Here is a 576,716-nt window from a genome sequence, read left to right on the forward strand (position 1 = left end):
TAACCATCCCAAGCAGCTTTAATTGGACCAAATTGAGTTCTTATTTTGTATTGGGTGAAAAAGGCAACATTTTGTACCACATTATTTTTAACAATTCATGAAGTCGCAAGTCAATAGTTGAAAGTTTCTTCCAGCAATAATTGACACCACTGGGTAAAGGGAGATGGTGTTCTTTCACATTAGTGGCTGGGTGTCATAACACATCATAAAGCAGTCTTCTAACCCTGTCAGAACTTATCATGACACCAATTAGCTTAAAAAAAAAAAGACAGCCACACAGCTGAGGGTGTACTTCATGCTCATCTGCAAAAAGGGTAACAGTCCTCGTATGGAGAGGCACAATCTGTGTGGTTTCCTGAAAAACTCCAGCGTGGCATGAAGGGTGAACAATGTGAGAAAGCAGAAAATAAATACACATCATGTCACAGTAAAGTGACAATGACAAGGGCACTATCTTATTTGTTCAGTACAACACAATTAACCTAACTCTATGACATCTTGTACTGCTAAAATAGACTTTGTCATGTAACAGCTCTTCTTTTCTGTGTCTCCCTCCCTCCTTCCCTCTTCTCTCCTCTCCCATCAGGTCTCCACATAATGGAGCGAGAATGAACAGAGAGCGGCTTAAAAAAAAGCATGAACTGGAGGTTTATTGAGGTCATCTGCTTCCTGTTTATATGGGACCATATAACAGTTCAGTCTTCCCGCCAGGACCCGTTGGCCACTGAACAACATGTCACCAAGCAATATGACTGGCTCATCTCTGACCGTGGACCTTTCCACCACTCTCGGAGTTATCTGTCCTTTGTGGAAAGATTCCGCCAAGGATTTACGACCAGATATAAAATTTATAGGTGAGTTCACTTTCAGCCTGTGTACTGATGCCACGCAGGCTTTTTAAGAGTCCGTCTGTTTTAATGGTTTTTCTATTTTGAGATTTTAGTTGCAAAAAGCTGCACTGTGTACATTTTTAACCTATTAAGTGAGTATTTTTTACTTTTACTTGCAGCCACTCTCAGCACTGTGAACTTCTTTTTCTTATATTAATGAAGTGCTCTGCTAGGACTTTTGCTATTACTCAAGTTCCAAGTCTTTTTTTGACCTATTTCATTCCCCCAAACTGAGTAACACGCAATAGAAAATGATAATACAGCTAAACTTACATACTACATTGTCTCTTTAAAAACAAAAACTTTGCTTTTCTATTATGGAATAACAGCCTAAATATCTGCACACTAGTATTAGCCAGCTTGTTAGTAATAGGTACTGCGTTTGCAGTTACTGTTTTTATTGACAGATATTATAAAGGGGTTCTCCAACAATTTACTATTTCGCTTCCATAAAGTTGGGAGACTTGTGAGAGATGCATTTAAAAAAAAAAGAATGGTCAAAATCAGGGCAGCAGAGACCAGATCAAAATCCAAAAATTCTGGATCCCACGCTTCCCATAATGCAATTCAAATGTGTACCTGCCTGGAACTTGTCTTTCAAACTTCACACCCTAGTTTGTAACAAAGACTTTATTCTATAAATTTGTAGTCTCTAAACCCAATCCAAGATAACTCTGATGACGTCACCAGGGTTATTTCATCATCCTTTGGAAAGACACAAAACAACTGTTTTCACAGGTAAACTGATCACAATATGTAAAATTGGAGGGGCGCCCATTTAAAACAAGATGAATAAAATGTATAAAAACATTTACACTAGCTTCTATTAGTCAAACAATGAGTTTCACATTACCAAATTGGAAAGCCCTGACCATTTTAACTGGCTATTGATAAACCAAATATGTTGTGCACTTTTTGGCACATAGTATGACAGGAGTGTCAATTATTTACTACTAAAACATTAAAAGGGTTCAGGCCCCATAATGTGTTTAGTATTATGCTACAAGGAATAAATCATATTTAAGAAGTAATTTGATCAATACATTCCCCTGCTTTTCAATTTCACACAGATCAAATTACATAATAACAACTTAATGTAGTATTACTTGTTGTTCCCATTTTTTTTATGTTAACACTAACCCTAAACTATATTATTATAAATACTTCTTTAAATATGTCTTTAAAATGCTCATCACGGATTTCTGTGCTCAACTTTTATCTTCTGTATCTTCTTGTCACCAAATAATACAGTTTGACATTCAATAATTGAAACATGGTTTATATTTTCCACCTTATTTGCTTTTGCAGCTTTGCATCACACATCTCCTCATATGTCACATACGGAGGTAGAGGTAGCTCGAAACCCTCTTTCTCAGAATGATGTGCTTTGATTTCCTTGCATCCCTCTGCCGTCTGCTAACTCCGAAGTAAAGAAAGACTGAGGGAGAGTAAGAGAGTCATTTGCCACATTCCTTTGGCATTTCTTTCACAGAGTTTGTTCTTTCTCTCCTCCGTCTCTCCTCCGTCTCTCTTGGTAACTTGCCACAGCCCCCGGTCCCCGCTGGCTTTCGTGCCTTGATATTGTCACACGAACAGTAAACAATGCATTTGCATAATGTGTAACTTGACAGAGTGGGATGTTGCACAGAGACATGAATCTCAGAGGCAGAACTTCTGAAGCCGCTTTCCACAGACACTGTACCGCCGTCGAGTGCTGTCTGTGATGCTGCAGTGATTTATTAAAACAGAGTGTGCGTTTGCATGTTGGGTGCTGCTGGGGACGTCACTGGGCCCAGGTGGCTCCTGTTGTTTCTCCCTCTTAACAAACCTTAAGTGGCATCAAATTCAGCCATCAGTGATAGATATCCCTTTCCTCATGACAAGACAATTAAATCTTGCATTAAGAGTGTGATGTGTATTTCTCGTTAAAAACTAACAATCCACATTTATCTGTCAGACATCTGCAGAACTGTCAGACATAGTAAAGTTTGATAGATTCCTTATACTTTTGTTGCTATGTTCTGAGTGATTCCCCTCAAATAATGCCACTGAACACATCCAGTACCATAATAGAAGCATACTTTTGAGCATGGAATACATATTCAGTGAATAATCATTGAGGCAAGGGTGTGACATGTTCCCCCAAGGGTCCAAGTATTTTCCAAGGATTTTCATCCCGGCCTGGACCACCAGTTAATTTTAATGATTAGTACATCTTCAACCAGAGAGGGGGAGGAAATCAGTGACATCAGCTGGTGTAGTGTTTGGTTGGAATGAAATCATACATACCCTCAGTTCTCCTCGGCACATGATTGCCCAGCCGTGCTCTACTCTAACCAGCAATGAGAACTGAATCGCTTTGTAAATTTCCCCGGGGACCTTCTCTGCCTCGACGATTTAGTGGTGGAAAGTGGTTGAATCAGATTTGCTGAGAGACAAAGCATCCATTCCTTTCGGGTTCTCTTATCAAGCGAGATTACCTATGAGGCACATTGCGTGGACAATGCCAACCTGATCAGCAACAAACAAATCTGCCCCATCTTTAATAACATGGGCACTGCGCCTAATTTGAAGGATAAACACCGATTTCGGAAGTGCCAGCCTCTTGTCTAGTGTTCTTTTCAGAACACTAGACAAGATCTAGTGTTCTGAAAAGGTCACAGTCGCTTGAAGGGGAAAAGCGCACCACAAGGCGTCAATTATCATTTCCCACTAGACATATGTCTCTTAAAGAAAAATTGGAGTGTGTTTTGTGTAAGTAATCATCACCACTGTGTCGCTGCTGATAGCAATCTTCAAACTGGATTCCTTTTTTTTCTTTCCTGTTATTGTATGCATAAGTGTACATTTCCTGCATGGTATTCATCAGTCACACGAAAGCCACTTTCACTGCTGGCTGCATACGGCTCTTGTATCAGACCTGCGGCTGAATAATGTGTATCAATGTGTGCCTCAGTTAGTGGTGAAATCCGATGGCCTGTTTTGCTCACACTAGCATCTCTCGTTCTGTTGCTTGTACTCTATTATGGGGTCGAATGTGTTTCAGATGATGCGTGTTCTCTCTTTGGTCTTTGTTCGCAGAGCTCTATCTCAGGTTCTCGTGTGCCTGAGTGAAAAACCAATATAAATGCAAATCTGGTAGCCATTAATGCATTTTAAAGGCTTCAAATCAGTATTGCACTGTAATCAAAGAAGTGGGATGAGGGTTGTTATTTAGAATAAAAATATTTATGAAAGTGAATAGCTCTGATTGATCACACTTTGAAAAGCCATGTTGAAGTGAATGAATAGACAGGGTTGAAAGAGCTACTCTTGTTATTGGACCAGGGCTCATCAAGACCTGAAAATGTATCCAAGGTGTTGAACAAAACCCTGCAATGACCCGTGGAAAGATAATACTTGGAAATGAAATTCAAACCCACATGTTGTCCATGGCAATAACAAAAACAGACCAATTTTTGATTGAACAATGTTGTTCAGATTGGCTTCATGTTTGCAAAGCACCGATAGATGATGTAATGTACAAACTAAGTGGCTGACAGACTAATTTAAACAGGGAAATTGAGCCATTGTATGTTTTACTGCACTGTTTAAGATAATTGCAAAGCCAGTATAATATCTGTTATCACTATTCGAAATTACAGACTCATTAAAACCTTTGAAGATAGCTTGCACACAGGCCTACATATGTTACCAAAATGGCCGCAGAAAAAATATGTTAACACTGTGATTTTCATTTTGATATTTCTCTTTAATCGCCTGCCTCTCCTCATCTGAGACAGATCCTCCTTTGTGTTACACCAAAACTAGGAATCAGTTTATGGCAGCTGACCTGTATTTCTGTCTCATTTTATATCGCTTTGGTTTGCTGATGATACAGCAGTAAAAGCTGCTTTTTATATGAGTAACGTTACATAAACTAATTTCCTAACACTACAATAAACATTACACGGGTTCTGAAGCTAATAGCTAGCTAACTTGACAAGACGTTGCTGCAGAACTGTGCTTAAAATGACAATGACAAAATAATTGGTACCCAACTTGGCCAAAAAAAAATTCAGTCAATGTAAGCATCATAAGAGTAGATACTTAATTATTTGTGTTTCTAAATATGAATTTTCTGACTTTAGAGGTAGTTGAAAGTGAATTTAAGTGAAAGAGATTAACGTACATTTTTATTATTTTTGACATTGTTGTTTCATTTGGTCAGTTAAAAAAAGGGCATTTGGTCTGTGTGCTTGATATTATATTCCAAGCTTCCTATCTGGGTGGACATTTAAAGATATAATTGGACATTTTGAGAAATACCACTCTCATGTCTGTAAGGTAAATATAAAGCTACTGCCAGCAGCATGTTAGCTTAGCTCAGCAGATTGGAAACAGGGGGAAACAGCTAGCCTGGCTCTGTCCAAAGGTATAAAAATCCACCTTCTGTACCAGCATCTCTAAAACTCACTAAATAACATGTTATACTTTGTTTATTTAATCTGTACAATCTCCCCTCAAAGCTTTATGGGGTAGCAGGTTACGGGAAAGGTTAGGGAAAAAAGTGATGTTGCAGTGGAACAGGACGTTTAGTCTTTAGACCTTATTGTAGTTCCTGGGATCCCTCATTTGTATATCCCTTGTCTCCAAGATTACTACTACTAGCAATAATGAAGTGTTGCTTGGCACAACGTCACGTAAATAGTTGTAGAAAGTGATAGGTTGCTTATTTATACAATGTCTGCTAACCAGCAAGCTACTAGCTAGCTTGGACGCATTGACATGCCCACAGTGACGGGCGAGAAGTGGCAGAGGCGATCTTACGATATTTCTTCACTTCCTGTTGATCTCCACCGCAAGTACATATCCCATTCATGTAGACGTGTCTTCTGAGGTTTGAAATAAGCAGTCGTTCTTTGACACTCAACTTTAATACATGTATTTCTATTGAATCTATGATCATTGTCATCATTGTTGATATTTATAACAGGGATATCTAAATTTTGCCTTTGTCCTTCAGCTAGCTCCATTCCTACATGAATCCAGTGTTTGATGCATGGTTTGACAGGCGTGACAAGGTTATATTTAATGCATATTATGCATATCTCTAACCGAACATTTCCTTCATGATCTTAATTATTCCTAACTACAATCAGTCCACAGACAACCACTTGATCAACACTAAACCTTGAATGAATAATCTGCAGCTCTAATTTGCATGTGCAAACAACTTTTTTTCAGTCTCTAGTTTAAACTGTTCATCAAACATCTAGCCCTGCATCTTGAGACTCACTTTACCTTTTAATCCAATTTTTTTATCCTCATTCTTCTTTTAATTTGGTGTGAGCAATCAGTCTGTTGCATTGATGTTATTTCTTAACATTCTTTAATGAACAACGAGCAATTACAAAACCACATTCAGTTTCCTCATGTGTTCAATGCGGATGTGTCTGTCAGCGCTGATCTTGGCCCCATTTGTTTTAAACAGAAACAAGGTGTAACATTTGTCCGACTCAGGTCTTGAATTAGTTTGGATGAGCCATCTGTAATTGGATAGAGCGAGGGAAGGCGGATTTGATGTAGTCGGCAGATTTGCCGAGAGAGGCTGCAGCAATGTTTAATTCAGCAGGCTGCAGCCAGAGGAAGAGAAGGAGAGAGGCAGTCAGGAAGTCAGGGGGATGAAACAGACTGTAAAAAGAGGACAGAGACATCGAGGGGTCTGAGATGCCATTAGGCAGTGAGACAGGAAGGTGCTAAAAGTGTGTGATAAAGAAAATATATATAAGTGCTAGAGACATGGAAGGGGGTCCGGAGAGTTCAGTATCAAAACAAGTAATAGGGGAGCAGACAGGTACGCTGGCAGTGAGGTCATAGTCAAGGTGAGGAAGAGCCGCCTAACAGAGGCATTGAAGTGGCTCAGATGACTCACAAATACCATGTACCCAAGTGCACCTCTCTCTCTCTCTCGCAAACAAAAAACAAGAAAAGCCATCCATTATTAAAGCCTTCTCTGCATCTCATCCTAGCTGTACTTAGAAAATCACGTGCTAATCATTCGTCAATGTGTTTTCACGCATCCAGGACTTAAACAAGGACTCTGGTCACCAATTTTTATTCACCCATGTACTTATCTACCAGTAGTCAGTGGGTGAAACAACATTATTTGAATATTTTCGTTTTTTGAGCAGTGTGAGGATGACAGAGACAGTCTCTTATGGAGAATGTTGTGGTGGAGTCAGGATAAATGTGGAAGAACAATCGAGGCAATGACAGCAATACCACTGGATAAATAACAATGCCACTTGTAATAGGATAACAAATGGCTTAATACTATTTTATGAACTCACTTTATTGCAGATACTTTTTACATTGACATTATTTTTTCTCAAGCTAAAATTTCCATTTGCCATATGACACCTGTTCTATTGTCTCGTCATTGAGTAGAACTCAATAAAAGGGCATCCTGGTAGCACGTCTCTGATTTGAGCGCAGCCAGGGATCTATGTTGCAAGCAATCCCTCATGACCTATCTAAATAAAGGTCAAAAAATGTCCTCAAAATTATACTTGATAATGATAAAATTAACAAAATTTAAAGTTAAAGTGTAAGTAATATTAGTCAAAAAGTGAGTTAACTATAAACAGTTCATGTATATCATGCAGTCGACTTGGAGTCCAGGATGTTAGGTCTTCCCATCACCCCTTGAACTCAGCACATGTAGTCACAAAAGTTTTGCATAGATCTGCAGACCTCAACCTGCACTCTTTAAGAATCAATGTAAAACGTATACATATTTAAGGCATTTTCTACTGTTGCGAGGTGATTCTGAAAAATTTGATTAGATGACTCATGAACATGCTGTCACCAAAGAGGATGTTGGCTGTCACCTCATGCTTTGGCAGCAGACGTGAATTCCCATTTGCTGACTGAAGCACTAACCACTTCCAACACTTGGATTTCGAGCACTCGCCTTGGCCAATCATGCAAGCTGAAATTCCAGCACAGCTTGCCCCTGTTGTGCACCAAAAAAAAAAAAGAATTACACGAGGGACCTAAAGTATGTGAATATTGTTTGCTGTAAGGCACAGAAAATATCACAGACATAATGGCTTGCACACGTGAGGATCAAATCAAACGTCATTAATGAAGCAGCATTTGTGCAAGATGACAAATTTGCTTCACATTGGAATGAAAATTAGATTTTAACTTTGCATCTTTCTCTTTTACACACATGGAAACAGGCACAGACACATAAACGAAACACAATGCTATCCTGGGGCTACACTGCAATTACAATCAATGCAGCAGTGCTGATACTGGGTGTTGATCTGCATTTCTCAGCTGTATAAGTTTGGGAGAATCAACAGAGGCTGATCTTGCGAGGGAGTCCATGCCACTTCCTTTCTCCCACCTAGTGGTAAAAAGCCCCTGCTGTGGGACGACTTAATTACTGGCAAGGAAGGGATGGTAATTAGAGGAGAAACAGGAGGCTAGAAGAAACTGTCAGGGTTAAGTACTGACTAATTCAATGCGTGGGACGCCTGTGCCACTCTCCCTTGAGACTGGCAATACAACACCACCACAAGAGCAACAAACTCTGAGGAGAAGATGCTGGAGCAGCCATGTCTCATATTAACATTTCTATGATGTGGTGATCCAAGCTGCTAAATATTCCACTAAATTGAGTCCTGCATTTTTTAAAAGAAGTATCACAAAGGTGCATCTAATGCTAATGAAAATTTTATCACATTGTGCAGCCTTGAAATTGATTAAGAAATATGTGCCATTCACTGACTGCATTTAACTGTTTTAGCTGATCAGACCTCGTTTCAGGCTACGGTTAGGTAAAACTGAGGTCCCCAAATATCATACATTCAACAGAATCTAGGCTGTTAGTTGCATTATAACAGGTATAACACAGATAACAGGATTGTCAGGGAGATGTCAGTCAAGCTTGCATCAGTGTACAAACACTTCAAAGTCCTGGATGGAGGTCTAATCAGGCAAACTAACTGAAAACACCTGTGAGGATGTCCTTTGCAGAGGCTTTAAGACAGAAAAACAGGACGGACAGGGATAGCAGTATTCTAGTTCCAAAAATATATGGGCAAAAATAACTAACAATAATAATGATATGTTTGCCATTATGAAGAATTTTGTTTCAGAGACACTTGCGTCAAGGAATTTACCATTTATAGCAAATGGTTATACAGTTCTATTTAGCACAAAAGGCTCTGCGGTTTGAGGGAGCTCTCAGAATGCTGAGAGAGCTAATCCCTCTTAATAAACACATACATGAACATTCAATCTTAATTCAACAATACGAAATACCATGTAAGGAGGAGGTTGGGGTGGTGGAGGGAGCTGCAGCAGCAACCGGCGTTGGCGTGAGCATGATCGTCAGAGTAATCCGAGATAGTGTCAGGTTATAATGTCTGCACTATACACCTGCATAAGCATGATTGGTCATTACTGCTCGTTACTACAATGCAACAACTTTGGTGCTCTGCCTGAACTAGCACTATGCTTCATTTTTGCAAGTAGATACATTTGACCAATAAGTAATGATTACTTTAATTTCACAATTATTAAAAAATAGTAATAACACAAAAAACAAAAGGTCAAATTACTCGCATAAACAACGATGCGATCTCAAATGTGGGTTGGGATATTTACAAATTCACAAGGTCTAAAAATATGTCAGTTCGGAATATGTTCAGTCCCCGAGTCAGTGCACAGCATCTCGGCTGAACACCTCAGCAGAGGTGTCTTACTTCTCTGTCCCGCAGTCAGTGCACAGCTTTGGTGGTTTGTGTGACCTACACAAACACAAAGAGGTTTATTCTCAGCCTCCCGCGGAACATCTGAGTGAGTTCACTTCCAGAAAAACTGTGTTGGGGATGTTATCCTAGCTGTGTTAGAAATGTAGTGTATGACAGGGTCTCCTGTGCTGTAGAAATTCAGAAAGGTTACATGTCCAAGTGGGTTTTATGTAATATCTGGCTCAACATGTTGGCTGTTTACTTGCTTGTGTAGTGATCCAGCGGATACACGACTGTTGGATGTATGTATTTATTTAAAGTTATGATCCTTAAGATTTCAGTCCTGGTTTATTTGGCAATACCCGTGGTTACAGGTAGTGTCAGGTAGAGAGTTCTGGGAGCGACAAACACTCCTGGAGTAGCTACTTTGTCAGAAATACAACAGAAGGGCAACTGACTCATATTGTTGGAAAGCAAAGGTAGTCAATTTGAATCCAGGGCGGGAATGGCAGACTCCACCACTAACAATGACAACTACAATATAGACAGGTATTACAGAATGTAGATACATTGAAAGGATATTGCTGAAAATAGAAAAGGCCAACCCTAAATTAAGGTTTGCATTAAATAAAAAACCTGCTTATTATGGAATAAATTAAAAACTAGAATAATCATATGGGTTTAACGTTGGCTTTTGTAGTGTTAACACTTGTGTTGTATTCAGATGATAAGCCAATGCAATTGTTATTCAGGTTGAAAAAAAGATGTATTACATCCTTTTTCTTTTAGTAAAAAATGTACAGTGTGTATAAAGAGTGTTTCAGAAAGAGGGCACAGAGTTTGTCAGCCTGATATCCTCAGGAAGGTTGTCCTGATCTCTAGGGGCTCACACAGCAGGCCTGATAAGTGGGTTTAACAAGTAATGACACGTTTCTCATTTTCAGACTTGAAGCAGTGAAGCAGCAATGATTAGATTACCACTGACGTGTTCATGCTTATGTCCACTATAACACTTATGACATGATATCTAACAGCTAAAGTGTGATTTCAAAACACAATAAAATACCCTGGAAATGTACTTACGAATTAATGGTCAAAAGCATCTATGGAGGGCCAGAGAGGACACAAATTATTTTCTTAATTCTGTATCACATTATCAGTATAAACCTTTTTTTCTTGAATAAGAAATGCATTCAATCAAATGAAAACTGTTTTTAATTTTGTTATCTTGTCAACACAAGCGATTAAAATCATTGTCTCCTGATCACAGATTAAAGTTTGGTCAGCTTAAACTAATATTAGGTGTTGAACTTGATAGTTCATTTTTGACCTTGGAAACAGCAGTTGACAAAACAATCTCTCTCAACGGTCCACTTAATTGCTTGATCTGGAGCTTTTGACCACATTAGACTGTTTTCTTGAATAATTATTTTGTGATCAAAAGAAAATTGGAAATTACAAGTAATTACACACGTCCTCCTTCTGTACACATTTGTTGATGACTTGAGATTGAATAGAAACCCTAAATGTTCAGATCACATCGCTCTGTACTGAATATGTGACGCTAAGACTGTGGCATCTTTTTGTAGCTGTGCTTTCCAATACAGCTTGGAAAGAATGTTCCCCTGAATAACACTTGTATTGGCTTTCTTGAATTTGACCTGCATCCAACAGTTTCTTTTTGTGAGGTAGCTGTTGCTGTCCAAGGTACTGAAATCTATCCTGTCTACCTTATTTTATCATCTAGTTTGTGCTGTAATTCTCAGTGAGTTGACAAAACATGTTTTTGTCCATCTATCTGACTGCCAGACAATATTTAAGTGATTTCGTTTTTTTTCTGATTTGATATCATCACCATATATAGTACCAGTAGCATGACACTGCAGAAGTAATTTGGATATCGTTAAATTAAAGAGAGTGATGTAAATTGTAAGAAGCTTTGTTTCAGGGAGATAGAAAGATAAAGGGATTATTGAATTGAAAGAGCTGGTTTTTATTTTTCCCATTACACCAACAGCCATACAGTACATAGAAATCATCAACATAATGCTGTTTTATTTGGGGTATGACTGACAGTTATTACGGGGCAAATTGAGTTCAGCAGCAAATGGATGGGATACAATAAGCTGCATCTAGGGCACTGACAATAGCAGTCATTTCTTTTTACTGCATGAATGCCTTGACCTTGGTAGGTTTTTTTTGTTACATGTACATAGGGAGAGCATTGTTGGTGATTTCATTGTACGACACAGAATGTGGTGAACTGTGTCATCAACTGTAAACAGTGTACAGTATACAGGAAGACTTTACATGGGAGATGGAAGCATATGGGAAGAGATGAAATAATAATAATAATAAATTTCAAGGTGATCATTCAGCCATATGTTCTTCCCTTTGTAGGAAAAGACTATCAAGATATTTTGAGATTCCATATGATTCTGGGTTTCACTTGAACACAAGTCAGTCTCTCCGATCCCATTAGTTGTGGAGGCTCATAATGATTTTCATGCAACCCTTGCCCACACATCCAGACTAGTTCATCAGCAAAACTTCTCACATTACACAGTTAATTAGATTGAAACACATGCTCGTGTCACTCACCCGTGCATTCGCTTCCGGCATCATGTCCCATCAAATTTTTGAGATTAAAGTGAATTAAGAGATTGTTTTTGATTAGATCCATTTTCGTTTCATTGCCTCATCACAATTACAGAGTGCACTAACAAAGCGATTATGCCAGCAATCATATTCCATTTAGGCAATCACGTTCCATTTGCTGATATGCTCCAATTAATGGTTAATAACTAAGATGCTTACATGTGAATATGGAGTTAGTATAATCTAGTTAGTAGGTATTGTGGTACATACATTTCTTGAATATTTGTGGATGAAGTCCAGGAATTATTTTGCTAAACACTCTCACTATTTCAATAGGAATTTCCAACAAATAGCAACTCTGAGAATAACTCAGTAATACGCTTGTGCTATGTTACCACTGAGCATACTTTATTAAATTAACTGTGCCATTATGATAGTAAGTAAATTAGATTTATGCTGTTTATTTCCCCTTTGCCTTCACTTGAGCCTTTGAGGATTTCTTCTGGGGTCACTTCATTTTCTGCACACACAAAACAGACACAACAGCAGCGCAGTTACTGGAAAGAAAATTCGTTCACAGATTAATTTCTGAATTTCATCCCCTTCACCTTTCTCTACCCCTGTTTAGACCTAACAGCTAGCCTTGCTGAATAAACCAATACAACTTTTCTCAGAGAAACTCAAATTGAATTTTGCTAGCTCGAACAAGTGTTGGCAGAAGAAATAAAAAATCCACCCAAACCAAGCTCTCACACTGTAACATTAAACACAGCCTCTCTGCTTCTGCGTGTTGATCTCATACATCATAGTAACCTTGACGTAATCTTCTCTACACAACCGTCTCTCTGTCTATCCGTCCTTCAGTATGGTCATAACCAGCCTAATGCCACCATTTTACACAGATGGACTCTGCAGGCATGCTGCATGACATCACGACTTGGAAAGAGGTTGTTGCAATTTGTGAAACAACAGTTGTGGGAAGACAACAATTTTTTTGCCATATTCCAATTTGGTTCATCATTCTGGCAGGATTAGCAGTACTATTATTGCCAACAGTCCAGTCCGTCGAATAGCTCATACTTAAAATGCCTTATAACCTTAAGACTATCACTTATAAGATCTCTCATGTGAGCTCTCATTATAAGAATTCATTCTGTACGAGATCAGATTTTATATAAAAGGACATTTTTAGAATGTCAGTTGCTTCACTGAATGTTTCTATATTTGATGTAAATAGTATGCAACTGTCCCCGTTAGACAGTGCGTACAGTATTATCATTAAATTGACAGACATATGGGAACATTGACAGTGAGTCTAAAGTGATTTACTGTTAACATGCACCTAATTTTATCCAAACCCATTAGCTTGAAACAGTCACTTGGATATTTTTACATGGCCTCTCTGCTGATGGTATCTACTTTTTTTTAGCAGCACTATAACAGAATTTCAAAATAGCCCCTCCGATTTCCTGCATCATTTACACTGCTGTGTTTAGAAATCTGGCCCATGCCAGTAGCTTATTGAAGTGAAAATAAATGAAACAAGCACAAGCAAACAGTTCAGGCCAACCAAAATAACATCCCACCTCTTTCCGTGTAGTCCTTCACTGTGCACTGGAGCATAGGATTAAGTTTCATTCTATAATATTTTGAATGGGTCTTGGTGGTTGAAATTCATACAGGATTTCAATTGTATCTCTGTCGGTTTGATTTATTACTTGGCTTTGGCTCCTTATTACCATGAAATGCCTGGATTTTTTTTTCTTTCATTCATTCGTCAAGCTGCTGCATAATACTGTTGCAGCACGGGAACAAGGGTTCTAAGGTCTCGAATTATGGGGGCCTTCCCCAAAGAAATTATTATTGTGTTAATGTTAATACTGCCCCCTAAGGAACATGACCATGCAAATCTGCAGTATGTGATGCACTGTAGATGATGAGAGTATTCCAGGTGCTCAGTCCTTCCAAAATAGTTCAGTCAACTGTAGTTTAGCCAGGTCACAGAGATACAACCTGTAAGGCATTTTGATTTTCAGGGAGTCAAACTTTTCAACCATGATTTTCTGTCCATATATGGTATTGCTTTCTCTTTTCTCATTGGCTCAGAACAATGCCTTGACTGAACGCCCTGTGACCTAAAACATGTGCTGTGATAAATGCTAGCCTAGTTCCAGACCTCTGAATCAGTGCCCATATCTCTGATTTGTTCAGTGATTTATGTGGGTCTGGTGTTTTGTCCCACTGATGGCTATTTCCACCGGTTGAAAAAACGATTGACCAGCATTGTAATTAAGACTGGCGATGGGATTAAGAGTCGTCAAAAATTGTGATAGAAAAATGGACACAAAAATGTCATACACACAGCTGTTCAGGTTGGTTTAGGTCAACCCACAGAAATAACAACTCGTATTGAACATATTTCTAAATGAATAAAGTGAAATGAAATGTCAATTCTGTCTAATAGGAAAATACTGCATAGAATATGAATTTAATGTGATTTAAAGTTTTCTAGATTGACACAAACATTGGTGTGCCATGTGTGCTCTTCATAGGCTAGCAAGCAACCTAAGCATATACTGTAGCAAACCGTGTTAATGTCATGCTAGATATATTTTGTACATAAACCTGAATGTAATCCACATATTAATACTCACAGCAAGATAAGACATACACTAAATTCAATTAAACAATCAATCAAATATAACTCCTCTAGAGGCTGGGTCTATTTCCAGGGACTACCTCCTACAAATCCTGCTTTTCAAGAACTAATATGTTGACAAATGGGTCAACAAAGCTTACCCTTTCCAAAGAATTTTAAATGCATTTGATAAATACTACTTTATGCCCTTTGCATTCCTTACAGTTATGTGCCAGGGATCAGCAGTAACATCATATTGCCTTGTAAGGTCGAGGACAGGCTGAATGAAGTTTTATTTACAAGGTGTTTGCCCTCAGGTGCTCATCTATAACTGGTAAATCACATGAACTGGACAAATGAAAAAGCTACTGCAAGATGTAATTCATGGAAGCTCCTTGTTGGTAGCCTTGACAAGCTGTTCTTCAAAGGAGTCAGCCCCTGAAATGCGACACATATGGACATTCATAAACCCTGCTGGGCCACATGGTGGTCTCGATGTAACAACATTCATCCTACATCACCGAAAATGTATCATATCCAAGTAGATGAGATCTCGTAGCACTGCTTCTCTGTGGGAACACCATGTACAGAATAAAGGGGAAGAAGTCAATACTGTGTGGGAAGACAAAAATCGCTTCACAAGTCATTCATGGGGGAATTACCATTATTGGATCAAAGTCTCCCCCAGTCCTTGAAGCTTGCCAGTGTTTTCTGTTGAGGCCCTCATGGCATACCACTATCAGTCAGCTGAACATGGCTCTATAAAGAACAGTGTGGCAAAGATTCAATCTATTATGTCTATGGAATGTTTAATGGTCTTTTGTAAATAATGCAGGGTGCTACAATGCAAAATCTCCATGTGAAAGATAATATTCTAATTAATTTTAATAAGATAGTATTATGGCCATAGACAAATGAGATCATCATGGTGAAGATGATATCCCCCACCCCCAGTCATTTGGCTCATATTGTATTACCAAGTCCTTATCATTTCCAAAAAGTTGCACCAATCATTATTTTAGAGTTTATTTTTCAATCTGTCCCCAACACAAGAATTATCCTAACCTCTCCAGCAGCCAGATTTCTGACTTCTGACTTCCTCACTTCTCTTAAAAATATATATTTACCATAAAAAATGTAAGACAGTAGAGTGAACAATGGCACAATACAACACATGATAACAGACATGTCATAGAGAGCTCACTATTTCCACTGTTGTTCTTTTTTTTAATGGTTGTTTTGATGGATCATTATGTTTATGCTAATCAACGAAGTAGACTATTAGCATAAGCACTGCTTCTGTGCCACAATATTATGTTAAAATAGCTTTATAAATAAAGAAAATGTGGAACTGGTAAGTGACCTCAGAGCTGTAATCAAGCGTGTGTCGCAATCCTCTGAGAAAGCATTCATTTTTATTTTTTGTGCATATGAAATTGCAGTCCTGTTAGCATAAAGCTGCCATGCGTACAAACTTTAGCTCAGCTGGAGCTCATTTAGACTTTTAGGGCAGGGATTCAATAGACAGCAGTTGATGTCTCCACTACTTTGATTGTTTGTTGGAAATTGACTCTTACCCTCAGGAGTATTTTGTTATGTGACAATAAGTTTGACTAAAGAAGATTCAAAATGAAGTTCAAAATGGTGTTGTTGTATTGTATCCTTTTCAACCGGCAATTGAAGTATTAGTCAAATCATCCCTAACAAACAAGTAGTGGAACAAATGACTAAAAATGAAAAGTTCATCCGTCATCAAAGCATGAAAACCGCTGCTGTCTGTTCCATCTCACGTCAGGAGGAGCAGACACTTCTCCAAAACCGCATCAGTGGCACCAAACAAACAGCTTATTCCATGAAGTTTTGCACTTCACAGGCACCATGAAAACAGCTGGACTCTTGAAGGGGAAACATAAATTCTTCAGTTAAGCTTCTGTCATTTCGGCTCTCGGTCCAGTACGAAAACTGTTTCTATGTATCATTTACAAACACTTAACATATCGAACAGAGCGTCCTGAGCTGATTCCAGCAGTTAGCCTATGGCATAGGTTTCAGATTCGTGCAAAGCCAAGTTTGTACAGTACAGTGAATGGCAACCACCCAGTGAGTAACCATGAGTTTTTCTCTCATTTAGTTCTTTTTAAATTCAAATATGTATCATGGGAATGTGGGCAAGAATAGCAGAACTGACTGACTCACCAGATATGAAACATGTACCGTGTGAAAGGTGACACGCAGAAGAGGATGACTGCAGAGTGAAAGTGAAGGAAGTTGAAGGAACTACCAAGTATGGTTACCCCCATGGCAATGGAACAACAGGGTTTATCAAACAATGTAACTCTAAATTAAACATCTGGTGTGACTTCAGCAGGATAAATATTTTATTCTTGTATATAATGAGACTTTCAGCGTGATTAATATTGTATCTTTTTTTATAAATTAAAACCTTGAGGCTAAAAATAAAGAGGGGTTATTTATTTTTTGCACTACAACAATTTTAGATGTTTTATAATTTTATAACTTTAACATGTGTGGCGTTTATGTGTCAAACTAATCTATTAGAAGACTCTTCATCACACACCTTTTTTTAAATTTTGCAATTAATATGTGGTATGTTGTTGATTAGAGCTGTAAACAGCACTAAACAGATGTGACTTCGTTGCCCTAATAAGTTATTTTGGATTTGGCTACTCACTATGCAACAATTATTGCTGTTGTATTACAGTATCAGAGCAGTCTAAATGGTACATTTTTAAGGTTATTTTCCAGTGTACCAAATGGTGCTGTGATAGGCAGGTTTACTATAAATACTGCTACTACTACTTAAGTATGATGTAACTCAGTACAACATAAGCATGAACTGCAGCTACACAAATTACAGCAGAGTTGAATCATCACCTCTCTGACGCAGTTTGTGTAAAAATGATCATTATGAGCAGAATGTACAGAACACGAAGGGTTGATTCCCCCTTTCATCTACTCTATGTTGTACTGAGGAGCTTATCACACGCTGTATTGTTCTGAAAGTAGTACTAGAAATGAAAGTACTGTACTAAGGTAAACAGGTATTTCCAAATCTGTAATCTGAGATTCAACTCAAGAACAACTATGTTTCCTCTTTTAGAATTTAGAAAAAAATAATGCTTCAATTCACTAACTTTAAGCCAAACTGCTCATCCACTTAAAAAATGCGCAATAAGCTGAGTTCATTACTCTTTTACAAGCACAATAGATAAAACGATTCAAATACATTTTACAAAATATTATATTATGCAACATTTAGTTGCAAGTTTTGCATTTGAATAGAATTAAATGTTGTGATTACTGTATGTTTACTGCACATGCAAATGTCCGCCAAGCATTGCTTTATTAACACTGTCCTGGTTTATTATTAAACATTACACACACAAGAATCTGCAGTCACTCAAGGAGATGAGCACAAAGTACTTCAACTAAAAAAAAATGTAAGACTTATTGTGGCCTGTTTTTGTTCTTGCATTTTTGTTTTTCTTTCTACGGCAGGTGCATCCTTTAAATCTTCCTTGTAAAATGCTGAGTGCCACACCGTTGCCCTTTATGACAGCATATTGTCTGCTTCAAATAACGTCAGGTTGTTCTGATAACACTAACATGTTTATAGCTTGGTGTAACATTTTTATTTGGTCTGTTTCATCATAAGTGGTTGTTTTTGTGCCTCAAGTGAAGAGGAAATGGCACAGGCTTTTTGTCAGATATTCATGTTTTTTTTTTTACCACAGGCCGACAAAGGTCAAGATGTAACTGAACAACACATCCTTCTGAATATGGATTGTATTTGACTTTGATACAGTATGAGAGGAGGACAGAGGTAAACAAGAAGCCAAGTATGACAAGTTCTGTAATTTACTGATACTCCTGCTCTTATTATTTTCTGATGTCATTTATGAGGCATCCAAGAACATGTTGTCTCTGGGTCCTGCCAAACCAGTTTCCCACTCAATTAATTAGAGATTTTCTTTCAACAAAACTGTGCTCTCTCTTTCCGCTGTGCTGCCACACTTCCACTTTGAATGTCTGTCATGCTCTCTCAAGGTTTTTAAATCTGGGCTCTAACGCCCGGATCAACAAAGTGCCTGCGGTGACACGCTGTATGATGGTCGTTTCCTGCCCCTGTCAGAGCTTTAGGGAATATTTACTGGATACGTCAATACAGCCCAACTCTAATTGAAGCAGACAACATGCTGCCTGGAAGGTGTTATGACATGCCATGGCCACACTTTTCTTCCATTATGGTTACAGAGAGCACCATGTTATTCATAACACCTTATAACTTGCAAAATGAGTAAAGTAATCACACATGTCTAAGCAATTACACATTAATACAAAATGATATTTAACATAGAAACGTTTTATTATTATATTTATAATGGCTTGCAACTGTTGTTAAAAGACACCATTGTCACTGTAAAGATTTACAGTGATTTAGACAATGCGTTTTACATGATAATGCACTTAGAAAGCATTTATAATGTATTATACATTTGGGCTTCATAGAAAGAGTTATCCAACATTTCATTACTGGCAGGGTGTTTGTATGTGGGAGTGGAAAGTCTGCTGAGTGATAAAGGGCATGTAGGATTTAAAAGTACTCCTTAAAGATTTAAACACACATTAACATGATTTCCTGCTGCACATGGAGAATGTAGTTTCCACGCAACAGCAGGGCACTGTAAAGGCGTTGGCTGCCTTGCTGAGAAGTTGGAGTTGTGCAGCCTGTCGCCTGGAGCTACATATCACAGCTCACTGTGGCTTGGTCCATCATTACTCAATATTTAAAACTGATCTTCTGACCAAATATGCAGAAAATAACAGTTTTGTAGACAGTTACGTCAGCACTAACTTCAGTGACAAATACACTACATTTTCATTCCTATTTCACAATAAAAGCCCAGTTGAACGCTTTTAATGTAATTGAGCATCAGTTTGAAATGTTCGTTAGCAGTAACGTACAGCTGTGTTACAGCGTTAGCAGAGTGAACAGTAAACAGTGAGACTGATATCAAGGAGATGAAACAGTGACGCTGGATTACATACATGCATCGTTTCCTGTGAGTCCCTCATGCGTAGGTACTCGAATGGCGGACCCTGCCACTAACAATTAAAGCACAGAGAGGTAATTTACTAAATGTAAATGTAAATACTCTGGCAGCACAGTTTTAATCTCCTGGTCACAGGCATGAGCAACATCATTTGAAATTTCAAATTGTTTGGTTCAAAGCATTTCAAGTTGATCATTACTGAAGAGTCAGAGTCCTGTTCATTTCTTTTAGCAGACTGATGCAGTTGAATTGGCATAATTTACAGTTTATGCATTGATGCAATGAATGAATCGTTACACCCCTTGTAAACATCAATTAATCCAAAATAATAAAACCAGGACACTGGCAGAAATGTGTTCATGCATTCTGTTAAATTTTTAATTTGTTTTTCGTTCTGCCATCTCAGTTATACATTGCATTTTGCATCCAGTTGATGCTCAAAAGATGACTTTCAAATATGTTCCAAGTTCTCTGTGATTTTGCTCTAACAAGGACAGACGGTGTCATAGACACAATATCAATATTTCATGCAAGAAGTCCAAAGAAAATCAAAACTACGTTTACTGGCCTTATTGCTCAGGTGTTGACTGACTTGCCTTGAGTTCCCTCTGAGATCTCTCCTTGCACATTTTGATATTTATCTTGCATTTGCTCTGTAACAAGTGAGCCAGATATAGAGTGCTGGCTCAATGTGAAAAGACATTTGATTACAACTGAATATTACTTTTACTCAGGCTTCATCTTGATTAAGGTCTAAAATAGAAGCACACATGTTAAAGCCACCAGTACATTCATTAGAGCAAATGATCTCTGGTGAAAAACATTCTCATTCTGATCTATATGAGATGAGAGAGTTGACTGTTTGATTATAATAATGTATTTCCTAGCAACCAGTGCTCATGTTTACTTGATTAAACTGTGCTGAGACAAACATTGGAAAGGAATCAGATAAAATGGCGGTCTCAGTGAGGGCACGGGGGGATTAACCGACTTTAGCTGATTCTTCAAAGATAAAAAACCCCAAAGAACTCATCTATCATCAAGAAAACTCTTTGTTCAAGAGGACGAAATCATACTTGTTAGAATACATGAATGTATGGGATCAATGAGTGCCCATTATCCATGCATAAGGACCCACCATACAGTATTTGCAGGATAAGGTTCCACCATGACAATCGTCTGCAAATATATAAGGCTGTCAGTGACATTTACAGTAAGTATTTCTACATGAATTACATATTTATTTATGGCTCTCTATTTATGTATCTTGTATTTTCTGTGGGTCACAGACACTTCCACACAGGCAAATTAATGTACCCACCCTCCCACACGAGTTACTTGAACACCATAAAGCAATAATCACCTACGCTCCCATTTTCCTCCTATGCCGCTGCATTGCCATTCATCTCCTCTTAACTTCCTTTGATAGGTCATTAAACCGGTCTTGGAGCTGTGAAGTAAAGCACTGAATCATGTCGCAGGTTCCATCTGCTGGCATGCCTAATCTGGGGCAGAGGGGCTCAAGTACATATGGCTGCCATATAAAATTTTATATAATAATTGGCAGTAACGGAGCCATGAGGAGGATTCAGTGGAAATGAATTGATAGGGAGATAGCAGCAGAGCAGCGATACAGTGAGAGAGCTGGGAAAAGAATGAAAATGGGATACATTTTCCTACATCTGCTGCAAATCTCTCGCAGCTCTGAATGTTTGCTCCAGATTTCAGAAATAACAGCAACGTGTACCTCTTAAAAAGCAAAGTCATGGAACAGGAGTGGGAGCTGAATCAGCATGTACTCATGTGAGTGGTGAGCCCTGTCCCGCCAGATGAGAGCTTGTGTCTTTACAAAGTTGAGGAATTGCAAAGTTCTCAAATAGGAAGACTTCTGCAAATCTGCCACAAAGCATTTATTGAATATCTGGTTGGAAAAACATCGCTCGATAATGTGTGTGATTAGACAGAGTAAAGAAAAAGCTGTGCAGGCATTCTCCTGTCAGATGTGACAATTCAATTCAATTCAATTTTATTTATATAGCGCCAAATCACAACAAAGTCATCTCATGACACAAAATAGAGCAGGTCTAGACCGACTCTTTATAATGTTATTACAGAGACCCAACAGTTCCCACCATGAGCAAGCACTTTGGCGACAGTGGCAAGGAAAAACTTCCTTTTAAGAGGCAGAAGCCTCGAGCAGAACCAGACTCTAGGTGGCCGGTCATCTGCTTTGACCGGTTGGGTTTGAGAGAGAGAGAGAGAGAGAGAGAGAGAGATAGACTTAGAGACACAGATAGACAGACAGACAGACAGGCAGAGATGTATGGCAGCACTAGCAGTATAAATAGCAGCTATAGTTATAATAATAATGGAAATATGACTGATAATAGTAGTTACAGCTGTAATACTAGCTGAGATTAACAATAGCAGCTTTAATAGTAACAGAACTATGACTAAACATAATAACTGTAGTGATGAGAGTCAGGCAGGCCCATGCCGGCCGCATCCAGGCGTACCAGGACCACGATCCACAGCAACCTGCGAGACGACAAAGTACAAAGAAACTCCGGGGAAGAAATAAAGTTAGTAACATGCATTGGACTGTGATGAATGTGCAAAGATGAAGAGGGAGAGGAGAAAAGCTCAGTGCATCATGGGAAGTCTCCCCAGCAGTGTAGGCCTATAGCAGCATAACTAGGGGGCTGGTCCAGGCAGGCCTGAGCCAGCCCTTAACTATAAGCGTTATCAAAAAGCAAAGTTTTAAGCCTACTCTTAAAAGTAGAGAGTGTGTCTGCCTCCCGGACCCAAACTGGGAGCCGATTCCACAGGAGAGGAGCTTGATAGCTGAAGGCTCTGGCTCCTGTTCTGTTTTTGGAGACTCTAGGAACCACAAGCAACCCTGCACTCTGGGAGCGGAGTGCTCTAGTGGGGTAATAGGGTACTATGAGCTCTTTAAGATATGATGGTGCCTGACCAGTAAGAGCTTTGTAAGTCAGGAGAAGGATTTTAAACTCTATTCTAGATTTTACAGGGAGCCAGTGCAGCGAAGCTAATACAGGAGAAATATGATCTCTTTTCCTGGTTCCTGTCAGTACACGTGCTGCAGCATTCTGGATCAGCTGGAGAGTCCTCAGGGACTTATTGGGACAGCCTGATAATAAGGAATTGCAATAATCCAGCCGAGACGTAACAAATGCATGGACTAATTTTTCTGCATCTGTTTGAGACAGGATCTTCCTGATTTTTGCAATGTTACGGAGGTGAAAGAAGGCAGTCCTTGAAGTTTGTTTTACGTGGAAGTTAAAGGACATGTCCTGATCAAATGACAACTCCGAGATTCCTCACGGTGGCGCTGGAGGCCAGGGCAATGCCATCTAGGGTAACAATATCCTTAGATACTGTGTTTCTGAGGTGTTCAGGGCCGAGAACAATAACTTCTGTCTTGTCTGAGTTCAACATCAGATAATTACAGGTCATCCAGGTCTTTATGTCCTTAAGGCATGCTTGGAGCTTGGCTAACTGATGAGGTTCTTCTGGCTTGATCGATAAATATAGCTGGGTATCATCCGCATAGCAATGAAAATGTATGGAGTGTTTTCTAATAATATCCCCTAAAGGAAGGGTGAATAGTATTGGTCCAAGCACAGAACCTTGTGGAACTCCATGACTGACTTTGGCGTACATGGAGGATTCATCATTAACATGTACAAACTGAGATCGATCTGATAAATACGACTTAAACCAGCTTAGTGCGGTTCCTTTGATGCCAATTAAATGTTCCAGTCTCTGTAATAGGATATGATTTACAGCCTGTATCGTCATTATATAAGTGTTAATTCACTCATTTTGATGCTATATGCTCACTTCTTACTGCTCTTTGATTGTGCTAAATGTGTAAAACTACCTCTTCTTTGACAGAGTTGTCAAGATATTACTTTTTGAAATGTTGGCTACATCATGAAGTTGTGTGATTACGTAACAGACCACTGGCAGAAAGGAATTCAACTTTAAATGCTAATTTAGAGTGCTGAATGGAGCATTAAAAAGTGCTGCCGTCAAGCCGTGCTCAGGCAGACTGACACATCGCTGACTGCGTGTCAGTGAATTCAAACGAAGTAACCGACGATCAATTTGAGGGGACCCACCTATTCATGGCTAAATCATTATGAGGAGCCCTTGAGGGCTGTGAAGGAAAGCTTTGGATGAAGCTGTTACAAAGCACTGAGTCGTAGCTTTTATCCACATTGCTTACTTTTTAAATAAAAAAAATCATTTTATGGGATGATAATAGCACTGTCAAAACAATGTCTTAAACAAACCTTTAAGACAAAAAAAAAAATCCCACCAAAAAAAAATCCCACCAAAAGCCAATGTTTTGGTGGGATTTTTTTTTGTGCGATTTCACTGACCATCCATCACACAAATGCTTGACAGGTGAATTTTACTACATGTGGCTGAACCACCTCCTACAGTGCATCTTTTACTTTAACCTCTTCGTGTGTTTCTTGGTTTGTTTTGACTGCAATCAAGTGTACAGCAGTTTCTGTGCACATTTAAGTAAAGAAACACTTTAAATTTGCTTAGTGTGGGCAGACACATGTCACTAGCAGTATTAGGGAGAGAAGAGGACACACTTACTGTTACCAACGTCATATTCAGATCTCTTGACCAACTATTGCTTCGACAGTGCTTAGAAACATGGCAACACAAATAAAATGTATGATTATATATGAGTATAACGACTTCAACTTATGCCGACATAGAATCCATGACTAAAAAACTGCTCATTGCTTCTAATATCATCGTGTCTTTTCTGTTCCCATTGGATTTCTCCAAGACTGATTTAAATACGTTTTAGTAAGATTAAAATGCAATATCCGAAAAGCCGAAAGAGCAGCTAAAATCTTCTAAACATGATTGGTTTGGATTGCAGTGTGCGTGTGTGTGCGTGCGTGCATTTCTTTTAGTCATCTGCATCTGTTTCTTCTGGTTTCTACATTGAATTTATATGCACTTATTGAACAGTACTCAGATTTCAATTAGAGTAGGCTGTTAGGGTTAAATCATTGGGACGATGAGGCATTTTGCTCGTGCTTGATCCGATGGAGCTTTTGTTGCACTTTAAGTCACACACTTACTGTAATTGGGCTCATCATTCATATACTAAAGTGTGCATCATTAAATATATCTAAATTCCATTTAAATTGAATTCTGAGGAAATGCTTTTAAAACTATGAGTCAGTAAGTAGGAAATTACATTTCCCCCCTGTCTATAGACTCAAAAGAATCAGTTTGGTACTCATCTCAGCAGGGTGGAGAGTACTTACACCATCTGAATGTGTACATCTGTATGTATGCATACTCACACCTTTTAGTTGAAAGTGTGAGCACATGGATCACACATCCGGTCCTGATGATGGATCAACATGCACCTACATGTGTGGTTGATGGAAGTGTTTGAGAATGTGCGCAATCCATATGGAAATAGAACATTTCTATGATTGACAGAAAGAAAAGATGATGAAAGTCACAGCTTCCTGTTAAATTTGCATTAAAGTGATACCTCCTTTAGAGTGAACCAATACATCAGGAATCCTCTTTTGCTGTGAAAATGTTACATCTATGAACCTCTTGTTTTATAGCAATAACAAAATACAAATTTGCAACTCTATACTGACAGTTTTACCACACAAAGGAGCCTACCTACATGAATGCCTAATCACTGACTTTGGGTTCCTGGATATGCTAGGTATTAGCCGCTGACTCAATAACAGAGTGCCTTCTTTTGCATTTCAGACAGCTGAATAAAACCTGATGTTTTTATCCTCAGGGCAGGGTTATTTGGTTTTTCTGTAACCCGTCAGAGTAACAGAGATGCCTGTAATGTCTGTCTGTGGAAAGGTTTTCTTGATGTGTGTCTCAGACATCATGAACATCCACACAAATATTTTATCAAATCTTTTAAATATTTACGCTGTATGACTTTACCTGCAGTCGAAAACAACAAGGGTGGAATGAGGCGCAGTTAAGCAGGCTGTACTGTTGGTTTATATAATTCCATGTCGTTGTTTTTTTTTTCTTTAAAGGTTCAAGTTGGATCATTATACAGAGAAAGGCACCTCAAGCAACTTAATGAAAACATACCCTATCACAAATGAACATCACAGGACACTGGTTAAAGAATCCAAAAAATAGTGATTTTTGATGCTTATGTCAGAGTGAATGAATAAACACAACAAAGCCACTGCATCACCAGACTCATTAAATATTTGTGTTATTGTGTTTTTTGTCTTAAAATCTTTTACTTTAATGTAAATGTTCAAATCTGTGAGTTCAGAACGGCTTCATGAATTATTAAAATGCTCCAGTTGCTCTTTGTTATTGTCTTAATTGTCTGACAGGTAAGACCACAGTGCGCTGCCAGATGTGTATTGGTTTCCCACAAATGCTTTTGGTGAGACGGAGTCGCGCTAATTAATGTGGTACCACACTGTAATTAATACTGCTTTACCGTTCTTGTTGACAGCGTGGTTGCATATACTAAGTCATTTTGGTGTGAGCAGTTTTTCTTTTTCCTGTGCTCGTCAGGGAATTTGCACGTTGGAAGGTGAGGAACACAGCGATTGAGAGAAGGGACCTGATCCGGAACCCGGTGCCACTCATGCCTGAGTTCCAGCGCAGCGTACGCTTGCTGGGCCGCAGACCCACTACTCAGCAGTTTATCGACACCATCATTAAGAAATATGGAACCCACATTCTCATCTCAGCCACCCTGGGAGGTAAGAGGGGTTCACTGCTTCCTTTTGCTCACTTCCATGCTTGATTAACAGTTTTGACACACTGTTTTAAATGCGTTTTACACATGGTTTGTGTTTTGCTTACATGCTTCATGTCAATTAAGTCTGGTCTGTTTTCCCCAGATATAGGCGTGTAACAATATGTCTGAGCCTCGTTCCTATTGTGATGAAGATGTGGAATATTCCTAAACAGAAAAGCACATATCTATGCAGAAAAGTCCTATTAAGTACTAAACTGCTACTTCTGGATATGAAAGTTTAAGGTGAATTTCATTAATTAACATTAATTAATATGTATAATTTAAAAAGAGATTCATTTCTCATTAAATTTATAATTATTAATCCCAGATAATACATGCATACAGACAGAACCCTAACAACAAGTTAATGAATAAATAGTTTTCTATTCATTTGCACAAATAAATATCACTATTCAATGACCCCTTATGATAATACTGTGAAACTGCACCACCAGGGTGTCCAGGATTATTCATCTGCCTGTTTGTAACAATGTCAGAACAGCTCAGTGGAGCAGTTTGGGGTCAAGTTGTTCTCCAGGGTGTTGGAAAAACTCTCCCACAGCAAAACTGCAGCTACGTCAGAGGACAGGACAAAGCAGACCAGAGAAATGTTCACAAACCAAATGACTTTCTTCCAAAGCGAGATTAGGGCAACTTGAAGTGAAGTACCAGTACACTTACTGAACAATTATTATAAGACATCTTTGCGCCAGAGCAGCATCCATGAAATTTGAATCAGGTTATCATTTGTAAATTCATCATTGGATGGTGGTTGTATGAGAAGTTAATGTAACAGCATATAAGACATTTACATACACATACCTCAATACATTTAAATTCAGGTATGTGGATTTGTCAGTTGTCCAGGATTGGTGCACAGCATTGACTCCACAATGACCAAAGAAATCTCAATTCTGAACAGGTATTCCGTCTCGTCTGGCTTAGGTTGATTTTCCAGCAGGACAGTGACCCTATGACAAAACTATATTATAACCACTGCGATATAATGACCAAACATCATCCCCACTGAACACTTTGGAACATTTGATAAGTGAAAAGGCAAAACATACTGTAACATCATGAAAATAATGTGACTCAATCTTGTGCAAGCAAGGTGTGACTGCCAGCAGGAAGCTGTCAACCTACCACATTAGATGACTCAGGTTTAATAGTTTTCTTGCATGATAAATTACCATTCTGTATCTTCTATCTCTATCTAATGATACATATGTCTTATACATGTGGGAGAGAAAGGGCTAGGGTTATCTTTGAGTGAAAACAACCAGATAAGAAAAAAAATGTTGAAAATACTTCAAATGTGACGAGCCAGATTCAAACACAACACTGAGTTTACAGGGTGGCTCAGCCAACTGATCCACATACAGTATTACACTGGATGGTTAAACATTGCATGAGTTTAACTTTGTACACATAGCCAGTAGATATTTCACCATCTGTAGGCTGGCAGTCTAAGGATGGTCTAAGGATCTAAATTGTTCCCACAGGCAATATGATGGGTTTACAGCCCCAAAAACACCCAACATCAGGTTTCAGTTGCCACAGTGTGTGCTGACCTCCAACCAGAACTTGAAGACATTTTCACACAGCCTTGTTCACTGCCCCAAGCAACATTACATGCAAAATAAGAACATAATGCGATCAGTAGAAATTCATCTTCTGAATCGGCTCTCAAGGGTCTAACAACACAGCTTCAATTTCATTCACAACACCCCAGGATCATTATGGTCATACATATGATAATTGCATTTTTATGTACATGCCCAATTTAACCTGAAGATAATCTTCTTCATAAGTGCTTGCACTTATGAACCTTTCATTGAAATGGTGGACGATGATTATCATATGTATTGTAATTTATCTACAGGCACTTATTAAAAAACGAAAAACAGAAACTCATTTCAGGTGGCCTGTACGAGAAAAGAAGCACTTTCACAAACGAGTGTGTACAGAAATGCTATTTTTATGAAACAAAAAACATTGTTGATAATTTATGAAGACTTTCTTTCAAGGCTTCATTTTATTTTGGTATTAATAAACCATCCCGACCCCAAACCCTGCAATTGTTGGCAATTATATATCTTTAAAGTCACATGAAATTCACTATTACAAAAACTCACCATGGAAAGGAGAATAAATGCCTCTAATGGATGATCTCACTGTTTTTGGATGTGCTTCCCAAAATAAAAGTTAAGCACCCCTGCTGTCCAAGTCTAAATATAAATGGCTTCTCCCTCGAATCTCTTATCTTATCTCAAGCTCTGAGGGATGCATGAAGGCAGCTAACTGTGATCACTCTGCCAATTGCATTTCAAAGATATAATTAGTAAGATAATCCGCTCTTTTACTCAAACCCTGTATTATATAACTCTATGCATAAAACATTGCCAAGTAGTCGCTCCTGTTCTGTAAAATTATGTTTGTCGTTTTGTAATCTCACAATCAAATTCCTTTGAGAAAAATCCATGATACGTTTGTCATGTTTGATTATGGTTAACTTTGCAGACATGTATTGAACCTACGATATAAATTATGTGGAGACCCTTTGTATTTAGAAAAGAGTTAAAACAGGGCCAGTCCTTATTGTGCAGTCCTGTTGTCGAATAATTACAGAACAAATTCAAACTGTTTTTGTATGCCAGCACTGATACTTCAACTAGAACCATCGATGCTTAAGCATTCAGCAGAAAAACTAAATCTGGTTCTTCCATTTTAAAATCTTGCAGTGCACTTAATGTCAAACACTAGGCTTTAATAATTTAGCTAAACTGTGCAGGGTTAGAGTTGCAATATCGTATACACCCCTCTGTAAGGCGGTTCATGCTGAGACACTCATTTTGGAAAGTGGAAACACAATATTGGGCTGAAACATTATATGAAGCCAAAATGTAATTAAGTGTGTCTAAGCTCGGAAGAATGCCACCGCCACAGATGCACCAGGTGGCTAAAATTGGACAATAGTTGGAAAAAAATTAGCCACAGAAATAATCACAGTATCATTTTCAACCACAGCATCCTTCTTAATCTCATTGTATTGCATCACCTTACATTTCTTGCCTTTCATTCATTTTAACCTCTTTCCTGCCTCTGAGTTATCGACATATTATCTTTAACCTTGAGGCCATTTAGTTATGGGTCAGTACACTCTTTATCTCAATCATATGAACCAATAAATGTGCACACCAGGCTAGTGATAAAGTAAGAAGAAAGAGGCTAATTCTCTCTTTAGCCACCTACACTTTGTGGTCTCAAGAGTCATTATACAAATGAGAGGAAAGAAGTGAATTCTCCTTCTCACAGGCAACTTTAAGTTGGTGTGGTCAAGTCTAAAGAGCCCCATTAGAGATCCACTCCTTTGTACTCTATAGAAATGATTGCAATGCATAACCACGGAACCATTATGTTTCCCAGCATGTTTTTTTCTTTTTTTCTTTATGAGCCTCCTCGTTGTGCAAGGCAGCAAATGCACATTATTGTGGTAATCTTCTTCAAGTGCCACCACTGCCACTACTGACTGAGTGAAATACTACTGACTGAGCTGATAAGCTTAGAAGACATATTTGGGAAGCATCACATCAAGATAAAGCTTATTTTAACTCATTTTATTATATTTTGTTTTATACTGCAATATCTCACTTCTAACTGATTGATGCTGAAGTGACAATATTTCATTCCAACAAGTCCTCAAAATATTTCAATTTTCAGGGCGTTCTAAAATGACCCATATGACCCTTTCAAAAATAAGTGTTTTCTGATCTGGCGCCCTTACAGTTAAAGCTACACTGTGGAGTGTTTGAACACTAGCAGCACGATGGAATGTGTTTACAAATGGGTCCCTGATCAAATGCACACTTATACACAAGCAAGATCAGGTGGGTGACACAACAGTCCTGGTGCCGGTTTCACAATATTCCGCTGACCGACATTTGGTAGTGGTAACACGCACAGGGGCATATCAATGTGCCCACAAAGACAGTGAAGAAGAAGACATTTGTTTGGTCTCAAGGATGCACAGAATGCATTTGATGAGTAAAACTGAATGTAAACAAAACCAAGCTTACCCCACAGGGCACCTTTTTAAGGTGGGGTCAAATTAAGGCAATGAATGGTTAGGGAAAGAACATGGTTATAGTTTGGGAAAGAGCCTTCAAAGAAACAAATATTAATTGTTGGGTTAGGAATAGAGGACAAGTCTCCTGTGTTGATGTCACATACTTTTTATGCCCAGCCCTCCATCCTTTCCTCTTACTTAAGACTTTGTGTGACAGTAAAATGTCCCACTTCCTCTGCCGTTGTTTTTTGGTGAGGACACTCATTTAATCCTTTCAACTGATTATGTAACCCCTGTCCCTTATCCCATTTTAAACTAAAGCCCTAAGTTTAGTACAGTATTACTTCTGGATTGTACAGATAAAGTGTGACCTTTTTTTCAATTTATTTATTTATTTGTGTGTCCCTTGGCTTCATTTCATGGCAAAAACAATGGTGCCTGTGGTGCCTGGAAGCGCTGGGCAGCAACACCCAGTGCTCAGAGAACAAAACACTGTTTGTGACAATAGCCTTTGTTTTTGTCTGGATTTATGTAGACACTCTTTACTAAATACAAAGGTTTATATATTTCATTTTTATTTCCTGATGCCTGTGGAGGGGTAGTGGCCCAGGGTGCAGCGAGGCAGTGTCTCACTAATTGTGTTGTGGTTGTTACACTTTAAACGATTAATCAGATTTTATAGGTTCAAAGGATGTTTAAGGAGATGAACTTGATCATATCTGATTTAATTACAAAAAACATAACAATAATAGTGATAAAAATAACACCACTTGTCTTTGGAAATTAGACCATGTTGATTAAAAACTCTAGCTCTCAGAGTTAGTAAATGTGTGGAAATATGGTACTGTAGTAATGTCAGGGTATGCTCCACTCTAACAAGCATTTAAAAGAGGAAGAATGTCAGTTATTTCCTCTTAACACTACTGACTGACAGCGTCTGCTGAAGATGTTTTGGGAAATAATGATCAATTCCCTGCTGCTTTTCGGCTGTCTGAACATTTTAACTATCTCATACCACCTGAAGCTGAGTTTCTGGCATATGTGGTTGCTTTAAAGGAGGCATCAAAGGATGTGCAACACATGACCCGACTGCATCCTGGGTGCACATTGCGCGTGGGAGACTTGAAGCTTTAACAGAGCAAACACATCTCAGACTTCCCCGCAAAAGACACCACCGCTGTGAGTCGATGCTCCAGAATTTAACTGAAGCTGAAACTGAAAAACACATCAAAACGGTTCGACATAGATGCTTAACATCTCTGGTTTGCCTGCAGCCGCTGAGAACAATACTGTAGGTGGAGTATGTTTATTGACAATAGAATCCAGATCCTTTCTGTGTCCAGGGCTTTAGAATGGCGAAGGAGTCACTGCACAACCAAGGCTGTGTATAAATTCTGGAGGAAGGAACAAAAGTGTAAACGACAAATTTGCATTTTTGCTGAAGCTGTGAGGGACATATTTCCCCACATCTGTCATCCCCACTCCCTCATATGTTTGAAATCCACTTTGAGTGAGAGCTGCTGTTTCACCAGGAATTCTGTTGGTATTTGTTCAGAGAGGTCTAGAGCATTTGAGTTGAGAGAGAGAGAAGAGATGCAAATGTTGAAAGTGCATAACGATTACACACGTAGGAGGGAGAGGGTATCTTAGCTCCGAAGACTCATTTGCCCTCCTACTCTCTAGTGAATACTCAACCTATGTGACTGGATCAGAGACCTTTTCAGTGCAACAGTCTTATGCGTTCAGCACCGGAGAGGAAGGAGTGGTTTATTGAAATGGCTTGTGGTCACTGAGGCCTGAGGCTAGAGTTCATATGCACAACTCTCGCTGTGCCCTGGGTTGTAGTGGAAGGCTACCCAATGAAAGCTGTCAACGCTACCTTTTGCCACATCATGCTCAAAACTTTTTTGTAGTTGCTGTTGTTCTGCTGTCAACATAAAAGGTGCAGGGCATAATTGGGCATTGAGAGCGTGGCTATCTCAAAGCAACAGCCCCACTTTTAGAATATCTCCTGCATGGAGCTGGGACAATCCAGTTATAGTTGAATAGAAAACGGGTTCAATTCATTCCTCTTCTTATTTGAATGTACTGTGTGTATGCAGTTATTATTTATTTTATATTAGAAAGTCTGTCCACCTGTTTTCAAGGAGAAATTATTACAGCAATCAGTAATTTATTTGTGATGTTTTCTCGATTAATGTGAGAAAAGTTTGTAGTTTCCATATATTGCCCCGTCGACTGTTGTAAATTACACAGACTGTGCTGTACTTAGGACACATCTTTTTATTATTTTTTTCATATCTAGAATATACATGCATTCATTGTAGGGTCTGTCCAAATTTCCCAAAAGACCACAGTTTGAATGCACACAAGAATAAGTTCTAATGTGACTGTGTCTGTGTATGTATTCTGGGAATCTATATGGTTTATAAAAGTCTTTCCCCATAAAGTGACCCACATATGTACCATTAGCGCCAAATGGAGCACTCCCAGCCATTCCATTACTTTAAAGCCCTACTTGCACTCCTAACCCTCATCGACACAAAAAAGAAGGAAAAAAATGTACATGCAGTAGATGCCTTTGCACACACACTCTCACTGATTTCGAGGTGAAACAATGCATTGTTTTTAAACACCTCTCAGCTGTAAACCCATAAGCGCCACATGAGCTGATTAATTCTGGCAGCGTGCCAGTGAGGAGCCCTGTAATAATGTAACACAATGTATTACTTACAGAAAGGTGCACGCAGATGGATTTTTTTAAAGCCACAGAGGTAATGACTTTGCCTGACCAGCAGCAATAACCACAAAATATTTATGTACAGAAGACCTCCTTTATGCCACACTAAGTTGCAATAGATAAAAAAAGGGGCAGATCAAGGGCTTAATGTGAGACCATTATTTTTGTGCAGTAGTGTAAGTCAAGTGTGTGTAAGTAACTTTGCTAACCCCCGAGGGAGAGAGAGCATGGCAGCGTCAGAGAATGGGGCCTCGTCCCCTCAGTGCTTGTACTCTAACCAGGCATGAGACATTGGCCCTGACTGCTACCCACCCCTAGTCACGGTCACCACAAGTTAAGTGACCAACTCCAATGCATCGCTGGGGGCCAAATAACCATTCACATCACTGGCAACCTGAACATATGTGACATGCTCTTGAACGAGTTCCAGGCATATGGTTTGCCATCTGAACAGTAATCTTCGAAGGCAAGGTTGTGTGAGCTCGTGGAAGGGAATTGGTGTTTGCTTGTTTGCTTTTTATGCATCTGTTTCCGCTTGTAGGAATGAGGAAATGGAAAAAATTATGATGTGTGTACAATGAGCAGCTCAACCCTTTTATAGTGTGTCAACAAACAAACATATGACGTGCAAATCAGAGAGATTGTCTGGTGCTCTGCAAATATTTGGCCCTGTTTCTGCTCTAAGCGTTCACATTCTTCCCATTTGTGGCGTACAGACACTTACTGAAAGGTCACTTTTAATATAATCCCCCTGTTTTCCTGGGGACATTCAAACTTGACATACAGTACTGCGCTTACGGTGAGGGTGAGGATGTTTGGGGTTTTCATTCCTCACCTCTCAAATTTTAATTCTGGGCATAGGACTGCATTTATGGAGAGGGATTAGAGACATGCTGATTTTTTTGTGTGCATAATCAGTTTTATATTCACAGCAGTTGTGACCTTATTACAGTGGCAGTGATTTTGAATTCACACCGCAGAGAGGTGGGAACTCTATCTAGAGGATTTCAGGTCGACCCAAGTCTACGTTTGAACTATCTCAGGAACGATACCACCGCCAACAACAACAACAACAACAATGCCTCGTCAGGAGTGTGGCTTAATTCTCACAGCCAGTTATGCCAGCAAGAACCCAATTTAAGTCTTAAAATCAGATGACTGCCAACAACTCAGCAGTTAAGTTATTGTGTTGTGTGCAGATTGTTGTTAATTCAATAGACTTGGCTATGGTATTTTTCTGTGGTTTAAAAGCATCATTTATAAGAACAGGGAAAACGTATAAAATGATAGGGAAATAGAAAATAAAGAAATGGTTTAACACCTCTCCAGGCAGCGTTAGTATCACCAGAAAGGGTCAGTAATTTGATTTAACCATGCACATGAGTAATCAGTCATTCAGATGAGCAAAAAACAATAAGTGGAACAGCGGTAATCCAGGAACATGCCACACAATGCCACAGTACAGATAACAGGTACTATCTTCCTCCAGTGGCTCCACATGGTTATAACACCAGCTGCTGCTGCTCCTGTACTCGTCCCTATTTTTCTAATTTTTCTCGGCACTAATTAAATCTCTGCAATCGGTAATGTTGTTTTCTATTTGTGTGTTTATATTCAATTCCTCTTTTTTTCCATGTCTCGGTTAGCTGAAAGCAAAATGATACCAGATGTGATATATTTGTTCTCCACGGGATAAAATTCTTGAGGTAAAAATTCTATATCACTAGACCTCTCATGGAAATAATGCCTTCCCAATAGGGGTAAATCCGGGGACATTTCTGGGGATGGTGCCAGCTAGGGATAAAGCGGCAAATGTGGGGACTGTTCCTGGAAAACTGGGGCATCTGGTTTCTCAAGCTCAAACTGCTTGCCTTGGTATTCAGACCTCTGACTTATCTCTCCTGTTAAGAGCTCCATTGGCAGCTGAGATAAGCCTGGATTGGACAATTTCTCACATATGAAGATGTCTAGAGTACACTCACATTATTTATTCAGTGCACCTTAAATACTTGACTCGCTATTTTGCTCAAACACTTACATCAAGCATCAAGCATTTTTTCCTCCTCAAAACTTCCAAAGTATTAAGAATGTATTATCCTAATCATATTCCCATTACTTTGTGCTACCTGTAGGAGAGGAGGCACTGACTATGTACCTGGCCAAAAACAAGCTGGACAGGAAGCTTGCCAACGCTACTCAGAACGTGGAAGCCCTTCATCAGCTGGCCTCGTCCTACTTCATTGACCGCGACGGCACGATGAGGAAGCTGCATGAGATCCAAATCTCCACCAATGCCATCAAGGTTAGTGCATATTGAACATGCACATACACATACAATCACACATTTGCTGAGTCATGTTAGTACTGTTGTGGGATGAAACATGGATATATCATATGCAGCATACATACGGTTATTAGTACATTCAGTAAATGTTATACATGCACCTGACAACTGCATTTCAGAAAAAATAGAAATACATTGTGTTTTCTTTTCTTTTCTTTTTTTTTTTTTTTTTAGCATATATGGCTTTTTAAGTATTCTTTGCTGTGTCACCTTAATTAGACAAAACACCATAGTAGGTGTTTGTGAGTGCCTTCCTAAACAACCCTTATGACTTCCAAAAATAATGTATTTTCTGATCTGCCAGATGGTGTATAATGCAAATAAATGGTACTGAAAAACAGAAATCCAAAGAAAGTGCATCCCAATGAATTCAAGCAAGGTAAATTTATACAGATAAGCTAGTTTTAATACTCAAACTCACACAATTAACATATTTCACAAAAGTACTCATATAGAAGAGTAGGTGTGATGAAAAGAAACCAATGCAGACGATGCTACCACAGGTCGAAGGAGGATGGATTCCCAAACATAGGTTTACATACATATGACTGAATGGTAGTCTGTGATTCAAAACGTGTACTTCCTGTATGTTTACCACCAGGTGCTGAAAATAAGGTAACCATGAACATTAACAAGCTGGAACAGGGCACATAGATTGATTTAGGCATTGGACCAAATGACCTATCTTGTTTTTTTTTCTGCTAAAGACAGTCGCTTCTGTTCTGTTCGCTGTCAGACGACTGGAAACAAAAAAAGAAAACATTTTTGAGCTGTGTGAGCCTGCAAATGCTTGCCAGTTGTGGTCATTCACATGCTCATTCACCCAGGGAGACTAAGGAGAGTGGGGCTAGGGAAAGCAATTGTAAAATATAAATAACATCAAGTAAAACCAAATAGGCCAGAGATTTGGAATACCCCTCTCAGGTGACCATGTTCCAGTAATTAGCCAGTAATGTTCATTCCTGTCTCAGGTGAAGAGTGGGGTGATATCAACAAGGAATAAGATTTAGTTTTAAAACTCATGCAAATACACTCACTAAAAATAAAATGACTCTTAATTCATCATTAATATTAATAGTCATAATAACTATAATAATAAGAGCACAGAGTGAGAGATTTCTATTTACTCAATCGTGCAAACTGGAGTTCCCCTTGATATCACATTATCAAATGGCACGTAAACACACAAATCAAAGTATTGTAATCAGCAGACTATTACGTCATGTCAGAAATGTAATGACTTCTACAGTTTTTTTCTTGTTTTACTGTATCTCTAACATACATTTCATTAAATGCTTGCTAAAATTAAAGCACTTAAGACTTGAATTAAATGCACGGCCTCAAACTATACTACCAAACTGGCAGCCATAAGCATTATAATTCCATGTGTATACCTGTATAACAAATAGATAATACTGCAGAGGAGCCCAGGACAACATCCCCTGCCTGCTATGACCTTGCTCATATGCACCTGGTTTGCAAGGCTATACATATGTCACGACTGAAAATAAAGTTGGAGTGAACCTGAGTGTGCAGCACTGCTTCTGGGATGTTTTGTTGTGTGAAGATGTCAACTTGATTAACAAGTCTGCCATTCAGCAGCAGGGACTGCTTGCTCTGTTATGCTTCCAGTGTAGTTGTAGGGACCCTGATAACCCAGAGCAACTCAGTGTTGATTACTGACTGTGAAATGCATCAGTGTATTTCTAGGGCCAAATATGTCACAACACACACACAAAAAATCTGTATAGCAATATAGTGACAAAAAACAACATACTGCAAATTGAAAATGTTAATTTTCTTCTATTTTAAAACCAGTAGATGGGAGAGAATACATAAAAGCACACACTTTTGAAGCCTCTGCACTGGAGAAGCTTTATGTTGATATGGAAACAGTCAAAAAGCCTCAACCAAAAAAAGCTGCTGGTAGAATTGTGTTACCTGCCACAGTCGAATTTTACCTACACTGAAAGAGTTAGCTGGTGTTAATTTCAAGCCCAGGTGATCGTAATTACTTAGACTTCTCCGGTTTTCCATGGGTCCACGATCACACAATTCTGAGCAGAATGGAGATTGAAGATTTGAAAATAGACTGCACCACGGAGAAAAATGGAATGTCACACGATTGTATAGACTTTCATCCTGCAGCAGCGCGTCACCTCCTGTAAATATCAAGGAAGACCATCTGAACGTTAATACTGAAGTCTGACTTCAGACGGAGGGATTTTGCAATTAGGGCCCTGGAGCCCCATTTGAAAAGATAATGTCTCAGTTTATCTGGGGACCTCCTGAGATACCGCTTGTTGGTTAATATCGACCACAATTTGTGACAAACTGTCTTGTTTGACATGATGAATCCCACATCGTATCAGCAAGTTTATAGATGCAATTAATCAATTAATGTCCAGTTTTCTATAGTTATATTGATGATAACCGTTTTACATTTGCTCATCTTTGAGCTGAATAACATTTGATCAAACATGAGTTATATAATTTGACGCAGCTAATCTGGGCACTGGGAGTTTAATGTAATTGAAATGGTGCAGGACAAGATTATTGATATTTTCAACTCTTTATAGCATCAAAAATACAATTTTAATGTGAATATGGCAGTAACGCTAGTAAAGTCTCATCTGAGCAAAAGATTAATGGGTTATACCATTAATCCATAACTGCACGTCGGCTGTTTGAAGTTTTTATTTTTCATTTGATTGAATTCAGCTGTCTGGAGGCAACAGATATAATTATTTAGTTTCATTTAATTGAAAAATGGACATTATCAGAGCAAAGTGCAGTTACAGAACTTTATTCCATGGTGGCTAGCTTATTGAAATCATGCACAATCAGCACCAGGCTGTTGCAAAACAACCAGACGAACGTGTATGCACACCAAGCTGCTTGGTTGTTTGTGTGTGTATTCTAACCAAACTAGTTTTTGCAGCGCTGATCAGCAGGAGTGTAGGCATCCAGGAGGCATATTGGACACACACGGATGCTGAGATCCATGAAAACTAATTTAAATTTATCTCTCCCCTCTACATCACCAAACATCCTCAGGACTGCCCATTCCTGCCCATCCTCTTTCCATGTCTTCATTCCAGGTTACTGGGATGCAACAACTGCAAGCCTGATGCCCTTAGCATTGTTGATAAAATGCATTTCTAATTGCAAACAAAAAGGTGTCAAGGAACAGAACCATTGCTCAAATGTTGTAACTACATTTGATGGTGACGGAATAGAAAACAAGTTGCTGTGATTGTGATTTGCACGCAAAAATATGAGAAAGTGCAGTATGGGTTGAGCAAACCGTGGGCTTGTACATACTTGTACATACAGCTAAAACAGGGCTTATAATTTACGTAAACATTACATGGTGACTTTATCAGTATTGTAATGTATTGTATGCACACTGAAGTACACTATATTGCCAAAAGTATTGGCTCACCTGCCTTGACTCGCATATGAACTTAAGTGACATCCCATTCTTAATGCATAGGGTTTAATATGACGTCGGTCCACCCTTTGCAGCTATAACAGCTTCAACTCTTCTGGGAAGGCTTTCCACAAGGTTTAGGAGTGTGTTTATGGGAATTTTTGACCATTCTTCCAGAAGCGCATTTGTGAGGTCACACACTGATGTTGGACGAGAAGGCCTGGCTCTCAGTCTCCGCTCTGATTCATCCCAAAGGTGTTCTATCGGGTTGAGGTCAGGACTGTGCAGGCCAGTCAAGTTCATCCACACCAAACTCTCTCATCCATGTCTTTATGGACCTTGCTTTGTGCACTGGTGCACAGTCATGTTGGAACAGGAAGGGGCCATCCCCAAACTGTTCCCACAAAGTTGGGAGCATGGAATTGTCCAAAATCTCTTGGTATGCTGAAGCATTCAGAGTTCCTTTCACTGGAACTAAGGGGCCAAGCCCAGCTCCTGAAAAACAACCCCACACCATAATCCCCCCTCCACCAAACTTTACACTTGGCACAATGCAGTCAGACAAGTACCGTTTTCCTGGCAACCGCCAAACCCAGACTCGTCCATCAGATCGCCAGATGGTGAAGCGCAATTCGTCACTCCAGAGAATGCGTCTCAACTGCTCTAGAGTCCAGTGGCGGCGTGCTTTACACCACTGCATCCGACGCTTTGCATTGCACTTGGTGATGTGTGGCTTGGATACAGCTGCTCGGCCATGGAAACCCATTCCATGAAGCTCTCTACGCACTGTTCTTGAGCTAATCTGAAGGCCACATGAAGTTTGGAGGTCTGTAGCGATTGACTCTGCAGAAAGTTGGCGACCTCTGCACACTATGCGCCTCAGCATCCGCTGACTCCGCTCCGTCATTTTACGTGGCCTACCACTTCGTGGCTGAGTTGCTGTCGTTCCCAATCGCTTCCACTTTCTTATAATACCACTGACAGTTGACTGTGGAATATTTAGGAGTGAGGAAATTTCACGACTGGACTTGTTGCACAGGTGGCATCCTATCACAGTACCACGCTGGAATTCACTGAGCTCCTGAGAGCGACCCATTCTTTCACAAATGTTTGTAGAAACAGTCTGCATGCCTTGGTGAATGATTTTATACACCTGTGGCCATGGAAGTGATTGGAACACCTGATTTCAATTATTTGGATGGGTGAGTGAATACTTTTGGCAATATAGTGTATCTTTCATTGGGGTAATAGTCTTTATGTTTCGCCATTTATAGACAATCCAACATGAAATACACTTTTATGACCACTTTTATTGCCGTAAAGCCTTTTCTGTACAAACTCTCCTTTTCAATTTATTCCTTTACTTAATAAATTTTCACCTCATATAACAACTTGCATACATGGTAGAATGCATGTTATTTCTCTTGAAGGATTTATTGGCTTCTTCTTAGTATAGTCTCGGAATAGTGCTGAAAATTTCAACACTAGTCTGAAACTCCCACAGCTGCTGCCATGCACCTGTGCCTGCGCACCTGCACAAAAACCTCCAATCCAACTCTCCCGTACACCCACCAATGCTCCACCTCCCTGTCTTCATTCAAGGAGCACCTTCCTAGCTTTTTGTTGTTGTGAGTGACAAGTGGATTAAGGGGCTCTGGCAGATGAGACTCCAGGTAGCAGAAGTCAACCATGACAAAATTAAGCAGACGTGACAGTGGCTGCTGAGTCAGTTTCTCAGGAAAGCAAGGCAGTAGGTGTTGAGAGGAGAGAGTATCCATACAGCACACACACACACACACACACACATATTTACTGCAATGCTGAATGGACTGCATGTCTGCTGATCAAGACTGATGGACCTGTAGCATATGTCAAGAGGTGAGGCTTTGTCTGAGTGTGGAAAAGGGCTAGGAATGGATTGATGATTGAGTGAGTTTGTGAGTTAGTTAACAGGAATGCAGGCCAGGCATGCAAGATAGCTTGTCTTTCACCTATCAGGTACTGCATCCTCTGAGAGTTAGTAATGACTTGTTTGAAACTCAAAATGGATGTCTGGATGAAACAGGATGAAATAACAGCTTAATGGGCTTGCTTTATCAAACAAACATGGCTGTGTACCCATAGGACATTAAGTAAGTAGTGTATAGTAGGAGTGGCTGTGCACTTAATAGTATTTGATGTTTTTTTTGTTTGGTACAGTGCGACAGTAACGTACCTTGGAACGGACGGGATTAAGAATACATGCTGGTATAAATGTTGATGAAGTCTGACTTGACATTGAATTCAAGGATGATGTACAGTTTTAAGCTTAATTACTGACTCAGCATACTGTAGTGGTCAACTGCCCCAGGCGCGCTGAAAGCTTCAGGTTCAGTGTGTGTAATTTCTCTGTGGCAATTTGATTAACAAAATCAATGATAAGCGCCTTAAAATGAGTCCCAAATTATTATATAATCTTAAAGAAGAAGGGCCCAGTGTCGACATTTAGTTCAATACCTTTTTTTTCTGTTCATATTGTACGTACATGATGCATATGTCTACACACATGTTTGTTTAATCAAATTACCACAAACTTTTGGACATTGGTGACTATAACTTGTTATTTTACAAATACACCAAAGACTCAATATGTACTCGGACACAATTTCAGAGTGCAAACATACTTTGGTATGACTAACATTTATCTGCAATTTTGGTGACTTCAAGCACAGGAGTAACGTAGAACAGAAGGGAAAAGGTGAAATAGGGACAAATACATTGTTCAGGAATATATTATCAGAGGATAGAGTTGGCGCAGCCTTCTGTAATGGCCAATCACATTAACTCTTCTCTTCTCATTTAAAAGCAGCAGACAGTTTTCTAATAGGCTTGGAGTCCAGGGCACCTTCTCTCTGAAGAAAACTGTCTCCTGTCCTCTATAATTTGCATCGCATAAAACTTGTGGGCCATATGCATGGCTGTGCACAAAACAAGACATTTATTTTCCAAAGGCTCATACTGGTTGTGTAAGAGGATTTCAAGGTACACACAGAAGTGTACGTAATTGTGTAACACTTTACATAAATATCACATCCCTCAAATTACAGGAGCTATACTGATGCACATACTGATCATTAAGTCTTCATATATCTTTAGATTAAATAACATAAAATATTGGTGAAATGGGAGTTCAATAAGATTAATATAGCAGCAGATCATGTGCGACACTTTTTGTGGAAATATAAAATAAATTTGATTTCTGAATACTCTTTAAAAATGGGCATAACTGCCACTTATAACATAACCGAAAATCATCCCACGCTAAACTTGCCTTCTTGTATCTCCTGACTATAAATAAAGGCAGCATAAATTGCAGTTCTCCAGTCACGTCGCCAGCAGACAGACAGTGATCAGAATGTGCAGAGGAAGCAAAGTCCAGCAGAAGGCATGGATCTATAAACACAGAGAACAAGGGCTTTGCTCCTCCAATATTGATTCAGTGTGGCTGTGAGACCTGCTTTGGAGTGCAAACTTACAATCAGAATGAAAAACACGTGTCAATACAGCAGATATGTTTGAGCCATTTCCATTTCCTGTCTGCAAGTAAGAAGGGTGAAAGTCAGGTCCACTTTGTTCCACTGACCAAAATAAAAATCCCAAAATATATTAAGCATAGTACCATATTTATGATACTGCGCCAATATTGTGCCTTTTTTTACTTGATCCCCCAAGGGTCTAAGAGAGTAGAGTCTTCTTTTATTCAGTATTTCTGTATGCCCAGAAATTAATAAGCAAATGTATGCAGGTGGTATAATACAGAATTATTGATGCAATGAATAAAACTGCTGATTATCTTATTTTTTTCCTAACACTAAATACATTGAAATATGTATGTTCTCTTCCATCAAAGATATATTTTAAACAATGAATACATGTAAAGCAGCATAAAATGGAAATACTCAAGTAAAATACAAGTATGTCAAAATTGTACCTCAGTAAATGTACTGTATGTGTTGTGTCATGTCTTAAGAAGTATTGTTCTCATTCTTATTATTAGTACCTCCATTTTAACTTTAACATTAGATTATTAAAAGCCCCCCAAGTTACTGGTCAAAACATTTGAACTGCACACAAATTACAGTGACTGATCCAATAGGAGTCATGCTTTCAGTGATAGTATCCTAGTTCTCTTAGGTCATACAGCCTCATCAAGAACTAAAATACTAAAATACTACACTAAATACTAAAACCACCTACACATCTTCATATTAAAACCTAAAATATTGGTTTAAAAAATTACAAAATCAAAGTGGTTATAGACTTGATGTTATCAAGAAATACACCTGAAATTCAATTACTTTACATAGCCTCTTATAAATAATACCTCTTTCTTGTGCTGTGCAAGGTTTTTCTTTTCTGCAACAAGGCAGAACAGAGGGAACTTCAATATCAAGCAAAAGAATGTGGTCAGAAAAACCTTGTTGATTAAACCCTTGTTATGCAGGGAGCACCCATCTCTTTTAAGCAGTTTTACAATACACCAACCACAATTTTATTTGAAGTGAAAAGTGGCTGCATATTGTGCAGATGTCAGGGACAAGCTGGTGGATGTCCCCTCCTTTCAACTAAATGTCCCAAATGGTTCGCCGCCAACTTTTCTTTGGCTCTTAGCCTGATATCACAGAACTGTTTCCTATGATTGATAGCAGTTATCCTACAACCAAAACAAAATAGTGACCCAATCTGTTTTCCTCCTCTGAGAAAATGTAACATCATGTTTGGTTGCTTATATGAGATGTAGTAAATTCACACATAGTGTGGCAAATCAAAAACAAAACCACACACTGTTCACTCACATAGTGTGGCTTTGATTACACTGGCCATTGAATCATGTACATGTAGAAATCCAGTTCCATTTTACAGCTAAATCAACTGCACACACTTCACACCCATTTAGTCATCCATTTATTGTAGTCAAAAATAATGTCAACATGATTCTTTGTTATTATTAAAAGGAAGAAACAAGAAATGCTCCTTCTCCTCTCAGCTGGCTGTTTGAGTGTTTGAGTGACAGCAGCTGGCAGTGCCGGTGTTACATCGTAGGGAAGGAGAGACAAAGTAAACAAACTTGTGCTGTAGCCTACATGTCATGGCAGACAGCGTGTTGTTAAAGACATCGAAAAGTAAGGACCACAGCAGCATCTATCCGGACCGAAGTGACACTTGCAGGTCCGTTTACATGCTGTTTAATGTGCTGCAGCTGAGCAGCTAATTAGCTATCTAGACTGCAAACTGATGTTAGCAGTGCACTTTGTGAATGTTTGTTTGGTCGCACATTAAACGCTAAACTAAGGTGCAGCACAAAATGTGTGTTCATGTTTGTGAGTTAGATAAGAAGGAGAACTTAACAGGGAAGCTGAAACCAAAAATTATAAAACGTACATTTCTCCCTTTTGGTTTCAGATTTTTTTCTGAAAGGAGAACACAGGTGACAAGTGATTTACAGAGCAGATATGTGTTCTGCAGCAGACAAAAAATATGCAGTTTAATTTCAGTTGGACTTTAGATGTAAAACTGTAAATGTAAAATAACTGTGTATCTGCAGTATATCTGCAAAATGTATGCTATGTATATTTTGCAAGCATTGTTTGATAAAATATGTCATCATCAGACTACTAATGAAGCGGCAGAACAGTGCGTGAACATCAGGGCAGCCAGCAGGACATATAACAATCAGTCTTTGATGACATCAGACATCTGTGCAGGCACTAATGCAAAGCTTTCTCATTTTAAACTCGGCCGTCTTTTCATCAGTGAGAAAAACAAACAATTGTTTGATTGTTATTGGACTCCTACAGGTTGCACATGCTGTGCAATCTGCAATGGTTGGATTACAGAAAACACATTATAGAGTGCTATTAAAGTTACATGTAAAATTGGTCCCAAGGGGCTCTGATTTTATTGTTTAAATAATATAATATTCACAAGTAATCAAATACAGAACTGAAGTGTTAAACACGAGATATGCTTTAAACAGTAAGGAATAGCTTTCTCTATGTGTGTGTGTGTCCTTTGTGCAGCAGACTATACCCAATTGCTTGCCACTAAAATGTGTGGACTGATAGACTACGTGCATAGTGGCTGGCTGAATTTATCAAACCTTTCATCCTTGATACCCTGTTCTGTCTCCCTGAGCCTTTGCAGTGGTTAAGAGGTCTTAGCTACATGTGAACGTTAATCAAATCCAAGACATATCCCCACTGCGCTGCTGGCGCCCTCAGCAGAATTTTAGCCTTGTTATTTACCTGAGACCCACCTATCCAGAAATACATCAGCTAAAACAAATGCTTTTTGTTGTCCGCAACCCTCCCCTTGTGCAGTGAAAAATGAAACCTAAACCACAGCTGTGTAATGAAGACCATGTAAAAGCAAAAGTAAAGAACAAATATACATGTAACTAAAAGATAAATAAGACCATCAGGGATGACACAAAGCTGTACAATAAACTTGGTGTCTTACCTTGCCTGTTTTTCATTCCCTTGTGTGAAATATAAAGCTATGGCACCATACATGTATATACACAGACAAACAAACAAACAAACAAGCACACATTAGACACACAGTACTGAACGAGCTGGCCTGGGGTTACGATGTAATGAGATTGTACAGTATCAGGGATTCCTGCCGTACGTCATTTTTCTCCATTAATGTATTGCAGCTGTTTTATTAAACAGAAAAATCCATTGAACACGGTGGTATTATCCATTTGTACTGATTCATAAATCATATTTCAGTTCCTTCTTGTGCCAAAATCTGTATTCATCATCATTTTCACTTCTTTGCCGACTGCACTTAACCACCGGGCTGCACAGCTCTGATGTCTTCCCCACTAGTGCACCAATTTTTCCCTACACCTTCCTTTAGTAATTCTCTAGCAGGAAAAATAATTTGTTTCATAATAGGGACATGACTATATTTCTCCACGTTTACATCAGTGGGGTTCCAAAACAAACGAAACATGTACACATAGTCAATACAAAGACAGGTCACTTCCCACTGTGAACAATATCATGCCTTGCTGATAGAAATAAATGACTTGCCGTTGTTTGTCTTTGTATGGCTGATCCTGACTGCTGCAAGCTAGGACTCCAGTGGGGAGGGAGGATCATTTAGGAATGAAAACAAGATACCCAATGGAGTGTTTCAATGGAAAGAAAATGTCAGTTTTACGAGTGAGTGTGGAAAAGTGTGGGTATGGAGGAAGACGTGCGATTAGCAATCGACTGTCAGCATATGTGCTCGCGTGCTAACGCGACCTGTATATGTGCATGTGGCTGAGCGTCCCAACTGTGGCGTGTGTACTGTATATTTATTCATGCATGAAGTGTGCAAGTATGCATTCCTACTGGGGAGTGTGCTTGCTGCATCCCTCACAAGGTCACCTATCCATACAGTTACTCCGGGCTGATTTACAGCAGCGTTCAATATGCATATTTCCTGATGATGCTGCAGTGCTGTGGGTGGTGTTAGTGTGGTAGACACAGTCATGCTATCCTATTCCTCACTTCACTGTCCAGTCATGTGTGCCTCATGTGAGGTAAGGGAAATTTAACGTGTATAAAATATGACCCAGATCTTTTGTCAGCTGCAGTAGCCAGGTTGGGATCAGTCTACATCTAATTTGCATTTGCCACAAGCAAGCATGACAGATTTATATGCAGTGTGCGTGAGTTACGCACTTCAGGGTGCCCCAGTTATAATTAGAAATGCCCCAAAGTTGATCATCTTCCCAGTATCATTTTAAACAAATGAGTTACATTAAAAAATAGCTTTTACAGACACATTTAATAGTTTTTCAAAGAATGCTAATTTAAATATTGTTAGATATGTGTTCTTCAAATATGGTTGCATTGTCCCTCTGAGGTGACTTATAGTAACACATGTGATATGATATGAACAAGGCAGAAAAAAATGTCCTCAGAGATCATCCATTACCAGGCTTGGAGAATTACTGAGGAGCACATCTCTTCATTTCTATGTATCCAGAAATAGCAAGTCATTAAGAGAGTGGCAGGTGATGGGCATATTAGGAAGGCTCAGCAGAGGCGATGCGTAATGAAGACAGTTCAACCTTACAGTATTCTACCCTGTCCCACTCACCCATCTTACTGCCTTTATCCCTTGTTTTCCTTATCTCACATAGCTTCAAACCACCTTTCTTATTCTCCTCGGTCTTTCAAGTTGAAATACAACTTTGGGACACAGTATAATGTGAGGTTTCTGGGAAATGTGTTCTTCTCAGCATGGTTTGAAAAACAGAAGTGAGAATGCACTGTTCCCATGACAAGTTACAGGAATTATAGAAATAATGAGAGCTCCATATGCTGTGATAATTTTAATGAAGTTGGTGAAAAGTGGTTTTATTGCACAACTAAAACAGTCGCATCACACATCCAAGGTTGATATCTAATGCATATGATTGCTCCTACTCCATTCTCACAGGGCCACAATGCTAATGTAAAGCTAATAGTGATTAAGTCCATAGAGATGGAGAACCTTTTGACTTTATTCCATCCATTATATTAAGTTAAGTATTAAGTTATTTAATTGAAAATAAAAGGAATGTCTGTATGTACTGTATACATGGGGATACGGATATAAGCACATGTGCAGATCTCACATAACATTCCCTTAAAATGATAATAACATGCAGATGTTGAAACATTGACTGACTTGGACATTGTTAGGAAGGACATCATAACAACCTTTTTATTTGATTCAAAATGACCTAATTCTCAGTCACTCTAATCAGGCAAAAGGAAGTCCTGTGACATTTATCGTAAAATTGGTGAGAGGCCTCCAATTATCCCTTGTAATTCACAGTGCGCCAGGATAATGTAAGTCTATTTTTCAGTTACTCTTTATGAATATTTACATTGCTCAGTGTAATAATAGCATGCATTTTCTCTGTCGTGAGCTGACCTTTGCCTAATATAATGACTATTGAGTATTCCAGACTCTCTGTATTTAAGACACTATAAATTGTCAAACTCCAGGATCCTGATGAGATGTTTAATTGGTGCTTTACTACTACTACTACTACTACTGCTTTACTGGAAAGGTCAACCATACAAGTGAATAGGCCAAAAACACATAAACAGTGCTGGCTTCAGTTGTAAGATAAGAACAGTTTACAGTAAAGTAGGCAACTTCCAATCAAATAGTGCCAAACATTTCTATTCCAATTTTAGGATATTTATAACAAGTGGATTATTTGAGATTTAAACATTTCAGCATGTAAAATATGCTCAAGGTCAAAATATTTGGCTGGCGTACTTAGCAATTCGCAACACATATTCGCTTACACACAAACACACACCATGTACTGCAGCTGCAGAGTATGTATGTCACCAGGATGAATTTTGAAAAACAAAGAAGTTTGCACCAACAGGAGAAACTTAGTTTGGGGCTTGGGGAATAGTCGATGTACATTTGTTTACCAACAGAAAATACAGAAACAGAAGAAACTTAGGATCTCATGTGCATCATCTCTTATTTACTTGGTTAGATGATTTTCTTGATGACAGATGACAATTAGAGAGGATGTTCCAGAACCGTAGTTTCTGACTGTGGGCTGTGATATAGTCTGGGCCCAGTGGGATTCCACTGTTGTGTTCTGCTTAATAATCCAAATCCTCTAAGTCCCCCTCGGCCCACTTCAGTCCTTTGATTGCTCCTTGTATTTTTATTACGTTATACTCCATTTTCATAATCTGGTGCACAGCACTCTTATGGTGTGTGCTGGAGAGAAAGAAAAGAGAGAGTCTAACAAGTGCAGCATACTGCTCTCCTAAAGTCATTCAGATTACAAGGGTCAGTCTCTAATCCACAAAGCTGGGTATGTCTGTTCCCAATTTGGAATAATAATTCTTGGAGAAAAATTACTGTATGGTATACTGGCTATGGCAAGCTGTGCTCATGTTTATGCACATCCATTAGAGTGTGTGTTTGTGAGTGTGATTTGTGTGTAACCACTAATGTAAATGTGCCTGAGCTAGCTCATGCAAACGCCTGCATTGCCTCCTGGGAACATGTCCGTTGGCGACAGAGGACAGATATTCACTTTGCTCAGTCACCATGGATCATGCAACACAACCTTTTGCAGGAAGTAATTCATTCGGCGATAAGCACAACAAAAAGGGAGGGAAAACAGCACTGTCAGCAGCCATCAAGATGGTAGAGTGTGATAGGCAAGTCCAGCTCTGTAATCAATCTGCACATGCACTTTATGCAAGGCCATGAAGTGCATTTCAAAGTCCATTGCTTGGCTGGAAGGAAATCTAGAAGGGAACATGCTTGGAAATTGTGGACCAGTTAGATGAAAAAATACATTGAGATGATCATTAATGTCTCATAACAGTTTTAACAGTCAAACAAGAAGAAAACACATTTGTTGTATTGTGTTTTGAGCTAAATTGGGCTGACACCGGCCTCTATAGTCTGAGGGCAGAACACATTCATGTTTATCAGTAACAAAAGATTGGTTTTAAGTTTTTACATCCAGGTGAAATTAGGAAAGATTGTGCTAACCAAAGAGGTCCAAGGTGCATTGGAGTGGTGTGGGTTGTTTTTGCACCGTCCATATAAGCTACTTATATTGTAAACCACAGCTAAACATTGTGTTATTTCACAGTAGGAAAGTTCCAGCACCTTCCAGACAAGTCAAAACAGATTTACTGTACCCTCACCCAGAGGATGAAATCCTTTGCAAATGGGTGCGATATAAACAAAAAGTTAAGTAAATTTCTCTGACACCTTTTAAATGTGATAATTTACAGTATTTCCGTCTCTTATAGGGAGCACAACATGGTTGCAATACAACAGCAGGTCTGCTTGAAAAATGTAATTTCACTAACCATTAGTAACCTCTTAGTCACATTCGGTGTCATTTGGATTGCATTATCCTTCCAGGATGTAAGCAAGAGGCTTTTATAGAAGCACAAATAAACAAGTTACAGTTGATCAACTTTATAGTCTATTAGTTCAGATTGTGTGACATTATATTATATAGTTTATAACATCACAATAATATGGTGAAGTATTTCTGTAGTTGCTAATTATGTTTCTCTGTCACTTCATATTGAATTTATTACTAGTCATTAAACTTTGTATTTTTAACACATATACACAGAATGTCACTCCAATGCATCAGTAACATACTATAATATACTGATTTATATGTACTGATGACCACCCTCATTGTATTCAGACATTCCTTGACAGTAAAAGTGATTCATTCATATAGTGCATACAGAAAATTACCAAAATATATTGCAAAACCATTGAAAAACAAGACTGTATAGCTCGCCTCCAGTGTCTGTGCCTTTCTGTCTCCCCATGATTTTGCATTTTTCCCCGAACAGCCTGATGCCAAGGGTAAGATATACATCTGTCTAATTTCTTGCTTGTCAGCCCACCATCTGGTGCAGTATCAACATTAAAGACAGGAAAAATGGTATTACACTGTCAATCACACACACACACACTAGTGTAGAAGAAAGTTACTGAGGCCATATAAGTGGTAGACATCTTACAAAACAAATTGATAATTTTTGTTTACCCATCAATGTGATTTTTGTCAGGTTCAATATGACTAGAGATGTGAAGCCCTTTCTCAAAACCCAATTCAGTCTTAAGCACATGTCGTTGTACAAGAAGCTTGTCAAATTTTGTTTTTTTGTGTAAAGTGTAAAGGGTTGCTTTTAGCATTTGATGTATAGAGAGCACAATGGGTTACAATAAGCAAATAATTGGAAATACATCAGGCGTGTCCAAATTGGCCCCAACCCCAATCCTTTCAACTGTATCCAAGCCTTCTGATCGTATTAATATAATGATAGCTCCCTATACAAAGCTTAATGTTTTTAAAACATTTTCTTCAGGAACATTAGAACGGTTCTAAGGTGATTATGCTGATTTTAATTTATTCTTGACTTCTATAATTATCTTTCTTACGCTTTCCATTTTCCCTCTCATTTGTGGGATATCCTGCTCTCATTCATGTACTCATATTAACAGTGGATCACGCGACTACTTAATTACCTGTCTCTACAGTTCCCCTCAGCTCCATGGGGCTTTATAGCGTCTTTCAGTTCATTGTTTTCTGGCCTGCAACTTTATTGTTGTTGTGTGTATGATAAAACCACTACATGACATACCAGCACCAAGTGGCAGACAAACAAAGTTAGCGACTTGCTACATAATGGAGCATTTCGCAGCTAAAGGGCCAGATATTTCCCTCAGGAGACAGTGGAAACCAAAAAATAGCTAAAATGAGAGTTAATACTGGACTTATATTTACCAGCTGGGTAAAAACATGTCTCCAAATGAATGCTAATGTTGCTCCGTATCTGCTGTGTAGATAAGCAACTGCTTGCTAACAAATTCATCACCTTAAAAGGTGGTAATATGTCAACGTTGTCTTCACAGCTTGTTTTCATCGCCCCCAAGTGGCCAAAAAATCATTACATGAGGGTTAACACCCAAGACTCCACCTACTATAGACACATGTTAGTCACATTCTGTAGCTCATGAGCCCCTGGTCGCCTGGTGAGGCAGAAAACCCCTCCAGTGCAGACAATGCCTAAGTGCTGTCAGATAGCCCAAACCTGTCTCTACTATTATACACATAATATTTATTACTGTACTCTGTACTGAAAATAAACAAAACAGCTGTCAAATAATTTCATTATTTGATTACTGTCTTAATTGTCTAACATGTTCAAATTATATTTGTTAGATGTAGATATATTTGTCTGCTACTTGACATAGGCATTTTTTGTTTTTGTGCTCAACAAAGACCCACAAGAAAAAAAAACACTTTTTTGTCTCTCCCTTAATCTCCTTTGCTGAGTACTTTCTCATTTGGCTTCTAGGAACCTTGTAAAAGTACTATTAGGAACTGCAGGATGAACTTAATGAGCAAAGGCAACTGAAAAGAAGAGAGATTTCACTCCTTCCTCTATTTTCAAGAGCAACGTCTTCAAGGTCTCAAATGTGGAGGCTGTATATTTTAAAGCAACCTCTTACACATCTGAATAGCGTCATTATTCCTTTTGACAGTGGTTTCGGTGGGCAACAAGAACCACTGCTGTAGTCTCAGCGCTTTTGTTTGAAACAGAACAAGGACATACTTGGAGGAAAATGGCCATTTGTGTTTCTCCTTCAAAAAAGCCTTTTTAAAGTAACTCTAAAAGAAATCCCACCATTGCAACATGTTGGACATGTCACCAGCTGCTACATTAAGGACGCATTGTGCAAAGGTGTATAAAAATGCATATTAAGCCTTCTTTTAGCATTGAGTCAATTAGTCCAGACATTATGGCCGGTGGAAAAAAATTGTTTTGTGTGAGAACCTGTCTCAGTACATTCTGTCACTGCACAATCTTTCTTTGTCTTAGGGCCACATGGTGTGAAATATACTAATGTGAACTCAGTGCAATTAGCACGTGTTAGTCTAAGTCAATCAAAACAGATAATTGCCTAAAGATTGTTACATTATCCACTGATAGCAGGTGTTAACGTCTTACTTAGTGCCAGCTGACATTGTTCATAGCTGGTGGCTCTTGTGATCCCTGACTTTGAATGTGTTGTCTTAAAGTGTTGTGTGGATCACTGTAAGGGGAATACATCAGAACAGAGTACTGAGAGAAATATTACATACTCTGAAGACTGAGACGCAAAAATGCAAGTTTTCACTTCTACATGCATATAATGTGCATTCAGATGTTTGCACCCACTGGTGCATTTGCCCGCTTCTCAAATGTGTCTTTCATTTTAGTCTTAATTCTATTGCAGGTGACAGAGACACGGACGGGGCCCCTGGGATGCAGTAGCTATGACAATCTGGACTCAGTTAGCTCGATACTCCTGCAGAGCCCTGAGAGCAAGCTTCATCTGCAAGGTAAACAAACCCAGCCTATCAATATTTTTCACAAGGATCAAACTCCATTTGGACCTCTAAAATTATAGGAGATCTATAGTCATGCATGAAATGCTCTTAAGTGGACAACGGAAATGTTTTGTGCCTTCTCAAGAATTGAATTTCAATGCATTGTTTAATTGGGACTGGGATAGATTAGCTGCCCATTCCCCTCTTTGGACTGCAATACAATTCTCTGTGGTTAAAGATGTCTGCTTGTGTTTTAACGTGATCGTGGTCTTAAGTGTCTTTTTTTGTCAATCAAAATGCATCTCAAGAATGTATTCAACACATTAATTAGTCACTTTCATTAGGCTTCCTCAATATTAGAATGTTAATCTACTAGCATGTCACTCACGGATCATATGTCAGTGGATGCAAATAGCAGCTTTTACCCATTAGTGGTCCTGTTCTTTTAAGCGAAAATAGTTCTGTCTTAAACATTGACACAACTAATAATTAGCCTAAGAGAAGGAATTGCTTGCAGTGACAGACACCCCAGGGAAAAATAATGATGAAAGGCTATGTAACTGTGGTCATGTGTTTGAATAGAGTGATTGGTTCTTTGATTTATTCCAGTTTACGCAGGTTATTAAAACCAGTTTGAGAATCACAGAAGCTTATTTTCAATCCAACCCACACTACTCCCTCCCCTTTTTTCCCTTTTGAAGGGATCATTACTCGTCCTCTAAAATCACAGAACTAAGTGGTTTGTCAAAGAAACACTTTTAAGTCCTCCACTGCCACTTATTCAAAGGGCTCTATAGGTTTTGGGGAAAAGCTTTATTGTCATGCGCCAAATGTATTAGCCTTGTGGTTTGAAGACTGTTTTGTCACCCAAGTGATAGATGACAGGCCTGGGAAAGATTCTTTCTTTTGGCTTGATAATAACCCCAAAAGAATGGAAAAAACTTTTCCGATTGGTTTCTGGCTCAGAGTTTTGTATTAGGCCAAATTATATTGGTTTGTGTGTGAGTGTGTGTGTGTGTGTGTGTGTGTGTGTGTGTGTGTTTATGCATTTTGAATGGAGGCGAAGGGTGAGGGGTGGTGTTGAGTGTTCTCCTGAAAACACGTTCTTTTAAGAGCAATTATCGTGTCTCCCTTTAATTAGAAAGACAGCTGATGGTGTAACTTCTTCAACAATCGTAGTGCTCTTCATAATGCTCTTCAAAGTGATAGCACTTCACACAGCCCATGGAGAGGCATGTAGTCAATGGAGAGCTTTTAAGGTCTGTGCTGCTCAAATATATTCATAATGACAGCCAATCATTTAATTCACCCTACAGTTTTCCGTCTGTCATGAACACGAGTTTAAGTGTAACAATTAGTCTTATTTTACCCCTTGGTAAGCCATACATTCCTCTCAGATCAGGCCAGCCATGTGCATTTACAACTTGTCCCCCTGCGCGTATAAAATTGGTATAGGTTAAATCTTTTCATTCACTTGGTTCACAGACTCTGGTCTGCATTAAGTCCCATGTTGGTAGAATTAATTCTCCTAATTTTTTTTTTTTCCCAGCCAATTCAATCAGCTTCACAACTTTTTTTCAAACATTACTGGGATGTGCAATATAAAGCCGCCACATATTACTCTAGATCACTCGGGCGCTCTCTTTATGAAGATATTCACTTATATTAAAATACACGAGGCTATGGCTATCTCCACAGGCCATTTTTCCTCTGTGTCAACAAACACAAGCAGATGACAGAGGAACACAGAGGTGGTCTTCACTTTGATATGTTTATCAGTACAGCAGTACAGCATCTAACAACATTTCATCAACATTTGAAATTTCAAAATGACAAGCAGTTGAAAGCTCTCAGTCATAAAACATTGGCAGGTGTTCGTGTGGTGTTTGTATTTTTAAATTATGTATTGATTAACAAATTATTTTATAAAGGAGTAAAGCATTTAATGCTTTTTAGCAAAACTAGAAAAGGATACAGTTCCTGAAGTACTTGTAATTGTTGTTGTTGTGTATGCATAATGTATTAGCATGTCCAAACATGGTTAAATGTTTGGTTGGTACAGCATTGCTAGATGGGTACTAAGTGGCTGCTAGGGTGTTGGTAGGTGGTTGCCTCCATCTTCTCGGTCATTGCAAGGGTATGTGGAGTTATTGCCGTGGTAATTCTGAGTGTGATTTAAAAAAAATGCACGCACTCCACAGAAGAAGGGTATAAAGCACCATTTCAGCAGCACATGTTTAAATGTTTTTTCCCCCCTTTATCTGGTTGCACTTAGAATAATTGGAAATGTAGAAAATTGCAAGTTAATGGATGAGCCATTTGGAACAACTTGTGAACCTCATAGTGGTTCCAAAAGCGGCTTGATCTTCTTTTATTCATACAAAACACATTTAGATTCCCTGACAGATTTACTGTATTTCCCTTGACTGGGTCTTTACAGTCAATGCCCAAAAAATGACAGCTTTGACAGCATTGTCCTCTTCTTTGACAACACGCCATAAATGGGCTCCACAAACTATCCCTGGAGGAGGAGGACATTGGCCGGGCCCAGGACTGCTCTTATAAGCTCCAGCAGCTCTCTGCACATCTAATGAACACCCACCATGTGTCTCATTTTCAAATGCCTATTGACCTTTTACCAGACAATTAGCTGAAATGCAAACTTTTGGCATTTAAACTGTGGGGAGGAGTCACATGGAAGATCACAGATCACTGGCAGGACTATCAAATAGCAAACTCTGGACATCATGCAGCATTTTGGCTGAAATAGAGTTTTTCATTTTATAGTCATGTAACAGAATATTTTCAAATATTATTTAGGCTTACTAAGACAAATCTTGATAAGCCTAAAAAGAAAGCAATTCACCCCACTGTGGATGTACCTCCAAAGAAAGATTAAAGATCCGGGACATGAAGCTACCGCAGATTTTTCTGTGTGGTGGCTTTTATCTGTTTACTCTGTCCACATGGGTATGATTTGATTCAAAATGTGCAGGAATTACTTTTGGGACACGAGATGAGGTTCAAATAAACACTGAACGTGTGTTGCTGGACTCCACAGTGCTCAAAAACCTAACTCCTTTTTTTGTCTGGTGGGTTCAATCAATAAAGAACTGAAGGAAAAAGCACACCTATTCTCGTGAGGTAAAGTGGCTCACAGGTAGACACCAAAGCAAGGAGGAGAGCTGCACACTTTTAACTCTGATGCATTCATTTTATTTATTTTTCTATAATAAAAAAGAACCCTACACATTTTCTGAGTGACATATGTAGTGTTTAGGACAGGTGCTTCAAATCAATGAGCTCGCAAGGCAATCAGAAGGTTATTCAGCCTTCCAGCATCCATATGTACACATCTTAGGAATCAGCTTATTCAGAAATAGAAAATCACAAAAACAACTGAAGGAATACATTCAAATTAAGCAATAAGTCTGCAGAGGAAAACAAAAACACCTCCGAGCCATGAATGCAATATTTAAGATGAAATAAAGAGGTTCATTTCAGATTGCTTCTATACTATATATAGTACACTTTGCTTACTGGATTTGTGTCTGCTATGTTCATCAAGATGCATTCATGTATTTCTTTGTGTTCTTTTGTGTAATTACATATTAAATGTTTCTACTAATTGGTTTTTAGTCTGTTATTTTCTTTTTATTTTGTATTTGGTTATTCCTTTAATGTTCACATTATATAGCTGGAGGCCTGTTTTGAATGATTGACCTTTCTATGAATTCTATTTCTATGTTCACTTTGATTGCCCTGTGAGCTCAATGTTTTGAATCACTTATGCTACACACTAGATATCACATCCAGACCAAAATCCAGATAAACTGATTTGATTGATTTGTGGAAATTCTCCGACTTGTTAAACTGAATAAAACATTTAGAACACCATTGGGTAAGCTGAAAAATGTATGCTCATGAAAGGTTGATGTCTTGGAGATACATGGTTTTCACGGGACAGCGACAATATGTCACCCAGGTGATTTGTAGTTTTGATCCTGAGGAGGAAAAGTGTTGATACGTAGAATTTGAAATGATAAGTTTGCATCTAAAAGTGCATCCCTGTCCTCTTTACTGTGTTTAACCAAACCATTTGGAGCATAAAGTAGAAAAGAATGTCTGTTCTTACAAAAGTTCACTCATCAGCACAGGGAAAACAATGCAGCGCAAGTATTTCTGACAAGCTCGAGGCCTCTTCAGTGCGCTCTCAAACTGAAGAAAGTTTCTGGCCACTAGCAAAAATTAGAGAGATTAGCCAGTGTAGTGAAACACAATACGCTGTCTAACACCGGCTGAGTGAGAATAACCAAGTATAAGTAGTGCCTGACTGACTGACTCAGTTTTTTTATGGCAGCCTCTTCTCAACACATTCTCTTTTCTCCGCTGTCTGAGGGTGGAGGAGAAAAAGTCATCTTGAGACAGCTGTCTAAATCACTACCAGTATGGGAATGAAGAGATTGCGGACATTTTTCTACTTTTAGAGGGTGTAATTGCAGAATCACATACAGCGTTGCACATCTCTTTTTCCGTTTGTGAGATTTAGTTGATATGTCACTAGTGTGTGTGTGTGATCTCCCACCCTACTGGAGCCATTTCTGGTGAGCAAAGATAAGTCATGTCGAGTACATTTTGTCAGCTTTCTCACTCATTTTTTGATCTCAATTTGTGTCTCTAGAATTGTTCTTTTGGAAACATTTCACCACGTTGCTTTATCAATCCCTTACTCAGCCATTTGTTTTTTCTGTCATTTTCTTCAACTGTTTTTTCTGCTTAACTGTTTTAACTCTTCATCAATCATCAATCCAAACATGTTCTTTTTGTTTTTCTTGTGGCTACTTTGCATTTGCTGTGTCTGAAGTATGATTTCACTCAGTCTACCCTGTATAGCCAGGTGATCCGTATTTTGAAAACTCTAAACATAGTAGTTTTTGATCATCTTTGTCCAAATGTTGAACACAAATCCTTTATGTATAATGCTGCTGCACACTCCGTCGTTTGGAAATGAATAAACTTACAAAAACCTTAATCTAGACCAGCTATTTTAATTGCTTATGAATTAAATAAGGGGATCATATTAGTATGCAGCACCATGTGAGTTACAACAAGGATGCAGTAATAGAAAACCCACTCCATTTCATTCTTCTAATTAAACTTTTAATCATGCCTTATTCTTTCCCACTTTTATTTTTTTTGCTCAGCACTTTATCTACCTTGAGGCATGCGTGTAACTGCAAAACTTTGTTAGAAAATACACACAACAAAATCATTACAAACCTGTAACCAAACATTTTAACTGCTTTTTTAGTGATTTGCTTTGGTGGAATTAGCTTTAGAACGGCCTGAGACAGCATTCTGGTTTAAATTAACAGGCAAGGAAGAAGCAAGCTAGTGAATTTAGCTTTGGTCATATTTCTCCTGGAGACACTTCAGACTTCTTTTCTAAAATAACAGAATTTTCAAAAGGGATGTTTTTTTTTCTCTCTCTCCTCCTCACCCCTGTGGTCGGCTCTTTGTGAGCTGCTGGGGCTGCGGGCCACAGATAACACAATGCGGATATGACATTTCCTTCTACTTTCACTTAGATTTAGATTAGAGTGCTGTAGTGGACTCTGACATCAAGAGAGCTACCTATCAAAGCCTAAACTCTGTCCTCTTCTCTCCCACAGTTTTGCTTTGTAAAATGTTTGGCAAATTAACCAACACCTCATTTTTTCCATCTCCTTTTTTCCCCTCAACAATCATCAGAATTAGAGATGGCACTGGAACTATTTTTTCACATTAGATTTCATGCATGCCTTAGCAAAGCTTTGATCTATCGAACATGAAACTTTGCGTTGCTCAAACCTAATATGTGGAGGTTTCAGTTTTACACGAGTGTGTACTACATGCACAGCTATATTGGCAGCTAAATACAGTACAAGTGGGCATTAGGATATGTTATTAGGAGAGACTATTTGTGGACATGGATGAGAAAGTCATTGATCCTAACCCAGTCTTCGTCTGTCACCCAATAGGAATTACAGTATAACCTTGCACACACTGCTGTCTCTGAGCACGATATAATCGACCTAATTTGTATTACAAATTATCAGCTGGGCCAAAGACACATTGTGCATATGTAGCAAAAGCCATAAATGTGAACCCACTCTTATATTTTTAATGGACCCTATGATTTATCAGAACATAGACATAGACAAACCCTGGTTTGTTTATTCTTTTAAATTCAATCCGAATTAAAGATTCACACTATTTAACTTTTTTACAATTGGGATTTAAATACACTTTTTTCTCTCCCACATTAATTTGTTCTTTGTTTGTTTGTCCTGTCTCCAGGCTAAAACTTAGAAACCTGATGATATTGGTTTTGGCTAGATTCTCACTTTCTGCCTCCACTGGGACCTGGAAGTAAAAATAGCTTATTGAGGGGTGAGAATTAAATGAAAGAGGGAATTAGCATGTGGTAGTTAAATGGTCAGGATTTTCATTGCTTACTTAAACTCTTATTATGCAGTATCAGGTAGTTTGTGTCAGGGAGTAGGGACAAAATAGTCCCATTTATTTATTTTCTTTCAATTTCCTATGTTCCTGACACTTAGTCGTAGTATTTATCATTGATTACCTTATTTGAATTGGTGGTATTTTTAAATAGCAAAACAGCGGGGGCCTTCAGTATATGAGGCAGAATATTGGAATATTGTTTGTGTAATTTGATATCCAATACAAATAGGGAAAACACGTACTGGGGCTTGAAAATAGCAAATTGGTTACATATATTAACCGGGCCAAAGAAAGATAAAAGGCCCTGGAACCTCCACAAGCCATTATCTTGCAAGGACCCAATCACCTCCAATATGGCTGTCATAAATTAGCACCAAAACAAAAGCAAACTAATTTGCTTCTTTCAATCCCTGCATGCTTTCTCTCTTTTCTCTTTCTCCAGTTTTCTCAACAGCCTATCTTGGAAGAACCATGAGCCTATCTTGGAAGATTTATGAATATGTTAGAATAGCCTGAGCCAACAGTTTTCAAAGTGGTGAAGTGAAAATAAATTAAACTGGCCCTGTAGGCAAGTCGTGCGGAGAGTGATGAATTAGATACTCATTGCTGTGTCGCTCGATGCCTGTCCTTCTTTTCAAGTGAAAACGCTGCAAACATCATGGGGAAGACAAACAAACATACAAATCAATTAAGTTGTTTTTGATGACAGACTTGTTGAAAAATTGATTTGGAGACTAAACTATATCAGTAAACACAATGCCCTTGGTTACCAGAGAGTAGTTTACTGAAGGAAAATATTTGGTGCAAAGCATGGGGAGCAAATGTTGGACGAGTACAACAATAAACACACTGAGACATTTTCATAATCTTCTCTTTCTGTCAGAATTGTTGCGCTCTCTCTTGCTCTTCTTTATACACGGATACAAAACCAGTGGCAGGAGCAAAACCAACCCAGTGTGAACTGGTGGTAAAGCGATAGACTCATAATTTCATGTAGTAGCATATTGTAAAAAAAAAAAAAAGTGCAAATTGTAAACTACTCTTAAATACATCACTAAAAAAATACATTTTGAAAACACTTCTGCGGTGTGTAGTTTTACCTTTATCTAGTAAAGTGATCCCAAAATCCATAAAATCACAACAAATGGAACTAGAAAGTAAGATTTCATGCTGTATACCCTTGTCAATCTCAGCTGCGACCTTTGACTCACATGACATCCTCCATGCTGTGCAGCCCATTCAGCAGTGTGTCACCCACACCAGGATCCAGTCTTGGTAGAGTGGATTGCAGCAGCATGTTGTGCCGCTGCACGCCACCGTAGTCCTGCTGTGGGTCCAGCCTCGATTACTGACGCAGAGAGGCCCGAGGCTGTCCCTGCCCCCCCCCCCCCCCCCCGAGTCCAAGTCCAATCCCACCGTTAGCTAAACAGTCATTCAGAGCTGCTACAACAAGCTAGCTAGCTACTGCTTGATTTAAAAAAAGGGAAATGTAAGTCTTAAAAAGGGGAAGTTTGGACTAAATAAAAAATGTAATTTTTTAGACAGACCCCGTCCTCCTCTGATGTATTGAACCACCTCTTAGACAGACCCACACACTGAGATCAATGTGTCCTTTATGAAAACCAGAGAACTGATAACGCAGGGTCATTTCCATCAAGATGGATGGCTGCACACATTTTTTCACTTCTCTCTAACACGCTGGAACCCCAGTACCTGATGAAATCTTTCCAAGTTGACCTGGAGGTCAGCTTTCAATTGGAAGTGGTCAATCAAGAGTGAGTTTCCATTTGGGCCAGCATGACCATAAATCTCCTTTTCCCCCTACTCACTCTTGCCAGCTGCAGGCTGCCATTTCAGCAAGTGCCATGGTTTTCCACTTTTTTCTCTCTCTGACAGAAAGAGTTTCATCAATTGATTGGAGGTTTCTTTACTTTATTCTTCTTTTTGTATTTAAAAGGGACCTGGCAGTATTGAGCTGTTTTTACAAAAAGGTGTTACACTGTAATTATAAGATGATATACGCTTAATTGTACATACATAATTGTCTTATATTGACAATTTGAATAACGTTACCACACATACCTCTTAAAAAGTTGAATATTCAAATAACAAAATAGGCAACCCACAAAAGATCTAACTTGTGTACTTTGGCTCCCAATTTTGGGTTACTAACAGTTTGTTTATGAATCAGCAGATTGTGTAAAGCAAATGAGTGCCTCCCAATACACATAGATTAGCATTATTTCTGTAATTTGTGATGTTTGATGTAATTTCTGTGATAAATCTGGGCTTTTGATCTGAGACATGCATACAGCACATCTTGACACTTTGAGGGCAGTTGTATCTTTTATAGCTGAAATGGAAATGTCAGAGCTTGTCATTCGTCTCTCCTCCCCCTCTCCAGGGTTCTTGTAAAACATGTAATTTCTGCAAGAGCCTGCAAAGGGTGTGTACGTGTGCTAGTACATGAGTCAACGTTATTCTGTGTGCGTGCGTGCACACGAAAGTGTGACACTAGTACAATATCTCACCAGCCGAGGCCCTACTGCCACTGCTGTGCAGGGACACATGGCAGCACATGACGGAACAGCTTGAACAGTGCAACTGAAGTGCAGAAGCAGCCAACAGCCAACACATCACATATTTTGAAGCACAGCTAATATTCAGTGTGTTTGACAGTATTTTGCTAATTCAAAACAAAATTACTACTTTTAACTTGCACGTGCTAACGCTGTGAGGGCATTATTCCTAAAAACCAAAATAAAAGAAATACAAAATTGCATTCGCCCTGTGGTGATCTTGCACACAGGAGAAGGAGAAGTAATCACTAACTTACTTTTGCACTGACTCACCTTGTGTGTCAGTGTCCAGTGTGTGCAGCACAACTGGCAATAACTCAGCACCACGGAGAGCTCATCTACCTCTCCTGCCTGCCCTCCTCAATCCAGCAATTGCTTCAACATGCAATTTCAGCAATTCCCTTTCTTTCAGGAGGCAGGAGCAGCAAGCCCTGAATGCCAAGACCATTTTTATATGTAATTTATGCTTTTACAGTGATTACAGCACCTGCATCCTCCCTTGCTTTTTGTGTTAACAATATGAGTAAGTGGGTTTCTCCAAAGCTATACAACACTATGACACTATATAGAGATAATGTGTGAAACACAATGTGTTCTGCAAGTCTTTCTGTTTCACACAGATTTGGGCATATCACATATGCATATGCAGGCACTTGTATGTTAATATGTTCTATGAAATGGGATTTGCCACTTCTCCGTTGTTTTGCTGTTTCAAATATATGCATGCCTAAATATCAATGTACCGTATAAATCCCAAAAGCCTCAACAGAGCACTCAAGGAAGAAAAAAACATTCTTTGTGCTGGACATGAATATTTGAGATGGAAATATTGATTAAATTCTCCCAAACAATTATTCCCACGCACAAATACTTCAATATGATTGTACAACAACATTTGGAGTTGACAGTTCTGTTTGATAACACAGGCTGCTGCCTTCCAGTGTGCAGAGAACATTTATGATAATCTACGATAATCTACTCAGCACAGACACAGCAACACATTATCCATTTGAATGCTAAGTACACCTCATTCAGAACTTTAAAAAATGCTAACATATTCGGAGAGCTGAGAATAGCTCCAGTGGAACGTGTTATCCTCTGTCAGGCCCAACACACACGCTGTCAGAGACCTAAAGCGCTTTATGTAAGGAAATGAAAAGTGGATAAATAGCTACTTTAGCTGCACCTTTACCTCTTAGTTGTGGAAGAGGAGCTCTCCTGTGAAATGGGCCAACACAGCAAATCTTAAAGCTATATGCCCCCACTGTTTTAAGTATGTAGGGATCAGCAGGGTGGACTGGGCAGGCCTGGACTGAAGGGAAACAGGCAATCTTCCAGTTCAGAGGTCTTTGGTTTTGTATCATGGCTGCAACGATAACCTCCAATGGTAATTTAATGCCCCCATTGAAGTAATGCACTTTATTGCACCAGTGGATTAAGTAATGATTATTTTGCGAAATTGCGGCCACACAATGGTCAATTAATCTTTAATGAAACTGTAACTTATGAGGCGGAGCGTGGAATTGCAATAAGCAGGCAACTGCTTGCCAAGGCAGTTACAAGCCTCAGTTGCGGCCTACACCCCCCATCTATCACCATGTAAAAATAGAGCACTCTAGAAAGAGACATAATGAAAAGGCAAAGTCACAGTTGCAGAGTCTCCATTTTTAGTATTCATGGATGTTTGTGGGCCTATATCCTCCAACGTACGTGAAGGAAATATATCAGCCTCTGATGTATGCAATTAGATTAACTGCCATTTTGAGGTGCTATTTATTTAGAGCAAGCCAGGCATAGGGGTTGCAGGGAATTATGTGCACTGACAGAGCATGAAGTTGGAGGTTATCAAATGGTTGCGCGGGAATTCCAATATGCACCTATTCATTTCATCGGCAGCTCTTTAATGATGGTGAGTTTAACTCCCTACTCCAAAACCTAGTGTTCTCCTCAACAAATACCTGCCTCAGAGCGACATAGACTGTAGCTTTATGGCCCAATCATTCTCAATGTTTCCACATGTTACTGCACTAACACGGCAAAGCTAGGAAAGTCACAAAGATAAATGTTTTTACTCTGATTAGTTTCTCATTTCATTCTTGGCCCGAGGGCTCCAATTCTCCTACTCATTCCCCACTGCACTAACAAATGTTGATGGATTTACTTTTATTGCATGACATCATTTCTACACTGGAGTGGGCGGACAAGACATCAAATTTCCAATACTTGTGTACGTGCTTGGTGGGAGAATGTAGAGGAGAGCAGAAGAGGTGAAGAAACGGGAATGAGGAGAGTGATTGATGGAGTGAATGAAAGCCAAAGGATGATTGGGGACGAGTCAAGGGGCATGTGCATGAGTGTTGCAGGAGTAGGAGTGAACGTAATGAAGTAAGACAGAGGAGACGGGGTACAGAGATGGAGTAAGGGGTAGAGAGGGAGAGAGGCATGGAAAGAGAAGGGACAGAAACATTAAGAGGAAAAGAGTGGAAAACAAGAAATCGCAAGAGCGATAGTGCCGAGATGAATGCCAGCAAGGCGAAAGGGTCCTTCTGCAATCTCCTGGTACTAACACATTGATATCAGTAAAAGAAAATGTGTGTGTGTGTGTCTCGGTGTGTGTTGATGTTAGGGTTGGGGGTATGAGGTATGCTTAGACCGAAGAGGGAAAGGGGGAGGGCTGAGGCACTCGGTGTTATTGTGCACCCGGCCGCTGGCACCAGCACTGTCAGTGAGCACCGTTGATCCGTGAACTTGCCATCTGGATTCTCCCACAAATCACATTAAAGTTTCAAGCCCAGGAATACATCAAGCTAAATGAATATTGGATCCAGGGGCAGCAGACAGGCTTGATGGAGAAAAGGCCCTGTGCAACCCAACTCTTTTGTGGTCAGACATGATCCATCCATCCCCTTTACTCCCTCCATCCCTCCCTCCTTCTGTTCCCTTCATCACTGATGGGCTGTGGTCCTGATGAGGTGTAGAGGAGAAGGGAACCTACTGATATCCAAAAAGAGGTATACATTACAAGGAGATGTTGTTTAGTATGAAGAGCAAGAGAGTATTTGGATAGTTGAAAGTGTTATTGTGCTGAATAAATGCATTGTAAAAATTTCGCTTTGTGGTTGCCTCGTATTTGAACTGATTACATACAAATATGGCCTCAACTAACAGCGTCAATAACTGATATATAGAATTGCTGCATGAATTACCCAAACACAGTATGTGATACTTTTCTTCAAAGGCTGTCACCATGATGGTGGATGGTGAGGTTGTCCTATGTTCCCTAGCCCTAGTTTAGTGTATGGTGTGGGTGAAAGTAAGGAGCATTATTTGCCACATGCAAGTCCATAATAAGAGACAACGTTTGACTTCAAGACAACACCCTGAAAATGATTCATGAGTATACTATGGAATTATATGCTTAATTTCCCTTTCATTTCAGCCACATTATGTTGATTTTGCATAAATGGATTCCCATTTTCGCCCCAAAGGTGAAAACAATACATGAGCGGGAAAAATAATGCAATCATTCATCATTCAATAACATGTTATGTTCTGGTTCCTGGTTGCATATTTTCTGCTGAAGCACTGTTTGTGCTCAAGTAAAACCCATTAAGAAAATATTGCCTCACCAAGATGCCGTTTCATACAAGAAGGAAAAAATCTATTTAGTTCTTTTCCAATCCAGTGGCTTGTAGAGCCAGGGATTTATTTTCCGGGGCCTGGACTGGAGAGAAAGCCTTTACTGTTAGCTGTCCAAGCTTCAATTCTATGAGATCCCCAGGGTGAGATATGGATTGGCTCGGAGTCTAAAAATTATAAATACCTTGTCAGTGGTGAGAGTGAAGAGGTACTTTCAGCGTTGGCCCCAAATTGGCCTCCAGATTACAAATTCAGCTATTGCCATTTGTGGATAATTAGCAAAATGCTGCAAAGTCTGGTACGTAAACCAAAGCGAATATAAATGGTAATACCAGCACACAAAAGGAAACAAATTCTATGCTAAATAAACCAACACAGCACCAATCACTGTTATACATTGTCACATCATGAGTGATCCGCTGCAGAACAGACGGCTCAAGTTGAGCTTTGAAGCACATCCTTTAGAAAAATAAATGAGTGCTTATAACACAAAGCAATCTTGGAAAGGCAGTCAGCTGTTTCCCATCCAGGTAACTTTTTTCTCACACATTTGTTTACTATATGTGATTCAATTCTGTGCACATTCAAGTGTACATTTAATTACAAAAGCATTATAAAGTTATTCACCTCATTCAGTACTCTTTGTCTCTCTGCATATTCTTCAGATTCATTTTGTCAGTTGTCTTGTTTTGAGCTTTATATAAGAGTTTGTTGTTTGGTGCACTTAAATGATAAAAACAGCATGAAGGCTGTACATTTCAGATTTATTTTGCCTCCAATTGCTTTACTGATGTGTTTTCTTTCTTGAATTGTACTTTATATTATATTAGGTAATACAGAATTTGTAAACACATTATGTTTCACTAAAACCTCCCATTTCTCTCTGTTTCAGGTCTTCAGGTCATTTTCCCAGAATACTTGCAGGAGAAATTTGTCCAGTCAGCTCTGAGCTACATCATGTGCAATGGAGAGGGGGAGTATGTGTGCCATGACAACCAGTGCATCTGTCAGTGCGCCGAGGAGTATCCCCAATGCAATTGTCCCATCACCGACATCCAGATCATGGAGAACACCCTGCTGGGGATGTCTGAGTCCTGGGCTGCCTCTTATAAAGACTTTGAAAACTCTGGTAAGACTTTTATTTGCCATGACAATTATGAATATAGTATATAGTCTGTAGTCAAATATTGCATTTAAGGTGAAGCTGTATAGGTATTTTTTACTATTTTGCAAAGGAAGAATTTCTTTATATATTTAGACATCTTAATTCTGAAGTGCATATTATTAATGAGCACACATGCAGATCTCAGGCAGTTAAGGTAATCTCATAATCTCGTAATTTTCTTTTTGCTTGAAGATCATTTAAAAACACATTTCATAATTTGGCAGCTTAGTCTGTCCTTGCTTGCTGCCAAATCAACATAAGAAATAGGAAATTAAGTTTGCCCATGTTCACTGCAGGAAGTAGTGAGAAGCTTTCATAGTGCTACAAAAAGTCAAGGGGCACGGATGGGCAGACAATGCAACTTTTTTATTCTGACACCAAAAATTGGGGTTCGCTTCTCCAGCCAATGGTAAACATCGATTTCCTTTAACCATCACGGTGATCTTTCCTTTAGCCCAACCAAGCGTTTTACATAGAGGGAAAAAAAACCTCATATGGGCCATCTTTGGAATGCACCTATTTTGTTTTTTTGTATGAGGATTTGTGTTTATAAGGAATGAATGATAGCAAACAATAGTTAACTTTCATATGTCAAATGCTTGAATGTCAAGGCAAGTAATATTCTCTCCCATACAAATGTCTCTGTTTTCTTTTTCAATGCAAATGCAGACACAAAGGGTGGCAGTAGAATATTGGACACAGTAGGAAAGAAAAGCACAGCAAGTGCCCAGTTGTTACATGGCAAGGTACCATGTTTATCTATTATTGATATGACATAAAAGTGCCCCAATAAAATCTGCCAGCAACAGATAAATATATTTATGTACCATAGAAGAAAGTTAATGTGAGTCATGGAGGTTATATAAGTGTGTAACTGGCCCAGAAAACAAAATGCAATTCATACACTAACCAAAAGAAGAAATGAAGGAATCAATAACTTTCTCAGAAGTTGAGGACCTGTGTGGTACATTTGTCCAACCTTTGTTTCCATCACTTGGTTTAAAAAACACTGTTTCCTTGATTTTTATACTTGAGAGAAGACACTAAAATATAGATTATACAGATAGATTGTGTAATCTTTTACTGAATGTGAGAAGAACAGGGAACAATTGATGTCCAATAATAATAAACTGCACATTCTGAAGAGCTCTCACCCGGCATGTTATAAAACCAAAATTCTGTTTAACCGAATGTAATCACTACAGAGAAATGAACTTTTGAACCAAACTGAAAATGTAAGTTTGTGTCACTTGCGCCATGTGTGTCTGCAAAGTGATTTTTTTTACTCACCTCCACCTATTTAGTATTCCACTATTGCCAAAGTAAAATTGTAAGCAAATGAGATACATCCTGTCAAGACACTTTCCTTCTGCTCCTAGCAATTATGCACTGTACCTCCTCTACAAAGACTCCTGTTTTCTCTTGGGAGAAACTTTTTTGTTCTTGTCAGTTGCCTTTTAAAAGGAAGGAAAAGAGCTGATTTGATTTGTCATGATATCACCATCGACCTCTCCCACAGATAATGTATTTTCCACTACCAACATTGCTCTGCATTGCGCATCTGTCAAAAAAATGTCGACTAGATATTCCACATGTACAGTATGTTCTCCCACTGTGCCACTATTGACTGACTGGAAAAAAAGCTGTAGTTCTGATGGCATGTTGATTTAATTAAAGTTTGGAATATATTCGATCCTAAATCTTCTTGCTACCACGAAAGTATCGCTACTTCGCTATTAGTTGATTTGGTTGGATACCTTTCTCTCAGATTCTGTCGATGGATCCATTTTTTAAATGCAGCATTCTCCTTGGTAGCTACAACAGAAATCTCAATGGCAACTAAAGGTTGGCAAACTTTAGATATGATGAAATATTTGCGATTATATGTCTGGCACCCAATGAATTGAGATGTAATGGAACAAGAGGTGAAGTGGGGTTACACTGAGAGCTGTAATCGCTAGATAAGATGCTGGGTGACTTGAGATAAGACTCATTGGAGGGATGATGTGGACTCTTGTATGTATCAAGGAAGGGATTCTTGTGTGAAAGGACTTGCCAACTGTTGAACTGGCCTGAGTGATTGACTAGATAATGAATTCTTTTTTTTGGTGAGGGAATCAGACAATTCTGAATATTGGGTGCCGGAGACACCTAGCTTTTCTAGGAAAGGAGTGAGGGGAGGTATCTGACATCTCTGAAAACTGGGTGGAGGAATATGGCAATTTCAAAACCGGGAAGGGGAAGGAATCTGGCTTCTTTGAAGAAAAGGGGGAAGGGAGCTCTGACATGCCTGGGAGGAGAGTGGAGGAAATTCTGACATTTCTCGGCTATTGCTGAAAAAGAGCTCTCAACTCTGTGGTTAATGCTGTTAAACTGTATTGGAGAGGTCTGTGGAGGGTACTGGCTTACTGTACAGGTCCTTGCATATCTTGAATACGGGGATCAGGTCTTTTAAGAGCAGAGTGTGGAGAAGCTTTGCGTTTTCTCCAAGAATTTGTATGTTATATTTTTCTACACAACAAATATTGTTGTACCAGTGTTTTACACATGAGGTGCAGCAGATTGGGTGTAGTTTTGCAGTACCTAAACTATGGAATCATAAAGATGATATGTGAACCCTAAGTAGAGTTGGTTATCTTTGTGTTAAGGCTACTTTTGCGCTGTCTTCAACTTAACTGCTGACATTGCTAAGGAGACATTTCAGGCATTAAATTGTTCACTCTATTATTTATAATGATGTGCTTAAATTTATCTTCATAGATAATAACGAGCTACTCTGAGTCATTTGGCTCAATATTTTCTTAATTAGCACACCAAATGAAAGAGTGTATTTGCTGCTGGAGTTTTAGTAGCATCTTCATGCCCATTGTTGCTAAAAGATTGGAGCTAGTGTTGAAAACAAGGGTCAGAGAGCTGGGCTCACGAGTTGTCTGGAGAAGAGACAGGCAAGAATTATCAGAGACAGCATGAGGAACGTAAGGACAATCATCACCACTGGTGGGAACACATTTGTTGGGGCAGTGCTCTTCAGTAAGTGTGTGGGATCACAGAGTAAGAGGGTGTTTACTGCACCGAGGGTGTCAATTCTCTGCAAATGCTCACAACAGAAGCAATCCAAAGAAGTAAACCAGAGATGTCCAACCACATATTAAAGTGAAGAAGATGGCTCGGAATTCAATGTGCTCCCTTACCACTGCCATGTTTAAGACATATAGAACTGACTGGTCTCCCTGTCTTTTGAGGGATTATCTCATTTTGTTTTTGTTTTGTTTCCTTACCTAAATCAACTAAATAAACTAGATAAACTGAAAACATTAACGCACTTGAAAGCAACTTCCTTTGCACCAAAACAGTAATTTTAGACAGACAACTTACAGTTAGATTAAAAGTATACATTACCAAAGAAATACAAGAAGAGTTTTATCACTCAGCAGTGTGACTCCTGCAAACAGTCTGCTGCTTGCTGTTCCAACCCCAGGATGTTTAGCTAGATTAAGTTTGAATAACAATAGGCATCTCTCCTTTACTTCAGATGTTCTATTCTGATTGTTTTGACTAAGAAGTAGAAGTAGAAAAAAATCCATATTAAGTGACATTAGTTAATTACATCTTCAAATACATCTTTGGAGCTATACATTTTACTTTATCACCCCTTCTCCCTAATTCAGCTTCTTCTAAGCATGCAAGTCAGTAAAATAATTTCAGTTGTTCCTCTTTCTCTTTTTCACTTTTTCTGTCACACCACCACTCTCTCCACTCCTTACCTCTTTTTTTTGCAATCTGCTCGCTTACTCCATCCCTCTCTGTCATCCAGATGAGTTCAAGTCCTTCCTGAAGAGGCTGCCCTCCACTCACTTCCTGCCCATCAGCAGTGTGCATCTCCTGTGGGGCAGTGACTGGGACCTTCAGGCTCGCTACAGGCTCCTTCAGAGTTCCCTGGAGATCCAACGGCTCAAGATCCAGCGCACCGCCCGCAAGCTCTTTGGCCTCAGCATCCGTTGTCACCACAACCCAAACCACCAGATGCCTAGGGAGAGGTGGGTAGAAATATGACCTCCACATCATGATGGAAATAGGATTTTCTCAGAAACATAAAGCAAAAGCGCTGTTTTTTGTGTTGATATTTTTGGATATTTTCTTTTCCAAGTGCTGATGTGATGTGCAAAAGCAGATGTGAAAATGTATTCCCCAGAGGAGTGACATCTTTCAGGAAAAGTTGTCCTATGAGATGATGTAGGGGTTTTATTTTGATTGTTGCCTCTTGAACCATGCACACAAAGGATGTCATCCATTATATATTTCAACTTATGGTTCTGTTGTTTCTGTCCATCAAGTCAACTTAGTGCTGAGGCTTGCACATGCCCAAAGCACTCTTGCTCACTCTTATATTTCACGTTGCAGTCTGAAAAGAAAATGTAGCTGTGGGAGTTTTCTTGATAGGTCATTGCACACATCTGTCACCACCTACTGCAGTTGCAGCTTAAGAGCCTTGCTGCGGATGTGCCATGGTGTCAGCACTGCCTGAAATGCCAGGAATTTCCCCAACCGCTCCAGCAAATATCAGAAAACACTACGCAAAATTTGCAAAGTTCTCGGCTGCCACATAAAACACCCCTAAAACTGTTCTGTGTAGGGGATGTCGCCATATAAATGGAAACCGAATCCGTAAAATATTCATTTAAGTGGCCTGAAAATGAGCAGTTGTCAACAGTCACTGACAGAAAAGGAGCACACCCACATTTGTGTGTGAGAGTTGGCAAAGGTTTGTTCTGAAGTGTTATCAAAGAGCTGCAGTATGTGCTTCCTCTTCCATGGAGTATGCATCAAGGATGCCTGATGGCACTGGAAATAAGAGCAGCGTGTTTATTTGCTTGCTTGTGTGAGACAGCTTTGCATCAGATGGAGGACTTATTTGTTTTCATTACCTCTGTGTGCATTTTGCATACATGCACGAGAGAGAAGAGGTCGACAGCTCATACAGAGGTTCGAACTATGCTATACTGTTTTGTTTTCATATTGGTATAAAGGAAATCAAGTCTCATCAACTCACAATTTTGTTATTTTTTGTTATTTTTTATACTCATGTTAATGTCTAATGAACACTAACACTTTTTTTTATCACTATTTAACTGTCTTGTAAGAGTATCTATGTGAAAAGACTATGTTTATATCCATATTTTGAGTTTGCCTTATGCATGTGTATAAGCACTATAGTCCCATAAAGATACACCTGTCTCTTCCTTTGTCCCTGATTCAAGAAAAGTGCCACCATCACCAACAGGGACTCCAACCTCCACCTCTCCTCTGGGCAGCCTTTAACAGCTGATCAGAGGATGAGGGAATTGAGGCAAAGCTGAAAGCCCATAAAGCATCAGCCCAAGTGTTTTCAAGGTGTGTGCCAACCACCTCAGGGAGGCCTTCCAGCACACCTTCAACCTGTCAGTGAGATTTCAGAGGGTGCTGATGATGATGTGAAAAACATCTTGCCTGGCCCCAGTGGCCAAGAATGGGCACACCAGGGTTCTAAATGACAGCAGGCCGGATCCCTTGTGAGAGACTGTTTAGATCCCCTCCAGTTCATACATCAGGCCCACAATGGGGAGGATGATGCTGTCATCCACCTGCTACTCTGTGCATACTCCCACTTGGAGAGGCACTGTAAGAATCATGTTCATTGACTTCTCCAGTGGTTTAAACAACATCCAGGCTCCTCTACAGGGAGAATTTCCCCCGAGCGATGTATGTGGAAGCCGCAATGGCTGCTTGGATCACAGATTACCCCATCAACACCACTGGTTTTGACACTACACAACTCTGTGTCAGATCAACAAATGGGAAACACAGTGGCTCCTCAGGGGGCTATACTATCTCGCTTGCTTATTAACCTTTAGATCTTAGACTTTAGGTACCATTCAGAATTATGCTGTCTTCAGAGGTTTTCTGAAAACTTGGTGATAGTGCGGTGCATCATTTAGGGGAGGAAGGAGAAATATATGGGTCTGGCGGTCTGTCAAGCCTGTCAAATCACCAGTGACTCAAGGTAACCAAGATAAGAGAGATGATGGAGTACTGTTGGTAGGTGAAATTACTCCCTAGGTTTATTTACACTAATAAGAAAACTGTAGTATCAGTATTTGGACTGCAAACACTCATATGCAATGCATAGAGAGGACTTAAGAACGTGATACTTTCTAAGAAGGCTGTGGCTGTACCAATGGCGCAGCAGGTGGCTAACAGTCTTTTGCAATGTGTTGTAAAGGTAGGAAAAATAAGGAAAAAAAGAGAAAAAGAGAGGTAAAAGCTTTTGTTGCCTAGGCAACCTAGTTAAGAAAGCTACTTCAGTCATGGAGGTGAGCTTGGACTCGCAAGTAAGTCTTGTCTTGAGTAACATGTTTCACTAGAGTGACCTACTAGCTTGCGTAATAAACCTTGTTTATCATGCACACGCTGTTAGTGCAGGCATAATTGTGAATGTGAGTAAATGTACGGTATATTCATGGCTAAGTTAAAATAAAAAGCATTCTGTGATAATGTAATGACTGACACTACAGCACAGTAGAGTGATGCATTCTCAATGAACCAGCTCCTCTTTAGTTTCATTGTATCTCATAATTCTTATATGCAGCCTTAAAGCATCCATGTTATGCCAGTCCTAGTACGCTTTTAGTTGAATTAAAATTATGGATGCAAAGTAGGGGAAGGGGAATTTACTAATTGTAATTATTGTGATGTAAACTTGTGTTATCAAGTTAAACTTATCCAAAAAAGATTTTAAGTTTCAAATCAAATTGCCCCTTCACCATTGCATATTACCTAAGGTCAGTCGGTAAACATATTTACATCAGCTAATGAAAGATAGGCATCAGATGCATTACTGGCTGGCCATAATTACAAATGCATATCACCACTTTATCATTTTTCTCGGTTTACCTCACCACAGGCATCCATTCATTACAAGCATCGTAAATTCCTGTTGTGAACACTCACTGCAATAACTGTATGGAAACTTTATAGCTGGACTATATTGGATTTGCTATTGCATTTCCTGTAATGAGTATAGCAGCCTGCTTCAAGTAGAATCAACATAGCAGTTTGTCTTTGGTATAAATGATTAATAGTGACAGATATGAAGTACCATCACTCCGAGCCAAATCATTTGCATCCAGGCTATGCATTGGCTTTAATTATTTATGTTCAAAGTCAAGCATATTTACAAATATGAATGCACCCTCCATAAGATGAATTACTTTGCCCTAATTTTTATCGATTTTGACGTGACATTGCTTTTTCCAACAGTTTTCACTTAAACATATCCTTTCCAAATTTTTGTATTTAGTTTTATGTTGCAGATATCCTGTCACATGAAATCATGAAAGGGGATTTCTTTCTCTCATGAAAGGTCATGGTTGATATTTTTTCAGAACTACTTTTGTGTTTCCTCACATTAAGTTTTGTGTTCCCTCGCAATATTTTTTGCATTCCCCCTGATCCATAGGAACAGTTAGTGTGTTGGTCCAGCCCAGTTATAATACACTGTCAGTTTGCAGATACTACAGAAAGGAGAGATGATGTGACACTTTACATTATGCATTTATTGCTCATTACTCCTTTCAAAAGGCCAAGCCCTGACAGTACACAGCCAGTGGCTGTAAGCACAGCTGCAGCTGCTCTGCCTGGCTGCGGTGGTTGAAGCTGTGACTGTGAATATGGTTATTGCCCAGACTAAGGCTGCATTTGTGGTCGTATTTATGGTGCTATGGATATGGCTCTGGTAGCTGTACTGTAACTACTCCTGTTCTTATTAACATGAAAGCATTGTTAAGCCACACAGGATTTGTACACCACAGCAGTTCAGGAATACCGTAGCTTCAATGCAACGCTCAGCCACCACAACCACCATCAATTCACGGCACACATACAACCCTTGCATTAGTGCCACACCCATAATACACTAATGTGTCACAGCTCATGGCCACAGTCATAATCACAGCTAGTCTGTCTTAATCATCCTCAGCAGCAGCCGATGAGAGAGCTAAGTTAGCTAGCTCAGTTAGTTATCTATATAGCTGCAATGGTACTGACTTGTCCCTGAGCCACACATAGCTGAGGGTGCACCCACTCGCACCATGCATAAACATAATACTACATCAGAATACAGCTCAGTCTTTCTCTATGGATCAGAGGGAATGCAAACATTTTGCAACGTAATGCAAAATATTGTGGGGAACGCAGAACATAATGCAAGGGAAAGCAACATTTATTAGGAGGGAACATAAAATCATTGCATGGTAACGCAAAAGAAGACAAATTCATCATAAAAAACATAATCACATAATTCAACAATCTAGACAGATCACAAGGACAAGCAATACAAGTGTGAGACATGCAACACCTGCTTCTGTACACCTGCTTTGTACACTCACACTATTGTTAATGCCATTTTTTAATTTGCCTGTCCCATCTCTTTCTTTTTCTGTTTTCTTTGATTTCATTCTCCTGCTCTGATGTTCTCTTTCTCTCTTTTCTTTTCCTTGCTCCAATGTAGGGGGGAGCAATGATGTATGTCATCTGAATACCAGGGCTGTTTGATGCCCCATTACAAACATAAAGTATGCTCAGATTCCTGAAAACAAACAGCGTCCATTCCGATATATTTTCATTTAATTTCCTATGGCAAATCTAAGCCAAGCCATTGCTTTAAATGGAAACAAATAAGGCAAAAATAAAACTAGCTGCATTATGTACTCAAATAACCTATTTAGGGAGGCAATTATATGATAGACCATATTTTACTTGAGTATTTCAGACTGGATATTTCAACAGTTAGTGCAAATAAATTCAAAGGAGGGATCATTATGACTGTGTCTGTGTCCAATGCAATAATGAATAGCCTATAAAAAATAATGGGAATAGTTTTATATTTGAAGCACCTGTGAAATCTCTTTTGTATTCCATTTCCAATGAGGTAAAGATTTTTATATTATTAGATGTCCAGTGTGTCCCATCCATGTTGGCCAACAAAACATTTGTAATATTTGCAAGTTACATAATGTAAAATGAATATGCAAGTTTGATCTCTTTGATCAAAACCCAATTACCTATAAAAATAGACAATGCATTAACTTTCAAACCTCAGCAGCTGAAAGTTTTTCTTGACAATAAACACATGGTTAAATTATTTAGTCGTAGTTGTGTGCTGGTATCAAATTGTCATGGTATGATTATTGTGGCCAATCAATCATGGTAAATGTATTATGATATGTATTAGTATAAACTATTAGAGCTGAGGTATAGAGAAACTACTTGTTTTAAATAATAGAATTTATAAAAGAAAGCAATTACTTTAAATGCAGCATAGTGTCTGTGTCTCTTAGATTTAATAAGCAGTACACCTGTTTTCATACACATTCTGATTTATTTTGGGTGTTAATAGTCATGACAGAATCAAAAGTCCAATTACTGAATTTTGCCAACACGGCGATACAGTAGGTGAAGCTCATCTTTGAGGAAGAACGTAATGTGCACATTGAGGCACCGAGTTTCCTTCTTGTCAGTTATGTAAAATGCACTAAATGTTACGACTCAGCACCAATAAACTAGCTGCGCTTCAGTAGGTCCACTAGGTAATGTAAACATAGCAAGTAACAGCCAGAGTAGCTAGAGCTCAAAGCTAGACAGACGTGGAGCCCTGCTGTGACTGCCCTTCCTCCCTTAGGGATAATCATAATAGAATTACAAAAGAACGCAGGAGCACTTGTGTGTGTTCATGGTGCCCTCTGAAAATAGTGCTCATCACAGTATTGACTGTAAGAGAAAATACCATCAGAATGTTTCACCATGCTACAGTAACTTGCTAGCTCCTTTTATATTCATAGTGGAATAGACAACAAACCAGGAGATTATGACATTTCATTTTTCGGAAAGAGGCAAAAGCAGACACTTACTTGCTCACATAAGACACATACCAAGTCTGCAGTGGAACAAAGACGAGGTGAAATTAGATAATGATCAACTGGGTTGCAACGTTGGAAAGACCACATGAATTCATGGCAAGCGTACAAGAAAAGACATGGAAAATGCACATCAGAAAAATTTAAGCCAAAATCAAAATTTAAGGACAGTTCATATTTAAGGGAGTGTTTGGCATGAGACAGAGGCTTTTAGGCTCTGTCCCATTCTGTCATGTCATGTTGCTAACAAATGCCATGCCAAACAAAAACCAAAATATACAACCAAGGTGTCGTATTTTCTATCAGATGAAATACTTGCTGAGCAGATTAAAAGCCATATTGACGTACAAATCTACAAGTAGCAATAACACTCAAAGGACACTCAAAGCGTATATTCAGAGAGATATTATCTTGCACAATACTTTAATCAAGAAACTGCACAGGGAAAAAGAAAACTCATGGTCGAAATATTGAAATTAGATCAGAGCTATTCAGTTTCTCCTTCACCAGATTTAATATAAAGAGAATACATCCGCTCCAGACTGAATGCAATCTACTTTTGTCCACAGAGACAGCAAACCTTCTGACTAATGCCAAACATGAATTTTGCTAGTGAGAGAAAATTCAATAATGTTAAAATCAGGGAATGGCTCCATACCATTAATCTTTAGGAAATATCTTTTAAACACCTTTATATATTCTTATATTCTTCAGAACCCATCAAGGTATCATCTCTAGGGCGGCATGGTGGCGCAGTGGTTAGCACTGCCGCACGGGAGGTAAAGCTGGTTAGAGTGGGTTGGGGGTTTGATCCCTGGCTGCCCCCGTCATGTCGAAGTGTCCTTGAGCAACTGACACTGAACCCTAAGTTGCTCCACATGGAGACCAGCACCTTGCATGGCAGCTCAGTCGCCATCTGTGAATGTGTGACTGAATGGGTGAATGAGACTTAGCTGTAAAGCGCTTTGGGGACCGTGAAGGTTGAAAAGCGCTATATAAGTGAGATCATTTACCATTCTTATAGGGAGGTTTTTTTTTTTTTTTTTGTGTACTTAGTCGGAAGTTGTAATGTTCCAAACATTAAAAGGCATTCCTAGAACAGCTTATAACTATACATAATATGCAGCAGTTTTATAAGACATCATTAATTAGATCTCTTGTATTCTACCTCATGTTTTTATTGTGTCATTTGATACTCTGGTGTTGCACTAACTATTTATCATGCAGGTGTCACCTCCATATTAAAAACCCTTTCTCAGAATTGTAGCCTAGTGAGCTTACTGGATGGTGATAACAAGATACTCGTTTACCCACCTGCATGGTGCTTCTTTGGGTTATTTCTCTGAATAAGATGGGCTTTACATAATACAACATCATAGTCTTTATTATATAAGAATATGTGAAGATTTGTATTTGCTCCTACATTTATTCTTTTAATGGAGTTACTCTCACACCAGCATTCTTCAGTAGCTTATTGGCGTCAGTTCTAGTCACTTTACCCTGCCGTTTTCCCAGATAGGGTTAGCTCTTTTCCCCTCTCCTATTAATGCTTGCCATGGAGCTACTTGTGATCTCCATTCATGCAATGTCCCTGCAGAAAGAAGCACACAAAGTTTGATCATATGCTGACGACTTATTGTTATACATTTAAGATTCTTTTCCAGTCTACCTTGCTGGTTGAATTACTATTGTGGCGATTAACATCTTGTATGATATTAATGGGGAAATGTGAATGTTTAACACAAAGATAGACCTATTTGTCCAGAAAAGTAATCCTTCCGAGAGATGTGTTTGATAGTAAGCAAAGAGCCCCTCTTGCTTGCCAAACCTATCAGTATTGAGAGGCCATTTTTGTTATAAGCATAAGGAAACAGAACCAAGTTAATATTTTTTCTGTGCTCATTTTATTCTTACAACTATTGCTATAACATCAGCAGTAAAACTCAAATAACAATTTCAAACAATGCACACGAAGAAGAGGATGGAATACATGGGGACTATGGATGAAAAAGGAATCAAGGATTAGCAAAATTATGGATTCATAAGGAGTATATGAACAGGTGGTAGACAATATTGAAATTACCTTAACATTACAAGCTGTGATTAAAGTCAACAGGAAAACAATTTACAGATAGCACTGAATTAAATTCCATCCATTCAATGACCACTGAATGTGTTGACATTTTGTTCTGTAAAGGTGTTTTGTGTGGGGGAATAATGGAAATATGTTTTGTGTATATATATATATATATATATATATATATATATATATATACACACACTTAAAGTTGATTAGTTTAGAATTCCTAAAATGCAGGTCTTTAAAGCCTAAATATTTGGGAGAAGGTGTGAGAATGTGGAATCATGGAAATTATAGCAGACCTTCACTTTATCCCATCCTCAATTTGAAGCTAAAGTTAGCAGAATCATTGCTCCATTGTCCTCTATAGGTGATCTGTTCTGGGTATAGCTTGGGGGCTTTCTGGCCTGCTGAGAATGCAATGTCATCCATCATAGTTAATGCTTAGGTTCATTAACATGTCAAGCTAACCTTGACCAGCCTTCCTCTCCTAAAAATCAGGATTCACAATTCACTTCCTGTAGTCCAAAGAAGTTCCAGTACTGTCAAGATGACAAGGAAAGATGCCTGAGGGGAAAAGAAGAGACAAGATAAGAATAGCAAGTAATGCCTTCCACCTGAGGGAAATAACGCAATCCCTCCCCCTTGAAGGGAATAAATGATTCTATTCCCTGACTATCCTGACAAAATGGTTTCATGTACACATTGCTGCCAACAATTTAACAAAGCATTTCATAGATTTTTTGATTTCATGAATGAGTTGTTATACCTTCCAGCCATTGGTGTCCATTCATTTCAGTATGAGACAATAAGACTGAACCTTGATAAGACTTGAAGCTTACTCAAGATTACTTGATGGGTTTTGTCCCACGATGATAGGCAACCTGTCACAACAAGTTTCAAGTTCCTGCAAGTTGATTGTCACAATGTTCAACGGATGGAACTTTCCATCTGACCATTGTTAATTCTTCTTTCCTTATTTTCCTTCTCCTCTCTCTCTAGGTCTGTGATGCAGTGGCTCAACAGGGTTCAGTCCTTCCTCTACTGTAATGAGAACGGGTTCTGGGGGACCTTCCTCGAGAGCCAAAGGACATGTGTGTGCCATACAGGTGTCACCCTATGCCAGCGACCCATCCCATGTGTCATAGGTGGCAACAACAGCTGTGCCATGTGCAGCCTGGCCAACATCTCACAATGTGGCTCCTGCAACAAGGGCTACAAGTTGTACCGTGGTCGCTGTGAGCCCCAAAATGTAGACTCAGAACGTAGCGAGCAGTTCATCAGCTTTGAAACTGATCTGGACTTTCAGGACCTGGAACTCAAATACCTGTTACAGAAAATGGATTCGCGACTATACATTCACACTACTTTCATCAGTAATGAGATCCGACTAGAGACCTTCTTTGACCCTCGATGGCGTAAGCGCATGTCCCTGACTCTCAAAAGTAACAAAAACCGGATGGACTACCTCCATATGATAATCGGTCTATCAATGAAGATCTGCCAGATGCGAAATAGCAGCATTGACCCCATGTTCTTTGTCTATGTCAACCCATTCAGTGGTAGCCACTCAGAAGGCTGGAGTATGCCCTTTGGAGAACATGGTTACCCACGCTGGGAAAAGGTACGACTGCAGAACTCCCAGTGCTTCAACTGGACTCTCCTGCTGGGCAACCGGTGGAAGACCTTCTTTGAGACAGTGCACATCTACCTGCGTAGCCGTGCTAAGATCCCAACTGGCCTACGCAATGACACAGGACAGGGTCCAGTGGATCTTGCAGATCCTAACAAGCGACAGATCTACATAAAAATATCTGATATCCAAGTGTTCGGCTACAGCCTGCGCTTTAATGCCGACCTGCTCCGTAGTGCTGTGCAGCAGGTTAACCAGTCTTACACTCAAGGAACTCAGTTCTACTCATCCTCATCTGTTATGCTCCTGTTACTGGACATTAGGGATCGGATTAACCGTCTTGCCCCTCCATCTGCACCTGGCAAACCCCAGCTGGACCTCTTCTCTTGTATGCTAAAGCATAGGCTCAAGCTCAACAACAGCGAGATGATTCGAGTAAATCATGCCTTGGACATGTACAGCACAGAGATACTAAAACAATCAGATCACCTGACTGCTAAACTCTGTTGAACATTGTAACATTAACATAAGGACAACAAACAGAAACACCCAACAAATGAACTATGAGGGGATATTAATCTTAATTTTGTTTTCTCTTTTTCATTTTTGGACCTTTTCTGCCTTTTGATGTAATATTAACTTTGTAAGCATAATTCTTAAAGAGAAAAAGGAAAAAGGCCGCGATGAAAAGCATTTCAGGCAGATAAAGAAGATTAATGGAACCACTATAAGGACTGTATCATATTTGTCCCAGCATGTCTGTCATTCCCTAAAAGAACTAAAAAAAAAAAAAAAGAGAGAAAAAAAAAGAAACATTAAATCTATGTACTGGTGAAAAAGAGGCCTTGATTTTACTCTGAGGGATCAAAAGGTTATATCTGAAACTGCCATTCTTTACTGAGAAAAACATTTTTAAAGGAATAATGACATAACACAAGGGCAGACCAGATATCCTTTTATTTCAGCTAATGTGCAAAATATTTCAGGCATAATGGACAGTTTAATATTAAAAATGTTTATACATTGTAAGGATTAAATAGCCCTAGTGAGTAAGTAGTCAACACATTACTTATAGACTCTTTATTACATTTCAAACCCACAGCAAATCTGCATTGCTCTTTGTGAGTTATGAGGCACTCTGTCATTGTTCTGACACATAAGGCACACAGCAGGGCAGTAATGGATAGTCATGTCAAATAACAAAAGCCAGCTGTTTATATATACATATATATGTGGGTGAATGTGTTTGTATGTGTGCGTGCGCGTGTGCAAGTGTGCGTATACCTTTTTTTGGCTTGATGCTTATTGCTGTTCGTTAATTGAATGTGTCATTTGAGATTGACTCCAGTCTAAGCTAAATCTTGCATTTGGAGCGCTTCTTCCCGTGTTTGAAATTCAAGCTGTGTTTTTCACAAGGCAGTACCTCCTGGTGCGTGAGTGCAATATTGTGGTCTGAAGATTTAACAATCAATGCTATTTTGTACAGCTTTGCAAAATGTACATGTTGTGACTGCTGATTTGTGGAGCTTTTCAGCACCAAGAGCAAAATGTAAACATTCATCATTCAGGCACATTTGCAAGACAACTTAAAGCCATACACTTCCCTGAGGTAGACATACAGTAAGACATAAAGTCCATCACCGTCTCACAAAGTACTTCATAACATGAAAAGAAATGTTCCCATTTGTATGTTTTTATTTTATTCTCTGAGTTTTTAGATAAGAGCACAGCAAAAGACAGATGACAAGAGAAGGCATATTATGTTGGATAAGAATCGTGTTGTAAAGCCATTGAATTTCTCTGTTGTGCCACAGGAAAAAAAAGAAAAAAAGAAATGGTTATATTAAAGCTTAAAATACCTTTTTGGCAGTGTAATCTGTAAGCTTTTTATGACCACATGTAAAGATTTTTTTTCCAGATATGAAATTTTACCTTGTTTTGCATGTTGCTGGAAACATCAACAGAGCTGCAACTGTGTTTAACACTCGCAATCAAGTCAAACTGGAATATGAAACACTACCTATGTATTCTTGGTCACACTTTATTTGGGTAATCTGATGCTGAAACATTGCTATTGCTGATGACTTTTTGTAGGCCCATTACCTGCATGTTTGTTACACAACAACAAAGGCAAGGTCACTCATGTCATACAACCTAGCAGTTCTGGCCATACATGGGTTTGAACTTAAAAAAGAGTAGACCACGTATCTGCTGCCATGGCACCCAAACTCTGGAAAAACCTTCTAGTATAAATGCTGCCAACCCAGTTGCAAGCTTTTGGAATAACATTTAAAAATTCGTACTTTTCCAGTTTTTCTAATTATTTTATTATTGGGTTTTTTTATGTCTGTCCTGTTGATATATTTATAGTTTGGTTGCTTTGGTATTTTTTTCTTTTAACTGATTGTTGTTGTCCTTTTACACTGTAATGAGACTAGTCTTGTGGGGTCAGCTGTAAGCAGAGGTATGTTATATATCTGGGAACAATCATGGTGGGTTGTGACTTAAATGTTGGTTGGAACAACAGTAAAAAAAAGTATTTGGAATTCCTCAACCAACCCAACACCTCTCGAAAACAGTGGTCAAAATCGGGGCAATGATTTTAGCAAGAAATGGCAGCGGCCCTGAAACAAGCTTTATGTGACAATGATTATCCTTATGTTTTATTTTACTGTTGTCAGTCTTGTTGAGAGGTGCTTTATAAATAACAACTTAGTCACTTAAGTAACTATATTGTATCACTACAAATCCAGTCAATTTCAGGTGATGATTTAGTAAAATGCAAAATAGTTTACTGTTTTCCAGTGTATGGGTTGGCGCAGATGTGGTGGCCAGTTCAGGACAGGCTCAGGTTGTCTGGCTCAGCTCTGTGTTGTCAAAGTCTATATCTTTGTTAGGTTAATCGCTCACCATCCGTCAAGGTGCTTTTAGTGAGTGAGCAGTTACCTCTGCAGTGCTATTGTTTCCAATTTACATAGGGTGGCAGCCCTGCCTCAAGCTAAGCAGCAGCAACAAGATGAGAGATGCCATCTGGACCAGTGCATGTCAGTAAAATGTACTGTATCATGACCAGTACATCTGCTTGGGTTTAGCTGCCCTACTAGCTGTCTCAAAGCGCCATGGTATTGTACTAGTTTATCAGGCTCCATTATGAATTTTGAGCTTCAGCATTTTGAGCTTTAGCATGCTAATGTTAACATGGTAGACCTCACACTTTTGCAAATATGTTAGCATCCATAGCATTACCATTGTAACATTTGCATGCTTACAGTATCCAGTAGATTTGTTTTAGCTGACGTATAACTGATTTTGACATGCTGAAGCAAAGCATATAACAAGCCATGCTTGAGATGGCCACAAGCCTTGATCAATACAGATGCAGGAAATAGGGGACTAGATTGTTCAGCATCAACATTGGACTATCCAAATTAATTGTTACCTTATTATTATTATTATTAGTGTTATCATTATCATTATTATTATTATTATTATTAAGTGCCTGTTATCTATCCCTTTAACACATTTAGAGCTGGAGAAAACATTTAGATGTTACACAGAAGAGTGACACTGAATTAGCTTCAGAATTTAAGAACATAAATGTTGATCAAATATACACTTTTCATCTCCTCCTGAGAACTATGGCTTCAAGGAGGTTTGTGCATGTGGGGAAATCAACCACCAGACAGAGACAAAGGATGACTTGAACTAATGGTGGATATTTGTTTGTCCCCTGTTGTACAATATATCTGTAAATATTAACTCTGTAACAGTAACAATGCTCTGCTACGGTAACAATATATAACAGTATTGAAAGGGAATACAAAGACTACTTCATAAAAGCCCTCCATTTGAGTACATTGGCACAAAGTACAGGGCACCATGTCTTATATAGGTAATTAGATTCATGACAATTTATGACTGTTTTTATAATGTCAAAACATACTGTACATTACAATTTAGTTTTGAGGCACTGCAAGGTCCATAAAACAAGCACATTTACTCGTATGGCATTATGCTACCACAGTGTTGCTTACATGTATTCATGGATATGTCTGAAGATTTTTACACCTAATACCTTGCCTATGTACTTTTTTGCTGTTCTGTTGAGATCATTATATCAGCTTATTTCAAATGAATGTTTCATATAATAATCTATTTCTCATTAAAAGGCTATATTTAATAAGAAGAGCAAGGCTTGTTTTGTACCATTTCCCTCCATAGGAAGTATTATTAGTATTTCGTATACAACAATGAAGTACATACTCTATACAGAGTATTTACCTAATCCTAAGAGCCAGCTAATTGTACTCTACTGGCATTATCAAAGCATTGCCAAAATACTCTTGACTACAGCCTTTGGTTCTATAGAAAATTCTCAGCATGATCGTTATCCTGTCTCTGATGCTTGCTGATAATAACAATGTCTTTCTTGGTCAACCAGTTCTTTGTGTGGCTTCACATTTTATTGATTGTTGAATGGAGTGAAAGAAATGATGCTTGCGCTCAAGGATTCACATCCAGTAAGGCAGTGGCTATCATCACCACTTGATTCTGTATTTATTTGACTATCATACAGTTCTGTCCATCTATTCATCCACTTAATCATGCCCTGCTTTTGTCTTTGCAGCACTCCAATAGCTAAAGGCGATGCTGGTACAAGCATCGGAGCAGAATTGTTCCCAGTCTTTAACATGTATACAACATAATATGTCCCCATGATGACATGTGATGTGTAATCGGCTGCCTGACAGCTGCAGCAACAACCTTAAGGAGTTGCAGGGGTAATTCAGAATACTGAACTATTGCTACATTATGATTTTGGTGGCCATTTTATGAAAAATGGACTTGACATATATTGTAAAATCAACGATCAAATGCAAACTTACATTTCAAGTGTTTTATGGATCATTAAAAACATCTCAGTTCTTTTAATGATGCTCAGAGGAGCATAGAGACAAGATGCTTCCTGGAGAAGGCTTCAGTGAGGAGACACCAGACTTTCTATTGATTGTGAATCTGTGATCAGTGTCTCTGTTGAAAGTGCATCAGCACAAAACTGAAGTTTTAATACTAGTTGCCTTAAGAGCCATTTTAACAAAAAAGAAATAGATGTTAAAATAGAGATTAGATAGCAAAGATAGCAAAGACAAAAACTGGTTGTTTCACAAAGGAAAAGGTGGTTTAAAAAATAAAAACATGCTAACATTGCTAGCTCCAGGGGTTTAGTCTATGTGATATGCAACTACACCATGTGGCCAGAGTAAAATCAACCATTATATGTAATGAAATAAATAAGAATATTTGCATTTACTTTTAGTCAAGTAAGGGACTAAGATTTACCTTCCATTTCCTTTCATTCAGTGGTCAGAAGGTAATGTAATGATTGAAGTCTACATTTTTCTCCATGCACCACAGAACACCACTACCACCTTTCTATGTGTTGACTATTTTATATAAGACTACTCTACTGGAAATGCATTTTGCTAAATTGAACCCTGGTGTATTTGATTTGCAGAAGAGAAAGAGACACTGTGATGCAGTAGAATCCACTAAACTAGGAAGAACATTTTGCAAACAAACAAAACAGCCAGGTTAACCCTAGCTTCTGCTAGCAACCAGACACCCTTCCCTGCTCAGACTATCAGAATTCTGTCAAACACACAGGGAAGCAGATTTTGGAGTTGTGTGTGTCAGCTTTGCTGTGAACCTCTGCCAGCTATAGTTACCCAGCAACATTTTGTCTACATTCTTGCAGTTTTACAGAAATATGATTTGGTCTCAACCTTCACCCAGAGCTCCCAATGTCCCAACCTGGACATGCTCCCTCACTGGCTTCCCACCTGTCAACTCTGCCAGTTGTATTTGTTGAAATCATTGGTCAAGCCAAAGGAACCTCTGCCAGGAATTGAACCTGGAGGTTTCTTCTGTGGTGTGCCACCTGGACACCCCTCTGCCATGGTTTCAGAGCTATAAACCCATGTTTGTCTGTGGGTATCCTTGTTTAAGCACAACCAGTTTATGTATATCAAAACTGTATACATAAAGCACTCGAAATGTACTAAGGTATATATGATTATCGCTTGTTAAAATATATGTCAAGTTATTACATTTTACATGAACTATTGCCACCAGGATATAGTGTAATTAAAAAATGCAAAATGTAACAATCAAAAAACTAGTTACAGGCATTATTAACATTTGTATTACACTATATTATTCCATTTTGTGCAGTGTACACAGAGATTTGATTTTTTGCACTGCAACATTTTTGGTAGATAAGTGTAAGCATTTATAAACATTGACTGTAAAGCAAAGGATGAATGAACATAATATTTGAGGAAGAGGAAAACATTTGATTTGATGAGCATAAATGATTGCTTAGTTCCCCAGAGCGCCTTTCTTTTCAAAGAAAATGGTTTGTTCGTCCTAGACCGTGATTCAAACTAAAAGGATAGGTTTTACAAAAACAAAATGAGGGAAAGCTTTTAAGATAATTTGATTTAAATGCAGTGAAGCAGCAGTTCAAATAACTACCTCACATACTGAAATGTCCTATATATATATACTGTTTGTGTTTGAGACACTCAGCAACTAAGATTCTAAGGTACCACAAAAAATAAAAATAAAAAAGTCAATATTCAATTTTAGTCAGTCAATTTAACGACTAAGCTGCAGTGGTCGTCTGTTTCGCTCTTGTCCTCCATGAATCAACAGAAATTGAACAACACAAATTGGGTTCGCCTCCTCTTGTCTTCATCTCCATCCAAGCTAATTGAATAGCTATTGTAATCCAAACATCTCAAGTGAGACACAAAAGGCTGAGTAAATCTAGCCCTCTCTCATGTTGGCGTACGGTGGCACCTGCAACATATAGGAGCAGCTTCAAGTTTCTTCTACGACCGGGTAACCCCAACATTTTAGTATCGTGACTTCAATACTCATTTAAATATTGCGTCTGACCCCTAGGGTAAGATTTCTTGTCACTTGATTTGCTTTGAACATGAAAACATTCTGATGTAACACTTTTGCCTCACCAGCCATTGTATATGATCCCTATGGCACCAACACACTAACCTGGGCAACACTTGTGGCACCGACAATCATGGAGTGGAAAATTTTGTATATCTGTCTAAAGCTCTCTAAAGCTAATTTCCTGAGTAACATTACAGTCTGAATAAATTAACTCAAGATAATTGCTTCACTATTGAGCTGCAAATGTAGGCTCCCCCCTGAATCGCAGAACTCATCAGTGCTAATAAAGATAATCATTACTTTCTCTTTGACATGATAGCTTTTCTAAAACCTTCTCAGTGACCACCTCCTATCCTCCCATCCTTGTTTACCGCAAATGATTACTTAACATTCTTTAATGACACATTTGATTTCTTAATGTTCTTGAATTGAAAATAATTGACCTAATCAGACATGAAATTATCAATTTACCTAATGAGGTCTCTGGTCACTCTGAGAATGCGCACCTACTGCTTTGGTGGCCGCCAGCATAGTCTCTCAGTGAGAGACAGGCTCACTCAACATGTTCACCATTAGTACATGCTGCTGAACCAACATCTTACCTGTTCAGCCAGCTCCCTGCAGGCTGAGCACATACAAGGAATTTGACTTGAAGTCTTTCAGCTCTTAATACATTTTTACACATGTACACAAAGGAACAGATGTAGAACTAATTAGAATTAGATTAGGAACTAATGAAGATTCACAACTAAACAAACAAAGATAAACAAACACTAACATGAGCAAAAACATTAAAAAAAAGGAATGAGAGTTAATAGAATTGACATTGCATGGTTGTTTTTGGCAACTTAATTAATTCCATCTTCATTTCTTATATGTTGTTAGATGTTGTGTATATGTTTAGTCAATGCTTTTCAATACAAATAAATCATTCCTTTGTGATTTAAATGGATAATGTTTAGCTGTAACAATGTTAAAAGTTCCTTCTGAATATTAAAGGCATTGTACTGTATGTCCATAGTGAATAACAGCATGATTTGTGCATGAACAGCAACAGTAACATGGTGTCCTGTGTGCTCCATTGTAGTTTATTATTATTTATCATCCCTTTGGTTAGGGTGCATCTGCTCTCACACTCTCAGCTCTTACCTTGCTTTATCTGTTCAGCTAGCTCGGTGATAAACTGTTATAATGCATGAATTAAAATAAATAAAAACGTAGGGACACCAGATTGTGGACTCACATGCACTAGCCACCCACACCTAATAATAAGCCATCATACCTATGGTTGTAAATGCTCTTAATGTGAATAAATTTACATTCAAGAAAGTGCACATTGCGGATTTTGTTTTAGTTATATTAAAGAAATGTCTCAAGAGGAATTTGATTTAATTTAAAGTATTATATTCTATAAGAAATACACCTTTAAATATATAAAAAAGCTACATAATTATAAAAAGAACTTAGAATATTCTCCCTTTGACACGCTGAATCATTTGTTTTTATTAAACAAGAAGAATCAAGTTGCTTCTTTGATTTTATTTACTGCACATTGCCATGCTTAAATTAGTGTCTCTAAATTAGATTTGGGGGTACTGAACTCTGTATAATGACATCCTACTAAATGCTGGATGATATTCATAGTGTTTGCCTTAATTTGAAATAGTTATTAACAACAATTCACCAGAGGGTTTTACACTACAGCTGACCCGAAGACCAACATACTGTGTGTGTCTGTGAAAGGGGCCACAGCAACTACACAGGCCTCAATTCTGAACTAATGCATAAGAACTGCAAGAGTAAGACGGTGCCTGGACGTGGGCGAGAGATGTGACCCATGACCAGGTTACCAAAGTTTATTTAGAGGGACACTTGAAAAACTTCCTGTAAAACATCTCTATGTGTTTGCATGTGATAGAAAAGCCCAAAAGGAATCTAATAATTGACTTATATATATATATATATATGATAATTCATGGATAAAAAACAAAGCAAATCCTTTCCCATTACAAATACATGTGTACTACACGAACAGTGTATCCATATAAATATGTTTTCATAATACCTGGTTTTAAGGGGGTGATGCAGCCCCCCCAGCAGCCCTACTTCCTGCGTCCATGGTGCAGTGTCTGAAGCTTCAGAGCCAACACCTGGCAGAGTGCAGCACAGGGACAGGAAGACTAGAGGAAACAGATGCCTTCTATCAAAGATATTGCATTCAATAGTTTGGCAGAGCATCAATGCCCTGTGACTCATTTTATCAGAACAAGGTGGCAACAACGTATGCCATAAGGTTTAGAAGAAAATCTAAAATATGATACAATGAAATTTACATGGGAAGTGCAAAATCAAGATTTTTATTCCCATTTTTTCCACACTTCATTTCACTCTCACCCGCTGGTTCACAGGAACTGATTATTTTTTGAAGCACTGAAAAAGAAAAAAGAAACATATTTCTTAAAGTTCACAAAACCAGGAGCCTCCAGACAACAGGAAAGCAGACTACAATGATAAAACGTGGGACAATGAAAACAAACTGCATACCCTTATATAATGGATAAGTGGGGAAAACAATTCAGCCTCAGTTAAATAAATGTCAACTAAATAAAGCCCATTTACAAGGAACAGGTGAACTTATTGTTAAGTTTGTGCCTTCCTCTGGGCAGTAAAAACAGCTGACAGGAATAAACACACTTGTTAGTGTACACTCTCGCCTTGCAAGGAATTAGACACAACCTGGCAGGTAGCTCTCCTGATAATTGAAGACACTACACCGTAAACACCTCAAGGCTGTTGTTATTCTAGAATCTTGTTAACAGCTGTGTATGACAGAAATGTGTGAGTGCCAATGTTAAGGGCATTCTGCAGTGTGAATTTTGTGACAAGCCACACACAAATAACAGCATAAAGTATTTCAGGTGCAAAATGTTGTCATATGGCTCGCAGCTACAAGAAAAAAACTTGAAACACCTTAATGCAGTTTCATATGTGGTGGAAACTAGTGTGGTTCGAGGCCCTGTCTTGATATTATGATGTTTTTGGGTTCAGCTGTGGTGTTATTTATGATGACCCTCAGGTGCAGAGCAAAAATCTAAACATTTGCAAAAGAACACATGAAATAATGAGTCAAAGCACAAAATAGCACAGCAGCGCAATAAATCACTAACACTGCAATTTCCTAAACAATACAAAGGCACAAGACTAAAACAATTAATCAGAAAACGTTGCACAAAAGTTGCACAAAAGACAAAACATTTTCATGAACTAAACCCAAAGTGTCAGATAAAATCAGTCTCCACAGACTACAGTTGTGATCTGTTTATTCTCAACAAATATTCAGTTTTGATGCACAAATGCGTCTACGTGTAAATTGAACACTGCAATTCCTCATTTAACAACACAAACCAGAAAAGAAGTGTTATGATATCCTACATTATTTTTTTCACTTTTGTATGCCTGTGGCTATACAAGAAGGAAATGTAGCATAACCTCTATTAGCAAGACGGAAAAAAAAAAACATATATGCAAGCCTTGGCCCACAGTGTCTGCAGGGCTTTGCTTCATGCTAACACTCAGAGTGCAAGTAGCTATTAGCCACAAGTAGCCACAATATCTCAGCGTCTGTTCTTCAGTGACTGGTGGTTACTTTTGTTGAGCACTCAAATGAAATGCTCTAGTTCTGCACCTTCTGGGGAATCTAAATATGTCCTGGTGCTTAGAAAGGTGATGCCACACGTGCAACTGTGCTAGACACAGGCTTTTCAAGTGTCGGTATGAGAATCAATCTACCAGTTAGTGAGAGCAGCCAGTAGCATAGATGTTAACCTGCCAGAACTGCCTTACAATTTCAGCAGAGGAGTAATTAGACTGACTCAAACTACTCCTGAGTGTTCTCCCCATCCTTTTTATGGTAGATTTATGCTTCTACCCTTTGGATGTGGATTTAACAAACAGAGTCACATGCATGACAGAATCCTGCTATGAACCTGAATTATCACCTGCTAGCTAATAATAGGATAAGATAATGCTGTAAATAAAGCTCTAGGTTCTGCACTAATGATAAGATTGAGTGAGGGGGTTGCTGTAACTATAGCGATGACTGGATTGGGTAGTGATAATTGGATATGTTGTTGATGCTTCGATGGGTTTTATGTACACAGTATGTGAATTCTTTTCTTGTCTTTCAGTTCAAGGTGAGAGTTAAAGTTTCTTTCTAGACTTGCTCTTTTTGACCCATATGATGGATTCATCTCCTCTTTTTGTCAAAATATATTATTTCTTTAACTTTCAAGGTTTTCCTGGGCTCCTCAATTGCTGCCTGAAAAATACATTTTTGACACTTGTGCAAGAACACAGTGCCAGTGACACATGGTTTCTGTATTAGAAGTATTAAGGTTATTGGACCCTGTGTATTTATTTTATAAATTGAACATAACATTCATTTCCAATAAAACTTCTATCATCACAGCCTCGCAAGCCATATGGTCCAATCAGATTTGGAGGCTTACAAAAGCGGGACATTGCACAGTAGGATGGAAGTTATGGTGGTAATCGAATTTGAAACCTTCTATTTCATTGGAAGAGAACACTGTCCCCTTTTTTATATTGAACTCAGTGGTTTAATCTATTAACAGCTCATTGGTGGTAAAGAAATAGAGACACGGATGGCATTTCCCGTATCACCACCCTGCAGCTTGGTGTTAATAAGGATTCAGAATCTTTTTTAAGCAGCCCTGAGTCTTGCTTGCTAAATGATGAATGGCGGAATATGTGGTTTTCTGTAGTATGCTTCCTCATGAAAGTCTGACTTAGATTTTAAATCATATAACAGCAGTAAATACTCAGTTTATGTGTGAAGGATTACATAATTTCTATCCATCTACATGACAAATGTCTGCCATTTGGACTGTTATATTCCTCTAGTTGGAGCTTGTCATTGCAACTTTCTTAATCATCACCATTTTATGTAAACAATAAGCTTGTGTTGGCTTGATAAAACATGAAAAAACATGTCTCCCCTTTTGCAACCCCATCTATATCAATTGTTATGACTTTGTTAATCCCAATTTTAACCAGTTTAAAACTCTCCCCTTTATGGCAGAAAATGAATGAGCCCTGCTCCTCCTTCCCCACCTATCCTTGTGATAATTAATTATATAACACACTTCATGCGTGATATATTGTTTTTATTTTGATGTTCAAGTGACCTCCTATTGAAATAAGGGAATGTCCATTACATTAGCATAAAATGTTTTAGAGGTTAACAGGGTCATTGGAATAAAACGGGCTCAAAATATGGACAATTAAATTTGTTTAACATGATGCTACTCCCCAATGTATATGTGCCTGCAAATAGTCCTAAGAGGCTGTTCATTAACACAGGACCTCCAGTTTCACTGCCCTAGTTTCACTGTCTGATTGACAGAATGGGGCAATTTATTTACATACTGATGGCCGACAGCGTCACCTTTACCACTTAGTTCTTTGCATGAAGCTGCTGGCGGCTGTTTTGTCTCTGAGGCCTCGGAATAGTGTGGCGTAACACACTCATCTTTTGTGAACACTAACAAACTAGCTCTCCAGCCTGCTTGATCTAGACAGGCACTGGTGAGATTGATGGCTGTGACTTGAAAGCTGTATTTCAGAAACTGCCTACTCTCCCCTGACAATATTCTATAAACTGCTTCCTCTGGTAAATCTGGTGGCTCCCACTCCATCTGTCTCTGTCAGGGGGGAGACACACACACACGCACCGTGATCACAGTTTCAAAACACAAGCCAGGAACACCTTTTTAGCCTGCCTCTCCTACTTTCTAGGGATTGTAGTACGGAGTAGAATTATGTAGACACATTCATATGCATCCATTTATCAGTATCAGGATGGGTGGGGTCAAAGACAAGAAACCATTTATTGTCTATTTGAGGGGTCACTGTGCTACTTTTATTAAGGACCTGCTTCTGTTTTAGGGACAAGCTCCTCCTGGGTGTTGAGGGGAGCTCTGAGAGCTAAATGCCCAATTAACCTTGCCTGGCCCAGGCACATTTTTACAAATTTAAATGGTTCCCAAATGGCAAAAGGTAATTAATTAATTTTAATGGGACGGCATGCTCACCTCATTGTTGAAAGGTGCTGAGTTCACACGACACTAATCAATGGGATTACCTTTGGCCTTATTTTGCATGCTACTGAGAGGAATCTTTGGCAAAACAAATTATGATTTGTAGGACAAGTAATTAGTCTATCCTGATACCACACCAGTGAGCCATTATGAGACAATGTGTCATTTTGACATAGCAATTTTGCTGCTAACTGATATGTCTAGTCAATATGTACAGGCATACAAATGTTTATGCGTGATTACCTGACATAATTGACATGTTTTGAGTGCTTTCCTGCTGTTTCTTTACTTTCCTGTAAAGTTAATTTCTTTTTCCGGTCTCAAAAGTCAACTTGACGAGCGAGCGAGTGTTGAGCAGTTGTGAGCGCAGGGAGGGTTGAGTGAGCGCTCCTCGCAGCCCTGTGCTCATGGGACCGCATTTGTGCACGCAGAGCAGAAATGCTCCTTCGCCAGGAAGGTTTTCCGCTCACGGATACTCTTCTGTGTACTCCTTTCATGTGCACGTGCCTATTTTTTATGTGCGCAAGTTTTGAGACTTATTAAACGCCATAATGCTTTGGTATTGAAAAAAATGGCTAACATGAGCGTGAACATTATTTGTCAGACTTAATAATGAAGTGAAAAAAAACAGAGCAATTCAGTTCAGGCCATTCATTAGCAAGTTAGATTTGCAAGAGTTGTGATGTGTTAACCTGTGTAAAAGGAATATTACCTGAGAGGCCCCTTATTTGACTTTTCTTTTTCATCATAAAGATTCTCACTTATTCCAAATTACACAACAAAAGAAAATAATTATTTTTATATGCAGTGTGGTATCCAGCCAACTTTCAATTCAAAGACGTAAAGAAAATAAATAGTTTTTGGCAAACCTAGTAAAGGGTTTTTTTCTAAATGAATTGTGAATTGGTTGTAATATTATATTCTTTAGACAGTGCACCACATGTGTTTAACTTTATTGCATCTGCTGCCCTCTTTCTGCCTAAAATACAAACATACTACTAAAATACGGGGCTTGTTATGCCATTCATGTTGTTTTGTTTAGTTTACTCACATTTCAGGAAACAAACTTGGGCTGCTCTGCAATAATTTCGTCAGCTCCTCCAGACTGTTGCAGCTATTAAAGCTCCCTGGCTGAACCATACAGTAAATAACTGTGGGATTGCTCTGTTACCTTCACGCTGTACAACATAGTTAACGAGGCCTGTCGCCTAGCAACCTCAGCCATGTGCATTTGTTTTGGTGTTATGTCTTTAGGTTGTTTGCATTATTTATGAGGCCTTCTTGGTTTCATTTGCATTGAAACCAAGCATTTGCATTATATAGAAACTGAAATTACCACATGACCCTCTTCAATCACAACAAATAAGGCAAGGGCTTGTTTGGCCGGAAGGACAGTCAAGGCTGGCTCCTAACAAACGAGTGCATTACAAGCTGCCATTTTGAGATTATGTGAGAATAAGTGTTGTATTTTGAAATTTGAAGCTGCTTTGTTCAAGCAGATCAATGATAATAGATTTTTCTTCTAATACTAATACTAAGCCCCCTGCAGGCACCCTTGAACCTCCACACAACTGAACAACGTTCATAAAGTAGCAACTTTAGTGCTCACCCTAGTCACAGTGGCAAAGAGGGGCCAGCTGGCTGCCACCTCATGGGAGAGCACACGGTTTTGCCATCTGCCACCAAAATTTAGCACGTCTAATATGTGCCTCTTGCCGCTGCAATAACAGCCAGGAACCAATGCTGCTGCCAATCAATTATAGGATGAAATATCATACTGCTGACAAACACGGCAGAAGAGACAAACTATGCTGCATTTTTATGTACATAACAAATATGTTTCATGTTGTGAATGACTGAGTAATGTGAAAGGTTCTCTCATAATGTGGAGATCGCAGAGAATTAACCACCCAACTCTAAAGAGCTTTTTAGCCTCTTCTAGCTCACTGTTTTGGTTTTATCCCTGTATGTTTACTGTATGGTTGAGATGTAGCAGTTCTCATAAACTCCTATATGAATCCATGGTCAGCTAAATAGGTTTTTCTAACATGTTACCCATAAAATCTATAAGCTACTCACATGTGGTGTGTGTCATATATTGATGCTTTTCTGCCCCGTGGTGGCCCAAAAATCAATGAATCCTGCTTTAAAATAGACATAGTGGCAATGTACACATAGTGAAAGACAGAAGGCTGAATGCTCAATTAAAACATTTTGCATTATCAAAATCTGCTATATATATGGTATATAATATAATATACCACATTTTTTGTCTCTTACAGCCTTTGGAAATTGGTCATTTTTTCAGAGCGATGCCGCAATGGAAGGGTCACCATTCATGTTTATATTATGAATTAAATGTATTTATGCAACATATTGATTAAAGTAATTCCAGTAATGTGTTGACAATCAAATACATTGGTAAACAGAAAGCACCAACTTATTGTCAATTATCATGAAGCAAATCGGCGAAATCAAACAGAAAGTTGTCAAAATGACCCCACCACTGCTGGTTAAATATTTCTGAAAGATTCTGAAATGTCTGTCTACTTTGTTCACACATCATCATTTACATGGATCTCCATTTAACGGATGCAACAGAAAACCTCTTGGATTCACCCCACGACTCAGACAATACACACTAATGGAGACTGGCAAAGTCCAAGCAAAACTGTCAAGGCTGATGAGTTAGGTAGGGCGGGGACTCATCTACATTTACATCAGATTTGTAACCACGCAAAGATGAGCGTGACTGATTCACTGTTCAAATTGATGAGTTGATTGCACAACTCATGTTGCCCACCCCAGGACAGGAAGGCCATTAAATACAGTGACCTTTTGTCTTTCAATGTGACAACACTGAACTGATGAATAGGGCTGAATATTTCAACATTTTAATCGTCCCTCTTTAAGTCACCCTCTGTCTGCCCCCGTGCTCCATCTCTTACTTTTTACACACCGTTTCTCTATCCTTCCCATCTATCTCCCATTTTTAATCCTTTGCTCCACTCTTCCTTCTGTGCATTCAACCCCCTCTCAATCTGTTTTGATCCAATTCTTAACAGCCGTGTGCACTTCTGTAAGTAAGAGTGAATCACCCAGGGGGCTCTCATCAAAGGGCTGCCAGGAAGACAAAGAGGCTGGGCAGCCCTGTGCTAACTGCCAATGTCCTTAAAGGGGACTTGCTGGCAATGCCACCTTTGATCAGTCCACCATGACCGTATTTCCCACAGCACTGGGACTGTTAGATAGATTTCTGTGTCATACTGTAGCATTCAAACCAACACTGTTGGTTTCAAAACACCTCACATCTACTGTGTTTTCAGCTCACTATTGCTCTGTATTTTAAAGCTTACTTTACCGAAGAAGTTTTCAGTTTCAGTACTATTTATTTGTATTTCTGAGCTTTAATCTGGATTAAAATGAGTTAAGCAAGAATATCCACTTAATGCATAGAAGAGCATTTTCATGCTGGACTTTGAACATCATAAACATAAAATGAGTCTTTTATTTTATATTTGTATTTTAAAGCTCTTACACTTTGCTGTGTAACATCTTTAAGTCAGGGAACTTTTTTACCCCGCTGTGATTTCAAATCTGTGATGAAGCATACTGGCATTGACGTCTCTATGGGGGATGTTCGGAAACTGCACTGGTTGAAGTGAGGGTCCTCCTGCTTCATGCAGAGTAGTAGGCTAAGGTTTTTGATGTGGCAAGGTCGGGCCAGAGTTTAGGCCACCTGCTGCCAAAGCACAAGGACAAGGGCAGCCTTGCAGAGCTGAGCCAGTGCAGTGTCAGTCAAGCTGTGCACCAACGCAACTGCTACCCCTTCCTTTTCTTCCCGAACCACAACTTCCTTCTTGCTGCCCCTCCACAGAGGACGAGCCGAGGGTGGGAATGGTGCTGTGTCCCTCCCCTCCATCTGGTGCCGCATGCCTCTGTCAGGATGTCAGCCTGCACATAGTAATGAAGGGTGTCATCAAGGTTACTGCAGGCTGGAATGTTGCCTGCTCCTCCTCCTCCTCCTCTCTCTTTCTCTCGCTGTATCCCTCATCCTTGTCTCTTGTAGCACATATTGTCCGTCTGTGTAAGACGCCAGTTGTTGGCAATCATTATTTATTTTCTTTCAAGGGGTTAGTTTTAGCTAGTAGTTGAGACATCTTATCCATCCACTTTCTAGCAACTGACTAGTGGAACCCCCTTAAACTAGTTAGAAACAGAAATGGCCTGCTTTTGATTTAGAATATAAGGAAGGAGTAAACTACATATCTGCTGTATAGTTTCTATGTAGCATTTTATTTTAGGCCACAGTAATGAGGTATTGATTTAAAGGTAATAGCTTGTACTGTAGGTGCTACAATAAAATATAGTGGTGCAGTAGTAACATTCAGTAATTGTTGATAAAAAAAAATGAATTACTTGTATTTAATATCATTAGATATTGTTGTGGGAGGAACAATTAGTAACATTGCAGTAAAACTGAAGTATATACCAAACAATTTCACAGAATTTTAAGGTAATGCTGTAATTACAGGTTCAAAAAAGCATTACAAACAATAATTTATGGTAATCAGTTCATGCAAATAGAACATATTATCATGAACGTGCAATGATGGACACTACACCACAGTGCACAAACTATGCATTAATCAATGCAAGACCTAAATTATTTGCATTATTATGATAACTGAGGTATTAAACATTTCATGTCTTCTCCATTATGGTCTGCCAAAATGGCCAAGGAGCACTTGGATTCTGTCGAAATGATCATTAACTAAACATTAGCTTTTAATCACTTCATCATGTTTGTGACCCTTCAGCTAACATGATAAATTGTAACTCCCTAAGACTGATCTATAATGTGTTATTAATGATGGCATAATTAAAGTGTGGGGGTGGGGGCTCTCACTGAGAACTGCTCATCTTACTACTCCAGTTATCCTAACCTCGTACCGAATGTTCCTCATATGCAGAGTTCGTTCTTAAGATGGCCACTGAGCAAGATGCTGTCAATGGCATCGCTGGGCTCTGGATCTCAGTGACATTAATTTTCCCAGTGTCACCACTGATGTATGGGGCTACTGGATGAACATGGTAGGGGGGGCATGCTAACCCTGTGAGAAACTGTTTGGGGTCAAACCTTACCCATCTCAGAATCTGTGCCAAGGAAGGCATGTCAAACACAAATTTTTTATAATAGCACAGTGGAAGGCCGTATTGTTTTTTTTTCTACTTCTGAAGAATACATAATGTTGTTTATGCACAGATACTTTCCAACTTAAATTCCATTTCATTTGCCACTTTCTGTGAGAAAACAAATAAATCATTGCAGCTGATACATCAAATAAATCCATTATTTTCCCAGTTGTGAACTCTTCAAGTTTGTTACATTTCAATGAAGTCGTAATTTCATATTTTATATGGAAACTGAATGATATACAGTACAGGCATTAGAACAAAATTTTGGAAAATCTCTGCAGATGACATTCAGCCCTCTGCCTCCTGACAGAGTCAGATAATAACACTGAATTAATTTCCCTGTTTCAAACCTGGTGGTGAATAAAAGGGTTTTGTGTCTTATCTCTTTGTGCTATCTGCCTTGTCATTTTCTGCCCTGGGAATCAGGATACAATACAGAAGAAAAGAAAAGAGGAACATTCTCAACTGCTCACTACAGATCCTTGGAATGAGGGCATGACACTGCACCCATGAATCTCTTTGTGCAGAATGTGTCTGTGAATCAGGATTGACTCCACATCCACACACCTGAAATAGTGCTCTTGTGAGAGGGAAGGGTGTAGGGGGCAGGTGTGGGACAAGGTGGGCTCTGACCATTGCTGCTCAACCTTGTCAGACAGCAATGGGAATACACCTCTGCCAAGCTTTTAAAGAACCATTACTGTCATAAGGAGTGGTCTGACACAAGCTATGAATGGGACTACAGAGGGAAATAACTTGACAACCTTGGCTGTATAGTGCACAGACACAGATTTGCTCTAATGGTGTCAGAAAATACTGGGTGACATGTCAGTAATCTCCAAGCAGATAACAAGAAAAGTAGATGACACAAGTATCACTCAACCACTTGTGATATCTTTTGTCCTGTTTACGTCCTCTACTGTACCTGTAATCCTACAGTATAGCACAAAGCATTATCAGGCATGCAATACCCAGTTCACATCAGCGGTCAGTGGTTCAACACTTTTGCTACTTTTCTGGACACAGTTGCTCCTGTCAAGCTTAAAAAGCTTCAAGCTTAAATATGCATCAGACAACACATGGAATTGCTTTATTAAGGGAAATCTGTCCAAAGGAAGACCAGAAATGGACAGCCATAAAACTCATCTTGAGAGGGATAACATCATAACATTACCAGTGATCTCAGAAACTCATGTTGATGTTACCTTCCCATTATTCACAACTCAGCTCTCATGACAAAAAACATGCAAATGCCATCCAAAATTTCATATACTGTCAACATAACAGTTTCATGTTAATGCTGTTTGGGAAATATGGAAGGTAACTTGGCCTTTATTCGACAAAAAAACAAGATTACCATGGGTCAGAGGAAAATATTAATGGAGGTGGAAGAGCTCTGTGGCTTTTAAATCCCTGGCCTAATGGACTGTATTGACCACATTAATAAAACAGGATATGTGTTTCTGATGTCCTCTCCATGGTGCATTAGGCTTTGCTTGGACTACGGTTCCATTTGTTTGTCTGGATGGCAGCTGGGTGCAGGCAGAGATCTGAATCCAAAACTCATTTGATCTCTTGCAGAAAAGCACCAAATCTTCCCTCCAGTCTATGCAATGAATTATTGCAAGGTTTAATAAAGGTTTCAAGAGGACAACATCTATGAGACAATAATGTTAGTAGGAAATTTGACTTATGAATGTAATAGAAACAAGAAGATACATTTCTTTTTTTTATGAGAGCTGTTCAGTGTTGCAGACATCCTTCACCTTTTATCACTGATCTGTGCTCCCTGCCCAGCACCTCAAAAGAATGGTGTGCACCTTCCCTTCTTTTCTACAGAAACAAGAAGACCCATGAGCTGATTCATCTCAAATCCATCCTGTAATGTAATAGTTGTACTGGGCTATATATAAAGTAATAGGTGATACAAATAAAGGTAAAAAAGGTAATATAAATCTTACTAGACTTACACAATGCTTACTAGGACACTGTCATTTTGGGTTAAATGAGCATCAAGACTATACTATACAGTAATAACAATATTTAACTGACCATACACAATTCATTCAACTTACCTTAAGAAGAATCACCTTTGTATGCGATTACATATATTGCAATAGCGAACTACATTTTGAATAAAATGTCATTCTCCCAGATTAGTTTTTATCGACACAGTGGTAGTGTGGCCCTAGGGATGACAATAGCGGTCGGTAGGTTTGTAATTTGGTCTGCCACTTTGGTCCAGACTCAACAACCATTGGATGGATTACCATACAATTTTATACAGACATTTGTGGTTTCTAGAGGATGAGGCCTATTGACTTTAGCGATCCCCTAACTTTTAGCACCACTGGGAGGTGGACTTTTGTTTTCTAGTAAAATGCCTCGACAACTTTTGGATGGATTGCTTTGAAAACCTACAAAATGAATGGCTCCTTTCCTCTTAAATATCCAATTGTAACTCCCTTGTTCCTCATAGTCTTGTCATCTTCCACTGTACCTACATTTAAGTACCAGTGAGAACCGGTAAGTATTTTACTGGTACCTTATTCATACAACAAAATTACAACATAAACTGTAGGCTGTATAATAAACTGTTACCAAATGTTTTGTAACTGTTTTCTATGCAGCTCTGTGAGACTAAATGCCAAAGTTATGCTAATAATGACAATGCTATCAAACTTGAAACGGTTTAATTTTGATGGACTAACTTGCTGATATTTAGCGAGCACAATGCCAAATTGCGACCTGTTTTATGAAGTGTTACCAAACATTCATAACAAATGTTGACATTTCATGTTCTGCACATTTTTTCTGTGTTTTATTTCCAGTTTTTTTAATTAGGATAGTCTGATTCATTACAATACAAAATCACGCTTTCTGTCTCTAAAATGTGTCTTCAAACATCTCTGTCTTCTATTTGGCCATAGCTTAACCCTTGTATTATGTTGAAAAAAAATTACATTGATTATGTTGCGGGTCATTTTGACCCGTACTGTGTAAATCCACTCAAAACAGTAAAAAAAACAGGTTAAACCAATAACATCTTTATTTTAGATTATATGAACATTTAGAAAAGAGACATACAATACATTTTTAATTCCAACACTATATTTAAGAACTATTTAAAGTTTTTCCATCTTCACGAACACTCGACTTGCCCCATTTTCTCAGATTTTCAATGTTCAACATTTTCAATGTTCTCCACATGATGGACAGAATGTAATTGTGTGCTTTCTGCAGATGTAATTCTTGCATTTCACACAGCAGGTACTTGTTTTACTGTCATCTCGGGAGGGACAGACCTGGCATCTTTTCCGTTTCTTCACACCTGTATCCAGTGGATCCATTGCAGATTGGTTGGGTGACGTGAGCTTGACCTTTTCAATGACAGCTGCAGCTGCTGGGTTTCGAGGTGGCCTGGCTCGACTCTGCATCTTGGGAGTGACAAGTGCTTTGCCGAGTTGTTCCAGGAAAAGCCGACGTCGGTACAATTTGCCGGCATTCCATTGTTGGTTGATTTCAGTCCACAGGACATAGGCATTGTAAGCAGACACGTCCACAATGTTGTAGAAAATGACCAAGGGCCAACGGGCAGTCTTGCGCTGGCAGCTGTATGTTGCTGTGACTTTGTCCAGATTGTCAACTCCTCCTTTGGTGGAGTTGTAGTCCAGGATCATTTGTGGCTTCATGTCTTCTCTTGTGCTCAGAGATGCATCTGTGTGCATTGTGCTCATTACAAGAACATTCTTGTTTCTCTTTGGGCAGTATGAAACAACTGTTGCTTTCTCACTGAAAGCAAATATTGAGGAATGCAGAGGTCTGCCCTGCACCTTCAGAATTTCCTTGGGAAGTTCTGGCTTATTTCTTCTGACTGTTCCCAACATAGTCAGCTTCCTCTTCTGAAGTTCATCTCCAAGGCGGTAGGATGTAAAGAAGTTGTCACATGTGATGTTATGACCTTGCAGCCCTTCACTCATCTCCAGCACAACACGCATCCCCTGATTCTTCTCAGGTGCTCCTCCAGGTAGCTTTCCAGTGTATACTTGCATATTCCATGCATAGCTAGATTTTGCATCACAGGCTACCCATATTTTGATGCCATACTTGGCGGGCTTGTTGGGCATGTACTGTCGGAAAGGACAGCGCCCCCTGAATGGAACAAGGCGCTCATCAACAGTAACATGGGGACCAGGATTGTACAACAATGGCAGAATTTCGACCCATTTATCCCATACATCTCTGATCGCAGCTAGCTTGTCTCTTTCACGTCGACCAGCTCTGGTGTCGCGGTTGTCAAATCGGATCACACGAGATATCATGTGAAATGTCTCCAGAGACATTGTTGCTCGAAAGATTGTCCTTCCATTCTCTTCATCCCACAGACTTGCAGTTGCTTCTCCCTTTGACCTGTACACTCCAGCTAATACCAGAATTCCAATGTAAGCATGCAAGTCAGTCTGATCCAGTGGCTTCCATTTCTCTTGAAATACACGCCTTCCCTCCAAATTGGTCATGTCCAGTATAATCTTCTCTATTGGTGGGGATATGAAGAGCTGAAATGCTGATTGAATATCATCAACTCGTGTGACAGCAAATCTTGTAGGACCGGGAGTCATTTTGATGACATTGGAAGATGACAGTCTGCCTCGGCTTTGGTGTGGTGATGTTGACCATTTTATATTACCATCTTTAGATGCCCATGTCCCCTCTGTGGATGATGATTGCTGCATTCCTTGGTTTTCATCTGATGGAGAGACAACGGCAGACTCGTCCTCTGAATCCTCCTCATCGGAGGAAAATTGACAATCTGGATCATCAATAACATTGTCCTCGGTCTCTGAAAGATCCTCTGTCTCTGAAATCTCTTCCTCTGCATCACTATCCCAGTTCAAAATCTGTGCCAAAGTTTCTTCAACTGTTAACCTTCTAGAGCTCATTTTTGGTGTGTTTGTCAAAGAGATGACATGAGAACAGTGACAAGGACAAGGGAGAGAAAGTTCCTCCTCTACTCACACCTGGGTCTCTGGGTCTGAATAGCTATTCAGAGGCAATCAAAATACAAATAATTGGGCAATCTAAATAAAGTACATCAAAGAGACATGTTTATTTTGGATCTGAACAGCTACTTACCCGCATTAAAGTGTCTGGGTCAAAATGACCCGCAACATCATCTTTGTATACAAACTCTGCACAGACATTCCACTACACATCAATGTGTCCAGATTTTACACACCAGTTCATGACCCAAGATGAGGAAAAGTCACAAAATTTTATGAAGAAAAAGAAAGGATAACCAGTACTTTCGTCAACATGAAAACTGAAATGGGTCAAATTGACCCTTAACATAATACAAGGGTTAAGTGACAGACACCTCACAGGTTCAAGCAATGCTCTCTTAGAATTTCCACTATGCTCTTTGAAGTTGCTAATGTCATGAGGACACATTCTCTGTCGCTCTGTCAATCCCTTCAGCCTCAGATTCTCATTTCCCCCAGGCCTTTGCATTTTTATGGAACTTTCAAAACCTGCAATTTCCTTCCAGTCCAACAGCTGTCCCCAGTGTGTTCTGGCCTTTCCACATTACCTGAACCCCACACCCACCTGCTCACCTGCTCCTCATTCCCTCATTAGTCCCTCAATATATGAAGCAGCCATCCATCTAATCACTGCCAGATCGTTTATTGTGCCCCTGTAGTCATGCAGCTTTCCAACCTCTGTTCTTGCCTATCAGTTCCTTTTTTGAATGTGTTTGCCTTTGCTGATTGACTGCTTGTTGCTGACCTCTGCTTCGAAACAAGATTCAGTGAATCTCATTTGAACCTTACCTGCTGTGTCTCTGAGTTCTGCGTCAGAGTCCAAACATCCACTACCAGGGCAACTACAGCTAAGCTAATTATCCAATGATGGCAGAAAAACAAAATCAAGTTCTGGTGCACAAAATGGCAATTGCGCATAGTAGATACATTTCTTTGTTTGGCTTTGCACCTAAAAATAAAGACATTACATTTCCCATCGGTCTAAAAGAAGACCTCTTAACTTTTTAAACCAGTCAAGCACAAACTCAATGTTGCGTTCAGTCCTGTTTCACCCTTGAGCAAGCATTGTAGAGTAGAGATTCATGGCTTTGCTAATTAAATTTTTGCAAACCTGGTGGAGCCCCTGGCAGCCATTATCTGCCAACAGGATTTTGATTAACTGGACATGAATACACTATTATCTAGAGTTACTGTTTGGGGCTTATAAACATCAGCCCCCTAATTAAAAAGAATAATGCAGCGCATATCATGTCCAAAGCAATCTGCATCTTGCTCAGCTATCATGGGAAAAATTAGGTAAGTCAAACACCTCTTAAGTTAATGCATAAAACATAATAAAAGCAAAGTAATGATTTGTGTTTATTGTGTATATTAGCGGCTGAGCAGATAAACATTCAGTGTTTTGAATCTTATGCAAGGCAAGGCAAACCTTGTTCCGCCGAATGTGCAAACTGAAATGTTCGTACTCTCTTTTTACATACAGGCTCCAGATGATACATCTTTCTTTTTGATAATCAGTGAAATGTAGGATGACATTTTCAGGGCGACCGTAACATTTCTTAGTGTGGGTAGGGTAGCATAAAACCTAGCGTGGATTGAGTAACCTCACCCTAAACATACTGTATGTAGTAGATACTGTGCAATCCATTTTACACCCCATGGCCTATTTCTGTCTGGAACTTCTTGTAAACAAAAGCACCTACTGCACACCCTCTTTGTTAAATATCAAATGAATTAATAAAATCTCATGTTGACAATCACAAGGTCCAACAGCTTTGATTAAAAAGTCAGCTTGTCAAAACCCACAATGACTTTGTAGTGGTACAGAGACAGTATGGCTGGTGAAATAAATAGGTCAATGAATAAAGTGAAAATTCTTATTACGAAGTCAACAACGGCTTTTGTCAACTTCTAAGATAAATTCAGTCATGTAGGGGTTAAGCACGATAAAAGCAAACACCTCTGCACAATGTAATGCAATCCAAGGCCTTACACGATATGCAAGTTAAATTTTTTATGTCCTTTGCATTTTTTTAATGGAATAATGGTGTAGTGGAAGAACAACAAAAAAAGCTGAGGTGGTTTCTGATGTCCCACAAGTCCTAGTCATGGCCCTGTCAAGGAGGCTTACCCAAAATAGGGGCGGCTGTTGTTCATGAGGTAGAGCGGATCGTCCACTGATCACAGGGTTGGCGGGTCAATCCCAAAGTGTCAAGTCGAAGTGTCCTTGGGCAAGACACTGAACCCCAAATTGCTCCCAATGGTTGGCCAGCAACCTGGGAGCGTGAATGAGCTGCCAAAACCTTGTAAACCATTGAAATATATTTTATCTTCTCTTCCTCATACTCCAGCATACGAGATTCTGTCCATAACTTCAGGACTGGATAACTACTTCACAATGAATCAAAGACGGTGAGATTCAAAATAAATCTCTACAAGTTAAAATAAGATCAATCAGGCCATGAAGCAATGGCCAGGCTCCAGACATTTTGTGAACAGCTAATCACAAAACTCAGCTTAAAAAAGGTAGGAGCTGCTTCGTAGAAAAGCCAACGAATACAGTACATCATATTTTCCCCAGGGAGATGTCAGGGCAGAAGAAAAGAAATGAGAATGAATAAAAGAATGCTGGCTGTGCCAGAGATGATGCCCGTCATTTGACGGCTCTAGTACAAACAGGGCAGCACAGCCTATTCAGAAAGCTATTGTGTGTTACTCACCTGCAGAGCCAATCTCTCAGTGATCCCTCGCTAGCCAATGACATTTTTAGTATTAGCTTTGTAATTCTGGGACTGCGGGTCATAAAGGTCTTGGTATTCTTCTTCCTCAAAGTTTTCCTTGTGCATTGTGACAACTGAGACCACAAACGAATGTCACCTGATGAGAGAAGAAGCTGAGGTGAAGCAGGCTATGCCAAACTAGGCAGTGAGTCGCAGAAATTAAATGAAAAATGCTGCTTTTCTGGGACGAAGGCGCTAAAACAGGGCCGGTGCATATTATGTCCACCTGCATTGATACAGTTGCATTTTTTCCCATTACGAAAGATACATTGCCAAATCAAAGCCACTTGGAAGTGACTAGTAAAAGATCTTAACTAAGACTATCAGATGGGTCTTAAGGTTGGGGTAAGCACATGAAAAAGTTGCAGCTACTGCCGCTCAATGTTTACATTCAGTCATGTTTCTGTTGTGCTTTTGAAAGTACATAGCCATCGCAGGTTGACTTGTCAATCTGTTTTCTATTTTCCAGCCCCTTGTGTCCATTGAAAAGTAGAGAAATCCAACAGGCTTCTGAAGTTGGTAAGGAAGCGATCTTCACATGAGTGTTGGTGTTGGTTCAGAGAGACGGATAACAAAAAAACATTTGGTGTTGACAGTCGGTTTAATGTCTTCTGTAATTTCAGATTTATCAGACAATAATGGCAAACAATCGGAGGCAAATTTACTGTTAAAATTTGAGATGTTAAGTTTTAGGTTTTTTCCATTTCAACTGTAAAAGATATGGTATATGGTAAATTTTGGTAAAATGTATTAGAATTTCTTCAGAACCACAGAATAAAATTGGCAAGATCATCAAGACAAGACCACAAATCATCAAAAGGATCACTTTATACTTTAATTTAATGCATACATTAAAATATGAACTACATGCCTTTCGTTTTTTAGTGTAAAGTACATGCAGTAGTTTAAATGATTTATATCCATATGCTTTAATCTACATTTCCTGTTTTCAACATGCATATGGACAGCAGTGTATCCAGTCCGGCGTGACTACATGGAGTGAGAGAGAAGAAAAACATACTGAGATTTATTTAAAATGTGCTTATAATGCAAATCATGCCTCAAGATTCATTCAAGGAAACTGACTTCTAAGAACATTTGTTGAGAGAAGAGAAACATGATTCAACATGGATTAATCTGTGCCATAAGTAATGTATAATTAAGCCTCAAATGATTAAAAATGCCAAGGACCAGTGAAGTAGGTTCCTATGATCTCTGACTGATGCAAAACCAGGTAAAGCAACCTTGCAAAGGCTCTTTCTGGTCCCACTCTGAGGAAGATGGGCAATTACATGTAAGGATCGCCCTTTGAAGGTCGCCCTTTGAGAATTATATCTTTAAGTTTGGCATCAATCTCGGGAATCAGTGCAGACCTTCCACAGGATGTTAACGCAATACGCTGTAGATATCACCTGCACAGCTTCAAAGAGACTTAACATTTCTTGATAATTCTTTTTTTTATCTTCTTGTGATAGCTGCTTAGCTCAGGTACTCTGAAATTATTTGAATATACTGTGCACAAAGATAATATGCTGCCTGACATTAAGAGATAACTGATTGAGTATATAGCATTTATCACTTAGTGTTTTCCTTAAGATATACAGCAGCTGACCTGTTTTAGAGGGGTAACTGTGGCCGGTAGTGTTTTGCCATCTGATGTCGTTTTTATTCTCTTTACTTTCCTGAGCATACTCTATCCTTTGCTCGGATTTATCTAGATTTTAAAGCATGGACCCTACAGCAGCCCAGGCTTCAGCTGACTCCCATCCTCCATGTAATTGTGTTTTTTTGCCTGCCACAGGCCACAACATAATTTGACATAACGGAGTCTTACCTCCTCCCCGGTCTGAGAATATTGTGACCTTTCATTTTAAAGCCCCTATGAATCCAGTTCATCACCATAGCTCGGGGATTTGGTTGGGGGTGGAGTGGATTGGTTTGAGGGAAGACTACAGGAAGCACTCTTCTTAATGCTGGCACTGGAGTGATGTTTAAAAGTCCTCCAGGGCTCTAAAGCAAAGACCCTTTCCCTCAATTAGATTGATTCAGAAGCCCATGGCTTTAACCTCTACTAGAACACAATTCGTCTCATTTCTCTCTGATTTTAGGATGTCTAAAGCAATCTCACAAGTGCCTACAGATGCTCCTTGCCTTGTACCTCGTTTCCACTTGCATCCATCCTGCATGCATGTACATACCCATCTGTCTATTTTAAGTGAGACAATGGATATACAGGACAAAGTTGGGTCTATGTACTGAGCAGGACACATCTCTCAATGTAATGTTTGAGCAGTGAGTAGCTGGGGTTTACACATTTCAAGAAAATGTTCTAATTTTCATTTATCATTTTGAATGCACACAGGGAACCAGACCCCAAAATAGCATAATGTTGATACTTGATACTAATTGCTACTTTCTAAAATTTCATATTTCATACACACAGAAATGTAATGATTTTGATACAAAGTATAAAATAAAAACAGCTTAACTTTGTAATATTGTGCCTTCATTTGTGCAGATATAATTCTATTCCATGTAGATTGATTTGACATTAAGAGCAGATGTAAATGACTCAAGACATTGTGTAATTTGTGCAATTTCTCACATTGGCAAGCATGATGAACAATACTGACTATGACATGGATGTGTGTCCCAACTATGATGCCTGACAGCAACAGCAAAATCTGCTATATCCATTAATGCTGTTGTTGGCTCAAGAGCTACATACGTCTGATGGAAATAAAATCAATCATGGCCCTGAAACAGCTTCATTTAATTGCCTAAAAGCTTTACTTAAATGAGTCAGAAGTGCAAACACATATGCGGTAAAGATCAGAAACATTGTCCCCTGCACAATCGAATCTGCACCACTTGACTAAGTCCCCGCCATTCAGCATTTGGTGAACTTCTCCCTCTGCAAAAGAAACTCCCAAGATGCATTCCCTTAACAGCTCTTCACCTTCAGTGCTGTCTTTTGGCCAAAGACGCTTTTGTGAATAGCTTTTATCAATACAAGGACTTCACTTGAATATCCAGAGTAAAGAAAATGTCACCAGTTTGTCTTTAAAAATTCAGCTAGGACAAAACGTAAATCAAACCTGGGCCTTGTGTGCATGTAAAAATGGGACAAGTATATGACTGCTGTATCTGTGTCTGGTTTGACAAGGCCGACATTTATAAAAGAGACACAAGATTTTAGGTGTGGAATAAAGAGAGCCAGATCAAATACATGGAAAACTTACAGGCAGAATCAAGATCTAGTTCCCATGGCAAAAGTATGTATAAGTTCTTGGTGATGCTTTCCCCCTTCAACCAACAGATGGGTCTGCTTTGGGTTGACCTCATACCTTACTGAGGCCAAGTTATACAGTATTTTCCTGTCAATTCGCCTTATTTTGATCTGTCAGTCAACTCATATATTGGACAGGAACATTTTAATAGAGAATACAGTAAATGTAACTATATATTTTATTATGGTGTCAAGGCCCTGGTTCATAAGTGAGAAATAATTTAATTCCAAGAAAAAATGAAAGCTGAGGCGATCAATGCTACCTTCCTATGGGGAACCATGGACGAATAGAACCAGCAGGTGGATAATTGAGTAATAGTGGGCTATGACATGCATAAGTAACAGCAGCAGGAAATGAGCAGCGAATTTGACGTCTTGAATTAACCACCCTATTGGTGATGACAATGTGCACACTCAGCAGCTCCTGGACGCAGCATCATGAGACTAAGGTTACAAAGGATACATTTTTATTCAGATCCTCCCATGGTTTGAGCTTACCTGAGACCAAATGTGGCCCCAGGGAGGAACAGGCCTGCTGGATTTTTATTAGGCTGGTATGGGATAAGAGTGTAAATATTTATAGGAGTGTATCCAGGTCCTGTGTTGAGAAGGCGCTGACTTGAAAAAAAAAAAGATTCATGGTTTTAAACCTTGTTAGTAGAAACATAGGGAGTATGGGGAGCTACATGGCTCATTTGCCTTAGAAAATAGATTGAAATAATTGTAGAGTTATATGGCAGATAAGCTCATTGGTGCTTAACTTTAATCTCCTCGCTAAATGGCTTTTTAGCACAGATTTCAATATATGGATAATGATTTCTTATCCTTCTGGTGTTGCTACAGTATGTTGCTGTTAAAAAAAAACATTCACTTTTTAAACTGACCTTACAGGATTTGACTTTGATGACACTGTGACTCTCCCCATTGTCTCAGCTACTGCATTCTATAAACAGATAGTGGCTTAAATAGGATTTTCTCCTCGGGTGCAGGAGCAATAATCCACTTTGCAACGTTACCTAACATGACAGGCAAATTTCTCAATTTCCCCTAAGTGGTGGGAAGTCAACACTTTGCTTAGGTTTGCGTTTCAAATCTGAGCACACACGCACATATTTGTGTATTTAAGTCCAAAAACAACAGTAGGAGTAGCTCTGTGGTGGCAGCTGAATTTTATTGTCAAATCTTATTTATTATTCCGCTCTTTGTCCCAAATTTGATATTGCCATTTTGCCAAAATTTGCTTGTTTGTTATGTTGTTATGTTTTTTCCTTCCCCCAACCATTGCCCAGCCATCTGTACTGTCCTGGAGTGGTCCCTAAACACAGCCCTACAGTGGATGGTCAGACATGGCACACAAGAAAGGAAGAGAAAAACATGTCATCAATCATAAAAGCTTAAGGCCAGGAAGGCAACAGCACCATCACGCCATTCATCTCTTGCTCTTTCATTCCTTCTATCTTTCCTGACTCTTTCTGTCCCTGATTCCACTCCTCCCTCCATCCATTTCAGTCTCACACCAATCCTTCCTTCCTTGTGTTTTCCCTCCATTTTATTCGTCCTCCCACCATCCATCCATCACTCTCTCACTCCATCCTTTTACTCTGGCCTTAATCCCATTTCCCTCCTTCCACTCTTCCTTCTACCCATTTCTTCCTTCTGACTTCCTGTCTCTGGCCATGACAATTTTGTTGTTTTTGTTGTTTAATTTTGCTACGAAAAATGAAAATCCTCACATCTTGCTTGCTGTTGACAAGCAAAATGATGATTTAAAAAAATACTTTAGTATGATACAAATACAAAACAAATACTTGCCAGCTTGTGATATTATGATTTATGATTTCTTTAATGTGTGTAGACCCTGTTCTCTCCATAGCAGACACTTTTTAATTAACGGTAGTGGGATCACTTATGTTATCAGGCAAAAAGAAGAATTAGAAGCACTGATGATGGTGATGTTGATGATAGCTAAATGTAAGGCTCTATAGCCATTTATGACCAATTGAAGGCTACAATCCTGAGTTCCCGACAGACTGCAATAACTTTATGGTCAGTGGCACTGAAGAGCAGGTATAACAACTGTTTTTACACAAACTGGATCAAATCCATTTTTCATGTTAATAGAATCTTGTAATGTATATTATCAGTCCACAAATTACTTATTTTGCAAGACCCTGTCTTTCTTTTTGTTTGCCATGCTCTGGGCTCTATAGCCAGTGATGAGTGTTTTGTTTGTCTTGCCTTTCCAAGCTTTCTGTTTGAATTTAATAAATAATAAATTCAACTTTCATTTATATTAGATTATATTTGATAATTCAGTGTTTCAAATGTTGAGCAGTTCAACCCATGACTAAGGGTTTTCCCCAGTTCTTGAAAATGTGGTCAAAACAAGGAATAAAATAAAATAAAATACTGAGGGAAGAAGGTGTAATCCATGTGTTGATAGCAAGGCAGCTACATCTGCAGCTTCAAAAATAATGGCTCTGGGAAAATCACTGTAGTTTTTCAGCTGCGGAACAGTTTAATCACATTTTTCATATGATAGGGTAAGTATTAGAGGGAGGGTGGAGAGAGGAAAATGTCTCAAGGACAAAAGCATGATGCATGCTTTGCAGTGTGATGACTGCAGATAGGACCTATCTCCTGGATATCTTTTATTGCTTTTATATTTGCTCCTGTCCTTGGGTTCTTCATGAATTGGAATTTGTTTCCTTGAAGTGGATTTCTCCCTGCACACAGAAAAATAAACACATTCAAATGCCAGGCAAGATACTTACCTCAAAAGGCTTTTCAGGCAGACCAAGGCTGCCAATAGGTTGCTATGAAAATCTTTTATTTAACAAAGGGTTTTTAAATGTAAAGAGTTATTCATGTTTTTTGTTTTTTTTATTAATTTAACACTAACAGGTATTTGTCCACATAAGGCACATAAGCACTGAATACTTCTGCCACACATAGCAATGAAAGTATAAGATTATTTGTATTGTATGGGCCTACTGTAGATGGGCTTAAAAAAACAGAAATACAGGATATTGCAAATCAAACTGAAAGAACAGTGAGAGAGACATAGCTGCTCTGCTGTCACAGTTGTTTACTGTCGTTTATGATCCCTGGTATATTTGTTATCTGTTACACCAGTTTTGGCATACAAAAGGAAAATGGTGAATGGTGAAGTCTGGTACACTATTGTGTATTCCTATATGTGGCATCAAGTGTTATCCTCTTTTCAAACATCAACAATAGTATACAAATGCATTTTATGTCTTTTCTTACAACAAGCCTCTGCCACTCATGACAGACAATGTACAAATACCACGAATGATGTTGTCACAACATGTGCACATGAATCTTCTTCCCATTGGAGTACAAACTGCATTGTGATTACACATATACCACACCACAGTTGGTCCAATCTCAGATGATCTCAGACAAGTGGACCTGGGTACAGTTTCAACGATCACACTTTGATTTAAAAAAGATTGTCATATTTTCAAATTTCTTGGGAAACTGATCCCAGCATGGGACTAAACTGCCAGAGTGAAAGCTTCCTTGATCAAATCTTCTTATAACCTTATTCAAGAAAACCAGTCAGTTTTTTTGAATTGTCGAGAACTGTTTATATGAAGTGAAACAATCTGAATGTGTCGTTTGCACATCGTTTGGTGAGGTTTTGTCCAGTTGTTGTCAAATTGCAGATAAAATGAAAGTTGCAAAAAGGGGAGAGTACAATGCATACTGGTGAGAATTTCATAAATAAGTCATAAATCAATTCACTTTCACCTAAAGCGACCACTATGTGAAGATGACATCTTTATGAGACGACCAGTCACTATTGAACACAATAACTGTATGATCAGCCACATATATGTATAATCATCCATTTATGAGTTCACATAGGTGAGAGGCTGGAGAGAAAGCACATACAACTGCATGTGTCCTGTGCAAAAGCCCTTGGAAATTTTTACTCGAAAAAATGGTGTTACTTTTTAGCCAGCCAGCAGGTGATAAAGGACGGACAATGCACTTATTCATAAATTAGAACAAACTGAATGAATAACCAAGCTGAGGGTGCTCTGGTTCATGCCAGATGCCTCACCCAGGTTATATGGGAGTGAGCCGATGCCAAGGAAACCATGGGGTGCTGTCACTTTCACTGTGACAGGGAGCATGCAGGGACCTAATGGTTTGCCCCCACAGTCAGCTGTAACCACCCAGCAGACCTCACCAAGGACTGCTCAGGAGGTATGCGACTTTGTCGTTTACGCTTCTGAGACAGCTTGATGAATGGATATCTGAGTGAGTGGATAAATTCTTTGCCCCTATAGATTTGTTCCCTCAGCCTGTTGTGGCCAGTTCCCATGTTCCCTTCAAATTGTTTCAATAAATAATCTTTCAAATATGTCAGAAGACAATGCATAAAACATGCCTTCCCATACTCGTGGTTGCCAAACAGTTTTCTCTATGATAGGCAGTGGGTGTATCAGATCAAAATGTGCTCATCTCTCGTGTGCTTTCAATTAACACTGGTGGGAAGGTGTAATCTAACTTGGCAACCAATCAGTAAGACTTTCATGAAAAATAAACATTTCTGGAGATGTTAAAATGTCCTTCAGTGCTGTTCTCTCATTCATTCAACCACTGACACGTGTACAGAATGAATCAGGGACAGGCAGGGAATGAAAAATTATGTCCCTGGACTTTATGACTCAGACTGGGCAACTGAATCCAAGAAAAATGGTCTACTTTGGTTAGTCTCTAATTTGTTAATGCTCAGTACTAGCTCGTCAATAATCATAACCATTCATGCATAACAATGAGTTTAACATTTCAAACTTTTGCTGTGGCACGTCAACTGTTTTTTAATGTCCTGCCCCATCCAGGCTGTGATTTGTCGGTTCACAAAAAGTGACATTGATGCACGCACAGACTATGAAAAGTTGAACATGTTTCAGTAAGAGGCACCTGATACAGCTAAATAGCCAGCTAGCCAAACCCAAACCTTGCTTATCTTATCTTATCCTTATTATCTTCAGTCTTACCGTTTCAGCTGCAAAACTTTGACTAACAGTGGAACTGGTGTCGCTGGTGGGCTGCTCTCTCTGCTCTCTCTCTTCTCTGCTGCCAGTACCTTCGGGCTCACTAGGCTGAGATGATTGACTGGTAACGGCGCCAAATGAATAATTTGTTATTTTAAAACATTTGGCTGAATCAGCCTCAAGGGACTTCAACCTCTTCTCTCTCAGCTTTTCAGCACCACCTTTTCAAGTTTTTTCTCTTTTTGTCTGTCCATCTTGCTCCTCTCCACTATTTATGCAAATGTCACCACTTAACAGAGATGGAAAGGGCCCAGGTAAAGTTAGAATGAACTGGACCTCTCTGGCTGGGGGAGAGAGGCTGAAAGATGTAATACCCAACCACAATGGGCCTGCAGCCCACTCGCCTGGGCCAGTCAACCACACAGCCCTTCGTTAGTTTTACTTGAGCGGGGGCTGGGGTTATTTAATAATATGTATATTTTGCTTTGCATCTGCTCCAATTGTCAATCAGCCCACGGGAATGAATGAAAAATTTGGATTATTTTCTGTTTAGTGCTTTTAATTATCCAGATCATCCACAACAGGGCTGGGCTTCAAGATACAGTCGCTGAAGATGTGGTTTCATAACAGTATCTGAAATACACTGTAGACATACAGTAAGTTATCCATTCAAATGGACATTTTCAGAGTAGCATTCAAGAGAGTTAAATAATTGCAAACCTCTCCAAAACTAGAAATTAGTTCAGCAGGACTCTGAACCATGATTGTTCAGGCATCAACTGCATATATAGGGGCGGCAATATCGACCACAGCACTGGATGATCAAGATCAGTATGGTGTTTCTTGCACTACATCACATTCCTCTCTTCTGTTGCATACCAGAAATGAACTCTTTCTGCACACATTCCATTACTACATTTCAACACATTTAGTAGAGAGCTTAGGTTATTTCCTCTCATACTGACAAAAACAATTTCCCTCTCAGGCCTTAATGAGGATTGCAGAGCCTTTCATATAATGGTTCCACATAGGTTATCGCATCTTGGCCTATGTGATATTGATGAGAGGGAAGCAACTGCATTCATGAAATTAAGGTCTTAAAGTCACTGCAACAGAATGCACGGCAGTTAGCATTTCTCCCCATGATTTAGAGGGTCTATTTACTGGCAAGTGCATGGTTTATAGCTTAATTCATGCTCATAATTCAACTGCAACATCATTATATACTTTGTAACACAGTCTATACACAAGGTGAAATAGAAGAGTAAAATAGAATAAACACAAATGGTCACGATCAGGACAAAGAAGGAAGTGAAAAGAGAGTAGGACAAAGAAGGAAGTGAAAAGAGAGTAGAAGTGGGAGTGGAAAGAATGAGAAAGAAACAATACTACAATAGAGAAACCCTTTGGGGCCAAATCTGTCCCTCCAAGAAAAAATATTTGGCCCCCCAACAAAAAAGTTTTTCCTCTCATAGTTTGCATCAAAACTTTGGCAACATTTCTCAGAAATCCACTGTAGGTAACAATATAAGTAACAGGCTTGTATAACTCCTAATAAACATGACCTAATATATGACCAAATATAACCAATGAGCTGTCTAGATATGGCATGTTGATAAAAATAATTTCTAAGGCAGCAATAACAACACTATTTTCATTCAACCATGCATGGAACAGGTCACTGTTTATTGAGTGTAGATAACCCATCAGTTACATTGCAATGCAACACAAAGCATACAGTACATTTGTGTATAGGAATTAGAGCTGAAACAGTTAGTCCATAATAGATTAGTCGATCAACAGAAATATTTAACAAATATTTCGATAATCAAATAATAGTTTTAGTCAAAGCCAACAGCTCCTCCAATGTCAGGATTTGATTCTTCTCTCTGTTTTATATCGTATTAAATGGAATAGTCTTGTGTTTTGGACTGCTGAACAGACAAAACAAGACATCCGAAGACATCACCTTGGACCGTGGGAAATATTTAATAGGCATTTTTTTTCTGACATTCTATAGACAAAACTAGTGATCAATTAATTTAGAAAATAGTCTGTATGTTAATGGCAAAAATGACACCGGTAACATAACCTGCCGTTTCTCTGTTAGCACACGCTAGCTAATGGGAAAAATTACACCTGCCCTCAGATTCAACCCTAAAACAACACATTTTTCATCTGTTTTATTTTTAAAGTAAATGGTATTCTCAAAAATAATATACTCTAAGAAAAAAATTGACAACATAAGAAACTATGTGGCCCCCATTAAACATTGTTCATTAATGAAGGTAGATTTAACCTGGGTTTTCTTTTTGGCATTAAATGTATAATTATATCTTTATTATAAATGCATGAGTGAAGATGAAGAAACTGGGAATTTACTATGTTCATATATACTAAAAAACCTGGCAACATTGAGTGTGAGACGAAAGTACGATATTAATGAGGAATTATTATTGTTTGTATTACTGTATTTTGACACGTTTTTGTTTTTTTAGTAATTAATGTTCCATTCAATCATACCTGGAAGTGCGTAAATGTAACAATAATCTCACTACTGTCAAACTGGGGATGAGACGATTGTCTGTCTAAGCCACATAGTTATGAATGATTTTGCTCCAACATATCATTTTGTTGATCGCAGCCACCAGTCATCCGTTTAATGTATATGAAAATGAAGATACTTTTGCCTGTTTGAACAAAGTAGACAATGCACTCCACTGTTGGTTATTTTGCAACAACCTGATGGTGGTTGTGCCAGATTTAATTAAGGTGACCACAGTGGAACTAGCATGGATAATATGCACCACTTAAATTAGAGCCTGTAGATAGAGCATACCAGCTGACTTCAGATGGCTGTAAAGAGAGCTAATCAACTGAAAGCAAAAGCCTTCATGCATGCAAGCTGTTGTGGATGACATATGCTGTAAGATTCACATAATCTGCATTATCCTTCTTCCAGCATTATTGCCATAATCAGAATAAAACTGTATTTTTAAATGGTATTTAGATGTGTCTACTGGTTGAAGAATGTATACAGGAAGTAAAACAGACTAGCAAAACATGCATAAAACGGGTCTTTATGATTTTTAATAGGGTTAGGGTTATGTTGGTGTACTTCCACCAACTATAATTATGACAATATCACAGGACAAGGATGTAGCAAAAAGAGGCCTTGACTCCAAAATTGCGACTAATTACACATTATTCAAACATCTCACAGATTAGTAGCAACAATGTGTTTGCTTAATTTCTTTATTTCCGCCTTTAATGAGACCCGATTTCCGTTTGAGACATTGTTACTATCAATTTTTACTGTCCATTCCATTCTTTTTTTCACCATTCAAGACACTGCTATGAAACTATTTTCATGAACACCACCATCAGATGTCATAGCTGTCCTCGGGAGAGAGTGCAACAGTGTGAGCTATTCAAAGACAGGTCAAGAAAATGGTCAAGATTCCCAGAAGGTAGTGGCTGATGACAACAACCAGTTGACAGAAGGAGAGGGACCCAATAACTTAAACCAAGACTGATGTGACAGGAGGTGCCATTACGGCACTGACCAGCTGACAGACTGTGTCATACAGACAGACGGACGAGAGGGGCACACACACACACACACACACACACACACACACAGAGAGGCACCAGACAGAAAGAAGGCCTGATGGATAAAAAGGGTGACAGACAGACAGACAGAAGCAGCCGATATTGGCAATTTATGTATGACACTTTGATTTGACGTGATACGGACTGTGTAAAAGTGCACCAGACATCAAGAAAAATTCTATTTCTGTTCCACGGTGTTGCCATAAAACTGTGTGTGAATATTTCACGCAGTATATACATCACAGCTGCAATGAAGCGTTAGGACAAGGAGATACAGAATATTATTTCCGTTATCATCATGCAATATAAAATGTTTTGATTGTAAGGCATTTGACATTTCCCTTATGTTTGTGCTTGTATTGTTCAATATATGATCTCATCAAACTAAATTTAGTAGCCTGTATACAACAGTGTAAGATAGCCAACCATGCTGAGGTTTTAACTCCACTTGGCAAAAAACCTGATTCCAAATGAATACTCATTTGGCATTTTGGCCATCACCATCTTGGTTTTTTGCAACCAGATGTGACCATATTTGGACGGGAGGGTGAAGCTGGGGATCTGAGAACACAACGACAATATGCACAGCTACCTATACCGGCAAACTGACTGCACCTTCCTAACTGTGTTAGTTTGTAAATGTACCTACCAGAAAAAATTAACAGCTGACTCCTTAGATTGTCTTTTAGTACAACCGAACGCCGCTATCCTGATTGACAGGATGGCATGATAGCGACTTGACAAAGTAGCCACGTCCTAAAGCATACCCTGCTTTATTGTCTACAAAATCCAAAATGAACATGCTGTATTGAAGAAGACTTGAAACTAGTGATTGAGACCATAAACTCATTAGGAAAATGTTTACTGAGGTAATAAATCAGCTCATTTTCTCATAGACTTCTATACAATCTGACTACTTTTTGTAACCAGTGGAGAAACCCCCTGCTGGCCATTTGAAAGAATGTAGGTTTAAGGCACGCATTGGCGTCACTTTACAGACAGTGTCAGTGTTTACAGCTTGTTTCTGAACTTGGTTACTGCCTCTTGACAATACCAGTAAAGTCTGGTCAAAACTAGAACACTGACACACTGTTTTTATTTTCGCCCACTGAAATCAAGCAGTCTAGTCAGTAGGATCTCACTTCCGTATGTGGCATTTACAAATTTCACAGTGGCTGATTCAAAGAAAATGCAGTCCTCCACACAACCTCCCACAACTTTCCATACAGTGATTTTCATATATGCTGGTCAGTATGCTAGAAATGGTGGAACACAGCAGCTTGGGTAAGATTTGTGACACAATTAAGTAGTCCGTTTATGCCCTTCCCATTATTATGGAAACAAAATGGCAAGCTGTCAGTAATGTGAATGATTAATGACAGTGAGTGTATGACATGATGATAAGGGTTGTTGCTTTGATGCCAGCAGTGAGAGGCAAATAAATACCGTTGGCATAGACTGAAAGCTTCATCAAACGAATTTAGCAAAAATCAAGTAAACAGCCCTGTATTTTTCCACATTATTTATAGATTTGCCTCTTGTGTTGTTTGGGTTTTTTCAAAATATCAGAATGTGAAATAATAATGACACTGACAGCTGTGTTCTGCCTTGTGAATTGGACATGTGCTTGTTATGCCGTTTATATTTCTCTGGTCTATCAAGCATTTTAGTATACTTGGCAAAACTGAACTCTGCAATAAAAAGCAAATATTTAAGAGATGACTGACTGGTTTCAGAAAAGACATTACATCTGTACTTCAGTTAGTCTGGAGAACTCCAGAGTAGCACAACAAATCCAAGCACGGTGGTATATCAAAAGCCTCAGCTTTTAAGAAGCTTCTTTTTAACTGGCTGGAGTTATAATCTCCAATTTCTTTGTATGACCTTGAGTTTCACCTTCTGGTACCCTGAGTAGAGCACATCAAAGAACTTCAAGCACCACATCTGGCCCTGTTGAAAAAGATGAAGAGGCGCAACCTCAGGCATTACTCTTAGAAAACGTAATCTCCTATGGTTAAAGGTAGCTCAGAATATAAAAGGACAATACTGAAGTTAGTTATCAGCTGCTATTTCTCTCTCCTCTACATACTAGTTAACATTTTCACTGTAGATTAAGATTTTAGTTTTGTCTACAGGCTTTGTTTCCCTGCCTGTATAAAAGATATTTTGCAAAAGAAATGAACACTGGTTTTACTTGTATAACTTATTTAACACTGCGTGTGTTCAGATGGAATGAATGAGAGGATTTGCTTTGACCTGAGCATATGGGAACATGACAGTTATTTAGGAAACTAAAAATAATCTCTTCTGAACACCCGAGGAAATGGTTTTCTAACTAAAATAAAACTGAATAATCTGTAAGACTTCATTTCGGTTCCATCTTACTATGAAAATGTGAATAAATTATTCACCACACAAAGCACTTTGGGTCTAACACCTTAATCACAGTATGTGGCTCTTTCCCATTTCCTTCACTTTAGGAGATAACTGTGCATATCCAGGGTTCAGGGTCATCATAATTAAATGATCTTGATTTAAGGCAACACATTACATGCTGGAGACTGGTTAATGTTTGCCAGTGTTATCATCATGTAAGTGTCATCCCATCATCCCTGGGGATGCTGCGAATGGTGTTGGAGTTAATGATTTCCCACGAGGCTGTATCAGTCCATGCCATATTCAAATGTCACTTCAATTTAATCATTCAATTAAAGAGCTGGTGATTGCAAGGTATACTGTCAGACTTCCAGACATATGTTTTCCTATTTTGGAAATATATATATATTTTTTGTTTCTATGATAGCGTGTCATATTTGTCATTGCCTTTGGAAATGGTTTGTCATTTTCACACTTGATTTGAACCCATGAGAACCAACATGTAATCAAATTAATTCAAACTCAACACGCAGTTCTGTTGGTTCACAGTGCCTCTGTTGCCTCACTTGAGTGACATGCTAACGGGTGACTTCAGATTTATTGTTGGTGTCATGGTACTCGAAGACAGTCGCATTTCACCAAACAGCCTTAACTTTATTCGTTTTGTCGAATCTAAAATGCTTCCACATATTACTTTTTTCAGACAGTTCAGTGTGATGATTATCCGTTAATTAGTGTGCCTTGCATTTTGTGAGACAGTGAATATTCAATACACATGACTGATGCACTAAGAGTAATTTACCTCCACAGACATGTTTTCAGTTATCTTTTCTGATTTGATCTCTCCTTGGGATTGTGTAGGAGTTCTTTCCCTTTCTTTTTTAGGAAGGGTGTGCTCCATTTAGCCTTTCCAGTATGCTGCTTTTTGTAGAAGCAGTGGTGAGGGTAAAATGTTTGAGTGCCAGCTTGCCAGAGTGCCAGTTACTTGGAAAGTTTATCAGCTGACGATCAAACAAGGGCAGAGTGTCAGAAGACTCCTTAGAGAGAATATAAAGCTACGCTTTCATCAGTAGCTCTATATGACTTTGATGAGGGCCCCACCGATGTCCACACCCCCAACCCACCCCACACTTCTCCTATTCCCTCTCCTCCCCTTGTCCGCTTGAACATATAAAATACACTTAGAATATGAATACAGATGGGAGGCATTAAACAGAGAGCTCTTTGATTATTTAATCAGACAACTGAACATTTTAGAAAATGACACTGACACAGTCACACACCACAGCCGATAGTCCGATTACAACCACATGAAGGTGCAGAAGAGATAGGAAGAGAATTACAAAGATAGAATGAAATAGGTTTAAATGTAGAAATTGAACTAAGAGAGCAAGCACATCAGATAGGGCACACAGAGGCATAGCATTACAGAGAAAGACTGAAACAAGATTAAATTAAGGAGAGAAAATGGGCAGCAAGTAGAAAAAAAAACAGGGAGAATGAATGAGAAGATGGGGGAGAGGAACAGGCGAATATGAGTGTGATAAGAAGAAATGTGTTTAATAATAGTGAAATCTGTAGTTTCTAAACCCCTGTCGAGAATCCAGATTACAGTAAACTTCCTTACGGTAAGAGGACAGGAGGGTTTCAAAACAGGATAGACCGATATTATGTGAATACAGGATGAATTGCAAGATGAATTAAAAGGGTGAAAGTTTAAGAGACAGCGTCTGTATAATGATGTGTGACGATGCAGGAGATTTGCTGGAGTTTCAGCAGCTTTTGGATCGATTGGTGCAGTCTAATTTGCAGATACTCTCAGATGATTATTGATAGAGCCACAGCATTAAAACAGTAAATGGCTTCACAGACAAAGTAACCTGATCTTGCCTCATGATTGAACTGGCAACAAGAAACACAAAAAGCACTGAAATCATTAGACCAATGGCTAAAAATGATTGGATAATATAATGAGAAATTCTGGATTTGAGAGGATTACTGCTTGATGAGAAAATCAAAATATAATATGCTCCTACAATTCTATCTAAACCTGGAGAAAGACGAGTTGGAAACCAAAGACATCACCTTAACTCTTTCTGAATTAAATAGTAAATCAGAAATAAAGGAAGAAGAATGTGACATTTTACATGAAGTATTAAGGAATATTAAACTGCAGTTTTGCATACAATATTAGACTATTAGACACCTATCAAGTTCTTATAACTTCTCAGAGCAGCAAACCATGGACACATGGTGCACAAACCACATGAGTAAGAAAAAACATAAAAACTGATTATTAAGATGTCTGAAAAATGTGTAACAGGGAGGCTGTCGGGGAGAAACAGCGGCAAAAGCTTAGTCACATCAAGTTTTCAGCCTTGACCTTGGAACAGCCAGTAGTCCCTGTTGTAAGAACACACAAAGAATGAGAAAAGAGATAATGGAAAAGATGGCAAGTTGGCAGGTCATTTTGCCAGAGGCAGGGTGATATTTCTGGCATGCAGGGCGATTCTGTCTGGTATGGTAGGTATAGGTCATATTGAAAAAGCAGTATTGCAATTCTTTGCTACTAAGCTGCGACATTAGGCATAATGACACATTGCGACATGAAGCAACACTTCTCTTGTCATGGGAATATGTAAAGGTCACAGTACCATGATGGTGATTAAGGATTAAGATAGCCGCAACATACTGTGTGAGTTTAACTTTGGTCTTAAGTTCCTGGAACAGATAAATAAGACAAACTGTTGAATATCACACAGAGAAATATTGAACCCATGAGGCATAAGAAATATCCTGAGGTTTGGCAACTTCTGACCTTCTGCCTCAGGCCAATATATTTCGGCCTCATAGTGGTCCTTTTTTTTTATTCTCTCAGAATGATCTTCTGATCCAATGTTCTATTGGACGGCATCCCAATGGGTCCACTGTGTCTACCGTGGATACATTTTACAAAAAATACAGCTTTATGTCTTTTCAGTCATCACTTACAGTAAGCCTAGTCTTGGACTCTGTGCACACCTTTGATTACAAGGATAAACTTCTATTCCATCAGGATACTCATATGAGTGAGGCTTGTAGTCATGATTGTAGATAATTGATGGTTTAATGTAAACACAGGACGGTCACGTTTTATGACTTGAAAGTCGTTGGTGACGCAGAAAGCAATGCCCCCAATGGGCCTGGGCCAGTGTCCACTAAAAACAGAAAGATCTTCATTTGAAATGCAACAGGAATTACCCTGTCTGTGATACTAAGGGAAAACTTGACCAGTGGACATACAGAAATCACAGGGCGCAAGAGAGATGAGGAGATAATAGGGCAATTGCCAGGCTTACAAGTGCTTGAGTCCGTAGTCCAAGACGCCGTTGAATCCCTCCACTGCAGGTCAGTTCCTGGGGGCATACACTTAATCAGTAATCAAGATACAAAGCACAGGTTGGGGCACATAGAGTTGAAAGCACTTGTCAAATTATCCAGAGTGTATTGATCCAGTATTGATCCTCCAACACTCACCCCAGAAGGGAGTGGGCGCTGTCCCTGGTGCTGAATGGCATTAAGATGTCTTTCCACGCTGGAGCTCCCAGCATACTGTCTCATCTTTTCTCAGGCAGTGTGAAACTGCCTGAGAAGGGAAGAGACAGATGACAGGTGATGATGAGACAGATAGTTTGAAAGAGGGTTGAAGGAGAGAATCTATGTCAAACATGAACAGCCATCCCTGAACAGAGGAGAGGGCCTGCAGTAGCACTTAACAGGTACTTACAGTGCCATCTTGAAGTCCCTTCCTAGGCAGATTTCACACCAATTCACACTTAAGTTCTTGTGACTCTTATAACTGCCATGTGAACTTGATAAGTCAGGTGACATTAATGGGGGAACACCTGAATGTCTGTGAACTCCCCAACAGTTAGTCAGAACTGAGCCAACAAATCCAGCTGCCTTTGACTTAGCACTTATAAATTATGCAAACTATCTTCCCAGGCTGCCACCTGTTGATCAATGTTCTGTATTTTGAATTGGCGGCAGCAGGGCGCAACTCCCACTGTACCTCTCAGTTAACTCTGATCCTACCTGCCTGTACACCACAGGCTGCTGCTATTCACCTAGTATAATCTCATCATGCAGCTAAATACAGCAGTTTGTAGCTTAAAATCGTAAATTGATAATGACATGATTAGTATAACTAGTATCATAGACTTTGTTTGTTGTACCAGACTGGATAATCAAAGCTGATGCTGCTCCAGAACTGTCGGATGAAGAGGTGTATCATTCTGGGAACTCAGATACCAGTAAAATCAGCAGCGCAGTTGGCGGCATGTTTCCACTGAAAATAACGGAATATAACGGTCTGAAAGCACCGTGAGTGCATTGGAAACTCAATGATACACAAAGGCATGGAGTGGAAAATGCTCCACTAAAAATAGCATTCAAATCACTGTGACCTGTAGACCACTGCTTTTCATTTCTTATCATTTTTTTTCATTCTTCTGTTGCATCTCACATCTCGTCGCCATGTGAAACAACGATGGAACGGATTAACTAGCAGTGTCATCAGTCTCAGTAGACAACTGAATTAAAAGGAAGAAACGTTGCATTTCTCTGCAGATGCACTTGAAATGGTAAAATCAAACATACAGTGAAGCAGTTCTTGAATAAAGTTAACAGGACAGTAGCCAAATCTGATTACAGCTAGAACAGCATTGGTCCCGGATCAAGGATTGCGCTAACATTAGCAATATACTGACTTGTCTGACAGTATTGCAGGAGTTTTAAGAAGTTGGAAGATGCTGCCAGTGTGTTTATTTATTTATTTGTTTTTCATTTTGCCTTAATTTGACAGCAGAGAGCAACAGGAAACACGGTGAGAGAGAAGGGAACAAAGGGGAACACACGACTTTGGCTGGACCTGAATTTCGGACATTGCAGGATAATGATGCACCGCCAGATGCTGGAACACCAGGAGACCAGTATTTTTACCCACAGATTCTACAAGACAGCCCTTTTCGGTTCAGCCTAAGGGTTAAGTTCCTTAATCCAATTGCAAAAGGGTAAGGAACATGTGACCAACACAGCTTGCAGTGTGTGTTGATTCTTTTGTGTCACACACTTGTGGTTGGCAGGCACACAATGTGATGTGTCAAAAGATAAAGGAAGGGTTTTGAAAATCAAATGTTCACAGTGGATGTTCACAGTGCCATATCAATATTAAGAAGAAAAACCTTATTGTTCATAAGTCCTTACCATTGTGTCAGAGTCAAATCTTAGTCCAAGAGACAAGTGACTTGGAAAGTTGCCATCTCTGGCATTAGATGGTACAGCAGTATTGGGTTGGATAAAAACGCATGGATCAAGGTCTTACCCTTAAGTACCATTGACAGTCACAAGTTCCTGTGGCTACTGCGGCATATTGAGTGAAGACTTATGCACACATCCTAATACATGCAGTATTGTGCAGACAGCATTAATAGTAAATTGGGTGTACCAGGCAGTAGCAGTTGTGGGAGGACATTCCATAGATTTCATAGCAAACAGCACCAGATGGTGGTGATATGATGAGCTACGGAGTCACAAGCAGCAATTTTTTTGCCCTCTTGTTCACCTTGCTATCATGCAGCTTTTCTATAGAAGGCAGCTGACAAGAACAAGCATTCACCCACTCAGCAGTGCAGAGTGGTATAAGTGAAAGGCAGGCTGTGATGTAATGTGTAAGGGCCTGATCACAACAGTCGCATTTTTAGGAAGCAGAGGGCAACTTTATCTAGTTCAGTCAGGCATTCATGTCAAAGAATTGACAATTTAAAAAAAAAATGGGTATTCAGTTAGATTTGGCAGAAAAAAAAACTCTGCTCTTTGAGGGAGCTGTCAAATAATCAGTGCAGCAAAGATTATTCTGCTTGGAGAACTAATCCCCCTAATAAACACATACATTCACATGGAGTCTTAGGGCCCTTTCTGTACACATCAAATGGCCCTCAGTTAAATTAACAATATCAAAAACTTCAGCATGTATGCCTGAGGTTGAGGCGTCTGAGAGGGCTGCGGCGGCTAATGGCGTTACCATGAGCGTATCAGGAGTAAGGTTAACATGTCCACGATGTACACCTGCATAAATATGACTGGACATTGCCAGATAACTGGCAGTCAAGCAGCTGAAGAATGAACCCGTGATTGTGAAGCATGGAAGAAAATGCTTATACCAATCAGCTAATGCAAGTGCCACCTCAGTGCTCCTCCTAAACTAATGCTGTGCTTCATTCATTTTCACTGTGAAAAAATTGCTCTGCATGCTGCTTTACAGTAATATATAAATGCTAAACTAATGTCTCACTTAGGAAAGTGGTTGTTAGGTCACTGAATCTAAGTTTGCTTATGACTTATGTTGATCAATGGCAACATTTACAGAAATCTGTGTTTAGAAATTAGCACAGACTCTTCAGAGAAAATATAAGCAAAGTAAGTATCAGTAAAACTTTTCACTTTTAGAGATCTATGTCTTCCGTAATAAGCACAAATGTTTATTGGATGGTGAGAGTGATTGTGGGTTGTCTTGTTCTAAATGCACAGATGCTTTCTTGAGTCTGCCATAGCTGTCTCTTTCCTCCACCCAATTTCACGCTGAGCCACAAATCAGTCCAAATCACGAACACAACAACTTGTAAACTGATTTTCAGCCATATATCATGTCTACATGCATCTACACTTTGTTGTGTTTCCTGCTACAAGGAAACATTTTTTCACCAATGTTCTCAGAAAATATGTCCCTCTTTTAATGAGAAGCTCAGAATACTTCTGGTATTAAGGAAGTAGACAGACAAATTGGACGAAACACAAATATGCTGCTGATCAAGTACCTGAGTTTCAAATATATTGCATTATAAATGTGAAAATATTTCTATTACCTGATATTCATCTGGGTTATTTTTGTACTTATTGTCAAAATAAGCACAGATAGATTCATGGGTTATTATTATCCACTTGTATTTTTAATATAAACCAAAGATAATTAGCCCTATGTGGTTAGCATCTGGCCTGGTAAAGATCAATAAAATGAGATGTCCATAAAAGTCATTTCCAGTCTGATTTACCGGTCTTTTGGATAGTTGCCTTGGCAATAGGCAGTGACACGGTCTGTGCTAAAAGTCCCCTTTGGGGCAGTATGAAGGGTGTGTCTAAAATGTGCACATGCACACTGAAGCAAGACTATCACCACGCCATCTGTAGTCACTCCACAGGAACATAACCAGCACCATTTATTGCACATATGATTACTGGTTGGCATACTTCTTTTTTCTTTTACAAGCCATCTGCTCAGGAGAGGTGAGAAGGGATTTGTGAAATGGAATACTGTAGCATATTGATTCTCTGCTTTAACACATAAATGTCCATTCTTAGCACTTGGCTGTATTTGAATTGTGTGAGGTGAATCTGTTAATTCTAGGGCTGTTATGGTCTTTATATCGTATAATGAACAATTATATATCCTATCTGTTGTCTGATAGAAAATAAAGGGCAGAATCAAACAGGAGTCCTTTGCGACAAGCTGTGACATCCTGTGCAACACAACCCTCAACCTCCCAATATTCAGATCACAAACTGCTCATGTTTGTTCACAAACAAGATGGCTCTTTGAGGTGAATGACTGGAGCTGGCACATGCATCTAAGGGGCCTTGTTTTTGTGTGTGTTTGTTTTTGAGCCCATGCACCCATAACGTCTGACTCATTTGGTAACAAAGCTTTGGAGTCAATTCTTACAAGACTGGAAGAGTGTCTGTCTCCCTCTGGTGTATCAGTGAGTGTGTGTGTGCGTGTGTGCGTGTGTGTGTGTGTGTGTGTGTGAAGCTGAGAATGAGGGTCTGATTAACTGCTGCAGCCTTTAGAGGTGAGGTCTATGTGGTCATAACACTAGTCGTGTCATGTCGTGTTTTTTTTATTTTCAGAATTTTTATCCTGACAATGATATGTATGACTGCCACATTTCATTTTGGGCACACTTTCTGTGTATATTTTAAAATCATACTGCAATACATGAATATTAAACTGCAATACATTTCTCTCTAAAATGTTGTGGCATGTAAACACCTCTTTTATTTAGCCTAATTAACTTTGTTTTAAGGAGTCTCAATATTGTCCAAGCACTGTTTCAATGGGTTGTATGTTTTAATGCATATTGGGGTCTATTTTTATGGTAATAATTTGATGTGAAAAGTTCAGTGGTTGACTTTAATGGTTGCTGTGCAATTTCAGTGCATTATAAAAAGCCCTACTGTCAAGTCTAATGCCTTAATGTTGTGGAGTCCCAATAACAATTGTGTTTATTAGAAATATACAAAACAAATTGCTCTTTTAGTAGAAAAAGGGTGCAGTAACACTGTAGTACAAATGTAATCAGCCCCGTCTCCCTATATTTTTCTGTACATATACTGGATGATTTAGCAGAACACAATTTACATTAATGTCACTGGAATTACCTTCGACATTAATGAGAACACAATATACTAATGATGTCAGTATAGATGGAAAATGTATACATTCATAATGACCAAATTCGAATGTCAACTTGATGTTAATTGTCTCTTAGTGTGACACTGGTTTTAATTTAGTATGTCTAAAATGAGCCTGAAAATTTGTCAGGTAGAATCGTTCTGGATGGATTGTGGGGCCACAGAAACTCAGGAGCTCAGGCATGTGAGAGTTACAGTAATCCAAACACAAGATGATGTGTATTTAGAGTACAAAATGCAGGATTAAGTCATGGCTCCAATGTGAGCCCAGTAGAACTTTGTTTGTTTTCACTTTGACTGCTGCCACAAAACCTTTCCTTTTTTTGCGCTTGTGATTAAAAGTGGACTGAGAAGGCAGAAATGCAGACAAAATATCCTGCCTAAATGTGCACCAAAAATCCAACTGTGCCACTGATCTGCATAAACACAAAATCACCTGTGCAACTCTGCCCAACTCTCAAATGGGTTCATTTGGCACTAGCAGAGCACTTTGGGCCAAAGATCAATGACTGACTTTGTAGCTGTCTCATTAGGCTTGAGGTGTTGTGTCCTGGGTGAAGAGAGGGCCTGAGCTGTCAACTGATCACCACCTGGTAGTGATTTGGATCAGATGGTGAAGAAGGTAGTGTGTGATGTACTGCAGTGTGTGTTACTGTATGTGCAGTGTGTATTTGCTTAGAACACATCTGTCCAAAATTATTTCAACTTTCACCTCTGAGCAAACTTTTACCATTTGTAGGCAGAGGGCGGGGACATTTGAACATTGTTCAAACCCTGCAGCATGGACACCAGCAGTGAGGGAGGCTGTCAAGCTGAAGAAGGAGGCCATCCAAGGCTGGTTGGCACGATTTAGCTCCAGACTGAGAGGATAGGTTTTCACAGGCCAAAACGCCTGTGTAGGCCAAAAGGCTACTGTGGTTGCAGAAGCAAATGGGTGTGTTTGGAGAGGCTACGGAGGATGACTTTTAGATGGTTTCAATGTGAGTAGCAATTAGCAACTTAAGATGCTTCACCCGGCAGAATATAGCTGATTCAACTGGGGGGTAACAATCAATCAAAAGTCCAGTGGGGTGAATTAAAATCACATGCTTGTTGTCTTCTTACATCCCTGTATCAACATAAAAGTACAGTATAATGCCACAGAAATGCAACTCGCATCATCATTGTATTATGAGGATAATAATTGGATCTGTTGTTTTGGGGTGTTTCGCCTGCTAACTGAAGGCTTAAAAGGGGATCAATATTGTGATTTTGAGGTTTTAATTTGCTCCCCTCATAATCTCACATGCTGCTTGGTTTCATTTGGGGAGTACACAGAAGCACAAAGCCCCTAATGCCGAGTGCAATTGCATGTCGTTTGGTGCAATAAATGGTTCTAAATCCTTTGATGTGTCTGACTGAAATTGTGTGAGTTCAGGCGGTGCACTGAAGTCATGCACACCATTAGCTTGTAAGCACTAGCTGACTCTTACAATCACCAGTCACATTCAAACAAGTCAGTAAGACAGCCTTAATAATCTAACAAGCGTACACTCTCACTCTTCTGATCATTCATGCTGCCTTTACATCTACTGGTTTTGCTGCTTACTCCTGCTGTAGTGTATGTGTGGTTTTCTCCCTCCTCCACCTCCTGTTTCAATGTCTTATTACCATACTTGAGATGGCATCTCCTGCCTTGTGCATTATGTATACCCCACATCTCAGTGATATGTACCCTCTGGGTTCTCTTCTGTATATTCATTGTAGTTTTAATGTGATCCCGTGGAATCTCATATGCTGCTTGGATTCATTTAGGGAGCAATGTCATGCAGTGGCTCAGTGGGTAGAACTCTAGCCTCACAGCAAGAGGGTCTGGGCTGCTATCTGACGGCTGGCTGGGACCTTTCTATGTGAAGTTGGTGTGTTCTCCCCATATCCGTGGATTTCCTCCGGATGTTCTGGTTTTCCTCCACAGTCCAAAAGAAAACATGCAAGCTGAAGGTGAATTGGAAACTTCAAATATACTGTACAGTTGGTGTATTGTAAATCTAATCTAATTGTAAATCTAATAGTTTTAGCCTTGTGCAAAACAAGCACCAGTCCAGGAAGTACCCCATCTCTCATCCAAAGTGTGCTGGGATATGTACACTGTTGTGTGGGTTCAAGAAAGACTTGCCATAGCTACATTAACCCACTAATTAAGTGTAATGAAGTATCATTTCAGCACATGGTTTAACTCCTGGCTTAATACATTTAAAAATAATGACAGACTGTAAGAAAAAAAAATACATGAGCTACAGAGTTGATATCTGCCCGTGTTACCCTATCTTTCAATCTGCCACATCTGCTCCACCAACTGATGGGTTAATGAGGGGCACACATGTCCTGTCCTATTTCCTGCAATCAGCTCACTTAGACATTTTGACAGGAGGCAATTATGGACGAAAAATACTGAGGAGGCTGCAAAATTGCTTAGACACACACACACAGATATATCTATTCGGAGGGTCAAAACTGCAGAGATGAGGCTCGGTGCATCTGATTGGCATACACTTTGGAATTAAGCTTGACATGTGAACACTCTGGACCATCTAAACCTCAATCACTTTTACACACAAAGTAGCTACCATAGTTTGCAGACGATTTGGGGTCATGAACTGAAAGGCAATCCATGTATGTCTTTAATAAGATTTCGTGGTGAGCATTGAGTAAAGTACAAGCAGAATGATAGCAAATATTAAAATGTAGATACAGTAGACCTTGCATATGCTCACTTATTTTAAGTCATGAGGGTCATTATATATATTGATTTTTCATTTTGAAAATCACATGACGTTCAAACAGGAACAGGCTTACATAGCTTTGTTGTTATGTGAACTATAGGGGGAGCAAATAGAAAGCGGCTGAGATTACCTGCTTCTGAGTTGGGTAGAGGTTGGGGTCATTAAAACAGTCTGCCTGTGCATCTCCATCTTGCTGAGTGATTGAGCGATAAGGCAGTCAGAAATGATGCAGGCCAGTCATATATCAACCAAATACTTCATATAACCCACCTCCACACCCCTGCATCCCCCCAAGGTGATATTGACTAGAGCTTGATAGAGAAGGGCACGAGAAAAATGTCCACACTCAGCATGCTAACATCATACTTCAATCAATCTAATACATGTCAGAAGCTATAACTGTCCTCTTTGGTGTCTTGTTGGTTATGAGGAGAGGACTGGACCATTATTGTATTAGGAGTTGCCATAAATTGCTAAAACTGTGACATTTTCCTACCTTCAGTATCTTTTGGTATTTTTAGTTACAATCTACTGCTTATAATTGCAACCACCCTCCCTCCAAAGTTTGCTAATCAAGGTATAAGACACTTTTAAATAAAGGGCTTAAGAAACACATTAAAAAGCCCCAGACTAATTCACAGATGCCTGGTTTCTGACAAGCAGCTGATTTAAACCCGTGAAGTGTCTGCTAATCTGCCCTTCCACCTTGGGCAATCTGTCATGATTGACAGTGTGTGTTCAGTGGTAACAACACAAACATTCAATCTGACTGTTGAGGCCCCACAAGGCATTTCATTTCTCTGCAAACGAGACAGCTAGGGAGTAAACCCTGTGATTACAGGTATAGCACTGGTTAAAGTTCAGCTTGGCAGGATACTGGTCTCCGGTGGTTCCGGCGCATTAACATCCCAGACACTCGCGATGATTTGCATGCATTGTCAGCCCTTTTAAAACATCACACAAAGCACTTGAACAGCTTGCTGCTACTGGGGCCAAGAGGCCTCAGACCTCCCTGCTGCCAAAGATTTGTAGACTCACAGCCCTAATCGTGGTGTTGGTGTTGGTGAGGTTACATCCTATCTGATGAGAACGGCTATAGAGGTTATTTGTTTTGTTTTATGTCATTAAATGACTTTACTGGGCATTAGTTAAGAGCTACAGTATAACTTCTCAAGTTGAAGGCTGCAAATGTGCCATTTTTACATCTAATTAACCTGAAATCGATCACTGTATTCTTCTTTATTTTAGATAAAATTAGATAAATAAGTATATTAAAGTAATGTTAATTTAAAACTATTTACACCTTAGTTATTACTTTAAGTTAAACTGATTGATTTGGATTGATTATTTAGTGTCAAAATACAATGGGTAACAGCCCATCAAACCCAAAGGGTGTCAAAAGGTGACAAAAGGCATCAGACAAAACAGTACAATGCAAAGTAATACAGACGTGACATTCAAATGAGTCACACGCGATAAAGAGATACAGCATTGAGGACAAATGGGACTAGAAGTAAGGGCAGCACTGGTAACCTCTGCTAGGTTGAAACACTGTGTTGGGGATGGGATTCAGATGGCTTCAGAATTCACAAAAGCTGATCCATCCAGATCAAGAGCTATGGTGGAAATAAAATGTGTGGGGCCGATGTCACAGAGTGGGGAAAGATAAACATTTGACTGCAGATTCCTACAAACTGCGACAAAATGAACACACCCACAACGACTGAGTGAGTCATCGGAAGAAAAATGTAGCCAAGCTTAGAGAGCAGACAGAGACTCCATCCTCTGGACATGAAATATTATTTGTCTGTATATTTAAAAATTCACAATTGAAAACCTTCCACTTATCTAAATTTGTGTCTGACAAACATGCATTTGTTAATGGATTGTTGTTTTCTTGAATTTGAGGTTACATATTTTCCATCTTTGTTGAGAAAAAAAATGTTTCCTGCACTGAAAAGCACCTAAAAGCACAGGAAAACAAAATTAGGGCCTTTGTTACAGTTGGACAGTCGCATGAATAAATGGACTGATTAAATTAAGATAAGATATATCATTTTTATAAATGCTAGTAGTAGTAGTGCTAGTAATAGCTGCAGCGCTTTAAAAGCCAATGTTACAAAGTGCTTCACAGTTGCACATTGAAAGGCAAAAACAGCAATTACTTAATTCAAACTGTACAAATGTGTTGTGAGACATGATTTTGTGAAAGTGAAATGAAGATTGTTCCATGGTCTATTACAGTTGCCTTGTTAGTCTTCCACCTCGTCTTGATCCTGGAACCATGAATCTTCAAACCCTACAGTAAGGAGCAATTCAGCATAATAATCAGGTGATCAGGTTCTATTATACATTTTAGCAAAGAAAGTGGATATAATCTGTGAGGCATTTAATCAGCACTTCTGCTTTCAGACTTTTGAATGTTAGCCGCCCTCTTGTTCCTGTTGGCATTGGTTGCCTCGTTTTGTTAAGCTTTGAAGAGAGTTTCAACTCCCTTGTTTGTCACAGACATGAGAGCTCACTCTGCGCTGCCATCCAGAACAGAATCCAATAAAAATAAACTGTCTAGTGAAACTCACTGCAGCATGGTGTCCCTCTTCTATTGGAAACAACTTCTGCCTCCCATCATTAAAGTCCTTCTCACCTCTACTAGTGTTCTGCTAGTATGTATTACCTCTGCCAAAGAGGTTATGTTTTTGGTCCCAATTGTTTGTCTGTAAATATCTCAAAAACCTGTTAACAGATTTCAATGGGACTTGGTGGGGAGTTGCGCAATGGGCCAAGGATCAAGTGATTCCATCATTTTGTTGTTTTAATAACACAAAATGTTAAATTGAATTGAAATTTTTAATTGTCCTTTCGATATGAATCTGTATCAATATGCACATACTAATAGACAATAATGCTGATTAGCTGATGACTGCCAGGTTTAGATTAATATTAGGATTTGTACAAGGATGTTTTAACTGTTTTTAATTGTGTTGTTGTAATGCTAGCTAAAATACCGTTACATTTTGCAGAATTTCTCAGAAGTGGTATGGACACACACTTTCACAGCGTGTTCAAGAGTGAAGTATTTATATAAAATACACCACACACACAACAATTTGGCAACAATTAAGGTAAACAATATGGCATGGAAATGAATAACATACATTTTATGTCCCCAATATTATTAGGGGAAGATTGTGTATGACTTGTAGGACAAGTTGTGAATAGCAATATTCAAAATGGAAGAAATGTTGTTTGGGAATTGGAAGTCGGTGTTGCCCATCCTAATTCAACCAAGGAACTAAAGAATCCAGAAAAGCATGTTTCCACACATCACAGTTCTGGAGTCAAAACATAGTCTTGACCACATGGTGGTGCTATGTGATCCAGATCTGCACCAAAAACAAAATAATTTCTTTGTTTACCTCACTTAACGTCACATTTTATTGGAATCTGTGGACAAGGTGGACTGCTAACATGACTAAAAACCTACTTTGCAGAGGCAATAAGGAATAACACATGGTCTGTTGAAGCTGTTGCTTCCTGCCACATTTGTTACATCTGAATAGATGGGTTTGCCCTCCTGTTGTCAGGATGCTTTTTTTCACAGATTGTTTTTTAGAAGTATTTTTTTGCCTCCTGCAGGATGTCCCTATTTCCGGGAGAAGTGGCAAATGCACTGTGTTGTACCTCTGCTCAGATCATGCACTCAGCATGGTTGTTGGTGGGGGTACTGGATCTTGCTGAGCTTTTGAATATGTATCTGTGATGTCTTGGTTTTCTCTGTGTGACATACCCTTTCCAATTTTATATAAATCCCCTCACTGGAAAGGACAGTGCCTTCTCTCCAAGCACCCTGTCTTTGTAGGCTATATTCGTTTTCTGAAGGGAGATACAAGGTAGGTTAAATGTAGCTAACCAACAATGTCGCTTAAGACAAAGTGCAATCAATAATTTTTGAATGGAAACAAATTCAGATATTTTAAATAGTTCTCTGTGTGTGTCATGTGTCATCCATTAATTGTTTAATTAAAATGGCTGTATTCATTTTTGATTTTCCAGTTTAATGGGGAACAAGATCAATATGCTTTGCAAGGTTAATTGTATAGAAACCATGCTACAGTACACAGCATTCCCCTCTTCTCTGTCTTCTTCCTATAAGAAATTGTACTGTTCTACAACTGAAGAAATGCTGTTTTCAAAAGTCAAAGTTCATTAAAGAAGTAGGCAGTCACTGTTTTCTAGGTGTCAGTGAGAAGCTCACATATCACACCCTGCTGCACACAAGTGCTCCATCCAACCAGTAGAGTCACTACTGTTGTGACTATGATGTGATCCCTCACTGGCCTCCCACAAGAGAGCACTCAGCGTGTTTTTTGGAGTTTTCCCTTGGTCTAGGAAAGGGCTATACATATAAACTTGACCTTACTTGACTCAGTTATTCTAGATGAGGCACAAGTTTCATTCATGCTGGGTCATGCTGTTTGTGTGTCCATCCTGCATTGTTCTGCACATCTTGTTTGCTTCACTGAATATGTCTGCAAGATAGCCAAATTAAGTGAGCCACTCCTAATCCATCAAGACATCTGCTTGATCAGGCTTCTTGTCACACAGAATGAAAGCTCCTTCCTCAGACAAAATGAGCATGTCAGCATTAGATAAAGGGGCAACTTCACCTCCGTGTGCAGGGGCAGTGAGCGATGGTCAGTACCCAATTGACAAAGACTGGGAACAGAGCAGGGCTTGAGATTCTGGTGTTGATAAAGTTAGCTGCATTCAGAGTGATACCCATAATTTGTTAATGGCTATATCCTTGAATCTAGTCTCTTTACATAAAGCAATGAATGAGACACACAGCCATGTTTATATGTGTGTACACTACCTGCGATGACCATGGCTCCATCCATCCATTCAGTGCTAACGTGGCTTTTGTGGCAGTGCCAATACATTGTACGCCTCTTTGTGGTTTTTGGTGTGTTACTATATAGGCATATGTGGGTTTTCAGTTCACATAAAATGTAAGTATGTAAATGTGCATTGATTGCATGTGCTATTTTGTAACAGCCAAAAAAATCACATGCAAATTTTACACATGGATACTGATGAGATGAGAGGGCACACACATAATGGTAAAATGTCACTAATCACTCAGATTAAAAGACACATTTTACATTTGGACATTTCACAAGTGATTGAGTTAGATAATGGACTTCGATAGTCCTATATTTATCTTGATCATTTTGCTATATCCTGCTATCGGATTCATTTGATGGGAAGGTAACATTTTTATCTTACATTCTTACCTCCCAGTTGCATCAGTTTCAGCCAGTCCTGCACACTCTCCTGTCTTATCTTTCAGAGCACGAGTCACAGGATTCTGGTTAACACAGGTCAGGTTTTTGAAGACGCTGTGGAGATTGCTTTCACATAATGATGTGTGCTTTCCCTCTCACGTCATTACTTTTAGCTAGCTTTACTGTGCGGTGCTGTGTCGCAGTCATTTGATATTTTTCTTTCATTAGCAATTTTGGGCCATAAAGTAAATCACACTGGAATGAAGCTCTACTGAAGTGCATAATGTAGTGAGTAGCAGTTATGACGTAATCCTGCTGCTCATGATACGTAATAATTCGTTATTCTGGTGTGTAGAGATTCATTTTAATTTCAAGGTAATGTTACTTTACCTGCATTTCTCAATAAATTTGAACTTTGGTCCCATGTTTTGTGTTAAAATCAATTTAGTGTCAACAAACCAAATCTTTAGTCTCATAATGCAAGCTAACATGCATTTTGACCTCTCTCACAACTCAAAGTACTGCAATCTGTCAGAGAAAGAATTTTGCCAATATATAAAGATATCTTCTTTGTTTTCAACATGTACATAGCTTCGAAGACTAACTATTTGGATGTTGGCAGGCATCTTCATAAAACTGGATTTAATATATGAATTGTTTAGCAGAACTTTGGAACATAGTAAATAACTATGAAAGCGAGCAGCAGGGGGAGGGAAGTTAGTTGAACCTGGGCACAAATAAACAAACCCGGTGTAAATTAACCTGTATGTTGGATAGTCTCTATGAGTTTGAAGTACTTTGTGGCTAGCTGTTTTCTGGTGGCTCCCAGAGCGAGGAGCTAGGGTCAGTCTGCCATTCATAACAGGCTCCTCTCATCCTCTTTAAAAGCAGTGCTCTCCCACCGTGACGTCCTGACAGTTTGGTAATGGAACGGAGAGTTCAGAGCAGCTTCTCTTGAGAGGAATCTAATATTCTCGTTTCGGACGTGCAGAGTTGCAAGTTTGAAGATACAGCAGTCCAAATATGATATACCAACAACAGATGACATCCCATTTTGAATTCACATTTCAGAAAATTTTGACAGTTTAGACAAATCAAAAGGTTTTCAGTCCATGATGTTGAGAATTTTTACTTGGAATTACAATGAACCATACAATAATTTACAGTAAATGAATGACAGTCTATTACAAGAAAACACAGATGGAACACATACCTGCCAACTTCAGATGGCGTTAATAAATAATGTTATTCAACTGAAAAGAAAGGCCGTCATAGAGAATGCAATATGTCATGGCTGATAGATATAGGTAAGAATCAGATATTTATCTTTACTCTGCCCTTGTTCCATAATTGAAATCAAACTATCTTCTCACTGTGCTGTTGTTTACTGGTTGAAGAATGAATAATGACATTTGAATAGAAAAAAATTAAAATTAAATAAATGAACTCAAAGGGTTTGTGTGATTTTGGAGGATTATGTGGACGTTACAATTAATGCAACAAGTCCTCATACCTAAAAGACAAATGGTTCGTTTGTAATTTCCTTCCAAAATGACCTATATGACAATTAATAACGTAATTTGTTGCATCTATTTATCTAAATATGTTATATTTTAACTTAATTTCAGACTCACAAGACAGACAGAAAACAGAAAAATAAAACCACCAACAAGATAAAACCACATCAATTTATCATTCAATTTCATATTCAGTTCATATCTAGCCAGTGTTTTCTGAGCCTGGATGAGTACCTAGAGCAGCTCTTCCCAGGGCTGGTTAAAGCCTCTATGATGCTGTTCTCTGAATCATCCAAGCGACACATAAAATTGTACATCAGATGTCTTAGAACTGCCTCACATGTAAGAACGCCATAAAACACAAACAGTTGCCTGGTACTATGCCATCTGGGAACCTGAAGCAGCAACCTCATTGCACCACTATGAGCCTCTGCTACTACTTTTCCTGTAGCTACACCAAAGATGAGCTGTATACATAGGTGAGCTGAAAGCTCTAAATAATGAACATTTTACATCGACAGAACACATACTAAACTTGCGAAGCAGCATATCGGCCTGAGCATATAGTTTACAACACCGTCGATCATTCACCATCAGTGAGAATATGCTCAAGGTTATTTTTCCTTGCATGTCACGAGAGGAATATTTAACAACACAGATTTTTTATATGGTTAAGGTTCGGTTAAGGTTAGGCTACTAAAACTAAATCACTGTTGAAAAGTAAATCTGTTTTATGATGAGACAATGCTATGGTTAAGGTTCGGTTAGTTAACACCTTGGTTAGGTTTAGGGAAAGATAATTGTTTTGGTTAAAATGACTACTTCACTAACGTTATCTGAGCTTTGTCATCGTGGTTATAATAAAATAATGGTTATAACAATAAACACTTGGTTCAGGTTAGGAAATTATCTTGGTCAAAAGAAAATGCTGACTTGCAGTTGGGTCCAAAGTTTTCACTCCTCCTCGGACTGGCAGCCTGATGCAAAGTCAATATAGTTGCTCATGTGTGTTGGAAGGAAATAGACTCAAAGAGTGAAAATAGGCTTTGGGTCGCAGCTTCATGCATAAAAAGCAAGCCATTTTACAACAATTAATGTGGTTCTGTTCTGTCAGAAAATTGTGAGATGGATGACAGAAAAAAACGCGGCTTAAAAAACGCAACTGGTGTAGACAGACTTATAGTGCCGCTGGACCTCTTCCACATGACAGTCATTGTTCGGAGCTTGTTTTAAACATTCAAACAAAAGAAGAAGTGCAGAAAAAAAGCACAGAACTCAGGTACACTATCCGTAATGAACTGTTGACTTGCTCCAAGATGGCGGATGGTGGACAGCGCAAAACATGGTCAGTCTTGACCCCAAGATGCAGCCCAGTAATGGACAGACACAGACGAGGAAAAAGCCTCTTCGTCACACTGGAAGAAACAACCTTTAAATTTGATAATTTGGTCTTTGTTCCAATACTATTCAGTTTCAACTATTGTGTGCTACCATTACAATAATAAAATCAACATTATTTATACAGCACTTTCCAACATAATACGGATTATGTGTTGCATTTGTGAATAAGGTGTAATGGGATAATTATATTCCTGTAGGGTTATGTGACAATGCACCAAATTAGCATTCAGTGTATCACAATAGCACAAATTAGAATGAGTGGAGACTACAGTAGAACATAGGTCAAGACAGTAGGTAACAAATACCAACCACAACACTTTTTTGCGCATAAAGAAAATTTCTGCAATCTTACAAATTACAGGAGACTAGCCCTTTTGTCAAACAAAAATAGATGTGGGAGCTCTGAAAATGCCAGATATCTTCTAGGCTTAAGGGAAGAGTGTAATCAATTCAGTTGTACCGGTTGCTTGGTAACTGAGGTCACGCTTGGACATTTTCATAGGTTATATATTTGTTCACAATGATGTCCCTGAGCAGTACACTAGCTAAGCTACTTCACCAGTTAAATCTGTGTATTCTTGTGCACACATCAACACAAAGCATTTCAGTATTACTATCTCCCTACAGAGAATCAGGAGCTGCAAGTGGAACAGCTACGTGAGCCGCATGGCAGGCTCGTATTTTACCTTCAGGCACTGGCTGTCAACATCTCGACCACAGAATTACAAATGACAGAGCAGTTCTTAGAATCACGACCATCAGTTTCTGCACACCAGAGGATGGTGGCCATACAATGTTAGTGAGTACTATGTTCTGGAAGGCATGAGTTGCAATGTATTTCGAATGTTATGTTTGACATTTCTATCTACTTTCTTTTCTGTTTCTTTCTTTATCCAATGTGCAGTACAAATTATCATTCTTACAACTACTAAACTAAAATGTCTTCTGTGATAGCTATCATGAATCCATCTTGTACTGAGACATGGGGTATTGATGTGTGATGACAGTACATGCCAACAGCTACCTCTTAGGAGGCAGAATGAGCCTCAAACACTCTTTCTAGTCTTTGTTGTTTTTCTGAACTCTTAACCTGCACAATATACATGAGTATTGTGTCTTTAAATACAGTGTTAATATTGATTTCCTTTGGGAATGGTGGTAAGAAATTTTCTTTGTGTCTCACGTAAACAGGTGATGGCCTCTTTGTGTGTATAGCCCCGTATAAAACTCACTGATCTCCATTTGAGAATGTAATCAGGTCGGTGAGGGAGAAAATGATCCAATTATATGTTTTCAGGTGTTATCCAAAGTTTTTCTTGAAGGAAAAAAAGGGCGGTGTTTTACACAAAGTCACCACCACACACTAGGATGGCTTTGCTTAATACAGCCAGGGTTGTTCAACTATGTGTTATTAACAATAACAGTGCAAGTGTGTGTGTGTGTGTCCGCAGCAAAATTATTATATAGCAATAAAGGGATACAATGACGTCCTTTGTCTCATTCCTGTCATGATTTCCTGTTCCTATGTTTATGTAGTTTGTGTTGCCAGGCTCCAGCCTCAGACTGTAGGTTTTAAAACTTTTTAACAAAGCATGGCAAACTATGGGTCCCTGAATTACATATGGCCTATTGACTCTCTCACTTCCATTCACAAACTATATTGCTAACAGGTTCATAAGTGTTCTTCCACTTATTAAACTATGAGACAATGGTCATCACTCACAATAGTAACTAGACTACTTTAGCACTGTAAATGAATGCATCTTCTGATGTTTTAAACACTTTGAGAAAACAACAGTACCAGCTGTCACTCTTAAAGGGGAATTGAAACTATTATTTTTATCACTCACTATGATGATGCAGGTTAGTAAGTTATTAACATTTTTTGCATTCTTCACGAACTATCACTAAATCAGATGCTTTCTGACCAGTCACCATGACTATTGATGACTATAATGACAGGAAGTTAAAATAATAGTCAGAGCGCTTCCTTGTTGCTGAAACGCTTTAGGTCACACAGTCAGTGTGTCCGTTGCTAGCTAGCTTCTAGCTATCGTCTGTACAGTTCCAGTGGTCAGAATTATTTATCTAAAGATAAAATAGGGATAGGCTATCAGAGATTACAAAATTATTTCACAACAAGTACTAATGTACAAATACTTTAGGAGTTCTAACTCCAATCTCAGAAATCTGTGCATTCTCAATTCCCATTCCCAGACACAAACTCTGGAGATAGACCTGCAGCAAATTGTTGCAGTAGTTGTGCAATTATAACCAGTTAGAAGAAAAAGGTGAAATGTCAAGGGAATGAAAAATGGTGGACAAGCATAGGCAGCTGAGACATACAGTTCTGCAGCAGGAGGTGGAGGTGAGAAGGCTGGCTTTACAAAGAAGATAGGAAGGATATCTGCATATTGAAAAATGCACCTAATGATATACCGTATTAGTTTAATTTATTAACACAATGCTACGCAGACGTCACACAAAGGTCACACTGAACTTCTATAGGAGGTAAGGCTTGATTGGGAAGAATGCAGCATACACAGTAAATTGACAGGCCAATTACCACAATCATTTCAAGGTCATGTGGGTGAAGTCGTAGACCTTTGGGACATGCCACTAGATTAAATAAGGAGAAAGACACTCTTTGTCCTTCTGGGCTGTCACCGCATCTGATAAGCTCCACTAATCAAATGTTTTAGATTACAGATGGTTGCGGTAAGGTCGGGGCCGTGGCTCGGGTTAAGGCCGGGATACACTTGAAACAACCTAGTTCATAGGACCTGTCATCTGACCAAAGTGTTTACAGCCGTCTACAGCCTCTTGCAGGGTAGAAAAATCTGCCATCATGCCTACTTTCTCACTTCCTCACACTTGGCCAATTGCTGCATGAAGTGCAGTAAGTTTCATAAATTCAACGAGTTGTGAGAGGAGGGGGTTTCAGATGCTGTTCAACTATTGTACAAGCACTTTGTAAGAAGCATATTAAACCATTTGGTGTCTGTCAATCCCCACAAAGCAGGTAGGTTTTCTATGTAGCCTCAGGAGAACCTCTGTCCGAGAAAGTCACATGAGGGCATAAAAGTCCCATGCCAGGCCCATCCCAAATTAATTATTTCTTTTGAATGTATATTTATTTGCTTTTTTTTGTAATTGTCTGTATTGTTTGTATTAAATATTCCCTTTTAAAGTTAACTTGAAATACAGAATCAACAAAAACAAAAACACTGTGTACCACAACATGCCGTGAGTTACCAGCTGCTATTTGTTGCAAAGCTCCAGCATGATGGTGCCATATGTAGAGAGAAATGGCAGTGGAGTGCAAAAATGCATGTGCATCATCATCTGTTCGCAGTATCACTACATTATTAAAACGTGAACAGGAAAATTTCCATATGTGCCATCTTATGTGCACAGATACGGTATGCACAATATTTGAATGGAATAATTTTTTGTCATTCCTAATGACACAAAATGTAGGAGCACAGTGTAAGATTTGTGGAGGTTTAAAGAAAGTACATGTACATGTCCCCCCCCCCCACACACACACACACACACACACACAGGATTACAGTGTCTATTTAAACATGCCCTTTTCTCTCCTTTCCATCGTTATCATTTCCAATAGGGTATTGTTACAAAGGCAAATAGGCTTGGAATAGACTGTTTGTAATGTGCTATCATTAAAATGGTTAATTTACAAGGTCACAGGATGAGTTTTGTGCTGCTGCAATAACAGCTCTAATGCTGCCTATGTTTTGCATAGGATCTTACCACAAGATGGCATTGTGAAGACAGATGAGACATGTCACAGTGCCTCCTGTTACCTGCAAGGGGGGAAATATAACATGACTTTGTAATTGGGTGTTTGTCACTTTGGACTATATTGATGTTATTCAGGGTCATGGGCATGAGGTTCAGAATATCTTTACTCGATTGATAATGTCTCAAAGAAAATGTGTATAAAAAAAAAAAAAAAAAAAAAAAAAAATCCAACCCTCTAGAATGTATTTAAAACACAACTGTCACAATATAAATTATTGCACCTTACCAGTGAGATTTCATATCAGTAGAAATATTCAACCACTATTAGAAAGCATGGAAGTTAGGAACCTCACACTCAGCCCAAATCAAACACCACAGGCAGTGATGAGTCGGAGGAAAAATCTGTTCTGAGAGAAGACACACACACTGAATAATTGTAGTGCAAAAGGTTTGCTGGCATAAACATTCAGTTTTCAGGAAATGGAATTTACTGCAGACGAATATGGATATAGCACCCATATATTTTTGAAGGATTTTTTTGAAGCCTGGATTTGGGATTACTGTTTGCTGTTATCTTCGTCTGTTTCTGAAGCTAGAAAATCCAGATTTGAGCAAAGCTGAGAAAGGTGCAGCTGAGATGGGACAAGTAAGCTGCAACCACCTCTTACTGTGATAGGCTGAGACACCTGTCAATCAAGCAAACATGTCCCAAAATGTCTTCTCTTTAAACCTAAAATACAATTTTCTGTTAGTTTTATCATTACTATATCTGTAAGCTGGAGTGAGGAGAAATAACATCACACATGTGACACCAGATGCTCTGTTACTTTTGCTTTATTTTGAATGTGAAAAGTTGGATTGTCTCTTTAAGATCTTTAAGGGTGCTACTTTCTGTGTCTACTTTTTGCCGGACCATTTGAAACCAAAAAATCATATCAAGTAAAAATCATGTTGGAGGCTCACAGAACAGAAGTGCTGAGTGCAAAGTTAGCATGACCAACAGAGTCACAGTGGCCAAATGGTAATGTGGAAAAATGGAAATTGAAATATATAATTTTCCCTTAACAATTTGTTAAAGGAACAATAATTCTCCAAATCACCCCAAGACACACATTAAAAGAAGTGAAATGAACTTTTCATAGCCTAACTTCTTGTAGCAAAAATGTGTTGACTGCAGCTGAAGGCACCTCCGCATTGGCATCAATCAGTTATAGCAGTTAGATTAATGCTAATTTGAACAAAATTAGTAAAAAAGTAGTTCCAATTTAGAGATTAATTAGACTTGCTCAGACTTAAAGCAATATGCTAAAGGCAGAAGCATTATCATGTCACATTACTTGGGATTTCAACAAATCAGTCTAAGCATCAGCACCAGGTAGGCCTGCCAAGCAGCAATTCTCTAAGCTCAAAATGATGAATTAATTGTTATAACTTCCCCCCAGGAAGTAAATCAACCCATAGTCACGTGCAGCCAGTTGTTGCAATGTGAGATGGTGCCCCCTGCTTTTAGTAATTTTTTATGTAATTGTTTCCAGTAATTGTCTTGTTTTCGTCAGAGACAGCAGTGATGACACAATGAACACTTCACAACAACATGAGCGGAAACTCCTTGAAAGCTACAGATGGATGGTGAGTACGGATGCCTCGTGCAGCTGTGGAAGCAACGTGTTGCACATAAACGTGCCAAAGCAGAACACCAGGAGGATTTCTACTCCTCCGTGAAAGGCATGCTCCAATCTGTAGACGCTAGAGAGCTGTGAAAATCACTTTACTGTGAGCTCATTGATACACGTCTACATCTGACTACTTCTGTGGGTAGTTCTCTCATGCATCTCACTGGTGCACCACCTACATTTTGTTCCTGCCATTTCCTCTATCGCTCTCTTCTTCCTCGCCGTCTTCACACATGGAAATATTGTGACAAATGTCTGGATCACGTTGCCAGGAGCTAAATGCATCATGTCATCGCAGGCATGAATGCACCTAAATTGTTATTTTAAAAAAAACAAATGTTCTTTCAATTGTGCCACTGTGAGCCCTGCTACTGCAGCAGTACGTTTGGAAACACATTAAGCAACACTTATTCACAGTTAAAGCATTTAAGTTCTGTAGAGCAACTTACAAATATATCATCTCTACTGTCTCCACATCATGGCCTAATTGTGAGGAGGACAGTGCAGGTCTCATGTAGAGAGCCCAGGTATTATTCCAGCATGCATGACTAATTGTACTATGTCTCTCTGCCATGCTTTCCAGCATCTTAGAAAGATCAATGGGACACTTGTCAACTTCTTTGTGTCCAGAGGGCTGATCAACCTTCTCCACCTTCTGCACCACAGCAAGAGTCTTTGAAAGTCTTCCACAGTACTGGTCAGCTGTGGGAACTGCCTTTGGGAAGTTGAAATCAAGAATCAAGGTCAGTTCTTCTCAATCAGAATGACTTTCACTTCACCTTTTTGCTGTATGTTGCAGTCACTTGCTGTGCTCTGCACAATCTGTGAGAGACAAGACTCCTTAAGTTAAAAACAAAGCAGCAGAAACTTTAGAGTCATTATAATATGCAGTACAGCCTCAAAGAATTCATGGCCCACTAAGTATAAGCATTGAACTGAGTACATTGCACAATTCAAACGTCAAACTATAACAAATACGTGATGCATGTTTAGAAAAAATGGCAAAGCAGGCTTTTTGTACAATGCCTGGAATGTCTGCTTTTTCCTCCATGTTGGAAGGATGATCAATTGCTATGTGTAAAACAGTGGTTGCTATGTATTCATATATATGAATAAAATAAATTGATTCTTAATAATATATTTTTTAAATGTTTATCTGCTTTACCCCTGCACGGAAAGTTGGTGTTTGGTTACCAATGGTTACCATAAGCCAGTTTCATACAAAGGTTCTATAGGTTACAGCACACACACAGAAAGAAGCAAACAAACACAAGACAATAAAAATATATAGTAATAATAATAATAATGAATAGTAAAGGCACATGGTCACACAGAGTCCTTAATGAAAACACAGACCTACAGAGACTTACGGGGAAATGCCTGAGCTGGTTAAGTTAAAGGCTAATGAGTAAAAGTATGTTTTAAGATGAATCTTGAAAATCTCAATATGTGGGAGAGAATCAGATGGTGGGAGGAAGAGAATTCCATATTTCCATAAAAGGTGATAACAGATTTTTTCTCTTCATTTATCTATATAGGATCTGTGTACAAGACCACTCGAAAAATCAGACAACTGACTAATCAGATGCAGTCATTTTGTTAGTGTTCATGTAAACACTTCCAATAACACTGTGCAAGACAGACAATCCAGGATTTTTCTTTTTTAAAGTATGCATCACACATGAAGTAACTTTTTCCACCCTCCTCTGAGCTGTTTCCTATGGAGATGGTATCGGTCTATGAACAGCCTTTTTGAAATTTCTTTTTCTGTAATCCTCTCTTTATAATGTCTGCTTTGCCTTTAAAAATCTCTGCACAGCCCCATTCATATCCCTTTTATATAATATGGCATATTATTAAAAATATTTACGGATGGTGCTTGACCCTGGCGCTTGTTTGTTGAAATAAATTCCAGAGTGCTCTAAACGCTGTCAATGCTGCTGAGCTATGCAGGTATTTCACAACGCTAACCATGTGGGGCCACAAAGCCTATAGTCACCAATGAGGGAATGTTGGGTGTGTGTGCTGTTATGTATCCATAAAACTGTGTGTGGTGGGGGGGGGGGGGGGGGGGGGTATGTGGGCTTTGCAGCAGGGCACAGCATGGCCATATTCTGTTAATGGCACTGACTGTTACTGTGGGAGTCCGCAGCAGAATCTTAAAATTACCAGAGCTGTTGAAGGTGCCAGAGGAGCCAAACCCACCAGTTTTATAGTTTTCTCTGGAGGTACTAAAGTTTTTATCCCCAGGGATCATAAAGTAGTCTCATGGAGCTGTGGCACCCAAACCAAATATTGTGGCGTGTCTTCACTCCATATTAAACAAAATGCATTATTTTACACAGAAGGTGTGGATTCCAGACCTTGCCAAAGACTGGGACAGCTTTCCTGTAGGGACACACCTGTTCACATTTTCCTGATCTTCTCTGGAGAATTTATTAAATTATGTGCTGCCTTCCAGTCAGTGTGAAACCAAGACTGAGTACAGCCTATACTTTCCTGCTGTCGTCCCTGTCAATCTTAATGCTTATTGCTACAAATTTGACACCCTGAAGGTTGCAGCCAGGTTCTACCACACAAGATTTCCCAGCTGGTCGGCAAGACTGCCAAAAAAAACTCATCAGGTATCCTCAGTAGCATATAAAAACACAAAAGGGAGACATCATGGCACTATATATAAATATACATACATGTACATGGAGGAAAGGAAACTCTGGAGGTAATAATAATGTATTTTTGATGTTTCAAGTACATTGTATCATGACAGAGTGGAGAAAGTAGGGAAATGAATGGAAAGCCTTGGAAAACAGAATGTGACCCACCTGTAAATGCAGCAACTAGGTACTTCAGACTCTATATTAAAGACCATATTTGTTCACATCCTCCTTTAGACCAATTGTCATTATTTCCCTTTTTATACAAGATGCATTTTCCACATGTATATCCATTATGTCTTTCATAGAGTTGGATCTTATCTTCTGTTACACCCACATTTTACAGCGTAAACATAGCAGAGATAGCAACCTTTAGCCGTAGCAGGGTAGATTCCAGATGAACAGTTAACTGATCTCAGTGAACCGATCGCTATAATGCTGTAGTGGATGCAGTACCTCTAGACTAGTTAATGGGTGATCCAAGGATAACAAAAATGCATCGAAAATGAGTATCATAACCTAGAAAACTCACTACCATTGTGGCGGCCGGATGGGACACTTCTGGTTTTGTGATGACTGTTTGTCTCTTACACAACTCCAAAACAGATAAACAAAGATCTTGACACCATTGCTCTTTAAATTCCAGCACCTAAAAGTTTACTAAAATACTGTGGGTAATTTATCATTGAATTGTATGAATTTGGAGAGAGAGGTTCTTGATAAATACGTGTGCTGTCTTCACTCCATTCCACTCCTTGCACCAAGCCTCGTCCTCACCAGCTGATTAGGTTCAGCTGTTTTCAATTAGGTAAGAGGGCATATAATCTGCCCACTCACAATGTGAAAGCATTGTGATAAAGGCCACTGACAGCAGCCAAAACTGCAAAAGAAAATGTTTTAAACAAATGGAAAAGTGTTCTTAACCTGAGCATGCACCAATTGTGCATTCACAGGAGAATTGTTGACTATATGATTTAAGTGCATAATGATACCCATTTGATTGCCTCAGATACTCCTACATAATCACACCCATGGCAGATATTAGTTAGTATCCAGCCATGCTACCTTGGAGAGGTGTTATATCCCAGCAGGCCTCTGTATTTCTCATCATCATCTCTGTCTTTATTTATGCACTCATTACATTTTGATGCAGTGGCCCCAGCTGTTACTCGTGCATACCATTTAGTCCAATAAAATCTCACACTTTAAGCAGTTGATATAGTATGAGCACCTGCCAAAAAGGAAAGGCCCTGTCAGCAGCATGCACATTTGCTTATCTGATTTGCCTTTCCACTTTACTTGACTTGTATACCTTCTCATGTACTAAATGTGGTAAATGTACATGTGCTGAGATGCTGGACAACTGCTAGCATCTTTGTTGCTGGGGTATGAAAACAGATTAAATTGATTCTGAGTGAGCATCCAGACACCATTTGTCTAACCTGTGCCACATTTGATCTCCTTTGGATTTATAAAACTGATCTAATGGTAAGCAAACAAATTAAGCCTCTAATTTTAATCCATTCTACAAAGCTTTTGTCAAGTGACTCTGGAAGGTTCCATGAGGTGCCCCATAAGTCTTCATGCATAAAAGAAACTGTATACCAACCAACACCTACAAAGGGTGAGCACACTGTCATTCATAGAAAGGGAAATGTTGTGGTTGCCCATAGTATGTAATAAATTGTCTCCAGGCCTGATGGTGCTTGTTTTGCTGGCACATGCAAATATCCATGTCCTGCAACTATAGTGGCTATATTACTATGGATTAAAAAAAACTATTTAAATGCAGTTCATTACCATTCATTAGATAAGTAATTCAAAACAGCAAATATGACAAAAAGCTAAAAAAAAAAATTACGAAAATAAAACCAACAGCAAAAGAAATACAAAAAAACAGTTCAAGCATGACTGCATTGTTCACCACTTGGTTTGGGTTTCTAACTGTTGGATTGCATTTCTCAGTTTGACCTTAATGTTTATTGTACAAACGATTCAGGGGTTGCGGTTCTGCTTTGCTGCTTAGAATTGTCAGTCAGAAACTGTCTGTGATAAAATAGCTCTGGGCTTAAAAATAAAATGATTTCCACATGTGATCAGGTGGGCAGGTGACTCTCTGGCAAGTTAATTAATCAGTGTAGATGCTTCCTGCTGGTTAGCTAATGTAAATGAGAGGCTGATAAAAAATCTGTCCTACTGTAACAGTGTCCAGAGGCTTGCTGTTTACATGTATGTAGCTGACCTATCAACATAACCTTTTCAACCTGCAGCCCTAACTAGCTGTTAGCAAACAACACAGTGAATGCTAACACACTGACTCCAGGACCCCAATATATTCATCCAAAATGTATCTTAAAGTTCACTGTCCTTCTGGCTTTCATCTTCAAATCTGCTGCAAATGTTTTTTTCAAAACCCAGTACTGCTGTTTTCTGTACATACATAGTGTTTTTCTGCTAGGCAGACCTTAATGAAAGCAGCACTTTTTGTTGCTGAATGTGACTTAGTTGTTGTTTTACCCCTTTTCATTATAAAGAAGCAAAAAAGGAAGGCTTGTCGCAAAATGTATGTACTCAACTTTCAGAGATTTCAGTAGTCATCCTCAACTTCATGATCCTACTCTAACCTGAGTGTACACAGAGTTTCCATTTAAAAATGCATCTTACTTACAAAGCTTGTTTGTTTGTTTGTTTGCTTACTTTTTTGATTATTTCTGTTTATCATTGTTTATAATTTATTTTTTTGTTTTCTTTTGTTTATAAAAGTATGCCATGCAGCACAAGCATGTATCCTGGGCAAAACAGGTCAGCTCTGTAAGTAAGCACAGCACACAGGAGTCTGAAAGATGGACATACCTCGGCCACACAGATTGTCGATCTTTGCAGCGATGACAGTTTAATGCAGGGTGTAGTGTTTTTGCCAAATGAACTTGAGTTCAGTTTCTTCCAAAAAGCATGTAGTGATGCCAATGTGAGCACGAAGCACAGGAAATGTAGATGAGGAAGCACATTAATTTTTAATGATTGAGATTTTGGCCTGATGTGACACTGGCAGATTAACCCACTATCCAAATTTGATGCTACATCCCAACAGAAGTCATTGCAATTCTTTGGCAGAGATGAAGCAATTAATTTAAGTCTTAGATAATTAAAATGTTTTATCTTTGTGACATTTATAATGTCCATCGCCTTCTCGGTAAAGGGCAGGAGGAGTGATTAGTTCCCATTAAATTTATAGCTTGTAATGCTGTTGAAATCCTCAAAGACAGTAGTAGTAGACATGAAAGATTGAACACTGAATTTAAAAATACATCTTCAGCAAAAAGAAAAATTCTCTTCCTGTATTTCCTGAGTAGATTTTGATTTGGTCAATTATTTGCACATTTGCATCTACAAAGATGGAAGATATGAATGTAACAACTGACAGCCCTGTCTACGTCCTCAGGCTTATGGGAAAAATGTAAGCAGTGGCTACCGGATAGTTTAGGCGCACAGGGCGTTGATATAGAAATCTAATGTTATCCTTTTGTTCTTCAGGTATGACCTATTTTGTAAATGCAGTGGTAGCTGGAACCACAAACACTTAAACACAACACACAAAGCCACAGAGACACAGAACAGCCTGTTTTCCTTTTTTCCCCAGTTTGAACAAGTTAACAAGTACAGGGGGAAGGTTTTTGTATGACATACTCCGCTGAGAGCTAATGTTAACGCTATCAAAAGCAGTGTAACCCCCCAACACACACAAGTCCAGTCACCCATGGGTCTCAGCTGCAGTCAGTGCTGCCCTGGCATGCCTCTTGCACATCCGGTATGCATTTAAACAATGGTGAGTCAGTAACTAAGGCCCAGTGATGACTTTTTGGAAGAAATCTCACATTTTGCACTCATAATGTCCTGTCATAAATGTTTGTTCGGATTTAGCATTTTCTCTTTGTGTTTGTGTCGGTTTCCTCCCACACTAAAAAGACTTGCATGTTCTGTGATTTGGAAACTCTAAATTGCACAATAGAGTTGTAATAGAGGGGCAACATTTCCAGTGTGTACCTTTTGTCCAGTACATGCTGTGATAGGCCGAGCCCCCCACAATGCTGCGTACAGCTGGATAAGCCATTTAGAAAATGAAAGCAGCAATAGTACACTGATGAATGTTGATGCTGTATGATCAGTTACACAAGCTTTTGTTCAACAAACCATAGATTTAAAAAAAAAAAGTTGTTTCTGGATATAAAAAAACTCTTCACTCCTTTGTCTGCTGAGTCCATGCTTTGCTCTTAAAAGGCAGTTTGAAACATTTACTTTAGGATCCAATGTGTAGTGCTTCTACATCTACTGCAGGAGGATCTTGGTGTAATAGCTAATTGAACAGCATACTCCACTTATCTCCTCACTAGAATCAGCGGTCTGGTAAATATTCTTTCCACTATGAAAGCATGAATATCCTCCATCCTGCTCTGTGGTCACATCTACAGCTGAACAGAGTCACTGGCCTTGTTGGACGAAGCCCCAGATTTGTCAAGGACCAGGCCAGCCTATGTACATGATTGCTTCTTCTGTTGCCCAGCAACTGACCTTGTCTCATCGCGTATGCCTCACCAGACACTGTGGTTCGAGGTAGGACCAGCACTTCCAACAGCGACTGTCAATGGAGAGCGTAGGCTTTGACTTTCCATGTCTTTTGGCTAAGAGAGTTCTGATGAAAGTTTTGCTAAACTGAAAAGTTAGTGGCTATTTATTCAGTGCATCCTCTGCAAAAATCCAATTAATGTTGTTTCACTGACCCAAAATCTGTCTCAAATTCCCCAAAGTTCTCCCTTGTTGCAATTACTGTTTATAGCTGGTGTTTGATATTCTCTGTCCTATTTCACATTTATCCTACTGTATCATTTAATGTATACAATCAGTAACTTCTGTATTTCCATTTATCACGGCAGCCAATATAATTCTTGTCTGCTAAAAACAAATAATCTGTGACTGGAAAAGGACCTCCGCTGATGTTCTAAGGAAACAAAGGAAGTTCTAAGGAAGATAAGTTCAAGAAGACATTACCTTATCACAAGGTGGCGTCCCGAATGTGACTGAAATTAACATCAAAACATTGTATCTCAATATACTCATTTACTGTACCTCTTATTTTTTAATACTTCCACATGGTGATCCCAAAAAGTTAGACGAACAAAAAAACAGTGTGAGCCTCTTCTTATTTAAGTTCAATTGATCCTCATAAGTTGGCACTGAAAGAACAGCCATTGTACTTAATGTCCACAAGAAAACATCAAAACTGCATTCACAAATCAAAAGCAACATATTTGCTCTGATCAAATGAAAATAATAAATAGAACAATCTGATATCAACAAGGGCTGAGTTGAGCACAAAGACCACTGAAAACTGCTGTTTGTTAGCAAACAAGAGCTCTTTCCAGGAAAAAAAGGCTGCCATGAAGCCAAATCTGTCACAACTAAACATGTCAAACTGATGGCATGCTGGTAAAAAAGGGTCTAAGGTATCTGAACACTGACCCACATCACCCACGTGTATTAAAACAGCTGAAGTACAACTGAGGTGTGAAATATGGACTGAACAAATCCAGAAATAATTGCCGCAGTATCCATAGCAACTATAATCAGTCAGCATCATGTCAATATTTCAACAGCTACCAAGCTCTGTATTGTTACTGGAAGTGCTTTTTTGAGCAGCGTCTTTGTTGACGTAGCGTCTGTATTTCTGATAATGCTAGCTGTTGTAGATATCTTGTGGCTCAATGCAAATCTGTTTTCTGCATCAAATACATTCTGCTTTGTGTAATGGCTATGCAGTCTTTTTTGTTTTGTCAGAATGCATTACTTGTGAGTACAGACACAGTTTACTTTGTAGAGAGGAGTAAACAGACAAAGTAGAGGAGATGCAAAAAAAAAGGTAAAGAGTCCACATTTCTGTGATAGGTAGTGAAAGCACTCCGAAGACATGTTTGGTCCACTTTTGCCAGGATTAAGGGTCTGAATTAAACATACAGGCATTCCAGCTGAGAAAAGCACCTGGTAAGCTTCGAGGAAAACATCTCATAAGCCTGTGTGCTGCTGGGATAAACAGGTACAAGCCATTCAGAGACACGCTCCAAACACAGCATCAGAGGCACATCGGAAATAGACCAGTCCAGCTGAAGAGGAGAGGATTCTGCCACCAAGCCAAGTACTCTGTAGAGAATACAGTGGGGAGAGGGGGGGGTATGAATAGCTTGGAAACTTCCCTAATCTCCCCGTCAGAATTCCAAGCCAAGCTTGTGAGGAAGAAGCATGGTGCTCATTCCTAGTGGGGGGGGGGGGGCACTGTGATCTCCCAGCTATTGTTTGGTGCAGAAATTTGTACCTTGACAAGAAACAAACATAGACTAAAAGTCTATAGAGTATATAGGGTCATGAAATTTAAATTGAACATGAAATTTTGAAGTTGATTTTAGCATTAAGTCAACATGCATTGTCATAGTGTGTTGTTAAAGAGGCTAATACTGAACTGGCAGCAACAATGGCCCCAGCTAACCTTCTACAGGGTTAAATGTGTCACAGTGACCAAGAAATTCAAGAAATGGTAATGGTAAAAATGGCAATGGTATCTATATATGTATATATATATATATATCTCACCTAAAGGCATTTTCCACAATCAGTTAACTGGGCTGTTTTAATCTAATCTAATTGGGATAAATGGCCCTAAATATAACTCGACTTGCTTTTTGACCTGGGCTGGTGTATCTGATGGGCCCCTCTAAGGAAACAGGATACGCTGATTGTCTGAATCACATCTGATAATCCGACCCTGAGCATGGAATGTGCTCCTCTCTGATTCAAGGTTCACTGGGTTAAGTCAGTGCTATTGTTATTACGAGTGCTGACATTTAATGCTTGGCTTCCCTGATGGTGTTCCTTTTTTTTTAATGACAAAGGTCGCCTCTATATATATAACTGTCTGCATGAAAGACACAAAATTCTGTTTACTTGAGGGCTTTTTTTTCTCATGCCTTGACTGTTATTCATGTGTGAAAAGAGCATTTCCAGATTCCCAAAAGAATAACTAAACTACTAAACTAAATTCAGACTTGTTATTTTATAATGTAAATATTTCAAATTTCTCCCCTAAAATGTTATTTTGTCCAAATGCAATTATTGGCCGCTACTATTTTAAATGCTGCAAAATAAAACAGTACTGAGTATCACAAATTGACTCCCCTCATTTCATATACAGCACCTCTTTATCATGTTGTAAACTTATTGTGTTTTGATTAATTTCAAATTGCTTGCTTTGCTTCAGTAGAGTGTGAAATGCACTTTCCCTTTTGTAGTTTTTCAATTTCTATCATTGTGAGCTGGGGGAAAGAGTATGGGGCAGGCAAAGCGAATGAACACATGGATGTCTGGTGTAATTAAGAAACTGAAGTATTAGAGCAGGCAGTGCCTTCACCAGCTATAATTCATCAAACATGGTCTTAATTAAATTGTTTACACAGATGTCTGCAAGCTGGTTCCTGCAACAGTCATTCCATTATAACAATGCAATATTATTACTGGACGCATAAGAAAAGTTTTGTGTGGCTGTTCACTGCACTCTATAGGGCACCATAAAACACAGAAATGGATTCCTATTTGAGATTAGCGAATTCAAACAAGTGCTATATCTCTTTGAAAGTGAGTGTGTGTGTCTGTGTGTGTGTGTGTGTGTATGCGTGTGTGTGTGTGTGTGTGTGTGTGTGTGTGAGTGTGTATGTGTGTGGGGGGGGGGGGGCATTAATGTTTAGGCATTAAATACTTCAGTGTCAACACATAATTGAATTTTGATGGGCAGCTGCTAGGTGTTTAACGTTCTTTTCAACATATTCATTCCTCAAATTCATAGTATTTTTAGCAAGACTTAAATGTTGAAATACAGTAGCTGGCTCTTCACAGGGAGCCGCAGATTTGTTTGATTTGATTGGGGATTTTTCAAGGACGAATACATTTTTCTAAAAATGTTTTTGTCTCACACAGAGGAGAGTCCATAATTTTAGTATTCTGTTCATTGTATTGGGTGAGTGATATAATTCCATATGCAACACAGACAATGGGGCTCCAGAGGGAAGAAAGGGCTCGAGGCTGCTTCCCTTTTTAGCCAGTTAACAAAACCCTGAATCTTTAAAGTCTAAGTCACACCCTGTCAGAGCCATAGGAGGAATGTAACTGCTGTCTCAATCACTCTCTTTTATTAGCCCAGACCAGACCAGTGGTCTGCCTTCCCTCATTCCCACTGTTATCTCACGGATTAAGGGCTTGCTGTCTTTGACCACCCTCTCTTCGCTTGGTCACACAGATATAAACAAACACTCTGAGGACTTCCACAAAAACGCAGGCACGCAAGCACACACTCGCCCACACATGAGTTACCCAGTGGAGTTAGAGGGGAATGACTGACTTTAGGTAGGGATTTGGTGGATATAGTTTAGATTTTTTCCCCCTTGCTCAAAAATATCTCAGAATAGCTATTGTGAGTTAGAGTACAGACAATATTGTTCCATCCTCTTTAAAGCTGCCTTTTTTTTGACCTTTTGAGGGCAGAGGAACTCAACCCTAAGCTGACTAACACACATCCATGACATAATCGCCATTTTTATTTTATTGTTTTGGTTTACCAGCTGTAAACTGGGTTGATAAAGTGGAATTTGCAGGCTATAAAACCAAAACAATGGGCTAAAAGAGGCTGAAAAGCTCCATAGAGCTTGTAGGTTTAGAAATAATTGACTGTGGGTTTATCACAATGAGTAATCTCTTTCATATTACACAAAATATTGATTAATGCAGCTTCAGAAATAAGGATAACGCAATATATGACAAAGTGACACCATGAACGTCTATACCTTGCAACTCAATTAAGAAGAACTATGTTTGGTTTCATTGCACCATAGCATCAAGGTATCAATGCTCAGTAAGGAATGCAAGACTGGACTAGACATTTTTCAACAGAAAGGATTTCTGTTATGTTTGAGTGAGCTGCATCAAGACAGAGCAGTGAATATGTTTACTTGTAATGTGCATATGAGTCATATCCTGGATTTAATCAAATCCTTTTATACATGATTATACTTTCATCCAGGTTTCTGATCAATGTCTGCTTTCTGTGCAATTGTGAACTCCTATATATATATACATATATATATATACATATATATGTGTGTGTGTGTGTGTGTGCTGACTACGTCCACAATATAATTTGAAAGAAGGCGATTTGGTTGTAACACTGTAACACTGCCATGCACTGTCACTCCTGGATTTTGGCTTCTCCATCCATAACAAGAGTGACAAGAAATATTCATCATCGTTTTGACTGGTATTAGACTTTCAGTTTTACCATGTGCAGCGTTATTTCATAATCATATTGATTTTCTTATTAACTCTATGTCACTCAAGTGACTCACTGAAGATGTGCATGTGCAAATAGCAGACAGTGATCATAGAAACCCGATCATGACAAGAGTACATGGTCAGTAAGTTTAAGTTTAGCTTTTGAAAATTAGAGAAAATCAATGTATATGGGTTTTTGAAGATCTGAGATAAAACAGCTCGGTTCAACATGTACAGGCAGCTGACAGCTCTTTAAAGATTTCGGGGACCAGTGAAATTACCACTTGTTTGACTTCAGGTGCTCAAAGTAGTAATCGACTGCTTCAATCATTGCAATACCAGTGTGCTGATTGAAGCCACGTTTGAGGCAAGTTTGACGGAAAACAGGAACAATAATAACTCTGTCCCCCTACAACCCATCCAGCCAGCATCACATCTGACAGCTTGACAAAGCTTCCGCTCCAGAGTTTTGGTCTGATGCTCAAGCCCAAAAACTGACTTTGCAATGGTTTGTTTCTCAGTGATACTCACAAACCCCATGTTGAATGTGAACCTTTGCCGAAAATGCCTACCAGCAGCCTCCGTAACTTTACTATGAACGGGAGCACATTAAATTGCTCTCTGCACAAGATAGTATCATGGAAGCAGGTATGATTGATATATATGGATTCATTTGAACCATTTGGTGGACAAAATGACAGTATTCATTACCAGTAAGTAACCCATTCAAGTGAAGAGGATAGCGACTGAGGTAAAACATTGAACCATTGCATCATTTCTTTTTGTTCGGAAATGGCCATGAGGGAAATACCTGGAATCTTACATATCTGGCGTTTCAGTATCGATGTTCCATTTGGCCTCTCTTGCAGGTCTCACTCTTTGTTTCTGTCAGACACAGATGTGCACAGACCCACATGTAAGAACACACCAAAAGACGACAAATTAGCTGTCAGTTTTAGTAGCCATGTGACCTTAAAAGCAAAGAGAAGGGAGATAATGATCTTAGGCTACACACACACATCTGCACACTTAAACTACACTGTCCAAGGACTTCAAACTGTAGATTGACGGATCAAGGGGGACTGGCTTGAAGATAGAGAAAGGTGAATGCGATTATCGCATGACAGGCTTTAGCTGTCTTAAACTGAGTTTATAAACTGTGATGCTTGCATACAATTAAAGTTTCTATGATTAAAATTGTGGCATAGAACTGCACATCCTATACATACCCTTCCATAACTGAAATGAATGTTTTGTTGGCTAATTTATCATTCACTGGAGGGTATTACAGAGCAGTCATCTACATAAAGCCAAGTGACATATTACGTATTTATAAACTAGACACATAATGGAATTGCCTTGCTTGCTTTCACCTTGCAACCGTGCAAGATTTACTATACTGTACATAGAGTTGGGCAAAGAAAACACACAGACAATGAACACATTCAAACCACAGAGAATGCTGCCAGCATGTAGGTACATTTTATCATATAGAAATGATCTATACATAAGTAAAATATTCTCTAATTAGGCACCTGCAGCAGATAACATATACATTGTCTTACAATTGATACTGGCTCCGTGTATTTTTAACATTTACGAGCTTAACTGGTCGACCTTTCCAGTACATCAGCCTTTAATAAAGCATTAATTAAGAGTCCCTTGTGAGAGCTTGCCAGTTTCCTAAATATCGTGGAACACTCTAATTGACAGGATGGAAAATGCAAGCTATCATTTATCTGGGAAATGACAAATTGCCAAAATCCCCAAACGTATCATTGAGCACTGATCCTATTCAAACACATCTCTCATTTAAAAAAGGTTTGGCAGACCTTCTGTCTCCTAAAAATTATAAATCCATAGCATAGATTCGAAGGCAGATTTAATGCATTTCCCTAAGGCCCTATCATCTTGTTTTCTCAAATGAGAATGCTCCTCTTATTCTAAAAATAATACATAATAACCTGTCCCAAAGAGTGCTGATGCATCCTGAGACCTCTGACATAAAATAATTAACTGTATGTGAGTTTGTTACAACAACATTTTTCAAAAAATAGCATTGTTCCAGAAAGCAGTGATTCTCAGACTTTCAGCAGTTAGCGAGCAAAGCTATTTTGGTCCCTCTCCCTCATGGGCTTATACATTGACTGTGCTCTGATCCCTTTGTCCATCAGAGAGACAGAACATTTTCGGCCTAATGCAACTGGACCCTCACTAATGACAGCAAATAGTCCTGTCGGCTAGATGACAGCAGCTGAGAACAATACTTAATGTTGACATCACTTGCTATGGGGATCTATTTCGGGTTTCTTCCTTTTATAGTGTGCTGTTGGAAATTGCTATCTTGCTCCCTAGATAAAGCACATATAAAAGCTTTGGAAGAGGAGGTTGACCCTCTGTGCTTGGGAATCACTTCCAATCCCTTCAGACTCTTGCTTGTTTCTCAGCAAGTACCAGCTCACCTCTGAATCCCTTAACAACATGGCACCAAAGAAGATTGAACCAAAGAAACCTGAGCCCAAAAAGCCAGAGCCTAAGAAAGATGCCGCTCCAGCTGCTAAGCCAGCTCCACCTCCAGAGCCACAGCCTGCGCCACCCAAGGAGCCTGACTTTGATCCCAAAAGCATCACTCTTGAGTACAGCGCTGACCAGATTGAGGAGTTCAAGGAGGCCTTTACCTTGTTCGACCGCACACCAACTGGAGAAATGAAGATCACTTATGCCCAGTGCGGAGACGTGATGCGAGCTCTGGGCCAGAATCCTACCAATGCAGATGTGCTCAAAGTGCTTGGGAAACCACGGCCGGAGGACATGAGCACTAAAATGGTGGACTTTGAGACCTTCTTGCCAATGCTGCAACATATCTCCCGTGCAAAAGACCAAGGCAACTTTGAGGATTTTGTGGAGGGGCTCAGGGTTTTTGACAAGGAAGGCAACGGCACCATCATGGGAGCAGAGCTGCGTCATGTGCTGGCAACACTGGGAGAGAGGATGACAGAAGACGAGGTGGACAGACTGATGGCTGGACAGGAGGATGCCAATGGGTGTATCAACTATGCCTCCTTTGTAAAGCATATTCTCTCCGGGTGAAAGGGACTTTTAACCTCAAGGACTTAATTTTACCTCGGTCTTCTCCACTTCCCGGATCCTTGCTTTAACATTTGTCCATTTAGAGGTGAGCATGTCACTTAGTTGGTGACATTATTTTGCTGTCAAAAGCAGCAATGAATGTTCAGTGAAAAAATGTTGGCCCCAAGACCTATGATTGGTTCTTTTTAATAAACACTCTGAAATATAATGAAATGCCAGTGAGATAAGGATATGGACATCCATAAAGAAAACTCCATTAATAAAGGAAATATGATTAAAACTGCCTCACAAATGTCATTTCAGTGTACCCAACATTTAAATTTGAAGAGAGAATGATGATTCATGTGGATTGCTGATAAAAGTGCTCATTTTATGTCTATTCAACTTTTCACATCAACTGTGTTAATGTGATTAGGGGAAAGTATTGTTGGGACAGAAAAAAAACAAATAGGATTTGGCTCCATCTGAAAATAGAACAGATTTGATTCTATTCTACTTTACACAAAGAGTGTTTGAATGGGCGTTCTTGTCATTGTGCTTCGGGGGCAGCTGCTGTGGATCAAGATATACTCCCACATTCTGGACACAGGCACACACACACACACACACACACACACACACACACACACACACATCCAGTTCCCTTTGACAACTACAAGACAGGTGCTCCAAGGACAGGCCCTCATCTCTATAGCAGTGGCTGACAGAAAGATTTGTGCTGGCTTTTTAAAGCAAACATTTTATACCAGCATTATCATATTCGGTGAACAGTGTATAAAAGTATGTTTAAGTCCTAAGAGTTTATTTTTTCATGATTTAGTGGAGAAAAGTGCCCTGCACTTTGTATGTAAGTCCTCAACTATAAGAATGTGGCCACCTCATATTACTGTTTATCACTTTAGCAGGTCAGTACATCCACTTTAACAACAGTGGAGAGGATAGGGTACTACATGAGCAGCTTTTAAAGCTGCATTAAGCAGTTTTTGACCACCAGGAGGCAAAAAGACCCCTGATTAGCTGTCTTCAAAAGTCAACTGTGCTCTTTGGCTCGCCATCATTTCGCACTGAGTAGGTAGCCAACATTTGGCCTGTGCAAGTTAATGTAATGAAAGCGGCTGGCCACGGTTTGTATAAGGGTTTGGTGAGAGCTGTTGGAACTCAACCACACGGACCAGTGAGCTGAAAGTGGTTGAAAGCTGAAAGAAAGAAAAAAACCCTGCAAAAGCTGGTGGTGGTGGGGGGGTCATTCACAGTGGAGTTAACAGTACTGGAAACCCATATCATGAGAAATCACTTATTTTAATGTTAAAATCAGAACTGTAAAAAAAATGCATACAAGGTTGTTTGTGTCGTTTGGATCTTGAAGTTCAAAAGCAGCATGTCTCTTTCTGCAATTTGTATTTCACAGTTCAAACACTTATCACCATATTCAGATGTTTCTGTGGTGCAATGCTGTACCATACAATAACTCAATCAAGTTCCATTTCATGTCTACCATGGAAAGATGAACATTAAGTTCAGCTGGTATTCCAATTTTGATGTTCTTTCATTCATTCATTCATGGAATCACATTTGTTGATTATGATAATTGAAATTTTGACAACTAAAAATTACCCTAAAACTAACTATATTACTAACTAACTTTATTTTTTAATCATGTATAGATGCCAGTTGATTACATAAACCAAAGTGGGAGAGCGAGAACATGATGTGAACCCTCACTGCACTGATAACAATTGCCTAAGACAACTGCATATGAACTCAGAGGGAGAAAAACACACAAAGGAAATGAAATTATTAGCTGCTTAAAAAACAAAAATATCCAACAGTGAATCATTACACTTCAAATATAAACACATTTTTCTACAGGATGGTCCATAGCAAAGTAAGGGTCTATGTAGGCTTTTGTGCTTTGGAAACCTTTTGCCTTTTTAAAAGTTTACCAACACTATCTTGGAGACTGAAGACCTGACCTTAACGAATTAAGTACATCAATTAAACAAAGACTGATTCAAACATTACAGGCAGGGGTGGAGTGGGTCTCACTTTCAGCCCGGGAGTTAAATAATGCAGTGGCCTCAGTTGGGTAAAGGTTGCTGAAGACGCCAGATGGCAATAAAACCCAACACAACTCAAAATCAAAAAAACAAATGGGATCCTATATTAATAATCCTGCATGAACTCTTAAATCAGACCATCTGTAACCTAAGTAGACAACACAGATAATCTAAATAAATACCACCTCTTTGTCGCCTTCTGACCTTGTCTCATTACCACTGGGCTGACAGCCCTGTGGCTGAAAAAATAACATTAAAAATACATACAACCATAAATGAAGTAAAAGCTTTGCACACTTCACAGTGGATTATAGAAGTGCACAGTTCATAAAACCAGCCTGCCCCCCATCAATAGCAGATCTTATTTTATGATAACTGCCACAATAAACTATACCTCCATGTTTGATGGCTCAGTATCCTTTACAGTATTTCAACATTTGCTACTGCATATTCCTTGAATTAAATTTTCTGGCCACTTGCTACTAATTTCATTTGATATAGTGTGATGGCTAAGTTGACAAGCTAATGATAAAAATGTGAGAAATTCAAGTCAGTCAATTATTTTGACATTTTGACTACCATGCGCCCATGTGCACTTGAACTGCCCACCAGCAAGGAATAAATCCATTATTTTAATGCTATTGGCAGCATGCTGCTCCAGTTTTTCTTCTGTTCAATGCGTAAACATTGTCAGTTCACAGTACCACTTTTTTGTATGACCATTAATATATAAGAAACTTCAGTATTTTGTGTGACAAAATCATTTTTAGAAATGAGTGAAGCATGTAGATTCATTTCTTTTTTATGTACTGTAAGTCAAAATAAAATAAAATCATCAATGTCTTATACATACACTCTGTTCAATATGCATATGCATGATGTATGTTATAGTATTTTCACTTTAGACTGATTTACATATACATGAAATTGCTGCAGTAATTTTTTCTCCTCTGCGGGCCACAAGGAAGTAGCTGTTGCTCTGGTCACTGCTAATGTGAACCAAATAAAAAACAAATGAACAATTTTATGTATGCTATGTACAAGTTTATGTTATGTAATGTGTGCAATAAAAGCCTTACAGTAAAGTATTGATTATGCATTTTACCATGAAGCCACCACAGTAGGTACTGAATTGCAGTCACTGAGAGTAGCTTAGTTTAGGTTAGTATTTAATTTAGATTACAAATTGGTTTTAAGTTCTGGTTTTTATCTGGACATTTTTGGCCACTTTTGAAGGCTCAGTTTTACATAGTGATATGTAAATGAAATGGGAGTCATTAAGATTGTATACCATAAAGCTAACGTTTTCTATGAACCATTTGCCCAATGAATTAACAATTGAATTTGAATGTGTGATACCACTTTAAATGCACTGTGTTTAGAAGCTATTTCTGGCTTACTGTAGAAGGAGTGGAAAGATGCAGCTAAATGGGCAAAAGTGGCACTTAGTCTATGCAGCTGTCAAGTACACGCAAAGGAGGTTCTTAGTGCACTGGGCATCCAACTCCATACCCAGTTGAGAGGCAGCCAGTAATTTAGACCCATCATGATTAATCAGCAGCTGTTAGCTTCAAAGTCCTTTGTCAAATATGTGGACCTCTTGGCTGAGAGGATCCACCAGCTTGTGTACATAAGTTTGAATTTTAGTTGTGCAGTACATTTCCTGTACAAAAGGTGGACACAACATGTTACATATATATTGAGTATGTCAAAGAGGTGATGCCTCTCCTGTAATTTTCCTACCCATGGTTCCTGCTGTTGTTGTTTTAGAGTGCATTATATTAAAATGTCAGATACACAAACTGCTCTCTGCATGGCTCTAGCAGCCCAGGTGGCTGCATAAAACACCACAGTACACACACATTCACTCGCACAGAAATATAAAGTGGCATTTCTCATTTAAAGTGGTAATTTGTGAGATCCTCATATTTTGCCAAGGGCAACATGCAGCGTTTAGTGCCAAGCAGTTATTGCTGTAGCCATCTTGCACTGTACCTTATTTTTGGTGTCAAACTGTGTAATGCCGAGTACTGAGTTCTTACCATGAATTTTAATTTTCTGTGTTGGTCTTGTCATTATTGTTTTTGTTCTCCCAGAAATGCATGAATTCCCATTGTGGGAAAGGATTTTTTGAATAGCAAATAGTGAAATAGACATTTATCTTTTTCTTCTGAAATATTCTAGGAACAGTTTTGGTAAAATTTCTGACATCCAGTTTAACACTGTGCAACTCAGCAGTTACAAATTACCATGAGAATAATGACTAAGATAAATGGCTACCTTTCTTATAAAACAACCGGGAGTCAAAGAAGGTGTGCCAAGGTCGAAATCAGCCAGCATCGTTTGCTGGCAGCCCATCATTTTTCACGGGGAGCAACAAACTCATCACTCTCTATTAAGAATAGATGAACTCATTTCATTTATGAAGGAGTCTGACTGATTATGAGTTACAAGAGCAGGTCTCATTTATAGGCAATATAATATATGATATTGTGTGAGCAAAAATCTTTGTATATGATGAGAAGGAGTCATCTCTAACGTACAAACTACAAACCCTATCAACTCATCTCTGCTCAGTAGGCGAGAATCACTTCAATGCAGACGCTTCATACAAGCTGCAACGTGATTACATTAAACATAATATTTACGTTTGAGATCCATTTCGGCCAACTGTCTCAACTCTTCATTTACAGACTTACGTGCCACACTGATGACTTGCAGTCCTCTCTTAGCTGCCACTAAATGAATGAAAACATGCTAACACTGATATCTATGTCTTCACTTGCAAATGAAAGCAGTTAGAAGTCAACATAATTAATTGTTTTTGGATGTGAGCACCATCAACTAATTCCCCTGAGGGTTCCCTTGAGATAGCTTTCAAAAATAGCCTCGCCTACTCCCACATGCAACAAAGTCATGTTGCAGATTTCTAAAACTTGGTGTACCATTACCATGAAAACCAGCAGCCCCTGAAGTGCTGATATTGTCATTGTGATGCACAACACCACCAAGCTTGTTAGCACTAATGACATTAGTGTGCATGTGTCCTGTTGACTGATGACAGTTAAGTAATCACACCGATGCTGTGCTTAAAAGATATTGCAGCTAAGATATGTAATGCACCACATCTTTGGTTTAGGCTGATTTTGTCCATAAATTAAAGTGGTATTCTCTCCTCTCTCCTCTCTTTGAGCTCTTAAAACAAAACAATTAGGTGGATTAATCAAACATCTGATATTCTCCTGGGGCAAGTGCATGCAAAATCAAGGTATTAAGCACATCAATTAAACATTTATAAGTATTTGTTGCAATTTTTCCATTTTTGAATCACATCATGCAGGTTATAAATGGTGTGCTTGCTGCAGAGGGTGGAGGAAGCTCCTACAACTACAAACACATTTAGCTGCTTTTATGATACCACCAGTCAAAATATCTGAAATCTGAGGATCACAATTTGAAATACAGTGTGAAGAAGGATTTCTTATCTGGACATCTATTCATTTTGTGTTGTTTTAGATTGATACAAAACATGAATGGTAACAGAATGAGAAGAATAACATGGAATGATTCACAATGTCAGTACAGTCTGTGGCCTTTTGTACGATGTCCTTTATAGCACACTGCAGGCAAAAGCAAAACCTCTATATAGTAAACAGTCTCTATCCTCACAGCTGCTTTCATTACCGTTCATTCAACACACACTGTGTCCAGGGATCAATACTTCTTCACCTTGTGCAGCGTTGAAGCCAGATTAGATGCAGCTCCAAGGGCAATAATGAGGATAGCTTGAACTTGCTTCTCACAAACTCGAGTCTGAAGCATTTAAACTGATCTGAATGGGGTAAATCAAGGCCAGGTGCTTCAGCATTATAACATTGTTTATGAAATTTGCAGACAGAGAGAGACTATTTGTCATAAAGGAATCATTTTAAGTGATTAGTCCTAAATATGATATGATATATGATGGGATTCTATATGATTGGATTAGCACATTACGGTTCTATTCTATTCCTTTTTGGTCTCATACAGTTCAACTGCATATGAAAGACTGTAATTGGATCATACCATTTACTCTTAAAACGGAGATGTTTCCCCTCAGTGCAAAATATTAAGTTCTTGAAAAATATCCTTTAGCACCCTGGCCATCCTCAGGGTGCAACAATAGATGCCGGTAAGTAAATGACTGACTAACTAAATACCTCTGAAAAATGTTTTAACTTAAACATGCTACTTTATACAGTAAACACTTAACTGTCCTTTACATTGATCATATGCAACTATACAGTATATATTCAGTAAGAAAATAACTTACATTGTGCTTACAGAGTGAAAGTGTGATTTCAACCAGCAGTGAGTGGATATGTATAATTCTATAATAACTCCGAAGCTGCTGTGGCAGTGTTCTTCCTCTGTGATTTATGGATTGTATGGTGTTTTGGAATTCTCTCAGATTTCCCTAATGGTTTCCTAAAATACGTCTTAATTAGAGTGTCTCATTGCATTATAGGATGTTGAGAGGCAACAGAGAACATAATCATCAACCTCATTTGTCTTATTAAAAGTTCTGAAGTTAACTCTTGAATTTCAGAGAGAAAACTGAAGTAAAGTTAGCGTGGAAACATAACTCAAGCCTTCATTGGTTCATTCTCGTCATTATGTCTTGGAAATGTATTAGGGTGTCTAATGAACCTGTATGCCATCTTGTGCCACCATTTATTTTAATTCCACACTATATGTCTTAAAACTGAAAACACAACATTCAAATGGTTTAAAATGCTTAAAATGGAGATTCTTATGTTTCCAAGAACACTACTATACTACAACTACAGACAAGGCCATAACAAGACTGCAATGTCTCTCCAAAGGCTCATATGTAAATCAAGCCCTAGAACAGAGCTACCACTAAGCTGTGTTTCACCTTTAAAAAAATCCTTCATTTGACATTTATTATTCTGGCTGGCCTATAAATAAAAATAATTTCTTAGTGAGGACAAAGTTTTTCTGCCAGTTCCATGCCTGCCCATAGGGAAGGTGAGCCCTTGCCTAAACCTCCAGAGATGTCTCCTTTGCCATCCTCAGCTGCATGAGGCTATTATTTTTCTGGAGTCTGTGCTCCTCGACAAGGAGTCAAGCTGACAACCATGATGGAACTTAAAACCTCAGCAACTCCTATCAGAAGAAAACAAGCAAAATACAAACCTGACTTGCAGGTCTGAAGTTCTTGTATCAAAATATTGATTTAATTGTTGTATCATTTGTACAGTTATGATAGCATGCTGACACAACAGATTGAGAGACGGTTCGACCACATGTCATAAAAATCCCTGCTTGGATTCTCTTGGTGTTTACATCTTAACAATTGGATGCAGAGTGGAAATACAGTAAAATAACTGCCCATTTTTTGTAGAAAATGGTGTAAAATAATTGGCCTTGTACATTCAGGAGATGGTCTTTCCTGTAACATTCACATTAAACTAACTTCAGACAATACAATGTATCTTACAGCACTAATTAGACCTTCATTAGACCAATACTGAGGTTAATCTGAGTGTGAAAAGTTGTACATTTCTTTTTCACTAAACCAGAATTATTATTCAGTTCATTGATATAAAACTGATAACATTTTCATCCACATATTACTTTGAAGTTAATATAGAAGTCCCTTGTCATTATTAGATCCATGAGCTTCCAAAAGGTGCTTCGATGTATTGTGAATAGTTACATAAAGATGAAATTCGCCTCTCCAGAGGCCATTATGTATGTAAATGTGGATTTAATATATGTTTGCATTTCTAGAAAAAATATGAAGATCTTGTGGGGAAGAAACAAAACACTATCAGTTGGTAAGCTATATTTGACAACCTGAAGACTGTGGATATGAATGTTAATCGGCTGCCTGTTGGCAAGTCACGGTGATTGGACATATTCATTTAAGATACCATTTAATTGTAAGGATGCGACGAAACCAAATTTTCTCTGTTTGTATGTGGGTGTGCATAAATCAACAAAGATATCAGTTTCCAAACTGCCATCTTGTGAAACCCTTTCTAAAAGATGTTACTGTTTCTGTGTTGGAGCTGCGTAGAAACACTGGCCTCTGCTAAAATAACAACTTTGCAGTCTACAAAGTAGCACTTCTCAGCATGTATACACACAGAAAATTGCTGAAATATCACAAACACTAACAGGAAAACACGTTGAAGCCATGTGCCCTTAACATCCATGTCAATCACAGGGAATTAAGTAATTTGGCTGTACGTTGTATTGATGTCTTGCAGTTCTAGAGGGGAACACTTAATGTAAATCTATGTCCTCAGGTCTAATCCTAATTGAGTGTTCTCGACAGTGTTTTCCTTATTTTTTGCCGTAACTGAGAAACTATTGTAGGGATTACAGACTCAGCCTCTGGCCAAAACATCTAAGTAGCACTAAGAGGGAACACTTTCTTACATTTCTCATTAAATATTGCAAATTTACTTAGCTTCAAGTCTGCTTTGAATTACATGGCAAAACTACATACTCACTTTCTTTTTATTCTTTCTGTTTTTCCTTTTTTCCCCCCTCCCAGGTGCAGATTATCAGTCTACAATTGTACTCCTGACCCCCAACTACCTACTGAACCTGTGTCAGACAATTTAAGAAAATGTTTTTAAGGCAAATGAAGAAATGGCACAGTAATTCTTTCAGGGAGGAAAATTAATTAATCCGCTAAAGTAGTTAGGCTTCATTACAGCAAAGAGGATGCTGATTTTTCCCCCCTCCTTTTCCATGTGGAATTAATTTCTTTTGATCAGGAAGCTTTCTAAAAAATACATTAAATATCAGCATCAGTGGTAGCCACAAGGGATTCAAAAAAACTTCCAGCTGTTAAGTTCCTCTACACAAACACTGACGTTTGTGATGAAGTGATTTAGCTGAGAAAAGCCTCTAAACATATTTGCTGTGGATAGATACACTAGGTGGATTAAATGAGAAGTGAATGACAGCAGCTGTTGAGTGGACAGATGACAGATGTCCCCCAAGCTGAAAACCACTTCAATCATACCTTAATGCATTTGCACTGCTTAACCACCAGGCTAGGCTTCACACTATTTAGAGTCAAGGTTTGATTTATTGGGAAAAATCGGTTTGCACAATCATGGCCCACAAACACACTGGTGCTGGCTAAGGTTGCTGCACCAGCATCTGTATGGAAATCCATTTGACTTGCACAAAAGTCTAATATTGTTGTGTCTTATTCTCAGCATGTATGTGTACTTATTTAATAATTTCAAGATGCAAACTGTGAATCTGTGGTCTGGAAAGACCCAGAGCAAGACCTAAAGATATCCAGCAAGGTAGGCTATGTCTGTGTGGTGATTAATATATTTACTAATTTACTAAAACCTGTTTTCTTGCTTTGTCATTACAGCCACGGCATGTACACCAATGGCAAAAATCAATTGTATCCAATTTAGAATAGCACAATAAAATGTAGAAAAATGAATGCTTTGTGGGTCAGTGTGTATATTCCATTTTAGTCCAAAGTGTACTGTGTGTCATAGTATTGTCATTTAGATTCGTACATTTCTAACGTCAAGTGCAAAGATAAGAGAAGCTGACTTGGCTATTATGAACACATCTGTTCACAGCGCCGGTGAGGCTGTTGATAATAGTGGAGTCTCACGCTCTTCCACTCAGTGTGAAGAGCTCTAATGCACAGTCCACATAATGGCGTCCATACTTTGTCTTTAATGGTTTAGTGGTGTGACAGCATGTTATTTTCTGATAACCAAGGATGTCTGTCTGTCTGTCAGCAAAGTGCTGGGTGGGATTTCAGCACAGCAGAGTAGAAAATAGCAGGCCTGTAGATAACTAGTATATCGTCTGCTGTAATATATCTGATTGAATGTGGATGGACTGGGGCAGTGAGGTGACTTCCAGTGGTCCACAGTAACAGAGAAATTTGTTCTCTTGGTGCCAGTGGAGCCATGGTTGATTTGTGATGTAGAAAGCTTACTGTGCAAAAAATGGACCACAGATCTCATTTGCAGGGCAGAGTAAAGGGCTATCTAATGGTACTGCTAGGGGGTCAGTGTAGCTTGCAGAACTGGCTAGCACCACAGACTATTGTTCCCTCAGTAAAGGCTAGAAGTCATGTAATTCTTCAAAGGCTGCAAACAATGGGCCCACCCCATTCTTTACCTGTCCCCCACAAGTGATGAGGTCTGCCTTATTTATCTCTAGAGCAATTTATTAAGCGCTCAACCTAGTGAAAGAAAGACTTCTTAAAAATAGCCGCCAGCTTTATTAATGTGACACTCACAGATCGTATCATTCCATTTATATTAATGCATCAAGCTAGCAACATCATATCGAAATTTCAAAAAGCGTAAATATGTCAGAATCAGAAATACTTTAAAAAGCGTGAACCTTTGTCCTATTTATTTGCCACATGGCACACACCTTTTGCTGTTTGCTGTGATGTAGATAGAATAAAAAATTTGACTTGCAATGGCCTCCGCATGATGTATCAGGGTCTTGCCTTTTAGTTGATTCAATCCCTACAGCCATTGAAAAGCAGCCGACATGCGCATCCACCTCCAGGCTGCTGCATTATAACAAGCTCTTGGTGCACATGAAATTGGTTGGTTGACTCAGGCTCCTGCACAGTTTTCCAATTTATGTAGTGCAAATCATCAGGAGTGTTTGGAGATAGCAACATTCTAGGGACACATTGGACACAGACAGTTCACTCAGTGTGTACTGTCTGTATCCAATGTGTCCATGAAAAATCATAAGAAAATTAAAAAAAGTTATTTCTTCCCACTACACCACCGAACTCACGACCATACGTTCCCAGCAATCATCACTCCAGGTTTGAATCCAAATGCAACGGTTAATCATTTCATTGGGCCTAAACAAAAGTAATGTCTAAAGCATTTTTTACAGTAATTGTGATGAAAGGAAGAGCTACAACTTATGCAACCATGTGAAGATTGTTTAGTTCCACATTTTGTCAGTGGTGGCTGTGTTGTTTAACGTAAAAACAGCCACATGTAATGTATTAATTCATTTATTAGCAATTGCATGCAACAGATAAATATATTGAAGTATCTTTTCCTCTGAAATACAGTGCAGGAGGATCCTTATAACATTGCAAAAATGTAAATAATCAAGTATGAATGTGAAGAACTTGTTTAGCACATGATTAAATGTACTTTTTTACCTACACATACTTTAATATCTATTAGAGGAATAATTAGACATTTTAGGAAATATGCTTATTTGCTTAGATGTCGAGTTAGATGAGAAAATCACTCAAGTAGAGAAGTTGCCTACAGCAACCAGCAGAGACTCCAGGAAGTCACTGCACCTGGCGAAGAAATAATCCAGTACATATGTTATATTGCAACCTGACATTTTTACAGCTTTTGTACAGACTGAACAGGTGGAGCCAGAGCCAGACTACCTGTTTCCTCCTGCTTCCAGTCTTTATGCTAAGCTAAGCATCTCCTAGCTGTAGCTTCATATTAAACCGTTTGAACGTAATGTGTATTTTGAAATGCTTCATATCCCAAAAATCTGTACAAGCTAAACTAAAAGGTTATGCAAGTTATCAAATTTTTCATAAAATTGTACTGAAAAAACACACCAAACATAATGACCCAAAACAATTCTGAATGTAGAAACATGAACAAAATATTTACCAACACTGACATATTTGAACTAGTTTTTGAGATATGTTCATTTTTAAGGGTTATGATATTTAAGAGATATGAGAGTAGTCTGACTTAAACCGCAAGAAGGCGTTTAAGTGTATTTCCCAAATGTTAAACTACTAATTCAAATAAGATGCACGTCTGCATGACATTTGTTTCCTCTTCTGGACTCAATATCAAACTGCCAGGACATCATGGTGGAGAGAAAACTTTTTTAAGAAGAGCTGATGTGATTGTTACCAGCCCCTAACAATCCGTAACACACCCACTGATATGTAATGTATGATAATGTATTCTTCCTAATTCCAAACCATTACCAAGTGCTCTATGAGTGCGCTGCATGCCTCCAGCCAAGACAGCACCAAAACAATCGGCCTCACTCTCTGCCCACACTCTCCTGTGCTTTGTGCTGTTCGCCAAGATTCACATAAATAAGTCCCTAAATGTATAGAATTCCACGTAGGCTACGCCCCCAGGCTAATGACCTCATTAGGCTCCAACATTGTTGAACAGTGTAAGAGCAGTGCACTAAAAAGCAGCAGGTGATCATCACCTTGCATGCTACATCTGCGCGGGACCTCAGCATGCCGCAGAAAATCTCCAGGAGTTCCCTGGCCTCCCGGAGAGTAAAACGCTCCCCAAAGGACATAAATCAGTTCTGTACAATATACATACAGTATTATGCTGGTTATGTCAATTCACGTTTTTATCAAAATAGTGAGGCTGCATCCATTGAAATCATATAAGATGAAAAAACAAGTCCTATGATGAAAGAAATTCATTGGTAAAAATGTATTATGTATAAAATGTATAAATGTTTAAAACATAAGGTTTAATCATTTATGAAAGCATGAAACAGTAATTCATTTTCCATTAATCAGTGCATCCACCTTGCCTGCAGGTACACAGAGTTTGACAACTGTCCATCACAAGGATCCTATTAGTCCAGTACCAGCAAAATATGTATACATCCACCTGTGCAAGGCGGAAAGAAATGACAGTCAATTTTGTCTGACCTTGTAGTAAACTAAGGCCTCCCAATTTAACTGTGGATAACCTTAGTTTTTGGCATTGCCTGTCAATTGCAGACCCCTAATATGCCCCAATTACCCACACTACAGTTGTCACTGTCCTTGGCAAGATGGTTAGGGCAAAGAAGAGCCTTTAAGGGTAAAAACTTATTTTGCAACATGGGTCTTATTTTCGTGGCTCCGACCATCATTCCTTCAGGCAATGTTGATATTTCACTAACCAGCTTGAGAGGTGAGATCAGGGGAAATGGCCATACAACACGCCTAGAACAAAACAACAAAGGCTAGTAACACAAATGGTCAGATAATTAATTTGTAAACAAACCTGAACCTTTTTCGTAGTAATGTGCATAGAAATACACAGATTTGACAGTGCTGACAACCATCCTGCTATCTATTTGTGAAAGAAATCTGCTATGCAGGTTTGAGAATGCATAAAAGAGAAATTGCCTCTAGATTCCCACTGGCTTTACCTTTCCACATCTCGGATCAATATTGTCTATCTAGTAAGAGCTTTTGATAAATGGGAGTCAATGCAGTTTCCTTCCCCCCGCTAACTGTGCTTCTTGCTCTTTCATCAAAACAAAACTTGAATGCTTATTATAACCAACCTTTTCAAAAGACCTTTTTTCAAGTTATTGCGGTGAAAATGAGGGGAGCTAATGGAAACTGTATCTTACGAGATTCAGCAAAGAAATCCAAGGTGAGTCAAATTTGACGCTAATAGTAGTGTTTACTGTGATCTCTTCATTACGACACCAAGGTGGATGGCTCTACATTCATGCCTGGACATGGTGTTCCTAACGACTCCATACAAACTGCTTTACAGGGCGCAGTGCTGGCCTCTCGAAATAAGGGAGGGAGATGTGCTTATTTAATAAATAAAGAAAAAATATTTCATTTTCATTTTCATTTCATTGATTTAAAATATTTTGTGTGTGCATGTGTATTGACTAAAGAGTCTCTCTGGCTCCAAAGAAATAAAACACACACAATATTGAATGATGCAAGAGGCTTCACTAAGTGTTGCACTATCTTCAGAATCACTGGATAAACACAACTTTGTCCATCAAACAGAGCTGAATTACTATGAAAAAGTTATAATACATTATTTATTACACTATTTATTTATTATAATATTTCAGACAATTAATCAAACAGAATATATAGTATGTAGTATATGTAGTGTGGTATATAAAGTGAGTCTTCAGCTGTTAAAACTCACTTGACTACATGACAGCATATCTCCAACTAATGAAAAGGGTAAACAATAACTGGAGATGCAAATGATACAAGAGTATTTTTGTAAAGTAGCCTAATACAAATAAACTATGATGGAGAACTCTGCTCTTGACACCCCCGCATACAACACAGGTGTGGAGGTGGACAGCAGCACTGAGCAACACAACGTAGGCTTCAGTGGTCTACAGGAGCTAGACCTGAATGCTGCAGGGAGTTTGACTCAACACCCAAACAGGCAGGAAAGAAAGTTTTGGCTATAATGGTGTGTTTTTATTTCACATAACAGAAATATCAGTTGCAAGTTGTTGCTTTACTTTTAAAAGAAGGAATAACACTATCGACAATCACAAAACTGATTTATTAGAGGATGGGGCCCACCAGCGTCTTCTTCATGGACCGGTCTTGAGTGCATATTTGATTGCTTGCTGGTATTACCTTGGGATGTACTGCTCCAGTACCATCAACAGTCTTTCAGAAGAAATATTTTTTGTCTGTGAATTGAGCAGACACCAACAGAGTCCACATTTTTTTCCTCTGCCCTCCTCCTGTAAAAGAAAAACAATTAAACAGAATTACTGGTAGAAGCATGAGCATAGAATTGCACTAAACATGGTCTCATGCAACACCAAGAGAGAATGATAGAAATAGCTGAAATGTTTCTTAGCAGGCTAACGTTTGTAAAACACAGCAGAATACTTATCAGACTACAGACCTGAACCTGATTGGAACGTGACCATATGTTGCTCTTTCTGCCACTGCATTTGCAGCCAATCTGACAGTTTCAGAATAAAGTCTAAGTATCAACGTGTTTAACATACCATACTGGCAGCATTGGTGTGCTGATGTCAGTAAGGGAGTGCTTCTACTGTCTCAACAGTGTTGACGGTTGAGAGAGTAGAAGTGTTAATCTGACTGTTGATTGAACAAACTGTAGCTTTTGAACCAGATGAAGACTTGAAGAAATCTGTGAGTCTTCACACTTATTAGACTCTTGTGATGAGAGGGTGCAGATTGTTTGAAACAGCTCCAAATACCATATAGTGTAAAGCCATAACTTTGTCTGATTTTGTCTTTCATTAAATTATGAAAAACTGTGAATTAATGCCCATCAACCACTGTCAAAAACTAGATCAATTTCATTTTAAAACCATTTTGTAAAAAATAAAGAAAAGAGTGCGAGAAATACATTATGGTCCAGTCAATAGACTATATTTATGCCTGTACGGACACACACATTGATCTAAGGGAATTCATGAATGGAGCTAAAAACCCTGTAATCCATTGGCTTGTTCTCTGGGTGGAATCTCTTTGAATGTGCACCTTATCTATCTTTCGGAGACATATCTAACTACCTCCCTATTACTCTCCCATTATACGCTGCCACTCTGTGGCATTTTCACAAAAACCTTTGCTTCAGTGAGAAAACACGACGGCCCCCAATTGAAAGCATGTTAAAAAGGTCACACATCCAAATAAATGCCAACAATGCCAAAGTATTTCCCCTTATATAAACACTCAAGCAAAACAGAGGCTTGCTGCACACACAGGGAGAGCCCTGTCTAGTTGAAAGGACTTGATGTAATGTGAGCTTGGCCTTTAATTAAACAGTGCAGGATTGATTTTTTTGGCCACAGCTGAATGCAACTGTTCTAACTAATGCTTCATTACGATATGGCATAGTGTCCAATATGATTGGATGGCTTTTAGAGGGTAATTAAAAGTACTTCTCTATCTACAAAGCTTTTGTTAGAAAATGCTGATTATTGCTTGTTTTTCATAGAATATGTCAACCACTATCCAAACAGATATTTTCTAGATTTCACTCATGAGCTTTCATAACGACTGTCAGTGAGGAATGGAGCACAGCTTGCATGCGTGATAAACAGCAGTTGCACTGTTGAGAGTAAAGGCTGTGCATTTGACTTCAACCCCTAGCTGACAGCTGAACTTGCTGGGGATGTATTCAGCGTGACTTTTGCCAAGGTTATAGAGACATTTATCAGTGCTGAGTTCTTGCTAAACACAATAGGAAGAAGAGGAAGAAGAATGAGGGCACTTTCCTAAAGCACAGGGCACTGGCTGAGCTTTACATCTTATAAGCCAAGTAGTGTGTTAGTGGAGAGACAATGGTGTCATAGGAGGCAATATTTGATGAATCACTTACTAGCATTCATTACTGTGCATCTCTGTTAAATATCAGCCAAGGACATGTATTTCCATCCTGGATTATTGGCTGATTTTAATGATCTGTGTAAGAAAATCAATAAGACAAGTAAATCCATTCATTTAATTCATTTTTTTTGCCTACTTATTCTTTTTCAGGGTCAAAGATGACTGAAGTGTATTGGGCAGAAGGCACAAAATAATGTGAACTATCGAGTATTTACAATCCACCATGCATGTCTTTGGGGAGGTAGTGGGAGCACTTGATGTAAACCAAAGTAAACACTTTGCAGGGCTGTAGCCTGAACCTACGTACCTCTTGTTGTAAGCCAATACTAACTCTGAGCCGATGAGAATAAATACTGACATATGAAACAAGCATTTTTAACTAACACATTTCATACCTCTACAGTCTCTACAGCACATATGAAAATATCATGAGGCTTTTTCATGCCAAACAGCCTCTTTTACAACGAATACACAGTATGAGGTAAAGACCAAGTAAATGAAGCATGCAATGCAACATTTTGAGAATCAAAACTATGGTGCTGGTTAAAACCAGGAATTAATTTGGATAAAGTCCTGTTGGTTTCCCCCAATTTTTTTACATCCATAATGGTGGCATTTTGTCAACATAATGAAGAAGTAAATGATGTGGGGTAATAAATGAATTTGTTAAATGAAATGGAAAATTAAAGGTTGATGTAGTATGAGCCTTTTTGCATTTTCATTGTATTCTGCGCTACCATGTTCAACCCCCACACATGTCACACAGGCAGACCTGGCTGTAGACCACATGATAAACCTCAATCAGGGGCCTCAACCTGAATGCAATGAGTGTCATGACATGAACAGCAGATGTGGTTCTTCTTCTTGGTGAAAATAACAGAGGATTAAAAGAGCTAGATTTAGCATGGCACAGTCAGCAAATAAAAGGTTGCCCAGAATAATATTTTCCAAGTAACTTGCCCATCACTGTTCCCCATAGACCATCAACACAAGAGACACATCTGTAAAACGCCTCAAACAGCACACAAGGTCTGTTATTACTATTTGTTTTGTGAATTTTAAACTATAAAGACTAATGTGCAAAGTCTGAGGTGATAGCTCCAGGTGATAGGTAACATGAGGGACCATATGTAGAAGCCAGAAGAAGAAATACTTTTATGGTATATATGTGCTGGATAAGCAAGTTTGGTTGGAATTACTGAGAGCCACCTTGAAACATGCTATCCACAGTATCCATGATTTTTAACTGGTAGCGCGGACAAAATTTTCTTGCATGATAAAGGACGACAAGGATTTCTGAAGAAAGCACATTGTATACAATTTACAGTTTATTTAAGTCTTTACTTTGTTTAGTCAAGTTGAAAAGTTTCGTCATGCTCCTGCAAGATCATGTCAGTAGTAATTTAACTATTATACTCATATTACATAACGTGTTTGAAATATTATATATATTATAGATATATATTTATGAAATGACTGTTATTGAATAATATGTAATTATAGATCATACCAAGTAGCTAACCTATACAGTATATCATTACACAGTATAACAGTATATACTGATATACTCTCCCTGCTGTAATATCTAATGTTGGAAAAATAAGAAGATTAAGTTAGTCATTTGTATTAAGTTTAGTGTACATATTTTTAATTCAATCAAATCGTTTCACATGGAACACATAGCTCCAAAGTTAATCAGATATTTTCTTTAAAAGCACATAGGATTTATTTTCATTGATGTTCATTTCTTCCCAGTTTGCCAAACAATGAAAGCACCTGCTGTTTAAATGCAACTCTCCAGTGTCTTATTCAGCATCCCGAGCTTCTGTAGTGATATCATAAGGCAAAAAGGTCTCTGGAGCCTCTGTGAAAAAAGTACCCTCAAGCTCCAGAGGTACTGTACAACACAAAAAGATCTTCATCCCACGCACTGGGCACAGTGTGCAGCAGCTTCACTTGATTGATTAACTCCTTTGTTGATCTCCTTGGTCTCCTTGATATTAAAGGAAAGTTAATAAATGCTCATGCCTCTAGGTATTTTGGAGAGTTGTACAAAGGGACCGACAGGACCAAATTGCTTACAAAGGGAATCGGAAGCTTCCTCATTCTGTGAAGAGCAGTTTGGCCATTTACAATGATAGTATGTATAAGTATGTATGAAGTATACCGATGATCCTCAGCAGGTCCAGACATTCATGATTTATTTTTCAAGCTCAGCCTGTCCATGATAAATTATTGAAGTTGATCCCCAATAGGGCAATCACAATTACGTCCCACTCCTTACCATGAGGGTAGACACTGCAGAGGAAGCCTACATCGCTGGACAGAATGTTCAATTCAAATGTTTTAATTTACACTGTGTCTACACATGCTCTTGGTAACTGCATGGCAAAATTATTGTAATTAATTCAGGATGCTGAACAACCTCTGAACTACACTCTGCATTCACTTTGACCACATGAGGTTTACATAAAAGCCTGGCCATGGCCTAAAACAACTTTATCAAGTATACTGCATGTCTTGTTGATGTATGAGTTACTACTGCATGATATTCGCTGTCTTTCATCAGGGTGCTGATTCCAGTATGACAGAAAGGAGCTGAGGACAGTGGATACTGCAGTCACTACAAGCAGACAGTCACTTCACTGACTGGTAGAAACTTGTAAGCCTAGCCACAGCATACAGTGGCTTGCAAAAGTATTCAGCCCCCTTGAACTTTTCCACATTTTGTCACGTTACGACCACAAACAGAAATATATTTTATTGGAATTTTATGTGAAAGACCAACACAAAGTGGCACACAATTGTGAAGTAGAAAGAAAAGTATACATGATTAAAAAAAAAATTTACAAATAAAAAACTGAAAAGTACGGTGTGCAAAAGTATTCAGCCCCCCTGAGTCCATACTTTGTGGAACCGCCTTTTGCTGCAATTACAGCTGCAAGTCTTTTGGGGTATGTCTCTACCAGCTTTGCACATCGAGAGACTGAAATTTTTGCCCATTCTTCCTTGCAAAACAGCTCAAGCTCAGTCAGATTAGATGGAGAGCGTTTGTGAACGGCAGTTTTCAGATCTTGCCACAGATTCTCGATTGGATTTAGGTCTGGACTTTGACTGGGCCATTCTAACACATGAATATGTTTTGTTTTAAACCATTCCATTGTAGCCCTGGCTTTATGTTTAGGGTCGTTGTCCTGCTGGAAGGTGAACCTCCGCCCCAGTCTCAAGTCTTTTGCAGACTCCAACAGGTTTTCTTCCAAGATTGCCCTGTATTTGGCTCTATCCATCTTCCCATCAACTCTGACCATCTTCCCTGTCCCTGCTGAAGAGAAGCACCCCCAGAGCATGATGCTGCCACCACCATGTTTGACAGTGGGGATGGTGTGTTTAGAGTGATGTGCAGTGTTAGTTTTCCGCCACACATAGCGTTTTGCATTTAGGCCAAAAAGTTCAATTTTGGTCTCATCTGACTAGAGCACCTTCTTCCCCATGTTTGCTGTGTCTCCCATATGGCTTCTGGCAAACTGCAAACGGGACTTCTTATGGTTTTCTTTTAACAATGGCTTTCTTCTTGCCACTCTTCCATAAAGGCCAGATTTGTGCAGCGCACGACTAATAGTTGTCCTGTGGACAGATTCCCCCACCTGAGCTGTGGATCTCTGCAGTTTGTCGAGAGTCACCATGGGCCTCTTGGCTGCATCTCTGATCAGTGCTCTCCTTGTTCGGCCTGTAAGTTTAGGTGGACGGCCGTGTCTTGGTAGGTTTGCAGTTGTGCCATACAATTTCCATTTCCAGATGATGGATTGAACAGCGCTCCGTGAGATGTTCAAAGCTTGGGAAATCTTTTTATAGCCTAACCCTGCTTTAAACTTCTCCACAACTTTATCCCTGACCTGTCTGGTGTGTTCCTTGGACATCATGATGCTGTTTGCTCCCCAATATTCTCTTAACAAACCTCTGAGGCCGTCACAGAACAGCTGTATTTGTACTCAGATTAGATTACACACAGGTGGACTCTATTTAGTCATTAGGTCAACATTCGATCATTCAGCAATCATCAGGCAACTTCTGAAGGCAATTGGTTACACTCAGAGAAAAGGGGGCTGAATACTTTTGCACACCGTACTTTTCAGTTTTTTATTTGTAATTTTTTTTTTAAATCATATATAATTTTCTTTCTACTTCACAATTGTGTGCCACTTTGTGTTGGTCTTTCACATAAAATTCCAATAAAATATATTTAGATTTGTGGTCGTAACGTGACAAAATGTGGAAAAGTTCAAGGGGGCTGAATACTTTTGCAAGCCACTGTAGTTATGAAATGCAATTCTCTCAAGTTCCAGGCCCATCTTGTACATATACAGAGAGTACCAGCACTCTCATGACCAATAGTCTGCCCAGGAGACAAAACATCTCATACCTTTTGTTAGGACCTATTTGTTGATGTCCTCTCTGGGACTCCTCTATGGCTGACAGCTTTTGAGTGATTCTGGCATACAGAAATAATTATAGTCTGAAGTATGCATTGGTTGGATCCAAATGTTCACAGCCTTGGGGCCCTGCACAACCACCTAAATAGATTCATGTTGTTCTTCAACTTACACAAAAGCAGGTTTAAGGTCCAGAAATGTGACACGAACAATCCTGCAAAATGTTTCTGCTTACCAGTCAAACCTGACACAGACCACCAAGTGGACAATCTCAAGATGATGACTCTGATGTATCTTTCTTGCCTGCCTTGCTTGCCCTATTGTATGACCAATATGCACACAAACCCTTGACTGGACACCAGACATACTGAGAGGCCAAATAAGAAAATTAACTATTCCTCATTTGCATGAGAAAAGCCTTTTGTGGAGTTATCTTTGTTGGTTTTGACCAATTTCTCTGGAGTGGTACAACGTAACCTTGTTTTTATGCAGATGATACACAATGGTACCTCTCTTAGGTTAAATTATTTTAAAGTCAGACTATGTTAAACCAAGTGACATCTGAAGATCAAGTGGATTTGGTTACCTTAATATTGGTAAGACAGAGATTTTAATTGTTGGTCTTGACATCACTGCCGGAGCTATGTGAGCCGTGTGACTTTATTATATTTTAGACTATGAAGCAAATGTCAGGGTAGGAGGAGAAATCCATGTATGCAGTATAGACAGGATTATAATCTCAGCATATGTGATATTAAATTAATATAGCCTCTCCATCCTGTGACCCACCTTGTTACACAATCACTCTTCGTGCTCACTGAAATTCAAAATTTAGTTTGACTTTTTTTTCTAATTTTTCGAATTCATTCAATAGCAGTTTAATTGTACACTCACACCAAGGCAGACGAAAGACAAAGTTACTGAACAGACAACTCATAAAAAGTACTCGCTGTGCCTGGGATGGCTGATCAAGAGATCACAGTGGGGGTGCTATGGTGGTGCCTATCATGAACCTCAAAGTCCCTGGTCCCTTTGTTGCATGCCATTCCCCATCTCTCTCTTCCCTCATTTACTATCATCTCTCTACTGTTGGCTATCAAACAAAGCCATAAAATGTAGCATGACAGAAATGGCCAATTGAAGTATGGTGCAACTTAAGAAACTTTTATTGTGAAGATCAAATTTTATTGTGTTATCTGAAAGCAGGCAGTACTTTTATTATGCTTATTTAGAGCACGTTTTCAGGGGAAAACAGTCTTTGTCCATCCTCAGTTTGCCGTCTTTTTGTGTGATTGCAAGTATGTTTTTTGTACTGTATAGGGCAACATTTGCATTTTGTATTTACATGTTTATGTGTAACTGAATAAATGGAGGAACAGAGTTTAGCTGCTTATTGTGCATGTTTTTCATTTCATGCACTAAATAAGAACAGTTTAAATGATCAATGCCATCTCGTTGTTACCCTGCAGTGAACTTGAAGTGATTTTGGTTCCTATATGAGTAAAGTTTCTTTAGTTGTTAAGTTCTATGGAAAAATGTAAGGAAACTTTTTTTTTTTTTAAAAAACAATGTAGAGGAAGATGTCAGAGTAACTACATTGCAACTATTAACTAACTTAACTTAATTGAAAAAAGAATTCTGGATTTCAAATAACAAGATAACATTGAAAAAATAAGAAAAATATAAACATCAAAAAAGGAGAAGACGTCAGCATGGTGTCTGTGCATTCGTGTGTGAGTTTAAAGGTTCTGTAAAATGGCCATCAGTCTGTCCTCTCTTGCTGCACTCTCTGTGAATCCCTCTCTATCCCTGTATTCATTTTCCAGCAGCCCTGTTGCAAGCCTGTCCTCCCTCTCTGCTCTCCAACCTCTTGGCTCTCTCTAATGCCTTTCTCTCTTGCTCTTCTCGCTCCAACGGTATCCTCTCCCTCTTCTCCTCTCTCCTCTCCATTTCCTGGAGCTACACCAGCTAGTCTGGCTCCCCTTGCTACGTAACTGGTGTGCCCTCCTCTTCACAATCTGCCTGTCTTTAGCCCTGTGCTTGTGGTGGAGGAGTAACCGCTGCTGCGTCCTTGGGGGAGTCACACTGGGCCGGAGGATTAATGTGATGTTTAGGTCTAAGCGTATCGTCCATCATCCTGTACCACTTCGAGGATGCAGCAGTAGTTTCTCCTCCCTCTGTTGCCCATCCCTGTGGGTGGGTCCTTTAGCTTCTAAAAAGAAATAAAAAGACATTCTATTATTTTACTGTAAGATATCTTGAAAACGACATTGCCTGCACTTTTCTTTGAGATTTTCCCTCTCTCCTTTTACTATTTGGTACTTTTGTTCCCTCCAGGTTTTTCTTTCATTCTAGCTGTATAAATGTTAAAGCAGAATGGTCAATTTAAATCAGAGGTGATTTGCTTGTGACCCTTTAAATGTGATTCAAACTTACAATTCCTTTGTGATACATTTTAATATCTTGCCTGTTCTACGAACCGTTTAGTTACTGTTAACAGTTACAGCTTTGTAGACGAGGGGCCTGTTTCACTAAAAATGATTTCACAAATGATTTTGTCTCTTGCAAACTGCAGATAAATGTGCAAGTCCTCCAGGGCTCTTGCATGCTCATGCATGTGTCCCAAGTGTTCAAAATTAATGGGAGAGTAAATAATCTCATGTTGATAAACACAGTTTGTATGAAACTGTTCACACATTGCATATAAATTGCTAAAAACCATGTGTTTTGCTGAGTTCCACCTGCTTGTGCTGAGGTGCTTTCACCTTTCCTACAACACAATTAAGCTATGTGTACACCATGGACTTGCTATATGTTGTATTATCTTGATTCAAGCCATGAGGCACATGAAATATCAAGTGACAATTTCTGCCAGTATACACATAATCAAGCCACTCATAATCACTAACAAGACTAAAAAACATTTTTGGCCAGCGTGTCCAGCTTACTGGCGTTGTTTTGTGTCCATGCAGTCTAAGGCTATCAAGCTACCAAGTGGCCACATCAAGGGTTTCATTTTCAGTTCAGAAAGGATGGGAAGGGAAATCCCTATCTGCTTTCGGTCTAGATGTACGTGAGACATGACCAAAAACATTCTATGGACGTCTTCATTTTGTGGTGCCACTTCAGAATCAGAATCAGAATCAGAAATACTTTATTGATCCCCGGGGGGAAATTGTACACTACCGGTGCTCCCATTCAAGAGTAGAAAGTAGCATAATTTAGAACTAAAAGTATGTACAAAATAGAAAAATAAGAAATAGAAAATAAAAAATATACACATTTACAGTATTTAAGTGAACAATGAGGTAAAATATATATACAATAACAATGTATATGTATGTATGTATTGCACTGAAGTGTATGACTATATATGTATTGCACTTAAACATTTAAGAATAAATAGTGAGGTAGCATATGAACAGGTGAAGTAGATACAGATTTCCAGTCTCGTCCTGAGTGTCTGACACTCAGAAGGAGGAGTTGAACAGTTTGACGGCCACAGGCAGGAATGATTTCCTGTGGCGCTCTGTTGTACATTTGGGAGGAATGAGTCTCCCACTGAAGCTGCTCTTGTGTCTGACCAGTACGTCATGGAGAGGATGTGAAACATTGTCCAAGATGCCCCGCAGCTTGTTTAGTCTGTTGGAGTCCGCCACTTGGAGACAGTACTTGTAACCAAGAAGCTGTTTGGTCAAGCAGCAAGCTTTTGATAAAACTGACCTTTTGTTTGTCAGGCCCCATTCCTGGATTTTGCTATGGCATCCAAATCACTAAATTGTCCCTTGAACACAGCACACATCAATGTTGCTGGGATGTGATTACTTTGGCAGCCCAACTAAAATGCATGAAGACAAATGTAACACGTTTGCTTGGACCTCTGTTGGTTTGCAGGTAAACCTGAGTAAATATTTGGAAAATAATGGCGTGCCTTTCGTGCACGATTCAGATGGTTTAGTGTTGCAATGACATCTGCAAGCATCAGCTGCCCCCCCAGTTTCAAACTAATTCCAACACTTCTGCTCAAAATCTGTTTCCTTTTGCCTCAAAAGGGGGTGGTAATGCAGATTCCAAGACGCACTGCTCTATAGGCTGTTAAGTGGTGGCCAAATTCCCACTAATGTATCCACAGGAGTTGACAGGGAGTGCATGACACATCACAGACAGGGGAATAGTGTCATCTGACTCCAAGGGCACTGTCCCTTTACCCTCTCACAGTATGTACACCGGCTGCTTCGATGAATTGTGTGTGAAGTGACAGCCCTGTGATTTACAGTCAGCTGTAAACATTATTCACTGTCCCTTTGTCACAAATGTGACTTTTTGTCTTGTCTTAAACATGGTATATTGGCTAAAATGAGTGAATGTTAAAACAAATAAGTGACCAAACATGTAGGTAAAGCATTTCAAATCTGAGAACCACAGAAAAAACGTGAAAATAAAGATTGATGTTGACACTGTGTCTGTCACATACTCAGAAAACATTTAATTAGAGGATTTTACACTCTTCATACCATACTAGAAATATTGAATTTTCAACCAACTTGTATTTAAGTTTATCTGTCTCACAAACATCTGCTAACGTTACCAACTACTTGAGTGCTAGCTGGTGACTATGCATTTGGCATACACAGGACACCATTTCCATGCTGGCAGAAAGCCAGTGGTATCACAAACATAAATGCAGTGTCATCAGGCGCATGTCCATTTATTTGCTTTTGTGACTTTGGTGATTTTCATTGAACCAAATAATCCTGCTTGCCCCCAGGATGGTTGGCATATCTGATGTTGTGTTTACACTGATGAGATGGCACTGTGCAATTTTTGGAAAGCCATTTTGGCATGAAATTATACCTACATTTCTGCCGACTGAGACCACCTCTTATCAAATAAGTGCAAAGGATTATTTTTGTGGCAGACTTCTTGGTGAACAGCTGTCCAAGAGTCTTATATTAACCTAGAACTGTAAAATCCATTCTCAAATCATCAACAACCTGGAATACCTGGATAAGCTATTTTATTAAATTCATCATGAGGTCAGTGGTCAATGATCCATGGACAGTTGAATCTTATTTTCCTAAGTGAATTGATTTCACTTTACTGTATTCATTAATAGGAGAAGGACATCACACTTCTATAGATTATTGCTCCCAGGGACACAACAGACATCAAGATTGTAATTCATGTATAAAGGCTGTTGAGTAATGATTGATATTGCTCCTTCTAATGAAATTAAAACAGACTCATATTTTACTTGTCTCTATTTATAGGGAACCAGTACATAAAGTGCAGTCGGAACGTATTAGGACAGTGACACATTTCTAATTGTATTGTCTTGTGGCGACTCAAACTCATCACTCCATCCGTTCTCTAAACTGTTTGTTCCGTTCAGGCTCGCAGGGGGCTGGAGCCTTTCCCAGCACACATTAGGTGACAGACAGGGTACACCCTTGACAGGTCGCCAGTCTGTCACAGGGCTAACACGTGTAAACAGACAAACACATTAACACTTGTGGCCAAATTAGAGTCACCAAATTGCTTAACTTGTGTGTCCTTGGACTGCGAGAGGAAACAAGAACACCCAGAAGAAACCCACGCACAACAGAAAGACCTCCACATAGACAGGATCCAGTCGGCCAGCCAAGGATTTTCTTAGTGTGAGGTGACCACACTAACCACTGAGACACCTTGCTGCCCAAATGCAATCATAAATAAGATATTAGAGCTCTATCTTTTTTCATCGCATGCTAGAGGTCTATTTGATTTGAGTTTCACTTATGCAAGATAGAACAAAAGAGCCAGATTTAAAATAAATGAAAAGGAATGACTGGAAAATTTGCAGGAATTGGTTTATAGCTCTAATGTTTAATGTTTGTCTTACTTGAATTATGTGCTTCGCATTTAGAGAGACTGTCCTCACCTCCAATGACAACAGTGATCAAATGCTTAAAACTTCTTGAAAAGTGACCTCATGTGGTTGTGCAAATGACTGTCCTTTCTGCGTGGGAAAGTTGAAAGTAGTAGGTGTATAATTGTTGTTTTCATATGATGTAAATCTCCTCTTTTACAAGCTAGAAATATGTACCACACTGATGCTGTTTTAAAGTTGAGACTACTGCTATGTTTTTGTTCTCATTAGCTGTTGTGTATATTGAACTCACATAGGCCAACATTGAACACATCTTTCCTGACCACACACACACACACACACACACACACACACACACACACACACACACACATGCATATTAGCTAAAAACAACAAAAAACAACTCCAACTGTCAGTAGGTAATGAATACCAAGCAAATGAGGTTGACATGATACAAAAAGAGAGCTATATTTACAGCACTAAGAAGTGCTATTTTTTTTATGGTGACAAATTAAGAGTATATATTTAATAGTGTGTCTTGAACAGCTTTTGATAAACCAGAAGCCCTCTTTCCACCTTAGTTGTATTTTCCTCCTTTAAATTTCTTTTCTAACATACATCTGAGTTACCACCACTACACATTGCAGACCTAGGATTCTGCTACAATTTGAAGATAGAAACAATTAGTAGAATTATTTTAAGGCGCATTGCATGAAAATATTTTTGACACAAATCTATGTATGGATAGTGTCCAATTTGGCATTTTATTCAAACCATATTCAAGTTTTTATAAAATACTTAATATATACTGTATGTTTGTCTGCACGCACACTCACACCCATACATACAGATATAGGCACACAACTTTTCACCACTCACAACTTTTGTATGAATAACACCAAGCTCTTCTCGCAGAAGCCCATCTGGCAGCTTAGAAGCCAAGTGACCCTCTCAATATGGAACAGGTCAGCGCTTTTGTGATTACTGCCATTAGTTCTTGCAACATCAATTTGAAGTCTTTTTATCATCTGAAGCAAAAAATAAAGATTGGGTCGACTACAGGAACGAATGAGAGTAAAAGGGACCGGGGAATGAAAGTGGGATATTACAGAGAGGTTAAATAAGAGAGGAGAGGGTTGTGAGGTAAAGTAAATGAAAAAGGAGTGACACAAAGCTTGAAAACAACTGCTCGAGTGGTTGGGTGTGGTGTGTGAAGTATGGAGAAATGAATGGCAGCAGGCTCCATGTTCATAAGTGCAGAGTGACAGAGCTAATTATAGCCATCAGGATGTTCTTGCGTTCAAAGGAAGAAGACAAAGCCAAGCAAAGGGAGAAAATACTCAGCAGGTAGAAACAGCTGTGCAAAGTCCCTTGGGGACAGCAGCTCATTCGTTAGCACGCGGGACTCGTCTTATTAGCAAATTTTTTGCATAAGAACTGAAACCCTGTGTCCTTGTCACTTGTAAGGTTCAACAACTTCCATGATTTTACCTTTCTCCCAAACTGCAGCTCTGCTCAAATAAACTTTATTTTCTTCAAGCAATTCCACCCACATCTTATCATCCCTTACCACATCACTATTTCATTGCAGCTGTTCTTTTGTGGCATGCACTACTTAACCACTGTCACTGAGCACATGACAGCAGTTAAAGAGGGACAAGCATCTGCCAAAAATACAAGGTGATAGACTTTCTAATAATTCCAGCTCTTTCTTTTTTCAAATGTTTCCATCTTTTTCCCGCCTCCAGCTAATGCATTATAAAGTGAATTGTCAATCTGAAAAACAGACAATTCCACATGTCCCATGAGAAAATAATAATTTAATGGGAAGAACACAGTTACTTAAAGGTGCGCAAGGGTATTGTTTGACAATTCACAAGGTGTTATAGACAATGCCTGCATTGACTTTCATGCTGAGAGTATGGACCTGCTAAAGTACTGGATAAATGTATTCAAGACGGTTTCATTTTGGCAGATGTTTTTTTATTCAAAGTAATTTAAGGCCAGCAAAAGCGTGAGCAGAAAGAGATATATCAATGCAACCTCCAGTCATGGATGCATGAAGAAAGAGAAGGGGATGCTGGAAGGATAACACTATAACAGCAAAGAAAGTAGAAGCAGAGAATGAGCAGAGCGTGCAACACATTAAATAGGTCGCTCAATTGTTTGTGGCAAAATGCAAGCTCAGCTGATGCATCACCTGAGAACCAGTAATAGTTATTCAAAAGCCTTCATTTCTGTTTGTTAAATCGAATCCAAAGAACAATTTCATTAGAAAAAAGTGTAAATTTAGATTTCATTTTACCATCAAAAGCTCTGTCTGGTATTGCATACTAAAAAGGTCAGCAAAAAAATGACACAAGGTGTGATTAGTGCAATTTGTCAAAACCATCAAATCCAACCTTTCTCCTACAAACAATCAGGGTTGGTTTAATTAGGATGGCTTGGATGACTTTATGAATTAATAAATTGAATTTGAACCTTGAACAGTAGAACAGATGGAACTATTTTGCATTAGCAAAATATGGATGAAAGAATACCACCTGAAATCCAAATTCCAAATTGGAAATTAGGGAAAGGTTGGCAGTGTGCCAACTGTTATCTTTTAGCTAAACCATGCTAGTCAGGTTGGCCAAGCTTATACTGTAGCTAGTATATGTATGTCAAAAACAAGAAGCCAGAGTTCATTATATCATATATAATTTTGGTTCTCAAAGACCATTATGGTTTCACAGGAAATATTATAGCAACTCTGGACAAAGTGCAGTCAGGCAGAACCCCACAACAAATAACACTATGTCTGAAATTGCTATGTCAAACATGCTAACTAAGTCACAAGTTTTTTCATGATCAGAGGAAGGCTAAAACAGGCCAGAGTTGAAGTACTGCTGCATATGACATTCAAGCAGTCTTTGGTTGAAGATACATGGTGGGTTTCCGTCCACCATCAACCTTTTTTTGCTTTAGTATCCTCATTCTTCTTCTTTGCTATTTCTGCTGAAGGACACTCATTGAATGTACATTTGTAGGCTTACAATAAAATAATAAAAGTGCAGAATTGCAGAAATGCATATTACAAAACATATTACCATAGAAAGTGATTCTAAAGAAGATGTAATAGACTATTCCCTAGTTGGTTTGCGTGCCAGTTAATTACACTGTATGGGAAAATTTTCCAACTCCAGGTCTGCACCCCCTATCAATTGATTTTTCTTTCGTTCCATTGAGCAGAAATGCCCACTCCATCTCAATTGTCAGAGGCAGTAGGATCCACTTATAGGTTCTTCTCAGGTAATTGCAATGCAAATGAGGTTCTCCAAAGACAAATTAGCCACCCTGAAAGAGAGGCCATGTCCTCAGCTGTCTGTCTGGTGGCTAGTCCAATAGAAAGTAAAAAAAAGCCCCCACTTTGATTAATAAAACATGACTGAGAAATCCTGACGATCTGCATGGGAGACAGCTTTGATCTCTAACCATTGAGAAACACCAGTGTTATGTGCCTGCCATTCTAAATGACATGCTTCAAACAATGGTCAAGGCAACGCTCTGTTTCACATATGAGAAGAATGATAGCTGGTGGCTAAAGGGCCTGCCATGTGTTGTCATTTAAAAGACTTTTGATAAAGACGTTTGTATGTGTTGGTTTTGGATTTAATCATCAAGATTAAAGTCAGTTTTTTATATTGAAGGTGTCACAAGTAGTGACCCCCCCACTCACGCACACACACACACACACACACACACACACACACACACCTAACACATCTTTTTTATGTTTTTTTTGTTGCATGACTAAATATTTCAAAGAGTAGGGGAACATTTGCCTTTGGTTAAGTGTTGATGTGGAAATATGCTTAAACATGCACAGATTCTCCTCTTTGAGAGCAGAATCAGTTACAATGCATGTCCACTCTGCCCTGGAAACAAGTAGTCTCATTCAGTCTGTTAACATTAGAGTCATGTAGGGTCTCCAACTGGGATAACACAGAGTGAAATCATTCATGTTAATTTGTGCACACACAAGGTGCAACTGTGTGAGTAGCCATGCATTTTAATGAAGCTGACACTAAACTCTTGGGTGGCAGTGTGTTCAAGTGTGGAAAATATGTTGGTTGGAGCGTCTTTGGCACTAAAACCTTACTTGGCCCTGTGAAGGGGACACAAATTGTGGAGCACGTCCGTAGAGAATTTATGTGTTCACTGTCTCATTGCAACTCAATTTAATACTGCAGTGATTAATGAAGTCCTAATTAGTCATAACTTAACCCTACCTTTTACTTCTGTTCTATACATATCTTCCAAAAACAGTATAAATTCATACTGGTGATTTATATTTTTCAGACATATGCTGAAATGCTGTAGCTCTAGATACTGTACAACAGCATATGATACACCAGATTGCTCATATTTACATTTTATAATTTTCAAAATAACAGCTCACTTTGCAACATTGTTCGACAGATGTTTGCTTACACAAGATTTAATGAACAGAGACTCAACCTTGGGAGTTTTAAACCTTTGACTTTTGTCTACCTCATGAAAGGCTGATGTTGCTTTATCTGATGTTTTGCAGCAGTGGTCCACAGAGTCGTCCCGTATTTCTATAGCTCATTAACACTAAACTGATGAAGTATAAGGCAATTAATGAAAGGTCACGCCTGTCAGTTCCAAGAACCTCCCACAGAATCTATGGCACCATGCCAAAAAACTTCAGAAATATCAATGTGACAGAGTCCCCCAGGATTTGCTGGTGACAAAATGGATTACATACAGTATTCAAAAGATTATCAAAAAATCAGCGCTGGGGTCACAGGCCAGAGAATCTCTGGACTACAAAGACAGGACTCGGATAAAGCTGTAGCATTAGTTTTAACATTGTGTACTAGGTATGCCATGCAAATGTCACAGTAATACACAGTCGACATACAATTTTAATAGTCATAACTGCATCATAGAATTAGTGATGGGAATTATGGCTCTTTGAGGGGGGCCGGGTCTTTTTTTTTAGGTGGCGGGGGTTACTAGGTTTATCTGCGAAATAATCACTAGGATAATAAAAGGATAGGGTACGATTTGGATCAGATTCACTGCTTTGCCAGTACTAGTCAGTGCTACTTTGAATTTACCCTCTGTATGAAATGAGTCATGTAAATGAAGTTGCCTTGCCTTGAATGCAATTCATGCAACACTTAATATTGCAAAACGTTTTATTGACAGAATAAAAAAAACAAGTATTATGAACTTTTGTGCAAATCAGATTTTACTACAAATCAGATAGATATACAATTATCTTAAAAACATTTCATACAAGAAAATGAATGATTAATTCTCACTGTTCACGTAAAGGAGTGGAGAACATATTGTATTCCATGAAACAGCAACAATATGTAACCATAACAATACATAGAAGTGTTTTCTGATCCGATGTCTGTCGTTGTGGCTCTATAGTCAGGTTTCCATCCAAATATCAACTGAATTTCCAGAATACCAGCAAAGAAAACGTGAATTATTGCACATTTCTATCCATTGCTGTCATGCAAATATTAGGAGTTGGTTCATCGAGGTAAACAATTAGGATTGTGCTAATTCTCCAGTCGCAAAACTTTAAACCATTGCAGAAGGAGGACGCAACAAGATGACATTCAAAAGGAGGAAAACAATGTAAAAACATGATGGAAATATGGAATTGCTGTATGTTTCATGTATTAATCAGGCTTTTTTATGTGCAAATTGAAAATATGCATAAAAACAGGTGGATGGAGTTGCATTTAACAACAACGAAAAGACGAGTGAATTCTCAAATCAGTAACACAGGGAGGACAACTTGTAAGTCAGACAACAAACTTGACTGGGCATAACATTACCAAGTTTATCAAGTACCAAAGGAGCGATTTGTGGTGTAAGTCAACAAAAGAATTAGCATTTTGATCAGAAGATTCCAGCATATTCCAAGATACCCATCTATGACCTATTCCAAGTGACTTGAGTTGCGTGAACAGGATCATTAATCAAAAAGCATCTGCCCACAGGTTTCCCATGGAATCCACCATGCAGTTTCTGTCTGAGCTGGTCAGGAGGTCTTTTTTGTTTTGACCTGTATACTGGGCCAGTGAAAATGCTGAAACACACTTTGTTAGTTGCATCATGCCTCCAAGTTTTATCTAAGCTCCACCAGTTTTTGTGGGGCCAATCTATTCTCCCCAAATCATTGAGGAGAACAATTACATTGCTGTGTTGTTGTTTTACAGCCATTCTAATGCAATGAAATGAGTGCTGGTTCTACAATGGTGTGGTAACATTCATGAAAAACATGTTCAGCGTCATTAATTATTTGCCTTTGAGCCCCACAGTGGATTGATTTTGCCACAACATGATTGGATTATGCTGCACAAGCTGTTCAAAGTAACTTTCAAGCCTCTTCAATTGTTTTTGTGGGGTTCTATATGGTCTCAGTGAATTTAGCTGTTTTGGAAAAGGCTGGCACAGAGCTGCTCACACTTACATTCTTTATATTATGTAAAGCTATAGACGTCACTATTGTTTCAACCTCCATATGACCAGCCCTGTCTTTTAACAGTCACAAATAGTAACTACATCAACAGCGACAACATTTCTATTCACATCCCTTCAGAATTCAGAATTTTTTAAAATAAACATTAACAGCAACCCTTCCCATAATAACAGTATTATTCTACAGATTATTCTATGTCCTTTAATTCACCCTGTAGGAATGCATGTATTGCATGTGAACATCTGAACAGTGAGAAGGTGCCTGTAACTAAAAACATTTTCAATTTGAAAGACTTCTGCATTTCAGTGGAAAAGTTATGTGCTGCAGCCTGCAAACACAGAATGATTCATTCGGTTCACAAGGTTCATTGTGGAGTACTTGCAGATGGCCGTAGAAAATAAATGAGATTTTCAAAGTATGTGTAGGTGGAATATTTCTGTGTAGATGCGCAGTGCCATAAACACAATTATATGTCTAACCCCTGACAGCAGGTTGAGAGACAGAGATAGCAATAGTGTTTGCATATATCATATTCTACTCTGACTTCTAGCGTGTGTGTCAGTGAATAATCGTGTGTGTGGTTACAGTAGAACAAACCTGTGAACTGTTATATTTTCATAAGCATATCCAGAACAGCAGCAAGACAGAATACAAAGTTTGAGATGATTCCATGATCTTATTCAACAGACAGATGAAGCAACACACAAGGAAAGACACACTGTTTGTGTTGGCATTGATTGTTGCCCATTAAGCCCGAGGATGCACCGGCTCTGGAACTAATTACGGTGGATACCATCCAAGACGAACCAAAGTACATCCCTGGACTGAAACACCAGTGTTTGTGCAGTGATGTCCCTTGATAGAAAAACAAAATACAAACGAAGAGCAAATAGTAATATTAAATTACATTTTTGATAAAAACAGATGACACTTTAATACCAAGCTTGGATTAATGTTTCTGTCTTCAACAGTCATGAGATTGGCAACAATGATAGTGGAAAACACACCCGAATCCGACTGTGCTTATTAATTGGTACTAATAAATATTATATATACCAAATGCAGAGGGTAAATATATTTCTCTTTGTGATTTTATGGCTTTTGCTTTAATTAGTCAAGATTAATATCTCCCTGAAATAGGCTAATGCAAACATGGTCTTCTTGCATTGATTTGTAAACCAATAACTTCTAACTAAGTGGTTTGTATAAAAGTTTCCAAACTATTAAAGAAATTACATTTTTTTCTGTCATTATCTCTCAAGTAATAGCAAGTAGGTAAGTGAGGTTTGCCTCATTCAGCATTAGCTTCCACAGCTAATGGCTTTCATGCCTCACTGTCAGATAAGCTGGGAAAATATGACCATTACAGGTGACCGTCTGTGGTCCACAGGGATTAACCACCTGTGAGGGTGTGACTTTACACAAAGCGGATAACAGCCTGGCATGGACAAGTGGCTCTTGCTGTAGGCAGTTTTAGCAGGGCAGAAATAAGTGATTTTATCAGCTGGACTGTTGGGAGGAGACTTTTTGTATTGTAGGCATTCTGGGGCTTTTTTTTTTTTTAACAGATGTGGCACAGTAGCACAACATACAGCATCTGCTACTATGATTTATCAATGCCCAGTTGATTATGACTATGTTGTGCATGTCATTGTTTTATTTTATTACAAATAAAATCTTTTAAGACAAATGAAACATGTGTAACAGTGATTTCAGCATTTCAAAAATATCTTACCAGAAAACTTAAAAAGTACATTCATATATCCTTACATAAAGATGCATGATGTGTGACAAGATAAACAAAAGTGAACTGATTTCCTAGGTATATATATGTATAATAAAAGGTACCCGGAAGAAGTTTTCATTGTAATCAAACACATGTTGAATGCAATTCCCAACCTGTATATTTTGTGTTGAGTTGTTTGTTTTTAACCTACATTATTTAAATCAGTTTGCACTCTTCCTCTTCTGTAATCAGCATATTGTTAACTATAATGGTGCATTATCATCATTAGTCAATGTGTATTAGCACCTTCTGCAGTCAGCAGAAACTCACAGCCTTGCGGAGCATATGGGCTGTTATACATGAGAAAAAGACATACAGTGTAAACAACTTTTTATTAATTTACTGTATATACTGCAGTGTGTTGTAATATAAACTCAGTTAGTTATATCCATTTAATTGCATTATTCAATATACCACTCAAATAAGCTCCGAAAAATTCATGTATGTGTCTTGGTTTGTTCATGCACATGTGTGTTAGGTTAATGAGAAAAATAACCTGCAAAGAGAGTTATCTCCGACTCTCATCTGAATTTATTTAATTGCCTCTCTAGTTATTAAAAATGTGTTTTCAGACTGTATGATTTATAGTCAGATGGTGGGGTAGGAAATGGTAAATTCATTGCCGTGTGTTGCACCAGCAAAGGCACCACCTGCTCAACAGCATGTCCAAGGGGAATCACTGCAATCTATTACAAGCTCTCTCTAGAGCACAGCTTGTTTTGTTGCTCCATGCCCAGTGGGTAATTTGGAACCTAGCCCACTGTTTTCTAAAACATTCAGGGCACTTATACAACAAAATATTTCAAATGCAGAATCATACTCATTTTATTCAGTAAGTAAAACATAGGCAGTGGAATGTGCTTCGCCTCACAAAAAAAAATGCATGTTAGCAACATGCTGTGGTGGAGAAACACAGCTAAGAATTAAGCAGTGCCTAACATGCAGTAAATACTTATGAAGATAGTTTGTTATAGGAAGGAAAATATCAGTACATTTCATGAAAGAAATTCCCAAATACTAATCGAGGAACACTACTGTCGCATCCAAATAATACAGAACAGCAACGGGCAGCCAATACTTTTTTGTCAAGTAAGTAATATTGTCACATTAGCCTAAACAAACTGTATAGTGGGGCAGTGGTGGCCTACAGTAATATGTGTTGTTCAATCAGTATTATCAAATACCCAATTAACTTTGAACTTGAAGGCAAGGTTTGGGACCATGGAATGTATTTATTTACAATAACTTTGCTCTTACTTTGAGCTGCGTAGCCCAGCTTTCAGTAAATAAGCACGTCGCAGAGAGCGCTTGAGTCAGCAAAAAGCCAAAGAGAACCAAGCACGAATGCATGACTGCTCAGTATCAAAAACCGGCTGGTGAAGGTAAATCTTTGTTATTTTGTGATTTTAATGCTGTATGTAGTAGCAATAATGAATAAAAGGATAAAAATTAATTGGTATTTTATGGTTGGACATAGTGTGTGGATCTCACTTTGCTGACTCGACAACCAAGGACAACAGTGGTTGTGTGTCTCTAACGTCTGTATGTTCTTCTTGAAGTTTTGTTTTTTTTAATGAATGTTTAACCGTGACACAAATGCATCTAAAAAATAGTATTTAAAAAAACATTAATCTGTTTACTGCATTCAATTCTCAGAAGGCATTTTTACCCACGCATCCAACATTTTTCACCCAGATCTGTGTGCATCAACATATTTCATACAAACATTTGCAGTGCCCGCAAGGACAAACAGTTTATTTCAGAACGTTTTACTGTACGTAAGCTAGTCTCATTGTTCTTCTTCTGCACATATTTTACACCCCTCCACCTCCTATACATTCTAAAAATGCAACTCATTGCAAGCAATTTGCTATTACTTTTCTAAGCAATCCGCCTTATTGTTAAAAAAGAAAAACGCGACTTTGAGCTGTTGCTCCCTGAGTGTAGGAATGTAGTGAACACAGCAGACCAGCAGGTGTTGATGTTACTTCATAAATGTCAGCCAGAAACATCGAGGCGTGCAAAGAGAAAAACACAGCCCTCTCCCCTCTCTGTCCATCTGTATTCTTTGCCCACATGCCGAGCACTGACGTTTCTTTCCTGGACTGATGGATCTGTGTGTGTCAACATAGCAGCAGAGAGCTGCAAAGACAAAGTTGGCTGTCACTTTGACCAGTCATTTTCTTTATGTGTGACTGAGCACTCCTGACAACGTTGGCCCATGACATTTTGTTGCATCAGTATATGAAAAGCCACAGTATTGCGCCACCATCTTTTTGTCAGTCAAATTAATTTAAGCATATGGAAATGCATCAGACTAGATTAAGTCTTACTGTATATTTGTTTCTCCTCATCGAACAGTAACATCAGACTCACTCTCACTTAAGTATTACACCTTTTATCTAAGTTACAAAGACCACCATCATTCATCCTTCTCCATCCATCTTTATCCAGCTATTGTTCTGGCTTTGATATTTGTTTACATGTGCATTGTTCAATCGCATCATTAGACAGTAAGGTGAACTAATCATTTGCAAGAGCACAGTAGACAGAGGTGAAACCGGCGACTATCATCATAGAGGGGAAAGTTGTATCACCACAGTATTTACGTACACGTATATGCAGTTTTTACCCTCTTGAAAGAAAGTGCCCTCAAAGCCTACATAGGCAATGTGTTGTTGCACCACACTCTAGGTTTGCATTAGTTGCCATCATAACATGTGTTTGTGGAGCATGAAACTCCCAATGTGGGTAACAGGTTGGTGCCATGTTGGAGCTCTGCTGTGCTAATCCAGTGGCAGCCACCACAGCTGAGAGTGATCCCATGGAGATGTTTGCAAGTCAGCACAAGCACACCCAAATAAGCCCTGATCTGCGATTAGTGTTCAGCACCCTTTCAGCCCCATCGTCACATCATGGTTGAAACTTCATGGTCCACATTCCTTCAGCAGCTGAGCAGCCTGTACTTAAATTGACACACCAGCACTAAAAGCGTGCCATGCATCAGAGAGATACAGCTTTCATCGTAGCAGCAGGTTGTGGCAGAGTAGCCAGATTCATTCTTTTGATATAGTCCCTTTCAGTTGTGCTGTTGTGCACAGTTAACTTTGGATGGACTACAGAGGGCAAAGCAGCATCATCATCCAAAAAGTAAAAGAAAAAAAAAAGTCATAATAGCATCAATTTTGTGTCTGTATTTGAGAAATAAAAACAGCCGAAATCTTTCCTTGAAAGGTTTTTTTAAGGTACGACCCATGGGCTGGTTTTCTTGTTTACAAGTTGTTGAACAAAGTTATATCCAATCATGGCAAGATTCCACCAAAACGTGATTGTGCATCTGTTGGTTAGGATCCAGCAAAAGTGCCTGTGCCCTTGTTGACAAGAAGTTGTCAGAAAGTAGGCTTTTTGTTGGTAAAATTATTACTGTCCTCACAGCAAGAGAGTGTTTATTGTTTCCTCTACAATTTCTGTTTTTCCTTAAGAGCTACTGTATGTGTCTAGATACTAGAGATGCACTCTGTAACCAGGTAGAAGTCTTGTTTTCAGACACCTTGACATAACTGATTCCAGAGATCTTTGTATATTGCAGGGAGATTTGCACAACTGACACAGTACCCCTGCTGAAACTTGCCATTGCAATTTTAAGAAAAACAGTCCAATACTACTGTTATCTCTAATTAAGACCATTATTGCCACCTAACCCAGTCTAAACATGATGCAGTTTTAATTTAGATAATATAAGATGTAGCCACTTCCAAGCTAAAAGAATTACTTTAGTCTGTAGCCTACAATTTGATTTAGTAACATCAACGTCTGTAAGCTAATATCCCCCTCTATGCCTGTTAACTTAATAAAGTCTTCTTCACAGAAATGAAATTTTGTCACAGCATAAAATGTGAAACATTCATTTTTAGGCTTAACTGAGCCTAAGGGGCTTACCTTATGCTTTATCTTCTGCAAAAAAAAGGGGGAGGGGGTTAATGAATGGTTTAATACAAAAATAATGTAAATCAAGCAATCATGATCTTTGCCGTCACCATGTTTCAACCCAACTGAACAATTGTGGGAGATTTTAGACCAACGTGTTCGATAGCACTCTCCACCACCATCATCAAAACACCAACTAAAGAAATATCTTGTGAATGGCTGGTGCTTTACCCCTTCAGTAGAGTTCCTGAGATTTGTGTCTATGCCAAGAGCATTACAGCTGTTCTGGTTCCTAACTACACCTGCAGCCTGCTCACCAATTGCTATAGTGGTAGAGCAGAAAAATGGATGTCGTTTTTCACGCTCTGGGGGTCCACCACTTTGGTCCAGACTGAAATAACTGCATTGACGTTAAATTTTTTACAGTCATGATCCCCAGAGATTAACGCCTACTGACTTTGGTCATCCCCTCACTTTTCCTCTAGTGCTACCATGAGGTTGACATTTTTGTATTTTAGAGAAACAACATCAAATAGCTATTGGAGCAATTGTCAATTTCCTATGTATCCAAAAGACCTTGATGAACCAGATTTCTCCTCTAGCGCCACCATGAGGTTGATAATTGTGTTTGGTCTGAAATATCTCAATGAAGATATATTTTTTTTGGTTTATGGCTAATGACATTCCCATCAACCTTTGTGTTTAGTGCTAATTGGCAAATGTTAGCATTCTAACAATCTAACATGGTGAACATGGTAAGCATTACTTTATGAACATTAGAATGTTAAAATTTAGCTGAAATCACAGCATGGTTGTAGACTCTAATCTTCAATGGTAGAAGAGGTAAAAGTAGTGATACCACAGTGTAGAAATAGTCTTACTTAAATACTTTTGCTTAAGTAAAAGTACATTCCTATATACTTGTATCAACATATATTTAAAGTACCAAAAGTAAAAGTGCTCATTATTGGATTATAATCATTGATGCATTAATGTGTAAGCATCACTAATGTCGAGGTGGGGCCAATTTTAACTACTTTATGTACTGCCAGTTGGCTTGATCCATGATAATACATCATAATTTACTAATTGATTATATTTTGTCTTAATAATAGGAATCTTCAAAGTAAGTAGGTAACTAAAGCAGTCAAGATAAGTGGAGTGAAAGGTGCAATATTTGACTCCAAACTGTAGTGGAGTAGAGGTATAGAGTAGCATAAAATGGAAATACATTACACCACTGCCAGTCTTGTTGTTTTTATCATATTTTCAAAATGTGGATAAAAGATTAAATTGCAGTGGAATATTCCTTTAAGAATATTATTAATATCAGCTATATTTACACTACTGAACTGAATTTATTTTACCCCACTGTACTGTTACTCTCTCATATCTGTCATGTCTACTCGACTTGTACCACATAATATATTGTATTTACTATACCATTAGTATAAATGGCATTGGTTTTATCCAAAGTCTTCTATTACATGGAATATGCTGACAGCATGCAGGTCTACATTTCATAACTTGTTTTACATGAACATGACCAGATACAATAAAGATGAATTATTCAACTGAACTGAATTTAAATTACCAAGAAGTGTGGTCTCACACCAGTGACTTGGAAGAATTCCTTCACTATCATGTTGTATATCCATGAAACAAGACATGGTAACCACAGGGGATTTATTCCAAAGGGTTTGTCTCACTACACCCTTTCCCACTGCCGTATGTAACACTTAATTAACTTGCCTCCAATCCCTATTACCTTATGACTACTGTACCAACATATCTACTCTTAGAAAGATTAACTGTGAAGAAAGAGTGAGAAATAACTTATAAATGTCCTGGAGCTTGTCTTCGAAGAATGCGAGCTGTCATCCGACACATGACTTCTTTTTATCAAGGTAGCTTACTTCCTTCATTCTTTTGATGTGTGTCATACTTGCTGTAATTGATTCCACTCACTTCTGTCATGCTTTTGCCTGCAATTTGCACTGCAATATGCCACCCTGAACTTTTTGAACCCATAGCATAATGGAAAAGCTGTAGGGCCTATGAAGCGTGAATTATCACCTGGTCTTGTACATAATGCTGCTGGCACAAGAACACAGACGCTCAGCGTGTCTTCCACAGTCAGAGAATTACATTTCTGATGAAGTTAGAGAGAGGAGCTATTGTTGCTTGACTATGTAAGCTCCAGACGCTTCAACAAGCAATCCATTAGAACATTTCTCCTGTAGTCTTAAGGGTGTCTCTCTAATTCTCTGTTTTCCGCCATAAAAATGTAAGGCTGAAATGTAATCAAAGCTAATTTGCTTCTCTGAAGGAAAATAATGATAATAATAAATGGGTTTGCGCATAACTTCAGCTCCAAGCATTGAACTCAGTAAAAATGCCAGTGTAGCCCAGGAAATGGCAACTTAATTTATCTGTTTAAAACTAAGACAATATCAAATGTTCTCATGTCTGGAGCTGTTACTAGTTAATAAGTTTTGTCCTCCTCTAAATGGTGGCATGTGAGCTAAGACGGAAGAAATAGGATGTGTTTTCTGTCTACCAATTACATCTAGTACCATTTATTATCCATTAAAGCGTCAGCGTTTTGTTTGTGCTGATGCTGCCTTTCACTAATACAAAACTTCTTAACATAAAAAAAATGTTTTGCTGCCATGAAAAGTCTTTGAAATACATAGCGCTTATATAAATAAATTTGGTTGTGTTTATTCTGTCAGTCTCCTGATTACTTGGATTCAGTGATATTTTCAAGATGAAACAAGTCTCAAATTTGGTTTGACAAGCAGGGAGGCATTATGTATGAGAAGAAAATGTGTTCATATTATGTTTTCTCTTCCTCTTTACATAAGTGAGCCCCCCCCACCCCACCCCCCCTCACACACACACACACACACACACACACACACGTATTTGGAGAAAGGTGTGCGTGTGTGTGTGGACTCCTCCATTCAACTGATGAAAAAAATCTTTCTTGGAACTTCTTTTCTATATGTCAAATAAGACTTTTTTTTTACTTGTATTACTTCTAAAATTTTAATTCAACAAGCTGCAGTGTTCGATATGAATATACAGTAATATCTTTGATGCCAATCTAACGTAACAATCCAAAAGAGACAAAGTGTTTAGAACGGAAAATATGTATGACCCCTTTAAACCTTTCCTCCATAGAATGCTCACTGAATAAAAGCAAAAAACATCATACATGAACACAACAGACACAGAGACGCACACAGCTTAAACAACTTCATGCATATGGTAACCCAGAAACAAGTGCAGGCTAGAGGAGGGAAGAGACGAAAGATAAAGCAAAGTGACTGTGTTCTTTGCACTAATAGTATACACTGTAACCCAAAATGTTTTTCAAAGTCAGCTTGGGGCTAAAAAGTCATTTGTTTAATGGTTTCTGCCCAGCAGGAAGCCAACAGTCTATTTTTGTGATACTGATAGGAGGGCCACACCTTCAGAACACCCAGTACATTGCACCATAGTGTATCCCCAAATGGCCTCAGCAAAAGTGCATTTGCTCAATTTCAATGCACACCTCTTCGATAAAGGCATTAAAAGGGATGACTTTCTAAAACATTGCACGGTGACTAGGCGAGAACAATGAAAGAGGGCAAGAGAGAGGAGAGTGAAAGAGAATGAGGAACAGGAGGTAAAGACTGGAAGAAAGAGGATAAAAGAAAGAGACGCCTTAGCCCGCTGTATATCTGCTTAAATCAAAGGCCTCTGCGCCTTTTTTCATTCCTTTCATCCCTTTGTCTATGCACTACTGTTGCAGCTCTCTGTGGTCACGGAGCCTTTTCACTGTGACTTTCTCAGCGTGGTGCAGTAGGTCTCCCATCAGCAGAGATGTGACTGAGAGGATCTGAGTAGACCTTTGCTACCACCTAGAGGTCTCAGCAATAGTGGCGTCACATCGCCTTTCAGCTGTCAGAGAGACCAATCACCGTCAAGTGATGGTATAGACTGAGACTTCAGGGTCATTGATTTGAAAGATGTGGCAGGACAAAACAACTATTTAATATCATGGTTTTTTTTTAGTATCAGTGTACTCTGTTGAAGCTAAGCAATGCAACGTCTGACCAATGATCTTAAAATCTTAAAGTTGAATAAACTTGTCCCAAGATGTGATTCATGCATTTTTCTACTGCGTCCATCAAAGCCACCTGGGTGAGACAGAAAGTGTGCTGGCTTCAGACAGATAAGGATTCAGTTTCAAAGCTGCCTGCCAGCATAGAATTTCTAGCAGCACCTCTACATTTGAGCCTCCACTACTGTCACTTTAGAAAAAAGTTCCATGGACTCTATTGCCCCACTTTATTATTACAGTCCCAGATAGGCAAGTATATAATATAACTACTTCATAGGGCTTATTCTGTGTGGTAAGAATCAGTTTCCTTGATTTTGCCAATGCTTTAAATACGCCAAGCTTCTGCTGCTTGGGGAGAAGCTCATAGCGATGCAGGGGGACAACAGTTTGGTTTTCTAGAGCTACAGACCTCCTCAAATGCTACAATTTGTCTGATAGTGGGGGAATGTTTTCAGCATGGTGCAGGATAACATGAGGACAAGCCAAGAGATCTGCACCGTCACCTTAAATACCTCAGACTCAACTCTGGGTTTTCTGATGACTCCTCTATTGTAGAAAACATCACTGAGGGCAAAGATGTAACAGAGAGCACACCACTGTAAAACTGCTAAAAGAGTTGGGTCTGTTGTGGAGCTGTGTGTAGACACCCTGGAGGCAGTAGCAGAGAGTAGAGTCGGGACTAAACTCAATTCCATCTTGGATATCACCTCTCTCCCTCTATAATGAGCAGATGCAGCTTCAAGCAACTTGGGCCTCTTCAAAATGTGTTTTAGTCACTCTTTTGTGCTGACAGCCATCAGAGTGTACAGCACTTCCTACCAAAATTGTCCCAGCCTCAGCAAATTTGGGTGCTAGCGAAGCAGGACACCTGACATGTCATGCTACCTTCACATCGCTTTGGACTAATCCATGCAAGAGTTAAGTACAGTACATGGTTCAGACATGTACATTTTTCTGTACAGCCTAGTTATCAGAATCAGAAACAATAAACAGTTTCTGATTCTGATTCTGATTATGATTATGATTATGAGTCAACTCATCCTTTTAAAACAGATATGAATGCATAGGTGCTCATTCTGTACACATATAATACACACAATACAATAAAAAAATAAAAGGGCACAACTAGCAATGTACATATCCAAACAGGCAGGTCCAATATATATAGTATACATGTTATTCAAGCGTACATTTTTGTTATTCATGTCTTCACAAACCTTGACGCTTTCTGTAACCTATTTTTCTTTTCAACTTTTACGATAAAAATTACAAAGTGCGTTACAATAAACATAAACACAATTCATCCATAAGATATGTATGAATTCTGGGAGACACTTGCAACATTCATTTTCATTTCGTATTATGTTTTTTTCTTTGCTGTGTATAAATTGTTTCCACAAGGGCTGAAGATTTTCTGACAAGAATCTTGCAAGCATCCTGCTTGACATTCAAATAGCGGGTAGATCTACTGCATGAGTTTGCATTAGACAACATTTACAAAACTACCTTTGTAACTGTTTAACAAGGTCAAACATCCATTCATCTTGTAGCTCAGGAAACAACACATTACAGATGAATTTTATAATGCAAACTAATTTGTGTTCTTTCCTCGCAATACTCCAAGGCTTACAGTTAATTGAAGATGTCAACACAAATCACGCTAGATAAACCTTATATATATATATATATATATATATATATAATTACAGAGCTTCAGAGCCTTTAAGTCCTTTAGATTTAGAGACAGGGAGTCAGGGCTGACCACTGCCATCAGGGATTTAGCGACCCTCAATTCACAAGGCTGGCAACAAATGTAGCATGAGAACAAAGCCTTGTACACACAACAAAGTCTGTCCTTTTAAAATATGTTTATTGGGTCGTGCATTTAAATCTCATACTAGATTATTCTGACTTTATGGAATGCATGGTCACACACATGCTCACATGCTAAAAGATAATTTACCAGTCTACACACACACACACACACGCACACACACACACACACACACACACACACACACACACACAGTGGTTATTTTTCTGGCAGCTGGGAGAAGTGGCTCCCATGGCTCAAATAATGTCACAGAACAGAGTATAATCTTTGGAACAGCTGTGGCAGGAGATAAAACCTTAATCAGGTGAAGGGAGCTCTGTAATATAATAACCTGAAGCTAGAGAGCCACCAAAGATGCACTGATAGACACAAAAGAGCACTGCTTGATAATCTTAGTTCAGGAGCTTACTTAACCTCCGTCACTATCATGGCCCATTCCGAACTGGATAGACATGATTGGAGGACTTAATGAAAAACCCATTCATGGTGCTAAGTGCTCAAAGATAGTAAGAAAAGATATAAAGAGAAGAAGAAGTCAGGATGAATACATTTTAATGACACACTTTTGAGTCCTGACTTCTTTATAATCATACAGAACATGTTTGTGATGGTGTTAGAGGTGCTTTCTTGACAGGCTGTAACATTAATTAGATAGCAGGAGATATGTGCAGCTGCAGTCAAACGTAGCACTGAATTTTGTGACAATGGGAGTTACATGAACCATAATACCATGGTATATAAAAACAATGATAATAATAAAAGAAAACTTAGTTTAAAGTTTTAATTACCTTAATAAAGGCACCCTGATATTGTATCTTAACTTTAATCTAACTTTAAATGTTAAAGGTGCCCTGTGTAGTTTTCTTGTGAACAAACAAAACTTGTGTTTACATTTTGTGTCACTCACCAAAATGTGTGTGTGTGTATCCTTGAGGTCATTTGTCATAAAAACATTTGTAAAGCAGATTTTTTGAATATTTTAAATCCTGCCTTGTTTTCATCCAGATTTGCTAGCTTGCAGTCATCTTCTTCACTGCCTTTCTTGGTGCATCACTACGTTTCTTAGCACGTTTCTGCCGCCAAATGTCAATTTGTAGAATAGCATGAAACCACATTACAGAACAAAATGGCGACACATTTGTAAAAACATAGCTCTATAGTGCTACAAGTTACACCGCATATTGTTACTGCATTATAATTTTCCAACCTCTCTTGGTCATGATTCACATTAAAGCTACCCTGTGGAGTTTTTGACCACTTTTAGCACTATAGAGCTACAGTTTACGACTGCACTTTTACTGGTAAAATCAAAATGAATCCTGACAGCTCCTGTAATGATTCCTATCATTGTGATCCTAAAAAGTGATCTAGAGTTGTCTGAGGGACCTGTTGGCCTTGCAATGTTCAATGTAACTTCACCCACTCTAAAGCATGAACGACTTGGATAGAAAGAAGAGAAAGTGAGTTTGAATTCATTGGAGGGTAAGAGGAGCAAGAAACTTTTATTGGTTTGTATTTACGCTTGGATGACCTTTCACATTGCCTGGATAAAATTAGAACCTGGCAGCATTATTTTTATAGGCTTTCCGAAGTCTGAAAGAGTTGCTAGAAGCACTCCAGCCTCAGTCCATATCACTTCCCCCAGGCCTTTTCTCATGGAACTCAGATGACCTCATTGTGTTCCCACCTTCCCAATCACCTGACTTCCACACACGTGCACACCTGCTCCAAATTCTCTCATCAGCTGTTATCTTGTACATGTGTTTAGACCTGCTGCCTGTCCCTGACCTGTCTCGACACATACAACCTCTATCACAAATATGAAGTCTGAGGACCTGCTTATGAATGTGAACACAACTCAAAAAAACAAAAGAAGCTAATCCATCCATACTCAAGTCTCAACACTGTAAAGAGAGTACTTAAGACACAAAAGACATAATTGCTAATCACATATCCTGCTTGTAACAGCAGGTTTTGATTCATTTTAAATATATGTATTCTAGGTTTCCTTTCGATGATGCAGTTCTCTAGACTCATCTACAATGAACGAGATGAACGAGCATTAGGAGGTTCATTTTATTGCTCAGCTCAGTTCAGCTTCACACTTCAAAAAGACACGTCTGTTGATGAAACAATTCATTTATTGAACCTGTCATGTCTTGTCATGTCACAAGAGAGTTTCTATCCATTTGGCCACTTTGACGTACTGTGTACAGTTTTTGCTTGATGTTTTGCTGAAAAAAGAAGACTGTCTTTGCTGTGTGGCCAAAGTGTTCACTGTAACCTTCAGAAGCGTGGCACTATTAATAGCGTGCTTAAGAATAGGCAGGCTTGCTGGTGTGTGGTGTGTGTGTGCATACAGTATACTGTAAAACACCTTCACACATACTAATATGAATGCTTCAGACATTTTCTATAGACATAAAATATATTAATACAATGACGAATTATTATAGAGACCCACTTACGTGCCTCTTTCCTCTTCTTTCACTTGGAAATGCATTTTTCCATCTTGTCCAGATTTAAAAGAACATCAAAATGCTAATTTGTTTTTGGGTTGTTTTGGGTTATTTCTTCCAAAAAAGTCATTCACATGTGCATTGCATTTGAAGCTTCCAATTTGAGGCATGCACTATGTGTAATTATGCACAAACAGCGTGTGTACCTTGATTAATTAGTTAACTCAGTTGATTAGTTAACCCTTGTGTGGTGTTAGTATTTTTGTTACTCAGCCAGTGTTCATGGGTCTGGTGGACCCGCTAGAGTTTTGGGTTTTCAAAACAACACAATCAAACAATTTTATGTTAAAATACTCAACAGATGTTTACTTCATCCCAATTACAAGTCTTATGAACAGCAAACATGGTTAATATTTGCCCTTTACCTTTGTTAGATCACATTTATGAATTAATGTGCAACTCGTTTTTTTTAATAAAATGTAATAAAAAAAGAAAATCAGTTATAATCAAGTGGAGTGAGTGGAAAAAAACACATTTACAAATGAAGCAAGATGTTTCACAACTATTGATTTTTATTCATTTGAACTTCATTAGACATATAACTCATTCAGGTCAGTTTACATAACACAAGTTGAACACATACAGTAACAATATCAGTCTCAACACATCAGGGATTCTGTGGATTCCCCTTTGGACCTGAAAACTCCAGCAAGGATAAGAACCCCAAAGTAGGCATGTAAATCAGTTTGGTCCATCTCCTTCCACCTCTCTTCAAAAACACGCCTTCCTTCAAGATTAGTGCAATCCAGAATAATTTTCTGGATGGAATCTGGGATGAAAAGCTCAAATGAAGACTTGATGTCCTGCACACGAGTAACTGCCAGCCGTGTTGGCCCTGGTTGCATCCTTATCACATTAGCAGCTCTACCGGGTGGCTCATTTCTTGGGCAAGAAGACCATTCAATTTCACCATTTTTTGACATCCATATTTCTTCACTTGCTATCTGGTGGGCTTGTTCTGGTCCCGGTGCTGGCTGCTGATGGGCTGGTCCCGGAGCTGGCTGCTGACGGGCTGGTCCCGGTGCTGGCTGCTGACGGGCTGGTCCCGGAGCTGGCTGCTGACGGGCTACTCGTCTTCGTTTTGGTACTAATTGGTGCTCAACCTCATCCTCTTCTTCAAAGTCACTGTCAGACTCTGAATTTTCAGAAATGTGATCTTCACATTCTGAAACCTCTTCCTCGACATCATCATCAGAAGCTTCTCTCTCTTCCAAAATCAATTGCAAGGCCCTCTCAGCAGATAATCTTTTGGCCATCTTGATCAGTTGTGATAAGGAACCACACTGGCAAAGCCATATTTATAGTGTTACGCCCCTAATTTGCAGGTGGGATAGGGTATGAGAAAATAAAGTTTGGTTACCGCAAGACAGAGGGTAAAATGTGCGGGAATGTAAGAGCAGACGGTGTTGGGAGTTGAATTTTCAATAATGTTGCAACTTTGTGCGGGAGCAGGAGGGGCAGAAAACACTATCAGTAGCCCCAGAAAGAAGGAAGACAGAGTGAAGGTACACAGGACCTACACTTTCCACACTTTTATTAGCCCCGGGTCCAGTGGACCCAAACACCCTGTATGTAATATAAATGCGTAGGGTGGGTGTACAGTATGCGGTCATTGAAAATGTGTTTTGATTTATGTTCTTCACAGAAAATGAGCCAAAGCCAATGAATTTCAGGTTGAAAAAATAATTAATTGTTTCATTTTTCTTTTGATAAAAACTGAAAACGGGTCCCACAGACCCGAACACCATACAAGGGTTAAAGCATGTAGCATTTCTACCTGCCTAAGAGTCCAACTAAGTGCACCTTATGGTGCATATTTAGCAGGGGTTCTTCTCAGATATGGTAAGCTGACCAGAGGACACGGACACAGAGAAACACACTTTTATTACTGTCACTTGTCTTATTGAGGATATCAATGGTGTGTTGGCTCTCCATCTCTATGACCTGCCTCTCTGTAGGACACATCCATGCAGCTTCCATGGCTAAATCATACAGGAGTTGACTGGTTCAGACTCAGCTCTTTGATAGACCTACATTGTAAGGTTTTATATTGTTATGCAGTAAGACCAGAACAAAAACTCATAATATCCTCAAATGTGTACCATCTGACCTACCTATCTGATCTCTATACTACAGGCATTTGAAACATGTCAAACATGATATCTGGTCAATGGTCACAGAGAACTTGTGCATTTGGCAGTGTCGGCCTGTGATAAGGCTGGTCAGTTTTGAACCACACTCCTCGAGAAATGTCAGGTTTTCAATCAATCCGTCCTTCTCTATACACATGATCCCACCCACCTCTTTCCTCTATTATTCACAAAGAAAACTGCACGGTGAACAAATATAGACACATTCAAGAGGTAGATACATTAGCAAGATATGGTATTTACTGATGGAATAAAGGCACAGACCCATGCTGCTTCATAATGTAAGAAAAAGCAAAGTTTTTCTTTATAAACCAATGTGGAATGGTAGATATTTCACTGTATTGTACCCAAGAGAAATCACAAGACTGCTGGAAAGTACTTGTATGAGCTAAATATCGATTTTATCAACATTCTGTGAACATCTTTCTTCCTTAAACGAAATACAGTAGGAAGAATATAGAGCTTGGTGTACTTACAGTGAGACTGTAAGTAAGTAAAGCCTTCAAAGCAGCCAGATTAGTTTTTAATCCCCATCCAGAAAAAAAAAAATCCAATATTTTTCTCTGGAGGAATCAGATGTTGCATAGTTTTTGTCTGCGTGGAAACAAATATGGAATCACTGCCAGCCAGAAAAACAATTTGATAAGAAATTGCATGATAATTTAGATAGATAAAAACTATAGAAAAAGACATACACAGAAACACTTCCACAAGTGTACAATTCTGATAGTTAGTACATCATGATACACAGGTTTTTCCAAACCAAAAAGGAGATTTTTTACAGATGAGAAGTGTTAGTCAGTTCAACTAGTCACTTTGGCCACATTTCAGCTCTATACTGACAACAATCTTGCCCCATGTTTTGATGGAGGGACATCAAGCAGATGCAGTTCAGAGAAGCAAACCGCACATGCGGTATAGACACCATATCGTAACAGATCAAGAAAAAGCAGAAATAACAGAAGATTTCTTTCTTCTGAGTGGGTTTTCACCCTATAGACAGCAGGAAATATCCTTTGTTCCTACACTGCCTCTGTTTAACTTTTTTGACAAGTACTGTAACATCGAACATAGTGAACATATGCTCTTTCCTGTGCAACTGTTGGGTCTTTCAGTTTGTTGTTGTGAATACCAATACCAAAAAGGACGTTTGTCTTTTAAAATGTTTTTTCAGTAATAAATACTTGGTGTTTAAATAAAGCTAGACAAATATTTGTATATGGAGTTCATTTGAATAGCATGCCACTATTTCTGACCTGATTATTTGTATCCCTTTCTTTTGACTTCCATGGAGAGAGCTACACATGTAGGCTCAGTGAAAATGATATGCTTCAAATAAGTCTGTGACTGCAGATTGGGTGAAATCAATGCTTTCATTTATTTGACATTATTGACCAGAATGAGTCTCTTTAAGGTGAGACAGAGGGGGTTCCTTCAGGGCTCTGCCAACATGCTCTGATGATATTAGGTCCAGCCTTTGCCAAGGATCAAACAGTGGCCCACCAGTTCATCAAATACTCCGAGCTGGACATTCATAAAACATGCTTTCCCCTGCTAGCTCTTGGCATAGGCTCAGATGTAATAAATCACATACTGTATATTTTATAACCTAACTGGTCCAGGGTTGTATCAAGGGTTGTATTAAGACAGTTGCCTTAGACACTGAGGGTAGGATTTGCTGCATGTTTAATCACGGATTTAATCCTGTATTCTCATAATATGAATTTAACATCCAATGCAGCCTCAAACCTTAAGCAATAATATGTATATCCAAAAAAGCTTGTGTGAGATGAAACGATACACTGACATTGCTTTAACTTTCACATATTTAAATTTTGTACATTTTCTAATCATTTTCCCATAGACTATAAAGGTTTACTGCCCTACCATACTTACAACCCCCTTATCTTTCAAATGGTGCATGCATGCATACACACACACACACACACACACAACTTCCACAAATGAACAATTTTCCCTTTTACAGCCTTCTTGTTATCACCAGTAAACTGCCCCCTTGTTATTGCCTCCATGTATTTCCAATTATTTTATATGTGAAAGAGGGCAAAGGGACAAATGGAGTGGAGACGAGAGAGAGAAAGAGTGTGGCAAGCCAAGATGCTTTGTAATGCCATGGGCAGGTTATAAGGAAGATAAATAGCGTGACACCTTAATGGAGCCATACAGTTATCCTTTATGAATAAAGTGAGATTGCTTCATAAAAGGTACCGTCCATGATTAATGATACTAGAGCCACTTGCATCGATCCTGGACATAAAAGTACTCTCCAGTATTTACAGCTGTTAATGTTATAACAAATGGCATTATAAAAGTTGGACGTACAGTGAGTCCAATAAAATGCTACGGACTTAGGAATTACACTGAGCCTCTGGTGGCCGTTGCTATTACTGTGTCCTCAGAGTCTTTAGGTGAGGAGACAGTGATGGCAGTACAGAAACCCAAACACAATAGAAGACAGAATGCAGCAGATTCGCACAGTCCTGCAAATATACTTGACCAATAAATATACTTGGCAATTTGCCAAGATGGACAAAGATGTCAATAATATAACTTCAGAGGCCGCAAAGTAAACATGGCTAAATGTTTTCGTTGTGATTTCTTTAGTGTGATGCACTTTGTGACATCTGTGCTGGTTGGGTGCTACATAAATAAAACTCTCAAGAAGAGGCCATTAGTGGAAAGGTTATGAAGTATTCACACAAAGTCGCATGAGGTATCACAATTTAAAAATATTAAATAACTTCTCATTACATATTAAAGAGCACAAAAAGCAAAAGTTATGACTTAAAAAGCCTGTATTTCCACACAGCTGACTCTGATGCTCAAACTCAAACTCACTAAACCACCCTCACCATTTTTAGTTTAGAGTTTGAAACTCTGAGTTTGAAATGCGTGAGAATTGTTTCTTTCTGCCACATATGTGACTGAACTGAATTCAGAGGTGTATTTCTCTGTATGTGTGCACTGTGGTAATAAATGACTTAAACAGATGCAATCGTCTCTCTGCCTGCATTCCTACTGAGGAAGCCAGTAGCAATTTCCAGTGTTTGAAGGCTGGATATTAACACCTCAAAGTCATGCCACGTTGGCAGCTGCGCCAAGACGTGCAGTACAAACAAAATGTGTCCTTTTTGAAGCAGTATGAGCAGACATATTGTAATTGTGAGGAAAAAAGCTCTGACTCAATTACTCAGAGGTGGACAACAGTGTCTCTAGAAATTATTCACATCTGGTGTCAGAAATCAATTATCATAACTACAAACATACAGCTGGTAGGAGTAAACAGCCTAAATAGCAGCTATGACATAATGTTCGGAGAATGACAGCTGATCAAAGTATAAACACTGAGTAATTGTTTCGCTTGAATATAATTTGCTTGGATGCGTTGTGGAGATTGTGAGAGTCAGCTGATGCTGATCAGCTGATGTCGTGCACATCTCTGCCAGAGCAAATCCAAACCTTGATATTGACGAGGCTCGCATTAAGGGAAGCCTGAGGCAATGATGAGAAATCAAAAGTGCTCACTCGCACCAACTTCCATTCTAAAGCAGTTCCAAACAGGCAGACTTCACCTGCATGCATTTTACAGGGATATCAATTGGATTCAAGCTGCACTGACAAGATTGCTGTTTCTCAGGTTTTACAAAGCTGTTGGTGTTATTTTTGCTGTTTGGCATTTTCTCACATGCATGTTGAGACAAAATATGATCTCACTGCTGATGGTATTTAGCCTGTTGACTATCCCATGATGAACTCAAATTAAATCTTGTGATTTACCCTGGCTAGCAGAGATCATAACCCTTAATATATCTGTAATGTTCACAGTGGTTTTGCTAACTTTAAAAATGACATTATTCCAGTAATTTCGATGTTTTCAGACACTGTCACTCCATCAATTTACTGTACATTTGTTGTTAACCTCTGAAGATAAACCACCAATTAGAATATGTTTTTTTTCTGATGGTCCAATACATGACTGAAAGGAATTTATAACCTGCTTCCATCTCAAATTTAGGCAACAACTGTGAAACTAAAGTGGGACGTGCAAGTGGCAACCACAAAAAAAACATCTGTCTTTAAACCAGCTTCTTGTGGCAAGTGAAGTTTGAATCGTTTTCACAATGACTACAACATACAGCCATGGCCACTGCCAATTGAAAAGGAAGCCCTCAACTGTAATTTCCCTGTTCTGCTTTACTCTGTTTTGAGATACTGAGACTTGTTTGGAAAAATGATCTTATAGGTAGAATATGAGAGTAAATGTCTTGTTAAAACACACTTTTTTTTGCAATGTGTCACTGCCTCTTGCAATGAAGACCAACGTGAGGAGATGTGAATCAGATCAATGGTCTTTTGGATGGCCTGTTGAACCTGGATCAATAGCTGCTAGTTGAGTGAGGACGTGTTCTCTGATTTGCTGTTTCTCACTGTCAGACACTTGCTCATAAGCTACAGTCACTCTTTCAGCTATCCACCCCCACACTAAACACACACACACATAAATACACTTGCCTCTCTATCTCTTGTTCTCTCTCCGGGCTAAATAGTATGCTGGCAGTCCCCGGTGCAGCAAGGTTAAGTCATTATGCCTTTTGACAGAGATGGAAAGGGTTATTATCTGACGCTGCTCTGGATTCATGCTCTGTGAAACAAAGGTGCATTTGGATCAATACACATATACTGTAAGTGCTGTGGCTGAGACATTGAGCCTGGTCTAGTACATCATAAGTACTAATATAAATCTGACTCAAAATCAAGAGGTCAAAGAAGCAGACGCACTTATGGTCATTTGTTTTCTGTATTCACAATCTTGAATAGCTTTCAAAATGCAATTGGACCTGTTGGAATTGATTGAAAATAAAACATTAAAAAATGAAATTGAACAAAATAGCTTTAGGGGTCTACGTAGGGTTTAAAAAAAGAGTCAAACCCCACTTGTGCTGTTGTAGATTATTTTTCAAGGGTTTCAAGTTTCCAATTTTTACCCCAGTGCCCTGAACAGTACTCAGTAACAACACACTTGTGCTCATGTCCAATTATGTTTTGAAAATGAAATTATCTATCATTGGAAAACCACTGACATTTTGTCCCTCACTTGCAAGCAATTCCAATAAAAAGATACTGCAAATTTAATTGGCTAATGGAGTTGCTAGTGACAGAGAGAGGAAAGGCAATAATTGCATTTGAATTGCAGATTCTTACTTCTAAATCCTAAGCTTCTAAACCATAGGAAGGAACAAACATCAGCATTTCACCCTGGGAAGAAATAAAACAGCAAGGACAGCAAGATAGCTGACTGCTGCTAGACAATAAACAGCTGACACTATAGGTTGCCATGCACTGATGTATTCCCACTGCTATGTCTTGTGAGGTAAATCTCTCACAGAAATTCCTGCTCTCTGAAAAAGTTATGCTTAATCCCAGCTTCAAAAAAAGTGAGGGAGGTTAAACTTAATGATATCAGGCCAGTGGCTTCTAACAGCTTGTGAAGACCTTTGGACACCCTGTAATTTGCATTTCTGCCGTAAAGATGATGCTTTGCCTTTGCATGTGGTCGGTGAACACCTGGAGAGAACCAGTGGTGTCATCAGGATTCTTTTGTTTTACTATCGTAGGGCTTTTAACACAGTACAACCTCATAAATCTGAATGTCAACGCTCAATAAAATGGATTCCGGTATCTAACTGAGCTCGGTTTGTTACTTAAAGGGAACATGACTTTAGATCAGATCTCCACCAACTCAGAGCCCCGCTCATGGTGTTGTGTTGTCAGCTTCCTTGTTTATCTTGTATACGAGGAGCGTAAAACACAATCAGGAAATGAGCCACATGCAGAAATCCTCCAGTGAAATGGCACTTGTCAGTTATATTTTCAGGCTGTGATGAAAGGAGAGAAATCAAATCACTTTCAAACAGTATCTTCAGTTCACAAAGCTGGTGGTTACCTTTTTAGAAGGAGGGAGGGAGGGAGAATGCATTACACAAAACAAAACAAGACTATGAGTCTACATCTACGTGAGTGGCTCTGTGAGACTGTACTTATGTAGAACAATGCTTTGGGCTAAATGCTAACATCAGCTTGCTAACATCAGCTTGCTAACATGCTCACAATGACAATGTTAACATGCTGATGTTTAGTAGGTATACTGTTTATCATGTCCACCATCTTTGTTTTGCAATCTAACATTTGCTACTGGCTGATGGGAATGTCATCGCAGGTATTTGGTCACAACCGAAGTAATGGACAAGTTTACATTTTGACTAGATGATGGCCATAGATGAAAAATCAGCGGATGACCAAAGTTATTGCAATTCATCCTGAAGGGAAAGTAAACAAACAAACACAAATATCATGGCAATCTATTCAATAGTTGTTGAGATATTTCAGCCTGGACCAAAGTGGTCCGGACAGACCAGTAAAGATCAAGATACTATGTCCTTGAGAAACTAGGAACTTTTCATGTCTACAATGAGATACTTTTAATATTTTATCATAGTCTTCTTGTTGATGTTTGACCAGGCTGAACATGCCTGGACACTCAGATCACCAGTTCACAGTGTAATATTTCAACACAAAGGCAGTTTAAGTAGGCAGGTTAATAGGCTTATACTTTCCAAAATGTCCACAGAGAGGTCCAAGCCATCTGTGGTAAAAGTGCAGATTTTTCAACCACATTTTTCTTTTCTAATCGATCTATCATTGAGTCCCGCAATATTGAAAAAACAAGACATTCATGGTCTCATTTCTGACTTTTCATTGCACTTCACAAATCCCATCCGCAAAATCCTCTTCACCATGACCCATTGTGAATGCCTCTGTATGCTCTGAGCTCCTGCTGTTGCCTCTCCCTGCCCTCCACCCAATGAACACACTCTCTGCAACCTGAACCTCATATTCACCCTTTTTGGTATTCTGAGGACAACACTCTTTGGACACAATCTCCTACCAAGAGAGCTCTTGATTTGAACTGTACTATGTCGATCTTTCACTTCTTTCGGCATGAAAAACGACTTTTCTATCACACACCTTTGGTTCTGTGGTTTCATTCATCGAATTCCGTTCCCAATTTAGGCCTTGTTGCTTCACCCTGTCCTGTGTGTTAATTCATCTGTGAGTTTAATAAGAGATTTCTGTCACCTGTTGAGTTTTCCCCAAGCTAGTATAAAGCTCAGCCAATGTTCTGTTACACTCCGGTTGTTAATTGTGTATGAAAACCATGAAATAGCATCATATGGGTCACTGATAGACTTTTGTGACCCTTACTCAAGAGCCCTGACTATTGTACTGTACCATCAAAGATAGAGAGCATAGGAAGAATTCTGCACGAATCTAATGCTGTGTTTAACACAAAAACCTGTGGAACATAGGATGTGCCTCAGCCAGCTTAACACACCACACTGACTTTTGACAAACACACAAATCTACAATCTACAACTAAAATCTGTATTACTGATATTGGCAAACATTAGAAATAAATAGTTATTTCAATCACGCACATCAGTGGGTTTTTAATGAAGACAAACGTATTGTTCTGTGTAACTCAGCGAGAGCATTGATGTGCAAATCATCCCTCACAAACCCCGTACTCTTAGATGAATACAGAAGGAGTCCACTTTCCATTAAGTAAATAGATAAATACAGTTGAAACAGAGACATTCCACTGGGGGACTAACATGCTATGGTCGGTCCGACATTGCCTTATTCTTTTCAAAGAAATTCAGAATTGGCCAGGGAGACACAACTTCAAAAGAGAGTCACTCCCCACTGAACCTTTCTCTTGACTCTTTGATTGTTAGCTATTCTAGCCATGTATGAGGTATTGTAGAGGCTATAAAAAAAGTATGACCTCATGTTTTATTCATGGCTTCTCCACTTTCATAAGATAAGGGGTGTCATTGTTGCACCAGCACAAAGTTAACGGAGCTTCTGTGTGAATACTTCACCCTAAGCTGCTGCGAGCTACCACATTGTATTAATCGCAACTGCATGTTGATCTCGGTGGAATAATATGTGGTAAAAGAAGGCAGAAAAGGCAAACAAGATGAAGTGCTCTCTGTTGGGATCTCTATCCAGGCCAAGCACATTTACGTAAAGTGAATGTGATGTTTCTAATATGTTGGGCAAAACATCAAATATATTTTGCAAATTAAAGCATTTGCATTGGTGATGGTAAGGCCTCTGTTATCAAAGGCTATGGTTTTGTATACCTGCAGCAACATACATGTATCATGCATGAATACATACACACGTACTTATGTAAATAGCAAAAAGTAACATGTTGCTACTCTCCAGTAAACAGATTTGTTGTAGATGGATTTTCTAGTGAGGTCAGTGGAAACACAGGAAAGGGCTTCCTGGAATGACTTGCATGGTATTATGTGGTGCTGTACCTGGGTCTGATAGCTTGTGCTGATATATTTGGTCTGACATTTACGATAGCCTCACTGTATTCTCTAATTATTGAACAATTTCAGCATAAAATCCGATTTAGCGGTTTAAATGAAGCTGCCTGAAGTCATTTGGCTCTGGCCAAGACTTATCTCCTCTGGTGGTTTTATTCATTTGTTTTGCTATATTTTCTTCTTTTGTCAACCATCCAACTGTATATGCTCCATAGATTTTTCAGCGCTGGAGTCTCAGGGTGAAGTGATCAGTTTAAGCACAGAACAACATTGCCCCCTGTTGGTTGCACATGAGAAAACCTCAGTGATGCAGCCATAATATGTATGCTGAAACCACACTTATCCACTTTGTAGTCATTCACTTTTTGTTGTTGCAGCTGATCACTGACCTTGTCTACATACCTATTATAATACTGGTATCACATTAATACCCTTGCATCTTATGCAAGTACAAAACAGGTGCAATTAAAAAGTCACCACTTAGTAACTCCAGTTCACAGGTGGGTGAGTGTAAGTAAATCATTGGGGCTATCAAGTGTGCAGGCACCTTGCCTTACTGATATATCAGTGAACACACGATACATCTCAAGAAGGCTTAACAGTAGACTGTAACTTCATGGGCATGGATATACTGTGTACACTATGATTGCAGGAGGCAGGCACTTCCTTTTTGTTGATTGTCATCATTATATCTAACTGCTGTTACTGGCGGACAGACTTGCAGGATAAAATACCTCAGTTAAATACTCAGAATGATGTTGGAACCATCTCATAACCAGTAGTTAAATTGGGGCCAGGGCTGTCCAGGGCCTAGCACTGGCACATGGTCAGTGGCCTACGCTCTCCTATGTCATCAGGGGATGCTTAACTTTACACATCTTCAACAATGTATATATTTTTACACTTTTCTCTGTCTTAATAATTGAAACAATGACTAAAACAAGTTTTGTTCGTAGCTGTAGAGAACATAGGCCTAAATTAGGTGATGTACGAACTAGCGAACACCAGAACTTTCACAGGGTTTCCCTTTTTTCTGCCAATGGTTTTCCTGAAAAGCTACCTGGCAGATCAGCGACCTCAGTCACTTGTCAGTCAGTCAGACAGCACAGATGGCAGAGTGAAAGGTGGATGGAAAGGTAGGGAGAAAAATAGGTCAGAAACTGACTGGTTTAATATCAAAATGTAAATTGCTCTGATATTCACGACTTAACAAAACTAGCGTTAACTTTTAACGCTAGTTTTTGGCAGGTTTGCCTTCAATCTTTGTAACAACACCATTCCTATATTTGATACACATTCACGGAGAGTGCACTTACAGAAAGGTTTTATTGTCATCAGCTGTAGTTTTGCACACTGGATACTAACAGTATCTGGAATGACTTTGATTTTATTTACAGTTTGTTGAATAATATCAATCAGATTTGTAGTATATGCGCTCATGTGCACCCATGGCAACCCTGAAACCACCAAGTCCCCCTACATAACAAATCCCAATTTCATCCATGGGTATAACCATCCAAAAACCAGTAAAAAAGATGGACATCTGCTCCTGGTGGAATTGACCAAATTTAGTAGGCTGTTATTTCATTTCACAAGGGGCACATAATGTGAGAAGGTTCACATTGCTCCATTTCTTTCCCCCCTCCACACTGTCTTGATCAATCGGTAGGACATGACCCCTCACCAGCTTCTATTGAGAAAATTATAATCTATAAAAATAATAATCCAAAATTATATTTCAAAAGGAATGCTACTATAGGCACTAAAGCCAAGGATCAAAAGTATTTTTTAAATTTTATTTTGCACCTCAGAGCCACCACAGAATAAATTTCCAATTAAACAATAGATGAGTGTGTGTTATGAGAGTAAACTAGTGTACAAGCAAACCCAAAACAAACTTGACTTGATGATTTTCTATCATCATAAGATTTAAAAATTGCTATTTATGCCTTTATTTTACTATAATGGTGGGATCTCACCTTCAAAATCAGCATGGCAAAAGGTGCTTAGAATACAGCAATCTTATTAAGGTATTGCTGGAAGGGTTAAGCTGAAGATGCTTTTGCAATGTAGTGTAACTCACCCTTGTTGATGACAAAATTAAATTTGCAAATGCGCAGTGCTCAGAATAAATATTGACTGCCTGTGCCAGGATTCTTTCCCACTGCCTCTTTCCATTCACCAATATTAAAACAAACAACGGTGTATATACAGTGGCAAAGCCTGTATGTGTCTTTAGAGTAACCGTAAAAAACTCTTTTAACTCTGCAAGTCGTTGTGTTTGTCATCCCTTTCGTTGAAGTTCATATAAATGCTCTGGTGATATCTGGAGCTAACACTGAACCACTGTAGCCAGCAGCACATCAAGTGTTTGATTTAATACATAATCCATATGACTCAGCTAGAGTTGTATTGAGGAGAAAATCCACCTGGAAAAATATTTTTAATCTGGTGGTTGGTCCCTTCTACATGCCTGCGGCTCCTCAATACCTCCATGTGTCAGCGGTGTTACATCTACGGAAGCAGTACTGTCAAGAGCTAATGTATGGAAGAGTTAATGGTGCAGAATCATCTGTTGCCTGCAAAATATTGATTAATTATTCTGGTGTCGATTGTGCGTGACTCCCGCCCCCACCCCCCCATTGCGGTGTTTATGACTGTCACAAGACGAGTGCACCACCGTCATCTTGTCAATTAATTTAGTGCCTGCTATTTCCAGCCACCCATAGCTAGACATGGCCTCTTTCAGTCTTTCTTATGTTCTGTATTGTAGTAATAGCCTATTTTGCAAGTTTTCAACCGTTGTTCAAAAACAGCTAAATATTATGCACTGCTCCTGCAGACCACAACCAACATCTTCATCAAATGTGATATATTGGGGTTTGTATGCAAACAAAGTAGTGTAGATTTTACTTAAACTCATACTCTTGCTCTTACTTGTCTTGAACATCTATCAAACATCAATAAAATGTAGGAATTATAGTTATTATTCAAACACTTGCTTTTAATAAGATGTGAATAAGTAACTTCTAATGACTCAGGACAAAGGCTCACTATTCTATTTAGTGGTGATTCTTATTCATTTATACAAACCCATTTTTGTTGTGTTTGTTAATCAAATCTGATATTCTAGTTGGAGTTTGTTCTTGACTGTTAAACAGGTTTGTAGCAACCTTGTACATTTTGCATCTTAAGTAACCTCAATACAACTCTAGCTGAGTCATATGGATTATGTATTAAATCAAACACTTGATGTGCTGCTGGCTACAGTGGTTCAGTGTTAGCTCCAGATATCACCAGAGCATTTATATGAACTTAAGCGAAACGGACGACAAACACAAAAAACTGTGAATAAGATACTTTGCTTACTGGCAAAAAAACTTTTACTATCAGACACAACTCAGTTGTTCTGGGGACACCATGGCAGGGTGTTGTCTGACCACATCGGCTTTGTATGACTGCTCTCTGTAGCAGTCATACAAAGCAGTGTATGCTCTCAAAGCAGAGAGCAGTGTCTTGACAACTTAAAATCTTCACAATTAAGCTCCTGAGTGTACTTGTGAATAGAGTGGGCTAAGTCATCCTTGAAATAATTCAAAGCTAAGGCTTAATATTAAAATGCATTACTGAAATGCGGATATTCTCCACTACTTATACCTTCCACAACAACTACTGTATCTGATCATGTTCCACTGATCCCAAAACGAAAAAAAAAAAAAAAAAAAAACTTCCAGGCACATATTTAGTCACAGCATTAATTATCAGTTGCTCTAATTGTGTTCTGTGTCCATCTAATTAGTTTGAAGGCACGGATTTTACAGCAGTCAGTGTGTGGGAGGGTCATGTCAGGAAGTGCAAATTAGGTCTGGGGTCTTGCTGATGAGCCTGGGGCACTGAAGAAGATACCAGAGTGCACCATGACCAGATGAAAGAGATACAGTAGCTCTCTCATAATCTCTGCTGCAACATTAGTAACTCAGGTCTTTCTCCTCTCCCTCTTTTGAAATCATGTACAGTACTCTGTGTCTGTATCAGGTCAAGAGTACCAGTTACATAAGCTGATCCAGACATTGAAGATAAGTAATATGATATGTATTTTTAATTGCTGAGCACGGTTTGCAGTGAAATTTGCCTCTCAGGAGATGTGCTTCTGCAGCGGGATAATAGTTTTAACTGGTTACACTTTCCCTCTCTCTTTGGAATATTTGTAACAGAAAGGTTAACCATCCACTATGAATGGATCGCGTGGTAATGTGAGATATGAAACAGCAATTTTCTGTGAACATATTCAATGTATTCTGTTTTGTATACTCTCTAATCATTTAAATAAAACAGCACTTTTGGTACATGCTGCTGACATTTTTCTTGGCATTTACTGTACTGTTTTTAAAATGTGTAACTCATGGCTATTTTTCCTTTTTAATTGCTCAAAAGATCACATGCAACAAATCCATCCCTAATTAATGATAAGTTTGTGATTAAGTCATACTGTAGTAGTAAACTAAAAGTAAACTTTAGTTTTAGAACATATTATTTTATATGAGAACGAAAGATGCATGTTTAACAATGCAGATAATACAGCAGGAATCTAATCTAATTTTATAAAGATGAGAATTAAAGCAGTGATTTAAATGTAAATCTTAGTTCTTCACAGTAGTTGTTGCAGACTCAGAGAGTCCCGATAAAATATCACTTTTGGCCTTTAGTCAAGACCAAGGGACTGATAGTAGCTGTGTTAAAGGATTTTAAATTAAGCTCACAAATGTGTGCTGGGGACACATTTACCGTTTTATGGGCTAGTTTGTCATATGCAAATAAAACTGGCCTTGGATTAGACTCAATTTCCATCTTCTCCATACAAACGTCAGCGCTGGCCCACCTTTCATCCAGAAAACCAGCCCCATAATGAGAGTCTTAAAATCCACTGGAGGCCAGTACAGGGAACCAGGAATTGATCTTTTATAATCTCTGTTCTTTGTTCTAGTTTGGAGTCTGGCTTCAACTTTCTGTAGACACACAATGTAACACAGAGCTGCAGTTTTGAAATAGTCATCTGCTATTATAAACCACTCATTTGATTTGAGTTTTTAAAGCTAAGGTGTAGTGAAACATCATATTTAAGTCCTATATTTAAGGTAAAATATGGCAGATCGGCCAGTTTTCTTTTTCAAGAGTGTCAGATGAGTTTTTAGATGTTGCAACATTTCAGCCAGACAATTTTTATAAGCCGGACTGTTAGTGCTTCATAATTTCACTAGCACAATAAATTGCATCAACACAGTAATGGACAGAAATGTTTTGATTAGAGGAAGTGAAAGCACATAGATACTGAGGCAGCTAAGAATAGTTGATAACAATGTAGAAATTGCCCCGAGCAACATTTAAATTAGTTTTGACAAACAGTTTTTCTGCTTGTAGCAACATTAAATTGTCAATATTTAAGATACATTTAATATACTTTATTTCCACTGCCCTGCACTCTATTTTTGTTCAGTTACAATTACTCACTCTATAAACACCTATGCAACCACGCTGTGTTTTGATTAATAAAAAGGAATAACTATGTGGTTGAGAATGACCAAACAGAGATTTAAATCCTCTTTAAACTTCCAGAACAACTTTCTGCAGTAGACTCCAAGTGCAACAGCTTAATGCTGTAATAAAACATGCCTGGGGGTGGGAGGAATATATTGCACTGCTCTTAATGCTGGTGACAGATGGATTGGAGGCGGCGGGTGGTGGGGGGGGGGGAGCTAAAAGTAATGGCAGGGTGCAAGGCCAGAGTAATGAAAATAAGACCATGCTTCTGACCTTGCCTGACTGTCCCACCTCCCCAGTCCGTCACCAGTGGGACTAACGGATGGGTGAGTCAGTGGGCCAGGATGTGGATGGTAAACAGGGGTGACAGCTGACCTGGCATCCCTCAATGGGGATGATGGAAGAGGCTATGAGTAGGGGGTAGGGTCATCCAGAGGTAGATTTTCTAACACTTGGAGTCTGTCAGAGAGCCACAGACCTGTCAATGAGGTGGGACATGGCCCTGAATGACAACAGTCCATGGCTCCAGCGTAGCAGAGGCATGAATCAGCTCCATGGTTCCACTGCAGCAGGCATAAAATACCAGTGGATACAGGTTGGGACTGGTCTCTTGCTGTCGTCACAAAAAATGTTGGCAGTTTCAGCCAGAAGGTTCAGACAGGAACTTAACTGCATACCTATTCACATAACAGAGCTGTCTATGCCTATATATGACTGGTTCCATAAATACAACATAGAGCTTCCTAATGTTATATACTGTATATAACCTTATCAATTATCAACAAAAAGTTAAATCACTGGAACACACCAAGAGAATGAAGTAAAGATAATGTAAAAGGTAAATACATATTTTTATTTTACAGGATATTGTTTGTTGAGGACAACAAAGAGATTTGAAGAAAGATCTAAATTTTAATCTAAATTTCAGTTTCTGAACATTTTCATATCACAAAAGTTACTTCCAAAGAGCTCATGGGTCCTCATCATCTCATAAACTCAACTCATGCTCCCCTACTGATTCTGTGTTTCTGCCTCAGTCAGAGAGCCGTCTCCCATGTTATTGGGAAATAAATAGTACATTCTCATGTCCTCTATGGAGGACAAGAACAAAAACGTGCGTTTTGATGAACAAAATGCTGATGCTGCTAGAAAAAACTCACTAACCTAATTTTCTTCACACAGGGAAAGTGATCCACGATTAAAACTGAAACACTCATAATTGCATCCCCAACGCACTTATCTTTCTTGATTTCATAAAATGTACCAGTGCTGATGGAAGCCATTTTGAAGAACCATGGAATTTGTCAAGGTCCAACCCCCACACGTGTTACATCACTCAACAAATTAGGGGAACAGATTTGAAGTTTCTCTACTTTGAACTAAAATGACTTATCAGTAGTCTGCTGTACACGTTTGTTGGAATGTGTGCTCAGCACCCACTAAACCAATTTGTTGGATGGTGTTTGCTGTGTGCTTTGTGTGTTTTATGGGGTGTGTGTGTGTGTGTGTGTGGTTGTGTGTTTGTCCTCCAGGTGTAACCCAGTTTCTAATTGAGGAGCTCTTTGTTTACACCTGCAGAACTGGGGCAGTCTCCAGATAACTTAAACCAATCAATTAACTAAGATAGCACAGGAAAACACTGCCAGCGCAGCACAGCTCTCAGGACCAACTCATGAAGAACAAGCTACAAGAACAAGTTGTATCTATAGCTTCATGAATTTCATGATGTCATGACACAGTATTTTTTAGCCATCCATGCAGCATGGCTTTACGGATGGAAATATTGGTCGGTTTGTAAAAATATCCCAACAAATAACAGATGGATTGCCATGACATTTAGCAAATCGTTCACAGTGGATGAATCCTACTGATTATGGTAATCTCCTGACTTATCCTCCAGCGCCACCATGAGGTTGACATTTGGGATTTTGACTGAAACGTCTCACAACTATATGATAATTTGCCCTAAAAATTGGTGCAGACATGTCCCCCGAATCACTTTGGTGAGATTTCATCAAGCATCATCATCAGGTCAAAATTTCACTGTGTCCAGTATTTTGGTTTATGATCAAATACATGAAAAACGAATGATATTCTTATCATCATCTGTACTTGCAGCGTATAGTGCTAAATAGCAAATGTCAGCATGCTAACATGCTAAACTAAGATGGTGAAAATGATACCTGCTTAGAATGTGAACATGTTAGCATGCTAACATTAGCATTTAGCTCAAAGTAAGTAAGCATTTAGCCTCACACAGCAGCTAGCATGGCTGTGGACCTTCAGTCTTGTTAATTTTTGGATCAAAAACCTGATTCAAAACCTTTTGGGGAAGCATGTTTAATCTGCGTAAACAAATTACTGACTTTTTCAGCTGTCACAAATGAGCAATAAACAGTCTAGTCCTGTCATACTAGCTTCTCATATTCATATATGAAATTTCATCACGCACTCAGTCCGCAAAGCTTATGCGGACTACCCAATCCCGCCCACATTAGAACAAATACTTCCCCTACTCACAGCATTTGTGCTATTGCTGTGACACCCATGGGATCTCAATCCCTTTGCAGCCTTCTAATCTGTATCTATAGTAGCTATTAGAATAAACCCTGCTGGGTGTTGGGCTGTTAGTGTCATTTAGAGATTGATCTGTATAACCACTTGGTTATACACACTCTTCTACAGCACATTGCACATGTCCACTTAAAGATCTGGAGTTTACTGAATGATATTTTTTAAATAATGGATGAGGGAGCGAAAAGCAATAATAATTTTCCTTCTCAATCCAAATTTGCTCATCTGGGGATTTAGACTATCATGCTAGAACCTTTAGGTGAGTGCTTGGTTAAAAAAACATGCTTCCAAGTCTAGCATCTACTGACATCTAACTCGGAGGAAAGAGCAGAAGACAGACTTTTCAGTCATTTGCTGACATCAAACAACACTCTACCAGTCTTGCTGCGGGAAGCAGGGAGGGAATAGGTCAGGTCCTTCGCTCATTATGCCACAGAAATCTGTTTAGCTTGTTGTCTATCAAATTCAATTTTGAGAGAGTCTATCACAGCCTTCAGGTCGAAGCAATTTCCTGAACAATAAATCTCATATAACCAACCATAGCTCTCCAGCAGCTAATAACAGCACAGTTTTCCTTTCCATACCCCTGTTTAAGTTGCTACTTGCAGCTCTCTGCCACCTCACCAAACACACCAACATCAATCAGTCCTATCTGATGTCTTGTCACTGTTTGCCCATTAAAGACAGACAGTGTTCAATGAAATCTATCAGCAAAAGAGGTCAAGTCTGCAAAACTACGGCATATGCTCCGTGAGCCCACACTAGATCTCTCCACAGTGTCAGCACTTTCACGAGGAGGACAGCAAAGCTTGTCAGATTTGCCCTTTAGGCTAATCTTTGTAGCCAACTATTCTATCAGGAAATCATTATGCCAGACTGACTAAAATGTCAAATTAACACAGAAGGGAAATGAAGAAATGCAAATTATTGTAGGGGAGGTGTATGTGGAAGTGATTTAGATGGGTTCACTTTGATGTTAGCTCTCCAAAGTATGGATTAAACACTTGAGCCACAGAACTTAAACAGTGACATAAGGATACCAATTAACTTCTAAATCCATGCATACATTAGGTGTCACTAGCAAGATAGATAGAATAGCTTTCATTTTTATCTATTAGAAAACAGACTGTAAACACAAATTGATAAAAAATGACTGTGATTTCAACTGGTAACTTTTGACCAGCCAGTTTGAAGAGCAGGAAGTGGTATATATGATGAAAAACATCATATCTGCAGTGTGTTATGTAAGTTGGTCCCTCTGTCGTCAAAACATTGGAAAATATCAAATGATGTAACAAAATTGGCCTGCCAAAGTGATATTCTAAATTATGGAATTTTAAAAAATGAAAGAAGAAAATACAGTTTTTGCAATGAATTTGATATGTGCGTCTTTTGAATGGAGGTTGATTTAAACAGAGAAACAGAGCGGGTTTGAACATTTCAGCACCACGGAGAGAGAGACTGAGTTTGCAAGCAAATACACATGGGGCTCATCTCATTTGTCTTCATTCACTGTGTCATTGTTTATTCTACTTTCATCTTTTACTTGTGTCTTAGTTCCTCGCACTTAAAAACGTACAGAAGAGATGCAAGGAAGAGATGGGAAGACAACGGGACAAAAGAAATTGGTGACTTATGACGGCTGCATAACTACATCAGCTGTCACCGGGGAAAAGTGCTCTGTGGCGTCATTTGAAGAGTTTTTTATTTGTAGCCTACAGATTATGCCCAAATAATAAGGGTGCAATGTTTGCTGTTGTACAGTTATTTTATAGATTTGCCTTGAAATGGCTAAGTAGAATATGAAAAAGCCAATGCATACTGTCCCTTAGAATTAACTGTTTAACAGGCAACTCTCAAACAAAATGGCCAAAAGTGAAAACACTGTACTAGGTAAAAAAAACAAAAACAGGACTGATTTTAGAAAGTTCTTGGGTTTGAAGGTCTCAAAACCAGAGAGACTGTTTTAATGCCCACACCTGCGGTAAAGTATTTGCTAGTTAAGTGCTGACTTGATTGTAATTGTGCGGTGGATTTAAAAGACGCACTGGGACTCAAATAGTTAACAAGGTCTCCCCGTTGCTCAGGCAAATTTTGGCTCAGTTGTTGGAGACAGATACTTTTTTTATTTGATCTTATTTTATTTTCACAAAAATACAAATAATAACAACAATCCAACAATAAACTGAAATTGAAAAAACAGAAACACATATTTAGGCAGGCGGAAAGAGTAATACAATAAAGTAAGGGACCCCATTTGAGGTTCTGCCAAACGTTCATAGTGTTTTTGCATGAATAACATAGCGATGTAATTGCTCCTGGCTTCCCAGAACAGAGAACATAGGGATCAACATCAAAATTAAAAAGTCTGTTATATGTATAATTTTTAGTTTTTTATCGCATTCTTATAGCTTTGGGGGTCTCTGGGCAGTTCAAACATTTAAAAGAAGAATTATTTATCATTATTAAGTTTTGTTATTCATGATTGATTTTTCAAAAATCTCTAAAAGTCATATATTTCACGGCCCTGCCAATATTTTTTAAAATATTGCTTGTCTACATTAGGAAGACTTAACATCAGAGCATTTTGCATCATTTGGAAAACCAGTCAGTAGGTGCAATAGCACTAACAATGGTGCAGGAAATCATGATGAATTATGGGATACACTTTGAATCCAATAGCTCTGACTACAGCTTCACACCAGTATTTGGGTAAGTGCACATCAACTGTGTTGGCTCCTGGCCTTTTTACCCGCTCATGCCTAAGAGAGTGAATGTGCCTACTGACTGATTGAATACTAAATGACACATTGCTGAAATGAGCATGCGCAGCATTTTAAAGCAACCAAATGTAGTGCACTTGGAAGTACCCCAGAACTACTTAGTGACTATGTTGTCAAATTTGGCAGACCTTTTTAGCAACTATATTTTTAAAAATAAGCTCATGACAATAACTTTTGGGCAGACATTAGCTACTTTTCCTTGAAAAGGGTCAGTAAATATGGAGTCCTTTCTACTCCCCATGGCTGGCGCTAAGCTGTGTTCAGTTATTAGGAGAGAGGAGGCACATTTAGTCGACCACTCAGCAGCAAAACTAACTCAGGTAAATGATTGCAGAGTATCAGGTTCAATGACATACATGAAAACTACATGGTTTACTTGTTCAAGTCACTCTATTGTGTGTTACCAATGGCTGCACTCATGATCCAGAAATGCAGACTTGCTTAGTCTTTTTCGGAAGGAACACATATGTGCCCACTTACCAGGTGGCATGTGAATGTGCACCTAAATACTCAAGGTTGCAAGTGTGGGTACTACAGATCCTGTGACTGAATCCTTCAGCACTGTGGACAAAAACACAAAGAGAGTGTGTTTGAATATTTCAGCACCATGGAGAGAGACAGAGAGAAAAGCTGGCACTGTGTCCCTTTTCCATATTAACTCGAAGCAAGTTTGGAGTAAACAGTATGTTCACACTGGAAAAGTGACAAATAATAAGTATACAAAATTTGTATGTTTTTTTTTTCAGTGTTTGATGGACACTCTTGTCTCACAATGCAATGCACAAAGGAAATGATGGAGCTGCTCACAGCTGGGAAATTAAACAAGTTGTTCATAGTGGCGAGACAACTTCAGGAAGACTGTGGAAAGCTAACAATAAAGTATTAAACATTCGATAAAAACATTGTGCTTTCTCTTTTTCAAGTTTAAATGACAACTGTGTTCCAAATTCACTGTACGATTGATGTCTTTTTGGTGCACGCCTTGTATCCTTTCCTGTTAGTACAATGCTAAAGAAGGCTACATTCGTTTCTGGGCTACTAATTGCAAAAAACACAATACTGCAAAAACCACTGGACAAGTACTAAATACTGGGTATACGACTAGTATGTCGTATGAAATTTGGACACAGTATGAGTTTACTTTAATTAAATAATTAATTAATTAATTAATTAACTATTTTATTTACATGTATTGTTCTTTTTTTTTTACTTCATGCGTCTGACTTATTTACATTTTTTTTTGTGTTTGTTTGTATAACTATTGTATTTCTGTGTGGAACAACACATTTCTGGTGCAGTCACCCAAGGTGATTTATTTCAGGGAGGGATGAATGTACTTTAGTTTGAACTGGGCTCTTTCAGGTGAAACTGCACATTCAGTTGAAGTAGTAGACTAAATAGCTTTTATATTTTGAAAGATCTGTTTTTAACAGTGAATGAGTTGACAGCAGGTGCATGGATGAATGAATATTCCTGGCTAAGCACTTGCTGAGTCTTTCAGGGCATATTAGGTTGAAGACCTGAGGCCTCATTTATAAAATGAGGGGAGCAATCACCAGCAGTGCTTATGCATCTGTTTATCTTGAATCACCATTCAAAGACAATACATTGTGATAAACATTACTCCTTGCGTTTCACTAATGAATTATAGGCAGCGCCTCAGGCTGTCCACTGAACTTACTGACTCAAACTGGTTTAAACAAAAAAAAATAGCCAACATTCATGTCTCATTTCTATGCTTTTATTTGCGTTTAAAATATTAATGGTATACCTGAGGTGATGTTGCTTTGTCAACAGCTGTTTGCAAGGTCAAGAATGAACTTTGAACCTCATAAAGATATGTTTGGGAATGCTGATGCATATGTAAATGATGTGGCTACAGTCCCACATACACACATCTGTTTCATTTACTTACTTGTGCTCGTTTATATGACAGTCCAAGTCCTACCTGAATCACTGATTTCATAAAGAAAAAGTATGTGATTGAATACATCTCAACTCTCAACTCTTACTCTTTCAAGAGTGCACTTATTATTACAACCAAATATTTTGGAGGGTTTTTGACAATAAATAAATCCACGCGACAGAAAAATCTACATAATGACGAACACGCTGACTCCACCTCATATCTGTCTTAAAACCGACACGTGCTTGTCCGTGTTTAAGAGATTTGTTGTCCCACAGTGTGAACACGGATGGATGTGTATGAGGAGCCGAAAGATGTCATTCTCACTACACCTGTGCTGCCGCCTCCTGGACGGACGCGACTCCTTTGCAGCGACTGTGCTATAAGTGAACGGACAGCTTATGAGCCCCACTCAAAGCGAGAGAACCACACACAAGGAGCGGGATGGCGAGGATACCGCTGCCGCACCTCCGCGTCCTCCTCGTGGGGCTCCTATTAACAGAAACCCTGACAGTTCACGCAAACAGAGCGGCGACATCGCCTGACGAGGAGAGGGACAAAGAGAGCGACGCGGAGACGCCATGTGAGGTGAAATCGGTTACCGTCTCTACCCTGCCCGTACTCCGGGAGAACGAGTTCAGCTTCACCGGCGGAGCCTCGGGGAGCGTGGTCGGAGGAGGGGGTGCTGCCGGAGCAGGTGGTGTTGGTGGAGGAGGAACTGGAGGAGGAGCAGGAGGAGCAGGAGGAGGGGGGGAATCCCGGCTCCTGTTATTCGTTAGGACCGACCTACCTGGGCGAATTTCCGTAATGGATGATCTTGACAACACCGCTCTCCCCTACTTCACTCTCGGTAAGAACTGCTTTGGCACTGTGTTTCCCCTCCACGATGATAACCAGTCAACCTAGCTGCACGTCCGTGCGCATAGGGACCATGCACACACTGGTAGGCTGTGTTCACCCTGAGCTACATTCCCCAGTCATGCTGTACTCCCTGGCGTTTAAGCACCTGTCCTGTTTCCATTACCTTGTTTGAATCTCATTGTAACTGTAATGTTGTCTAGCCAGCATGATGTGCAACCAATGATCCAGGTAAAATTGTGATATATATATATACGATATCCCTGTCCCCTGTTTTACTTTCAACACTGCAGCTTCTGTATGGACTACAAACTACCACAAAGTCGCACTCATGTTTAAGTGACACACTCTTATTTCCTTCTCTCTCAATCTCTCCTCTGTACACTGTCTCTCTTTCTGTCTGGCTTTTCTATTTTGTGGTTAAACATGATTATGACTTTAAATTTCATGCATACCCTAAGTATGGTACCCCAATCAAGGAATGCAATTTGGCCCTGCAAATGTGCATGAAATTGGTATTTTATTCTCACTTGGACACATAATTCATAGCACACATGCATTGCTGGTGGTATAAATTTCACATAATATAATAGCAGAGTTTGCAGCACTGTCAACATTTGGCCATGGCAGGTTTTAAGGGCACCTACACATCCTCTTTTTTTGTGTATAGTCAGAGATAGCTGAGTGAATCAACACAGCACAACGCAGGTGTTTGACAGGTCATCTGAAGTCCTCTGTGAAAGCCATTGGCTTTAGAATGGTCTTGGGAATAGCATCACTGATTGGATAATCATAGAGGATGTAAAAGTGGGAAAGTATTTCTGCCTTTCACCAACCACAAAAGACATTTGCTTTGTAAGAGGAGCAGACTATGCATGAAGGCAACTTGCTTACCTTGCTTTCTCCATATTTTTTCACTTATGTCACAGGGCCATGTGAAAGATGGATGTTCTTGCCTCTTTGCTGTGTGAGCCAAGCAGCTGTTTTTATGGCCGCATGTTGGTAGATGCGCAGAGAGTGTGTGTGTCACACAGTCATTTTTGTTAAATGCAATAAACCACACGAGGTGGATCCTAATTGCAAAAAAAAAAAATCTGTATGTTTTCCAGCTCCAAATCAGTTCAGGGCAACTGTATTGGCTCAGTATGATAGAAAACCTGTTATATGGCAAATACAAAGAGGCAAGGCTTGGTGGAGGTCAGTGATGTGCGTACTGAGAGAATCCATGTCTCATTACTACAGTTTTTGGACTCTGGCTTGCCATCTTTTTTTTTTCTTTTCACTGGTCTCAGTTTCATTCTCTGTATGAGGAGTGCGGACTAAACTGGCTGCGCGAAGCAAAGGCGGGCGAGCAGGCAGACTGTGGGCTGGAGCATTAAGCTAGTAAATCACTTTCTATTCTCATTAAGGACAGCCGTTGACTGGTGAGAAAGGCCTCTCTGTCCTCCCGGTCAGCCAGCTAGCAAATTTGCTGCTTCACCCTTCCAGTGCATGACTGCATGCTGTGGAGGGAAGAGGAGAAATAGGGCTTTAATAGTTTTAATGCAAGCATGTTCACTCATGCTGTTGACAGTATTGTGAAACTAAATATCCACTTGCAAGAAGTTGTATCCTCGACAAATCACGATGCTCTCACAACAAAACTGAAATGCATGTCAGTATTCTACCTTATCATTTTCTCTCTCTTATTAAAATTTTGAATTTTGATGCTCCAGGATGTTACAAATGCTTAAGCCTCACCAAATACACAGTCAGACACACAAACATACATTTTGTGGGCTCAAGCATGTGCATTTTTTATTTATTCCTTTTTTCATTTTATGTTTTAATACCCACTAAACATTATATAGGACTGTATAGTGTGCAGACTGTATTGAAGAAACCACCCACCCACACTCTATTCTGCTTCTTTCAATGTCTGTTGTTCTGAAGCTTTCAGAAAGCCGTTCACATCAGTGCCTGTGACAAAGCAGAGTAAGTACACAGCACATGCTGCTTCCCATAATATAATCTGAACTAAAGGACAGAAAATTGTAGCAAATAATGTAAAATTGAATCTAACATTTTCTCACCGGCTCTGATAGAGAATAAACATATTAAAAGTTGTAGTTGGTGTCTCATTTCACTGGAGACACCTGCATGTTCATTTTTTTACTTGGTGAAGGACATTTTGACCTCTCATGCTTAAAATAACATAATTGCAGTTTTTATTTTAGAAACAGATTAACAGAACCTTTCTTTTTCCTCTTGTGCTCACTCTATTGCTTTAACATATACTATTACCTCAGTCAGGGTTTACTGCTATGCTACACTTGACTGACCTGTAAAGGTGCACACTATGTGTTCTACTACACCTCACAGCCGCTGTATTTCTTTCCTTTCATATGACAAAATTCCCTTTTGAAACTTGAACTGTTTTTTGAAAATGGTACCACAGAGATTTCAAACTACCTTATGAGCCAAATGCCATCCAAACCATAATGAGCATAGTCTGTGACTGTTTCTTTGATACTGTCAGATGTCCGATTGTTTTGTTGAACCAACGTCAGAGGCTAGGGAAGTAGGGGGGGAGGCAAGTCTTCTTCCCTCTGTGGTCTGTCTGCTCAGCTTTGATTTATTACCGCAAGTGTCATGGAGAAAGGATGAGCAGAAAGGGCAGTGCAGAGGAAATGTACAGGGCTCCTTTCCCTCCCCCTATCTTGTTTTGTTTTCTTAACCTTTTCCTTATGTATAAAAATAATAATAAAGCCAACAGTTCGAGAAGTCAATGTATTTAATAAGCACACAGCCTGTATACATATTCTCACCTGTGGTAAAATGATGCTGATTGGATTTGTATCCAATGAAATATGTTTTATTGTTTTTTGTGTGGGTGCATTTTAGCATGTTAGAGAAAAGATTTTGTATTGAATCCACATTCAAGGAATTCAATGTTTAACCTTTCAGCTTCAGGGATTTCCCTCTCTTTCCCAGTGATACATCACCATACTGTTGCACCATCATTTAGCTTTAAAAATTGAGTGTTAATGCCAACTTGTAATGCAGCTTTAGTGTGCAATGTGCAAAATATGTTGGTAACGCAACTTTGGAGCATCATGCTTTGAAATTCTGGGGAGAGAATTCCTATGTTGTCACACAAGATCATTTCTTTGCTTATTTTAAGTGATGATGTGGGTCTGGGTGGAAATCGATACGTTTAGCAACATGGCTGATTCGGTAAACACCTCATTAGGAGTTAACCTATTTGAAAACCTTCAGGCACTTAACATGAGATCGAAAACATTCAAATGTCTCACTGTCCTTTATCCTCTCTGTCCATCGTATTGCACTGAATCTTTTCATTTTCCATCACATCTTATTATTTTTTACGCATCTTATCGAACTCTGGCATGTCGACCACCCGCTTTCCTCTCTCTCTCCGTCTCCACCTCTCTGCCTTGCTTTTTCTTTCTAAGCAGGAGTTACAGCAAACCCTGCTTGCTTAGAGATGGGAGATTAACAGCAACAGTGGTAAAGTGAAACAAAGAATGCCTGCACTGGAGCACACTGTTCCCTGTGGCACAGAACATGTACACACCGCACTACATCTCAATCTTATGTCAGGGGTTGAGCTCAGCACGGCTGGACAAGCAATGAAGAGGGGGAAAAGGTCAACAGGAAAGATGGGAGTTATTACAACGGTGTGGAGCTGAGATGGAGGTGTGAGTTTTCATAAGGACACACATTTTTAGCACTTCATTTAGTGCTGTTTTGAATCGAGTTAGGAATACTACAAACAAGCTCATCTAACTGATATACAGAGGGTGTTAAGAGACCATAGAAAATAGGACCCATAGCGGAGCTTTTGTAGGCCATCAACAGTCTATTTATCATCTTTTGACCTGTTGTGATAGACTTATAGCAGGTTGATTTTTAAGATGAATGCTCTACTACAGGCATTCTCAATTGTAGTGGAAATTCTGTTCCTAACCACACTCTGTTTTAATTTAGATTTTCTGCCCAGTAAACCTGTAAATTGCTTTCACATTTTAAATCGACGCTCAGCTGAGAAGTTTTCTGCAGCTTTTGACCCAAGCGCAGTGTTGTCTTCTCATGCTGACGTTGCTAGTCTGGTCCACTCCTTTGATACACATTGTTCCGCCGTTTAGGATAAAGTGACTCCTAGTAAAATGAGACTTGTTCCCTCCACCAATTCATCTTGTAACCGTGTTTCAGAACATGGTTAAGGATGCGAGGGCTTCTTACTTTGCTAATCTAATTTCCTCCACTAAACGCAACTCTAAAGTCATGTTTGACACAACAAGGATTGCGATGTCTTTGTTAGATGTCAGGGCTAGCATCATCCCCTCTTCTACTCGCTTTTCTGCATATCCAACTCTGCTGTCAATTTGGCACCACTTCCTCTCTTATTTCCCTGCAAGACCTGATTGATCTGGTGGGAAGTATGAAACCTTCCTCAAGCCCTGTAGATATTTTACTAACTTCCATGCTTAAAAATGTACTTGGGTCTATTGGTCCATGCCTGGTCTCAATTATAAACAGCTCCCTGCAATCTGGTTGTGCCCCAGCTTATTTTAAGCATGCAGTTGTACAGTCTCTTCTGCAAAAAACTAACCTCCATCCTTTCCCAAAAACTATAGGCCTATATATAAGCTGCCTTTTATCTAAAAAAATATTAGAGAAAATTGTTGCCAAACAGCTCACTGCAGTTTTGACTGCACACAACATTTTAGATGAATTCCAATCTGGTTTCCGTCAGAAGCATTCCACTGAAATTGTTCTTCTCCAATGACATAATGATGTCTTCTGATGTGGGTGACTGCTCTGTTTTGGTGCTGCTGGATCTTAGCATAGCTTTTGATACTGTAGATCACAGCATCCTGACTGAAGGGCATAGGCAGTGGGTGGGTGTTTCTGGGAGTGCCCTGGACCGGTTCTCAGAAAATAGTTTTTCTGTGTCGCTTTGTCCCTCCATGTCTGAAATTGCTGTTCTTTCCTGTGGTGTGCCTCAGGGTTCTGTCTTGGGTCCTATACTATTTGCGTCATATATGCTTAGGTCATATTATTAGCAAAAGGTAGGCACATCACTGTTACGCTGATGATATCCAGCTGTATGTCTCTTTTAAGCCTGATGAGACTGACAAACTGACATAAACTAAAACAAAAACTAAACATAGTTTCCAAGGTTGAACAGTGTATTGGGTCCCTTTCTTCAGCTGTGCAGTCTAATCTTAGAAATCAAAGTTATATTTGATCAGGCTATGTACTTCAATCAACATATCAAATCATTGATCCGTACATGTTTCGTCTGTTATATCACAACCTGCAACCTGAGCTAGAGATGGTGATTCACACTTTTACATCATCCTGGCTGGACTATTGCAATTCCCTTTACACCTGCCTCATCAAGAGTTAAACATTTAAAAAGCAGCTGAAGACTAATTTATTCAAACTGGCCTTTGTCTCGCCTCTTGCTGTCTAGTGTTAGTAATTATGTGTGTTTTTAAGGTCTGTTGTTTTTTTTGTTTTCTTTATTGTTTTTATGGCCTAATTTGAACAATTTTATTCTTGTGACCTTGCTCTGGGAAAGGTGCTTACTTACTGTATATATAATGCCCTGCCACAGCGTTGCACATGTCTTTTGGTTTGTTCATGCACATTAAAATGGCAGGTTTACGACACAAAGGAAGCTCTGCAATTGGTTTTAATCATTGCACAGTGTTCTGGCTGGCTAGCATAACTGCCCCTCATCTGTTAGTCAGAAGTGTCTTACACCAGGTTGGCTGCAGTATCACATAATATCCAGGTATTCTGTATGTATGCAAACACACAAAAACATGCATTTCCTACACATAAATTGGTCTTTATAAAAATGTGCATTGAGATTGTACATTTTCATACCTCAGACCATGTTTATACACTGTTGTGTAGTGCGAGCCAAGTGTGATATGTTGAAAGACAGAATCTAGTATGCATCATTATTCTTTTAGGTTAATTTTACTGAGTGTATGAAATGTTATGCCGTTATAATATAACAAACAAGTATAACCTTTTTTTTAATTACATGCCTTTGAGCGTTGATGATAATTGAGATATTGCTGCTGGGTTACACTTGCATTTGTGAAGAATTGACGACTCCGGGTATTAAACACAGTTACAGCTTTGTGTAGCGGTTGTATATAACGCACCTTTGACGTTGTCGGACAGCTTTGCCAATTCAATGTGTGAGAAATTAAAGGAAAAACCAACATTAAGTGTCTCAGTAAGGTGTTGGGCCATAATGAGCCACTAGAACAGTTTCAGTCGATTTATAATTCTGCAAGTCTCTGGAACTCTACTTGAGCGATGAACACCATCGTTCCAAAAGACGACCCCTTATCTAGTGTTTTGATGATGGTGGTGGAGAGCGTTGTCAAACACATTGGTCCGCGTCAGGTTTTTCTTTCAATTTGGTCACCGTGAAATTGCACTTTTTCTTTGTTCTTTTCATTAACACGTTTAAAGACAGAAGACAAGTATAGATTTGTATGCATCTGGTCCCTGTTGTCATAACGAGCATGCTGGTATTTACTTGCAGCCCCATGTTTGATTGTAGTCTTGACTACGCTAAATGCTGTGTATATAGAAAAACATACATCTTTCTTTTGCAAGAAACTGCTTTTCGGAAAACAAACAAAAGGTTGTGAGGCTGTATCACCTTACACAATGGGAAACAGATTTGACAGGCAAAGAGTGAAGAATCATGCTCATTTAGCTTAATGGTCACAGGTGTAAGTGATGGTATGGAAAGGATGAATGAATTGTGGTCAGTGACCCGGGCTGGTTGCTCTCCTTTGCAGGAACTGTGTTTTGTAATGCTTTGTTTTACCGCCAGTGTCTCTAGTCTTGCCCCATGGCTGTGCTGGACAGCTTTGATCTCAAGATAATCATTTGATCATTATCCTTGCTGAGAGGCGCATTGTAGTTATCTTTGCCGGACTGAACAAAGAAGTTTATGTAAATACTCCTAATGAATGCACAAGCTCATCTTTTTTCTTGCCTTTTTTTCCTCTGATTTATGCAAAGCAACAACATGCACAATTGTTCATACATTTGTTCCTATTTTATTAATTGGCAAAGAAGATCAAAGATAATGACGAAATGGCAAAATGCAATAGCTTTTTGTTTAGTTTAGTTTTTTGTTTTGCTTATCATATATTGTATGTTTAAAATGAGTCAGCTAAGATGCAATCTTTTGGGGTGATTTACTATAGCATGATAAATAAACAAATGGGCAGATACTGATAAAGTGTTTACCCTTCCTTATACATAAATATGAAATGTGGGCTCTGTTTACTTATGTCTCAAACTAATTAGGCTGTCTGCTTATACATGTAATTACTGAAGCTCTATGGAATGTAATGGCTGAAGATGATATTTAGAAATCTGAGCTGAGCATGCTGCTTGTAGAATACTTAAATAAAGTATGTAGTGTATACAACTACTGTTACCAACCTGACAGTCATTTCAACCATTAGCATTTTACACAGGACCTCCACTGTGGCTTTGAAAGCTTTTTTAGGTTCAGTGACAAGCCCAGGGACTCCCACCAGTACTATCATGTCTCTTTTCATATAACCTGAAACCAGCAGCCTGCATTTATTTAGACATTAGCATCAAAAATGAAAGGCAACCTAAACATATCCATCAGTCTATCTGCCCGTAAAAGTTTGATTTTCACAGTGCTACCATGTAATGCTGCCCATCTACTTGTTTATCTTTCTAACTTCCATTGTATGTGTTTCTTGAAGCATTGGTTTGTGTGGGTGTACCTCTAAATCCAAGACAACTTATCTTGATGTGTAAAGCTGGACTAGTATCAAAGCAAGAACAGCCTGGATGGTGTATTTAACAAGAGAGCATGTTGCAAGTTGATTCCCAAAAGATTCATAAACTTTCTGCTTGTATACTGTAGGGAGGCTCTCTAGTCTGTGCACTGAATGCATAATGTGACACTGATTTATAAAAGCAATTCCATTTAGTTGCTCCTTTTGCTCCTTGGGCTCCTCTGGTGTGTCCCCCACCACATAATAGAAGGCCCCGTGTGACAAAAACTGTGTAATGTATTTGCTCTCTTAGTAAAATACTTTTTATAATACGAGCCAGACATTTGGGGCACAGGGAGAAATCCATCAACTTGAACAAAAATATCTTTAAAACCAAGCATGATATGTAGACATGTTACAAAGCTCAAATTTGCCTACAGATCACGGAGGTCTTCATCTGCGGACAATACAGCATTTGCATCAAAAGACTTTTAGCATGCTACAGGAGGAGCACCCATGACCTTTCAAACAAAACTCTGATTTGATTGAATAAAAGACAGGAAATAGAATGGCAGTTTTCCATTAAAGGTTAATTGAATAAAGACACAGCATTGAATCCAATTTCAAAAAAAAAAGAAGTGAAAATCAAGGTTTTCATCAGGTTTCTAAGCTGATGGGCACCAACCTGTGCCTCTGTAACAACCATCATCGTCATTTGGATTTAACAGAATTTTACTGAACCTGCACAAAATGGAAGTTGTCCTGATGAATAAACTCAGTTTCTATCATTCTATTATGTGATTGTATTGGTTTTGTGAAGTCTGTGAGTCCAGCAGTCTGAGTTGAATATTTTTTTCCTCCACTGCTTCTATCAGAATGTGATATCTTTCCTGGTATTTCACGATTAAAGTTGGGCAGATCAATTCTGCGTTTTTTGCAACAAAGAGTTGTTTTATATTTAATGAAAGTGAATTTGTATTTGGGTCTCAAATTGAAAAAAAAGAAATGTAGCAAATAGTAGTAATGTTGGACTTCTACATCTTCTCAGCTTCTCATTCACACACATTTGGAAACAACACAGTTGGAGAACACAACCAGGCGCTGACTGTGGCTGCTATCCCAAATGCACATGAAGCATTTACTGGGGTTACTTTATTTATTATTGAATTCACTAGACTGGTATTTATTTCACTTACATTTTCAGCTGACATAGTGTTGAAAAACAACTCTTAAAAAATTTGAACATTTATTGAATATTTTTTTAACAACTTAATATATATTTCATTATTGCAGTTAATAAGCAGAATGCGGCTGTGAATTCAAATGAATACAACAACTTTTAAGTAGCTTAGTTCCTTGGTGTCTGCTTTTACAAAAAAAATTTTACAATGTACACAGGTAGCTAGTAAATAAAAAGTCACCACTAACTACTGCTATATCCCTTTAGCTTGTTTTGGTTGGAGAGACAGTTTTGGCCCAGTGTGGCAATTTTGACTAACCAGATGACATAAATGAACACAATAGTGCAGCAATAAGTTCACCCCTGAATGTCAAAGCTAAATGAAACATGAGCAGAGAAAAAGGCTTGGAAAGCAGACAGAGTAATTATGTGTTTGGAATGGACGTTGTTTGCTCCTTGAGGCGGTTTATGCTCACATTTGGATTTCTGCTTGGAAGCTGCAGTATTGCTCAAAAATGTCATCCTCATGTGAGAGCTATCAGAGTGCTCAAGAGCGGGTGGAATATCCTTTGCCTCGGCAGTGCTCTTACTTGTGTGCAAGTTCTAACTTATCTTGCGAGAGTTGTAATGGAAATGCTGCATACCTACCTGCTGATACTCAGCCAGCCGGCTACAGACTGCTCCTTGCCAACTCTCTGTGTGGCACACAAGGAAAAGCAGCCTTTGACCAATGGTGGTGTTGCGTACATCTTACAGAGCCCTCGATAAAGCTAATGTAATTTTTTTGAAGACCATTTATGGATATGCAGACTTTTTAGCGATGTTGTGCCATTTTCATACATAATTAATTTAATGCAAATCAAAAGATCAGTCAGTCATCAGTACAAGCAATTTATTTTCAAAGTCCCTCTTCTCTGTGGCATCCACTTCTTGCCAATAACAGAAATGGCAACAAAGACCAATTCAATCTTTCTGGATTAAAAGGAATAATGTGAAATAGAAAACAGTGCACTGCCAAAAATAGGCTGTAAAGTGTTTTACTTCATTTTGTAGCCTCTTTTTCCCTTTTAGGTTTTAGCGTTGTTATATGTTGAATTTTCATACTTCTTCAAATTATAAATTATTCTTTTGGTTAGGTGATTTTGATGTCAAAGTGTCCTTTTCGCTGAAGGAAATTGAATTGCTTCCAATTATATTTATTCTTTTAGCAAGTGCATGGGTTGGGGCCATCAAATTGCAATCTGCAAAACGCTACCAGACCACTCTGCCATAATTAAGACCGGTGAGGAATAAGATGGCAGTGAGAGTCAGCATCAAACTGCCAGTAAAACGTATGCTTTACTCAGACCCTGGCTCACCAAAATTCACTTGCAACCCCCCCCCCCCCCCCCGTCTTCAAACAGACCAAACGGCCTGTAAATGTCCTCCTACTGCTTGACAGGTTAGACTTCCAGATCATAGGCAGGATGAAAGCCCAGTCTCACTCTGTTTGGGCTCCAGTTGCTCTCTCCCTCTTGTCCTTGCTCCTTTCATGCAGACTCTATACTGTTCACCAACCTCTGCTTTTATTCTGAACTCATCATACTTTCTTTTTTGCACAAAAGACTGTGCTCTATGTTTCAATAGTTTTAGGATTCAATGTCATTTCTTGAAAAACAAAATGTGGTTTTCCTATATGTTTGTATTTTTTTTTTGCTATCTGCAATCTTACAGTACATGCAGGAGAGTATGGCTTGTGTTTATAGTACCAGTATTGTGTGCATTAGTTCATTATCACCGAGGCAATGTAGTTAAATGGTCTCAACTAACCTAGTTAATGGAATTATTGAAATCACATAAGGGTCTTATTTTGCAAACATGACTATCAGTGTGTGCTCTTTCAAAGTGGAGAAGGAGAGTCATTGTTCATATAAGCTGGTCACAATGATGTTTAAGACCCATAAAATTTGATTCCCACCAGAATTTGCTCTGCACCTTGGAAACGTGCCAGCTCTGCACAGCTCACTACCGTCATATGCCCATGCTTCCTACAAAAGATTTTAAACCTTTTATCTATGCTGGTGTGTTTGTACCTATTTGCATTCCCTCCAAGCTGTACAATCTCTGAGATTTCCTTTCAGATAAAGAATGTGCACCATTAATCTCCCCTCGACTGATAGGTTCCCTCCCACAATTTCTTTATGCTCCATCATGCACATCTGTCCACGTTCCTGGTGGACTTGGCTTTATCTGCACAGGGACACATGTTCTAAGTCCTCTTTTTTCCAGTTGTCAGTCTGGATAATATCGGCCCATTGATTTCAAACAAAACATAGACATTTTCTCCACTCTGAGAAGTCATTGAGATTTGATTTAATTTATTTGACCTAAAACATATATAGGATAACTTATTTCCACAGTGGTCTTCTTTCCAGGAAATAAAAGATGTGACATAACATTGTGTATGACCTCAGGTAGATGAGCCTTTGCTGGTTTGTTAGATAATGGCGGCATTGTACAGGTTTTACAAAGGAACATTTGAGAGCCCCAAAGAGAATTGTACATTCAGTAATTAATAATTGTTTGGTTAGCTGGGGCGCCTATAATAACATCTCATTGAAATGTGTGTTTTGTTGTCAAGGTTTTTGATTCTAAATTGTTGTTTTTCATTATGCATCGGCATGGCTCATGAAGGCATTTTGTGAAATCATTATAAATATTGAAGGATGGGTGCAATATGTTTCCAAGTCATTATTATCAAACACCACACTTTTCTATTTGCCATTTTAGAATATGTCTCAGTCAGATTTAATCTTTTCTTTCAAACAGCATCAGTGAAACTGAATAGAGTTGTTTTCAGCACAACCATGCACTTCTGATAAGCCTCAGGGGAAAATGGGCATTTGGCCTCACACATTGTATGCTTATCCAGAGGAAGCTCATTGGTATGTCATAGCTGTATCCCCCTCGCCTCCATTCACAGGCACAGCACACAGTGTGCATTTTTTCAGGTATTTTGTCTGGCTCTGGATTAGCTCTGATCTAACAGCAATTACCCTTGGAAGTGTAACACAGCATAGCATGCTCTCCCGAGGTCACTGGTAGGTGATGTGTCTTCAGATTGGTTAAGAGCATTGTCAAGGTGAGCAATGCACACACATGGATTTGCAGCCCTTTATTTTGTTTCGTACGGATCTAAGGGATTGTCCACTATTATCATTTTACTGTGAGAAGTGGACTGTTTGTCGAGCTGTACAAATGAAAGCTGATTTGATTAAGACTCTACACAAATACCATTTAAGTAATGCAGTCATGCATAGACCCAATGGTGATAAAACAAGTGTTGGTAGCTTACACACATCGGCATGTAGACATATTCTCCGCCCATCTGTTTCACAGTATTACACGTTCAGAGGGAGAATGAAAAACATGTAGCAGGTCTGTTTTTAATATTAATGCCAACTCTTCTAAATATATTAATAAATGTGAATAAATCACACATCAAGCAAACAGGGAGAAAAACCGGGAGGTTCCTCCTCTAGTGGCGCGTGGAGGTTTTTTAATCGTTCTATGCTCTCGTTCTGAAAAAACCCAGTTGTGGACATTTTGTTTTCTCAGTGGTTACATTGAGGAACAGGTGTCTGATGGTAAAGCAGTGTCTCGCAAACCGATAACATTTATAGATATGACAGATGCATATTTGTGCATTCCCAATTCCCTCCCCCATATTTGTAGAACTAAAGTTACAACCAGGTAAATACTTATTTGTTTTACAACAGCATTTTATAGTTTTAAAGATTAAACAAAAATAATAAACTTACTAGATTAATCTGTATTGAAAATAGTCATTGGTTGCAGTGCGAGTGCCTTGGTTGACATTAAGAAACCAACAACTTCCATTTCCTTTTTTATTGAAAAGGTGTTGAGGGATGGTGCTGTGTGACTACAGGCTCTTTTGGTAAAATGTTCTCACATCTCTGTGTGTACAACATCCCCAAAGGCAGCAACATATCTGTGTGTGATGGTCGGGACTCTGATTTGCTTCTGATACCCACTGCCAGAGGGTAAAGATGATATATTGACGCTACCTTTGTCAGCGCTGTATATCTGCTGTAAGCTTTGAAATCACAACTTTGACGCTTACCTTTCCTGACAGTTGGGGTTAAATGGTAGATTTATTTACCTGTATGAACTTGTATATGTATATATATATATATATATATATACACACATATGATGACATTGTTTCCAAATCTGTTTTCTAGTTCTTCTCTAAACTGCTCTTCCAAGTTAGTTAGTTTGGAACTTTATACTTCACCTTTTGTTTTTAATTTCACCTTAAAATTATACAGGAGACAATACAGCACAATTGACAAAGATGAGGACAAACAACATGATTTTAAACGCATAAATACAATGCGAACAAAAAGTAAAGTCCTTGTCTTTAGCACCTTAAAGTTACTTTAGGTAAGGTTAAGGAAGGAAATGTTTTTTTCAATATCATAAATAAACTATGTAGTATGTGTTGTTAGACTATGTACACAACTCACTGTAAAAATATACACTTAGACTTAGTGGGAATTTGTAATTATTGTAATTAATGCCCCAGCCCATGGCCATGGTAGAACCAGTTACTGTAAATGTAGCAGAAGGCAGAGCACAATATTACCAGTGGCATGGCCCACTTCAATCATCTGACACACAGTAACATGTAATTACTGATTGGATAAAAGCTGTAATTTATTTACACATGATTGGCATTATACATGTTTTTAGTGGAGATTTTTTTTTATAAATCTACAATTTTAAATAAGTATACTGTAAAAATATTTTGTGGTGTGGATAGGGATTTTTAGCAAAACTCATACTAGACCATTCATACCTGTTGTCCTCTGTTATATGTGTCGATGCCACTACTACCTAGACAAATGTATTAAACTGATTTAATCCCATTTCCAAAATGATTCTCAAGATTACTTATACTGTAGTTACTGATTATTTTATAAAAAATGAGTATACGCACATTTTGGTATAAAGAAACTAGATAGATCATCATATATTGCTGTGTGTGTGGTGTGCCTTCCACCCATTAGTCCAACAGTGTGATCACTGTTCCGTAACATGACCGCAATCAGGACAAATGCACTATTAACTCTGTAATGAGACAGCTCAACAAACAGAATTAATGGGTCCATTCAAAATGGCACTCTCCAGCAATCAACACTTAGTTAGGCTTGTAACTATGGCTGTCAGAATCAGGGAGAGTACTCTGCCTGAGCTGAAGGGAATCTACACAAATCTGTAGATTGATTTTGTTGTTTCATACTTCCAGGCAACTTACAATACACATACTAGAACTTTGACTCGTATTATTTTAAATACTTCAGTCACTTCTGTCAACATGGCCACAGAAAATTGAAATAACACATTGAAATATTTGTGAAATTGTGAGTATATTTTCACAGCAAACCTTTTTGGTCTAAAAACCTATTGGATATATCACACATTTGGAAATCAGTGGTACTGAGGTACAAATTTGAATGAATCTCAGGCCTTTTTAATGTACAGCTTTATTATGGGACCCAAATTAGCCTCTTTGCTGATTCTCAACCTGAAACCTTTTGTTCTAATGTTGGAAGGACAACAGGCAAAAATGCCCACTGCATTCAGTGTATCAAGAGCTTGCCACCACTGTCTGCCTCTGCTCTCAAGAAGGTGTTGTACAATGTGTGATCCCACTCTTTTTTTCTCACCCCACTCGTGTTTACAGCGTGGCTTCACTTTGTCTTGCTAACGGAGCTGCACATTTGTTATTATCCAATTTTAAAACGACACATCAGATGGCAAAATGCATGGCAACATTTCTAACTGATATTGGATATGATATGGTCTAAGATATAAAATGAATGTCAAAGATTGAGGATTGAGCCTACTATTTCTATGAATATACATGGTAAAAGATAAAGGTCCTAGTTTTATTTAGTATTACACACCGCTTTTAACATCAACATCAGGTCAATGATGGTGAGTCTGACCCACCGGATGTAGGCTGCTGGGATAAGTCTGCCATTGGCTGACTATTTCAGTCGGAATTCTCCTCCCCTTCCGCTATCTGCGTGTTAACGTTTTGCAAGGGCACCGTCGCTGCATCCTGGGCTTAGCGCCTAGACTATTGTGATTGGTTTAAAGAAATACAAACCAGCCAGAGCATTTTCTCCCTGTCCCAGGATGACTATGGGTTGAACCAGACCTTTCTCTTAAGTGTGGAGACTAATGATGGTCTGGTGAACTACTATAGATCTAAAGTAAAGATTATTTATGTCACATGTTATGTTCTCTTGTATTTGGTATTTGTATCTACACTTTTGCCTTTTTTGATACTGTCAAAGACAGATGATTCAACATTAATAAACCCTCCGACAACCCAATGAGGGATTTATTCCTTAGCTCTTTCACTGTTACATCCCCTGATCTAATGGGATTTTCCAGTCTGACTATTATGATGAAGTAGGCAAATGATTGTCAGGATGTTGCCACTCATCAGTCATATTAATTGCATTTATATGTCATTATTACAGTCTCCTAATGGATGATAGCTGCTTGCAGACTGGCTCTCTTCTCCTTAACCTAATTGAGTTTGAACCAATGTTTTTCTCTCCCAATGCAAACTGCAACTTGAGTGCTGCATTTTCTGGTGTCTCCATTAAAAAAAAAAAAACAAAAAAACAAAAAAAACAACGTTGCTTCCTTTGACTACTTAATGCTATTTGTCAGTAGATTTGAACAGGCTTCTTAGTTTCCAACCTATTGATCCAGTGACTGTTAAAGGTTACATGGCTTAAGAAAGTCAACATCTAATATACAGGGATCAAAACAAACATATTTTTAGTGTATTGATTTTTTTTCACTGCAGTGATGCCTCCCAGACTTAACAAGGAAGCAGAGAGCTTACTTTTCTCTTGTTTTAAGCCATTTTCAGTTATACTGAGCTAACATTGAGATACCACACGCATTCACAAGTGTAATGATAGAAGAGAGAAACAGTGAATCTGAAGCATTCTTTAAAGGTCAACAGAAATTATTGCAAGACAGTCTGAGAGACTGATTAGATCCAAGTTATATCCATCCAGTTATATACTTAGCAATACAGCAATACAGCATATCATTAGTGTCTTCTCATCAAACCTTTGCAGTCAATTCTATTAACTGAATCTTGAACTGCATTTCAAGGTTTTTAATCGACATACAGTGCACACCTTTGTACTCCCTGTCTAATTTTCGCTCTGTATGCCATTCAAAATGGCTGGTTCATGGTTACATTGCTGGTATGGCACTCAGCCTGTTTGACTGGCAGAAGCCATTTGATTAATTGTGAGGCCATATCCCTGCTAAGGTCAGACAGATTCCTAATGATGTGTTGTGTGGTTTTATGGACTCTCCCCATGAGTATTGGATAGGCTACTGTAACAAGCTGTCACTGAGGCAGAATCACCCATTAGAAGCCACTCGTAAATGTCCATATTCTCCAGACGCGGAGGTGAAAGTTCCTCAATCATGTCACGATCATGACATTTCGTGGCAGTTTGTTTGGCTTGCAAACAATTAACCCTTTCAAGTCAAACAAGCTTGTGAAAATGGACTGGAAATGTCTTAGGATGCATAGTCAGGAGTACTGTATCGACAAATTTTGAATGTTTACTTCTGACAGTTGTACGTTTGCTGATTTTGCAAAGGAAGACATTGTAGTCAGAAAAACACTTTCAAGATGTGACAGGACTGAGAATGCCGGAGGGGCTTTCATTCATTTTCTTTCATAAGAATTGACATTCTTTAGTTCTTATTTAAATCACAAGTCTGTTTATGTTCATGTCTTTGACTTGTTAAGCTAATTTCTCACTCATGTTGACTCTCATTTAAAAATAAACCATCAAAGTGGCTGGTGAGCCGTGTGTTGCTGTCTGCTTAATGATTTTCCATCCAGCGGAGTACCTGCTTCCTGTAGATGGATAGATAGATGGCGATACACTGTAGATAGAAGTTTCAATTTGCAAGGTCATGACTAGATATTGTATGCACTTCCTCTTGGTTGATCATAAATCACATTTTATATTTGTATACTTCACATTTATTCAGTGGCTGAAATTAAGTTGTGCTCCTGCCATTTCCAAGGTTTACAAGGCATTGATTACATTAAAACCTAGAGTACAATATGTCTTACATTATGTAATTGACATTGAACACATGTGCATGCCAGTTTTGAATAACCATTAATAGAAGTGGTAAAATTAAAGAGATGCCCTATTGTGAGGATTTAGTCAATTTAAAGACTTTATGTTGCTCTCATTTCTGTTCCACATTTTTGCAGGGAAACACAAGGCTACAGTCTTTGTTTGTTTAGCATGGTGTGCGTGTAATTGCTTCTTATCTGCCTCATGGTCCGTATGATAAAACAGACCTTGTTGTTTTATTCTCAGTCGGCACACCACGAATGTTGCAAGTCTACTACTTTTAAGTGAGTTTTGTTGCCATGACTACACTAGTATCAGCTTGAGGCACATGGCATTTAGAGCTGATTTGGGGTTACATCATTTCTATTGATAGATGTTATACCTTCAAAGTGGCCTTTTGAGTTAATCTAAGACAAAATGGTGAGGGTCAAGCAGGTTATATATGTACTATGTGTATGTGTGTACTGCAATGGGCTTTACTCAAGTGGGAACCACAGCTGATCGTTGCAGCCAGCGTGAAAAAGCCAAAAGATGTAGTCTCTAGATGGTTGCCGTCATGCATTGAATACTGTTGCACTGCTTTGCAAGCAAATTTTATTTTTAATGTAATGCACACAACACATTGGTCCTGTATTAGTCCTTTTTTCCATTTTGGCACATACATTGTGGCCCCTTGTTTTACAGCAACACACAGTGGAACAGGTATGCCCACAGGAGATGCTATAATAAAGTCTAATGGTGAAACTCTGACTCACTGTCTGGTATAGTCTGATATTTAGTGTCTTTTCATGTTGAACAACTTTGCCTGTAGCACCTGTGACCTCTATTTATGCTTTATCTCTTGGCTCATAAATTAGTCCAGAACAGCACATAATGTATTGAATGGAAGACATTTTACACACAAAATGTAAATAAATGTGTCTGCATTTATTTAGTTTGTGAAACTCAGGGACCGTTTTGACATATTTTATGCATTTGATCAAAACATTAAACTGTAAAACCATGACAATATAACCAATCTATTGTCGTTTTATAGGACTGAAAAGCACAACATCCAAAGTCAATAGTCAGTTCCATCAAACCTGCTTTTATTAGTGATTGCTGAGGCATCGATTTGACTTGCATCACAGTTGTACTTGCTGTGTATGATATCACTCCCTATAGTGTCTGCCATTTTATCTATGTCTGAATTTTAAGTGTGAAATGTATGCACAAATTCACATTACGGAACAAAACAAGTTGTGTCCATGGTATGTACCCTGCTTTCTCCTAACATTCCCACAATGCAATACATGACATTTTACAGATTCCAAACGTAACACTTCACCTGTCAGGGATGACGCAAAATGATGATGATTCATAAACGTCTGAAGTCTCCATTTACTGCTCACTGTGGAGAAAAGTGAGTGTCTATTATATAAAGAGTACTAAATGAATTAACAGCAGGGTGATTTCAGACATATGATGGATAAATCTGGCCAGTGGTGACTTTTAGTGTGGCTGTACAATCCAAAACACAGTCCTGTGAAAACGGTTTTTACATGATCATTTGCCTTTGAGGTAAGTTGTGTAATTTGGCTATTATTTCTACCTAAGGTATTCCTAATTACATATACCTGTATGTACTCCCCCCCTTATATTCACATAGGTATCTGTATTATTAGCCTCTATTCTACCTAAATTTGAGACTGCTTTAACTACCAGTGACTGCCAAGCTCCTATATCTACATTTCTAATGGCAGGTTTTGTGTATGTAACAGCTTTTCTTTCACACTCTACATTGCTCAGGGGCTGCTGCATAATTTAGTGGTCTGGAGTGGTGACCTCATCCAAGCTGTGACAAGGAGCATTTGTTACACTCTTAGTTTTTTTCATATTTGTGAGGCCTTTGGGAGCCTAAGACTTTGTTCCATAACAATCCACATTTTCAGAAACATGATTGATGATATCCAACAAAGACCACAAAAAGTGTGTGTGTGTGTGTGTGTGTGTCTTTTTGACCCCCTGAGATGTAAATGTCTCCCAGAGGAGCTTTTTCTGCCTATAATGTGTTAATTTAACTCAAGATTTCTAAAGGAATCCTTCAAGGCCTTTCTTTTCTTAATAATTGCAGGTTGAAAACCAATTCTGGATAACTTTTTAAATGACTAAACCAAATGAAAAAGCCATGGCCACATGATTTTAAAACTGTTATTTAGCCCTGTTAATCAGCATGTTTTTAAGCACTCACTAATGAACAACTACAGGCCCAAATCAACACCCTCTTGGCCCTAAACAATGGCTTTGGTGTTTTCCAATAAGGATTTCGACCACATCACAGAGACTGCTCTTGTTAAGGTCACGTACACACAGACAGTTGAAAAGTTTAAGTCTTGGTATCATAGATCAGTAATTACACATCTGTACAAAGATGATGTGGAGTTCCCCAAGGCTCCATTCCCAGGCTTCTTCTGTTTAACATCTACATGCTCCCACTATCACAGATTCTGGAAAATAACAAAATATCTAACCATGATTATGCAGACGACACACAGATTTATATAACGATATCACCAGGTGACTATGGTCCCATGAGAGTACTGAGAAAGTGCATTCAACAAATCAATGATTGGAAGAAAAATAAAAAGTCGGCGCTCACATCCAAACGCTAACATTTATACCACAAACCAATCTAGATATTATGGTATAGTCATGGACTTTTAACATCCACATTAAGACAATTACAAAATCAGCCTATTAGCACCTTAAAATATATCAAGAATTACAGGACTTATGTCTCTGCAGGATTTAGAAAAACTTTTCCATGTGTTTATCTTCAGTAGGCTCGAGTAGTATAACGCTGTCTTTACAAGTCGTTCGGACAGCTGCAACTGATTCAGAATGCTGCTGGAGATCTGCTCCGACTTTCCAAAAGTGTTGTGTTTGCCGCTGCATTGTATTAAGTTAAATTGGGGACTATTTATTCATATCTTGCACTTTCATTTTTATTCTACTACTTGAGTCTTATTTTATTTTAGCTTATTTTTATTTTATTTTGTTTTGCCCTTTTTAAAATTCAGTTTATGTGTGTCTTTGTCTGCCTTGTTGTTGAATGATGCTATACAAATAAACTTATCTTGCTTTGCCTTACATGGATAAAGGGAAACGGAAAGTCAGCACTTCTGACTGACGCCACACTAAGATTATCAGGAGAAGCAGAAAAAGACAAAGAATCAAATGAGAATGGAACTTTGTTTACCACAGTTGCCTCTCAGATTATACAAAGCCATACAGCTCATTTTATGAGTTTCACATTGATTCCTATGAAGAAACAGAGAGTGCTTTAAAAGACTGTGTAGAGTTACGTGGATCTTTCACAGATTGAGATAACCATGCATAAAGAATCCCAAAAAACATTGTTTCTCACTTACCCTTAGTGGTATTTAGTCATGAAGGTATTCAGTTTTATTTGCCCAGTTATTGAGATTCATTTTCAGAGATTTATGTCACAACCCAACTGCAGTGGAGGGGAATTACATTTTGTTTGCTCTGCTCAAACATTGAAATAAAAAAGGAGACAGTTTTCACTGGAGCCACCAAAGAAATAGAATCAAATAAAAGTAATGAAAACCATTGACATTTGGGTCTGTCAGTTATCGTCGTCTGAAGAGACTGTTTTTGTTAGTTTTTCAAAATATGCTTTCAGCAGCACAAATTAATTCCATTCACCTCAATTTTTTTTGGTGGCAGCTCAAGTTTCAGTGGCAGATATCTCAAAATTTCTCCACATAAAACCAAAACTATCTGCATGGCTCGATACCACTGAGCAAATAAATATATGTTTTTGTGATTTAGGTGAACTGACCCTTTAAGCTGTACCCAGTCATAGGATTTTGGCTATGCCTTTGCCTGTGCTAAGGTTTATTTAAAACCGTGGCTTCTTCGTCCTTCCCATCATAGAATTGGGCCATGAACTATTTACTATGTCATGGTTTTAGTATATTTATTTCTCTTTCATTCTCTTTCTCAGACACACACAAACACACATACACATTCACACGTTGTTATTCATTTATTTTTTATTAAGGAGACAGTGGGAGTATGTCTGTCCAGCTAATGCAGTGGATGTAGCACCTGTCACTAAGGTGGAGTGGCCTTATGTTATCTGCCATGTGAGGAATTTTGGCAGTCTAATTTGAATCTAAAAACCATTGCTCAAAAGACAGATTATCTAATGACTGAGACCTTCATCATGTGGAGCATCTGAAAACACTGAGCATCTATTAAAGCTAATGCATATTTAATCCTTTTTTTCCAGCCCGCTCTGTGCAGCCTAGCAATGCCTATGATGATTCTGCAATAACTTGGCACATTAACATTATGATTCCTTAATTGTAGAGATGTTTTTGAGAGATTTGTTTGGGACTTGGGTTAGTGTTGGGCCTGAAAACCATCACAACTTGAATATCCCTTACTGTAAATCTGGTGTTTATTTGAATGCAGATAGCTTTACATCAGGAAACCTTCTGCAACTCCAAATGTACTGTAGAGCTCTGGATATCTGATAGAAGCATACATATTACTTTGAATTGAATTCCCAACTGTTTGTGGATCTGACTTGACATAAACATTCATTACCTACAGCCTGCCATATCGAGGCAGTTTAACCCTGTGTACATTCTTGTGTGTATCTCCAGCTTGGATTAAAGAGTACTTAATATTTTGAACTGAATCAATCTGTTTTTAAGCTTGTTTGGTCTTAAAAACAGCTAGGTTTGTTTGATAATCCAGGGACTGATCAGTTGATGTCGGTGGCACGGCATCCATCAGTGTCAAAGGTTCAGATTTATTCAGGCAAAAATGTTTCAGGGGAAACATGGTGTTGGGGAACTTATATGTACTCCTTTTAAGATATCAACTGACTGAAAATGTTTACTTTTCAATGTGGAGGGATCTTGGAGGCGGCAACACGGAGTGCTGAGCAGAAGGAGAGGGACACAGCCAAAAAATCACTGGAGCCAAAGGGAGGATAATCTAAGTGGTCAACATCCGCTTAAGTTGACTGCTTGGCACTTGACAAAATGTTTGAGCACAATGTATTTACATACATTTTAAAATCAGCATTACTCATACTCAGAAGTCTGCAAATGCTATAACCAATTAAAGAAGTTGCTAACTCTGTCCGAAGTTACTTTTCGTCGCAGCAAGAAATACTTGCAGACACACATTTATCTTACCTTGAGCTATATTTCCGAAGGCGTGCCTTGGAAGCATTTATCATACAGATGGAAAAATTAATATGTGTCATTGGCTGGGTTAAGACTGTGTTTTATGTCTACGGACACCTGGGGCTTGTCACACAAAGCAGTTACCTGTAAAACCTTTCTTAGTAAAAGCCTGACTCCCCTCAAATCAGGATGTTGGACTGATGTTAAAAAAAAAGGTTTCAGGTTTTACTCTGTGCAGTCATTCAGCTTACTGATCCTTCTGTGTGAGACCGGCCCCTGGTTCTTGGCATGAAAACAGCTGCATGTGTGAGTATTTATACATGCATTCATTCTTTGTGCTCTGGGCTTCTGGTGTCTGTGTCTCTTCCCTTGCAGTGTGTGCGTCTTAACACTGTCTGCTGTCTAAAAGAAACAGAGTTGATGGCTAATGACATCTGACAGAGGCCGTCTGTCATGGTCACGTGATACAGTCGCAGAGCAGCGGAGGCCTGCTTATGAGATGTGGTCTGACCATGAAGAGCAACAACAGATTTTGCCATGCCTTTTACCTATCTCTATAACATTTCTGGTTGTATTGGACCATTGTGGGCAATGTTGCAGATCAATGAGCAGGACTGCTTTATGGTTATATTGCTATATGTAATAATAAATGCTGGGATAGAAGATCACCCGCTCCTTTTGCATGACATTAAGTCAAGCAGTACTCATTTAGCCAAACCACTGCCTGTGTACATCTGTAATGTGTGCTTAAAGCATTTTCTTTTTGAAATGGTACATATAACAATTACTGTATGTCATCAACTATTGTTGCAGGAAATGGAACAGAGGTTTAAAGTTAGCAGACACCAGTGTATTTTTTTGTATGAGAAAATAATTCTTAGCTTAAACAGAAATGGAAAGGTACACACACACGTGTCAAATTGTCGTTTCACGTAATAATAAGTCTTAGGCCAAGCAAGCAAATCAACCCATTTCATCACATTGAATCATTATGCTTCATTGGACACACATGAATAAATACACATGCAAAAACACTCACATGGGCACATACAGTGTTTCATTCACCCATCCATCACGTACGCCTACGTCTCCTCATCTGAAACTGCTTTGGCTCAGATATGAATCAATGTACCAGTCAAGTGAATCCAGGTGAGATAGAAATCCACTTACAGACCTCTGATCACAATCAGTGATGGAGAAACCACATGGAGGCAGGTTTACCTTAGCTTCAAAAACACAGGGCCGTGGCACAATGGGGGACAACTATGGAAGGGAAAGCAGAGGAGATTACATCTCAGACTCTGCAGGCTGCTCTGTGGGAGGTGCTGGTGGTGCTCAGGAAAGAACACATAGGGTTGAATTCGGAGAACTAACACAGACTGACAGGTTAGTATGTGGTGTAGGTTAGATGAGTGGTGATAGTGATCTACTATGAGTGCAGTTGCCTGACTGATACATCAGGTTTGTTTGTGTAGGTGTAAGAAAACCGATTTTCAAACAAAGAAAGCTAAATTGAATGAAATGAGAACCATGCCTTTTGAGTTGTCAAAAAAAAAAGAGTAAAACATTATTTACATGGAGTCTAACGTTTGTGAGCATACATCCTGGGGGGGCATACTCCCGGACCCCCCTAGGGGGTTGGCATCTTTGTCACCTTTTTCACCCCTAATGAGTTTGCATCTATGTGTATACTGTTCAATGGCAGATTGTTTGGACGTCCTAAATGGATGCTGTTACATAAAAGATTTCCCCCAAGATATTAAGCCATCAAATGTGATTTTGTGCAATGAGGAAATCAGCAGGAGAGCACACCAGGGTAACATTTTTGATGTGATCACTACATGAATAACACAGTGTTAAGTCAGAGAACATGAAGGGTTATTAATGTCTCCTTTAATATCTTTTGGCTGTGTTTGAATTTACTTGTACATAAAAACACACTGGAGTTTGGTATCCTGTGGTGTGCTGTGCTACAGTGTAAAGGCACAGTATAGTCATTTTAAAACATGTTCTTCTGATTATGTTGCCACGAGAAAAATAATTGGAAACAATGTTATAACACGACACAAAACCTTTCAAAATCATCCTTGTATTGTGCTTTAAAATACATGCATATTGAAGACGAGTTGTTATAGGTATCTGACAAACGCATACATCATGCTTAATCCCAAGTATGACATTGTTTTCAGAACTAGGCCTGTCTAAGATGCAGCCTATACCCTTCCTTTCTAAAGGGACTGCATACAATGTCTCTGTATTGTTTTCACGTCTGTGCCAGACCACTTAGCTACCTTGGCTGGTGGGGCCTGCCGTCTGCCGGAGACCTCTCCAGGAGACTGTTGGCCAAAGAAAATAATTGATATCATGCTGCAGTAGCAGGCCAAAGTAGGATGATAGAAACATTGGAAGCCAGACAAAGAATTGACACCATTATGACATTTCCTATTGTGAATCCCTGTTGTTGGACAGTTATTCTCAGCCACTCCTTTTCCATGTATCTTTTTTTCTTTCTCTGCCTTTTTGTCTTTAGAAAACAGGCACACACACCTGCACAAGATGATCTTTCTTTTCTTTCATTTTGTTTCATGTTGGAAGCAGGTTGACACCTTGTAGCATCAATGAAATACTGTTCATTGAGTGTTTCAGTCTCTCTCCTTTTGAGAAATGCTTTTTGAATTGAGTGAGGGACGGGTGAAATGAGGGAGGTGTGTCCTTGTGATTTGGAATTGTCACTACCTATTGTTCCCACCTTGATGCATATGGACATTTCACAATGGCACTTCACCTCTGCTGCACATACTCAATTTGCTTGGTATGCACAACTCACAATCAACATTTACACACATACATTTCTAAGAACCTGTAGAGAATATCTTAATGGTTTCTAAAGCTACCCATTTGAGAATCTCTTTCATTCGTCTCCAATCAATGTTGAATTGCTTTCATACAACTCCACTCTGAGACCAGTCTCCTGCTCAGTTCTTCAGGTGAAAGTGTCGTTGTAAGTCAGCACATTTTATGTGAAATGTCTGCCCAATGCAGTCTGCAGGCAGGCTGTCTGTCTGCGTCAGCAAGGCTTTTTAAGTGCTTAATTATCATAAAGACATGCACTTTTCTCCTTTCTGGGAAATGGAGCAAGCTGTCAAAATGTTCTGTCTCATGTGCCTGTCCATGTCACTGCCCTGGTGGTGTGCATGGGTCGAAGTATAACCTGTCGAAAATTGTTAACCTGAAATGTACACTGTGTGTAGTAAGGTGGGTGAGTGGAACGGGAAATGTATGCTTCACACAAATTAAACAGTGATATTTAAAAATCGCCAAGACGACATAAGAAACACGTTCTAGTGTCAAAACTATGTATTAAAAAATTGGTGTAGCTCCAGCGATGGCAAGGACTGTTGGTTGATTGGTCAGTCCAACAATTAAATTCATTGCCATGGATTTGGTTCAAAATTCATTGTATCCAAAAGAGTAATTCTAATGATTTGGTAACATTTTTTATCTTGTATCACCAACTGGTCAACATGTTCACTTGCCTAACACTTAACCTACTGCATAAGGCCTATGATTAGTTTGGATTTTTCTTATTATCAACATATTCCATGAAAAGACCAAAACCACCAATAATTGTATCCTTATAACAAGTGTTGTTTGTGTAACTAAAGCCTCTTATATCTCAATCCTCTTATTATTCTAGACTTTAGTTAAACAAGACTCAACTAAAACTAATGACTAAATCCCCATCAACTTTAGCTGTGCTCTTAAATTAATGCTAAAATAGCACACTAACATGCTAGTGTTAACATTCTAAACATTAGCTAATTAACCTCACATGCTAGGTACATGCTAGCATTCAGCTGAGTGCAGCTGAAGGCGGTGGAGTACACCTCAGGCTACCAAAGTACAGCTAAGATTGAGTTTCAAAAAGTGGAGCTAACCTGACAAGCTGCAGATGTCCTGGAATGACCACTGTGAGTCATTCTGAGTATAGACCCTTTTGATTCTGGCCTTTCTTCTGGCTCCCACCCAGGCAAAATGATACATGTTTTGCCCCACTCATGGTAAAGGTCTGTTGTAAGAGTACAGTAGATATATTTTCCATCCATCTTTCATCCATCAACCAAGTTTGCTTTCTAGTAGGCTAAAAGTAGAGCCTCACAGGGCTGCCATTGTTGCTGTGGACTTTTAGACTATTTTTCTATTCAAGTCACTATGATAACATACAGTTTGTTTCAAGTACCATCAAACTAAATGAGGTACCCTCTGAAACTTGCCACTGGAATATGGCTGTACTGTTACCAACTGCCCCATAACAATTAAAATGGAAGCGAGAAAAGTGGAAAGTAACTGAGATATTTGGATGTATATTGGCATAAGGGACATGATGAATTATGATCGATACAAGAAGTGATGAGTGGCTGATTGCAGCAGCGATCATAGGGCAAAGATGGGTTGAAGCTACAAAAGAGGAGTTAACTTCAAATGACCATAAGATTGTGAAGCATGACTTTCCAAAAGAGAGGTAGATGAATAGACATGAATTAATCTTTCCTTACAATACCAATTATTTACTATCAGCAGTGATGAACGGGTTGGTATGGGACTAGAATAATCCTTGATTCATTGCCTGCAATTAATATGTGATAGATATTTTCCCAGTTCCTCCCCCAGAACAGATGTGTGTGTGAATATTCATAGTAGCATAGACTGTCAAGTGGACCTTATTTCGCTCTACTTGTTGCATGAACTTTTCATGATGTTTCTGTCACTTTCTATCAACCATGCCGCTGAAGTCTCCATGGTCCTCTGCAGCTTTTCCTAATCTTCTTTTACTTTTCATTTTCATTGTCAGTGTCTACACTATCCAGAGCTGGAAGCTTATACAGTACTGAGTGATATTGGAACTGGGTTCATATGCTGACGATAAGCCTCTTACGCTAATAAAGTATACCATGCCAAGTTGACTCTGATTCCCCACTTATTTATTTATCTAGAAAGGAGGGAAAAACAAAAGAGAGGAATTAGGTGGGATTAAGGTCTTTAGAGTTTTTATTCATTTCACAAGGAGGTGGACAGAGTGTTGAGGATATTAGGGATGGTTGGAAACCATCTACATTTGGATTATTTGCTATGGATTAATCTATTTTGGAAGTGTAATGGAATATTAGCAGCATTTTATTTATTGCCAGTTTCAGTGTTTAAGTCTTTATAAAATTACATCGTTAATTAGCTCTGTTAAGTCATGCTTTGAGGGTTTTAGATGTTTCATTGTATATCACAAATTATAATTGTTTAACATTTGAAGGAAACAAGTATTAAAGAAAAAAGCTGCTGTCGCTCATTGCAGTACTTGATCTTCAGTTGAGAACCTGAGAATATCCTGTTTTTTTTCTATTCAACAAAACTAGGAGTCTACAGCCACCGTAGCAGTGCCTCTAGCTAAATGGTAAGGCCAGCATGCTAAGCAGGTGTAATGTTTGCCATGTTTACCATCTTAGTTTAGCATGTTAGCTGATATTTGCTAATTGCTAATTAGCACAAATGAGAGACATGACAGTGTAATTGGTTTTTCAGGTGTTAAGTTAAAAACTAAAGATAAATTTTGACCAGATGATGGCTCAAAATGAAAAGTTAGGGTTTCATAGTCATTAAATGTCATCCTGATGATCATGATTGTCTGAATCAAATTTCATGACAATCCATTCAATGCTTGTTGAGACATTTTACTCAAAACCGTGAATGTGCAAACCAACAGACAGACCGACATTGCCATCCCTAGAGCCATGCTAGCAGCATGGCTTAAAAAAAAGTAATTTCACATGTCTATATTTTGACTTTAAGGTGCCATCACTGGTCAAATTTAGCAAATCAGTCCTCTAAGATGAATTGGGCTCAATTTTATACCGCACGTGGCTCAGCATCATCACGGCTCCACCACAGCTCTGTTTGGTTCGTTTTCTACTGTCCTTTTCCAGTGAGTTCTTGTTTTTCGTTGCGTTGTAGGATGAGTAATTTTAAAATAGAAAAAAAAATAGGCAGGGTTGATGCATTCTAAATCACGCAAGCTAGAGTCTCAGTGAATTTTGGAGTCTGGAATATGTCTAAAAACATTGAGCTGTCCCTGCAATTTCAAATTAAGCTTGTTGTATGATGAATATACTGAAGAATATACTAAAAAGGATTCATCCACCCCAGTAGGCACTCTGCTTTGTGACAGTAAGTGGATATCTGTATGGAACATTAAGAACATGTTCTGCCTCCATGGGCATGCACCTGATAACGTCTTTGAGTTCTTTATCATGTTTGGAAGACGTACTTTCATCAATATCTCTCAGTGTAAAAAGTTGTGATTCCACACTGTGTCTTTGCCAACTGCCTTTTTGATGTTCTCACAACTGATGTTTTTTCATCTTTACACAGCTCTGCCCTTATCATGGTCTTACAGTTTCCCTAATTTAGCTACACTTTTTAACTACATAATCAGTAGTTGGACCATCATTTTTGTCTTTGGTCCTTTTGTGTGTAAAATAAAATTGCCTAGTCTGAAACATCTGCACAATCTTCAGTTGGATTGAGAGGTGATGTGCAGCTTGAAGTAGGTTATTGATAAAGTTTGTGTGAAATGTCCTTAATTCTCAAAGATACCATGTTAGAACATGAAGATCCACAGTCATCAGGTCAGGTGACTTTTTGTGTAAAATTGTACCAACCACCACAAACTCTATCAGTATTGTTTATGTTTATCATTATAAATAGGGATACTGGGCTGGTAATGTCTGACTCAGAATTAATTTCTGTGAAACAGTGCAGGACTTTTCCCTTAAGGCTCCACACAAACCCAAAGGACATGACCTAATACTTATAGTGTGGTCTAGTCCCAGTTTTTTGTGTTCTTTGTAACAGGCTATCTGCTTGGTGGTTAGAGGGCTCAGAAGGTGAAATACTGGCATTAGTAGTCTACAAGGAATTGACACGGCTAACATTAGCAGACTGATAATTTGGCTCTGGTCCTCTTCCTGATTACATAGTGATCCATGTCTTGTAGCTAGTTGACATTAGTTGAGCTTAGTTGAGTGAGAATTGATTTTCAAACTATAAAGAATAATCCTTAGAAATGACAATTTGAAAACGGACTCTCCGGAAAATCTGTGTTTTGTGTTTTACTTGCTATACCACAAACATCACCACAGTGGAATGTGAGTGAACAAAATAAGGTAAATATCCAACCATCTGAGTTGGGATCCACCATGCACATTTGTCATTTGTTTCCCTGTGTCACTGTCTCATGAGAAACGAAGTACTTGACTTATGATCATGTACATTCACAGTCACCCCCTTATTGCGTTGTAGGTCAGGAAGCCAGTTAAAGTGAACATGTTGGACACAGCTGGGGCATGACGCCTTACAGTGCACTACTGATTTATATCCAGTGACAGGGGACCCAACTCAGCATGCCAATGGCATTACCATCATTAATCAGGCGAGACACAGCCATGCCCACAGGAAATTAATTAACTCTTAAAAATCAGCATAGGCTCATTATTTATAGTGGGTAATTTATCGCAGGATTGTGCATGTCTTGTCATACCATATAACCCCACATTCACATATGAAGAGGGTAAGGAGAGAAAGAAAGAGGGCGACAGTTGAGACAGAGGAACAGAAGTGCGAAGACAGTCAATGCCAATGAAGTGCCTTGCACTGATTTTAATTAGTGTAGGAATTTTCTGCTTTGAATAACTGTCAGTGCTCCAGATGAACAGTTTTAGCAGCTTAGAACACACTCCTTAACGTCTGTCCATGACATGGATGAGTGCAGAACACAGGACCTTATGAAATGGCACCAGTTCTTTAAATATAGAGAGGAGTAGCTCTACTTGCTGGACCTTAGCTTTGACTCTGTAGCCAATAAAATGCTGTAGATCAGATTTGATTGCCAGATCCTATTTCTAAATCATTTGGACAATAGTTGGATGTTTGGAGGGAACTGCTACTGTTTGAAGGACTTGGAAAAAGGTTTAGTATAATGTTCTGGAGTGGCTAGCCCCAGTCAGTGCCAGTGTTGGACATGTTGTGTTCCCAGCTAAATCCAGTGGTTAAGTCTCCCTGGAACCATGTGTAGCCCCCATTGGCCAAGGACTGACTCCTGCCAGTTTATTGCTAGATTTTTCCCCTCCCTTTTGCTTGCTTTGAAGTACCCTACAGAGTCAATGAAATGATAAAAATATAAAAATGTTCTTTTCACTTTCCCTTTGATTGTAGAGTGCTAATATATATAATTATGTGTTTTTCCAAGTCAGTAAATGATAAATATATACTTGCCCCTTGAGAGTATAGTGGGCATTCTATCTACTAAAAGACCGACAGTGCATTAGGATTTCATCATGTTAAGTGTGTCTATGTTAGGATAAATTTGAACCAGATTGAGAATATTTTAGTGTATTCATAAAACTGCTTTATCGAGAACATTTACCGCATAGGCATATTAAATATTGCAGTGCCAGGAGGAGGAAATCTGTGAGGACAAGTTTGGGTCGTAAGAATTTTTAAATTGTCAATACAGTACAATGATGTATGAATTATGTCCTTTTTGACATACTACAGTAGTGCCAACCACTTGAGAGATGGGAAAAGGGCAGCTAGGGCAGTGGGTTGTCAGCCCAAGCAACATTTTCTTAGAAAAGGAAACCCATACTGACAACAAACACCTGAGGGAATAGTGGGGAGGGGATAAAAGGGATGAGCACACTGGTCACAAAGAGCCAATAGATCTAAGGTTAACATGGTAATGGACAAGTAAGTGTTAGATGCCTCAAAATTTTACAATTGAGAATGAAATGCACAACTGCAAGCAACACAACACTTTAGGTGTTGTAACAAGAGAAACTGAGAAAGAGCCAGACCGGGGAACCTTTTAAGTATTTCAAGAAGACAATAAATGAATCAAGTGACTGTAAGATTACTGATGGCAGCAGAGGTTGTGCCCGGGAACCACTAGCCAAGAGAGACATGGTATGGAGACTGCCAGCAACGACTACTCATCATAAAACTTGTGGCAGAGATTTATGAAACATTCCATAGAAAAATAGGACAATAATGGCAGCTCTGCAAATAATTCTCAGGTTTTTAGGGCTGTGAAGGGAAAAATGGTAATCTCTTCAGGTTCAGTAAACATTTTTCTCAGGTTGCAGAATGTTAGCCACCTGGCAAGCGTATGAAGCATCTACTGTGATGATTCTATGGAGCAAGATTTGGCTGCAATATATTACCAAAAGTGGCATTTTATCTGAAGACCTGCCACTGACTAGGGTGAAGGATATAGTGCAAAAAATGGAGAACATATGGATCCAAAGGCATAAATATCAAAGAACATCAATTCAGGATGATAATCTTTGCCAATAATTTGACATAGCCTGGTTCTGCTAATAATCTGATTGAGAGCCCAAACAGAGTGCGAATACCTCATAATCTGAAAGATATTTAATTCTGTTTTAAAAGGGTGGTTTAGATTTTATAATTAATTCGGACTACCCTGATTACTTAGTATATTTGGAATAAATATAATCTTTCTGCACATGCACATCCACCAGCCTGCTCCATGAACCGCATCCACAACGCACTGAGAGTGCCAACAGAGTGCCTGTGTAGCGTCACTCTCTGACCCTCTATGAGGACAGGAACAAGCTAAGGTACAACTTCCGGACCCTTCCGGATATGAGGATGATGCTGCCATATACAGTAGAGAGAGAATACTGTAGAAGCAGGTAATTGAGATGCAGACAAGGAGGAAATGGAGAACAGAAGAAGCAATAGAGCCCACTGAATCTTTACCACAGAATCCTCAATGGTATACCCAATTACTAGAGCAGGACTTGATTTATAATCCTGAAGCTATTTCAGGGTGAGGTTAGTGAGCAGAGGCTTAAGTCCAGCAAGAGAATGGGAATACAACAGAAAGTAGCCTGAAGCCAAGTGGGAGCTGGCTGTGGACAGAAACATCCCATGTAGCAACCCCTGACAGGCATGACCCATCATGTATCAAATCCTTGACCAAGCCATTTGTGATTTTCTCCTCTTCCCCAACAGCATGCTGAGATATGGAAGACTCCCACTTGAATTCTCACTATACAATTGTCCTTGACGAGTTTTCAGTTGGGTACACTTAACGCATCATGGTCTGCTGTTAGACTATTACTGTTGGCGAAGGCCATTACTGTTGGCCCTGGAACTGCGACCCAAGCAGGGTGATCACAGAAACCATCTACCAGCTGAGATCTGTGTGACCAAGACGATACAGCTCATAAAGCAGACTGGCAGCTTCATCCAAATTTTAAGCCAAAACCTATATCAACCCAAACTTCATAAAGTTGGTGATTCATATTGATTACTTACCACACCACATCAAAATTCCCACTCCCATTTTCTTACCAAGAAGAAAAGAACTGAAGCTAATTGATGCTGTATGAAATGAAGGAATGACTTGAAAATGTATGCTTTTGAAACTTGTTGTAAAGCAGGCAGACCAGCAGTAATATATACAGGATGTAATCCATTGTAATTGCCCTTGAAAGGGAAACTGTAAATGTATCAGTTAAAAACTGGACAATATACACACATCGTCAGGAATTCATGCTGAATTCACCTCATTCTTCTTCCTTGACTGATCGTGAAAGCTTTCTTTATTGAGAGAGTTCATTGATGGTTCAAAGTACTTTCACCTGTAGTTCAACTGACTTTGCTATGCATGGTGTCGGAGCAGCGAAATGAATGCAAACTGATTTTTGCCGCTCTGCATTGCATTCTCATCACTCTTCTCAATTTGTAGTAAGGTCATTTTGAGACAAGACTGTAAAAATTCATAGCTAGCTATGCTGTTATCCTGCGTTGCTGTGCACAGTGCAAAAAACAGTGCGGCGATTCAACTGAAATAACTTGTGTGGGGGAAACTGGGGGGGGGGGTGGTGGTGGTGGTAACGTTTTAGGGAGCAGCGTGTCATTTTTCCATTAGCTACTGGATGAGTTAAAAATAAAACCGAGGCAAAAAAGCTGTAACAACAAATATGAAAACCTTGGTTTAGTCCCTTTTCACTTTGCATAACAGTCGGGACAGAGATATTGAAAGCTTGGCCCAAATCCTTGATAAAGCCTTCTTACTCTTTACTAAGTCCTCTCTGCAGGTGCTCAAGATCCAAGTGAAATCTATTGAACACTCAATGTCAGCAGAACCCTTATTACAAGGGCTCATGTTCATTTTAGTGCTCACTCTGCGTCCTTACTGTGTTTTTCCTCATCCGTTTTCTTTTATCCGTCTCTTCTTTAAGATCTTTCATCTTTTTTCATCATTTGCGAGGTTTTGGCTAGAAGTGCTGAGCTCAATTTTGAGTTCATACTGTAGTTTTCTCATTCTTTAGATTTTGCCTTGAGCGAGAGTGATTTCCACTTAGCACTGTCTCTCAGAGTTGGATATTTGATGAGATGAGGTTGCCCACAACCACAGAGTAAGAACACAAAGGCCTGGGAGCCATCACACAGTGGAGATAACCCTAACCCTGAATATTTGCTTCCTAATTTCATGCTGCCTGGCATAAACAAACCTGTCCACTGAAAAAAAATTGAACACAAAGTTTTCTCCATTAGCACCTGCATGTGTCAATTCAGGATTTAATCAGTGAAACTGAAGAGGAATCAGAGGAATACCTGATTAGCACAGCATTGATCATAGAGCCTGACAAACTGATGCACTAAACATATGATAAACATTAGCATGTGTTAACAAAGTGAGCTGTCTCACCTTAAACCAGGTGTTTGTTTGCTTTCCTTTGTACAGATACCTCTCCCCCCTATGCTGATCAGCTCAGCATTCTGAGCAGATCCAATGTAACTGCCATCTTACTATTAGTTTATTTTTGCAGAAGGCAAGCAAGCTCTAAAATCCCGCTGTACATTACCTGCCCAGCACCAAACACCAGACACAGTCCTCCACAATTTCCCTCAGAACTTGGTGGAGAACAAACCACAGCTAAAAATCGAGTGAATTCATCAGGTTGACTCAAACACAACTCCAAATGAATGCTAATGTTGCTTCATATCTGCTAGATGGGTAAATAAGCAGCTGCCATATCAACTTTATAGGGTGATAATATGTCAGTGTTTTGTTTGCAGCTTGCCTACGCCGGCCCAAGTGGCCGAAATAATCAGTGAATGTAGGCGAGTTGATAGTACAGATCACTTGATCCCTTCTTTAGCGACCTCTGTCACTAGCAGGGCTAGCTAGCGTCAATATCAATTCTTTAACTTGCTCCCACTGCTTTGCTGTTTTATGGGCCTCTTAATCACTGAAACCTTTTCTATTGTAAAGCAAAAATCCAAATCCCACCTTTGTGTGGCTTGTCCAGCTTTTAATGGGCTAGTTGTTGCCCCTTGATGATTTGCTCATAAAATCCGCCTTAAAACTGAATACATTTACAGTTCTAAAATTGTGTTTGAATTAGTGGGAAGTAGTAGTTCCTTATGCTGAACAAGAGGGAAGGATGTCATCTAGAGACAAATCCAGGAGCTGCTCCACTGATCATAAACAACAGAAAAATTCAACACTATGATGATACCCATGGCGATTTTACTGGGATATGGGTATATTTTACGAATCACAGCTGGAACTCATTTGAATAGAATGTCTCAAAAATCCTACGAGCCCACAGAGTCAAAATCTAATTCAGTGTCAATGGACCATCTCCAAAACGTATTACATGAATACATCTACAATTCAATCCTCAATGCTCCTATTTCCAGCAAGGGAGATGGCAGTCTGTGTTTGGAGATACTCACTTTAATGTCTGAAAGTAGAAGTGGAGTGTCCTCTGAATTCAGTCTACAACCAAACTATATGCACCATACATTAAACAATATATTCAACATCATGACTACCAATCATAGCACAATCAGGCTGTGTGTAGATAATGATAATCACTATCAAGGTTGCACTGCCTCCAACAGTCTAACAGACAGCAGACATGGGGTCAAAGCCATTTTGGGTACAAATTCATGCATTACAATATACTGTCTAGGAGCTGTCACATATATACACAACCTTCTGGCTGCCCACACAACAAGTGCGTTCCCAAAAGGTTGGCACTCATCAGTTTAAAGGTGATCATAGCAGTGCAGAGTCAGTGATTGTGCAAGCCTGACAGCTCCATGACAGTTTGTCAGCTCGGCAACAAGCCAGTGTCATCAACATTTACTATGATGAAAGCTGGCATCCTAAAGGCACTTTGCTGGCTGTCATTACATACGTGGCGTAACGCGTCCGTCTTCCACTGACTGCACCCCACGTCTCATTGCTCAGGCTGCCTATAGCATGGATGTCTTGTGACAACACAATATGCAGATGAATATTCAGTAATTCATACGAGAGAATAAGGATTGGATTCATCGGTTTCAAATGTCTCGGCCCAAAATGAAAGCAAGGACAGAAAAGGAGAGGTGAGAGTGTGTGAAAGAGAGAGAGACAAGCAGACAGAGACAAAGAGACAGAAAGGGGAAGGGGATTTATCAGTCTGACACTCATCAAAAGTGTTCAAGAATATTAGCATACCTCCTAGACATTCAAATTCTGCCTCAAAACGTCCCTGTCAGCTGTGACAATGGCAAATTCTACATGTTTTCACTTTTTAACTTCACACCACTGTCGGCTGTCAACAGGAACTGTTCATCAGCAGCAAAACAAAGGCTGAAAAAATGCATTATTTGATTAGCTACTAAATGGTCTTGATGTCATATCCTCCTATTCCAAAATGCTAATTATGCCATTACCATTTATAATGACCTGATGGTAGCTATGGAATATTTAGGCAAATACAGGATGAGCTTCAAATGACATGCAGGGTTCCCCTTTCCAATTTAACACCCGTGTAACTAAATGTCACCCTAATGTGTCATTACTATTTCATTACATACTAATGAAATAGTTGGCATTCACATAAAGACCAATGAAAATGAACACATTTAAAAATGCATTTTCTTTTTCAGGAAATGTAAGAGTGTTATCTACACAGGCCTGACACACAGATATTACGCATTGTGTTTGGTGCAAATGTAGGCATTTTGGTTGAATTAGGATTTCAAATTTAGAACTGGTAAAAATACCTACTAAATACTAAAAAGACTGATTTTGAGTGGCGTATCGCTTAAAGTCTTCTATATCAAGCCTATGAAAAGTCTAGTGCGTGTTTTCCACTTTTAGTCGCATTGCCAACACATACTAACGTCACTTTATCCACTGTGATAGATTGATAGACTGTGATGTCACGCAAGTTTGACATTTTCTCAACAAAACTAAATTATCTAAATGGAATGGCTGTCTGCACTGGCTACTTGTTGCTGTGGTGTTTCATCTCTGGTTTTAAATAGTACAAATAAACACACAAAATAAAGGGAGTGGTAGCATTAAAGGTGATTTTAAACTGTCCTGTTCATATTTACAAAAGTTCTAATAATAATCTAGTACTAGGGTTTCTATTGAACATTCAGGTTGTGAAATTAACAAAAACAAGCAAAGCAAAGAAAACACTGTCTGTATTTCTCTCCTCCATTCAGACTTCCAAGTCCTGTAGACTGCTGTCGCTATACTTCCTAGCTCAATCAGCACTGTGGGATCCAATTCTGTTGACTCACCACCTGTTTCTCTATATGACCTGTTTTTCACCTCACTTCCCTGCATGCTCCTGACTGCAGAGGCCACTTTATACACTTTTACACATGACATTTATCAAGATGAAATGTATCAGTAACACTCACACCACCACTGATAGTCTTACTAGCCACTAAATTACAGCAGTTCATGAATGAAACTAATTTGTTCAAAAATGTGTTTTATACCATTTTCTGTGATGATTACATGTTCCTAATATAATGGCACACTCTCCATGGGCCTGTTATCTAAATCTGTCTCTGATTTAGTCACTGACAGACTGTCTTATAAGTATTTACAATGAGTAAAGCATTCTAAATATGTATGATTGTTGCTCTGCAGAAAGAAAACACCCTTTCTAGTTAATGTCATTGGAGCAGGAGGAATGTTAGGGAATTTGAGATCAACTCTGTCCTTTGAGTTCTTAGTGGGGTCCTCTGAAGGATCTCCTGCTAACAAGAGACCCTGCCAATGCCACTCAGGCCTTATCACTGATGTCCACACCCACACTAGCTCCTACTGCGCTCAATCACAGCGGCAGCTGTTAGACTGCACACTGACCACCTCCTACAGAAAACCAATCATATTTTCAGAGACACTGCCAGTGAGCCTCCCAGCATGAAGGAGAAGGTGACTTATGACTTCAGAACACACAACCAAGGCGTGGCAGTAACAGTATTAGGCAGTCGCAGTGAGTGTTTAAAAGAAAGCAGATATTTCATCCTTTTTTCCCCCAATAAACATCCCAGAAGTGAAGTGAAAGTCACAGCCACATAATGCATCTTGCTTCTGAGGATTTTTACAGAAAAATAAAAACACTATAAATGTAAACAAAAAAATCCAAACATAGCTATCCACAAATATTGCTAAACATCATCACCTACATATTTTCCAAAAACAAAGACAAGTGCAAAGTCAGCAATGAATAATAGAACAGCATTTGTTTTATAGCGGGACTAACAGACCTCTGGGAACCTGTTGTGACAGTGTAAATAGAATGAACAAATAGCTGCATGCCATTGGTCCCACGGTGAGACAGTGGATTATCTCTCATATCAGCAGTGAATACATTCTTCTTTGTGTGTCATCGTTCATGTGTCTGTGTGTGTATGTGCATTTGCACGTGCGCATGCGCATCGACTGTATGTTTGTGAGTCCGTACCTCCATTGTTGCTCAAGGCCAACTAAATTTATTTGAAAAAAATGAACCCTTGCTGATTTTATTGTGCAATTAAATCAACATATATTTTTGGTTTTCTACTGGCAGAAATTAGCACCATTAACACACTAAAAACCAGTTAAAGTGTAATTTATGGTTGGATCTTTAAATGCTCTGTCCCTTGCGCTCCTCAGGATTAGTGAGGCAAAGTGCCAAACACAAAAAAAAAAAATCAGGAGCCCTCCTACTCCTAATGTATTTAAAGTGACACATTAACAGGATAAACAGTCCCCTTATCTGCTGAGTGCATAGGCTTCTTCTAAAACACTACAATCCCATTAACAAGACCTATTCTGATTTCTCTCTTAGTATAATGTAAGGCTTGTCCACCGATGGGGGTTGTCTGCCAGTGCCAAAGTGGGAGGCTTTGGTGTAATAGTACACACATTAAGATTTACTAATCCTTTGTTTTGGCCTTTTCAATTGAGACCTCGGTCAAATAAGAAGGGTAGAATGCATTGACACTGTGATTTTAAACTGCATTACAGCATTCATGTCAACCCTGTGCCAAGGGAAGAAAAAATAAAAAATGAACATCTGCAAACATATAGATACGGCTACCAACAAATAAGGATTATGCCCTCGAGATTCGCAATGTGGAGGGGCCTCCCTGGTACTGAGTCAGAACCAATATATTTTACTTTCTGTAAAATCTGACTTTCTGTTAAATTTGGGGAATATTTACTTAGCCTGCTGCAAATAACAACCTGTGGCACAACATTTTCAAGCGGGATTTTTAGCGGGATATTCACTAAAACTAGAGATGTAAATAAGCCAGCAGCAGATTACTAATGTACACATGTTGCACATGGCTGGAAAGCAATGGAGTACAAAAGTGAGACAAGAGTGTATTCATCCCATAGAGAGAGGCTGTATATGGGGAAATACTGGGTTGATGGCCAAATGCCATGAGCTCAACAAAAAGATCAGTAATTGAATAAGTTATGAATATCGTAACAATATGCACATATACAATAAGCCAAAGAAGTTGGAGATTGCTGCAAATGGATAAAAAATAATATATTTTATTTTTTCATTTAAACTTTCAAATTCATATTCAACCAGGAGTTTGTAGCTTTATCAGGGCTGTGAGGCCAAAAAGATTTCCTCTCCGAATTTATCCCAGTGAGTAGCTGTTACAGAGTTTGTCTACTTAAGGTACCGGTATTCTTTGTGTCAGTGTTAGTTATTGTTGTGACCAGCCAGGGATTACTTTTCAAAACATGTCCTGTTGGTGCAATTGGACTCTTTGAGGATACTTTGAGTTTTGTCTGCTAAACAGCAAGCTTTTTTAATGCAAGACACATGCAAATTCACTTGATCCTTTTCCTGACATCCATGTTTCCTAAAAGCTCATCATTACAATGTTCTTCAGTATGAAAAATAGGTCACTGAGAATAATTTTGAAAATGGCTACTACTAAGAGCTGTACCATCATTACACAATGACTTCAACAAAAAATGCAAATGTTAGCTGATGATGTCTTTCTAAAGAAACTGTAATTTTCATTGACTGAAATCAATGGCTGCTTGCAAGGTTGGAATGAATTTAAAACATCTATGTTCTGGTACACTGCATGTAGTGTATGCTTTGAAAAATGGTCAGGAGTAATGTAAAGAATACACGATTTGTGCTTAATGGCCTAAACTATGCAAAACCACGAGTATGGTCCCTCATAGATTCAGATTAATGGATGATTCCGCAACAGCAGTCTGCCACTTTTTTGTTATTTGAGCAGTTTGGAATAATGTGATGTATTTTTGTCTATTTTCTACTGGAGCTTTATGGCCACAGTGGTGATAACCAATAAGAACAAGACAAGTGCTTCAAACGGGCTGTTTTACCCTATAAAGATCCAAGCATCTGATTATCTGTGATCCATACAGTTAATGGAGACGTTTCGCCTGGGTCTATGAAATGTTCACTATGGCATTCCTTTGCCTTGTCCTTGGGTCTCAGTTTGGGAGACACTATATTGCTGACACCCTTGCTGGGAGCACACTGGCTTTAGTCACACATACACAGCAGTCACGTGCACACACAGTCATGCGCATATACACATTAATAATGTTCCTCCTAATGAATTACAAGCAGACCTTGAGGCCATACACCTATATCCCAGTAACATCTGGCTTGGTGCCCAATGACAAGCCTCATAGCACAAAAGACAAGGACACATACACACACACACGCACACACAATCCTTTTGTCTTTAAATAGCATGCTTACTGAGCTTCCTCATCTACATAACAATCGTACCAAGGGTAGGTAACAGCCCTAGAAACTATTACTGTCCATCCATCCTGCATGTGATTGCTCCTACTGCAAGACTCGCTTTTCAGTTTTTTAAAATGAAAATCTCTTTTAATTCGGATCAAACTAAATGTCAGTGTTGTGCATAATCAGAGTTATTTAAAGCTATGAAAATGCACATAAAGCTTGTGAGCAAAGTTCCAAGGTAAATTTGACAGGAGCTTGATAAGCTCTGTTTAAAACAGGAACAGATGGCAGGAGGCACCTCACTGTTGGCCCAGCAGACAAAGCTTTATCTCCTGTCAAGGTGAAAGGTCAAGCAGTGTGTCTTCAGCACACAGATTATACATAAAGAGTTGAATAGCCAGCAGTTATGGCATTTAAGAATTTCACACCCTACAAAATTTTATCATAAGCTGTAGTCAGCAAAAGAGGTGAGAACGCCTCACTGTAACGGGGAAGGGGGGGGTGTTTAAAATGTACTTTCAGAGGTTGTTTCAGAAGGATTTAGGATAACGTGTACATTGTCTTAATGCTGAAATAATCAATGAGTAGAATACATGATTTCACAAAAATGTTGTTGATGTTATTTATTAATCATGTAATTCATTTATCAAGAAAAAAAAACCGTGCTGGTTGCTGCTTCACATTATTATTTGTAAATTGAATGTCTTTGACTTTTGGACTGTTGGTCAGACAAACAAGCAATCTGAGGATGCTGCCACGGACTGGACGGTGCTGGTCATTTTTCACTATTTTCTGAGATCTTATCTCTCTTATCGAATAATTAATTGATGAATTTATAAAATAATAATCAAGATCAATTTAGGAAAAGGATAAAGGAAAGCATAAGGAAAATAATTGTTAATTTCAGCCCTACATTGACTATGTTTAAGTAACGTTACCTACTAGTTAGTAGAGCATTATAAGATGAGGTCTGTTATGTTATTTCTGAGGGAATGTTTGTTCTGCATGCTCCCTCCCTGCACCTGAGGGGCCATGGCACTATTGAGCATAGCTCACATAACCCTCCTCTGCCATCCATGTCCTCTGACCCAGAGTCAGTGGGTTAATAACCAGCTGTACCGAAAGCCATTTGTCATTTGCTACCTGCCACTGATAGGAGATGTCAGCAGATGTCTATGCCCTTGTCACCCAGCCACATGACAAATACTGTATCAAGCCTCGCAATCTGAGGCTCCCTGAGGCTTCTCAGTACTCCTCTACTGAACAACCACTCCCACTTGATAGCATTAGATTCATGTGCCATGATCCATATCGAGATAAACTAGTGATCCCCTTGCTCTTTTTCATCTCCTTTTTCCATTGCCCCATAAATTGCAATTTTTTGCAGTTTTTTTTCTTTCATTTTTTTATTTTTTCCTTTTACATGTTTTTCTCTTTCCTTTGCTTTTAAATGTTTCCAGCTTTTCTTTGATGTTGGATTCTTAATGCCTGCACTGGCCTGGAGCTAATGGTTTTATATTGGTACAAAATGTACGACGATTTATGCAGATAAGAAGAAGACATTGAATGGTGAGACAGCATTTCTACAACTGCTTTCGACATGTGAATTTAATCGAGCTTGATAAATCCATTGTCTTCCCATTTGTAGAGTTTTTGTGCCTGTGTTTCTTGCCTGACAAAAAAGAGGAGTGTAAACAAATGGATATTAACAGGAATAAGCCTTTCCCATCTGTGACTCATTTTGTCTTGAAGTTCTGTATTGATTGTAATGGCTGAAACATTTGTGATGCTTGCCACTTACTCATTTTGAATTTAGACAAATCTCTGACTAATACCATGGGTGAAAAAGTTGTCATCATAAAGATTTCATCAAAGCAGCTAAGCAATGCAATGGCTTGACAGTAATTCTTACCGTGCCAACTGCATAAAATTATGACAGCCTAAGAAGTCTGTCCAGCTATTCAAGAGTTCAAGGTTTCTAGTTGAAGCACAGTGTTGATGTGCGTTGAGACAGAGCACTGCACTAGAATACTAATGCATAACCTAACATTTGAACTTTGGTTCACTGTTCACAGGCTATTTAGATGTTGTTGTTTTTTTCAAATGTTCACATAATAAGGTTTGGAAAACATGTACTTCAGCACACAGTTTTAACTGTCAATTTCTCATGGATAAAATGTTGATTGATCACAAACTGTTTCTCCTTTTTTCTTTCTCCCTGTTCTTTGCAGAGATGTCGGGTACAGGAGAAGATATTTCTCAGGTACACTGGAAGCAGCAGTGGTTGGAAAATGGGACGCTGTACTTCCATGTATCCCTGACAGAGGCTGAGCTTCTAGCCCAGACAACACAACCCACAGCCCGGGAGCCTGCTCATGTCCTACATGAACACATGCATCTGCTGCACATCTCAGTTATGGTAAGTTACGGTCACCTAAGCCTAAGAGAGATATGAATGCATGTGTAGCATGGCAAATACATACAGAAACACACCGTTGTTGACTATCTTTTGCAGTTAAGTATGACAGTCCTCTATGTGGTCATCCACAGTGTCGAATGTGCGACTGGTGGTTGCTCGTGTTTGGACCTTCTTCGTTCTGAAGGTCCTTTTCATGGAGTGTCATATAGTGACATTTTAGTCTGTATAGGGGACGATCTTCTCATGTGGTGGTTATCATATGAGTTTTTGTCAACTTAAGTAAGGTCACGCAGAAAGTGGCACAGAAAATCTTGGTGATGTAGAGAATACTCAACGGGGTACTACTGTAATTGGCGAGCTAACAGCTAACATGCTAGCGCTAGTCACGTATCTTCTCAAGCTTCTTTCTATTTTCATGGTAAAATGCTGTTTACTCCACCATGGCATTTTTGTCAGTTATGGAAGAGGGAAACAAAGCTTGTCACTAATGGGACAATAAGTTCACACAGTTTATTCAAAAGACATATTTGTGACTCCTGTCCCATCACTGTCTGCAAACCATTCCTCCTTAGAAGAGCAGTTCATACTCTGACAGAGGAGGTTTATTTATGTTGATGGTGCGACAAAGCTAATAAGCTATGATAGCTTCCTCCTTTTGGACACTCTAGCTTTCCGTTTCCCAAAAGGTTATACAGTCAAGACAGCTTGCTATTGGTCAACAAGGTGAAATTGTGTTTCAAAGTTGAACAACAATGCACAAAATTTGCATGGATTTAACTTGCCCTCGTGAGAAAAATTTATCACAGCGATTCCATCGAAATAGACTTATTTCACCACAAAATGTTGCCGTTTTAAATGCTGGCGTGATAAAGGATCTATGTATAGAGGGTAACTGATGAGCAGTCTGCCAGAGTTGTGTGTGTTGTTGCTCCTGTTAATCTTATTTTATTATTAAGTGTGCTGAGTCATGTTGGTGTGATAATACACTTCAAATACGCATGGACTTCACTCCATACTGCATAATGAGTTTGGTGATCATTTTTTTATAGTGTTCGTCCTACCAGCTGGTATTTTTTTCACCAGAAGCATTGGAGTTAGTTTGTACTGATGCAGTGAGTGGAAAGAGTAATGACTTCGTAGACAACAAGTGTGGTATGGAGGTTAAGATCTTCAAATGGCTCAACAGTCTGGTGAAGACAGAACTAAAGCTGCATAGCTTAAGCAGTGGTGCACCTCTTGGTATATTAGTTCTTGCTGAATGTATGCTGTGAGAGTATGGGGTAGTTTCAGTGTTTTAAAGTATGCAATTACTAACTGTTGGCAGGTGGAGTAGAAAGCTGGTTAGGCAGTGATCAGTAGGAGACCTGAGTTTTCTATATATCCAAGCTTAAGCCCAGTGCTGTATTCTTGTACGTGTATCATCACCATACTACAGCTTTATGACTGTGGTGTATAAGGATTTGCTATTGCTTTCAATCTAGGTTGAAGTACCTTATTCACATACACATGTACACACACTACAATGCAGCTGCTAACTCACCTCCTACATACTTCTGATTTGCAGCATTCTAAGACCAACCTTTGCTCTTTCACCACTTTATGTATTTTAATTGACCACTCTCTCTCTCTTTGTATTTGGTAACATCATCTCACCTTTATGGATGTCAATACTTTTTAAGTGCTTTATCTCTTCTTGTTAAGTTATTGTAAAAAACCCTGGTTGTGTTTTTCCGGCTTCGGGTCTCATGTTTCGCACCTGTTCTGTTTTTGCCTTTCTCTGCCTTACCTCTCCTTGCACATCCCACCACCTCCTCTATTTCTGTCTCTCCCCTCTACTCCGTGCACCATCTCCTCGCTCTATCCACCTCCGCGTTCTCCCGAATCCTCTCACCTCTCCTGCTCACAGCCCCACTTCCTCCTCTCTCACCCTCGAAACACTGTTGGTGACACATTTTTAAGGGGTGTGCATCACACTGTCATGACTACGCCATAGAAACGGACATAAACATGAACATCAAGCATAATGAATGAATATGACTTGTGTGTATGTGACATTTGTTTTAAGTCACTTTAAATTGACACTGCAACCTGACATCTCTGTCTTGACAACTTGACATGAACTATTACACTATAGTCCTTTAGTATACTTAGCATTATTGTTACTGTGCATACTATAATCACACCATTACTTAAAACGTTATTCTAGACACCGTCATAAAAATATTTGACAGTTAAGTAACATTTAAACCTGCCATGAAATATTTATGACAGGCTATGTCCCCAATGTCAAGCTGTCAAAACGGGGAATTTTCAGAACAGTGTCAACTTTGCACTGAAAGTGACAGTGATGATAGTTGTAAACATTCAGAAAGTTGAACTTAAGTTCAGGTCTGTTTTCATGCCTTATGCATGCACTTTCAGATAAGTTAATGTAATTGCACCATTTCTCTTTTGATTTTTTCAGTCTGCACCTTGTGACCCTCCTTTCAGGGCTCTCGTATGAAAAAGCTTATTATCAAATCCTGTCTTGCCAACAGTGAAAAACCTTCTTCTAAAAATCTGCGTATCATTTTCCTGTGACCTTCATTTTGATTTGCAAATAGTTCTGTCAGATTAAAAGTATTTCCAAAACAGCCACTCACACCTTTGTCTGCTCCTCCATACAGCAGAGTCCTCTGCACTCCTCCTTCAGTATCAAGGCCCTTTTAGCTAACTGGTCTAAAATGCAGCACCGAACAGAGGTTACAAAGTAAAACTAAATAAAAGTAGAATCTTGGTTTCTCAACATTGGCTCCCTATTAAAACAAATAGATTTGAATAACTGCTAAAGCACTTAAACAATAAGACCTATCACAGCTTTCCATTTCAAGGCTTTTACTCAGATGTAACCTCTTATACATACATCGGCATATTGAGGTTTACATCAAAAGCAAATCTGACCATTATATAGATCAGCCTTGGTGAAGAAATTCAGTCTCCATCATCTCTGTCATCTCATCTTTTACCTTAATGCTGTAGATTGATTTTATACTTGGTAGTTTGTATTATATTTGATTAACTAACATTAACATATTTCTATATTTTAGTTTTGGTGTGTCCATTTTGTTCCATATATATTTTCATTTCCTGGAACTGCTTCTTTTGTTGGCAGTCCAAAGAAATGCAGCTTAGGTTTACTGGCAACTCTAAATTGACCATATGTGAGTGTGAATGTTGTTGTCTCTCTATGTGTGTTAGCCCTGTAAAATGGTCCAGGGTGTAGCCTGCCTTTTACCCAATGCCCAGTGGATGCTGGGATAAGCCCAGAGCAGAACCATTACAGAAGATTGATGGATTGGTGTCCCTTTTTTTGTTTTTGATATTGGATCCATTAATTATGATGTTATTGTAAGTATTTTAATAATGATTGATTATTATTCTCTTTCCTCTCTTGCCTCGGTTGCATCTCTCTGTCCTCTGCCCAACATTCTCTCATTCATCTTTATAATTAGACTCTGCTGAACTTGTTTCCTTTGTGCTACTATCCCTCTCATCTTCAACCCATATCTCTGACTAACACCCCTGCATCTTTGTGTGCATGCTAGTAGAGCACAAGAAAACAAAATAGGGACCTGTTTCAACTTTGCTCCATGGCTCCACTGTGGGTGAAAAACTCCACATGCTACCTTTTAACATTACAATGAAAGACCAAACCTCTTCTTTTCCTGTATGAGCATGGATGGCTCTATGTATCACATTTAAGCTTAATATTCATGAAATGCTCAACCTTCCTCGTATTTTAAACATGGGGTTTGTGCTAGACCAGATTTTCTAGTGGTATGGTCACTTGTTGGCACCTTACCACCATTACCACCTTCAATGTCGATATGCGAACTTGTTAGCAAACGGTTGCCTATTTATACATTTAGCAAATACAGAGCAACATTAGTATTTGTTGGAGCGGTGTGTCTGGACACCTGACAAAAGTCAAATATTCATTCTCCTCTGAGCTCTGTTTTTGACACATATGAGAGCAGTGAGAGTGAACCAAAACACTAAAGCTGCAGACCCTGAAACGCTTTGTAGAACTGAGTGGAACTGTAGAGTCGGATGATAATTATCTGTGGTTTCATTACTACCAGCCACCACCTTAAAATACAAGAAGTCACGTGGTATAACAATATTATAGCTGCTTTAAACATAGTTTTATACTGCCTTTGCTGTATATTTATGTTTGTAGGGAGTTGTGTTTATCTTATCATGTGGGTTGGTATCTGTATGAAAAATATACTTTAGTGTATAAAATGCAAAGAAGGAGGGAAGGGACAGGGGAAGCATATCGAGTCATAATGGGGCAGAAGGTCTGGTGGTTTGGCCTCATGGCCCCAAGGTGTCTCCTGGCTCTTTGAGTGAACATCACAATGTGTGATGTCAGTTCTGGCCCAGACTGAAGTGTGAGCACTCTATTCTTCTGGCATTGAGCTGTCAGTTTCTCACTCACTCAAGCAATCGTTTCCCCCACTCTCCCTGCTCATTCGCTGTCCTTCCCCTACGCCGTCATACCGTCATATAACAGCAGCAGACAGGGACAGGCGTCAGTTTTAACACAGGTTGAAATGACAATTGACTGACGTAGCGATCAGCGACTCACACTCATAATCAGTTGACAGTATTGTCTTTTTTCATCGTAAGAATTCATTATTCTTACAATTGAACATTCATTTTTTTTATTTACTTTTTTTTTAAGCTGCAACCAGCAGTTTTATTGCTCTCTCTGTCGACCACAGTTTACGCCCTAGGAGGCTGAAATTTGGCATGGAGGTCAAGTGTGTGTGTGAAGGTGTTAATGCATGAATGCGTGAATGTGCCTATGTGGTTGCAGCTATTTGCACTTGTTTTTTTTTTACCATGGTCATTGTGGTCCTTGTTTTCATTGTCAAAGCTAGCATCAATAGAAATAATTCATAGAATGGTTGTGTTGACATTTGTTGGCCTTGGCAATACATGTTTTTTTTGTGGTGCTTACAAAGACATGTTTACTATGCAAAGATTTATTACAGACTTGAAGCAAGGCTGTCAACATAAAGCATAAAGTTTTTTTTCTTCTTCTACTTCAAACTTCAAACTTACTAAAACATAACAACATAACCATTGACATTGGTTATGTTATTTTCAAATGGTTTTCAGAGACTAAAAAATAAATCACTGCTATTATGAATACATTACATGATATATAGCTATTAAATGTATTCATGACTGACTCATGGTGAAGATTTTGACACTGTTCAGCAACCCTGCTGAATCCATTGAAAACTAAGTGTATACGTTGGTTTCTTCTTCCATTTCTGATGATGTTAATGCTTAATATACAAAAATGTATGTGTGTATCACAGTAATCCAAAACATCACAGGGGGGACGCTGAGTGGTGAGCATCTGTTGAGTGATGGTACAGTGACAATATATTTCAAATGCCTAAATTTAGATTTACTTCCCTGCAAAACATTGCTCATAATCACATATGCAGAGATACCTTACATCTCAAAGCTTTATATTCTGATGATACTTTTTCAAGACACTTTTCTGACTGATCTATTTTTGTGTTAGTAAATGAGGTTTAATCAATCACATTTCGGCGGAGACACTTACTGCCTGTCACATGTAGTTTAATTGTTTGATTGTGAGGTGTTGAAAAGTAACTTCAGAGGAAGGCATATGTTATGTTAGACTTAGAATATTCAGCTGCTTGACGGTGCTGTAATTAGTTTCAATGTACTGATAAACTACATTTAACAACATGTCAAAAAACAAGCACAAATTTGAAATAGCTGCGATCACGTATGTGCATGCATCCACGCATTCATGCATTCACACCTTCACACACAATCCATGCCAAATTTGAGCCTCCTAGGGCGAAAAGTGGCCTCCAAAGGGTGGGGAAGTTTTTGTGGACCAACCGACACAGTGAGCTATAGAGCTGCTCATGAGGACAGCGTCTCGCTAGATGCTTGCATGAAGTACATTATAGTACATTCATGTGTATGTTGAAATCATGTTTAACATGCTGTATGTATTATTAGCCATTTGTATGTATTATAACTATCATATTCTTTAAAACCTGATGGCAGCCTGCGTCGGGATGCCTTTGAAATGACATATATTTTGTCCAAAAATATAAAAAAGTGCTTTTCCATATTTGAGATCATTAACAGAATGAAATTTTGTTTTGGCCAGTTTAGTCATATTTTATGAGTTAAAAAGTGAACCTGGGTTGTCAGAGTTGAAGGCATTAGTTCCCCTGACCTCATTACCCTTGTACCCTCTGTCTTACTGTGACCTACTGTATACTACAGTAGTCTGTCATTGAGTCATGCCTCCTTCGTAATCCAATCTAGTGCACCTAGCAATACTATATCATTGTTTTGCTGCATTTTGGTATTACAACATGTACTGGTCCCTGGCCATGCCTGGAGGCCTTTATCTGAAAACGTTTGATTTGCATTGTGTCACACACACTTTAGCAACTATTGCAAGGATGTTATTTGTTGTGGTCGGCTTTTTGACAAACTGCATTTAGTCTTTGCTCTGCTCTGTTTGATTTGTACCTTTTTTTGAGAGATGTTCTAGTAGGAGCCAAACTGTGATTGTAAATCATTGGAAGGGTAGTATTCTATATATCAATATCAGTGAAGTACTTCATTGCAGTTCACTGCTGTCTGTCACTGTCTTACTGCAGCCTCAGACACTGCGTTGATAAGTGAAATCTAGTAGTTGTGCTTCTAGTTTTTCTTCATCATACATTAGAGGCAGTGTCACCTGCACTCACACACACACACACAGTAGTAATAAATCTGTTAACACTATCGGAGGCAAAGATGATTGATAGAATTTAAACCATTTCAGAAGGAACTTTCACAGTGCTGCAGAAAGAAAATGAGAAAAACATAATGTGATTCATGGAATTATTAACATCTAACACCATACAGTTCGCCTCCAGAAAGGAGTCACACCGGTGGTTTGATCAGAGATATACTGAAGCAGCCCTTAAACAAAGGCCCCATCCTACAGCTAAGACAGATCACAAAGAAAAAGCAATTTTCTCCATTCAATGCAACCTCTACACCAGAAACCATCCATGATGCACAATGCATGATGCAATATAAAAAGTTTTCTGGGAAAAAATAATTATAGGTGAGACATAATTGCATTTCTTTCTCAGCACTGGGAATGATATAATGCAGAGGGAATTTGAATATGGAGTTCTGAGGAAACAGCAATCAGTCATATTGTGTGTAGCACTGTGGAGGATTTTTCAGAGAAATGGCATGTTTGAGTTCACTGGGAGGACAGGTAGTATTTTACCAGAATGAGATGCAATAAAGGCTGGCAGTTCAGAGCCTTTCATATGCCACGTTACAGAACATAGTCATCTATTCCCTGAGATCTGGGTGTCTGCAGGACAACACAAAATGGAAATTAGACATGTTTCATTGACTATCCCGACATTATGCTAAATACAGCAGTTAACTAACCACCAAAACAAAATAAATGACTAAACTAACTAAATAGAATACAAAACATTTCATTTTTAAAATCAGTCCGGCTCATTTCTTATAATTGAGCATATGCCTGGGGTCATTTAATATCCCTGAGCCCCCACAATGTGAAGGGAGGACTACTATTCTTATCTCTGTCCTGATAGATATGCATGAAGATACAGCGCACCCTACACGGTTGAAATGGCTTCCTTATAATTAAGCAGTCACTGGTGATATATGACCATCAGTGTGGTGGGTCATCGAGGCATTTGAGGCAATTGTGGCTCCTGTAGAATCAGGGGCTACATAAATTAGCAGGCATAATGCTGCTGCGGGTGATGACATTTTCAGTGATTACATTAAATTGAGTTACATTTTAATTGCTCCAAGCTTTAATTGTTTCAGTCACCTTTTGGTTTCTGTAACTTCACACATGCGTGTTATTGTACTGTGAATACAAAATCAGTGCTAATTAAAATCACTGGTAGCCAGCAGCTTAAGAGACTGACATGAAGCTTCTAGATTTGAGAACAATTAACTACTTCAGCAAATCACTTCTAATAATTCTTATGTGCCATTAATAAAGCTTTTTTACGCCATCACTGTGCAGTGTGCTGCTTAAATTATACTCGAACATCACTTAACAGTTTTAAGTGGTATATCACATTTATACCACAAATAGTCATTTTAATAGCTCTAATGAATATTGACAAGAACATTTAAATGTGTTTTGTCCTTTTTTTTGTTGTTGCATGTATCCGATTTTAGAAATTTCACACCCTGCAGCATACAACACCTTCACCATAGCAAAAGTCCTCTCTCTTCCACATTGTAGGAGTTTTTGTCAATAACAAACACTTACAAATTAAATTAATGTGGTTCCATTTTTGTTATTTAGCTATTTAGTGAAAGTGCCGAAGTCTCAGTACTGTTGCTAAGTCAGCTCCATATGTTGGATACTGCAACATATTGTCACCATATAAAGTTGTTATGGCAAACATCTTAGCAAACAGTTGCCCATTTACACATCCAGAAGACACAGAGCAACATTATTATTCATTTGGAATTATGTTTCATGCAACCTGAAGAACAGAACCTGATGTCCAGTTCTTTAGCTGCTAAATGCTCCACTATGTTCACCAACTAGTTGCTGACTTTGTCTGTCCGCCGTTTGGTGCTGGGGACGTAGCGTACAGTGGGGTGTTAGAGCTTTTTCACACAAAAAGCAACTGTTTTCTGTGAGTGGAAAGAAAGCTGAAGAGAGCAGTGAGACTGAACACAAGTAACCATAAAGTCATGGGCCCTGAAAGCAAAACAATGAGCTGAAAGATGCTAAAATGCTCAATATCGAGCTGAGAGGAACTGCAGAGCTGGGTGATAATTCTCTGTGATTCACCACTATGAGTGATCCCTTCACATAGCCCTTTGACACATTGTTCATATAAAAATCTTGATTAGTGCAGCTTTGAATAACCCAAAATAGAATTGTTTATGTGAAGGTTAGTTTATGACAAAACAATCGTCAATATAGTATACAGTATACTGTATTATCTACAGAGAGAAGGGTACTCTACTCTGACATCAATACAGGGAAATACATTTGTAATTTTTTAGTGAGCACTGTGAAAAGACGAGTGTTAGCTGAAAGCGAATGTCAGGGATCTATGCTTGTATCTGAATTGGGTTCTAAAAGATGAATGTTTTGTCTAAGTAATTTGAATTTGAAAGTATTCATTATTGTTATTTGTCCATTCACTGTACGAATTGTAATCAGCACTGGAAAGAGTCCATGGCCATTCTAATGTCAAGTGAGGAGCACTCTCAAAAAGAAATCATTTATTGTTAGCTGTAGCTTTTCGATTTAATTTTCTCTTTGAACACTGCATAAATTGAAAGTATAGCATTAGTATTTTCTAAGCTTCTTTTTAAAGCAGTCTTTAACAGGCTGATTTAACCATGTTACTCTGTGAGATGGTTTTAAAGTTCCTTCCTTTGATTCCAGGTTCTTCTGCATTATTTTGAAGGATACCTAAGTAATACTGATAATAATAATAATAATAATAATAATAATAATAACAATACAGTTTATTATTAAAGTGAAATAATATAATAATATAATTCAAAGATGTATTACTGTTGTATATTTATTTTTTTCCCCAATCCCTTGTACACAAATTTCCTTGTTAGACGACAAATCCAAAATGTGTGTAAGAAGCAAAAGTAAAACAGAATGTTATGTGAAACAGAAAGAAGCACACATTGTCCTTTTTTCAATAATCTTTTTTAGTTTTGTTATATTCTTTTAATGTTGGAAGCACTTTGTGAAAAGAAATAAGTGCCACCACAGACTAAATGAGAATTGCAATTTTCATTTTATTTTCTTGCCCATGTTGATGATTTAAATAATACTTGTGAAAAATGTATAATTTGTGTTACAACTGAAGCAAATTTTGCAAAATTGAATCACTCTGGATTGGAACTCTTGATTCCTGGTGAAAGAAACCTGTGGTTTACCAACTGACCCAGACTTAAAGTGATGATGTGCCTCAAGTCTAAAACACATTGCCACTGCAGCGCAGCAGCATGTCATATGACACTTATCATTTGACGCCCCTAGCACACATCAGTCGTGCAGCGGCATGTCTACAAGTGGACTGCTGCTCCTGAGTCGGGAGTCTTTTGCGTGTTGATTCCTCACCTGAAGAGAAGGATCTTACCAGAGGATGCCTTTTTGAAATATTTACAAAACCATGACTGTGGGGTCGTAGATGGATTTTTATTTAACCAAGACTTCTCCTTGTCCCCTGTCATAGCTAGAAGTCCGTAGAGATTTCATGCCATCACCTGACACAAAAAAGATGTCAAGTTACAGTAGCTAGGAAAAAAGGCTGCTTTTCTGTAGCACCGAACAGAACAGCATTCTGTTTCAGATCCTGATGCATGTATTGCTATCAGTAAAAAATAATTGCGCCATCTGTCTCTCTCTTTCCGACTTTGTGTCTCACTTGCGCAGTCAAAAGTAAAAAGTTTTGGAAGTTTTAGGTAGGGCAGACTGACCATCAAACATAGTGACTGCAGCAAGAAGGGGTCCAGCCAGAAAGTATTTGTTAAATGAATTCAAAACTTAATTTGCAAGGAACCATTTTGAATTAAATGGCTTAAAAATGATCATTGAATTTAATATTTATTCTTTTTAAATTGACTTTTCCTGACTCCAATTCAGTTTTGTTCATTCCATTTCAGCTTTCATGAGCATAAGGGGCTTTTTCCTTGAATAATGACTGAACACCAGTCACCTCCTCCTCGGCTGCCAGCAGTGGACTAACACACTTCACTTAGCTAACGACAAGCACTGTGCCTTGCTCATCATTTCCGACAATGACCAAGTCTTACTCTCTCCAGTCAGTGAAAGACTTGCAAATGATGTATTATTTGCAAGCATTGGGATGGGAAGATTGGGCATATTGGCATTTAACCAATATGCCATCGAAGTCTGGCAGACATGTAGCTGTCACAAACATCTCTGGCTATCTTGCAGCTGCAGTCTGCCAAGACATGTGCACAGTGCTGTTCCCAAGTTCACACTACATTGAAGAGACATTTTAATCTGTGACAACCTAACAATATCCACGGCCTTTCCCCTCAAGCTCTCCTACAAACCTAGTGAATGCTGACATGGGGAGCACCCCTGAGTTCCCTCCATTGATGAATGCCTTGCCTTCTGTCTATGGGGCTTATTTATTAGTTTAAGGGCGTCCCCTAGTGTTCTCCATACCCCTTTCGACAAATGAGGTCTTCTGAAAGTCAACCTATATGAACTCATTCCACACAGGAACTTTCTCTGCTGCAACTCCAGTCTTTCAACCTACTGGAAAGTCTCTCCTCAGTTTGGAGTTTTGAGTTGCGTGAGAAACATCAAAAGTGATTTACAACAACTAATATGTACTAAAGTTTTAATATCCGGTCATTGGGACCTTTTGGGACCTTTTTTTTTTACAACAAATCGAATAAATATATGTCATCCCAACAATCCATTGGAGATAAGACAGAAGACTTGGTAGAGATGAACAGTTTAGATGAAGACTGCCATCAGGTTCATTATAGACAATCCATGACAAGCACAGATGTTCAATAAGGACGCACCACATGCGTGCTTAACAGAGCGTGCTTAATATTCCTTCCAATAATACCCCTCCAGGCATCCGAGTCACTAATGTGGCCATTTGTGTTTTCAAGTACCACTATAGATTTGCAAGAAGGATCCTTGTCTAGCGGCTTCTCCAGGAAAGCAAAGTACTTCAACCTCCTATTAGGTGCTCATATAAAAACCGCTTAGTGTTCTCCTCTTCCTGCAGCATGCAGTCACATTGGGGTGACCCTCTCATCCACTGGGACTCTCTAAATGTGCCTAGGCTTTGGTGTCCCTATTCCGGGCATAGTTGCTTTTGGTTCTTGCTGGAAGTCATAGGGTTCTTTTTGAAAGACTCTTTGTCCTCTCACATGAAACTGCTTTGCCTTGCGTGTCCCTGTAAAGGCTAGCATTGGGGTAACATAAAAACTCACCTTGCAGCTTGAACAAAGAATCAAATGTCAAGAGGACACAGATGGTTTATTTCCTATTTCTGGGTTTCTTCTTTGTCTGGCCCGGTTCATTCGACATTACCCCCATTAACAATATGTGCATTTGGGACTATATAGTATATAGGGGCAGAAACTATGTTAATGTCTGAGTATACTTTCACATAGTACTGTATTTGCAGATGGAGAAGCATGTTTCAGGCTTTAGTCTCTCCTACTGAAACTCCTGCCTGATACATGAAAAAAGGGGGATGTTGACTGCTTTCGTATCAAACACGTTGGTCTTCGCCTTCCCCACTTGTCCATCAATTCAATGAATGGCCTACCTTGCTGCCTTGCTAATTGTTCTTAACCACAGCCATTAGTGCTATGACATACTGTTGGGGAGGGTACTGTTATTGTAATTAGGAAACAAGGAACATGGTGTTTCATAATTTTCTCCTTTTAACTTTTCTGCTGCACAGTTAAGTCATCAGTTTCCTGAGAAACCAGTGTTCGTCCTTTGGATCCGTCATCGTCTTACAAATTTTGTGACCTCTCTTTGCAAATTTTTGAAAATCAGGCTGGGATAAATGCTGTTTCTGCTGGAAATTCTAATTATAGTTATTTTTAAGTAACAAAGAAGATGACTCTTTTAATCAGTGACATGTAGTAAGCTCTGAGTTTTTACTGTAAATGTCTGCAGCCTGCCCAAGCAGGCACTTGTTTTAACAGTGGTCTATCCCCTCACTCTGAACATGGATATGAGGCCAGTAGTACACTTGGGGCAAGTGTAAAAAGTCTAATTTCCTTTAATTAGTCCATAAGGAGGACAGGAGCCTTGTTACACCACTATTCACTATAATCCTCTACAGCGAGTGACACCATATGTGTATGCATTAGGTCAAGGTGTTCTTCATGTGTTCTGCTTGGTCGTGGCTCTGTCTCTTACATGTATCCATAGGGGAGAGAATGGTACACGCAGCTCTTCTTGGAAGCTTCCTGGCATGGTTCCCACATGTTCTCATTCATAGCTGCTCTGTTCCCAGATTTTAGCAGGGAACTAAACACATGGTCAGGTGCTGTGGAGCTGCTTCAAGGACTGTGCCACTGTCATGATGGCTTGGGTCCAGGCCTTTGGTTATGACATGAGTGTAGCAGAGAAAGGATTGTTTCTTTGTCTTTGGCTTTTTAGTAAATTATGTCATACTGTATGAATTCATTTGGATATACTTCCATAGAATCCTCTGCATACACATGCAGTATGTAGCTTCACATTTGTATTGTGCCACTATCCAGTTTCTTTGTAATACATGTCTCAATGGGAGTTTATATTCTGGAAGTGGTTATTTGTGTGTGCTTTGGCGTTACCCCAGTGCACATTGACTCATAGCCATCTGAATTTTAGATGCACAGCATGTCATGGAACTGGTTTGTTACCCAATATGCAAAAACACACCCATTTAAATTTAGCAGGGTGCATATTCTCAACAAGGGGAGCTGTCCAGACACTGTCAGATCACTTATATGCATGCCAACCTGCGCCACCTGTAGGAAAGGAAATCATGTAGGCATGTTGATGTCACTTCCTATTGGCAAAGAGAATAATGCTGTATTTGTAACAGCAGTCTGTAACACCACTTGCAGGCAATCAGTGTTGCAGCTGTAGTTTCATTTTTTTCTTCTCCTGACTTCGTTATGACTGTGTGTGTTTTTAGGGATTGTACGTTAGCTTAAGTAAAACAACATAAATTGAACATCACTGTGCCACATAAACTTCCACTGTATATGTAATACTGTATATGTAATGAGTAACTGTAGCTGTACTGTAGCCTACCAGGTAGGCCTGGTTTTAATCATATTAAAATCTATTGTTTTAGGTCTAACAGTCCCACTAGCTTCTAAGCTATACACAGAAGACAGACACTGTGATTGTAATCATTGTCCAGCGGTGCCACAAACTGTTTAATTTGCAGCAGCTACTATGTTCCATGGAATCTGCAGGTCAAAACTGATGCTTCTGTTCTTGCCTAAAGGTGGCACTGGTTGAACTTGAACTTCAGGGTCAGAACTCTTTTCTTATAACATGCAAATTGTAACTATTGGACTTTCAACTGTGCTCAGCTCACAGTGATAAAAATGTAGTTCATAGTGTGAGATTTGAGGTTTCTCTGGTTGTGTTGTTAAGCTTTGTGTAGATTTTATTGTGATTATGCACATAGATATTCCTCTACTACATTATACGCAGTTGAACTATATATGTGGGTGTGCATAGTGCAGGCCTCACCTCTTGCAGAATTGTATATATTGTATTGCATGTGGGAGTTTTTGAGTTGATTGCAAGAGGATGTAACTTTCCCTATATGCACATCTGCATAAAAGAAGGTTATTGTTCTTTATGTGTTTGATGGTTCCTCTGTGCATTAAACTTGTTTAAAATGTGTGTGTGTGTGTGTGTGTGTGTGTGTATATATATATACACACACAGTTTTTTAGTCTACAACTCTTAAGAGCATTGTGATACTGTTTAGATAGTTATCTTAACAATTATCCTTGTAACTATCTATTTGAGGAAAATCCCTTGAGACAAACATGTAAGGACATACTGATCCGCACCACGTACACAATCTGGCTGTCCCTCTTTCGCACACACAGCACGTGCATGCTTGAAAACAGAAAGCGTTGTAATGGAGCCCTTGTTTGGCTGGGCAAGTGTCATGACCAAAGCAAATTAGTTCTCCTCAGACTTCCAGTTGCTGTGCAAGTGAAAGAGGGAAGATGCTATTAATAGAGACAAAACTCAGGTAGAAGTGACTGCATCCCCCCATCTTTGTTTTTTTTCCCCTTTTTTCTTCTGCCCATTCACTCACCTTCTCTCTGTCTGTTCTGTTGCCTGGGTAACAGTTACCGATGGAGACCAGGAGTTCGGGGAACAAAAGAAAAGCATGCACTTTTGACTGCTTGTGTGTGCGCATGCATGTTTAGATGCTTGATTGATGTGATTGCATATTGTCATTCTAAAGAGCTGATGTGCACATGTACATAATTGGTTGTGTAAGTGTTGAGAGGTGATACTGATTGTTCATAAAATAGTTCAACTATCTTGTCTAAGAATTCAACATATCCCCTTAAAAAACATGGCGCACTGTACATAAAATGGCTTACAACATCTGTGTGTTTGTAATCAATGTATAGTTCAGGGAAAATGAAAATGAACATTTCATGGAAACTGTATAATTGAGCACCATTAGACTGAACAATCATCAATACAGTCTCTTTAGAAATATCTAACTGCAGCCACTATGAACTTTAAAAACCTCTGCAAACTGAAACCTTGTCTCCATTCCTGTAATTCACAGAAATGCAGAAACAATTAGCCTGATGTTGACCTGAAATTCCTAACTTGACTTCATATCTGTCTACAGTTGACAGTCAGTTCGAACCATTTGTGTTATTATTTTTGTTTGAAAATTTGTTATTGTGTTTTTAAAATCAATTATAAGATTAATTATTTTACTTTGAAGCACATAAATATGTGTAGTGTGTTCACATCTCAACTGTTGGTATGAAGTAGTCCTAGAGTCGGAACAAGAGCAATAGTTATTTAGCTCTCCCTGTCACTGTAGTCAACATCATATATTTTGTAATATTTGATATTATTTATTTGAACATTCCCATATTTCTTACTCAACATACTGTTTGTTTGGACTTCTCTCAGAGCCATTCCCTGACACTCTCATTTGCAATACCGAGTTGAAACCATGAAAGCGTTATTCAGGTAGACATTCAGTTTTGAAACCAGGGGACACTCATTGCTAGCAAATGTTCTGTTGAGATGCTTCTTGATATGTTGATGCATCACTTCCGAGATGTTTACTTATGGGAATTAGACCATCCCCACTGCATATCTCATTAACCTCTATGAACTCGAAAGATAACACCACCAAGCTCTGCCATGCTAACTACCTTAAGTTGGCAGACAAGCAGCTTTTTTTCTCATCTCCTTCTACATCTCACTGTTGATTCATCCCAATCCTTGCTGTTCTTTTAATGGTCCATTGAAGCACAGTGATTAAAGTCTTGGGGAAATCTCCCATTAATGTATATTTGAACGGCTTGTTTTCCCTCCCCTTAGTGCTAATGACAGCAGATGTGTTTTGCTAGCAGCCATTAATGACTCAAGCACCAATTGGGAACATCTGTGCTATTTGAATTGGGCTTGGAAGTGTTATTCAGACCTATGCTATGTTTTAATATTTTCAAGGCAGTCTGAAATCATTACATGTTTTCACTGCAGGACCGTGTATTTCTATTTATTTTCCTCTTCTCCCAAGCCTGATTGACAGACTGACCTGTTCCTTACAGACTCCAGTGTGCCCAGGTGAAAGCAAGTGTCAATAGGAACACTCTGTATATAACATGAAATATGGGATGTGGAGCTGCCAGTGAAGTGATGACACATTGCTGTGATATAAGGAACATGGGAGAGACCAGGGATGGCGGGATGGTTGAAGGGGAGAGCAGGAGAAAAGGAGAAAGTGAGGTTTTGATTACATTTGGCACGAATGGACAAAGACTACCTTCCCCTTCAGCTGCTGGCACTCGCTGACAGGTCTACTCTCACAAGCTGTTGTGGTAACACTTGGCCGACAGCTGCAGATACAAATAAAGGCCTCACTTCAAGCTAAACGACAGGGAATATAACAAGGGCTGAGGCCCCAGCTGCCTCTGATGGAGGTACACAGGCACAAGCACACGCTAACACATAAGAACACCTATAATCACACATAGCTCGATTGCACCTGCCAGCTTTCAAGGCAGGGATATTTCTTTCTCCGGCAGAGAGCAAAGCCATTCATTTCACAGTTTTAATCTTATGTTTATTCTATATTCTGTTAAATACCACACAATTGCTCCTGACGGCACAGCAAAAAGAGCAATCTGAGTAATCCTTGTAAGCCTTGAAAAACATTTTTTTTTTTAAATATGGCCCTCCAAGCAAAATGGGAAAACAAAATGACTGTGTATGTGTCCACCGTTATTTTCCCACATACTGCCCTTTACAAGTATGCACCATTGTCTACAATCTGATGCCTGTATCTTTACAAAAGCAAAAATCCACTCCCTGCCCCTTTCACTCTTCAGACCTTTCTTTTTCTCAATCAAAGTCACCCCAAGGGCCTCATTGTCCAGACCCTCTTATGGCCTTGTTATCAACAGCTGTTGCAAGCCTATATTGGTCCCTTGTGACACCACTGCAAATATTGGCGTTACATTTCTAATCACATTTCTTTGCCTGAAATGTCACAGAGGCAGGCATGTGTGCTTACAGTTGGCTTTCTCTGCCTCTATGTGAAGATATCATTTATCTGTTCTAAAAGCAAATGAAAGAGCCATAATGTACTGTGGGTGGGTGGGGTGGTGTTAGGATGTGGGGGCATTGCAGTCTCTTCTTTTCCAGCAGTACTAATTTGCCACAGTAATGAGCAAGCAGCGGTGCATGGTCATCAGGCAATTATATTTGGTTACCATGCAAACAGTGAGCATCATGGGATGTCATTATACTGAGAAATATACCCCGGCTCCATTACAGTTCTGGGGAAAACACAAATGCTAGCCATTATCTGAATGCAGACCCTTTTTTTTCTACACGTGTTCAGTCTCAGTCTATCTATTCAGTTGTCTTTATTATTTAGTTGTTTTTTACTGCTATCCATGAAGTGTAATTACACCAAATAAAACCCATGGAGGGATTCCATGTGGTTCGCTCTGTAATTGTTTTGTTTGTAATGGGCAAAAAATACTCAAAGACCATCATTTATACATCAAAACATTTTGAAAAGCCTAATTTACCTTGAACCATATACATCCGGAAAACAAACAGACTGGGAGAACTGAAAACAAAGTTAACTGTTTTCATTCATTGGGAAATGCACATGATTATACTTTGAGATGCCCATTGGGTGGTATAATGGAAAAAATGTTTAACTGAATGCCCCTGTAGATTTTAGTGAGAACTGATCAGCCATGGCATCTATAGCTTGAATGTGACATAATGCAGAGGCCCCATATCCTCTTATGGAACAGAACAAATTCCATTGCTTTCATGCTCTGTAGTGTATAACAGAAACATTTCAAGTACAAGTACACACTAGAAGAATGCTGGAGGATACAATATTTTAATAATCAATTATTTTTCAGTCATGAAGGTTATGACTAAAACAAGACTGTTGCACTGTGGATATACAGTACATGAGCGTCGTCTGTGGGCCGGGAGTGTTGAGTGTCGACCGAGGGTGGTTGTTATATTATTCTCTGCCGCGGCGGCAGATAGGCTTTAGGAAGTCAGGTGACGTAGTATAAAGAGCGACAAAGTCCGCCTGTTGAACATGTTGAGATTGATGGCTGGAGTGGATTTAGCATAGCCTTTTCACCCAGGAGACCACTGTTTGACTCCCGTGTGGAAGTCATTGAACAGAGTGCCTGAAACAGACTTATTGTTAGGCTGGCTCAGAAGAAAATGGTGGGTGTGGGGCATGGGCTAAAGCAAGAAAAAGGCTGGGAGAGAGGTATTGGGTGGGCGGGAGCACCACACTAGCAAATCAGCCCTAATTCTCCGTTATAATTCACAAGGCCAGGGCTCAAGACAGCATTATCTGCCCTCAAATCTTTTCCCGGTGTGGGATAGAGCATCATGGCATGTGAAAGGGGAGGACAGAGAGGCGGAGTAATGAAGGGATAGGACTGGGGAATGGGGAGTGGATGATGCCATGGAAACATGTATTAGCTCCCATGGAGAGAGGGACAAAATGGAAAGGTCGACCTGGTGCTTTCCAGTTAAGCTGTGGGAGATTTTCATTCAGTTTTCAATCTCAGTGTAATCAGATTTTATGATTAGGTACGGGCTTTTGGTCAGTGTAATTTCTCTAGTGATTTACATAGCCAGGGCTGTGGACTTTAAATTATTTTCAGTTCCCTCAGAATAGATTATTTCACTTCCATCAAAAAACCGTACCTTTCCAATTGAGATATAACAAAACATAAGTAAACATGGTATCAAAAAAGCCTTTTAAAAACACGTCTCTATCTACATTGCATTTCTCAACAACCAAACAAATACTGTATTAGCAAGAGCAAACAGTGTTGGCGCAAAGCAACCTACACACCTATGCAGTATTGAGCGGTGGTGACAAATGATCCTGGTTTAGTGTGTTTGTAGATATTGTTGTACATCAAAACTGCCACTAACACACACTCAGACTCAGTTAGGCATTGAATGAATGAGACAGGCAGCTGAACCTGTTTTCACCCATAAATTAAACACAATGAATCAACGTTTTAAAATCTACCATTCTGCCATCTTAAAAACCAGATCTTGTAAAGCTAACATCAGCCTGGTTACATTGTCTCTGTGCTATGTGTCTGAGACTAGCAGCTATTTCTCCATGTGGCCAGGTTATGGACAGGCATGGTTTCTCCAAGGTGAATTAGCCGAGTGGAAATATTGACCAGAGAGCCAAGTCCTGTCATTCACGCTGCGACTTCTAGTCGGACAGAGAGAATGGAGAGCAGATGCTAGGGCACATGCCACTTTAACTTCCTGCTGGGAGAGAGGGATGGGAGAAACAGATACAACACCGAGAGGGGAGGTAAGGAAGAGTGGGAGGTTGACAAATAAAAGATGGTGACTGGGGCGAAAAAAAGTTGCAGAGGTATAGGTAAAGGATGTTTTTCTTTCTTGAAGGTCTTTGCCTGACACACAGTGACATGAACACAGAAACAGGCCATTAAAGATGTGTTTGTGTATGAGGGCAGCCCATGTATATGGCCTTGTGTACACCTGCGCTTGTGTGCATTTGGCTGTGCTAGCTTTCATGAGTGTCCAGTGCTTCTAGGCATGTCATCTGTGGCTTTTTGTGATAATACATGCCCGTCATCTGCTACTTTTGTGTCTGTTTGACTGTCTAAATTGAGCACCTGACTATTTCACAGTGGCACACTTGTTTTAAAGAATACACTCAAGATTGCTGTAGTCCAGTCCAGTCCAGTCTTCCCTTGGAGCAGGAGGTGGATGCTTACTAGGGTTCAGTGGTCCGCGGCCTCCTCTGTGCACAGATGGTGGCTAAACCACAGAGCATGTGTTGGATGTGTTGCCTCTGTGTCGTGTTGTTTCGCCGCATAAAGAAGCTTATTAGGATCATAAGGCAGTCTTAGTTGTGCCAAAGTACATAAACAGTCCAGTTTTTCTACATTTCGATGATCATTGAACCAAGAGTGAAGAGTGGATCAATATAATTGATCATCAAACTTCTTAGCTGTTAAAGAGTTTGCTGTGGTTTGAGGGTTTGATTGGGCAATGCTTTCACCAATTAAGTGTTTGGAATTTGTGTTGCTACTCAGGCACATACTCCTACTGTTTCCTTTACTGCAACATGTAACAAGAAGGAAGAGAGAAGGAATACAAAAGTGTCACGGTCAAGGACATCAGCAAGATTTTAATAATCTCTCAGAAACATAAACATCATTGCATCACACAATTTTAGATTATTACATTATTTTTTAGAATTATTATTTATTTTACATCATTGACAAACTACCATGTATGTTATGCTTCATCACAATATATGATTATGTGTATTTTGAGAATGCATTACAATTAAGTAAATACACACCATTTCATCTTAGTGATGAACAACTAGATACGTGATTTTGCAGTTATCGCACATTTAATACAGAATGATGCTATTTTATTAAATGTATTATTAATTAATGTTGCTTTTATTGACTTCATGCTGCTCACTTTTGTTTTGAATACAAAATGCAACAAAGCATCTGCCTAGACATCTGCTATTGAAAGCTCCTTTTTCCTACGAATGGGCCAAAGAGAAGTGACACATCTGAGAGATCCATGGTGACAGTGCTATTTATGTCCTCAACAGAGGAAATGCCATCAAAATCAGAGTCACATTGCAGAGATTAGATACATCAGCAGACATATGCAGAAAGAATATCACAGAGAAAGACCTAAACAAACACCCCAAGATGTTGCTATATATTTGCAAGATGTTGCTAAAGTAAATGTTCAAAAACAGACTCTAATATCAAGACTTTGATGAGAACTTAGGACAACATGTAACTAATATAGATGACTCTCTGGGTACATCAAGGCTTTGCTTGAAAAGAAGTAATATAAAACAGGAAATTGCATTGGAAATAGCTTATGCAAATAATATAAAAGGTTTATATGAAGTCCAATCTTCAGGTTCTATTATGACTCTTAAACAGACTACCAGCTGAAATGTTACAAAATTAATTTATGCCAGCATGGTATCAAAAAGCATTGTATAACAAAACCCCAACCATGTATGTGTTACTTTCATTAACACACGCTAGGGGCTGTCTACAAGTAATCAGTGATTGAATATCTATAACGCTGTAATGCCAAGTGTATCATATTTGATACATGAGTTTTTGAGACCTCTACATCATCAGTGTGATATTTGTTTTTCCTGAAAAACCTGATGTATACAATCAGACACATGCAGTGCACCAGAAGAAATTGAAGCCCAAGCAGAAACCCATGCCCCTGCGAAGGTTTCAAGCTGCTGTTGGCATCTCTCTCACAAGTGCAGGAAAGGGCAAAATCAAGTGTGGCAGACCACTATCCTCTCCAGAAGCAGGAGGAACACCTCCCCCCTGCAAAAGGCCAACCTCTAGTGTGCCCCCTGATGTGAGAAAGGATGGCCTTGAAACTCAAAGTTTAATGGGTTAAAAAGGTTGTGTTTTATATGTTTTTGTACAAAAATGATACAAATTAAAAACGCATATATGCAAATTGATATTTAATTTCTTTTTTTTTTTTTTTTGTCAGAAGGTTCAATAAACACTCCAGTTTCAAAAAATTAGAATTTTCTGGCAATTATTTCATGGTTCAGGCTTTACAGGGTTAATTCACATTCACTTCAATCAAGCTTGATGATTAAGCTTAATGAGGTTTTGCTTTGGGTTTCTTAACCTCTTGACTCTCTACTCCTTAATGTAGTGAGATTGGCGACAACCAGGTATCTATGGCGATCAAGTGTAGTTCTGTATGTGTTCATTATGACCCTGAACATTAAAAGCTGCATTGTAACTCAATGATTTTCTCTACTGTGCCTATAGGGATGTTATGGCTTCTGCTGTTGGTGTGTTAACCTCATGATAACTTTCAGTGTCAAATTAAATTACATGACACTGAGTTCTAACCCTGTGTTTCTGTGTAAATTGTTTATTCATCGCTTGGTATATGCTAAATGTGTGGCAAAAAACACTGTTGAGTATAAAACCCTCTCTTTAAAACTCTCTGTAAAACGTCAAAATATTTTTGATGACAGATCTTGAACTCAGAGGCAGTTACATAAATGTATCGAATCAAATGTGATTTGGGATGACTAGCTAACCCTGCCCATCATATAAATCCTCCATCTCCTTATCTAACACAGCTCGTTATCGTATTTTCTAAACCACACCCACGTCTGACGGATTTGATTTAAATCACTCTTGTATCTAAACGCTGCTCACACATTCTGTTTCACACAGAATACGTCACTCTACAGAAGCTACAGACAATCTAACCTCCGTTTCACTGTAACTTTTGCAAGATTTTATTTGAACAAACAAGTTGTGTCTGTGAAACAGCCAGGAAAAGCAAATGTTAACTTCGTGAAGCAGTGTTAATTACATAGCATTTATGTCTAAGCCAGCCATCTAAACAAATCCTGTTCATTACTTTTGTTGAATTTTCATTGTAATGTGTTTTGAATGTGGAAGAAAACAAAATTACCAGAATGTATTTTGCTCGTATTTGCTAATGAATTGTATTGATTTCTCACCCAGCCATGCATCAGAATGTTTTTTTATATGCAGGGCTTTATGAACTACAGTAAACACTAGAATAATGTAAAGTAGTACAGTAAAAGTGTCCCAGTGGGAGCATGATTTAGTATTTTTAAAAACTGTAAATCTAAAAGTAAGTAAAAGTTTTTCCCCTAATAACTCACTTTCATAGCTTTCTCCACCACTTACAGATTCATTCTGATGTCGTACACTCACCTCATAGCATTCTGACTATGACCGTCGTTATAATGTACACCAATGAAAAAGAATAAAACTGTTGCTGTCCTTCTGCTTCATCTATAAGATGACTGTCATGGCTTAAACCGGGGTAATAGTTTAATCTCTGGAATTTGCTGGTATTATGTCTCTTGAAAAAAAGGTTGGCAAAAGTGATGAATAATTCATTGCTGGTGTTTGTAGCCAAAGTCTACATTCAATGTGTAAAAGAATGAGGATAAAAAGTATGTGAGAAGGGATGAAACGGTTGCAAGCGAGCCCGGCAGGGAATGATGAAAGGAAAGAGGCAACGTGATCCACAGTAGAGAGGAAAAAGGGGCAATGAGAGGGTAGGAAATGAGAGGTAAAAAGCAGGGACAACAGGAAAAAGACAGGAAATTTACAGGGGAAGGCTGATGGGAAAAGGGTGCCGAGAGAAGAACAAAGGCAAGAGGAAAGCATAATGTGCAAGGTGATTCAGAAGGGAAAAGGGAACATTATTGGAAAAAATGAATTCAAAGTAAGGAAAATAATCAAAGTGAAGTAAACCTATGCTACAGAAAAGGGTGGCATTATGGGGCTTCCTGCCACTGTCCTCCCCGTGAAGTCACTTAGGACTAAAGCAGCAGGGATTTGTAGGGTCTGAAGATGAACAGAAAACCCATTTTCCCTCATGGCTACATCTGCCACTGTGAATTTATATGGCAGTTGTACTGAAGAGTGGAAGACAGATGTGATCAAACATGAAGGGGAATAGAGACTGAGAGACGCACAGTAATCGAGAGGGAGAGTGAACAAAAAGAGAGAATGGTGGGAAGTGCAGAGAGAAACATTGTGAGACAATACAGGAAAAGAGAATCTTAAGGGCACTGATGTGACAGAGACAGAGTCAAATTAACAGAGATATGACATGTGGTCCCGCTTTTTACGAGGAGTGCTTGCACTCTGCAAAGCTTTTAGACTGTCTGTACTGTAACAGTACTTGCGCACCAAGTCTGTAGTATTCAAATTTAAATATACAGAGGCTAATTAAGGTGTTAAATGTCAAATGTGTCCTGCCAGTGCATTCGGTAATTGTACAAGGTGCCATTATTTTACATTTCCATGACAAATGGACAATTCCATCTTTACTTTCCAGGGGCAATCAGCTGACGTGTTACAGCCGTGTAACAGAGATGAATAAAGACACTGAGCTGCAGAAAATATTTCTGCCTTATGTTTTAGGCTGCCAAAAGGAAGATTATTTTAAACTGAGATTTCAACCTTTTCATTGCAATTTTACATCGCCATTTTTCAGTGGTGCTGCAGAGCCATACAATGTCACTCCATTATCAGTCTGCTGCTAAAATGAAACATAAGCCTTCACATGATTTTGCCATTTTTCAGGGGGAATTAATGTAGAAGTGCAGGCTAGGGAAGTTTGCGGGACTGCATTTCTGCAAAGCTGCCATCCTATTGGAGATTAATGAACAAGTTTGTCCGTGGTACTAGTCCTCTCTGTGCTGCCTCTCCTCTCAGCATAGTTTGATTTATGGACACCCAGCAGTGCATGAGTTATAATTTCAGAGGGGTTTGTTTTTCCACATGAAGATGGAATTTTAAATGTTGTGATGAATGACCCCTTGTGGATTTTATTTATTATTCTGTCGTGATGTGTGTGCAACTGTGTGTGCACACATGTTCCCTGTTTTCATGCTCCTGTGGCTGAAGTTCATGCACATATGCATAAATGTGTGTCATTTGGTGAATATCACCACATTTTTAAATATGTACTTGCAAAAGTGCTGCCACTGCATTTTCTGTCTGTCTAACCCCTGTCAAATATATCACCTTTAGGGTGCCATGTCTCACTGAATCAAATACTACGTCTCACCTGTTGGATGTCATTGTGAAAAAATCAAAGGATAAGTCATGCCCTCTCTTTCTTTCCCCTATTCTGTCTGTGCATATGGATTTACTTTATCATCCAGCCACAGCATGAATGGCAGGGTGTTTGATCTTTCTGTGATGGTGAGATATGGAATGAACCTCGGAGAAAGGTGATGCTCCTGGGTGAATTTACAGGACCGTAGTGAGGGCTTGGGGAAGCAAGAGAGGGCAAAACAGGCTAACAACCCTGGTGCACTGGTGTGTGTGTGTGCGTGTGACACTTGAGAGGTAGGAGTCTAGTTGCAGCACTGCTACAAAGAAAATAATTTCCGCCTGATTTCTGTGTATACGTGCTGGAGAGACTGCATGTATAGGGAATGGACACAATAACAGGAACACTTGCACAATATAATGCAATCCCTACTAGTAGCCGTGCAGTAAATTCATCATTTTTGAATCTTGTGGAGAAGGAATTTGTTAATAAGTGCTTATTCAACTCTGACCTATTGTCTATCTCCTGTGCATGTCCATTTATGTGTGAATGAATGCAGGTGCCGACTGCTGAAAGTGCACAATGTACTAACAAAGTGCTGATTTTGAGAACTAAAAATATATAATGCGCTGTACAGCAATTTCATTGTGTGTGTGGCTAGCACCGTTGTGTGTTTGTATGTATGTGTATGTGAACGAGTGTGTGTCTGTATCCTTCCTACCTTCTAATTACCTGCTAATGTCATCATTGCTACAGGGGTGCACTGTGTTTCATTCTTCTCTCTTTTCCTAAATAAGTCCAGAAATACTCACCAGCTTCCTTTGTCTTATGACAAAATAACATGAACATTTAATGAAAAAAGGACTTTAACTTTGAACTTTGAAGGTGCAGTTGTTTACATATTAAATAATTGACTATGTATTTGACCAGTTCACTTGTTTGTAGTTTGGGCACAAATTATTGAGTCCCTTTAGGACCCTATTAGCTGCCTCATGTTGCTTTGAGAACTCACAAATTGAAGTGCTGATTGCTAGGCCTCTTCAATAGCTGGCAAATGGTGCTAATTGGCATTCAACCTAATATAACTGGCACTGGAGCAGTGATTGTAATTGTTATTGTTAGAGGTAAAGTCCTCTTTCTATTGCGCGTTTGTATTGTTGTGTGCCACGTGAAATATCGACATTGCCTATTAAGTTCCCTATTAACTTCCTGTGTTTCCCTCACGTTATCTTTCTCTCTTTTCTCTTGCTTTCATCCAGGGAGGCCTCATCGCCCTCCTCCTCCTAATTCTCCTCTTCACCCTCGTCCTGTATACCCGCCACCGATGGTGCAAGCGTCGCCGTATCCCCCAGAAGAGTGCCAGCACCGAGGCCACCCATGAGATCCACTACATTCCCTCTGTTCTGCTCGGACCCCAGGGCCGTGACAGCTACCGGGGCTCTCGAAGCACACACCAGCATGGGAGCTCTGTCATTGGTATGCCCATCCGCGAGACCCCCATTCTTGATGATTACGACTGTGATGAGGAGGACCCAGGTGGACACTCGCTTAACTCCACGCCCAACCAGCTCCACACCAAGCTGAGTGATGGGAAGATCCAGGAGGACTATGGAGTTAACATTGGACACACAGACATGATGTGCAAGGATAACGAGATTAAGCATAATTTTGAAAAACGAGGTAGGTTGGTTGTCTAAATACATTTCCCTTGAAAAACAATTTGGTTTGATGGAAACATGATCACTTTATGCAAACAATGGAGATTAATTATGTGATAGTTGTTAAATTAACTGCAGGATGCTGGTTTTGTGTCTTGTTGAAAATCTGTTGTGCTCAGTGGTAGTTGTCCTGCTTTTGCAAGCGTGATTTGTACATCCGTGGAGGCTCTCAGTGCCAGCTCCCCAGATGGACCAGCCTGGACAGTTCACTTTGGCTCTGGACAGCCCACCCATGTTCTTGATAGCACAGCATGTTCTGCTTACATTTTGTCAAAAATAAGCTGCTTTGTATGACTCACGTCATTATTTCATGCTTGTAAAGATAAGCATCCTGTGTTCCATGAGTCATATTATTAAGTGTGACCTGTATTTCCTCGTGAAACCACACTCTTTCACACCCACTGCCCCCTCTCGGTTAACTTAGACATCGACTGTGTGTCAAGCAGTAATGTAATGTAATGGGGTGTCATGCAATTTAATGTATTGTGTAAAGGTCAAGTGACAGGGGCTATCGGTTTGGTGGATTAGATGCTGAGGTGTGTCAGTGGGTGGCCCGATGACCCTTGCTAAACATAGTCAGGGGTCTGCACTTAAAGCGAGGGCAGAAATTCTGTCTTGCCATTAGTGACAAAACTGGAGGTGACGCTCCAAAACTGTCCGCTGCAGAGATTTCGAGAGAGAAGTCGACGAACGTTATAATCTCATCCTGTGTAGCATTTGTTGATATAATATCCAGTTGAACCCGGGGTGCTCCTCTGCAAAGTCGGACTTTAATAATTGAAGGGTGCTGACTGAGTTGGAGGGTGCCCTGGTTATTCGTGTCATACTGAATTATGCATGGATGAAGTTTGTGGAAATGCCCCTCTTGCTCCCACAGTATTTATCACTCTACATAACGATATTTACTGTGTACATAACTCACTGAAAAAAGGCTGAAAAAGGAACAAACAACTAATAATATTTTGTTTAAGTTAACATTATTTCATTCTCCTGTCTGCATCATTGCTGATCCAAGTCTGTGTGTGTAAAATTCAAACATTTCAACCTTGAGAAAAACTTAATATATCACGTTCACCCTTAAGGATCACCTCCATCTGTCTCTCTATCTATGAATTTCTTGAATTTTCTTACTCAAACATCCCAACAGATTCACTGCAGGGACAAGTAACGTGAGCAATCACTACAATTCATGCAATGACCTGCCTTATTTACACAGACCTTACCTTTTCAGCTTTAGAAATTTAAGTGGGTTAGCTAACAAAAGAAGAGACCTTTTTTGTCTCCCCTCCCATTATAATTAGGACATACTTATATTTATCGGTCTGATGATGTTTTGTCTGCTGACCTGCTATTTCAACTTTTATTTAACGCGATTTAGAGCTCTCATCCCAGTGTTGAAACACTTTCAAATAAAGTAGCCCTTATTTAAAAAGGAAACAGAAAATTATGCAACAAGGTGGCAGGATAGAGGTTAATTTCTGCTTTATTCTCAAGTGGAAAGGCAGAATGTAGGGATTAGATACTGGGAAAAGAGAAGTGAGGCAGAGGGCAGAGAGGTCAAGGCTCTTACTATACAAGTCTGTCTCTTGGGCTAATCACCAAATTATGCCATTATTACAAGAGAACAAAAAGGCCAAATCGCCCAAAGAAAAGAGCCAAGCCAAACGGGTTGTAAGCAGCAAGACATAACACAAGCACACACATCAACCGCATAATTAGCAGCAATGAATGGGCCACTAAATGCACTTTTACTGAGGTTGAGATACATGTAAAGATTAATCTCGAGTGACAACATGTGTAACATAAAGTAGACCAAGGTTATGATTTGGTAATTTATCTTGAGTGTGCAAGTGGGAGAAATGTCTTCTATGCTGCCTGATAAAAAACCTAAACTTTGAATCAGTATTGAATATATTGAGTCTACCTCCCTAAATATGATACACGTGCCACATATTCAACCATTAAAAAATAATAATAATCAAACTTAAGTTTAATTCAAGCTCTAACAACCAAACATTTATGAAGCAGTATTTAACAACAAAATTACCTGAGTCCTGTGTACAGGCTAATAGCATCTAAGCTAACAGTGATGCTAATGGTGCTAGCCACTGCTGCAATGTGCTGCAGAAGGCACATGCAGTGGGCAGAATGTGCAACAAAGCGAGTGTCTGGTATCTAAGGATTTACTGGCAAGGAATTCTGATCCTGAATCAAAATGCCTCCTTGGCTACGTTCTTTACAGAGGCACTGAAAAGCTCAATTTGAGCTCCAGCCCCATTTTTTTTATATTTTAACAATTACTTTGGAGGTCAAATTTTAGGTGATGTGGGTAATACAAAGTCCAGTCCAGGGTACACCAGGACTCACTCTGCATAAAAGTGGCTAATTTATGTTTTTTTTTTTTTCCCCAAATAAAGTTCTTGACATATCCTTCTGTCAGTCTCATAAACAATCTGGCATTTTCCAAGAGATAGCACACAAACCCTTTAATTCGATGCCTCTGCCTCCCCATCTGTACTCTGCATAAAGCGGCGACATTTGAATACAGGGGCGATTAACTCCTGTCCCACCTGTTCTATGCTGCTCGGCATCCCAAAAGTCTCCAAATACCAGTCATCCTTTATCTGTCTGTCCTTGCTGACAGATAACCCCATTCAACTGAACTCAATAGTATTATCCCCAGGGATTATGGCTATGCCTCACAGGGTTGTGCATGGCATTGGCTTTTGTTACACAGACAACCAAACAAATGAGGCCTGTCAATTTCGTAATTTAGCAAGATTCCCTCGGCTTTGGGAATGTATTGGGCAACATGGACAGTATAAATCAGGTACAGAAAAACGTTAGCGGCATGCTGGAAATCTTGTTCTGTGAGGAGCGCTTTGGGACCAGTTATCACCATCAGACTGCCATCACCACACATACCTCTCTTTCTCAGTTTACAGTGTACAGCAGCAAGCTGTATCTTCCACTGTTAACCTACATGTGTAGCCTTTGTTGGTAGAAGGGCAAATCATACCTATCATAGATGTGTCTGATATGTGAATGATTTTTTAACAGCTGTTATTACGTATGAATCCTGACTTTGCGTCATTGTTGTAAGCAAACTTTTCCTAGTAGCTGGCAACTGCATAATGCTCATTCTCGTTGGTCTGAAGTAAGGCTGACTCTGATACAACCCTACCACTACTTCTAACCACAACCACTCCTACTATTGCTAGAACGTAATCATGTTGGCACCATGTAAACTGCATGGTTATCGGTTTCATTCTTACATCACAAAAAACCCTCTTTGAAGTCTGTAGCAATGCCTCATCTTCTTCAGCCTAGTTACAATAGAATACCCCATTTTTAATTAATAGGCCCCATTCTTTTTTATATACACTGTAAATGCTTCCTCTTAGCATCATTATGTGTAATAATCTTTTCTTATCTACTTGGATTTTTTTAGAGGTTGTACTTTTGCTATGGAGGTCCAGTTTGGGTTTGAAAAATACTGACAATAATTCAGTCAGTACTGTGGTTCTTTGTAAATGTAAACCTGGAAACGTTTAGAGAAGAGGCAGTTGCATCTCAGCTGCAGCTTCAAAACGTTTGTCATCATTGCTGGAGAATTGAGGACACGTAAAGTGGATGACACTTCATGTGCCCAATATTGGGACGCTTTAATATACAAATATGAATTATGTGTATATAGAAAATGAAAGAGGGACATCTCAACTGCAGGTCAAAACCTGTTGTGAGCTTAGGTGTAAAACTGTGGAACCAGAGAATAAATAGAATATTATGCGTTACCTGTCCTATTGCCTGTAAAAGTCATTCTAGACATGAAGTGAAGTGAACACAGAAGAGAACACAAGCAGAGTTCAGGTAGTCAACACTTTCAATAATCGAGTCAAGAGGGCCACTTCTTTATTTTCTTTTGTCCCACAGCTATAAAACATTTTGAAAATGAGGTGCTTTCTATCCTCACAGACCTTGAGCGATTTATCCTTGCCTTTATCTTATCAAATTGAGATTACTGTAATACTCACCAGAGATCATGCTCCTTCTTTCAGGTGGTACAAAATACAGCTTTTAGTTTACACACTCACATATTGCTGCACATTGCTTATGGATGAAATTGGACTCAATATGGCATTTTACAGAAGATTCAGTGAAAACAGATTTTTTACATCTGCAAAAAAATGTGAGAAGTCTTAAGTTTTTTACCAAACAAAGCTAAAGAAACCACAGACCAAATCACAGCAGCAGGGACCAGAGCTAATGGCAGAGGTGATATACAACTAATGCTGCTCAACAACATTGTCCCTCTGGGATGAAACAACTCCAGGCTCAATGTGTCTGTGTGGAGGACAAAAGGCATAGAGACTGTATTGTGGTTCATTACTGTCAACTGTAAAAGCACACATAATGTCTTCTTGGCTGCCAGTCTTTCTATTGGGTTCTAGCTGCACCATATGACTAGTTTACAGACAAGGTATTAATAGTTAATTTTGTTATTATTATTATTATTTTCTTTTATGTACTGTAGGCCGTGCATTTTCTTCCCCTTTGGAGATCTGTCAAGTCTGTGGAATCTGTGTATTAAGGTGTCCACAAGTATGCAAAGAGACTGAGCTGAAAATTGCAATAGCTTGATCCAGAGAATATTATTTTCTTGTAGCACAACCAAATATGATACCAGTCCATACAGTTGAACAACTACTTCAGACGTGATTGCGCTAAAACTTCACAACAATTTATCTGCCAACACAGTGCCAAGGGTGTCTTGGCTGGGGCCATTGAACTGGTCCTCACAGTAATAACAAGCAATCCATCCAATTCCCATGTAGAATGACTTTCATCAGCCCAACACACTCTAAGGCGAGGTGAGCAGCATAATGCATTTAGCTGCCTGAGTTCATCTGTGACTACTGACGATAATGCTTTTTTTTTTCTCCTGCTTAATGTTTCTCACTTGTTTACAAGAAGTGATAGAGACAGCAGAATTCAAGGTCAGATTATCTTCTAATTGAATGCACTAACTGAAGGAACCAAATCCGCTCAAAGCTCTTTGGGATAATTTAGCACAATATCTGCACTATGGACAGAAGGTCACTGCAGTCTGTTGCGTTTTTACTTAAGTTATAAACATGGAAGCGTGTGCCGCCTGGTGCTTGTAAATGCCAATAGACTGAGAAATATATTATAATGGTAATATTTTGAATATAATTTAACGTATTAAGCTAAACTATATATATATATATATATATATATGGGAGTCAAGAGCAACACATTACATAAAAACATAGTACGTAAAAGTAAGTCGGTTAGAGCTTTAAGTAATATCTAAAACAAATGACCCAAGACATTATCCCGTCATTGTGTTTGTTCTTTTGAAAGCACCAGGGTTGTTGATATTTTTTTTTAATCTACTGTAGCTAATGAAAAAAGCTTGGCCAGTAAATTAAAGTTTCTGCTGTAGTTAAGCATTTTAATATCTCAAAAGGCTGTTCCTGTTGTGCCTCTTACTCCTTTCAGTGCAATGTTGTTGTTTATAAAGACTGCTGAATGCAATTACTGGGTATTTATTTTACATTGTAAACACAGATAAAGCCGTGGGCACCACATGTAACCCACTGAGAGACTGCTGATAGATGCTTAGATTTTACAACTTTGAGAAAGTAAACATATAACTAGATATTGCTTAAAAATAGACAAAAGAGAAACATGCAGTACAAAGATCCCTTGCTAGCACAGTGGATCTTTTTTAATTCCCTCCCCCTCTGTGGAGCCACTCCACACAAGCTGAACAAAAAGCACACATTTCCCTCCTGACTCCAAGAATTACAGTGAATCTGCATGTCTTTTTTCCCCCCAAGTTTTTCTATAACTAAGCACAGGAGGGGGAACGATTGGGCAAATAATTATAACTTGGCCTAAATTCAGTATATATAATAACCAGAACAATGATTTAGCCAGTTAGTGGTAATCTCGATTTGTTTTTATCTGGAACTTCTCAGTTCCCTTGTGGAGAACAAGGTCATGGCAGGGATGAATCATCTGATTGGCCCAGCCAAAAATTTGAGACTACTTTTAGATTTACAAAGGTAATGAGCTCTACTATGTGTGCCTAAAATCTTTTATTATGGGAGGTTTATTCATGGGAGAAATCAAGTAGCATCCAAGAAAACAAAACCAAAGAAAGGGGGGTTGTTTCATCACCCACAAGACCACTGTCATTACCAAGCTTTTCAAGTGTTTACTGAGCTCTAATTGAACTCAAGACTGGAGAGTAATAATCCAGTGTCAAGCTTCAGATCGCTAATGTGACATCATTGATGAGAAATGGCTGCCAGCTTGGCACACTCAAGCTAGCTCAGGGTAATGTTTTGATTAATGCTGAATCAGGCTTGTCATCCTTTCCCATGATAAATAGATGGGAGTTAATTACAAAGACTTCCCATTCTTCCTTTTGCCTTATCTACGGAAAGCATTAAAGTTTGTGTATTGTCAATGAGGGCAATTTAATGAGATGAATAAGATGATTTAAAGATACACATGCGCAGCATATGTATGAATGTGCACAGACAGCACTGCATGGTCAAGATAAAGCATGTAGACTGTATGTTTAAAATTATAGGCAATAAATCCAATAAATGTGAACTCAATTGGCATTTAAGCAGTTCATCTTAAAATTCTAGTCTTTCTTGCCCACTCTGGTGTGAAAACAGCTAGTGTCAGTTTCATCAATCATAGCCTCTGCTGTCTCTAGTGCATTGTGTTTGTCAGGAATTTTCAAAGGAGCATAAAATGAGCAAACCCCTCTATGCACAGCACAGCAGCTGAAGAGATGATTTACAGCAGAAAAGACGAGGATAACATAAGGGGAAAAAGAGAACTAGTCCAGGTATAGTAACCCAGTGATAAGTGAAGCCTTAGTAATCTGAGCCGACATGAGGCCTTTGTCAGAGACAAACAGACAAGAAAAAAACAAGACATGCCAGTAGAAGTGGGTTTGTATGCACCAAGGCCATGCCAGATCGATATATGTGGGTTGATCGCATGCCAAGTCATGAGCCATCTTTATGAGGCTGTTTTGAAATGTGGTTTGGGCTGCTCACCCACATATAGTGGTCAATATATCCCTCAATGTTTCTGTGCTCCCAGTATTTCAAAGACTCCTAGTTCATTAAAGTTATTATGCTACTTATTCAAACAGTTCACATAGACAGTGTCTTTGAAGGTTTGAATGCAGTTACTTTTGGGAGGAAAACAAAAAAAAGCTACAGAACAAAAGGCAGTAAAACATCTAATAAAAATAGACTAATAGGCACCACAACTTCATGCTTCGACCCCTAAATCATTTATAGTGTCTCCCTGCAATTATAACTGAAACAGAGGGAATGAAAAGAGAAATATGGTCTTTGTATTTACAGTTGATATTAACAGGTCAGGTTATGCCATCATAAGTATAAGACAATTGAAATGTTACAGGTTTGAATATGTGCGTGCTTTATATCGCCTTTATGTGTAAAATATATTATGTATAAAACCTCTGTCCAAGCCACCATACACATGAATATACTTCCATTTTCAGGAGAGAATTCATAACTGCAGCCGTTCTCCTCAGCCCGCCTTTGGTCAATATGCAATTGTAGGAAAAATACTGTTGCTTGCAGCGTATTAAATTAACTGGATTGTTTCTGGGTGTGATGAATTATCTCGGTGTGTGATAAATTGGCACCCTATCGTAATTATATTTGCATAATGTCTTTTCTGCTTCATTTCCGCTCCTACATGTGCCGGAAATTTCCCAGTAACACTGTGGCAAGTTCTGGGATTAATTCTTAATATGTTGTCTTTGGAATCTGAAAATTAAACATAGTTAGTACCATGAAGAAATTCATCAGCGTCTCATTGCAAAGTCACTGTATAAAACTGCCATAAAGTGTCATTAATAATCATAAAAAAAAAATCACAATCAGACAATTAAACAAAGTTAATTATGATATGAATCCATTTTTAAATGTGAAAGAAAAGAATGGGGGGTTGACCCCACCACAAATAATAGGTCAGAGGCCTTCTGGATGAGCTATGTGAAACGTGTTAGAAGGATGACTCACCAAAGAATTTGCAACCAATATTGATGCTAATCATGGATAGGGAGCTCACAAACACCACTGCAATGGCCCAAGCAAAGCAGGTGATCTGACTGCTCTAGTGATGTCTGGTACAAGACAAAAAGCTGGCAAAATGGCTGGGCTAACCAGGTCAAGCAGAAGATGGGCAAGGTACTTTGCCAAATCTAAATGCCAAAGCGTCAACAACCACCAAAAATCTTTAGCAACATGCTCAAGAAATGGCACCCAGGTTCAGTTTTAGAAGACCCAAAACATTGTCAACAACACATCCTGGAAAGAGTTGGTACTCAAAGGATGTCACTGTGGAAGATAACATTCTTTCTGCCTTTCTTTCTGTTGCTTAGCGTATTTCATAGGTATGCATGTGTGCAGGGAGAGTGTCTTTGCGTGCATTGGAATATGCATATGATCTTGGCTCCCAGCACCGTATAAGAATGCGCTGGACCACTTCCAAAGCCATTTAACTCACACGCAGATCTAAGATATCTGATTGAAGAGATCATGCCTTGCGGATAACGTCTTCCACTGTTTTGTTTTTTTTCATTTTGGAAAAGTCATAGAAACAATATAGGAATCTTTTGTTTGAACCTTGCTATCACCATTTACTCACCACCTCCAGCTGCTGATCTGCCATCACAATCTTCTTGAGCAGAATATTGCTCACAGGCTTTACAGTAGGTGTTACCAGGTGTTTCCTGCCAGGAATAGGCTGCACGTCACTGAGGCATTGTTAAATATTTAGACACAGAATAATTCAGCCACACATTTTTGAGTCACCGTCTTTCACACTGTCACGACAGATACATGTATTCAAAATAATCTCATGTGTTGGATCTTGTTCTCAAATCTCATGACCTGGGCTTGTTTGTGATTGTCAGTCAGGAGCTTCAGCCTGTCTGGAGCAGCTTGAGGTCAGTGCTTGGCCTGCAATGTTCAGCTGGTGCAGCACGGGGAGACACATCCATATTTTATTCTGGCCCATGGCAAGAGCCGAGCTATAGATAGCGCTTTATTCTTGCTCCTCTGCAAACAGCAGAGGCCTTTATAATATACAAGTAGAGGCAAAAGCTAGACGAAAGGAAAAGTAAATGACTAAAGATGGGACATTACATGCTTTCCAGAGGCTGGGAATGACAAGGCATGAGACAGTAAATGTTCAAATCCTGCAGAGAGAAGAACAGACAGGGGGTTTCTGTCTGTTCTTGGTGTTTTTCTGAGTCTTCCAGATGTCTTAAAGTGTTTTCAGTTGTCAATATATTTTCATTTTGTACTGTCTTGGCAATCGCCATAGGATACAAATGCAGTGCCACCCATGCCTTTCTTCCTATGATGCAAGGAGAGAGAAATTGTCAAACCTGGCATTTCTCTCCTGTCAAACCCTTTTAAAATGTGTTGCCTCCAACTGTTTAGTGATTTCTTCTACAATGGCATGGATTAAACTGTGGCAATGCCTTTAGCATGGTCCCTTCAGTATTTATCTCAGTTAGTTTGGGATTAGAGATCTGTGCCTGATTTTGTTTCTATTTTTTATTTTTATTTTTTCAAATATAAGGGGAGCGATCACCACATTTGCTAATTCATGGATAACTTTAAGTGCACAAGATATTTGCCATTTTGTGATAAGTGGTAAGCAATACTGACAAAATTAAGGTTGTGATTTATCACAGAATTAGCTCAATGTTCAAGATATTTTCGATTAAACGCCACATGATAAAAGATACGTTTACAAATCATACTCATACTGATAACAAAGGCAACTATTGACAGATTTTCAGGAATTTAACTTGCCATTCATTTAGACATGGCAGCTGAGAATCATGATATCTTAATATGAAATAAGATAGAACGAGAGAGACCACCAAACTACTGAGCTCTTGCCGACCTCTGTCACGATGTGCTTCAACACATAAACCACCAGCAAATAACAGCACTGTTTGTCTTTGAGGATTTTACCTTCCGTTCCCTCAGTATCAATATGAATAATTTGCCTTTGACCGATTAGTTTATTTTTTTCTTTCTCACTGATTCCCTTTTTTTTAATTGTCTCTCCCGTTCACTGTATATTGACTCTCATTCTCGCTCTTTTCCCTCTGCGATCACTTTCTTCTCCCCATTATCAATTACCTGTCTATCTCATATTTTCAGGGCCTACTCCTTCACCCTCTGCTCTTTATTCCTCCTGACTCTCTTATCCGCATCTCATTCCCAACATCATCTTCTTTCTCTTTCCTTCAACTCCCATGGCATCCATTGTCTACCCATCTTTTCCTCACACATCTCTGGCCCTATCTCTTTCTCTCTCTTGGCCTTTCTCCATTCATCTCTGCATCCCTTGTCTCCTCCGACACTGGATGCCTTGTCTTCACCGACACTTTTGTCTTTTTCTTTGTATCTGTCTAACCTCTTACTCTTTTCTCATGTACCTGTCACACTTCCAGAAGCAGTGCTGTCAAAGCTTTCCCAGAGAACTAGACTGGACTGCTCCTATTGAAACAATGGCAAATTTAATAAATCACAGAGGGAATCAGAGCTGGGGTGAACCCCCATTTCCTCTCCACTGATCTCCCCTGCACTCATTTGCTCCCTAAGCCATGAAGGGGAGAAGAGAAAACAAGGGAATAGAGATGCTGCTAGAGTGTGTGTGCATGTGTGTGTGTTGGAATGTGTTGGAGGTACAGGCAAAGAAAAGATGTGAGAAAGGGAGTAATAAAAGTAAATGTAATAGAAAATAGAAATCTGCAGGAATTTAATTTCTTGGGCTCTCCGTTTCTTTTCCTCCTGCAGATTTGCTCCAAATTAAAACAGCAGGGGTTTGTAGGGTCCAAAGATCTACAGAAACGTTTCCATCATTTCCCTTGTGGATACATCTACTTCTGTGAATATGAATGCTGTTGGGCTGCCATCCCGCCTGGCTTGGAATAGGAAAAGTCCATGACTGACTCCCAGTTATTAAAACGTTCATGTGAAAGAAGTGGCATTAAATGGTTAATATGTGCATAAGTGATATCACACATTAGTTCCACTTAAATGTATTTACATTTTTGTCATTTTATGTAGTTTACTGTTCATTGTTCCTATTGGCTTCAAGTGGGTATTTCTACAATGTGTGGATTATATTAAACTGTATATTTTAAATGCCGCCATCCCAGTTTTCTTACAATAAAACAAGAATAGCATTGTAATTAAAATTTTACCAAATTAGATATTGAAGTTATTGAAAGCTTAGTCTGATGTTAACACATAACAGTGGAACACAGCTTGTGGCACATTTGTATGGAACAAAATGGTTGACCAACACAGACTGGAAGCAACATGTAATGCAGTGACATCATAGAATATAGAATATGTAGAGTATAAACACATATGAAGCCAGTGAAGAGGTCATCTGTAGGGTCTTGGTCAGTTTAGCATGAAATGTGGCATGATGGAATAGATTCTACAGAGTCTACTACTATATATGTGTGTGTGGATTCAGAGCACTCTAATCCATCTTCCAACCTGCCTCAGGGCATTGGACATTGTTGAAGAGCCTGAAAATGTTGCCTTGTTTCTCAGTGACTTTCAGTAGAGAGGAAATATCTTCTTGAGCCGAAGAGAAATAAGGGTCAAGCACTATTTATGGACAGAGAGGCCTGGTCAAAGGTTTCAGTTTCTGGCAGACAGTAATTCCCATAGGCTGTATCAGCGATTTGGTGGAAGCCGGCCTAGTCTTGTTCATTTGGCTTTTTGGAGTAGCTAGTCCTTCAGTGTATTTTTTGCTGACAGAACAACTGTTGCCCTTCCTGGTGCTGGGTATCATTTTCTGTGAAGGTGCAGGCATCAGACACAGGCATCCGATTTTGTCGTGATACCCAGAAATATATTTTTAGAAACCTCTGATTCTGCAAATTAGTGCTTGACCAGTGAATATTTCTATGGAAAACATGTATTTGTTCATCCCTCTATTGCTACCTCCTCTGTTGATTGTGAGTTATATCATACCATTTATTATTACTGTTGTTATTGTATTAATACACGTTGTAGCAACAACTGAAGAAGGAGCAGTAGTATTGTCAGTAAGTATTACTAACAAATCAAACTGATTTGATGGGGGTATACAGTATATTTTATTCTCAACCGATGACTACTACAAAATTAATTGCACTGGGGGAAACATTTTTGGTAAATCAATCATTTGTCATCTCCTAAATTTACCATGATAATTTAAGCTATATTATTCCTCCCACATTTTCCTTGTTCTTTTTTGTCTTGTCATTATTATGTAAATAGTTTTCACCAATCAAACTAAAATGACGGTGTCAAATACTTGTCAAATTTGTCAAAATTGGAAGGGTCTCTTGCCATAAGCTTATGGGAGAGATTAATGTCAGCATTTTATAACACAAAAATAATTAAAGTTTGACTCATCCAATACTGTTAGACTGTTGTTTTATTAACTGGTTCTACCTCAGTAATGGTAACATGAAGAGTCATTTTGAAAACAGAGTTAGGCAGTGCCTCTGTTCACCATGCAGGCATACACCCGTGCAGTTATTTACCTGAAATGATTGCTTTGGCACTCATAAGTGAATAGCTGTGTCAAAATGCTCATTTGGATTAGCCATTAAAGAAGGAACATAGCAATTTCTATTTTGAGTATTGAAGGATGCCACTGAGTTCGGTTTCTATGAGTATTGAGAGGTATTAATGAGTGAGTGTTAGTCAACTGAACATACAAAAACAAATAACAGATTCCCTTGGCTTTTTTGGTGTTGCATATGTGCATATCTATAATAACCTATTCCCAATGTGGAAACCATTACACTGCAGTTAACTAGCCTGACAGTGAGTAGCTTGCTAATGCTATCCCTTTTTTGTGTTTTTCCTGGCTAGTGAGGTCCTATCACCTTAGTGGACCCATAGTAAGAATACTAAGTACATGTCCATCAGCATATTTGTATGAGTGCATTGCTCACCAATGAGGTCCCAGGGGGAGGCCAGAGTGTGAGAGATACAGAAAAAAGAGGAGGAGGGATAAGCAGATGTGTTGTATTATGTTTGGAGTGGACACTTCACCAACATCATATTCAGATGTTCGATGTTCCATGGTGTACATATAATATAATTGTCTGCTTTGAGGAGGTTATCAAGCTTCACATTAGTTTGTTTTTTTTGGCCGTGTTTACACTGAAAATCAATTCATTTGATGGTCACTTTCATACTCTGGTTAAGCCGCTTTATGTAAACTGTTGTGTTTTCCACACAGCTGTGAAAGCAGTATACTTAATGGACAGGAAGTAGGAAATATGTAAGCGGAGGCGGGAGTTGTGATTTGTAGAGATCTATTCCTGATATAAGAAATGTGTAAACATTTACATGCACAAAACCAAACACATGCATATGTATGTACACTTTCATAAAAAGTCTGCATAAACAGAACAGTGCAGCCGAACAAAAGCAGAAAATCGAGTAGGGTTATCTTCTTGAACTGGGCACTGTGAGACCACCAGGAATACGTTGACTGAGGCAGCATGCTGTTGACATCCATTGCTTATGAGACACTGTTAACACAAACTCAGCACTGATAAGGGAGTAACTGCAGATAAGGGAGATGAAAAGGAGAAAATAAAGGCACCAGAGCTTTAGCTGACATTGAACTCAAAATGAGAAGCCAGTGTGGACTTGGAGTCGAGGGAAAAACAAATGTCAGAATAGTATATCTTGGTAGGTGCTTGTGACAGAAGTGAGAAATGGGGAATAGCAGCAGCATAGTGAGAGATATACTTTAGAAAGAATACTGCAACTATTTATGTATCGTATTCATGATTAATGCAGAAATGCATGTCTTACCAATACCTTGTACCAACTATGAAGTCTTGAGGTCGATCAGTGATAACATGGAAGGCCATCTTGTTGGTAACTAAGTCAAATGATTGCTCTGCATATTTGAATATTGGCCAAAGAACATGTTCTACGGTGCAAACACATTTTCAATCATGATGTTTCATCATTTAAGATGTGCGTGTTAGTGAAGATGAAAACAAACAGCGGCAAAAGGGTCGTGACAACCTTTAGAGACAAATTACATTTGTTTCAAGGAGACTGTGGCTCTAGGCACTTCTTCTTGGCCTAGCATCTCTTCTTTCCTCGAAACGGAACAAAGAAACAGAGATAAAGAGAGTTCCAGGAGGCCATGAAATATGTATGCAAGCAGTTAACCTCAAACATGCTATCACAGACTCTCCTCAGTCATGGCAGGTCAAAGTGCCATCCGCTGCAGCCCCTCTTGTTTGTTTGCTAACCTCAAGTGCCTGAATTAGCCTAGCACTACCATAAATGCCCACAGGGAATGGAGTTCACTTAACCATTTTTGAGTACCTCAGTTGTCTACACACTTTCCTTTCAAGGTTACTGTTTTAGCCCAGTGTTTTGACACTACAGGTGAAGTGGAGGCCCAATGGGTTTTAAAGCACACAAAAAACTGAATGTGTTGTTGTTCTACTTCAGGTAAACTTTATTTAGTTTACTCTTTGTTGTTCTTCTTGGCTTTAGGTGGGTATTGCTATAATACATGGATGATATTAAACTGTATATTTTAAATGACAGAAAACCAGAAATAGTTTATTGTACACATGTGAAGGGCTTTGTCTGATGTAATACATTACAGGGTAACACAGTTCATCCAATAGTTGTTCAGATAATTGTCTGGAACACAATGGTTGACAGACGCATAATGGAAGCAACATGTAATGCAGTGACATCCTTAAGAATATAAACACATTTGGATAAGGCCAGTTTAAGTGTAGAGGCAACATCTGTAGGGTCTTGGTCAACACCCTGTGCCCTAAAACAGGCAGTTTAGCATATAATGTGACATGATATGGAACAGATTCTACTGGAGTCTACTACTTCCATATATGTGTGTGGATTCAGAGCACTCTAAATCATCTTCCAAGATGCATTGCAAGCTGCATCACCGCCTGCCGCAGGCTACAGGGACACTGGATTTTAAAACACAAAAAAAATTGCATGTAGTGGTCAGCTGAACCTGGGTAGGCTGAACGTGTATAAGCCTATACCCTCATTCACACCCTCAGACACATTCTGCTGTGCCTAATGGAGAAAGCTCCATTACAGCCTTCAAATGTGATTTCTTCTTCAAAGGACATTCACACTACATTGATGCACATGAAGAGGGAAGGAGAGGAAGCTTTGGTCTACAACTAGACATGCAAATTAAGAAAAAAGTTCCCAGGTCCCCAATGTAAAAAGTCTTGACTTGTTCTTCTTTGTACTGTAGTCCAAAACTATACCATATAGCTATTGCACAGCTCAATTCTCAATGGACAGAATCAAGTGTGACTGTCAAAATATGTAGGATATTTTCTGGGATCAAAATATCTGGGTTTATTTTCTGGTGCAGCTGGGCACTAACAACGCAACACTGACTGTAGTGACTGAGCCAGGTCTTACTTACTGTCAAACTTTATTAGGTAGCGTCTCCAACATCACTGGAGTAAAGCATACCAGTCTTTAATAAATGTTTAACTTATTGTTTACATTTGCTTACAAGGATGACTTACAATGTGTCCATTCCTTTGCCTTCTTTGTTTGTACTGTGTAGTGCACTCCATCCTATACACTCATGTGGGACTTACAGTGGTGTGAAAACCTGACTTGCGTTGCTTCGAAGAAAATGGTGTTGATAGGAAATCCTTTGCAAGTTGGTGCCAGGAAATGTAGGGAACTCTGTTTTAGTTACTGTGTCATGTGTTCAAAAGCATTCCTTCAGCACAAGTAAGATCCCACTCATAGCCAAGGGTTGGTGTAACCGCACTTCAGTTTACAGTAACATTGCCAGAAGCAACAGCAACAATAACTGCTTCAGCATTAAGGCCAGTATGCGACTAAGAGTTATTTCAGTCAAAATATTTTTGTTTATTATTGTTGTTTGCTTTATTGTACTATTAATGGGAAATACTGTTCAAAGCAGCTTCCCTGCCCAACAGGAATGCCTTCTCCTATTAGGCAGAGGAAAAGATATAAGGAAAAGAGTTAGCAGAGACTGGTGTTCAGTGTTCAGTGTTCATGTATCAGCACATATGACAACATAGTGGAAGACAACACGCAATTATCATCCTAACTTACTGCTGATTTCATTACACTACATACAGTACCGTTTTTACTGTAGTGCTTTTCACAGAGTTCATACTTGCTTGCTCAATTTACCATGTGGTTCAACTGCTTGAGTGTGCATGGCTCCCATTTAGCATTTCGACTGCCTTCTGGGCATATTAGATCAATTTATATAGTGATAACACAGGAAGTCAACATTTTAACACACTCTTATAATGGAAATATCTCCAGGAAGTATCCATCCCTCTGGCTGTTGAGAAGTCTAGATACCTCCGAAAAAAATCAAACATGGCTGGACTGCCTGACCTCTTTTCAATCATATATGAATAGAATTTTTGATATAAGACCTCTTGCCATTGGCTGGGGTTCTAGTCAACAACCCATGTACAGTACATAAGGTATTTTATTGTATTGTATTGTAATAGAAAACTATATAAACAATGAATTAAAGGCATATGTGTCATGTGGTATGAGTTCACTGCTAATTGTTGGTCAACAGTGGGTGTGCTGCATGGATGTGATTAGAGTTATAGCTCTGCTCTTGTTTTGCTAACATTCAAGGACAAATGGATGACTAGCTTTACTAACACCCAAACAGAAGACCTATATATCAACATATTGTAGCCAATGCCCTTTGAGGATTTCACTCCATCATTGTAACTGCATACAGTGTCAGAAGATTAAGTTATAATGAAGCAAGGGTCCATAGTTTGTATGATGGCTCAAAGCCAGGACACATGAGGCTGGTTTAAAGAAACAGATCAGGATTTGCCCCTTTTGTTGCAGGTGTATTCAAATACCAAACAAATTGGAAAAAAAAAAAAAACTCTTGCTAACTTTGCAAAGCAAAAATATCATAAGCCAACATCTGTCCCCCAAATGAGGTCACGGCCACTTTGCATCATCTCTTGCATCTGGTTACGGGGGCCTATTACTGCCAACGTACCGCAGCAATGCCCTGTTTGTCATAACATTTACCATAGTAGAGTGAGTTGAGTTAAACCACAAATTAATCCAAACAAACATGTATCACTGCAAGGATAATATTTGTTCTGAAGCAAACTGCAACGCCTCTGTTATTGTTAGCTTTCCATTTATAATATCACAAACAATGTGAATACTTCTGCCTCTTCACTTTCACCCTCGTCCTCTTCATCTCCCTCTTGGCTCTGCTCTTGCACACTCATTGGCATGCATGATGAGCGTCCACTGGGAGCAACACATCACCATTATTCATGGAAAGAGTACACCTCAGAGCCAGACTGACAGATCAAAAGATGTTGATGATAGGTGGGGGTAGTGGTGGTTGGGGTGATAAATGGCCCCATCTTTCAGAGATCCTGTAAGTTTGGGGACAGAGCTTTTTTCACAGTTTTTTTCAAGCGGCTCTTTGTTTTGGGCCACAGTTGTTCATCCCTATACTTTCAGTGCAGGCTACTTTCAGATATGATAGCCTACATACAGTATTGGCAAATTATTACTTCTTACATAAATTGAAGGTCTAACTATCTCACTGAAATTAAACTAATACTTCACACGCCGTATAAAACAAGGCAGTGTCTATTAACAAAGGCTATAGATACATATATATTGAATATCATTATCACTTTTAGATATCCGCATGTTTTGACCTTTGTGTGTGTGTCAGGTACAATAAGGGGAGAATATTTTCTACTCATAATTTGTCTCTTTGGAGGCATAAATGAGCCACAACATATCTACACAGGTCATTAGAATTTCCTGTCCTTTCCTTTTGTAATTGTTCTACTTTAAGAAAAGGGAATCAAACTCCTCTCTCTACAACCTCCTCTTTCCCCACAGCCAGTTGTTTTGGGGTCATTCATCAGGAAGAGTGAGACTGAGCCATCAGGGGAGGCGTTGGCAGGATCCCTGTAGAGATGAGGCAATATTGAATTGATGGAATCATTTAAAGGCCAGAAAAAAAATGGAATAGAAGAAATAGCGCTGTGCTGCTTTTTTTACAGTTTCCAAATGGGGCAGCCTTGTGGCTCATGATGCATATCATATTTCTTATCTTTCCCCTAAAAATAAAGAAATAAAAAAATGACGCAATCTATTTTTGGTGTTTGCCTTTATGTATCTGTGTATGTATTTGTATTTTTCACTATATCTTGTGTGTCTGTCACTATTTGCAAAATGATTTTCACTTTAAAGCCTCTTGACATGCCTGCCATTTTCACTTTGGATCTCTTTTTTGTAGCCATTGACCCAAACACGGAGTCAGTAGAGGATTTGATGCAGAGGTTCCAGGACAGTTTCCGTGTTCCCAACACGCCAACAGACATGTCTCACTACCAGCATGTCATGCACAGCTCTTCGACAGGCCGCCGGAGGGTCCCCAGCCATACCAGAGGTAGGACAAAAAGACATTCAAAAAGTTTACATTTTGGTTGGCCCACCTCGCAGTCAAGATGATTTATAATATTTGCATGTTCTCTTTAATGCATCTATGCATACTGGATGCTTTTGTGGTACTAATTTTAAGGTTCTGGGCAGGGATATTTGCTCTTAGAAGTACCATTTAGTAGATGTATACATTCATGGGCCAGTGTACAATATGGTGTTTGTGCTGTTTCCACTCTGCCTTTTGAGATGTTAAAATTGTTCATTTTCCACCCACTTTCCAACACCCATGCAGCCATTAACCATTATTTGTATTTGGAAGCCAATAAGGATGTCACAGCTTGTCCACTGAAAGTCCCTTTGTGAGTTGCTTTATATAAAATACCAAACTGGAATACTAAATTACATATTCTTTTTATTACTGCCAAGTATTAATCCAAAGAATAATGCTGTAGATTGTTAATGCATTAAACTCTCCAGGTAACAATTAGTTTCCATGTATTTTGATGCGTCCTTTTAGTATGACAGATAATACATCTACATCTACGGGCAATTTAGATGTTCCATTTTGCTTGACCTGCATTATTTTGTAATGAGGGAGGAATCTCGTGCAAACACAGCAAAAATAAGAGAACTTCACACAAAGATTTGAATCTATGTCCTATAGATGACTGTTAACCACTGAGCCACCATGCCCCCCCCGGAGAATTACCAAACTGCTTTGAAGAATATGTTTCACAGTTCATTTCACAATTAATTTGCTTTAAGTATTTCATATCATTTGATATCTGTGAAAGTTTTCTTTTTCATTTAACATCATGAAACTGACGTAGACACCAGATAAAGTGCAGTGTTATGGCACATGATGAACACCACAGAAAGTGACTTTAGTCAGAGACAGATTCATAATTTGTGAGTGAACATGTATCCTTTTACATGTTCATCATTTAAGTTCACATCTTGCATGGAGACCACATACCCCCGTATCTAACCTACTGTATAGGCTTGCATTTATCTGCCAAGGGAGCATGAAAACAATTTAAGAATCATTTAAAGTCAAAATATATTCAAGATAATTATTTAATTTATTTAGAATAGGATGATTACTCTTTGGCATATCTTCAGATGTTTGATTTGAAAGAGAACTTATTATAATTATAACTATTCTGATTATCCATTAACTCCCCCTGCTCTTTCATTCGTTAGTCTCTGACTCACTCTGTACTGAGAGTTTTGTCAGAGTGATTGTTATTTGTGGTGCTTTAACTGTGCGCTCTCCCTCATGCCTCTCGGCGCTTGGAGAGCTGTTTTCGATCCTACTCTGCTCTATGCTTGACTATTACAGTGCTAAACCATTGGTCTACGTCCCACAGTAGCATGTTTTATGTTGTTTTCCATTTTCATTCCTTCATGGTGAATATCAGGTATTGTACTGTCTCTGTGCCATCTGTGCACACATGATATCATGATGTGCCATTGCGCTGTGAAGCATTGGCGAGGTATGGGCTGTTTATTGATTTCCTCGCTCGCTCAGCACTGAAGACTTTTAGTCTAAGTTAGGCCCACCTACTACGTGGTAGAACTTTAGCTGAGACTGAACCATTGGCCCTCAAAAACAACTTTTCAGCTAGTTAAAGGAACCAGTGGGGCCCATAGCTTAGAGGCCCCCACTACACAATCTGGAATCTGGAGTTACGGTACATAATTAACGTTGGTGCCTGTTCATTTTGAAAGAGCAATGGCCAATGGTTAATCCACTTGACCAACCGATGGTGTAAACTCACTCACTCACTCACTCACTCACTCATTGAGTATTATTTTGCTGTCAGCTTCCTCTGTTGCTGCTTTCTGTTTCATTTAAGATCAGTTGAGAGCACAGTTTCACTCTTGTGAAAAATATGCTTGGCGCAATTTTGAGATGGGATGCATGGATGACACCAGCCTCTGCCGAGCAATAAATTTTGCTCATTACAAGGGACATTCCCAATAATTTTAATCAGACTTGTTGTAAAAAAATGCAGGCTGTGTCATTGGTCATACAGTTATGACCAGTGAGACATTAACATTGGAAATGAGACATTAACCATGATGAGTTCACCTACCCTTGACAGAATAACTTACTATCCTCTTGATCACTGTCATCTACAGAAAGTGCAAAATACAACACTGTGTAAGTTTGCATATTATGCATATTTGCTTCTGTGGGGATTATTAATCTTTCCAGTCACATAGCAGTTGGTTGAGAGAGTTCATATTCTTGGTTGTCTTGAACACTTTAGCTTGGCTTGTGCTCGTCTCATGTGTTGTTGGGGATTTAACTTAAAACGTACCTTCTGACCAAATGATGCCTCTAAAACTAAATCCATGCAGGTCAAACTCCTCAAAACTCTGTGAAGGACACTGCAGAGAGATCGTCTCCGAGGTCAATGGTAAAAGAGTTTCCTTTATGGGCCTTTAATTGGGGGTGAAAATGTGTCCTCGGTGCAAAAGCGTAATGCCAATACTACAAACATGATAATGGGACAAACACTTAAACTGAGGAGGAAACTCTATTAGTTGGAGTGAGGTTAAAGGGGAAAGTTAATTGGTCAGTTAATGCTGCATAAATGAAATGAATGCATTGCCAAATTCCTTGAAGTGCAGCAGGCAAAGGCCAAGAGGAAAGTGGATTGTGGCTGGGAAGATGTTTTTCTTCTCCATATTGTTAAACTTGGTAGACCTTTTAATACTGTGCAAAAGCTATGTTTCTCTTGCATTTTATTTTAGCCTCTGTGTTTGTTTACATATGTCTGTTGACTGAAAAGTTGATCAGGTCAAGGTTTCAATGCAAGTAGCTGCAAGTTGTTTTCTTCTTTATAGTCACCAATAAATTGTCTTGGCTGTGCAAATAATACATAATTGTGGTGAAATGAGCTGAGGGCTATATCATAGATAATATGGCCCAGTAATACTTGATATCACAGGGATCCATTCTTACTTACTTGTAAATGGTCAGTGTCAAATTAAACATTTCCTTTGCTTGGAAATAAATATGTGTCTTTGAAATGAAACTGTAAAGAAATTAGCAACTTCAAATGATCTTTTTGTCTTTCCATCCATGCTCTGCTTGATTATCACGATGATTCTTACAAAAACAGTCACACATCTCTCAATCATGACATGCCAAACTTGTGCCCTGGTTGATTTTAGTCCAATTTTAAATCTATGAACTAGGATCATTATACATTTACAAAACCATTGGGAAAAGGACAGGATGTGCTGCTTGCCTACTTAACAAAAGGGAAGCACACAGTTACATCTCACAATCTAGTGTCCACAACCAAATTCCCCAGAACTGAGTAACTAGTTGGGATGATACTGTCATCAGCGCAGTCTCATGTGCGACACAAGGAACAAGGAGTTAACATTACACTACTGAGAACACAGACCGCGGGCTAGTCTTCACAAGAGCAAAGCTGTTGTCCAAGATGTCTGACTGGGAGGAGTAACAGTAGGTAGTAAATGCAATTTTTTTCTCTTTGAATCCTGAGAGATAGGGGAGAAAGCATGCCACTAATGGCCAATCTGTGACCCTGAGGGCTGTCTGGATTGGCGATTTTCCCCAAATCTGGAGAGGAGTGGGAACAAGAGCAAATAAACGAGCATTATGGAAACACATTACACTAGTACCTGGTTGTTTACTAACCAGAATAGCTTTAGTTTTCTTGATTCACATTTACATTAAAGGGAAAACACGCCTGAATATCTAATCAGCTGGAAAACTACAGTAGCATTTGTGTCTGCTCAGCTAAACCCTGCAGCTGTTCATCTACTCCTCTCCTGGTCTCCATGAGCCTGCATATCTAAATTTTGCTTTGTGGGAATATTCCTCACTTCCCTGTCAGCATGCATTGCCCTCATTTCTTGTAAGCACCATCTTATACCTGGACTCTCAGAAAATGTTGGCTCATACACATATTTTCTAGTTATAGTCCATCTTCACTTTCCAATTTTCCCATTTTGGCAGTCACTCCCAGGACCTTATTTTTCAAAGCATGATCAGGAAGTTAGCCAGATTTAAAATTACTATCAACAGGCATACTTTATCGGGTATAAAACTATGCACATTTGTAGCAATGTTAAGTAATTATTAAAAGGTTGTAATTCTCTCTGTCCCATTTACACTTAGCCACTTCATGTGTTTTGGGCAGAAAGGATAGCTAAGTAAAAGTCAAGGCAAATGCTGCAAAGACAGATTAGAGACAAATTGCAATTTGATTGCTCAAACCGCCTTTGGAGGTGGTTATCAGCATGGGATGCATTCTAGCCAGATATTGAAAAGGTGTAAATGCATCAATTTCTCCAAACCGCATATGTAGTCTTTAATCCTCCCAATCTGACCCACATCAATAAGCGGTGTGTGGGAGCTCCACCTCTCATAATGGCAGACAATATGGCAAGCAAAACATGTCTCACTTGTACTTCATTCATGTTAGTCATCTGTGTGTTTTTGTTGTGTTTCAAAGCTAGATAAAACGTTTTTTAGCATGTTATCCAGAAACAGAAGACTACCAAAAAGGCTATTGGAGCTACTACACTGCTGTGTCATTTACGTATTTAGGCGATTTTAAACAGCTTTTCGAGGCACTATCACCGTCTTCTCGACTGAAGATTTGCTTTTAGCATGAGTAAATCAAGACAGATTCTTATCTGCCTCATCAAGATGCATACATGTGGCTCCAGTAAATTTGATTGACAGTGTATAATTTCTCCTCTGAATTGTATCCGGATATGAGGCACATGAAACGATTTGTATAAGTGGGGCTGTTGTCACTGAACTTCCCAATCAATGATCTCTTTCTTGCCTGAGAGAAGTTGATCTTTGAAGTTGTGTTCTGCTATCAAAGTGTGTGAGTCAGCAGTTTTCTCATGCCATGTGAAGTTTGGACAGAGGTTGGTTTTCATGTTTTGTTCTATTCCATTACAATGAGATGCACACAGAAGCCCTTTCTTTCTCCTACAACCCCCTGAATATGCCTTTTTTCAGCCCTTTGAACACTGGGTTCTAATGATCTGGAATTTACAGGCTGTGAGCTGCTGTTGGTTGTCCCCCTTCCCTCTGAAGTTTGGTAGCAGGGGTAGCAGATCATCCTAGACTTTTTTTATGTCTCTTGTTCTTTGTTCAATGCTTTGATTTGACCTGTGAATGGGGATTTATAACCCACAGCGGCTTCTACATGGCATTAAAGTTGTGCTGGGGGTGGCAGTTTATGTTGATTGTCTGGAGATGTTCTCTCCTCTCTCCCCAGGCCCCAGCATTAAGAAGAGACTGGTATGAGGGACTTGGCTGTAGTGTGCTCTCTCCTGCGCATTATGCTTGGTGCTAGGTGCAGAGCGTTGGTCATTTATGGCCCAAAGTGGACAGAGTTCTTCCTGCTCAATGTACTGTGCTCATCAAAGAGTGTTGTAGGTATTAAGAGGCTTTGCTTGTCCTGTGCCATTCTGTCAGTCAAGCCTAGAGTTTTCCATAAATGTCTGTTTTTCTCTCACCCAAAATTGCCATCTGAAACCAGCAGAAGTCACTTGCAGAAGAAAATATCCACTTTCTTTTCAGTAGTAAATTAGAGACACTAATTCATTAGTTTTGTATGTGGATGTTTCATATATGAGCATGCACCAACCATTCTTTTAAGATATAACTGCTCTGCCCTAAAACATGGATAAGAAAATGCAAGTAACTAAGGTATATAGAGCCCCTTCAGAAGGTGATGCTTGTGTTTGTAAAACTAGGGTTACAATTTGTAACCATCGTTGTTCTGGTGTACCATTCCAGAAAAAACTTTGAAGTCACAACACATTGTGGTTTTGTCAAATATTGTGATATGTCCTTAAAAACGTACTCCCTTATTTGCATGCACCCCTATGCATGCTACTCCCCGCTGTGGTGCTAATACAATTCCATGTGCTGGCTAGAAGCTGTGGTAGTGTTTTGATGTGTCACAACGAATACTTTGGCTCATTACGATGAGGATAACCTTATGGTTATTATCTAGCTTTTCTGCTGTTTAATTGATGCTTTGAAGTAGCACATGAAAGTACTTCTGGGCTGTCTTGTGCGTGTGTGTGTGTGAGAGAGAGAGTTTGTGTGTGTGTTCCATGGTGCTTGAATTCATTCTGTGTTCAGCTCCACTTTCAGCAGTCCTCAATCTTCGCTGCAGACAAAACACAGTGATTACAGCTGTGGGTCTGCAGCCCTAGGGCTTCTCTGCAACAGGCTATACAGCTGATCTACTGCCAAGTCAGAGCAGTTTCTGTGTGACTCTGTTTTTGTATGTGTCTTGTGTGTGAAAGACGGGGAGATCACACAAATGTCTGTCGATCCATCTGACCAAGTTTCTTTTCTCTAATGAATCCTTTGTTTACATTATGGCTAATCATTTAGTAATTGTCAGTCACGATACTCAGTACAAGACGCTGATCACCACATTTTGCAGTAAACCAGTAAAATACATCCTCTTGTGATGAGGGTCAGAAAATGCTTATGTTTACGTATTATTGATTTTTAGCTCAGAGTTTCATCTGTTTTTAACCAAAATAAATAATGATAAAGCTGTTTGTGAAAAAATATCAGAAAATAATGAAACTTACAGTATTAAGCAGTCATAAATTAGCTCTGGGGGTAGCTCTGGGGTGTCAAACATTTGCTTAGGTGAATAAGATACACACCACACATTGGATATCTTACTCCACATAACCAGGCATCTTACTCTGGTGAACATAGTCAACTCATATACAGGAAAACATTTCTTATTAAATTGTCCTAATTCTATCATCAATATGCATAACTGAATGACGCTTCCAAGCCTGACAGTCCCATTCAAAAGACCTAAATCTAATTAAAATCAGTATCACCGGGATATAGCTTTTCTCTAATCCCAAACATTGATCCTGCTCCATGAACCGTCTCACTGCTCAGAAAAATGACATGATGCTTGGCCCTAGCTTTCTCTTAATCAAATCCTAGCTTCAAGTGCCATGACATCTTTCACATGATTTCTGGTCATGTGCACACAAGAAGAGAAGAGGCTGCTTAGTGGAGTGTACACGCTCGAGTCGAACTTGGGCTGTGCAAGCCACAAGTATGTGAACCTGCCCACGAGTCTCCCTAACAGAAAAAGAGAGTCTTGATGCCTGTGTGAAGAGGCTGTCTGTTGAACTTATGCATGTCTTCCCGGGGAACACGGTTTAAGTTCAGTGGAGAGTGCAGTAATTTCGCTCAGTTAATGATGAGGAACAATATTTATTAGTTTACTCAGAGAGGTGTGGCAGACGTTGAGAATGCTGCTAGTGTTGACACACGAAAGGGACGTAGAGCAAACAGCCATGCAACGGGGGGTGTGTGTGTGTGTGTGGGGGGGGTTATCCCCTGTCACGGCCAGCCAAGCCTCTGCTGTCTGGCTGAGGCGAGCTTCAGGAGCAGCTGGTGAAGTGACCCTTTGGTTCTCATTGCTTAGAAGTCATCGTGATGAAGTTGTGCTGGGTGGGCTTGAGCTGATGCACAACACATTTTCAACTGCAAATACATTTTGAAGGAAATGTAGTGCAGACCAGATTACGTTTTCTTTTAACATAATGAGGAAATGTTGTTGAGCCTTGATACTGAATGTATCAGTAATACGTTCATTGACAACATATTTAATTTGTTTTCCTCCAAAATGTCAGATCAGACAATACAATATCTACTCATACTGACTACTGCATTATTAAACTTTTTTATGGTTAGGTTCATAGCACTTGGGCAAAGATCTGAGTCAATCTTTTCACTGCTGGCAGCACACCCGTAGTGATCCTAACTGTTTTGACTGTATGTGTGAATGCCCCTCATATATCAGATGCAGGTCATGTTCAGGTCCTTTTTAAAACCAAGCAAAGACTGCCAAGGTTAAAGCAGTTAAATTTGCTGGTAGCAAATTCAGAGTGGTTCTTTCGAGCCCCCCTGTGAGTATAATCTGTTGATACTATTGCTTAGTTTTAACCACCCCCTTTGATACTTTGACTCAAAGAGTCTCTGGATGTTCTTTGATGTTGCCTACAGCGGTAGCATTGATATTCAGGAGGCAGGTGATTTTAGGGTGTGAGCATCTTCTTTATTAAATGTTTTAGCATCGTATTGTTGAGAGAAGAAAAGATAAGAGGCTTTCATTGTTACAAATGATTTAGTTAAACAAAGTTTGTGCATAATTTAGGGGCTCAACCGGAAAATAAATGACACATCACACGCAGTAGTAACACAAATGGCAAGAATGATAAGTTGTCTGATGGCTACGTCCACTGCTTGTGAAAGTGACTGGCATCCATTTGCAAATCGTGTGAGCAGCTTGATAATGCTTTTCTCATTGTTTGGCAGTGGAACTTAATAAAAACACACACACAAAGTGGTGGCACATTCTAAATAGAGTAATGTTTTCCTCGCAGCTTAGGCTTGTGGACCAGCTCCTCTAGTTGGTATGGGAGGTGTAGCTCAGTGTGTGTAACATTAGCAAGGGCTTTAGCTTTAGATTAGCTGAGAAGCTACAGATGTTCTTTGATTCTAATTTGACATTTCACATCCAAGCTAAAATGATTGTGTTGATATACTATATATTTGCCACCACTGAACTATTATTTGAATCTGTATCTTTGTCTGTATATGACTCAAAAGATATCCATGATGTCACCACAGGGATGTTTTTTGCTGCCGGATATATTGACCACACCATCCTAATTTCAGCCTTCCTGCAGTGGTTGCCTTTTCAATTGAGGATTGCTTTTAAGATTTTATTTTATCAGGCCACAGCATGAATTATCCGTTACTGGAGCTACTTTACTCTGACCTTTTAACTCCCTGTGAGGCAAACAGCACCAGGCTGTCCGAAAGCGAGAGCCACTATCTTTTCCACCGTCTGAAATATGGAGCAAAGCAACTGAGGAGCCTGAAGACCAGAGATTTTTGAGTTATAATGCACATACAAACTGTGAAGTCAAACCTCATCTCAAGGAGTTATAAAAATGACCATCCAGTTTCCTCCCTTTCAACATTGTTGTGCTGCAGAGTCAGCTTACCGGCTGAGAGTGCCAGACTGTGCGTGAGTCTTCCTCACTGCCTTGCTCGGCACTGAATGGCTCTACAGTGACCGACAAGCTGTTAGACTCAAACTCAAACAGATGAAAAGACAGTTTAACTCATCAATGTCAACATATTGACGTGAAAAAGATACAAATGTCATTGATTAATTAAAAGAAGTGGTGAAAACAGGGCCATCCTTTTTTCATCCTGAAAAAGCTGCAGTGGCAAAGCAACACTTGTTTTTGGGTGGCAGCTGCCATCCTATGCCACCCTCCATGGCTTTACAACTCCACAAGCTGGTTGATAAAAGGTGGGAAAACAACATACAGCTGGGTGCCAAGGGCCACTGCATCTGAAATTACCCATAACAGCCTGTCACACCTTTCCAGCAATCACTGATCCAAAATCCCGGAGTGGTCTCCTCACACTTTACCATTTGCTTATTAGCTCCAAATTGGCAGGTTTGCTCTCGATGCAGGGGAGACAAAATAAAAAATATAGAGGTGAGTGTACAAACACTGAGCGCACTTGAGTACAAGAGCCAAGTGGTGCCTTGTTAAGCTTCCCACCTTTTCAAGTCCTTTCTCTCCCGTATATCAGGTAGCAACTCATAAATTTAGGTTGTAAAATGTGTCGGCAGGGCTTATATTGTGATGCCCTCTGTAATAACTTTTCAGCGTGCCTAGGTTGTTTATGCATAATAGGATTGTGTGTGTGCGTGTGCAGAGCTTTTAAAAATACAATGTGCAACGGCAGAGTAAAACAGTATTGATTGGGATTACTTTGGATAAGCAAACAGGACAGTGGGAGACATGAGAGAGAAATGAGTGAGAGACAGTTAGAGACAAGGAGAGCTAGACCACAGTGACATACCTGTGGGCATCCTGTACCAAAATGCAGTTTCTGCACACAGTCTGAGACGGACAGAAAGCAGAAAGTAAATCACACGTTCTACCTCCTGGATTTCCTCCTCTCTCTTTGATTTCCTGGTTTACAATGTTGAATCCCTGTGCTTGTCACAACATCGCTGGATGGAACGCCTCAGGCCTTCCCCCCTATTCCTGACCCCTACAGCCTGCGCTTGTGTTTGTACTCGCTCCCAGTTTAACCAGAATAGAGCCCCCATTTCTCAAACCATTCTAACATGCATCAAACTCGCAGGTGTGGAACGTATACAACACATATTCTTAATAATCATGATCTAAATTTTAAGTCAGCATTTTCATGGATGCAGGAAAGTTGCATACTTGTATTCATATCCACTCACATACATTTTTAATATATTTTTCCACAAATACAACTCAATGAATACGACTCAAATTTGCCCTTGGTGCCTCTCAGACGCTGTCTTGTGCATTATGAATGGCAAATTTACATACTTTCGTATGGATGTAGATGTCAGTTTGTGTTGAGCTTGAGTTGGAAATATTTAGCTTGCTGGTGTCAGAAAGCCTGACTGCTGAATGCAGCTGTACTTTAATGTGATTACCAGTTGCTGAGCCATGTGGGGACTGGTGTTGCTGTCAGCTTAATTTACTCACAAACACATTGTCACAGACATATGTACCCAGGCACCCATGCAGCATGAGTATGCACATACAAAAGCATATACACTGTGCAACACACACACACACACGCTGACATTTTGCTGCAAGTCTAGCAGCCATAAGTCAAGGCAGTTCGTCTTGCTCAGAGAGTCACAAAAGTCACTGAGAGCTATCACAATACAAAGTTATGAGAGCTTTAGTCACATGCAGATGGTAAATGAGGGAACAGACTCATGCACATACAGTATTTGTGAACACAAGAGCATCCTAACGCACAAGCCACCTGTCAACAAACATACCGGCAGTTTTAAAAACAGACATGGATATACATATATATATATATATCCGCATGTTTGTATAATTACATGAGTATAGGTGTTATTCTGGAACAGCTGCACTTTTTTTCATTTTCATTTCTAAAAGTTTAGAAATATTATTTGGCTGGTAGGATTGCCACAGTTGAAATGAAGTCGGTCCAAGGAGCTGAAATCATAAAGGCACTGTAAAATGCAATGCGTCCACATGATGTATTGTTTAAACATTATACATAATGAGCAATAATTGTGCAGGTTCAGGCACCTGTATCGTCAAACATCTGCCCAGGTGTGTTTTTGAGGAGGATTTTGTGTCCTGGCAGCTCAACTCAGTGGGTGCTGTTCTGTAGCTAACCTGTCTATATAATTTATTGTACAATCCATACACTATTAATTTCAGCCTTCTTTGCACTGCCATACTCTCTGGCACTTCTGTAGAGTTACCAACCAGACAGGCTCCCACCACATAATTCACCTTCTGTGTATATAGTTGCTCCATGTGTTTGTTTGGCTTCTTATGCATCTGTATATTAATTTACACTGAATATAAATCATATGTAATATGAAGTGTATGATGTCTCTGTACATTGGTTGACACTGCATACAAATTTCTAATATGCACGAGCACAAGCTTGACCAGTGAATGTGATTTTGGCTCTATGTTTTTTTACCGTGGTTCGTGACCTTGCTCCCGCCCTGCTTGTTTTCCCTCTTTCCCACGCTCTACCCACAGCTGATTACCTTGTGTACCATTCTGTGCAGTCAGCTGTAATAATATTTTGCCAAATACGTCTGAGAGACAAATTCTTTGACAGCTGTGAATTTTATGGCACAAAATGTCTTCTAACCTGTGTGTGGTAGTACAGTCAATAATGCAGGACTGCCACTAACTATTCTTTTCATTAATGTTGAATTTGTTCATTATTCCTTGATGAATTGATTCATTTACCAATTTCCCAGAACCCAAGGTGACATATTCAGATGTCTATATTTGTACGACCAACTGTCTGAAACCAAAAGATATTCTATTTACTATCATAGAAGACTAAGAAAACATGAAAATATTAACATTTGCAAAGTTAGAACTAGTGATTTTTTTTTTTACACATTTGTTTAAAAAATACTTAAATTATTAATCTATAATCATAATTATTGCAGACAATTGACTAATCTATTAATTGATTAGTAGTGTTAGATTAATTTTAAAGGTGGAATTATCTGATGTCATAATGTCAGGCCTAGGACAACGTTCATTAATATATTTGCAAACACAGCACTACCATAAAGTGATGTAGTCGTTAAGGTAGTATTTTTTCTTCTTTTCATTGGAAGTCATGATCAGGATCCCTTTGGATTCACTACCTGGGCCCACATATGTCTCCACAACTGACTGTGAGAGCACCAAGTCATCTACATAGAATATACTTTTTATTTTTCATTTTATTTTTAGGTCTGTCTCTGATCAACAGCCCCTAGAAAAACTGAGCTATAGACTGCCATGATAATGCATCCATTACTTCCACTCACCATTACTTTTGAGATTTAGGTTGTTGTGGCAGGGTATCACCAAATGTATGGATCATTGTCCTGTTAGTCTAGGATGCCTCTTTTTGCCACACCAATAGGCTCCCTGGAGTAGTTACAGTAGAAATCAAGGTACTGTCTTCAGATTTGAAGTGAAATAAGTATTTATACTCAGTAGTACACTGTGGTATGACATTTGTGGTAATGTGAAGAGCATTGGAGTTTAATGCAATCTTTTCGCTCTCAATCTTACTCCATAGTTTTTAGGAGTAGATAAGGTCCATTAGGTTTGCTGGTGTGAGCTGTTTTTTTGTGCTGGTGTAAAATACAGTTTATCATAATACCACCAGAGTATGATGTGCCCTCCTCCTATGCAGAAGATGATTAGCTTTTACTATTCAGATTGAACTCATCACCTCACCGCCGTGCTTTCCCATAACTATTAATCATTCTCATTACAGGATGGTTGGAAAACAGTCATCTCTCTCTCTCTCTCTCTCTCTCTCTCTCTCGCTCTCCTGTGGACTCTCTCTAACTCATGTATGAGTGTGTTCCTTTCCTGTATAACAGTCACACTGTCTTACTTCCCCCTTTAAAGCCCTTTAACACCAAATCACATCATTCATGCTTCAGTCTATAATTGTGACATCTCATTCTCCTTCTGTCTGCAAAGCTTTCGTGTATAGCTGTTTTCTTCTTTTCCTTTTCTCTGTTGATGTCTTATTTTTATTGATGTGCTCCCTCTAACTTTTACTGTCTCCTCTCTCTGTGGGCTCATTTCTCTATTAATCAACTTATACATTCACATATTAATAGTCAGTAAGTGAAAATACGAGCATAGTAAAACGTACATTGACTTTTAGAAATAATGTCAAGTAATAACTGATTAAAAACTTCTCAATATCTCACACTCATATCTTGCATTACATTTAAATATAAATTATCAAATTCCTGGTCTGCTAAAAGAACATTTTTCTCTACAATCAGGTATTTTGTACTTATTTGTTTCTTTTGTATTTCTTCGTAATATTCTTATTTTTAGCATTTGAATTAAAACGGCATGCTTATTTATTCCACGTTATGGCACAGTGAAAACTGGATCCAATCCTCTCTGTGACTAAGTGATATGCCTCCCTTTTTGTCTGCATTTGTTATTTGTATCCTGCACAACACTGTGAGGCGAGGTGTGATTTTATAGTCTGAGAGCATATGCATTTTTGCACAGCAAAACGCACTGTTGTCATCTTTGAGGAAGAATGTTAATGATGACAGCGGGTTCCTTTGCCTTATCGAAATGAAGAAGCCAATATAGGTGTGACTGTGAGGAGACTGTAATGAATAATTTATCATTTCAAGAAAGTATTGCACCATTCCAAAGTGTTGATTGAAAGTAAATGAGAAGTAATTATTACACCTATGGCATTTTATATTTCATTGTAGATAAAGAAGATTTCTTTTTGGGAGTGAAATTAGAGTGATGGAGATGGAGGGAAAGCAGATTGACAGATGAGAATGTGAAAAACACCTAGAGGACTATGAAATTATCTAATAGACTTCAGGACTGTGGAAGGGACTGTAAAAGTGAGATTGGTACGCCCCAGTAATTGAAATTTGTAGTACCGACATGGTGGAGTTTAGCCTCACTGTTCTGAGAGTTTTTTTTATGGGACTATTGAAGGTATTCCCGCTGAGGGAGAAAAAAAGCAAGATCAAGACAAAAGAAAATGGACTGAGAGAGGAAGAAATGTAGTGGAGAAAGAAAGTAAAGCAGTGAAATAGGAAAGACCCAGGGCCAGATTTCCAAAGACTTTTGTACCTTGTTTCAGATGTATTCTTGTGTGTGTTATTTATCAAACCTGTGCCCTAGCCTGGAAGCACAATTCACTTGTCATCTGGATCACACATACACACACTGTCTGTCAACATACCTTCTGTGCGATCAGCGAAATGTTACTCTATCCTTTATGCATATGTATTTGAGGGGGGATCATGCAAATGACAGAAATATGTGAGTGTTGTTGACTTTATATTCCTCTGGATTCACCAAGCTTCATACAGTTTCTGGGTGTCTCTGCAACTAACGGAAATGTACAAATTTACAAAGGCTTTTTAAAGGAACATTTTGAAGGGAATAAGGAAATGTAACTGGCTGGATGTCAATGACAGCAGACAAGAGGTGAACACATCACCAAAGGAGTTGCACTGAATTTGTTCAAAATCAAAAGACACAGACAGATAACTGACCATTTTGTAATGTCAAACAAAGAGGGAACAGAGAGTTGTGACTGTGTAGTTATTAAACTCGAAATTGTGGCAATTGCTCTCTCTTGATAACCCATTTACATTTTGGTGGGTTCTTTATACAACCTGTCTTTTACTTTGTACATCCTCCTTTAGTCATTCTTTTTCATTACCTTAAGAAGTTCATGTATCTATTCCAGCAGCACTTATTATTTCTATGCCTTGAAATTGCAGCCATAGTAAATGTTTTCAGATATCTTACCTCGTTAATGAGTAATTCTATTTCAGCATCGCTACAATATGATCACTCCTAGACAGCAGTTAGAAGGCAGTCTGAATCTTTGATTGTGTAATTAGTTCATGCCTTCGTAAATCAGACGCTAATCTGACGCAGGTTGCGAGTGCAAATTTAATGGAGGGCTAATTTGTGCTGTGCTTTCATGTGTGTAAGGTTGAGAGCATAAATGGTACATGACCTGTGTGTACTACTACAGCAGTGTACTTCTATTTTTGGTGTTAACCTTTTTGTGCTTAAGATCTCCAGAGTGGAGGATGTTTTTTCAAAGCGAAGACATTACAGCTAGTCCTCATTTCATCACAGGACTTTTTAGGTTTAGGGTTAAGGAACACATGTCATTTGTGTTGTTTCCCTGACTGAAAACGTAATCCACACATTTATTTCATCACAGTTAGACTACAGGGATCCTATTACAGTACATCCTTGCCTCTCTTCACTAGCTGCAGGTTAAGGATCGATTTTATTGATGCCCCCAGTTACATCTCAGATATGTCGGTCCCCTATACTTGAGTGCAGCCTCAGGTGATCAAGTGGGACCCCTTTTTGAAAAACGTCTGTTGTTACTAAGGGTGACCAGGTCTTTGCTAATAAGAATCTCAAGCATGAAAAAACAACTGAAGTGTCACACCTTCTAAAACTCTTTTTTACAGTTATTATATTTCTTTCTCATTTGTGATGTCTTTTGTTCTCTCTATCCACTACTTAAAGATACTCTTTATGATGCCATTTATCTTTTAACCCTGCTGTTTTCATTTTACATTTCAAAGCACTTAGTCACGTAACTTATAACTCTGAAGAGTGATATACAAAGATTGTTATTATGTCACATAAGAGTACGATATCATGAGATCTGTGTCACCATTATGACTAAAACATTTAGTATTTGTAAATATGGGAACAGATTAGACAAGTGACAATTTTCAATCTTCCCAAAAAATAGAATGGAATATTTTTTTGTTATGAAAAACCATAGTATATGTAGCAGAGGGTAACATTTTTAGGCTGATCTGTGGACCTGTCGTGCTCCTTTTTTTGATATATTTGCTCGACTCTGTTTCTGTCTCTTTCTCAGCCTGTCTTTGTCTCCATTTGCCACCTCTCTGGGCATGTTCTAACACGATGCATAAATTCAGAACCAATTTTACACCACATTGCCTTGGCTTCACTCACTTCACAAAATACCGCCAGACCCTCACAGTCCAAATCCAACTCTCAACCTGTTTAAGTGCACCAGACCAAGAGAATGACTACAGCTTTCTGTACACACTTTTTACGCAGACTTAATATAACTTTTAATCATGTCTAAAATCTTTATGGTGCAGGCAAATTTTCATGAGTTATGACATAATGTTTATGAAGCGAGTAAAAGAGGGAATTTTACCTGCAATGCTCTATGGCTGTGGCCAGTGAACAAGGAAGAGAAAATAAGTCGCTCTATCGTCGGCAATAAAATACTTTTAATAAGGACGGTATGAGGTTCAGAAAAGAGGAGAATTTAAGGTGAATAAAAACAGGCTGACAAAGAGTCCCTCATGTACCCCGTCAGGATCCCTTTACCTTCTTGTATTTAAAGAGTGTCCTTAGCTACAAGCTAAAAACAACCTTTTTTATTATTTATTTATTTCCCTCTGTGTGAGTGTACCAACTTAAAACATTTCTAAAAGTTTACTTTAATAAGAAATCATTTCTCATCTACAATTACTTTAGAACACTGCAGCTTGACCTTTACTAGGACCAAAACAATCCCTGCCTTCTATATTGGTTGCCTATTAGTTTTTATGACATTGACTTCATCTGGAAGTTGATAATGTCATCTTAGGTTTTTATACAGATTTTGCTCTTAGAGAACATAGTCAAACATTAGATTATTGAGCTCTCATCCAAGCCACTTTTCACACAATGTTATATCCCTGGATCAATCAATTGCTTGAATCCTGTGAATGCGCTCTACCATCCATTCATTTTTAGAAAGAAGTTATTATTTTTTAGTGCCCAGTCTTTCTAACTTGTCCCTCCTAATGAGAACAATTTGTGACTTGTTAGTTTTGAGAGTATTTTGTGACATTCTTTTGTTAGGAAGTGCTGCATAAAAATGAGCCCTGGGCCCATATTTGTTAAACTTCTAAGATTTACACTTAAGAATGCTCTAAAGAGACAACTTTGAAGTAAAAAAGTTCTTTGTTGAGTGAGACGAATAGGACAGATTTATCGAGAGACATGGGGTCACGTTATTCTATGTTATTTTACCTTAATTACCCTCCTGCATTTTTATTATCATGTACCATGAAAGACACAATTACCAAGACCTTTTCAACTCCAGCACTTACAAGCCATGACTTATAATAATCCCTGTGAGGGTAAAGCTTTCTTCTCTTACAGAAGAGTAAATTAAATGTTTGACCCATCATCAACTGTCCTCGCATATCATATGGATCAGGGTATTGATGCCCTATTGTACATTTTCTTTGTTTTCATTTGCTGTCAACAGGTGAAGCATTTCTTCTCAGATGCTCCTTCATATCCAGCAAGAGAAAAGCATTGATTTTCTTTCTGTCCATTATCCCTTTTCCACTCTGGGAGATTAGGAAGTGTAATCACTGTGATCCTCAGGATTATACAAGCAAAACATATGTACAACCATGAGGAAATTAGATGTTATTAGCATTAGGGTGTGATTTAGGATACATATAACAATGCTGACAAAATGTGTGATTTACAGTAATAAACATATTTAACAGAAACTCTCTGCTGGACCTTTTATATCAGGTTTAGAATGCAGTTTGAAGCTGTCCGCACATGTCAGGTTATTTTAGATTACTTATTTACACATCAGAGGCTTAACACTTTGCAAATCCCTAGCAATTATCACTTTGTGGCAGCCCGTGTGCATTTAGCAGGGTTTGTGTTTTGATGTTGCAGTGGCAAGGCAGGACAAACAAAGCCTCTTAACTCTCACAGCCTCGCTCTCACCCTGACTTACACTGACATGCACACACAGGCACACAGGCACACATGCACACACTCTAGGGATGTGACCCAATTTGATTAGCAAATTGAGCTCCAGAGACTCAGTAATGATGGACAAATCACCAACATTGGCCAACAGATCAGACAAGGAGGGACAGGAGAGGCTGGAGAGAAGTGGAAAATCTTACTGACTACAATAGGAGTTGATTATAACCACATTGGCAGGTATACAGCAACCACATTAAGAAGGATTTTTTTGTTTGTTTGTTTGTTTGAGGACTACATATGACTGGTTAGAAATTAGCCAGTAATGTTAGGACCACCGCTCATTCCCCATTCCCTAACCGTAGCATCATTTTAACCCAAACCTAGGTTTCTAATTCATTGTTAGTCATTAGGCAGTCAAAGAAAAGGTCAAAGCAAGCAAATGGAAATTTGGGACGCAGTTTAAAAAAAACAAAGTTCAGAAGTCTGATAAAAGAATCAAAGTTTTCACTTAATGTCCAATACACAGGCTTAAATATGAGGCTAGTGTCTATTATTATTGTACTTCAGAACATAAAGCAGAGTATCATCAGCAGTGGAAACATATGATGTGTGTAAGTAAAAGTACTGTAAAGGATCTATAATTGACCCCTGGAGAACACCATAGGAAATGGGTCTAAAGGGAAAGAGATGCTTCCAAAAACAACAGAGCTTCTTCCATTGGAAAAATGAGAATGGTTGCAATCAAGAATGCCAATAATACAAGTAATGGATTAAAATACTGCAATCAACCGTTCACTTCAATTCAGTTTTATACGATTTAGTTCAGTCAGGTTTTAATCATCTCCATGAAGCAGTTACGGAACTGTAAACAGGAGGAGGAGAAATACTTTCAGTTCTACAAAATGATACTTGCACATAATGATACTTGAATGAGATCAATTTGTCATTTTCATTGCCATTACCATCTGACATGGATGCTGTATTTCCATAAAACTTAAATGAATCAGTAAATTGAAATGACAACAATAAACTGATGAGAATGTTTTGCATACAGGTGGAAAGACAGGGCAGATATTCTTCTACACAATGAACCGATGTTGAATAACATCATACAGCCTTGTTCATATAGTTCTCACAATAAGACATTTCTCTGCCCTGTGACTTGTCTAAGTTTCTAAGTGATTACCTGAAAAACTTTTTTTCAGCATAATTTTATCCTAAAATACCATAACTGTCGATTGATTGATTCTCCTTGGATTTCTTTCCACTTTTTTCCTCTTATCTTCTCACTGCCAGCAGCTGGAGGTGTATTTGGTCCTCAAGGGGAGTCAGGGTCAGAGCCTGAAGATGACAGCCAGATGAAGTTTTACACAGAGCAGCACAGAGGACGAAGGCGCAGCAAAGGTGAGAGGGAATGCAGGTGTCCTTCTTTGTATATTATTATAAATGGGCTACATTTTAAACACATTAACTTGCACAGCGGGGAACCCGATTATCCACTGCCGACTGCTGAGAGGGCAATAAAGTAAAAAAGGAATAAAGTACAATAAAACATTTTGAAAACAAATATATTATAACCTAATGCTGGCTGAATATGAGGGGGAATAATGTAATAATAAAGGTAACGTATATATGAGTGAAATGAGGCTAGACATTTCTGGAATTGTCAGCGTAGCTGGAAGTAGGAAGGAGTCTCGCACATTCCCGGTGGGGTTTAAAGCGCTGCTCCATGGCACAGCTGAATGACACTCAAAGCAGATATATGAGCTGATGTAAATGGAGGCTCAGTGATGAACAAAGCTGTGTCAAATTACTTTGATGGGAAGCTTGATTTTAACTTCTCTTCCCACATAGTGATATGTGATAGTGAATACTGTAGGTGGATTTTGCATTTGTGTGTTTGTGAGTGAATGACCCTGAGAATATGAAACACAGAGAAATAGTCTGCGTGTGCACTTGTAGTGATTGGAAAATGATGGAAATCAGTGTGTACGTATTATGTCCCATGCCTACAGTTCACTATCACATAGCATTGTGTTAGAGAAAGTCATGCCTTAGATATCAATCTTATTATTATAATATTATAGATCACTAGTGGCAAGTCGTTTTTGGTTACCGTAATACAGAAATAGGACAATTTGTTGCCCTGAGTTATGCCTCTCAGGCAGCACTTAGTAGTCTTTGCTCAGTTTAGGATTATTCTAGACCATTCATAGGACAATATTTTCAATCAGTTGTGGCAAACCCAAAGAGTGAACAAGTGGCAACTTCTAAACACAGTAAAGATGAATGAATAAAATGAAATTCTGAGGTAATTCTGTTCTGTGGTTGTTGTACAGGGGATGTGCAGAGGTGGACAAAAAGATAGAAAACCAAAACAATAGTAATAATTGTTGCACTCACAGACCCCAAACAAGATAAGCAGTTTGAAAAATAAATGGATGGATGGATTTTTGGACATTGATATTTAGCCTATGTATAAGGTATTGTAGGTATTACAAAAATGTTAGTTATTCAAGTTCATCTTATAGTTTAAATGCAACCTTTCGTAGAATCAGGATAAGGATTGTAAACCAGGGTTTATGAACATAGGCGGGGCTCTCAAATTTGATTTATAGGCTTTAATTCATTTAGTTCTGAATTGCATACATAGAGATGTAGTGACAGTGTATTTGTTGTGGAATTTTAGATATGCAATTAATCACAGAAAATGGTTTATTGTTCATAAAAAAAAGAAAGGGTCCAGCTCTCACAGATTTTATTAGAAAAGCACATGGGCACATGACTGGGAGAGACATAAAACCCATGGCTGTGATCTGTGTTAAAGTTACAGCCTGTGTAAAAAGGAAGAAGAGGTGCAGAGGGAAGTAAATAAAAGGAAGAAGAAAAAAGGAATACATTTTAAGTTAAACTAAAGCTTTAAGTGTATACGTTTGTTTAGGGTTGCTCTTTGTTTGTTGCTTTACATTCACTTTTGTCTACATGTCTGTTGTCTGTGTTTCTGTGTGTGTATGAATGCATAGACTAGGTGTTTGTTTTGTGGCCATAAAGTAAGTCTGCCATCGTGAGTGTACATGCTTTTATCTACTCAGTAGGCTTTTATAGTAATTGAGGGACCCCTTCACATGCCCAGTGGCACCACGCACACCTCAGGGGGATTAGCTAGCCACTCTGCCACTATTACTGTAGACAGCTGTTGTTCCTGTCCCTCCACGATATTGTGACATGTGAGTCAGTATAGGTGGATTCATTATCCTAACTTTGTCTCCCTGGTTTTGACTTTGAGCTGCATCTCTTACTCCTACTTCTACTTCTAAACTTACTGAAGGGATTCACTGGACTCTCCTGTCACTGGGAATAAAGATGATTATTGGGGAAATAGTGATTAAAATCAGTAGTATTAACGTTCAATTCAATCCATTTGCACATTGAATCTGGCATTATTAAAATCACAAATAAAAAGGAATACATCTGAAATCGTGCATGGTTCTGTTTTTCTACCACCTCAGTTCCACTGCTTACAACAAGGAAACGAAAAGAACAATAGGCCTACTGTTACTATTGACCTCTGCAACAAACCTGCAAAGTGCAGGGGGCAGCTTTCTTCCTAGAAACTCTTCACACATTTTCTATAGCCTGCAGATTCTGGGACATTGTGTGATATTTTCCAGGTTTGGATAAAATAAAAAAAAAACTACAGGAGTACATTTTCAAGAGGTTCAACAGGACCAATGCATTTTGAAAAAAATCTAGTTAAAACAGTGTCTCCAAAGCAGCACCTTATCCCTATCACATACCACTAAGCCTCCTTTCAACATGCCGACTTCTCTCGCATGATAAATATCAGTAGACAGAGGTTAAGCAGCTAATTTCATTTCCTATATCCTGGCTTGGAAATGGGAGCCCTGACAGCCAAAGGGCAACCAAAACAACTAATCTATAACCCTGTCAGTGGCAATAAGATCATATATCATGCAGGCAAATGATTCTGGGCTGTTCTGCAGAAGCTTGGGCACTCTTAAGTCATCCTTTACTTACTCAGTCCAAACTTGAACCTGGGTTAGATTCATAAATCAGGAGTACAATGAACTACATTTTCAAGGATTGAGAGAGTCTTAGAGGCTGTACTTTCAACAAATCATGGTGCTAAAGTCTGTGTGTATTATGTTCCTGTGCGCAAAAGTAGGAGGCTATCACTACCTGACAAGGATGTTCGAATACAGTCATCTCTCTGACACCCTAATCGAAACAAAAGGGCTTCTGTCAAACTGTTCACCTTTACCTTTTTCTCTTTCTCTACCTCTAGGCCATCCACACAGTCCTCTAAATAAGGTCACCCTGACTTTGATTACCATCAGCACATGTGTCATTGCCATTGTCTACGCTACGCAGGATTCCTGCCCTCTCACGGTCAAGGTTACCCTCCATGTGCCTGAGCATTTTGTCGCGGACGGTAAGTGCAACACATTCGAACTTGGCAGAATATTCAGTAGAATGTCCAAAACAAAATTATCAGCTTTACTCACTTAGCCCTATGTTGGTTTTCTGTATTGCACTTTTTTGTTTTGTTATCTTACTTTAATTGAAAATATATGATGTGAAAAACCCAGAAGCTCTCAAGATTCACAAGCTCATGTGTCCAATTGGCAGAGATCCCTTGCAGTAAAGGCTGGTCACTGACAGGAAACCCACTAAACTCAGTCAGAATGAAACTTGATGAGGAAGACTGTGAAATCACTTATCACTTTTGTGATACACCCATAGAAATTGTAATAATATATATTGTACCGAGTACCTACATACCTCAGCCTTGAGCAATGTAGTTTTTGTTGTTAGGAGGAACAGATAATGGTTTCTTGGTTTCTATTTACAGATGGCTTGCAGTAAAATCTCCACCCCCTCAACCATGATTTGTCGTTTTCAATTTCAATGCTTTTCAGTGTCAATGACCCTTCTGCATGACTGATAAAGTACAAAAGATGCACATCCATCCAACAAAAAAGTAAATCATGTGCTGGAACCAAAAAAATGAGCAAAAATCAGGACAATAAAGCCCACACAGTGAAAGCTCCCGATGGAAAATTGTGTTTATTATCACCACCAACAACTGAATGACATTTTGAGCCATCTGACTGATGAAGAGCTGTGTGCTCAAAACATGATTGTTTTTTTCTTTGTTTTTGCTCATGGAGCTTTCAGTGGGCAGACTTTATTACATGTGATTACATACAATAGATTAGAATACGAACCTATTCTATGGTTTGCACTTTTTTAGTTGTGAAGACACAAACGTTTTATTCAACTAATTTTGGTTTATTTTCAGGGTTTATTTCTATTTCATTCAAAATATTTGCAAAATTCAGGATAATCAAGTATGTAAGCATGGATACCCAGGCAACTGCTTAGACACGTCCCACTGAGACTGTTTTAAATTCCGTCTTGGCTACGGGATAGTTGTAAATTGGGTCTGTGTATTGGCAAGATACCACAGTATAAACCTCACTGGGAGGTAAGAGAGGCCAATATGGAAAATGTGCAAGAAGTTAAGTGAAGTAAGAGGGAGTGAGGTGCTGAGGCAATTTAACTAATGATTGCCATATCTCTGAAAGCTCTGCATTCACATATCAGTCGATCAGGTGCTCTTGCCGCCAGGGCCTCATTTCTAGTCCGCCCACACATTAACAATTTGTGTGCTCATGGACACACAATAGAAATAGAACAGTACACAAAACTTCAACTTTTCCAGTATATTGTGCAACCACGTGTAAGAGGAACACCTGCAAAATATCATGTAAGCCAATATACTGTAAAATGCTTTTAATGTCCAGTGGTTTGAGTTTTTTTGTGCTATGATATATATTCTGTCGATCGAATCATAACGACATTGGGCCTGCAAGAGCAACTTGTACAAACAGATTCGTTTTTAAGTGGCATGTAGAAGTGATTGAAGAGAATTTGTGGCTTTCACCAACTGTCTCTTACTTTGGATTTTCTCTTAGGTACAAAATTCACCTTTCACATGAGTCATGTACAGCTATTCTGCCTTTCTCCACAGAGCACAAAAACACTAATTTGACTTAAGAAGGATAATACTTTAATCTGAGTGAATTTGGAGTTTAAAGATGATACCTACCTAATTAACTCAAATAAAATAGACTAAGTTGTCTAAAACAAACTTGATGCAAAATTAATAATCTGTTCACCCAATCATAATCGTCATGGCTTAACAAGTAATACTGAGGGTTTTTTAAGCTTGATGATCATTTTTGAGACTCTTGATGATTTTTTTATTGGCACATGGTAAAGCAACTTATATATTTAAGTTAGAAAATTCTCTCACTCTTTACTCAGAATCTTTATGCAGGTCTCAGCCCAGGATCATTCCCCCTTATAATACCTGGCAGTGCAACATCACCTACTGTAGGCTATAATATTCTCTCATCTATTATCTCCACAACTGTCACGTCCTCTTGACCACCTCTCATATTAGTCATGGACCGCTTGACTTTTATAAGATGTTTTTTTTAACATCTAACTTGTAACCATTCCCTTCGCAGCTCTGATGACGTGTCGTTAACAGCTGTACTATTCATATTCGCAAATTGCTTCGGGTCCTCAAATACTGTACCACTGCTGTCACAGTTGAACTTGTTATCTTGTTGTCTGCTGATTTCCAACAGCAGCACTTGAAGCTCTGCTGGATGAAATTCTTCTTTTTAACTCTCGTGACATTTTTGTGAATGAAATTTGCCCACAAATATGGCCATTGAAGGGGACTGAAATCAGACTGAAAAGAGCAATTTACGGCAAGTTTGTGCAGTTAAGAGAGTTTGGTGAATCCAACTTCCACTCAAAAAAACAGTAAGAGAGATTTAGGATAAGAATATGAAAATGCCCTCGCATGAGCCCAATTGAGTGTCTAGCCAGTCAGTTTGTTTGTTTGTCCTTGTCCATTGCAAGATACTGTATCTCTAGAATTGCTAATGCTGAAATTTAATATGGATATGTGTAGTACCAATAGAATGATTATTGATTTATTTTGGTGATCTCCTGACTTTTGTTCTACCACTACTAACGAGGCAGAATTTCTATTTATACACAAGAATTTTCAAGTTTGGATGCTCCTGCAGCTGACCTCTGACCCGACACTCAGACCTCAACTTTTAACGTAAGATATCAGAAACGAATGGTTGGAGTTTGATGAAATTTCCAGTGGGTATTCACGGTCACCAGAGAACTAATTATTTTCATTTTGATGACATGAGCATCGTTTAATGTGGGGTGAACATGAGCAGTGCACCCTGAAGGAGCTATAAGCACTTCTAGTTTTGTTGTTCCTCTGCAAACTTGTGTATACTGGAATTGGACTCAGAAAAGCGGACACCTGAGGCAGAGCAGATGTGATAAAAGGCGGCTTAAACCATTAGTCTGGCAGGCACAGTTTGCAGCAGGCAGGCAGTCAGAGCAAACAAACAAACAAACAAATCCAACAGACAAACAAACAAAGCAAATCCAAACTGGCAAGCCACATACAAATATAAGGACAGCAACAAGGCAGGCAGGAAAAAAGACTTTAATGCTACTGTGTGGTTAGGCAACACACATGATCTGACACACAAGACACTTTCTAGATTCTGGGAAAATGATGAGTGATGAGGTCAGGTATCGGTATTAGCCGTAAACTCCAACAGGGGTGATTGTGGACAGGTGAGACATGACAAGAGATGGTAAACAAACAACAAAAAAGCTAATATGTAGGGAGGTAGGTAGCAGGAAGGATGCAGAATAGCGGGCCTATTTAACCAGCATCATGACAAAGTCATTGGTAAATCAAATATGGGTGGAATTCAATATATCTCTTTGAGGTTAAAGATGTTAATACGGAAGGTTATGGACCTTTATTTTATCTTATTATTAATTTTGAACATATTGTTGTTTTAGCACTCCAAAGTCTGAAGCGAATTCTTGGATTTTGGACTTTAATATTGAGGATGGAGAGCTTTTTGTAACGTGACAGAAAAGACATTCAGAGGGGGGTTATAAATAACTTTAATTAAAATTACAGTCCAAAGGTGGTAATAAAATTTAGCAAATGGACAAATGCATAATTTATTGAGACATAATAAGGAATAGTTATTTATTTATGTGTCTAATCATGTATCTCAATTGTTATAACCATAAAATATAAAGATAACAGGAAAGAAAACACACAGTAATGTACATTAGAGGACAGTAAAAGACAACTATACAGTGTCAGTCAGTGTAAATGGCTGTTACACTTGTTTGCTAGAAAAACAACTGCTGGATGGGCACAGTTTCTTTAATTATCACTGTCGCCATGACACAGATGTGCAATGCTTTCTCTTCCACCTCTGTTCCAAAAACAGCTGAAAGGGGATTCATCTAACAAAATAATTTCTCCCCAGTCTTCTGCACTCAAATCACAATATGCACAGCCAAATTGCCAGCAATCAGCAAAGTTCTTACTGCTCAGGAGGGGTTTCTTCACAGGTCTCAGAGAAACCCAACCCATAATCTACCAATTGCCTCCTCACTGTGTGAGCTGGAGCCATTAGTTTCCTCTACTTTCTCAGCAAATGAGGGCTACTGGCAGTTCTGTTCACTAAACTGCAGGGCCTTGTTATGCTCATGTTTGGACAGCCTGACCTGGGAGATGCTTTTCAGGATCCCTTCTGGAGAATTCTGTGTGTATTTCAGCCTTTTTGGCATTTTGGTGGATATTTCCTTTTCAAGAGCATCAACAACAGCCCTTGTTTTAAAGGGAGTGTCGGTCTGTGATTATTAAATATTTACTCATTTTATAAATCTAATTGATATTGTATATAGTAGCAGGAAACTATGTAGTCTTTTATAGCACAACATCACTTCAACCAGGAAGTCTTGTTTTTTATTTCAGTCAATGAAACAGGACCGTATGTTGCTCATATATGAACCTATACAGACCCGTTTATCATAGACCATTCACATATGACTTCACCATCTGAGGTAGATGCACTTCAGCTTTACTTCAGTCCATACTGTAGGTGCAGCAAAATAATGGCTACAAGCAATGCAATATTTACTTGAAGGCAGCACAGCAGGCCTGTTATTGGTCTGTGCAGTCTAGTTGAGTGGCTCTGGTCAAATTTGCTTGGAGCATAAAAACTTTAACATTTGAGTGTATTTTTGTAAGACTCTGTGTGGGCCAGGCTGTCCTGGTGAACACTTTCCTCTCCAATGAAAAGAAGCAGCTGGTGACTTCATGTGTGTAGGAGGAAGCACATGGTCGTGTAGGCTATTCTATTAGGAATTTGGAACAGCTAAAATGGTAAGAAAGACAAAGAAGAATAGATGAGGCTTGGGATATTATTGCTTTAGCTGTTGCATAGTGTAAGTGCAAAGCTTCATGCGTTTTTTTCTCCTTTGAGTTGTGTATTTTACTGCAGGGCTTTGGCCCTGTAACTTTCCCTGTGACTCAGATTTGATTGCTGGCTACTGTCTAAGCTCTTCCGTCTGCATTAATTCTCTCTTTAAAAAAACAGCCTGGAGACCACCATCACAGGGCTTCGCATCATAAAACAGAATAAATGTGTGAATCCTTTTTAATCTCACAATTGCTATCTTTATGTCCTAGCCTGGTTTTTGAAACACATTTTTGTAAATTCACTTTGAGACAGACATTAATACTTACTTGGAATGTTTCCGCAAATTTACCTTCCACGACCCAGCAGTATGCACATAATATAGCTGTATAAGGAGCTTTGTGTTCATCGGAGAGCTGAAGTACAATCTCTTCACAGCTCCTTTTGGAAGTAAAAGTCATTGGCATCAATTAGGGATAATCTTGTTCAGTGATCAGAGTTTTAACGATTGGTCTGGGAGCACTAAGAAAGAAAGGTAAGTTGGCGTCAATGAGCATAGCATTTACAGATTGACTCGTGAAACTCTTTTAGCCCCTCTACTGCAATTACCAAGGAAATCTCATCAATACACACATTATAGGTCTTAATTTTCTCATTTAAATTCAGCCTGGTCAGGAGGGGAATTAAAATTATAGTGAAAACAAAAGAATTAGCTACTTTCCAATTGATTTTTTGCAATAGAACCAGGAAAAAAATACCAAACAATTTTTTACCTATTTCTTTTTGTTCAACCAAAATAATTTTCTCTTGTTTTTCTTCTTTTCAGGAAGTAGTTTTGTGGTGAGCATGGGCAGCTTCCTGGATGTTTCCAATTGGCTAAACCCAGCCAAGGTAACCCTCTACTATCAGACAAATTCCTCCACACAGTGGGTCCAGGACTACTGCGGCCAGAGGGCCACCGAGCCCTGCGAGCAGATTTGTGATCAGGACACAGGTTAGTCTATGCAAACATGCCGACACACATGGTCACAATGTGGTCTGTTTGTTGAGCAAATAATATATTTTCATGGACTATTTGTTTTTTATAGAGAAACCAATTATTTCTGGAATATTTCTTTCCTCTATATGTCCAATAACTGGTATGCAATTCAGCGGCAGAAAAAGGTACATGTGTAACAGGGGACATTATTATAAGGTCTCAAAGTCACACCCTCATAACTCCTATGCTGTTTGACTGACTAACACAACACCTGGTATTTCCTCATGGTGAACATGAGATGATACATTATGTATGTCATAAAAGTTTATTATATCGAAGAAGAAAGTTTTAAAAAAAGCTAGGGATTCATAATCAGCCTATAAAATGTCTGAACAAAAATCTAACTTAAATTTAAAATCATGACATTGAGTCAACTTTCCACTGCTTAGGAATGGAATGTTTTTACATACTTCGAGCCATATTTCAAGCCATGTTGAGTATTTTGAAATTAGAAGAAAATACAGGAATTTTAACCTCTTTCATGTTGTGTGATAATTGCAAGGACTGCAGTACCCAGAAAGGGGAGGAAGGACGGCTCTTTTTGCTTCAGGGTTACCTTCATGAATGCGTTTCAGTGTTTCTGATCTGAAAAAAAGTCCTTGGAGGAGCCTGATGGAACTGCTTTATACACATCTAACATGCATTATCAAGTAAAATGGCCGGGATGCAATAATGATAAAATACTATGGAGTTAATATTGATTATGGGATTATTGTCATGCAGCAATGACAGTATTAATACGTGTATGAATTATGTATGAAAGTTAAGGTTTTACAGTATAGAACAATATATAAATACTTACAAAGATACAATGTCATCTTTAATTGGTTTAATTAAATAATTAAAAGAGTAGATGATATTTTAAACCATAAAAACATTTTTAAATGCAAAACAACTGACATTTCCGGATTTTCGAAAAAAATACCCACTTGTATTATGTGTGACACACACATTTTCAACATGATATTACAACAAAATAAACTACACAATTTTTGGTAATTATATGCTCCTTCAATCAAGCATCTCGACACTAGCAAAATGCAGCAGCCATCTTGACCCTCTGGCCCTCTACTTCCTGCAGTACACTAATAATCAAATAGAGGATAGTTAACGTGCTACACTCTATACGATATAGGTTTGTCAGGTAATTACTGATCTTGACGATGTAGAGGTCTCAGAAACTCATGGCATTATAGGGTTAATGGGCGGTGTCCCAGCCATGCAATACACACTAATTCAACACTAGCTTCCTCCTGATCCTGCCTCCATCTAATCCAAGTAAATAGGTGTAAAAAAGGTGCAGAAGCCAGTGCCCTAAAAGCAATAAAACACTGGGATTCATGAGCCCACACAAGGGAGGCCGTCCCTGTTTTGTATTTCTCATGCTATTAACAATTATAGAAGAACAGACTTTTTATTTTTATTTTATTATTCCACTCATTTAAACTATTAAATTAGATCCCACATTAACCTTTGCCAGTTCCACTGGTCCACTCATATGACCAAAAAGACATGGTCAATAGCAAGATGGCATGGTACTTTTATATGCACCATTGCATATTGTCATTGCTGTATCTATCACAGAAGCAGCAGGCCTTTAAACATTAAACAGAAAAGCAGAACATAACAACCAAGTCAAGACAATATTTTTATTGTGTTTATGAAAAACAGGAATGAATTTGGCATTATGTTGAATTTAAAATGTTCTTTTTTTAAGGGTTTTGTTTTGTAGAGGATCTTTCTGCTTGGTGAGAAAAAGATAAAAGTCGGATTAAGTAGCCAAACTGTGAATGCAACAGACTTCTATAGTTGGAGCCAAAGCTAGACAACAACATTGTTAGTGTGTAAGCAGAAGCCCTCAGTGCCTGTTGCCCCATCCAGGTAAATAATCACCAGCCTCCACTGCAGTATGTACACAATCAGCTTGTACAATTTTGTGCCTATTTGTGCTGACATTAAAACTATACCAACAAAAGCAGAGCGTGCAGCATGATGATATTTATCTTCCCTTGAGTGGCGGGACTCCCTTGAGTATTTTATGCCCAACTAGATAAAGTCTAAGCTCATTAGAATGGATTACATCTGTAATGTATGTGAAATTTATGGCACTCTGGTCAAGGGCATGTTGAGGGCTGATGCATAATGTATTAGAGCTCCAGACACTCAACTCAGTCAGTATACATGAAGACACCAAAGATGGAGTTGGCACGTATATGTGTCAGTAATGGTTGTAATTCAGTGTTGGAGTCATTTACTCATCCAGACCCTAGTACATTCGGAATTCTCACTTTATTAGTACTTCTGTCTCCCACTGTCTCCTTGTCTCTCTCCATTTATTTCTCCTTTCATCTGTCCTTTTCAGCAGCAAGATGATTTGATCAGTAATTGCCCTCAAGTATGCTGTATCTCCTCAGGGCAACCACATCTGTCTGGCAGCAAAATTAAAGGTGTTCTTCAAAAGAGCCTTCGATTTCCATCACTCCTCTAGCCTGCATTATAGCACCCACACAATAGCACTGAAGAATGATACACACACGACTGTGCTGTTTCAGCACACCTGAATGAATATTTTCATCCAGGCACATTTATTGCAGTTCTAACAATAGGGTGAACCGCTGGTTGTGAAATGTTAAACGGTAAATCACACAGGGAGGAAAAGTGCAGCTGCACTTCTGTGCATTGACACTTTCCAGCATGCTGCAATTGGTGCCCCAAGAATAAGCAATGTCAAAGTGGGCATTTTACCTTTTGACAAGTGAAATCACCCGCTCGTCTCGTTTAAACCTGGAAAACACAAAAAAGTTGCCAAAGACATACATACATATGGACGGGTGGTGTTTAAATGTGAATGGCTGGTGGAATATCAGATTCGTTGGCGTTTGACAACTATGAATTTTGTTGAATTGCCACAAAACTCTGTGAAATGTCCAGTTTACCCGTTGTAACATGGTCAAAACAAAACACTCCTGTGAAGGCGTATGTGCATATGCGTGCCACAAAGTTATTATCACTCTGTGTCTTGTGGGTTCGTCCTGTACATCCAATGCATTTATAGCCATCTCTGAATTTATGAATTGTTGGGGGTTAAAAACAATTCAGTATTGCATAATAAACCTAACCTTTGTGTTTACATAACCAAAGCTCATATTATTTGTAACTGGTTGGAAATTCCAGTACTCCTTCTTCCCGTGGGTATGATTTTTGCATCCATCTACTAAAAGCTGACCATGGTGACACGGTGACATGTGCTAGTGTTGTCTGTAGAGCTTTAGACAAGGATGGTAAATTAAAGTTCTTCTGTTGTACACAAGAAAAATACATGACAAGAAATACAGAAGTTTTACTGCTGCTCACTGCTCACATTTTTTACACATCATGGCACTAACACGTTGTTTCTACTGTCAATTTAATCATCTAAGCATGCTCACATTTCATGAGGAAACATACTGTATTTTATGAGCCATTTGCATCCATCAGTACACAAATACACCAGCAGTCACACTTCTTTGTTATGCCTCTTTGTGCTCTATAATCACAAGCGGGCATCTTTTCACCAAGTTATCTCACACCATCTCTATCATGAGCCTCTGTCCTGCTTCAATGTCACGTTGGTTGGCTGTCACTCTTGACTACCAGTCATTGTGCCTGAACTATCAATCCTGCCTTCACCTTCACTTCTTGACACAACTGCTAGCATGGAGGTTACTGGATGAATGGCATGATGAAACTGTTTCTGTTGCCTGATAGCTGCATGGGATCTAGCTGATTATAATTAGACTTGGACCATGGGCCGTCTTTGTAACTGATAATGTAACAACACCCGGAGTCAGAATTTCATAAAAGGCCCCTGTAAATGGGTTGAAAATACAATGCAACCATAAATGGAATAATTTATTTTTACATATATTTACATCATGACTATATAACAGGGCTTTTAAAGACTTTACTACTTTTAAAGAGAATAAGAAATACTTTTAACCAATGATGTAGCATTGACAGCGTGATGACTCAAGTTAACTCTTTATTATTATGAGTTATTACAATATTAGTCAAGCCGTCCTATCGCATATAGTTATACGCCCTACAAAGGAGGAATAGATTGCTGCCAGCACCTTTCCATCTATCATCATAACTAACCTCATAAAGACCCGTGAACCCCCTTAGCTGCATTTGTTTTCCTCATTTGAAATGATGTCTCCCAGGCACCTCAAATTGGAACTGAAACTGTTGAAGTGTTAACATATAGCCCTGCTTAATCCCTCCATTCAACACTTGCATGTGCACACACACACACACAAACACATTAATCTATGAGAAAACACTTATGTTGAATCTGCCCAAGGTCTTTGGGCAGAATTGCCTCTCCTTATAACAAGCATACATTTGCAATCAGGACAACAATAACTCTTTTCTTTCCCCATACCATGAACCTTGAAATGTGAAAATCACCCAAGCGGCCACGGTGTGATACTAGAAATTATTGTTATGAAATCCATAATTTGTATCATGAGGTTGGTTATACAGGTGGAGGAATGAAGAGAAATGATTTGTGGTCTCAAGTGATTGCCACTTGAACTGCCTTACATGTGCAGTGTCAGGTCCCTGTGTCTGTGTAGAAACCTGGCTGGAATGTAACAGCAAAGGGACTGTGTGAGCGCAGTTAGATAATTGGTGTCATCAAATGGCCATTTCCAACCACAGGTGATTAGCTCTAAATTAGGCCGACAACATGTTCGAATCATCTCCGTGTGAAGAAAGCAAGGTTATAGAAACAAATCCTCTTCAATCATCATCTTCAATCTTAAGTTTTCCTCTTAAAAAACAATTAAGCAGCCATTTTATTAATGTCCAACTATTGGAAATTGAAAGATGCTGTGTATTTTTAGCCTGCATCATAGGAGTACTTACTGTGTTTGTCAGCTCCAGCCATGCGAAGGTCACCTCCCTCTCAAATACAGCTCACTTTATCTCTGAAACCAGCTTCATAAACATCAGATGAAATCGTACAATCCAATAAAAATAAAATATTACAGAGTTAAAATAAGTTACATTTTATGGGTAAAAACTAACCTGCCTTCTTTGCTTCGTCCAAAGCAGCTGTCCAGTCAGGTGAAATCTTTCCCTCAGTGTACTCAGGAGAATTAAAATCCACCGAGGTGAGACGCTGAAGTGTTGCCATCTTTGACCTGGAGTCCGTTTCTTTTAGATCTGAGTTGCAGATAAGAAAACAGTGATTCAAACAGTGAGCATAAAAGCAGTATAAAAACGTAACCTAACAAAAAAGTTGGCTCTCTTGAATACTTGTGTGGTGTCAACAAATTAGTCGATTCTGTGAAACATTCAGCTGGTAATCACTCTAACTCTAACCCACAGCCATCTACAACCTGGTTTATTAGAGCCTCATTATCAGTGTACAAAGCTAAAGGTGTAATGATTGGGAAAAATATAGCAGACCAGTGTTACTCACATCGGACCTTAAGAATGTGAGAGTTGCAGCTACCAGTTAGCAGATGTTAACAAGCACAGCGTTAGGCCAGGCTAATGTTAGCTGTGTTAGCTTCATTAACAGTCAAGCTCTGAAACAAGTTTTAACTCACAACATTAAAACCCCTTGCTGGGGTTCATCTGAAATACACCCAAATGAAAAGTGTGAATGAACTTGAAGAACTGTAGAGTTTCAAGTACGCCTACTCCTAAGCAATAAAGCTGGAAAGGGTAAAGATGACAGGATTTTGCCTACATGCATGCGCTGTCTCACCCCCTCATCATCCCCGTGCAGTTTTCATGCTTGACTTTGGTGTTCTTGCATGACATACAGTATGTTGTCGTTCAGGTTTGCTGTCTGTTTTAGTGCAAAATGTTCTAAAATGTTAAAACTATTAGATATAAATGATCCTGGCCATTCAAATGAATGCAAAAACCATGAAGGTCACTCAGCATTTAGAATGACATCATCATATATAGACTGACTCTGATCGACTTCCCTGATGAAAACATTCAGTTTGCACTTGCAATCTGCCTAAAACAAACGTCTGATTTATTAAGGCAGCAAGGTGATAAGAATAGATCACAAGGCACAGTTCACTGGTGAGATTAGCAGGAGCAGAAAAGGAAAGAAAATAGTGATGCCGGAATACAAATGATCATCAATATGGTAATGAGATTCTAAAACATGAAGAAAAACATATGTGTGCATCTTTTTCCCATCATCATCATCATAACAACGAGTATGCAGAATGAATGCAATTGTTGCCACTGAATGGACTCATCTAAGATATTTTAAAAATAGAAAATATACCTTATGAAAAATAAATAAATCAATGAGCCACTTCATCAGCAACCGGTCCAAACTCATAACAGCAGATGGATGGCACTGATATGGCTGATGTCTCCCTAGAATCCCAAGTTAACTCCAGCCAAATGCACACAGTAAATTTAAAAGGGGGGAAGTTACCATAGTTCATTAGCAGCTCAGTGAAGTTCAAGACCACAAAACCACAACTCCCCCATCTCGTCCTTATGCGTTTTTTTTACTGCTGGCCTTATCTTTTTAAATAGCAGGTTTTTATTATCTACCCTCTTCACCCTTTTTTTGGTGGTACACTCACCTCTTGTCTGGTGTCATTGAACTTTCTAAAGAACAGCTGCAGTCAGTTCAAGTTTCTCGTCTCATCCACAACCTTCCTTTTAATATACCTGCACTGTATCTGCACCAGGTCTTAGAGACAGAAAAACCGCCTCACAAAACTGATTCTTGTAAACCGTCTAAAGGTTAGTTAATCCAGCGAAATTTGTAATCAACCAGACATATCTTCTTCCTGTTAATTGCTTGATCCCCACTTAAACGGATTTGCATAAAGGAAAGAGCTGCATTTCACTGATTACCTGCAAGGTGTGTCCGGGATTACAGGCAAACTGCGCTTCCGGGCTGGTGCACCTCATCTGAAACAAGGTGGAAAAGACTTAAATGTGTAAATGTGTCCCTCTGCAGCCTCCAGGCCTACCCACACATGGCTGTATAGCACATGTACCTCTCCTGACTGTGCAGCTAGACTGCTTTGTGTACTTATGTATAAGCTACATATCTAAATCAATTATCTACACTTAATTAGAGCGTGATTACTCTTTTCTGCCATTGAATACATTTGCTAATCTTTGTATTGTTAAGTACATCATGTGGACTCTCCTCACTTCTAAATGAGGAGTGTCCAATTCTAAACAGCACAAAGATCAACTTCTCTCATATCTTATTCAGGTGATAAAGGCAATCTCTCACTGCGAATAAGAGGCTGGCTGCACTTTGCAAAGTTGCATTCAATTATTAATGATGGTATATGGAATTGTACATTTCAAACAAAAAGGTATGTTGACCTTTTGACACGGCTTCAGAAGCTAAGACAAGACAATCAACACCAAGAGAGCCAACAGGAGGCGAGAGGTTTGCTTTTTGCTTGTGATCAAAGCTAAAACTAAAGCTTCCAGTTCACTGTCTTTCTAATTTCTACCCTTTCCTTTCCAAAATAACGAAGAGTTTATGTTGTAGATGTGTTTTTATGTTAAACAGTTATGGATAGAGATCTGTTATGGCTGGGCTGGTGACAGAAAATTTAACCATGATGTTGATATCAGTATAAATTCATGACATCTATTTCATATATAAAATAATCAAGGGTGCAGTCTTTTTATTGCACTGTATGCTATGATGACAGACTTAGCATTACTTTATTTTATTAAACAATTTTAATGTTGACATCCAAAACATCCAGTAATATGTCCAAATACGAACTGGTGTTTGGGGTATCAAGGGAATGTGTTACATGACATAATGCAAGTGTAGCATTCAGCTCTGTCACTGCCACTTGATTCCAGGCTTGTTTGGCAAGAAGTTCATTCTGCAAAGTAACACAGGTAATTTACATGTAGGCAATGATAAGCTTTTTAGTATGGTGCAATCAAAAAAACAACAACAAAGTAATGTTGGCCGTGTCCTATTAGATGTGTCTTCTTGAACCAGTTACAAGCTGAGTATAACGGTTGTCAGCAGCAGGCACAATCTTGTCAGTGATGCTCCTCGATGCAGCCTGCTCCCATCTCTCCTCTCCAATTAATGAGAGGTGCAGTCATGCATTTTCACCAGCAAATCAGAGTTTGCTTTGTAAATCTTTCCCATTGCATATGTTAGAAAAAAATCTCAAGTTGGGGCACTATTGTTAGCCCAACCACTAACAGACTACTAATGAAAATGTCAATTCCAGCCTCTGGCAGACTGAGGAGGGAAAAGCAAAAAAAAGGTTACTTAAATTTCCTCTCTCTCTCTCTCTCTCTCTCTCTCTCTCTCTCTCCAGCTTGCAACTGGTAACATGTGACCTGACTGCATATGTGCATGATGGATTTTATTAAGCACTGCCTCTGGCAGTCAGGAAGAATTAAATATAACTAGGTTAAATGTGTATGTAAAGAGTAGCAGTGGGAAATGGAGGTGTTTGTATGTGTGCCTATGTGTGCAATATGAACAGGATACATGTTAGTGTGCCTGGGAATATGAAAACAAAAGAGATTCTTCCCAAGAAAAACAACAGCATCAGTCGTTTCAGCAAATGCCCCAAAAACGACACGTTTACGTTCAAGCGACACAACCCTCTAGCGGCCATAGGAATTATAACTCTTTTCGGACTTGAGCAAAGGAGGAAGTAGTCTGATGTCAAGAGCCACAAAGTCTGCAGAGGGAGGAGGTCAGGGTGGATGGATGGGTCAACAAAATGTCTGACTTTAGGAGACCGCTGTTTGTTTTCCAACAGTCAGAGTTGGTTTCCTTTACCCATGGTCGTTCCATAATTTTAACCAAGGGGTTATTATTGTACCATGATAAAGAAGGTCCCCTTACTTTAATGAAGTAGTGATTTTAACCCAAACCATGATCTATCCCTAATCCTAACCAAGTCTAACCAATAACCATAGTGATATAAAGTCAGAAAATGGTTTTATTCTTGAAACTGTAATTTGTAACTGCTTTAGAAGCTACTGACAAACAATGTTGTCCTGCATATTGGGACAGGGGTAGTTTTTATATGTCTCAAACTCTAAGAAATATGTTGTTATGGACAGAAAGAAAATAAATTTTTTTTGATTAAACAATGAAAATATATTCTCACCATGGTGGCAACTATTATCCTGAAATCTCAATGCACTTCATTCATCTTTCATTTGAAATGGCCTTTTGTGGATTTTTACTTGCATCCACATTTTAAAGTGAAGCAATTTCAAGAGCTCTTGCTCTTCATTTAGTGAGGGCACATGAAATAGCCACAAGCAAATAAAACCATGTTTGTTGCTTTTCTGACTGAATCCTGGTGGTGCATCACACCACGAGTGATTCTTGAGCCTATAAACTCAACCAGTAAATTATTAAACACTAGGTGATAAAATGTGAATGGTGTTGCCTGGGTGGCCGTTACACATTTTTCCAGCTTTATGCCTCCATATAGGTCAACAGAAAGCAGTCAGTAGCATTTATTTCGGGAACAGTGCTAATAGAAAAGTTGGTAAAGCTATCAATGACTTAAGATTTCACAAATGCATCCATCCACTTAAAAGGCATTACACATGCAGTGTATTCTAAATGTTTTATATACCATACATGACACTATAAAGCAAGTGTGTCTTTATGAAACTGATACAATACAGATATTTTCTAGATACAGAGCTGGAACAAACTCAAAATATAAAATGAGTAAGCGCTTACTCAAGGACGCTTGGACCCAAGGATTCCATGTATTGTTGTATGCTAGGCCTATAGATATAGAAGTAAGATCCACCATGCTTTTAAAATGTCCTTCTGTTGATTCAGTGGGTAAGTGCTTCACTTAAAACTACATATCTAAGGAAGAAAGACATCCAGAAATTCAATCCACACACAACTCACTACCCACTAGACGCTGTTAATAACCAGTCAAAGGACGTATTATGACATTGCTGTCCATTGACAAACATGTTACATCACAAAAAGCAGTGGGTGAGGCAGCAGCACCAGTAGCCAGAAAGGTAAAAACTGACCCGCTGTCAGCATCCTGTACCAAAACAAAACTGATGTGCCGCCGTCTGAATGTCTCCGCTCGTTCTGCAGTGGGAGCTGTCCAGCCAGCTGAGGAGAACTGAGCGGAGATGTCTTGTACCGAGACACAAAACTCTCAAGGACAAAAATGTGTTAGCGAGGAGGATAAAGACTTAAAGTGAAACTGGTAGCAAACAGAAACCGGGTCACTTTTTGTCAGATTCCTGCCAACAGAATCCGTGTCACTGATTCCAGGGAGTACCAGTGTGTGTGCAAACAAGCAAATGTAATGTCACAGTTTTCTCCTTTTAATGGTGACTAATGGTAGCTGGTGACCTCAGAGCTTTACTCATGACAAAATGTATGCAGTCATAATGTTTAAAGCGTTATCTAATAATCTTGATGATGATGAATAATCCAAGAGAATGATGGCTACTAAGTTTTGTAAACTTCCCAGCAAATGGTATTGGTATCACTGTAAATGTACTCCAGTTGCATTCGCTGGAGAGAATTAGCTGGAAGATTTGTTACATGGCAACTGTTTGTTTAATACATCTCTAATAAATGAGCAGGCCAGGGTCACTTACATGGTAATTAATTCAGCTTCTGAGGATAAATAAATATTTGCCACTGTGCCCCTTTTTGCTCTCCCTGTCTCAGGAGAATGCAGCTGTCATGAGGGTTATTCCCCCGATCCTGTCCATAAACACCTCTGTGTTCGCAGCGACTGGGGTCGAAACGAAGGGTAAGTCCTTTCTGCTCTATTCACTCCGATCTGAAAACTCACTTGTACTTAAATGACCTTACGTCTGGTGTCGCAGTCCCTACTCCCTACTGCATTAGCGCACAATATTAACTTTACATAAAATAAAGGTGAATTGTTCGCTGTGATGGATTAGCTTTCTGGAGCAAGTCTCCAGTCTCTCCGAGCTGATCTTCAGAGTATTAAAATGAATGGAAACCAAGGTAGAAATTAATCTAATAACTTGCTGTATGCTTTCGAAAATGGCCACCAGTAATGTAAAATATAAGCAATTTGTACTTAATGGGCTAAAACATGCAAATGTACCTGTACAGTCTTTTAACTTGAGGAAGTAGACTTTGAAGATGTAATCGGAAGTACAGATTGCCTAGAAGGAAGAGGTGGGAGGGACGTTATAGTGTGCAATGAAACAAAACAACAGGGGAGGGCAGAGACAGACAAAAAGAGAACAACAACAAAAAAAGAAAGACAAATAGTGGAAACTGACATGAGAGGGATAGAAAAGTAAGTCAAATCTTTCAGCCCTCTTTGTGACTCTGACCTTGTTTGACAATTAGCTGGCTTGCCCAATCATCGGTTCATTTAAAAGGTCCCACATTGTTATTCATCTCCACCTGTCATCTGCTGGGTTCAGTCCAGTCACAGATCAAATTTCCCTTCACAGTAACAGCTGACAGAGGGTAATCTTATCCGTATGAAAACACAACTTTTAATCAAGGGATGTTAGTTTTGACCTTGTATTTAGATTTATTTATTTATTTATTTTTGGTATATTGTATTTTATGCTCTGTGTGGAGTATGCACCATCTTTATGAATGAAAACACATTTTAATGTAATTGTAATTATGAAAGTCATACATGTCATTATTTTCATATATTTCTCTTTTTAATTTGGTGTTCCGTCTTCCCTGTCCTCAAGTCCTTGGCCGTATGCTAACTTGGAGAAAGGCTATGACCTAGTTACAGGAGAGCAGGCCCCAGAGAGGATCTTCAGGTGAGTCCCTCACTTCTGGTGCATCTCCTGAGTGCATGACTTCTGCTGGCCATCTGTGACTCTCTGGACACACTGGAACGATGGTGGTGCTCTTGGCATGAGTTTGTGTGTGTGCGCGCGTGTGTGTGTGTGTGTGTGAGACGGAGCATACAGATGAGCAGCCGGCAGATACACATAGACACAGTTGGGTGGACACACAAATACACCTCGCGCTGGGCTGAGGTCTCACCCATGGGCTCTTACGTGGAGAAATAGCCGCAGGGGCAGTCCTGGATGAACTTCTTTCAAATGCTTTTACTGCCATTTTTGTTACAATTCTCATTCTTGATGGGGTCATTGTGTCTGACATTTTTCAAGAAGTGCAAGGATAAAATGACCCATTCAGTATCACCCAGCTGTTCTTTCGAAAAGTTTTCATAATAACCTCCTATTTTTATGTTATTTTAAAAATGTTGTCTTGTTGTTGTACCTTTTCTGGATTTTTTATTTTATTTTTTCCCTATTAAATAGTCCAGATCAACCTGACCTAGAGCATTACATGCACTTTTAGTTTTCATCAGGCCAGTCATTTCAAGTTAAACTGTAGTGCAAAGTAATTGTCACTAGTAATTGTCTATACACCTTTCAGAAGTTGATGTGGTCATTTATTTGTTTACTTTTGTTTTAGCTGTGTGACTTAAGTGAGCTAAAGGACAGCCTTCATGCTTACTACCCCTCCGGTGTGTAGGTAGGAAGAGTTCTTTGTCGCAGTAATCTCGCTCCTCTTCACACTGACCTTGCAGAGTTAGCTTCTCAGCGTGAGCCCACTCTAAGAAATGAGGTACTAAATCCGCAATCTTTGTTCTGCACAAAAACACATTCCATCTTTCAGCTGTCCACTGCCAGTTAAAATCACTACTCGAATGGCGCTGGCATACACACACTCTCACACACATACACACACACACACACACACACACACACACACACACAGTGTGTGAAGTGCTGTGTCGGCCTAGAGTTTGTAAGAGAAGAAAGATGACGACTGCATACACACACACATACACGGTTTCAGCCATTTACACACTCATACAGATAGCAGACAAAGTAAGTGAGATGCAGCAACCAAGTAGAAAAACCCTCACTGGGTTCCCATTGGAAGGTTTCTATATCAGTGCTGTGTAGGGGAGGATAGGAGAAAAGACTGCATTGCTCTTCAGCTGGCCAGTGTTATAGTCAGTCCTATGGCAGTGAAAAGAGGAGCTTAATCATAACAGGGATTGGTTTCACAGATGGGGAGCTTTGTGGGAAAGCAGTGATGCCACTTACTTTTATTTTGATGCGAGGAAAAATGAGAAAATAAGCATCTTGTGATCTGAAGGCATGAGAGTTACATGAAGAATGGAAATGTAATGATTTAAATGTTAATAATAAACATTGTGATGGCAAATTAGGTCAGACTGAGTGTAATGCATTCAGATTCTGATTAATATACTGGCAGCAGTGTTTAGAACATATTGAAGGTTTTTAATGCTGAGGATTGGCAGTCCAGAAAACAGGGTGTTCCAGTAATCAGGTCCTGTACATACAAAGGCATGTTTGACAGGTTGGATGTCAGCAGTATTTAACAGTGGATAAATGTACATGATGCTGTGAAGGTGAAAAACATTTTTTTTCTTATGTGATGATAAGTGATAGATTTTATGTGGGAGTCAAATGAGAGAGTTTGATAAAATGCAATGCCAAGATTTTTGACAAGCAAAGCCATTCAAGCTTGTTTTCTAGATTTCTATGAACTCGTGTTTTTGACGCCCACCTGCTCAGATACATTAATAGCACACGATGCAAAGCACAGCCATGTTCTGTGCTACTTGTGAGGCCTTACCAGGTGTCGTTATTCCCAAGCGACAACTCTAGCCCCCCCCCCCCCCCCCCCCCCCCCCCCGCAGAGGTGTCCTCCTGGGGATATTAATCTTCACTCAGGAGAGAAACATCTCTGGCAAAAACAAATTATTTTTACACCATTTTTTACCATCTTGAACAACGGTCATCAGCACATGTGTCTTACAAAACATCTTTGCCGCAGAACACATTACATTTGAAGGGAAATTGTTTTTTTTTTTAAATTAGTTCTAAAAAAAAGCAAAGCCACCACAGCTACTTCTAATGTATTTCTCCAAGTCTAATTCTGTTCCAGGCTGTGCCACAGATGCACCACAGAATTGACATTAGCCGGCAATTATTTACTAGTAAGCTAAAAGAGTTTCCTTGATTGTGACATATCTGGTATTCATAGCTAATAGAGTATATTGGTGTTGGCTATGAATTGATTTTCCTGTTGAATGTGGTTCTACTTGTGTTGCAGCATAGTGTAAAAATGAATAATGTAAAGAATCATATCTTTTTTGTTAGAAATGAAAAACCTTTTAGCATATGCTGCGATCACTTCAATTTAAATTCCATGATTCAGAAACATATGTACATTGGTTTTAATCTTGAATATAACACAATATGTAGAATTTCAAGAACTATTTCCAAGAGAAACGGCAAATGTTCCAGACTCTCATCTAATTGTGTCCAAGACTCTCCCAAAATCAATATCCCACCCGTCATGGCCTTATCCAAACATTCTCATTACCCTAAATGCAAGGAATTAATACAAAGAATACCATGCTGCCCATTATATGTACTACTCTCAATACATAAAATGACACAATATGCCAGCAATATGAAAATCTTACCGTCTTTCTGTCAGGCCCTCACCACCCATGTGCTGACTGCTTTAAGTCTGCCCTTTTCATTGTGCTCATTCCTGTCTTTGCATGCTTATATATGTACATACTGTACAATATGTGTGTAATAACAAAATGTTATAATGTGACATCAGGTTGATTGACACTTGTGCTTTGTGGTTGTATAATTTCCCCCCGGGGATCAATAAAGTATTTCTGATTCTGATTCTGATTCTGATTCTGATTGTGCCAACACAGATCATTCTACAGTCTTGGCCAAGGGTTGTGGCTACCAGTCAGCAAGAGCTTCGTGGTGCCACCAGTGGAACTGTCAATCAACCCCATCGCCAGTTGCAAGACAGACGTGTTGGTTACTGAAGACCCAGGGGAGGTCAGGTCAGTCTAACTCACGTCAGAGCTCCACACTGAAAAAGAAACTGTGCGTAGCAGTTTCTTTGCCGTCTGGTCCATATGACCTTAAAGTCCCATAAATACATACATTCTTTATTTTGGAAGGTCTGCCTCTACACTTTGAACGACACAGGAATACTTAATGAAGCCTCTTTGTGCCTTGGAGAGTGTAAGACCAAATAATTGATGTCTTTACTTCAGTTGTGAGCTGTTTCACTGATACTCCTGTTTATCTAGTGTATATGCTGCTATTCTGACTTAAGCACAGAAGAGCATTATATATGACTACATAACAGGCATATAGGAATGTCACAGTGCTACTTCATTATTGTTTTGTTATGACTGCCTTGTATTACTGTCAGTGTAATTGGCTGTAGTCACTATACAGCAGTATGCTTCTTGCTGTAGGCAACTGTCATTTGGTTCATTTGACATTAAAAATACAGATAAGCATTAAAGATGAGCATATTCTATGTACATTATTGGTTAAAGCTTATTACTCAAAAAGTTTGCTTACTTGACTAAAACAATGTAAGACAGCACAAATGAAATAAAAGGCAAAATACCCATTAAGCATTTAATCTGGTCATTAAATCCTCGGAAGGTCTCAGATTTAGAGGACTAAAGTGACAGGCAGAGCAGCTTTACAAAAACTTAACTTTGGGCTATGCACAGAGGGATTTAAAAAACAAATCCAAACAGGAAAGTAGTGTCAACAAGGTTATGGATTTGGCAATCCCACAGCGCAATGACAAAATATTGGCAACATAAGACTTAGTTTTTCTCATCCAACCAGCCAGTAGGCGCTGGCATGCATCAGTGCAGCTGAACATCACACAACATGTCAGAGTATCAGCTGCAGATTAAAACAATCACCCATCTATGGAATCCAACTGACACCAACCTGGTAAGTCATATTTGATTTGAAAACCAAACTGTCTGCCATTGCTGCATACAAAAATTCTGAACTTGTCACATAATGTAAAGCAAAGAATAGTGTTGTGATACAGGAGTACAATATATTCCTGTGAATCATTGCAACCCATTACTTTAACTTGTCAGCACACAAAATAACTTCACACCATCTTTCAACAATAATCACCAGCACACATGATAGCACATAATGCACATTTATTAATACTGACACAGTTGTGCATTTTCTTTTATCAAAATACTGGTTTGGAGAAAATGACTCACTGATTTTCCCTATGGATACTAGAGGCTGGGCAGTTGTACAATATACTGTATCCCAACTGTACCACATGTACACACTGTACATCCTGCCAACCACATCTGGAACCAGTAGGGGGTCCTTCTGAGAAATGTTGGTGTGCAAAAATACATTCATTCATTCATTCAATCACACTTTCCTCAAGCAAAATAATTTCAGAATGACAAAGATTCTCAAGACTCCCTTAAATTGAGACTAAATAAAAAATTGGGACTCAACAGTAAAATAAGCAACATATCAGGTTACTTCAATAGCACATTTCTGCAACTTTGTTAATGTGCTGCAAAAAGATCATTTGATATGGTTTAAATGACATTAAGTTCAGTTAGGAATACTGTACACGAATCACTAAAAATACATGTCAAAGTGTTTTTTCTCAATTAGATGATGCACACTAGCACTGGACTAGACCTTTTAACCCAAAGATGATTGAATTTGCCAAACAAGACTGCATATAATTTGGTGTTTTGCACCACCCAGTATTTCCCACTTAAAGCCACCACTAAATATATTGTATTTGTTATCCATTTCCATGCCATGGCAATGTTAACATTGTAAGTAGTTTGTTTATTTGTCCATTTGGAACAATGTGAAATGGACATCTGATTTTCCAGCTTGCAAATGGTAAATGGCAAGTACGGCAATGTAGATTTTGCTTAAGAAAAAACATTGTCCTTGCAATGACAATTTTCACTTTTGTTGAATTTGGTTGACTCTTCCATGGTCACATATGAATTAACAAAAGGTCAGAGGCCCAGAACAAACCCTTTCCCTTTAATATTACTCATCTCGGACTTGTATTTTTTGGTCTTTGTTGTGTGCTAAATCTCAGGCTTTATAGATCTGATTTATTATTATTATTATTATTATTCATATAATTGTTGTTATTTCTTTCTGTCTTTCTTTAGATTTTTTAATCATGGTAGCTTGAAGGCAAGGCAGCTTTATTTGTATAGCACCTTTCATACATCAGGGCAATTCAATGTGCTTTACAGGGCTGACTCATTGACCAGTTCCTTGAACCTTGTATGACTGCCAGATGGAATCACTGATCCCAGTGGTCATTGGTCAGCAACTTCAGTGTGAGCACACACTGTTCTCTTGATTCTTTCTCTTGCAAACTTTGAGAGCGACACCTTGCTGCTCGCATTAGCCATAACCCTCTCACATCGAACTTGGTCAGGACTTTGAGGTCTTTCAACCTTCATGGGGTCCGATGGCTAATTAACAGGGGCAACTTCCCAATACTTTAAAATGACCATGACATGCATATGTTGAGAGGACCCAGACTAAGGGTACTTTTGCAGTGATTACAGCTGACCCCTACTGATTGGAATCATGCTAAAGATAGCTGAGGTAGTTTTCATGCCCTGACAAGGTACCTTGGCACGTACCTGTCGCATGATTGGAGCAGGGCAAGTGTCAGACTGACCCAACAGAGGACAATGATAGCAGAGGGAATGCTGATGATATGGCTAATAACATAATTCTAAACATTGATCATCGTCCTGTACCTCAGTCAACGACTTTCACATTGTAGACAGCATTTTAACTGTACAAAGTGTCTGATCACCCCAGCATGTCATGAGCTGCTATAATACTGTACATGTACATACTGAAAATAGGACAGTCAGCCTCTGAAAATGTATTAAAATGTATTTCAACATATTTCTTCAGAGCATGCTCACTTTACCTGACTGGTAGATTTCTCAGAATATCTCTTGTAATTCAGAAGGCCTAAATCGCAGTTATGACCAAGTACTGAATTTTTGTGTTTTATGTGTATTATATAAATTGTTGTTGAAAATGTTATTCACTACTGCAAAAATCCAAACTTTTCACAGGCTTTATGAAATTGCCTCAGGAGCACAGAACTCCCAAGGCAATTGTACACATCTGCTTATTCTGACGTAAATGGGATTACAGCACACCTCTTGCTTAATTAGCCAAGGTATGTCACTTACTTTGAAAATAGATTGTGAGCAGTGTTGGTGAGCGAAAAAAAATGAGGACATGTTTAGCTATGCATCTGCTACTGAATATTTACGACTGAAATCTCAAAAGATTACAGTCTTTCCATTTAGGTAGGAGGTAAAGCAATTATTTCAAAGCAATTACTTTCTTTTGTGCGTTTTCTTTTTCTTGACTATAACTCAAGTGCCACCATGGTTGCGTTGTGAATGGACCTTGAAGGGTTACATCACAACTGCAGGTGCAAATTGAGCACTTCAGCAGAGAGCAAGAACTTAGCTTTTGTTTACTTCGCATCAGAGGAGCTCTATTTCGGTCAGAGCAAGTTAAGCTATTCATCAGTCGAAGGTCGTGCCTTCACAAAAGTGGCAAGCATGTCTGCGGTTTTCACTTCCTGAAATTACACCTGCAGTCTTTTTTGAATGCACTATTCTGCCTCACTGTATGAGCTTCATTTAAAGGTGGCCTTTTAGAATATTTTATTTAGTGTCGTTAACTCCAAGTGAGATATTATATCTGACACTTTATTGCAACATGACATATTATATATTAACCATTGTAATAGATAGAAACAAAGCCATCTTTCTTGCCTGCCAATGTGAGTTGAACTGCTGAAAGATTAATCAGTCTTAAACGACAGACGACGATCACACCAGGAAACAAATAAGACCTTGGAAAACGTGAAGGAGGAAATGCACATTGTATGACTGATTAAAAGCCCACTTCAGTTAGAATAATAAGTTAATGTTCTTTGTTTGGTTAATGATTAGTTCCTATAACATAGGAGGATCTGTCAGATTGTCATGAATAATGCAGACAACTCATTATCCAAAGCATTTTTGTGGAACAAAGTCCCGTGGGACCTTATGGGGTTTCTGGCTGATGCACTTTCCCAAAGTGTTTATGCAGGCATTGATGTAGTCAGTCAGTCATGATAGACATGTTGATGCGGGAAGTGGTGAAATGCATTGTAGCTGTGGCATTTATAAGGATGCATCCCCGGTTCACTCCTGCCCATCAGCTGGCTCACAGAACCCAATGAAATTTATTCTACGTGAAGAAAATCAAGGTAAGTGTCAGTTTAACTTTGAGCCCAGATATTTTGTCTCTTGATATCAACATCACCCCGACCTCACATTGATTAGGCTTCTTTGATAAGCCTTTTTAAATAAGCTGGTGTTAGAATTTCACACTCAGTTTGTTTTAGATTTTTTCCATTATCAGGTACGTGGCATATTGTCAAAGATAAAGGCCTCTATATTTCATCCGGTCTAGATTTCACCAACATTTTCCAGTTTCCTGTAGTTGTAACTAGTCGTGCTCGTGGAGTTAAATGGAATTTTATGTATATGTGGTGCTCAAAGCATTGCTTTTAGGTCTTTTCAATGAGAACTATTTTCTATTGGAATTCTTTTGCTTCTTTTTTTATGTTTTTCTGCAGCCATCACAATGTTCATATTAAGAATGAATTTGTATTTGTTTGTTATGGTAAGGCAGAGTAGGCCAAGAGGGGCAGTGTTTTCTCAGATAAGCAGAGTCAAGGCCAACCTTGACCAGAGGTAATCATGTTTTTGTTTTTTTTCTGGTTACTCGTTCATTCCTTGAAAGAAAATGAATTATGGTTTGGGATACAACATTTAAAATACAGTCTGCTCTGGGAACATTTGGTGCATCCGTCCTGATTGGCTCAACCAGTGCATGCACATTTCAGTGCGCTGCTCCACAGGGGTGAGTGTGCAGAGCTTATCAGAGGGTAAGACCTGTGTGAAATAGAACAAAGTGCCTCCCTGATGTCCTCTTGACATACAGTATTAACCTGCCTGACTTAAAGGTTACCAGAAATAGCTTGTTCAACTATTTACCTATAAAAGAATAGATAAATGCTGCCGTATTTTAAAGCACAAGCGATTATAAAGCTGCCAAGCAAGATCTCAGAAGGTTTGCTCCCTTTATTCCCGCTATATTTACACTTAAATTACTTTACCTGTATAGCCTGTGACACTGAGGAAGATTCATCCTGGTGAATGTCCATACTATACTGTAAGGCCTATTGAAATACAGGCCCCAAAAGGGGATAAAATGGGTCATAATAATAAAAGCAGAGCTTCTGCTTTTTCAGTGTTCAGCACATATGGTAGCTCTGGTTTATTATTGCTTGTATGAAAGGGATTATTTAAGAATTGAGACATTACGTACACTCTGTACATATCACATTTGAAATCACGCTGCATTCATTAATCAGTAAATCGAGAGCCAAAAATCAATTTATTTTTCTCGGTGCATTTCTTTGAGTGGTAAATGCAAGGGCCCTTTTCAGCATGTCATCCCTGTCTCGCTCTGCAACTGTCACTATTCAATAAGGAAAAAATGCCTGAAAAAATAATATTTAAAAAAAATTGCCTTGACAGTACCATTTGTTCAAAGTAAACATTCACACACTTCACAAAATATGTTGTACTGTTTTGCTGTGCTCAGTATTTGCTCTGGTTAACTGATCAATAACTGCGTCAGTGTTGGAATGCAGGCTGAGCCTTTCTTGTTGTCTTGGTTGGGCTGAGAAACAAGGACCCATTGTATATGCTGTACCTCCAAGCCATCATTATAATGCATACGATTTAAGCTTACCTTGCACTTGCAAAAAAAGAAAGTGGAGAAGTTGAGCTTTGTTTAACTCTGTATATGTACATTTATTTTATTAAATCGTCATATTTTAAGAATCAGTTCTCTGACTCACTGTCCCACTAGCAGTGATTGAAATGTAATCTTCTCTAATATTTGCCTTGGATTTCAGTCAGAAGTCAAGGTGTCAACAAAAACCTCACAAAAGAATATCACAATATACAGTATAATAATTCAGCCCCTCTAAACTGTGCTGAAAGACCAGCATTTTTGTCAATATGGAACCGTTAATAATTGAGTAGTCGCTGACACCTCACACTGGTGATTAATGACCTCACTCACCATGATCAAGTGAACCATCAAAATGTGCCATTGCCATTAATCGAATGCAACTACAAGAAGTTGACAACAGGAAAAAGAAATAATTACATAAATCCCTTTCCCCTTACTCCAAATCTCCGTCAGAAAATGTTTTACAACTCTTCACTCAAAGCAAAGAATTGATGTATCAATCTTTATTTTATCGCTTAGATTTACCTGCTTTTTTCACCCACTAGATTTTTCCTCAGTGATTATAGCAAGCTTAAAGAAAATGCACTCTATTCAATGACGAAAGTGCTTGATGAGAGTCAGCATATTTGTGGGGAGCTGGAACAAGAGCATTAATCAAGTGCAGGGGCAGACCAATAACGGGCTCTGTAATCATGCTGGAGCAGCGCTCTAACTTTGGGCAGCGTCGCTTGGTCATTCATCATCTGGAAAAGCAAGAGGCAGAGAAGGAGATTAATAACAAGTACATTAGTCAGTGTTTAGATGCCACCAATGAGCTTCTGGGTCAAGCAACCGAGTCACAGTGCCAACAGAGATGATCTTGATTTGCTAATGATTTGGAAAAGAAACAGGATTTAAGTCTGTTGTTGATTTTGATAACAAATAATTTCTGAAATGTAATAAAATATAGTTTAAATATCTTTGGAGAATGATGTATGGTATGGGTTGGTTTACTCTTCTGTACACCTATATGGATCAGTTTTCAGGCTCCTTTTTAATTAAACAGTGAGAGGCAGACTTTGCTGAATACTTTCTGCACTCTGTGCCATGATTTACTATGTTGCACCATATTTTAAGAAACTTTCCAATATCCTTACTGCAGCATTTGTTTTTCCAATTTTCCTCCTTCTGGACTCTCTTGCAACAGGCATCTTGGAATTGATTGTTTTTTCATCTTCGACTCACTAGTCCCTCTATCCAGAAGGAGAGCCAGTTAGCATGCACCTCACAGCTGAGGCAACCCATTATTTTTGTCTGCCTCACCTTCTCCACCCTCTGTTTTCCTCTGAATTAAGGAGCCATTTGTCAATGCTTTGAGTGCCTGCCAGAAAGAACTGATGCACAGACTGCCATGTGTTGTCTGTCTAATTCAGAAAAATTGAGTTGCCAAAATAAAGAGAAAGAGAATAAGACATGGAAGACCGAGACAGAGATGGAACTTTTTTAGATTTTGGTACAATACAATAACAGTGCAATATTCCTTGGTGACTGTGCTCAGCAAGGGCGTGACCCAGAGGCAGTTACTGAACCATAGCAAGGAGGTTTGGGATCTAAAAAACAAACAAAAAAATAGTCTATAATTTCAATATGAGTCTCAATTGTACCTGACCTCTCACCACATCCACTATGCCTACATTTGTGCATTTGTGTGAAGGGATCACTATAATAAGGGCCATCCCAAACCAGCTAGTGCGGAATGAAAGTTGACAATAAAACCCTTCAACAGTGGGCCCACACCAGTGCTGATTTGTCATTTTCCACAACCCCTAACCAGAAACACAGGTGCTGGATAATGAATCAAACATAATACAAATTCTTGCTAATTCAGGCACATAAAGCCATAGCTATACTTTCCTAACACTGCTTTAAAATCACAGGATGTGCAAAAGGAACCATCAATTTCCCCCCTGCTAAATGTATTTGAATTGTCTTTTATGCCATATAATGCCCTCCAAAGACAAGTCTGACACTCAAAGACTATTTGGTCTGGTGGATGAGGATCAGTTTGTGAAAGGGCAAGTCTTTACTGACCTAAGATGCTATGGATATCATCCTCACAAATACGACAGTTTTTGCAGGGTGATCACAGTGTACTGACAAATCAACACAAGTAGATAATGGGCCCAATCAGCAAGAGTGTCCTGATTATCCGTGACTCATCACTTCACAACACTCTTGATCCTTATTAACTATTTAGCTGTCCTAAAATCAAGCATCATTCAGAAAATGCAGAATGGATTTGGTTCTCATAACATAAAGCTTGTCCCATTTCTAACATGCATTTATGCTTCATCAACATTCAAAATAAATCCACACATTTTAAATAAATGTACAATTTAGCCACTGTTGTGTTAAGCTCCCATGTCTCAAATTTAGGCGTAAAGTTCTTTTAGCCTATGACCTGGGCCGCTGTGCGTGACAGGTTTTCAGCCATTGTTGCCTAGCAACCACAAATAAGCGCAAATGCGCAAACAACAGTATATAGTAATAGTTTTTCTCTCTGCATTACGCAGCCACATGATGGTGACCCTCTCATCCACCGGGAGAAAGTCCAACTGTGCAGAAGCCAGCCGGTGATTTGTCAGTAGTCCCACAACCGCCTGGCACGTCTCGCCATGGACAATACCTGAGTAGGAGAGAGTCCACCGTCTATCAAGAGTTTGGTTCCAGAGCCAAAGCTGTGCAGAGAGGTGAGCCCAACTGCATTTTGTTGGTACCTCTCAACTCCACGCACCAAATCAGGCACCATCCCCAAAGACTGATTACATTCCATGTTATAAGGCCAACATTTCACTGCAGAGGTACACAATAAGTGGACTCCACCCTTAGCCTTTGACCATTAGGTATCTGATCTCTAGCTTTTGACTTGCAGGGTCCTTGGCTCTGGAACAGTTTACCAGCTTGTTTGCCCCAAGCACATAATCAAGTGGTCACTGTAATTTGCTTTTCTTGATTCCGTGAGTGTGTGAAAGGCAGTGCTCCTTTGGGTATCCTGTGGGATATTGTGTAAAGCTGTGTTGTATAATGACAATAAAGCTGAACCTTGAACCTTGAATGTGTTTTGGCAGTACAGAACCCCTGCTGTGAGCCATTCATGTGGGCATCAAACTCTGATAAGAGTGCACCCTGTCCCCGCTCCTGTTCTTGATATTTATCAAGGCACAGCTGAGGTTTTGAGACTCTTCAGTTCGGTGATGGTATAGCAGCTTTTCCACTGTATTCGGATGATGTTGGCTTTCTGGCTTCATTGGTTTACGATCTCTGATTTACATCAGAGAGTTTGCAGCTGAGTGTGAAAATGTGGCACATCAATATCCCCAAGTCTAAGGCCCATTGGTCATATGCTGAAACTTCCCAGGAAGAAAGAGCAGCAGTTTTAAATAGCAGACTTCAAATGTAAAGTGTAAAGTGTGGTATCAGACCATGGCTGCGTAAAGGGAGTGGAGACATGAGGCAAATATCTTGATGTTCTATTCTGTCTTCGTCTTAACCACACACCTGAGCATTGGTTTGTGACCAAAAGAATTCAACAGAATAAAAGCATTCGGTCCTCCACAAGGTGGCTCAGAAATCAAAGAAGACCTTGGTTTTAGGCTTCTACTCCTCCACATTGAGACAGTTGAGGTGGTTCAGGATTCTACCATATTTAGAATGTCCAACTGAAGACCAGATCTTGATGTGACCCAGGATGACGTGGAGGAGGAGGTGGACAAAGTTGCTACAGAAAAAGATCCAGACAGTACTGGACTTCTCTGCTCCACCTATTGCCCAGATGACTTCATTAAGTTTTTGTTAACTGAGTAATGGTATGTGTAATTATAGTAGCTTAACTGTTTTCATTCTGACCTATGTTTCATGAGAAAATCTGACAAAAATGATGTAAATTGTGTGACTAAAGATTGATGGTTGCTTTTATGGGTCCTAGTGGCAACAATAATTATCAACTCTGCCAGCTATCGTTGTAAATATGGAAAAACAAACAAATGAGTTCAGTTCACATACCCTGTGGCTATCCAAGAAATGCTGACCTAAACAAGGTTGAATAAACAAAATTAAATACATGCATTTGAGATATCCTCCAGCTGTGGCTTGTTGACCAAAAGGTTAATTTCCAACCCAGTTTACAAATACTGTTTATTTGGCCTTAAGAAAGCCATGTATCTTCCAAAATGCTTGACTACAGCAGAGCTGCTCATGTGGTAAGAAAAACAGTGAAATGTAATATATTACCAGAAAAATTGTATTGGTGCATTGATCTGTAGTACTGGGACTGACCAGGTGATATCGATACTATTAAGGCATAATGTGTCTATCACCAGTTTCTATTAGGGATATAAAACATTTCTTAATCTGCTGCAAACAGAAGGTGACATTATAATTATCCTAAAATGTTTTAATATCTTTAATCACATTCTCCATTCTAATAGTATTGTTTAAGCAAAGGGTCTATTATCTATTATCTATTATTATTAAAATGAAGAAAATATTGCAATTGTAAATATTGTTTATATGTGCTCCCTCTTGTGGTCAACAGACTAAAACTATTCTGAAATACAGTGTTTCCTGTATAGTCAGTGTCATTCATATCCACATTTGAATGGATCAATTACAAAAAACAAACAAAACATAAAAAGCAATGCCTGACTCCATTAATCAAATGGAGGAATATCCACATTTTGGACTGATAGGTTACTTGTCTGGGCTCTTTTGGTAGACATCTTTTTTATATTCAGAGAGTGAGACAGTGAGTGATTGGCTATCAGCACAGCAATGTGTCAGGAAAGGTTTGATTTTGCAAAGGGGACAATTCCGATGTGCTGTCAGTGAGCGATAATACTTCACCGCTCGCACAAGGAAGATGTGCCAGTTATGGGCTGATGTGCCATAAATCTAACATGAAAACCAAATATTTGAAATGAACAATCCCTCACCCAAAACAAAGTGAGCATTCCAAATACTGATCACACATGGGCAAACAAAAGAAAAAGGAGACTATTTTGTAATTGAAAAGGTAGGGAGACGGTGTCTGCCCACATCTACCCGCAATACATCCTTGCTTATATTAATAAGATGTGAATTTTTAAGGTTTTTTTTTGTCAATGCTATTCACAGAGCATTCCTACCATTTGATGAATTTTAATGCTTTTCCTTTCATCTTTGTCTGAAGGTCACAATATACAATTCTTTTCTTAAAAAATATTTAATACTGGATACTGAGTCAATACGAGTTCACTTTGCCATATTTGCTCATTGAAGAAACTTGAAGAAAAAAGATAAATGGCTTTGTGATGTTTTATATCCACTTTGAAGAGAGGTTACATAGGGACATTTTAATCAAATTAACAGCAACATCAATATGTTTATTATAGGTTAAGTGGCCCTATTTTCAGTGTCTTCTTTGAAATGACATTGCCACATAAGCCTGCAAGTACACAGAGATGAAGACATCCACAAACAGTGACAGTGACAATACTCCAAAATCCTCCTTGCTCAGCAGGGCATCTGTCTTCCCATCATTTGAGATCCTGTCGCCGTTTGTTGAGTCAAGTCACCCTCACTACACACTGTGGTCCCTGTGGTCCCATTGCAAGAGACAGTGCTTTTGTTTCTTTGCAAAGAAAAACACAGGGGTTGCTTACCCCTCCGTTCACTCTGACAGCAGGCATGCAGAGCTCAGTGTATGGGCATGGCTGAGCATGTTGAAGTGAACACAGCAGCTGAGCTATACAGTATTGGTCAAGCTGACATTTCTCAGAAGACAGCACACAGATCAAGTATTTGGACATTATAGATTTGTTTGTAATGATTTTCTTAAACAGTAGTGGCCCTGGCAGTGGCAGAGTCTGGCACACACACACACACACACACACACACACTGTACACAGATCAATGTATCTCTAACCCGACTTAGTCCCAATTTGAACTGAATGTTGTGTGCCATGATAGATTATCATGAAACTTTGGACAATCAGGGACCAATAATGTCCAAAGTTTGGAGGATGAAGCATACTGACTTTGGTGATCCCTCAACTTTCCCTATAGCACTACCACAAGGTTGACATTTGTGGTTTTGAGTGAAAGGTCTCAACTACTATTGGATGGGTAGCCATGAAATTTGGTACAGGCATTCATATCCCTCCCAGGATGAATTGTAATGACCTTGGTGATCCCCTGATTTTTCATCTAGCGCCACCATCAGGTCAATTTCTTTATTTCTCCAATACGCTTTATGATTAAATACCTGCAAATGACCTCAGCTGTACTTTATGTTTAGTGTTAATTAGGAAATGTTAGCATATTTACACGATAACCTAAGATGGTGAACATGATAAACATTACCTGCTAAACATCAGCATGTTAGCATTGTCATTGTGAGCATGTTAGCATACATTTAGCTCAAAGCCCCGGCTCAAAGTGCCTAAGTACAGCCTCACAGAGCTGCTAACACCACTGTAGACTCTTAGTCTTGTTATAAATCCATTACTAATTTCTGTATAAATGAACAGTAAATGTAACTTGAATAAAGTTTTATTGTTATTATGCAGATCTAATAAAATACAGGCACATCTAGCCCTCTAAGGAGTTCCACAAATGAAAAATATCATTATAATGCTGTCAAAAACAAAATTAAAAGCATAAACAAAATACTTGTGTTGATACATTTTGAATATAGAAAGTAAATTATAAAATGAATTAATTGTACTCTACCTCGTATTGCCTCTGTTTATCTTTGAGTGTGTATGCAGGCATTTGTCTGTGCTTGTACGTTTTTGTTCCTCTGCTCTCTCCTTCAACATTGCCAGCTAGGGCGGGCCTGGATGCCTTGGCCTTGGATTAGTCCTGAGAGTTTATGGATGGAGAATGCTGATTCCCAAGGCTCTCTATCAACACACCGTGACAAAACATGTCCAATTAATGCCAATGCACCGATTAGTCCCAGACATTACCCACCATGAACCAGCATTGAACCTCTGCACGCATAACTCCAGGGAAACAGCTGAAAATGCTTTGGCCTGCACCAGCACAACACAAGCCATAGGGTTCATCAGTTTTAAACTAATATTGGATTGGGTTTATTAACATTTGTCTTTGCACAAAGCTCATAGGGGAAACCTGTCATGTCAAGAAAAAAAAAAAACTTTCCTGTATTCACTAACAGCTTTGTTGTTAGTGTGCATTAAGCTGACTTTCCTACCCTTTTATGAAAAAAGACATTTACAAGTACAAGTAGTCATTAATTGCAGGTGGAGGGGTAAAAGCCACTAAAACACTGCAATTTTCTCACATTATGTGCAAGCTTGAATAGCTTCTTAATTGCAGTAGAAACAGAGAGGTTATGAGAGACTGCTTGCCAGGAGGTGAAGGATTATATTCAGCTGCTCAAGCATTCTTTTGCTATTGTCATTACTTGTACTGGTGTGCCTTTATTTACAATGTGCAAAGGCATCTGTATTTTCTTGTTTTGAACCTTTTTTTCCTTTCATTTCAGGGAAGAGGCCATGATGTCCACTTACTTTGAGACAGTAGAAGATCTACTGGCATCTTTTGGGCCTGTCCGTGACTGCTCCAAAGATAATGGTGGCTGCAAGAAGAACTTCAAGTGTGTGTCTGACAGACAGTTGGACTCATCCGGCTGCATGGTGAGTGTAAGCCATGCGCTGGTTTTGTTTCTAGATGACATGCTGACATGAACACGTTGCTATACATGTGGTAAATGTACAGTATTCTTCACGGTTTCAACCAGGGTTGATCCGAGACTAATTCAATTCACCTGTGTTTATAAAAATGTTTATGTTTGCCATTTAATAAGTGGTTGGTTTAATATCTATAGTAAAGTGTACAGTAACTACATTGCTATTGGGAGTAAGGGGTGTTGTCAGATGTGCTTGCCAGTGATAGACCTACTGATAAAAGGCCTAGTAGTTATACCTATCACCTACCCAGGCCTGCTGTCAACTGAACTGGTGCTGAGCTGGAGCTAACTAGCTATCACAGCTCAGAGGGTGCTGACAACCGATTTCAGTGGGGCAGCAGATCAGATCCACACCAGTACCACTGGATTCAAGCCTTTAGTCTGGCTAGACACACAGGAGCTACAGACGTATGCTTTCTGGCCATGTAAGCATTCAAGCTTGTCACGTTCCATGTATTTTAGCCTTAACGGTACACCTCGAATTTCCCATAGGTTTTGGGTTCATTGGAAAATGCAGGTATCAGGAGACCCATAAGTGACAAACAATAGAAATGAAATAAAATGTAAAATAACTGTGCCAACATGCATAATTAAGTTCAAATAATGACCAGTGCTTGTGCAGCTCAGTAGTCACTGCAGGATTTTGCAGCTTAAAGACTGATTAAGTGTTGAAGTGATACATGGTATATATTTAAAAATTCCTTCATTTACATAATCACCTCTTTTTAATGTTCCTTTCCCAAGATAATGTCACTCATTAAATTTGCATGCCATCTGCTATATAGCGTGGCTTTTGTGATATTAGCGTGCAATCTGTAATATTTAATATGCTGTTTACAGCCATAATTAGTATGCTTTGGCGTTACTCTATGCTCTGCAGTGTATGTATGGACACTATGGGGTTAGAAGCAGTTATGGCTCAAACTGTTGTAGTGTGTATGCCCCTGAATTCATTGTACACAGACTTTTGACTGTATAATACTGTCTGCTTTGATCTAGTTAAGGTATATCCACCACTCTGTGAGCCTGCAGTAACTTCTTTTACTTATTTGGAATTGAGGGAATACACAGAAATTGCCTTTTGAAAAAGATTAATAGACTAAAGTAGTGGTACTAATATAATTTGTAATATTCTTCTTTTATTACATATAGCTAATGTATTACGAATACATATTTAATGCGTTTATTGACGGAGCTGTCTTCATACTTCCCTCTTTGATTCATAAACCTTAGTTTGAGTTTAGATGTAATATTGTAAACTGCAGAGCAAAAGAGAGTTTTCTCCTGGCATATTTACAAGCACAGGGTGACTGGAAACTTCAAATGCCAGGCTTTTGACAGCATGGGGCGGGCCTGGGTTGTAAAGTAATTAAATTGATGAGCCATCTCAATTGCTGGAGGATGGTTTGGTGAGTCATTAAGCGCTTGGACGGGGCTATAAATCGACTGCTCCTTTCGTTGTTTGTGTCGACCAAAGGCAAACACTGATACTGCAATTTTCTTGTTTTTCTTTCTTCTTCTGTGTCTTTTAACTGAAATAAATAAAGGATTGCTACTACTCTAACATTCCTGCGATTGTGTCAAGCAATCATGTACTCATGTATCACTTTGTAGAATAAATTAAATACCTACATAGTGCTTGTAACATTTTCAGCAAGACACTTTTTAATGTTTTTTTTCAATACAGATCAAGTTATTCTTCCAGTGCCCTTTGCAACTCATCCCCCACAATTTACCTCCCACTGTGTTACCATGGCGACTACTCCGTATTAATAAACCTGAGTCACATTCCCCATCATTCATCAAAACCAAGACAATTTCCACTCTTGACATATTTAGTAGCTTGTGGCTGTTTTTTTAAGTCAAAGATATGTTTTTGTCTACATTTAGTGGTAATTGCCTTTTAATCCAAACTTGCTGACTTTATAATGTCCATCATTTTGTTACTGATAATATGATAACACTTTATAGTAACCCTAGGTCTCTGCAGTTGTTTGGCGTTCTTCTGCTGTACTACCCGAGCACCCACGATATGGATAATTTATCAAAAATATGCATGAACAGCGATGGTGCACTGTGTCACGCTTTCCTGCGTAGCACAATTAAATGTGGCCAACAAATGCAAGTATTTCATGCATCTTATGCCTTCCTCTGTTTGTTTAATGACTGATGATTTTAAGTGGCATTATCTAATTTTTTCAACAATTTAGTGAATGCAACATTTAAATGTATAAATGTAGGAATATTTGATTTAATGGTAATCAGCATGTTATAACACATACTTTTTGTACTATCATATAAAAGTGTTGAGCCTAATTTAACCCATTTCATAGTACATTTGCATTTATTAAACTAAAACATCTTTAACGTAGGACTTTGTGGTATTACTAGACATGCAAATTCAGTCATGTTAGCTTATGTTCATACTTTGCATAGTGTAAAATAGCTGATATCTGTAAAATAATTTACAGTGACATCCGTAACAGTGGTCCTACCCATGTTTTATGTATCTTCACTGTGGTAGTAGTATTTGCATCATATTCAGATAGTTTCTCATACTAAACCTATGCCATTAAGATGAACCCTTATTAGACCCAGAGGTGGGAAGTACATGGTAGACAGTGAAGAGAGAGTGTGTATAGAATATGAATGAGTACGTGCTAATAAGCCTTTGGATTGTTTGTCAAACTCTATTCCACGTCAAGCCCCTGGATATATCATGGCATATTTTATTAACAGTTTTCACACACATGCGTAAGCGAGCACACATGGACACCATACAATGTTTTTTTTCCTCCCACAGAGGATCATCAGCGCAGGCAGAACCATATTAAAGAATTGCCAGGAGTTATCACCTTTAAATAAAGAAATGAAAACGCAGAGAAGCAGAGAGAGTGCTTACATACTCATGTCTTCTGTCTTATACAAGCTTCTTTTTCCTCTGGACCTCACCTAAGGGTATAGTCAGCTAGGAGTGATTCAGCTTTAGTTTAAATGTTGTATGAAATATTACTCTGAAATGATTCAGAACAGTCTTACGCCTCCGTGTGCGGCTGATTAATACGCAGACAAAAAGACTGACAAAGCCTTCTAGTCTTCAAAGATTAACTTCGAGGATCACAGACACAGTGGTATTATTTTCTTTTCTGACTCTTTTGGGTCGGTGTTATTTTAACCACCCTTGTCAGAGTGGGTGCTAACACAGAGCAGCGACATGCCACACGAAGGGCTTAAAATCCATTATCAGAGTCAGTCCCTCAAGGCTGTCTGCTGCTCTTAAGACAGTTGAAATGCATTTGGAATGAATTAAGTTCTAGTCAGAGCTGGTGCTGAAGTTTTGGAGACATTGCTTATTCCATTTTTTTTTGCCTGTATTCCCTTTCTGCTGCTGCTGAGCCGGAGAGGATGACAGGTGGTTTATTCCTGTGCTCGCTAACCTCAGCTTATTACAACACCTGTTGTAAGTGCAGGTTAGCAGTTTTAGACGGGTAATGTTTTTGTGTCAGCGCCTTCCTTTTCCATCGCTTGGCTCATCAAACACCAGTTGGACAGGTTATACATTACCGTTGCAGTGTGCTGGGTAAAACTCTATATTGTTTTGCTACTTTTTTGCACTGTGTGAAGTAGATACACAAATGCCAACGCACAGTGGATGGGCAATGGTTTGTGTTACTTTGTTAAACAGACCTGACCTAGGTTGCATCCCATGACAATTATGATATGTCTTTCAATAGACAGCATTGTGTTTATTAGAAACACATTGTCAGAAATTGTTATGCGCAAATAAATATGCATGTTGACACGTATTTCAGGAACCTAAATATACAGTAAATATACATTTATACAGAAAATAAACAGTGGCACCAAAAATTACAACATTTTAGAGCTCCCCCTAAATTTCTAAATTTCTGATGAGTTCATGTCTCACTCTCTCTGATGGGAGCCGAGCTCCCTGTAGCTCCCCCATATTTTGAACCCTGGTTGTGGCTAATTTGCTAAAAAGTTAAATGGCCTTGCATTATAATTGCTTTCTTTGATGTTATCAGAGAGCAGTAAGTATTAAGGCAGTTTTTCAAGTAGTGCCTTACTGTAGGCTAAATACATGCCAGTGATGCACAATACAATTCCAGAAGAATATACTAGAAAACTCTCTGGACAGATTGAAATGCCAGACATTTTGGGAACATGATGTGTATCTCAACTAACACAACAGGAGGCTCTGTAACTTTCCAGTTTTGCAAATCTACCTCATGTTGCTCTACAGTCAGTGCTTCTTCCATGAATTTCTCTTGATCAAAAAGACGATTAAAACTGGAGTTTAAGTTGTATCAGCTTTTGATATGGTGGAAAAAAACAAGAAATGATTCTGCGCTGTCTGCCATATTGAATATAAATTCAGAAATTCAAGCCTTTTTTAATTAGCAGAAAAGGGTAGGGAACTTCATTGGGCAGATGTGGGTTGTGCAAACAGCAACAATCTAGCATTCACCCAGTGGTGTAGAATGAATGGTCAAAGTCTCGTTGAACCTGTGGTCAATGTGCCGTGTCATCCATGGCGTTTGTGTGAGAAAGGGGTATTACTGATGCACTCTGTGAACTCTCCTGAGGCTGCTTGGTGAACTTCAAAACACTGTAAACATGGATTTTTCTGGTAGCTTGCCATTTTTGAAGTTTAAGTTTGACATCTGCAGCATGCAGTGGTTTCTGTGGTTTTAGGAAATGGTGGAATCGTTTTCTTTATGGCACATTGTCGTATCCAGCTACAGTATCCGTCTTCCTAATGGAAGTACTCAGAGGCTGAGCAGATGGTAGGATATTAGTGGCATATCTTTCATCAGTTGATGTGCCTTTTGGGACATCTCTGGTACAGTTGTTTGGATGCAGGGCTGGTAAAGATGGATTTCTTAACTTCAACCGCCGTCCCGAAAGTTTAATTTTGGCCCGTCAAACTCCAGTAGTTTATAACAGTTTAGAGAAGACGGATACTGTTATCTCAGATCTCATTTTAAGGCGCTTGTACTGTCCCAGTATGCAAGAGTTTATTAAAATGTGTGGCACACTCCAAAAGTCAGGAATTAAATGGTGAGTTGTCAGTGTGGAGCCAGATTTCCGCTTGGTTGCCTCTGGTTTGCATAAAGAGTCAGCAGGGAGAAAAAATGGCAGCTCCGCCCGAACAAAAGTTTAGTGCAAACCCTCATCCCCTAATCCCTCTACCATCCCCAATCCCCCCACCCGTATGTCCCCACAGTCCCGTGTTCCTGACAACTGAGCATCATGACTCCCACTGCTCCGCTGCACAGCATAGCTCAGTTTACCCCATTACCATTGAATTTCAATGTTTTATAAAGCAAATTGTAATAATTCTTTCATCCTTACACTGTGACACTGTTGGTTAAATGCCGGATCAAGTGTGTCCTTTAGTGGCACCACAGAGATCCATATATCTGCCACTGCAGCCAAGGGTGGGAGTTAAGACCTGTGTACAATGGAATACACTTCAGTAAGGCCTTGAGAGAGACATGTTTGCAAGTATGTGCAGCATAACAGTAAAACTAAAACACATAAACATATAATATTTTATATATTCAATATACATTATCTAATCTATCTAATGTGCAGAATGGGTGAACATACAGTATGAGCAACATCAGTGAACAACTGATGCAGTGCTTTAGTTTTATGTCATAATTGCATCAGAATCTTCTAGTTTAAGAGGACACTCTCACTGGTGGTGAGTCCAATATTTTATATATTATTTGACAAGGTAAGTATTTGAATTAGAATCAATTCCAGTCAATTCAACCTGGCTCAGTTCCACACCCAAGCAAACATTAAATGGATTAAGAAAGAGTATGAAATCACACAGGCTTCATTCCCTACCTAACAAGTTAGATACCCAGAGGAAGATCACTGTTTCAATTTCCTCTCCCCTCTGGTAATTTAATAAACGCAGGTGGACTCGTTTTTGACATGAAATACAGATAATGTCTGGTATTCTTTGTGGCAAGATTGAGATATCAAGGCGAGCAGAAAATATTTATTGCTCACCCGTTACAGCAAATTGTTGTTTATTGCTGCTATTTTTGCAATAACCTTCAGCAAAATCTGAAAGGAGGTGCATTTGTCTATTTGTCTCTCTTCATATCTCAGTATATTTCTGCCCCAGAGGCAAATTTCAGTTTAGATTTTATGAATTCAAACGATCCAATCAAAAAAAAATGTTAACTTTGGACACTGCTAAAACTACAAACTGTGTTTATATTTTCTATATTTGCTTTCCTGACATAAACAACCATAACTCATCATGAACAGACAGCGTCTCCCTGGTCTTCATCATCAAAAAAAAGCAAATAACGGCCGCTCTTGAATGCCTTTGGCGATCATGCTGAACTGAGAGCAGTCGAGTCTGGTGGAGTCGCAGGGCAAAGCTATCCTTCACTCCCATAGTCATCTGTTGCATTGTCAACACTAAATAAAGGTGGAGAGACAACAGAGACAACGTGGCCTTTAGATACTGCCAGTCTCCATAGTGTAGAATGAACACAGAAATGCAGATTTTCACCGTGCAGAGATGTGAAGATTAAGTTCAAGACTAAATCATCCTGTTAGAGACTGACGCCTAGAACAAAGCAGTATGTTTTTATGTATATCCATCCACATATACTGTATGTTTGCATATGTAAGGCAACAAAAAATAAGAGGATCAGAATCAAAAAAGACAAGCTAAATCTATCTTAAATAGCGAAGTCTATTTTTTGCCTTTGGGCAAAACCATTCCCGATAGCTAAGAGAAAACTGTGTGTTTTCTCGCTGAAGATGAAGTATTAAATATGAATTCACATGAATTTGAGGAACAAACAGCTGGGTTGAGACTTCTTATTTGTCACTGGGGACTGTATTGCTCCCTGGCAACTTTTTTTGCTCTAGCAGCAATAAAACTGTTGTGCCTAATTTAACCCATTTGAGCAGCAGTGGAGCTGCAGGGCATACATCTCTGCCACCTCTAAACCAGATTAGACTGTCAAATATACTTTAAGAGTGTTTTATTTTTTCCCCCCTCACCTGTCAGTGTGATTTAGAGCTGTGCTGTTTCAAATACTTTTTTTGGTATGCGTGTTGTTTTGACTCTGCACACATTTTCCTTGTATTGTTTTCTTATTATCCATATTTTTATCACTGAAAGGATTCCCTGTAGTCTTTACCGTTTACAGCCATGTTCTGTTGTTAACTCCAAAGGTTGCAGTGGGAATATATAATAAATGCTTGATCACTGACTGTTCACACTTTCCTTACTGTCTCTTCTGTCTCTGAAATGTGTGATGCACGAACATCTGGCCTCTTAATTTTGACAAGATCATTAAGAGACAGAGTTCTCAATAGATTATGCTCAGTTCCTGATTAAAGCTTAGGACACTAATGGGTAATTAGGAAAATGAATCGCATTCATTCAGAATGTGTGAACTTTAATTTGTGGGGCTGATCTATGTGCAGGATATAATGTATAGGGAGACGTATGCTCCGTTATATTTCATGCATACTTACTTTTTTCATTTTCCTTTGATTCTCCAAACCTTCTTACCTTGTGTTTTTAAAGAGAAGTGAAAAACCATCTCTCTGGTGCTTAATGGTGTCATAAAATTCTCATTTGTAATTCCCCCCAGAGAATTCACAGTCAACCTTTAGTGTTTTATGTTGCTGTCATATGCCTACACTCCAGGATGAAGTAGACATACAGGTGTAAAAGAGAGAGAAGATAATATGTAAACATCCAATCCATCAAATTTAATCTAAGAGTTAAAGCTATTAATTATATTTGATTTAACTTGCAAATTTGTAAGCACAAACACACACCCACATTTGGATCTAATGTGTCCCATTTTCAAACATTTAACATATTCAATAATAAGTAATTACTCAATTGCCAGGATGTTTTTTCATGTATTTCCAATTAGTGATCAGCCGCCAAGCCACGTAATTATAGTAACAACATCTCAGTCAATAAAGTTGTTTCTGTGTTTCTTAGACAAGTTTTTTCCTAAAGGCTGTAGCAAATATCTGGCTGGTTCTCGTTGTGCTGCCTTCACAGAATCACTGCAGAAGAACTGACTGAAAGCATTTATCTGAAATGCAAATCCTGTGTCTTTGGAGAGTTGTCCAAGCAGAAAGAGCAAGTAGCTAGTGGGCAGCGCTAATGGCTAACCTTAAGTCCTTTTATTCAACCGTTCAGTGCTGCATGACAATTCTGAATTACAGACAGCTAGTCCCACAGCTCTGCCCCTCTGTGTGATGAATGGCTCCAATCTTACTCTGCTGAGGAAGTTCGCATTACATTCATGAGATACAGTAAATGGATCTGAGGCTGGAGAGCTTTTCCATTGAATGTGGAACATATGGGACTTTGTGCGGAAGACACGTGAACAATGCTTAGCGTTTATTCCGCATTTATCCTTTTTTAAGTGTTAGGCAGCGGTTCTCCTAAGATATCAAAAATGTTATCGCTTCATTTGTTTTTGTAAATTTTGAAAATGTCTACAGCCCAGAGAGAGCTGATGTAACCTTATTTGAGGATTCATCTGTACCCATTGTGTGAAAACTGCATTCATTCAATCTTATGAGATAGTAATCTTAATATGATAACATGATTTTGAGAGAAGGATAATTATGAGAACAAAAACTCATGATTAGAAGAAAAGAGCCCCTTTGATTACTGTTAGTTGAGTCACTGCTGGTGTTGAGTAAATTGTGCTGTTGATCATCAAATAGCTTTAGGGCAAAACTAAAGACTTATAACAGTCCCATGACCCGTAACCCCTCCTGTGGCTAAGCTGACAATAACTGAGTCAGCATGTATCTATTTCCATAATTGCTCTGGTAATTATTAGTGTAAAACAATAGACATTTGCAAGACCATCACACTTTAATTTATAAACTTCTCTGGATTTCATTTTAACCTTAAGGATGTTTTTCTCTCTAAATGCATCATTTAGTACACTTAAGGTGGTATCCTCAGCTCATCTACCTGTTATCTCTCCAGTTTGTTCTGCATTAAAATCTTATACTTGATGATTTTCGCAAAAAAAAAAGCCTTGGTAACTAGAGAGCAGCTGCTGCTCTGAGGGCATTCAAGGCTTTTGAGGTTTCACATTCGGCAGTGGTGTGCTTTCCATTTTGAGATTTTATTGCTGGTGAGAAAAAAAGAGGAGAAAGCATAAGAAATCGTGCTCTACACAAGTATTAAGCACCCAGAAACAGATTTTTTCGAGTTGGATTAGAGCTCCTCCTACAATTTGTGGCAGAAAGGCTCACAGTATTTAAAACAAAATAGTGATATGTTTCCCCTAGTAGCTAGCTGTTTATTAGAACAAACAGCATTCAGGGTAACGTCCATACTTCCATACTGATAGCCTCAATAATATGTTTCTTGCTTTTCCAAATATCTCTCACATTGTTAAGCTCTGGCTCAATCTTCCCTTTGTATCTCAATTTGGCCAGTTTTTATTTCCGACTTGATTTCCCCTCCTAATTTCCCTGTCCTGCATTACATAACCTTTATTAAAACTCACCAAATGATGCCTTTAATTGCTTTTGTGACCCAAGGTTTATTACAAAGGAAAACCATAACTTGTTTTCTGCTGATCTCAGAGACCTTTGCAGAACAAGATGTATTGACAGTCAAGATCCATTAGTCGCATTTCTGTTGTTAGAAGAGGATTTGAACGCTGTCCAGTCTGTACAGTCAAACAGTGCTGGGGGGTGTCGTGGGAATTTCAGGAAAAACAGAAGACTGGCAACAGGGGGCAAGACAAACATTTTTGTCCGTATTTCTTTTTATGTTTTTAACGTTTGACACAGTCTGGGTGAAAGAGGAAAAGTGGGAGTGGAGGTCCCTCCATAAAGCCTTTATTTCAGTGGTGTTCATCGCATGTGATATATAACGTGTGTACTAAAAAAACTATTAATCATTGACCATAAGTCACACACTGCAAAAGTCTCTGTCTACAGTATGCCAGTCAGTCAGGTTTTCATAAATAGCAAGACACACACTTCCCTATAATTGGTATGTCTGAGGGCATTTGACCAATGACAGCCGGGGAAACATTTATTCTAAAGCTCTGTCAACACCGACACCGCCTCTCTTTTTGTGTTTCCTGATTCCTATTTTTCTCATACAGAAAATAATAAATGGTAACACGCTGGTGTAAGTGTAGGCCTACTTTATTTTTGTATATAGCAGAAATACACCAAAACCTACATTTAACGATATGTCATCACACCTCACACGCCCACAATCAATCCCACGCAGGTACAACACCGACCATGAGGAACCGGATGAGTCAGAGTGGCCATCGGGGAAAGTGTTGATACAGTGCTCTACACACTGTGAAATGTTCTCAGACTCTTTCACAGTCTTCATTTTAAACCAGCAGAACCGTTACATCAATACTAACAAAGGCGAAATTACAGCAGCACTTGAAGTTCTGAGAAAAGAGACGGGTTGATTGTTAAAACCGACTAATTTTCAGCATGTGGCTGATGTGTGAGAGTCTAAATTGATTGTTGGATTCTAGCCCCAGCAGGCAAAAACCATCAAATACTCAATGAGCATTTGTCCCATAATGACTTTAAACTGTTCATAGTATTAATTGTATATGCACCCATCTCTACCATTCAAGTGAATGATAAATAAGTGCTGTTTTCCAGCATCTATCTTCTCACTCAGTAGGTTGCTGTATATAACATCACGTCACAAGCTTCTCGATGGCATACTGATTCTCTGTACACAGCTTTCTCTCCTTTTTCTTTAATTGAAAAGACAACTGCACCATCAACACTTGAACACATCTTATAGATATAACTCTTTGACACTTCTAGTGTGATGGTGGTAAACAGGCACAACCGGCCGCAATAACACTGCAGAGCAATGTTTTCCCCCTCTCCCATTAGTGCAATATATTATGTTATTAGTACTTGCAGTACCTATAATATTACACTGGCACCAAATTACAAAAATACCATAAAATCCGATAGGCCTGATGAAGCACTGAGCGAAACATGTTGCTCTTGTCAGTGTCAATAAAAGATCCTTGATTGTATTTTTACGGGTTGAGTCTGCTGCCTCTACCCAAAACGCTTATGGTTTGTTTTATTTATTTATTTTTCTAATTTAATCTTGCAATTGCCAGCATCTCCAGCAACACACTCTAGTATGTTATGTCATAAGAAATAAACATAATACTGAGTGACAAAGAAAGATCATGCTTACGGAAAGAACACAAAACAATGTAGCAAGAAAAGTATTTAAAACGTGTTAGTTAATTCTCTAAGTCATTAAAATCCTATTCTAATTGCTCATAAAAATATTACATAAATATTGTATTGTAACACAATAAACTTCGTGTACGTAGTTCTCTGGAAGACAATACTCGTCAGTGTCCATCAGCATTTTGCTTGCCTCTAACACAGAAGCTGAGCCAGCAGAAAAGTTCATCAATTGTAACCTCTTTGGTTTATTTGTGTAATCGTTTGTTTACTTCCAAGATTGGATAATGCAACCCAAATCATGAACAGTAGGCTATTAAGTCTATGAGTTATTAATGGTAAGTAAAATTGCATTTTTAATGGAGTCCAGCTTTGTTATAGAATGCATCTGCTGTTGTTGCATGCATGCTTAATTAGTATTTCTCATGCTGGAGGAAATATAATTCATTAAAAAAAAACACTTCATAAATTAAATGCTGTACTGTACATTAGCCAATCTGAAGTTAGGATATTGGACCCAATGTTTCCCTGGGTGCTCAGGTGAATGTGATTTGATGTGTTTTGCGTGGAGGTTGCTTGGTATCAACGCTAAACTGAAAGTTGAACTTAAACTGAATGATGAAATGTGACTGAAACTGTAAAACAACAAAATGTTGTCCTGTGATAAGTCTCAATTTGCCCCTAATATCATTTCAAGTTTCAGAGTGTGAAGATAATTTCTGCTCCTCAAATCCCCTCTGTTTAAAATATCCAACACCACTCTTTTACTACGCTTCTGAAGTTGATTATTTCCCCTTTTCTCTCCAATATTCCTTATCATTGCTTGCACTCCTTGTTGACCTGGGTAGGGTATAGACATCCACCTCACCTACGATGAATAAGGGTTCCCCTGCCATCTTTAATTCTTCTTTCTTTGAATCTCTCTCTCCTTTCTCAGAATCCCACTGCCCACTTCCCTTCTTTCATCTTCCCCATCTTACTATCTTTGCCTCCTCAGTGCCGCCTGATCCTGATTAAAATGCACACGCTGACCTCTGCGCCTTACGCTCTTCTTCTCTTTCCCTAATTTATGCCTTCCTCCTCACCCTTTCTCTACATCTTCCTCCCACCACCTCTCCTTCTTTCTCTCTTTTCTTGCAGTGTCCTGAAGGGCTGAGGCCAATGAAGGATGGCTCAGGTTGCTATGACTACTCCAGGGGCATTGACTGCACGGATGGCTTCAATGGAGGCTGTGAACAGCTGTGTCTCCAGCAGCTTGTGCCCCTTGAAGATGACCCCAGTTCCAGCAACGTGCTCATGTTTTGCGGGTGAGAATAACTAACAGTAAAACATAGAAAAGGTGTCTGCAGGCTGGTGATATTTCAATCAAGAAATTCTTCCCCATGCAAATACCCACAAGGCAAAGGAAGTGAGATATGTAAATAAGAAATAACCAGTGACTTCATAATTACCAAATCATCTATATGTGATGAAAGACATTTGCTCAAGATTACATATTAAAAGTGTTGTAATTGTTGTAATATTCATATGTATCCTATTAGAATATCATGAAGTCCATGAGTCACAACTTTGCAGTATTTTCTGGCCAACTTTGATGGCAAGCTTTTATAAATCCTGTCATGTATTCGTGTTTACGGTTTATAGTGTACAAATACCAGTGATATCAACATCAATAGCTCCAATAGATCTACTGGGTATCCCATCTGTCTGCAGAGAAGCTTGAATTTTTCAATGCTGGTAATCAAACGGTGTGTCAAGGATTATTATTGAACCATGCGTACTTCACTTACTGCACGTTATTCAGCAACACTTTCACTCAATGAACTCCCCATTTTCTCATCCCACACATGTTCCTCTGAGCTGATAGTTTTTTTAGCACCTTCCCTAGAACGAGATTGTGTTACATGGCATAGTAATCCTTCTTATATACCACAATATAATCTTTTCCGTTTGAAAAAGATTATATTGTGGTCATGAAGGGCCATGCAGCTGGTCGTCAACTGCGGTACACTGTGCCATTCCAACAGTTCCCAGTATTTTATAAGGGGTGGCAAAAAATCATGTTCCACACCTACCAACACTACCTTTACCGCTTATACACCAAGTAGGATGGATCAATGGGTTCAGGCTGTTTGTGTCATGTTTGTCAGTGATATTTCACAGCAGAAATAACGATCAGGCAACTTCTTCATACTTGCCAACTGTACTGTCTGCTTGTTCTGTCTGCACTACTGCAACACACTTTCTATTTTCTTCTAACATCTGTCGTCTCTGTGGGTGTCAAGCCAGTGTGTACGAGGCAGCAGGGAAAAGGACCCAAATGCAGACGACCAGGCAGGAACTGTTCAGTGATTTGAATGAGAAAATGATTATGCTTAAGCTTACTGGCATGGTAAACAGAAGAATCCACAGATTAACGGGAGTTGGGCAGGAAAAAGGTACAGACAGGTACAGGTACAGATTCCAGTTGTGGTTCCGGTTCAGGTTCAAGTTCAAGTTCCAGGTTTCAGAGGCTGGAAAGCAAAGGCACGAAGGTGGTAAAAATGCTGTAGGGGTAATTGGGGAACGAGGAACAGGTGAGCAGGTGGATGTAGGAGTCAGGTGAATGGGACAGGTGGGAAAGTCTGAGGGCATCTGGTGGATGGATGGATGGATGGATGGAGAATAAATTCATAAGGAATACATAGGCCTAGGGGAAGTGAGAAGTGGATGCAGACAAACTGAGTAAAATAAAAAAAAATGATGCAGCCGTCGTGACAGAGGGGATTTCTACTTCAAGGCTGTCGTGTAGAAAAGTCCAAGAGGTTGGTCAATTGGGAGACACTTATCTGATAACTAGATGCTGATCTAGTAATATTGATCATACCACATTGAAAGTTGCTTAATTCATATGCCATTATGGGCCCAGTGCTGGAATGACTGACGCAAAGAAACTATGAATACCATATATGCAGCTCCTGACAAATTTTCAGTTTCTGGCAAGTGGGAGCTTAACAGAGGGAGCAGGCTGACAGGTGAAGGATATCCCAATTCTCCTTGAGATGTGTCAGGTCCACAGTGTGGGATGGCATAATTTTCCCCAGAACATTAGGCTGCCTTACACTATGTGAACAGGCCAACATCAAAATGCAATTTGCAGCAATGTCCACTTTCTCTAATGCGATCAGTACACTTGACTTGGGCACCTCGGGAGGATGAATTTGTTTTTGTCAATCAAAAAATATTTTCATCCCATCAATGTGCACACTTTCCGTGACATACAAATGGCTCTAGCAATCGCTTTTACACAGTGGCATGGGTAAAAGCCATGATTGGTTCTCTCTTTGATTGATCAGTCCAGTGTGCTGGTGCAAATATGTAAGGGCTAGCTGCTCGTTAAAATTCAACTGTGAAATGAATAGATGACATTAATACAGTGTACCACGAGGCAAAGTTGGACTTGTCCTGTTGGTTTATAGAAAAGGAAATTGCTTTGCCTTCATGCCACAGGAAGACATTGCTCCTCTAGGTCTGCTGCATTTTCAGGACAGTGTTGCCAACATTGGCAGAGTCCTCTTCCCCACTGAGGCGCTGAGACCTGATCAACCGCATGAGCCCAAACCTCAGCGCCGCCCAACAGCAGCAGATACTCAACCTCGTCTGAAAGGGAGGATTGTGCAGATAAATGGAGGAGATATGATAATTGTGACTGATTGCATGGTCTGCTGAATTCTGCCCCATTGGAATCTGTTTCCAGTGCTTGTGTCCACAATCTGTACAATGACAATGGCAAGTGCATTGCTTTGCTAATGTAAAAGACATTTTGGCCAAAGCTACGACAATAAGAGCCAGATTGTTTAAAAAAAAAAAAAAAAAAGATAAAGTACCATGCTCGCATTAATACTTTTGCACTGCTGCGATATATTCTTGTGTGTGTATTTAGCTGTGTGGTTAGTGTTCATAGATCTGTGGTAAGTGGTCTACAGATGGCAGGAAAGGCCAAAGAAAAGGGCTAAGATATTGACTTAGTAGTTTTCTATTTCTGCATTGGTAAGTTGTAGATTAAAGTACTAAAATGGGAACATTCGTACAGTATCAGTCATCCAAATCTTGCATTTTGCTGCATCATCACTGGGTAACATTTATGTCACAATTCATCTTCCAGTGTTCTTGCCAGCAACTATACATATGTATCCTTTCACCTCCAGAGTAAATGGGTTCACATACATTACATATTATGCATTATGTTCACAGCGTCTTACATGCATTACGTATCATACATTATGTTCACAGCTTCTCCCTCCTCCTCAGGTGTGTGCAGGAGTACAAACTGGCAGGGGACGGGCGCTCTTGCCTCCTGCAGTCAGACAACTGTGAAGGACCAAAATGCCCAAGGCAGGATGTCCACTTCAATGACACCCTGTTTGGTGAGATGCTGCATGGATACAACAACAAAACCCAGCAAGTCAACTTGGGACAGATATTCCAAATGACCTTCCGGTAACTACTGTGCAAGTACACACATTTACACCCATATAAATGCCTTTTCTTTAATCTTATTTAGAATCTTGTCTTATCCTGTAAATCTTTTTTTCTTCATATTCTGTTGTCTTTTTACCTCTGTTTTGAAAATCATTCTTTTATTACTTCCATCTACTACAACTTCTGTTACACTAGGTTACACTAACAATCTTCCCTTGCTACCTGTTGTTTCACATCTTAGCTGTTTAAATTTTTCGGTGTCTCTGAAGACACATCATCAGGAGAAACGGTCGTCTTTTATCAGTTTGGGGTTTTAACAGACATACAAAGGCTTGAGATCTCAGTGGAGCAGCTCTGGGAATCAGTAGTCAGGCTTTGCCGTTGGGGCGATGCATCTGTGTTTGCACAGATGTGTGTGTGTGTGTGTGTGTGTGTGTGTGTGTGTGTGAGAGAGAGAGTGAGAAGGGGATGAGAGAGTGAGGATTGAGACTTATCCCATGGCAGTTCTCCCTAAACTGTCAGCCCTCTGAAAACCTGGCTCACTCTGATAAGTCACATGCTATTTGTGGTGAAATGCTCCTGTAATCACAGAGCGATGATGAGGGTCTATCTATGCACAAATACAGTACACACAGAAAAACACGCTCAGCCTCTATCTTGCTTTCTCTGTGTCTGTCTTATTTACTCAGTCACACACACACACATACGATATATCGACACAGTTTTTCAAGTAACCATGGAAGGCTTTTCATCTGTTTGCCCCTATGGGCCACAATAGTTGTGCTTGGCTAAACACACAGCCACATGATCTGTCTGCTGTAGGTCCTCAGGGCCTTTCTAAGGTATTTTGTTGTGAATCAGGATGTCTACAGCATACAGGGGACACTGGATTCAACTTTCATGGAGACAGGGAATAAGTTAACTGTTTTTCCTTTCATAGGTTTGTGTTGATGATCACAAAGTAATTTGAGATCCAGACATTTGAAGGTATGGAGAATTTATTAAGTTATATACTACAGAGATCTCCAGATGCACAGAAAGGACATTGGTACGTGTTTTCTAGTCTACAGTGCTGCACCATGACTTTTATTATAAGAAGGAGTTTGAAGGAGCAACAAAAAACTGCAATGCGTGTGTAACATCACCCTTTGAATCTTTTGGAAAGCTGCTTTTATGAAGCCTTCCCTCTGAAATTAACTATAATTCAGGGACTGTAATTTCATATAATTCCTCAAAGTAGTCAGCATGTAACGTTAGTAATCCAGAGAAAAGTGTATGAAAAAGGCACTTCTGTGTTAATATTATTTTATTCTTTATATAAACGTCTTCCAGATTAAGTAGTTCTAAATTACATTAAATTGAATGGATTTGGTTCGGGATTGAATACACTAGTACACATCTGTGTCTGCATCCGTCCTTGAAGATGCCTTTGGGATGCGGGCGGCCTCAAACTACCCAAGTAGGAAGAGTCTGGCTGCTATTGAGTTATTTTTAAGAGATGGCAGATAAACATAGATCATTCCCAGAGAATAAAATATTCATGTATAACAAGGGACCACTGTTTTTTTTCATGTATTAGAGATTTCATTTAACCAACAATTTAACCGGGTGGTAAGGGCTACATTGTTTTACCTCTGTTACTTGCCTTTGCATGGGTGTGTAAGGAAGAACCACACATTGTAAGGTGGAACACTTTGGGGATATGACTGAAATAAAGAGCTATAGTATTTAAAGGGGGATTACTAACTTTGATCATCTAAAGAGCTCTGGGCTAAAAGGGGCTTCAAATCCATCTTAAGAGAATTTGTAGGAATGACAGACACGTCTACAGCCTAATATGGGAAAAGCACTATGAGCCCCGTATTCCCTAAAGGTTCAAGGGGCTAAACCAGTTGAGGACTCCCTTTTAATACACCAAACATGGCACAGTTAGACAGATACAACAAAGGCACAGTTTGAGGATTTTGAACCAGGGGAAGCAGTCGACCTTGATCCGTTTGCCCTCAAGCAGTGGAGGGCACACTGGGTCTTCTGCCTCCAGACTCCTGCTCTACACACTGGGTTACATCAAGCTATGGCCAGTAAAGAGATTTGCACTCAAGCCAGGGCTCCGGTAGGGTTACACACATGACAGGTTTAAACTAGTCAAACACAGTATCTCTCTGATCCCTTCCACACTTCCTTCTCCTTCTCCAGCAAGATTCACAGTTCACAACATGCACATGGTAATGATAAATAGTGTTGATTACTAACCAGAAGCTGCTGTTATCTTTTGCTCTGTGACAGACATACGGTAAATATTTCAAACTTCAAAAGATGCAGTCTGGTGGTTGGACACCAAAAATGCTGCGATGCTGCAAAAGAAATACACATTAACTAAGTAACAAGGTTGTAAAACATTTACTGTGGCCACAATTCAGCTCCGTCTGAGAAAATGTATTTGTTTGTCTGTTAGACTTCTCATAAAATTGTAATAGGGCTGAAGATCTTTATAGAAAGATTTGTAAAAGATGGAGTCTTCCTACAGTCTCAAGGTAACAGCAGTCAAATTAACTCAATAAATCTTGTGAAAAGGTCACTATTTCTACTCACTGAACACCAAGTTGAAGTTTAATGACCACTCAGCTACAGCCCTCCATCCACACTTTGCCAGCTTTACAAATTGGTCAGGTATTGTGCTTTTTCGAAGAAGGTAAATCAGTGCTGTTACCTTGCATATGTTTCTTTTTTTGTGTTTTTTTTGTGCACTTACACTTTGACTGCTGTGAGATTTCTGTAAAGTACAGACCAATTAAATTTTCTCTTTCCCCCTCAACCTTTATTTTATTACACCTGTTCAATTTGCACCTGCTCCTGGAAGCCAGAAAAATTTCCATGCTAATTGCGAGATGCATTCTCCGCTGCACTTATCATGTTCCCCGCAGTTAGAGGTACACTTCACTGATTACATGCAGGTGACAGGCAAAGTGCACTTCCAGGCTGATGTGCCTCTTTGGATAAATAACACACGTGTCTCTAGGTGGAGAGTGCGTCTGAAACGAAGCGCAAAAGGCATTTATGCAAACCGACCCCACTGTACACAGTTCAGCAGTTATTGGAGAGGCAGGCAAAGAAAATGGGAAAAAACGAGAGGAAGAAAGAAGTTAGCCTTGGAATCCATGATAGAACTGAACACCAAATTGAGGGGGAAAAAGCTTTGTTTATTGTCCACTGGTAGGCATTTTATATGCATCACCATTGTGTTTCCATCTTTGTATTATGAGCTTGATTAAATTCATTTCAGTTAACATTCTGAAAGTCACATTTTTCTTGAGCTATTCATCATTCTAACCAGACAAGCTAAGCACACAGGAGTATAATACTTGACTCCCCGTGCCTCTAATTAAACATGTGTATTACTGAATGTCATCTCACCAAAGTACTTGTTCTGCTCATCAAATCCTCTGTGTCTTTTGTCAAAAGAACAATAGCTTTGTCTTCTGAATGGCTCTCTCCCATAGGATTATACTTCACACTCGTTACATACACACTATATATTTATAGCAATATGTTAGTTTTTATTATCATAATTTTCTCCATGTTCCTTCATGCCGTCTTTGATATGCAGATGCAAGTCTTATCCCACAGTGCTCCCCCTTTCTTCCTCTCACCTCCAATGTCTACTGATCCCCCACCCCCTTCCCTTGCATCAGCAGCTCAAAGTGAAATATCAGATAATTGAGATGAATTGTCAGTGAGTCACAGTGTAGTGTTTTAATATGAAATATTACCTGTGATTTATGGCTGTTTTTGCATGCATTTTTGCCTCTTGAAGTGGACCAGGGGAATAGATTTTGCTAATGGCTGCCATGAAAGTATAGAAGAATATAATTCACTCCCAGCATGCATCTTTTTTTTTGTGTGTGTTTACAAGTTACATGTTTTAATGTGAATGTTACGGTTGAGAACAATTCCATTACAATGCCATTGCAATGTCGCTTTGTGTAAGATATGAAAACAGAATCCACCCAACAGATAAAGTGTACCTTGTTTTCATTTCATAATTTTCTTTCAGTGAATTGACAGTGGATGCAGGCTAATTACAAGCTATTGTTTTTTTTCTTTTCTTTTTGACAGCACAGATATTTAAATGAATGCAGACTCTCCATCCAGTTTTCAAATCAGTATCAGAACATTATTTCTCCTACAGTCCCATCCTTTTTATTTATAGTCCATGTTCAGTTTAGTACTTATATGTACAGTAATAACATCATAGAGGCATGTGGATACACACACACACACACACACACACACACACACACACACACTCACAAACCAAATGACAGCAGGCGGAGAGTGGAAGATGTGGATGTGTGAAGGGTGGTTGGCCAGTGATAATGGCCATCCATAAGAGTACATTTTTGGCCCTGTCACATGAATCACTACATCTATCTGACACACACACACACACACACACACACATACTGTACAAACATATGGCATGCGCTATATGGGTATGCAAATTGAAACTGGGGAACAAATACAAAAGGCTGGTTCTTCCCAGACGAAATAGTCTCCCCAGACCACAAGAACCCCTGACGTGCATAAATTCATTAAAAAATAAAAGGGACATGATCCAGAAGGGACCCCAGGACAGTCAAACCTGATCCAAAGAAGACCAGAGGATAATTTGACTTGACCCATAATGTGGTCAACCTGAACAGACCCTAACAGAGGAACAAAGGATACAAACACTGACAGCAGCATGATGCACCACCACCCAACGGGCAGCAGCGGTTGGAAAGAGCAGCAAAACATATCATCTTGTCCCTGCTCTTCACAGTTCACACTCTCTGTCTCACCTCAAAAAACACATTCTTTTCCTGCAGTCACCACCTGATCAGTGCTGATAGCAAGTCCACTTGGATCCACTTGGATATCGGACATATTGACACAGGGGCCGGAGACCAACTGTGTTCCTATCTAACACAATTCTGTTACACTTTGCCGTAATGCCATGATGAGAAACATGCCCTATTGTTATATAGCTTCCTATGACAATCACATTTGTCTTCTGTAAATTTAAAAACTTTACAAAGTTGAGTGAAGTCGCTCAGGATAAATATTTTATCACACACCACACCCTGAGAAATTAATTCTGTTCGAATCGGGCTCATGTGTTCGTCTTTGGATAGACAGGCACTCTGTCCTGACCATTTCCTTTCCTTCCAATCAGCTGCACAGCAAGAATGCACCGCCATGAACGGCTGTTAGATGTCTGGGTTGTGACAAAAGGGAAACAGTGGTTGGGAAGGAGAAGAAAAATAAGTTTCACCTGATTTGTGAAGGCGATGCTGCCACCCTTGTCACTCTGATGCCAAAGACGCTTTTCACAGAAAGGAAAAGATACAGTAAGGAAGAAAAGAGACAAAACCGCTTTTGATAGGCGCTCTGTACTAACTCCTCATCATCGCTCACCTCTCAAACTAAGACGACACCACAACATGAATAATTTGTGAATCTGGCAAGCCCACAAGACTCGCAGGCATAAACACAGCCACATTTCCATGTTCCTCTGTAATTCTCAGTAATTATCTCCTTGGTGCACACACACAGTAGCTTCTACTGGGTAGTTGAGTCAACAAACATTATAAGGCAATTTCTTCCCACATAATGAGTAGCCATGAGACAGTGAGCCAGACTGTTGAGGTGAAGGGTTAAGCTGCTCAAGGTTGATGAGATGCTTCTTAATTCTCCTCCTAAAATAAATGGTCTGCTTGCTCCTTCTTTTTTAAGCTCCCTACATTGAATTTAGCGTTTACCTTTTTATTCTTCCCCACGCACGGGTGTGTGTGGGTGTGTGGGGCAGATTTGTGAACTATGTGTGTTTCAAAACAGCTCAAATGAAGACACGTTGGCGTTGAACCACTGATGGTTATTCAGATAATAATAATGTTGCATATGTTTATTATATGTTGAATTAATTAAGTCCAAATAACTTCAGTCACTAGATGCCATACACACACTGTCTGCAGTGTATTCACACGTTTAGTTGCTTTTACATAGATAATATATGGCGATGTAATGAGTCTGGCCTGAAGCACTGAAAATTGGGGCAGTATATTTGCTGTAGTGTGTATAGTTTAAAGACCCACTTCACCATTTTTATGCATTCATTTATTCAGTTTACTAGTACTACTCAACCTGTAAAAACAGTGTAATATTTTAACACTGTGGAGTGACTCTGTAGGGAGTTTTCTGTAGCTGAGATAAGCTTTAATGATATCATCAATGTTATCTACACTTGGACTTGGAGTTTATAAATTCTTTACAGAAAGGCTGCGTTAGAAACTGGGGTCGTGGCATTTGTGAGACGTGGATGTTTACAAGGTTGGGAAAATATGCTATTGAGTTGCATTATGGGAAGTGTAGGATCTAATGTTTTTTATCGAGATTGACCCATACTAAGACCCCATTTACACCTACATACATCCTGTATCTGAGGAAAGCATGTCAATGAAGCTGTAAATGCACACAAAATGTGTTGCAATAGGAATGCTACTGGATGGACCCGGCCACATCTGGAGGGGGTTGGATCTCAGCCAGGTGTAAATGCAACAGTTTGGCCACATTCCAGATAGCATCTTCCCATTATCTACAGCTAGCCTCAGAAAAAAAGTATAAATAAGTAGAGCCTATACGCTTACAAGAAAGCTTATTAAGACTAAAATGTAAATGCAAAGCCTCATGATCAGATGTCACTGATACAGTAACATATCGTACAGATGGTATGTTAATACCAGGTTTTAGAGAGAGGTGTAAAAGTCAGGTAATCTCTAATCACCTTTCTACATACACACCATCTTTTTTACATTTGCACAGTGCCAAACTCTTGCTTTGGAAAATGCAACATGTGAAAAAATAAAAATAAATGTAATTTGTTAGGCACAAGTGAGTGTTGAGTCACTTCTTGATCTGCTGGGGCTGGATTGTACCTCATCTGTACGTCGCTTTGGACTAAACCGCAAAATGAAGTCTTGCATATTTGATCAATGAATTCACAGGCTTGGTGTTCAACAGCAAAAAAACGTGTACTTTCTTCACATGTTGCAGCAGCTGACTTCCTGCAAAGTTTGTCTCTTGCTCACATATTGACATCTTAGCAGAGGGAATTTAGCAAAAAGCATGCATGTGTAAGAGGAGGTTCTTAAAGCCTCAGTAATTTTTGTGACATAGTAGACATAAGGTGAGCACGTTTGGGAGATTGTGAAAGCTTTGCGTGTGTGTGCTCAAACATTCGTGTGGGTCTGTGTTTACCTTTGTGGGGGTTTGTGTTTGCTGGTGTGAGTCAGTGCACATGTGTACGCTAGTGTGATCATTCCTGAAGCCGTAACTCTCTGCTCAATAACTCACATGCCAAGGCAGGACCTAATAGACCCTAGCCTAATATCAGCTAATGTCAGAGAGGCTTATAGCTGACTACCTGCTTTTTGACTGGGGAGAGAGAGAGCGAGAGAGGGAGGCAGAGAGAGGTGGATTGGTAGAGGCAGCGATAAGGGTTGAGAAGGAAAATGAATAGGAGAGTAAATGGAAAGAGAAAAGGCTAAATCAAAGGAGCAAAGCTGAGCAAAAGTTAGAGAGCGAGACACTGGGACTAACTGTGAGAGAAATGCAAAAGATAGCAGTAGTGCACCAAATGAGGTTTCTTAAGCATGCTGGATTGTGAGGCAGTAGTCAGACGTTACACACAGGTGGAGTTAAATCATACAGGAGAGTAAATGGATGCAAGGCTTATGCAGCTCAAAGAACAAGAAAGTAGAGTCAGTACACCAAAACTCCTTGCGCATCTTTATGCAACATCAAAAGACAATGTTTGAATCCGTGATGGATCTTTGTCAGTTCAAACAATTACCACCCTGTGTTGACCCTTACAGTATATGTTGACAGCATGTCTTAGTTTGCCTGATGTGGATCACCTGCAGAAAAACATTTTGTCCTGATTTTTTCATTTTAAATACATGTGATACAGCGTCCACAACTAGTCATCCAGAGTACACGCAGACATTAAGACTTCACCCAGTTTGTAGTAGAAAGTGTTGTTCTCTTTGCTGATCACAGGGGCTAAGCGTGTGATTCTCAAGCAATCTGGTACTTAATAAAAAGTAATTTAAAGAGACCGTATGGGGATAAATCCTGGTCTCTTTCTCATCTATATTTGTGGATGTCCTCTTGTCCTCCTTTCAAGAAAGAGCATTACTGGAATTTTACACATATCTGAATTAATTTCCTGATCATTTGAAATTAACTTTTACCCTTAAAGAACTTCCATTGTCAAGACATTTTGATAACAAGATAGGTTAATTTCCTGATCATTTGAAATTAACTTTTACCCTTAAAGAACTTCCATTGTCAAGACATTTTGATAACAAGATAGATACAATGATGCTGATACTATAGCCACATCCATAGATTATTTGGTATGTCATGTATTTTTTTAAAAGAGACAGCAATCTTATACAAAAGGTATCATTAGGTAAAAGGTGGTAAAATAAGAAATACCCCTTTGTCCAGAATGTCGTTCCGTCCTGGACCTCATTCTGAAAGGCAATTATAGGAGTGGGTTCTGAACACAGAGCAACTTTACAACTCGTTGTATTGCTCCCCATAGAAAGGTGTTTTCGAAAGTGTTTTCTAAACCGTTGACTGTTCCTCCTTTTTTTTTTCATAGTTTGCCACCTGTGGTCCTGCTGAAGTAGTTTCACGTAGACCTGTTTGACTGAAGGGCTAATTCATCATTAAAATGAAAGTGTATTTGTTATTGATTAAACAGCCTCTTCATTTCTCCACTTAGAGACTTTGCAATTACACAGAAAATATGACAGCATACTCAATTTATCCTGTTCCACTCTCAAGCCACCCTACCTTTGTATAAAGTCCTACATTTCTATTTCTCATAAATGACGCTTTAGGAGAAACCAGGAACAAGGACAATGATTTGTTGTATTTAATTAGCTTATAGCTGGTGATGCTGTTATGCTAGACTGATAAAATCACTTGCATGTGCAGCAGTGGATCAGTGAATCAATAGTAGTCTGAAGGGTGAAAAATGAGAATATGCAGCATAAAGCATAAAACCCTCAGCCTCTGACTGTGATGTTGCCTCACAGGGGGGTACGCTAACAATGCCAGTCTTCAAAAATGGCTTCAGCTGCCTCCCACTTTCATTGAAGGAAAACTGTTTGGAGTAATTTGTGGACCTGGGCTAAATCCTGAATTAGTGGCTAGATGTTTTTAGTATTGATTAATGAACTACTGCTGCAGCAGTGACCTGCAGGGTGGCAGCTATTGTAACTTTGTATCCCCTCTGGGGTGCTATCTGTCTTAACTCTTCCCCTTCCTCATCCCTCTCTCCCCATCACTCTGCCCTGCTTTTCCAAGATTGTTGCCTTATGCTGTAAATTTACTGTTCATAAATTATTCATAAATATCAATTTATAAATAGATGGCAGCTGCAAGCCATTTTTCAGTTTTATTCAACTGTATGAAGTTTGCTATGAGTATCGAGTATTCGCCCACACTCACCTCTGCGAGGCCATACTATAAAGCAGTTAATTACCACTTCTGTGATGTGATTTGCAGAGCCTGTCTTTCAAGATGGAACTACAAAAAATAGCTTTACTTCAGTTAGTCATGTCACGTTGATAGACAGAATACCAGATAACATAATAACATTTAATCAAGCCTTCATGTCAGTCATATCACTCTGTATTTACACTGTAAAATAAAAGAATACAAAGACTGCCTCGCTGTTGTGGCCTATTACTGCCGATCAAATACAAGACAACAGAACTGAGGAAAAATTGTGATGAGACCCTTAAACGTCCTTTGTGTATCTTTTATCCATCAGGATGGCAGAAAATAAACCCAACCGTAATAAAAGTTTTCCTGCTTTAGTGATGGATGCACACAGCTTGTATACAAAGATACACACTCGCACATATAAATACATGTGCATCAAGTTCTCCTATCAAAGTTTCAGAGCTAGTTCTTGTTTTATGCTCGTTTTATTGGGCAAAGAATAAAACGAGCGTGAATTTCTCAGTCCACAATCACCATTCTGGTAGCATAAAATTTGAAGAGCTTTGCAGTTTATTCTATTCTACCGAAAATAAATGATTTGTGTATCTTTTGACTGACTGTTAAGTCGTCTTTTTTTCCGTCAAAATAGGAGATGGTCAGAGTGCTCTGCCTCTTGATTGGTGTGCCAAGGAAGGACAGATAACCTCTCGTTGTAGTTTGTTGTACTCTATCAAATTCTGGGAAGTGCTGCTCCGCTTTCAGGGTGATGACATGAGAGTCTGTCAGGAACAGACTTTTTAACTGCTGGTTGGGGTTCCTCGTAACACTGCGGTGTCTGTGTGTGAGTGACTAAGAGAAAGAGGGAGACAGACAGAGAGGGGGGAGATAGAGAGAGCCGGTGAGAAAGTGGAAGTGGAATAATAAAAAGAAGGAAAGTAATGGCTCTAATCAGTTCCACAACTAGCTGGCCTGCATGCCCTCTGCATTACCAAGCTTCATCTCTATGGTAATGCTCCCAGCCACCAGAGTTCATTTCCACAATTTCCTAAAGCAGGCCAACAAAGATATCAAGGTACAAAAAAAATGTCTATGCACTCTCACGTTGTATTTCAATTGGATGCACGACCCCAGGGAATAAAAATTAGGTTGAGTGGTTTGTGAGTATCTTAAGGGGAGAGAGAGTGACAAAAACAATGAGTAATATAATATTGTACAACAAGGAACACGTGTAACACTTTCCCTATCACCCTGCTCTCTGTATCCCTGCACCAAGGCATATTTTGAATCCTAAATTTTTCAAACTTTTCTGGCTAAATTAGATCCTGTGTCAAACATGCCATATATCTGACAGGCACCACAGTAATGACCACTGCTTTTGATTGGTCGGGCAGCATTTTGCTACTTGTAAATTAATTACAGTAATTGTCTACCATGACGCTCACATACGAACACAAATGCACACAATCACTCATGCGCACACACACACACAAACTCAACAGTGTACTCTCCATCAGAGGCTATTTCATTGACAGCATCGCCTCACAAGTCTAATCAATATTGGCCATGAAAAGTCACCCGATCTCCTCCTCTCAGTAGAATCATTCATCAACTGAGCAGTGGCTGCAGCAATAATATGAGATTGCAACACAAGTCTCAAGGTAAACATCTCTGATTGTTTTATTACGCAGCGAATTAGCCTGTTTTCGGATGCTGTCCTTTAATAACTATTTAATCGTTCTGCTGGGGCCTGTGCCCTGGGTGACACTGGGTGCTTTATCTTTGTTATGACTCATCCGACAGGCCCCCACTCACGCCGAGCGTTTATTCAAATAACAGATATTACAGCTATTAAGCATATTACATGCAATTGGATCGGCTACGCACCCAAGCTCTCATAAATCTTTGATTGTGCAGTCCAACAAATTGGTGGATGGCTCTCAAGGGCAAGTGTGGCAACATTTTCAAAGCAATGGTAGGGGAAATGATGGGATGAGAGCCAGTTGGATTGATTGATAATGTGATTGGACACATTAAATGTTTAATTCAGAGATTATTTGATGTAGTAATATAATTCATTCATTTCATAATGAATGTCAATGTCTTACATTTGAAAATCTGTCCCTCTTCCTTTTATTATTAAAGGGTTGGTTCATCCAAATGACAAAATTACACATTTTTTCATAGGGACTACTTTTTCAGTATGGTGCCACCTAAAACCATCCACAGCAGGTTATGGGGATTTAGAGTAATCAGGTTGTTGTTTTTGGAAAGACACAAATGAAATTCAATTCACCTTTATGGTGGTGGGGTTGGAGCTTGTGCAGATGTCTTCAACATCTGGGCTAATAAAGTACAAACTGTCTGCATGGATAGGTACTACTAGATGTAAGAAACTATATTGTTAGGTGAATTGGCTGTTTAAATAATTGAGTAATTTGAGGTGTACTGCAGCAGCTGGCTATAAAATTTAGGTAAAATCGAAAGGCATTTTGAGATATTTGACATTACACAGCCTGTGTATGCCACACTGCCAGTTGGCCTTTGCATGCTGCTGAATAACAATAACTTTGGATTCAGACTTAAGTGAACATTCTATCCTCTGTTTTCAGTTTGACCATACATACCTTTTTGCATATCATATAAATTTTGTGGTGGAGACAACTGAACAAGGCCCTTTTTTCTTTTGTCTGTGCTGCCTTTTGTTGCACGCTTCTCTTTCAAATGCTGAGTAATTATGCCAGTTAGGGATGAATCCAAACAGCATGGCAACCATAGAAATTACAAACATGCTGTGTCATGCTGGATGTCAAATTTTCTGTTGGTTGTTATCTGGCTCTCTTGTGGAAGGAGAAGATTGGGAGGAGACCGTTGATGAATGTACACCACATGAGCATAACTGGCATTATCCACTTGCAGCTGTGCCATGGTATATTTTAATCAAACACTTGGTAGAACAGTGTTTTTGTTTTGTTTTTTACATCTTTGAAGATGTAAGAGATGTAGCATTGCATATTGCTTTTCTCATAATTTTTCATTTTATTTCAATTTGTAGGCAATCAGGGAGCCAGCCTTTGCCACCATCATTTTGCAGTGTTTCACACTTCTTTTGTTTTGTAGTTTTCTTCTATTCCAGTCATATGTCAAAAGCAGGAACAAGATCTGGTAAAAGCGCAGGCTGCTTCCTATAAGAAGGTTTTGACCATAAAAGATTGTCATCACTCAGAAAAGTGTTTCTTTTGTCAAGCCAGAAAGGTGTTATCTTCCTGTATATTATATATATATATATATATTTCAGGCAAAGGTATTGTCTTCCTCCCTCCTGGTCTCTGTGCATCCATTCTGACAGCCTTTCAGCTTACCCAGAAAGCTGCAGCCCTGCTTGTCTTCAGTCTCCATAAATTCTCCAACATAACCCCCGTCCTATCTGCACTGCACTGGCACCCAGTGGCTGCCCACATACAGTTGAAAACACTGTTGTTAGCCTACGAGGCTACCAAGGGCACAGCACCCCCGTATCTCCAGATCATGATTCCACCCTGCAGTCTCACGCTCGGCTTCTGCTGCACTGTCCCTCCCTTCTCTGCGGTAAACCGGCCATCACTCTGGCGCGTCCTGACTCCTTAACCCCGTATCGGTTTGGACTCCTCTCCCCTCTGGCTTCCTAGTGGAGAAGTAATCTTTCCACCTCACTCACAACTGCAATCACTTCCTATCTGACATATTCTGAAAACTCCCTGCGACCAGCTCACCTCTGAACTCCATCTCTGTGCCCAACCTGACTCCTACCATCCTACTTCTCTGCCACACAAACACACACACACAATAGCTAGACATTTGTTGTTATTGTTACTGTGTAATTTCATTATTATATGTGCACCTGTTTATTAGCTGAACACAATTGCTGAGAGATCAACACTTCTTGCAGTTAATAATCTTTTCATATTTAATCATTTTCTGTTTACACCCTGGACTATCTAAGTTGTGCTTTATACCATTTTGTGCTGTCCTACACAAAAAAAGTTAGTTTTTTTCCCTTTGAGTCCAACAGAGCAAAACCAAGAGAACCCTGCAGTCTGCACATAAAGAGCAGTAACATAAACACAGAGAAACACCGATGTTCCCTGACTAATCCTGGAACCATTAGACTTTCCTTTGGCACAGAGAAAGAGCAGCCTCTAGTGGTGAAGATTATGATTGGGCTTTTTTTTTTTCCTTTTTCTACCGCTCAGTTAGTTATTTATTCACCATTAAAGAAAGTGCACGCTTACATTATCAAAACTTCTGTACTCCATTGTTATTCTATAAGTGTGGCAGGATGCACTTCAGTGCTGGATCATTTGACAGGCCTTCAACTACAGCAACCTTGGCTCACATGTTTCATGAGGCATTACACACAAATTCAGTTTGATGCAGTTATCTACTGTTTATTTGGAAGTGAAGATGACCTTGAAATTGAAATGGTCTTCTGTAAATGTCTATTGCTTTTTGAAGAGCTACTTCCTTGTTCAGCTTTGACCTAAGAAGGTTACACATTTTTCAATTAGCAGCTGAGCCAGAACAGAGACTGATAATCAGAATATAGCCTTTGTAAGCCTGGCACCAAGGATTTATATGTATATTCAATGCTCATTTCCTCAGAGGAATTATGGAGTCTTTGTTAGTGCTTGCGTCAGTCCACAAAGGCAGCTTCTAAATTAGTGGAAAAGAGCATCCTGTATGGTTTCCTCATTGTTAGGGAAGCTGTTCAATCCCAGGAGGTTCAGTCTTCTCTGGAAACTATGGATGCACTTTAATTCATTTCCTGAACTGATGGGTTGGCTGTCCCACAATTGTTTCTAAGATTGGATTTCTGAAAGCCAGAGTGTGCCATTTCAAGCCTGCAGAGTAGGCCTAGAGTGACTCTCTGGTAGGTGATACAATGTGCCCTCTAAATGGTCTATATACTGTTTTCGTAACTATGATTTCAGCTTTCCAAAGGGTTTAGCCAAAAGCCTGTTGTTGGTATTGTTGGTCCCTGGTAGGTTGACCTCCTATTCGGTAGATGAGTCCGAATTTTTAAACGCAGTGAAGGAAAATGAGACGGAAACAGAAGAGACCAGAGCCCAGTAGTGGATATAATTTTCCAATAGAAGCCACTATTGAAAAGCACCCCCCGCCTGTATTGTTGTCAAGATGAGTCTTGAGGTTGTAGATAATGACCTGAGTTGTTGTGGGATGTCAGTGAAGTTAAGATGTAGTGAGTACGGTCTAATGTGTCTGATCAGCGCTGCGATGTGAGGATGAGGTTTCTACATGAACAAAACAGCACAAGAGCCAATTACCTCTGACCATGTTTAGATAAGTACCACTCAATATCAGTTACGCAGTCACAAACTCAGATAAATATACTCACTCAGACATATGTGTGAACACACCTGCTCTCATACACACAAACACAGACACAGGCACAAAAGCATTTTTCTAAATTGACTTGTAGATAGCTCTCATCTGTGCCTATCACCAGACTGCCTGTGATTTGCTGCCTGGAGGAGAGAGCAGCTGTAGCTGGGAGAGTGAATAAGAGATGGAGGGAATACAGGAAGGAATGCAGAGAGCAAACCAGAAAGGGTTACTGCTGGGGACTAGGCGAACAATTGTTACACTCTATGGGAGAAATACTGGCATCGACGCCTGGCTGTGAAAATCAAAAGAAAATACTATTTGCATGAGCTTCGGTATGCTTTAATAATCAGATGTATCTTTACTGTGTTTGAATTGAAATAGTACACACAGAGGGCAGGAAGAGACATGGAGAATGAGGGAAAGAGGGCAAGAGAGAGAAGGAAAAGAGAGTTAATATACATGCATGAACTGGTCTTGAATATTTGCATTCATCCCACCAGATATAATTTGTACGGCTTGTGTTTTGGAGATTCTCATTCAAATGGGAAGAGTTTGCCACTCAAGTAGGATAGGAGGCCTGTTTGGCCAGGAGGGAGCCCAGTGTCCACTGCCCTTAATGAAGACACATGGGTACTGAATGAAACATGAGTAAATACACAAGTCTGCAAGTCCAGACTCACATGTGGCCTGGTGTGTGGGAGGTTGTTATGTATGGTATGGTTGTGTAGGTGAATGATTCCTAAATAAGCTCGGCTCATATATAATGGACTAATAAAAAAAAAAAGAGTATAGATTAAACCAGGAGTAAGTCTTAATCTTGAAGAGCAAATCCTGCTTTAAAAAGTATTATGAATTTGGCGCATGGAGCCCTGCATAAAGTTAAAATCTGAATTTCAGCCACTTGTGTTAACTCCTCATTAGTGGCAGTGTGTGCACACAGCTCTGGCCTGAGCTGCGTATGAGGGCCAGAACAGATCACAAAAAGCCCATAGTCGAATGGAATTGGAAGAGTCAAATCAGACAAAATGATGGAAGCAGAGGAACGAAATGTTCATAAACATGAACATGCATATGTTATATCTCTGCAAAAGGTATGAGGCAGTGTGTCAGTCATTATATTTTATAGATATGTTAGATGGAATTTTGGCTAAAGAGGCCTACTCAAGGCAGACATTTTTACATGTCTTATTAGTAAAAGCACAGGTCTAATTAAAATGTTACGAGGACGGCATTCAATTTATGTTAGCAGCAGTTGGAGGGCCCTGGTATACGCTGGCTCACTGTCACACTGTGGCTTAAAGGGACAAATCATTAAAAGAATAGTTTGACATTTTGGGAAATACGCATTTGCTTCATGGCAGAGCGTTGGATGAGAGGACTGATACCACTCCCATGTCTGTAGGGTGAATATGGAGCTACAGACTGCAGCTGGTTAGCCTTGTTTAGCATAAAGACAGGAAACAGGGGGAAACGGCAAGCCTGGCTCTTTCCAAGAGTAACAAAATCAGCCTACCAGCACCTCTACAGCTCACTAATTAACACGTTATATGTTGTTTGTTTAATCAGTACAAAAAACAAAGTATAAAAACAACAATTTGTAGTTTTGCGGGGGGTTATGTGCCAGACTATTCCTTGGCCGAGAATAACTTCCTGGTCTCCGCTGGTTGCCTGGCAACTGATCAGAGCCAAGAAATAGTCACTTCACTATGATCAGTTGTTGTTTTTACACTTTGGTTATTGTACATATTAAAGAAAAACTAAAGTGTAATTGTACATATTCAACAGATATATGACGTGTGTCCCCCACGTTTCCAGTCTTTTGGCTAAGCTAAGCTAACCAGCTGCAGGCTCTAGCCTTGGACAGACATGAAAGTTGTTTCGATCTTCTCATCTAAGTTTCCACAAGAAAGCAAATACGCGTCTATTTCCCTAAATGTTTTTCTATTCCTTTTGTGTTATTAATAAGACGTGTGCTTCACTATGACAAAGTCAAAGTCAATTTGTCACTTCAAGGTGAGGTAAGTTAGCCATGGACAGCTAACAGCCAAACCATAAGGAAATGATCTTTCTTGAAAGACAAGCAACAGGCTCGTCTTGCTAACCGCATTGGTATGTTTGGGTTGTAGTGGTACAGATAAATGTCTCCTCTTCTAATGAGCTGTCAGCAGAATAGATGCTTCAAGCTCCCTTCCTGCCACATATACACACACACACACACACACACACACACACACACACGAGCACAAACACAGTCCAAGGAACTGTGGTCTCACCAAAACCATGTGAACAGAAATCTTCAGGATTGACACTTTGACTGCAAAAAAGGGACAGATGCCACAACAATTTAGACTTAGATGGTTTTCCCTCAAGGGTAGAAGAGGAAGAAGAAGAAGAAGAAGAAGGTTAAGGACATTTAATGATTGCATGTGCACTCAGGTGCTGCGAAGACCTCAGGAACCACTAGTCTTTACAGTTTTTTTAATCCTCCAAATAGAGTCAGTTTTCAGTTTTTGTTTTCGAGCATCTCTGCAATAAACTATGAGATACTTCACCCTCTTGTACTCTATATTTTCCAACCCTAGAATGTGAAAGGGTGTTTTGACTAAAGAAAAGGAACACCTTGCAGAGCGTCAAGGACAGTCCGCATCTGGGCTTGAAAATCCATAAAGCTACATATCATCTTGGTCCACGCGCCTCCAAAGGTTCTCTGAGCCTCAGCGTGAAGCTGGCTGATTTAATTTAGCAATCAATATGTTTTCTGTGAGCATAAGCCACGGTAATCTTTTTACAGCACCTCATCTCTCCCTCTCTCCTCTCATCCTCTGCCCTTGAGTCAATCCTTCCACCCCTCCATTGTAACACTAAGGCTGTGATTGCGTCTAACAGGCTTTGTGCTCAGAGGAAGCAAAGAGAGAGAGACAGAAAGAGAAGGAACAGGATGAAAAATTGATATCAAGAAGAGTCTCTATGGCACAAGGTCTGTGCTCTGAGACTTGGTCCCATAAAAGTGGATTATGGGAATTGCTGCTGCTTGCCATGCTCTCAGAATGCAGCAAGACAACTCATCTTTTTGACGGGAAATGAACTGCAACTGCTTTGGTTCAACCAGAACGGTCTATCTACTGAGCAAAAATGGAGCTGAACATACACTATCTCTCTCCTTGTGGGACTGCTATTTATTTTGCAAGCGATTTGTCCTCCATGATATAGCATGGAGGTGCAAATAGATAGAAGAGTGAAAAAGGCTGGAAAATGTGTTTAGAGCTAATATTCCATTCAGACATCTCAGCTGTGGGTACATTTAATATTCTTTGTTACCCCTCACTGTAGCACAGTATGTGGATCTTCTTCTTCTTCTTCTACCCTTCCCTCCCACAACTCACACTTCCTGTCTCATTACTGTTCTTTCTTGTACTTATCATCTCCAGCAGAGAGAAAGAGAGAGATTCCAGGGGGTCTGTCTTATCTTTAGCTGCAGCTCTCTGTTCTGCCCTCAAACTGGGGGACACAACTGTTTTCTTTATTGGACCGCCAAGCATGATTCACACACACACACACACACACACACACACACACACACACACACACTCCCATGTTTTGGCCTTGTGCCCATGGTATTGTTGTTTACACAACCACTGTGTCTCAATAATCATAAGCAACCAATGAGCCTGACACCTTCATTCCAACCAAAACATGACGGTACATAAAACATTATCACAGAAAAACAAGGCAGAAGAACAGTGAAATCTCTGAATCCCTGTCCCTGAATGATTCAGGAGGCTGGCAGCTAGACGGGGCACCAGAACATGTCAGGATTGTAGATATTTATGGTGAACTTTTGTTGAGTTCAGAATTTGTAGCTGCACCCATGACTGTTAAAGATGACCTTTAGATAAAGTAGAGGTGTGATACTTGGCTGTTACCTATTAACAGTTTCTGGATAATTACCTTGTAAATTACTTAATTGTAAAGTAAACTTCTAGTTTGAGGAACTAAATGTTGTTTGCCTTTTCTTTCTTTCTTTCTTTCTTTCTTTCTTTCTCAGGGACAACAACTTCATTAAGGACTTTCCCCAACTAGCCGATGGTCTCATGGTCATCCCCTTACCAGTAGAGGAGCAATGTCGAGGGGTGTTGTCTGAGCCCTTACCCAACCTGCAGCTCCTTACAGGTGGGGGTGTGTGAGTTTGGGAATATTGCCTTTTTTTTAGTATTAGGCAAATAAACTTGGTTCACTTTCAGTGGCAGCTCTGTTATCTCTCTGTGATCCATTCATAGTCAATGGCAAAATTAATTTAGAACTGACCACAGTCAATATGACCCTCTAAATATGAGGAAAATATAGCACCCATGCTCATGTTAAACAAGATATGTCTGTGAAAAAACCCAGAAATTTATGTTTCAGTCATGAGGCTCTGCAGTCTAAGCCACTTTTAACATTTCCCCGGGTCTAAGAGAAGTAATAACATAGAAACTCTGTGTTCTTTTTTTTGTCATGAATCCAGAGTGCAAGATTATTTAAAAAGATATGGGCTGAGTATTCATCTTTGCCATTGTGCTGTTAAACTCCATCTCAAAATGTTATCATACACACAGAGTATTATGCACACACATGGCCACGCACATACACGTGCAGTGGACCTTGTAAACTCTCACACTCAACCTCCCGTTTCATCCCTTTATCCTTTTCTCGACATCTTGTGGGGGATAGAGTCACTTAGACATTAGGCTTGAAACCTGCACCTCCACCTCTGCTCCCTAATCCCTCCATTAGCTAAATTGTCATTCGGTCCACATTGACCCCTGAGACTTTTACTTGGGTTCTGCTTTCACCAGAATTGGACACATACACACACATAGAAACTAAATTGCCCTTTTTTTCACTGTGCATGAATGTCTCAGGTGTGAAACGCTTTGCAGAGGCACAGAATCAAGGTTCTCGTAAGCAGTGTATTTATTTTTTTCTCCCTTGCTCTTCACTTTTGTGGCTTTAGTTCTAAACTGGTGTGAAAGTTTGGTAATTGAATTGCAGAGAAAGGCGAGATTGCTCCCACTTCTAATGTCAGCAATCCAATTGGAGTTCAAGTTGCGCTATATCTGCCATTGATCCGGGAGCAGCTGGGATATGGGCTGTGATAATAAATGATGTTAAGGCAATAATGGATAACAATAGATCCGCAATAAACGGTTCAAATGAAATGATGGATTTCATTTATGTATTCATTTATTTTGAATCTCAGCTGCTCTTTATGAAACTGAGTTTTGTAATTTGTCAACACATACAACAGTTTAACTCCTTCTCCTTCCATCTTAATTTGTCTCCTTGTTCCCTTTTTTTCTGTCTTGTCATAGGGGATGCCCAGTTCAGTGAGGCAGTGGGCTATCCCATGGTTCAACAGTGGAGAGTGCGCAGCAATCTGTACAGAGTCAAACTCAGCTCCATCACCTTATCTACAGGTCAGTGTCTGAATAATTTGATCCTTTTTGTGTATCTGTCCGTGCCCTTGATAGATCTTGTTTTTGACATTAATTGCACATTTACCTTATCATCCAACCCCTCCTTCCCACCCCTCTGGATGCAAAATCGCTATTCTCCCATCTCCTCCTTGACCTGGTAGGCTTTTCTAAGGTGCTGAAGACACTGTCAGCAGAGAGCACACGTGAGGAGCTGCTGGCTTTTCTCCAACAATACGGCAGCCACTATGTGTCTGAGGCTCTGTACGGCTCCGAGCTCAGCTGCAGCATCTACTTCCCCAGCAAGAAGGCCCAGCAGCAGCTCTGGCTGCAGTACCAGAAAGGTGAGCTTGCTGACATACAGAAAGGAAGGTCAAAGATGCATAAAGGCTGAAGTCTAGAGGGATGAATAGACACGATCCTCTCATGTCAAAGACAGAGGAGACATACCCTTTCTCAAAACACCATATTTTGAGAAAGGGCATGTCTCTGAATCAGGTTTATTGCCAAGTAGGTTTTCACTTACAAGGAATCTGCCTTGGTATTCTGGGTTTTTTTTGGGGGGTGATGGTGGTGGGTTAGGCTGGGCTCTTTCTGAAATCCACATTCATTCTACGCTGTCTTTAGAGCGTTGAGCTCCAAGTTGTTCTGTCCACACCAGGTCACCAGATGGTCAATCTTCCACCTGTAGGCGGACTCATCCCCTTCAGAGATGAGCCTGAGGGTGGTGTCATCCGCAAACTTCAGAAGCTTGACAGACTGATGACTGGACGTGCAACTGTTTGTGTACAGGGAGAAGTAGTGAGGGAGAAAAAGTGGGAACTTCAGGAGTGATGGGGCTACTATCAAGTGTAACCAGGACAACATGACCATTTCTAAATCAAGGAAAGCAATCTATCACAAATACACAGTGGACAAAAGTAGAGCAAGATTTACTATAATTTTACAGGAGGTAGGGGTTATACTTTGACTATAAACTAAACTGGGTTATGTTTAAAGACTTCATCCTCCCTTAATTCGCCTCCTGGTTAAAAGGCAGCATAAGCTGCATGAATTGAATTAAACATCAGTGTGACTTAACAGCATCCCAAAAGCATCTTGCAGCACTGTTCCATTTAAATGGTGTTTTTTAATCCTGTTTATCCATGATCCAAAAAAGTGATGATTTTCAGTCTAGCCATTCAGTGCGACATTGATTGGCTCCTGAGTTTCAAAATAAATACCATTACATATTTGCTCACCTCGTAGGAAAAACTGATTTTGGGTCAAGGAGGACCAGGAGTGAACACCCACGCCCCTTTAAAAGGTTTAATATAACAAATCTGTTTTCAGTGCCAACATGCTTTATGGCAGGAACAGGATCCATGTGCCACAGGGGAAAAAGGTTTCATTTTAACCAAACACTACAGGAGGTGGTTTTAATGACTGAAACATATCTGTAAAATCACCTGATCAAATGTTTGACTGGACTCAAAACGTTCAACCCCAGCACTACGAAGGGAAGTTGTGCTAAATACAGTACATAAAACCTGATAGAAAGTAGTACAGTAGTACACTTCAAGCAGTGGTGGAAAGTAACTGAGTACATTTACAACTTTGAGCTACTTGTAATTTACTTGATTATCTCCATATTTTGCTACTTTTTACTTTCTCCTCCACTACTTTTATTTAACAGCTTCAGTTGCTACTAATTTAAGAGATTAAGATTTTACATACTATACAAATTTGTTCCATCTCAACCGACTACATTACAAAGCTTACATGTTAATGCATCTATAGTATTAATCCAATAATATTTATATAATAATGACAGGGACCATCCAGCTGCGTGAGTTCTGTTATTTTTGATACTTTTGAGTACATTTTGCCGATAATGCTTCTTAAACTCCAGTAAGATTTTGAGTATAGGACTTTTATTTGTAACCGTCTATATATTGTCATATTTCTACTTTTACTACTTTTACTACTACTTTTAAGTGAAGAATCCATATTTCTTCCACCACTGACTTCACAACATGACAAGGCTATAAAGTGAGCGTCCTGTTTTTGAAAATTACATGGGTTTCAAAAGGCCACATTATTGCACCATTATTATCAGGATTATTTCCTTTTCACCCACAACTACCTACAGCGTAAATCAAAATATGTTTAAATGGAACTCTGCAGTCAGCCAATTATAGTGACAAAAGAGGTTTGCTTCTACTAGGTAAGGGTCACAGTGAAAAAACAGAAATTGTATAAATACACATATTTGATAAAAGCGAACATGAATGCTAGAATGGTGTGAAGAAAAACTGCTGCTGATGTTTTAGTTGTTTGTTTCATAAATGTTTATTGCACTCAGATAATCAACAATACAAACATGAATTTGACTACACAGAAATGTCCGTAATGTGTTCAACCCATTGTAAAATTCACAGCCTCCAAAGGACATAACACCTTAAACACATAGGAGTTTGGTTCATGGACATACAGTATTGCAGTATTACGATTCAATGGGATAAATTAAATCAACTGTGAAGAAGTATGCAAGGAAATTCTTTCTAATGTTCTAATGACATAAACATATTAAGGTGATGTGAGACACTCTGATTTTCAGCACACTGACACAAGGACACTTGATTTTTCTAGCATTTTATGCATTTTTCTGTCACTGCTAAAAGTTTGATTATTCTCTAGTAATGACTACTTCTAGTGAGCACTTGAATAAAGTGTAAACACTGGAAAAAAACAGTTTTGATGGCAAGGTTGACATGCAGCTGAGGCTATCTTGAGTTTAACTATTAGTTTGGTGTTGAGATATAACATGGCCTAACAATAAAAAAAAATACATCATGTAAAACAAAAATGCACAAGCATATGACTGTGACAGACTTCACCAGATACTTAAATTCAGTTCTATCTTTTTTTTTTTCTCATCGCTTTGCTTATGTAGAAATATAAAAAAAAAAACGGTACAGTTTGATTCTCAGATATGTATGTATTTTGCTGTTGAATAGGGCTCCAGGTGCAGAGTTAAGGTCAGCTTTGTGAAATTATTTATTTTTAAGGCTGAAACTGAGTCAGTATGCCATATGCTCTTGTGAGCAAACCTGGACTGGAAGATACGTATTGCCTCAGAGAAGGCATATTTACTATTTACGACTTTATAGACACAATATATTACACATATAGCATTGATGGGTGGGTTTCAATGATTAACTTGATTCCCCGTATTTAGGCCACTAAATATGTTGATTAAAGGTGCCTTTTATTGTTTTTACCTGAAAGCATCATCTCTCTAATGCTTCATATGGACTCAAAAATTTAATCTACATGATAACATAATCAATAAAATACATGCAGATGTTTACGAATTTAATATTGACTAATATTAGCACTAACTAGCAAAACACTGTATATGGCTGTTGTCTTTGCCATATCTACCAACACTGGAGAACTCAGGTTGCCAGTTGTCTTGTTGTGAATAAAAACCTGAGGGAGACATAACAACATGGAATCAACAACCCAGTGTCACAAAGTCAGGTTTGGTGTGAGGTTGGAGTTTTCACTCATCATTATCTCAGCAGTGCTATTATGAACACTCCTGCCAGTGATCCCTTCCAAAAATTGTGTAGCCACAAGCCAGGCGTGAGGAAACAATGGCATGTGAGAACAAGCTCTCTAGAATAAACATCAGGTTTGGACCAACATTATTCAAGTTGCAGATGTCTGCTGTTGGCTATACTGGCATAACAACACAAAGTAATTCATAGAGGATTGTATTGGAATAGAAAGAACAGAGCCTTGACATTTTTAAGGACTTTTCAAGTTACAAAGGTCATCTGAGGCCTTAGAACTTTGCTACTTTGTTCACAATGGACACAGTTCTCAGAAGTAGGACTAAAATTAGGGGCTACAGTCTTTGTGATCATAAGTAAAGCTGCAGGTTAAACAAAAAGCAAGCAGAAAGGGATGTAGAGGCCTGAAATATTAGTGAGACGTACAACTGTGCAGAACGGCTAGAATAGGATCCAGGTTACCTCAACCTGCCCCCTAGTGACATAGGTGAGGCTGTGGCTGGGAAGTCAAAAAGTTTGAATGAAAGAACATACAGAGAGAACAGGGTTTGTACTGTAGATCAGACAGTAGATTTTAGTAATCTTTGCTCTACACTGCTTCAAAATGTTCTCAGTTGGTTACTCAGGTTGTGGCTGATGTACACGGGGTAGCTATTAACAAGTACTGGAAGAATATTTATAATAATGTGGTCTACAAATTAAACATCAGTAACTCTAATTCTCTTTGCATTAACTCAGCTACCCTCACAGAAGCTTTAACAAATATAGACTTATTTAAATAAATGTATTGTAGGCCTGACAATGTCAGTAAAACATGTAAACCCACAGAACCCCAGTAAATGACATATCACCATTGCTCTCTTTTCTGTAGGTAACTTAATATTCTACACTAAATGTTCCCTGACTGTTACTGAATGCAATTCAATGTATGCTGATACTTGGTTACTGCTTTGCCATTAGCTAACTGCACAGTAAACTTTAAAGCTGCCAGCTGCATTCAGCAACATCAACGTTAGTCTGTGCTACTAAAACCTAACACTAGGAAACAGTGTCGTGTCAATAATAAAGTGCTTCACAGGCCAAAAGCCTTGGTATGCTTTATTTCATATGTAAATACATGTTCATTTTCAGCTCTTCCTCTGCACCTTTTTCTTCTTTTGCAAAGATTAGCCAAATCAGTGAAAGCCATACATCACACACAGTCAGGCTGAATGGTGGCTATAGCACTCAGTAATAGAGGAAGGAAAATCATCTGTACTTTGTGCCTGCATTAGCTCTGACATCAATGGCTTCTTTCGCTTATTTTAATGATACAACTTGTGCCAGTATTCTCTGATGTAAAAAGGTCTGTTTTAGTGTTCCATTAACATAATCAGGTAAGAGGCAGCTTAAGTAGCTGATTTTTAATTTGGCTTTAAAGTGAACCAAACTGACTAGAACATTCATTTAATAACCCATTGAAAGCTGGAGTGAGAATTGCTTGGACTGCAGCCAAACTAAAGTGACAGATAACAGTGTGTTTCTACTTTTTCCAAACTTCCATACACACCTACCAACACATACCTACTAAACCTCTCGTGCTCATGTGGACTGGATTGTTCCTCTAGGAAGTGGAGGAGTGCCTCCTCTGAATGTATGTGTAGACTTTGACACAGTGGTCCCAACAATCCAGCACTAGCAGTTGTCCTTTCTGGGTGGTGGCCACTCCCACGGGGCAGGTCAGCCCTTCCTGGATGAGAATTTTGAATCCACCCTCTTTGGGAAACTGGAGGATTTCTTTCCTGCCACTGTCCGTTACCAGCAAATCCCCATTGGCATCCACACACATGCCAGTGATGCAGCGGAAGTCCTCAGTCTCTGAGAAGAAATGGCTGAGCTGCTTGCCTAGCTGGCCATCGGTATCCACTGAACCAATAGAGAAGCCACCCTCCAGGTGGGGCTCATTGTGGCGTTTCTCAAAGTTCAGGGCCAGGCCCTGGGTGAAATAGACTGTTCCAGCTGCATCACATGTCACAAACTTTGGCCGCACAGCTGAGCACAATCTGTTGTAGCTGACCACACCTACATTGCGGTCCACTGCTAGACACCACAGCTTGCCACCTTCCACATCTGACACCACAAACTGACCTGACGGCATGGCAGTGATGCCCCAGGGTTTAATCAGCTGGTTCTTATGGCAAGCCACACAGTGTCCATCCATAGTGTAGACTTTAACTGAGTTATCATAGTTGTCAGTGACCCCAATCAGGCCTTGAGGAGTGACAGCAATGGATAAGGGAATGAGGTTAGGCAGATCAGCCCCAAGGAAGCTCAGGACAAAGTTGTCAATGCTACTGGCATTGCGGCGGATTTCACGCTGGAAACCTTTGCGATTGAAGATCTGGATGCGGTAGTTGCCACGGTCAGCCACCAGGACCTCACCTTGTGGTGTTACACAGATGCTGACTGGTAAATTGAACATGCCAGGTAAAGTTCCCTTGCAGCCCATCTTCTTCACAAACTGGCAGACTGGGGGTGCTGCGCTTGCCCCAGCTCCTCCAGGTGACCCCCCACCTGCATCCATAGATTTTGACTTAAAGCTGCCTGGTGAACCACATACCGCCTCCTCAGCTGCAACCATGTCAATGTCTCTGTATATATCCACTGGAGCCGATGCACCACCTATAGCCCCTACTGCCCCAGCTACACTCTCTACATCACCTTCAAGTGCAATCTCCAACCCACTTGCCTCATCGTCTGTATTGACAGAATAAGTATTGGTGGTCAATTGGCCCACTTCTACAGGTTTAGAGTGCTCTGTTCTGATCAGCTCTGGCTCTTGCAGCTGAAACATGGTGGGCAAGGTGCTCCTCAGATCCAGCTCTTCATCATCATTGCTTCCGCCATCATCCTTTAGCAAAGCAATATCGCCCTGCCTCACCAGCATTGTCAGATAATCACAGCGCGACACCACTTTTACCTCTGCAATGTTAAGGAGATATGTCTGCTCCTCCAGGACATGCCCATTTAGTTTTTCCACTTCTGCCATGGAAGCTGTGAATGTCCTTCGAGACCTCTTGAGCTCTTCTTGAAGCCGTAGCTCAGCTGTAGTATAGTCCTGCTGCACTGCCTGGTACTTTAGTCTCAAGGACTTGGAAATGTTTTCAATAGCTGTCTTTTTCTTCTGAATTTCGCCCATAACATCACGCAGAGCAGTCAGCTTGCTACCCAGTTCTTTACGACGCTGTTCAGCAGCTACCCTAATCGGATGGACTGAATGGCCTTGATGCAGGTGACCCTCCCCTTTACAGAGCTCACAGAGGACTGCGGCACAATCGTGGCAGTACTGTCGTGGTAGGCGGTTGCAGCAGGACTTGCACATTAGGGCAGCAGCAGCAGCACTGCAGGATGTAGTACAATCTAGGATCTTGAGCACAGTGAGATTATCGGCCAGCTGTGAGATGCTGCTCATACGGGAGACCTTGCTACAGAAGGGGCAGCGCACACCGTTGATAGTATTGGCCAACAGCTTCTCTAGACACTGCCGGCACACTGTATGACCACACTGCAGGAGTTTGGGTCTCATTTGTTCCTGGTTGTAGGTCTCCAGGCATATAGGGCATTCAAGAACCTCCCTAATTAGTTCTGGGTCCAGCTGGGAAGATGCGGCCTCCATTATGGTCCTCTCCTGGAGTGAGAAAAAACAATAAAGAAATTACAAAATGTTTTACCATTCTGTGTGAGAGGAAAGCATAATGTCACTAATTCAAGTGAGGAAATAATTATGTGAGTATCATGTTCAATTTGTGATGCCCCACAGTTGTGTATTGTATTGGACTCAGCAGTACTTTGTAGTAATAGATATGTGATACTCAAATTACACAAGTAAGTCTGACGTTCATCTGATGCACTGTGACTGTGTGACAATAAATGATACAGTCCTAAAGATTGCCAAAAACCTAAAGTTAGTGAGCCAGTTTGCAGCTTATTTGGCAGCTATAACTAGCAGAGCAAGGTAGCTCTCCTCTGTTTCAAAGTAGCGAGTTGTCGCAGTGTAACTGGCATAAACATAAGGCGACAACTATCTAGCGTTACTCAACAGGATGTGTTGTTGACAAGGCAACGCTAATATACAACTCAATACATCCTCTCGCTAGTAACGTAACGTTACATAAGTGCGCTTCCACAATAAGGCAATGGTGATAATGGCAGGTATCTAACTAATTAATGAATTGTTTTTTGTCAGTGAGCTAACGTTAACTGACCCACCATCTTTCCAACGCAGTTTAATGTGGTTAGCTAGCTAGCTAGCTAGCTAGGTTATATCTAAGGGCACCATCGTGATCTCTTGATGCTTAAAAATAGGTTGACCTTGCAGCCCTGACTTACAAACAAATTACATAGAGAATTTCCATAATTTTAGACAGGTAAATCGGAGGCCTCGCCACAAAACAACAAACGTTAAAGCTGTCACTTGACACAACGCGACAATGTTATTCAACATTGTCACAGGGCTGGTTTTGTTGAACGTGCATTCAAAACACAGATATGCGGCTCTTCGTAATGTTTCTCTTTTGAAATTCCTGCTTTAAAACATTACCTTTTCCTCAATGTTAGCTGGTTGGAAGTACAGAGGTTTTGATGGGCGTGCTGTGTTTCGGCTACTGCAGCTGCTATGACAGACTGCAGTGTTGACGACGTCACGTACGCAGAGCCGTGGTGTTACGTCATACGCACAGCTCTGAGCTTGACTGTTGTTTTGATTGGCTGCTGTGTAGGCTTGTATATGTGTACGCCAGGGTCCTGATGCAGTTTGTGGGATTTTACTGATATTGATTAGTTAACTTGAGTGAACAAGTAAACAGACCTGTAACTGAAATAATTAGTCTGCAGTTCTGTCCTCAGGATACAACTGAATGTGAAAATATCCAGATGTGGTTCAGTTTCTAAACGTGAGCCAGCAATTATAGAAAGAGACCACTAGATGTCAGAATAAGTCTTCTAGAAGATGTCCATTCAACAGCTTCACAAAGTCAGTAAGAGTAAATGTGTGACCAAAGAAACGGTCTGCTTTTCTTTGATCAAGCACTTTTAAAATAAATAGTTTTTAAAGAAACATGGAATATTTATTTAGATTGTCATCATCAACACCTCACTGGAGACATGTCATGTGCCAGTCCAGTTCAAAACCTCCACCATCATCACTGTCCCCCAAAAAGCAAGGACTATAGGACTTAACAACTACAGACCCATCGCCCTGACCTCTGTGGCAATTAAGTAATTTGAGCTCCTTGTGCTGTCACACCTCAAATCCATTACTGACCCTCTCCTGGACCCCCAGCAGTTCGTTTACATAGCCAACAAGTCTGTAGACGACACAGTAAACATGGCTCCCCACGTCATCCTCCAGCAATGTTATTGTATTTTGGCTTGATAATCTATTGATAGACTAGAATGAATTTGTACATTATATTTGCATATGTCTCTCTTGCTACACCATTATTGTGTAATTAATAGTGAATATAAGCTACTGTAGATAACAAGAGTCTGTTAAAATCAGAGGTTTGTGGTACATGTAGCACTAGCGGCTGTTTTAATAAAGCAAAAACAACAATGCCAACAGTAACCATATCTAACAACATCTGTATTGAATTGCTATGGAAGATATCTGACACCTCTGCTGTTGTTGCCTGGGCAACATAACCCTGGCCAGAGGGTACGTGTCCCTGATGAGTAATTATACTGCAACCAGTCTACAAAGACATTTTAATTAACAAAGGCAGTGCAATATCAATGGCTAAGAAATTCACTCCATTTATCTTTTCACTGTGTTTGATGACAGGCAAGTGTAGTACAAGCATCACATTCATTCCAAACAGCAAAGAGATGTCATAGTTTATAAAAAGTCCAAATGACAGGCCACTCCTTTAACTGCACCAAAATACATGTGGTCCAATTTAATTTCTCCATGTGAAGGGTGTCACCATTGGTAAAATGTCAGTGAAACTATACATTGCACAAACACAAATAAACAGACACACAAAGTACTTTAGTGATCCCAGATGGAAATTAAATGTTACAGCAGTTTGCTGCCAGTCTCAAAACAAGATTTAGGGAAGGACAAAAGTCCAAAAATAAATAAAAAATAGGAGAAACAAGATTGTGCATGGAGAAAGAACCTGTGCACTAGTAATGTCAGCTGACTCTGACAGTCACATTACCTCGGCTGTGTTTTATTTTCTCCAGAAATATTTGACAGTGCAGAATCTTCCATGAAATGCATTTGTTTACATACATTAAACAATTGCAATCGGGGGTGAAATGCGTTAATTGGGGTAAGAGTGAATTAGACTGCCTAGCCACAGCTAACCTGAGCCACAAGGCTTTGTTGTGAGAGCTGGGCCACGACAGCTCTTTTCTGTGTCTGTGTTGCCTCGAGAAGTGTATGTAATTGGGCTCTTGGGCCACCCCTTGAGCCTGTTTACATACTGTTGCACATGAAGTTACCACCCACCTTCTCAACTGATTGCCAGTGTCTTACAGATGCACACAGGGAGTAGGCCACAAAGACACACATACATGTATGTACAGACTCAATTCTCTCTCACACACAAACACACACACACACCAGTTTCATTGCTAAAACTGAGGACTTAAGGGTCATGTCCATGGTGTTTTTTCTGGAAATCTGGAAGTTTCAGTGACTTGGGGTGCAGTTTATATTAAATAATTTAATATTAATATTATATTAATGAAATATATTTTCGATATGTTAGATAAATATGTTCTCCCTTATGAGAATCTCCACGGAACTCATGACCCCAGTAATGGCTCAAAAATTGTCTACAGCCATTTGTTTTTTCTTTGGCAGTGAATTGTTGTTTAGTTTAGATAGCTGTACATCCATTTTCTTCCTTCATGTTGAAAGTTAAAAGGAACTTTACTTTTACTTTCTTTTCATCCCTTACATATTTTCATCATTTTAGACTGAATATGGGCTTCTTTTAGAATATTAAATATAATTTTAATTTGGAAGGCAAGTAGGTATGGAAATGAATGATTTAGGGACATATGCACAGTTTTGCTCACTAATGTTATTAGGCTTTTAACAGTGCAACATAACACAGCCTTTTTACAGTTTTGCATGTAGGTACAACAGGAAACAAAACCTTTTGCAGATTTGAGTTACATCAAGTGCTTTTACTTTGTGTGAAATTGAAAAATCTTTTGAGATATATTGTAATTTAATTTTTCATACTATATTTGCATGGTGGAAATATCACATCAACTTGACACCTATGTGATTTTCCCATGCAAATAATATTAGTCCTTGAAAACATCCCCACCTGTGATGTTTTTCTCAGAGCTGCTAAATGCCTGCTGGTAAAGCACGTGTGTCGGCATGTGTTTGTGTTTGAGAAATGAGCGGTTGAAAGTTTACACACCCTTTTTCGTGTCTTGGGTTAACCTGTTTAATATTGTTGACATTACAGGAGTCCAAGTGAAATTGCACACGTAGACACATTTAGACTTGCTTCTCTCTGTTTCTCACATACGCTATTTGAGTATGTTGTCTTTTTGCCACTGACAACAGCTTGAAGGAGGTTTGAGTTCCTGTCATTAAAACTGTTAACAGGAAATAAGTCATTCAAAATATTAAGCCTAATTGATCCCAATTACCCCACCTTGAATAATGTCAAGGGCTTTTCCTGCTGTCTTACCCATTTCCTTCGGGTTTGGGGTTTCCCTTGTTTTTCCTTGGTCTGCGCGTGTATGTGTGCTTATGTAATACTGTAAGCACTGGTAATCTCAATGATCCATCCGTGTGCGTCTGTGTGTATGTGAGTGGGGGTGTGTGACTTTAACATTTGCACATTCGTGTGTTTATACATTTATCCTCATGTCTGGGGCTGAAGCTTCATTAATCTGCATAGGGTGTAGGTTACTTAATACTCAATGCAATCTACACTTCTATTCAGTGTTCTGCAATATCGAGTGTTTGATGACATTTGCAGATTTACATTTCTCATGCATCATAGTTTCACTGACTGATGATGTATCATGTCTCAAAGCTACATCATAATCCAGAAAACCCAACTTTAATGCACTTTTCTGTTACTAGGAAGAATCCCGTATCACTCATTTGGAATACTCACATGAGTCCTCTGTCCTTGTAAAGCAAATAGACACACAAGCACATCTGCCACATCAGCACAGATGGCATATCTGCTCCATTTTAACATGTGGCCTGAAACACTCAACACCCAAGTAGCATTCTCTCCTGTTTCTACTCCTCCCCTGCTGCTGTCGCTGCCTCCTCTTTCCGCATGGTGTGTTGTTTTCTCACTGAAAGAGGAAATGATGAGAAAGAATCCCCCCAACTCCAGTGAGAACATCAAACAGTGGTAATTGACACTCAGGAGAAGAAGCCAGTGACACCCCTCCTCCCTCCCATTCATCCTTTGTCTATAAAAGCTGATGACAGTAAGGGATTAGTTGTTGTTTTTTCTTCTTTTCCTTGGCAGCGAGTAAAAGTAAATCCAGATGCGGACGCTCTATGCAGCCGAGGGACTGTGAATGTTCTTTACAACTCAAGTAAAGATTCATAAATTGTGTTACGGAAGTAAAGATGAGAGAAAATTAAGGAAGAGGGGATTGATTTTACAATTTGGAAAGAATGAATGTGAAAGTGAAAGAGGTGGCTGTTTTTTTACTAAATTAATGTAAGTATTTATTGTTGTTAACTTTATTTATCTCTATCTGCACCCCCTCCTACCCATGCCCTCCCTTCCTCTCATGCCTACAGAGGCAACAGACCAGGGGGTTGGTGGAGGTGGGCGGCGTGAGTTGAAGTCGGTTCCCTTCATCAGCTACCTGTCGGCGCTGCAGAAGAGCCAGCTGTTGTCTGATGACATGGTGAATGGCGTGGAGATCCGCTGCGACGAAAAGGGCAGCTGCCCAGCTGGCTGCCACCTGTGCCATCACCAGGCCATGATGGGAGGAGTATCAGGAAGAGGCCGCACTGGTAACAGCAGGAGCGGAGAACAGCCTTCCCCCATCCCTGTGCTGCTGGAAGTCAGCCGCGTGGTGCCCCTCTACAGCCTGGTCCAAGACAACGTCACCAAAGAGGTGAGAAAGCAGCGTGGGGGTAGGAAGTCTGTGTGTGTGTGTGTCTGTCTGCTTGTGTGCACGTGCATGTGGGTGTGTGTGTGTGGAAGGAGAGGCTTCAGATCAAGTTACGTAAAACCAGAGAATGACGAAGAGAATCAAGTCAATAGATGTGATACAAGAAAAAAGCAAAAATAATTAAAACATCCACATTCAGGAATTAACTTTTACCAGTTTGTTGTAACATCAAAAGTATTTTTTGAATGAAAGGAGTGAAATGAAAGTCAACATAATGTCATTGATGATATGGTTGAAACCTGGATTTCTTTTAAATCCTGACATTTTGTGAATTATTTATATTCATATAAATATAAACTGTGTCAACTTGCATAAAAGTCGGTATGTGATTATACTAACGCTTCTGCAAACAGAAGTTCACTGTAAATGTGAGACCAATTAAAACATGTGTTGTGCCGCCCTGTGACAAAAGGTGCAATCTGTTCTGAAAGAGTAGGCGGCATGTGTTTATTGTCCAGTATATTTTACTTATATACAATCTCATGCCATGTGGCGGTGTCGTAATCCTTTCATACTGTTTGCATCCATTGTCCTGTGAAGCGTTTAAGTGATGCAGTTGTAACAAATCCCCTCTAGGTGGCATTAGTTGGTTAACTTTGACCACTGGAAATGAGTACTGTAATACAGAGGGCATAAAAAAGATGACATCATGGTTTTCTCCTCTTGTGGGAAAGTCGATGTGTATATGTGTGAGATATGTGTGTGTGTGTCTGTGTCTAAACAAACATACACAGCTGAATGTAATATCAGCTTAATGGCCACATGTTGTGTTTATGATTCATCCTGTATGAAAAGTCTTTGGATCTATGTGCAGTGAAAGTTAATCATATCAGCTTTCTTTTCCATAAGGTAATTTGGGGGGGGGGGGGGGGGGTCTGGCTTCACTTGACATTTATTTTACACATTTCGCTCTGTTTGGGCTTCCTTGCTGCCTTACATCCGGTACGTGTCTTCTCTGTGCATGTGTAAGCCAACACAGAGCTGTTTGCAGGTGACTCACACACCCCACACACACGCATGCACACGCCATAGGGAGCAGACTGGTTCATGCTCTCCCCAATCAGGCATCTAATTACCTTACCTTCTGAAATTACTGCAGGCAATAACAATACCAGAGGCAAAAAGACACACACACGCACACACACACATAAATATATATGCACTCACGAACACACAACAAAGCCCCCTGTACGTGCCGCCCATAACAAGCACCACAGCCCCAAAGAAAAGAAGGCACAATCAATAGCAGACGATCCCTAGTGGGCCTCATCGATAGCTAAACGTGAGGAAGAGCAAAATGTCTCTTTTCCCTCTCTTCCAAACACCTCGCTATGCATCCTTTTCTCTCCCCCTACCCAACCTGTGGTCTTCTGGGGATGTAGAGAGTGAGATGTACGAGGAGGAGGAGAAGGGCTAGACTGCAGTGGATCGCTCTGGCTAGCCCTTCTGAGGTAGCTTGAGGCAGGATTATTAGCTTCTTATTGATGTCATCGACCTCTTGAGAGGGAGGGGAGTCCATCACTCTGCTCCTTTTTTTTCTCTCTTTCTCCTCTTCTCTTGGCCACAAGTGCTGCTGCTTGTCTGAAAGGCACATACGTACAGTATATTGCATTAGACACGAGCGACACAACAACCTGCACCTCCATTCACACAACTGCTCATTCTCTCTCTCTCTCTCTCTCTCTCTCTCTCTCTCTCTCTCTCTCTCTCTCTCTCTCTCTCTCTCTCTGTCTTTGTGTGTGTGTGTGTGTGTGTGTGTGTGTGTGTGTGTGTGTCTTTCTCACACACACTTCTTTATCTTTCTACTTGACTGGGTCTATCGGGAAAGACAGATGCCATGTTGCAAAAGCTTTCTCAGAGATGAGGTTCTTTTTTTTTTGAACCCCCTGAAGCAATCAAAATAGAGGCATAGTTGTCCAGCTTATGATTAGTTGGTCTGAGGTCATACCTGTATGTGTTTACCTATTGCATGTGTCTGTGTATGCCCACTACTGGGTTTACATTGACCTGTCACTCTTTCTTTGACTCCCTTACTCCCTCCCTGTCTCGGCTACCTGCATCTTTCAGTGGCCTCTCCCTGGTTGCCTGACTGACAGAACATGGCATGTCCACATAAATCTCCTTATTATTAAGCCACAGGGAGATTTTGTTACAATGTGGCCCCTTCCTTGAAAAGACCACTACCAGGACTGAAAAGAAAAGGAATGAAATGATAGAAATAAAACTGGCATTTCTACCTTCTTTATCTTGCTCTGTCAAAGAGGAGAATAGGGAATAAAGTATTTCTTCGTGCATGTGCCCAGTACTGACATTACCAATGACTAGTTAAGGATTTAGGTATAATAATACCTGAAAGACTGATCCTATCAGCAAATATTGGATAGTTACCTGAGTATTTCCTAAAAACACGATAAAGTGTTGGGGATGTTAAAGGGTAGAGGGGAAAAAAAACATCATTCCACTTGCCTCTTATGGGATCTATCTATCTATCCATGCTGGTAGTTTTGGTTTGAAGTGTCCAGATTTTAAGATGTCTTTCCCTGATATATTTTCCTCAATCCCAATACTATGAAAGTGAATGGAACATGACATTTAAAAAATTCAACAGCAACATCACAACTTTCCAGAAATAATGCCCCTTCTGGATTATCCACAGGCCTCATTGTCCAACTGTTGCTATAGGGACCATTTCCTTTGTAGGAAGACGTTCCAATGAAAACTGCTTAAAGGGAGGTCCGTGGATTCTGCAGTAATGGGGACACTTTTTCTGAAAAGACACGTTTCTCTTGAAGTTTTCAAGTGTATTTTTTCTGTGCCAATAACACCACAAATACAATTCCATAAACCTTCATTGTATTTTTATGTACTGTTTCATCCCAAAATGTTAGCAAATAAGACCAGAATCATCTTTGTGACTAAATAGTAGGGGCATGACATTTAACCCATAGAAAGCTGGTGTAGATAGTTGTTTATCAGAATCAGAAATACTTTATCGATCCCCAGGGGAAATTACACAGTTACTGGTGCTCTCATTCAAGAGTAGAAAAGTAGCATAAATTTAGAAATGAGAAGTGCATTCATCAGTTGCATGTATAGCTAAATTTGTAGATACTTCATTGTGCTTACTCTTCTGTAAGAAACATAATGATTATGTTTTGCATTTGGAAGGAAAGGTTTGAGGTTTACTCCCTCTTTGTCTTGGTATTCTCAAGTTGCTCTGTTCTCGGGCTTGGCTTGCTTTAAACCTGGTCTTGACTTGAATTCGACTGGAACCAGTCTTGGAATTGGCTTGGACTCCTCTAAGGTGGTCTTGCTTACAGGCCTGGTGTGTGCACGCAAATACACACACGCACACAGATACTCCCCTGTTTTAGTGCCAGAGAAAAATACCTCAGTGGATAAATAAATAAGCTAACGCCTGTGGAGCTTGCCAGTGGTCCTATGTCCTGCATTGCTGTGACTGAATTATGGCAAACCTTTTGAACAAATTGGTTGTGAGTCTAATGGGTCAGAATGCTCTATATCTTGCAGAGTGGCCGCTGTCATGCTCATACCATAACGCACTACTGCAGCCCCTTGCAGGGGCGTGTCTAGAACATTTTCAGTGGGGGCACAGAAGCAAAAGAGCAACATATTTGCACCAAAAAACGAAACAGGTAGCAGCATTACACACAAGAGCAGGGCAGGTATATTTGCAATGTGTGGGGGGAGCTTACTTTAGGGGACCTTCTTAATAATGAACACAATACAAAGTATGCCATACGTCCTGTTCTCATTCTAGTTATTTAAGAAAAATATAAAAATTCAAATAGCAATACACCCTGAATGGTGCTGCCAAAGGCAGGCAATAGTCCACCGCACAGCTCAATCCTGCCGGTCTCATAATCTAATGCACACATAGAAAGAAAAAAATATCAGTTTTGATCCTAGTAACATCACTTCAGTACCAAGGAGAGCGCATGCTCTTATAGATCATTAAACAGATTCATATAAACTCTCTATGGCCAGTATGTACTACACTCAGTTGCCAGTGTATTAGGCAAACATGCACTGTAGCTAAAACGAATGCAGTGTAATACTGTCCTGCAATAAATCCTACCTTCATGAAAGTTATAATGTTCAGTTTTTGTTGAAACAGTTTCTGTAGAGGTGTTGATTCAACTTTATGATCATTTTGGATGATGTAGTTTGTGGCGCCGTTGAACAGTATTGTATCATGCAGAGAGGTGTTTCTGTTATTTAGCCTACCCTCATTGATATACATACATGAGGTAGACAAAATCATATAAACACCTGCCAGTATAACACAGTGCAGTTCATTACATCCTCCAAAATGATCATTAAGTTGAATCAACACCTCTCTAAAACAGTTTCAACAAAAACTTAACATGAAAACAAAAATGTATGGCAGGGCTGTTGTATTAGTTTTAGCTAGGTGTGCCTAATGAACTGGCAACTGAGTGTAGGTTCTGGTCAACATTTGGTCCATAAAGCATTAATTACATAAGCAGTAGTATAGACTTGTCCTTTATGCTCCAGACAAAACGAACTAAATCACTCACCCTCTTTCCTATCACAAAGAAAGACCTAACCGAAACAGCGCCCGGCAATTAATGGTTCAAAGGCAATATCGATAATTATTCCATTAATCATATCGATGGCAATGTCCAGCAGATCAAGTTTTCTTCTCGAGTTTCCACTGAAATTTGTAATTTCTGTCAAATTGCATTAATTTTCATTTTCTCTTATTCCCCTTCTATTTTGCCTTTTTTTTTTATTGTTGGCTTAGATTGTTATTTTGTAAAACACACTAAGGTAGCAGACTAACAAATAAGTCAATTCACTTTTCTGGAAAGCTTAGAACATCCTCAGACAGAGCTGACGCACCTAAAAACCAATATCTGCTGTTTGAGGGTTCTCCAGGGACATGGCAATCCCCCAACAACCTCTGGGTGAACCAACCCTCCAGCTGCCCCCAGTGTCCAGTTTCCTGGAAGTACTACTTCTGACAAGGCTCCTAGAAGCAGCCCATTGGTTCCTTTGTTAACACCATTAGCCTTGAATGATTGGAAAGGCTACATAAACCCATTCGTGTGTGCGCACACACAGACATACACACTTAGGTCACCATTGATGGTGTCCTGTGTGTGCTGACTTAGACTCTTTACCACCACTGGTGATCATCTTATAAATCAATACTGTGGGCCAGCTGGCCAGTGTTTTCGTGTATTAGCCTCTGAAGATGGACAGTAATATGGTCAGCTTGGACTAGACAAACAGATTAATACATTAAAGAGGTCACAATGGCCTCCCTTGCCTTCTTCTAAGTCACGACAGGCTTCTACGAAAGTGAAAGGTCCAAATAGTATTTTGGTGCCAGTGAGTCTGCAGGGTCTAGATGATGTCAAGACTAGGAATTTGCGGCTGGAGTTGTTGCTGATGCTCAGTGGCCTTGCTGTTCACTGATCTTGTCTTCAGTTCAAAGCAGGGGGTGATTACATTTCAGCTCAATTTGTTCAGTATCGATAAGGTCAATGGAGATGAATTGTGGCATATTTGTGAAACGGTATACCAATGTGTTATTGTAACCATAGGAGCATCACCAGTTCCTGAAAGCAAATCTGTCATGACTGCATAAAAAAACTGTCCTACACTGTTACAGTCATTGCTCAGATAGGACCCTCTTTGTCAAAACACTTGCTTTTCTAATATGAAGCATAATGGATAAGGTTTGTTTCATAGCCCAATCTGGCCCACACAGAATATATATGGATCTATAGTGTTCTGGGAAATGCATGATCTGTAGTTAATCAATACAGCATAGGGTATTCTCCTCTTTCCATCTATGACTTATCTAGCAACAGCATTGAACACAGAAGTACTCTCTCCAGGGCCTTTCAATGTGTCTGTTCATCTCACTAAAGGGTTTTCCTTACTGACCCAAGCCTTTTTCTTAACTTGCACCAGCAAGACATATTGCTGTCTTCACCACCACACACTTGACATATTATCACTTTGCATGTATCGGCTAGCTGTCATTTTTTCGTGCTTTTTTATAAATCCTCATCTCTGTTTTACCTCCCGTGCCCCCCACCCAATCCCCCACCTCACTCTCTAAACCACAATTAGATTCCCTGTTTACCCAGTGGAGACTGGCTTGCATTACTCTTCAAACATAAACACGGCGGTAATCGCTTTGTCTATTTTTCACATGTGCAGCCATGCAATCAAGCGAGTAGACCCATATGGGGTTTTTCTAAGAATCTGGTGGTGGTAAACGCATGGCAGTCCTGTGGTCTTCCTCTCTTTTGCCCCTAGCAGCGGAGGTCATTTCTCATATTTGTCTAGTCTGTGTGCGTGCATAGACCTTGAGTCCAGGTTTTTCTTGTTGCCTTTGTCTGTGGCCTGCTTCCCATTGACATGAGGTGGCAAGACCCCTGCTGCTGTTGTTTTCTGGCAGCAGTTAACCACATGGGCTCAGGCAAAGGGGGAGAAATGTAATTACCTTTTTCCCTTTTTTGGTTTTCCAGGGGGTTATTATATGGCCATGGATTACAGTGCTTGCCTCCCCCCTATAATAACTGCATTCAGCATGCTCATTTAGAGGGGCTTGTATTGGAGCATAAATAATGGGATAGGCTTGACTGCTGAAGGATCCTGATCCTGTCTCACAGTAAGGTGGGGAACGTTTTGAGAGTTGGGAGTCTCCTTTTTTCACACCTTTGTTTCCTTGTTCATCTTGTTGATTTTTGTCCTATATTTCCTTTGGTCTCTCCAGTCTCATCCTCCCTTTTTCCACTCTTTCTTACGCTGCTGCTCATTTAGGTCACTTTCACTCTCAGGATCCTTTGCCTTGAGTGAAAGCAAGTGGTAATGGAAGAAGTCATTTCCCATGAAAAACTGTTGAGCTTCCTTTACAGCTAACAATACAGTGTTGTGGAAATGCTAACATCAGCTTCTGAGTGCATACCCTGACTCTTTTTTTGGCCAAGCCGCCTGCCTTTCTGGTCAGGACTATGCCCAAAGTCATCTCAAATGTCACTTTCACTAATCAACACACTGCAGAAGTCTTCCTTGGCATTTCTCCAATGAAATGAAACAACCAACTGTGGAAATCAATCATTAATTGGAGTGTGTGTTTGTGCGCGCATGTTTGCATGTGTCCATGTGTACACGCTGCATGTTCGCGGTTGTCTTAAAGATGTGTGTGGTCTCATCAGTTCCTTTGCTTTTGGATAAGTGAATGTCATGGTGTATTGGAACAAAGGCCTGGCTTCTCTCTGCGTTTTGTTGGATGCCTGGTACCCAGTGATAATGTTTCCGCATGGTTCCAGTGTCCTATTTTTGTGACCATGATCAACTACATCTCCAAAGTTGTCTGCATGAGGCAGCACTGCCAACCAGTTAGAGCACATAAATAACTGAGTGCTCCATTGATCCATAGTGTGACAGGGGGAGCCAGAGTGCTTGCGAACTCCCTTGAACTCACTCTCTATCATGCCTGTGGCTTTAGGGAAAGCCCTGACATTATACTTTACTGCTTTGACGGTTATATTGGCATTTTGCTGCCTTTTAGAGGATGACTGAGCTTCTGCCTTTGATTTTTCTTTCGCCCGTTAATGAAGCAGCACAAGGAGATGTTAGGAGATGATGTCATCTCCTAACATCTCCCCCTCCTCCATCCCCTTCACAGACAGGCCGACAGCAACAGCGACAGATCCACACACACACACAAACATACGCATAAAATGGAGGAGGTGGGGAGTGTCACAGCTTTCACACCTCCATCATAAAAGTCACAGTGCATCTATGATATCACAGTGTAAGCTTGTCGATGATAGTGAGATGTTCCTGCCTTCCGGTAATTGGGAACAGTGGGTATGAAAAGGTCACTCTGTGTGTGTGTGTGTGTGTGTGGGGGGGGGGGGGGGGTGTACCTGTACTTCTGTCTTTGTGAGACCCATTTTTAGCTCTAGACCTTCAGAGATAGGACATATTTGCAAAGTGAGGACATTTTTCACTTCATCAAAGGGCTATTGGTTTGATATGTTGGTGTTGTTGGTTAATTTTAGGGAATGGGTAAAAGAAAATTAATACAGTCAATGGAGAGTCATCATATGGACAAAAGTACGAGGATGTGTGCATGTGTGTGTGCTGGTATATGGAGGGCATTGGTGGAGAAGGTGGGTGGGATGGGAGATGGGGGTGGGGTAAGCATAGATGGACAGGGAGCACATGTTCCAAGAGATAATTGCATTTCTCTCACCTGTTACCCTTTACAGGCCTTCAGGAGCGCCACAATGAGCTTATACTGGTGTGCTGGAAAGGGCGATGTCATTGATAACTGGTGTCGCTGTGACCTGAGTGCCTTCAGCAAAGATGGCCTGCCTAACTGCAGCCCCCTCAGGCAGCCAATGTAAGTGTGAGGTGACACTATGACACCTAGGAATTCATGCACGAGACAGATTTCATGGATGCATGCACTCATGCACACTCACATATGCACATGGACATGCACACACATACCTGTCTGTACTGACTCCTGGGGCACTTGAGAAAGTTGTAGACACAAGCACAGCCCCCAAAGTTCTAATAGCTGTCAGTCGGTCCTTACACCCCTCTGAAAAGAACATGCTGTCATTCAAGGTGTCCTAATAATATTCTGGAGGCTTTTGTGAGTCATCCACCTTGGCTATTGTTGCCCTGAGAACTTTTAAAGAGAAACAGGAAGTTGAAAGGGCAAGGCTTCAGAGGATAAGGCTACAATGAAAGCGTTTAATTAACGAATGAAAATAAAATGTGCCTATTAGTATATTATACTCCAGAATGAGGGGCAACATTTATTGGCACCACTCTGAAATAACAATAAAAGCTTAAGAAGGATAAAATATAGTGAAGCTGAAAGACAAGATTCTGGGCTCCAAAACCTGATGTTATTTGCACCCAATGTGATGATTTTTTGCAAAGGTCCCAATGCCATTCATCAACTATAACCAAATTTATAGTTTGGCATAATTCTTGCTCTTACTTAAATGTCATGAATTCCATGCCATGTAGCAGTAATGCTGTCACAAATTTGATGGCAAAATTGCTGACAGGTGTTTTTAAACTCCACCTTGTCATTGTTGATATAGAGTCATTTCTGAGTGTTTGTGATGCCCAGAAAATTGTATTCCTCGTTTCACATCTTTCAGTTTCAAGTCTTTGTGGGCCAGTGTGTCATGTGATCTTGCAATACCGACTGTGGCCACTATGTCGACATCTGCAATATCCTGTATACTGTTTCCAGGGTCAAGAATAAACATTGAACCTCAGCTTTTAAGCCAACGTGAATGAGAAGTTCTTAAAGCGCTCAGGAAAAGGACATTTGAACATCTACAATTCCACGATCATTCTGCTCATTAAGATCATGTGATATGATCAAAACCTCCAAAACAGCTACTAAATAGACCTTGTGATGAGAGTAGTCTTAATTCTTTAGCAATACTTTACCAAAACTCTTTGTCTTTGGGACATACACATTGATATTTAAGACTTAGATTATGTTGCACAAGTATTGCACAAGTAGTTTGAGACACTTTTATGGCGGTTTTGATATTGTTTAGTTTGTGGATTGTGGTTGTGGAATTGGAGAGGAAGGGCGTGGTGCCACAACCAGAGTTTTGGTCAGGCTTTCCCTGGGCCCATGCTCGCTGGCACGAAAGGGCCAGTCAAGAGTTGCTGCAGCAGCCAAATCTCCAACTTTGGCCAGTGTCTCAGTGTAAGGCCAGTAAAAACCTGCAGTACCTATTATTATTGTCTAAAAGGATGAAACGGAATGGCATGCTTTTTATGAAAGAGGGATAACCTACCCCTCTCAGACATTGTCACAGACACAGCTGGAGGGCAGGCAAAATGGAAATATTATTCTTTTATCTCTTTTGAGGGATTAAAGAGGGAAAACTGAGCAGGGAACACTGCTGGAGAACAGGTGGTATCGGAATGCTGTTATGTTCAAAGCAGCTGTTTGCCATCCTGTTGTCCAATGTGATATAGGCAGAGGTGTGACAGTCTCTACTCTAACATAACAATGACCAGATGAGATTCTTACTCATCCATTGTAGGTTTAGGTCCATACCTTAGGCATTGGGCACATACACACACACAGTTTAATTTCAGAAAATTCCAGATGAGGGCAACAAACAGTTACAGTGATAGTCTTTTGATCTCATTGTCAATATTTATCTTATTTCCATATATTAAACCTTGTCCTCTCTATGTAGCTTACGCCTAGCCCCTTACCTGGAGCCCTCAAGCACAATGGTGGCCCTGGAGTGGATGGATGTGGAGCCTCTGATTGGCTGCAAAGTTTCTGACTACATCATCCAGCATAAACGAGTGGAGGATCCCTCGGAGGCAGAAGTCTACACAGGTAGAAGTTCCAAGCCTGAGTTGATTTACTTTTTGTTAGTATATATATATACTAGATTCTGTGTTCGACTAAGTAGAGTAACTGCTATGCATTGCTGAGAAAGCTTAAGTTATCAACATTAATGTTTTGTTTTCATAATAATAAGTCAACGGCAAGATATAGCTCAGTAGCAAGACTTCCATAAAATGTTACTTTAGAAGCCAGTTGTATTACAATACATTCAACTAATGTTAGCCAAAGTGTTAGCTACCTTTGTTTTAGCCACCAACATAAATTCATATTTGATTTAAAAATACGTCTCGCAATGTATTACATAAACAAAATAGACATATTACATTACTGTCTAGGAGGAAGAAGGCCAATTCAGGATAGGTTTTGAATCCTTTCAAAGTTCTCTTCATCTGTTGAGTGGCACTGTCCCTTTTAGCTTTTTTTTTTGTTCTTCAGTCAATTATTGTCTTTTTCTCTGTGTTGTTCGTGCCCCAGTTTAAGCCATAACCACAACATAAAATCAAAAATTGAATTCTCTAAAGAATAGTTTCCTCCTGCTTATAACTGGCTAACATACTACTCACTGTGAAACTGCCTGGGAAAATGTAAGCATAGGCACTTCCGGTCTGCATGCTGAAAATGATTTCATCTGATTTTGCAGGGAATCAGACCCATGGACATTAAGAATTACTACACAGAAATAGCCAGTCTTCTCGGTGATGGTCTTGTTTGCTTATGTTGATCATGTAGAAGCATCAGCATTAGGTTAAAGTTTTGGTCTGGATACAGAACAGAAGAAGGAGCTTAGACTGAGGATGGGAGGAGATGACGTAGGGCAATTTATCGAGTGCCATAAATGGTGCTGACCATTGTGCTGTGGGGTTAGGGGAGTAGTCATGGTTGTGACGAGAGGCTGGGGTGAGTCAGAGGAAGGGTGATAGGAAGGAATTTAATAATATTGGAGAAATGAGGTGGTCTGGAAGAAGCTGGCTTTAGTCATTGGGAAGTATGGACAGGCCATCCATCACCCCTGGGAGGAGTGCTGATGAAGCATGGGCACCAGTGAGCAAAGAGAGGGTACAGACAGCTAGACACAGGCATGCTGGCAGAGGTGAGGTAGGAAGGGGCAGATGGTGTGGGTGACTCACTCTGCTATGTGCCAGTCACCACTATAAATCATGTCATAACAGACAGCTTAATACAGATTAGAAGTCATTGTCTTCATCTTTTGTCTTCTTCTCTTCCCTTTATGCCTGTCACTCTTTATCTCTAACTGTTAGTCATGTTTACTCTCAACTCTCTTTAAGTATCTGGACAAAGTTGAAATAGAAATTTGCTGAGTAAAAAAAAAAAAGCTAACTTAGTTGAGTGCATTAATATATGTGTGTTCAGTATGACCCTCTTAGAGAGGAGTAGATAATGTTAATTGGCAGGGAACTCTGGCAGACTATATAGGTTCTCCTTCAGTGGAAACAGCATGTATTATAAACTGTATAGGTACGCATCTGGGTAGCTTTCACTTCCACTGCAAATACTGAAAACCATAGTGACACAAAAACTTCATTGTTCTCCAAATCGGGGGGATCAAGACTGCTGATACAAACTTGGAAGGCATTGCAGGGGTCAATTCATGGAATAATAGGGGCCCCTAAAAAAGTGGTGAGATCTTGTTCTCTGGACTCAGCAAATATAAGCCATTGTGTGTGAGAAGTGTCATTTTCTCACACTTACTTCGACTTATTTTGAAATTATCGGATTTGTACTCCCTGTACCCACTGCTGGCTTCTTATTTAAGGACCATATATGAGGCACTTTCTAGGGAAGTCTGTATAATAAATCAAATGCTGAGATAAATAAGAAGTCCAGCTGAGCCTTGCGCCCTGCTCACCCTACAAAGTAACTCATTCCTCAATGCTTTTTTCTCAGCAGTGCTCCTCTTGACTTTCGCAGACATACACACACACACACACACACACACACACACAAATACACACACATTCCCCTGTTGAAGCTGCCAGTGAAACCAGTCTTCTGCCGTTGGCCACTGAGTAGCTCTAATGGAGCAGTTTGGGGATAAATACTTTGCTCAAGGGCATCTTGGTGGTTTTCTGGAAAGCAAGTGTTTCACCCTCATTTTCCCTATTCATATTTTCCAAGACTGTGTGATGATTTGAACCAGTGAGCTTGCAGTCAAGCCTTCTTCTCCAACATCTAAGGGTGGGTACACACTAAAGGATTATTCGGCTGATTTACAGTAAACCATGTTTGACAATCTAGACAATCGTAGGGAAAAATCCTGATCCAAAGCTTAGTCAGGGCTGATATTTGGCAATACAGAGCAGTGTGAGGTGTTCAGATTCGATTTCAAAGTGTTAGAGAGAGAACATTATGGAAAACAAGACATTTTGCAATTGCATATGTTATTTTGTGCAAGTGAAGCACAAAGATTGTTCTCCTCACTGTTTCACCAAGTTACGTTTATGTGATCAAATTGCATCATTTGAACAACTCATTCTGAACCTCCCCCCAGTTTGATGTTAGATAAGGGATTGGGTAGTACCAACAGTGCTGTCAGCTCAACACAGTAGTACTTTTTGAATACAGTACAAACAACATCTTTCAGAGCTGGATCTAGTGCATTGGACAGTTGGTAGTCTAGCCTAGAAAGAAAGAAGGAAACTATAAAAGTAGCTAAAATAGCTGAGTAAATATTAAAAAATATATAAATATTTGGGCAGGCCAGGTCAAAAAGAGATGCACGGGCTGCAATATGTAGGTACAAAGAACAGTTACATGGACAGTGCCACTGCATTCAGAAGGCAGATGAGACACAGATAAACATGGTACGGTGAAGAGATGCGACTTTGGCCATCGGCGACATCGTCAGCAGTAAGGGCAGCACCTGCGTCCAGCGGATGGGATTCAGCCGGCGCCGGCATCCACAGGAACGGAGGCTGCATCCACATCCATTGCCAAGTTGAAACACTGCTTCGGGCTGGTGTCTGAGAGAGAGGAAAGATAAACAGACAACCACACACAGACACTCAGCCATGCGGAGCATGAGTCACACACTCAGAGCATACACATTCAGCCATGTGCACACTCATGCAGATGGCAGACAGAGAGCGAGTGTGGAGATGCAGACACTTGGATGCAGCTCTCACTGGGTTCCCAAAGCCATGTTTCTATGTCAGTGCTGTCTAGACTAGGATAGGAGAATACACTGTATCCCTCCTGAGATAGATATTGTTAAGGTCAGTCATTTGACAATGACAATAAATACGTCTTGATTTTTAGGCTTGAAGGTTTCCTTCTCTAGAGGGACTGGATTCCAGAGATTCATCTCATTGGGGCTACTGCATCCTAATGTTTAGCCATGTATTTTAAAGTTAGTGGTTGTATATGTGAATGTATCTTTTTTTATTCAATTGAGGTAGACCTTAAAAACTCCCCAGCAACATCAGCAGAGCAAGAGCCATTCATAAATGTCATCACCTCAGTGGGGATATGTGGGGATAAGTTGCTTTTTTAAAACCTTCAAATCCCCCATCATCACTCCAGTTATCACTGCAGATGAGGAGTTGTTTCTGTTTGGGAATGCAGTGAGTTTTTCCACAAGCTGGGTGACAGTTTTATCCATGTTAATAAGCTGATTCAAATGATGTAATATGCCATCCTTTTGGCTCGGGTTTTTCATCCGTAACAGCTTCCTGCATGAATGGATGCAATCATAGAGTCCTTGAAAATCTTGACAGTGAATGGTATCGTCTTCTGAGCTAATATCCATAAATGTTGCTAATGTGACTCCCTCTTGCTTGATGTAAATTATAGAAATTATATTACGCCTCTGCGCGTAACATGACATAGGGCTGTGCATTTTCTTGCAGTGGAAAAGTCATGTCAAAGTTTGAGTGTGTTGTTTGGAGGTGCCTTCTTAAGATATACACCCTCCATCATTATGATGGGTGGTGCAAGGATCAACCATGTTAGCTTACTGACTGTTTCTAATGCTACCTTGGCCTCTCCCTGCAATTTGTCAATTTCTTGCTTAGTGTACTGCAGCTTACGTCTGACTCCTAACACAAATCCGTCATCATTCATTACGTCAGAATCTAATTTTCTGCAGTCATCGTCTTGACTGAAGATAGCTACGTAGTTGGCTGTAAACACAGAAAAGGACAACATTATGCTCACATAGGGCAGAACAGTTTGTACTTCTACCTGTGTCTTCACCTTCCTGCAGCAAAAGCTGGGGAAAAAAATCAACTGAGCTAATGAAGAAGAGTTTAGTGTGTTAGAATATCATCATGCTGTTTTTTCAACTAAATATTTTCACTTGTATGGCTTCCTGCAATCCTTCTAACTTCCCTCACATGGCCTCTGAAACCAGGCACCTTTGTTGATATCTCTCGCCGTTCCCTCTCTCTTACCCTGTCTTTGTCCCTCTTTTTGTGTATAAGGAAGACTTTAGAGGGATCAGGTTGTTTTGAAGCATTACCCTGTTCCTCTCACATCTGTGCAAACCATCAGCAACAAGCCCCCTGTCTCCAATACCCTTAGATCATCCCACTTATCAGTGTGGTTTAGAAAAAAAAAAAGTAATCTTTTCTTGAAGGCTTCTCCCTGGTCACTCACAAATCTTCCCTCTGAGGTCAACAGTGACTGGAAGATAGACTTGCTGCTTTGATGTGCAAGGAGAGCAACTGAGCCCTTAGTTCATATATCTTGTTGTTTACTTGGACATGATGCTCTACTCTACATCCAGGTCTGGTCCCATATATGCATGGTTGTAAAGCGTGGGAGAGATATCCAACATCTGAAACATCCCCAATTGTTTTCCTTTTTTCACAGATGGTTATCTTCTGTTGGTACCCTTTTTAACTGATCGCCATGTCATTCATCTTAATATTTGGAATTAAAAAGATACCTTTTGTTAAAAAATGGAATGACCAGCCACAGCTTGACCTGACAGGAAACCCTGAGACAAACAAAGAATCTGTTCTGTTGCTGTCAGTGCCAAATAGTAATGCCTATAGTGCATACACAGTACCAACAAGCTCCAGTCTGACTTATGTCAGAGTACTTGTGTCCTCTCACAAGTACTCTAACATGCACCAGAATTGTTAGCAGTTAATCACAAGAGGCTGTCTGCTTGCTGGCAAAAAATAAAATCACATCTCGGTTACAGATACCTCTTCCTTCTGTCCTTGAAAGCCTCCCATTTCCACAACCAGGGTTTTCATTTCCAGGAATGTGAGCAGAAAGGTACCTGATCAACTTTTTACATCCTGACAACCGCCTGAACTCTACTATTGCTAGAATAGGCCTTTTTCACGGAAAACATTTTAGCATGTGACAGCAGGAGAAGCACAGGTGTACATAATACAATTAATGATGGCTGAATTCCTGTTAGCTGGTCCTGGTATTATGCATAGTGGCTCACTGTCACACTGTCACAGTGAGCGACTGTTGCTTACTGGGACACTTTAATAGAACAGAGCCATCGTTAATGTTATTAGTAACACCTGTGCTTTTCCTACTATGACAAGTCAAAATGTCTGCTGTCAAAAAGGCCTATACCCGGTTCATCAGGAAAAATGCTCTTCATCATACCATAGACACTAGGAAGTGTATACATTTCTTAAATAACTTGAGAATGTAAGGCACTGCTTGGCTGTTTAAAACCGCTGTTGTTGTTGTTGTCATTGTTGTTCTGACCCTTGACCTCCTGCATACAAGCATTAACGGGAGATGTAGGAATAGATTTTTTTCAATTATTATTATTTATAGTTATCACTAAAATAACGTGTCAGCAAATGAAGATCATGTATTGTAACTTGGGTTTTATGAGCAAAGGTGTAACCCAGTAACAGATGTTTTACCACTCTCCTTTGAAATTTGTACCCAGCCAGTCAGACATTTGTTAGCCAAGACAATAAATGGTCATCCAACAGTTGAACAGACTTCTGCATCCATCAATAGAAGCTGACCATGGAGCACAAGATTGACATGTTATAAAGTTTCACCTGTAGTTGTGAGCTGCAATTCATGGTCATTTTTTTATTTTTGGCTGCACACAAATTACATTTTCTTAGAAGCTCTATACACTCAGAGGACATAGGGGGAAGCCCTGCCATCATACAGAGGCTGCATCACTAAGGCAACTCATTCCTACCGGTAAGAGCCCACTCTAAACCTCGATTGACTGTGATAAGAATGGAAATCTGCATAGCAACACTCCCTGTAGAACCTGTACCTTACCCTGTAGAACATAGGGATGCTGTCTCTGAAGAGACTGGAGCATTGTTCCATGCTCACCGTCTATTTATCAGCGCAGAAGGCCCACAGGGAATTAGACACACACAACTCCGACTTGAGCCACACAGGGTCAACAATCAACACACCAACAAGCATGCACCTGATGAAGGCAGGGGGCAACTGCAAAGGGGGCTCATGGTATCCCCCAGTGAGACACCTCACCACCATGACAAACCACACGCACCCTGGGCAGATCCAAGGAGAGGCTGTGATCATCTCAGCTCAGAACAATCGACCCATCCTTGCAGCAAAATTGAAGGTGGGGACACTGTGACGTTAAACAGTCTCCTGAATAGATAAAACAAAAACAAGATACAGCCATACAAACTGTCACATTGATCCACTGAACAGGGCAGTCTAAAAAATACCATTTTGGAGTGTGCTTGAATAAAGAAGAGAGTCCTGCTTGTGAGATACAACCACAAGCCCATTTGCTTTGATGGGGGTTCCCAAAAACTCTGTCATCATAACACCTGCTGTCAGCTCATATAAGTGCAGAGGCAGGGAGTACAGAACAGATGAAGCAGTTTCAGTGGAGGGTGTCTTATTCATAACATCCATCTTGTCTTTGTCACGCAAACTAACAGTGAGGATTGAGGGTATTGCAGCCACAGTCGTTACTGCCAAGATCCTGGTCCTGCGGGTTAGCGTAGAAGAAGTCCGAACACTGCTAGTGCCAGATGTACAGATGGAGCAGACAGAGAGGGATCACCTGCTTCTACAAGGCCAGTAAGGCAAGATGGGGCACTGACTCACTGAGATGAAGCGTAGGTGCAGATGAGGTCATCCCAGATTGCAGTTAATCGTCTCAATAGGGTGTATTAGTGATAAAAATAAAAAAAAGCAGATGCAAAGGTGAGTTTTAATGGCCATACACAGTCTCCAAACATGGTAACTCATCCCGATTGGCAGGCAAATTCAAATATAAATTTTGGTGCCTTGCTTTGCAAAGGAGCGTAATTAAGCTTTTAGACCCTGTTAGAGGGCAATGACTGTGTGAGACACAACTATAATTAAAGGTGACCCTGATCATCAGTGGTATTAAAAATCCTTAGCAAAACATTAACCTCTATTTTATCCCTCCCTGTCTCCTTACTGCTCATGTTTCGAGATATGGAGCAAAAATCAAATGAAACCCTGCTGGTGGTATGTCTGCCTGCAAATACGATTCAACCAAATGACCAGCACTATAGGGAAAAGCATCATATTCTGGTAACCCTATCTGTAAACAGTGTTTAAGCTGCATCTATGGAAATATATTAGTGGGCACATTTGGAAAGCATATAAAAATATGTCAAATAGAAGGGTTTATGGTTGCTTTAATGACTGCTTTGTATTCACCACAGTAATGCGTAAATCAGGTAATAGATAAAACGAATTAATTAACTATAGTGGTTTTAATTATGTACCATTTCAGGAGAAGGGGGTTTCACATTGCTACTACTATGTCCCACATTTTATTTATTTTATTATTTTATTTCCATAACAATTAATAACAAAGACCTATGCAGTTTGGTGTATTATCTCTTGTCTTTCAGACTACTCATTCCTACCCTAAGGACCTTGGACCCCTGTCCTCTCCTCCTCTGACTTCAGTCACATTAGTGATGGATATGAGTGATCCACTTCACTGGGCCTCACTCAGGCCTCTAGATGGCACACCAAGGCAGAGACAGCATTCACAGACAAGCCATTTAGATGTGCTGATGTATTAGTGTGGGGCTCAGCATTCCTCTACAGCAATAGGTCAGACCAGCTGTGATATGTAAGAAGATATTGAGCATCACAGATGATATTAAGAAATTTGATAAGAGCATTAAAATGGACCAAAGCTAGAAAATCTCTAGAGGCAGCTTTAATACCTGCATCAGCCAAACGTAAGTGACAAAGCGACAAAGAATTAGCAACTGTAAGTTGTGTAAGTGACACTGTATTGACATTTAGGAATTGTCCTTTTAACGTGTGCTTTAAACCTGTAATCAAATTACAAAAACAACCCTGTTAGGATATTTTGATTTGGCGTTTCTAACTAGGCTGATAATAAGGAACTCACCTGGTTTCATTTAAATTTTAGCCATCTAAGGTACCACAGCCAGGTAGTCAACCTCTCCCATTAAAACATCTACTTTGAAACTGAGTGAACACCTTATACTGTGGTTAAAACTGCAGATTGTTTTGCAAAAGGATGCAAGAGTGTGTTTTGACTGTATGGGAATAATTAGTGGCTTACCTACACTATAATGTCAGACATCCTCCAGCTCTGTTTCCTGTCTATCTCACTGGGAGTTCCCAGAAAAAAAAAATAGAAGGCGCCAAAAATGTTATGAAATTTGTCTAATAAAAGGCTTAACCAAAAGTATCCCTTATTGGCTGAATTCAGAAAGCTTCTGGGTTCCATTATCACATTTTTACAATCCCTCTATTGTCTCGTGGCTGCTAATTTGGATGGCTTGTCCTTAAATCACAGTTATGCTGAGGTGACACTTTTTTGTGAATGCGCTCATCAGCGTAGCACTGTGCTTCCCACAACCCTCACACAAATGCACACACTTAACGCTAATTAAAAACCTGTGAGCCTCTCTGTGTTGCGTCACCGCTGTATGACACCTGATTTTGTGGCACGAAGAACAACCGAGGGCAGGGCAGAGCAGGAGAGTTACAAGAATTCGCAGGAACGAGAAAGTGAGAAGAGGTTGTATGAAAATGTGGAAAGACACAGTGAAGCGAGAAGAACAGAGATAAAAATGGGCAGAAAAGAAAAGACAAAGAGGGGAGGAAAGAGAGAGATCACAATGTAATGGAAGAGGGACGCAGACAGCCGCAGCCCTGAGGGTTACACAGCAATGATGTCACCTCATGCTGGCACTGTTGGACTGAGAAACAGATTAGCCATTTGATCTTTGCCCTTATTTTAGTTCCAGTTTCCTCCTCCCAGCTCATGCAGCCAGCTTATTGGGATACATGACATGTGGATCTTCCTCTGCTTTACTCTCCTCCTCTGTCACATACCTCGTACCTCTCTACTGTCCTCATGTCCCCGTTTCTTCTGTGATCAGGGTCAGTGGTATCCCCCTCCCCTGTTTATGTAACAGCTCCATTATTGGTTGAGACCAAGAATGCCCCCCAATGCGTCGATAAGCCCTCATTCAAAGAGATTGAATTATATGGAGATAAACGGTGTCCTTGAGCATGGGTGCAGATAACAGATTGGAGTGACACAGCTGACTCTCTTTGTTTTGTTAATTAAAGATGACCTCATCGCTAAAAATGGACGCTGTGCACCTCCTCGTCACGAGCCTCGCCATCAGCAGATTGCAGATTGCAGGCAGGGGGCCAAGGGCTTTCTGCATTCCCTTTCCCTTTTTGCTTCCTTTCCCATTTTGCCTCTTCACACACACATTGTTAGTCTCTCTCTCGCTTCGCCATAGGTCTAGACTGGTTTCATTTTTTGTCTCTCAATAACCATGACACTCCCACGGTGTCCCTTATATAGATATGGACACTTAATGTGCGTTCATGGAACCTCTAACTTACATTAATGGATATGTGTTGGAATTGTAAGTAAGACTAGAATAGGATGCTGCCCCTCAGTGCCTTCCTTTTCATTCATCATAGTGTGTTGTCTGGCATTTTGTCCCCATCAGTCGTAAGGAAACTGGTGAGATTTTTTTGTGCGTTATGAAGCATTTACACAACTGATGGTGGTCTGGACTTGATCTTTGTTGAATTTGGTGCTTGCTAAAAATCGATTTAAAATGCATTTAAGCATTAAATTGGGATTGATTGGTCTCACTTTGCAATTCAGAGCATTGAAAACACTTAAAGTGGTAGAAAAAGACATTTACTCGTGATGGAATTGCTCTCTGCATTAATAAACAAAAAAGGACCAACCATCCTGCCTAGATTTATTTGAAGCTACTATAGTCATTGCCTAGACACATTTTGCTGCTGATACAGTATTTGTGGCCAATACACAAAAGACAGAACTGACGTCGTAGCTGCCCAAAATCTTTAACTAATGGTCACATTGTGTATTTTTTCTTACACCTACTAACTGCAGTGTTTTTAATATTTTCTATATTTTAACTTGATACGTCACCATGATAATGTGTCCTAAATAGCTAACATGATAGCCCATCTTTTCTCTAATCTACACTATAGAATGCCAGCGAGAAACTAGGCATCCCCAACCTAAATAAGGATTTTGCTTAGCCTGTTTCTCATGTACCTGTAACCCGAGTTCTATGGCTACAGGGAGCTCCACCTGTAGCTGTAGAACTAGGGTTGCGCTGGATAACCACCGTTCTATTTTACATAAGCTTTGCCACTTCAAGCGACAGGGCAAACTCAGTCCCACTTACAAGCCTGCCTGACTGTCATTGTACTGAAAAATCACACGGAATGACCACCACACAGCAGCTATACTAGCCAGTATACCGGGAAAGTTAGCTGGCACAAGATGGACTCAGTGAAAGAGACAAGCAACAATTGCTCACCCTACACAAGTCTACTCCACAGAGCCAGCTGAAGCCATCAGAGCCCACCAGTCTTGTGGTACAGCAGGTGGAGGATGGCAGTGCACATCAACCAGTCAATACAGTGCAGCATCACAGTAAGACACAAGCCAACAGCCTGTCAACACCAACAGGTCTATTCTTAGTGCTAAGTACAGACCCAAGGGGAGACAGAGCCACAGTAAAAGGAGCCAGGGGCAGTAAAAACAGACCACACACGGGTCACATCAAAATGGTGGACATGGACCCGGGGGGCCATTAGTCTGTGACGAACTACCACACCTGACCCAATTTCTTGCTATGCAGAAAGGGCAGGGGCAGCCCATTGTCAAATAGCACATCATTCTCATGCTGAATATCTACAATAGTAGAAGCAAGATGGACCTGTTGGATGTGGAGAATTGTTCTATAGATATAGACTTTCACTTTGACCATCAATGAGGAGCCGCATATTTGCCATTTGTGGTTATTGTTATTCAGCTATGACCTCATTTGACCTTATGCCTGTAATGTCATCAGTCCACAGAGCTGCAGAAATATCATTGTACTGTGTATGACTGACAGGTTGACAGTGAAATTAAACATAAAATTTGTCCTAAGGAACGATCAAATAATTAATTAATAAATTTTTGCCATTATATCTGCTGAACTTGTTTTACTGTGTTTTCATTCAGACCCATATGTTACTTTAGCTTATAATACCACATCTTATCTTTGACTATAACATGGTCTGGACGAAAACTCAATTATTATTAGCTGGAGGGACGTTGATTAATTTCAGATAACTGTAAGGCTCTGACGGAATACTCTTATTACTCTTGCAAATTAATGCATTATCAAGATGTGAAGATTACAAATTGTCCATTGCATTACTCACTGCAACAACATGCAATCTCATCAGTCAATACATTCAGTAAAATTTTTGTTTGGTAAATAGATTAGTAAAAGATAAAGCTAATAGGTAGGTGTGCAGGTGTAGTGATTATTAAGGGGGGTTGTTATCTCTGGGTTTATGCTACATGTACCAAAGGTTCAATTCTTGGAGCAGTACACTTTTTAGCCACGCCAGCAGCATGGCTGTAGGGATGGCAATGTCGGCCGTTGGTTGGTCTGCAACTTTGGTCCTGACTGAATAATATTGCAACAACTATTTACTGGTTTGGCATTAAATCTTTTATAGACGGGTCCCCAGAAGAAGAAGCCCTCTGATCCCCTGAGTTTTCCTTTTGCCAACAGGACATTTTTGGTTGATTGCCATCCAATTTTGTACACATATCCATGGTGCCCAAGGGATGAAGCTTAATGACTTTGTTGATCCCCTGACTTTTCTACTAGCACCACCGGCAGGTCAACGTTTTCACCAAACCAGTGAAATTTACTAGATGGATTGGCACAAAAGTTTGTATTGTACATGACTTTGATGATCCCCTAAAATGGCCACCATGATGTTGACACTTGTGATTTTGAATGATATGTCTGGACAAATAACGGGTGGATTGCCATGAAATTTGGTACAGTCATTCATGTTCCCATCCAGATGACTTGTAATAACTTAGGTGATCCATTTACTTTTCAGCTAATGTCATCATCAGGTCATAATTGTCATTAGACCAAATACCTGCTAAACTAATGACATTCCCTATGACATTATGTTTAGTGCTAATTAGTAAATGTTAGCATGCTAACACACTAAACTAAAATGGCGGATAGGGTATATATTATACCTGCTAAACATCAGCATGTTGCCATAGTCATTGTGAGCACGTTTGAATACCAATTTTAGCATTAAGCTCAAAGCACCACTGTGCCTCAGTATAGGCTCACACAGACGCTACCTTATTCTTGTTCAAGTACTCTATATGCTACTTCTGGCTCACAGACTCAGAGAACAAGTAGAGGGCTGCCTTGTTCTGTTGCTGTGCTGATGATATGCAGTTGTATGTTTCAGTCGAGCGGAACAAGTTATTCTGAGCAATGGTTAGAATAGAAAAATGTGCAAGAAACATCTGCCCAATATACTGCAGACGTAGACAGAAAGAAAAAAATGTATCATAGTTGATGTTGATCAGTGCATGGTATAGTATATGCTATAGTAAGACTGATAGTTCATTTATGTATATTTAACAACCAGCAGGATAATTGCAATGCTACGCCCTTCAGATGAAGCTCCTTCCTGTCAGGTGAAAAGGAGCTGCTGTCAATATGTATGAGAGAAGACACATGGCACTCTTGAGTCTACACCCAGACCAACACTGGGAATCTCCATGACCTAACACAGAGTACTTGTTACACAACACTTACATTGTAATGGCATGAGGACAGTGCGAATTGAGTTTATGTGTGCATAAGGGCAATGTAGAATACACTTTAATACATGATTCTGCATCAAAGTACATGCACACAATTCCATTCCAGTCTATTTTAGCCTCCTCTCTCAAACCATGAAAAAAACTGTTTTCATGAATAAATGATGTATCTTTCTGCCAGCACAATGCCTCAGCAGGGTTGTCCAAAGGGATGTCCCTCTACCTGATTAGAAAAACTTGGACAATTATGTGCAACTCAACCTGCTTGGAGAAATCTATTTCCCACAGTGCTTTGTTCTTACCTCTAAATATCTGCTGTGGATGCCATTAATCCCCACAACCCAATTGCACCCCCCACCCCCGACACACATAAACACCTTTAAATGTGTGTCTTGTTTTTTTTCTCTTTTTTTACCTTGAATTTCCTGCCATAGGTGGCATTAGGTTCCATGTGACAGTTTGTGTATACCTGTGTAATGTCGACTGTGTGTGTGAGAGAGAGAGGAAGGGAGGAAGGTGACGTTCAGTGTGGGGAGTTGAGGGTTGAGTGCTGACAGTTTAACAGAAGAGGCCCCTAGCAGGTTTGGAAGCCCACAGGAAATATAAAGCTTGTGATTTGTTTGTTAATATAAGGCTTGTGTTTTGTTTGTTTGAAAAGAGTCCACTGTGCAATTGCCTGGACTGATAGTAGGTTGACATAGAAAGAGAGACACAGTAAAACAGAAGGGAGAAAGAGGGTAGTTTGAGGACAAATGTGAGCACTTACTGTTGATACAGTGTATACAGTGCATCCGGAAAGTATTCACAGCGCTTCACTTTTTCCACATTTTGTTATGTTGCAGCCTTATACCAAAATGGATTAAATTCATTTTTCCCCTCAAAATTCTACACACAACACCCCATAATGACAACGTGAAAAAAGTTTGAGATTTTTGCAAATTTATTAAAAATAAAAAACCTGAGAAATCACATGTACATAAGTATTCACAGCCTTTGCTCAATACTTTGTTGATGCACCTTTGGCAGCAATTACAGCCTCAAGTCTTTTTGAATATGATGCCACAAGCTTGGCACACCTATCTTTGGGCAGTTTCACCCATTCCTCTTTGCAGCACCTCTCAAGCTCCATCAGGTTGGATGGGAAGCGTCGGTGTACAGCCATTTTCAGATCTCTCCAGAGATGTTCAATCGGATTCAAGTCTGGGCTCTGGCTGGGCCACTCAAGGACATTCACAGAGTTGTCCTGAAGCCACTCCTTTGATATCTTGGCTGTGTGCTTAGGGTCGTTGTCCTGCTGAAAGATAAACCGTCGCCCCAGTCTGAGGTCAAGAGCGCTCTGGAGCAGGTTTTCATCCAGGATGTCTCTGTACTTTGCTGCATTCATCTTTCCCTCTATCCTGACTAGTCTCCCAGTTCCTGCCGCTGAAAAACATCCCCACAGCATGATGCTGCCACCACCATGCTTCACTGTAGGGATGGTATTGGCCTGGTGATGAGCGGTGCCTGGTTTCCTCCAAACGTGACGCCTGGCATTCACACCAAAGAGTTCAATCTTTGTCTCATCAGACCAGAGAATTTTGTTTCTCATGGTCTGAGAGTCCTTCAGGTGCCTTTTGGCAAACTCCAGGCGGGCTGCTATGTGCCTTTTACTAAGGAGTGGCTTCCGTCTGGCCACTCTACCATACAGGCCTGATTGGTGGATTGCTGCAGAGATGGTTGTCCTTCTGGAAGGTTCTCCTCTCTCCACAGAGGAACTCTGGAGCTCTGACAGAGTGACCATCGGGTTCTTGGTCACCTCCCTGACTAAGGCCCTTCTCCCCCGATTACTCAGTTTAGATGGCCGGCCAGCTCTAGGAAGAGTCCTGGTGGTTCCGAACTTCTTCCACTTACGGATGATGGAGGCCACTGTGCTCATTGGGACCTTCAAAGCAGCAGAAATTTTTCTGTAACCTTCCCCAGATTTGTGCCTCGAGACAATCCTGTCTCGGAGGTCTACAGACAATTCCTTTGACTTCATGCTTGGTTTGTGCTCTGACATGCACTGTCAACTGTGGGACCTTATATAGACAGGTGTGTGCCTTTCCAAATCATGTCCAATCAACTGAATTTACCACAGGTGGACTCCAATTAAGCTGCAGAAACATCTCAAGGATGATCAGTGGAAACAGGATGCACCTGAGCTCAATTTTGAGCTTCATGGCAAAGGCTGTGAATACTTATGTACATGTGATTTCTTAGTTTTTTATTTTTAATAAATTTGCAAAAATTTCAAAAAAACTTTTTTCACATTGTCATTATGGGGTGTTGTGTGTAGAATTTTGAGGAAAAAAAATAATTTAATCTATTTTGGAATAAGGGTGTAACATAACAAAATGTGGAAAAAGTGAAGCGCCGTGAATACTTTCCGGATGCACTGTACATGCAGCACTTTATCATTTGATGTTTTCAATCCATTATTACAATATGTGAATTTATTACATTAACTAAATTGCCAGTAAAATTACAATCCAACTGTCTCCGGTCATGAAATTGCAGAAAATAATTTGTGTCACACTTACATGTACAGGTTACAGCTAACAATTGTGCTTGAGCCCAGTTTTTTTACCTTGATTTTCTATTGGCAAATGATTAACAATATGAACTACAGTTAACAATTGTGAAAATGTAACAAAAACAATAACGTGTTTCCTGTTTTAAATCATGCACCGTGTTTGTAGTACATACATTTTAGAATAATTACGTTACAGTATTCATTCACTGCACAGAAATGTAGATACATTCATACATCATCTATAGTGAACTGACCTTGTGGCTAAGAAAGTGAATGAACAGTGCCTTACTACAGTGTTTTTTCTTCTGCCACTTTCCCTCAAATTTCCTCTTTGAGCCGGAAAAAAGTCCTAATGTGAGAACCCACTGACCTTGAGGATTTACACGTACACTCTCTCTCTAACTCACTCACACGAACACACATATACACACACACACAGCTAATGGCTGAGGCAATTACACTGTGCCTGAATTCAGTAGTGTAATTGAAATGATATGTGAGGGATAACAGTATAGCAAGTCTGGCTTCCAACATCAGACAAAATGCCACCATGTACTCACCTGTTTCCAGATCCAGCCACAGAAGGGTCAATAAGGTGAACGTGTGTTGTGCTTTTGTATGTCCGCCTGCATGCACTGTACGTAGTCAGTACATTATAAATTGCATACAAGTTAATTGTGTATGAATGTGTTGGTTTATAATCCCAATGGGTTTATATTTTTATACTGCAACTCCATGTTCACTTTTTGTTATTGCCCTTTCCCCGCCTACGGCTACTATTCACCCCATGCTGCCTATGGAGGAAGAATCCCTCTTTGAATTTCCCCGTGCCCTTTTTTGTGTTTTGTTATGTGCCATTGTTTTCTTTTTTTTGAGAGGGGGTTTTCCTTGTCCCTTCTTAGAGAATTTGGGTGAGTCTGGGTCAGGAACTGTTGCTGTTGTGGGCCAGAAAAGCCCTTTGAGACATTGTATATGATATTGGTCTGTGCAAATAAACTTGACTTGACTTGTTTGCAACTACATCATAGTTACGAGGGCTGTGTGTGTTTGAATCAGAGCGGTTCTCTCTGTACGCTGTCTGTCAGCCCGGCTCGTCATGTTCCCATGATTTGCTATTATTTGTTCCCCTCTCTGCTTACTAAAAAGGTCACCTGGCATTTACCATGAGGTTTTAATCGCCATGTAAGCTGGAGAACACGCAAAATGGCTTTTACCGTAATAGAATTTCAGGGGCCTTAATTTTTGCCAGCTGTGTGCTGTTTTGGCTTGGGTATTGACAGAAATGTTGACGGACCACAGGCCTACCCATGAGGAACCCCTCAGAAGGGTAGAACCATAAATGCTGCTTCTGGGTGGGTTTTAATATCTTATCCTACAGTTAATGGATTTGATTTTGAGTATTATTAAATAATTCTAGGGTTGGTATGCAAGCACTTAAAAGCTACCACCTTGGAGGCAGTAGATGATTGAAGGTCCATAGAAATAGCCATCCACGTGTTCCCATGGCTTGTTAAAACACTTCCAGTTTAGCAGTTGAGTCATACCATCATTTTGCATGTGTGAACACTCCACATTCGATTCATTAGCCGTGTCATTTCCTCTGCCCAGTCTCCACTCCCTCAGATGCATACACACACACATTGACACTCTTCCTCACCTATCCTCTCCTGCGATACTGAATGAAAGCAGGTACGCTCATCTTCTTTGTACTCTCTCAAACAGAAGTGTATAGTTAACAGGAGGGGCAAGGCAGGGCCTGATGAAAAGATATCACATTGGGCCCCACCACCGCAGGGCAATTGCTGTAACCACACCTCCAGAACTTAATCGACCCATTCAAAGCTTTAAATAACTCTACCTTCACCTCTTCCTCCGCTTCCACTCTCCTCTCTGACAAAACTGTATCACTTCAAACTGTCTAGCACCAGACACAGACTATAGGCTGTTTTTGTTTGATATAATGATTATGAGGTCAACTGGCATGTCATTCAACATGCTGTCTGTCTTTTCCTTCTTTTCATTTTTGGAAGCCAGATTTTTAGGCAGTGAGTGATAAATGATTAACACTGGGAAACAAGGGAAAAAAATGTATTAGTAAGTCCATTCTGTTTACATATTGTCTTTGTGTGGGTTGGTAAAAACATGTGCTGCTGATTCATAAACTGTTGTTATACAGCAAGGAATTTCCTCTCTCTCTACTTTGAATCAAGCAGTGGCTTGATTAGGAGAGATACAGAGCGAGACCACTGTCATATGTATAAAGCTCGAAGCCAAGTTTTAGAAGATTAACACGTAGTTTTACTTCAGTCCAAATCTTTGTGAGAGTGAATTTGGACTTATGTCCAAGGTTCTGCAGCTGTAAGATCAGACCAAAAAATCTGTCTTCCAGTTTGACCGCTTCTTCAAGCTGAATGCTTGTAAATAATGTTTGCTTTGCTTGGCAATGGTCACATGCAGTGAACAGTATTTCTAGATGCCTTTCACCACTCTCAAGGTGCCAGAACTGTCTGTCAGTATTCTTATGTAGGATCAATTTGCAACTTCAGGTGGTGTAACCTTGTATTTGATGTCTCTTAAATCAGTAGAAAGAGAGGCCAGGGCCGTTGATTTAACTATTTCTTTGCCCTCTGTTGCTTATGCTGCATTTCGCTGCAGATCGGAGTCAAATTCCGTGAATGTGTACACATACATGGTCAAACAGAAGCAGATTCTGATTTCACATAGAAACTGCTGTTATTTGCTTGAGTGTCATGCAAATGTGCGTTTTAGTTTTAGAATGACATTTTCTGTAATTCCTTGTAAAGCAACTGTCAGAAAAGAAACAGAAGAGGCCAATATCAGCCCCTTCCCTGTATACACGATGGTACACGGTGTACCCCTACAAAGCCTGCATACTGGTCTTATATTTATCTAATTGCATAACAGTTTATAGCTTTCAGATGGCTCTGTTTAAAGGGGGTTTGACCCATGGAATGTGTGGGTAGAGTTTGCTAGGTAAGGGTATATGATTGTTAGAAGAACTAAAACACACACTGTGTTCTCCTGCTGAGTCCTTAAATTGATAATTATACAGTCAGCCACTCAAGAGCCACCGAAGACCAGACCGAAGACATTTGCCTTTTGTTTAGTCTTCCAGATGGACCAAAGTTGCTTAAGCACTTCCTCGTGCTGTCAGTGACATAAGTGGTTTATTCTCACTGTACATGTAATGTCCAATTATGGCATGTTGCCTCACGTCACTGCACACGCTGCTCCTCTCTATTTATGCCTATGGGTGACATAACATATTTCTAACTCTGTTAGTACACATGGAGATTGTCACGCCAAGTTTATTTTAAGTGTTGGTTTAGGACCCAAACTCTTAAAGAACAGTGTTGCAAATTAGCTACAGTATAAACATGTAAACACATTTCAGTGCTTTGAGTCCCTAATGAATCATAAATGAATTATACATTCATGTCAAGTTTCTTATGAACATGATTTATTTAATTTTTTCACCTCCACTTTTAGAAAGATGCATATAAAGACTCAGTTAAAGGGATTTTCTGGGGGGAGTTTTATCCTTATCCAAACTGATGGTCTAAGGATAGAGGGTGTCATATGCTGTACAGATTGCAAAGCCCCTTCAGGCAAACTTGCGATTTGTGATTCTCTCCTCTTTGTTACATGCAGGGTTATATGTTATGGTTAGGGTTAAATAAATACAACTTTAGCTAAAAAATGTAAACTTTAGTCATGACAGAAAAATAACTTTGCTTAAGTTTGGAGTTGAAGTCAGGTTGTCTAAATTTAAGACAAATGTATACGCCTGTCCAGCAACATCCTTGCTTTTCATCGCGTTTCACCAAACCATTGCCGCTGTCTAGACATGCCTCTTTCACATAGTCCTTTTGTTATTCACGTATGACCCCTGATATTATGCAAAGCCCAGGTACAATACAGGTCCTATAAGGTTCTGTAAGTAAAAGAAGGAAGGGAAGTCACCTGGTGTAGGTATGCCATAAATATCTGATGTGAACACATTTGAATGCTGTTTCACTTTGAGCTAGCCATGCATACAGAAAGCAGCAGCAGAACTTGGCTTGCCTTATAATCTCTTCTTCCCTCCTGTCTTTTTACAGTTCTTTCACTGTTTGTTGTTGTTGTTGTTGTTGTTGTCTAAAGTCTTCCAGGAGATGTGTGCACTGTTCTGTCAAAGTGTGTCATTTGTCTATGGGCTACATTTTCAAATGGGGCTGTAAAAGAAAAAAAACTTGTGACCCAGTAATGATCGAGATGTAGCTGATACATCAGAGAGAACAGTAAGGAAGCCATTTGTCAGCACACTCTCTATGCTACACGAGCATGAGTTTGTCTGCCATTTGATGCAAGTCAGTTATAGTCACAGACATCAACAGAGCCCTACTAAAACACTCTCAAGTAGTTGCCCCTGAACTGTTCTGTAGTCAGTCAGCTCCTTGATTTATTCTGATTATCAAAACATCCATTGACATCATCATTCCATGTCCACGTCATCCAAAATCATAAAACATCAGAGCACTCACTATCCTTTTTTCTTTCCTCTCTCATTGTTTGTCTCTTTCTCTCGTGACCCTTTTTCACTTTTGTCTATGCTGTATTTGGAGCTGTCTCTTTCTACTTTTACACTTCGGGAAGTAGCAGAAATCTGGCATTCAATTGGCATTCCTCTCATAGTTGCTTGCAATAAAAGGTGGGGGAATAAACTTGAAAGGCATAATGAACAAGGGCAAATCAGGTCAATCTTAAATAGATCATTACCTGCAAAAGATTAAATGGTCTGCTAGGGATAATTTATTGTTCCACCAAATTTTGGTGCGTTAACATACTTAGCCCACCAAATACACTAAGTGCTAGAAAGTTAAGAGAACTGGACACATCTGCATTGCCCTTGGTTTTCAGAAATGAAATAAAAGAAGTTACCAGGGCAGTGAATATAGCACAAAAGTTCAAATTCAATTCTGAATCGCTACAGCTGGCACTAATCGGATAAAAAAGTGAAGCTAATTAAAAACACTCAGCCAGGCTGCCCATGCAAAGTAACAAATGACAAATCAAATACCTGAGTGCACAGCTCCTGGACAATAAAATCTGATGGGAAACACTGGATCCAATATCACCTTATTAGTTTGCTCTTCACTTTCAATTCTGCTCATTTACAGTATTTAAATTTCATTTGTTTTATCATTATTTTTCCTTGTATATAAAAGTCAACAATTAGGGGCAAATGTTTTTATAGATTATTATATCAGTCTTACAAACCAGCACAATTTAGTATTGTAGAATTAAAAAAAAAAATCCCATAGCAGTCCTTTCAATTAGTTTGTTGTATGTATAAAATTATTCTATGATGCAGCAGAGCAGAGGACAGCCTTGACAAAAACAGGACAGATGGAAAGCTTTACAACAGCTGTCCAAAGTCAGGCAAACTGTTGTGTGTGATCTTCTCTTTGCAGATGATTGTGCCCTCAATGCTGGTAAAGAGCAAAAAATGCAGTTACTCGAGTTAATCATCATTCCTCCTCAGGAAAACTCTTTGTGTAGCCTTGCATTATAGTCAATAGGTAACCTTTCACTTACCCTAATCTTAATCAAGTGCTTTGAGTTGCCTAAACATAACCATAAAAACATGAATCATGTTTCTGTTGTTACAAGCTCAAATTGTAAGACAAACAAATTAAATGTTATTAAATGTAAATGCAACTTTGCAGATAAGTTTATTAGAAATGTTACAATAGTTGTTAGTGCATATGTCATTTGTAGGAGACAGCATTGTATATAGGATCCACAGTATGCAATCAGGAATTGGACAGTTGCGAACATTCCTGTCAATGGCAAACACAAAGCAAACATATTTCAATTTATGACAACTAATGTCAGAAAGAACATTTAGATGGCAACCACATAAAATGCACATCTGTTCCATAAACAATAACAAAGAAAAACTTGGAAAGTGTTTAAATCCTACTTCTGAATTTGAATTGGCTCTATTGCTCAGGTTTAGCAATACTAAAAAAATATGGACTATGTTAATTTGTTACAAAATATGATTGATCTTGTACTGAAAATGGTCATTGTGTAAAATGTCTGACTTCTTAATTTCCTGTTGACAGACCAAGATCTGTCTGTTTAATAAATAGTTTTCACTCTGAGTCAGAATTTATCCAAATACTATCAAAACATATATAAACACTGTGTGCAGGTGGTCTTGAGGTTTGAGAAAGATGAAAAATAATGTATTAAACTTTGTGATGATGTAAGAGGTATATAGCAAAAGGTAACAAATGGGAATTCCAGCTCGAAATGTATAGCGCAAACCAACATCAACATCCATGGGAGATTGGTTCAACATTTTGACAAAAACATTGATATTGCAAATTTAGACATATCAATATTGACAATTTCTTTTGCAGCCCTAAGCAGGTTTTAACAACATAATAAATGAATCCAGTTTGAGATTCATGTTTAAAAAGGTAAAACCTTCAAAAGAACAACCCTGCAACAGTGCAGGAATGTGTTTGGGGAAACCTCCTATACACAGAGCTCTTTCTGTGAAAAGGTCAAATCATTCATTCGTGCAGTTCTTTTTCCTCTCTTCTGCAACCTTTTCTTACCATCCCCTTGTGCCCTACCAGCCAGACTTACTCCCAGTGTTTATAAGTTGGCCCATGTATCATAAGCTAAAACTAAGCTGCCCTTTACCTCGTGTAGAAATAGTTGGAAATCCAACCATTTGAGAGCTTTTAAACTATTTTGACAGCTCCCTCTTTTTTCCATCACCCCCATGAGCACTGGAAACTGGCTTCGTGTATGTGTGTGTCTAAATGAACAAGCATGCGTCGTTCGCCTTTCCCGTAAGCTGACATGAAAGATATTTCACAACTTGTGAAGTAGTGTTTTGTGAGACGCCAGGGTGCTCAGTGAGATATCATTGTAACAGTACCATGTGCCCATAAAGGAAAGAAATCCTGTTTTCTTACAGTTCTATAATGTAGTGTGTATGGGTTGCTGCCAGTAAAAAGTTATATTTAATTTAGCCTTGGGCTTGGTGCTGGCGAAATGGCTCCCACTAGACAGGGCAGAGGTGAAACTCACAACCCCAGTCAAATGGCACAATCATTGACAAGGAAAAAGCTGCTTTCCAAAGCGTAGAAATTCATTCATGACTAAGTTCATGTTGTGCACCATTGTTTTTCCTGTGTTGAAACGTGGTGGAAGCAAAACATGTGGCATTGTTTTGTTGAACTAAGACCAATAGAAGAAAGATAACTAGTTTGCCTTTTTTCCTTCTCCTTTTGGCAAAAAATATGATAGATGGTAAAACAGTACAAGTAAGATTCTTTTGTTTCTTTCTGTCAGCATTTCAGCCTTCCTTCCTTTCTTCTTTCCTTCAATTTCATCTCTCTACCAGGTGAGGTTCTGAGCTTGACGGATGATCTGTTCTCTGGTTTGGGTTCATCCTGTGTTGTTGCCGGGAGGAGGAGTGAAGACCATCCTCACTCTGTGCTATATTCAGTGGTCTTCAAGTGCCTGGAACCCGACAGTCTCTACAAGTAAGTCTGCCAATGCCCTTTGTTTTTCAAGTCAATTGAGTCAGCATATGAATAAACAAGAGCAATAAATTGTGTTGTAGTTTGTGCAGAAATAGTTTCAAGGTTCATGCTCAGGTCTGTGAAGTATGGGAAGTCCCTAATTATTTCCAGATCTCAATGGACGTAAAAATATATTGAAATCTGATCTGCTCATCAATATACAACATATTCATACAATATATTCAAAGTGGGAGAGAATTGCCATTTGGTAGTGGTGGGGAAAGGGTGGGGGGTTGGGTCTAGACAAGGCAAATGCTTAGTAGCTGGACCTGTACGCATGGGGTGTAATCAGTCTCAGCCAGAAGAATGAACGTGGGACCACCACCATGTGGCCCACGGTCTATAATGTTACATGTAGGGCTCTGATGCACTGCGGTCTGACAGGAGCACAGTTGAGGGTCTAGATGTGCTAGCCCCTGGCAACAAAATTTGGATCTTTAGATATGGAATGTCACCTTTCTGGTGCAGATGATGCAAAAGCAAGTGCTGGGGGTAGACCAGTTCTAACTAGATACTGTATAATTTGGCTTGCGTCTATGCACAGAAGTCGACTCAAACTCCCTCCTTTTCCAGAGTTGCCAGTGTGAATATGATTGTGTGTACGGCAAGCAAGACACACCGTTGCACCTAGCACAGAACAGCAGTAATCTGATTTTGTCTTTGGGCCTCTGGGCTAGTCATGACAACAAATCACATCACAAACAACAATATTCATATTCATGCCATATTCAGGCATTTCATTGTGTATAAGTATACCTGGTACAAGAACACCTTTTCCCAAAAATCCATGATCAACTTTGTAGTTGTATCAAAGCCTACATTCTTTATGGCGGCCACTCAGAGGTGTGGCCAAAAGGTCACTTGGCAAAGGAAGTGAAGCCAAAGAAGGAGACCATTAGACTTAGTTAGCCCAGGGGACTCCTTAGTCAGTGGTCAGGTTTTAGGAAGTCTGCACTGCAGTGTATGAGGTCTTGGAAGCAAATGTATGGAAGGAGTTTGGCGAGGCCCTGGGGAAGGACTTTTGTTTGGCTTCATAGAGTTTATGGCAAACCATGACACAATTCAGGAAGTGGAGGCATGGCCTAACCAAGGCAGTTTTCAGCAGAGGGGAACTCCTGAACCTGACTGACACCACTGCTGTGGAGTAAGCAGAGTTGAAGTTTCACCCATATCTTTGGTGGAGGTAGGCAAAAAAAATGCCAGGGGTGGTTGAGATTTTCCCTGAAATTCTTAAGGCTCTAGATATGTTTTGGCTGATACATCTCATCAGTGTCATGTGGAGGTCAGGGAATGTGTCTGTGAACTGGCAGAAGATGATGGTGGTTTGCTCCATTTATCAGGGTATTAGCCAGCCATCAGCCAAGCAACAAGTGATTAGTTTTTGATTCAAATCAGGATCAAAGTGTTGGTCCAGAATTTTTTTTTGGAATTGCACGGTAGGGCAACATTTTTGCTATTTCTAACCATTTTGTATTACTGAAACTAGAAAGTAATCAGAGAGTGCATCACTTCACCAAGGCTGCACAATTCTGTATCAACTCACCTACCGTATTCTGTGACATTGCTCTTGGTCTCAGCTCGCAATTTATTGCAACCCAACTTACTTGATCCTTTTTCTGACCACATTTTTATGAGTTCAGTGTTTACCATTACCATATAAAGACCTTTCATTAAACATTATGTTGTGGCCATGTTTGCATCTTTCCCAAACAATGACTGGGCAAATATCAGCAATACCACATCCTCCCCTGAGTGTCTACAATTCCCACTGCAAATGTTATTTTGTTTCAGGGGGTGAATTTTGTTACCTACTCCTGAACACCAGCTGGGTCGAGTTAACCAGGGAAGCATACTTATAGTCTCAACGTGGTGGGAGTGGTGGATGCTTCCGTTCTTTTATGTAACGTGGTTTCAGTGAATACAGAAGGATCCCTGTTAAGAGGTGGTATTTGTTAAACTCAAGAGCAAATTGACCACTCTGTGTAGATTTTGGGGGACATTTAACGAACAGATAGACCTTGTCTGAGGTCATTAAATGTGTTCATAGCCATCACCCTAACACATCATGCATTTACAAACTAAGTCAAACTGTGATAATGTGAGAAATGGGCAGCCAAGTCTATCTGCTGTAGCCGATTGTGGATTTGTTAGTGAATGGGATTACCACATGCGTCATTAGAGTTGGTCATATGAATAACGCATCATGTCTTACAAACACTGTTAAATTAACTGCATGGTGAAGTGGTGCCCTACTGGACTGCATGTCTCTGACACAGTGTCAACAACAATGGAAAATGTACTTTAATTAATTACTGTTTTACAGTATTGCACTACAATGATCAGGGTCTTTTATATGTTAAATCAGTTTATGTTAAGCTATTTAGAGGGACATTTTGGACTAGAAGGGTATTTGTCTTCAACTTGAAGCAGAGAATTACATTTTTCTTTTTTTTTTCCCCCACTGAGTATTGCTGTGATGTGCACATGAGCACCATTTTATTTTCATTTAACAAAGTTGCAAGAGCAGCAATAATGGGTGAACCAGACAGGGCCCAGATGTTGTTGTGGCTGTCATTGGACCCATGAAACACACAGTCTTCTCAGCTTTTGACTGTCTTCTCAGGTTTTGTTAAGTGTCTTATGTTTATAATGCTCTTGCTGTTTGGTGGCCTTGGTTTGTTTTGGGAACCTCAACATTGCCCATCTAAAAGAAGCAGCCAGGATTTAAAGCTATGGGAAACCTGATCAAGAGTTGTTGTTTTTTTCTATACACATGTGCTGTACCAGTCAGAGTGACCGAAAACAAATAACTTGAAAGTTGCAACAGTTTAATCTGGATTTTCTTATGGAAGTCCAAATGTCAGACGGCATTTCCATTGAAGGCAAATCAAGAAGTACGACAAAACAAATCCCCCCCCAAAAAAACACTTACATCTTACCCACATAATGGTATGATTGATTTAGAGGAGCTTTAATAACCTGAGATGAAAATACAGCAGAGCGACCTGAAGCAAAGTTCATTCAGTTGTGCAAAACACTAACAGAGCAGGTATACAGTTGAGAGAAGCAAGCTACATTACAGGCACAACAAGGCCTTTATATTACTGTTTGTGTGGGTGTTTCTGTGTATTTATGCCAGAGGGAAGGTGATGGATGGATTAATGTAGCAATGCCAACAAGCTATTTAACATTAATGTCTCCCAACGACACAGCTATAACAGTAAATTATGAGCCATGTGGTTTTTCAAATTCATCTAACATTAACCCTAGAGTATGCAGTCACTAGCTAATGAGCCTGTAAGGTTCACATAAAAGGTAGCACCCAGGGAAGCGCATAGTAGTCCATATTTGTAAAGATTTCCCTCTCTGTGATGCAACAATTCACAACTGTTGAGAACTGAGCATTTAAACAAGGAAATAAAGATTATAAAATAAGTCCAATAAAAGAGCCGGGAAGCAGTCATCGGTCATTGATGACATTTCTAGAAGCCGATGGCAATGTCGACAAGACACCATCTTACCCTCTATGTAGTTCAAAATTCACAATTTTGAGTTTCCTAAAGGTTTTGACAGTTGATGAAGAATAGTTGGGGAATAACTGTTTAATCTGTAGAAGTCAGGTTTCCACTAACAAAAACCTGCAACAAGAGCCTAATTTCCAACTTTGTATCAGTGTTATCTTTGTTTAGGCATTCTCCACTGTGTTGTTTTTCTCTGATAAGAGCAGAATTTACGTCGGAATTACGTCTGAGGGCACATCTGTTTGCAGCCAACTCCGCTTGTCTTAATCAAGAGCCTGATAAGACCTCCACTGGTATTGACTTTACACATGATCATTACCAAGGCTGCTATGGCCCTCATGCTTCCCTGCAAACTGAAATGTAGTAGTTTGCTCTATGAAAAGTTACACACCTCATTTCAAAAGCTGATTTTTAAGAAAATAATCAGTGATTACCAATATACTATGCACAACGTAAGAGTATTTTGTTTTATAGCCCATTGATGCCAAAAAAAAATCAAGTATTAAAAGCAGCATGTGCTAACCCAGAATACTCTAGAGACCATCATGCTACACATTAATATACTTGTTGGACTTTCAGCACCATTCATTAACCACAAACCTTTATGTTAGTGTTGTTTGTGCATCCAGATAGGTAAGTGGGCTTATCAAATTAGGGTCTTCATTTGTTGATGTAGAGTAGAGTAAAGCTTCAATGTCCCTGTGGGACAATTTGGCTTACAGACAGCAGACAATGAATAATAAATACAGAAAAGTACAGCAAAGAAAACAAACAAGAAATACACCAAGAGTACACCAGCACACAGATTAAAACAGTCACTGTTGTCAAACCATCTAGAGAAAGCAGTGAGATGAAGTCAGAAACTAGGGGACCACCCTGTTGCATTCACAGCTAGTAACAGGCCAAATTGCATTGTGTTTAAAAAGCCAATAGTTGCTGGAATAAAAGCTGCTGTAATATTATAGGCGTGCATTAGATTGATCTTGTGCTCCTTCCTGTTTTTAATGACAGCTTGTTATACTGTATATAGTAGCCTACAACAGTAACACATTGGCTCTCTGCATCACTTCACAGACCCTGAATCTTCCCTGAATTGTCTCCAGCTGCCCTGCATCTTCTTGATTGCTCCTCAGCTGTTTCTAATTGCTCTAGGCTACTTAAGGCAGTGTCTCCAGACACCTAGTTTGTCTGAATTCCTTCTATCTAGGTTTTTGCCAGCCTAAACTACTGAATTCATGCTGTTACATTATATGGTACACATCTCAACTGCTTTCTTTCTGTTGTTGCAGTTACTGTGGTGACTTTAAGGCGACTACATTTACTTTCAGTTTTTATGTACTAGTGTTACTCTGATGTGTTTGCTGCTACTTGAATACAATTGAGGTAATGGAACTTAGTGCTGTAGAAAGAAAGACAATTGACCAAAACTGTACCAGTGGTTGTGATATACCTTGATTCATTCATTCATGGATATTGACAGAGACCTGTAAGCTTGGAGAATGTCAAACCAGCAAGTGGATTGAAAGAAACCGAACGGGAACTGTAGCAAAGAGGGATGAGCTAACATGAGATTACTTCTGCTTCTTGTTTTGCAATGTGCGTGTGTGATGGTTGCATTAAGGTGCTGATAAATATTGGCTCCAAAATCCAAATAAAATTGTCTTTAGGCATTGGAAACCTTAGTTGAAAGTAAGCAAGTAGGGCCCAGTATATCATTTGAATGTTAAGTAATAGCTTTATATGATTTGAAAAGGGGCAGTACATGGCAGCACATCTTAATAATGGTTCACCCAACATGACCTGCCTTGATTTTGTCGATTGCCGTTCAAAGTATTGTTGGAATGATGGTCGTGTCAATTTTCTAGAAATATGTTTCCAGAAATATCTGGTACATGTATTTAAAACTGTTGAATGACTTTTAATGGGGTGTTGCCATCATTACATTCATTTGGACTGTGAGTCTTGCTGATCTGCAAGTGAGATCATTCAGAGCTGAGCTAATTTTTCTAATTTACAATGAAAGGCAAGGCAATTTTATTTAGGGCTGTTGCACCAGTGTAATGCCATTTAGATCTGAGGATTTCAAAGTCATGAGATACTGTAAGCTGCCATAAATTCTTCAGGCAGTGAGAAACGATTCTATGTGGCTTTGATTGATTTGTGGACTGGCTCAACTGATCTGTGTCCAAACGCTGATGTCATGGAAAAGGCATCCCCTACTGCCCTAGCTTCTCTCAGCATGCCAAAAATACTGTCCTAATTGATCCTCTCTCACTCTCACTTTCTCTCATTCCTCCTCTCTCGCTCTCTCTGCCTCCGAGCTTTCTGTCTTGTCATCTCTTGTTCAGCCGTCTCTCCGCTGTCTCATTAAATTAGAGGACAATGGTTACTTTAATGGCAACATTGTTAATTTACACAAACATTAATCTGCCATTTGTCCACTTCATTGTTTGCTGAGCTTTCAAAACTATGGCACACGGACAAAACCGAGCCGCTTCCAAAGGAGCCATGTGCAGCCAGACAGCCTTGGAATAGATGTGAGAGACAAGGAATTAGAGAGAGGGATAGACAGAGCTGAGCTATATGCAAGCAATGTAGATAGAAAAATAGAGAGACAAAGGAACGTGTATCTGTGTGTGTGGGTGGCCGGGGTGGTTGTGTGTGTCTTGCCAATTCTGTTACTTGATGTTTTGACATTCTCGTGGCAGGCCAGACCGTCTCTGGTTCCTTTGTTCTCCCCGATCTTTATCATCACTTGAGTGCCTGTACTGAGCTCAGACATCACACTATGTCCATCCATCCCCCTTTTACTGTCACTATATGTGTCTATGAATGAGATCCTAACAGTACGAAAGACCCCTGGCCAAGGTTCCTTGGATAAGCGGGATGAAAAAGTTTTCTGTAAAATGTCAAATTTCCTTGCACAAATGAGCATGTTATCCCTCTTTTACCCAAATAAAATGCAGATCTCCAAAGTTGACTCTCTGAGTGGCTTAATCTCCTGGCAGCTTTATTACAGTACATAATAATCTTGTAATTGCTGTAGGGGCTGTGGAAGGGGAAACAGTACCTGTCATTGATGCCAACCATTTAAAGAACCAAAAAACAGCAATAAAAGGCTGGCAAGCTCACATCCTGTGTCCCAAACAAAACTTTTAACAAATTGCCTTGATAAAACTCCCGCCTCATCGTCCTCCTGCTCCCCTCCCCTCTCCCACCTCATTGTATCCATCTGCACGTTATGTGGCCACATAATTTAAACAGTGTGACTGTTACATGCCGCCATTGTTTTGCTGGGCAGAGGAGCCAGTGAGGCCCGTGCGTCTTTTGTGAGGTTCTTGGGGAATACCGCATCCACCCTGCTGAATAACAAGACCAGACAAACTATGTGAGCAATGTCCAAACAGGTCATGTTACAAACAAAACAATCATTTGACAGCATTGGGACAACTCTCAAAAGACATTACATGACAAAAAAGGCAAATGGGTTTAGGAAGAAAAGCAACTTTTGTAAAAACAATAATATCCTAATTTCTTTATTTTCATGTATTTCTAAAAGTGTTTAGCATTGGAATGCCATCTCAGTTGCTCATTTTGTCTCACTGTGTTTTGTGGTTTCCTTGTTGTCATTCTGTTGTTTTTACAGCGGTAACTGTGGAAATACTGCTGAAAGCTTACAGTTTTTCATAACTAGTTACAAACATTTCTCAATACTAGATTCACTTTTTCGAAACTTTCCCTGCAGTAAGAAAAACAGTGCTTGTGGACCAAAGGACTTTTTTTTTCTTAAATCTTCACTCAAAAAACAACCTTTACCACAACTGTGCATTATTTATGGCATACTTCAACTGTTACATTTAACACACCATCTTGAACCAGAAGTAATAGTGAAAACATAATAATGGGGCAACAATGTTTACATTGTGTAGTTGGCTACTACTGTATACCTGTAAAACAACATCAATACCAAGGCCCTGTAAACCCACACAGCTGTTTTCAGATATTTTGATCAGATTTCTGTTCAGGTTGAGTTGAGTGGAGCTATGCTGGAAATGCATGAGGTCATCAGACAGATGTACTTATAGGGGTGATAAAAGCAACTTGTCCTCCCCTAGCAGGTGAAACGAAGCTAGCTAATAGAACAGTCAGGGAGATGAGGTCTAATTAGCCCAAATAATACCTGGGTGGGTTTATGGGTGTGCAGGCCCTGTAATATTTTGTTTTTTAAGAAGTAAAAGCCAAGTTTTATTTTCATAGGTTACGCACTTAAGCTAGTTTTTAACAAAGTGTTGGCTAACAAAGTGTAAGCAATGTATTATGTAATGTTCTTAGTATCGTCAGTCTTACAAGAATAGTTAGTCAATTTTGGAAATACACTTATTCACTTTTGTCGAGAGTTAGATTGATACCATTCTCATGTTTGTCTGTAATATTGCTGGTTAGCTTAGCTTAGCACAAAGACTGGAAACGGGGAGAAAAGGCTAGCCTGGCTCTTTCCAAGGGTAATGAAATCCGCTGACGAGCACCTCTAAAGTTCACAAATGAACATGTTATATCTTGTTTGTTTAGAACAAAGGTTTGAAAATGTCAATTTGGCATTTAACAGGGGGTTATGCACAACAACACCAGCTAAATGGAATTTAGCCGTCATTCATTTGATTATTTAAACCTGTGCTTTTCCTACTGTGACATGTCAAAGTGTCTTCTGTGAAAATGGTTAGTAATGTGACACAATTTATTTGGCAAGTTTAGCTAAACGCATCAAAGCTAATGTTACTTCAAGATCCTTGCTTAAACAACACATGTATAATTCAGGCAAGTCAGAGACCAGTACAAGTGTCTTCTGCGTTTTCCTTGGTGTGGTTTATGTGGTTGCTATGGTCACACGGAGTGTCGCAGTGGCAAGTTAAAAGTTCAACCATCATCAAGACGGCAGCAGTAAATTCATGAGTGGCAGCCGCCCTCTCCCTCTCCTTGCCACTGTAAGGATATTGATGGCTTAATCTGAGCCACCCTTGATCCGTTTTTAAGATTCAATATGACCAGTTCCTCCTCGTACTTCTTCTTATTCAGGAGTACGCAGATTGGCATTTTCAAAAGGACATGTAAAGGTCATTTGTTTTCTATTCCGAGCTGTGTGGCCCTATATTACTTGAGATTGTGTTACATTTTCCCAGTGTGTCTCATCTCCTATTGCAATGTCTTGAACTGTTCGCTGTGGGATCTTATCAGGGTACTGAGTGGTCCTGAAGTCTGTCATGGAAACCAAAAAATTCTGATGTTTGACATTTTCAGAGAGGGGAACTTTGTCCCTTTTAGAGTGCTTGGAGTCGAGCCAGATGCCCCCTCTGCTGTTGTGGTACTGGCTGCACTCATTTTCAGATATAATGAAATCCCACAATCCCTGGCTCCTTGTTCACAAGACATTTTCTGAGATGTGATGTCTGTATATGGTCAAATGTGATCAAACATAATCTCACCCAGCAAGACCACCATCTCATCTAGCACATTATCCGGAAAACCTTTAATAATTACACTATTTAAATTAATTTTTTTGCTAAATAACATGAGATGCTGTAGCCGAAGGAGGGGTTTACAGAAGTTTGAAGTGTCTTTTTCAAGGGTATACACCTTTTCTTACCTGGTCTTGCTTCTTTTTTGTCATTTTTAGGTTTACTCTCTATGCAGTGGATAGCCGAGGCAGCCGCTCTGAGTCAAGCTTTGTCTCAGTACGGACGTCTTGTCCAATGGTGGATGACAGCCGAGCTGAGGGTACTCTCACCTTTTGATTTATTCCAACTGTGTATTTGTACTTCTTTTATTTCTGTCTTTTGCACATCTCTTACATCCTTTCACCTAATCACAATTTACCTAAATGAGTACTTATCCTCAGGGTTCATACATCATTAAAATGTCTACCCTTCATAAACACAACCATGTACATGTACAGTTTTGGAACTACACCCTTTCATCTGACTCAAAATGATGCAGAGTTTCCCATTATATTTCGTATTCTCCATGTTTGCAAGTCGGACCCAAATTTTAAGTGTTTACTATAAATTTGAAATACACCAGTCGTCATAGTATCAGATTTTATGTCAACTCATAAAGTAAAAAAGTTAGTGGAAAACATTAACATCCACCTCTCTTTGATCTCAACTCTTAACTCGGGTTAGGGTTAGGGTTCTCACAATGTACACATGCTTGATTACATATTATGGTTTATTAAAACAAGCTGTGGCCAAATGTAAAGGGGCACTCCACCAATTTCACATGTCAAATTCAATTTACTAATCATGGGGAGTTTGACAGGCAGGGAGGGTCTGACAAAAGACTAAGTCGAGTTACATTATGGGAAGTGTAGGATCCAGTGTATTTGAAGCTTAGGACTAAAAATAAGGATGTCTCGCCCTCTATTACATTGATGTCAACATTCTTTTTTTTTTTATCTGTGTTTTGCAAGTCCCCCAACTGTTATTGAAGTGCAACACCAAAATGCTGAAGTTCTCCATCAAATTGTTGTCACACACTTTTATCTGTTTATTTGCTTCCCTCACTCATGTTCTTCCCCCTCGCTATCTCTGTGTCTCTCTTCTGTCTGTCTCTTGCCTCCTCACAGAGATAGCGGACAAGGTGTACAACTTGTATAATGGCTACACCAGTGGCAAGGAGCAGCAGATGGCCTACAACACACTGATGGAGATCCCTCCTCCGCTGCTATACAGAGTCCAGCACCACTACAATTCCCACTATGAGAAGTTTGGAGACTTTGTCTGGCGTAGTGAGGATGAGCTGGGCCCCAGGTGAGAAGATCTGGACGATAGCGCAGTTTTCTCATGCTGGCTTAGAAGTTGCTGGTTGTATAAGAACCCCATATGTAGAACAGTTGTTTTCTTGTCTAGAAATCTCCTTGTTTTTTCCAGTCTGACACTATTTATCCAAGTGTCCCTGTCATCTTGTTTGATGACGTTGTTGTGTTGTTTAGGATCAATTACAGTCATCCTGAGGTTTCTTACATAACAAAAGCCAAAGCTGTCTGAACTGGTGCTGCCAGATTCAGACCATTAAGCCATTTCTCATGGCATTGTCTGCACCCCCTCTAAGCAGGAGAACCATTGCACAATTGCCCCGTCCCCCTCCTTTTTTTTTTCTCCCCCCTTTTCCAAAGTACTTCTACTGGAAAGCAAGTGGGCAAGGTCACCGTGAAAACTCTGGGGTTACAGTCGCTCCTCGCATTACCATGGTGATGCCAAAACAGTGTTTCACAGCCAAGCCAAACACTAAATGTGATAGTCAGCTAACACTAACTCAACTTCCAACTCCATTTCCTCTTGCTTCTCATTAAAAAAAAGTTCCTCCGTGTCCACAACATACCACCCCGACATCCCTCTCCCATGACCCTCTTAACAGGGACACCCCCATTGATAGTTTGCTGTGAGACATTACAACAACATGGAGACAAAGGGAAGCTCACTGACTAACAAAACTGTGAGGGCGGAAATATAAACAATACTTTTTTTAAAGTATAGAACAAAAACATTCATGAATGCAAGTCTGACAAGGCGGTTGGACCAACGCAGATGATAGCAGCACGAGATCTTAAGTTACGGCCCGATGTTTTGGTTTGTCCACCCCCACTGCCTGCAAGCACTCCTTTCAAGCCATAAATAATATAATAATTGTGGAATAACTTTGTTCTGTAGGAAGATTATGCTTCTCTCTGATTGGTGAAGGGGGGGGGGCACTGGTTGGCCATTGGGACTTAATATGGGGACTGGGGTGGTCGGATGGTGTGTTTGTGTGTGGGCAGCTGTGAGGTGGGGCGGGGGGGGGGGGGGGGGGGGGTTGGATGAGCGAGCACAGATTATTTACTGCCTGAAGTTGGCAGGGTTGAGCCTTGTTGGGGTAATTTACAAGCAGGCTCTAGTGGTGGTGCCTTTTTAAAAGGTAACAGAATGGCCAAGTCAAACGTAAGCACAGTCAGCGCTGCCCCAGGAGCCGAGAATCCCAGGAGCCCCCAAATGTCCACCAGCATTGTTACAACTGAACACTAGCTCCTATTTTAGAATTGTATTGTTCTCTGGACATGCTGTGATACATGGTCACTGCTTTTTTTTTTAAACCTTTTTACTGTAAACACAGCTATTATCTTGTGCTGCAATGTACTTGTACTATTTCCACACATCACTCTCTTTGATGACCTTGAAGCTGTATGTTTGTTGTAATCAGTTACTTAGGATTCAGTTGCTTAAATCACATGAAGTCAAATCTTTGACTTAGTAGAAATAAGATTTTAAATGTCTCTTTCTCTTTTTTTTAGTAGTTTCTTTGTTTGTCATCAGGAATGACATTTTAATGTGTTTTAATTTATCCCTCGCTAACGTGCTTGCAAGCCTCCTTTGATTATGTGTTTGGTATTCTGTTGTTTCAGACGTAAGAATTTAAGGGAAATGAGAAAATGTTTGCCGCCCCCCCCCCCCCCTTTTTTTCAGCAAATAAGTGAAAAGGATGTCTGTACTCCTTGGTTAACTAAAGACAGATGTTGATGCTCAGCAGACACTGCTTTTCAAAACAAATGGAATTTTGCCCTTCTCCGCGTGTGTTTTCCTCATTTTAGTATCCATATGAGCTTAACATCCTTGAATACTTATACTGTAGGTGTATTTATTTTGCAAGTATGGAATAGATGTGTTTTGTGTGTGTGTGAGGCATCTTTTCTAAACTAAGGTGACCTGACATATGGCTCCTTCATGTCGTAAACAGCAGCTCCAGACTCTGGACCTGGAGACAAAATTCTTAGTTTCACTCACTCTAGACAGCTGCCTCTGGCGTAGAGTTCAACAGAATCAGTACCCCGAGAATTCAAAATGGAATTGCATGTGGTGGTTTTGACCCAGACTTGCAGTCCAATCAGAGTGACAGGAGAGACACAGTTGCAGTTCTTTCAATTCTAGTAACATTTAAAGCTGTGCTTTCGTGCAGACACAAAGCCAGTGGAGAACTCGAAATGAAGGCAAAATGCCATTTTTGTCCGTTTTTCTTTTTTGTTTATTTGTTGACTTTGTTGCACCAAATGAACCCCCTTTGCATCGAGGTGGGTGGAGTGGTGCATCTGAGGTTGTGTTCATGCAGATCAGGTGTCACAGTGAATTGTAAGGTGCCCTCTTTGGTATGAAATTGTGGCTGACTTTTGTTTCCTTCCATCCAAAACATGTCTCATCACGAACAGCACACACTCACACGCCAGCACTCACCACTCACAGATGTATCACCTAAAACATATTTGAATGCACTTTCATTTATATAATGCTATAAGGCCGAGTTTCATCATTTTTACCAATATTTTCATTCACAACTGCTTGTGGGTTGTATGAAGGACTTGCTTTTGAGTTTGAAATCCCTGTTGACAAAGGAGCAGGACTGATGTGTCATCAGTCTGCAGTGCCTAATTTCTGGGACGTGCCGTGACCAGTGACACATTGGTCCAAAAGTGCATTTGTGTGTACTTTAAATTGATTACTGAATGAATCATCTTGCTCTAAGCCTTTTTGAGATCCATGGTCACCAAGATCACAAATTATTTCACTGCGTTCATGCGTGCTTGCCCAAATTTGCACTTTCAATTTCAGTGAAGCCTTTAATCTGTTTCTGCATGTCTCTATTCTATTGTGATGCTGATGGAATTAATTAAATTACATTTGTGACATGATGTTGAGCTTGGATTTTTTTCTTGTCTTCTACTTCAACAGAAAAGCGAACCTGATACTACACAGGGTGGAGAAGATTAGCCACTACTGCCGGTCCCTCCTGCGCAGCACCCACATTCAGAGCCGCACCGACACCATGGCGTATGTTTACTGCCGGAGTGAAGAGGGTCGACCTCCCAGTACCACGTGGCATGGCTCTTTACATGAAAGTCGCACCACCTGCATGGAAAAGCTCATTTCTGTACAGCGTAACACATACAGCAACACCAAACTCCGATGAGACAGGAGCTTGGAGACGAGTGGTGCGCTTTTTTCCCCCCTGCAAAATGACATCAATGATTGATGTACCTCGTCACCCACTCTGCAGCAGGTGTCTCTCAAGTGACCGGTGGATTTTAAAAACCAGGAGAGCCTAAAAAACCTCAGAATTCACTGGACATTGTGTAAAGCTGCCGAAAAACATATTTTTGTGTGGCCTACTTTTATTATAAGACAGATGATAAAAAAAAACTTAAAAAAAGACTTAAGCAAACATATTTCTCAACTACAAAATGCCAGTGATTGCACATATCAATGAGAAACTGCAGTGTCAACATGTAAAATACCATTCAGCCAAGAGAAAAACTGGTTGGCTTAAATACTTTGAATGTAATATTGTAGTTCCTTTTTTGGTGCTTTTGAAGCTTACCTGGAACACTTAAAAGAGAGAAAAAAAAGGAAAAATCAATAGCAGAACTTATTTGCCTTTATTACCTTAATTTGAAAGGAGAAATTGAAATGTGTTAAAGCCATTTGAAAATCACTTTCTTGTTTTTCAGTTCACATGAATAAAAAAAATGTAAGATTTGCTTCATGAATTTAAAATCAATGAGAAACTATGTAGTTAGTCTTGTATTACATTTGATAGATTCAACTGAAATAGCAAGGCTTTGTGTGGAAACAGGATTGACAAATAGGCTACGACCAGCCTGTTGAAATTATGCAAAGACAGAGTGGGTGGCATTCAAACATCATATTAATTCATAGACTGATTTCAGTGCTGAAATCTAGGGATCATTTTGTCATAATCTCTCTTTTTAATACTATAGAACCCAAAATAAATTGACTAATGTCAAGGACATTTATTTCTCAGACTAGAAATGGACCTGAAGACAGTGGATTATGCACCCAAGACAAAAAAAATGCAACGCTTTTGCCACACTGAAGTCTTTAAAATAAATGCTTTACATAATTTGTTGGGTTTTGGTATGTGACTTAACACAGCAACATTATTAATACTGGGGAAAAAAACAGAAATCAGATGCTATAGCTAGATTTAATTATTTCCACAAGACCACGTAATGCGCTAGTAATCTAATGATAAATTACATTTTGTCAGTGGAAATGTGACTTTTGTCATCATGACAGAAGTCATTAGTTGACAAGTTCTGCTAATTAAAAATACATCTGCTGTAATACACAGATAAGAGGAGCAGTATTGGACATGATATTACAGTGACAATAAGGTAACCATGAGTGGTTGAAAATCAAACCAGATAAGCTGAAGTTCCTCCCTCACAGCAGAATTTGATATTTGCTCATATTTATGCGCTCTCATAGAAAATGTGGCAGGATAATAGGATAATAATGTTGAGGAACATCTTCAGGTGCCCGAACAGTTTGTTTTTGAACCAAATGTGATGTACTGTCCACTGAATTGTGAAGAATCCCTGATTTAGGGATCACCTGTCGTCCTTTTAATCCAACGTCATATCTTTCAAAGCCATAGATATTGTTTTAATGAAGATAAACAATGCCTTTTTTTCAATACTTTCATCTCATGTTATATGAATTGTAATAATAAATTATTATATTGTACATTTTAAATTGTAAAAAAAAAAGAAGACATGTATTATTATGTGGCTTTGGTTGTCTTTTTCTGAAGAATGTGAAATATTAAAAATGTATATAAAATCAGAAGACTTCTTTTATCATGACAACGGAATGATGCAATCATTTAAGTTTAAAAATGAATCTTATTTCAACAGCTGTGAAGCATTTATTTAAACATATTGTAACATCACAAGTGGCAAAATAATTTAAATTCCCCCCACAAACATAATGCATTCTAAAATTTAGTCACCACATCTGCACATTAATTTTCCTCATGTATTTACCAATGATTTTCTGTGGAGCTTTCATAATTTTCATAAATGTTATTTGTTGTTTTCCACCTGGTAGTTATGTCCCGGCATGGTGTGCCATCGTACTCATTAATTAATTAAATGATTTTTTTTATTTAAAAAAAGTATTAGTTTTAAAAAATACTTTACTTTAGTACCACATAAAAAAATATTCTACTTAGTACCACATAAAAGGTAAAGTATTTTTTACTTTACTTTAGTACCACATAAAAAACACTTTACTTTAGTACCACATAAAAAGTAAAGTATTTTTTAGTAAAGTATTATTTACTTTACTTTAGTACCACATAAAAAATGCTTTACTTTAGTATAAAAAATACTTTACTTTAGTACCACATAAAAAGTAAGGTATTTTTTACTTTACTTTAGTACCACATAAAAATACTTTACTTTAGTACCACATACAAAAATATTTTACTTTAGTACCACATACAAAAATACTTTACTTTAGTACCACATAAAAATACTTTACTTTAGTACCACATACAAAAATATTTTACTTTAGTACCACATACAAAAATACTTTACTTTAGTACCACATAAAAAGTAAAGTATTTTTGTATGTGGTACTAAAGTAAAATATTTTTGTATGTGGTACTAAAGTAAAGGTTTTTTTAATAAGGTACTAAAGTAAAGTAAAAAATACTTTACTTTTTATGTGGTACTAAAGTAAAGTATTTTCGTATGAGGTACTAAAGTAAAGTATTTTTTGTGGTACTAAATAATACTTTACTTTAGTACCACATAAAAAATACTTTACTTTAGTACCACATACCTTTCAGTTTGCATAATTTTCTGCTTTCTAATGCAATCTGATGGGGACAAGAAAAAGTCTACTTCAAAAAAGTGACTTAAACATGTCTTTTCAACACAATAAAACTCACGCCATTGCACGTCTTAAAACAGCTGATTGAATAATTGTCACAGAGTGTTAGTTAACAGGCCGTTTGATACTGTGGTACTCGATACTCCCACACTTACTTGTTTAATCTTGACTACTCGTCTTGTGGTGTGTTTACGTCATATCAGAAGAAACCAAAGAATGGGATGTTGTTGCCTCAACTTGAAAGTGTTAACACATGTTGGAACACCCACATCCAAAACCAATTGTATTCATGAATTCAATAAACTGCAGCAAATATTACTCACTTTTCATGAATGTTAAAACAAGTATAACTGAATAGTTTTATTCTTGTGATTCTATAACATTAACTTGTGGTAACACATCCACAGCTGATGATGCTTGATGGAAACTACTGAATCTTCAAAATCATGTCATGCTTCATATGCACTGCATGCGTTCAACTGGAGGGTTGATGTTCTTCCATTTTCCATGTTAGCCATGCTAGTGGCTCCAGGGATGGCAATGTGGGTCTATCTGTGAGTCGGTCCTCCACTTTGTTCCAGACTGAAATATCTCTATTGGATGGATTGCCACTAAATTTTGAACAGACATTCAGGGTCTGCAGACGATGAAGCCACTGATTTTGGTTATCCCTTGATTTTTCAGTGAGCACTGACATGAGGTTGACATATTTGATTTTTTATCAAAATATCCTTTGAATCCATCCAACTATTGGCATGAAATCTAATATATATAGCGCCATTAATATGTTAAACGTTTCAGTCATCCAAACCTTGGTTCATAACGACATACATGCAAAACTAATGACATTCCCATCAGTCTCAACTGTACTTTTTGTTTATTGCTAATCAGAATAATTGTCACAGTATGCCACAGTGCGTGAAAATGTTAGCATGCTAACACGCTAAAATAAGAAGATCATAGTGTCATTGTGAGCATGTTGATGTTAGCATTTAGCTCAAAGCATCATTGTGCAGCCTCGCAGAGCTGCTATAGGATTGCTACATGAATCTTAGACTTACTAAAAATTCTTAATACTAATATACATGTATGGTATAAGTCATGCATAATCAGAAAGTTGTATGTAGGTATGTCTCATTGCGTTCAATAGTTTGACTTTAACATGTTTTCATCATCTATTTGAGTTTGATTAATAAACTGAAACCTGTAGGTAGGAGAAGTACGCAGCTCAGTCAACATCAACATATAGCAGCATAGAGAATAATGTGGTGTTGACTTCAATGATCTGTCTTGTTAAGAGGTCAAACTTGATCAGCTGATGTGTTGCACATGACTCATGTCCTGCACAGACCTCAGTGGAGAGAAGCCCCCAGGGTACAAACCACTACAGTGAAATTGCACAATATCACAACAATATTTGGATCAGAATTAGTTAGCATGATGGGCAAAATGGCAAAATGAGTCTCAGATGAAAATAACTGTAATCAGATTTTAACTTTTTTTTTTTTTTTAGCAATTTTAGGAAACAATGCAACGCTGTTGTTTCCCAGGTTCTGCCCAATTGACCACATGATCCAGCTGAAAAATATTTACATTTAGCTGGAAAGGGGGGAAATCAGTCACTGAACTAACAGACAGCTATCCCCTATGAATTACTCTAATTTATATCATTAACTGAAGGTGGCTATGCCTCTCTGCATGTGAGCTGCTGGGAAGCATTTTCTTTTTCCATCTCCCTCAACAAACTATTCCTTTAAGCTCAGATCCAGTTTCTTTCCAGTCATGCAACATTAACTGCACTTTAAAAATCAGTAGCTTGATGTTCATTCTCACAAATTAGGCCATTAACGTCATTGGTGTGCCAGGAACAGCACTCACATTTCGATGCCAATGTATCAATGAAGGCTTAAAGAATGAGTTCCTCTTTTATAACTACCTCAGCACTTTTTTTATTTTGAAAGAGCTCAATATGGAACTTTGGTACCTGAATGACTTCCAGAAGAAAGACGCTCTTTGGAGGCACACAAGAGTTAAAAATACAATATAAAGCAGCTCCAAAATGAAACTGGACACACTTTTGCAGGATGTTTTCAGCAGTGATGAAAAAAAACAGTCTTTCAAAGAACCGACCACACTCCTCCAGCGTATGTTCACTTTAACCAGTGTTTTATTTCTACACAATAAATGACAGCAAAATGAACATGATACTCATCTTTATGACTCTTCCTTATGAAAATATAGTACACATCAGACATGTTTTGCCATGTACCAGAGCACCAAAAATATATATAATTGCAACTGTGAAAACAGAGAGAAACATCAACTGAAACATAAAAGTCCAATCTGTTGTATATGTGCCTGAAAAAGTGCATACTGTGTAAGAACCAAAGAGAGAGGAGGCCATCAGAGGGAGGGAGGGACTACTGAGTCTGATGGCTACCTTTACAGTGTTGGTGAAATTCTCAGCAAACACAAAGGCATTGGGATAAGACTCAACAATATACAGTATGGAGTGAAGAGAAATGCAAGCTGTTTGGTTGGTGCCAGTCAACTCAGACAAAATTTGAAATGAACTTCTCAATGCATAACAAAGATCAGTCAAGTTTGATTATGAGGATCAACACCCAGAAATGACCACTATGCTTTTTATTCATCTTGAACAAATAAATAGTTAATGACTCAATGGATAAATTCATGGTTTAGACAACTGACAACAGTGCTTGTACTAAGCCATTATGAACAAATAAATGCTGACAGCGAGTGGTGTGGTAAAGCATCACAGGTCTTCTTTTTTTTTCCTTTTTTTTCTGTCTTGCAGGTGATACTTTGACACAATGCACAACATATTCACGGTTCATCTCTTTGTATAATAGTTATGATAAAAATCAATCCAAGAGCTACTCCCAAACAGTTAGTACATGGTTTGCAAATACAATCATCATATAATATTATTATTTACATCTTAAAATATATTTGTTGAGCAATCGGGTACGAAACATCGCAGTAATACCACTAGATATCCACATAATATGTAAATACATTTTTTTGTACTTCCCACTTAGAAAAAAAGGACAATTCACCTTTTTTATTTATTGAGGGATTAGGAAACAGACATAAGTGGACCATTCTATAACCAGAGGCCTGTGAGAGGTACTTCATGTGTTACAATACACAAAGAAAATGTCTTACAACAAGATGGCACATCAGTATTTTTCTCCACAATTATCTGAGCAAAAATATTAGGGCTTCAGACGCTCTTCCTTACACTCCTCATCACTTTGTAATGGGTTAGACACTACAAAGTTTCTGCCATTTTTAGACAAGCAATACAACAACCCGGTGTTAAATTAGAAACAAAGGAGCGACTGTTGGTGGAAAATGTGGAGAGGTATCAAAGCCTGTCAAAAAAAAGACTGCTATACAAATCATATTATGTGATAAGCACAGGCTCTAGGTGAGAAGAACTGTGTTCCTTCAGCCTGACTTCAAAGGGCTCTGTAAGCTGGGCAAACATCCTCTCTCATTTTCACAGGGCCAGCTTGACCCTGGCAGCCCCGTGCAGGCATACCTGACAGTGACAGATGAGGCAGTGTGTCGAGGCGTGGGGAGGTGGAGGTAGGAGGGGTGAGGGAAGGGGTGGTGGGAGTCCCAGAGAGGGACGGCTGCCACCCCCAGGAGAAACTCTGACTCATTGGCCTCGGCTTGTTGCCAGTCAGCGCTGGCCACCCCTGGCCCAGGGGCAGCCTCTGTGAGTACACATTTTCACACCTGGACAAATAGCTAGACAGGCCAGGAAAAGCAGCCCACCCATCCCTACCTCTCTCCCTGCCCACCTTCTGCTTTTCCCCCATCCAAGAACACTCTAATCTGGGGCACCATCGGCTGCCTTCTGACCTCCAGTCATCTTCTCCCTTCCTTTTTGATCCCTCTCTTTGCCACTTGCCATTTCCATTTTCTCCTGCCCTCAGCTGGCTGTGTACATACAATATATTCCTTGTGCCTTACACGAGTCTCTCAAAACATTATTTGCTATATTATGGATTTATGTACTTGACCATTATATACTTGGTTCTCTTTTCACAACTCCTTGTACGTATGGTTAATGTGTGCATTTAAAAAAAAGCAAAGAAAAGAAACATTACATTCTTGTTTTAAATGAAAAAAACAAAAGATACACTGCACTCAGTAACATTTGAACATGTGGTGAATCCTCATTGGATGCAAGCAGTGTCCATCTACACTTAATGACCAATGAGACAAGTTCTTGTGTGGTTGTGGGCCTGAAGTGTACTGTATGTCTGATCAATGCTTGACAGCAATAATCACAACAAAAGTGTGACGACAGAGACAAAATGACAGTTTTGACTTACAACCGATAATGTTTTTGTTTATAAGAACAATGTAAAAAATAACTTACATGGACATTAAATATAACTTAAAAAAGTATAACACTCTCAATAAATAGTTCTACTATTTACACCATTGTTATGAGACGCAAAAATGTCACTAAAATACCAAAAATATAGAAGCAGCAAACATTACAGGCATGAGGTACAGCAAGGGATCCTGTGATGACTACAGTAGAGAGGCGATGTCCTCATCCAATGTGTAATCTTATACTTCCTTCCATGAAAATCTTGGTTATCTATGGCTTATGGGTACCTTCTCCAATATTAACAATATAATTTTTCAAGTTGACATGCAGTCACATTCTGTAGCCTCTCTGATAGTAATAATGATCAGCTGTTTTGGTATCCAGACATTGACCAATGATACAAGTAATTGTTGAAGAGGATATTTTCTAAGTTAGTCAAAGTATGTGGAAGCAACGACAGGTTATGTTTTTATAGAATGAAGGGAAGGATCCAATGACAGATGTTGGATTCATCCATTCAAACTGCTAGAATGGCTTTCCAGTGACCTCAATGGCAGATGATGAACCACAGTACTGCATGTCATTGGCATAGTGTAGTGATTGCAGGTCAGTCTCTCCCCACCGGTAACAGTTCTAAGTAAAGCAGCAGTATCTTGAGTACTAATATTACATATAATTTGATAATATCAACATAATACAAGTCTTTTTTTTTTTTTTACCAGGGCTATATAATTCTTCATATAAAGTGTTAAATGCAATCTTTGATGTAGCCTTTATAACATCCTTACAAAGTTTCATATTTCATAAAAGTTACAAAGTCTCTCAAGAGTCCCTTTTTTCATTTAAGCTTTTCCTTCCCCTCTGACATCTCTTGGTTTCTCTGCCAAAATGTACACCTTTTAACCTAAGATGATGTTTTACACACACACATCAGGGCAAAAACAAACAAATTTGCAGTCTAGCTAGACCTTAAGTATGTGACGATATTTCTAAATGTAATATGTTGATGTGTACCCTATTTTGGGGGGATTTGGGGGCTTTTTATGGATGATGGGTGGATGGATATATGGTTCATAGAGACAATACCTCCCTACTTCATTGATAACATCAAATGCAAAGTCAGTTTAGGTTGGAGAGGAGTATGCATGGCCAGATACAAATAAAACACTAATGACAGGAAAGCTAATAGCAACACAGGGAGTCAAACGACCGAATATCATACAGTTTGTTTCAGATCACCATTCTGACAATAGCAGCTTCTAAACATTTTTGAAAGATATATACGTTTTCTTCTTACATGGAAACTAAAAAGTGCAGTAACTGAGGTCAATAATACAAACACTGATTAAATATGACATTTTGTAAAAATGAAATACATGAAAACGAAAACAAAAAACCTAAAAACATTTTTCAACGCTCCTGTCCATCAAGAACATATAGTTATATTTACATGATATTTTTGATTTTTTTCTTTCTTTAAATTTGGTGGAAAATAATACCTTCTCACATTCTCTGCATGTTGTGGTATTGTCTTAGTTCTTCGCTAACATTGGTTTTAAAATGACATGAAATTGGTCTTATATCGCCACTTGTACAGCCTGTTGTGTATAATGATTTATGAGAATGATGTGGCCTAATATGAGTCAGAGGGACTGTGCCATTGGCCCAAATGAAATGAAAAGCCATAATCATGCCGATTGTAACCATGACTATGGTTGCAGCCAAATAAGAGCAGCAGAATTTGGACCAATACGCCAAGCAGCCTTCATTATCAAATGTGCATGAGGAAAAACTAGTGTATATGTGTCTGGAATGAAGGGTAACAAAATACAAAGCTATTGTAGCAGCTATATAATCTAAAGAAGTTAATTGGTGGGGGCCCTGCCAAGTTCACCCAAGTTCACAATACTGAAAAGTGCTGATCAGAGCAACCAAGTGCACTTTTTACTGCAGAGACAAACGTAACGGTTTAATTAATTAAACACTAGACCCAGCAGACAATCTTAGGGACCTTTGATCATATTGTGACTGCAAATGCTGTGTTGACATATACATCCAAATGTCATTTTCATGTACAACATTGTTGCCTGCAGAGCTACAGCTGAGAGTCCAATACTACTTGGAGGGGAGAGAATGAGAGATATGTGTGTATGCGTTTGTGTGTGTGTGTGTGTGTGTGTGTGTGTGTGTGTGTGTGTGTGTGTCAGATGTGGTCTCCTTCCACCTATACTCATTCTCACCAAGAGCCATGGCCTATATCCAGCCCTTTATTTCTGTACTCTTGTGTGACTGTGCTGTGCAGTACTGTGCGATCAAAAAAGCCACAGACTCCTGACAAGCATTGACTACATTCTGAACAGGGCTGTGATCATTTTATTTTCAGTTTAAACTTTTTGAATCAGTGCTTGAGGTAACAGAGTTCTTATCAAGCGCCGTGAGGGAGGAGTTCAAACTGAAACTAAAATCACCCCAACCCGAAGTGAGGTGTTATCGATGACATTCTTTAAGTCGTGGTCAATGTATGTAGTATTTTTCTTGGGCAGTTGGGTTAAATGGGGACGACAAGTGAGGTTCTGGGTTTTTTTTTTTAAAGTTCTTAGTGCATTTCATGTGTGGTGTTATCAACATGTATCCTCTGAAAGTATTATGGACTAACATGCAAGCGTGAATGAATGCTATAAAGAGGTACTGTAAGCAGCAAGGCAGACAAAGCTGTCCAACCCTATTAGATATTATGACGTGAGATGGCAAGTAGCAGCAAACACAGTAGCAGAAGCCATGCTAAAAATGATTTAATTATGCATTCAGGATTTTGCTAAGTATAAAATTGTCTTAGGAAAATGTGTCTGTGGTTGGTCAACAATTACTTAACATTTTGTGTGTGTGTGTTTGTGCATTTTATTTTGGCTTTTGAGTTGAATCTGTGGCTTGAAACAATATGGCTGTCTCATTCCCCACCAAGCTAGGAATAACCTCCATAGCCTCTGATGTGCCTATGAAGAAACACACTGAAAAGGACATAGAGATACAGAATGTCTGACCAGTTTGAAACCAGGAATGATAGCACAAACTTCTGGCCCCTCCAAAAAGGTGTTTAACATGCCTTCAAAGTGTCTGAGGATTATTTTTAACATTTGTCTTGATTTCCTTCATATTTGCAAAACACAGAGCCGACATCAACACAACCCCCCACTTGCACATTTTGATTTACCTTTGGTTCAATCACATGATTGTAGAGCAAGGTCACTAAAATAGACACTGAAGCCAGCACAAAACTGAACAAAAGGCATGCTACCTAGGCTTGGTTATGTTTTTGTTTAGGTTTTTTTGTTTGAATCTCCTTGCTATATATGTTTTTTTATGATGATATTGCAGGGTTACTTTCCTTTTTAGCTGAGAAATGAAGTTTTCTGTGGCGTCTCATGAGTCCCATCCTCTATTCTAGATCTTTCTGTGATGTGTAGGCGGAGGCATTTCAGCTGGTTGGGGTTGCAGTATGGATGGAGAGGTATGCCTGTTAAGCAGCATGTGCAGGAAATTGGAGGCCGAGAGGAGGATGAAGGAGGGGTCTGCCTCGGCCGCTCTGGCTGTGTTGTGTTGGAGCAAGGGTCCTGGGAACAGAGGTCCCTGCTCAGGTTGGTCACCCCAGGGAATGGACATGTTCATCCTTTCTGTTCTCAATAGCATTGGGATCCCGACAGGAGCACTCATCCCGGATGTCACAAGACATGGGGAATGGAATCACCTGGGTGGGAAAGAAAAAGATACTCACATTCATAAAGTGTACTAGCCTGTAACTCTACAACCCAATGGCACAGCAATCACTTTTCTGATCTTACACTGCTATGGTTAAGTTATGGCTAGGTTTAAGCACAAAAACAATTTGGTTAGGGTTAAGGAAAGGTCATGGCTCCGGTTAAAATAACTACTTTGTTAAGGTTTGGGGACCTTTGTTGTCATGGTTATAACAACATGGTTAAGGTTAGGTCGTGGTCATGATTTAAAAAACAAAGGTTGACTGTCGACTGGAAACGGGTAATGAACAGCGGTCTCCCTCGTTAAAGTCCAAGGTTTTGTTGACCCATCCATCCATCCCGACTTCCTCTCTTTGCCTGTCTATAATAACATCACTTGACTTTTTCCTTTGCTCCCGTCATAATGACTATGGCAGCTAGAAGCCTTTGTCACATGAACATAAAAATGTCATGTTGTTTTTTCTTGAGGCAAAGAAAAATCCTTGAGGCAAACCGCTCGATTAGTTGTCTCAATGGAACAAACTGCCTTTTTTTTATGTCTTCAATTTGATGTATTTTATCTGGCTGTTTTACTATATTTGTTATTATATAATATCCCTAGTGGACATGCACATCACCTAGCCTTCCCCATTTCTCTCCCCCCCACATACACACACAAGCTAGCTCACTCTCTTTCGCTCTCGTCACAGTTGATGTAGACCAGATTCTTGCAAATATCAAACAGGTTTGAAATTAAATTGGCGTGGTTCTCATTAGCCCATTTTGTAATGGGTACACAAACTCTGTGAACAAAATGTACCTAAACTCAGAACTAAGCTGTTAGGCGCTGAAGCCTCCATGGTGTTGCTATTGTAACAGTTCAATACTGTCGCATCAATTTAGAACAACAAAAGAAGAAAAAATGGCGTTGGAAGTGTGCAGTCAGAAGAAAATAATGGACACCCAATGAGAAGCGACAATTCTTGTCATATATGTTATATATGTATGTGACACTGTCATGCAGTGTGAAAAAGCCCATGTTTTATTTTCCTGAAGACCGTAAATCTACTTGAAGCCCCAGTAGGAAACTTTTTGGTATTTTTGGTATTTATATATAAATATATTTATTTGGCCATAATATATCTCAATCTCAGAATATCAGAGAAATTGATATCCCAGTTTCTCTGATAGTCTCATGTTAAAGTGAAATACTGTAGGTGAAAATAGAACCGGAAGATCAGTGGCCATTGCCCCCGGTGTTTGACGTCACTGGATAACGCTGGCAATGCGTCACCAGCACCAGCTGCTGCTGCCTGGTCTGCTTGCATCTCGGGGGGGCCTGCTTCAGCTGTTTGGGTACACAAAATGTGTCCCCCTTCTCCAGGCCAAACAAGGAACACATGTGGTCCAAGTCATGGAAGGCAAGCTGCAGACCAAGGGTATGTCTGCATTTGTGTCCTGGTGGCTTATCAGATCAATCTGTGGGGGCCTGTGACCGGTGTCGCTTGTCCTTGTTAGGGCTGAGTGGTATTGCCTTTTTTCACAAGGGATCTCTGTATACAATGTAAATGTAACAACAATACTGGCCACTGTAACCAACACAGATACTTAGATGACAATGCACCTCATGCCAAAGAACGCTATTTGTTCAATGCTATTAGGATGGAGGAGGGAGGAGTTGTTTCCAGGGGAGGGTCATAGCGCTATTATCTGAATATGGAGTTGCTGTATACAGTAATTACCCAGACTACTACTGTAATGCCATCAAACAAATTGCATCATGAGCTAATACTATCTGGGAGGGTTAGTCAGGTAATTACTAAATGCTTTAGCAAAGAAGGATTAAGAAATTAGAATTTCCCATTTACTAAAAGATGCATTCATAACAATAGTGTCCATTATATTGCACACCATCAACATCAAAGTTTGGGACTTTGAAGCTGACTCACTTCCTGAGTGACTGACTAAGAAGTAAATCCAAATTCATCTTGTTATGCTAAATATTAATGGAAACCCCATTGTGAGTGGAAACCTGTTGCTTACCACTAAGGCTAATTGTTTTCGTTTTTTACTGATTTTTCACAGAAAAATACACTCATTTCTTAAAGGGAGCAGATCCCTCTAAACTGATTTTGATTAAAGTTCCCATGTGCCTGAAGGCTGTTGTGCTTCCCACTACAAGATTCTGACCACCATTAAACAAGTTCCTCAGCTCAGAAAATCTCCAATAATAGAAAGTGAAGATAAAAATGGGGAGAGATACTGTTTCCTAATCTGCAGCTCACCTTCCTTCCTGTCTAAAAAATGAATGGTTTAACTACAGAGTGCTGTGTTGAAAACAGTATGTATCTATTTATAATCAGATTTTTTAAAATCTGATTTTCTTTCTTCTTCTTTTTTTAAACTTAAATAATGAGCTCTTCTTACCACTTTCTTTTAGTTGTGCTAAAAGTACATGATGAAATTAGTCTCACATTTTGCTTTGGATAGCCGTGTAAAGTAAATGCCTAAAATGTAAAATGTTATAGCTGGTGGTAAATGCAACACACAGGAAACACCACCAATAGTTTGTGAGAGTCGGGGATTTGCAGACAGCAGGTCTGTGGAATGACATGGGGGAGCATGCTAGTCACTTAGGAGCAGTGACGCAGGCTCCCCTTTGAAATGTGGTATAAAATAGGTTGTTTGTGTGGGGGGGTGTTCCTAATGTGAGGGCCAGGTGGGCAGTGCCCAGACTCCTCTGAGAAAATGAGGCCTACACATGACGACTTTACAAGCCCAGGGCCGGACACACTTCAGAAACAGCTGTCAACCGCATGAGCAGAGTTTCCTCTGTGGCATTTTGAAGCCAAGAACACGGGGCTCCCCGCTCCCACCTGACTCTTTGTCAGTTTAATTACACTATCTCTCAGTTTCACACTTTCACCTTGTCTCCTTTAGAGTTTCTTCCCTACTGTACCTTGTTTTATTACTCCTCTCTCTTGCAGCACATATCCCCACTCCCCCTCCCACCTCACTTCCCCTCCAAGGCCACTTCTGTTTATCTCTCTATCTCAAAAATGATGGTGGGTGGCAAATTTGACATGGTTTCCTTTGACCTTGACCTCCAGGGTGGCTGGGCCAGCTGCCACATCTGGCCTTGACTTGAGGTTCTCTCAGGGTGGCTGGGAAATGGGACTGGCTGGCCTTGTGGGCCTGGGGGCCCTCATGCTGCCCCATGTCCCAGGGCTGGAGGAGAGCTGGGGGAGGACACCCACTAACAGCAACATGAAAGACCTTCTGAAGAACGCAGACCTTGTCAGAGCCCCATCCTTCCATCTCAGGAACAGGTCAAAATAACACAGAGTTCCTCTCATTTCTGTGTGTGCAGTCAGCCTGTGCTTAAAGGCAAGAAGGTGTGTAAGGGGCACAGGCCAGGGGAAAGGGGAACTGGCTGACCTAGGGATGCATAACACACTGTTCATTAGCAAGTAACAGTTAATATTAGAGTGAATTATAACCAGCAACATTTTTGTCTTATTTCTTAAATATATTAGGAAACATTTTTGGGAATACAGTGCAACTTATTTTTGTTAATAAAAAAAATCAACACTGGAACCATTGAGTGTGACATCTGACAAAAGCATATAGTCTTCGAGGAAAGAATATTTATTGAATACACAAAAGTTAAACAGATGTGTAAATAAGAGATGCAGAAAGAAACTTAGCAAGAAGAGAGAGTTTTAAGATTACGAAGGAGAAAGAGCAACTTAAGAGCAAAATAACACATAACTGAGTTTGGCAAAATAAGTGCAAGCACTTGGCATCAACAAACAGCCAAAACTCCTAAAAACTGTGGGGAGTGTGTCCCCCCCGGTGTGTAATTGCCTTTGCTCAGCTGTGTAGAAAAGCCCTGCTCCTCCCTCCACATTATCCTTCCCTCCTCTCCCACTCAGATGCATTTTGCCCCTTCAGCCCCCACTCACCCAAATACACACAGAAAAGTTTGGAATAAAGGAAGCTATGGCATGCTGCTGCTTATTTAATGATTTGCCATAAACATTGCATTGCAGTGGCTTGACAAAAAGAGAGAGGCAAGGCAAGGCCGTGACCAAGAAATCCTGCTACTGTATGTGTGGGTTCCTGCTCCTATCTGTGCCTCAGTCCCTTCCTCACCTTTAACTGCCCTGGCAGAGCCTCCGCAACAGGAAATAAAGTCAACTTAGCTGCACTCAGACATTTAAAAAATAAAGAGCTGTTGATGGCATGTGCTTTTGGCATCAAGGTATGTGAATATTTGGAAAATTAGAGAAAGAAACTATATACCATCTATAAAAATCTGTAATAGCTCCCAAAAATGGTCTGTTAGAAATTTGATTTGTGTGGATTATATAGGTAGTTAAATGTAAATTTTAACATCCAAAAACTGAGAGAAAGTGTCATTTGCTATGTTGTTTTGAAAGGGCTTTGTCTACGTGAATGACCAACAGAAACCGAGAGGATAAGTGGTCAGCTGTGGCTATGGTGACTATCACGGACCATCAGCTTAGACACAAACATCAATCGTGACACATAGGAAGTTACGTAATGAGCATACTTGTGCCAGACCGAGAGCTGTAAACAGGGTTGAGGGACTGGGAGGGATCTCAGCACTTACCCAAGACCCCACCACCAACGCAGACAGAAAAACCTACAGGCACATTTAGAAAAAGTTGTTTTAGAGAGGCCAAGCTGTATAACTATATAATCGTTGCCCTCTGCGTGCTGCTTCCAGCATCCAAGAAAGGAATTCCTTCCAAACTAGGGGGAGTCGGGGGGGAAGGGGGACCTACAAAAAGGGTAATGCGCAGGCAACCCTCAGAAAGGCATACTCCATACCCTTGCCTCCTCTCCTCCCTGCCCCTCCAAATCCAGCCAACAGCTTGCAACTATTAAGGGGAGATCCTGTGGTGACCTTACGTGCAGCCAGTCCTTGCACCTTCAAAGCTCCTGGGGTGGAATAATACACAGCAAGTCATCCAGAACTCCTTAATACACAAATCTCTACCAAAATAAAAGACGAGAGAAGCATATGCTGGGAAGGGGAGTAAAAGTAAAGAGCAGCCGAGTTCCATTGCTTTTCACAATATTGCTCCTTTTTCTCTTTTTCCTCCTCTGATCAGGATGAAACTCTGAGTTGACAAGAAAAAAGGCAAGACGAAGCAGGAGGGATCTGGGGAAAAAAAAATAGCTGATAACCTAATTCCTATAATAGCATTTAAGCTGGCTTGGAAAGAGCAGAAATTGCTCAATTGTTGTATCTGGAAGAAATTTTATTCCATTCCAAAAATTAGGATTTTTCACATTGAACTGTTGAATCATTTCAGATTTGAGAACATGGCGTTTGATGTTGGGAAACACAATAATAAACAATCATGCAACTGCTGTAAAGAAGTCAGTTAAGCATCTTCTGCCAAGGAGGGGTGAACAGATGTTTTCATCAGTGTGTTATATCTCCTCCATCAGTGGACTGAAGACAATAATGTTATGAACATTTGGTTTTAGGTCACAGAGTAAACAAGTGAGGCAGATGAGGATTTTTTTTTTTTTTTTAAACCTTTGGACTCTTTGCAACGTCTGAAAGGACAAACAGGTATATGACTAAGGTAATGATGAGGGAGAATAACATTTTATTTTGTCCTGATCGTCTCTCTTTATTGCATTTCCAAAGATCAGAGGGAAATAGTAAATGTAAAAGGTTTTGGCAAACAAACAAATAACAGGTGTGTCGGTGTGTGTGTGTGTGTGTGTGTGTGTGTGTGTGTGTGTGTGTGTGTGTGTGTGGTTGTATGGAAGGGGTCATATCATTGTTCTCATGTGCTGTGTCACAACACACTGGGGACATCAGCACTGTGCTAGATTCTCACTGAGTCACCAGACCTCTTGTGCATACAAGTACAACTGGTGGCTAGTGTGTCTGTTCATGGTCTGTATGTGTGTGTGTGTGTGTGTGTGTGTGTGTGTGTGTGTGTGTGTGTGTGTGACAGAGAGAGACTGTGAGTGAGCGTGAGAAAAGGAGAATGTGAATGAGTATCTGAAAGTGAATGAGTAGGAGACAGTGAATGAGAGGGACAGAAGGAGAGAGTTGGTACATATGTGTTTTTAATTCATCTTGCACAGGCCTGTCTCTATACACCATGGTGAGACATGATGTCCAAAGTCACAAAAAGTAACACCTGTAGTTCTGGGTGTGTGAGACTGTGTATATATGAGAATATTTGTATTTGTAATACATGTATGTGTTATGGACTACAGCAGAGTGTGACTGAGATACAGTTAAGCTGTGTACAGGGGTGGAAGAAGCTTTTATTGAAACAGTTTTAGAGAGGAGTTGATTCAACTGTATGGTCATTTTGGATGAGGACATTTGTGGTGCTGTTGAATTGTATTGCGTTATACAGACAGATGTTTCTGTTTGAAGCAGGATACTCTGTGCATGTTCCAGCAATATGCAGCTGAATCGAGCTGTTCGAGGACAGCCAACCTCCAAGGGAAAAAAGGGACAGATGGACAAAGACATGAGGCAAACACATATTTAGAACGGGGGTACAATTGTCATCGGATAAACAGGATTTCAAATATTATGGACAATTCTGGAAGATGTTTCTATTATTTTGTCCATCCCATTTACATCAATAAGGGTGGCTTAATAACAGAAACATGTCTCTTTATAATGCCATTCGTTCCTACTGAAAATGTAAATCTCAAAAAGTCACAAATACATAGTTCCATTTCCAAAATTAAATAAATGCAATCCAAACCCACAAATAACTGAATTTGCACGTTCCATAAATCTATTTTATACAGACAACAGAATTTGTAACAACAAAATCTGTGTTCAGGAACAATTAAACTAGCTGGGACAAAGTCTTCACTTGTGGTCTGGAGAAGAGCATTGATTTCTCTTTGTCACCCAGCAAGTGTGTTATTCAGCAACTTAGAGGAGAGAGACTGTCAGAAATGAGTTACAGATTCCTTTTGTCATATATTGTGTCATTTTGTTTTCAGAGATTTTTATGCATTTCCGTCCTTGATCGCCTGCCATGCATGTGTTTAGTTTGGGGAAAATCAGAATCAGGTGCAAAATACCCTGTTTCTGTTTTGACTGCGTTGATCAAATAGGGATGACTGAGAGGATAAGCTTTGCCCAAGAGGAATAAACAACTAAGTCCAAATGCCTACCTAAAAGATAATAAATACAGAGGAAATTTAAATGTGGAAAAAAATATATATAACGGACATTCAGGTTAATTTGAGTTTCATGCAAATAAGGTATTTTTATATTAGCCAAGGCATTAAGCAACATGTGCATGCAAGCAAGCAGCATCAATTAGGCAACAAACTAAAGGGATTATATCAAACATCTGGCTTTCCTCTGTTCCCATATCAATTCCACATCAGCTTCATTCCTTAGTGTTTCCTTTTTCTTTCTCACCCACAGTAACCTTCTTGCTCCTGGCAGTTGATAAATTAACTTATGATTGGTTATTTCAGAGCAATTTTTCGTATCTTTCCAAATAGTTTCCAGGGGGATCTACAAGTGGAAAACACTAGCCAGACTGTTTTCTTCAAACAATGCCAGGGCAAAATGCCTTCAAGTAGAATTTGGACGAGCAACCTGGAGTTCCTGAGCTCAGGTAATCAATCCACTTACTGTATTATGCTGTAGCAGCCCACTGAAAATAACAATGTTTCAGTAGTTGGAATGGAACTGCTCTTCACCCAATCCATCTTCACTGGTGTGACAGGATTTGGTACAAGTGGGTAATTTGATCCTCCACTTGCATGTAGTGATTATTTCAGTGAACTGGTAACACCTGTTTTGCAGACACTACTATTGACCATCGGCATGTAGCATCCTTGGCTTGGATATACAGCAGCAGTAAACCTGGACCAGATTCCTCTAGAAGGATTAAAGTCCATCTGAAATTACATTTAGTCATCCCTTAATGCAGTAAAAAATAATGTCAACATGTTTTTTAAATTTATTGTCAACAGTTTTTCATTATCAAAAGGAAGAAAAAAGGGAGGGATATGTCCGGGTTTGATTGACAGCAGTTGGCAGACTTAGCCGCGGCAGGTGAAGAAGAGACAAAATAAAAAAAATAAAAAAATAAGGTGCAGGACAAGACATGTGTTCATGTTTATAAGTTAGATAAAAGGGAGACCAATAAGGTGATGAGAAGGAAAGCTAATCTGGGTCGCTGTATAAAGTCTGTGGCTCTTACATTGTGTCTGGCTGCCAATGATAGATCTTAATCCCTTTTTGGGAAGTGGAAATGTCAAGGAATTTCATTTTTAAACTATAGATTTTTTAATTGACACCAAGCATTAGGTGTTAAACTGACCATGCCCCCCTTTGACGTATAACATAACAAATCCTAACTCTAACAAGGCCCGTGGCCTGCTGTCCTCTGGCCCAGCTCAACCTCTCATTGCTGCAGTAATTTAAAGAAGTCTATCTTGCCATTGGGGTCTGTCAGCAAAAGTGAGTTATGCAAGTTCTGTCTGAGCCCCTGCACTGGATTAGGGCCAGATGATGTAGAGATGAGATAGCGTCAATCAACAACAGCAAAACCACTTCAGGAGTGAGGTCACTTCCCAGCGGGCTGCTCACCGACTTTCCTGCTGTTATTATACTTTGGTTACAATACCTTACATCTGATAATGAAGTTATGAAGAAAGGACCAAAACAAATCATGGAACTCTGGACCTCTTTCTAGCCAAAGGTTGGTTATGTACATTCATAACCATAATCAAATATATGAAGAGTTGATGTTTGGCCTCTTAAACCCAATTTGCCCAGAACTAATTTAGCCAGTGGTAAGTTGTGGTAACTGCAAAAGTCTCAGTGATCTTAATCTTGCACAAATCTGCCTGGTCCATAACTTACTTGCACTGTAAATGACCAGTCAAATTACCAGACACATGGTGGATGTTGATGGATTGAGTGAGATGCACTTGCACAGGAGTAATATTGTATTTTTTGTGTATTGTCTTATTTTTGTGTATTACATATATCTAAAACACACTGGCCCGGAATAATGCAGGCTATAGTCGAAACTGGGGAAAGATGGGATTCATGGGTGCAAATTTAGTGATTAGAAGCTTTAGAACAGTTTCGAAGGTTGAAGATTAAATTTTGTTTTTTGTTTTACATTATTTCTCTGCTAACCCATATACAAATCAACTATCAAAGCACTGGCTAGCCACTTAAAAAGGCACTATAGGCTGGTGGGCAATATTTTTAAATTATTTTAATCCTGTATGAATACACTACACAAAACACAGACATGGGGTGTTAATGTCTCTATCTTAACGCTCCTAGCTAGTCCTTTGTGATTATACTTGATTAAAGTCCAACTGAAATCACATTTAGTCATCCCTTTTTGTAGTCAAAGACAATGTCAATGTGTAAATGTATATTATTAAATGTATTGTTAATGGTTTTATAGTATTAAAAACAAGTAAAGAGGTTTCTGGGAAATGCTCCTTTTTGTCTCAGCCAGTTGGATGGGCGTGTCCGTGTTTGATTGACAACAGCTGTCAGGCTACCAGAGTGCCGGTGTTATACCATAGGGAACGAGAGACAAAGTAAACAAACTTGCACTATAGCCTACATGTCATGGGCAGACAGCGTGATGTTCGTGGTATTGAAGAGTAAGGACCACAGCAGCATCTAACTGGACAGAAGTGACACTTGCAGGTCGTTTACATGCTGTTTAATGTGCTGCAGCTGAGCAGCTAATTAGCAATCCAGCAGACCAACGTTAGCAATGAACTTTACCCTGATGAATATTTCGCTGGCTTGTTCAACAAACTAAGGTGCAGGATGTGCAGGACAAGACATCTGTTCATGTTTGTAAGTTAGATAAGAAGGAGAACTTAGCAGGGAAGCTAAGGGGTTGTTGTTCAGAGTCTGTGGCTCAGTGTGACCGTCTGCTCTGCCTATGAGAACGCTGAGGTTACTACTTTATGCAAGATTTTATTGGCTGTTGATTTAATGCAAAACTAGGGGGCTATCACGAAACCAAAAAAATATAATATAAAACAATTTCAATTTCTCCCTTTTGGTTTCTGATTTTTTCTCAAAGGAGCCATCAGAGCAGACATTTCTGCTGTAAGAGACATACGAAAAATTTATTGAAAACTTTAATTTCAGTTGGACTTAAAACTATTTATTCAAGTGCATGATGTTATGCCACCTCTCCTCTAGGGTATTAGAAGGTATTCTTGGGTGCTTCTCACTGATATTGAACCTTGAGGAAAACAATGTGGATGTGAATAATTAAAAATGATGCCACAGAGCTGTTTGAAAACCTTATTCCTCTAGTGGCCATGCCTTGGTCACTCCATTGCCAAGGTTTAAATAAGGAACAAATAATAAACATCAAAGAAGCTGTCTCTGAAAGAAACATGATTATTTCTGTCCTCATGACTAAGGACCCAAAACATGCGTGAACATTTGCGTGAAGGTGGACCGGAAGCAATCACAGGAACTTTGATTGTACTGGAAGATGGCGAGATTTCCCTTGTATGTCCTTTTTCCCCAAAGAGGAAATGAAGAGGCTCTCCAGTCAGACACACTGACACAGCCAGTGAGACACATAGACTGCAATATAAATCCAGCCAGACATACAGATGGATATGCCAGGAGTACAACTAAAATCCCTCGCCAGATTCATAGAAACGGGCCAGGCCAGAGAAGCAGATGCTGCAGCTCAGAAGCTACAATACACTTCCAATCAGATCCCTTGCCAGCAGCTGGCAGCTGGAATGAGCCAGACAAAGCACCTCCCCGAATTAAGAGAGTTATGACCAAACTTTTTGTCATGCTTCAGCTTAATGCTGAAATACAACACAGCTGATTGAATGTTGACGGATTAAAAAAAATATATATATAGTTGTTATTAATCAAAAGAGGAACAAGTAAATTATTAAGTTCTTATCGTCATGACCTTTACTGTCTGTAATACCGAAGTTTAAAATTACTACCCACATTTTGGGTAGTTCACATGAATACAGACACACAAAGACAAATATAGACGTTTACACATTGGGAATACCATGGAAAAACAAAGACTGATGAAGTCTGAAAGCTCCCCCTCTCTTGGATGTGGAATCAGTAATCTGTCTACCAGTTATCTAAGGTTGGACACAAGGCAAAGGAAGGAAGAATCTCTTTAGAGATGTTCCAAGAGGTGAAATACAGCAGTCTTCAACAGTATATTCAGTTGTGGTTTCCATTATTCCATTATACTTACCGTGTGTAGGTAGACATGATCATTCATAAATATAAATGTCAAAGCTTGATAATGGAAACATGCAACCTCCACTGGATGCATGGAAGTAGGAAGGTAAAGAAGTCTAAGTGGGTTAGGCACGGGGAAAAGGAAAGAAACGCTCACATGTGGGAGGTGGGATTTATTCCTAAGCTATGTGTGACTCCAGAGTTGGGGAACAAACACTGACTGTTGATCAGTGTGACCAGGACCAAATCCAACATCATCTTTGTCTGAAGGGTGAGGTTTATTCTGAGGTACAAGCATGCCACTAACCTTCTTGGTCTTGACAGTGGATTGGCAGCAGTCTCCTCCGTCATAGTTGCAGAAGGCTCTGTTGTTGACCGCATCACAGTAGTTGTCCCCCATGAATGGCTAAACCAGAGAGAGAGCGCATCAATTAGAAAACAACACAGGGCAAGGAAAGCACACCCTTTTAAACTGGTTGATAGTGGTGAAAAGATCAATTACTGTAGGAGTCTTTTGTTCTAGTGGTAGTTTTCTCTTGAGCATTTCAGTGCCTTTTAGAGGTCTCTGGACAAATTTGCTGATGAATCTGATACATTAGATTTCCCTCATCTTTCAATGTAACTTTTTCAGCCGTTAGTGGGCCTGACCCGTAAATCAGCCCGAGGATACCATAAACTATTCACTGCACAAAACACTTCAATAAGATGATTTATTGGGTTGGCCCCGCCCTCTCTTCTTGGGTTACCAATCAGGTTATCCAACTGGCCTAAACTGAGTAAATGATATCGTTCTTCTATTAAGTGAAGTGGAACTCTTTCAGATGTTGTATTCACATGTGAGTGCACCATTTTTAGTAAGAGGTAATAAATCAGTAATTACATCAGATTACAGTAAGTTGATAAGTGTCAGTGAGCCACATCAATTAGTCTGATACCTGATACCGATTAAGCAACAGCATGTTGAAGTGGCTGACTACCACCTGCGAACCCTGTGCAGGTGGTTGTCCTCAGCGACTGGCATCAGAAAAAAACCCTCCATGTGGACAATCACTTGCCAGTGTGTTGAAACACTACTGTATTTTTAAGCCCCCATATCTGCTAGCCTGTAGAAAAAAGTAGCCACCAATCGCAGCCCTAACTGGAAGAATGTTTAGACCTGTAAATCCAAATATTCTGACAAGAGATTCAGTCTTCACCTACAGTACAGGTTAGTGTGAGTGTTTTACCTGTCCAGCATCTGCCAATCCATTGGCCAAACACAGCCAATAAAATGTGATAAAACTACATTTGGAGGTTATTCAGCCTGAGATTCATTTGTGTAAGTAGGTATTAGGTTAAATAGGTAACTGTTTCTTTGCGTGATGGGGGTCATTTCTATGTGCACAGACAAGCATGTCCATGTGTATGTTCTGTGTTATTTGAATGAATATATATATTCACCATGAAAGTGGAACATACTGTAATATTGGCCACTACTGTACAAGTGTCTATACTCAAATCCAGCAACATATTAGATCAGGCAAATGTCTCATCCCTCTGTTTGGGGTCAAGGAATGTGGAATGAAGTAGGAAAGTATTGTATGATGATGATGAGACTATTACTCCACAAACACAAAAAAATAAGTGTAACTCAGGTGGAACCCTTACCTCACATCCTTTGATGCAGTGGAGCAATTCTGGGTGTGGATACCATTTCAGGCCCATTGTACAGATTATGCTCTGAAATATAAGACAAAGCTTGAGGTGAGAAATACTGGTGCTTTCAATGGTTTGGGTTATTGTTTGGGTCATTTCCCTTGTGTGCAGTATTTGCTTTGCCAAGACTGTGTTCTTTTTACCTGCATTTCAGTCCACATTACTCTGACTAAATTCACAAGGCACTTTCAAGCCACACACACACCTAACACAGTGAAACATTATCAAAAGGGCTCATGTGCTACACATGGAGGCTTTTGTTATGAATCCATCTTTGATTTACACTGACCTTTTTCCACCTCAGAACAAAGCTGAAGAAGTTGATTTTGACAAGATACCACTTGAGAAAATTTTTCATAACTAAGTCATGGCCCCAGGAGGGCAAAGAGCTGAGAACAACAGAGAGAGAGAGACATAGAGATAAAGAGCACTATGTTCTCAAATATCTTTGCAGAATGTGTGGAATCCCATCCTGTTCTCCCACTGTGCTCTTCATTGAAATGCAACAGAAAACATTTGTGCTCAGGGGAGGTGGGCAGATATAAAATGTGCATTCATGTAGGCATATACTGCAGGTACATGAAAATGCACATGTCCACATGACTCTGGATGGGTCTGTGCTATGTAACTATGTCCCCATATAGTCTGTGTGTGAGGCGTAGGGGCGGTTGTATATATGAGTCTACTGTACTCCAGCCAGCAGGCGGAGAAGGGTTTTGTTTACAGCATAAGTGTGACCCCAGACGTGGATAGTAGTGTTCATGATCAAAAGTGCCATCCACAGCAAAGGACTAGCTGACCTCAGATGGTCCATTTCTCAGACCCCCTGTGTCCCAATATCTCACAAAGTTGACGTGCTTTTCTTTTGTTGCTGCAAACTAAGGTATTTTTCATTTCAGTGCTGTCAGCAAATCAATGCAACAAAAGAAAGATGGGGGGTTGAAGGTGGAGAGAAAGAACAACATAGCATCTGAGGACAACTGAGAGCCGCGGGAGTAATTGTTGTACTACTGCGATGTAGTACTGCACAGCAGAATGCAGGCCCGTCTGTGGTGTGTGTACACGTGTGTTCAGTGGTGAGGGCTGCGATGGTTAGTTCCTATATGTTAGAAGATGAAGCACATTATTTTGTCTTAGAGGTCAAACATTTTGCAACTACTGTACTTTTATTCTCTCTTTCCCGTGCTCTGCTATGATGATGTCACCCAGAAACTCCTCGCCCCCTCTCTCTCATTTTCTCTCTCTCTCTCTCACTCTTTTTTTCCTCTCTCAGCAAGGCCGTAAATCATGATAATCCATGATCGTGGCCTGGCCTCACCCCTCACTACGTATAGGATCCTCACCCTCTGAAGCCTCCCTGGGGCGCTGATACCACATAAAAATAGATCCCTATCTCAGCGCCACCACAGACGAGGTCATGTCATGTAGAAAATGACTAATTCCACAGCAAGCCCGACAGGGTAATTTTGCTGATAAAGGGGGAGGAGGGTGCTGGGGGCGCAGAATCGTTAGAGATAGAGGGACAGGAAAAAGAAGAGGAGGAGGTGGAGGTAGGGAAGCAGGAGAGAATTCTAAGTGGGTCACACTAAGAACCGAAACACAACTAGTTTAAAGGCAATAAATCAAAATTACTTATTAAGGTGGGCAACGCTAACCTCCAACTCAGCAAAGTAGAACTAGGAAGTGGATTTGGGGACATGAATTCTCTTTCAGATTCCTAAAGGGGAGCTTAAAAGTATGTCTGTTCCTCCTTACTACACTCATACTGTTACTACAACTGCTAGCCATTGTCATGATTGATTTCTTTTTCCACCACAGCAACCTCTTCCTGTTCTTGTTTCTTAATACCATTTCGTGACATCCCTGTGCGTTTCTTGTATCTTATATCTCAGCCATATGCGTGTGTTCTGCTTAGCCCTTGGGTATTTATTGCATTGCCTGTTGCATCTATTTTTTTATGAGGCTAGAATTAAATTGGCAACATTCTCAAGGTGGAACATAAAGGATCCCTTAGACTTTGACATTAGTGAAATTGCAAATGTAACGTCCTACAAATGACCACATTTTGCCATAAGGTAAGTTTGTAATCATTTTTATTACTATTAGAAAAGGTGTAGCTTATGTGCTTGTGCGTGTGTGTGTGTGTGTGTGTGTGTATGTTTTTTAGAAAAAAATGAAAACATGGCACATGCTAAAGTGCGCAATACCAGCAAAACCTCTTCCTTCTCCAACCTCCTAACCCTCGTGCACATCTGAATCCCTCATCCCTCTGAAACCCTCACCCCACCACCCTCACTTCTCAGACTTCTCTTATGCTATCCACTGCCCCCAACAGCATAGCCTCGGGTCTCAAATTACCACTGAGCACAAATCATATCAATTACACAAATCCATGAGAAACATTTCATTTCATGTCCACGTGGCCCAAGCCACCCTTCTCTCCCGACATCCACCACAAAAAGCTGCTGACTCAGTGTGACTGAAACAAAAACAAAAGGAGTTGTAGGAAAAAAATACAGTGAGAAATACAATGTGTTCCTTTACTCGGCTGTGGCTTCTCTTTTCTCCTTCTCTCATTACAAAACTTGATGCTATTTAAGATCTTTCTTGTTGTACTCTACAGCTAAAAGGACATTAAGCTGACAAAAACACTTAAAACAAATTGCATGTCATTGACATTAATCAAAGTTAAATGGGGAGCGTAAAATTAGAAGAGTAGGTGCAGTCAGTACTCTTTACTTAATACAGACACACATATACACACCATAGCCCTACACTTGACCCCACCCACAAGCTTCATAAAAATCCCAAATGACACCATGGCGGGGGGAGAGGGGGGCACTCATGTGTGTGAGTGGCACTCCCACAGGGACAAGGTGTACAGTTCTGTGTTTAATTCCCTGCCCCACCATAACCTCTAACCCCTGTGTTTTTCTATCTGCCACTTTAAGCAAACAGTACTTCATCAGTACAGTTGGTAGCTGCGAGGCAGATTAGGTCATTAACTAGTGAGCGTCATAGGTGTATTTCAGAAAATGACTGTGTTTACTGATGACTAGCCATTTGATAAGGTTTTCCAACAGTGGTAGTGGGGGCCCCATGCTTCACAAGAATTCTGCAGAAGGTGTTTTTGCTTTGCTTTGTTTTGAATTGCAACAAATGGCACAATTACTTGTTTGTCAGTGTGGGGACACTTAATTCCCAAAGATGCTTTGCAGCATTTTATTTCTACACAAAGGTAGTTGAAATGTCATATTGAGGACAGGGATGCAAGAGGGCAGCAGTATGTATTCACACTTCCAATCCAAAATAGAATAAAAATGTTTTAAGGGTTGCCATGCTCCTAAGACAAATATTTGCGAGGCATTGGGCACAAAAGACAGGCACAAGCTGGCATTTTGCATTGTGGGCAATAGAGCCAGGATGTTGACACTATATGTGAAATTCCTTACAGGAGAGTTGTGGATCACAGAACTTTGTGAAGTGCGTCTGTCAGAGCTGTGAGGTGGACACAAACACATACATACAAACTTACCTTGACTTTGTGCGGGTTCCTCCAGTACTCTTTAAGCACCCTTTCTACCGTCATGTTGCTAGGGAGGATCACCACGTCGTTGTTACTCTCTCTGCACGTCAGCTCACACTCCTCACCTGTGTGTGTGTGTGTGTGAGAGAGCAAGAGAGAAACAGAAAAACGAAACCAATGAATATATGCACAAACCAAGCCTAGATCAAAGACATTTCAAATGACATATCCTTTCCCCTTTCCCCCTTTCACTTTCAAATGATTATGTTAGTGTGTGATATTCAAAGTGCTAGGTTACACAACTGTGGTTTAGACATTTTGTTGACTCTCATTAAGAACAAATTACAAGCTGAAAAGGAATGAGTAATGCAAAAAATGAAGAATAGCAGCACACAAAAGCTGTGAGTAACATGAACAATGAAAGATGACATCAGCAGTAAGAAAACTGAATTGTTATTATAAAAAGGTAAATGAGTGCATACAGACCTATGCCGTGTCCTCGCTTGCATGAGTACTGTAGACTATAATGGAGGTTTTGAGGTAAAGAACACTGGCCTTTGCTGTGTGGGCAGAGGCGGAACGACCCTGTCCAGTTTCCATCCTTCCTACAGCGGATCACATTGGACCCCGCGCCCTGAAAATAACACATATATTGACTGACAAACAATTATACACACACATCAACACGCAAACACTAGCAGGCCAAGGACATTGAGATGGCATCCCATTGCAAAAGGGGAAATACAATCCAATTTTTATCAGGCATCCAACCCACAATGCCTGAGAGGCAGAACAGATTAAAAGGTGTATACATTTCAAAAGTCTGTGGCAGCAGGACTATTCTGGAAATCAATAGCAATCTAATTAGCATGGCGTCAAATTGAGTAGGGCTAAGGGAGACGGGAGGGAGAGACAGACAGTGAGAGACAAGCGTTCAGACAGTGAGGGGAGTATAAGAAGTATCAGATAAAAGACGGCGAGGATAGTGAGTGTATTAGGGGAAAGATGTTTTTTTTACTCGATAATTCTGCATCTTATCAGCTATCATGAGTATGTTATACATATATGGTATTAAATAAGAGTATGTTTACAATAATGTATCTGTAGTGATTTTTAAACAAACAATATTTGAACAAACATGACTAATACTGTATTGTGGAGGGTCTGGATGCTAAATATCGAAAAAATACAAATGCTTCTAATGGATTATACAGTATTTGTTTTGATTTTGAAACAGTAAGGATGCAAAGAAAGGAGGAAAAGAGAGAATGTCTACTTTGTATACACATGACGAAAGGAGGACAAACATATAGATAAAGCAAGAATAGAAAGAGAGGGAAGAGATGGACAGACCTGCTTGCATGGAGCGTGCAGCAGCCTCACCGTATGGGCAGAGCCTCCTGTGGCGGCGATAGCAGTATTACCGGCAGGATCAGAGCAGTTGAGTCTGCAGACGCTGTCAAAGCGGAAGCCGTCGGTACAGTGATAGGAGCCATGGAAGATGGGAGGTGGGGGGTCACAAGTCACTGGCTCGCATGCCCCCTCTAGCCAGCTGCCATCCTCTGTGCACTGGCGCTTAAATGCACGCCTAAAGGGAAAGGGGACGATTAACATTTAGACTTGTGAGTTTTGTGTAACTTTTGTGAGGTTGATACATATAGGTTAAAGGTTGTAGTCTTTAAATTGAACTGATTCCAGGCCTTACTTTTAATTGGAAACATTTTCTGATGAAGAAGCAAATAAATCAACAGCAACCGTTTCTATTTCTTTCTTTACCTCTTAGGTTTGTTGGTGACATGGTAGCCTGGTTTGCACTTGTACTTGCAGAGCGTGCCCACTTTGAGGCCTGTGTCGTTGCAGCGCTTGGTCTGCAGCACAGCATTGGGTACAGGAGGAGGGGCCGGGCAGCGAAGCTCGCAAAGAGCCTCCGGAAAGGACCACAGACCGTCTTCTAGGCAAGTAAGAGTGTTGTTTGTACCTGAGGAGAGAAAGGAGAAAGGGATAGATGAAAACAAAGAAAATTCAGCATTGGTCCGTGAATTTGAAACATTAAAATAAACAAATAGAAAAGAAACGGATGAAAATGTGTAAAAATAGACTACAGACATGTGCAGTTGTTGAAAGAATAATGACAAATTGACGATTAAGTGACTGAAACGAAAATGAATAAGATAATTAAAGAATCCTGTACCCCTGACTTTAAATTATTACAATCTGTATGTAAGATAACGGCCTGAAAATATGTATCTGCATGTGTGCATCCTCCACTATGAATCTCACCTACGAGCTGGGCAGGTTCTCGACACTGAAAGGTGCTCTTCTTGCCGTAGGTAGTGCCCTCAGGGAAGCTGAAATGGGCAGGATGAACATGGTATTTGTCTGGCAGACCACAGTCCACAGGTTCACATGACACCTGTTTGTTCCACTTCCCATTTGCACAGGTTATAGTCACCGAAGAGTCCGACTGGAAAATAAGGGAAGATATCAAGTGAGTGTCAGATAGAGACAGATACATGGATCACAGACCTATTCTGAAGTAGTATGAGACGTATTATGTAAGTATGACACGAGCATTCATTTGCGCATTGATATAACAGATTGATGTCCCACACACATCCTATAAATGTTTACCTCACTAAAATTGACTACAGCAATTCAGCACTCACTCCAACAAGTCTCTAATCAGTGTGTAACCTAACAAAGCTTGATCAGGCTTAGTTTACTGTCTGTCAGTGAGCCTCACAGGCTCAAGTAACTGCTGATAGCATTTGTAAGGTCAAGTCATGCCACTCAGACAACTGATATCCAACAACTGCACAATCAGCCCTAACACAAAACAGATTGACTTTGGTGGAAGTGTGACAACTTATGAGAAACACACACAGAGAGGGAATCTTCCACAACTGGAATGCCAACCTTTTCTAATATATCATTTTTTCTGAGTTTCTGGGTAATAATGATACTCAGAAAGCGGTTACATTCACTCAAAAGTTGACATTTTGACATATGACTTTTACATCCAACAAAAATGATATTCAAGTAATGCAATCAATCAATACATTTTGCTGTTAGGTGGGAAACAATTACAATGGAGGAAAAAGTAGGTAGGTGGCTTTGGCACACACGTAAAATAAAGCACACCAGCTTTGCAGACAAATCAGTGCCATGATTGCATTTCTTTAAGTTAGCTAAGGTCATTAACTACACTGCATGGCTTAGTGATTGACAGTAATCAACCATGCAGTTGCCTGTCAACAGAAAAAAACTACTTCTCCAGTGCTTCTTCCTGTGCAACCTTCTCAAAATCAAGGCAGACTGTCTCACATTTTAAAGCCTACAGAGTGCATCCTGTGCAACTGGGCCCTTACATGTTGTTGGAATGTGGGAGGAAACTGGAGAACCCAGAGGAAATCCACACATGGGGAGAACATGAAAAATCCGCAAGAAACTGACTCAGGCCAGGAATCAAACCCAACAGTGGTAACACCACTCTACTATGACAAACAAAGACAAGCTTAGGCAAGACCTAGCATAATAGATTAACATACCTTCCATTCCCATTATGGACCTATCATAGAGAATAGCCCTTGATTAGAAACAGCAGCCAGTCAGGTTACTGCTGAAGGAGCTATGACCTAGCAAGGTCTGACTGAGACTTGCAAAGGCCACATGTCTTGCATTAATTGTGTGTGTGTGTGTGTGTGTGTGTGTGTGTGTGTGTGACAGAGAGAGTGTATGAACTCAATGTTTATACACCCTGTACACATATCAATGTGTAACCATTCCTGATCAAGAGTGATGAGATTGTGCACAGAATATAGCATTAAGGATCCAGTACAGTATTTGCTGGTATATGAGTTCCTGGAAACAGCAATGGCAACCAGAATGTTTCCAAAACATTACATTTCAAAATGGCAATCTCTTGTTCCTGACTTTTATTTTTCACCAGAAACATTTCCTGATCTTAGGTCTATTTCCTATTAGAAATAGCTCTGATTCCTGTAAATTATTTGGCTTGTGGTATGATATTTGCAGAGATGAGACCAAAATGGGGAGCCACTACATCATCCAAACCTCAACTGTTTTCATCCTCTTCCATTAAATAGCACCATGTAACGCAACAGGAATGCTTAAATTGATAGCAGTGCCAAGAAATATTACAACAAAGCTGTGAGAGCTCAATCATTTTGACTTGTCCTACTCAGAACAAAAAAGGGAAACCTGTGTTTCAACAATGAATTACATTATACCCCTACTTTGGTGGACTTTAATTACACACATCTTTTTAAAGAGTGGCCAAACTTTAAGGCCACACAAGCTGGACTCAGTTAGCATTACATATCTATTGCTTCATAACCTTCTCTCTCTTTCCATGTACTTCTATCTTTCATCTTGATCCCATTATATGATACTGCATAACAGTGTCAGGTTCCCTCAAAATAAATAAGCTCCTTTCATATTTGGATATCCAACAAAGTAACATATGCATCACATGTGAGTGCCTGCTGAGAAATAACTGGATGTAGAGTTGAATGAGTCAATCATGATAGGGGGTTGTGAACAAAGTCTGCATGGACAAAAAGTGGAAGGATCTATTTAGTGTGCAGACTGTAAATATGTTTGCAAATGGCATATGTGTGTTATGTTACATGTTTTGCTCGTCCAAAAACATGTGTGTGTAAAACTGTGGTCAAGTGTATGCGTATACAAACACACATCCATTTAAATTTACGTACATCTGCCATGAGCTGTTTAATCAAGCGTGTATGCCCAAGTGTGTAAGTGTATATAGGGTTGTGTGCACTGTGTGTGTGTGGGATTTTTCCTTCCTTTAAAAAAATATACAGCTGACTATTTCTCTTCCAGAGGTGATTTTAACAGCCTTTGGCGACTCTTCCAAATTCAAGACAAACAGACAAATGAACCGACAGACTGACAGCCTCTTCCTTCAACTTAGGGATTTGTCTTATTTCAGACGGCACACAAACACATAGAAAAAGTATAGTAATAACACACATTGTGAGGTAGAGTCATTGCTGTATTGCTTAGTAGTGGAATTAAGTGTAATCTATTATTCTCTCGTCCTCAGGGAAAAGCCTTTATGAAACAGTTTTTGAGAAAAATCAGCTTTACTTAAGAGCAGAGCTTATTTGCCTGGAATATAATATATATATATATATATATATATATATATATATACTTTCCAGTAGGAAAACACAACAGTTGCCCACATCATTCTGGACAAGAATGCGTTCAGAACAGTAACATGCATTACTGAGAATCTAACAGTACTAAGAAGCAGACATTCTGGGAAGGTTAGTTTTTTCAACCACATAAGCCTGGACAGAGTAGATGTCAAACGAACCACAAAGTGAGAGCTTTTGTTTTGAGTGGAAGAATTAAGAGTTTGTATTAATTTTTCCAGACATCTAAAGGTTCTGAGTCCAAAAAGAGAGCAACTCTTTTCCCATTGTGGATTCAACTTAATATTATACATGCTTGACCACTCTTCACTGCAGGGAGGCACACTGAAATTTGTACTTGCATGCTCGTCCAATTGGGAGGAGCCCTGCTAATAACCTGGTGCCAGCCATATAACTGTCAAATCCTAACTCAGCATCCACGAAGTCAGCAACTTGAGGGGCAACAGGGTGACAATGTTAAAAGGCTGTGCTTTAAAAACTAGGATTACAATGCACTGCCTTCACTCTCATTCACACAGGTTTCACTTATAGGCTTACGAGGGTGAAGCCTTGTGCGGGAATCCCCTGCTGTGCCACTATCAGGACAGACAGTCACTGAAAAGCAGGATGCCCTTGCATGACCCTTCTTCACAGGGGGAGGAAAGGTAAAAAGTGACTTTCAAAAATAGCCTGATTGACCTTAAAGTCACAGCGAAATGGAGGTTACAGCGTCTTTTCAGGCGCATAAATCACCAGCATACCTGCCTTTTATGCAGAAGCACCAGTGGGACATCTCCACTGTTAGCTACTGCCATAAGACTTAGAAGACACATGCACGAGAACATCCAAACTCCACACCATGGTTGAAACGAGAACCGGATTCACTGTTTCAAGATGGTGCCCAATCATTCCAAATCAAAGTTGCTCACTGGGCACATATGCTGGCAAACATCTTCAGACGTCGGCATTTGGGTACCCATAAAACATGCACATAAAAGTCTTTCTCTGGCTGAGCTGGCTGACTGCCCACTCTTATGAATATGACGATAATAATATCTTGATATGGCTCTTAATAGCCCTTAAATCTATATTGGATATGTTGACTCAAATTATACCAGGAGTTGTTTCTAAATGTGTGTAACATTTTTTGTCATCACTTTGATGAGGCCTGAAGAGGGTCTTTTAAGAAAGTGGCCGTCTCATTGTGGCAGGTAATGGTGGTTTGATGGTAAATATTATATAGAGCCTGTTGAAGGAAAAGCCCATGTGAAATAAAAGGGGCTTCTTCACTTCCAGAACTCGGTGTTCCCTAACCACTTCAAAGAGAGAGAAAGATAGGGAAAACAAACAGCACAAATACACAAATCAAGCAAGTGAGGGAAACAGATTTTTTCTGAAGATAGCATTATCTAACAAGGTGATGTTCCCAGAACCACTTTGACATCCTCGAAACAAGAATGTAATTGGCTAATGAAAATAGACAAGATTGTGCTTCACGTTGCACTTTTCAACTTCAGTGTGGAGGTGTGTGTGTCTTTGTAAGTGCTTGTGTGGCTGGAAAAAGTCAGTTTAGTCACAGCAGTGCCGCTGTTGCAATCAAAGAAAACATACTGCTGTCCCCCCGGATTCCACAGCTAGCAACAAAACCTGCTTTAAAATGTGGGTGTCCTACTCTCAAAACAAATAAAATATAGATGTCAAAAATCATAATAATTAAAACAACTTTAGTTTATACTGAATGGTGCCCATGTGTGACTTCTACTGCCCCTGGAGGGACACGTAACTGGCGAAATCATTTTCCAGAGAATTGTTTCACTCTTTGAGGATAAAAGACTGGACTTGAAATAGATCAACAAGCTACTAATAGAAGGCATTCTTTCTATGGCAGACAGGGTGAGTTAAAAGGATTGGATTCTGTTATGGTAATGATTTATTTGTCCTTACTGGCATTACGTGGCTGAACTTAAAATGATTTTGGAACTTAGGGAGAGGATTTTGGTGCATAGATGTCTGTCGCTCCTGCTGAATCTGAATGACTACGTATGTATGTACAGCCGCAGTATGAGTTTTGAATGACGTAGTTATACTTACCAAAAATCTAGATTTTACAAGATATATCTAATTCTGCAGAGCATTATTTATTCAAAGTAACTGAAGTTTGACGTTAAACCAACTAAACTGACCAGATGTCTTTTAGTGGAGTGAATGGATGCGAAAAGTTATTCATAAGGTCCTCTAAATACCTTTGAACTGTCAGTCATCATTTGTGGCAAGCCTTCCAAGTCCAAAAAATTATATTTGGCACAGCCCTACATTCTTTTCTATTCTCTCCTGTCCCCCTTCACCCCACTTCCTCTGCGCTTTTCTGCCTCTCCCTCTCTGAAAAGCATAATTTATCACTAAATGAATTGACATTGATGAATAGCCACATAGTCCACTGTCAATCAAAATCAAATGCAATTAGAAGTCTGTGCTGACTCAACTATTCTGAACTATTCTGAAAGTGTTTGTACGTACAACATGTATGGATGTCGATGTAAATGTGCTTCCGTACACACACATACTTACACACATACACATACACGTACTTATTTCTGTGTGCAGATACAGTATACAGTATGTACATGTGTGAGTTCGGCCAAGTAGTGGAAGACAGAGGGACAGCTGAACGACTTTGTGGTTCTAGAAACCCTCCAATCATGACGTGTTACAGATCCCAGCAACAGCCATTTAAAAAGATGGGAGAAAAAAGCACATTGTTAAGGTCAGAATCATGGCCAAATACCGAAAAAAGTCATTATTTCCCCCTCTCTTCTACTCTGTAAAACTCTTCTCTATCTTCTCCCGGCCTCTTTTCGTACATGTTTTTGTCCATTACTCCCATACACCCTTACACACAAACACACCCACACATAGAGTTCCAGACTGAAATACACATAAAAACAAAATTTACCTTGTTCTCTGAACCTCCCGTCTCTCTCAGGGAGCATTAATAGATTGTCTTGCAGACTGCTTTACAGAGCCGTGGAGAAGGATAAAGCATTTATATGGCCTTTACAGCAGCTTGGCCCCAATCCAAAAGGTTTACGATGCGGTGTCAACTACCCTGTTTGTTTGTTTGTTTGTTTACTTGTGGTGTGCATGCATCTGTATGTATACTGTATCTGTCCGCATCTGTGTCCTGTTTATGCAGGAGATTGTCTGTACTTTACTGTATGTGTGTTGGTATCTACATGGAAGCATTTAATGCGTGCTGCTGTGGGGGAGCGGTAGCAAATCTCTGCCCTTTAACAGAGACTTCAATGTGTGCGAAATGAGCAGGGATGGAGCGAGGGAGGGAGAGGGAGCAGACACTATGCGATGATGTCATCGTCCCAGTGGAGTAGCGATACAAAGTGACTGTTTGAGGTGATGGTGCAGCATGCTCAGCAAGAGACTAAACACTATTATGTCTGTGCTTGTACGGAATATGTGTGGTGTGTGCGTGCATGTGTGTGCGTATATGCGTGTGTGTTTGTATATGTGTAGCAAGCCAGCAAGAGGAGGAGACTGGGGCGTCTCCACTCCTCAGTGCAGCACTCATCTACCTGGATGTTCATGATGTCATTCTCCCTGGAGGCTCGCCGTGCCAAGCCTAGTTTTTGCAGGTGACAAAATAAATGCAGAGATAGAGAGGAGAGCAGAGAGAAAGCGCGTTTGCACTTCTCTCTTATGGCCATTTGTGTACTTGAGTTTGCATCAATGCATGTTCACGTGTGCATTCACACATTCATGTTTGCACGCATGTTGCCATATGCTGCAGAAATGCTTTTGCACTTAAGTGTTTGCATTTGTGCATTTATGCATTCATGTGCCTCTTTGTGCACTGAGCTTGTTGACTCCCTGTGTGTGTGTGTGTGTGTGTGTGTGTGTGTGTGTGTGTGTGTGTGTGTGTTTGAACGTGTGTAGCAGTGTGTTTACCTGGCTCTTGATGATGTCATCATCCTGGTGGATTTGCAGGACGTATCCAGAGTTGCAAGAGATGGTGCAGCGGTCTCCATTGTAGAAGTGGCGGCCGGGGCTACTGCACTTGAGCTCTGCATTGCGGATTAAGGGTTCCTGGCAGTCAATGGCTTCGCACGAATAATGTACACAACTACGAGTGAGCGTGTGTGTGTGGTAAAAGAAAGTGAGAGAGGGAGAGAGACAGAGAGAAAGAGATTAAAAACCACATTTAAAGTTACAACCAACATAAATTTAGTGTATAAAATAACACTGCAGACACTCAAACATGGAAGCAGTCACACATTTGCTCACAAACAGAAAAGCTATGCATTGAGTCAACCACATCCATCCATCAATGACTGCTTAACATATCAAATCAATAAACCACATGGAGAAAAGATATATTTGCCATACTTGCTATGCGCACACACACGGTAGAGTGTAGTTTGTGAATTAAGAGCGACAGGATATATTATGTGCAGGCTACAGTGGTAGAGTTTGGCCACATCTCTGTGTTGGTAGCCTGATGGAGAAGGCATTTAATGCTCTTGGAATACTTGGATGCCCAAGGCACCTTTTTACAACAGTCCACATTCTACAGTATAGGGTTCCCTTATGAAGCCGACGGAGAAAGAGGGAGAGAGAGAAAGAGGGGAAGGTATGGGAGCACAGAGAGAGAGAGAGAGAGAGAGAGAGAGAGAGAGAGAGAGAGAGAGAGAGAGAGAGAGAGAGAGAGAGAGAGAGAGAGGATGTAAGAAAATACAGGTCTGGAGAAACATTGTTAAACTCGCTCCTGCAAGAATGGAATCTCTATTTTGCTCTTTTCATCCACTTGTTTTCCTGCTTCTGTTGCAGTCATAATCTTTGACTTTTCTATGCTTTTTCTCTCAAATGATCAATATCCAAATCTTCTATGCACATATATTATTCCTTATGTCCTTCTACCACTGTCCCTCCCACTATAACACTCAGACAGTGTTATAGTTTCTTTTAAAAGAAAGTAAAACCGAATGTGCTCTTCCTAATATTCTAAGCTCTTAATTAAAATACTTATGTTGACAAGATGCTAAGCTGAGCAGGTGAAGACCGTTATAAAGCAGGAGAGTAGCAGTCCCTTGCGTCTAGGCTTTTTGAGGACAAACTAGGGAAGCCTAGAAGCCTCCTCTGTGGACACTTTGGCTTGGAACAAAATCTCTTTGTGGTTTTCTGCTAGTCACTCTGGAATTTCTGACATGAATTACAATTAACTACCTGGAAAACTATCCTCCTCCCCTGCGAATGAGAACTACAGTATATAGCACAATAGAGTAGCATGTATGACAAAAAGGAGAACTGAATAGAAAAGGACAGAACAGAACAAAAAAAGAGAAAACAAAAATGAGAAAAAACAATAAAGCGAGGGGAAAAAATGGTGTGAAAAACTGAGGGAAAAGGGAAAACATACATGTGCATGCATTTGCAGACAAGCATGGAACATAAAACTGCGTCATGTTAATAGCTGCTGTTGTTAACAACTCAGGGAAAAAGGGATGTGGTGTTTTGTGGAGGCATAAGTATTACGGGAAATGTGCTGCTCAGCCCAGGAGAATGAGAGAGTGAAAGCGGGAGCTGGAGGCACAGAAAGGGGAGAATTAAAGAGAAGGAGATGGCAAACAGAGGGAAAGGAAGATGACCTGAAAGTAAAGGATGAGAAGACGGCATGGGATAACATATGATGAAGGAGGGGAGATGTGGAAAAGTAGGGATATAGAAAGGGAATGGGAATAAGGAGGAAGTGAAGAGGGAATTGGGTAAAATGGAGAAGAGGGGCAAGAAACTTGGAAAGAGGGATATAGAAACAGAATGCCGATGATGAATTGGAGCCGATTAAAGAGAAGAAACAGACATGACATAAAAAAAAAAACAAAGAGACTGAGCCAGGATTCTCTGTTGTTTTAAGGACAGACCAGTAGATAATAACTGATCATAATACTATATTATAATATTCAGTGACCTGCCATCATAAAAATAAGTTTTCAAGAGCCTCTGGAAATGAGATGAAGTGGAGAGAATACAAAAGAAAGAAAAGTCAGTGAGAACTCTGGGAGAAAGCAACTAGTCTGTGCATGTGTGGTAACAAACAATTTCCTGGCTGATGCAGATACACAGCAGTTTTAATCTATTTAGGTGCTCTTGGATGTCTCACTGGCACACAACAAAAGCCACAAACAGCTCTATCTCTCGGCACAGACCCCCAACCATCCATTCATTGTGTATTGTGGTGTTTATTAGTGCATTTCTTGTTGAAAGGATTTGTGGGAGCATCATCAGTATGAATTGTCTCATGCATGACAGTGGTGTGGAAATTGGTAAATTGTGACTCCTTGTGCATGTGTGGTCTGGTTTAGCTGTGTTTGTGAGGAGTGACTTGACATCATATGGTTTGTAGTTCAAATTAAAGGTACTGGAGACTCAAATATTGTGAATTTGTTAGCTAAATAGGTGTTAGAAATGTCTTCAATAACTGTTAAGGGCGTTTTACTTAAATATGATCATCTCTATTTCCATGCTGGATTTTCAGCTGTTACGAATCGTTTCATCACACAGAAAAATGTCCATATATGGAATACTGCTCTACCCTGGGCAGCACCTTTGATGCCTGACTGACAGATCATTATTTATTCGAATTAACTAGTTAGAGTTGAGAAAATGGCAACTGACAACCTAAATGTAGTGCTGAACAATGCAAAAACTATTACAGGAGAAACATGTCCACCTTTGGCAGGACCATGGGCATGACTTTCCAAAGAAAAATAATGTTTGTATGCAGCGTGCACTTTAGCCGAACTCAATACAAAACAAACTGGGGTGGTAAACAAGATTTAGTGCTGAAGGCAGCGCGGCGGCTCTATTGTCGGAAATTAGTGGAGCTCAGCAACAGGTCCAGATTAATTGTAAATTTCCAGTGACATTATATTTGTTACCTAGAACGTTTTATTGTTATAGCTATAGCTTAGGGCAGACGTCTAACAGTAAACAGCTTGTTGGCATCATTAATTAACGCATGCTTCTCCCTCTCGCTGGCTCAAATACGTGCACACAATCACAGCTCTTGTCTCATCTCCTTTTGTACAAATGGTATCCTTGACTTCCGTCTTGTGTGTATGTGTCCTCTTTCCAGGTGGTAGAGAAGACGTTTTGTGTTCCAGGTCTTACCAGTGCTTGGCGGCACCTGGAAGTTGCTTAACATCCACAGTCTTCACTACAAACACCTTCACACCTTGCCTGAAAGGCTGGAACTCTTTTGGTAATTAGACTTAATATTTATTTGATTTAATTCTCAATATTGTAATTCCACCACTGCCACTTTGAGTTTATCCATGTTTAATGTTGTTCGACTATAAAGCCCTCAAAGACAAATTTGTGATTTGGGGTAATATGAATAAACGTAACTTGAAATACAGACCTTATTTTGCCATTCATGGGGTTGAATGTTATGTTGAATTCATTTGGTGCCTTTAACGCATTCTTCCAGTCTATTATTTATTTTGGTATAAAGAAACTAACTGCTCCTACCATCCTCGTGTATTAACTTCCATGAGAAGGGTCAGAATAAACTATGGTGATTTTCTACCACATAATATGTATACCTATATAGAGACTTGAAAACATGATTCTAAATCAAGTTTGCTGTACCTTTCAGGTGAAAGATTGTGCAAGTTGTGTGTGTGTGGCTGCATGCTGTGCAGATCCTATGATTTCATTTGCACGTCATTGGTTGTGATATGTGTGTAACATATGCAGGCTTCATGTTCACCAGTCTTCCGTTTCCCTATTTCTCGACCTCACCTCTGGCCTGTGGGGTTGTAGATCTCATTGCTCTGGCAACCACTTATTGTGATGGGGTCGAAGGACTGGAAGGAGCGCAAGCCTACGCCGGAGATGGCCACGAGGCGAGAGGCAAACATGACCAGGATGGCCTTGGTGTGGTAGAAGGCCACTGACAGGTCATGGCTCACTGGGATCACCAAAGGGTTGGTGCGGCAGCTGAGACGCCACTCACCTATGGAGAGGATATTGGGGATGGAGAAGAGACAAAGACAAAACGGAGTGTAATGAGATTGTGGTGGGGATAATTGGGGGCTGAAGCAGAGGGTGGGTTGCAATTTAAAGCTACAGATGACAGTGCTCACCTAGACTATGGATGCCCTCCTTGGTGTCCACCAGCTGGACAGTGACGTTACACTGAGTCTGGTCAATGTAGGTAGTCCCATCGGTAGCCAAATGTATAATCACTGCTGCTGCCACCATGGGGTGAGAAAAGTGGGCCTGAATGAAGGAAAAAAGTTTAAAGTTAAGCACAAAATTTCAATGACTGGAATCCACTGTATCCTCTCTCCTCGTACTATCTGGAATTGAATGCGTTTTTCTACTTTTTTCCTCATTTGAATCATGTTTCATGCATCATATGAGTCGTCAAAGTGGCGCATAATTCTTCCACATTTGTTTGTTTTATAAGTTGCAGTGTGTTGCACTCTCTCAGCCACCATAATGGCGTCATAATGTACTGCATGGTGTCCCAGTATAGAATGGAATGGACTGAGGGTAGGGAACTCCACAACGCAAGGTGGTGTCCACTATCTCACCTCATCCATTATCTCCTTATATTGGCACACCTTCTTGTACATTATTGTTGTTGGGCATTCCTTTTAATACAAATGAATAAAATCAGGCTTCCTCTAGAATGAATCGTCCTGACCAGAAAATTAGGGGATCATTGATCATGAAAACCACTTAACAAAGCAATAATTATAATTTTCTTAGTGATGTATTTTTGTCTTCAGAGGACTTTTTTTGCATCATTCTTTTCAGATAGGTCTTACCTTGAGCCAGTAGTTAGGATACCCCCAGGTTGACTTATGGGCCTCACGACAGGGGAACCATGCGTACTGGGACACTCCATCTGATAGATCAAACACCTTGGACTGACATGTCTAGGGACACAAAAGACAAAATAAATTGGCTCATTTTGTATGCTTCTAACTAAAGCCTGTTTTCTTTTTCATTTTGTAGGTCCAAAGATTGTGTTATGTAATACACGTACAGAAGTAGAACAAAAGATAAAATTAAGGGATTTTCTACAAAACAGTGTCTTTTTGAATGTCAGAGAGGGAATTATTGTTTCCCTACAGTGTTTATGGGTGTTACCTCCTTTCAGTCAAAATGTTGTCAAAAATATTTCAGTACAACGATTACATTTGTTGCTGTTGTCAGTTACCATCTCTGAAAACCTTGCTCCTTCTCTCACAATACACCAGACCTCAAAGTTGGGAAAAAGTGCAGAGTAGTAGGTTTAGGAGATAACTTTCTAAAATCAAATAGAAATGAGCATTAGCTGTGTAGCAAACTAACTTTAATTTTTATTTTTACACATACTTAAAAAAGCTTGGTTACTGTCTCGGCCTTAAAGGCTGTGACCCCTGTTTTTCCACAACTGTCAGCTGTTTTTCTGCAGTTTGGGCTGACGTGCAGCTGACGTGCATTCAGTGCAGCATTGTTTGTTTGTGTCTTGTCAACAAACCCGGCACCCTGTCATGCATCGCACGACCCATATCCCTCTCCTCTTCTTCTGTCTCTAATTTTCCCTGGTACCAGTCTCTGTGTGTTTTAGTGTACTCACCTTGGGCTGGCTTTTTAAACCCTGTCATGCCACACCTGCCCACTAGAAGCCCTCAGAGAGTTTTCATGATTCCATACAGCACCTGCATTAGTCACCTGTTTCATCCAGCTGTACTGCATTTACTCAATGTGTGTGCTATACATGGCAATTTTCCCTTATCATTTGACAGATTGTCTCGCTACTTACCTGTTGTATGGATTTTCAACTAATCTCCTCATGATAATTAAGATGTGTCTGTCTGGCAACGGCAAATGATGTCTTTATGAACCACTGTTGTGTCTTCAAGTTGTTACAGTGTTAACATACACAGAAAAACAAGCAGGTTGATCTAAGAATCTAATCCCTTTAGATCCGGATTTTTTAGCAGATATGATAGGAAAAAAATATATTTTTTACACTTTTGCATAAAGAAAATTTTGTAAAAAAAAATAAGTATCAGCAATATTTTACTGAAATACTATACCTTGAAAACTCAAATTGTCAAGAGTGCTATTTAAATTAACTTTGATCTGGTTAACAATGACACTCAGCCTTTGATATACTATTTTTCAAATTCAAATTTGGTGTATTGCTTAAAGAATACAAGTAGCAGAATGGGAGGGATGTTGTGTTGCTGCAGGTGAAGTACAGGTACAGTAAATGTTTGATAAAGAGGTGTATCGTTTTCAAATTGTGGGCTTGCTTTTAACCACAGTGTTTGAGTCAATTTCACAAAGCCAATTCTTGTATGACCACAGCGTTAGGCCAAGGCATGTGGGTAAGGTAGAGAACCCTAAGAAAATAGCTTTTTGCCATCTGTTGGTGCGTACATAGAATATTCAAGCCGAAACAGCTCAGGTGTGGTGATTGACTGCTCGACCTCTCACTTTACCGCTCTGTCATCCTATCGATGATAATGGTAGGGCAGAGCTTTAAAATTGCCTCTGTGTTTGAAATGTGCCATATGAATAAAGCTGCCTTGCCTTACCTTAAAATGACCAGGAATGCAGTTGAATTCAAAACTGTGCTGGTATCCAGTCATCGTAAATTATACGATTACAAAGTTGCCTCATTACTGTGGCTTTGCTGACATCGAGAAGATCAAAGGACTCCCTCTAAAATTTGTGTCCCACACATTATCGCCTCATTAGCTACATTGGGATGATGTTCGGCAAGGTACGGTGAGAAACATAGACAGAAGGGATGTGGAGAAAACACGGATGAGGTGATGCGAACAGTCATTTCAATTAAAATAAGGAAAAGCATCAGAAAGACATAAAAAGTGATAGATGGACACATCTGTAAAAGACTATTGAGCAATAGATAACACAGACAAAGGGGAGAGAGGGCACATACCCAAGGACGGTGAGTTTCGCCCGCTGCCCTGAGCTAGTGAAATGAGACACCAGTAACATGAGAGTTTTGCTAGAGAGGCTACTGTAAGATCCTGCCACCGTGGAAAACTGGCCAGACCAGCTATCTGTCTATATATCTGTCCCCTGGATCTGTTGACGTGACCTTTCTGCTCAGAGCTGAAGAGGCAGAAATGAGAAATGCAGGTGACAAACACCTGAGATCAGTCGCCATGAGACTTTGGCCCTACTTGAGTGTAGCTGTGTGGATCCTCATTTTGTATTAATCAAAAAAGTAGTTATTTGCAAAATGTTAATGAAATAAACACAGTAACTTAATTGAAAGCAAGGGTTACTCTGGCAAGTGCAGGGCTTCCCAGAGTCAAACATTGCTTGCCAGCCAAACAAAAAACCCACATCACTCTCTCCATGACAGTATGACTTAACTAACCAATATGATTTAAAGGGACAGTAGGCTGCTAATGAATTGAAGTCAAGAGGAGCTGGTTTCCATTGCTACCCTTTCTCTGTCAGGGCAGGTGACAAAACCCTTTCCACGTGCAAACTAATGGCACTAGCTACACCTTCCTCCACACCCCTCCTCCTCTCATCCTTTCCTCCTCATCTCCTGGTGTGTTTTTCTAACGACCCACTGTTCGAGACAGACAAACACTGCTTGGCATGCCAAAGTCCCTGCACTCAAGCAACCCCCACCCCCATCCCCCCCACCCTGTTATGCATCACACCAGTAGGAGGCAATTCACAAGTCTCCCATGGCTCATTACACTTCCCCCAACCTCCTCTCCATCCAATGGCAAGAGTCAAAGCACTCTAAATAGATTTGTCATTGATTTGATTTAGTTATTTAAGGAGGGGATAAGGGTTGTGGTGGTAAACACATTTTTGCACCCATCCAGTACTCAACCAAGCAAGGACATTTTAGCTCTACACATTCAAATTTTATCCATCCACCCATTCATCAATACCCACTTATCCATTTCAGGGTCACAAAGGTCTGGGCCTATCCCAGCACACACTGGGTGAGAGGCTGGGTACACCTTGCACATGTTGCAACTCCAAAGGGCTGACACATAGAGACAGACAATCATTCTTTCTCACTTTTACACCTAAAAGCAAATTTAGAGTTGCAGACAGAACCTAACCAGCATGCCTTGGACTGAAGGAGGAAATTGCACAAAATAGTACATATTTTCTTCTTTTTTTGTTTTATTAAATGTTACAGTCTGTTGGCAAACCACATGTCACTTCTGCTGTCTCTTGTTAACATCTTAAAGCAGATCTTTATGTAGGCAGTTGAAGTCCATTTTGAGATAGGTTAGGTTTTATCAACATTAATCTACAGGCCCAGGTCCATGATCCCAAACATCATTCCTTTGTAATAATGTTAAACTTAGAAAACTTTTTCATTACAACTTCAGCAATGCTCCTTCTCCTACATGCGTCAGTGTCTAAAGTTTGCTTTTGCACAGAATATTCCAATCCAACTTTCCTCAAGAACGCCAAGTACAATCAAAGGTTTAACCTTTGAGCACACCACTACAGTTTTGAACTTTGTAATCAGGTTCACCTTTCTTGAATGTTCAAGCAAAGAAACATTTGAAAGGCTTTTTCCCTCACTATTGTCGTTGCTGTTGTTGAGATATTAAAGTAAAGCAGTCGCTATAAATGGGCTTACAGTACAATGACTTATGGTTAATTGAACAAAATGCTTTTCTTTGAAAATGTGTGTTTAACAATCGGCAGCCTATCAGTAAATGCTTTCATAATACAGAAATAATAACTAGAGGGATAAAAATGAAAAAAATCTGACAAAACAAAATACTTTGCACAGACTTTCACTAAACTTGTCATTACACTAGGAAACTAAAACCGTATTTAGGATTTAATAGCTTTAAATTACAGAACACCATGACGCATTTTATATTACATAAATGCTTTGTGTAAATGTGTAAAACCCCTAGTAAACAGTCAGTTCTTTTAACTAGGAAGTGGCAAGCTCAACAAAAAACAAAATTCCAACTGCTGGAGATCATGGGTAAAAATTCCTGTGTCTCATTTGTACTATGATCAGATGTTAATTAAGGACTGGGGTAAATGCATTCTCAACAGTAAGTCCCCAAGGATGGTAAAAGGCACGTGCATTGATTAATGCACTGAGGATAGAGGGATGTGAGCCAAGAATCATTTATAGCACTCCCTTTATCATAGATTAAGTAACAAAACATGATAATTTTACATAGCATTTGCAAGTTCATAACATGTTGCTACAATTATCAATATCCAAAGGCTACTTTAGCAACTGAGGCAGCAGCATAAGCACTGTTACACTAACATCTGCACAAAACATCCTTGTATTATCATTGCACAAATTTATTCTAGTATAGAGAATGTACCTGTTATTGAAAAATACAAGTCAACTTCTCTCTATTTCTCTGGCATTTGCCCCCTTTTTATAATTTGTCTCAGACATAGTACGTTTTTTAAAAATAAACTTTTATGGACAATACATCAGCTGAATCCAATGAGACCAAATAAAAAACAGATGCGATTTCCTCTATCGCAGACATACTGCAAGCCCTGATCAATCAGCCCACCCCTAATATTAGGAATATTAAATCACAGAGAAACATTTGCTGGCAAACATAATTGGTGTCAAATACATTATTTACTGTATCTTTGTAAGATGTGGTACTCAGAGCCATGGCTAATGTGCACATAAATATTTACTGTGACAAGACAAAACAACCAGAACACAAAAGTTTGCATGTGCATGTGTCTGTACATAAGTGATATAACACCAATATAATCATGATAATAGATACTTTACCTATGTGTCCAAAGTATTTCAAAATCATTGAATACCTTTATTGACACCCCCAACAGAGAAGTAAAGCAGAGGTCATAAACGACACTCAAACCCTTAAAAGAAAAGGTGCATATTAAATTGCCTCTCCTTCAGGCTTAGGCAGAGTTTAAATGGATCATACGGGAACAGGGGAAAAAAATGGAAATGAAGCAAAGAAACAGCACATGTGCATCTAAACTAAGACCTCTTTTTGTTTGCCCTCCTTCAATCTGTTATGCCTATAAAATACCACCTGCCAGCAGACCTTCAAATGGATTGCTTGATTACAACTACAATATCACAGCAGGAACTGTTGACTAAAGACAGTCAAAAAGAAGTCTCTCAGTTGGAAAAAATAAGGGGGAGATATGGCAGATGCATTGTTTGTGAGGTAAAAATGGATGATTAAAACTGTTACAAGTGACAAGAAAAGCTAATGTTGAATTGCTCATAATGTGTAATAACCATTTAAAAAAGAATTTCCCTGGGATGCATATTTAGTAAAGTAACAAAACAAAAATGATCATAGCCTCTCCTGCCTCATTCTAAACACCTTTCCCTTGTTCTGATTCATAACAAGGACATAACAGCCACTATTCCTGCTATACAAGTCAAATGTTGAGATGTCTACTTGGAACAAAACAACTTCTCACTTTCCTTGGAAAACAGTAACAGCAACACTACAGATGAGTTCAACTTCTTAACAGAAAAATACACACACACAATCACACACACAGTAAAACACATGGTCTTAATTTGTACCAGCTGGCTAGTCAGACTGGCAGACAAAGGCCAATCCCTGGTCTGTAGACACAAACTGGTGTTTGTAAATCACCACTTCAGATAAAAGGAGGCCTAAGTGTCCTGAGCCGCCAAGGGGAAACCGAAGGAGATAAAGGTGAGGAGAAAGAGAGAGTGCAACTGTCAACCTCATTACCCTGAAAATATGTCTGTACTGTAAAAACCTTCATTAAGAGCATAAAACAAAACATAAACTTAGAAAGGGGCAAATAGAGAGTGGTGCTCTTAGTAAAGACAGAGTAATGACAGTAATAATGGCTCTAATAGCATAATGTACCTCAACCGCAGCCTTTCCCCTTGTGATGGAGATTTGGTGCCAGAGTGAAGTTAGATCACCCTTTACAGAGGGATGCCTGCACACAGCACTTATCCATGTACAAACACATACACAGACTCAAATACAGACATACACATATGCTACATCCACCTTGGCTCGAATACTGACAATGAAGCGTCCAGATTGTCAAAAAAAAAAGTGTCCTATCTTGGATTCGGATCAATAAACCAAACAGACACAAACATGGGCCATATGCTCTTGGAAGACTATTGAGGCCCTTCAGACATTTAGGAGGCCCTGCAAAGGTCCTTCTTGTATCCTTCAAACACTAGAGGATGACCCAGGAGCTTAAGGAAGATCTGAGCTCAAGATTCAGGACTTTTCAGATTTTTCAGATTGGCATGCCCTCTCATTATAATGCCATGCCATACCTAATGGGGCCAATAATGAAACTATACTATATTAACTAGCAAATATTTCTGTGTCAGTGTCTTGACAAATCGGTTGTGATATAAATATACGAACGCAGTCTTTTCGTGATGATCAGACTTTGGTTATGTATTGTTAATTTGTGAAGTGGTGATGATGAGATCTACACACAGACAGACACGAGGACGCCATCATGACAACATAATGTCTCACTCACTACGTACCATGTGGAAGTAAAAAAAATCACTGGTAGATATTATCATTATGGATTGGCTTGTAAGAGCATTTAATTTGTTAGGACTGTTGGAATTTATCTTGGTCAACCAACTTTCCCACAATCCCCCTTTTCTACACTCATTTAGTTCCCATTTCCCAAAATGATTCCCACCCCATCGTCGTGCAGCTCAATATTCTGTGCATGGTTTTTGCCTTCATTCGGTCACTCACTTTAGCAGTAAACATAATCATTTCCACAACTACGCTGCTCATTCGTTTTATGTGATCCATTCAATCACTTTATTCGACTCAGTCTGAGCACTGGTGCACCAGGTGTGGAGGATACCTGCTGAGCATTTCAGAGTTTATTGTTTGTTTCAGATCCTGCTGTATGACTCTGTGAGGTCGGGCAGTGACCTAGTTTGTTTTTTTCTGGATTTGTGGAAATTTCGGACACTAATTTGGACGCAAATTAAGAAAACAATTTCCTTCGAGAATATTTATCCTGTCATAGCACCTCCTAAAACATGTTTATTTCCATCAAAAGGTATTCCTTTTTTCTTCTTTTCCATTCCTCCCTCTCTCTTTGTCAAAGGCATATATATGCGAATTTGAGGCCTGAGCATGGGAAGCAGGAGTGAGCATCTGTGAGGCATTTGTGGAGAGAAAGAGAGAAAGAGCAACAGAGAGAAACTAGTATGAGTTTCCAAGCACCATCCCATGGTTTACTGGAATGCTGGTGAGCGCCTGGTGTGTGAGGTAATGTCCTGTCACCCAGCCCCACCCATACCCACTGAAGCTCACCGTCTCATTGGTCCAGGGCTACTGATGGGCCACTTCCATGGCCTACTGAGAATGGGTCTATAAAAGTTGGTGAGTGGGTGCAATTATGCAGTTTACCTATCCCAGTCTCATCAGTGCAGACATGAGTAGTGACTGGGTGGTAGGCAACACGGACCACAAACTAATGTATAGGGATTGGTGAGCGTACAATGCCAGAAAGTTGAGAACAGATGGGTCTGCGGAGGATATAAATGTCCCTCAGTCAGTGGCCCCCTATGCTCAATAAAACAGGGCCAAAAACCCTGCATATTAACAGCTTGAAAATGTTATGGGGGGTCATCAGTGCCATGAAAAAAATACACCAGCCACAATGAGGTTTCCACATGGCAGAACCACAATAATAATTGAAACGGGAAAAGTAAAAGGGAAAAAGGAACGCCATCCCAGAGGTTTCTTTTTAATGTTACCACACGCTTATGTCACTGGCATTGTGCCTGACGAGGGCTGTGTGGTTTGGGGGAATGTTGGTGAGGGAGACAGTGCCAAAGAAGTTGGCCTTCCTGTGCTGCTGAAAGCAACAGCTCGGCTACTGTATGAGCTTTTGTTTTTGCGGGCATGTATGTTTGCTTGTGAAACGGTACGTGCAAGTTTGCCTGCGTTGTTTGTTTGCATGTATATGTAGAGGAAAAAGTGTGTAAATGTGCATGTACGCTCTGCAGTAGCTTATATACAGTATGCATGTAAGTACACAAACACACACTGCCCGCTTTTTTTAGGACCTGGGACAAAACTGGGACAGTTATTGTTTCCTTGCTTTTACCAGTCAGAGTTGTTTCTTTCGCAGTGCCTCTCGTCTGCCTTTCCTTTCCCTTCCCTCTGAAGCATTACTTATCTAAGATGAACGGGGTCAAGGTTATTTAATCCAGACCTCATGCATATGTTTGTTTTACATCTGAAGATGGGTGAACTTCATTATAGGCAATTTCTTGCAGCGTGAGAGGACTAAAATGTTATCCCTTCTGTTGCTTATGTATAATTAAGGGGAGTGTTCTCGAGGGGTGCCCAGGGGTTGCGTCAGAGATTGCCTGGGCAGCAGCCCTCTCAGGAGAAATCACCTGGCTTGCTGTTTGATCTTAAAGTTTCAATGTACATGCACACTCCCCATGAACACAAACTCATCTACACACATGTACGTACAGGCAAGCAGCCTGCACACGTACATAGGCGCACACACACACACACACACACACACAGGTTAGTTGCTAGGGCCAGTTCTCCAATCCAATCCCCCTAGAGCAAGTTGAGCTGGCTCACCATATTCCATGGTGTGGTAGTGGGGGAACATTATGTTCTGCTCCACAAAGACAGCAGTAGTACATTTCAGTCCCCTATGGACCTGCCCTATAATCCTGCATGGAGTCGGCACTGCGAGTGCATGTGTTTGCCTGTGAGTCTCTGTCTGACTGTGTACCTGTGTGTATGTGAGCTTGATCAGGAAAGAAAGGAGAATCATTTAAATAAGCTGAAGCCACCTTACTGTATTCACAGGTAGCCCCACATTTTGTAATGGGTCTGACATTGAAAGAGGGAACAGAAAAGTAAAAAAGATATATAACTATTAAACCTGGCTAGAGTGTTACATTGGCAGGCCTTTTTGCGGTCATTAATGGGTCTCAACTTTCATCTATCTCAATTTCATACATTCTCTGGTCTCCATATGGTGTTTAGATGGGATAAAACTGCTCACCTGAGGACATTTTAATGTGGGAATGGCCATTTCCAGTTTCACAATCATTTTCATTCAATGATATATTTTCTTTTGAATGCAATAGTGTCAGTCAAACTACTTTCCAGATTGTTTTACCTCCAGTTACAACCACTAACCCCATCTGTTCATCCATCTGTCATTTGTCATTTGTGTTTCTACATTATTTCATGTAAGTTCCGTCTTCATATAATGTATATTCATATATCATTCCCCTTTTTGTTGATTTCACAGCACCTCACTGCTGTGTGCTCTTTAGTATTTATTTTCATTAACAAATCTCAACATCTCCTCCATTCTCTCAATCTGCATGTTAATCTTCTACTCTTACTTGGTTTTAATTCTCTGCCATTTCAACTGTAGCACTGCCATTGTAGTTTCTACCTCAAAAGTGTACATAACTCTACAATTTAGTGCTGTGATTCACACTCTATGACCCAAAAATGAATGTGTGTCATTCTTACAAAGATCTAGCACACATCTACATTCTGTAGATGTAGACTGCAGGCTACTAAGCTATTGTGTACAAAAGGGCAGTATGTATTTATGGCTCTATGCACCATTTATTCCTATGTTGCTGAACCCTCCCTCAGCAATGGTTTGAATGTGGGAGCATTCACCCATCCTTCTCCTTGGCTTTGCTCTGGTGCGTAAAGATTCAGAAGTTAAGAGAAAAAGTTAATCTCTCATGCACAAATGTGGCATATTGAGATTATTATTCATCATAGCATTTAATGGATAAATGGATGTGTATCACTGTATCCCTCTGAATGTTTGTATGTTTTACAGTAGAAATATATTCCCGTTTCTACCCCTTACACACACACACACACACACACACACACACACACACAAGTACATAGCACTTGAGATTTCGTGCAGATACATGATCTCTCTTTCTCCTCAAGTGCCTTCTTGTGCTGTTGTTGCTTTCTTGCATCCGCAAAGATCCCTATCACTGCTGCCCGCCTCACTCTCTTTCTCAGACACGAACACATACAGAATCAAACGCTGCCTTTAGACATCAAACAGAACTGATACACAAAACCAATACAGGACTTGTTTACTAGATCAGAAGGAAATTATGTACTATCCACTCTCCCTGCCCCCAACACACTCATTCAGAACAAAAAACACTCACAAGCAGACAGAGAGTTGGTTACACTTTAGTATTGTCCTTTATCAGGGAAGCACATCTCTAGCCCAACTCTACCAAAAAGCTGTGAGCCATGAACATGGAAACATGATTAAATTAAACTGCGAAGGATGAAGGGAGCTATTAACAAGGCAGGACAATGTGCTGTTGGTTTCTGATAAAACTATAACAGCACACTCATTTTCACAGCCAGTGTTTTAACTGCTTGATAACATGGTGCTAAGGAAAAGTTTGGAAAAGTAGTTACATTTTCAAATGATGTATTAAGGGTGTTATGTGTTACGTATGACTTAGAATAAAATCAAATCCACCTTTGCTCCAACAAACTGACTGTCTTGTCCATAGGGTTGATCTTAATGTAAAAAACAACAGATATAAGCATGGAAGCAATTGCATCTGGCTTTAGTATATTTATTACAAATTATTAAATAAATATTAGATGGAATATGGCTCTGGTTCATAGTTAAGTTTCTATTCTCAGATTTAATAAATGAAGGAAAATCCTTTAGGAGAATGGTGCTCATTCCTCCAGTAGGGATCCAGAGATTTGGAGAAGCCAAGGAGCATTGAAACTTTTTCTGGTGGCTTGTGGTGACCCAACACCTTACAAAGACACTTAAAGTTTGGTTTTCTTTGTACACTCCCTTTGCACTTATAACCTCTTTCTGGGCCTCAGTTTGCCTCTCTGTCTTTATTCGTCTCTGTCTTTTTTTCTCTTACACACAAAGACACACTCACACCAGCACACAGGCAGGACAATAATGGTACATATTGTGGGATGGATGCTAGTGGTTAACCAGACACTAACTCCAGCAGAGAACTTTTCTGTCATTTTGGCTTTGTGCCGTGGTAATGACATTGTCTCTGGGGTGTGGTTAGCTGAGATCAAAGGGTTACTCCATGTGCCTCCAAGTCCCCAACAAGAAATGATGGCTGCCCCCATATCTCTATTATTAATCCTGTCAAGCATAAGAATCTTGGTCGTTGTAACTTCACTTACTGTAAGTTTAGTGTACAGGGAATGCGTGAATGACAAAGAGAAAATAAGTGTGTTGTAACCACATTGTGAATGCTATTTAACCCAAGAGCCATTCCAACAGCAGCTTAGCTCCTGGCAGGGTCACCCTTCAGCTTATTTATGCATGGTCACTCAACGTTCTCAACAGTTGTTTCTTGAGAAATGATAGTATGTCGCAACATGCCCCGCATGGAGAGAGAAATTATTAAATAGAGCCATAGCACAATTAACCTTTACCACCCTGCAGATTCAGTTTATTTACTTTATTCATGAATGTGTCATACAAGTAACGATATTTCTAACTCCCTGTCAAAGGCAATATGTGAGTCTGTATCAGCAAAGCCACAGTGCTTTTGGCAGACTAAGCTCAGAAAAATTACGCCAAAATCTCAACAAAGATCATAGATCAACAGTATACCATCATAAGTAACTATGCAGTTCTGAGGCACGGACTTGGTTGTTATCACTCCAAATGTCTATAGGCCTCTCGCATCCCCTTCCACCAAAAAAAGTCACCCAAGAAAATCAAACCCCTTATGTAAACAATCGCCAACAAACTGAGAAAACTGGAACAAAGTACTCTAGATAGGGAATGTGATCCAGATGCCTGTAAAGTGACTATTCTTTGGGCACTCTATGTCTGACTCCTGGTTGGAATCAAGAGCGATTGTCTGCAAAAACAGCAATTAAAATACCAGATGCGAGACATCACTACAAGCTCCTTCAAGATAGGTAACATCTTCAATAACTTTGTTTTGCTACTGAACAGCCACTGTAGTGGTTTGTATGTTGCTCTAAAGTGGCCACATTTAAACTAGATCCATGAACAAAGGCAAGCCTACTGCCTGGTATTCATCTCCAGAACCAATCCTCACATGCTTCATCTGTGGCATGAGCCTCCAGGACAGTCGCCGTAGCCACATGCATGCAATTGCACAATTTCTTAGGAGCACTGCCTGAACGAGAATCTCAACTGAGTTATTTGAGGCCGTGCTATGTTATCTTTGTTTTTCCGAGGGACTACCATAAGCAAACAAGCGTGCACAAGTGTGTGTGCATTTTGTGCGAGCAGGTTTTTTTGTTTGTGTGTGCATATGCTCGAAACTGCAAGGACACAGTGTAATCAAAGTTAATTTGGAGTTGAAGAGATGGCATTTGATGCTGCTGTAGTGCATGTTACTGGAGTGGAAAAATAAATGTCAGTGATTACATCAACATGCACTGATGTTGGTGAGAGGAATGGGCTTTGAGGACTCAATTTCTGATGTAACAATGTAACTACAAGCTTTGCAATTCACAATTTACTGGATAGATGACAAAGTGTGTGAGAACGTACAGACACAAGACCGTTGTGTTTTGTTAACCTGTGTTTGCCTATTTTCCCCACGTGCACTTGTGCGTCCACATAGAGCGTACTGTCAGTGGCCTTGTAATGAGGTGATCTCATCACATATGACCCTTGGGGAACAGTGTGTTCTCCACAGTAAAAGTGCTTTTTGCATGAACAATGTGTCCTTCACAGCAGAAATCCTTTCTTTATGGTTGTATGGACATGTTCCACTGGTGTCTCATTCCTCTCAGAGAATAAACCATCTGCAATGTTGTTGGTTGGAACACACTCTCGTTTTTTTAGCTTGGACAGAAGTGGTGCTGTATAGTTATCAAATGCATTAAATGGTGTTGGTTAATCTCCTACCTTTGTTTGCATAAATCCTTGCCAAAGTGTTATTGAGCTAGGCACCTGACCACAGCTGTTGGAGAATACCTTGTTCTTTGGCTTGTAAAATGCATCATCAGCAGTGGGAACAAGCTCTACAGCCAACATCACACACTTCCAACATTACACACATGCCTCAGAAGAGAGAGCACTGTCAGTGTAGGGGTGTGAAGCCTAACAGTTTCAACACACGCAGGTCTCTCCTTTGTAGGGTTACAATATTTATGAGCAAACCATTTAACAATGCATATTGATTTCACTCTTAACATCAAAGCAATATACGGCAGGATGTTTGTTCTAACATTTGAACAACAAAGTAGCCTGAAAGCTATTAAGAAAGTGGACAATAATGAATTTAAATAATAAATAGAGCTTTAAAGGTAATAGTGTACTTCAACAGCATGCCTTAGCTTTGACCATCCACATTAGGAAGAGGGGATTAGAAGCTTTGTACATGAATGTATGTCTCATCCTAATGTTTTGGGCAATCAGCCCCTTTCTGCGTTGCAACAGCAACAGATCAATGCTTCCACCAGGCTTAGGTGGAATCAATGGCTTCTTCTCTCGTCTTCAATAAGCATTACATTATTAGCTTTAATGAGAGCAGCAAACTTCTGCACTCACCCTGGGAGACGTCTAATTAAATGTCCCAATCTCTAAAATTACTTAACTGGCAAACAAGCAAGTTGTTTTGCAAGTGTCTTGCAAAAAATTGAGGCTTCATTATCATTGATGTGTAAAACATTTATAGATGAGAAAGCAATAGTACCAACTCACCAAGAAGCAAAGACCATAGTCCAAACAATGAAGGAGAATGCCTGTTTTTAATGACCCATTATGATCAGATAGGAATATAGGATTGATTGATTGATTGATTGACTGACTGGTTATTTGATAAGATATTTGATTGATGTCTTTGTATGGATGTGTAATAATCATACAGATGATAGCATAGTCTTAACGAAAATACATCACAAATTCTAAACCATCTATATGTACAGTATACGGGACAAACTATGTATGGCCTTACCTTAGTAACAGCAGGGTATCCAGCAGCCACCTCACCAGAGCAGTAGGGCTTCTCCTCATGGGAAACTTCGACAGTAGAGGCCCACTGGTCAAGGAAACCATTGGGGGTGTAGAGGCCACAGTCTCTCACGCCTGTCTCTCGCTCAAAGTCCTCGCACACCCCATCACCATCATAGTAGTAACACATGCTTGGCTCCTCTGCAGGTGACAACAGAGAAAAAGTTGTAATTTCAAATAAATCCTTATCTCTTTTTTACCTGTATAGCACCAATTACTTTTTCAGTAAAGTGAGGACTGAATACAGCTAAAATATCAGTCGGTCAAATTCTACATATCCCTCGGCACCACCCCACTCTTCCTTGTGTAGCACATTTTCATTTGCACAAAGCCATACAGGTGAGTTTTTACAGACACCAAGCTTTAAAACTCGCTCCCCTTCTCGCATCCTTTTTATAGAACATGTATACCCCCTGATCTTTGGGGCACCATTTCTAACCTTATCTCAATTATTTTGGAAGGTGAAGAGGGAGAGGAACAGATAAGGAAGGGGGAGAAAGGTAAATTCTTGAGTGTGTGAGGATCTACAGACAGAGATGAGAGAATGTGTTAACGTCGGGAAGAAAGAAATAAAAAGAAAGAATGAAAGGGAGAGAGCGATAAAATGAGAGCGAGAGACAAACACAGAGAGAGGAGGGGGTTGGGGGGGAACCAGACAATGTCAAGAGGTAAAGAAAGATATAGCCGTAATTTTTACAGACGTCCCACCCGGAGTTAAGGTCTGGAACTGGAAGCTTATGGACTAGGGGAGAGGGGAGCAGAGCAGGGAGGTTGCCTGGGCCTCATTGCTCTCAGCTCTCAGCTAAAGCAGTGTCAGCCGGTGGGGTTCCAGTTAGGGGGAAAGGCGGCATTCTGTGCCAAGTTGGCCGGGGCCTCCTCCTCGAAATTCCAGCCCTCTCCAGCACAGCCAAAAGCTCAAGTCAGTTCTGTGCTCTGGCAATGGTGAAATGAGGGGCTACTGAGGGGGCATACAGAATACGCTCCCGCCACTCACTCAGCGGGAAACAGAGGCAAGGAAGAAGGGAAGGAGCGAGACTGAGACAAGGGGGAAGCTCAAACAGTGGCTTGTGAAAGCTGCAGAAGTAATAGGTAGAGTGTGAGCTAAAGAGTGAAGAGTAGAAAAGGTCAAAGAGAAAGTGTATTGCTACAGTTTTTGAATTTGGACAGGGATAGAATAAACAGATAACGGAAAAAGTGGAAAGGTGATTGAGTGTAACAGCAAGAAGAACAGAGTCCTACGGTTGGAGAAAGAAAGAGAGCAATGAGATGAACAAGGACGGATAGAGGCAGAAAAGGTCCAGGTCTAAACAAACTATACCTGGGAATATGTGAATATGGTTTAAGAAAATCAGATTGCATTTCCTGTATGTTTTATGTGCACTTTGGTTTACTGTGGCTTGGAGCCCTATTGAGACAGAGCCACTGGGACTGTAACGCCAGGTGGGGTCATGTGAAAAGAACTTGTCGATTTCGTCAATTCCAGATATAATTCGGCTCAATCGTGTGAATAGCCCATTAAAGCTCATCCAGACTGTAGCACCCTGGCCCTGTTGTATACTTAGTGTCAATTCTCCATCCAACTCTCTCTTTCACCATCCAACACACTGACAAGCAGGCACTCTCTCACACATACAGACAGATGGACAGAAAGTCCCATCATTATAGTGTCAGATTTCGGTGCAAAACTACAACTATGTCAGACAGTGTCGGACACACACACAAGCACACACACACACACACACACACACACACACACACACACACACTTACGCACACCCTGAGCACTGCAGTTGGTGGAAAAACAGCACAGCCAATGCAGTCATCCAGCAATCTGACAGGGATTAAGTGGCCACTTCACAGAGGCTCACACGTGTGTGCATGCATGCATGTATTGTACATGCACAAAAACATGCGCACACAACATCACAACAGGGGGGCAAAATGATTGTCAGACAGCAGGAAAAATGTACAGGAAACCATCCATCTATTCATAAAACAAAACAACAAAGGAGATGCCAGTCACTCAACTATGTAAAGTAAGATGACTCACCCTTTGAAAAAATAATGATTTCCAGATTTTACTTTTTTTAACAGGAGGTCAAAGTGATTATGATATCTAATGGAATTTTTATTCTTTCAAGAAAGGCCTGAAGTACTTGGATAAAAGACGACTAGATGTCAAATCTGTTCATTCACATAGTTGGCCAGTATTTAACATAATTTTATAGTTTTTCTTGCTTTGTTTTATTTTTTTTAATAACTTTTCTTTACACAAGAAATCAGTTAAAATAAAAAAAACTTGTTGTTGTGAATTCTATTCCACCCTTACTTCTCTTTAACCTTGACAATACCTTTGTCCATATGACTTACCAACACAGTTGAAGAAGGGCTCTTTCGTGCACTTGCTAGAGCAGCCATCCCCATTCACAGAGTTCATATCATCACATTCTTCTCCTTTGGAACTAAAATAGCAGAGGGCAGTACTCAGAAAACATCCACACACACTGCCAAACTGATAAATACAGAACATTTTCAAAACTTCTGTATGCACGCATTTTAGTATTTATATTTTCATCACGTCAGTGTGGGTGCTGGTTACCTCTGGATGCGTCCATCCCCGCAGTAGGGTGCCCCCAGTTCATGTACCAGAGGTGGAGAGGGCTCGCTCTCACTCCGGCCGGAGATGGTTTGGACCTGGTAGGTGTACACAACATGTGGCACCACATCCCTGCAAAGGGAGAGGCAAAACTCACAGTAAGTTCACATATTTCAGGATAATGTGAAGCCTTGGAGAAACGTTTAATAAAGAATCACAGATAAAAAAAAAAAAAAAAGAATAAAAGCCTGGACACTGAGAAAGGGATTTGGACCAGGCCTGTGGAGAACGGGGTGACTTGTGCGTGTGATGTAGCAATCTTTTAGTAACTAAAGTACCACTAGCCAACACAAATTAGAAACATTTGTGTCAGCACACACTTCCACACATGTACCTATCCAGTCCACACGCTGATATGGCTGCGTTCACCCGTTTTGGGTCCAGCTTTGTTTTGTTTCCTTATCATAGCGATTCAAGGAACCATCATGATGAATACACAATGGACAGGAGAAATATTGGGGGACTACTCACTTTGCCGGTGTAAGTCGCCATGATGGTTTCTTGAGTCACCATGATAAGGAAGTCTGAAAAAAAAGTCTGAAAGGAAAAAAAACATAAATGAGAAAACCAAAACCATAAACGAATAAAAATCAAAGCTGTAAATGAGAAACCAAAGCCATAAGCAAAGCAACAAAACAAAACTCAACGAAAGAAAACTGTAAAAGAGAAACAACAAAAGTGCAGGTGAGGGTGCTGTCATGGCATTAGTTGTCCTGTTTTTATTATTGTTTTATGCTTATTTTTCTCTCTTATCTGTTGCTTGCCTTCACGTGTTATTTGTATTATCATCAGGTTTAATCATTTCAGTTGGATTTTGGATTTTCTGTTTTAACTACAGGCAGGCTTACGGGTTCCTGTCGGCCGCTGATCAAGTGAATCACACATCATGGGTCTCTTCAGACTCATCAAAAAATCCTCTGCTTTAATTGCTCAGTGCAATAAGAAACATGGAGCTGAGGCAGGTAGCCAGTTTTATCAATCCACATTATGTATTGTTTCATATTAACAACTTTCTTAACAGGAAACAAAACTTAAACAAAGGTAAAAAAAAAAAAAAACATGTAAAGGCAAGCAAAGAATCTGAGAGTTTATGCATTTATTTATCTATTTCGACATATATATCATAAACAATAAAAACAGGATAACTGATTTTCACGTCAGCACTCTCATTTGCAACTTCATTGTTTACAGTTTTCTTTCCGTTTTGACTTCTTTTTTCCTTTTGCTTATAGTTTTGGTTTCTCATTTCTAGTTTTGATTTGTCGCTTATGGTCATGGTTTCTCCTTCATGGTTTCCTTTTTTGGCTTTCAGAGTTTTTGACCCTACATTTTGTGCGTGTGTGTGTGTGTACACAAGACTGAAGACCAGGAATAAGGCATTTCTTTACATTCAAATTTTGATTCAGACATGTACTCACTGTAATAGGTTATGCTATATAAATGTCCTATGTTTTGTTGTGAATTCTATATTATATGCATTGATTGTCTGAAGATTGTCCTGCAGACACCACAGTTTCCATTCATCTATGTATTGGTGAAGTTGCCATTCCGTTTTTCTTTGAATGGCAGGCGATTACTATGACTATTCAAGGATATGATGTGCTCATGTGATGTTTGATCCTGGTGGAAAAATATACTTTGATCGATGGACTGCAAGAGAACAGTTCTAAAAACTGAAAGAAACAAATAATTATTGACAAGAAGTTCTAGCAATTATTTTATCATTTGAAACACCAAATGGAATCAAAGAATATCAGCAAGAAAAAGTATACAGTTTAAAAGTTCCAAAAACCCCTGCAGTATCATTTTTGGTATGCATGACAATGAGAACACTATAGAGAAAATGAGTGAGTGTAATGCTATATGCTATCTACATTATTCTATGCATAAGGGGATAGGAATGCATAATTGCTGTGTATAATCATGGCTAGTATTGGTTAAATACATTGCAAAAATTGGGTATATGGGTGGGGAAAAACATCAGTAAATGAGGGTAAATAGGACCAATAGGTTAGCCATAGATCATTTCATGTGGACCATCAAGTACCATAGACCTAATTTTGGAATGCCCTCTGCAATGCTGTAAATGCAGTGACAAGCATGTAGGGATACTGTACCGCTCACATGACTACTAGGGCATATGTGGATGCATATGCCCATTACTATATAACTATAGGTTTTAAACTTAAACAAGGGTGCACAGACATGAACCACCATTCCCACTGCTGCCATATAATCCCCAGTGAGAGTGCAATGCAACACCAGCAGCAAACATTGCTCTGGTACCACAAAGCTTTCACCCAAGGCCGAAGCTGAAGTCAGCAATCAAATCAAGAGTGTTTGAGTGATGTGCAGGGAAGCCATAACCTTTGATGAGCTCTGAGTCAGACCATTCAGTCTAACATTTTTGATTAGGCAAAGCAGTGAATAAGAGGGCGACTAATCACAGGGTGGGTGATTCAATCCCTGGCTCCTCCTGTCCACATGTCGTAGTGTCCTTGGGCAAGACACTGAACCCAAAGTTGCTTGTATGGCAGCTCCAGCTCCATCACCATCTGTGTGTGTGTGTGTGTGTGTGTGTGTGTGTGTGTGTGTGTGTGTGAATGGGTAAATGAGAAGCAAATTGTAATGCGCTTTGTCCATAGACAAACGCTAAACAAGTGCATTCAAGTCACCATTTATACTACAGTGCAGTCCACGAATACCTGAGTGCTCTACAAGACATGTTTAATGAAAGAAGTAGGTAATCTGCATACCTTTGTAAAAACATATTATATATACAAATACATTGCATGAGAGGTGTACAAGTGCGTGTTTGAGAATTTGCTTGTATGCATACATGCTCTCATGCTCTCCCTCTGGAGATTCATGTTAAAACAAACCCAAAGAAAAGATTTACAACAGGAAAGAGAATTGTCTTCATGACATTTCAGACTGCCCCCCCCCCCATCTTAATTTCTCCATTGTGTTTGTTCATCACATTCCCGGGACACGAAAGTAGACCAAGTTCAAGTGAGCTGTGCTGTCCCAAATATAAAAACTGATGGACCTAAAGATCGAGTAACAAAATGATTTTCCCCTCCAGCAAAACGTGTGCCTAGGATGAGATATTTATGTTGGCTTTATTATTATCAACACAGAATGTTTGACCTAACAGACTCTCTTTTATACTACAGTATGTCCTGTTCTGCAGTGTTGGCTCATGCTGGTGCAACTCCAGGCTACACTCAAACATGCCCCCTCTAATTGAATTAGTTTAGCCCCTGGAAAAGTCAAGCTGTGGGAGACTTTATCTTGGAGGGGAGCAAACACACAGAATAGAAAGAAGAGGGAAACAGATACTGCTTTGCAGCAAGGCAGCACATCAATTTCCTTTTTGTGGATAATGAGAAATTCTGGCTGTCCTACTATAGGTAGTCCAGTGCACAGAAAAGTAATTGCACTGCTTGACCAGGCCACACCGAGAGACACGGTCATGCAAGAACAAGCAAGAACAAAGAGGCTAGATCCGACTGAGTAGGTGGTAAACGGGGAGGAGAACAGAAAAACACATAAAGAAAATACATACACAAAAAAATCAAAAAAAAGAAGAGATAAGGAAACGGGAGGAGTAAATGGTGACTTAAAATAGGGTCTATAGAAGTTGTATATAGACAGGGGTAAATATAATTATTATTAAATATCATGAGGTAACAGTCATCTATTCTTCATTATGTTGAGGTTTATTCCATTGATCTTCCCATGGGTAGTTAGAATCAAGATAGCGCTCTCCCAATAGCTTCAAATCAGCTGATGTTTAGTTACTCATGCTGTAGCCAGTTATTGGAGATTTGGAGACATAAGATGCTTGAAAAATGACAGAATTGTTTGCATGTTTCCATTTTCCTGACAAGCAATGTATTGCAGTCCTGGGAATAATGACAGTCCTCTTTCAGCAGCAAAGGTAGAAGTAGCGTGATGTTGGTGTACCGCCACAAAAAGTCTTAGGGAGAAAGTCGAGGTTTATGACTGAGCGCACAACCACGGTCTCTTAGACCACAGGCTGTGGTTTGCATCCACAGTGAACGTTGTTTTTCTTTTGCAAGTCTATCTCGGCTAAGAACTGCAAACCAGTCATGGCTGTAAAAAGCCATTCAAGTTTCACTAAAAGTCCTTTGCTTACCTTTCAGGTTCATTGCTTCAATTCAAAACACATCGCTGAACTCTCACGGTTCTATACCATCTTCAATTGTTTCCCCAGACAACACTGTCATGAATTGTTACGTGCTTTGGCCACATAGGCAGCTCCCTCACCCTGTCAAAACGCCTGCAGGCCTTGATTCTGGACTCCTCTGCCATGTCACACGTGAGGGCACTGTGGCCTTTCTCGATTGACCCAGATACATTTTTTGGTTTTGCAGCATAGTAAGTCTCTGAGTATAGCCTTAGTCACAGAGCAAACACAAAGCTAGCCCCTGCCCCTTTCAAAGCTATCAAATGACTACAAGAAGAAGACTATGGAAGATCAGAAGCCTTCTTAGCGAAAGGATCCAAACTACTTTGCCCTTTGAAGACCTTTGTGCTTCAGTTGGCTATCATCAGTTCGAAGGTCTTTTAGTTTGTCACAGAGTTTAAAAAGGTCATACCATGTTAAAAAATAGTATTTCCAAACAAATTGTAGGGGGTATTTCAGATATATACAGATCCAAGGCCATATCCATGATCTACTCCACCAGCAGTTCTACTACATGCTGTGCTGGACTGAGAGCTAAAGTATGCTGCTAAGCAACATATGTTACCTGGGTATCATGATGAACCTTTGGTTCTATAGGTTCAATAGTGCTGATGATAACTGTTTCAACATGGCTGTCACCCTGTTCCCAATTAAGTGCATGCTTGATTCCTCCTGACCTCACTGCTAAAAAACCATGCTGTGTTAGGTGTGATGCAGATCCTTAGATCTCTTAGAACTTGGTGAGTGGGATGTATGAAAACATTTAGAATGACAGGAACATTAATAACAGCAAATCTATGAAAGAGCTTATGTCCAGCATCATCTCCAGGTCGCACTTGATGTGGTACAATCATTTGACATGGGTGTATGTGATGGATAATATCCAGTGATAGACATGACTGGCGGCATTCCAGACTTCATAAAACTACACTTTCATCTGTAACTGATTAGATATCAGATAAGGTGTCACATCATAAGATTCCATCATTGGGGCTTCTTTGTGCATCCAGACGTTCTTCTCAAGACCCCTGTAAGAATAGAGGTTTTATCTTTGCTCACGCTCAAAGTCAGGCACAAGGCACAGTAATATGCCTTTCAAAGGTGTTTTGATAGCACCAGGTGATTACACATGGAAGCATGTGCTAATGTATGTGCCTGCTACTGAGAGCAAGAAGCGTGTTGGTGTGTGCCTGTGTTCATCTGTGTGTGTTCCTGCCTTCACTTATGTGTGCACCAGGCTGATGTGTGACCATGCATATGGATGTGTTTCCGTTCTGTAGCTGCTTGTTGTTCTTGGCTGAGAGATTCCAGATGAGAAAAGCAGATACATTTGAGGAAGTTGAGAAAATATCTTAGATTGAGCCTGCAAGAACAACAAACAGGGCAATATTCCTTTTGTCAGTGTGGCAGCTGACATGCATTTGGGGAAACTAATGCTACATATTTAGACCTAAAAGGGGTGCTTTAAAAGAGACAGGAGATCATTTTAATGGCAAATGCATGCATTTATAGGAGGCGTCTGTGTTGCTTTAGTTTTCTTTTGCATAAACAGCCACATCTTCGTAATGTTGATACTTAATCAATTAAACTAAAGAAAGAAAGATAGATATCCCAGTCTTCCCTGAACCCTGACCCTCACTTACCTGAATTACGACTTACATCCAGCTCACCCCCAAACTCTTACTTGCACTATGGTTCATATCCTGTGTATGCTCCAACATATGACTATTGATACTTTTTTCATATTAAATGTAATAGACACAGTAATCACCAGTGCAACCGTCTTCTTGAACACTAACAAACCTGCCACCCACTTCTGATATCCAATTTTTTGGAGTATACCCAAAGTTTTCCCATATAGAGTAATTTGTCTGTTTGCTATCCTGGAATACAGAGTGCTGGAGAAATTCTGGTGAGACATCCCATGACTCCCCACAAGGACTACACTATTCACTCTGTCTGCAACTCGTGAATATGGTTCATATTAGGAGGATTACGCAAGGCTCATTTCTCATGTCCAACATCCTATAGAGAAGGAGGGTGTGCGAACTGAACCTCCCAAACAAATATTAAGTCTGCTCTATACTTCCGGTGGCCGCGGTATTCTCAAAAATAACTACTTTGTACGACATGTTGTCCAACCACGGCAAAAAGTGTTAATAGCTGTTGCGAACGGCCTGCATTTTCAGTGCAGTCTCTCCTTGAAGGCACTGTGTTGCACTCATTTGTACTCACAAAAAATGAAAGAAATAGTTGTGTAAAGAATGAATCAAAGACAGCTTGAAAGAGAAGTTCAAACCTTGCAGTTCTCACTGCAACACACCTGGCCAATCATAGTGTAAAGTGGACATAAATGTTGGATTGTCAGTTTCAGAAAGTTACAGAAATTGTAGGACACAATAGTGTCCGAGTATACTTTACTGCCGAAGCGTAATATGAGCATAATTTTCACAATTAGCCAGGAAGTGTGCAGAACAAAAAAGCATAAACATGCAGATATTACATCTTCTTTTCACGAGGAGGCATGAGGTTGACTGAGTTCTCAAGCAGCAGCAGACTAGTCAGCAGAGTAGCTAAGGGATGGATGGGGGATATAATGGGAAAGAGTTGTGCAGAACCAGGGTAGAGTCCGATTACAAAGGGGGTGTGGGGTAGTAGTGATGCTGGAGCTGCCCCCTCTCTCTTTTGGCTGGGAGGTCCCTTCACATCAGCTCTGAGATAGGCTTTGACTGAATGACAGCTCTGAAACCCACATCAGGAAGAGGATTAGCCCATGGGCTGGCCTCAGAGGGATGGGGTCAAATTAACCCAACCCCACCCTACTTTCTCGACCCCCTAATGTTCTCCTCCATCACCTATTGCCCCCCTTGAGCCTAGCAATGATTTACCCCCAACTGGTCCAACCTTCCACCTCTGCGTCTCCTCTTGACTTCACCCTTCTTACTCCCAACCATAATTTACTCTGTCATCCTGACCTCCCAGCCCTTCCAAACAAACCACCACCCATGGATGGAGCCAAAGGAGCCAAGATGTCAGTTGTCCTCTTGTGCAGTTTGCCCCAGCTCAGGTGAAGGCCAGTGGCCTGACAGTGGGAGGTCAATCACCCCCCTCATCAAGACCTCCATCACTCCATCCAACCGCCATGGAAACATGTTGCAAGAAGAAGCAGCTTACTGTGTGGGCAACAAAAGTATTTCAGCATCTGGACCAAGGCGATCAAACAGAGCACTTTACATTGGATTTGTGGCATGCCAAAACATCTTAGTGAACTTTGCTCTTTCCTCCACCATGTCAAAGGCTATGGTTGTTGTGAGACAGTGAGTGTGATGGGACATTATCTTAGCCATCAAACACACATGACAGAATATATAATCTCTGACAAATTTATGACTCTTGGTTCTTTTTCTTTTCTTTCTTTTTATTTGTTTGTTTGTTGAAGAATGCCACAGTAGTACCGCGCACTGAAACCTGTGCATAGAAATACACTCACATACGGCTTCCCCTGCATCATAATTAGATTTAGAGTTTAACGTCCATGCATTGATATCCGAGAGTAACTCAAAACATTGTAAGAAAAGTGTAAACTATCCCTTTAGCATGTTTTCTCCCAATGTTCTCATGTTTTTTCAAATTTGTGTTTTTATGTTTTGTTCCAAACTGTGTTTAGCAATAAAAAAAATAAAATATTTTTGTTGTTGTTGTTACACTTACTCTTCATTTGAATGAGTTAAAAGATTTTGAGGGCTGGAACACACGTACTTACTTGTGCCAAAACTTCTCTGACCATCCAACAGAGACAAGATCCCATATGCTCACACAACAGAAAATAGTCAGCCAGTGCCACTGACCACTACCACTGGAATGCAACCACAGCTAGTGAAATATACCACAGCAGTGAAACTACCTACAGTACATCAATAATCACTCAAGTGTGCCAAAACCCCCAAATAAATACATCCCTACTGCAGACAGCCTTCCACCGACGCTGCCATTCAACCGAGAAGCGGTGTACAGACACTTTATGGAACTTAGGTATCATCACTCCATCTTGCATAACATGCATACTCACCCTTTTGCCTCTTATCAAGCATTTTCCTTCTCATGTGAATCACGCTGACAGCACGATAGTGAGATGGCATAACACGCAGCAGTGCCATGTATAGCACAATCTTTATCGAGTCAGCACATTCCATGAAAGCAAAGCACTAAACTCTCACCACAGTGTACAGACAATACCTTTAACAAGCCATCTGTTTGCCCTTGCTTCATGGAACATGGGAAAAAACAAATGTGGGCAACGATTGACCTGTGACTTAGGAAACAAATGTTAGGCAGCAGATTTGAAACTGCAGAAGCAGTGGTGGCTTGCTAGTGCTCCTGGGGGCATTGAAAAGGATATCTGGTATTACAAGAACATATTTTTATGGATAGTTTCCACAGATAGATAAACACCTTCTTACTGGCTTGTCCAAAAACCACTAATTACATCACACTGAAGCAGGAAGCTAAATAGTAATCACTCAGCAATTCTCAACTTATAAAAGAAAATACTTTGGGTAAAAACAATTGTTTCAAAAGCCAAAGCATGTCCAATACATTGCATAGGTTTATTCCTCTGTCAGGAGGAAAGGTTGAGAAAGACCAACCTTTGATTCTACATGTTATGATTTAGACTTCTCAACTCCAGAATGTCATGGAGAACATATGGAGTTTTATGCGTGTTGCTGACACAGTCAGTCAGTGACGACTGATGTAGATCTGTGTGCACTCATACAGAAATATTCACCTACCAGGTCACTCACCTGTCTGTATATCGGCGTGTAGGTTCATTCAACAGCAAACCGTGTGGTGCATGGGTGAAGGGTGGTTGGCGCAACATGCGGTAGCGTAGTGGTTGGCAATGCCTACAAAGTGTGCACTCTGGCTTGGATGCCAAGAGGGTGGCATCAATCTCTAGGTGTTGCTCCATAGTGAAAAACTGTACCCCATACACCTCTTCTTCTATGTCCAGCTTCAGAGTCAGTGGGGTGTCACAGAAGACATTACTGGGGCCCAATGAAATGTTGTTCCCACTGACAGTCAGTAGCAAGATGTTGTGGATAGCTGGCAGAGCTGTCTCCTCAGGGCTGAAGAACGTGACCCACACAGTCAGGGAGTCTGGTACCAGCGGGTAGGGGAACTCTAGCTGAAGCATGCAGCCCTGGAGAGGGCACTCCGACAGGCCGACAACACCTTGCTCGATCCCTGCATTGGGGCTCCAGGTGCGCACACTTGGCTCACAAGCCTGCTCCACATCTGGAGGGCCTGTGGGAAGGAGAGACAAAAAGAGACACAATGTCACACACACAACATGTAAACAACAAAAAGACCTCAGATAATTCATCGATACAACACAATTACATTAAATATAAATCAGATACAAAGTGAGTAAAAGCCGCCTGGCCATTACCTACACTAATATAATAAATGATTGTTAAATTACATGAAGATGTGTAATGACAAATACAGATATTTTGCTACAGGAGGTTGAATTCCTCAAAGGATGCAGAAAGGTTCTCCAAAGAGGTAAGATATTAATTATGAACTAAATTATACAGCTGATAGCATTTTTATTCATTTGTATCTACACTTCTTGCAACATCAAGGTAGAGGTGAAACTGAGAGTTCATTGTGAGTCCATCTGCAGAGGAAAGGCAGAGCTGAGGTGTGTACCTTCTGAGAGGGGCCTGTGCAGGGTTCTCACTTCAGCACAGTCATTACAACCTCTAACAGTCACACTCCAGCCATATTTGGAGTCCACACACAGCTAACTCGCATTATCCCAAGTGACGTACACTAACATTCATCAAGCACTTTTAGAAGCCAGCAAGCAGCAGACACTATGTTCTCCCTCGATTTCCTTTTGTGCATTTCCAAGCTGGCAACCAGCGAAGCCATTTGCTAACCTCATTTCTGGGCACCGTGCAAAATTCCAGTGTTTAATCAAGTGAGGACTGAATACGGTTTCCAAGCCACATTATCTCAACACATTTATTATTGTACTGTAAGTGTGTGTGTGGCCAGAGTGGAGGTGAATTAAAGAAAAAGAGAAAGAGAGACAGAGAGGAAGAGGGAGGGAGAAAGCGGGGGGAGGTTGGGAGAGAATGAACTAAGATACTCCAAGAGCTTGGCTTTGCTCGGCTCATGTAGTTCTGGCTTTCTGGGTACATTTTCATTGAGTTTGCAAGGAGAGGAGCTGTAGCCACTGAAAATATTTTGTAATGTCAGCTGTTATGATGGGCCCTACTCCTGCTCTGGCGCTGTTGCTAATGTGGTTGGAGATTTAAGAGGAGACAGAATAGGGGTGTCATCCACTGTGTAACCTAAGGCAATGCAAACTGTATTTCAAAGATGTACAATCCGTGTAAGCAAAGGATTTGAAATCCAACATTAAAACCACAATGATTTATATTTAATTATCTGCTTAATTTTGGACAGAGCAGCTACTTGCAACAGGTCATCATCAGGTCAAATTCACAATGAGAAGATAAATACTACATATCATATCAACAGAACACAGGCCCCCCGAAAATGTATATCAGCTGCTTACTGCTACATAAACACCCCAGCTCTGAAGTGTTTGACCTATAATTCCCATAGAAGAGGGAAAGGGGGCCTCAAGGTGACTGAACCATCCAGACTTGAGCTTTGAATATGAGCCATTCATTCTCTGTTGATTAGCTGATCCCATCTGAGTATTTGTCTGTCGACAAAAACACTTGCTCTTGGAAAAATTAGTGAAATACATTAGGCATGACTGCAGTGTAATTGGCGCTAGGTCATTTAATATAAGCTATTGTTTCTGTACCCTCAAAGCTCTTCAGCATCCCATGACCATAGGTAGAGGTCAGGACAAATGTGACTGCAATGGACAAGGTTACACTTCATCGGAATTTTGGGGATCAGTATCGGTATCCTTCATGGAAAGGAAGCTCACAGCTGCTTCCAGAGTACAATGATTACATATGAATTGTGTTGCACAACTGAATCCATGTCCTCTGACTGTTGCTCATTAAACAGTAGAGATGGAAAAAGCAGATTCAATTACAAAATAAAGATTTTTCTAATTTGAAAAGTTTTATATTCTGATTATGACCTCAAAATAGATGGTATTGGTTGTACATAGTAGGGACGCAACAGTGAGGAAATTTTCCCACCTGTTAATAACACCGGTGTTACCGATTACACCAGACATTTTGCAAGAAAAGATATTCGTCAATGACTCGCTGCAAGATGTGCCTCCGTCCTGAACATGGGCCGGGCCACGGGCCCCTACTGTGCTCATCTGTATGGGATGCAGAAACAGGGGCGAGCAGACACCTTTTGCGGTGCTTCAGGAAGATGGCGATGACAGCAGCTGGGCTAAACGTGTCAAAATGTCAAATGAATGAGGAGGATTCATTATTTCATACAGAGCTAATGTTGGCCTGAACATTTTTATTCATTTATTTTCATCATTGAAACCTTTTTTTCTTTGAAGGATTAAACAATAGTTGGCAATAATGGCATTACTTCATCTTGTTTGTTGTAAGAACTTCAGTGAGGTTATGGTTGACATGGGCAGAGGGGCATGGGGGTTTTAATAAGGAAGATTAAATACATATTGTAGGGTGCTCACTTCTTTTAACATCTACTACTAACTGAATTGACTGTGATGTACTCTGCTGGGGTCATTTTTCTGCCACATTCTGACAATTATCTGTTTATCAAGTCATCTGATGATTGGGCAACATCAGAGAACTGGGAATTCCATAATCAGCAACTGTGCTAGCCAATTAAGCTTAATCTTTTTCATGTACACGCAAAGAAAAAATACTGACGGTGTGCTGTTCTAAAGCAAGGATGATCAATGTTTGATACAACTTCAGCTCAATCAGCTAAAAAATTACTAGTTGGCGAAGTATAACTCCAGGATAAATGTTGGTGCCTGCCCACTATCCAGTCATAATCCTTCTGCTCTGGAGTATCATACTGATCCACAAAAAGTCCAGAGAGCCGGATGAATAAACAGACAGGGATATGTCCGGGCATGCACGCTTTATGCTTTCTAAGAAGTGTCTGGCTCTGGCTCTCACTATCGATGACTCACTGTCACACACTGTTACACACTTCCTCACTCAGAAGGCAGACATCAACCCCCTCCAACCCTTTTGCCCTGACACACACAAACAGAGAGACACTTCACAGACACACTTTATGAAGGCAACAGACACTCTACGGCTTGGGAAGCAATGTCACATCACGTTGCATTCAGGGTATTTCAGAGGTTAATCCGTCATAGCTGTTGGCAGCTGGTGTTTTTTTGTTTTGTTTTTTTTTATCACGTGGAGCAGTTGACACTGGTGCTACTTTTGGATACACATCACTTCAGATTTTTTTGACTGATAGATGGCACTGAAAAAAAAAGAAAACGGTGACAAACTGATGAAAGGGGCCAAGGAAAATCATCGACTAGGAGGGTAAATAGTAGTGGATGGTAGCAAGCTGCAGGAACCAAAACAAAGATATATGTTCTCTTAAATAATACAAATCTTTTGCTTTTAAAAACAAATTAACTAGAAGAAACTAACAATTAAGAACAAATTGTCGACAGTGTTTCAAGTGGCATATAATGTTAACCCCTAGAAAGGTCAAACTGAGCAAGGGAGCTTTGTGCTTTTCTTTCTGTACGATAAAGAGTTAATGTTCACTCAGGGTGTAAATGTTATAAAAAATTTAAAAAAAAAAAACAATATTCACCCAAATACATCAGACATTACATCATTTTCTCTAGCATGGCCAGTGCTTTGATCCCTTGTTTTGTGTTTTAGTGCAGCTAATTACGTGATACACCAATGCATCACAATGAGTGATACGTTAAACACAGAGATCCCATCAAGATGTCAAGGAGGACTACTTTGTTCTGTTTTAAAGACTCTTTATTGGAGCGCAACTATTTTGCAAGATATGAGAAGGACTTTGGATTAGGTAAGTACAAATCTACTGCTACCAGTCAAACAATGTCATTATGATTGTTGAAACCAATGGATGAGCTTGGGCATCTTTGCTGCAGTGAAAAGATTCTTTGGTTCACCAGAGTGCTTGGGGGCTCTGGGAGTAAAACAGCCTGAACATCAAGATGCATAATTACGTATCACAGGAGTGTCTACAAAAATCTTACTTAAAGCATGTTTTTGTTCATATTGGTTAAGTTACCTTGTTTGGACCTGGAGCATGGCATACATTGGTCCCTTTGTTCTTGAATAATGTTAACCCTGAGTGGAATCACATAAACCAGCAAGGCCTGACGCTATATTTTTTTAAAAAGGCTATCTTGGACCTACACATACAGACACACATATGCTGTTAAGACTGATTGAGTAAAATCATACACACAAGAAAACATTTTGTGCATTCCATATATTGCGAATGCATATGAAGAGCATTATTTTGTAAGTTCACCTCCATGTGCACATAAAAAATAACAGGAATGTGTATTCACGTAGAGCCTCACAAATTCTCATACACATACTATGGCAAACATACACATCCTGGACCTTTCACTTCCATTCATGCACACTGCTGTTTTCAATCAACCCAGGATCCTCCCTTGTGAATGTCACTAACCACATGCAATTCTCCTAACTATCTTGGGTGGTTTCCACCCCACCCAACCTCTCTTACCCCCTCCCTGAATCCATATCCATGTGTGTTTTAGCTTTTTTTCATTCTTGCTTTTTTTTTCTTCAGCCATATTTCTCCAGGGCATAGAGTAGTAAAGATTTATGAGAAATACTCTGGCGCTCTCTGACCACGCCAGTGTTTCCCAGTCAAGTGGTGTGAGGACACAAGTCCTCGCAAGCCCTTAGATAACAGGTGCCATTTACAGTATGAATGCTGATGAATGCATGTAGACACACATACAGTCACACAAGTGCACACAGTCACATTTGTCTTCCAATATAAGGATGTTAGGCCAATAGTTAATGTGTCGATACTTTAGTTTACAGTATCTTAGAGTCAGTAGTTTGCCAGAATGACTATTGGAAGTAAGAAACTGCTGGACACATATGCACCATCACAGCAGGAAACAGCAGCTGTGGTATCCAGTGAGGAGCTGGCCCAAGCAGAGTTAACAGGGAATGGGGAGCTGCCACAAACAGGGACCCCTTCCAAGAGGGAAAATAGAGTACAGTTTACACACACAGCATGTTAGACAAGCCCAGACTTGCCTCTGGTGTACACACTATAGCCAGTGTGAAGGCAAGGTTCAGTGACTTTAGAATCTATAGCGCATCCACACACACACACACACACACACACATGCAGACATGAAAATGAACAGCAGACAAAGCAACAGAATAAGATATAGAGACATAAATTGTAAATTGCTGTAAATTCACTTGTTTTGCCATTAATATTATTATTGTTTACATTTTTTTTGCAGGTGATTGCCAATCGATGGTTTGCACATGGAAGCACAAATTGCTTCCATCCAGTTTACGAATAAGTGGTCTACATACAGGTACGTTTGATGGATTGATACTACTTGGTTGCTACTACTTACTATGCTGCTTTTACTGTAAAACTACTACTATTGAGCCATTACAAATATAGGAGTATGTGGTAGGAAGCAATAATATGGCAATGAGCAGACAACACATTACACATTACATTTGCTCTTGGGTATTGGCACAGTGTACATAGATGCTAACTCTTTTGCATGTGTGTGCAGAGATTTGTTAATGTATGTGCAGTTCAGCTCACATTTAACTAGCTCAGAACTAATTTTATTTTATTGTTATGCGATCATCATTTCTAATCATAGTAGTAGCACGAGCAGTATTATTTATTTGTTTACATAGTTTTCATTGTGAAAGCTAAATTTATCTGTTATCAGTGGAATTACAATTATAATTACACTTGTATCAAACTCAGCATTAAACAGTGCTTTACACGCTCTATATAACAGAAACTACAGATAGATACAGATGTACAATTACACATAAAACTAAAATACAGATACATGGTACAATAGATATTAGTGTAATACGCCAATATGACATTCAAACAAGTCAAACAAATAAATCCTATAAAAAACCTATACCAATGTATTTTGATGTATGACATAGCTGACAGATTTAGCTGATCTGATTTACGGAGGAAGATGGTCTCTGAGTGTAAGGGCCAAAATATTGAAAGCCCTGTCAGCCTTTTAGATTTAAGGGTGGAGTAATGGATGGATAATAGACCTTTGTCGGACTAGCTACACAACTTTATAGTGATGTTAAGGTTCCACGTCTCAGTTATGGATGCTGATGGTAGACTGTGCACAGCCTTATTAGTAACGTTAATTAAAATATATGCTATAGTTTACTGGTAGCGAGTAAATAGCTGTGTAAAGTAAACTAAATGCAGTCACATATTGGACCATTGACAACATTTAGTTAACAGCCTGACTATTGAAGTGTGTACAAGATGCATCTAAAAACTGTTCTTTTTACCAACAAATTACCAATAAAAAATGATCACAATTTTAACAATTTTACATTTTGTCTGGAAGACAATGCGCATTAATCAGTGGATTCAGCTGTTTGGTGATTGTCAGAAGTTTCAGCTGAATAATAAGCAAGCTAATAATAAGCAAGCTAGCGAAGTAATAGAGCTAGGTCGCTTTGTCCTGCTCTCTAACATTATTGGAGTTAGTAAGGTTTACCCAACATACATTTGTCAAATTCATGGGTTAGTCCTCGTCATGGAAGCATTTTCTCTTGTCATTTTTGGTAGTAGCGGTTTTGGTTAGCGCTGTGACACTGTATCTCCTTGACGAACGTGAGGAGATGCTCTCCATTTGTTACCATATTATTACAAATTTATTTCCACTGTGGAGGATTAACATTAGCCAATAGGTTAACTCCTGAATGTTAAACTGAGCTTAAACACACACATCGTTGACAGACGGGGATAAACTAGCTAGCCTAACAACATTAAGGCTACAAACAACCCATAGTGCAACATGCTCTTAAAGCAACAGGCTCGCTCGGTAAAACAGCCGATACTAGCTTGCTCCTTTTGTGAATAAGTAGTAGCCCCAGTGCGAAATAACGAGATATTTACACAACATTGCAAGGCATGGTGTGTAGGGTAACTGACTTAGATATTTTTTTTAAATACATTCACTAAAATGTTTATTAGAAAGTGTATATGGGAAAAAAAAAAACAGCATGCACACATACATGCACAAACTCACACGCATGCATAGCATCAAGAGTATGCTTGATGAGTGATCGGAGGTGCTCAGATGGGACAACAACAACTGTTTTTATAGCTTAAATACCTCATCCCTAATGCCTTTCCCTGTATAGTTGTTCTAATATGGATTCACCAGCAGGGCAAGAATAGAAAAAAAAGAGATATCTGCTGTTTTCTAAAATTCCGCTAATTTCCGTTGTTATTGCACTCAAATCCCTCTGAACTGAAATTTTTAAAAAGGGGGGAATTACAGCTAAGACACGATCTTTAACCTTGGTTTTGGGCCTGAGCCCTCGTATGGGAATTGTGGTACCATCCAGCACCATCCATTGGGAAGCGACCTCCTTGATCCTTCCATGTTGTCCCACGGCCCAAGTGTCATGAATCCAGTGAGTCATTTGCATGTTTTGGGGTTGAGTCAGTCACCAACATTTTTGCATGTTGGAGTAGTGACTCAGAAAATCAACAAAAGGCAAACCTCAAATCATGTTATCATACTGTAAACTGCGGATGTGGTTTTTGCTTTTATATTAAATTTACTTTAAGTAGAAACAGCTCATTATAATCAAGAAACTGGCTAAAGACTGAGATTTAATGTAGAGTGAAAGATGAGGAAGGAAGCATATTTACATTTATTATGACAAGCATCAGTGAGAGTACACTTGAGCCACAAAGTCAGAACAATCACTTTACAATGAGAGCGTTCAATGCAATGAAACCTACAACCACTAAGTATAGTATATGGTGTCTTTCTGTACCTTCAGCCTCTCGTGGGGACCAGTGTCCAGAAGGGTCACACGGTCGTGGGGAGGAGGAATTGGAGGCATACTGCAGTAGAACTCTCCCCTCAGTGCATTTATCACACACTGATCCCACTTCTCTAGGAAACCAACAGACAGGCACAGCAACCAACTTAGATACAGGCCAAATACTCATCATTTATACAGTATATAAAGATACAGTAATGGCAATAAGGTAAAATTATGTGAGAAATGATTACAGTTTAGTGCTTCCAATTATTTGACTCACTTTTGTGTGTTTATGCCCGTAAACAAATCATTTAATTTTAACACTATCGTTATATTAACTCAAACAATAATCAATAACGTAATTAATCTCTATCAACTTTATTACCATACACACCCGCATCTGTTTGGCAACCTATGTAGCTCATTTCACCTGTTGTAAAAGTGTCCAGAAATCGGTGGAAACCATTCCAGGGTGATGGAATTATGATGCTGCTCAACCACTTGGGGTGCCATTGGCACCGGAGGAGGTTTGGAGGCGGGTTGCCAGGTCTGGTAGATGAGGTCCAGGTAGCAATGCATCCTAGCCACCTGGTTCAGTGTGAATGAGTCTGTACAGGCATCATCTGCAGGTAACAGAGGTAGTTGGTTGGTGTGTGGAGTGGGGATTAGATTTTGGATTGATCAGTGACAGGAAAAAGAAGTAGGTATTAAATCATTCCAAAGGTCTAGATCACATGAATAAAATAAACCACCGGTTCATACTCACCAATATATTTTTTCCATTTAACTATGGCAACAAAAAATGTTTAACTTTTGCACAAAAGTGACATGAAAGTATGTGCCCCCTGCTGTGTTTTTTCCCAAGAAATGCCCCTGCTAAATTCCACACCTGTCTCAGTATGCACACAGACTCAACAAATTCCTCTGTGGTGGTCTCTGTGTGTCAGTTTTTGCATGTGAGAGGTATAACTGTAACGTTTTGTCCAGGTAAGCAGCAAAACACACGTGGAGGCTCCATCTCACCTGCATAACTCATGTAGTTGTTAAACGGCGTGTGTGTGAAATGCCGACAGCCGCAGGTTTCGTTGCCCGGTTCAGGATCGTGGCAGCCTTTGTATTTGGGAGTGGGGTTGGTGTCAGCACACAGATCTCCAGTCTCCATTGAGGGCTCAGTCTCCAAACATGCGTCATTACATGACTCGATCTCTGATATACCTCGAAACACGTGGTAAAGCCCGAGACTGTGACCGATCTCATGGACCATTGTGTCGGTGTGACCAAATGTACCATAGAAGGAAGGGTTCAGCACAATTCCACCTGAGAAAACACAGAGGAAGAAGACACACATACACACAATGTAAACACTCAACTGTGTCTGCACACAACATAAAAGCCTATTCCTAGTGTAGTGTAAAGTAATCATCAGAACTGGAGTCAGATTCAGACAATGCATTATTAATGGGCCTCCTCAGCTTCATTATCACCTTCTTCCCTGTTAGAGCTGTGATGAAGAGAGAAACTGCTTGAGGCTTGAACTGTAATTACTCAAAATCAACAATCTCGGCTGCCAAAGACAGGATGTGTGCCACACACTGAAGTGCCTGCGTGTGAGTGTGCACGCATGCATGTATGTATGTGTTTTTATTTGTCTTCTACCCAAATGTGTGAGGGCCTCTTTGTCCCAGGGCCAAGTGGCAACCCCCGCCAGATCTTCATCAGAAGAGTTGGCAAAGAAGACATTCAGGTGAGTCGAGCCATCTAAATGCAGAATGTCTTTCAGCTCTTTCACATCCAAATAGGCTCTGGAAAATAAAATAAAAAAAACAAGAAAACAAAGAGAGAGAACATTAAGTTAATAGCTCTACAATGAGGATAGTCTATTCCTAGTGAACACAGATTTCACCAAGCCAAGGTTTAACAAATAACAACAGTGTGCCTGGCCAAAAAGAGTTTATGTAGTGTTGTCTTTCAGGAAAACAGAGCTCAGAATTAGTTCCCTGTTGAATTGAAATATTTCTAGATTAAATATTTCTTTTGCCAATACTCTTTGTATTGGCAGAGAAACATATTGTAGTTTGATAATCCCACAACAATCTATGTCTTAGTTTCTTTTGACTCATAGCAATGCTTGCTCACTTGGACATGGCCAACAGATTTTTAGTAAATTTGTGTCTCAAGGCCCTGGCACGGTGATCGTGCACCTGCATTACGGTTATGAATGGTGTCAGATAAGGTTAAAGAACTTTGAATGGGGCTGGTATCAATTTTGACCAATCAAATCATTTTGTCTCATTCCATTCCCTGCTCACTTACACTTGTGTAATAGAAGGGAGATTACAGACCATGTTGTTGATGTTGTTGTCTAGGAAGTGCAGGAGGCAAATAAACAGTACAATACCCCAAATATGCAGCTCTGGGCGTATAATGCTTTTTGAGTTGAATTCTCGCTTGTGGAGACACGAAATGCCAAGCCGCAATGTTTTTGTGTGCATGACGATGTCGGATGTTTTATGTTGGAAGACAGTGAATCATGCAATAACCAGTGCAATAAAACATTTTTTTTTTCATGATTTTGTCTGTTTTTGACGATTCCCTTGAGCGTGCTTCTTCTTCATTTCGACACAGAGTGAGAGATGTCATGGCAAGCCACATAAGTACCAAACAGGTGCTGGTGGGAATAAATCAATTTTACCAGTGAGACTAAAAATAATCGGGATTTTTGGACATCTTAATATTGTAACATTGCTTAATGTTTTTCTCGTGGTCTTACAGGCTGCACTGCAGTTCAATGACCCTTTTTGTATTTTATTTGAATGGACTCCTGAGTGAAAAACAGTGAATGACTCCTGCTTGGCTGTCTTATACACATATGTTTTTGGATATTACATATTCAATTCTTCACACTAGCCCTAAATATACTGATTATACTGTATATGAGGAGGTACTAGTGTGGCCATGAAATAAAGCTACCGTATGTGTCCCCGCAGACACACTGGTTTTATTTTGTTTCTTTATTTAGGTTGCATGTATAGCACAAAATGTGTTTTGTGCATTTTTTTTTTGTGATAGCATCTCAGATCAGCCTCATTCGAGTCAGCCTCATTCGAGTCAGCCTCAGACTTCAATTAATTGTTCAGATATTCTGAGTCTCCCTATCCATGACATAATGTTTTGTCTCTGCAACACTAATGACTGCAATCATTCAACACAATGAGATATCTTTCAAGCAGTGAAACTGTCATTCATTTTATGAACACATCAAACAAGTTTTCCTCTAGGAGCCTGGCTGGTGGTCCTGGCAAACAGCAACAAGCTCAGTCATCTCTTGGAAGAGTCAATAATCTGTTGCATATGCTGAAGTGATTTATTCTTTTCCTTTGTCTTTAGAAGGCTTTGGAAATAGATACGCAATAGATATGAAAACGGGAGTTTATCAGACACAAAACATGACATTGGCCCTACTATCACAAATTAGATCCTCTTCGGATGTTTTGACCTAGTTTGTGAGATCCATTTGCCCGTCTTGTGTTTTGTACTCTTATTTTGTAAGTGCTTAGATTTTAAGATTAAGTGCAATAATACTGAGGCTAAAACAACATGCCTTTACTGCACCTGACCCCGTACAGCAGGGAGAGTTTCCTCCCAGCATAAGAATACACTAAGTGATTTAACTGTTCCTCGTCTTTGGTTAAATGTGTACTAACAAGTTGATAAATTATGGCACTATAATGATGAGATTAGGACCATCAGTGACAATGCTTTGCCAAATAATATAGTTATTGATCATATCTGAGTTGCTACTGCTATGTTGCAAGGCTGATTTGCACTTACACTGCATGATCACATATTTTTGTTTAAATTAACTCCTCATCCGTTGTGATATCTTATGCTACATTTGGAAAGATATGTATAAAAGATGCCATGTCAATGGTGCAGTCTTTCAATTTGATCAATCCCATATATCTTAAACACAAAACATCCTGTTCGTAAAAGTTTTTTGATCATTTCGGTCAATCAAGGTCTTCCAATTAATTTTTGAGAGTAAATGTCATGCATTGTTTTTCTTACTTGCACATCACATTTGTCCCACTTAAGTGAACTCAGGTAAATATAAGGATGAAAGCAAAAATTTCAAAGACTCATTCCTTTGTGAAGTGCATAATCCTGGAGTGTGCTATTTATATTTACTCTCCCACTCAACAGCTAACTTGAAATAAAGTACATTTACACTATATATGTTGCAAAGTTATTAGGTGGTGTACAGTTCTGGGCAGAGACACTTGATTTGATTTTTTGACAAGCTTTTCATGTAAAATTGTTAAATGACAGTAGTCACTGTCATTTAATGTCATCTTAAGAAAAACATTCAGTGAGACTCACTGACATGCAACACAATTTATGATTAATGGCCATGTGATAACAAAAGCGATATCCTCACAAATATCACCTCAAATTTGACATCGTGTGATTTCAGCTAAATTATAGAGTATTTGGTTGCCAAAAGAAGTACACCGCTTTAGGTTCAGTGTTAAGCTAATTTCTCTTTATAGGCCAGTTATTATTCAGTGTTTATGAAAAAATTCTATTGAAGCTTGTGTTATTTTCATTAGATAATCTATCTTTTAGATCATTTGACCATTTTATTTGGTGTCAAGACTCAGAAGTTGAACTACATTATAATTACAGAACTACAGAATAATCTATTTTGCATTTTTTTATTCATAAAATAAGCCCTTAAAATGTGGCCAGCTGCGCCAATGTGTTATTTTTCCTTTTTTGGTTAATAGTTCTATGTTTAAAAAACCAGTGTCTGCAAAAGATATTAAAATTTGAGTGTAAAACCAAGCTGTCTCATAGCGTATGTTCAATGTAGCCTAAAGGAAGCAATTTAAAAGTCAGTAACACTGGTGTTTGGCAGTGTACGGGAGGAATTTATACCAGTGAGATAATTCTCCCACCGCGACAAGTCTGCTAAGGTTACCACCAATGCACATTTCATATGCAGCTACACGAAATGTTTCATAACATCTCTACAACCCTTGTTGGACAAGTCTCTCTTCCTCAAATCACAAATTGGATAAGGAGCTGCTTAGTGAAGATGCAGTTTTCCCTCTAAACAGAAGTTTTGAATAAGTGTAGCAAATGCTTTCTTCAAGCCTATGCAAGAGTAACTGGGCGCACTCACTGGGGCCAGGTCGAAGGAGAGAGAACAGATGATATAAGGTCTCTCTTCCTAATAATTTCAGGAATTTCATTATTTCCTTCGAAAATATTTGTCCAGAGTTTTTGGACATGCATGAGGGGGAAAAGGGTCAGAAGGGTTCGATGCTGAAATGATTGAGTCAGCAATGAATAAGAGCAGCAATTCTGCTGTAAGGTCAAAACCTAACTAATGTGAGTTCAATAATTCCTGTTACAAAAACACAATGTGCACCACATGCTGGATTAATGCACAGGGGATCTTTCAGAGCAAAAGCAGACCATTTTAGTATAATCAATTGAAAAAAAAGGACCTTCGTATGTCTGCATGTGCATACATGTGCGTGCATGTTTTGGTTTTCACACTGTCTAATGATCACGGTGGCAAAGATTTGGTCGAGGTTTTGGTTAGCTGCCACTGTAGGAGGTCAGTACCCAATGGTTTCATCGTGAGGGTGTTTGTAGTCAGAACAGTTTGGGCCTTTCAAACACTTTCTATCTGTCCATCCACATCTTACTCAAACCTCTTCGCCAATATTCCTTTACCCCGCCCCCGGTGTTCTCTGTCTCTCTCAAACACACCCCTCAACTATTTCCCCATCCCATAGCCCCTCTCTTGCCTCTCATCATACATATTTTCAGCCGAGATGAGCCACTTGGGAAGGACAGGATTTTCCATGCATTTAACCACACCACTTTTCAGACATGTCCTGGGAAAAAATACTTTTAAAGACTTACAAAGAAAGAGAATGAGAGAGAGAGAGAAAAACTGAGGGAGGGAGAGAGAGAAAGGTAAGGTGAGAGAAGGAAATCGAGCTAAATTCAAGCATCGCTGCAGGGCATGTGTTGTAGGGAGATCCAGGGGTGCGCGAGGCAGCTCAAACTGCTGTGTTAATGCTTTTATATCTGATACATATTAAATGGGGGATTATGACTTCATCCATTTACACCCATATATAATTCATATAAGCCCATAAATTTGCCTTGTATACATATGTCTGGGGCAGCATAGTGTGAACGCTGGGGTGAGCTGGCATGGCAATGACGGTCTCACGGCCAAGAACACTTTCAAAATTGGAGGGGGCCCTCAGCTCTTCTGTCATCAAGTCGGTCAACACCACAGCCCCTAAAGCCATCATTCATCTCTGCCTTTATTACTATACTTGCACTCTACTCTTTAACCTTCCAACTCACTCCTCTGATTATTTTTTCCCCTTTCAAGGAAGGCACATGCATAGGAACTGTGTCAACGCTCAGATTCCAGAGATCCTGCCGTGACTGCTCGTTGCTGAAAGCACGCAGATTTCAGAGACATGGAATGGACCATGGGATGGTCCCCAACTCTCCCAGTTGTTATCTGAAGTTGGAGCTCTTGATTGAGTACTGGGGTGAACATTTGTGAACCTCTTCATCTGTGCCTTCTTTGACTTCTGAACAAACAATTACCTCGCCAAGGCATTATCAACTGAATTCCCTGGTGTGTCATATTTTCAAAACACCACCAACATTATCTGGCAACATATTATTGCATCATAGCCAGATGCGACTCCCCTGGCTGCCTAGTGGCACAAGTAAAGCTCCTCCTTACTCCACTTTCCCCTCAGTCCCCTAGTTAAGTAGAGAGACTTCTATCAGCCCCCATGAGAGCACAGGTGAAACCTCGACAACAGGTGCTTTTATAAGTGTGCTATGTCTTTAAAGGGGAAGTGCAAAGTCCTGGTATTTACGCCCAAGCACTCCATTATGTTTTATGGGACGGCGGCTTAAGGTTTAGACGACCAACTGTAAAACACCCTAGTCAAGGGCCCTGGAGATTAGCTCCCCGCTCTGAGCTAGAATACAGAAAGAGAGGGAGTGGAGGAAGGAGAAAGAGTGGTCCATCCATTAACCTGCCACAGTGAGAGGTATTAACTCAGGAGGGGGAGCGAGACAGAGGCCAAGGGAAAACAGATGACCTATTAGCCTCTGATAAAGCCAGGGGAGAACTTCATTTCTCAAAAACATATTGAGGCTGAAATGGTCCCAGTATCCACCTTACAAAGTTTGTGTATCCATCCTGCTTTAGTTTGGGAGGTGTTTTCAAAAAGCATTTTAATTTCAGGTGCTCTCAAAACTCTTCTGACTGTGATGAGTTCTGATGTTGTGGGATTGACCTTCTATCCAGTTGCTCAGATAAAACATTGAATAAGTTGTTCGTGAAGCTGATGTGTGTGTTTGACTGTCAATGAGAGATCAAAGTGTTGTTTCTTTTATTCCTTTATGCACACATAATGTAAATTCACATTGTATAAATTACAGCTGCAATTTCAGATGTCCCTAGCTCCAGACATAAGAATGTTCAGCCTTAAAATAAATGCTGTCAGATAACATCAAATACCACCAAAACCATAAGAAGTGTCAAAACCAAGGGCTGTGAAAACAATGCAAAATATTCCCCTCAGCCAAATGTGGAGGGAGGGAAAGGGGGGATTATTATCAATGGTATTTTCAGAGGAGAGGCTGTTGCAGGACCACAGAGCTGCCTGTGTCCTGTGTTAGCCAGATTTTTGAAAACACTACATGTAAGTGGTAACAGGCGCAAACGCTGCAAAAATAAATGCAGGACCTCACAACCATTGTTCCCCTGCATATGCAGTACATTGTTCATCCAGAATTCCATAATTAAGGAGGAATGTCAAACTGTTTGTAGTGCAGCTCTCTGCAAGTCTCTCCAGACATACCATAATCAAAGCAAAATAAGCAACCACTTGGGGAGATTATATCTATTTTCTAGACTGAGAATTCTCTTGTCCTCTTTCTGTCTGTCTCTTTCTCTCTCTTGCTGGTAACCTTCCTTTCACAAGCCCATCTTTCAAACACCCGCAGGGAGGTTTGAACATTGCAACGGCAAGCGTTTTGCCAATGGCTGATGTCTAAATGAAGTAGTTTGCCTGCCACTTGATGAATGAGCTTCTAATGATGACTAAGCTGGAAGGGATGTGGTGGGAATTGAGAGATGGAAGCAACGGCAAACCCACCTGCTTTTCCCCTCTGATGTTGTTAATTAGATGTCATTATTTTGCTATTTAGCGGTCATTTTAAACAACAGGATAGTGCCAAACAGACGATGCTTCCAGCTTAACTGTGATTGAAAACAGCCTGGTTTCCTTGATTCATGCTATCAGAAAGACCCAAACAATACCACACACTGGGTCTGCTAGTTTTTCTCCCTTTCGCTTGTCCCCCCACGATAGTGGCAAGAAATACTGACAAACATCTGAATTTCGGTCATTTTTGTCTTTCTTTCTGGCGTAACCGTACAGACCCCCTGCATTGTCCACAAAAATGTCTCAGTCTACTGTGTTGAGTTTCAGTGTACCAAGAAACAAACAATCCTGCTATTGGAGGTCTGGCACAAACCATATTACAGCGAATTCCAGAGATTTATGCTCCTTGCCAGCTTTTACTCATCATCTACAAGCCACAACGAGATTACCACAAAAACAAAAATTTGCATGCATTTATGAAGGCCTTTGTGTTCTCCTAAAGTGGCCGCATGAAACCACATAATCTCTTGGTTGATGTACAGTACACCTAGCAGATTCTGTAATACTGGCATTCACATGCAAGTGAAGTCAACTGTTTTTCCTGGAAAATTCTTTCACCCACGTTCAGGGACCCATACCTGCCTCCCCAGGAAGCATGTCTTTCAGTGGTTTCCTGAAAAGAGTGGTATGTCTTTGAAATGATTTCCATTGCTACGAGCAAAAGCCATACTGGACACTCTTTTCTGACCTCTAATTGCCCTTATGCTCTTTTTATAACTCACTCTTATTATCACTCTTTCCAAACCAACTCCCTTCTCCAATCAAGCCAGCTTAATTAGAACCACTGGGTATAGGAGACACAGAGTAGAAGAAGGTGGGGAGAGTTGTTGAAAAATTGATACAAAAATGAGCGGTCTGGCCCGCACATTTGCTACCAGGAAAGTCATCCTGTTGCGTTTGTTTTGCCCTGCTTGAGTGTGGAACACTGATTGAACCAGGCCAAGGCTAGATTGGACTAGCTGCTCTCAGAGGATTTCCCAGGCCACACAGGCTGGGAGTTATGTTACACTCAGCCTCGGCCCAAATGGTCAGGAAACAGTAGGACTAGACATCAAAACCTCTCTTCAGGGACACATGTATGGAAAGATTTGTTGTTTGATTTACTCTAGGCATGTGAGGCCATGGTGTAGAGTTGGTTTACCGAAATTATTCAATCATGTCAACCAAAAAATTTATCAAATTAAGCTAGGAATGCTGTGGTTGGTTAAAGCTTTTCGGTGAATTTCAGTCTTATGTTTATCAAACAACTACTTAAGAAGATTATTAGGGCTGAAAACATGATAACATGCAAAAGATAAAGAAAGTGATCTTACTTGTGTGGAGAAGAGCGGTTGAAGCATGTCTTGGTCACATCCGTCACATTGGGGTTACAGCAGTCGCCAAGGTCATAGAAGAAGTTTTCCCAGTTACATTCAGGGTCACATACACCATTCCCCTGCTTGTGCTCAGGGCAACGGCTCCGATGGCCAGACATGCAGTCACCTGCATCAAACCCTGTCAGCGGATGGTTGCATTCTGGGTCACATGCATCATCGCCAACTTTGCCGATATCACAGTTCGCTAGAATCAACCGGTTTCGAAGGGAGGAATTGGTTACATTGTGAATGCTGAGCTCCCAGGTTATGTTGTAGGGGCTAAAGGCATCATTTAGCTGCTGGTGCTGCAGGCTAATCTGGTGGTCTGATACAGTTGGCCTCATCCGTGCATTGTCCCAAATATTTATGACACGATATCGTACTTTCTTGGGCCGACGGAAGTTCCAAAGCTGGTTGTAGTTTTTGATGACCTCAACATTGTCGCAGACAGTTTGACCACAAGTTGGAGGCTCCAGCGTTGTGTCCAATAATCCCTCAGGATTTCCAACTCCAGCACCACCCAGAAACCCTAATCGTCCACCTCCTCCATGCTCCGGCTGAGGAAAGCTACCATCTTTTACAGTCAGCCACTTCCGGCCTGGGTGCTCGAATGTTTCACGAATTACCAGCTGAGGTAGATCTTGGGGGTCCTCTTGGCCCTGCATATCCCTGATAATCTGCCTCTGCCCTCGAGCCTGCCTCCATAGACCCACCCTTTCCACTGCCCCCCTGTAATTATGATTCAGTGCATTCCCCCCAATCATCAGCACTTTGCACTTTTTGGTCAAATGGCTGAAGACATCACCTGATTGCTCCCGACTGACGCCCACTTGGGCACTATTGACAAAGAGCTTCATGTACACGCCATCATATGTGACTGCCACGTGTGCCCATTGGTTGGGTATGTAGCGAGTGTTGGAGTGGATGGAGGTCACTTTGTGGGCACGGTCAGTTTTAAGGGAGAAGAAGAAGCGGGGGTCACGATTGCTGTGTTCACTAACTGCCTGGATGCCAAGCAGCCAGCCTCGGTCACTGGAGGCGTAGAAACACTTGTCGTATAAGCCTGGAGAGAGAATGAGAAAAAGTCAATTAATATATGCCTCAGTGCCTGTCTTTATTTCACGGTCTTCACAAGTCACATGCATACAATCCTTAATGCTAATTCTATTTAAGCATTTGTTGTTCAATATGCCAATAAGATTTCAATGTATACATTTTGAACACTATATATCATTCTTGAAGATTCTGAAAATTGTTATTTCAAGAGGGCAACTCAAAATGTAGTTGAGATCAGGGAGTAAATGTATTAATATGATATATTTTTTATATCTAAGTGCATGTTGTCCTGGAAATTGGGTTGAAGTGCATGTTTAGCTAAGGGAGACCCCATAGAAATCTCTATATAGGGTTTTCTTGAACACTGAGCACATTTAAAGTTGTTAGTGTAAATGCCCCTTGCCAGTGGGGAAGCCAGAAAAAGCTAGTTTTCTGCTAAAGCCTTGTTTTTGTTGAGGCACCAAAACACCTTTTTCCTGTTTCACTTGGACCATATATGTCAGCTTCAGCATGGTAATGTGTTTTCACTTCTTAGGGGATCTCTGAATGTTAACTGTTTGTTTGTTTAGTGCTTGTTGAAGTACGTGTGTGCAGGCACACAAGTTCATGTCTGTGCGTGTGCAATGCATGTTCGTGATGCATCTATGCGCTATATCCATACGGTCCAGTTAAAGTTTGCAAAGAGTCCAAATACCTTCACATGCCTGACAAGGTCCATCTCAGAAATTGAAAGTCTGTGTGTTCACAGGTGATTCTGGGTAGAGAGCAGGGCTCCACTCTTCTCACAAGAATACATTCCTGGGATTTGCTAACATCAGGGTAGCGCTATGAACTTTCTGCTAATCTCCACAGAGAGACACAAACTGTGACCTGCACACCCAGCCCATTTAAGTATGGAGTGTCCTTTACTGTTGCTTCTGGGGTCTGTACATCACATGTCTGTAAATACCCTTCATATTTGTCTCTGATACCTTTGGTCTGGTGTGATATTATAAGCTGATTGTCATAAGGATGATGACATCTCAGATGCCTTTGTTCCCCATCGATTAGGCTACCTTAGCCTGCAATAAGTGGCTGGCTAATGGTGATTGCACGGACATCTTGCTAACTTTGACCTGTTTCTAATTAGATTCACACTCCAGTATGCATTCATTAACTTGGTATTTCAATGGCTTAATGTTCAAAGAGTGAGGGCTGAGTTCAGCGTCAAGGTCAGTCCTTTGGTGGATGACGTTTTCAGGCTTTCCACTACACTGGAAGGAAAAAGCCTTCCATCTGTCAGCTAGTGCACTCAAGGCTAAAAGGTGTGCTAAAATGCTCGTAGGGCTCCTAGTGTAAACAGCTGTCATAATTCTGCCATGCTCAATTAATCTAACACACTACACTTTTCCAGACCCTGCACTGCGACTCCTCTGGCTCACACAAATACACCTACACACACATACGCACATACTTATGCAGACATGCATATATACACGCTCATGAACAAATATGCACGCTCTTATATGCAAAGACAAACTGAAACGCTGAAATACACATTTGTGTTCTCTCAGAAACACATACACCCACACACACGAAGGGATTTGCATGTGCGCACGCGACGGTAGAGAGCTGTTCCTGTCAGGTTCAAAGGCAACCTTCCTCGCACTTGCCATTTGTCTTCTTCCAAGAAAAACATACTCAGGAAAAAAGAAAAAGTAAAAAAAAAAACACACACACACACACACAAAGAAAAATGTCACAAGGACTTGATAAAAAGCAGGGAGGAAGGGAACAATGAAGACTCCGTTTACTTTTGAGCTGTTCTGGCTCTGAAAGGTCAAAGAAAGGCACTTTTCAGAGACATACTAAAGTGGCCGCCAAGTGATTTCCCTGAGGAGACTATGGAAAATTCCATCAATATTTTAAAAACAAACCTAACAAACATAACAAGGATATAGATTATAAAAATGTCATCACAGCACTTAGAAACACTTGACTTTAAACATTTCACTTGGCTGTCAAATGTCACACATTAATTCAACTAAATGCTCGTTTTAATATGTCATAAATGATCTACGAATAGTTGCATTTAAACATGTTCTTGAATGTCAGATGACATAAACTAACACAGCTCTGTAACACAGGAAACCTTCCCACTAAATGTAAGAACATTGATTGGGATTTTGAAGTTTTCAGCAACATTTTTCACTTTTCTCATTAAGGCACAGTAAGACACGACAATGATAATGATTCAAACTAATAAGAAGACTGTGAAGATGTTTCTAGTTGAGGTAATGATTGCTGAGGATAAGTGTTACACTCAGTGCTCAACCCCTCTTCAAACTCCAACCACTTGCCAGGTAATTAGTCATGATCTCAAGATTATTCATCTTCCTCTTGGTTTCCCAGTTACATTTGATTATGATGAAACAGGAGGAGGATACATGGTAGTATCCATAAAAAAAAAGGACCCTCAACAAGCAAAATTTGTTTTTGAACAAATTTTTGCATGTATCATCACACTAGATGACAGCACCAAAATATATCTGTTATCGCAGCAATTATCTGCCAACGTCTGCAAATAATTGTCCCCAGCAGGTCATGGAAGAGAGCCTCCATTCCTCTCATGATTTATTTTCCTCTTCCTTTGATGCAGGACAACCCAACATGACCCGGATACAAGGGCTAAAAGGGCACAACAAAGTTTGCATAACATTTGGTCACAGAACTTGATGTTCTGATTGTGTGGCTGTGTGTGTCCACATACGTGTGTGTAAACGCTTACAAAGTTTCAAATGCTTTTAAACCTGGGATCAGTTCTGACCACATGTAACTGTCACACTTGGGAAATGACAGCACAGGAAGCACTTTTTTTCTAGAAGTCTTGTGGGTCAATTTAAAGGGGGGCCAATTTTTTGTTACTGAATGACGATATTCCACAGACTTGAATGAATCAAAAACAAAGACAAGAACGAGTCACCAGAGTTGGTCAGGGATGCAAAAGAAGCTGACCACTCCAGGGCTTCCAGTTGTGAATTTTCAAGCAGAGACTGTATGATGATTCTCTCCCAATTGCACGGAAAACAACAACACAAGTCAACATGTAACAAAAAGGTAAATTGAACTTTGGAAGAAAGAAAACAAGAACAAATGAAAAAGACAGAGAGAGAGAGAGAGAGAGAGAGAAATGGCAGTGGTCAAAACAACACAGTAATAAAAACAGCTGCTACAAACAACACTGCCGGGATCAAAACAAGGGGATGGAGCATTTTTAGAGGCACTGGGATTTCTGAGGCCTGAATTGGATTTAAAAGATTAGGCTTTATTGAATTTGTTTGATCGTCATATTTGCTCTCTTTAGGTCCCCTCTCTGGCACACTGATGTGAGCGCGATGGGAGCAAATCTTAAAAATGAACACACGATTATGCTTGAACAGTAATCTCTAGTAGGCAGATGCCAGTGCAAGATGGGGGCGGGGCACAACAACAACACCTGTACAAAATAATGTGACCCAATAGCACATCTAATAATGTTCATTTTCTATTAAGACTGTGTCTGAGAGGTGTTTATTTAACTGTATGATCATTGTGGAGGCCGTCGTTTGTGTTGTTATTGTACTGGACTGCACTATACTGTACTTCTGTAAATCGAAGAGTCACTCAGGTCACAACAGACCCACCCCACCCCCCCCACCCCCAGTTTGAGACTCTTACAAGGGATTGGTTTTGCAGAGCAAGTCCCTGCCAACTGGCAAGCACTACCTAAAAGTGTACTGTATCTCAACACAGACACACACACACTTACACACATAAGTGATTGTTTGTGGGGGGGGGGGGGGGGGGGGGGGGGAGCCAGACAGATAGAAAATAAAGGAGCATGTAAATTTACTCATAAGGCTCAGTAAACTCCCCAGACATGCAGATTGGCATACAGGAGGCTGAGGAGGACTGAGTTCAATTCAGTTCAGTTCAGTTCAAAGGCAGCCATCTGCACATGTACTGTAGCAAGCAATGAGTTGTGTATGCAACGCTCCCTATCGGCAAGGAAAAGCAACAAGAAATTGTCCTATACTGTACTGCACAAAAGCGCTATTGGTCAAAACAGATGATGCAGAACAGTTTTTAACACCTTTCTGGTGCTCCTTTACGCATGCCTGCAGACCCGGCAGGACGAAAAAGGAGTGCGCACAGACGGCAACTACAAAGTGTCAAGCTTTCCTCTGACGACAGGGATCTACTCAAGTGTCTGTGTGTCCTCCTCTGCGCAGTCAGTGAACGGAGACGCACCATCACTCTCTGATTTGTGCCTTAAATTAGAAACTCGCAGAATGACCCGTGATTTCGCACAATAGTGTGCGTTTTGGAGAGACTGTGCACAACACCGCCGGTCACCATGAAAGCACACCGCCACGGCACAAAACACAAGCAGGGCATTTTCGGGCAGGAGGGGAAACCCTGGATCCCTTAGTCCTGTCCCGTAACTCCGGTAGCCAATCCAAAGGTGTCGGTTTTGGGGGACACTCAAGCTTGCGGCTTGAGCTGCGCGCGTTGAGCGCCGACACACACACAACGCAGCTCTACCGCTTTGTGCCTGACGTGACGTGCTCGCTCACAAAGTTTTGGCCATTACATCATAGTTTTAAAATAGCCAAGTCGGTTCAGAGAAATTACATTTTACGCACAGTGACATCAGCTGCCGGTCAAATGATGCAGCCTATATCTGCAGCTATATCTACTCCTCACATAGATGATATGCTCACAGCCCGCATTATTTATCATTCTAAAGTGGGTACATGAGAGGAAAATGAATTTGCAAAATAAAATCATATTGCAGCGATTCTCTCTCTGTAAGGTAGCCAACTTAAATGTGATCAAAATCTTCAGTGACCCTATGCTTGCACTACCTAAAATATCCGCTGTACTTTTCAGAGCATTACATCATTGTCTAGTCTGATAGATGAACTCATTTTCAACTCGCTGAAACTGCATGTTGCTTTGTTTGATAGACGTGACACTGGGATAACATACTGCTCATTTGCATGTTTAGTTTTCATTTTCAACTCGCTTTGGAGTTGCACTAATAAAAAGGAGTTGGGTTGGCAATTGGTTGGAGGATGTGTAGACTATCCTACCTGCAATCACTGTGGGTGATCGTTGACCTCCCTCCGGTTTGATCCACATCTCCAGAGTGAAATTTCCTCTGGGTATCTCCACGCCGGGCTTCAGCCGTAGCTGATCTCCCCTGCCGGTAAAATAGACAGCTTTCCCCCGGTCTGGAGAGTTTTCCTCCGCTTGAGAGGAGCGGCGACGCTGGCGAAGCACCCGTCGCTCCAAGCCGGGCAAAGACCGTTTGCCCCGGGGCAGGCGTGTGGCACAAGCCCCTGGGATGGTGGCTTTCGCCTCCCTAATGCGCACCAACTCCCTCTTGGATCTCCCCTTTCTCCGGACTGTCCCGCACTCTGATCCAAAACACAAGATGAGAATCACCAGGCAAGACACCCAGGGAGATGTCCAAAGTTTCATTTTTCGGGAGAGGAAATGGCAAAAAAATATTTAAAATAAGAGAAAAAAAAATAAAAGAAACAACGGAATTAAACTAGAAAAAAATGTATGTCCTCAATGTTCTCCTCTTTGGAATCCTCTCGAGTTTTTCCTTCTCTCTTTTTACAGCGGTAGAATGTCAAACCGTAGAAACTGTCTAAATAAACCCATAAAGCTATGCTGTTTTTCCCTCTTTATAATGCTAAGCCACGACCCCCTCTCTTAAGCAAAACTACTCTGGAGACATTCAGGGGACACAGGAATATTTGATTCATGTATGTGTTCCACGGTGCCTTTTCAATGGGTCCCATTTAGCCAAAGGGATGACTAATAAGTAGCTAATCAATCAAGAGGGGGGTCCGGCCGATGCCCCCCTCATCCCCTTTGGACGGTAGGAGTTACTCGCAGAAATCCACAGTTGTCCGCCAAGCTCTTGTCACACCTTTTTGTTGTTTCCTTATCCTACCCGTAAAACAGCATAAGAAATGGCACATATTAAATTCCAAAGAAAAGTGACAACAAACCGACCTCTCATATTTATTACAGGAAAACAAGAGGTGAATTGTGGTCAAAAAATGGAATCCAAACTTCCCCTTTGCCTGTGTGCCTGTACAAAAGTTGAAATGCACTATAATATCTGGAGAGGCGAATGAGAGAAAGAGGGACAGAGAGCTGCAGAAGTAAGCATCGCGGTCCTCATTGATTGCCTGAAGCAGATACACTTGGAGGAGTCGGAGCTCGTCGTCCGCTTTAGAGGCAGTTTCTCTCTAAGTCTTTTTAAGAACAACTCATGTTTCAAATGTTCCGGGGCTGTGTTTTTTTTTTTTCAAAGTGGGAAGTCACACAGGTAGGCAACTCTCACTGACGGCAATTCTCCTCTATGGCACATAGTGATAGGATGGTGTTTACGGAGTTTGAAAGGCGTATATGTATCCCTCTAGCGGTTACAATTTAAACAATCCAACACTTCCCACCAAGTCCACAACACAGGACCATAACCAAGCAGTCAGAGAACATGAAAGAATGAATCCAAATCCGTGTTGTTCTTTGTTTAACACCCCCCCCCCCCCCCCCCCCAAAAAAAAGCTCTGCTTTCCAGTTGATGTCTTCAGAGTCATAGATTTTGACACTCCTCAGGATACACATGAAAGCTTAGACTAGACTGCTCCTCAATGTAAATGTTTAATATTTACTGTAGAATATAATACAGAGATTGGGAGATAATAGAGAGATTGTGCCAAATATGATTTGGAGATCAAAGCTTTTATTTTGTAATGTTAAATGATAGATAGGGATCAATATCTATAAGCTCCAAACTGTAAAAAAAAAGAAAATATAAAATAAAATAATACTGTGTGTTTTATGCAATATATAAAAATAACTACTATTAGGCTGCTCACAGACTTTGAGGAAAGTCCTCCATTTTAACTTTGGCAAAGTATGATGTATTCTGTAAAGGTAGACCTAACTGTCCCGTCAAAGTCATGTTTCCCATTAATGTCTATTCAAAATAAAGTAAGCGGTAGATCAAAGACGTAATGGGAGAACAATGACAAAGCCACAGCAGTTCTTCTCCCTTCTTTACTTAACTTAATTTGATGGATCATATGTCCTTCCGTCTTTCAATTTAAAAGCTATAGTTTGATGTTTTTAATCACAGAATGGCAATAAGTGCACTTATGTGTGTATTTTCTACCCGTGCATGTTTTGTTTTTTAAATCTGGCCAACTCAATTAACTCTAATCTAACTTTATCCCAATTTACTACTACCACACAAGGACCTGAAAGAGAAAATGTAAGGGATTTGTAAGTTTCAGGCTGACTCATACATCCTAATGTTTACTGACCCGTCACTTTAGATGGATGCCAGTTTCTAAACCACACTCTCGACTAAGGTTTGGAAGCCTTTGAGACCGGTGACAAAGCCTCAGCCACGGAGTGAAATGAAAACGATCCTTTGGTCAATGTTACTGTTACTCAGAGAATATTTTGACGCAGAGAAGACAGTGACTTTACCTTTTAATGGCTTTCCATAGAGACAGTCAGCTGGAATGTCAGTGTTCTCTCTCTGTTCCTCCCACACGGTTGTTTGTTGTAAATGTGTGTTTAGACAGCCAAAACTTGCCACCTACCATAAAGGGAAGACAGAACAAACATTCAATATTTGCTTTCTTTTTCATATGGTGTTGTGACTTTGGGCCACATATTTCCTTTTGTGTCTTGAGGGGGAGGGGGGGGGGGGTGACATATTGAAAGGTGTTTTGACCTTGAAAGTTGCTGGGAGCAGAGTTTCACATGGACCACAGATTTAAATCTTGTCAGAGGAGACAGTGGGTAACTTTGTGTGTCCAAACCATCACATGACAGGTTGTTAACACACATTCTCCTCTCAGATTTGGTTGTGTGGCAGCACATCCATCTCTTTGAAAGAGTTTTTCTCATGAGACTCATGAGGTTGCTTACTTTTGATGGACACTTTGTGATAAAATGCATGCTTTTTTTTCCAATTGACCTATATTTGTTATATGCACAAATATTGTAATTTAGTGTTTAGTGCAATGTTCTCCAAGTGGATTTTCATTAAACAGACTTGATATCAGAAGTTAACACTAAAGGAAAATGGAAATGCAAACCCACTAAGGTGCCAAAGTATCATGACAGAAGGTGAAAGACTTCTCCAGTCCTGTAATTACATTCTTCACTTCTTCAGAGATCAGATTGTCACTCTCTCTGTAAAGGAACATGAGTGCTGAAGATAGAAAAGATGACCTAATGTCTTACAGTCAGCATCCGTTCAGATTGGTACACTATGTACAGACGGAAGGGGGGGGGGGGAAACCTGTTCACATAAAGGTCATTCACCATCCCTCCGTTATGCAAGGAGATTGAGCTGAATTGTTTTAATATAGTCTTGCACCCACCACACAACCCCTCAGGGCATGGACCAATCAACATGCACAAAGTTCAAACCGTGTGCCTCCCTGGCTCTACCATTTACCAGTGGAAGAGCGTCACGATATCTCCTCTTTTGAAAACAGGCTGATTCCCAGTTATTCCTGGATTTGATGGTCCAGGAACACAACATCCCATCTTAACCCAATGACCTGTGATGGTTCATGTCACGGAGCCCCCTGTGCAATTCTGCAAATCCCACTGGAAATCTGAGTCAGTCCATAAAGTAGAACCCACTGCAACTGCTTTCAGAGGGGCATGATGTTAAGGGATCAGTGAGGGGTCAACCACTGGACAAACACAAACCTTTGACAATGTCAAATCAGAAAAAAACAGGCATAAAAGACAAATTATTATAATATAACAATGTCTATTTAACCCAGTTGAAAATGTAAGAGACTCCCAATTACTTGAGAAGACACATTATCTGAGCTTTTTGTCAACACAATTGATCTTTGCCCATGTTTACTATATATAGTATAAATACACAGTAAATGCAGTTAAGTAGAACATAAAGAGTTGTAACAGTAAATGACACTGTTAGGATTATCCACATGCAGTATCTGAAAGCATGCAAACTTCTCTCTCTCTCTCTCTTGTCACTCACTGTTGACCCAGGGAGATTACATCTGTGCTGTCCAAAAGTAACAGCTTGGTGAGGTGGGTAAAATATGAGCACGTTCCATAGACACAGAGCTCAGTGAGTTATTATTCAACAGTAGAATAGGAGAAAAAACATGTGCGTTTGATGGCTCTTTAAATGTAAATTCATCAATTACGACGTGTTAACATAAGAAACCCTATTAACTTTTGTCTAATAGCATGTAGAACATCAGTATCAAACTTTATCTCCAGTTCCACTTTGCTCCCGTGGTGATGCAGCCATTGCTGTCTACCCAATCACATTCTGTTTAGGGAAAAGTGGTTGCAGTATTGTACAATAATCCCACTACGTCATCAGAGTGACTGTGGAGCAGTGCGAGGCAAATAGGAAAAAAACATTGTCCTATAATCCATTAATGCACCCAAGCTTAATCTGTGACTGTGGCTATTCTAAAGTGCAAACCTAAATGCTTTTGCCTTTTTTTGTGTGGATGATCTGGATAGTAAAAATTATATACACTCGAGTGTCAACAATGTTAACACATTAAAGAATAACGCAGATTAGGTTTACAGGAAATATGGGATGAATTCTGAATGGTTGAGGGATGTGAAAGGGAAATACAAAGCTGTAGTGCAAAGCTGTAGTGACAATAGCATTCCATAATTGTGGCCAGAACCTTGTAAGGCTGTGGCTCTTTCTAAATATAATGCCGTTACAGAATACCCATTAAAGCCCTTAAGAGTATAATCCTGTGCTACCTACAAAATCATACCAGGTTGAATTTTTAGAAATTCCATGAAAACTGTCACGCAGGCAGTTTTCTGGTAAAAAGAATAAGCTAACAGAGACGGAGGTGTTGTTTGCTACTGTTAAAACAGAATATCGCAAAGATTACAGGAAATGTATACATTGGCGTAAATCGGGTTTAATCTTTTCCTAATGCTTATGACAGCTGTCATTTATATGCGCTTAGCATGGAAGGGCAGCCAGTTCAGCTGGACAGTGGCATACCGCAGTATATGTGTACACTGAAAATAGAGACTGCCATTGTGTTATGGTCTGATAATCAAAACAGTATTGGCACAATTGTATGTGCAATATTCATAGCAGAGCGTGGTCAGATTACTGTCTGCTGTGAATCATAAAATCAATAAAATATCATACTTTATTGATGAAAACAGAAGGTCAATGATTCAATCTTATTCCATGTAAATTAGTGAAGTCTACTGTTTAATTTACATTAATTCATCACAGCAAACTGAATCATCCTAAGTCAGATAGTAGATCATTGTGCATCACAGCGGACAGGGAGAAGTTAACTCAAGCACATGGTTGTGTCCTACTTTTATGACTGTAATTTAATCATCTCCCTAGTGCATTTGTATAACTATGCTATGTTATATTACAATTTAGTCTTCAAAATCCATATGTCCTCCCTAAGCCCCCCCCCCCCCCAACTTTCCAGTCTGCCCCTTTATCTTCCCTTATCCAAGTGCTACATCATTTATTAGTCAGAGCTTCCAGCTGTAGAGCAACAGAAAGTAAGAGAAGAGGATGTGACTATGTTGCATCTCTGCCTCTAGCTTTTCTCACCACAGAGAATCCTGTCTTCCTATACCCCAGTCAGGCTACATCTGTCCACTTATCTGCACCTTTAAGGCACATTTTCACTCTTTCTTGGAGGAAAGAGGTAGTTTTCTCCTAGTTGCTGGCTAAAACAATTTGGGTGAACAACAACATTTTTAACACAAAAACATCACATTTTAACAGGCCGGACCTTAATGTTATCGGTGGTAGGTAGCTTCAAGTCATCAGAATCAGAAATACTTTATTGATCCCCAGGGGGGAAATTACGGGGGGAAACATACGACCACCCTAGGTAACTTTTGGCATCTTGTTGCTGAGATGTCTACATTGTTAATCACACTGCATCTGATTTAGTTGTGTAACAGCTCATGAAGGCTAACGGAGTTAACATATATAATATCAATAAATCTTCATCACCTCTGGTTTTCAGTGCGACCAAGACAGAGGAACATGGATACAACTGAAAAAATGCTATTTACTTGTCAAAAGATTTCTGTCCACACTTGCATTTTAGATCATTGTTTTAAATGTTTGCTGTCCACACTTTAATGCCAAAAAACAACCAAAAAATATTTTTTTTTCCCCTTCATTGTATTTGAGTTAAATGTTGGTTGACAAACAATGGCGGGACACTTTACCACCGGCATCTGGTAAGATGTGTGGCTGTATGGGTGGATTTATTTGACAAACTTGGCTGCTTGGATGCACTTTGCTTGGCCTTAGCTGGTAAAGATCAACTCTGTTGCAGCTGACTTTCTCTGTGATCGTTTATTTTGTGTTTCTAGGATAGCTAATCAAACAACACAGGTGTTGCCATTGGCATGTCTTGCTGTTTCTGTTGTCAGACTAGTGGGCTAGTATGAAGTAAATAAATGGAGATGGCAGATAGTTGGTTTCTTACTATTTCTGGCAAATGAAAGTGCATTTGGCCATGTTTTTGAAAGCTTCAGCACATAAAAATCATACATCAGTGTTTTCAAAAAGCATAATTTTCCCATCATCACTGCAATGCAAGACTGGCATTTTCACATTCAATCACCTTTGGAGAGCCAAAACACTCAAACTTATCCACATGTACATTTTAAAACCTTTGGGATCACAGTGCTTAACTGTTTCTACCTCAGCCTTGACACATGGTTCCCAGACACATGATGAGTTGATCCAATAGAATTCACAGAGTAAGATGTACAAGTTTATTGCCACTCCAGTGGAAGCTTGCCTGAATGATATATTCAGTACAACAATTTAACAATAAACATGTCTCTTGTCATGCCAATATTTCTGCACTGTTGAGACTCTTCGAGCAGATTGTTTATTCAAAAAAGTAGAAAGATACAGTATATGAATTAGTTTAACAGGAATCCTGAGTCTAACTATCAAAGTAAAAACTAAATATTTCAGTTGGACACACCATGCTGAACATCACATCATTGTCTACATATGTAAATGTAAAATGAGGAGTGTGTTCCTCATCATCTTCGCATCCTGGATTTTAGCCGCTGTTGTGAGCTGTGCGGTAAACAATAACCCATTATGGTTCCCCAACGGCAACCAAGGATTGCCCTTGGTTTAACTCTGCTGCTTGTGGGGAAGAATTATATGTGGAGGGGAGCAGAGTACGGCACAGTCAGCACACCACCGCTTGCCACCACTACTGCCCCTCCGTCTAGACGTTAGAGCACGTCCATATGGAGATGGTTAAAAAGCTCATTAGCCGGCCTACTTGAAATACAGTTGCAGTGACGCTTGTCCATAAAAACACAAAATAGAGTGGTTTCTGCAGTGGTATTAACCAGGTTGAGGCATCAAGCCCCCAGGACTGACAACAATTTGGCGCAGGCCTCCAGTTCACCAAACGATGGCTGAAACTGAATGCTTTCCAAGAAAGGAATAAGGAAAGAAATTATTTCTTGGAAGATTTCTGGAACTTTTTTGCTTGAGGTAGTCTGATCCATCTGGGTGAGGAAGAGCGGAAAAATGTCTGGTAAGGTGAATGGGATATGGCCCATTGGAAGAAAAATGGCTTGGTCTTATTAAAAACATTTAGGGTGACCAAAGGATTGCTTTTGGGCAAGATTTGAGAAAGAGAGAAGCGAATTCATGCAACAGCAATTCCCAGTTTGTCACCACTGAATTGTCAGCATTACATTCACACATTGAAGTCATTGGACTAAAACTCAAACCCTCCTTTTTTTACTTGCAAGATGTTCCTCACATAAAATAAACTGTATATAGTGTAGGCACCCACATTGTAAAATACACAGATAAAAATTATTATTTATAGTATAACCCCTTTTGACATTTGGAGAGCTGGAGATTAAAGCACCTTATGTCCTTTAGGGTAATTGGGGAACCTGATACTGTGGGAAAAAATGTACTTAATTGTGCAAAAAGGGAAGTAATGTAAAAGAACTGAAAAAACTGCAGCTCTTGAAGATTTAACATTTCTTTTTTTACATTTATGTAAGTAAAACATAACCAAAACCTCATCACAATCTTAATCAAATAATTTAAATCAATATGCAGTAACTTACCGTAACTTTCAAGCTGTTGATAATCAATATTTGCACATTAACAACTGATCAAATGTTGTAGCTCTGCAGTTATAGTTTCTTTTTACGACTCTGATAAACCCACTGTACGCTACCTGCCCAGTGCCAAATGACAGACAGACAATGTTAGCGGCTAGCTTGTTAACTTAAAAAAAAAATATGAGATGATTTTCAAAATTAATCAAAATCACCGCGTACACTTGCACATTGACGGCATGAGGCTGCAACAGAGGCTGTTAAGGGATGAATCAAACTTGACAGCAGTGACCACAGAGCAGCAGTAACACTGTTAAACACTAAGGAGAGAAAACCTCAAACATTAAAGATATAGATAGCAACCGTGCACCACAGTTTAACTGGTTTTCAAACTGGAGGTAACGCTGCTGCTGCAGAGCTTGCCTCAGTACAATTTGTTTCATCCAAACAAAACACCTGCAGCGTGGAGGTCAGGAGGTCTCCACATTGTATGCAATGACCATTTTTAAATATAGTAACGAACAAAAGGGAATCATCACCGGGACCACCAGATGTCCCAGTGGTTTGCTGTTCAGGCCGCACTCATGTACTCTATCAGTGTGCAACTTTAAATACTCATTCACTATATGCTACTGAGCTGTAGATGCAAGAATGACTGAAACTCAATCAACGGCTGTCAAAAGTTGGACAAGCCCAACACAAGCACACATTCTCTCAAGTGTCCTTTGTGAGCACATATCAAAGCTTCACACCTATTAAAGTTTTCCCCTCATTAATACAACCAAGCCTCATTGCTCAACATCTTTGAGGTTGTGTGTTTCATTGGCAGGGCATGTTTACACTCATCTGAACAATAAAAGAAAAAATGTGCCAAATGCTCATAAAGCATCGGATTCATAGAGTGGCGCCAGCGTCACGACTCTGTGCTGTGTATGTGTACGAGTGTGCACACCGGTGTTTATCTGCATGGCTGCGTTTGCACATGGTTGATGTAGGTGTGTTTTACCTGTAAGCAGAAAAGGAAATAGCCACGCAGAGAACGTGTGTGCATGCGTCAGATTCTTCACGGTTGTGCGAATGTGTTAATCAGAACCAAAGAAGTGAATTCTCTGTGTAAAGAACTTTAAAACCAAGGAACAAATGTCTCACAGTCTTCAAAGAGGTGTAGTCCGTAGGCAACTATAGCCAAGAGAAAAATGGCAGGAATGTCTAGAATGCAGTTAGTAAACAACATTAACAAAATGCAGTGGACTTTGTAAAGAACATATATACCTCACACTCTTTGGGTGTGTCGTAAATAATCAAAGTGCTTCGTGGAGTACGTAAACAACGCTGTGGGTTTTTTGTGGACACACTGTGTTTCGTAAGACGTAATGTATATTTTACTCTGGCTGGGAAAGGAAACATAATGCGTTTAGTGCGATTGTAAAGTCAGTAAGCAGAAAAACACATGCTGCAGCATAAGTAAACAATGCATAATGCTACATTGAGATGAGCAAACAATGGCCACGTGCTGATTTGCAGTCAACAATGCAATGCCGCACCTTAATGTGTCTGGGCCAAACAATGCAAAAGCCGATTATGCAAATTGGGGTTATCAAGGGCACTGCAATGTAACAATGGCACCAAGTTGATTGAGCTGGGCTGTGTGTGTGTGTACGCTACCCATCCCCTTGGGTTTCTTTTTTCCCCCCACAGATGCCCTTCTCAAAACCCCCTATCCTATGGTCTCTGTTCTGAGGCCTCATTATGGGGGCTGCTGTCAATCGGAAGGTCAAGGGTCATGGCAAGAGGATCAGCTTGATCAATACCCCCCGGCCTGATCAATCAACTTGTCTTTTGGTTTCCTCCAATAAGATACCAGCTCCCATCAAAACAAAGGAGTGAAAGGAAAAAGAATGCCAGAAAGAATTAGGAGGAGTAAGAAAAAGGGAGAATGTAAACAAGCCTGCCTCGCTGAACAGATCCCAGAAGCTGCTTTTTTTTCTCAGTTTAGAATGACATTGTCAAGGACTAGGACATTGATGAGTGGTGTGCGTCATCGTGATGCACCTGTAATGCCCTTGGGTCCCTCTGTGTTTGCTCCAGATCTGAGACACCTTGTGGGAGATTTAGATCTGTGGCTGCATAATGATGGAAATAACACACACACACATCCACAGGCCATCTTTGTCTTCTTTAGTGGTAGCAATAATTAAAAAAAAGGTTAATATTTGTAGAAGTACACATCCATGTCAAATCCTTACAATGTAAAAACCCTGCTTTTTACAAAATAACTCAAACACTTTTACTTTTACGATTACAAAAGCATTTAATTATGAATCACCTCATTTCATACATCCAAATGACAAGACACAGGCAGCCACTCCTCATTTCCTTTTAGCTGTTGCAGAGTTAAGAAAATTGAAATGATCCATTAGGTTTGATTATCAAACAGGCTTAATAAATGGGTCATTTTTCAGTATCCGCTCAAATTAAAATTGCCCAGTGTGTATTTCCAATTGAGTGTCTGCTTCTGTGCCAAGGAATTATTTTCCCTAAGGAATCATTCCAGCCACCAAGTAGTTACAAATCATGGAAATGAGATGATGGAATATAGAATAGAAAGGCACTCAATGCTAAATCATTAAAAACGTACTTTCTTTACCTCAGCTGCAGAGCGACGCCTCACAAGACCCCATTAGTTGGCGTGGAGCCAAGCATAAAGAGTGAGCTGGCCTGGGCCGTTCTGTGTTAAAAGATAATTCTTTTAAAACTAAGGGCAATATCCTAACAACACAGTCGTGACATGCAGCAATAAAACAGATTTAAAAGGTTTGTAATACAATTTGAATGCTCTAAAATCAGGCGGAACAGTATACTTAAGTGATGACACTTGGACTGCCAGAAGGAGGAAGTCACTCACAAAATGACTTTCACCTCACCACTGTGTTACCTTCAGATCACATATACAAGTGCCTCAATTATAATACAATAAAAAAAATGTAAATTCATCAGCCAACCCCATCGCCCTCCATCCGCCAGCACAACAAAATATAAGAGTTAGATGAGAAGAATGATGCCACTCTCATGCCTGTATGCTAAATATAAAGCTGGATCTAGGAGATGGTTAGCTTAGCTTAGCATAAAGACTGGAAGCAAGAGGAAACAGCTAGCCTGGGGGCCTGTGTCCACACAACATTTTTTTTTTCTGAGCACCAGAGTCTTTTTTTCCAATTCAATTGTTAGCTTGTTGTTAGCTGTGTAGTAAACCCCTTAACTGGCGTGAGGATATTGTTGTCATAGAAACACAACCGACGCGCAGTGACTTACTGGACTCTTCACTGCACCCGGCCAAGAAACACTCCGCCACATAACCCTCCAAAATAACGCAACTTCATTGTTTTTACCCTTTGGATTAAACAAACCAGATATAATGCTGCTTTGGAGGTGCTGGGAGGCTTCCTTTTTTT

The 576,716-nt window shown here is 39.5% G+C and overlaps 6 protein-coding genes across 7 annotated transcripts; 3 read left to right on the top strand and 3 right to left on the bottom strand.

Annotated features, from left to right (window-relative positions):
* Positions 1–636: 636 nt before the first annotated feature.
* brinp1 (bone morphogenetic protein/retinoic acid inducible neural-specific 1) lies at positions 637–81,341 on the top strand. The gene is made up of 7 exons (XM_070924666.1): positions 637–854; positions 26,537–26,727; positions 35,707–35,876; positions 53,188–53,293; positions 66,896–67,132; positions 70,983–71,205; positions 80,201–81,341. The coding sequence occupies exons 1-7, from the start codon at positions 637–639 to the stop codon at positions 81,339–81,341; spliced, it is 2,286 nt and encodes a 761-aa protein (XP_070780767.1).
* Positions 81,342–102,315: 20,974 nt separating this feature from the next.
* Positions 102,316–104,061, bottom strand: LOC139301645 (piggyBac transposable element-derived protein 4-like). The gene has a single exon (XM_070925086.1). It carries the CDS (start codon positions 104,059–104,061, stop codon positions 102,316–102,318), a length of 1,746 nt encoding a protein of 581 aa, XP_070781187.1.
* Positions 104,062–160,608: 56,547 nt separating this feature from the next.
* On the top strand, positions 160,609–161,545 carry LOC139300895 (myosin light chain 4-like). The gene has a single exon (XM_070924092.1). It carries the CDS (start codon positions 160,657–160,659, stop codon positions 161,263–161,265), a length of 609 nt encoding a protein of 202 aa, XP_070780193.1. The 5' UTR covers positions 160,609–160,656; the 3' UTR covers positions 161,266–161,545.
* A 70,728-nt stretch (positions 161,546–232,273) lies between these two features.
* LOC139301041 (astrotactin-2-like) lies at positions 232,274–473,887 on the top strand. 2 transcript variants are annotated; one of them, XM_070924304.1, is made up of 24 exons: positions 232,274–232,679; positions 275,446–275,633; positions 301,917–302,337; positions 320,838–320,990; positions 324,647–324,652; positions 340,241–340,348; positions 343,251–343,397; positions 349,133–349,300; positions 360,057–360,141; positions 361,079–361,153; positions 364,123–364,260; positions 377,637–377,787; positions 390,240–390,406; positions 393,390–393,578; positions 412,546–412,670; positions 413,852–413,956; positions 414,118–414,297; positions 426,299–426,621; positions 434,961–435,094; positions 436,941–437,089; positions 460,199–460,340; positions 469,572–469,672; positions 470,520–470,703; positions 473,650–473,887. In XM_070924304.1, exons 1-24 carry the CDS (start codon positions 232,274–232,276, stop codon positions 473,885–473,887), a joined length of 4,083 nt encoding a protein of 1,360 aa, XP_070780405.1. The 2 variants fall into 2 exon arrangements, with proteins under 2 accessions (XP_070780405.1, XP_070780404.1); XM_070924303.1 differs by lacking the exon at positions 324,647–324,652.
* trim32 (tripartite motif containing 32) lies at positions 419,117–421,168 on the bottom strand. The gene has a single exon (XM_070924305.1). It carries the CDS (start codon positions 421,166–421,168, stop codon positions 419,117–419,119), a length of 2,052 nt encoding a protein of 683 aa, XP_070780406.1.
* A 10,622-nt stretch (positions 473,888–484,509) lies between the features above and the next one.
* On the bottom strand, positions 484,510–565,700 carry pappaa (pregnancy-associated plasma protein A, pappalysin 1a). Its single transcript, XM_070924703.1, has 22 exons — positions 565,185–565,700; positions 558,973–560,077; positions 551,031–551,176; positions 550,398–550,691; positions 549,805–549,997; positions 549,384–549,505; positions 541,158–541,659; positions 532,086–532,214; positions 531,857–531,948; positions 529,431–529,627; positions 515,245–515,355; positions 514,555–514,690; positions 514,211–514,424; positions 510,359–510,533; positions 503,496–503,679; positions 502,992–503,193; positions 502,569–502,803; positions 501,702–501,849; positions 501,225–501,340; positions 497,642–497,713; positions 496,302–496,400; positions 484,510–484,736 (listed from the first exon to the last, which is right to left on the bottom strand). The coding sequence occupies exons 1-22, from the start codon at positions 565,573–565,575 to the stop codon at positions 484,632–484,634; spliced, it is 4,968 nt and encodes a 1,655-aa protein (XP_070780804.1). The 5' UTR covers positions 565,576–565,700; the 3' UTR covers positions 484,510–484,631.
* Positions 565,701–576,716: the final 11,016 nt, after the last annotated feature.

Source organism: Enoplosus armatus, chromosome 18 (genome assembly GCF_043641665.1).
Source record: "Enoplosus armatus isolate fEnoArm2 chromosome 18, fEnoArm2.hap1, whole genome shotgun sequence".
NCBI classification, from domain to species: domain Eukaryota; kingdom Metazoa; phylum Chordata; class Actinopteri; order Centrarchiformes; family Enoplosidae; genus Enoplosus; species Enoplosus armatus.

Coding starts and splice junctions, on each gene's coding strand:
- pappaa (XM_070924703.1), bottom strand. CDS start 565,575: ATGAAACTTTGGACATCTCCCTGGGTGTCTTGCCTGGTGATTCTCATC. Junction 541,660..549,383: donor GTCCCCACGAGAGGCTGAAG/GTACAGAAAGAC, acceptor TCCTTCCCACAG/GCCCTCCAGATGTGGAGCAG. Junction 514,691..515,244: donor ATCCTAACTACTGGCTCAAG/GTAAGACCTATC, acceptor TCCTTCATTCAG/GCCCACTTTTCTCACCCCAT.
- trim32 (XM_070924305.1), bottom strand. CDS start 421,168: ATGGAGGCCGCATCTTCCCAGCTGGACCCAGAACTAATTAGGGAGGTT.
- brinp1 (XM_070924666.1), top strand. CDS start 637: ATGAACTGGAGGTTTATTGAGGTCATCTGCTTCCTGTTTATATGGGAC. Junction 67,133..70,982: donor TAAAGACTTTGAAAACTCTG/GTAAGACTTTTA, acceptor TCTGTCATCCAG/ATGAGTTCAAGTCCTTCCTG. Junction 71,206..80,200: donor CACCAGATGCCTAGGGAGAG/GTGGGTAGAAAT, acceptor CTCTCTCTCTAG/GTCTGTGATGCAGTGGCTCA.
- LOC139301041 (XM_070924304.1), top strand. CDS start 232,274: ATGGCGAGGATACCGCTGCCGCACCTCCGCGTCCTCCTCGTGGGGCTC. Junction 412,671..413,851: donor CAACCTGCAGCTCCTTACAG/GTGGGGGTGTGT, acceptor GTCTTGTCATAG/GGGATGCCCAGTTCAGTGAG. Junction 470,704..473,649: donor GAGGATGAGCTGGGCCCCAG/GTGAGAAGATCT, acceptor CTACTTCAACAG/AAAAGCGAACCTGATACTAC.
- LOC139300895 (XM_070924092.1), top strand. CDS start 160,657: ATGGCACCAAAGAAGATTGAACCAAAGAAACCTGAGCCCAAAAAGCCA.
- LOC139301645 (XM_070925086.1), bottom strand. CDS start 104,061: ATGAGCTCTAGAAGGTTAACAGTTGAAGAAACTTTGGCACAGATTTTG.